The following is a 544,175-nucleotide window of genomic DNA, read 5'->3' as shown; positions in this document are numbered from 1 at the left end:
TTTATTGTGACTGATGGCGTTAAATAGTGATTAATAATTTATTGCTTTATCTGTCATAAAACACTTCAAAGAGCAAGGTGTGAAAAAGCTATCTGGCTGTTAAAACATGAACAGTTAAGTCACTGTCTTTATGTCTTTATGAGTCCATCTAAGCCTACTGTGACGTATTGAAGCCAAGTGGACAATAAAGTATCTAGCTATGTATTTAGCTAGCTAGTTAGCTACATGTATACTTGCTGATAACTTGTTTTTGCCAACGTTTTATTAAAGCGGAAAACATTTGAACCTTTAATAATGAAATGGCATTTGTAAATGCAGCTTTAATGGTTTTTAAAGTTTCACCCATGACACTTTATAGTAGCTAGTTAGCTAACTAGCTAACTAGCTATAAAGCTACGACTACACAGCTAAGTTTCACCCATGACACTTGCTAACAACTAGCTAGCTTTCTACTATGAAGCCTCATGGGTGAAACTTTAAAAACTATTAAAGCTGCATTTTCAAATGTCGATTCATTTTTAAAGGGTCAAATGTTTTTCACTTTCATAAAACTTTGGCAAATCAGCAAGTAAATGAAAATAAGGGTTCTTACAATCCATGATGGTGACTGTTGTAAATGTTATGTTGCTAATAAATGTTCTCAAATTTGTTTTCCAGAAGGTCAGAGGTCAAAAGACAAACAAGCATGTGACATTTTCATGTATTAGGCCTCACAGACATCCTTTCACATTGGATACAGTTGTTTTGCATTTGGCTGGTGCCTGTCTACTGTAAACATTATCATTATTGTAATAAAGTGTATATCAATAGAATGCTGCTTAATCTTGTCTTGTTCATTATTTTTTTAATAACACTTGTTCCCAAACTGAGGGTCCAGATCACCACTAGGAGTCGCCAGAGCTTCTATGGGGGTCACGAAGAGTTCTTGATTTTAAGGGGTATAAAACAACTTTTCAAAACACATTTAGCAGGAAAAAGCATATAACAATTGCTAAGCATCAGGGAAAAGAAAAAAAACTGAATTTGTCCAAAAAGAGGCCTATTGTATGATTATATAAACTAGAAAAGGTAGGCCTATACTAAACAGAATCAGATTAAAAGGTCTTAAATATATCACGGAAGCTCATCTCCAATGCAGTATTCACAGGAAATAATCTGCCCAAAATTGATTCAAATTACATTCAATACTCCAAGAAATTATATAACAATATAAATATAATTTTCAAGAAATATGATTTTTTATAATAGAGGGGATAAAAGATGGAGCAACAGGTGCCAGCCAAATGCAGAACAAGTGCATCCAATATGAAAAGAGGTCTGTGAGGCCTAATACATGAATATATACTTAAATATTAATTCACTGGGCAAATTATATAACAAAGAGTAAACTGAAAAGTATTTTAATTCTTGTCTCCATCTGCTGGTGGGCCATCGTGATAAGAGTATGCATGTAAAATATGATGTTAATTCCACTAGAAAGGAGACTTCATTCATTCATTTCCATAACTGTTTATCCTCTTGAGGGTCGCGTGGGGGCTGGAGCCCATCCCAGTTGACACTGATTGAGAGGCAGGGTACACCCTGGACAGGTCGCCAGACTATCACAGGGCTGACACATAGAGACAGACAACCATTCACACTCACATTCACACCTACGGCCAATTTAGAGTCACCAGTTAACCTGCATGTCTTTGGACTGTGGGAGGAAGCTGGAGTATCCGCAGAAAACCCACGATGAAGTAGGGAGAACATGCAAACGCCACACAGAAGGGGCTCCCTCCTGGGATAGAACCAGGAACCCTCTTGCTGTGAGGCGACAGTGCTAAAAGGAGACTAACTGATCACTAAAATTAGGTGGGGAAAAAGGTGGATATATCGATATCAGCATCAGTTGTCGGTCAAATGAGTTGTTGCATATCAGATATCGGCAAAAAAATCCAATATCATGCTTCCCAATTTTTATATATTCTTATGTTTGTTTATGTTTTCTTCTGTTTTTAACTATTTGCATCCTGACCCAAATGGACTGCTCTGGATTGTTTTTTTGATTGTTTGTATTTTTATTCTGTAACAACAAAAGAAAAACGGCTGTTCTTTTTTTTTTTTTTTTTTTTTTTTGGTTTTGGTTTAAAACAAAAAAATGACAAATTTGTTTTGTTTTGTTTTTAAATTACAAATGAATTACGAAGTACCCAACGATACTTGGACCTTTTACCCTATTCTAGAGTGGGTACATTAGCCTAATTGTTTGCAAATGAAAGTTTGGAGAAAAAGCAAGTGTTGGGAAGATTAACCAGCAGGGGACATTTTTAAAACATGGCAACCCACATGGTTTTCCTATAAATTGGTTATAATTATATGAATATATTAATACATTATTTATTAACATTAATAAAGCCATTATAAGCAATTAGTAAAGGGTGCCTGCTTAAAAAATGGCACCACTTTTTCTCAAGTGCTTGTAAATTTGCCACAGCCTTTTTTATTTTGAAAACCTGTAACCGGAAGTCAACGTTTAATTCCGGCTAGCTTAAAAGTGTTGAGCCTCTCTCAATGTTCAACAATGTAGATCCAGGAAGCCCTCTTGAGAATATACTGTCTGTGCCCTGTCTGTACCCTTATGGACATTTCTTCATCTCTTGGTGTCGTGTCCTCTGGATGTCCGCGGGCTGGGACAGATGTGGACTCCGCTGAGAGCGCAGGACTGTCGGTGTGGCTGTCAACAGTACCGGGGATGAATCGGTGGCGTTTTTTCTGAATGTCATTCTCTCCGTCACATCCAGGCAGCAGCATCATTAAACTTTCAAAATGAGGATCTTCTTGTCTCTGCTGAAAAACTCCAACCCCAAAATCGAGTATTACTCCAGGTTCTCTCCGTCCCCGCTGTCCATTAAACAGTTTCTGGATTTTGGTGAGTAGCACTGCAGGGCTGGCATCTTAAAGCAAGGACTTGATGATAAGGACAGTCTGGGGCCTTGTATTTTATCATTTTTACTCACAATATCTATCCAATTTCAAGTGTCACAAGAAATCCCTTACTTGTTATTAATAGTGTAAGTGTTCTCCAGGCTGCCCTGAAACATTACACCTTGTTATGATCACATGGCAACTGAATTTGGTGTTTAATTTCACCACCAGAACAGCACAAACAGTCCTGAGCATGCTGATGGCTCTGCATGGCTGCTTTCTGTTGCAGGTTTGTTTACTATATGGACATGTGACAATAATCCATGCAGGTATTGTCACTGCAGCAGGCCCATAAGCAGAGGAGGAGGAGGAGGAGGAGCACCCCGGCTTTTTAATTACTCATGTTTACTCATCTTATTAGGTTTATTTCCATTTATAGGAGCTCATCTCACAGCATGAATCACTGGAGTTTGGTGTTATACCATTGAAAGTTACACGAGAGGTCTGTTTTTGTACATGCAGTGCTTTTTTCTGTCTGCACCTACAGTCACGTAGGCATGTTCCCTCTGGCACGAGACTTGAAACATAAGATGACAGTGCTGGTAGTCAGACTCCAGCCGTTTCTTAATCCATCTCTGATTAAACACTGTCATCACTGTTGCGTAATTTGTCCTCACAGCTGTAGATTGGATGTGCAATTACAGGAAGGATCTTTTTTCGCAGCGATTCCTCATGGCATGAGAGGAGTTGGGCAAACAGCATAGGTGTGTTTCAGAAGGGAACAAATGAGATGTCATCCAAGGAGCCGAGTGTGTGTGTGTGTCATTCCAGGGCTGAGTCAGTGTTTATTGCTTTCACTACCCCATTTTATAATCGAAGAGCCCTCCCTTTATGTTGCTGAATCAGTGGAAGCTGCTCCTTTGACCAGAGGTTTCCTTTCACTCTGCCAGATCATGTTGTTGTCATCCCAAAGACGCTAAAATCGTCACTTCTTACTGCGTCTGTGTGTCAGAGTGTTGAGGTCACACACAGGGCAACACGATATCTGCACAACATACTTCCTGTAAGCTGCAGACGTTCCTTTGAATGCATGGTTTGCTGAGACTTTACCATTGTTACTTTTTTAATAGTTAGAAAAACCTGGAACAATTTTTCTCCAACCAGTTTGCTCTGTGTGAAGTGGTTCCCTAGGCCAAGGGTTAATAGGTTGCACATGCTGCTGTGTGAATCTGGTGAGGTACAAAAAGAGCAAAGTCATAGTCATTCTCAAGGAAGACATTTAATATTATACCACAGTAACTCAGTTTCTGTTGTTTACATGTAAAACATAAATCCCCCTAACCTCTCCATGACTCCCCCCTTTCCACTGGGTAACAAGATTTATGATTTCCTTGTAAAGCTAATGTTGGCAGACAGAAAATACACTCCAGCAAGTTAGCAGAGTTAAAAGTATCATGTTTAAAGGTTGCAAATTGAGACTGACTACAGCCATATACTTATATTTTGGCTATGTGTGGTGTGTGTTTAGAAGAAGAAGATATACTGTATACATCCCTGAGGAGAAATTCAATTATTTTCACTCTGTTCATATACACATGCATGAACAGGACCTATACATGCATTAAAAGCATGAAATATGGAGACATACACAAACAAAAACAATACATGCATTAAGTTGCTGGTGTTCTTTTACAGATCCACAATTGAGAGCATCCGCTCATACTGTATTTCTGTGTGGTTTTGGTGGGTGTTCTGTTGCAGACAAAAAGGCTTTCAGTCATTGCAAACAGCCGTACTCTCTCAAGAGCCAATAACATCATATAGGACAATACACACCCTGGCCACCACTTGTTCAAACTGTTACCTTCTGGTAGGCGTTATAGGTCCATCAGATCCAGAACCACCAGATTTGCAAATAGCTTCTTCCCAAATGCAATAATTTCACCAAACAAACATACGTAGTTCACTCAGGAACACAAGTCAAAGAAAACTTTATTTCCATTTGCAGTATTATATTTGGTGGTATGGCTCTGTACTGGGGCCCCTCTGCTTTTCCTCAGGCCTACGCAGAAAGCCTCTTCTACGTGCCTACGTGGAGAGCCTAAGGCAGAGAGAGTGTACCTCTCTGCCCTTCCACGTGCAAATGAGGAAAGGTTGAGGCAGAAAGAGCACACCTCCCTGCCCTTCCATGCGCTTACATGGAAAGCCTAAGGCAAGGAGAGCAGCAGCAAAGACCCCCCAGGAACAGAACAGAGCAGCATCAAATATACAGAAATGACATTGATAAGTCAGACACAGCATGAAAAGGAGGAGCTGGGGTGGAGACAGGTTGCACAGCAGCTTGCAGAGGAAGCAGCAACAGTAGGCAGGCCAGAGCAGTTTAAATAGGGCGCCTTGAATGAGATTCACCAATTGGTTGCATAGAAAGGAATCATGTGATCTATTAGCTGACACCCTTCCATCAATCAGCTGCTCCATCAGTTGATTGGGCTGTTTGAGATCAGCTGATGTAGCTACAGTAGGATGTGAGCTGAGCTGCCTGAACTAACGCTATGCTCAGTTTAAACAAATTCACTCCACTCACTGCCACCTCTTGCACGTCAACACCTGCACTTTATTTCATGATTGCTCTTTCATTGTTATTGTTTTATTTGTTTCCTTTTTAATGTTGTATTTATTGTACACACCATGGTGGAGTAGCGCTCCAAATTTTGTTGTATTGTAAAGCACAATGACAATAAAGGCGTTCAGTTCAAATGTAGGGATGTCAGAGCAAGGGCGCGTATTCGTTGCCTTCCTCAAGGGCACCTTGGCAGTGCCCAGGAGATGAACTGGCGCTTCTCCAGCAACTAGTCCATGCTCCATACTTGGTCCATATGGGGACTAGAAGCGACGACCCTTCTATTCCCAAGCCAAGTCCCTATGGACTGAGCAACTGCCGCCTCACTACTTCCTCTACAAGTCACCTTAATACAGAACTTCACACACGTGAAACAATTTTTTATTCAACTCACTGTAACTAGGTGAGAACAAGACATCTCAGGAATGTTTTAATTGTGTTTTGGTTTTACTCCATCATTGTTGGAAGGGTTTGTCACACCCAAGAGGTCTGGTGGTTTTGAAAGGAGCCACTATGACTGTGAGTAGCAAGACAGGTAAAAAAAAAAATCTGAAATATGTTTCTTGGCAGGAAAACTTAATTCCCATAAGTGAAAACCATACCAGACTTTCCAGATTTTCCTGACACTTTTAATGGTGCATCTATGACAAATACTTTTTCTTCAGGCAGGGACAATGCTTGTGAGAAAACATCCTACATGTTCCTGCGCAAGGAGCTTCCGGTGCGGCTGGCCAACACCATGAGAGAAGTCAACCTGCTACCTGATAACCTGCTCAGCCAGCCCTCCATCAGACTAGTGCAGAAATGGTGAGACATCCTTGAGAAGTACACTTCATCTTCCTTCCAGACGATAAGGTTTATAATCGTAGTAGTGTTGATAAGTGTCTGTAAAAGTTGCCTTTTGACCTCTTTGCTTTGTTAGGTACATGCAGAGCTTTGTGGAGCTGCTCGATTACGAGAACAGAAAGCCAGAGGACCCTCACGCTTTGAACGAGTGAGTGAATATTTCCCTTATTAAAGATTCATGAACACAAGTACAGTATGATGTACAGTAAGCACAGCTTCATGAGCCACCCAGCTGTTGCATACTGGCTCTATGTCTGTAGTCCGCTGCAGCTAATCCCCTCTGCTCACATAGATCTGTGCAGACTGTTCAGGTAACAGTGCGTATTTATACTGTAACCACACCTTTGAGATAAACAGCCACACATTGCTGATAAACACAGACAGGAATTCGGATAAGACCGTCTGTTTAGAAAACACACTACCAAGAATTGTCTGCTTCAGTGGAAATGAAAGAAGTGTGGTATTAAGTTTGATACTCTTCCCAATCATTTTTCTGGCCTTCAGAAATAGCAAAAAATGATGCAGCTGTTGAGCAACATATTTCTTTCTTGAGATTTATTAAGTAACATCCTCAAAATGACATGACAGGTTGCTTATTGGTGATTGTGTTAATATTTTGGATTAACTTCCTCCTCTTAAAATGTTTTTATTTTTAGTTTCCTGGAGCTCTTGATTGAGATCCGCAACCGTCACAACGATGTGGTTCCCACCATGGCTCAGGGAGTCATCGAGTACAAGGAGAAGTTTGGCTTTGACCCCTTTATCAGCAGCAACATTCAGTACTTCCTCGACCGCTTCTACACCAACCGTATCTCCTTCCGCATGCTCATCAACCAGCACAGTGAGTCTCAGAAATCTGTGTTGAATCATGATCATACAGTCTGTCTGAGTAGCTAGTTAATTTTTGTTTTGTCTTTCTTGCAGCTCTCCTGTTTGGTAATGACACTAACCCTGCACATCCAAAACACATAGGCAGTATTGATCCCACCTGCAGTGTGGCTGAAGTCGTCAGTGGTGAGTTTGAAGTCATAAACATTCATTAACTTTTTGCACACTTGATTGTGTTTTAGATGTAATTTTAAATGCATAAAATGTAACATTACAAAATTCATCTCAGTTACAACTCACAAGGTTCACTGACAAAACAACTGTCTTCCAAACATGTTTTCCAAACAAATACAACATGCTAACATTATTAGCACAAGCCTGTGGCATTTTACATTGTATGAATTAGCCTAAAGGCAAGCAGAGATTTCCTATACTCATAAGAAGCCAGGATAAATCACACACAAGGCAAAAAATGCTATTCTTATCTGTGAAATAAAAGTAAATAAAAGCTTCGATTCTACAGAGGGAAATGGTTCCAGCTTACAAAAGTAGACAGGAAGTCCGTATAGCCATGACTTGTAGTTACATTTCTGGGTAGGTGAATGTCAGGCTACGGTGTAGGGTATGGCGTAAGCTCTACATCAACGCAGAACCTATGCCGTAGGTACAGCGTTGATTTGATGCAGAAGTATTAATCCTGCTTCACTTGCTTGGGGTGGCAGTAGCTCAGTCCATAGGGACTTGGGTTGGGAACCGGACTGGTGGCTGGAGAGGTGCCAGTTCACCTCCTGGGCACTGCCGAGGTGCCCTTGAGCAAGGCACCAAACACCCCAACCGTAATTGACAAGCAAGAATGAAAACATTGAATTTCCCCTCAGGGGGATTAATAAAGTAAACAAACTTAAACTTAAACAGAGACAAGGAGAGGGCAGATATAGAAGACCCACAATCAGAGCAGAGCTGGGATTTTCTGGGAGGGAGGCTTAAAGAGACTGGTGCTAAAATGGAGTCTTCTCAGACAGAGGGTGAATACAGGTGTTCCAGCACAGTCAGTATGAGGAAAAAAAGTGGTTTTATGTGTCCGTGTCAGCGTCAGCCGTGGCCAGAGGCATTATATCCACTTGGAAGTTTCTGTTTTCACTTTATATGCTTTCATTAGGATGCATTGTCAGCCATTTTAGTGGGGTATCCTACCACTATTATGCTGATGACACCCAAATCTACCTGTCCTTTAAACTAGCTAATGTTAGCACTTTAAAGGAGTGCTTCACCTCTATTGAAAACTGGATGACTTATAATATTTCTTCAGCTAAACTCAGACAAAACAGAAGTAATAATCTTTGGCCCTGATCACCTAGCAAAGAAATTACAACTGTTTACTGGTCCTCTGGCAACTAATGTAAAATCAACGGAAATTTAGGCATCACTTTTGATGGCATCACTTTTGAACTTTAAACCACATGTCAATAATCTCATTATTGCTGCTTCTACCTACGAAACATTACCAAAATTAAATCAGCTGTGCCTTTTCCTGACCATAATGCACTGTTTACATGCCTCAGGAAATCCGCAGTAGTTTTGCTTCAACTAATACATAATGCTGCAGCTCATATTTTAACTGGGACAGTTAAAGTTAAGTTCAATGCCTGATTTGTACTTTTGTGATTTGTAACTTTTGTGTTTTATTTCCTTTTATTCTGTTTTTGCCTCTGTACACACTAGTTTTCGATGCTCTTAACATTTTTAAAATATTGTCATTGATGTCTTATTTTCATACGCTTTGTGAAGCACTTTGTAACCTTGTTTAGATTAATGCTATTAATTAATGCTAAGTGTTGGTCAGTCCGTTCCATTCAACACAATAAATTGCAAAAGTGAAAGGGTCTGAATATTTTCTGAAGCAGCTGTATGGGTTGAACTTTTTGCTTTGTTGTAAATGTTTGTCTGCACTTAACAGCATGTTTACATAATGATAGTTTCTAAAGAAAACCAGCAGCACAGATCCAAAGCTGCCCTCTCAGTGACCCGGCAAGGAACAGCAGCTACATTAATGACCTGAGACTGGAATCTAAATGTAAACAATGAACATATTCTGCTGGTTCTGCCCTGACTCATGTTGTTTTGCATCCTGTCAGATGCCTATGACACAGCGAAGATGTTGTGTGAGAAGTACTACTTGGCTTCACCCGGGCTGAAGATCGAAGAGTTCAACAGTAAGATTTTTTTATGGATTCATGCATTTGACCGTTCATCCCTGTAATCTGTTGCACAGCTGAAATGAAGCAGTGTATACTGTGTAGTCTAGAATGAATGGGTGCAGCTTTGGAGTCCAAATTTAGTCCCATCCTGATTACAATGTTCACCATCTCATTAACTTCAAAAGAGCCAGCTCAGTGTGTGATCTTCCAACACCCCTGTTATTCTTGTCTCACAGTGAAAGCCCCGAAAAAGCCCATCCAGGCGGTGTATGTGCCCTCTCATCTGTTCCACATGCTGTTCGAGCTCTTCAAGGTGAGCAGTGCAGCATCACTGGCGGTAACTTAGCTGGTTAAGTGCTCTCTAAGTGTAATTAAATCTGAATGTGACTATAATTCTATAAGGACTTGCGCTGAGCTGAGTTAATTAGCTCCATGGGTGTTTGCAGAACTCAATGAGAGCCACAGTGGAGCTCTATGAGAACAGCAATGAGGAATTACCTCCAGTCAAGGCTAAAGTCACTCTGGGTAAAGAAGATCTCTCCATAAAGGTAAAGCAGACACAAGTACGCACATCATTAAATAAGTGATCTGTGGGATTGTTGCTCCACCTCTGCCACGTTCTGTCTTCAGATCAGCGACAGAGGAGGAGGAGTCCCTCTGAGGAAGATAGACCGTCTGTTTAACTACATGTATTCCACTGCTCCTACACCAAGCCTGGAGCCAGGAGCTGTCCCACTGGTACTCACATAAAATCAAATCAGTATTGACCCCCGGTCACCATTCCCAAACTTTTTTAGCCCATACATTTGTTAAATGTGGCGTGACCTCTGGGAAATATATTTCTTACACTCTCCCTCCCTCTCCCAGGCTGGTTTTGGCTACGGCTTGCCGATTTCTAGGCTCTACGCCAGATACTTCCAGGGGGATCTGAAACTCTACTCCATGGAGGGCGTTGGCACTGATGCAGTCATCTATCTGAAGGTAAAGTGAGCTAGTCAAATGGGGAGCATGTTGTGTCGGTTATTCTGTGTCCTTAAGACGTGACTCAGCTACGTCAGAGTTTAAAGGGACAGTTGGACATTTAGGATAATAAGCTAATTCCCTTTTTTTGTTTTCCAAGACTCAGATGAGAAGATTGATACAATTCTCATCTGTCTGTTAAAGAGTAACTTTGGTATTTTTCACCCTGGACCCTATTTTGCTATGTTTTTGTGTCTAAGTGACTAATGGGAACAACAGTTTTGAAATAGGTCCAGTGTTAAGCGAGAGGGCTACAGCCAACACCTGCGAAATTGGCTGCAGTTTAACCACTGGAGGCAACATGTACCATCAATGTACAGCCACTATAAGTGCTTATTATTACCACTGATAGGCTCATATTATTATTCCAAGTGTCTCCTAAACAAAAAGGATCTCGCTCTAAGGACTATCTCTGTAGGGATCCTTTCTGTAACGTTGTCAGACTCAGAATAACAATGTGAGACTATCATAGGACAAATTGTCTGTGCATAATTGTGCTGAGTGGTTCTGTTGCAGCCTGTTTCATAAGTAAGATCCTTTTTGTTTGACCAGAAACTGCCCCAGAGTCACTGTTGCCAAACCCACCAGACTCCATTCAAATAAACAGTAATTTTAGTGTGTATAGAGCCAGCATATTTTCCTGTCTAACCATGTAAATTAAGGGTTTATTTCAACCAAACCAGAGCTGGTGATTGTTTGAACAGTGGAAAGACAAACCACTGTGGTATTTATGAGTTTTATTTTGTTTCGATCAACTTTGAATTAAGTGTGTTTTACAATGATAAAATTGTAGTTTATTTACCATTGGAGCACTAACGAACCAGTGACATCATTGGCCTTGTGAAGACCTCCCCAGAGGTTGAATACCTGGGTGCTTCCACACCAGTTTGTCAGACTAGTTCCAGACTAGTCAGACAAGCATGAACTGATGAAGCCTCGTGGATAAGAGGTGAAACGTCTTCTAAGACAAAACCAAGTCCAGTTGCATTCGATTCAATTGCCTTGAGATAGTTTATTTAAATGGTCTGGTGGGTTTGACGATAGCGATTTTGGGGCTGATCTTAGTTAAACAAAAAGGATCTTACTCATTAACAAAAAGGTTTATCTGTTTAGGGAATCTTTCCATAATGTTGTCAGACACCTATAATATTATCCTGAGCCTGTCAGTAGCAAAATAAAGAACTTTTGGTGGATGTACATTGACGGTGCATAATTGCCCCGAGTGATAATGTTGCAGCCTATTTTGTGGCTGTCGGCTGCAGCCCTCTCCATAAATACTGGACCAATTTAAAAAAAAAATGTTATTCCCATTAACCAGTTAGACACAAAAACATAGGAAATATAGTCCAGGTTGAAAAATACTGAAGACGGTTAGCTTAGCTTAGCTTAGCTTAGCGTAAAAACTGCAAGCAAGAGGAAACTGTTAGCTCGTCACCATTTTAAATGTAAAAAAAAAACTACCTGTAACCCCAGAGCTTACTACTTGACATGTTTTACCTCTTCTGTTTAATCTGTGCAATAATGGAAGTGCCATTGTCGGCAAGCTGTTTCCTCTTGCTGCCGTTTTTATGCTAAGCTAAGCTAATTGTCTCTAGCTTCAATGTTACATTTAGCATCATTTAAGTTTGGTATGTAAACAATTTCAAAAATTGTTATTCCCATTAGTCAGTTAGACACAAAAACATGGGAAGATATGGTCTGGGTTTAAAAATACTGAAGACAGTTAGCTTAGCTTAGCATAAAGACTGCAAGCAAGGGGAAACTGCTAGCTCATCACCATTTTAAATGTAAAAAAAAAAAAAAAAAAAATACTAGTAATCCCAGAGCTTACTACTTGACATGTTCTACCTCTTCTGTTTAATTTATGCAATAATGGAAGCGCCATTCTCCGTGAGCTGTTTCCCCTCGTTGCTGTTTTTATGCTAAGCTAAGCTAATCTTCTATGGCTTCATTGTTATATCTAGCGTCAGTTAAGTTTAGGTATGAAAACAAACTTTTCTTTAAAGATTAATAACTGTGAGTTCTTGTGTTCTATGTTTTGTCCCTCTACGTAAAGGCCCTCTCCAGCGAGTCCTTCGAGCGTCTGCCCGTCTTCAACAAATCAGCGTGGCGGCATTACAAGACCAGCCCTGAGGCAGACGACTGGAGCAACCCCAGCAAAGAGCCACGCGATGCCAGCAAGTCAAAATACAAAGCCAACAGATAACTCTGCCTGACCCCGCTAGCCCCGCCCTCTGCTGGAAGCCCAAACAGCCGCACTCTGCCCGGAGCATGCACGATGAACTGTTGCCCTTGGGTAAACACTTGGTTCAGGATCAGACTTGATTTCACATTCCGGTGATTAAAGATTTGGAAACGATGGTTGACCTTGACTTATGTCCGTACCCAATGGCAACGACATTCATCAGCGTAGCATGTTGTGGCATAAACGCCGGCTCTCCCAAGATGGAGTTTAAAATGAACCTCTTCCAAATTATAGACCCCCCCACTGTCATTTAGTAACTCTTGTGAATCTTTACTAACGTCGGCTTCGTTTCCTCCTCTATCGGGCCATTACGTCAGACTAAATTCACCGCATCACCCTCACTTCTCCTTCTGTCTCATGCAGTTTGGCCTCGCTCTTCTTTGCTGACGAGGCCGCTGAATAAGCCTCACACGGCTGATTGAGTGTCTCTCCCACCGTCGGCGAGGGCTTGTATTCAGTTTCTCTCTCTCAAACACAAGCAGAGTTGGGGGGTTTGAGTTTCAGTGCGAATGGGAAGAGGAGGAGGTTTCATTTCCTTCCTTGGGGAGACTTTTTTGACTGAACGCACAATTAGGCCAGTGTGTCACTGGCATAGCAAAGACTTGTTTGTATGTAAGCCTGGGAGAATGGAAGACAGGATTGCCTGTAGATGAGAAAAAGGGATAACTTTTAAAAAAGTGTAAGAACAAATGCATCAGGAGTACATTTTATTTTATGAAGATTCATGTCAAAGAGAGAAAGCCTTACATCTAACATTTGATGTTAAAATCTGCCTTTAAGGCTCCTCCACTAGAACTTAAAGTTTATTTATAATGGAAGAATGTTATTTCAGAGTGTTTTGTTTATATCTCACCCTCTCACATGTAAAAGTCACCTGAACTCCCTCTTATACAGTTGACGGGCAATACTGACGCTCCATTTCTGCTTATAAGCCAGCTTTGCACCCTGATTGATCAACTAAAGGACCAAAGGAGCATCTGTAGGATGCCAAGTAAACGCCTAGTAGCTTCAGCCACACCAGCATGATGTATCGTACAAACCTGCACAGAGAGGAATGGACTTGTTGCATCTAACAAGGACTATAAACGTGGGAATACATCGTTACATCTCCTTTCTACACCATCCTACCAACATTTTAGACCCGCTGTGATCGATACGCAACCTGCAGCTATCAGCTTGAACTTGTGACCCTAACAGCGCTTCATCCAACCAGCCTTGTGACTCACCCGTAGTGTTACTAACACGGACAGTCTGCTGAATGAGTTTGAAACAAAGCTTGTGTATTTTTAAGATGTGCTTTTTTTGTTTTTATTACCACGTGTGGAAATGATAGAATCGGAAGATACAGGTGAAATGCAGAAGGATCTGATACCTGACAGGGTTTTTATTTATTTTATGCAGGGACACAGTTAAAGAACTACCTTTTCAAGCTTTTACTATGTTGTCTTTTACTACTAATTATCTGTTTCATCGGAACAAGATTACTTTTAATGATCTTTTAATGATTTTTCTTTAATTATTTCTTAAAGCATATGGACAGTCTACTTCATTTTCTTTATTTAAACACAAAGTAAATCACGCAGTGTTTGGAAAAGCCAGCAGGGGAAACTAATAATGGAAGCAAACTGCATTCACTTGAGAAAAAAATATTTGCCCCGTTTTTCTGGATTAACAAGATTATCGCAGGGATTCGATTTTGATTTACTGGTCCATCTACGTCCCAACCCTCGTCTATGGTCATGAGCTCTGGGTAGTGACCGAAAGAATGAGATCGCAGATACAACTGGCAAAAATGAGTTTCCTCCGTGGGGTGGCTGGGCTCAGCTTTAGAGATAGGGTGAGGAGCTCAGACATCCGGAGGGAACTCGGAGTAGAGCTGCTGCTCCTTCACGTCGAAAGGGGTCAGTTGAGGTGGTTCGGGCATCTGATCAGGATGCCTCCTGGGCGCCTCCTGTTGGAGGTGTTCGGGGCACGTCCCACTGGTAGGAGGCCCCAGGGCAGACCCAGAAGGGATCCCACATTGGGATAACATATCTCATCTGGCCTGGGAACGCCTTGGGGTGCCCCAGGAGGAGCTGGACAACGTTGCTGGGGAGAGGGACGTCTGGGATGCATTACCCGTCCAGCTGCCCCTGTGACTCGGCCCCGGATAAGCAGATGAAAATGGATGGATTAGATAATCTCAGGATTCTAAGAAAAGTTTTCATGGAAAAAAATCTGCTTGTTTTTCTGAATTAATGACGTAATAATCTTGTTAATTGTTTTGCATGTTCTCCCCGTGTCAGCGTGGGTTTTCTCCAGGTACTCCAGCTTCCTCCCACAGTCCAAAGACATGCAGGTTAATTGGTGACTCTAAATTGTCCGTAGGTGTGAATGTGAGTGTGAATGGTTGTCTGTCTCTATGTGTCAGCCCTGTGATAGTCTGGCGACCTGTCCAGGGTGTACCCTGCCCCCCCACGACCCCTAACGGGATAAGCAGTTACGGACGACAAATGAGTCTTTATAATTCTAAGTCCCAGAAGGTGATATTTTAATCAACAAAAGATCCTCTTGTGTGCACAAGTTTAAAAAACAAATTCACCTTCCGGGACTTTAGGAGCTCCATATTTTCTCAACGTACGATAATAATAATATTTTTAATTCAGAAAAACAAGAGTATAGTTTTTTCATGAAAACTTTCCTTGGAATTCTGGGATAATAATGTTGTCAAAAAAGCTTTTTTTCTTCAGTGAATGCATAGCACTCTCATATCTCTTGGTGCTGAAATATTGCGTCAAACCATCAGATTTTTATCACATAAATCACATTCAGGAACTTTTCTCAAGCACTTTACTGACCCGAGGTGTATATTTATTCTTCAAATAACTGTCACACAATCATTTGAGACCTCTATCGAGACGTTTCTTTGTAAATGGAAGACTAATTATGATCAGGTGACATCCAAGGTCGCATCTTGCACTCCTAAAACTGTCATAGAAGCAATATAATTAACTAAAAAAGACCTCACCTAAATCGAACATGGCCCAAACCTGGCACCATTTGTTAAGCATTTAAATAATCTGAAGTGACCTCCTTCTCTCGTCTCCTTTAGCTCCATCTGATGCGAAAAGAAAGGAGAGTAGATGAAGATTCAGTACGGAAAGGTTCAGCCTCACTGAAAGAATTCATCACTGCCAATGCCTTCGTAACCTGCCAGTCTCACTGAGCGATGCTCAGCGACGAACCTGCTGTAGAGGAAGTGTTATATAGTGACGACTAGTCCTCTTCATCTAAATGCCTCACCTCACCACCTTCAGTCAGTCATCATCACATGTAATGACTGTTCTAAGAGTTCTCACCTTTGTCAAAGTTTCGGTTTGTGATTTAGAGGCCCGAGGATCTTTAATCTCCAGTAGTCGTCAACCTTTACTGTTAAAGACCGTCTCTGTACCTCTGGTTTTAGAAAATGTTGTGTATATAACTATAATAATGTGTTTGCTGTACATGCAGCCAGTGTGGAGTGATCGCTCTGTTTTCCATCCTACTGTACCTCCAGCTTAGACAGATGTATTTGTATGCATGAACTCCTCGCTGTGGAGGTGTTCATGCAGAAATATGCAATTAATGCATCATTAACATATACCAAAAAAAAAGATAAGATCAGTCTAATAATGTTATTCAGCATGAGATCAACCTGTCAACCCGACAATAAAGAAAATTGCTGTTGTGTGTGAGGTGTCTGTTGTGGTTTGATCCAAAGGTGAAGTGCGTTTTTATTCACATTCAGTTATAGAGTTTTGATTTATTTACATACCAAGCCGTTTGAACATTGAAATTTAAAAAATAAAAAAGGACACACATTCCCAAAGTTTGTACATATAGTGCAGATTAACATGTAGTGCGTACAGGACATTAAGGTCTCTACATTGCATTTGGGTATTTATTGTACTGTTGGGGTGGAAGAGAGGTCCGCTCCAGGCAGCCTGGCGTGAGTGAGCAGACCTGAACCAAAGAATTAAGTTTTTACATACATTTCCAATGATTGCAAATAAAACATAAGGGTGATGATGATCCAGCTTTTGAGGACCTGACAGTTCACCTGGAGGGCTTCAATTATTGTATATTTCAAGTATCATCAGAGTCCTAGAGGAAGGCTGCATCTCCATGTTTGCCGGGTTTGATTCACAGCTGACATCAAATTTAAAAGAGCAAGAATTTCTGCTTAACATTGAAAGATAAAACATGGCAAACTGTCAAAAAAAATGCATGGCTTTGTAATGCTGGAAATCCACAAATGTTTCAACTAATCCATTACTGCGAGATATGGTATTTGTGTGGTCAACTGAAGGACTTGTGTGTTTGTATGACGTGACTAGAAATTAGAGTGGTTACATTTAAGCTCTATTGTAGATGTGGTCCTAAAGACTCAGGTTACATTCAAGAAGCTAATAAGTGAAGGCTGTTCAAGACTCAGATCTATGTATGGAGGACGATAAATGACAGAAGTATGAATAAATAAATGAATAAATTTAAAAAATACAGGACTAAATAGATTAATACAGAAAATATTTAATAAAAGACTAAATAAATGCTGAAATAAAAATGGAAATAAAGCAATAAATGCATGAATAAAGTAAATGCAGAAGTTGGGACCTCCTATTTCATTAACATGCAGACACTGAAATGCAGAAATAAATAATATTTATTTATTTGTGTCCACTTTAATTATAAGCTTTTACTTATTTAGGCATTTGTAGATTCATTTCCATATTTATTTCAACATTGATTTAATTATTTATTAATTTATTTATTTCTTATTAGTATAATTAATTATAACTAAAATTAACAATTATAATATTATATAAATAATTATATAATATATATGTATAATAGAATTAATTATATATTATTTATTAATGTCATAATTATACTATTATTTTATTTGTATTTTTTTGCATTTATTCTTTTATTTACTTATTTATATATTTTTTTTATTCCTGCATTTTTTAATTTATACATTTATTTATTTAATTATTAAAAAAGTCATTTTTCATCCTCCATACTTAAGGGGTTCGATTTAGTGTCTAATTTTACAGCAAACTTTGTTTCCTTTGTCATTTTAAAACTCTTACTGTCACACGAACTTTACAACTAGGATTATATAGTTTGATTTCAGACAAAGCTGTACAACCAAGGTGATAAAAACCACTTTTCACTTGAACTTTTTCTAAACATTAATCTCAGTTTTGGATAAATTTCAGGAATGTGCAGGCTGCCATTCCCAGAGGCTAATTTTAATTTCATATGATTTTCTCAGGGATTAGTTTTAATCCGTTTTAGTGGTCATTACAGTAGCGTGGGAACAAGTACATTAAGAATTGTTGATCACTGATTTTAATAATCCTTGCCAACCATTTGTGCTTAAATGGTGTTTAAGTGCCAAGAAGTTGTCCAACACTTCACTTCTACTAATCTGGGGTGTGCAGTGTCTTTTCTTTTATTCCTTACTCTCAGTTCAACAAGCACTAAATAACTCAGTGATTAATGAATCCAGTTCCCGTTGATTCACGTAACCTGTTGAACTGAACAATACCCACAATGCTCTGCAACATTGTGCCTATTCACATGTGGTGATCACAGTAGTTACAAGAAATCTTGGCATCTCAGTAAAAATGCTAAATTAAACAGAACAGGACATAAAGCGATGAGGTGATGTCATGAGCAGGCTGTCAGACAGTCTCTATCAGCGCTGGACAATCCGAAGCAAATCCTCCCGAAAGATGCTGCGAAGCGTTCCGCACCTGCGTACGATATGTGACACCATGTTCGTAAATCCTCTCCTTCTTTTGTCTTGCTTCTGTCTGCTTGGTTGCCCAGACAACAGAGACAGTGATGGCTTCTCGGCTCCGCAGCAAAGAACTACATTTCCCATGATCGCCGTCTCCCTTGAGGATAACTGTTCAGTATCCAGCCAGTGTTTGTCGGAGTGTGTGTGACTGTGTGTGTGTGAGCAGTTCTCAGGCAGTGCATTGTGAGTGAAGTGTGTGTGTGTGTGTATGCGTGTGTGTGTTCAACAGTCCATCTACTTCTCATCTTCATCACCTTCGCTCATGCTGCTTATCGAGGCAGATGCTCCTTTGGGGGAGGTTGGGGGCGAGGGCCGTGCGTTGTGCCAGCGGACGGGGGGAGACGGGGGTGAGGGAGAGCGCAGGGGGGACAGTTCGCGGGGAGGGCTGTTGCAGGGCGACTCTCGGGGAGACAGAGCGTAGGACAGCATTCGTCCACTGCGCTCCTGAAACACCTGTTTCTGTACAGGGACAGAGGAGGGAGAAGCAGAGTGAGTGTTAGTACAGTACATACTGCACAAAAGTCAATGTATAAACTAGAATTAATGCCGCATGGTTGTTGTGAAGTTGACCTTTGACCTTTTGAAATTAAAATGTCATCACTTCATCACTTTATTCTATTAGACATCAGTGTGAAGTTTCGTCATATTTTTTACAGGAATTCTTGAGTTATAGCCAAAAAAATTTTTTTTGAGGTCACAGTGACCTTGACCTTTGATCACCAAATCTAATCAGTTTATTCTTCATTTCAACTGGATGTTTGTGTCACATTTGAAGAAATTCCCTCAAGGTCCTCTTGAGAAATTGCATTCACGAGAATGAGATGGATACAAGGTCACATTGATCTTGACCTTTGACCACTAAAATCTAATCAGTTCATTGTTGAGTCCAAGTGAAAGTTTGTGCCAAATTTGAAGAAAATCCCTCAAAGTATTCTTTAGATATCGCTTTACTGAGGTTGGGATGGATGAAAGCTCACAGTGACCTTGACCTTTGATCCTTGACCACCAAAATCTAATCAGTTTCCTTTAGTCCAAGTGGACATTTGTGCCAAATTTGAAGAAATTCTCTACAGGCGTTCTTAAAGTATCGCATTCACGCGAATGAGACAGATGAGGTCACATTGATCTTTACCTTTGACCACCAAAATCTAAGCAGTTGATCTTTGAGTCCAAGTGAATGTTTGTGCCAAATTCGAAGAAATTCCTGAAGTTGAGATATCGCGTTCACTGAATGGGAAGGACGGACATACAGATGGAAGTAGAAGATAGAAGTATGATTTTTTTTCTTCCTCCAACCAATGTGGTTTACGTGTCTTCTTATCCTCTGCCATTTTTTTACTATCAGGCCAACCTTGTGAGAGAATACAACATGTAGCCTGGGCTATCACGGGTGCATGTTCAAGCAAATAAATGGCCTCCATGGAAACAGTAGAAATTTACTGCTGTAAAACCTCTTTCAGTGCAGTAAATGACTGTACGTCTTTCCCTGACTAAGGAAACCTTTTAAAAGATTCTGTGCGACAGTTTTAAATAATTTCCTCAGCTAAGGAAAAACTTAACCTTAAGTGTCATAAGGAGCAAAGTTAAGGTGCTTTGTTCAACCAGCCCTTGAGTACTTCATCCACCTCTGGTTACACTGAAAGTCCTATAATTTTGTCCACAGGGTATCAATACAACATGAGATATACTTAGAAGAGAATAAATTATATGAACTAAGAAACTATTAACTTTATATACAGTAAGCATGCTTGACCCACATGACCTCCTATGCAGCCAAAAATATCCATCAAACTCAGTGGAGTGAACTAGCAGGCAAACTACAGGAGCCAATGTACCAATTAACCACTTGAAGTACCTAACTGGTTCCTGACATGCTCATATATGCTGTCCAGTGACACTATGTGAACTGCCTTTATCAAAGAGTCACTTACCCAGGTACCGTCAGGTCCAAAAAGTTCTAGGAAGTTGCCTATAAACTCTCTGGATTTCTCTTCCCACTTCTGAATGAGGTCGTGACTCTTCTCCTCCACACGGTAAACAAAATGTTTGCTCTTCTCCTCCACCGTGCGAACCTTCTCCTTCATTCGGTCCACTTGGTTCTGCAGCCGGTACTTCTTCTCCTGTGGGAGTTAAATGTCGAGGAGAAGCCATTATGCAAGTGTTGCAAATGGACACGTCAATGAAGAACAAGAAATTAGTCTAATTGTATCCTGACTGGTTAACATTTGTAGAGGAGTACAGCCCATTTGAAGCAATAGCCAATATAATGGGAAGTAAAAGGCTTACATTTCTTGCAATCCATGTGCATGCCCATTATACCATGATGGTGACATGAAGAATTGATCGGGCTCTTACGTTGATGTAGCTGACGTTAAGCTCCTTAGCTGTGTAGCCACGTTGGAGGTTGCGTCGGGCGTAGACATCATAGTCTCTGACGATTCTGGTGATCAGGTCAGATGTTGAGATTCCCTCCGTCCGTTGTGTCGGCACAAACATCCCTGGCACACACACATAAAAACACACGGGTTTTGAAAACTGCCTGAGGAAGTACACATAGATATTTTCCTGTTATCACACACTGACCTGCCTCCTTGATGTGTTTATAAATGTCCTCACTTCCTGCTGAGGAGTATGGGATATCATCGTGAGCCACAAAATCGATCTGAGGAACAATCAAAGGACATGACCGTACGGCAGAAAACACTGCACTGGCACACAGACATGAAGTGAATAAAGGTTGTGGAGGGCGTTGAAGGTGAACAGAGGGTTTTTGTAGACAATTCGGTTTTGAAGTTGGATGAGAATGGGGGTGATGTGGTCGGATGATCTGATGCTGGTAACAATCCAGGCAGCAGAATTTTTAATGATTTGAAGCCTGTTAAGGAGTTTGGTGGGGAGTAGGCATTACGGGATGTAACAAATGCATGGAGCAAGACTTCAGTGCTGGACTGGGACAGAGATGGGTGGAGTCTGGAAATGTTGTGGAGGTGGAGGAAAGCGGTCCACAAACTAGGAATGTGAAACACCAGTGATCCCAACATCAGCCATGCGTTCCAGGAGTAGCGGGTGGGAGATGGTGTGGAACAAGACACTTAGATCAAGGAGGGTAAGGGTGGTGAGCATGGAGGAGGTCGTTGGTGAGTCTAACCAGGGCTTTTTCAGTAATGTATTTTGGGTGGAAACTAAATTGGAAGGGTTTGTGGAAACTGTTTGAGGTGAGGGACTGAAGCTGAGCGGCAGCCACCTTCTCCAGGATTTTGGAACTAAAGGGAAGGTTAGAGATGGGCCTGTAGTGGTTACGGTCAGATGGGACAGCACCGGGTTTTTTGAGGGTGGGTGTAATTGCGGGCAGATTGAGAGTGGGGGGCACAGTTCCAGAGATAAGCAGTGATCATGGGGGACAGGGCATTTTACCTGCAGCACCTGGACTTAAGGAGTCCTGGACTGCCTCTGACTTCTCTCAGACTTACTACCTACTTTTAGCCCTTAAAAGCCTTGTGAATTACTCTGAGGAATCCCAAAGTAAGAACTGACACGGCTCTTATTTTCTAGGAGTTTCTCCTAACTCAGTTAGAAGTTACTTTAGGCTTTAGAATGTGATTACAGCCTCTAGATGTTCCATGCACAGTTTGACACTACTGCAGACAATGATACACACACACACACCTTGTGTTTCTCTAAGAACTCCGGTGTGAGAGTCCAGGGTGCGTCTCTCAGAACCTCGTCGACATAGCGGCAGTGCCTCAACGCTTCGTATCGTTCAAGCTCCGTCATGACTGTGAAACCTTTGTACTTATGGGTCAGCTCATCACTGCACACTGTTCCAGGCACGTGGGAGAGAAACCACAGACGGATACACATCACTATCAGACAGATTTGTGTATGCACAGTATGAGTGTGTGTTGTCTCAGTGGGTCTGTCCTACCTCCTACTATGAGGTAGGTGTTGGGGAAGAGGTTCTTGGCCTGCATGAGAGCACGAGCGTGTCCAGAGTGGAACAGGTCGAAGATGCCGTCTGCGTAGACTCTGACTGGCCGGTCCACTGAAACACACAGCAATAAAACTATAAATCAAAAAATCGAGTAAGTAATAGTAGTAGCAGTGGTAGCCACAGCAGTTGCAGTAGCATTAGCATCAGTAGTAAGAGCAGTAGTGATAGTAATGATAGTAGCAGCTGCACTAGCAGTAGTATCAGTACAGCAGGGATTTCCAAACTGTTTTGAATGGGGCAAGATAAGATCATGTGAAAATACCTGGGAACAGGCTGAGTCTTGCATCATATGGGTGATTAAACACACACACACACACACACACACACACACATGAATGAGACAGATGCAACTGCTCATCTCTCAGGGAAAAAGCATTCAACTTTCCACCACTTTCAGGCGGCAGCCGTCACTGTTGACTTTCCGCCTCTGTGTTGTGGCCATGTCTGCTGCCTAACAGGAAATGTCTGCTGTTGGGTAATTGTTTGTTTATGAGAACCCATTAGTTCCCCCTGTATAGTTCCTACTTGGTGCATGTCTACAAACTGTGTGATAGTCCTGCCATGGTGAGGTGAACGGAAAAACCGCAAAGTGATCTTGCTTCATAAACCAATATTGTGTGGCAGGCCACTTATATTTATATAACCTATATTTTGAAATACAAGCCACTAAATTGAAAATTAAAAATACACATTAACATGAATGCAACATATTTTGCCTTTTGCAACAAACTATCTCCATGAAAAAGATTTTCCTCCCTCACCTACCTGAAAAGCAAATACAGCTCAAGACTATATAGCCTGACACTGATATGACTTTCTGTCTGACAACCTCCTTTCACCCTACGATAGACAGGCTATGTGCCACTCACTGGGGTCAGACATCTTACTAAGGTAGCTATCCACAGATACAGAAAAGTCTGATGATTCACTGTGTCTTCCATATGTATGCTTAAGCAGGGGGTCTCTGCTCCATCTCTCTTTCAGCTAAAGGGTCCTTTGCTCTGAAAAACACTGAAGACCCCTGTAGTACAGTCAGGGATGGATTACTAAACGGGCCTATCAGACACAGGCCCAGGGCTCTAAAGTGCTAGGGGGCCCCCTGGCTTTCACTGGCAATATGTCACCTTAATTAACACGTACTGACCAGGAAGAGACACAAAGGGACTGCAAAGAGACACAAAATGACCAAAGGGAGACACAAAACAACCTCAGGAGACACAAAATGACTACAAAAAGTCACAAAACAACTGCAAAAAGACACAAAACAATCACAAAAAGACACAAAATTACCACAAAGAGATATAAGTTGATTACAAAAAGACACCAAACAACCACAGAATGATTACTGACAGTCACTAAACAAGCACAAGGAGACAAAAAAGGCCTACAAAAAGTAACAAAACAATGGCAAAAAGACACAAAACGTCTACAAAAAGTCACATAAACAACCACAAAGAGACACAAAATGACTACAAAAAGTTCCTGTTCCTGTGTAGTAGAGGTGGTGAGGCCTTTTGCATGTCTGCACCCAGGGGCCCCGTTTCTCAGTTCACCCCTGTGTATAGTAGTGTTACCATAACTAGTAGGTAAAATGCATCAGTGTCAGATTGTTGTGAGACTGCTGGAGTAGACACAGTGGCAGCTGTGCTAGCAGTACTTATAGTAAGTAGGCTATATAAGAGGAGTAAGTAGCAGTAGTGTTAGCATGGGGTCATCCCTATGTTTCCCAGGTTTTATGTTTCCCGCTTACACAAAAAGGAAACATAGAACCTTTTTTGCAGGGTTAAGTGGGGAACACAGAACCCCGGAAACATAGATATGCTCCTGTTAGCATCAGTAGTAGAAGTAATAGTTGCAGTGATAGTGATATCGTTGGAGTAGCAGCAGCATTAGCAGCAGCATCTGTTGTGGTATGAGCTAATAGCTTCAGAGGAAGTAGATGCAGTAGCAGGTGCTCTATCAGTAGCTGCAGTACAGTATCATCGTAAAAAATGTAGCAGGAGCAGTGATGATTGCATTGTGAGTAAATGTAGTTAGAGAAAGGACAGATTGAGGAGACAAACATGAAAGCGGGAAAAAGAGCAGCTGCAGGAAATGGATCAGAGAAGGAAAACAAGCAGGAGGAGGTCTGCTGTGTATACCTGGGGTGCCCCTGCGGGCCTGAGCGATAGTGAGTTTCTCATGAGGGGCGCGACAATCACAACTGGTCTCCCGGGCAAAGATGGCAGGCTCTGTCAGAGTCTGAGACACAGAGACGGAGAGAGAGAGACTGGGTTAGAGATCAAATAGAGAACAAACATCTTAGTTAGGAGGATGAATGAATGTCTGAGAGACTGATGTTCATCTACAACACCTGCATCCCTTCAGTGCTGCACGATATGTCTCTGTTTCCACGCTCACTCCTGTTACAGTAACCTCCATTAGGTTATTGACCACAGTCGATGCCTGCTCCATACTGGGACAATGGATTGAGAGACAGCCAGAGCTGCACTCAGTGGTATTGATCACTGTTTGTGTGTGTGTGTGTGTGTGTGTGTGTGTGTGTCAGAAAACAAGGGCAGAGCTATTGATCCGTAGTTGAAGGCCTCTTGGAAATTAGTTTCATTTCACAGGAGCAAATAAGATGGAAGAGGTCGTGACGCAGGTGACTGCCAGCTGTGAACTGGACGGGGAGGAAACAATGATCATTTGCAGATGCATCAAGCAGGTAAGGAAAGAATAAAAGACAGCAGGACATGGCTCAAAGACAGACAGGGCAAGAAAGGATGATTGGAATAATAGACGTTACTTGTTTGCGCTTGTCAAAGCTACATCAAGGTTAAAGTGTTGCAGTGTGAGCACGCCTGGAAATTTGTCTTTGTGTGCCATCTGTTGACTGCAGGGAATATTCACCGAATCTCATTCACACCAATAAATGAGAATCGGAGTCTGCACAGAGCAGAAAGCTGTGGGAGTGTGAGAGGCGGGTGAAAAAATGGAAACAGATACAGTCTCTGTGGACACTGCAGGCAACTGACGTCAACATATCCTCTCGGAGCAGCAACCAAATCAGAGTCTGGCGTGACAACATGTTCCACAGGCACAGATAGGGACAGTTAGATATCTAATCAGAGGTTTTAAATGGCGGCGCAGGTTTGGAGAGTAAAACTTTACAGGTTAATACGTTAAGGAAAATGAAGCTTTAACCAGAGGCGGGGTGCAGGGGGGCTCTACTCTACTCGCTCCAATCTTTGTGTGCCCAAAGCACAACAAAGGGCGAGCCAAAAAATCTCAAGGTGCCCCTATCTGTACACGATAGCCTCTATAACATGTGTTATCACTCTTATAATGACATAAATGTTTCTTTTTTTATTGACTAATATCAAATAACAATTGACAAACAGCCATTACTGGTGAAATATTTCTCAACAAAATGATTCATGAATTCATCTTAAACATTTTAAAATTACATCAAAGCACCAATAAAACCTTAATTTAAATGGGTAATAATTTAAGATAATGTGATGTGCCATACACGTGAACGAAGACAAATAGGTTCCCTCTGAAGGTTTTTTAAATTCAATTAAATTAAATTAGGTAGAGTGTGCCTCTTTATTAGGAAACAGGTGTGCACCAAATACTGATACTTACAGTTAGAAATTCATTCATTATTTTTTGTATAGGCCCAGTGGAATATTGTAATAATGGAGTAAATGTTCTTTTGTTAGCCGAATATCAAATCCAGAGTATTGACGACCACATGTAATTTGCATTGTTGGGGATCCTGGATTTGCAATCAGAGCAGCCCAGATTATCATGGCATGGATTTGTCAGATAAACAATTGGATTATGAAATCTACTCCGGCATTATATTACAAAAAAATAGAGTTCAAGATTAGTAATGCCATTATATGCCAAAGTCCTACCCTACCTACATTATGTAACTTAAAAATAGTAATGTCGTCTAAAGCTCTTCTGTTTACTTTGCTTCTCTAAATTTGTTGTGTTCCCCCTGAACTGTGATTCTTATCTAGGCTATGTGATCATTATGCAATAATTACCCATGTACTGTATGTCTTTATGCAATGCTGCTGCCCTGATTTTTTCCCCCAGTCCCATTGGAGAACAATTAGATACAAAATGGGGTGATTATTTTTCCCTGGCACCTTTAATGTTTTTCCCAAATAATGTACAAATGATTTTAGTAGGGGTGTAAATCACCAGCTTCATCACGATACGATATTATCTTGATTTGTTTGGATGGCGATACGATGTTTGCCGATATCACAAAGTCTGTCACGATACGATTTTGATTTGATTTGATTCAGGAGCCTGTGATCGATATGATGCGATATCATATGCCCATCTAACACAATCATTTACATCAACTCACAAAAACAACTAGAATATGATTTGATCATTTTATTTCTGAGCTCTGTTTGTTGTTTGAGCCGAGGCGCGATTGCCCAGAAATGGTGACACAGACGTGCTATGTGAATTTCAAAATAAATGTGTATCTTTAAGATGACGATATGGATTGATGTTTTCATTTTGCATTGATATAATCGGATCGTTAATCAATGAATCGATGTATCGAGGTGGATCAACGTATCGTTACACCCCTAGATTTTAGGCACTCTGTGATCTCAAATAATCTGAAAAAAGTGCATATAACTGCCATAAACACACACAAAATTTAAAATAATAATATTAATGATACGATTGTAACACCTTGGGTTTAAAAAAAAAGTAGTTAAAAATTGAAATGCACGATAACAACGATACATCATCGGTATCAGCCGATAATGGTCTTTAAAATGGACTACTGAATCTATTCAATTCGCCGAACATGCTTTTCCTCATTTTTCACAATGAATAATTATTACAAACGTTGAAAAGTATTGTGTATCATGTCTCCATCTGCTGGTGGGCCATCACAATAAGAGTGCATAATATGATGTTAATTCCACTGCAGAAGAGACTTGATGATCACTAAAATTAAGTGGGAAAAAAGTGGCTATATCGACATCGGTTTCAGTTATTGGCCAAATAAGTTGTTATATATCGGCATATAAGATATTGGCAAAGGATCCAATATCGTGCATCCCTAGTTAAAAATGCCAAAAGACCAATAAGGTTTCCAATCTGGATTTACAAACTGCAATGGTTGGGGCACACACATTCCTGAATTCAGTGGAGGTCAGTGAAATTTAACCTGTGGTGCTCACATTGCATAAAATACTGTGTTCCCAAAAGTTTCCGAAAAGACTGTTTCTTAATGAGAAGGTTGTTTAAATAATGGCTACAAATTATTCTGAAATGTAAAGTTTTTCACAAATTCTTACCATAATACTTTATCATCATACCTTAATGGGACTCTGTCACACTGATGACAGTTCTTGAGTTATCCATCTCTGTATGACAGGCAACAACCTCAGCTATAAGCAGGTGACCTCCCCTGAGTAATCTGTTTCCTGTTTTATTTTGTAGATTCTCTCCTCATGTGTCATGTCTGGTTTTACTTCCTGCCTTTGTGTGTTTTCTTGCCTGTTTTCTGTCACACCTGTCTTCCACCTCTCTCATTAGTCCTTCCCTGTTCCTAGAGTCTTCCCTTCACACCTGCTCTGTTTTAGTCTTGTCTGCTCCACCCTAGTGTTCCTCTCCACACCCTTGTTGTTGGCCAATCTCCATTTCCCTCCTTATGCCCAACCGTGTCCTCCTGGTCCAGCTATGTCTCATGCATGTGATTAGTTTTCTGTGTATATATACCAGTTTGTCTGGGTTCATCCCAGTGTTCTTGGGGTCGTTCCCTACGCCGCTTCCTGCCTGGTGTCTTGTGTTCTTTTGGGATTTCTTCCCTGAGTTCATTGTATTATCCCGGTTGGTTTTCAGTTTAGTTTGGGCTCATCTCCAAATCTGAGGCCATGATTCTTTGCCGGTAACCAGTGGATTGTCCCCTCTGGGTTGGGCGGAGAGTTACTGCCTCAAGCGAGGGAGCTCAAGTATTTCGGGGTCTTGTTCACAAGTGAGGGTAGAATGTAGCGCGAGATGGATCAGTGGTTTGGTGAAAATGGAGCTGAGCCGGAAGGCGAAGCTTTTGATTTACTGGTCCATCTACGCTGCCCAACCCTCACCTATGGTCAAGAACTCTGGTTAGTGACCAAAAGAATGAGATCGCAGATACAAGCAGGCGAAATTAGTTTCCTTTGTGGGGTGGCTGGGCTCAGCCTTAGAGATAGGGTGAGGAGCTCGGACACCTGGAGGGAGCTCAGAGTAGAGCCGCTGCTCCTTCACGTTGAAAGGGCCAGTTGAGGTGGTTCGGGCATCTGATCAGGATGCCTCCTGGGCGCCTCCTGTTAGAAGTGTTCTGGGCACGTCCTAGTGGTACGAGGCCCCAGGCAGACCCAGAACATACTGGGGGGATAACATATCTCATCTGGCCTGGGAACACCTTGGGGTCCCCCAGGAGGACCTGGAGAGTGTTGCTGGGGAGAGGGACGTCTGGGGTGCTTTGCTTAGCCTGCGGCCCCGCAACCCGGCTGGATAAGCGATTTTCAGATACCTGCCTATTTCTGGATGTTTTTATCAACTGCATTACAGCTTGCCTTTTCAAACTTGAGGTCCTTCCTAAACTAATATATGGCAAAAAGAGCTCTAAGAAGCAAGCATAAACATCTGGGGAGGTGTAATGTCCTTAAAGCAGCTTGTTCAACCCTGCTGTGTTTGAGACCCGGGAGACCATTGGACGTCTTTAGAAGCTCAAATCCACATTGTTGTATCACTTTTACATTTACGAGTATTTCCCCTAACTTTATGAGAATTGCTTATAAACATGATTTTGAACTGATGACATGTTGCAGACGTCCACTACAGAAAACAACCCTCACAGTAAAACAAGGTCAACCCAAAGCATAAGTATATCGATATGTAGGATTTTGGCAAACATAAGCAAAATATATTTGTTCATGCATAGCCAATAAAACATATAACACATGACACACTTCCTGATTTTGATGCAATAATGGCTCGGTGTGCTTATTTGGTCTGGTCAGCTACTTATGGTCAGCTGCTGCTGATGAAATGCAATTTCACTTTCACTTCATTATACGAATTGCTGAGCAATTAAAACGTGGGTGGCGATCTCGAGACCTAGAAACAGGCCATTTAGTGTGGACAAATGGATTTCAATCCATCAGTGTAACATAATATATAAAAGTAGGCAACACATTGGCAGGTAAAGAGTTACAGCTACAGGAGAAACAGAAAGAAGACATTCATTTTTTAATATTGCCATCCATGTGAGACTCCTTTTATAGATTATCCTCCCACGTCCCATTTACTTGCACATCCTTCCGCTGTTTTTTGGCTTCGAACATGTTGTCAGGTCATGTTAAACCAGGGATACTCAAACTTGCTTTTGCAAAATGGCAGGAAGCCAGTGGGAAGTTAAAAAGCAAATATTAATATTTATCAGTATATATAATACATGAATTGCCTCTTTTCAACCTTTTGACATTTGCTGTCCTCACTTGTGATTGCAGAGAGGTAAATCCAGTCACAGCAGCTCGGCACAGATCAGGTGTACGCAGGGGGATTTCTAGGATTTGAAGACATTCAAGGTTTAGCCTGGACCTCTGTCAGGGGGTCAGAGAGATCCTTTTGGATAAACACACTCCATTTTGATGCTTTTTATGCACTCTGCCATCTTATTTACATTCAAGATACACAAAAAACTCCCAGTGTGCACGCTACCCGGCAGCCGTAAGTTGAATCTCACTGTTAAACCTCTTAACTGCTTAAGATCTCCATTAGAGAGGTATCAGAATTCAAAGCTAGTAGCAGCAGAGAGTTTGTGGTTAGGGAGCACCCTCATCATCCATGAATCCTTGGGCACGGTGAGAATAGAGGGGAGGCTTACAAACACTTGGCACAGAGCAGATGGTAAAGCTTAAACTCGCTGACCAGGGGACAAACAGCACAGGCCTATCAGGGCGAGTGGCGTGAGCGTGCACAGTAAAGCCCACTCTGGCACAAGCAAAGAACATCTGGCATAAGGAGGATTAAAGCTGACAAAAAAGAGAAACACAAGGCCAAAGGAAAACACCGGCAGTAAAGATAGAGAGAGTCTCACAACAACAGAGAGGTTGAGGTGAAGGTAGGGAGGAGGAGAAGGCACATATGAGGAGACAAACATGAATGCCAGGATGAGGAATTACACCAAAGCAGACAAGAGGATCCAAACACAGGAGGCTCTCCTCACTGCTGCAATGTCCCATCAGCAGGACACTCATGCAATGTTGTCCATTGTGTGAACCCCCTCCTTCTTTGGCAAACACACACTCAAGCACACACACTGTCCACTCAGCATTCTCAGTGTATCCCACAGCCTCATGCTATAGGGGATCTGTTTCGTAACAGGGGAGAAAGCAGGTCCCTTTGTCTCCCTGTCTCTGTCTGCCACACACACTGCAAGGCATGAACACACGACAGAACACACAGATTCAAATGCCCTACCGTCCGGGGATGGGGGCAGGTGTGCTCGAGCTCCTCCATGATTCCCAAAGACTCATGGGATGCGGCTGTGGTCCCTCTGTAATGTGACTCAGCATCAGTGAGACGCTGCCTCTCTCCTCTCGCCACTCTGTCTCTTTCTCCGTCCTCTGTTCCCCCCGCCCACTCCCTGCTCTGCCTCTCTGTCTGTCCTCCTCCTCCTCCGCCTCTCTGATCCCCTGCTGCAGAGAGGAGGAGGCAGCGAGGAGGTCTCACTCCACAGCTACCACAAAAGAGGATAAGCTCTGCTCTCATCTTGATGCTCCTGCACATATATCTAGTTAAAAAAGTTGCATCAATTTTGCTTCTCTCTATAGACGCTTTAGAATAAACCTATAGACTCTTTGCATCTGTGTCACAAATGGGTCTGCAGGCAACACTGGTGTTACAGATGTTCACTAACATTGATGGTTGTGCAAAAACAAGGGAAGGAGACACCTATAGTAGACTGCCTTCGATTGGATAGATTGCAATCGTGTGGAAATTACAAGTGCAACACAGCTGATTTGGGGGTCACTCATCCATCATTTATGTGCAACTGTAGGCATGGATGGATCATGGAACAGGCCTATTAGGCACAGGCCCAGGGGCCATACGTGTCAGGGGCCCCCTGGCCTTCATCTGCAAAATGTCATTCAAATTACCAACCAGGAAGAGACTCAGAATTACTACAGAGAGATGCTTAAAGACCACAAAGGGATGCAAAGGAACTGCAAAGAGATATCAAATAATCACAAAAATGGGCAAAACAACCACATGATGACACAAAACAACCAAACAGACACAAAACTGAGGCAAAGTGACACAAAATGGCTTAAAAGAGATATAAAACAACCACAAAACCACTACAAAAAGTCACTAAACAACCGCAAAGAGACACAAAATGACCACAAGGAGACACAAAATCACCAAAAATGGACACAAAACAACCACAACTATAGTAAGGGGCAAAACAACGACAGAGGGACTCAAAATGACACAGAGACACAAAAAAACAACAACACATAGACACAGAGATGCAAAGGGACCGCAAAGAGACACAAAATAACTACAAAAACAACCAAAAAAAGACACGAAACAAAAAAGATTTATAACGACTACAAAGAGATGCAAAACAACAACAAAGAGATTCAAAACAACCACAATGTGATACAAAAAAGACTGAACTGCTAAGAGACACAAAATAACTATAAAAAAAAGGGGGCGGGGGCAGACTCGAAAAGTTGCCAAGAGACAACACACAAAAAAGAGATCGGAACGGAACTGCTAAGAGACACAAAATGACAACAAAGAGATTCAAAGGCACCGCTAAGAGACAGAAAATAACTATTAAAGGGGGGAGACGACAGTCTCAAAATAACACACAGAGACAAACACACACAAAAAAGACATGCAAAGGAACTGCAAAGAGACAAAAAATAACTACAAAAACAACCACAAAGAGACACAAAACCTTAAAAAGACGTATAATGTCTACAAAGAGACGCAAAACAACCACAATGTGACGTAAAAATGACACAAAAATCCAAATTAACTGCTAAGGGACACAAATTACTATAAAATTGGGGAGGGGGGGATGACAGAGACTCAAAACGACGCAAAAAGTCACACTCACAAAAAAAGGAGATGCAAAGGAACTGCAAAGAGACAAAAAATAACTACAAAAACAACCACAAAATAACTACAAAGTGACGTAAAATGACCACAAAGAGACACAAAACCAGAAAGAGATGTATAACAACTACAAAGAGATGCAAAACGACAACAAAGACATACAAAACAACCACAGTGTGACACAAAAAAAGACTACAAAGAGATTCAAAGAAACTGCAAAGAAACAAAAACAACTACAAAAACCACCACAACGTATGTGTGTGTCTCGTGCCCAGGGGCCCATTGTCTCATAATCCGCCATGCACTGTAGGGATATCATCTCCTCTGGGCAGAAATGAGCCACATGAGAAGAGAAGACATTATTTAGCCTATCTATGCGGGATTATTCTGTCCGTGAGTGAGTCATTGTATCAATAGACGATCTTGGTGTACAGAGCTGATGAGCTCTCGCCATGGCGACGGAAAAGAGGAGAGCGCTCCAGGAAAGGACCAATGAGAGAGCAGCTACAGCAGTCTGGCAGTATGAGCAGTGAGGATTGGTGGAGTGGTCCATAGCACCATCAGTGAGATGATTCTGGGTATCACTACTTATCCACTGGCTCCGGATCAAAGTAGATCAAATGTGAAGTATGGAGAAGCGTAAAAGAAGAATATATAGCCTCATTTTTATTTTATAAATTAACAATTTGACCTGCAAAGGAAGAAGTAGGGTTATAAGAGGATGCAAGATTCAGCGTCTTGCAGAACTAATTTAATATTTCAGTGGTAACCATGATATCACTTATACTATCAGATTATTGTAAAGCTCGATGGGGTGTCTGGTATGTACATAGTCTCGTGTTGTATACAGTTAGAGATAGCATATCTCCTCCTTGTAACCACCACAGTCACACCCATGTGTGAGCAGTCTGGCGAGCAGTGCAACAGAAGCACCATTCAAAAGTGTGTTAGCTATTTGGTAACAAAATAAAAAGTAGAATAAAATAAACAAAAAAAAAAAAACTTAATTAAATTAAATATGAGAATTAAAACAAGGTCTTATTAGCTTTGCCTCGGAATACACACACTAGACTACTTTACTTTTTTCCCTTTACCCACCAGCATACCATAGCCACCACTATCCACCAGCATACAGACTAGAGTAACTATGTAGTATGTAATGAAATTAAACCCAGCATGCACACTTACCTTTACTGCTCCTCTTCTGCTACAGAGAGGCGCAACAGCTGCGCAGCAGGAACGCGCTCTGACGCGTCGCTGTTTCACCATGCTGTCCAAAACCAAACAAGTAGCCTATGTAAAGTAAGAGCTTTATGTTCCACTTGCTTCCCTGTCTAGTTTCTGCTCGGTGTGAGGCAGCCTCTGCTCCAGCACAGTGGGCAGGAGCAGCAGAGGGACGGCAGCCCGTCTGTCCAGTCTGTCCACAGGACAGATCAGCTGCTCAGCGCTGATGAGCTGCGACAACTGTGGGCTACGGTCCATTTAGCAGACCTTACAGGACACCATACGGCTGTTAGTGTATACATTCATGAAGTCCTATTGTTCTGCAGTGGAGGACTTTACTCATGGATGAAATATGCAACTTGTAACCTATTAAAAATTGAACCAAAAATGATCAACCACAACAAACATTAACCAGCACCTAAACAATTCTACTTTACACATTAATATGATAAAGTGGACTTAAACCCACTATAGTGTTATAGGAGCAGGTTTAAAATAATCACACTGATTTATGGCATTAAAGCCCAAAATATGCTGTGAGGATAAAGGACAAAACACGCTTTGTTTTTCATTGTTGGACTCACTGTAGTGTCTCTGTGGCCCCATTATGGGACAGGAACCCATTGTGCCCCACAAAGTCCCGCCTGGTTGCCATGGAAACGAGCTTCACCGAGATACACAGGCACTTTTTTTTTTTTTTTAAAAAAAAGGGGGCGAATACTGTCCTAATCCTATAATTTGAGGGTGCTAATTTTAGAACAGAGTTGTAATAATATTGCTTGGAAAATACCAACACCATGACCTCAGTAACCTTAGACAATAGACCTGTCCATGAGAATATTATACTGATGGAAAAAGTAGTTTTGTCATATGTCTCTCTGTATGCCAATACAATTGTTATGTTTAGAGGGAAAAAATGCTGAAACCACAGTGTTATATCCTCCCGTGACCCTGTGTCCTCATATGGGGACGTCACATTTTTGGTTTCCTGCACCTTATACTTCATTTTGCTTCATTGCAAGGACACTTTTTTGTGTCATATAGTGATTATAAGAGCACAATACACTAATAAATGTAAAAACAAGATGGCAGCCATGTCTGTCAAGTCAGACAGCTGATCCTGAGACAAAAGTGGACAAAACCTGATCACATTTTATGCTTTAAACTTGTTTATTTAAGATTAATTTAAGTTTGTAGTTTGATATGACGACAAATTTTTACCAAGTTTAGCAACAGTAACAAGCTAAGACACTGGACACTGGGACTTTATTATCGTTGACAATGTTTATTTTTTTTATACTTATCCGGTCCTACTGGTCCCAAATAGCTAGAAGAAATTAGAACTGAATAACAAACAAAAGTTCTCACGAGGATATGTCTAATAAGTCTGCTATCTATGGGGTTTCCCTTTATTGTAAATTAATATTTGCAATAAAAGGGAAACCTGTGAGAAAAGATGTGAGGATATATCATAAATACCTTAAACATTAGTCGGTGTAGGATCCCTCAACACAAGAGCTGTATTTGTTTGCTGTACATAATTGCTTTGGGTTTATTTATTTGTACTTTTACTGTGTACTTTATTTGAGTGCCTTTGCTTTTTTGTTAGATTACATTTTTTTAGGATCGACACTTTTTTTATAGTTGTGTTTTTTATGTCTGAGGTAGATGCACAAATAAATACATTTTAAGTTCTAAGTGGTCTTATTACTGAGCATCATATGATTTTTGATTGTATCATGTAAGAAAAGATGAGATAAGACTGCACCATATCTTTTTTTTGCTTTTTTTGCAATACAAAGTGGAAAAAGTGCAAATACAAAGAGTACAAATGTATAAAATCTACGATAACAGTAAGGCGTAAATCCAAAATATGTACGATGGCAGAACCAGGTATACAGTATGGCTCATAAAAATATTATAAAAAGTATTTCCAATGTGAATTTACAGAGTAATGAACCATTTCTGACAGATAAATGTACTAAATTTAAAAGTCCCTTAGTGTAAACCTGCCTCAGACACTGTACAAACACTGTACTTGTTTGTGGTCTGGCTCATGTGGAGTCAACACGACAGCTGAAGAACACTGCCCCCGCGCGGACTGAGAGGAAATAGCGCTTCCTTCAATTGGCTGACAGCGGCGTGATGTCACTTCCTGCATATGACTTTCCCCGGGAAGGCGAATTGGCGCGGACTACCCTGTTGTTGTGTTGACTTGTTTCTGACGCGGTTAGCAGGAGTCGGTGAGCAAACGGTAACGGCGAGAAGATAAAGATAAATGGCTCCGGTATCAAACCCAGAGAAAGACATGGACGGCCCGGACGCCGGTGAGTTTTGGTCTCGCGCCGCTTGCTAGCTGAGCTTAGCGCAGGGGCAGCGAAGAAGTTAGCTAACATGTTAGCTAGCTTACACTGCCATTTACAACAAGGGACACGCTTAGGCCAGTAATACTGAGTGTTTCTTGAAGTGCCTGAACTAACGTTAGTTAAGCTAACAGTTTGCAATGTGAAACTAGTGATGCTAAAGTTTAAGAGAGGGTAACAGACATAACGGTCGTGTGAGATAACGTTAATGTTAGCTAACTACAGCCGTTTGTCATTCTCTGACATGACTCTCACCACTGCAACTTTGGTGTCCGTCACAGAAATGAGTGAAAAAAGTTCGTGTTCTTAACGCAAAAGTAACCGTGTTGTCCATATTAGTGGAGTCTGTGTTGAGATAAGGCGCTCCAAACCGAGCTGTCATGTCCATACTTGCTTCTGCGTCACGTCCATGTGTCCCTGTGCTCAGATGACGGAGGTGATGCTGCTGGTCTGGCGAGGTCTCGCTCCAGACGGGAGAAGAGGGAGAAGGTGGGGAGGAAGTCTGCTCTGGACCAGCTTAAGAAGGCCAAGAAGGGGGAGAAGATCAAATATGAGGTGAGAAGCTTAAGTGTTGTTTGTACACAGGTGCACAGCAGTCGACATCACACAATGTGGCTGTGATTGTTTGTATTAAATCCAACTCAGTGTGCATCAGTTCAGTGTTATCTCATTTAATGACACATGCAATCTCAGAGCTTCATCACCTTGTACTTGTTAGGATCCATTGCCAAAGTTCAACTGACTTTGCCTTTCGATATAACAAGCAGTCCTGTGTCTGGAGGAAACTTGTTGCCCAGTCAAAGGAGCTGGCTCAATTTCACAGTTATGTTTTCCAGGTCTGGAAAAGTCATGGTATTAGTAAAGGTTTGGAAAAACCATATATAGTTGTGTGTGATGAAATTGTGACAGTAACAGAGGACCATTAGAGGAAACACAGCTACAAAGTGCTGTACAATAAAACGAAACACATTTAAAACGCAAAGAGAATAAAACAAACAACATGTCATAAAATGTCATCTAGTAAAAGATAAAATGAGGAAGGACAAAACTACAATCTAGATAATAAATGGGAAATAACATCAATAAGATATATATAAAACAGACAGCTCAGATAAAGTCAGGATAGGCTTTCTGATAGAAGTATGTTTTTAGGAGGGACTTATGTCCTCGAGCAGGTCATTCCAGACCTCTGCCTGAGGCTCTCAAACTATACAGAGGTTCATAAGGGACTAACAGGTCTGAAATGTTTTCTGGAGCCATGAAGAGCCTTGAAAGTCATTAATAAGATTTTAAAGTCCATCCTCAAACAAACAGGGAGTTGATGTAAAGAGGCTAAAACTGGTGTGATGTGGTCGTGATTCTGTGGTCGTTGCAAGGTTTTTTGATTAAGACAGGAATAAAGGCAGTTGCAGTAATTATAGAGGTTAGTACTCTGTGTTGTGATCGCAGCAATCCTGGTTCGAATCTGCGTCATGGCAGCTTTTGGGGGCGGCAGTAGCTTGGCCCATAGGGACTTGGCTTGGGAACTGGGGGGGGTCTGAGATGTTTTTTAGTCACTTCAACATGAGAATTTCCAACTTCGTCACAGCACCTGTAAGCGTGCAATGCCCCTATATTCTCCCTCTCTGTATTTAGATTGAGCAATGAGTCTGCATCATTAAATTAAGGCCTTGATAGTAAGCCTGCTTGTCAGTTTATTTTTTCTGCACCTGCAGAGTGGTAAGCGCAGAGTTATCATCTGTGTCATTTTCTTTACTGTTGAACTGACATCAATGTGTTTACTTTGAAAAAGTATATTTTCACTCTTGGTGTGTATTTCCTATGCATCTTTTGTCTTTAATTTCTTTTTAATTGGTATAAAAACTGTCTTGAGAAGTATTAAATTTAATTTGTTTGTAGCTGTTCACAGCCTGTAACCAGTGTTCATGTCTTCCAGGTGGAGGAGCTGACAAGTGTGTACGAGGAGGTGGACGAACATCAGTACTCGAAGTTGGTACGAGAAAGACAAGAGGATGACTGGATTATTGATGATGGTGAGTCACAGTCTCCTGTATCCACTGTGGGAATATATGTGATGCAGAGGTCTAGTGTAAACATGTGTTTTGCCTTTTCTCCTCTCAGATGGAACAGGATATGTGGAGGATGGAAGAGAAATCTTTGACGATGATTTGGATGATGATATCGTTGAAAACAAACAAGGTAAACAACAACTTACGTGTATTGTGAGTGCGAGGTAATGTACAGTAAATAGTTTTGTACACAGTGATTTTTTTGTTTGTGTTTGCAGGCAAAGGTGGTGCTAAAGGAGCAGACTCTAAGAAAAATGTGAAGAAATCTGTCGTAGCAAAGCCCAACACCATCAAGAGCCTCTTCATGAACAGTAATGTCAAGAGACCTGCTGAGGTGTGTGTCTGCTGGCGTCACTGACTTCCCTCTATTACAAATGTCCCTCACTTTGCTATGTGTTGATCTTAACTTGACATGAGAGATGTCCTACAGTCTTTCCTTCTTTTGCATTGACCATGAGCGTCATTTTGTCTCCTGCAGAAAGATGTCGACCTGTCCAAAGATGACCTATTAGGAGACATCTTACAGGATCTGCACTCTGAGGTATGGAGCAGTATGGAGTCAGGTGTTTCCCACAAACAGCCAAGTGGTTCCTGCACATTTATATTTAGGCCTGTAGCTGATGTGTAATGAGTGAGCAAGTCATGTTGGTCGAAGGGGACACTCAGTTAGTATAGTTTTGGTGGCTAGATTTTTTTACACAGCGGCGGTGTCTTTTTTTTGTCATAGCCAGCTTCTCCACTTCTTCCTTGCCTGTACCTAATGTGATATGTTTTAATATCTGATTTTCAAATCTGTCTCTACCCCTATCGTCCCAGAAACCAACAACTCTGGCTCCTCCGCCGGTGGTCACTCTGAAGAAAAAGAAGTCTCTTGGCGCACCCATGAATCCCTTTTCTATCAAACCTCAGATGCCAAAGGTATCGTTTAACCTATCATATGACTGGAAGCGTCTGTAAACTACATCACCGGCCAAATTCTAGTGTGAATTCAATAATTGTTAACTATGTGTCACCTCTACTACTAGGAGTCACCCACAGCTACGGGGTTAAAGGCCAAAGTTATCAGGCCACCACCCTCTGACCCGACCCCAAGGCCATCAGCCCGCCTCACTCCCTCCACACCTGCGCTTCCTGTGGAGAAACAGAAGGCAAAAGTGGAGGAGATGGATGAAGACAATGGTAAAAAGACAGATACAGCTCTGCTACCTTTTTGTTTGTTTTCTGGCTTCAAGCAGCAAGAATACACTAACCTTTTATGACAATGTGTTTCTCAGTTAATGATGCTCTGGCGTTTGATGGGGTGGACTTCGATGAGCCGATGGAGGTTGGCCTTGAGGAGGAGGAGAAGCCAGCACTTAAAGATGATGCCGAGCCTTCGCCTAAAGCCGCAGCAGTGGCAGTTAAAGTGGAGCCCAAAGCAGAGCCTCAGGACCCCGTCTTATTGTAAGGCTTTTATCTGCGTTGTTTGCTTCTACTTTAGTAGGAAATATAGATGTGTTTTACATACAATAAGCTAACATGTCAAGACCTCAACATTTTTTCCTTTGTGTTTTTCTAGATCCAGCAGGATTGGAAGCTCGTGGGGCCAAGAAGAGGAGGGTGCAGCCAGCGAGGCTCCAGCAGAGATACAGGTTGACTCGAGCAAACTCCCTCTGGTGGAGGGTGCAGACGGGGAGCAGGTTTTCCGCTTCTATTGGTTGGATGCCTTTGAAGACCCCTACAGCCAGCCAGGTGAGGCATATTCACACCCAGAGGAAATATATATTGGATATTATATCATGTAGTTCCATAATCTCAGGATTCTGTTCAGATTTGTTGAACACATCCTGATATTTTGACTCACTTGTGGCCTAGGTGTGGTGTACCTGTTTGGAAAAGTGTGGATTGAGTCTGCAAAGTCTCACGTCAGCTGCTGTGTCAGTGTCAGGAACATTGAGAGGACCATGTACATCCTGCCTCGCGAATATGTAAGTTAACTACTCTGTTACATTACTGCCAGTATATTATGGAAACAAGGTCATGACCATGTTTTAAGAAACAACCAGCTACCCCTTTGTACCGTTTTTGGAAAACCCAATGATTACCAGGGCTGTACAGTTAATTAAAATGTTCTCAAAATGGCAACATGGCCAAGTGAAGTCTCCAAATTGCTACTACAGTTTTTTTTGTTTTTTTTTTGATAAAGGTAAAATGTGTCACAACTTGCCATTTTAAATGACGCATTGTGGTGCAGCAGAGATGACCTGGCCTATAAATCATATTTCAGTCATAAAGGAACATGCTTGTTTGGTACAGAAGCCAGCACAAATTCATCATTTTCAGTTCTTTTTCAGTTAAAATGACTCATGTCGCAATCACGATATCTGTCAAAATAATTGCAATATGATTTTTTTTTTCATATTGTGCAGCCCTAATATTTGATACTGTGATGAGAGGTGGGGTTTCATTTTGAGATTTGTTTGGCGTCAATTTTCCAAGACGCCTATCAGTGTGACATTTTATTATATTTGCTGGAATTCAACAAGTAAGATTATACTTCATTTTTGTAAATCATGCCATATAAAGCCCAATTCCCACTGGACTAGAATAAAATGGGGACCTCTAGTAATTTGGAATAATTGTGGAGGACATCTGTTGTCTTAATTCTGTGGGAATTAGGTACCATATTGTGCCAAACACAGAGGTCATATAATAATATCAGTCCCACGCAAAACAGCGTCTCATGATTTTGGGTCATATTCTGGTGTTTTGTTTTCTCTCTACCTCTTTCCTGGTCAAGGATTTGGGACGCTGTGTTGGCAACTATGCATTCAAAATTTGACAGAATTTTGGGAGCAAATTCAGACCTTGTTGATGTTAAGCAGAGCCTTGACAACATATCCCGAGGATAATGTCAGTAAACCCAAGTGAAATAGGAGCCCTTTTTACACAGATATCGCACTATAGAGCCGCAACGAAGTCCTTCCTTCATGCTGCCTTTGCATTTTTACACAGAACCAGACACTAGCGTACCATGCTGCTCCAGTGTGGGATTTTAGACAGCATGCCTGCATTACGGAATCAAAAGAGGCATTAGGGGTGTGACATGTAACATAACAGTGTTGGCCTCTAGTATGACATGTAACATGTGTCAGCAGCACTTCAGAAACAATAACAATGACATAACATGACAATAACAGTCATTTACTGTCCCTGTTTTACGGCGACTGATCTAGTCCTCTGCTCGGAGGGTAAGGAGCTCCCGGACCTCATTGTTTCCAAATTAGCATACATTTTCGGCCGCTGTTTCTTTTCTTTTGAGTTAGCTGCTAACCATTATGAGCTACTTTTTAAATCTCCTTCGATGGGTTGCACACATAGCATGATGGAAAGGAAACACAGATGTGGGGGTGTATTTTCATAATCACATGATGTCCCCAGGTAAAACTAGGCCCATGTGAACAGGGCTTAAGATTCAGGATAAAGTACATTCTCCCAGTTTAAAAAAGCTGTAAAGCTATAGGACAATGTCTTTGTGTGTGAAATCACTTCTACTTTTTTTTTTGATATTTTTTCAATTGTTTGGCTGTTTTCATAAACAGAAAGTGAACACAAAGACCGGGGAGGTGTCCAACACTCCTGTAGGAATGATGGATGTCTACCAGGAATTTAACGAACTTTCCGAGAAGTTCAAGATCATGAAGTTCAAATCCAAGGTCAGTGCCAACCTTTGGTATTTGGTAATTACTGTATAGCTTGAATGTCAGGTTCTGGCAGGTGGTAAGTTTCACATGGTGCCTGTTTCTGTGTTTCTCTCTGCAGAAAGTGGAGAAGAGCTACGCTTTTGAAATTCCTGATGTTCCTACTCAGAGCGAGTACCTGGAAGTCAGATATTCTGTGAGTGGATGTGTACACATACATCTTGTCCAGCTGTTATCCAGAAATGTGGTTGACCTTTGGTGATTACCCATTTGTCAATGTGTTAAATATTGTTTTTGCAGGCTGAGTTCCCTGCGTTGCCATCAGACCTTAAGGGGGCGACATTTTCCCACATTTTTGGAACCAACACATCGAGTCTGGAGCACTTCCTTCTCAGCAGGAAGATAAGAGGGCCTTGCTGGCTGGATATCAAGACACCACGTAAGGAGGACGTCCCTTTGTCCATTTAGTTTAACATGATTTGTATTCATACCAATGATTGATTGAGGCTCTTGTTGGAATACTCACTTGTGCCCCCTGTGTCTGTGTTAGAGCTGATCAGCCAGCCAGTCAGCTGGTGTAAGGTGGAGGCTCTGGCCCTGAGGAGTGACCTGGTCACTGTGGTCAAAGACCTGTCACCTCCACCCATCACCGTCATGTCCATCAGCCTCAAGACCATCCAGAACCCCAAGACACACCACAACGAGGTCGCAATGAATTTTTTTTTTAACTTTAAATTTTATGATGTGCTCCAACAAACTGAGATACATTTTTTAAACAAGGTATTTTTATTGGCAATTCATTAAAGATATACCGACAGATGTAAGGAAAAAAAGAAACAGTGTCCACTTGGGCTCTGCTTAAGTTAACATCTAGAAGAGCTACTCCAAATATTGCTGTGGACATAGATTGAGCAACCAGCTTTGTGGACATAGATTGAGCAACCAGCTGTGCAGACATTGTTGGAAAAAGTTTTCAAGCTGAGAGACTTTGTGAGCAGGGACCTGATGATCTAATTGTTCTTCTGCAGATTGTGTCTCTGGCTGCACTGGTCCACTACCAGTTCCATATGGATAAAGCTCCACCTCAGCCTCCGTACCAGACCCATTTTTGTGGTAAGCTATTTATACCTCTGTTATTGAAGGTTTTCCTTGGAACACGTAGGTGTAATAGACTTTTAAAGCTCAGCTGACGAGTGAAAGTCTGAAAGGATCTTAATGAAAGTTTTCAAACTGTTATATCCTTCTTCTCTTTGCAGTGGTCAGTAAACCAGTTGACTGTATCTTCCCCTATGACTTTAAAGATGCTGTGAGGAAGAAGGTGAGAAGGATAACTGGTTTATATATTTATTTACAGAGTGTGTCGCACTTTTGGCATTTTTTTCTGGTTGCAAAGAGTTGAAAGTTATTCAGCTTTGGGGACAACACTGTGCTCATCACTTTCACTATTTACCCAGCTGTACAATCACAGTAGAGGAAGGGTGGGACAAAGACTGACTGTTACATCCTAAATGTACAAGTACTGAAAAACAGCAGCAGTGGTGGAGAAATTGAAACTGCTGACTACATAGACCGGCTGGTCCGTCCTCTCTCCGTACGCTCTTCAGCCCTCTCTTCATCCAGAGCAAGGGAGAGAGCAAATACTCGACCTTGTGCTGACGTTTTTACCCATGTGGATATTCCATATTATAGCATCTCTGCTTAAAAACTCTGTGCCTCCAGCATTTCAGCTGGGAAAACAAGCTTTAACAGACACACGGCTGCTTATGAAAGTTACATCAGCGATTGTACGACCATGAGGATTTGGTCAGCCAAGAGCATATCGACAAACCAACCGACCAGCCAGAGGGTGTCAGCCTTCAATTTAATAAACTTTATTCAAAAAGCACTTAAGTAAAAAAAAAAAATATTGGATCCAAAAATATTTTGGGTCCTTGAAAAGTCATGTAAAAAAAATTGAAATTTTATGCATGAAAATGTGTGGGAACCCTGTATATGTTCTCTTTATTATGTGTGACAAAAACATTGATGATGTGACTCTTACTCCCCCGTCAGAATGGCAAAGTGGAGATAGCGGCTACAGAGCGGACTCTGCTCGGCTTCTTCCTGGCTAAGCTGCACAAAATTGACCCTGATGTGCTGGTGGTGAGTAGAAGATGCAATTTTCCTGAATAGATTACAGACAAATCATTTGCCCAGATGAAGGTGCAGTGTTTCATTTGGGTAAAAGTAAGTATGCAGATTTTTCTCTTCTCCTGTAGGGTCATGATATCTTTGGTTTTGACCTGGAAGTGATTCTGCAGAGGATCAATGTGTGCAAGGTTCCCCACTGGTCTAAGATGGGACGCCTCAGGAGGGCCAATATGCCCAAACTAGGGGTAAGAAGAGTAGAAATCCTTAGCAATATTTATGTTGGTTTCTGCACCACATTGCACGTCACTAAATGTTGTTGTTTGCGGTGGCAGGGTCGTAGTGCCTTCGCAGAGAAGAGTGCAACCTGCGGCCGTCTGGTGTGCGACGTGGAGATCTCAGCCAAAGAGCTGATTCGCTGTAAAAGTTACCATCTGACTGAACTGGCTGCACAAGTGCTGAAGATGGAGAGAGTCACAGTCCCTCAGGAAAACATCAGGAATCTCTACAAGTTAGAATTATTTGTTTGTTTTTTGCAATTCCTCAACATAATTCCCCAAAAAGTGTGTGTCTCCTAAAAAAACATGTGTGTGTTTGTGTATCAGTGACTCTCATGACCTGCTGTACCTGTTGGAGTTGACATGGACAGACGCCAAGCTCATCCTCCAGATGATGTGTGAGCTCAACGTGCTGCCCCTGGCCCTGCAGATCACCAACATTGCTGGCAACGTCATGGTAAGCCACACCAACACTATTTGCTTTCATCATCTGCAATTTCAAAAAAAGAAAAATATACATCAAATGTAATAACAGAGTTATCTTCTGAGTCTTATTGTTAGGCTCAAACAGAAAATGCAAATAACAATTAAAACTGTAGTCACTTCACAATTTGGTGAATGTCGTAATATGACCATTCACACAACTCACACTTAAAATGCATTTTGCTCTCTGAATGAAAAAGCGTCTGCACTACCAACAGTATTTGGAAAAAGCATTTTAAACACACCTGACAAAAGACGGATGGACAATCGTTGAGGTTTGTGAATTCCAGGCAGCAGCTCCTCTCAATTATTGTACAGCTGAGGTACAAACACTAAAAATTGAAGTCAGAAACAAAACAGTTTGCAGACAAAAGCAAGAGTTGGTTCTCCTTTGAATGAAGAGAAAAGCTTTAAATCTTAAAAGCCTTTATCTAGATTTAGAGCCGACGTGTTTTGATCAAAAGTGTGTTTCAGGGAGAACTACGAAATTTAATACAGAGGGGTAAGATGACATTTTGGACATAAAGATGCCATCACCCCTGAGCCCTATGCAACCTCTGCTTCTTCTCTGCAGTCTCGTACTCTGATGGGCGGTCGCTCCGAGAGGAACGAGTTCCTATTGCTTCATGCCTTCCATGACAAAAACTACATCGTCCCTGACAAACCGTCCTTCAAAAAGGCCCAGATGGAAATGGTAAAGCCACACACAGTCACACATAGCTTCTTTTTTAGTTGGACAAATGTCTCATTGTCTTTATCTCTTCATTCCTGTGTCCTAGGTCGAGGGAGAGGAAGATGTGGATACAGGAAAAGGCAAACGGAAGAAGAAGGCAGCCTATGCTGGAGGGCTGGTGCTGGATCCTAAAGTTGGTACGTCTGTTTTTTTTAGTTTAAAGTCTTTGTTGCTGTCTCTGTACATATTTTGATAACCAACCTCTCTCTGCAGGTTTCTACGACAAGTTCGTGCTGCTGCTTGACTTCAACAGCCTGTATCCTTCAATCATCCAAGAGTTCAACATCTGCTTCACCACTGTGCAGCGGGAGGCTCATAACACACAGAAGAAGAAGAAGGACGAGGTAATTTATGATATGATTTATAGATTAAACCCAGGTATATTGATTTGTAGAGCCTCAAAATCCTGGTCCCCAGCCTGACTTAATTCCTGCTCACATCCAACTCTCGTCTCCGTGGTTACAGGAGGATGACCCAGAGGAGATTCCTGAGATTCCTGATTCAGACCTGGACATGGGAATCCTGCCCAAAGAGATCAGGAAGCTTGTCGAGAGGCGTAAACAAGTCAAACAGCTGATGAAACAGCAAGACATCAATCCAGACCTCTACCTGCAGGTACACGCACACACACACCTACACATGCACACTGAAACACACAGATGCTTTACATACTGTATTGCTTCCAATTTAGTTATTGAGTTCAAGTTGATATGGGTACTCGCTTCCCTGTTTGTTGGTTAGTTATTCTTAAAGTTAGTTGAGACTTCATATGAAACTTTAAAATGTTTGTCTCTTGTAGCTTCTTGTGATTGTAATCTGTTTGAATTCACTTAAAGTAATACTTAAACTCCTAAATGAACATTTGTATAAACATTACTCACCCTGTGCTACGTTAAATTTGTGAAGACAACTTGGTTTTTGTCGCATGTCTCCACATTGAGCAAAGAATCCAAAAACAGAGAAAATTCTTGATGAATTGAAGTCATGGGTGACTGTTTAATAACAGCAAAACTAAATGAAAAGTCAGTTTACACACTCTAACTCAATGTGACTCAAACATGATGCAGATTTTTTTGAATGAGTTTGAGTTTGAATGCTTGAATATTTTTTGCTTACTGGTGTAACACAAGCAAAAAGCTTGCGCCATACGTGCGTGAAATCGCTGAATCGATGAGTGGACTTCCACTGGTACGTCCTTAGCATCAAATGTCCCCAGAGGATCTCAATGCTTATTGGCTATATGAAGTTCAGATTTTTCAACTCTTGCGAATAAACGTATGACACACAATTGAGCCACTTGCTTCATTTGCACTGCTTAGTTTGCATATTTTGTGTCATTTACATCACCTCCATCATGCTGCCTAGCGGGAATTCACGTGTAATTGCATCTTTACATTGACTTAACATGTAATTCAGTAGTGTGAATTGTTTTATGTGCGTCTGGTGTGAACAGAACTTTACAGTGTAATCCAAGTCTTATCCACTTGTATCCTCAGTACTTCTCAAAACTTTCCAAGCTCCCATCAAAGCCAGACTCCACTGACAAAAACATCATCGTAATTTTACCTTGCATAACATTGATGCTGTTGGTCTACCTCTGCCTCAACTGGTTATCTGTTTGTGTTATTGTGTGGCTTTGGGTAATACAAACTACCTTTAAAACACCAAGGTCACAAAATAACACAAACGCACTAACTGATTGATGCAGTGGTGGACTAGCTGCTCCTGTGTTCAGTGAGGTAAAATTGCTGTTTTTGTCACTGGAGTCTGGCTTTGAAGACAGCATAGATAAGTTTATCGTTTAGTTCTGTTCCCTGTTTGAAAAGATTGTCTGTTTGGGAAGTACTAAACATAAGGTGAGATGAATGAGACTGGGATAATACTGCACGAGTTGAGAGCTGAGAGAGTTTGTAAACAGATGTGATATAGTCTTGCTGGTGTAAAATGTGGACACCTATGTCTTGTTTTTACATGGAATAGAGTATTGCGCTCTTACGACCACGAGGTGGCACAAAAAAGTGTCCATGAACAAGGACAACAGGTCTAATTTAAGCAGAATGAAGTATACGGTCAAGTAAACCCAAAATGTGATGTACTCATATGAAGACACAGGCTCACAGGAGGATATAACATCCACAGGAACTTCTCAAACTACTCCTGCAGAAAAATCAACTTTGTCATCCATCTGTATGCATGGTATGTCCCAAACTGTCATTACTTTTCGCCAAAGTATGGGGAAAATACTTCTGTGTTGCTCTGTCATCCTTAAAATCCAAAGCACTGCAGCAAGTAGCATATTTATTTAACCATATATTAGTGAAAAGATGTTTGGATCACACTGGCATACAGATGGACAGCAATTGGGCATCTTTGAGTGCATTACATTATCTTCTGCTCTCAGCGAAGACACAGAGTTATGCAAACAGCTGTTCAGTAGGCACATTGGTGCCGTTTGAGAAAATGGTCAACCATTTTTATTTTGCTGAAAATACTAACGCCTGCATCCAGGCTCAAAACCTTATTTACCTCTGAGACAATCTTTATTCTTTTATCTGTTTGGCCTAACTCGAGTCTGTCTTTCCATCAGTACGACATTCGTCAGAAGGCTCTGAAGCTGACTGCCAACAGTATGTACGGCTGCCTGGGATTCAGCTACAGCCGCTTCTACGCCAAGCCACTCGCTGCCCTGGTCACACACAAGGGTAGAGAGGTGAGTGTAACCCACACTGCACAGATCAGTGACTCCATAGCTTTGATGGAGGCCCGAAGTTTTAGCTGTCGCACCTCTGATGGCTAATACAGAACCTATAGAAACTCATGTTCAAAAGGAAGTGGTACAGTTATTACAGTACACACAGAGGAAGCAGGCGTAACACACTCTGACTGATTAAATAATGAGTCATTTTGAGGTTTAGATTCTGGTCTTTGGAGTCACCTCAACAGAATTTAAATATTGCCTGTTTCATCCACAAGAGGGCACTGCTACATCAATTTCCACATCGTGCACCACTCCTTCCACGGTTTCCTTTTCTTTCTGACTTCTTCCTCGTCTTCTGTTTCTTTTCCTCCCGTCTCACATCTGTCATCTTCTCTCTCCACAACATTATCTCTTCCTCCCTCACCCCGTGCCCTTCCCTCTTCTGAATACGATTATTCCCTCAAGTTCATTCTGTCTGAATCAGAGACCTGTTGTGTTGTCTGTGATATCAATAGCTCTGTGTAAGTATTTTTCCGCTAACAAAATGCCACAGGCGCACACATGAAGCTCACACTCGCTCCATGTAAAGTCTGATTGTGTAATGACTTCTTTCAACGCACACAAACGGAACAAAATGGGCGTGCGCGCTCAATAAATTGGCGCACAGAGGCATGTGTGCTGCGTGACATAAACGGCTAAATCTGGTATTGTAACTGAACACCACACACACACACACACTCACACACTCTCTCCCACCATGTCAGTGGTTGTACTCATGTTCATTTAATGAGCTCTAACAGTACACATCCTCAGCAGAGGCGTCGAGCTTTGCCTCAGGGGAGTCCTTCATTAAGATCCCCTTACACACTCATTGTGTTCACTAATAGAGGGCAGGGCAGTAACTCAGTGTGTGTGTGTTTGTTATTTTGTCAGTCCGTTTGTGCCTGCAGTCACGCTCGTTGTTCGGCTGACAGAGCTACATTGTAAAAGGTGCAGATTTGATTCGCAGGTACAGGTGGGAGTTTCTACCCCTCCAGACTTACTGCTTGTATCTTTGTCAGCAGCCAGAGGTGGATGGGTTTATTACATTTTACCTCCTTCTGGCTGTATTTTATCCAGGAAGTGGCACTGCTCTCAGCCACAAAGTCAGCTCCATTTACACTGTCTGAAATGGTGGTGACATCGTTGCACTTTGCAAGGTGCCCTTAGGAACATCAAAATGTTGTAATTGTAAACAGACTCGGTTCAGTTATCTTTTTAAAACTTCAACAAAATTTCTCCTCTGCTCTTGTAGCATAATTTTGGCATTAAATATGTTCTAAATATTTACCTCTTTATCTCTTGCAGTTTTCTCACTGACAGCACTGGTTACACAAGTAACCAAGAGTGTTCTGCCACAGAGATTTAAGCAGAGTGAGATAATAAAACAAACATTTCCTGTTTGGATCCACCGTTTACTCTTCAGCTACTTGAGTAGTTAAAGAATATGCTGACAAGGACATACTGATGCTCCCTTATGTTGCATTAGAAATAAATATAAACACAAATATACATGTATGAGTTGAAACAGTAACTAAACAAATAGTATAAACATAGAATAGAGAATTAAAATAAAACTAGAAAATATATTTTAAAGTTTTGTGAGAAGCTGTCAGTCTCAGCACTGATGCTTTTAGGTACTATTACTGGTTGTTCCAGAAGTGAAGACTGTACACATGATAAAACTGTTTCTCCAGAGGGTTTAGGCCGAGCATAGGGAACAAATCGATAAACAGTGTCAGAGTTTAAGAGGAACAGAAGACAGAGTAGTTGTGCGCACATCCAATCCTGTTTTAGGTCAGGTACTAGATAATAGGGGTTAGGGGTGTAACAGTATACAAAAATCACGGTTTGGTACATACCTCGGTACGCAGGTCATGGTTCTTTTTTTTTTTTTTTTTTTTTCTCGGTACAGTAATGAAAAAAATAGACAACTATAATCTTTTACTTATTGGTAACCTTATTAAAACATACCACCACAGCAGTTAACTCTTTTTACCCAATTTTTGAATGAAACAAATATGTATAAAATCCTGCTTTTTCACATTGTTTGAATGAAAATAGAAATATAAAAGTGAAAAATAAAATCCTGCTGTTTTTTTAACACATTTTTTGAATGAAAAATATAAATATAAATTTCTGCTTAAACAGTTTTACTCAATTAAAATAAAAAGTATAGTGCAGCAGGTCAGCTTTAAAGCCTGCTCAGATTCAGTTTTACCAGGAACTTACTTAGCTTTCCCACTTTGTTAAAGTGCAGTAAACAAAACATGCTTATATCTAAAGTGCAGCTTAAACAATTTTACTCAGCTCCAATGGCGTTGGTTATTTCTTTAGCGTGATGGTCAGGGAAACGCTCTTTCTTTTTAAACGACGACGATATCGTAGTTTGCACCAGATTGCTCTTTCTAGTCATGCCGGTTAACGTTCAAACTCGGGTGGTGTCGCTTTAGATGCGTTAGCATGTTAGACGTGTTTCCAAGTACATACCCGACCGCTGTTCTGCAGTGTCAGCACACTGCTTTTATCTTGTCCACTTGTTTATTTCCATCTTCGCATTTTACCCTGAAACCAAAGTGTTCCCGAACGGAGGGCTTAAGGTTTGCGGGTGGGTCTTCAGGTTCGTCAGGCTCACTTGCCATGTTGTCAAAATGCGAGAATGCGCTGCACAAAGTGAAAGCGGAGATTTACGGTCGGACTCGGTCCGTCACTCAATTATGTCCGTCGGGGAACTAGATATTTTAAATGGTTCGGCTCTCAAAAATGGAATTAAAATAAAATAAAATAATATCCTGCGCCCAAAAATTTGGTACAGGGTCGTGCCGAACTGAAAGTCGCGTACCGAACGGTTCGACACAAATACATGTACCGTTACGGCCCTAATAGGGGTCCATGCAGAAAGAAGAAGAAAATCCGCACACTGAATTAGAGCTCCCAGTTTTGTTTTTAATGACTAAAAAAGCAGTTTAAGAGGAAACCTTGAAGGAATGTGTCTTATGTATCATATCTGAGACAGATTCAGAGAATCACAGTGACTGATTTGAAAACTTGAAGCTGAATCTTAAAATTTATGCTAAGGCATATAGTGGGCCTTTTATAATGGTATACGTTGAGAATTTGGGAGCCAACAGGCTGCTGCACTTTTGATATAATCAAAACAATCCTTTTGTTTCCCTTTCATGTAACAATTTCTGGCCTGGAATATCTGCCATGTTCACATATATTTTGATAGATTTAAATAAATTTATTTACGTTTAAATGGCTTCAGATCATTTTATAGGGACAGTTCATCCCAAAACTGAAAATTTATATTTTTCACTTACCTGTTGAGCTATCTATTAATCTAGATTGTTTTGGTGGGAGTTGCAGAGTGTTAGAGATGTCTGCCTTCTCTCGAATATAATGGAACTAGATGGCACTCAGCCTCTGGTGCTTAAAGCGCCAAAAAATATGCTCGAAAAACTCAACAGCAATGTCTCTTTCCGGAAATCATGACCCGTGATCCATGACCCATGATCAAGATAATCCACAGACCTTGTTGTGAGCAGTTTCACGTAGGAACTATTTTGTTTCGACCGAACTACACCGGCCAACTGTATCACCGTGCAGAAGGAAGCGTGCATCTACTCATGGACGAGAGGCTCGTGCTTGTGACAGCACGAGATGTAAACATTAATGGTGTCCTCCTCTGCTGAGCTGTAATGTTAGCTAGCTCAGTGGTGCTAGGTGAGTTAGCAGTAGATGCACACTTCCTTCTGCGTGGTGATACGGTTGGCAGGTGTAGTTTGCTAGAAAGAAAATAGTTCCTACGTGAAAGTGCTTGCAACAAGGTCTGTGGATTATCTTGAGTAACTGGGTCATGATTTCGTTTTTTCACGAGTTTTTCATACATATTTTTTTGGCGCTTTAAGCACCACAAGCCGAGTGCCAACTAGGTCCATTAAATTCGAGAGATGGCAGATATCTTTACGGCTGATATCTCCAACACTCAGCAGCTCACACCAAAACAATCTAGACTGGTAAATAGCACTACAAGTGTGAGGAAAAATATTTATTCTTGATTTTGGGTTGAACTGTGTCTTTAAAGCTGCTCTTGAAACCTGCCGATGACCTCCTTCAATATCAGTTTCCTCTCAGCCTTCTGAAGTTACCTAGTTTAATCATGGGACATTAAACTAATTGGATTGTATTTTATTAGTTGCATTAGTACACTGCTTACAGTGGACAGTGATACACCGGATTGGCGAGATGTGCGTCAAAAGGTCATCAGTCAGAGCTGAGCCCACAGTGTGCTGAGTACATGGCATGGACCTCAGCTTGCTGAGGCAGCAGGAGATCCCAGTTTTCACAATCTTAGTGTTTTGTTTACTTTGTATCCATGATCTTAGACACGGATCTATTTATACTGCAGTCTGTGTGTTTTGGGAGAGCTCAGCATCAACACGACAACCAGGGACTCCCACTGTAAATGAGATGTTGTAAACAATGTTGTCGAGTATAATTTAGCACTCTGATAAATTTGTTTTTGGACATTTATTTGTTAGGTATTGTTTATTATTTCATTTTATTGTCTGTGTGCTCCTTATGTGTTGCATTTTTATATTTTTTTGTAAAGCTCCTTAAGTGACATCTCCTGCCCTGTAAATCAAGTTTATTATTACTATAATTTTTATTATACATAAACCGACTGTCTCGGGCAAAGACACAAAGAGCAGTTTGGTTCAGGCAACAGTTTAATAACCGTAAGCCAAGTAGTTCTTGGTAGTTTCCGACTGCAGCGAGCCAGAAAGGCCAGCTGGCATTTATAGCGGGGTTTCTAGTGTATTTGTGGGTATTGCCGTTTGCACCCCGGCCCCCATTTTAATCGTCACATTTGCACTCTACTTTCATATCATGATTTAGGAGGCTTTTTATTTTTGTAATTGCAACACGTACACAGACCACTTCTCTGTTCGTGGTGTAAATCCACCCTCCCGCCCTTCGGCGCGCTCCCTTCATCTGTTTGGACGGGTGTGCGGCTGAATGTGCATGTGTTCTGTGTATTTATTGATTGGCTTAGCTCTCATCTTTCTCTCACTCTCGTTTTAAATTGAGGCCTAACCCCCCTGCGGCAGGACGGGCCAGGCCCGGGGGCCACAGTGGTTTCTCAGCCCAGGGAGGGTTCAGATGAGGGGGCTCACAGGGGGGATGACAGACCCTTGGCGGTGGCTCTTCTGATCAGACTTGCCAAGTTAAGAGGGGAAAGCCCCCACTTAGCTCCCCTCCCGACTCTTGTGCGAGCTCCTTGAGTATGTCTTGTATCTATCTGTGTCTGTATGTATGTGTCGATGTACATGTGTCTGTGCGTGTGCGCGCACAAGTGCTACTGGCCGAACTCTGCCCTTTGTCGGGGGACCATTTGTTGTGGCCCTACTCTGTCCTGGTATGTGTGGGTATTAAGGGGTGGATGATGGGTATTAAGAGGAAGGTGAAGGTTTAGGATTACACAGCCACAGATTGATGTCCCCCTCAACCCCTCAGCGTTATTTTGGGTTCTTTTGTATGTTCGCCAGAGAACAGTTGGGTGCAGAGAAACCGATATATGAAACACAGACAACTTACACGCATGTGGTTATAATAGGCTGATAAATGCATTTGTCATACTAGGAAGACTTTTATTGTCTGCCAGCCACTGGATGGTGTACCACTGACTTCAGTTTCACTGTACAAATAGAGAGAATTAAATGTGAAGAATGGAGGATTTTCTGCAGATGCTCTTGCGGTTTAGAGATCCATTGCAGGAAAAACTCTGCAGCATTTGGCCGGTTGTTGGTGTTAATTTCCTCTGCTGGTGTTAATGTTGCTAGTCATAGCAAAAAGAGAAAGTGTCTGCTAACAGTCAAGGGCACCACAAAAGCTGCTTTCCTGGAGTGTAGTTCATCTTTGGCGTCCTTTAGTGTAAGTAAAGACACAGAATTAACCAGTAGCTCTTTTTTTATTCCCAGTTTTCGTAGATTTGCCACTTGTTGAGAATCCGTGTTAACCCTCTCGTCTCTGAGCACAATTTGTAAGTGTGTGTAAGTCCTCCTAATCGAGTGACGTTATCAACAGAGGCCGCTTGAAGCCGTTGATTGTTGTGGAATGCAGATTGGTTCGACCTTTGACCCTTTTGCCAGCAAATCTGACAACCATTAGCAGGTGTGTGTGTCTCAGGACGGAGGATGACTCCGGAAAGCCGTTCTGCTGTAATTGAGTCTCTGTCCTTGTGTTTAAAAACAGCCTGACAGGAGCTCGTAGTTCACATTATTGGATGGCATGCAGAGTGAAGGATGGAAGCGGGCTTGGGTAACGGAGCGAGGGTGTGGAGAGGTCAAAGTTTGGCTTAGGTTAAACCTCAGTGCGCACTTGTGTGTATGTGTGAGGGTGCGTGTGCTTGTAATGAAGTCTAAGTAAATATTGTTGCCCCCAGTGTCCCTCGTTCAGGTTCTGTATCATTCCTCTTGTCTCAGGAATCACAAATCATTTCCCCGAATTAGACGCAGGAATACCTAAACCAGCCTATCATGTCTCGTCTGTGTGTGCGTCTGTCAGGCTGCGCCGTGATGTGGAGCGCGTAAATATTGTTGCCCCCATTTCTTTCATTCAGGGTCTCAATTGCTGCTGTGGTCTCAGAATCACAAGGGTCATTTTTACATTTCCCCGAATTAGATTTAAGAATACATAAGCCTGCCTACACTGATGTGTGTGTATGTGTGTTGGTGCACACATGCGTGCTCATGTCTGGGGAATTGCGGGCTGCATGTTTCCATGGTCCCGTAGTCTGTAGAGCCGGCTTTACTGCTGATAGGAGTGGACTTAACAAATAGTCACATGGGAGCAGTGCTGCTATTTTGGCGACATTAGCTTGTCTGTGAGGGCTGACAGTGGACAGGACAAGGTTTCAGAATCCAAACTGCGACTTTAGCAACACCTGCTAATGAGGCCATGTGAGACCTGGCTAATGGCAGGGATTATGATTCATTGCGGATTGATCTGACATATGGTGTCTTTATCAGGGCCACTGATGGAGTTGTAAATGAGAGGACAATTAGTACATGGTTGTAGCTGACTTGACAAGTAGGTGAGACATACATTCTGTTCTATTAAAACCTTAACATTTCTTGATTTATGACCCTAATGAATTCAATCCTCTGCTCTGCTTTGCTGCATTTGTTTTATTGAACCAAAAATAAAACGATATGCTGACATTTACTGCTCCCTAAGTTTAGGGCAGGTAGGAAATTGAAACTTGAGCCTCTTTAACACTTAGTTACCAGTAAATTACTGGGATAACCTTTGGGGCACTGCTTGTTATTTTCACTATTCACACATGCACTACATTCAGGAACATTTCCCTCTTGCCCCGTTTCACACATGCCACACAAATGCTGGAAGAGATGCGGCAAGGGTAAGAAGATAGGGTGACGCCAGATGTACATGTACATGGCAAAAGACGTGTCTTATAATTTTTGGGAACATGGCAGAAGAGAGGTTGTTTTTTTGGGGTGCCAAAGCAAATTAAAGAACTTATATTGCTTGTTCAACCATTGGTGTACATGCTAAGCCATAAACAAGTCTTGGATCCAAATTCGCTATCAGCGGCGACTAGTGATTGGTTCGCTTGCTCAACATGAAGTCTTTTTTGTCAGAAGGACGTACCCCTTTACGTGCTTGTCCCACTAATATTACTGCTTTCATTAACAACACAGTCGTACTGGCATTTTTCCTGAAATGTTACTAAATCTTGAGGTGGGGAATCGGCAGCACAGATTTCTCTTTATATCGACCCCTGCTCCAATTTACACCTGACCCCATGCAGGAAATGTTCCTGAACGTGTCAGGGAGAGACTGCATATGTGAAAAGGGCTATATATAACATGTTTACTCTACATAAGCTGATTTTGTTTTGATTTTTTTTTTTTTTTGAGACACTGACAAATCACCTTTGTTCTATATCATGTTGATATGGTCAACACCCAGCAGTGATGGAGAAACTTAATTATTCATTAGGAGTTGTGTTTCTTGCTCAAATGTTCACTCTCTTCTAGTTCTGTTGTTGGTCTCCACCAGTTCCTGAGAGAATTATCTGTCTCTTTAGCTGCTAAATGCTCCACTATTCTCACCAGCATAGTCATAATAAAAAAGTTTATTATAGACACTTCAAAGATCAGTTGAAAATATATTAATAAAAATTATTAGAATTAGCGCTCCAGGGATGATGTTTTTCTGTTGGATGACCCGGAAGTTGGCATCGCACTGGTTCCCTCATTAAAAAGTCAACACGATTTTTCCATTGAATTATTGCAGAAATATTTAACATTTTGTTCAGCAAGATAATCTTCACAAACAAAACGCATTTTCCATGATTATTGAAGCTTAAATGCAATCGCCAGAAGTAAAAAGCTAACGGTCACATGAGCTTACGTCACCACCATAACAAGACTGTAAAGCCATGTTTCGGCGTGGCGACGTTCTATAGTCTAATTTAGCCACTTGTAAGCAACCACCTTTTTTAAGACGCATAAAAGCTTCTAAATTCACAGTGGGGTATTTGCTAACAGATTTTATGTTGTAGATCAACATGTATGTCTCTTAAGCTTTTGTGAACCACAGACCTTATTTCAGGCATCAAACCAAAAATCAATTCAAAGAACATATTGACTTCGAGACGCGGGAACCGTTTGAGATAACATGCTAAGGCATTTCTGGGTTTTAGGACTCATTCCTGGGGAACTCTATACCAAAGATCATTTCATCTGTTGCCTCGCATTTAAATAAGCTCTTCTGATCATCCACACGTACATTATCCATTTGCCTGGCAACATTTTAAGAATTCATTGGTGGCTACTTTGAGTGTGCCATGGATGAAATGACACACTGGGATGTGTCCTTTCCAACGATTAAAGTACCACATTTTTAATTGACCAGACAGCGGGAGGATTGCTGTCATTGTCGAGTTATTTTCGATGAACGCCGGTGTTTGTGATCTCAGCCGGTTGTATTAAATCAGACACAGCTTTACAACAGATTGACCCTCCCAGTAGCAGACATGAGAACACAGCAATGGCATCTGCCAGGACAGGTGTGTGTGTGTGTGTGTGTGTGTGTGTGCGCGTGGGTGTGTGTGGGTGTCTGTGTGTGTGGGTGTTCAGTTGTACATGCTACATAGGGAGGACCAAAAACATGTTTTAGCAACAGAGTGAGGACATTTTTGGAAAGTGAGGAGATTTTGGCCTGTCCTCATGTCTACAAAGGCCTGTTTGAGGGTTAAGACTTGGTTTTAGGGTTCAGGTTACAGTAAGGTTTAGGTTGGGGTTGGGGTTAGGCATTGAGTTGTGATGGTAAAGGTTAAAGTAAGGGGCTAGGGAATGCATTATGTTGGGGGGGGGTCCCCACAAAGATAGAAGTGTGTGTGTCTGTGTGTTTTTGTGATCACACAGGGATTTTAGAAACTATAACTCCAGACTCTAGGCCCCATATGAATCTGTTTGTAACCTGAGGTCCGCAAAAGCAGCTTAGCTGGTGGTACCTTCATCAAATATAACCAGGAATGACAACGTCTGTGCAGTTTTGAAAAGTCGCATGATTTTACAACATTACTGTTCCCTGTTATTTCATTGATGCTTGTGTCATGTGCCATTTTCCTCACACTTCCTCTTGCTTTTACATAGGGATGCACCGATTTATCGGCGGCGCATCGGTATCGGCTGATGTTTGCCTTGTCGACTGCCATCAGCCTATCAACAGATAAGATGACATTCACAGATGGCAGTTGCTGATGTTTTTCTGTGGTGTCACATTGATTTTGTGCAGGCTCGAAAGCAGAGCTCGAGACGAACGGCGTTCTGTCGTCCTGGGAATAACAAAAAAATGTGTTTTGGACTAAAAGTAATCTTCAATTGAGATACCATTGGGATGAAAGGATGTAGTAAACTCGCTAGCGACGCCTCAGGGGACATACCCTATTGTTATAAACTTTTTATAAACTTCTGATTGAATTTTTGCTCATTTAAAGGCAATGTGCTGAAGGACTGAATGACTCTAAAACAGTTCAGGTTTTTAAATAATTATGATTTCTTTGTTTATCTAGCACAAATTGGGGAATAAATGAAAAACAAAATCAACAACATAAAAACATCAGTATCAGCTATTGGTTATCTGTCAAAATGGTGTCGTAAATATCGTAATTGGCCAAGATTTTCACAATCTGTGCATCCCTACTTTTACATATTTCGCACAAGCAGACTTTACTTGTCACATCTCATGCATTGTTTTCACTGAAGCTGTTTGTGCTTTGTTTTACCAGCAGACCTCAAATACAACATGTCTCCATTCTTTCAAAACTAAAATCAAATTTGTTTTACAAGGCTAATCCATTTCTGACGACTCTGCTTATCCTCCTAGCATAACATAGGACCCTGAGTCCCTGTCGTGTGTGTGTGTGTGTGTGTGTGTCTTTGTGCTCATGCATTCTTGCATGCAATTGAAATCATTTCAGTAAAAAAAAAAAAGGGCTTTTCATTCTCTGCATGTCCGTGTACGGAGCTGTGTGCACATGAGAGCTCACACCAGCAGAAGAGAGACTACAAATCTTTTATGCATCTTTGTGTGTGAGATTGTGTTAGTGAAAGAGAGTGTGTTTGTGTGTGTGTGTGTGTGTATGTGCATGCATACCCATGCGCCTTGTGTACGTGTTGTGCGTACGACACCCCACCCCCCCAGCTCTGACAGTGGTGTGTTCCTCCACAGGTGCTATTTCAGTCGGCCGACTGTCATCCCAAAATGCTTTTCAGCTGAGTGCTTTTCAAAACAATCGTCACTGGTGCCCCAGGCTCTTTTTACAAGGGCCCTCTGCCGCACTGAGGTTTAACATGCTGCCTCTGATCTGCTGATCAGAGGGGGTGTGTGCGTCTGTGTGTGTGCAGAGGGGTATCATCTTTGTGTGTATCTCTGTATTATCTTTATTGCTTCCTTTCAATCTATAAACCATTTGTCACCTATTCAATGCAGATCAGTTAAGACCCACATTCTTATTTAAAATGACAACCTGGCAAAAGACAAAAGATATTTTGATGAGGAGGCGGAGGTAGTGGAATGAAATAAAGAATAACATGAGAGCGACATGACAACAAGACACATAACACTAATAGATAAGGCAAGCAAATGGCTGAGCAACAGCTGGGGAAAAGCCAGATATCACAACAAGGCTGAACCACTCATCAATTAGCATGACAGGGTGCAATATTGCACAGCTAATGGGTACAGCTCATGTGCAGACACAGGAGTACACATGAAAAGACATGAGACATTGTTAAAAGCACTAAATTAATTGGGGTTTCAAGCTGTGAGACGTCGAGTCAGGGACCGGGCAAGTGCAGATTTTACACTGAGATATTAAAGGTATTAAAGTGTAGACGGTGTTAATTGTTAAAATATCAAACCTCCAACCTCTGTCACTTTTTCCAACTTAATTTCTCTTCTGAAAACCTTGATTTAGGTGTATCCAACTCCACCAGTCAACTGGACAATATTTGTCATTTATCATGGACCTGTGCTCCTGTGGTTGTCTCCCTCGTTCACTTCGTGGCAGCTTTGAGTGTTACACACTACGGCAGCACCACTTAACCCAACTACATCTTTTAGCAACATTGGCAGGGTCAGATGCCCCGAAGTCTATGTCCTCAAGTCTCAAGGCAGATTGTTGGGTACATTATGTTTTAAAAATGGGGAGCACAAAGTGAAAATGTCACCTGTAAGCTGTGCAAGTCAGTGTTGAAATACTGTAGGAGCAGAACTCTCCACAGCACTCTCATGTACTGCTGTCAGGTCCAAAGCTGGTTGGTCTTAAAAAGCTGCAGCTACAGAGTGAAGTGTCTTGAAGCTGCCATTTGCTTCAATTTGAAGGTTTATCTAGAAATGTTTTAATGCCTTTTTAAAGGAGTATTTTATTCCCCAAATGACCATTTGTATATCAATTACTCACCCTGTGTTACGTTGATTTTGTGTAGAAAATTTTGGTTTTCTTGCATGACTCCGAAGTCTTTGGGATCCACATTTAACAAATGACAAAACTATATCAGAACATCTATTTACAAAGTCTCACATAACTAGGGTTTGGTATCAATACCGGTTCTAAAATGATATTTATAAAACAGTACTGGTGACTAAGTAGTGTCTGAACTGATACTTCCAAAAGAATTTAGCACAAATGACAGTCAATGACATTAAAGAATGGCCTTTTTTTTTACTGTAAAGGCAAATTTTAATTTGGTTTTGAACGTGTGTGATGCTTCATTCTGTTTTATAACTCTCAGTTAATGTACATATTTGGACATATTGACATATTTGATGAAGCCTTATTATAAGAATAAAAAAAAACCCAGTCTTACCTGCAGTTGCTACACAAGGCGGAGTCTTCTGGGCTTGGAGTTAAAAGCGTTGAATATGTCATCATAATCCGAACTGTCAATCATCTCTTTTTCAAATGACAGGAGTGTCAGATTGTTGAGGCGCCCAGTGAGCATAGATGATCTCAGGCGCGCCTGGATCCTGTTGGTAGCAGAGAAAAGTCTCTCAATGCTGCAGGAGGTCAAAGGGAGCGTTATGATGGCCCTTAACAGACTGTTCATATTAGGAAAAATGTCCGATGGGCAGCTGTCCAGTATTTCCAACAGTGTGGGGAAGTTGTTCTGATCCATTCTCCGTCTAATGTGCTGAGTGATCATCGGCCGATGTTTTCCCCAGTGTCGTGGTGACAACAGATGTGCGAAACTTTGAAGGCAGCTTGCGCGCACAAGAAGCAGCCACATCCCAGTTAGCTATCTCATGCTTTTCCATCAATTTTTCTGTCAGTCTGAGCACTTTTTCAAAGTCGCCATCTGAATCATCCCGGAAAGTCACATATGTAGCTTTCAGCGTTTCTATGAGGGATATGCAGTCTGTGACGCATAATGTTGAGCTCTGCAGCCCCTTTGTGGCAAAATCACTGTTTTCAAAAAGTTTGCAAAATGTCACAAGCATGAAAATGAACTTTTTCGTTTGCATCTGTTGCAACAGTTGTTCTGCTTCTATTTTAGTTTGTCCACTGCCTTCTGCACATTCAGCTAGAACCTCCAGTAGCACATCCAACAATTTCAATATCTTGTGCACCAACCCAGATTTTGAACTCCATCTGGTGTCGCTCGATCTCTCCAGCTCCATGCTCTGATGGTCAGGGTGCATCTCCTTTTGGATCTCCATAAATCGAGCCTGCCGCTGGGCCCCAGTGAAGAAGCTGTGTATTTGATTCACAGTGTCAAAAAAGGTGCTAACATGCCCAGATTCTTTGGCTGCACTGCACAACACTAAGTTCAGCCGATGCGAGTTGCAGTGTACATAAATGGCTTTTGGAAAATTTTCTTTCAGGACAACCTGAACCCCACCCCTGTGTCCCGACATAACAGATGCTCCATCAAAACAGAGCCCGACACAGAGAGAAGCATCCAGACCAAGTGGTTGAAGGACCTCCAGGATCTTTTGTGATATTCCTTGTGCAGACAAATCTGCGGTCTCAACAAAGCCTGCTCTTCGATGACTCCTCCATGAAAAAATCTCACACAGACATCAACTAACTCTCGTTTCGCCAGATCTTTATACGCATCTGCAAGTATTGCAAAATATTGTCCATGCATTCAGCCGTCATCTTACGAAGCAGGATTGATGCTGCCGCTTCAAGCAGCTCATTCTGAACCTGGGGGCTCATGAGTGTGGCATTTCGTGGCAGCTCCTTCAGTCAGTTATCAATTTCTGGTGCATATTTTGACATGAACTTAAAAAGCTCCAAAAAAATTACCTTTGTTGAGTGCGTCCTCAGTTTCTCTGTGGCCTCTGAGCGGGATTTCAAGCTTGGCACACAACATAGCAATGTCCAGGACAACCTTAACATGTTCCCAGTTTCTCTCCACAAATGCCGGAGCATCACCGTGCAGCTGGTTCAACACTGTCCTGTGGCTTTGCGGTCTGTGGCTGTCCCTGAATGATGCCAGTTTTGTTTGCGCAATGGCATGTGGCTTACTAGACTCATGTTTGTCGCAGGCCTCTCTGAAACGTTTCCAGTTTTTGTAGCCACTTATAAACGTAGTCTCAGTGTGCATCTCCGGAAAATGTCTGCAAGCTTTACAAAACACTGCATCTTGTTCTTTACTGTTCTCAGTCCACTTGTACTTCCCATACCAGTTGGCATTAAATGACCGCGATTTCCCACCTATGACAGTAGCTGGGAATGCTATCAGCTTGGTTTGAGTGGCTGGTTCCTCCATGGGTGATAAATCCAACGGTGTCCAGATTGACTCACTAGATGCAGCCAGTGGCGGTCGGTGGGTCGGAGCTGGAGCCCGGTTAGCACAAAGGCTAGCATGACTCTCAGGGGATGGCGATGATGACGTGGTGACTCTTTCCCCCTCATTCCCCGGGCCAATTAACTTCTCCTGACGACCATCCTCTTTAAGCACAGTCTGGTCCGTACTTTCTTCTGTCTGTAGACGTGGTTTTTTGAAAAAGTGGCTCAAAGATAACTGTTTAGCCATTGTTAAACAAGTCCAGCTTCCTGCTGCAGTACCTATGACCCGCGGCACCCGCCTTCTGACCGCTCATGAACTCAAGCGTGTGCATGACATCGTCAGTGACGCAAGAGAGGAAGTTCTTTTTTATTTTTATTTAATTTTTGAATTTTCTCAATAAAACAGAAATGACAAACATTTAAAGCAGACTCTATGATAATTCATTATGAATTATGATATGTATATATATATATATTTTTTTTTTTTTCTCCATGAATCTTACTGGGTGGGCAAGCTGTCAATCTGGGTGGGCCTGGGTGTGCACATAGATCCAGTTGTATGTTCAGTACTTCCCAAACAGACATCCCTTTCTGACAGCGAACTTCTACGAAGAATAGTTGAAATATCCAATCCAGTATAGGACATAAAAGTCTCCCATGTTCTATGGAACACATCATCTGTTGAATGTAGGATACATGTCAGAAACTAACCCTTTACAACACTGAAATTTAGTAGTGAGTGGTTGGGAAAGCCAGTGTTTTTTTGTTCTTGCCTTTCTCCTATTTATGGGCGCTGGATTTATTGTTCTGCATGTGCACTACATTGTTGTCTAAATGTGTGTAACAGGCAGAGTCAATGGTTAAGGGCAGCGTGCACACACAAGTACAGCAGAATGAATTTTACTATATGCTTATGAAGAGGCATGCCATCTCATTTGACCTCTGAACCTTCATGACCTCTCACAGCCCTCACCTGTGTTGTGGCCTGAATGGAAAGGATGACAAAGAATAGGGATTAAGAGTTAGTTTAAAAAAAAAGAAAAAGAAAATTAATCTTTTCTCCTGACAAATCTTCTGTCCCGATCCTTCACACCGTGCGGCACTTGTCACTTAGCTGCTCAATTACTGTCCAGTCTAATTACACTCTATTAACACCAAGAGGCTGAGAAGTGAAAGAGGCAGGAACACAAGAAAGTTGAGTGATGTTTTAGGTGTGATAAAAAGAGGGAAATAGTAATTAGAAGATTGTCACAGGTTTTTATATGTACTGAGCAGAAAATGAGGCAAATGAGGAGAAGAGGAGATTCGACTTGACTAAGGGTCCTTGCACACCTGCCCTGTTTGGTTCGGTTCAGTTGACTGAGACCTTCTTGTAGAGGTGGTCTCGGTCCGGTACAAATGAACTCTGGTGGGGTTCATTTGTGAAAATGTGTTCTGACCCTGATCCGAACCAACTTCAGTCACATGACACGTTGTTTGGGTTAAACATGAGCATGTTACAGTCCTGGAGGATTATTAATGTGCACCTCCTCCTATACTGCCTTAATATGCACATTCAGCACATCCAGTGCATCAAAACATTGTTTTGTAGTTGGAGCCGCGCCTCGTTTTCAAACTGTATGGTTTGACTAAAATGAACAATGACAGCAATATAGTCCACGATGAGCAGCGCTAAAATCAACCTGTGTAGTTGTCCCTCCATTGTGACATTACAAAGTGTCACATTTATCTTGCAGGTGTACTCTTCTTCAACGTTTTGTTTACTTCCTGGATTTTTCCCACATGGAAATTTTGACCAATCAAGAGCAGCTGTCTCACACAAGGCATTTTATCTGGTCCGAGTGTAAATGCTGCCGCAAGAACGCGAACCAACTCTAGGCAATTATGCAACTTTATAACAAAATTAGTGTCTGATTCAGACCAAATCAAGCGAACTCTAGGTCTGAAAGCAGCCTGAGTTTAGATACCACACTATTAAAGTTGGATTTAGAGAAAATTGTCTAACCTTACTGTAATAGAAATATATGTAAGTCATATCTAAATTTAGTTGTTCATTTGGTCTGCCAAATGCCAGCAGATGTTAATAATGATTTCAAGAAGTTCTTATCGCTCATGGTGACTTTCAAATATCTTGTTTTATCCAACCACCACTTCAAAACCTAAAGATAAAAAGTTTATTATCATAGAAGAGAAGGATATTATTTGCATCTGAAAAGCTGGAACCAAGTTTTTCTTAAAGAAAATAAAACTGTTATTTAATATGTTTGGCTGTCAGATCAACTAATTGATTAACAGCTCTACATTAATCCCATTTTGATCATCTGGTTAACCTGAGAGACTCACTTATATTACTGAAGGACACAGTGTCAGAATAATGTTGAGTAATACAAGTCAGGCTTTTTCAGTTGTTTGCCCCAGTATGAGCGGCATGCACGGTGGTGACTAGTTTAGTCATCAGAGGGTCGATAGACACACATGCTCTTTGTGCCCCCCGGGGCTATGTGTTTGCATTGGTCCATATAGCATGTGTGTGTTGGTATGTGTTTAAAGATGAGCACACACACACACACACACACACACACACAGTGAGTTGCACACATTGCATCATGGTCAAACGACTTGTCTTTCACGCAGTTCATTCCTTATAGCAGTCTGTCCTGCTGGGACTGACAGCGTATGGAAAACCTGTCTAAATGAGTCCACACATCAATTACATCAACGCATTCTCACCTCGCTGGCCTCACGGTGCCGTCGCTCTGACTCTTGTCTTTCCCACATCTCTCTCTTCATCACTTCTCTGCCCTTTCCTTCCGTCTATTCTCTGATCATTCCAGTCTCCTCTTCTGTCTCACTCCTCATTCACTGCTTTTCCTTTACTGTTTTATCAGGGTGAAAAGTGTTACTGAGAAGCCCACTGCTTATAACAAAGGCTAGATTTTAATGTAGAAGTGTCCATATGCTAACAAACACCATGACACAATATGTTATTTGACATTCCATATAAGTTGAGGTAGCCATCTGTGAATCTAAAGTCTTAACAGTGGCCAAAACACTGCTCGGCGGTTTATAATATTGCGAGAAGGGATTTTACAAATCTAGAAAATGATTAGGGCAACTTTTACTTTTATCTTATCGTGGCGATCCCAAGGTAGACCTATAGACTTTGGTTTTGAAGGCTTGAGTTTGGCATTTTGGCCGTCGCCATCTTGGGCTTTTGGAGCCAGAAGTGACCATATTTGGATGAGAGGATGGAGAAGCGAGGGGTGAATCTGACCCATATGGTGCTTCTCAAAGTCAAGGAAAGCTACGTCATCAAATTCCGCCTAAGAACTGTTCCAGTGTCAAGGATCCTTCGAATTCTACTGATGACCGAGTCCTTCCTTCAGAGAATTTACAAGGGTGCGTGTGTGCATCGTCTGCGGGCATGAAGTACCTACATTTCTATGCACATGATTTGTCGGAATTGAAGGCGAAGCCTCTTTGATGACGCACACCTGGGCACTCGCTAGCCAGGTTTGCTCACCAAATGCTAGGAAGCATTCTTGCCCAGTCTCTGTAGGATCTGTCTTGGAAGTACTGGTCCTACCAAGGAAGCATCCTTGACTTGGACTGTGGTGACACTCTCAGAAGGCCTGTCACCCATATGCATAACTGTACACCTTAATAAAATGTAAACAGGTGAGGTTTATAAAACTTCCCTTCCTATTAAGTTTTTAGGAATTGTGAAATTAGCGATAGAGTTCATACCAGGCTTTAAATATTTTTATGTCTCTCGTAGAGTTGGGCATTTTAACATGGCGTCTATGGGGATTGACTTTCTTTTGAAACCAGCCTCAGGTGGCCAATTTAGGAACTTCACTCCTGTGTTGACTTCATTTTTCAGCTCCACAGGTTGCCAACTAGGTAAACTACAAAATGCAATGTAATTATCAGGGAATGATTGCTCGAATGTATTTGATTTGGCACATTGCAGCACTTTGCTGGATCACGTTGAGGCGTTTTACTGGATACCGCTGTTCCGCTCCCATTCATTTGAAACTTCAAGATTTCAGTATATAATATAGCAGTGGTTCCCAGCAGGTCCAGCCACAGGGTCCAGATTTCTCCTTTATCATTAGGTCACACATTCAGCATCATACTTGCGTTTGGCCATGTTGTTGAGTTAGCTTGCTGTCTCTGTTAAGTAGCTGCCCATTAGTCACCCATTAGTCACTCACTCTACAGCAGGAAAAAAAGCTTTGTGCTGGAAATTCACTTTTCTTAAAAATAAGGTGTGTTTTTTACAATCATGTTTGTGAGTCACTTGTGGTCCATTCAGATTGGATCTGCGACCCAGTTTGGGACTGCAACCCCATCAGTTGGGAACCACTGTCATATAGTATAGTTCAGTTATAGACTGTAATAGAATATTACATTTGCCCACACATTATGTAATGCTTAGTTCAGATTAAATGGCTCAGAACAACTCTGATATTTGTAGACAGGACATTTGGTTATTAAGGTACCCCAAGACCTCTTATATGCTTCATGTGCAGGTTCTTTGTGAGTGCAACTCCCCCAACAAGAAGCCCCATTATTGTGTTTGTATGCTCGCCATTTAAGCCACAGTTTCACCATTTCATTAACACACTCTGTCATGTGTGTGTGATTAGAAATTTGAACCAAACATGAGACAATGGAGACACAGACACAGCTGAAGTTCCTCGCTCCTCATTGGTATTTGTTTAGGGACAGAAGAACATCCTGTTCAGTATCTACGCTCAAATTGTCCCACCGTGACATTTACTGTAATGTATCTGCAACCTTTGTGTTAGTAGCCTGCTTCACTTTGGACTCCAGCCATTCTTAGTTGGCGTGTTTGATACACTTCATGGTCAAAATTTTATTCAAATGTGTGGAATCCTAAAAAGGGACTGACTGAGTGCATGTCTAGTTTGGGCTCCGTGCTTATGCTTTGCTTTATATTTCGCAACAATGATCGTCTCTTCAGCTTCTGTCTGTATGTTAAATAACCTGCTCTACGCTCGCTAAATGCACCTCTGAGTCACATTTTAACTCAGGAGAAAAAAAGCATTTTCATTCATGACTTGAAGACTTTTATGCCACAAACAATGCATAATGTTTTGCTTTTACAGGTATTGAAAATGTCTCAGAAATCATAATTTTGCTCTGAAGATTTATCCACCTGTACACACAGTTTGACGCCTGCTCTAAGACTTTATTCATCTTCATCTTCCTCTTCCCTTCTTCATCACATAAACTAGCGGGAGACAGGCGGGTCGTTTTGTCTGCATTAAAGCTCAGCAGCACAATTTAGTGCCTATACGCCTGGGCCAAGATTTGTGTGTGTGTGTGTGTGTGTGTGTGTGTGTGTGTGTGTGTGTGTGAGAGAGAGAGTGATTGTGAATGTGTGTGTTTGTGGTGAGACCTTGACCTTGACTGCAGTCCCTAATGGAGGAGGCTGTTCTGTGAATGACTCAAACTCCCCCCGCCGTACAGTGGTATGTAGCAGCCCATAAAGCATGCTTAAGTCCCACTCTGGTTTCAGGGAGTGGAACACCCCCCCGGTCCTGCCGCGGCCCGACCCCGCCCCTTCCTCACACTCTGAAATAGCCACGTCCTTGTCCCCACACGGAGCACAGTGTGAGTCGGGGTGTGTATATATGCGGCCGTGGTTGATTGAGGAGCAGATTGCTGGTGACAGGTCACACTGCGTTCCATCCCTACGACCCCCCCAGATTAGCCACCCAGAGCCCCCACCCGGCCCTCCCCTCCTCTGGGCCCCCACCTGTTGGGATCCCTCCGCTGCTCAGATCTCTCCCTCTTACACACACACATGCACACACATACACACACAGACACACACACACACACACACACACACACACAGAGAGCGGACAACCTGCGTTAACAGAATTCTCTTATTTGTCCGTCACTCACTCTGCGGGTGATAAAGGCCATTACAAGTCATTAAGGTGTGCGTGTGTGTTTGAGTGTGTGTTGCGCGGCTGGGATGTGTGTGGGTTGAAAAGACGCCTGTCACAGCACGCTCTCATAATTGCCCTCTTAGCCAATTATCCCCCATTTAAAAGCAAGTCACCTGCTCCGCTCCAGTGTCCACACAAATGCACACACAAACACACACGCGCCACACACACACGCACGCAGAATAAATAACAGAGAAACTTCATATTTAATCATTGTTTGTTCCTGAGTGATTTGTTTGTTTACTGTGTTGAAATGTTGTGTGTGTAGTAGCGCTTTTTTGTTGCGTGTATCAGTCTCCATTCATACTGTCGTGTCTGCTCTCTCCTGCAGATTCTCATGCACACCAAAGACATGGTTCAGAAGGTGAGTTATTAACAAGCTAATATACAAATCTAGTCAATGATAATGTAGAAAACTCTGAAAGATATGACTTAAGATCTGTATCAGGATAAATTATCACATTCACCTCAGTAGCACTGAATGTAATGATAACAGTTTCTTTAAATACATAATAACATGTAAGATTTACATGTTACAGCAGCACAGAGGCAGGCTAAGGGATAAGACATATTAGTCAGTCCCTTGAGGATTTTGCAGGCTTTTTCTGGGATTCATGTGGCTGAAACACCTGATTTCACAGCAGCTTTCCTAAAAAATTGCGATGCATGCTGTCACGATCAGCTGTTGCTACAATTTGACGCAGTCCTGTAGAACGCTCTCCATGAGCTGCTCTCCTACTGCTGTCTCTGCCTGGTTAGCACGAGCTAACAGCTGCTAACATCCAACACAGAGCTGTTAAACAGTCCCAACAATGTCACACCGACACCGAAATGGCTCAGCTCTGTGGTTAAACAAGTTAACAGCTGTTGGGTAATGTTAGCTGTGTCACTGTGTAGGTGACACAGATAACGGCAAGAAGTTTACACTCTGGCAGTAGTAGTCTCATGAGAAAGAGATTGGCTGAACGACTCAATACACTGTGCGTAGGTCTACAGTGAAAAGAGATTTCACATGTTCCAAAGAGTCAAATTTGTTGTAAAGTTGCAGTGATTGGACAAAATTGCAAGGTTGTACAGAGAATTTGTGTCAATTGCTGCGATAGCAACAACTAACACAACACCCTGGAGGGCCTGATTAGAGGGTTGACATTAAAATACCTTAGACTGAGTGAATTGAGAAAATATCTGTGTGAAAGAAGTCCAGTAGTGCAGCTCATGATTTGGAACGATATATGAGCTTCTAGGTATTAATAAAAAGTTCTAAGTAGAAATTTAGATAGAAGTACAGTTAGTGTTGTGAGAAATAGTATATTCTGTTAGGTTTGTAGATGAAATATTGTTTCTAACTTACATACTTCCTTTTTTCCTATGTTATTTTCCTCTTGTGTGACTCAGATGAATCTGGAAGTCATCTACGGAGACACTGACTCCATTATGATCAACACCAACAGCAAGTCACTGGAGGAAGTCTTTAAGCTTGGCAATAAGGTGTGTTTCTCCACTTGTTCCCCCAGCAGTAGACATCGTATGTTCCTTTTTGTCAGTTGTTTCTATATTTGACATTTTCACTGAACATGTGTTTGTCACTCCCAGGTGAAGGCTGAAGTAAATAAGCTCTACAAACTGCTGGAGATCGACATCGATGGGGTGTTTAAGTCGCTCTTACTGCTGAAGAAGAAGAAATATGCTGCCTTGGTGGTTGAGAACCACGGCGAAGGAAGATACAGCGTCAAGCAGGAGCTCAAAGGCTTGGACATTGTGCGCAGAGATTGGTGTGACCTGGCCAAGGAATGTGGCAAGTACGTTAGATGAACCAAACCGTCGTGACCGAAAGCTACATATCGGACATTGAAAAGCACTTAAAATGTGTCTATTTGTTACGCATGATAAAGTGTGTTCCTCTCCTCTGTTCCTTCAGCTATGTGATCGGTCAAATTTTGTCGGACCAGAGTCGTGATGTCATAGTGGAAAACATCCAGAAACACCTGGTGGAGCTGGGAGAGAAAGTAGCAGCTGGAACCATATCGCTCAACCAGTATGAGATACACAAGGTGAGGACATGGCTGTATGTATGTAGGTTTTCACACCTAAATGGGAAAGCCTTAGTGGTGTACTAGCCATGATTTTCCCTTAAAAATTATAGCGATGCACTTATCTGCAGAGACCAAGCCCTCTGCGGTATTTTTTTATTTTCCTATTATTTTGCTGTGTTCAGGACATTTCTAGGTGTGTAGCCCTCAGCTAATAATAGTGCACAGGTGAGGTCGGGATTTTATAAGGCAGGACGTTTAAAGTGATCATTTTGGGACATTGCATACTTTTGAAACTTAGATAATGTATTTAAAAACAAAAGTAATTCAAGAAATATGATTTCAATAAATACATTTTTGCTTATTTTCACAATACTGAGCAGCACATCTCCACAGTTAACGTGCCTGTAAGTGACACACCTGATTGAAGCGGCTCTCATATTCCAGGTGGTGCAGAAAACAGAGCCAACACACAAAATCAGCAGTCAGAGGATTAAAACATTAAATTAAATTATTATTATTATCATTTCATTTTAATATACTTCTATCATCATCACCTGCTCCCCCCACTCTTTGTTTCACTGGGAACCGCACCTGGGAATAAAACGAGGACAAAATACCACCTATGAATCACCTTTTTTGTGTGTCACTTGCAGAGTACCTGTAGGTTAGGAAAACAGGTAGCCGCACCATCACAGAGGAAATCTTACACAGATGTCTGAGATGGCTAGGCCATGTGCTAAGAATGGAACTGGGCCGGATCATGAGAGTTGCCTTAAGATGGACACCATCAGGCAAAAGAAGGCCCAAAACCATCTGGTGCAGAACTGTGACACTGGAGCTGGAAAAGATGAACCTGTCATGGGGAGGGATGCAAAAATCAAATGCAATGGAAAGAGCTTATTGAAGCCTTGCGTCCCATAGGAGATGAAGAGGAGTAAAGTAAAAAAGTATTACCTTTAAGTAAGCTGGGTTGTGTGCGTCCTCTTGGCAACCAGCAAGTCACATGTAGGGAAACGTATTGAGACAAACTAGCACACCCCATGTGAGGCTCTGGAAATGTTGGATGTGTTTTCTATTCTAATGTATTTGTTATTACCTGTCTGTTAATTGCCACTGTCATGTTTTGTCCTCCAGGCTCTGACTAAAGATCCTCAGGACTATCCAGACAAGAAGAGCCTCCCTCACGTCCATGTGGCTCTGTGGATCAACTCCCAGGGTGGTCGCCGGGTTAAAGCTGGAGATACAGTCTCTTACATCATCTGCAAGGTGTGTGTAGGACAGAAACATGAATATGATCTCTTGAGACACTGGTCCACTCTTCATTTTAAGGTTTTTATAATTACATTTCAACACCTAATCATTAAAATCCCAGAATGTGCTGAACATCATCGACATATTTACCAATGTAGGAATATCTAAAGATAGATTTGTTGTGTACACTATAGTTTAAAGTACAAGCTACCACTCACACCACTGCGTGTCTTTTCTTTCTCCCCCAGGACGGCTCCACACTGGCAGCTAGTCAGAGAGCCTATGCTCTGGAGCAGCTCCAGAAGCAGGAGGGTCTCAGTCTAGACACTCAGTACTACCTCGCCCAGCAGGTCCACCCTGTGGTGTCTCGCATCTGTGACCCCATCGAAGGCATTGATGGCGTGCTCATCGCCACATGGCTGGGTAAGTTAATGACTGGAGAAGACTTTAGTTTTATGAGAGTGGGTGGGTTTATTGAGGAATTTCAGGTTTCCTTTTGAGCTCAAAATATGAGCGATTACAGATTTAAAAAAGTCAAATGTTCGATGAAATTAATTAAAATGGGGAAATGTTTTTAATTGGTGTTGTTGACTTCAACTTGAATAGGAGGTCTTACAGTAATTAAATGACTCATTTGCAGTCACTGTTTTATAAATAAACACTGGCCATGAGGTATTTGTGGGGCACAGCTTACTTTGAGTGATAGTACTAATCTCTCTTTATGTATGTGTTAGTGTTGGTCATAATTCCTGTTTTATAGTCTGTTGACAGCTGAGGCAGCCAAACATAGAAAAGTTGTCACACCTACTATCACAACAGCCTATTAAAAGTACAAAATAGATGTTTCATTGTTGTCTAATAGTCATAAAATTAAAATGTTTCGAGGGGAATTTACAAAGTTATTTACCTGCTATGTCTCGTTTCTGTGTAAACATTTGTTTTAATTATTGTAGATTCATGTAAAAGAAAGATATGTGACAGGATAAAATAATCTGTGGTGAAAGCTAGAATTGTTTTGTGTCCGTACCAGGTCTGGACCCGAGTCAGTTCCGGGCTCACCAGCAGTACCAGAGGGAGGAAGAGGCCGATGGCACGCTGGGAGCTCCGGTCCAGCTGACTGATGAGGAGCGCTACAAAGACTGCGAGAGGTTCACCTTCACCTGCCCCCAGTGTGGCACTGACAACATCTACGACAGCGTCTTTGAAGGAGCTGTGAGTAGAAGTCTACACACACACAGTGTTAGCTATCAAAGAAGTCTTTTATTAATCATGTGCTGTGTTTTTAAGCCCGGTTCAGACCAAAGATTTGCGACAAGACGTGGTTTTAGAACGTTGCAGAGAAAAGTTGCAGCAGTGTGAACTGGCTGTCTGAGCTCGGCTGTCGGCTGATGATGTCATCTGCAGCTCAGCTGGTCAAATCACCAGCAACTGGTTTTAGAGTGGAAAGCACGTCACCTGTTTCAACAGCCAGCTTGTAGTGAAGTCTGCTAGCCGAGTCCAGATTAACTTAGACAGCAGGTTCACTTGCTGCGGCAGGTGCTCCGTCCCTTTCAAGCCCTCTGTTTACGTCCTCATGGTGTGCCACAGTCGGACGGTGGGTCGCTGCTGCTGCAAGTGCAGAGAACTGTTGCATACAGATGATACACCATCTCATCTAGTTGCATTGGTGTGAATCTGCAGATTTTTCGAACCTTGTACAGCGCCGCATTGCAAGTAGTTGCATGTTTCAACTCATTGCATTTTGAATCTTTGGTCTGAACTGGACTTTACATGTTTTTTTTTCTACAGCTATAGACAAAACCGGGGAAAGTCTAACATTTCCTTTTTCATTACTTTTTATAAGCAAAATAGATAATTTGCATACGTTTGAATTACCAAGCGAATTATCACAGAAAGTTCTCACAGAAAGAAAACTTCTTGTGTTTCTAATTTAATGAGATTAATTAAGATATTTTTCCTGTAGTGATTGCAATATACTTCCATAAAAATATGTCAATGCATTGTTAATTCCTCAGTTGTAGCTTATCCATTGTGATTTTTTTGATAACACTTAACCAGTAATTGTGGCCATTTACCGAAAAACCAATACGAGTGCTTGGGCATATTATTTGCAGTTAGAGAGCGATATTTAAATATTAGTCTCTACAAACAATTTTCTCCAAGAGGAACGAAAAATATACGGAACCTAACATGAGTTTACAACATCCCGGAGGAAATGTTGCCAAGACGGCTTAATATGATTTTCTATCTGAGAAAGGCTGCAGTTGAAATACATTCAGTTGCCAGGTCACCAGTTACATCAAGCTAAAATCATTGCATGGGGGGTTCTGTTATTTAGCCTACCCTCACTGATATTCATTGGATGGACAAAAAAGTAAAAACATCTGTCAGTATAAGACGGTACAATTCAACATCAACACAACCTACAGTCTTCAAAATGGCCATGCAGTTGAGTCAACACCTCTGTAGAATCTGATCCTGAACATTTTAACGTTTATGAAGGGAGGGTTTATAGCAGGACTGTTGTACAGACCCTTTTAGTTCCGGCGTCACAGTGACATCAGTTTGTTAGTTGGACGCAAACCCGACTCCACCACAGGGCTGTAGACTACATAGGAGTCTTAAAATGTCATCTTGTTGTGTTATTGGGAGCCAGAATAGAAGGAGTCATGGCTCAAAACATAAACTTTATCACATACCAGCCACCACTGCCCGTCAACAAAAACAAAGACAACTGTGGTTACATGTGATAAGATGAAAGGACTGGACGGAGGCGATCATAAAAAATGCTCGCCTGTGCAGAATTCACGAACGGCCCAGTTCGTAAATTCATCTTCCTCCATTGTCTTAAACAAGCCACCAGAACTTGCTAGCTAGGGCTGCCTCCAGCTAAGCCCTGTCCACCAGAAAATGTCATACTGTTTACCAACAGTAAAAGGGTCTATTAGACTGCATTAGTTTTAGTTAGGTGTACCTTATAAAATGGCAACATGTATATTAAAACCAGGTCACTTAGGCTGCAGCAGAACAATCAATTGTGGAGTCGTGTTTCTATGTGCAGCACACAAAACCGCACAGAGAACCTCACGAAGATACTGAGAAAGACTAAAGTGAAAAGACTGCTTTTATCACAGATGGTGTGTTTGAATGGATTAATAAGTAGAGACACAGATAAAGAGTCTGAGAGGGGAAGAATGCTTTTTCCGAAGGCATTTCAGTCCGACTTCCTGTGAAGGATTCATGCTTTAGTCATCCTCCATATTGTGTCTCTGTCTGTATTTTTAGACAGCTGCCTGGCTCCAATACGGACTCTGTTTTCATTGGCATAGTTTGGACTCCACAACTTGAAAAGCCTTTCCTTAACCCCTGCTGCTCTATGGACACACACAAACACACACACACACACACACACACACACACACACACACACACACACACTGATCTCCTACCATTTGTCAGGCCAAGGTCGTGTGTCTATGTGTGTGTGTGTGTTTTATCTGCTTCTAATGAGGAGCAGGGCACACAGCCTTTTCTTGTCTGAAACACACTAATAAAACTGACAACCCTTTTTCCTCTGCTGGCAGAGAGAACTTGCATTAAATTAAAAAAGGAGTATTTTACACACACTCCATAAAAGGTTGATATCATTGCACACTTTAGCAATTACACTGCTATGTTTTACTGAGGGGCACACACACTGGCACCGGAAATATGCCAGAAAACCTTTGTAACGTTCAGTTGTAGTTAATTAAATGCTTGTGCACATTCAAAGAGAAATGAAACTTCCTGTTTTGGTGATTAACAGCAGAATATGGTCTTAAAATGTTGGTTGGAATAATTCCAAACTTCACAATGAACATCCAGGATCCGTTTGATTACTGGTGTTAATTTTCCAGCATGCGTCAGAAGCTGGTATGCACGCACACACGGAGAAACTGATAAGACAGTAAGTTAATTAGGGTGGTGAACATGGTCTAACAGCTCAGTGAGAGGGGAGGACAGATGGGCCTTGACTCCACCACTGACACAGAGCCAGAGATGGTAGGAGGAGGCGGTGATGGATGATGGAGGACAGACAGAGGAGGAAAGTTGTTTGATGGGGGGTAGCAGGGTAGAGGAGGATGAAAAGATTAAGTGTGGAGGGAGAAAAATCTGGAGATAGCTGCAGGGATTTCCCTGAGTTCAGTTTTAATCTAGCATTAGACAAAGACAAGGACAAGAAAAAAAGTCAGTGATGACACTTGACATTGTAAATGTTTTTATGCCTCTGCGCCAGCGACAGCGTTTTCCATCTGTCCCGTTCTTGTGAATGCCATATCTTAAGAACACCTTTAGGAAATATCTTCAAATTTGGCACAAACACTCACTTGGACTCAGTGATGAACTGAATAGATTGCGGTGGTCAAAGGTAAAGGTCACTTTGACCTCATCTGTTTCATTTTTGTGAACGTAAAATCTCAGCAAAACCTTGAGGGATTTATTTTATTTTTTATAGATTTGGCACAAACGTCCACTTGGACCTCATGATGAACTGATTAGAACTTGATGGTCAAAGGTCAAGGTCATTGTGTCTTATTCTTCCCGTCAGTGCAATATCTCAAGAAGGCCTTGAGGGGATTTCCTCAAATTTGGTACAAAAGTACACTTGGACTAAAGAATGAATTGATTAGAATTTAGTTCTCATTTTAGTATAGAGCGTCAGACTTAATTTATGAACACACCATGTCAGGTCACTCACTATCCGGGAGTGACACCATGAGCGTTACTTCAACAAGTAAACACTGACCAATGGGACCAGACTGGCCGACCTGTATGCTCTCACTCAGTGGATGGATCATTTGACAGGAAGCTTTGTGGTTTATTACTATGCCAATCTTACAAAGGAGGATGACATATTTTCTAACAGACAACCGTTTCCTCCAGTTTGTTTTGCTGTCAAAGCCAGCGTTAGCTAATGCACTAAAAGGTTAGTGTCACAGAGAAATCCAATATTCCTCTTAATACCTCTCCAATTTCTGATTAGGTGGACATGATAACCCTTAATACACACAATGTTTTCTACAACAGTAAATACTTTTTCCGTAACCTGATATGAAGTGTGCGCTGCACATGTGAACACTTTTGATGATCACCTCCGTCCAGTCCTTTTGTCTTATCACATTTAACCATAGTCTTTGCTTTTGCTCACAGGCAGTGGTGGCTGGTGTGTGATAAAATTTAAGTTTTGGGCCACGACTCCTTCTATTCTGGCTCCCAATAACACAACAAGATGACATTTTAAGAGTCCTGTGTAGCCTACAGGCCTGTGGTGGAGAGTGCCTCCAGCTAATGAAATGACATCATTGTGACTTCGGCCCTAAAAGGGTCTGTAATGTTTTCTGTAGGAGTGGCCCCATCAAGTAATTTTTGTCATCTGGACATCTTTTGCATGTATTAGGCTACATTAATATAAAACTCTCATGTACTTGTTGCTCCTGGGGCTTTTGTTGCACCTTAAAGTGGTGTGGCGAGCGTGGTTATCGTTGGTTTGGCACAGCTGTCTGTTTCTCTCCTGCCTGTGGATAAACGCCATGTGCCATGAACACAGGAAACGTTCACACAGAGCTGAAATGAGAGTGCTCATAATTTTGGTAAAATACATAAGTCTCATACTGTATTTTTGTTGTTGGTTATGGTGTGTTGTGTTTTTCCATGGGCGGGGCTCAGTTTCTGCTTTTACACGCACATGGGAGCTGGCGAAGTGGAGGAGAGAAAGACAACAGGAGAGCTGGAAATGGCTGCACTCTGCTTGTCTCTAGGTGAAAGCTCCACAAGTAAAAACACCTGTGCGACAGGTGATGTTAAACAAAGGATAGGATCCTCTATTTAGCTCAATGTAGCTGATCCTGAACAGTTGGAAAATGCCTTGATCGGCCCTGATCCCAATCTTTGGGATCAGATCGGAATATTCCTTGTTTTCTATCCATTATTCAACGTTGTATATCAGGAACAGAAGAGGTTACATTTGGTCAGATATTAAATGGTGACACTAATCTTGGGTGTTCACCTTGAAACTGTGCTCATTGTATAGATCTTCTGTGCTGTCGGGGGGAAGATGTGTGTGAAGCATCCATGTTAAACTGTGAGTGCAAGTTGTTTTACATGTATGCAGAAGAAGCTGTTAATGTGCAGACACACAGTGGTAATGATGACAGTTGTTGGGTTGTAGATGGCACTTGGAGGAGTGATGAGTGTTAAAAGACACCATCCTTTATCTGAACTTGTCTCATAAGTTTCACTCAAACACAAGACAGAAACTACTTTGGGTGTTTCCTGTTTTCATTTAATCGCACATCAGTAAGTTAACTGAAAAGTGAGCGTTGTATAATTTTCATAGACACAACTTTGTTCAGGAGGGAGAATCCTGTTATCAAAATGACGTTTGGAATGAAACAAGAGAGATAAAAGAGTAGGAGCGGAGGAGGAGAAGGGAGGCTGCTTTCATCCAGAGCAGACAGGAAAGAAAAAACACATGAGGAAGAGGAGGAGGAGATGGAGGGGGTTAATGTAGCTGCATATTAGGGGAGTCAAATGAGTTGATTGACTTGCACTGGCAGAAAATCTGGTGTTTTTTTTTTCCATAAAGGGAATGATGTAGGCAAACAAAAAACTTGTGTGTGGCTGGGTGGGGGGGGGGTGTCACATGCATACTTGTGTGTCTTGACTTCTCTGCAGAAACCTTTTTTTTTTTTTTTTTTTTTTTGGCTGCTGTCAACGCGACAGTTAAATGGAGTTCAGGTTTAAAGGAGCAAGTGTTTAAAGCTGTTATATTTAGTGTAATTGTTATGTACTGTGGCTACTTTTTTCATTGCATTCATTCAACTATAAGCCTTGCTGTCAAGTGGACAATTCAGGGGTATTGAGGTCACGTTGACCTGTTTTCTTCAGGCCATAATAAAGTTAAAATTTCCTGGCCCCAGGGTGCTTTAAAGCCCTCACACCTTCCACGCTTATGACATGTTCTCTGTGGAGGTTTAAAGGTAATGGCCAAGTTGCTATGTTACGTAACTGCTTAGCTTTGATGAACCCCTGTGCACACATATATTTATATTTATTCATGAAATCTGGTGGGAGTCAGATTGTAGTTATTGCAGTGTGAGCGTAGTAAATGCTATTCCCTAATAGCCATTGTACCGACAGACTCAAAACAACAGACTCAATCATGTGCAATTCACGGAGATAAAATCTCATTAATTTTCTCCATAGACAGGTTGAGATGACTCACAGATGGAGCGCTTTCATGGCTTGGATTGGCAGAAGATAAGCAAATGTGTTGGAAAATATCTAGTTCTTTGATAAAAATTCAATTGCACAGATGTTAATTACAACTCCCAAGGTGCATTTCAGTAAGACACATAATTGCAGAACATAAAATCCTATTACCTGTGCTGCTAGAGCCAAGTGGAACCTGGGTGAAAGTAGAAGAAATTCTGCGCTATGCTCCCATTAGTATTTAATTATATTACCACAGAGGTGAGGTATGAGCTACACGTTCTTCATCAGACCTTTCCGTTATTAACAGTTTTATTGTTATGTCTTTCTTATAGATTTAACACACATTCAACAAGGGTAAGTTAGATAGGGAAGGCACAAGAATAGAAATAAGACAGAACACACAAAACAGTACAAAGCGTTAGTAATTAAAAAAAAAAGGCTGGCTGCTCATTCCATGTTCAGTCAGTCCAGGTATTCCTTCAACCAGGAGTCCCTTGTGAAGCAGGCTGCTCTACGCTCCATCCAGTTTAGAAGAATTTGGCCCCGATCACACAAGAAATATTTTAGCAGCGGTTTTTAATGAGAATGAAACTTTTTGCTCATGGTTTTAGTGTTGTGATGCATCTCGCGTTTCTGCGCTGTAGGTGCCTGGCGTTTTTGCTGGAGTGCTCTGAACTCCTTAGGTTGAAAAAACTTCAACTCAGAGCAGAAAAGCACCCCAAGATCATCTCCAACAATTGGATGATGAGACAACAAGTTTATAGTCGGTAAACAATGGAGGACAAACTGATGGTAGTTGTTGCTGGATACCAAGAGCTTCACGGCCCGACAATAGACAGCAGGTTGTCAAACTGCCCCTTCCTTCATCCTAAAATATGCCTGGAAACAGCCATCATTGAGGAGAAGCTCCTGGACCAACTGATGGTACTCCCCATGATCCACCATCTTTTTTAGGGTCTCATGTACCCACGTAGATCTCTGTTTCCCTGTGCCCAACAAACTATTTGCTGACTGCCTCTCACCCTCAATCAGAACTACAGCAAGGACCCTCTGCCTGAACATTTTATTAACTAGATACTAATTACTATCATATAACTAAAATAGATGAATAAACAATAGATTGATTACACAGGAAGGTTATAATAAGGAGGTGAGTCTGTGGTTGCCTGGCAACAATAAAAAGGCGCAGCACATCGTTTTTGTTTGTTTTGCACCTCACATTTTGTAACCTGCAAAACGCTTTCTGTGTATTTGAGGCCTTAGTCTCATAGTAGATAAGCAACCCAGTGTCCATAGGCACTCAACAGTTACTTAAAATTATAACTTCAGGCCCAGCAAGCAGACTTTGAGGCATGCTGTTGAAGAGCTTACAAGTCTCATCTTTGAAATTTCAGAACATCAGGCACATTAAAAAAGAATATTTAGAGTGATATTTGAAGATTTGGAGACACTACACTGTACAACAGTCAAGTTATGACATATTTTTTCCAATGAAAATTCCCCAAAATTATGCAGAAGCAAATTTTTCTGAACCAAGTATGGTAGTATAAACAACAGGAGACCTTTGATGTGTGAAGTGATTTTTGGGACGCTAAGCTACACTGTAAAAGGTAGCCATTGCATCTTTTTGTAGTATCTCTTGTCAGTGTTGCACTTTGTTGACGGTCCCTGCACCCTCATCTCACAGCCAGTTGCACATAGAGAGCAACTTTATCGTCCAGTTTGGAGGACGCCTCATTTTGATGAAGATATGGTTGTAGCTCGATGTCTGCCTGACTACAGTTGGAATGAGGTGTCTTTTTGTATTTTAACAATGCTGCTCCTATGAGTTATTCATCCAAGAAAGTTTTAATCAGAATATCTTTCTAACTTTCTGCAGGCAGCTGCTGTCCCTGTTTCCTGGTACTGCATACCGGCACTTAATCTTATAGTGGTACAGTGTATCGGACTAGAACAGGCTACTTTATCCATAATTACATTAGAAATTAAGTGTTTTGTAGCACGTGTTGCCAGAACTTGTCAGAAATCAAAATCTTTTATAGTTGTTCCAAACAATCACACTTGAAGGTGGGATAAAAAGCTGACCATCACAAGAGGGGGAGGACACATGATATCATATAGAAATGGGGATAATGGAGTACATTTTTACACAGTCTCCCCTGAAAGGCATATATAGTGTTGCACCTGTTGATTTATCTGGAAAAAATTGGAAGAAGTACTGGTATCAGGAGTGAAAACACCTTACTTACAAACAGCTGACCAATCATGGCGTGAAGTGGGTGTGATCTTAGATCGTAGGTGTAGGAAATGTACAGAGATGGTGGGACACAGCTCCCGCTAATGCAGTTTCGGTGTGGGGGCTGTGGGTTTTCAAAGATCCTTACTTTTGTCTCGTAAAGAAAAACAGCTCAGTGTCTCCTCAGTTGTTTTATGGTGGTTAACTCACTGAACTCACAAGTCTTCCAGAAGTGAGGTCATTTTTCTCTTTTCAAGATGATTCAGCTGCACATGAATGCAGCTTTGGAGCTCAGGCTTTCCTAACAATCATCATTGTTAACGGTGTTTATGAGCAGAGGTCTTAAACCATCTACAGTATTTGTGTGTACTATCAGAATGGATTATAGTCAACAATAATGTCACCTGTTTTTATTCAGGTATTTTGAACAAAACTGAAGACATTTGCTTGATAGCTTCAGCTGATATTGTCTGTTTATGAATTAATCTGTTTCTCTTCTTCAGGGATCAAAGTTGGAGCCCAGCTTGTTGCGATGCTGTCACATCCCCTGTGGGAGCCGCCCCATCGACTACCAGGTCAACATCAGCAACAAACTACTACTTGACATCCGTCGACATATCAAGAAATACTATTCTGTGAGTATTTCTGTGTTTGTCTGCCAGTTTGTGAGTGTGACTGAGGTTTTGATGAATACTACAGATTCCTCCTATCAAACTGCTTTACACACACTCAAAAACACAAGCACACAAACACTCATGTCTTCTTCTTCACCACCTGCAGGGCCACAAATGGACTTCATTTAGTTTTCATTCAGAGTTTAATGCTGCAACTTGTGAGGCTAGCACAGCTGTCCAGATGTTTTTTCTTCCTTTTTTAAATCCTTTTCTCCAAAGCAACTTGCAGTTAGTTCATCAGTGCACAAATCTTCAGATCATGTGCTTTCTGTGATCAAAATATTACACTATATGAAAATCTTTGGTCTACAAATGCTACATTTAAGCTTTATGCTCTGCTGTCTATCAACACATTACTAAAGATACTAAATTAATGCTTCAGTAAGTTCAGGTTGAGCTGTATCTAATAAAATGGTCAACACTTGTGAAAATTGACCTTCCACTAAGTGTTCATGAAAGGGTTAGACTGTATTTAGCACAATGTGGGATTCAACAGATGCAGTAATGGTAAGAGAGCCATCAAAAAGATGTTGGACAAGAGATGAAGGAAACCTCAGCAGGGCACTGTGCTGACATTTTCAACCAAAGAGCACATTATGCTAGCGAAATGAAAAGAGCACCAGAGAGATTTGAAGGAGCATGATCCATGAAAATACTTAAATGGCCATTCTTACTTTGAATATCAAGTTTAACATGCACTCCTTGCCAGTTTTTTAAGATGATAAGGTGAAATTTAAATGATACATCTGGGAAAACTGGGTCATTGGAGAATCAGCAAGAACTAAAAATACAACAAATCAAATGTATTTGACTTCAAAAATCAAGCAGATTTATCTCAGTAATACAGGACTACTCCTGGCTTGAAAGAACACTTAGTATGTTGGATTATACTCTTTACAGGGTAAATTATTTTGTAGTTAGACACATTTTACTGTCTTAAAAGCATGCAAGCTGTGAAAGTACAGATCAGTGCTTCCTACATTATGAGGTTTTCAGATTTTCAGATCTATAGATAGAGAACTTGGATCGTAAATGAGTTCAGACATGCAAATGTGTGCTCAGCCACGTGATTGAATACATGCTGAATATGCATGCGTCCAGATATGTCATGAAATTATTAAATGTTGCAGCTAAGTATTTGTTTTTATTGTTGACCGATTGAGTCAAAGTAAATCTAAGTTAAAAAAAACTGAAATCTGTATGCGCATATCTGTATGCTCTCCCAACATCTGGGCATGCTCCTGATGAGTCAGCAGATGGAGTCCTGGGGGATCTCCCCCCAGACCTTGATCAGTGAGGTCCTGGAAAGTCTGTGGAAGTACTTGGTGACTTTGGATGCACTGATACATAACGTCCCATAGGGGCTCAATTAGATTTAGGTCAGGGAAACAAGAGGGCCAGTCAGTGGCATCAATGCCTTCGTCATCCAGCCGACACACTCAACTGCAACACAACTGCCTACACACTCTGGCCACATGAGGCTGGGCATTGTCCTGCACCAGGAGGAACCCAGGGCCCGCTGCGCCAGCGTAAGGTATGACGATCGCTCTGAGGATTTTATCCCGGTACCTAACAGCAGTCAGGGTACTGTTGGCTATGACATGGAGGTCTGTGCGACCCTCCAAAGATATGCCTCCCAGGACCATCACTGGCACACCGCCAAACCGGTCATGCTGGATGATGTTACAGGCAGCAAAACGTGCACCATTGCTCAGTGTGAACCTGCTCTCATCTGTGAAGAGAATGGGGTGCCAGTGGTGGACCTGCCGATTCTGGTGTTCTCTGGTGAATGCTAGTCGAGCTGCACGGTGCAGGGCTGTGAGCACAGGTCCCACTAGAGGATGTCGGGCCCTCATGCCACCCCAACGGAGTCTGTTTCTGACAGTCTGGTCAGAAACATGCACACCAGTAGCCTGCTAGAGGTCATTTTGTAGGGCTCTGGCAGTGCTTCTCCTGTTCTTCCTCACACAAAGGTTGATACCCTTCTACGGCCCTGTCCAGCTCTCCTCATGTAACAGCCGGTCTCCTGATATCTCCTCCATGTTCTTGAGACTGTGACAGGAAGGATAAGGAGAGAGCAACTGTCTGTGGACACCACATGTAAAACCATTCCCTTTTCGTGGGTTGTCTTGCTTTTGCCTCTCCATTGCACCTGTTGTCACTTTTATTTGCACCAAAGCTGCTGAAACTGATTCACAATCACTTGTGCTTCCTAAATGGACAGATTGATATCCCTGAAGTGTAACTGACTTGGTGTTACACTGTCACGATTAGGTGTTCCCGTAATTGAGCAGTGTATATCCAGATTTCACAATGTTGGAAAGGTTATCACTTGACAAATAACGTACAGTATTACTCAGTTATTAAAACTGACTTACATCAACACTAAGTAATTAAAATTGTTGCACACTTGATGGGCCACCATCCCAAAAAAAAAAAAAAAAAAAAAAGCCAAAAATATCGCCACTTTTGGATGGCTTCCATCCAAAAGGGATTCGAATCATTGGGAAATGTGCATTAAAAGAAATACGAATCCTGTGTGTTTCCATTAAATGTACGGACTTTGGTGAAAACTACGAACTGGCACGAGAACCAGAACCGGAGACAAAACAAGTCTCGTATTCTTCTTCTTCTACATTTTCTGGCAGTTGGCAACCAGTTTGTAAACGCATTACCGCCTTCCCGACCCGGAGTGTGGATATCACCATGGAGAGAGGTGCGCGACGTCAGACTTAATTCAAACATAACTGTTTCCATCCCCCGTTTTACGAATCAGCATTTTTTTTCGAATCAACCAAAACCTGGCTAAAGCGAGCGTATTTTAGTTTGTGCAAATCAGGGGATTTTAATTTGATTTGATTTAATTTGGCGTTTCCATCATAATTTTCCGATGTGACACTTCTAGATACGCATCTAAACAGGCTGATGGAAACATGGCTACTGTCTGTGTACAGTCCACATCCTACTCCTCTTCATCATTATCCACCTGGGCATAACTATCTGACCTGTTGAAAGTCAGCTGTCTGAGTTATGAAATGATTCTGTGCACCCCGTTCCTCTGTCTTGTCGCGGCTGTGTCCCGCTGCCACATTTTCTTCACTGATTCTTGGTCAGACGTCTCTAAAGGCTTGAAAATTGAACATGTTCTGAAAATTTTATGACGGATGAAAGTTTCGGACTCAGTGTGCAAACATGATTGACATAATGTGAAGTAGTATTTATTTTTAGACATGCGACAATTCCGGACAAAAACTGACTCACTGTGCAAAGGCCTTAACATTCAGCTCGTCTGGGTAATGTCAAGATAATATCAGGTTTGCAGTGCATGTGTGTAAAGGCCTTAGGAAACCCTGGACATTGACTTTTCATACATGAGCCGTATCATTTTATCCTGTTATACAGATTCTGGGAAATTCTGGGATTCCTTGTAGCCCTAGTAGAAACAAGATGTGAAGCAAAACATGGTACAGAGCAGGTTGTCAGCGAGCTCAGTGTGACGAGCAGCCAGAGTGAAGTAAATGGGATTCTTGTGTTGTCTTTACAGAGGACTCTTTCCCTGTCGCTTTCTCTCTTGGTAGCTTCTAACACCTTGGTCCTGAGTGAGTGGAATGTACCGCCTGTGAAAGTGTGTGTGTATGTGGGGGTAACTCTCCCACAGTGCTGAACAGAAATCAATTAGTTTGGTGAATGTGCGGGGAGCGAGTCCCCCTCAACCCCTTTGTCACGATGTGTGAAACAGCTGCTACCACTGAATACTTACACCTCACACAGCAACACGCACATACACACACATGCACACACACACACTACTGGAGGCTGAACAGCAGCGGACACAGCACACACAGCGGGGCAATGAAGAGGGGTAATATTGTGTAATTAAGGATTCCTTTCAGGCCGAGGGAGAGTTCAAATAGAGCTGTTTGTCTAGCCAGATAGAGTGAAAGCTTTGCACCTCTGTGTGTGTGTGTATGTAGTGTGTGTGTGTACACGAATATACGTGCATGTGTGTTGGCGTCCTCAGCTAGGACCACAGAGACATTAATCATTAGTGAAATTACCTCCTGTTCCCCCCCACACACTCTCATCCCCACCATTATCAATAAACCAGCACCCTGAGAATGGGCAAACACTCGTTCAGTCTCTCTTGCACACACACTCTCATAAACACACACACACACTTTGTTGTCATCCTTTCCGTCTCTCATCCTGCTGTCTTTGGCAAAATGAGAGATTCGCTTGTTTCCTGAACCACCCAATTCTTTTTCTTTTTTTTTTTTTAAACCCCTCCCATCTAACCACCGTTGCCATGGCATTTAACAAATTATTGCAATTACCCTCGTCATGCGGGTCGCCCCTGGAAACGGGCTGAGGGGCAAGAGAAGAAAGGGGGAGGGAGAGAGAGAAAGGGTGAATGAAGACCAGAGAAGGTGATAATCCTGTTTTGAACAAAAGGTCAAATTGTTGAATAGAGAAGCTTTGATTAAGCGGAGGAGGTACAAAGTGGAACCGTTTGAGCTCTATTCACTATGTGTGTGTGTGTGTGTGTGTGTGTGAGAGAGAGAGAGAGAGAGAAAGTAATAGAGAGTGAAAGTGCGTGTTTGTGAAGTAGACCGATTTTAGGTCTATTCACTTTAGAGCTGGAAGTGTTGACTGCTGAAGCACAAAAAACTGTTAGAGCTCTTTCTGGTGCTTTGTGTGTGTGTGTGTGTGCGTGTGCGTGTGCGTGCGTGTCTGTGCGTGTGCGTGCGTGTCAGGTGGATTCCTCTGCTCCTGCAGTCATGTCAGAGAGGGTTCTCCACTGCCTTAACATTAACAATAGATCTGAAATGATTAGTCAATTAACAGATTAGTAGTCGCTGTAAGATTAATAAGGAATACTTCATTCCTCAAATGATCATTTGTATATCAGTCACTCATCCCGTGTTACATTGGATTCATGAAGAAAACTTTGTTTTTCTGGCATGCCTTCATGGTGAATGAAGAATCCAAAAACTGGAAAAGTTCTTGATGGATTTAAGTCATAGGGGGCCACATTTAACAACTATATAAAAACACACACAACTTCTGCAGTATAATCCAAGTCATTTATCCAGTCATATATTCAGCAATTCTCAAAAACTAAGTTTCCACTGAACAGTACGGTACAGTTCAGTTTTTTCCGTTTCCACTGTGAAAAGTTGTGGATGGTACCAATGGAACCGCTTTGTACCGTCCCCATTTTTGGCCCCCCCTCTGTTGGGATACCTAGCACACAGATCTGGTACTAAAAGGAGGAGTTGTGGCTGGTTTTGAGGCTCATGTAACCACTGTTCATATTGTGGAGAGTTTTATTCCTGTAACTATAAAATGAAAGGATGTTAAATGCTAAACCGCTGAGCATGCCTGAGAACGACTAAAACCACAAACCTGCTATTTTTGAATATCCCATGGAGAGAGACTCTCACTGCACCCTGTTTTATTTTGTTCTGAAAATGTTGGTGTATAGTCTCTAGGGCTGACCCAAAAAATTTGAAGCTTTGTTTGATGGCACGGGATTTGATTGTGAAAAAAAAAAAATTCGACGCTTCGGCGCTTTTTTTGGGGGAGGCCTTAAACGCAACACTAACCCCCACCAGTCCGATACTGACAACGAGCGCACTCAGAGCTGGCAGACATGTCCAAGAGGTTATCAGATGTGTGGTTGCACTTTAAAATATGTCCCCGACAACCCCCAGAAAGCAGAGTGCCAGATTTGCCAAAAGCAACTGGCATACCACAACTCAACAACAAATTTGGGAAATCACTTGAAAAACGTAAGTAGTAACTAGTAGGCCTAATATACATTTTCCAGTTCCACTGGTCCGCTCTGAGTTTGGTGTCAGAGACACATCTGATGCTCTGAGTTGCGCATCTATTTGGACAGAAATATATCTCAAAGTCAAGATCATACAGTAAATTTCTCTGCTTAATTTGATTCCCAATCAAAACACTGATAAGAACGGCTTCATTTAAAAACAGTTTTAAAATGCAAAATAATGGAATTTTGAACCTGCAATGAAAAGGTGCGATTATGGTTAACTATTGAAATTTGATAATTAATCGCGATTTAAAGAATAATTGTTTGACAGCCCAAGTAAGGATGTCAGAGATGAACGTATTAAAAAAAAACAGCAAACAAAGATGAGGCAGCAGAGAGAGGGTATATTTCGTGGTGGGCCCTGTCGTGGCCTGGTCTTGCCTCTGTTTGGTTAAATTATGTGGAACTCATTTGACGTCTGCATTCAGTGTGTCAGGTATCCACTGCAGTAATTATACAATTATGAGCCTTTATTCTCTCACGTCCGACTGTACACCCCCACCCTCACTCCGGCGAAATGCCTCAATTAGAGGTTTTTTTTCCCTTCCTCGCTCCTCCTGTGCTCCTTGTTTTTAGCCCTTTCTCTGTGGCTCACATGGGTCTGCTGCACTTAATCTCACTTTATTTTATATTTTTCTGAATCTGTTGTGGATGGGTTTTGGGTCACAGTAGCAGAGCACAAGGGCATTGTGGGTAGCTTTTGCTCCTTTCAGCCCCCCTCAGTCCTGGGCACTTGAGTCTTTGATGTGTGTCTTATTAAATCATTTTAATGCAAGTGAATGGGAAACAATTAATATGTTTGTGCTCAAACTGAATGCAGCGTGTGTGTGCGTGTGTGTGTGTGTGTGTGGGGGGGTGTTCATTCATCTCTTGTGAGTCCCATGGGAACAGCTGTGTGTGCCAAGGCTTGTGTCATAAGAAACACACACAAAAAAAAGATGAAGATCAAACAGCTGCCCATTGAAAATCACACGCTCACACTCCTTATCTCCCACCTCCACCAACCATTGTCCTGCGTATGTCTTTATCAAAGACCGCAGAGCAGTTTCATTTCCCATGATGATCAGCTTTTTTTACAAGAGCAACAGAGGTGTTTAGATGATTAGTCCTGGAGCTGGGGTTTGTGGGTAAAGCTGTGAACTTTGGTACTTTCTAATTGATTTGGGACATGTGTGTGTTTGGTTTTCATTTAGAGGAGATTGACTGGTGTGTGCGTGTGTGAGACAAAGGGACTATATAATCTATGACTCACCAAAGATCAAAGGCACATAGTTTCCCAGACTGAGGATTAATAAATATAAGATAAGAATATAAATAAGAACTACAGACAAGTGCCATATCTGAACAAGAGACGCCTGAGACAGTCCTAGGGAAGGAAGACCACTTTAAAGTCGCCATGGACCAACCTCAGGAAGACAACTCTGAAGTTGCCATGGACCAACCTCAGGAAGATGACTCTAAAGTCACCATGGACCAACCTCAGGAAGACCACTCTAAAGTCGCCACAGACCAACCTCAAACGTCTCCGCAGTCTACAACTGAGGCAGCAACCAGCTCTGGTTGTTTGTTACTGTGCTGACAGCGAAAGTGTTGACTAAGTGTCACGCTCTCCAGAGCCACAGCCAGGAGGAGTGGGTCTCCCACATTAAGAGACTGGTAAACCAGACGTTGGTGGGACTCACTGTCACTGAGGGCTTCTGCCCACACGTGAAGAGAACCAAGAAAGTGTGCAAGGCTGTGGTGAAAGACCTGAAGAAAAAGCTCTGCTGCAGGCACCTACTGGAGTCTGCAACATTACCACAGGATCCAGATGTGGAGGCAGCCATTGTCCAGACTTTGCACGCCCATATCAGAGAGCTCGCTGTGCTCCCGTCTAGTCTTACATTTGCTATTTAATTGCATTAAAAACAAAACATACACCATAATGGCCATCTTGTTACGGGTCTGTTGACTCAGTGTGGCTCACTACCTGTACTCTGTATTGGATTAAGCTAAGGTTACACTACACAACTTTTAAAGTCGTCAGATCTTTGTACTGTTCATACTACACAACTTGCTGTCGTGTAATTTGAAGTCCTCAAGTTGTTGTGGTTTTGCTTTTTCACACTCCATGACTGACCAGTGACAGGGGTCACAAACTACAAGATCTTTCACCAGAAACAATCCCGATGGAAAAAGCCACGATGCACGAGTCGAACCACAACACACTTTCTCTCTCAAACACACACACCTTGGAAAGCGCTGCTGGGCAGCCTGTCGCTGTATTTTACCTGTGTCTTGTGCCCTTGCTGTAGCTGGCTGACAAACCCGATATTTAGCATGCTAGATATCTGTGTTCTTCTTGACTTGTGTCTTTGAATAGTTCACACAAGTGCCAATTTGCAAGCACAAAGTCGGCAATGATTTGCCCCCAAACTGGGGGTTTTGTCGGAGAGTTCCTAAAACTGTTGGCGAGCGGAGAATCCACGTTAATGCCAAGTAGAGTAAAACAGGCATTAGTTGCAAATGTTCTACCTAAATATGCAACTTTTTTCCACACAAGAAAAGCATCTTTAATTTCAAAATTAAAGACTTAACAAAGCTACCCAAATACAGCAAATCATCAGTCACTGGTGCTGATGCAGCAAGTTGTTTTGAGAAGTCACATCAATCATTGGTAGGAGATTGTCTGTATATAGTCAAGGTGTGTCGAGAGATTTGGTTAAATACAGTTGTATCTAGAAGGTCCATGTGCTTTTAATCAGTTTCTTGGAAAAACTACATTGCTGGGTCGGGAAACATGGATGCAACTCACAAAAAAAGAATCCTGGAGGAAAACCTTTTGTAGTCTGCAAAAGAGAATCACCAATTTATGGCAGTGACTCCAAACTTAAAGTCAAATCTGCATTGTAATAAATTTAAAAAACTTAAATGTTCTTGAGCAGCCAAGTTGGAGTCCAGACCACAGTCCTGTTTGTCCACTTACTGCTGTTCACTCTCTAACCCGTGTGAGTTGATAAAGTGTCCAGGGTTATGTCCGAAATCATTCACTCATTCACGACTCTCTACTCACTATATAGGGAGTTCTGTGTAGGGTTAGGTTGGGTTGACATTTTGTTGCAATTCTATTTTCTTAAATTAATAATCAAATGTTTTTTAAATTGATTTGTCATATAGTCAAGAATATCATTATCGCAAAAATACCCTAAAATGTCGTAATATTATTTTAGGGCCATATCACCCACCCCTACTTGCAATCACTAGTTTTGCTTTGTAAAGTACTTTAATTTATGGTGAGGAGAGTTTATGTTGAACAATGTCAAAGCTTAATTACACCTGAAATGACTCAAAGTTATCAGATGTGGAAAAAGTTTAGATGGGGAAAATGCTTTATATACTGTAGAAACAGCTGTAAAGAAAAACAAAATCTTCACCATTTCTTTTTTAGTTGCTGCTGTTGCTCAAAACTGATCAGAGACGAGACAAAGCCAAAGATGAAAATCAATGAGCGAGACAGTGCATGCCTGTATGTGTGAGGGGGATGTGGATAGAAAGACAGGTGCAGTGGTTGTGAGGGGGTTTATTTTGAGTGAATGGAAGGAAGGAAGGATAGATTGGGGGGGGAGGGGGGGGGGCAAAGGCGTTGATGGCGGTGGGTCTTATGCTCTGTCATTAGTTGGGCATTAACCCCCTCCCCTTTAAACCCCCTTAGTAATGACAGGGCATAAGAAGCAGAGGGGGTGGAAGGGTCTAGAAGAATACGCAGAGATTGAGAGGGTTAGACCACAGCACCTGCCCAGGGTCACTACCTCACCCCAGGGGGTCCTAACTACTGCCGTTTTGGCTGTCCACTGCTCTGCCTGTCTGACAAGTACTCACGGAGCAGGACCCCGACACAGCAGCTGAAGATACATTCAAATGTAAAGAGAGGGAGCAGGGTGGGATGTGAAGTCAGATGTAAACCTCAGGTCTGCTCCCTCTTTCTCTGCTTGTCTCCTGCAGTTGGTTTTATTTTACAACCCCTCTTTTTCTTCCTCCAGCTACTTTTCTTGTCAGTTCTGTTGTGCAGAATTAGAGCCGCTAAATGGAAGCAACAATTTTCAGCAAAATGTCCTCATTACTAGAAACAGTTTTTAAAGTGTCTTCAGGCAACAAAAGTTTTTTTTTTTTTGGTCAATTTTTAAGAACACCTTTTATCAACAAAATAAATGGCAACACAAGCACATTTATAAACAAGTAATCACAGAGGGTAGTTGAATGTTCTTTTTTCTGGTGAGATATTTTCATCAGGGATTCCTTTGGACATGAGAAAGCTAGAATTTAAAGTAATTTCAAAGGAGTATTGCAGTAGTGGAAAAGTGAGGGAGTTTGATGGATGTTCTAAAAATCATTAGGGCTGTAACAGAACCCAGAAGTCACTGTGCGGTTTGTACCCCGGTTGAGGAGCAGAGACTGTAAAATTAATGGACATAGCTGCCATGACGTCACCTATTGGTTTGTGGACTCCAGTTTTGAAGCCTTGAGTTGGGTGTTTTGGCCTTCGCCATCTTGATTTGTGACCATATTTGGGTGGGATACTGGTGCTGTGGGGGAGCAAGGGGTTGATGTGACTGAGGCTGAGGACACTATCAGCAGACAGCCTGTAACTCAAAACAGCCTGCACTTAATTATGCATAACTTTAAGCTTTAATAAAAATGTAAACTGGTGTGTTATAAAAATATTGTAGCCCCTGTACAGTTGTCATGGAGGAAGAAAATAGCTATAGAGACCAAAACTGTTTTTGTACCAGGCTGTTAACATGCTTATTTCGGCTTTAAAGTTGGACATCTTAACGTGGACGTTAATGGGGATTCTGGAGCCAGCCTCTAGTGGTCATTAGAGGAACTGCAGTTTTTTGACATTTCAGTGTTGGCTTTATTCTCAGCCTAGGAGACTGCCGCTTATTTTTAAGTCACAGTGTGAAAGGAAAACAACAAAAAATGCATAAGGATCTGTTTCTTTTAGTTCATTTTAAACAAATAGCAGTGAAAGTATCAGACAGATAAAACCCTTTTGATGGGGACTGAGGTAAGATTTTGCCCACTAGCAAAGTATTCGTAAACTATTTTGATGTATTTTGATGTATTTTTTTTATTTTTCTATTTTTATGTATTACATATTATGTATTATATATTATGTATTACACACATATATAATTGAAAATACTAAATAAATAGAAGAATAAAACAGAAAACTTGTGCATTAGAAGTGTTACAGTTCATTCCACGTTGGCTATATGCCGATGTAAATGCTAATTGCTTTAGTAGTCTTTTGATCCTTTTCTGCTTTTGCGTCTAAAGGCTGCTTGAAAGCAGTGGTGATGAGAAGTACAGCTCTGGTTTCTTTTTTCATATTTCTGGTGATCAGCACATCTGGGTGATGCCCGTCGAACATGCGTGGTCTTTCCATTTATAACTCCTTCAATGATGGACCAGCGCAGAAATACAGCTCATATACACAACTCTATTTCTGTTGCTGTTGTAGCTGAACGGGAACTTGTAGAATCTTTCAGCTCTGGAGTTTCATTTGTGCCTGACAAAGTGTGACTGAATCACATACCGATGTGCTTGTTGTGCTAACTTCAGTATATGTTTGCTCATGGCATACAGCCATAAGAGTCTGTGAACTCTGACTCCACCTTACATGTATCAGTCGACATACTGTGTATACTGTCACCATTCTGCATGAAAACATGAGCCAATACAGTAAAAAAAAATAGAAGAATGAGAAGAAACAAAGGGGTAAATTCAGCAGTGTTTTTAAAAAAATCACTTTGCTGCATGATATTGTGGTTTTCAGTCTTTAGTTTCTTCTTCAGAGCAGCTGAAACCTCAGCGGAAATCAGATTAATCAAAGGGTAACAACAGATGATGGGATATTTTTTGTTATGGATGTATTTCAACTCAACAGAGGTCTAGGAAATGGCATAAGACTTTTTTGGAATGACCTAAAGTTTAGAGGTACAATGTGAGATTATTTTCATCAGCAATTTATCTGTTTTATTCTTATTAACCATTAAGTTTATAAAAAGTAAAAAGAAAAGTCCATCTTATTTACCCATTGCCCAAGTTAGCACCTTGGCATATCTTGTTTCGTTGGACAAACAATCCAAAACCCCAAAATATCAAGCAGCAAATCCTGACCCTTGAGAAGCTGCCACTGGAGGATGTTTGCACTTTGCTCAAAATATAACTTAAAATGATTAATCGACTAATCGTTGCAGCTCTACTAAAGTTTGGGAGTTTCACAGTTGTTGGAAATAAGATGTCTGATGTGTCTTTTCTAGGGCTGGTTGGTGTGTGAGGACCAGGCCTGTCAGAACAGGACCAGACGTTTGCCCATTGCCTTCACCCGCCACGGACCCATCTGCCCTGCCTGCAGCAGGGCGACTCTCAGACCCGAGGTAACACACACATCACAATTCACACTTAAACACACCTAACTATGCCGACCCAAGAAATGCGAACACCAGAATGGAGCCACAAACACACACTCTGGGCTGAGGCTGAGATGACTGCACACACCAAAGCACATTGTGTATTCTGTATGTTTTGTCCAGATGATGGTGCTATGGAGCTGAAGTCTCTCCCCACATATGTTCTGTACATCTTTACTCATAAGTATCACATTTCACCATATATATGTACACACACACACGATGATAAAAGCAATCTTCTCTTTGTCCTGCAGCTTCGGTGTGTTTGTGTGACAGTGTGTCCGCAGCTCTCGTAGCCACCTTATGAACACTTTGTTAGCTTGACCACTGGATTTAAAAGAAACACTCTCCCTTTCAATTTGAGTGTGACGGTTCAATCAATTTTTTTGTCCTCTCTTTCTCTGTCCCATTCTTAACATGCCTGCTTCAACCCATGCCTTAACTCTCTCTTGTCAAATTTTTTTTTTTATCTTGTGTGCTCTGCTCCTGTCTGTCCCCCCTGGCTGCTTTGCTGTGTCTGGCTCTGTGGCGACAGGTTGTAAACCAGAAGGCCAATTTCTGCTGTCACTGTAGCCACTTAGGCAGCCATTGCTGTGCCTGAGGGCCGTGGCACTTTAAACTGCAGGCTGAATAAAACATTTAACTCTCTGTGCTCACTCATGCACCCTTTCTCTACCTTAAAACCTGTAGCCTCTCTTCATTTTACCTGCTCCTCAACCACTCTGTGTGATCTCTGCACTCTCTCAGAACATATGTCTTTATGTACTTCTGAGGAGGATGGAGGATGAAAACCTGCAGCAAACTTGATCAGCAAAGTTTACACAGAGTTGGCCAATTTATCCTACATTACTATATGTTTATAAACCTAAAGCTGTATTGAACTGACTCATGAAGTAGATTCCCTGTCTTTTAGCAGTGGAATTCAGTTCAGAGTTTGGTACTTTTAAGGGTACCAGTCAATCTGTGCCAAAGTTTGGAACCTGACAGTGCATCTGAATGAAAGAGTAACTGGTGCAGAGAGAAAAGAGCGAAACTATGTCACCTCTGCAGCTTGCTCAAGTCACAGAGTCAGGGAATGGCGAGCTGAAAGCAGTTGTAAGTGTGGTTACACTTTTCATAACTCAATGCAGACTACGGTCCCTGCATTATTTGTAATGTGAAATGCAAAGCTAGCCAGGTGTCTAAACTCCAAGGGTGTCAGATGCGTTTTTTGTCGCACTTCTCATGCAACAGATACACTCTCATTTTAATTTCTGTAGCTGTCTGCACAAACTCCACGCAGGTTTGCGACTCAGCTGCATCTTAGGGGCGTTACTTTGATCTGAATTGTTTATTTACACTTCAAGTCTACTTACAATACATGCATGCACGCTACGTTAATGCCCAATAAAACACCATTTCACTACATTACTACAGTGAACTGTGCTTCCTCCAAGACATACACGACAGCGTCATCCCGTAGTATAAAGTACGGGAAAAATGTGCCATTAGGTACAGGTGCCATATGCTAAGTGCTGGTATCAGTACAAATGTTAACAGTACCCAGCCATACTTGTGATGGCGCTCAGTCATGGGGCCGTCATCTGGTTGACAGATCTCCATTCTTGGCAGTATGCTGGTTTGGTCATGTTAACACTGTTACAACCTGGCATGCTGTAGGTACCGTTTTGTCAGGTGGGAATAAGCAGTTAAAAAGCATGGTGTCAAAGTCAGTTTGCAGAAATAGAAAGCAAAGTGAACATCCATTGAAGACTCTGTGACCTTTTAAAGACAGAACTAGCACTGACTAATACTACTAATCTATCCATTTATGAACAAATTTGACTCAACAAAATGTTTATGTGTCGCTGTATTGTTGTTTGCAACAATACCCAGATTCAGCCCAGATTTTCCTTTAAGGGCTTTATAATCTGTACAGCATGTGATATCCTCTGCCCTTACTCCCTCAGATCAGATAAAGGAAAAATTACCCTAAAGCAATTTAACATGAAAAAAAGAAGCAGTGGAAGAATGATATGAGAGAAAGAAGATACAGCGTGGTTGAATATTTAAAGTACCACTCTAGACATAATTTTAATGTATGCGGAAAATACTATGTAGACTGTGAGTTTCCCACATGAAAATGTAATAAAATTAAATAGAATAAAATAAAGTAACATTAAGTAAAATACAATAAAATAAAAATCTCTGAAGAGGGGCCAGAAGCAGAGCTACTCTTTCTTCCTCATTGAGAAATTCTGGATGTGGCCTCAGCCTCGCCCACCACTGCTTGTGGTAGATTTTGCTTTCACTTCTCACTTTCTCCAGCAGTAAAATGATGTGTGCAGGGTTCCCACAGTCATGGAAAACCTGGAAAAGTCATGGAATTTCACAATCACATTATCCAGGCCTGGAAAAGTCATAATAAGTGTTAAATATATAAGGAATATAAGTGTTAAAGTTGTCTGCCATGAATATGCTTTCATGTAATGTAACATAATGGCAAATTGATTTTCTGTGGCTGACGATGCATCAATGTGACGTTTTGTTTACCACCATGTACGTTTCTTCTTTTTCTCGCTGCACTCCATCTCTCCCAGCATGTATTCTAGTGAGCTGAAATTATGTTTGAGTAGAGTTTATATCTGATAATATTTAAAAAATGCCGGGCAGCTGGGGCAAGAAAAAAAGTTGTTATGGGTCTTTGAAAAGTCACGGACAAGTTTTTAAAATTTGTCCATGAAATGGTGTTGGAACCCTGTGTGTGGATATAGGTCTGGCTATGTGAGACTAGCATTAAGTTGACTGGTGAAAGAGCAGTGCGGATCAAGATGGCTAATGTTACCGTTAGAGGAAACATCAGGGAGATTCAGCCATACATGTTAGAGCCTCAGTCAGACCCAGACTCAGATTAGGAGTCTGTTGTGCGCCATAGTCAGTGACTAGCAGATGTGTCAGAATTGTAAGTGTAGTTAGCATCTTTTAGTTGTTTGTTAGCTTGTAGGCTAACTGGCAGTGGCTGACACAGCATTAGTGGTTGTGTAATATATAATGATATCTGCTACAGTGGGGTTTTTGATAGTGGAAAGAAGCTTCAGGGGGTCTGGTTCACATCCAAAAACTGCACACTCGACCACTCTTTGCTGTTAAAACTTTCACTATGGTAATGTAAACTCTGCTCTCTGTACTGACATGTTCCCTTTGAGCTGGAGGTTTCAGGTTTCTTCGCTGGTGTTGTGTCAAAGTCTGTTTCCCCATCGACAGGTGCCTCTTATATTAGACAGCGATTGGCTTTAGTAGAGTGAAGTACCTTGTCTGGTTATGTTTGAATCTCAAGGTGCTTTCACACCTGCCCTGTTTGGTTAGATTCAGTCGAGCTCAAGTTCATTTGCCCCCCAAGTGTGGATCGTTTGGGCAGGTGTGAACACAGCAATCGCACTTGGGTGTGCACCAAAACCACCTGACCGAGACCTTCTTGATGACGTTGTCGAACTCTGGTGTGGTTCGTTTGTGGTGAGAACATGTTCCGACCTGGATCTGAACCAACTGCAGTCACATGACACATTGTTTGGGTTAAACATGAGCATGTTACAGTCCTGGAGGATTATTAATGTGCACCTCCTCCTGTACTGCCTTAATATGCACATTCAGCACATCCAATGCATCAAAACATTGTTTTCTAGTTGGAGCCGCGCCTCGTTTTCAAACTGTATGGTTTGACTAAAATGAACAATGACAGCAATATAGTCCACGATGAGCAGCGCTAAAATCAACCTGCGTGGTTGTGCCTCCATTGTGACATTAGAAAGTGTCACATTTATCTTGCAAATGTACTCTTCAACGATTTGTTTACTTCCTGGATTTTTCCCATATGGAAATTCTGACCAAAAAAGAGCAACTTTCTCGCACAAGGCATTTGATCAGGTCTGCTTATAAATGCTGCCGTGAGAACACGAACCAACTCTAGGCAATTATACAACTTTATAACAAAATTAGTCCCTGATTCGGACCAAAGTAAGCCAACTCTAGGTCTGAAAGCACCCTTGGATGTTAAGGTGGTGCAGAGACAAACAACTCTAGTGACAAATTTTGCACAGATACAATTTGGTATAGTCAAGGTCGGACATATTCAGGGACATAAACAGAAAAAAACCCAATTTTTTTGAGTGATATAATGCTTTGACGTGTATCTATTTAATTATTGACAGCTGAACTAGTCTTTGATATTGTCACTGGCACACTGTAGGCTGGCAGTACAGCAAGTATCTGCCCTGCTGAAGTGCCCTTTAGCAGGATATTTAAACCCCAATAAATGTTGCTGACCCATAAATCTGACCTCACTCAGAGGAGAGAGATTTTCCTCCTGAGGAAATGGTATAACGTGGTTCTTATTAGGCTAACACTGACTCCTCCGTATTAGGTAACACTGTTATCTGAATCAAGCCAGTGCATGGAGATTAATAGCCCAGCAGCTTACATATTAAATTGCTGCCAATTATGCAAAGCAGTCAAGAGGCCATTCGTGGCTGTTCGAGCTGCTGGTGGATAGTCTGTTCTCAAACAACCAGGGAAAACGAGGCATCCACCAGTCCCCACTCAGAGTACTTTCGTTGTTGGAAGCTCCATCAGATGTCTGTGCATTTAGCTGGATCACTCTGGCCACGTTCCCTTTCTGCTTTTTATCTGCCAGTATCATCACAGATTATCACGCTAATATCAGCAGCAGCCAGAAAGACAATCAGTTTCTTCTTTGCCACGCTAAAAACACTTGTTTGTGCCAGCGCTTTTGTAAAGGAGCGTCTTGTTTGTGACTCTGCGTTCCCTTTTTTCTCTGTTGCATCATGGTACATTTAGCATCGCTGTGGGTGCTGCCTCTCCTCTCCTCTCCTCCCTCCATCCGTCTCGCTCACTCCGGTTCTTCCTCTTTCTCCCTCCCTCTCTCTCTGGACACAGATTCAGAGCGTGATCTGATCTCCATGTAATGGGAGAGTAATAGGCACTCTGCCTTGATTGGTTGGTAATTTGGGGGAGTTATGCACAGGTGCAATTTGTAATATTTTCAGTAAATTAAATTTCTTTCTCTTCCTCTCTCCCTCGCTCCTCATCTCTCCCTCGCTCCTCTCCCTCCCTCCACAGCGCTTAACTCAAATGGGCTATATTTTTTTTTTCTCACCGTGTCTCAAATCTCTGTCCTGACTTTCCTTTTCTTCCCCCTTTTATTCAATGCTTTCTTCCCCTGCTCCTTTCTTTTCATTCTCTCTCCCTCCCCTCCCTCCTTAGCTCTTACACTCATTCTCTCTTCTCCTGGCTTGCTCTTTCTCTCCTCCTCTCACCCTCCCTTTCTGTCGCTCTCTTTTTCTCCCCTCGTTTTATTGATGTACGCTCAGGCGCCCATTAGAGCTCCCTTTTTCCCTCTAGTGGAAATTGCAGCATGTTAATTTTCACACAAATTACGGCAATAGCAGGTATCTCTATTTGATACATTATAGCGGGAGCAATCAGAGATAATTGAGTGCCTTTCAGAGGGAGACGGCTGCATTCACTGCCGGCTCAAAGCTGCCCCATTATCGCCTAATCGCTCTTTAAACACTGAATTTTGCCGAACAAAAATTCTTGTCATAATTTTGCTTAAGTGTATTTGGAAATCACAGTCCTTTGAGCGAGGATAATTGAAATCAAATCCCTTTCACTGGAGCTGACATTTCTACATTTCCCTCCAATTGAAATTAATTTCAAAAATTGAGCATGAATATCTTCAAATAGCAGGCAATTATGCCTTTCAATGGGGAGAAATTACCGGTGCTGAATCGTTGGAGGCTTGCGGGCGAGAGCACCAGTTAAATGCCTTTGTTTCCCGCCGTGTTTGCCTAGTAAAGATTTACATATATTGACTCATTATGGTGTCTTGTGAAGCTGATCGGCGTGACTACCACAACCGGCAATAACGCTCATCGCATCTAAAAAGCTCAAGAGTTTTAAAGCCTTGTGGCCTCACAGCTGAGGGAAAATGTATGTTTGTTTCTCTCCGTCTCCCTCCCTTTCTCACTCCCTCTCTCTTTCTGCAGCTGCAGTTGTGTGTGGGCTCAGATATTGTAGCTTCACTATTTACAACGCGTGTTTGCAGCTAAGCCGGAGTATGGGGAAAGATGTGTGACGCCGAGGCCTTGTTTGTGTCACCGTCGCTGCGATATTTTCTTCTAAGCCATATCCATGTCAAGGCATTTAATGGTTGTAGCTTTTCAGCGGCGTGCACACTTTTCCATCCGCTATAAAACTCTGTGTGTTTTTGTTTTTGTGCCATCTCTCTTCGCTTACACACAGACACATATTGTCTGACTGACTACCTTTTCATTAACTGCTTCACTGGTGTACTTGAGCGACAGTATAGTGTGCAAAAGTTCTTTGGAGGTCGGATGTGTGTGCATGTGTGTGTCCCCTAAAAGATGGAGACAGGTGTTTTTAAGACTCCAAGGAAGTCTTGAGTGCTCGTTTCATTGTGCGAGCCATTTTAGACTGTTGCTCTGTGATTTGGATCAATTTGCGTGATTTAGCCTCTTTTTCTTATTTCTTACTTTTCTTCTTTATTCTATACATCCTGTCTCCATTCTCTCTTTCTGCTCTCACACACATTTCCCTTTCCCTTTTTGGCTTAACTGTGTTTGTGTGTGTGTACATACGCCCAGGATGTGTATATGTGTGTCAGGAGGGGGGAGTCAGTCGGGGAAGAGGGAGGCAAAGGAGCAAAGGGGTACGAGGTGGGGGCTGGGGGGTCCTACGCTCCCGGGAGAGAGGCAATTTCACAGCTGGTTTGCTCCTTAGGCAGTCAGGCTGAAAATGCTGCAGATTTGTGGAGCAAATTGAAATGGTGTCAGTGCAGGAACAAAGCACCGAGCTGAATGACGAGGTAGGCGTGTGTGTGTGTGTGTGTGTGTGTGTGAGAGAGAGAGAGAGAGACTGAGGTGGGGTTGAGGGGCTCTAAATTCAATAACAACCCTGTAACATTTTAGCCACGCCTTTTTGACACCTGTCAGTCAATCAGTATGCAGCGACTGGCCCGCCCACAATCAGCATTATATTGTTTGAACGTGTGTGTGTGTGCACATGTTCTGTGTGTTTTATTTTCAAGAGGAAGAAGTGGTGTGCAGTGTTTGTGCCGATCGAGCTTGTTCAACCTTGGCAACCGTAACCGAGGCTCCATTATGGGATGTGCATGGTTTGGTTGTTGACTAGGCAGTGCATCAACGGTCAACAGCTGTGTGTGCCATGTGGGCAGCCATAGAAAGCCATTAAACACATACACACACGCACACTCACGTTCACACATCGCATAGTTTGCATTTAGTTGCATTAGATACTCTTGCCACTTGATTACGCCACAGCAGTAAAAACCGAAATTACAATTACGCACATTGCCGATTGGCAGGTATAATGGGCACACACAAACTCACTTCACTCTCACTCTCACACACACACACACACACACACACACACAGATACTGACACACAGGAATTGTCAGGGGATTCTTCCTGGTGGTAATAATAAAGCACTCAGCACACACCTGATGGCAGTGTGGGGTCGGGGCTTAGCGTGCCCTCTCCAGCGTAGCAGGGAAATGACGAGCCAATAACTGCAATTAAACATGCAGTATAATGGCTAATCAAATTGACAGCCTCGGCTGTTCGCATGCCTCTCTCACAATGGCTTATCACAACAAACTATTATGAGGGAGGGTATTTCAGGCCTGATCCCCTCTTTTCTTTACCTCTCTTCCTCACTGTCTCCGATTCTCACCATCTCTCACTTCTTTCTGTATCTTCTCCCTTTCTCTTTTTTCCTCTTCTCCTCTTTCCCTCCCACCTCTCTGTCTTGTTCTTCCTCTCCATCTCCCCCCCCCTCCCTCTGGCAGGCTGTCGTGTGGCTCCAGTTAATTGCAGTGGAGATTAACAAAGCAAGCAAATTTGTTTTCTTGCTTTACTGTGTCACACAGAGGAAGGGAGATGTTTTCAGAGAGGTATAGTCGCATGAGCTGAGTGCGCTTCTGTAGAGTCACATTCAGTCTTCCTGTTTCTCACACTCACACAAGAGGTTTATTAATCTGTTGGCCTGTCATGATCTCGACTAAACACTCTTATTAGACCAAAATAATGAAGATTAATAACTATACAAAGAGGAAATATAATGATTTAGTTGCATTGTTGGTGAGGTAACTGTATCCAACAGGTGGTGACTGTATGTGTTTATGTTAAATGAGGTCAAAGGGAGTTTGAAACACAAGTTTGGCCTGTTTGGATCAAGCTGATTGCTTTGCCTGTTTTAATGCTGCTTTCTTGAACTGCTCATACAAACAGAAGTTACAGGTCCGTCTTTTACCACTGCTGATACCAACATTCCCAGTTAGAGAAAGGGTGAATAGTAAAGCATCATGGCGATTGCCTGGTGCATCCAAATCACTCAAACTGCCCCTGAAAACACCTTCGTCACGGCCACTTGCAGTCAGAAACACTGGTAAAAGGCACCTTGAGGAGGTATTCATTTTAGTGGTAACATTAGTAGTGATAAAGGTTACACACTTTGCAATGCAGTTGCAGAGGGGTGCTGTTCCTGTAGGCTGTCCGCTGGTGCCTGTTGACTCCAGGGAACTGAAGATGTATTTGTTTGTAACGTTAATATAATCCAGCATCCAGCAGCAAAAGCAGATTTAGGGGTCGTACACATGCCGTGTTTTTTGTTCCCTCAAATTCAATGTTTTCGATGTAGATGCGCAGGATGCGCGTTTAAACGTCAGAGCTATGCTGTCAAGGTGCACACGCATTCCTGAGCACCTTTTTTTCATGGTATAATGGCTGCACCCCGAGATAGAGTTCAACTTTTGGAACCCAGCAGCATGCACCACGTCATTAGATGACGAACAACCAGTTGCAGCCGACAGACATCTTTCCCTTTTTCCGGAAATATCAGTCTGTGGTAACTATGGAAAAGTTTATTATTTTGGTGTAGGGCTGCCAGAGCTTTACATTTGTCCACGGACGATAGGCCTACACACTTACAAACAGCGCCTGGAAGACGATCAGCTCTCAACTCAGGATTTCAGATAAACGGGCTATGGTACGATGCTTGTTAAGGTTGCTTAACAACCTCAGATGCAACCTGCATAATCTGCATTCTCTGTTGATCAGCTCTTAATTATTTAAAAGAGTTGTAGCTCTACATGCCTTAATCCAGTATGATGAGCTTACTTGCTAGCCTTGTAGTTACACAGATAAATGGAATTTGAGCTTAAATGAGCTGTTGTCCTTGTGTTACATAATTTGAAGTTGAAGTTCACAAGTGAAAATGAGGAAAAATAAACAGTTTATGGCTCCTGTTTTAGCTCGCTGAGTTGTGATACTGAGTCTGAGTTGATACTTAAATTTACGTACATGTTGATTAAATACGTAGCTGACTCATGGAAATAAAAGGTGTATCCTTCTGAAGTTGGCACACCTTTTTTTCCACAAGCTACATGATCCAAATATTGAAGGTCCTTAAAGTTTTGATTTAAAACTATTAAGTTGATAAATTGTTACGATATGAATGAAAGTTTACCTGTGAGAATGTGACTCCTGACCCTGACGTGAAGACTCTCACTCTGTTGTTGTTAGAACTACAAAAACAGTCCTTATCGTTGTACAGTGGTGCTACAGAGTGACTCTACTTTTCTCTCAAACAGTCTTTGGCTGAGGACAGACTGCGGCTGCAAAGAACCCAAAATCCAGACAACAGCCAAGTTTAATTTTGGCCTGTTATCAAGTTACTCACTGAATTGACGTTAATTAGCAAGAGCTGATTTGACCCGCTGCCAACGTTTGTCATTTTAACCACTATACACCGGTCAGCATCGGGTAGAAAGGAGGAACTTGCAGAATGCTTTGCTCATGAGAAAGAGAGGTAAAATAATAAATTTTGTACAGTTGGGACATCTGTAGATAATACTGTTAAAATAGGTGTGTGCGAACTGTAAAAAATATTTAGGGGCACACGTGCGCATAAAAAAACAGCCGAAGCAGCCTATATTTTTGTCAATAAAAAAATATGATAATCTAACCGCAAATGTTGCAGTTATCTTCCCTCTTCCCCGTGTGACACGGTTATGGGCGGTTTTCCAAACCACTGTCGGCACAATGAATATAACTGTCGGCTGGGTGGAAATAAGTCAAAGTGTGGAGGAAGCGGCGGACCTCCGGTGAAGCCTGCTCCATTCTCCCCGCAGTTAGGGACCGTTCTCCACGGCCAGGCTGTCGGCTGGGTGGAAATAAGTCAAAGTGTAGCGGAGACAAGGGACCGGGAAAAGCGGCGGACCTCTGGTGAAGCCTGCTCCGTTCTCCCCGCAGTTAGGGACCGTTCACCATGGTACCGCTGCTGGGCAGGGTGGAAATAAAGCCCTTTTCACACAGAGTGCGCAAAGCGCACACCTCCGCCGACGAACCCATTCATTGTGTATGTGCTACCGCTGCCGAGCTGATGCCATGGCGTCTGCGTGCCGCCAGCCTGCACTCAAATTGATTTTTTTTTTAATTTCACTGCAACGCGCTCTGACGACACCTCAGCACGTCCAATAGCAGAGAAGAGCCTGAAGTAGACCCGGAAGCGGTCACCATTGAGCTGTAGCTCCTGAACGAGCCTGTACCCCAAATCCTGTCTTGCGCGCCTTGCTCTCTGCTTCCTCTGCGCCCTACCCCACGGTGGGCGCCGCGAAAATCGCGCTCTGTGTGAAAGAGGCTTAAGTCCTACAGAGTTTCAGAGGACCTGGAGAATATTTTAGGATAGTAATAACATTATATAAGATAATCATATTGCAAAGATAATATATATAAGATAATAACATTAAAGACAAAATTAAATTGCAATACTTTTTCAAAACTTGATGATTTTACCTTTCTGTACATTTTGTATACAAATTCATTACATAATTTTGCTTGTAAATGTCTATTTGCATCACGTTTATTACGGAAAACACATTATTTGATCAATTTACATTGTGTCCCTAAAGTTCTTTGTGTGCTCCTTACTTTCTCAACTTAGGAGCACATGTGCTGCTTGGGAAAAAAGTTAGCGTCAAGCCCTGACAGTCTATTTAGATGTGACTGCCTGCCATGGTGGCATTTGCAGCCATTTTGCAACCATTTTGTTTGCACTTCTTGTAGAGAGGCATTGATCTGATGCACTGGATCAGTGTTGGCACCAATACTGACCTTATTACTTGGTGAAGTTATCGGCCAAGACATGACTCATTCGCATTAAATACAATTTATCTGTTAAAGTTATTATTACACATACGTTCACCTTGTGCTTTTGTCCAAGCACCAATTTTTAAATCTGTTGCTTTGTGTTTGTGTGTTCTCTCTACAGTACTCCGAGAAGGCCCTTTACAACCAGATCTGCTTCTACAGATTCATCTTTGACTGGGAACACGCAGTCGCCAAAGTACTACAGGGTGATGAGAAAAGTAAGTCTATATGCACACACACACGTTAGGGCTGTTATGGTTTAATTGTGTCAAACCATCACGTTACAGGGGTGAAAGTCCAGTGTTCTCAGCCACACACTGACTAAACGGCATGTTGATTGATGCATGTAATGCGGAACCAAAGTTCACAAGCGCAACTTTTGCCCAGAAACCTTTAGTCTTACGCCGTTAAGAGCATGTGCTGATGTTAGCACAACAAACCCATTGGCATGCAAGTCAGTTACAATATCATGAGCGCAAATGAATCAGCAGAGCTGGAGGACCCGTCTGTGGCTTTCCGTTCAGCTACAACAGCAACAGAGAGAGAGTAGTGTATTAGACAAAGACGGTGTGTCGGTGTTGCTCCACCGACAGCATCACCCAGATGTGCTGATCACTGAGATGACAGACAAACAGCTCCTTGTCCTTTAACGTCGGCATGATACGCGGATGAATGCTGTTATAGTTTATCAGTGCTTGGCAGCGTCGGGGGGAATGGGACAAGAACGAAAGTTAAGGCGGCGAAAGTCCATGTAGAGTGGGTAGGAGCGGTGGTGGATCAGTCCAACAAACACCAACTTTCAACCAGGAGAGTGGTGATTATATAACCAAACCCTGTTCTTTTTTCCTAAACCCAACCACATGTTTGTTGTTGAAGGAAAAAGAGGTCAATCTGCGGCGTTGTACTGACATAGTGCATTTATTTTGAAAGAGACTGCGTGTAACTGTTAAACTTCCCTTTTTTTTTATTTTGAAAGAAGACAATGCATGTAACAGGCAGAACTTGACACAGCGTCCCAGAGCATCAACAACCAACACTCCCAGGGTACCTTGCACATCGTATCTGGACGTCAAAAGTCCATGACGAAACATTTTATATGTGACGAGGTTGGAGTGAGAATGTGTTGACGGAGCTGTACACCCTCTCTGTCCTCCACATCCTCCTCCTCTTCATCATCATCATCATCATCATCATCATCATCATCCACCTAAATATCACTATCTGACCTGTTGAACATGACCTATCTGAGTTATGAAATGATTCTGTGTGCCCCAGTTCCTCTGTCTTGCCACAGCTGTGTCCTGCCGCCACATTTTCTTCACAGGTTCTTGTTCAAATCGTTGCTAAAGGCAATTTCATGTCATAAAAGATGCTTTTCCATTTTGTTGCCTTTTAGGAAAGTGTTTGTACAATGTAATACAGAAGCTTTATTTTAATAATTAAAATAGTTTCCAAAATTCTCTCACTCACCAGCAAGAGTTAAAAGTAAATGAAAAAAAAAACCCATATCCTTATGCATTTGTGTTTTTTTTTCACTGAACCAAACTGGCAACGAACTGTGACTTCTGTGTTACACCCCTTATACATGCTGCCTGTTTCTGTGCTTAACGTAAGGTCTTGTACCTAACTTTCAGAAGTCTTTTCTATTTGTTACAGGATTGATTTCCAAAGTTTTGTGCAGTGCTAGTTGTGAAAACAGGCTGGCTTTTTTACAATTCTATCATTTTATTCATTTTTTCGCTGTCTTATTATTCTGCAGCACCGCCTTTGGAACTGAAATCAAGTTACTAGAACGGCTATTGAAGTTTGAATTTTGATGTCCTAACAATGCTTCCTCACAAATACACATACAACATACCATTAGCAATCAATGGCTCAAAGTAAACCTTTTACCCAGGCTACACTTATAGTATTCACCAATGATGTGACACACACATACACACACACTAACGCGCACACACACAAGTTGCGGAGTATGGGCATTGGATATGGGGAGGGGGGTTAAGGACATTCAGCTCCTCGAGTCGACAGCCCTAATTTAGGAGACGGATTCAATCACACACACATACAGAATGCAAAACGCTCCAATCACGGGAAGAAAGAAGGAAAGAGCCCTCCATCGCTCTCCCTCTACCCTTACCCTCACTGTCCATCTCTACCGCTTTCTCTCCTTTGCTCTCTCTCTCCTTTCTCTCTCTCTCCCCCGCTCTCTTGGACAGGCACTCGTTTGGCTGTGTTGATTGAAAACAGGTTTTAGATTTGGGGAAATGATAGGGGGAGTAATGGGTGCGCTGACGAAAGGATAGCCCTTCTCCTATAATGGGACATGGAGCGTATATTTCCCCCCTTGGACTCAAATAGACGCTACTCCAGCGCTCTGGGCGCGCTCAGTAGGCGTCAGCCACAAGGCCTCTTTACCCATAGTTCTCCCTGATTGATGTCACTTGATTAGAAAGGGCCGCCGGGCCGAGTGATTTATTTATTTGATTAAATATTTATGTATGTATGTTATTTATGTATGTATGCCCGGATTCGGTGAGTGTGTGTGCCAGTCAGGACCTGAGTGAGGCAGAGAAAGAGTGAGACAGCAGAGGTAAATATAACGTGTAATCAACAGATGACCACTCAGAAGATGGAGGGAGCTGAAATGGAGGGATTGGACTTGCGTAGCGGGAGGGGGGCAGCGAAGGAGTACTAACATGATTATAGCCTCCATTTTTGCTTTCTTTTATTTCTGTCTTTGCCCAGATGCAAGAAATCATCGCCAATCAATTCTTTGGCCTCCGCCTTTCTTTATGTTCCCGAGCTTTGCGGTGTTTTTGATCTACACCAGGCTTTCTCTTCTGAGTTTCAGTCTTATATTGTTCCTCACGGCATGTTCTTTACCTGGTGGTTAAACAATGGAAATATGTGCATACAGTTTACTGTACATATAGAAAGCACACCGTATAGTGTTCAGTAAACAGCATGTTCGTGGTTGTGGAGCAGTTCAGCATCTTTTCTTGTGACGGCCGTATTTTGTGTGCTCACCAGCAATCAGATATTTCTCATGTGCTGTCTGTCCACTTCCTATATCAAAATTAGACACACGTTGAACACCGTGCAGACAATAATATAGACCAGTGGTTCCCAAGACCCCTCAAAGTAAAGTTCCTGAACCTAATGTTACTTGACAGAGAGCTCAGGACGTCACCTTTAGCGCTGTACCTGAGTCAGAATTCTGTCAGTCAAATCAGATTCGGCCATTGAGTATGAATATTCCCTATTCTAAGTTTTAAAGTTTGAATGGGGCTCCGCGGGACGTTCAGTGAGACAGTGGCATTCATGTAATATAGTTAACAAGCTATCTGCACTAACGACGGATTGGAAATCTGCAACATTTTTTGTTGACACGAGATATCTAACAAAAGCCACAGACTGCATTGTATTAAGTGTCCGTGGGCTTTTGATTCACCACTTCCAAGCAGAGCAGAGAAGATAATGCTGTCTTGGAGTGTTACGGTGGAAAGTTTCTCTTCCTCTGTGCTGCTGCATCATGTCTGTTGCTGCTCGTACCACAGAGGAGCCTGAAGTCAAGAGCACTCACTCCGCAGCAAAATCTGGGGGCTAAAATGTTCCTAGAACAACATGGCATAGCACACTGACTAGCCAAAAAAAAAAAACCCACACAGCTCGACTTGAAGCACTGAAGCAATCTCAGTCTGCTGCGGAGTCTCAGACTGATGATTCGAATTTCCGACTTTCAAGGGGCAGCCGTAGCCGATCTGGTGTTTGTGCCCCACCTCCTAACTCAAAGGTCCTGAAGGACTTAGAGGATCCACCACCCTTGTGTCAGAGACCATAGGGCACCCACAGAGGCCCTATGTCAATGCCTCAACAGGTCAGAGGCCGTGGATCAGACCTGGCCAGACCTGTTGAGGACACAGGACCTCTGGGGTACCGGTGTGCCCCAAAGGTGCTCGATTGAAGTGGATCTGGGGAATTTGGAGGTCAGATCGATGCCTAGAGCTCTTTGTCACCTCCCCCAAGCCATTCCTGAATGGCTTTTGCAGTGTGGCATGTCGTCTTGTCCTGCTGGGGAGGGGCACTGCCATCACCGAGTGCCATTGCCATGGGGCAGGGGAGAGGGACAAAGGACAGAAGGTCCTGGAGGGACTGGATCACCCACCATCTGTGGGTCTCAACCACTAAACCATGCTCAGACACCATCATGTTTACTTGTTACGGGCTCTGGCAGTTGAGAAGCAACCGCTTCCCTCTGTTCCCTGAGCGGCCAGTCCATCAAATCATCACCCTTCCTGTTTGATGGTTTGGTTTTCCAAACACAAGACCTTCACTTTTCCTACATCATCCCAAAAAAACCTGTTTGAAAGACAGAATGTGTGGCTGAAACACCCAGTACCCAGCACCGCCCAGCACTCTGCAGAGTTAACAGTCACAACAAGTTGGTGTCACAGTGACAGACACAAAAATGTGTAGCAACACCAGATTGATGTAAGTTGGGTTTTAGTGTGTTTTCAATAATGTCAAACACATCACTCTTTGTACATGATACACTGAAAGTTACAGTTAAACATTACAACACAACGCCATGACAACTGTATAATCACTCTGCTTGTATAGCAGGGATGTTTTTCTGCATTCATCAGCAGGTATTGGTCACTGTTGTCGATAAAGGGTTTACAATGTGTCACTATATCAGTCAATCTTGCCTAGTAACAGTGACAAACCAGTGTCTCCACTAAATGATTGATATCCTGCACACACACTCATGCCGCTGCTTCCCTCAAATAGAGGAAGATACATGTATACACACACTCATGCTGCTATAAAATATAGGTTTAAGGTGTTATCCCTCGGTCCTGGGGCAGTAATACCCCATATTACTGCATTACACACCCAGGGGCCACACTGCTCAGATTACAGGGAGGAGACATACAATCCTATACACCCTACTTTACTCTGTTGTGTTGTCCCTGTGGGAGTGTGGCCATATACCTATAGAGATTTATCAGCACACATTGGGTCTCGTTTACTAATAAGTGGAACACGGAAATTTGTTTGCCTGGTAGTTGTTCTATGAACATATTAAAGGGGCAAAAAGCGAAATCATTTCACCGCTAGGTTTGCTGAGCCACCAGGGCTCGGTGCTCCGGTTGGATCCAAACAGAGAGCCAGGCCTAGTTGGGAAGCTAGCGGAGGCTAACTGGCTGTGCTTCCCTCCGGTCATACTGCGGCTAATGCCTCGCCAGCCGCTCCCAGCTAGTTCCGGATTGCTATTGAGGTTAAAGTGGGAGAGGCAGTGGATCTGTGGGGCAGCTGAGTGAAGTGGAGCCTGAGGAGGAAGCACCGGTTAGCCCCGGTTTTGTTCCGCTCTCTGCCATTTCATTTGGAAAATATGCGCTGCCATTGCTCACTGGCTGTAGCCTTTTATAGGGAGGGAGGGCCAAGGGCTCCGAGAGGGGCGGGGAGGAGGTGCGGATACACATGAACGTACATGAACGCGCAGCCGGACCGGCTTGTAAACAGTGGGCTGGAGATCAACACAGAGAGAGGGTGTGTGAGGTCATGCTATACTCCAGATGAAATTACACCTCTAGTTCTTCACATAGCAATTTTTTAATTCCTTCAATCTAGAAATGATGAATTTCGCTTATTGCTCCTTTAACGCACTGACACACCAGTTTTGGAGCTTCAGTGAGCACCTGTGAATGTGAAGGCAGTTGGAAACAGTTGATAAACCGTTCGTCACTTTTTGTTAAACATGCTCAAACATTCCAGTCTCTGATGATGCGCTCTCTCCTGAAGGCACCAACTGCAACATCTTCCAGCAAGGTTAGATGTGTCATCTTAACACCTGCTTGGAGGTAGATCAGAATCTATTAAATACCCTGCTTATTAATAGGTTACCAATTAAGCAGCTGGCTACAAATGCACATATGAGCAATTTCTATTAAAGAAAAACAGAAACAAGAACTGGGACATTCTGTGTTCATAGTAAAAAAAAATGAATTAATAATTGACGAGGACAAAAGGTTGTCAATTTCATAGTCATTGGATACATTCGACCAGTCCATTAGTACATTATTAATTCTAAATATTGCCTAGTGAAGACTTGAAATGAATGACTGTATTAATATGTTATGCATTTTGTTAAAAGTTGCGTATTTACATTTTCTGAGACAGCCAAGTCTTCATCATTTGTGAGCACATATGGTTTTGAGGCAATTCTAAATTTGTTTGCAGAGTAGAAATAAATTCAGTTAAGGAAATACTGATGAATCCCCGATTTCTACTGAAACGTTCGTACGCATGGTTTAAGCACCGATTTGTGATACGCACTGTTTATGAATGGGGCCCGTTGTTGTGTCTTTCTGGTGGTGATGGCGCTTTTTAGAAGAAGTATAAAGCTTCGTCTGCTTCGAGAAGAGCTGGTTAGACATTACGCTCACTTTTTTAAGATCATAAATTGTTAATTCTGGTCATCAGTGATCTTGGTATATGAGTTTTGACACAAGAATTAAAAGTCCATTGTCCAAACTAAACTTTTTTTTTTTCTGTCAACCAGTCCCATTAAAAAAAAAAAGACGAACACAGCTGAAAATAGTTCCCAACAAATGCACAGTTTCCTTTTATCTGAGTAACTTTGCCAAAATGTACAGTGCCCAACTGTTGTAGGGAATTATTTAGCCTTTTTAAATATGAAAATATAGAATTTTACATGTTCTTAAAGATATTTGTGTTAAGTAGGAATGAATGCTGGGGACTGAGGGCGTTTTCCGAGATACAATTTATTTTTTTCTGGTACGAGTCAGTGGATGAGTTTGTTAACTTGTTGCATTTTCCCCTTGGTTCAGTTTACCTGAGCTTTTAGTGATGCATCTAGTGGCGCTCTCACTCCAGACACGTATAACCAATGAGCTACCAAACTTGCAGTAATCACCTTCTTGTTGAGTCAAATCGTGGTTGGATCTTGTTCACACCATTCATGAACCGTGCCAGAATTTGTTTCTGACCTGGACTGAGACCACTTCCTCAGAAGCGTCTAGCTGTGGCTCTTTTGGTATGCATCAAAGTGCAACTGCTGTGTTCAGATCTGCCTAAACAAATCAAGGGCTCCTTTATGAGCCAGAGGCCGATACAATTTTATAAAAATTATTGACACAATGTAGAAAATCACCAGCCCCATATGTTAATGTTTACTTAACTCAGAAATATGAGCTTAAAGATAAAAGTCCGTCATGATATCCTGCAGTAGCTGTAAAGCCGTATTGATTGATCATATCTGGGTGTTTATGGTTTGTCCATTTGGCCATTCAGAAAAGTCAGAATGTGTATGTTTACATGTGTACTGAACATACACACTAAAGCGCATTCAATTAAAATAGCTTGACATAAAGGATCTCCGAGTCAGCGCCGAATGTAATTTGATCAGCTTGAACGTGTGTGCGCCCTGCAGCACTACACCGTGTGTGTGTGTGTGTGTGTGTGTGTGTGTGTGTGTGCGTGCGCGTGCGCGTGCGCGCGCACACATTTGCAAGCCTGTCTTATCTACATGTATATTGCATTTTTGTGCCTGATTGCTGCAACTGAGTAAAACATGGAGGTAATTTCATCCGCTGCAGGAGATCTCTAATAGATTATACACGCACACACAGAGGCACACACACGATGAAAAAAACATGCTGTCCGTTCCTTAGCTGGGAACATCCCGTATCAATGACTTTCAAATCATTTCGTGTCACTTTTCTTCTCTCTTCTTCTGCTCTCTCTTTTCCTCCCCCCTCCCTCCCTCCCTCCCTCTCTGTCTATCTGTTGCCTTTCTCTTCCCTCCATCACCCCTCCCCTCCAGGTCTCAATCTTGAGTGTGGGCAGTATGATTGCGTGTGTGAGCAATAATGTAATTTTGCCGCATTGATAAAATATAAATTGTCCTTGAGCTGCGCTTTTCTAATGATCCATTTACCGACAGCTTCCCCGCCACCTCTCAGCACTCTGCATTCGGTCCTCTTCTACCCTCCCACTCCTCTCCCTCTCGCTCTGTCTTCTGTCTCTCCTCCTCTTTTCCTCCTCTCCCCTCTCCATTTTCTTCCCTCTCTCTCGCTCTTCATCTTCCACTCTCCCCTCCCTTTCTCCGGCGATACAAAGCGGGGTGGCAAAATCCGCGGGTGCGATTGTCAAATCAATTATTCATTCTGTGCAATTACACTCACACAAAGAAGTTTCCCTGTGCTCCGAGTGGTGATTAAATTAACTGCTATTCCAGCTGCCCGTCGCCACCAGCCTAATGGAATATTCATGGAGGCGGCCGACGGAATGGCCGATCTCCATTAACTTCATCATGCTCACTTAATTACAGGCTTGTTATTGTATTTACACCTAGTTAGAGCGTGCAGAGCCCCGATCTACTCGTGCCCAGCACCGCCAGAGTATGCGCGAGTGTGTGACAACACCTAGTTAGAGCAAAGATAACCCCTGATACACTCACTGTGCGTGCGTGCGCGTGAGTGTGTGTGTCCGTGCGAGTGTGAGTGTGTGTGTGAGGATGAGAGAGATGATGTCTAATGCAATCAATTAGGCAAAGTTTTTGGGGGATCTGAAGCTACATTTGTGTCGACGGTATGCTTTCTATCCATGCGTCATTTTCCATCTTTCACTCCAGTCGTCATCGCTCTCTCCCTCTCTCCCTCTCTCTCTCGTTATTTCCTCTCTGCTCCTTTTTCCTCCACGTCTCGGCCTTCCCAGCGACGCCGTCTCCCCTCTCTTCTCTCCTTCCGCCTCACGCTCGCTCTTTAAGGGAGGCTATTTATTTGAACTACACTCCCCACTGTGCTCCGACTTGCAGCAAGGTCTCTCCCTCTTTCTTTTCCTCTCCGTGACTCTTAAATCATTCTTTTATCTGTTCGCCACACAGTGATTGAGGTGGAAAAGAGAAAGGAGTGAGGAAGGGGAAAGAGGAGAGGAGGGGGAGAATTATTTTGTCCTACCTTTCAGAAATGATGACATGATTGCTTTCGCTTGATCATGCATCATCACCCCCCCTTCTATTCCCCAGATAAATAGACTAGTTTGTCTCTCCCTGCCTCTCCTCTCCCCTTTTTCTCCCTCCATCCATGTCCTTGCTAACATGAGGATTATCTGGTAATAGTTGCTGCTGGCGTTTAAGTCAACCACACCATCCTCTATGTGTATGTGTGATTACTGTTTGTCACATGGATGTTTTTGAGTCGCCATGACTGTGAGTTAGTGTGCTTTTTTAGTGTTTAACTACCATCAATCGTCTGTGCGCATGTTCTCTCAGTGTGTGTGTGTGTGTGTGCCTCGCTGTTGATCTCTGTGTATCTAACCTTTGTTCCCTTGGGCAGTCAGTGGGCTGGTATTTATCCAGCAGCCACTAATGCAGCGGGCAGGAAGGACGAGACAGGAGATAGGGCTGTGGAGATGGCGAGGACATGACAACTGGCCATATGGACAGTCTGTGTGTGTGTGTGTGTGTGTGTGTGTGTATATACAGCATGTGATCTAGATAAATAACCAGCGTTTTATTATGTTAAACAAGTTTTTAATTTGTTTGCTTTTAGTAAAACACTTTAACTCTTATCATTTATGTTCAGGATTTGAACTACAGCTGAATAAATTGTTGATTATTTGTTGATGAACGACTGTGACAATTGATTAATCAGTATCAATCAGTTTGTCATTTATTTAGCAAAGTTACTAAACATTCACTAGTTCCAGCCTCTCTAATGTGAGGATTTTCTTTTTTTTATATTGTTGTCTTTTGAATATTTGACTTTTTCTTACTTTTGTACAGTGTGTGTCAGACAAAACAATTTAGATACATCAAGTAGTGATGTAGCTTTGGGGGGTGATATGTTCAAAATCTTCTTTCAGGTTCTATGTAATTTTATATCAGGGAAGTAGTACAGTAAACAGTAATTGCTCTGTAAATTAAATTAAACTGTAAATAATCATACTGTACTTCATCACATTTGATTATTTTGTTTTTTATTTCGAACTTCACACAACATCCTCATGTGAGACAACACGTAAATTATAACAAAACACTCAAAACAAAAATAAAATTCTTTCAGAATGAAGGCTTTAAGGTTCCCGAGGACAACAGATTCAAGTGTTACGGGTTTCTGTGTGTACAAATTCACTCTCCATCTCCATGTCAGCCCAAATAATGTTACCTTGCGAGGCAGCTGGATTCGTGAAATCATGGGGGAATCAAGAGATCACGAAAAAATCCAGCCCTGATTTGCGACATAGTCTGCTGTGAATACCTCCCGCCGTAGGAACGGTATTGCCAAATTTCCACTGGTGAACACATTTCTACTGGCGCATGGTATATATACTGTCACATCGCCCAACCTTACTGTATTATTTATACATTTTCTCAATCAATTAAATGTTATTTTCTCAAGCAATTATTATTTTTCTCAATCAATTAAATATTTGGTTTATAAAGTGCCAGAAAATATTGAAAAACGCCTCTCCTAATTTTCTATCAACAAAGTGTTGTCTTCAGATTGCCAGTTTAGTGCGGCCGACAGTCCGAAAAGCCAAAAATATTTTCTTTACTTGAATACAGACAAAAAAACCCCGGCAAATATTCACATTTCAGAAGCAATAACCAGTTAACTTCTGACATTTTTGCTTCAAAAATTACTGTTTATCAATATATTTACCGATTAGATTAATGTTCTGTTGATTGACAAATTGATTAATCAGCTCACTGTTTCAGCTCTAGTTGCAGTCCTGTTTGAGGTACTTTGGTACTCATTGGTCATTTTTTGTGGTAACTAGTTATTTTAGCTTTTTTTTTTTTTTAATGCATTTGCAGTTCGACAAAGTTTTTGGACTCAAAAAAAATCTTACAGGGACTATGAGTGGACCAAAGAATTCTGTAGACTGTGTTGGCGACCTCTGATTGGATCTGTTTTTCCTGGGCTGTGTTGCACATATTCAGTATACGGTACTGATACTTTATGCAGATTTTTATAGGGTGCTTACTGTCTTAAAAAAAAACTTGAAAAGTAATGGAAATTGAAAATGGCATTTTCTATGCCTAGAGAAGTTTTGGAAAAGTCTTGGAAATGCCCTTCCCAAATACCTGTATAATAGAATAAATGTACTGTATATACGGTGTTAATGTTTGGGAGATCATTAAGTCACTTGATGTTATGTTCTCTTCCTGGCTAACGTCAGATTCCGACCTCAGTTGCAGCCTCTATTTTGTCACGTAAAGCCAGGAAAATGCAAATGTAGTAATGTCTGACTTCACTTGGACACATATAAGGCATGGCATGTGAAAGACCAGGACCCAGGACATACAAAATGTAAATTGTGTAGTTTAATGTTGAAATGTTGGCTGAACAGATTCAAAATTCATTCATATATCTGTCTATAAAACTTTTAAATAATGGCAGATAAAGCCAGGACTGGCACTGGGTTATGACTATTTGCCGATTTGCATTTTGGTAGAGGTATTTTTAGCATATGATGCTACGCTGGGTATAATGTTGATTTGTCTGTGTACTATGCTGCATGTTGTATATCTATGGTTTCAGCATGGGTGTAGGGCCCAAGGCAAATTCTCCACTCTGTGGGACAATAAAGTTAATCGGGATCATGGTATTGATCTTGATATTTCAAACATGGGAGAGGGAGCACTAGCTAGCCATGCTAAAGCAGCTAATGTCGGGCAACAGGCTGCTGCTGCCTTGTGAATCAATCCCCATCACCTGTGTTTTTACCCCGGTGACCAGCATACCAGCTGAAGTGCTTCCCTCTTATCCACCATCAAGGGACAAGCTCTACCTGCAGTACTGTGGGTGCTTAAGGTGGTTAATGCCTGCTAATGTTAGTCCTACAAGTCATGTGGAGGCATGGGCCAGCTTGACATGGATTTTTATTTTTTATGTTACCTTACATGAATCTTACTTCAAATACATGGAAAAGTTATTGACATTTATTGGTTAAAATTTGTATGAGCCCTGTTTTTGCCAGATGAGGATCTGAGGGAAAACTTAATTCATATTAAATATGAAAGAAACCAGACTACTACTGTAAAATCAGATCATGCTCAGACTAAACCAAACTTTATCCCATTTCCATCTTCCTGCTTCTTCACCAGTGACCTCTCCAGTCAACACACTATTATTCCCGATGTATCTCGCTGCACTCTTTGGTGTGATAGTGTGTTATTACTTGGTTTCATGATACTTCATCTACACTTGACGCTCAGTATAATATTGTAAAGATTTGGTTTTGGTCAGGATAGCAGCTCTCAGTCTTCTCTCTGGCCTTATTACGGCCCACCCGAAGGGATAACAGGGACAAGATATTGACTTCATGCTCTCATTGGGCATCTCTATCGATCCCATGATCCTGTGTGTGTGCACACGCTGCCATCGACCCATCTGTCCAATTCTGCGATGCCCCTCAAAGTGATAGCATTACTGGTAGATAGCATTGGATCTGTTAGCTCTCCAGTTAAGGGTGAAACGCTCCTCGGTGTTTATTAGTGACGAGACAAAGCCGGCGTGCACTCTGCTCCTCTTCCAGTAGGACTCTGCAGAACCTAATCACAGAGATAGAGGGGGGTGAGAGTCATCCAAGAGGGAATCATTCACCAGTTCGAAATGCACACGTCCTGGTCGCCTGTGGTATTGACTTTGATGCAGTTGAGGAACCAAATGATCTTCCATTGAGCTCTGGCAATAACTCTTCTTTCTTCTCTTTCTTCCCTCACCTCCAGATCATCAAAAGCATTGGTACAAAGAAAAAGAAGTGTATCGGAGGCTGAAGGAAGTGCCGGACAAAGCCTTGGCCACCAGTGGCTACTCGGAGATCAACCTGGCCAAACTCTTCCAGGCCTTCTCCTCCCTCAAGTAAAACAACACACACACGTCCGTAAAGACAACACCTGCCGAGAAGCTCCGACATCTGACTCAAAGCTGGACATTTGCACATTCAACTACATCGGTTTTTGGTTTCCAAATGTAAAGCAGGGATGGTGATTTTAGGCTTTGACCTCCTCACCCCTGTACAATGTTCCCCGGCTCTAATGGGCTTGTTATTTAACTTCAAACCTAATCTCACCTTTTTGTCAGTCCCTTCACTTAGACGCTCATGACTTGACCCCCTCACCCTGACTCTGTATCCTAAAGGGGACTAGCAATCATACCTAAATGACAGTCTATTGTGTGTGTGCTGGGGGGTGCGCTAGCTGTGCCCAGATGTGTATGTGAGTGTGTGTGTGTGAAAATGACATATCCTCAGATCAGCCAGTATCCTCAAAAAGCGGCTAATTAGCCAATGATAGTGACCCCGGCCACTAAGACCACTGGATGCCTGCAGCGATCGGACACTTGTTCTGATTACCACCATTCATCCCTAGTGTGTGTGTGTGCCTCTCTGTATGTGTGTGTGTGTCAGATCAGAGGATAAAAGAAAGGAGTAAGGAGGATGCAGGGAGTGACGGGGTGAGGGAGGCCACACGCGCTGCTCCCTCGCTCTTTTGTCTACGTATCGAACATCTGATCTCCTTCTCCTCCACTGCCTCTGTTTAACTGAAGCCATTTCATCCCTTTCACTCCTTCCCCTCTTCCCTCTGTGCAGATTGTGTTTTAATGCCTGTGATTTTCTGTGTGTGTCCCACTTGTGTTGCTCAGGTGGGTGTATGTAACGATTTTTGTAATGACCAGAATATGTCGTGTTGGGTATTTTGTATTGATGAGAACAATTTTGATACTGAATCTTCAATAAAAACCTAAATGGATAAGATGTTAATCTTGTGTTATTACAGTGTGGGGGGTGATGGAGATGAGTGGATGGATGTTGTAGTGTCTTAATGTCTCTTCCGTTAACCAGTGCGCTCTGTAACACTACAAAAGTGAAGTTAATATAAAAAACACTAGAAAAAATGTAAATAATCTTCCCTTTTTATACTGTAAGGGCATCTGGCTGTGTAAATCGAGCATTCCTTCACTGTATTTGACGCCATATTTAAAGTGAAAGTCAGGCGATATTCTGTATTTTTATCAGTCCAAACAAGTCCTACAAAAAGAGCAAAACCATCAGTGAAGTGATACCTGTGCTAAGGCTGGTAAGTTTATTGATATTATATCAAAATTATGATGTGAGACGAGATAGCTGCTTAGATTTTGGATATCAAAGTACCTTAAGTGTCGTCTTTTTTTAGTTTTAAAGGCTGCACTACAGTAAAGTGATGTCATTTTCTGAACTTACAAGTTGTTTTATTATTTGTCTTGACACATTAAGTCATTATACTCACATTACTGATGATTATTTATCAAAAATCTCACTGTGTAAATATTCTGTGAAAGCACAAATAGTCAACCCAACAATAGTGTCGCAATATCGATAATGACGTATTTGATTTCTGACTTAAAGCTGTGTAGCCAAAGTTTAATGTACAATACAGTATATGATATTCCTCTGTTCCATAGTCCCAAAACTATTAAAGACACACCAATGAGCCACACATTTGCACTGGCTGGCGTGCGTCTTCATATCTATGAGCCTAGATTCTCTCTAGAATTAGAAGTGTGTGTTACTCCGCAGCTGTAAATAGTCCCCACCAAATGCACTGTTTCCTCTTCTGTGAGTAGCGTTTGTTAAAAAACTACAGTGCCCAGCCAGTATATGAAATTAATTGCCCTTTTTTTTTTTAACACATAACTATGTATTTTCATTTTTCAGAAGGAGCGAGTGGTTTGTGGACGAGCGCCACACACACAGGCAGAGAAGTCGTATGTACTGTAAGTATTGAAAGATGAAGCTGTACTGTTTAAATATACAGATGGGGACTTTGTGAGTTTGACTTGATTTCAGGAGAACAAACAAGTGTTGATTTCTAAATAGGAGTGAACGATTGAGATAAAAACATCTATTATGGTGTTTGTAATTTTCTAACGCGGTGTTATGATATAGTTCATTCTGTGGGAAATCAATTGAGAGGTGTTTATGAATAAAATAACTCAGGAGTGTTTGCTGTTGGCTAATCCAGTGACCTGAATACCTGTGTGTCTGTATATTATGCCAACATTATTAGCAGGAGTTGATATTCTCAGGCTGATGCATGCATACTGTCATATCGCTTCCCTCTCCCTAAATACTGTGTTTCCTCTGCTGTAGTTAACGCTCAGCCTGTAACTCGCTACATTAAGTGTTTCACCATTTCCATCCAAGAATTCTCCTTTGTGTTAATACAGTGGAGGGATTTTTTACTCCATCCTGCCGCGTGCATTTCCATAAACACTGCACGCCTCACAAATCACTTCAAACCACTGTGACTTGTGAAGGCAACCTTAAGTGGGCTGAACACTTAAACCATGATTCACTATGCAATGGATAGAACATGCTGTGTGTGAGAGAAAAGTGTCTCGGTGCATTTGCAGCCTATTGCTCATAACTTTACATATTTATTAAATCATATCAGCTCCGGCACTTCTCCCACAGTTGCTGGGTTTAATCAGCTCCCAGTAGATGTGCACAGGACCTGCCATTCCCACTGCCAGGCTGAGGGCCCCCGTTTTGTAGTCAACCAAATTGAGTCCCCCTGCATTAATTCGACCCAGCTAAGCTAATAAGGTCGAACAAGTCTCTTTGTATTGTGGCGTTAAGCTTTATTGCTTGTCGTTTTGACCAGCGATGTACAAGGTAGGCTTTGATGAGGGAATTAGTCCCCTATTCTGTCCCTGTTATTCATAGCGCGGTGGAACATACAAGCAGCAGAGAGGGTGTCAAAAGGAGAGCTGGTCCTATTGCAAAGTGTCTCCCTTGTTGGAGCTGAAAGGGCGGTTATGAGACGATAAACCGCTTAATACACTGAGCTAATTGGATGAGAGCAAGAGAGACGGGGAATTAAGGGGCGATCCGAGAGGGGAGCGGAGTGCCATGGCCCTGCTATTCAGGTCTTTCATCGGGGCCGGTTCTCCGCCTGGGGAGGAGGAGGAGGAGGAGGAGGAGGGGATGATGGAGAGGAGGGGGTGAGGGGGGGTGCTGTTCATCAAAGCGCCTTTTAGAGCTCCTCTCCCGGGGACTGAGTGAGGACTGATCCGGCTGAGGCTGTGGAGTGATTGGGCCTATTCTCTCAGGCAGGGTCGTGGTGGGAGAAACGAGGCCCGGGAGAATCCAAATCACGGGCCAAATCAAGTCCAACAGCTGGGGGAAGGAGAAAGGAGCGGGGCGATGATGAAAATAGGCACGACTTACACTTTTCTGGACACCTGGATTAACCTGGGAGAGGCGGGAGCAGCATTAAGGCCCAGCGCGTTGACACAATCCACCAAATCATGTAGATTTCCTTCTTCATCTGTGCAGGCAATTTGCAAGAAAACACCGCATGATTGGACTGTATTCACCTCTTTTTTAATATATCAACATTCATTATCATGATCATTCATGCAATAAGAAGCCTCGTGGTCTAATCCCAAGTGCAGGCCTGTCTTTGAATGAAAGAGCACACATCCAACAAGTGTGACTTTATAAATCCAGAGCCATTGCCCTGCGACAGCATTTCAATTTTCTCGCCTTTTTGCGCTGCAAAGAAAGTTTAAGCCTCGCTCCCAGCAGGTCATCCGCCTCCCGGCATTCCCCAGATATTAGGGACAAATTGGTTTGCCATTCATTAGTTATATTCACAATAAGATTAAAACTCCCCCGGACAATCTCATCAAAACCCTATAGGGCCATACAGAGGGGGAAAAAACACACACGCTCCACTGGGCTTGAGCAAAAGAATGGGAATTTTAAAAAACATGGAGCTCACACATCGTAGATGGTTTGGGCGCACAGGAGAAAATTGGTTTTTATCTTTTCTCTTTTTTCCCCTGCTTTTTTTTTTGTTTTTTTTTTTTGCATTATGCACCAAGGAGCAGCTGCGTGACTTTGTGCGCGTAAATGCGCAGGAATATTCCTCCATCGGTCCCTTATCGCGTCTAATTCCTGCTTGTTTGGACTAAATTGGGTGATTAACAGGTGTAGGACCTGCAAGACCTGAAGGAAGGAATAAGAAGAGGGTTTTCACAGATGCACACAATAAAAAGAGGGACTACATTAATCCGCAATTTCACGCGGTGTGCTCGGGCACCATGGATGGGTCAAACGGAGGAGAATAACCATTGATTGCTGTAATGGTGCTGCAATAGTTGTGGGATCCAATGCACGGTGGAGGGGGTGGATTTGGGGGAATTAACTCTACGAGGTGTGTGTGTGTGTGTGTGTGTGTGTGTGTGTGTGTGTGTGTGTGTGTGTGTGTGTGAAAGCCGTTTGATGAAGTGGTTTGTTACTTCATTAATGACAAAAGGGACCCGCTTCCATCGACACGGCATTACAGATGTTAAGACCAATTTAGCGCCTTTAAAGGGGTTTAAAGGAAGTTTTGTGACGGGCCCCCCCACATAAAGTGGGCGATCTAATTGAAAACCCCTCGCCTTTGTCGCGCGTTTCACATGTTGGGGATTAAGCTCATGAATATATGGTCAGTATTTTGTCAACTCGGCTGAAGAGGATAGACGCACGCAGCGCGCTGTATTATACACCTAACGCATTTTCTCTTATTCAGGTGGAGCAGTACGCCTCCATCTCTGCTCTCTGCAGCGATAAATTCCTCTTTGGGAAATGTTTTCATCCTTCCCAGCAGGCTTTTTTACCACCAGACAACTTGCTACTGCAGTCTGATGCATTTATTTTACATTCCAGTGCACTATTCAGTTAATATTACAATTATTTATATTATTAGAAACACTTATTTATGTAAGAATTTACATTCTGCAGAATTATTCTTCAATGTAAGACAGCAAACACATTTTCTTCATAACACCTTTTATTAATAGTTCTATAATATTCTATTTCACATTGTTTATTTTTTTCCTGGTTTAGGCCTATGTCAGCTCTAAAGGAATTTGAAATAATAAAAGATAACTCATTTTACCAGTGTAATTTATTCAAATTAGCAATTATTAAACCAGGAAACTTACAATCACTTAATAAGAAAACAAAATCTCCTTCACTCGGTTCCTCAGGGGGGAAAAGTTTTGACATAAATAATGATCTAAAAATCCTAATAATTCATAAACACAGGTGAAATTCTACACAGGGCGACATTCATTAAACACTACACGGAGTGCAAATTATCAAAACACGGTCTCCTGAAATATACACGACCTTGTTTTGAAAATCATCCTTTTTTGTGGTACTTTTTTTTCTCCCCCCTTTTTTTTTTTACACAATATGTACAGTTTGTCAGGTCTCAACTTTTGCTCGCGTGTCCTGGAGTCAGACTCAGCGGAAAGTGCCACTGCTGTGATAATCAAAGAGAGGGGTTGAGGTGGGGGTGGGGGGGGGGGAGAAAAAAAAATCTCAAATTGCAGCAAATTTACAGAAATCTGACGCTTGGAAACGACCTCGAATAACTCTGGTTTGAGTCAGAGATTTAAAAGGTATTTATGCACAGTGGTCCTGCTGAGTGTGACTGGTGGACAGGCGAGCAGCGGAGAGGAGTCAGGCTTGTAGAGAAGGCTATGGAAGGTCTATGGACAGTTTTCCTTTGGTTCTGGGGGGGTGTAGGTGGGTGTGGGTGGGGTGCGGGGGGACCTCCTCCAACTCGCCTTTATTATAGACGCAGACCGGCTCAGCCCACATCAATGCATACAGATTAAGCAGTGTTAATGTCGAGCACTCGAGTTGTCCACATTTGAAGTAGCACAGGAATCCTTTCTACAAGTCTGGGTTCCCCTGCGGTTCTTCAGCTCTTTCTGTGTGTGTGTGTTTGTGTGTGCGCGTACGATGACAGATCATTTCCTTGGGCAAAACATACACCCTCTCACAAGTTAAGTCCTGCTATTTGAGTAAAAGTACAAAAAAATTGAGCAAAATGTACTTTAAGAGCGCAGAAAAATGGCCCCTGTGAGCGATACAGCTGTATTTTACATTACTGAATTATTATAGCTGATGCTTTAATGTGTAAGTAGTTGTAGGTGTATTTTTGGGCAGCAGTTACAGTGCTTAATATTTTATAAATTCATGTGTTTAGTGTGTAAAATCCTAATTTTTAAAGTAGCTAATTATTGCTAAATAAATGAGGTGTAGAATAAATTAAATGTAAAGTATAACGTAGCATCACATGGAAATACTAAAGTACAAGTGTTCCAAATTTGTGCTTTAGGAAAGTATACTTTTTTAAATTCATGCGGCACACCATCAAAAAAAGATGTGGATTATATGTAGTGTGAAGTAATATTAGGAAAATCTTTTTAGCTGTGTCATAAAATATTGTAATTGTTCTTCAAGTTACTGAGGTGTCATTCAGAGAGGTGTGAGTATGGAGTGTAAAACAAAATTACGATAGCTGTCATCACCAGACACACACACACACACACACACACTGTCTTTTAGCCTGTGCTCTTTTGAATTTGGTCGTGCTATTTTGTTGGGGAAACATGAGGTAACAGGGGTGGTTGAACAAGGGGACGTCAGGACATCAGCCTCCAGGGGTATGAATGGGTTTTTGGGGGGGGGGGGGGCGTGGGTGGGGGTGTGTGTGATGGAATGGGACGTAAGCCCGGGACAGGGAGGCCTAGAGCTGGTGTTGAGTGTTCAGCACACCTCCTTCCCTGCGGCTCCGGCGGGCAGGATGTTAAGCTGGGTGAGCTGAGCCGAGTGTTCCTTGGCCTTGAGGCGCAACGCGGCGATACTGGAGGCCCTGCGGTCCGCTGCGGCCGCGGAAGAGGGGGAGGACGAGGAGGAGGAAGGGTCGGGGAGGACGGGGCCCGCGTGGGAGGGGTTCTCTACAGGGGGGGCGGGCTGACGGAGGAGGGCTGCAGCGGTGGAAGCACTGGACAGGGGACCCATACTGGAGAAGAGCCTGTAGGAAGACAGATTTACATTTATGGATGCTGAACGTGTTTAAAGTTTAAATAGCATTTTGATTTTCACTGTCCCTCTGATGTATTTTACTTCCTCTCCATTTCTAAATAGATTTACATCATCTATTCAAGCTGACTTCTTTAATGTAAAGGATAACGTGGAGAGAACAATGTTAATAATTCTCTATAGCAGAGAGGACGGGAGCAAATGAGAGGCTAATTGTGGCATATGGAGTGTGCGGCGTGTCACACCTCCTCACAGCTTGTCTGGCAGGATCACACGTTTGGTTAATTCATTAAGACATTTGACAGAGTGATTACACACCACTGTGAATGGTTAACAGTATAACATATTTATAATCAGTCACCGTGAGATAAACAGTAGTGCGGTGTGACTGACGACCACAGCAACCATCAGTCAGTAGAGTCACATGATGAGGTTATTATGAGCCTGGTGTCTGCTGTTCATTTCTCCATACATGTGAATGGACATGGCACACAGTTTCAGGTGTACATGAGTGTGAAGAAGAGATAGCAGGTCCAAGGGAGCTCTGTGCATGGGTTCAGCCTACCTGCCAAAAGTGGGTCCAATGAAGGCAGGGTGGCGAAACATGGCAGCTGTGCCCAGAAAGGTGCCCAGGCCGAGCGGGGTGGCCAGGGGCGGAGCGGAGCCGTTGTGCGGCGGTGGGGCCAGGCCGGGGAACGCGGCGGCCGCAGCTGCAGCAGCCGTCCACGCCGACTCCAGGGCAGGGTGGTGGTGGGGAGGGAAGGGCCCTCCCTCCAGGTAGTGGCTGAGAGGGTGACCCGCTGCCAGGGGGCCTGGGAACGGCAGGCCTGACGGGTGGGCCTGCACCCCGGCCTTCTCACGCTTCCTCCACTTGGCTCTGCGGTTCTGAAACCACACCTGGGGGGCACACAGAGGTGACGACACATTAATATGAGCAGTTAGAGGGAGGATAGCAGATTCTACAAGTTCAGGTGTGTTTTTGCCTTTCCTCCTCTCGAAATGAAGGAGTGGGTGCTCAGTTGGAAACAAGTCACAAATGCCAGTATAGCTGTTTGCTTATGCAGCTCTCCCATGCTATAAATAATGAAAACTATAACTCCCTGCCCTGCTTCTCACAGCAATGCTTCGTTGTAATTAACATGACTAAACTCTATTGAATGTTGTGTCAGTGTAGTCTAATAGTTGTCTAGTTCAGGTGGTGGCCAATAGGCGGAAAGTCAAGGGTAATTACATGCAAGGTAAACCCTGCCGCTCACGGTCCCTTAAATCTACTTTCTGTCTAATTAAACCCCCCCGTCCCTGCAGACTGGGCTGCAGAGTGCTGGTGCTGGTGGAGGGGGGAGATAATTAAGAGCGGTGTTAACAAAAGATCCAGAAAATTACCGCTGAACTGGCTCCAATAACAATTAATGCGCTTTAAATTAAATTCTTAAGAGACGCAGAACAAGTGACTTCCATCCAAGAGAGTATTTAACTTTCCCACGCATCCACTGTTGCCCAGTTTGCTCTGCAGAAGCACGGGGCTCTCACAATGAGCAAAATGTCAACATGAGCAAAGTGATTGAACGAGCTGGCTTGAGCGACAGGCCCTGCACACACACACACACACACACACACACACACACAAATACACACACATTATTCCCAGAGGGCTGTTTAGCATTACACAGCCCCTCGGGAATTTATGAGTTTTTATCACCTCCTGATGGCGCCCGTTAAGTGATTTGTTCACCTACAGGCCCCTAAAGAGACATCTGTTGTTTTACCGACGGCCATAACCTCCCGGAGCGTCCACCGTGTTTGAACTGTCTCTCTGGTTATGAGCCCGGGCTTTCGACATGCAAGCCACGCTTTCAGTGCGAGGCGAGGAAGAGGAGGGAGGGATGGAGAGAGTGGGATGAGAGAGGAGGAGGAGGGGGGAGGGAGGGGGGAGGAGGGGAGCGGGGAGCAAACACCTTTAATGGTCTCTCATTCGCTCCCAAGTGCAAAGCATCGGATCAATGCAGGTCTATTGCAATCACATAATGGGAAATCAAATAGCATTATCCCTCCTCTCTTTCCCCCCCCCCCTCCCTCCTCTCCCTCTCTCTCTTATTCCTGCACACATCTCCCCTCTCTCTCTCTCACTCACACACACACACACACACACACACACACACACACACACACACACACATCTCGCCCCCTCTCTGTCCCTTCTGATGGGAATCCAAACACCATCTCATCCCGGGAATACAGACAGTGTTTGCTCCTGCACTAAGTGAGCTTTTTATGAATCGCCAGCGTCGGCTTAATTGCCACTAAAACGTCCCTTCGCGTGTAATAACATTCAATAACAGGAAAGACCTTCCCCGCGCAGCGACTGGGGCCATTTAACACATTTTTACTGTAATAAATTACCGCCTCAAATTGGCCCGTAATCGCTGATCCTCAATCAGTGACGCATATCACCGGTTATTATCCAGCACTGTGTACCGGGGGACATTTTATAGAGGACATAAAACATTTATTTTTTTTTACCTCCCCTCTCTCTCTTTTTTCCTCTATTTGATTTACAAGTCACAGGCTTTTTCTTTTGCAGATAAAGATAAACAAGAGAGCCACTTACTTGCACACGGGCCTCGGTGAGATCCAGGCGCATTGCGAGCTCTTCTCTGAAAAGAATATTTAGAAAAAGAAAAAGAAAAAAAAAAGAGGAAGAGAGACAAGAAAGGAAAAAAGATTCAAGGTTACAGGGCAGCCGTCTTGGAAAGCAACGCAGAATTGCTGTTTTGTCCCCTCCTGTTGTTCACTGTCAACAATAGGCGACCGAAAATAGGCTTGATTTTTTTGTTCTCCTCCCTTGGCGCATGGACTGCAGAAAAGACGCCATAGCCATATTCTATTTTCCCTGTCACGGATGGGTAGAAATAGGCCCTAGTGATTGTTAGATTTTCCTCAGCACAGGCCTGTCACTGTAACAACATAATGGTTGAAATAATGACATCTAAACTAGCCTGCCACAAAGCAATTGACGCTGCCTTCAGCTGCAAGATGGGCTGGCAGTGTGAATTAGAGCCACGAGTCGCCTTAAAGTAAATCGATTGGAAAATATGAATAATCCCAATGGTTAAAAAAAAAAAAAATCGAAAAAGCAAGTTATTGTGTCAGAAAGCCTCTAATTTAAAGCATAAAATGTGTCAAATATCAAAATGTTACTGTGAAGAATTTTTATTTAAATGGCTTATTTTCCTTTACATAAAAAAATCTAATAAGGTATTTTTAAGCATTTATAAAACCCTCATAAAATGTGTATTTGTGTGTGCACCTGCCCTTTGGCTTGAGGTGAGGCCCTGTGTTTTTTGAGTATCATGTCCAGCAGGTAACCTGAGCTGCACCTGTTAATTGTTCCCTCTGAGAATAACATGAACAGGAGCGGATATAGGTGACAAAACGTCCCCAGTGTTTGCACTTGCAGGGCCCATTGTGTGCGCTGATGCTGGGCACGGGTTTGGTGTTGAGGCATTTTATGAGGTGTGATCCGCACAGTGTCCGGTTAAACACGTGTGGAATTACTGGGGATGCTTTTGGAATTTTTATATGTTTATTTAAAATTAAATGCATTTAATTATCACATTAAGTTAAGGAGTTATTAGAGAACACGGTGCATGTTTTGTGTCTCTGTGTTGCTTGGATTTTATTTGAAACGTAGCCACAGAGTATATAACGATAAAAATAAAATGAATAATAATATAATTATTATAAGACAATTATTAGTATATTAGTGTAATTATAGGGGTTTTATATGCATGTAAATTAAAATTATTAGGCCTAGTTTTTATGGTTTTAAATTTAAAAAAAGGCACAGGCCTGTAGTGCAAAATTTCTAAAATAATTATTTTATTGAAGACAAAATTTTAGAATTTCACAGCATTTTTTTTTATTTTTATGACCATTAAATAAATAGTTTTACTGTGTCTTACCTGGTGAAGACGTCGGGGTAGTGTGTCTTCTGGAAAGCTCTCTCCAGCTCCTCCAGCTGGTAACTGGTGAAGGTAGTCCTGTATCTTCTCTGCTTCCTTTTCAGCATCCCTTCCTCCGAGTCACTGCCCGCCGACAGACACACGCTGTCCTCCCCGTCCCTCACGTCCCCATCCCCGGCGTTCAAGCTCTCCCTCTCCTCGTCCTTCGGGGACAGCGCGGCCGCGTCCCCGCAGCCCTCCTCCTCTTTCCCCGCGTCCTCCTCGAACTTGAGCGGGCCGAGCTCCACCAGCCCCAGGCTGCCGTCCTCCGAGCCCTCCCCGGGACTCTGGTCGCCCTCTCCCCGGCTCAGCGACGCGTTCTCCCGGTAGGACTTGCTGCGGCTGATGCTCACCTGCGGCGCCTGGCTGATCTTGAGGCTGTCGCTGGCTTGCTCCAGGAGGAGCCGCTCCCTGTCGAGTGTCTCTGCGTGGTCGTGGAGGTACTTCCCCCCGGGGCCGTACAGGCGGCGGAGCTTGGGAGGCAGGTGCATGTCAGCGGCGAGAGAAAGGGGGTCTTTGGTTGGCCCTGGAGAGGGAGGCATGGCAAAATGGCAAAATGTTCATATGAATAAAGTTTTATAGGCCTGTAACAACCCTGTCATACTTTGTAACAGCTGTTTAATAAAGAAACATTTTATTTTAAAAACATTATCCACTGTTAAACATGTCGACCTGCTTGCTCCATAAAAACCAACTCTCCTTGACGCATTAACTTTGCGCACAAAGCTGCACATGTTTATCCCTCACAATGCTCCAAAATAACTTAAAAAATACTGTTTTTAATTTAATCTCAAATAAAACTTACTGTCAGCCGTCTTGTCGAGCTCCCCTCTGCCGGGCAGACCCGACAAACTTTGCGCCCCTATCAGCCGGACCTTACAGGGGCTCCGGCGGCCCAGAATGCTGTCTATGCAGTAAGAGGAGAGCAGCGTCGGGGATTTACTGCTCTTCCTCTCGCCCCTGTCGTGGAGGTCTTCCTCAAACTGACCGCTCATGTCGACGCTTCGGCTCGTCTCGTCTCGGTAACGCCTGTCAGTCTCCCACTCTCTCCCACTCTCCTTCACACACTCTCGGGGTCCGGTGCGCTCTCCTCTTCTCCTTCTTCTTCTTCTTCTTCTTCTTCTTCTTCTTCTTCTTCTTCTTCTTCTTCTTCTTCCTCTCCTTCTCCTCCTTCTCTTCTCAGGCCGGTGTGTGTGTTTGAACCGGGACCGTTCACTCCTCCTCCTCCTCCTCCCTCCCTCTCTGTGCTCTGTCACTCCTCTGTCACACTCTCAGCTAATGACAGGCAGCGGTTTGGCTCCTCGCGCTCAGCTCCGCTCTGCCAGGCGCTTCTCCGCTCCGCGCGCTCGCTCAGCAGACATGTAGGCTGTTATTGAGCGCCTGATTGGCTCGTGTGTGTGTATGTGGGGAGAGAGACAGCGCGGGGCTGCTTTATATATTTTACGATTAAAGTTAATTTGAGGGAAAGGCGACAAAACCCGGCATGGAGTGCTTTTCCTGCGTGGAACGAACTCGGCAGATAAACTTAAAAAATATTTTTTTTTTACCCTGATTTTTTTTTTTTTATCATGTGAGAGGGGTCAGCTAAAATCATATTCGCTTCAATTAAATTATCTGATAATGCAAGACTATTTTTGGGCGAGGTGGCAACAGTTGCAACTAAGCGCAGGTGTGTTTTGTAACATTAATTTCAGCACACTGACAGTCGGTCTACAATATATTTCTGCAATTTATATATAAAATAAATAAAATAAGACCACACAGAGATTAAGACTGCAAGGGGGCACACAGGGGTTACACTCCTCTAAATAAAATTAAAACATTACAACAGCAGAGGACTTTTATTCTGAAAAAAATAAAATTTACACCATAAATTGATGCAGAAAAAAAAAATCACTTAAATACAGGAAATTATGTTTGGATGCCTAAAAAATTCTACTGGAAGGCCCCCAAATGATCCCCCTCTAATATTCAAACAAAATCTGCACCCTTGGGATCACAATAGGCTTTTATTTCCTCCTTAAAGAAGGCATTTGAACGCATCACAGTAGGAAATAATAAAATTAATGATGGCTAAAATTCCATTTAGCTGCTTCAAAGTCAAGATCTTGACATTGTGCTTGCTGGCTGTCAACAAGGCATTTTATTTACACATATATCCTGTTTATAAGTCAGTAAATGGAACAGTATATTAAAGCATTAGACTATTGCAATAGTGTCTTTTATCAGAGACATTATTCCTGGTTTCCTGTCCAGGGACTAGATGAAAATTAGCTTATTGCTAACTCTGGTGCATTTAAGTAGCTATGCACTGTCCCTGTTAAATATATAGGTACATAAATTATTATATAAAATAATGTTAGGATAACTGTTGATATTGTTAGCAGTACCTTAAAGTTAAAGTAGGAACACCTTTTCATAATTTCCTATCTTAAGGGGCCTGAACATGGGCACACTTTTATTTTATGTTATTTATATTATCCTACTTTATAATGATGATGCAATAATCAAGAATAATATTAATAATAATTTAACTGTTATTGCAGACTAGTGTAATTATAAACGTTTTTATATGATAAAAAATAGCTGATAATAAACGAAAATATTGGATATACTATAATAACAGAATAAACTGAGTAGGCCTGTGTTTCATGATGATTTTTGGTAGTCTTAATTACCAGCCATCACTGTAAATAGCTGCACAATAAATTACATTTTTTTTTCCTCAGGCCATACAGACACCATTGAATCCCTGTGCCAAGATTAGACACCAAAAAATCTGGCGCAGAGTTTGTGTTCAACCACAGAGCACCTGTGAAAGTCATGTCAGAGATGGAGTCACATAGAAATAGAAATATCAACAGTGGGATCTGCCTAAAAGTGTCTCAGGTTGCAGCATGTGAAAAATATTGTGTTAAAAAGAGGAAAAGCAAACATTAATAGGGTTAATATCTATCTATCTATCTATCTATCTATCTATCTATCTATCTATCTATCTCTTTTCTTGCTCTCTGTGCCCCTCTCTCCACTCGCCTGCTCTCTGCTGGAATTGTGGATTGACTTAAAAAGTGAGGGTGGCGCGTCGGTGATGAGACGCCGCACGGGGAGCCGGGATAGCACGCAGGGACTCCGCTGAGGAGAGGGGGAGAGAGGGAGAGATGGATCGAGAATGTAATTTTAAATGAAAGTCTATTTAACCCGCTGTGAATGGCATGACCCTTATCCTCGCCTCAGAGCCCATCACTGTTAAAAGGATCATTTTCAGAATTCAATCCAAAAACTTCAGCAAGCTGCAATTTACTCTCTCATTCTCTCTCTCTCTCTCTCTCTCTCTCTCTCTCTCTCTCTCTTCTCCTTCTTCTTCCCCCCTCCGTTATGTATCTGCCCGGGGCTGCAGCATCAGCAGCAAACGAAAAATAACAATAAAATATATGTCCAGAAAATTGCACAAGTTATTCTTTTTTCTCTCTCTTTTATCTATTTTTCAGCGTCGTGACCCTTTTGTGATTGAACCTGGAATAAGGGCGCCATTGATCTGTTTAGTTAAGGTGCAGGCGCTTTGATTTATCTTCTATTTTTTAAACAGTCTCACAAAATATTAACCAACACTGACACTATAAAATGCAGGAATATAACATGCATTTCTATTAAAGCCTGTTATGGTAATGCTGTGAGGCAAACACAACATTCTCCTGTGCCTTTTAGTATAAGGAGGCCTTTTACAGGCAGATGCACTGTCACCAAACAGATGGTGTCACATTCAATCCATCCGCAACTTTTTTTTGGTGTCACAAACTTCCCAGCTTGTTTATTTGCACGCAAATCAATGTAATGAGTGTAATAACAATATAAAAATGTTATGCCTTTTCCTGCGCGGTCACAAACAGACGTGCGTAATACAGACGGGTATTTAGAGTCGCTCTGTAATTTGGGGGCCACAATTTGATTCATTTATCCGCACACTGTTATTAACCCTGTGGAAAAAGAGATGTCAGCCGCCATTTCAGCCAGCAGGACATCCGCGCTTTGTTTAAATGCACTAATTACGCGCATACATTAGAGGGGGACGGAATAGTCTGAGCGCAATTTTCACATTTTCAATTTTCCGTCTATTTGACGTGCAGGTGAAGAGATGGCGGAGAGAGGCCGCCTTCCGTTTCAGCACCACCTCGCCACCGCCTCCCCTGTATTTGCATAACATCCTAACTTGATAATATCCAGGGGAAACACCGGGTTGCATGCTTTCTGTTCGTTTCAAGCTCAGATACTGCTGCTGCTGTGCCACCGCGTGTTGGTGCGCAGGGCCTTTGTGGCTCCCCTGGTGTCACGCACCTTTGGTTATTTGATTTAAACATAGAAGGAGGGTTTGTGCACTAAAAGCTATGAGTACATACATTTTAAGAGCTTCCTCCTAAGTGATGCAGGGTGTCTCTGCTCCCTCTCAGCGCAGGTCTCGTCCTCTCCGGTGAAGGCCACGGAAGTGATACTAATGAGGTCCATCATTTAGGACCAGCAGATCGCGCTTTGCCTTGCGGGTCATTCAGCTGGCGCCATCTCCTGGACGGAATAGGGAACTTCTCTTCCAGGTAAGACCCAGTTATTATAATGTAAGGGCACATACACTAAAAACAATAATGTTCTGCATCCATATTGCCCAAACCATGATGGAGATGAATTATTTTATTTAAAGTTAAACACCTCACCCACCTGTAGGAGACATGCATGCATGCGCACATGCCAGAATCACTTTTATGTCATCCCACAAGTGCGTCCCTATGCAACACGTGTAAATACTGGTCTCTAACGTGCACCACTGGCTCGTGGCCTCGGTGACGACGACTCATCCTCCATCCATCCTCCCGCTCTGACATAATTGGACACTTGCTCTAGGCCAAGCAGGGGGAAGACGGAAAGGAGAGACAGCGAGAGGAAGAGAGTGTGTGTTGGGAGGGGTGGGAGGCTTTTAAGGCGCGCGTAAGCAAAGTTAATTAGCGGTTATTAACAGCCCGCATAATGAGAGCGAGAGGGAGTCAATTTAATGACTTTGTTAGCGCGAGTTCAGAGCGACAGGCGATGATCGAAACAACAAAGGCGAGCGCGCACGCAGCCATCATCCGTAATTTCCAGCGGTAATGCGGTCTGATCAGAAACAAAGGGTTCTAATTTCGTTCAACTGACTCGATAATTTGTCCTTATGTAAGGAAAATAATTAATGACTTAATGCTTCAACAGAAGTAGCTTTCTTTGGGGGGGGATTTCGGAGGCCTCCTTTCCTCGAGAAGGTCGTAAGGAAATCAATTTCCAGGCCTATAATTATTTACATCACGAATTTAAAACGTGGACGTGTGCCTTTGCTCCCGTTAGTGTGCAGACGAGTGCGAGTCTGTTAGGAGACGAGAGAAGGAGCCTCCAAATCTTCTTCCCTCAGACAAATTATGTGTGTGGCAACAAATGAGCCACTTGTCATAATGTAGGATTGTAGATTTTGCCCCGAGAACACAAAGACAATCACCCAGCGTGTGCGAGAATTGTAGGTTTTTAAAGCCAGATATGAAGTAGAATCAAAGCCAAGTATTCAAGGTCACTCGTCAGGGCAGGTTTGGAGGTTCTGGTGACAGATGATACCTGATCATACCTTGGAGCTCAGCTGAACCGATGGTCCTCACGCCTTGTACCTGCTCCCCACAATGCGCCAGGTTATTGTGGCTGCTGCATTGCAAAATTATCCGAGGCGTGCGCGTCTTTACGCATGATTTCATCTTTCCACAGATGGGTTGAGTCGGAGGAAAGATGTGAACGCTATTATCGATTGCGGGGAACATGAGCCGCCTGCGGGCCACTCCTGGATTCATGGCAGGTGGATAGGTCACCCACACGAGAGCGGCAATTTCACGGCCCCCATTGTCTCCACTGATTACTGCTTTGATCACAGGAATCAAGAGCCCGAGACTCTCGTAAACCCACTACGGAGTCCAGGAGCTCCTGAGCTGAAGAGGTCATCATCATCATCATCATGACCATCATCACCCGCCACATCATCATCATAACCGCCATCATCATCGCTAGTTGACCATACAAACCTGGGGTGCCGTGTGTTTTCACAGCCGCGTTGCCCTTTTATTGATTGCGTGCCTTAATTTTAATTCGATTGCGCGAGTGTCAAAAATTCCGCAAGAATCATCCTAGTAATGAGATAATCAAAGTAATATATGCAAATCAGTTATGTTGCCAGCTTATCAAAACCGGAGTGCCCCCCCTCGAGTCTGAAGAAGTCCATTTATTCAGTTAGTGGCAATACCTTGCGCAAATGGCGCGATGCAAATGACAGTTGATTAGACTAAATTAAGAACCTCGTTTCTCCCTGACCTTGTCTGAGTTTTATGTAAATTCTTTTTTTCTTGCTTTAATGTGATAAAAATGCATTTTACACCCTGGTCTTTATAAATCTGAACAATATTTTCCATGTGAGAAACAATGGTCAGCCTCAAATAACTCACTGTGTCAATAGCTTGGACGCTTCTCTCAGTCTGTCTGTCCGTCTGTCTGTCTCTCACAAATCTCAGTATACCTTGACCCCGGTGCAGCTCCCACAGGGACAGAAAGTGTGCCGTTATAACTTCCTTGCTGTGGGGGAGTGTGCCTTGAAGATAGACTAGGTGTGTGTGCCTTGGAGTGTGTGTCTGCATGTGTGTGTTTACACGATTATGTGTACTCATGTGTGTACCATAACATATTGTCTTAGGGGACAGAGAGAGTGCAGTTGAGACTTCCTCTCTGTGGGGTGTGTGGGGCCTGTAGATGGGAAAGGAATAAATCCAATATAGATTGCAGGGCTGCGCTGCCTCCCGCTGGGGACCCTCAGACTTGCAGGCCAGGATCGAAGTGCTTTTCTCCCCCTAAATTGGCCTGAGAGGCCGCAGGAGCTGCCAAGCTACACCCCCAACACTGGGACTGCCTACGACCTAATGATGGTGCTGGGGACAGACACACGTATACACAAGCATACACAAAGACAAGAGACGTGCGCGTGTCCACGTACACACTGAAAACTCGCACACAATCATTCGCAGATTGATATAACATCAGTCACACACTTGCACCAGTCAAACACACACTTGGACGAGAAAACCACACAGCTATAAACACACCCTCCTCGTCCTCTGATGTTGAACACACTCATTCCTTGTCCGAAGACCATTCACCTCAAGTTTCCCTCTTCACATCTCACACCACCCCTCAAAACTACCTAGCTAAACTGCAGATTTAGAGGAGGCATCCTCACTACCTGTCCACACACTCCAGAGGGAGGGGTGAATGGTATAACTGGCACCACACTAAGTGTCTGGACTGATACACACTCCTGCCCTTTGGTTCCCCTGCAAGGAAAACACCACCAGCACCCCAATGCCATTACGCTTCCTGCCAAACATCCAGCCACTGTCATTTTGGTTCTGTCCAGGGAGCTAATTCTATTTGTGATGAGGTGTCTGATGTGTTGCTGGGTCGGCTCCAGAGACAGTGTGACAGAATATCCTATAGCTGTAAATTTGTGGCTCAGTACGCCTCATTACCTGCTCACAGGGCATTGCATGTTAACTACAGCATGCCACCACATAGCTCATCTCTGGAGGGTAACAGGTTGCAGAAGTCAATACAAATATATAGAACCGTGCATACATATTCACAACTCAGTCCTGTTTTTAAAATGACAGCTGAAATTGTTTGCATAGTGTGAGTACCATATGACTGTACCATAGATTTATGTCACCATTTCTAACTAATATTGCTACGTCTGTCATTAATGTACCATAAACTGCAGTTGCTCTATTCAGATTTGCAAACTGACCTAACCCACAAAGGTAGAGAGGGGAAAACTGATTTTAAGTTTTCAGACTTGTCAGTTTATACACTCAGGTAGTGCCTTGATTTTATGCCTTTTTAGGCTGATTATTGCATGCAAAAAACATTATCACACACCTCAATAATAAAAAAAAAAAAGCACGACACTGCATTCTGCCCTTTGAGAATCTTAAGGAAATGCAAGGGTTTGAAGACGCAATATCTACATACAAAATGTATTTTTTTTTGTCATTCTAATTAAATTGTTTCAGAAAATAAGATTTATTTAGATTATTTACGATCCCTTGAAATTATAGCCTGCACCTGTTTTGCTACGTGTCTGTCTCTCCACTATTAATACGTATTCCAGGATAATTATCATAAATTAATGTACTAAACATTTAAATACATGATTACAAAGTAGCTAAGCCTTGTCATGTCAGATCATATGACATAATTTTCTAATGGTAGATTTAAATGTTGAGGTGGTGGTCACTGCTAAGTCTGCTATTAAGTTAGCTGGATTTAGCAGTTTAGCTAACATTTTTTTTCTCCATCATGGCTAGATGTACTGCCCCATTTAGTTATGTGGAATGGCTAAATGAATTACAAAGATAGTGCTTCAAAAAAATTCCTATTTTTACAGACAACAGCAAGGGTAAAAATTAACAAGTGCTTTTAGCTACTTTTAGCTTTAGCTAGCCATGGCTAGCGCTATAGTTAGCTTACATTTGATATAGCTCTGTTGCTTTAGCTGTCTTTCTGCCCACAAATTAATAAACAAGAGACTTACTTGTTTGATTTTTAGCTCTGTTTTGTATTTACTGCAAATTTACAAAGCTGATTTACAGAGCTTAGACATTTCTATAGTGATTTTGATTCATATTCAGGTTTCAATTCAATTTTGACAATTAGCTTTAGCTAGCCATGGCTAGCTCTCCCACTAGCTAAGATTTGACATAGCTCTGTTGCTTTAGCCAACAGATTAACAACCGGATTACATTTATTGTGGACTTAATTGGTTTTTAGCTCTTTTTTGTATTAACTGCAGATTTTAAAAGCTGTTTTCACAGAGTTTATACATTTCTATGGTGATTTTGATTCAGATATAAGTCTCAATTTAATTTTAAAAAGGTATAGCTTTAGTAACCCTGGCCAACTCTCCAGCTAGCTAACATTTGACATAGCTCTGTTGCTTTAGCTGTCTTGTTGGCTGTCTTTCTGTCCACAGATTAACAAACCAGAGTACAGTTATTACGGACATTCTTGGTTTTCAGCTGTTTTGTATTTATTGCAAATGTTAAAGCCTGTTTTCACAAAGCTCAGACATTTCTATAGTGATTTTGATTCAGATTCAAGACTCAACTCAATTTTGACCAGCTGTTTAGCTTTAGCGAGCCATGGCTAGCTCTCCAGCTAGCTCACATTTGACCTAGCTCTGTTGCTTTAGCTGTCTTTCTGCCCACAGATTAATAAACCAGAGTACAGTTATTACGGACATTCTTTTCAGCTCTTTTTAAAAAGCTGTTTTAATAGAAATTAGACATTTCTATGGTGATTTTGATTCAGATTCATGTCTCAAGTCAGTTTTGACCAGATATTTAGCTTTAGCCAGCAAACACTTCACATAGCTCTGTTGCTCTGTGTTGTTGACTATCTTTCTGCCCACAGACAGAGCACAATGACTGCGGTTTGGCTTGGTTTTTAGCTCTGTTTTGTATTTACTGCAAATTTAAAAAGCAGTTTTCACATAAATTAGACATTTCTGTGGTCATTTTGATTGAGATTCAAGTCTCAACTGAATTTGGCAAGACATTTAGTTGTGTTTTTGGCCTTGTAGGACGGTAGCCTACAGAGATATTTTCTGTTCACATCATTGCTAACGGAGGAGACCCACAGGAAGCACACAAATAGCTACAACGTGTCCCCTACTCGTCTCCTTCCTTGTCTGCTCTGACTTATCTATGCTGTACCACATTGTGTCTTTTCTCTCCTTCTTTCTGTCTTCTCTGCTATTTTCCACTTTGTATTTTCTCTCTTGCATCTCCGTCACGCCTCCCTTGTCTCTTGACGCCGAAACACCTTTCACCTTGTTGTCTTCAATTCTCCACTTGTGTCTCTGCTGTGGCGCATTACATTATGTTCTTCCAACATCGGCCCTCCTGTTTGTGGCTCTTTTCGCATCTTGTTTTGTTTAATAACTCATTTTTGGCTGCGTAGAAAAAGCAGCGAATCATTTGGTGATTGCTTTGATGTGTACTGTATATGCTCTGCCATAATTCAGCACAACAGAGACAAATGCATACTAAATACCGTAAATGCAAAGTCAAACACATGCAGTATATAAACATAAGCCACAAACAGATACACAACAAAATCCTTTTGACATCAATAATTGGTAAATCCTCTGATTAACTTGTAAGAATTGTCCTTAGAGTGCTTAAGTAATTGTGTTTGTGTGTGTCCTTTTTTATTGCATGCACCCCCCTCTCTTTAAAGCACATCTTTATAACCAAGCAATTCCAAAGCAATTTTCTCTGTGGGAGGAGAGTGTAATTTTCTATTCTGTGACACTGGGATGTGTAAGAAACTGGGAGCTGGCGCTAAAAGGCGTCTGTAGCGTGTGTCTTGGTGTGGGTGTGAGCCGCTTTAATGGCCAACGCGGGGCGGGTGGCGGTGGTGGTGAGCGGGTGCATGTCAGGAAGGCCATCATTTAATGACTCCCAAATAGTGCCCTCCTCGTTAGAGCTATCGTCCTGGAAACACGAGGCTGTGAACCAGGAGAGCGCCACACGCTGCAACAGTCTTTTATCTTCATATTAAACCATTTGCATAACATTACCGCGATAGATAGGATTCAGGAGATACTCAACCTACTCGGGGAGAGACAGAGAGGGTATACTACATGTCCTTGCAAATCTAATCAGCGTTAAATGGAGCTGTCAAATGTGTGTGTGTGTGTGTGTGCGTGTGTGTGTGTGTGTGTGAGAGTGTGTGTGTGGTGCTGGATGGCTCATGTCAGGAGTCATTTAACATTAAGCTGCAATAGTGTGTAACAGGGCTGTAATTACAAAAATACAAGAATCCAAGCTATTTCTTGTTAGATGTGACATCCAAATACAGCAGTTAACCACCAGTGATACACAAGCTGAGGCCATGGTGGTGACAATTCAGATGTCGCGTATACTTGCGTCCTTCCCAAACTTAAGATTAAATGTTTTTAATCCTCACATATTGAACTATTTTTATGTCGCCGTAACAACTCAGCAGGACACAACGAAGTCTCCAATTAGAACAAATTGCATCGCTACCATTTTTCAAATTGCTGATGTGGTTTGCAATGATGGTTGAATTTTGTCTGATATCAGAAGGCTAACAAAAGACCCAATTTTGTGTTTTGTGTAGATTCAACGCCCATCTATACTGTATAAAGTGGTGTTTTGCTTGGCTTTGTGTGTAAAAGAGTAGACCTGACAGCTGCTTTTCCCCCTCTCAAAGAAGAATAAAGGGAAGATGAAAGAATCTCATCACCACAGAGAAACAAGAGCGGGAAAGTGTGTAAGCACACACTAATTAGTTGGTGCTACTTGCAACTGCCTGATTAATTTAATCAAAAGTACACAGTACAATGCTCAGGCTCTGATAAAAACATTCTCTTAACCATGATAACACTGGCTACACATTATCCTTAAGATCTGACCATATGAGAATCCCTTAAGGAATTCTGGACCATAGAAGTGACGCATATTGTAAAGTATACTCTATGTATCATATTAAAAAAGCTACAGTGCATGTCAGAAGCCATCGTACTGACTTAATATAGCTCAACTATATTAGTCATATAAAAGGCCAGGCACACCCTGCAACAACTGTGTTTGATTGACATCTCCCGGACTCTTCTGTTACCTTTGTCATACCTAGTGGGGCGGGACAAATTACATCTTTATAATTCTTACTCTTGCATTGAGTTTGGTGACTTCACATAATTCCCAGCATAGATTCACCCAACTCTAATTAGCCGGAATAACTGACAACAGCTGTGTGGGTGTGCAGGGCCTTTTAAAGGATCAATTCACCCAAATAACACCATAAAGAGAGAGAGAAAAAACACATATTTTCTCAAATACCCATAATAGCATTTGTCCACCCAGATAGATTCAGTTTCACGAGGCTGAGGTTTTTTATGTGTTTGAGATATTTGCCACCTCTTCAATACAGCAGAATTTTGTTTGTGGTGCTCAAAGCATCAAAAGGTGCTTTATCGTAATGGAAGCAGCTCACAGAGAGGTCTTCATTGTCCGCAGTAACTAGGACACTGATTCTGGAAGAGACACATTGTAGTGATGCTTTTTCATTGAATTTTTTTGGATGATTTGAGCCATACTAACAAAATTCCTTTAATGTTCCGAAGTCTTGAAAGCAGGTATTTTTAAAGGTCCAGTGTGTGAGATTTAGGGCCATCTATATTGGCAGTAAGGGTATATAATATCCTCTTGAGACCCGAACTTTTGTTTGGTATGCATTTTTAATTTCTCCTAGCTGTCTGGAATCAGTAGGACCCGATAAGTATAAAAAGCGAAACGTTGTCAATGATAATTAAGTCCTAATGGCGGGTGAAAGTCAATTTTTGTCGGACCCATGACCCACCCCTCCCACCCACCCCACTCGGACTTTCGCCACCTTAACTTTCATCCTCCTGCCACATTTCCCCCGATACCACTGGGCACTGGTAAACTATAAAGGCAACCAGCCACATATCATGCCGAAGTTAACGGATGCCTTTTTTCATTGGTTTCTGACGCTGCAAGTCACTGCCCAAGCGCCGGATTTCCACGACTTCAGAGTGAGACTGGGCTTAATATTCATAACTATGTTTTCATTAGTTTATAATCACCTAAACATGACAACCATTTATTTCTTTACCTTAGAATGAGCGTATATATCTACATTCGGAGTGGGTCCTCTTCCATGGACTCCGCCATCTTGTTCTACAGTAGCCCAAAATGGACAAACCAAAAACTGGCTCTAGAGAGGGCCATAATTCTCCCTATGAACCTGGTACACGGGAGAAGTTTCGGTTCTGCAACCTCACCGCCAGATGTTACTAAATCCTACACACTGTGCCTTTTAATTTCAGCCAGTAAAACTGAAATAATGGCCATGACTATAGCGGGATTTATACTTGTGTAGCAGACCATACACACCTGGCCTACGCAGTTGTGAGCATTTTTACTTGTGTGGTGTTGTGTCTGTGTCACTCTGCAGTTACACCTCCAAAACACTAGTCAGCGGAGGAGGTTTCTGTGAAGTGCTATAAAGTTTAGTTGATTCAAAACACACATTAAACACACATTAAACATGGCTTAATAGAGACAATTTCAAACACAAGTACCCAAATCGGGTTAACCGACAAAACAACTGTCGTATACTCAACATGTTTTCCAAACAAATATAACATGCTAATGTTATTAGCACAAGCCTATGGCATTTTACATTGTATAAATTAGCCTAGCGGCTAGCAGACTTTTCCTTTACTCATATGAAGCCAGGGACAACAGCAACATTTAACAAAGTTACAAAATTCTGGTCTCCAACAACTCACAAGGTTCACTGACAAAACAACCATCTTATACTAAACACGTTCCAAACAAATACAACATGCTAGTGTTATTAGCACAAGCCTATGGCATTTTACATTGTATAAATTAGCCTAGTGACAAGCAGAGATTTCCTCTGCTCATATGAAACCAGGATAAATCACACACATGACTTAAAATGCTATTTTTTCTGGAGGATTTATTATCTACAAAATTTAATGTTTCTTATTAGTGAAATTAAAGTAAATAAAAGCTTTTTTTCCACTGAGGGAAACAGAAGGTCTGTGTCGCCACAACGCGTAGTTACATTTCTGGGGAAGTGCACATCTGGCTACAGTGTAGGGTTCACTGTAGGCCCTACGTCGATGCAGAGCGTACACCGTAGCTATGGTGTCGATTCAACGCAGAAGTATAAATTCCGCATATATTCCACCATGGGTAGGTGGGTTGCCATGTTTATATGTGTTTTAGTTGAAATGACTCTTTAAAGAATGTGTTAGTATAGAAGAAGGGGTTAAAAATAGCACATTCATTATAAATAGGTATGAAAGTTTGTGCATTTGCATGTGCTATGAAACACCAAGGTTGTGTCGATTCAACGCAGAAGTATAAATTCCGCATATATTCCACCATGGGTAGGTGGGTTGCCATGTTTATATGTGTTTTAGTTGAAATGACTCTTTAAAGAATGTGTTAGTATAGAAGAAGGGGTTAAAAATAGCACATTCATTATAAATAGGTATGAAAGTTTGTGCATTTGCATGTGCTATGAAACACCAAGGATGTCATCACATCACAGAGTATGCTTGTAACTGTGTGTGTGTGTGTGTGTGCGTGTGTGTGTGTGTGTGTGTGTGTGTAAGAGAGAGAGACAGAGAGAGATTGCTTGTTTATGCATATGGGGATAGACTGTGCCAGGTGAGTGTACCATTTACCATCACGCCATTGAGTTCAGCAGGCATCTAATAACAAAGCATTTATGGCCCACTTACGCATGCATAGATATAACTGTCAGTAGGCAACAACAGTCTCCTCTCTGCCGTCTCCAGCTATTCCTGCCTCTCTTAAAACACACAGGCACCATCCGGATTGGACCCAAATACTCTAGAATTCTATCATCAGACTCGGGGATGAAATTAAAATCGCTCATTTTCTTTCTCCATACAAGGAGCAGATCAATTTCCGGAGACTGGGACGTGATATTTTCCTGCCATTGGGCTTTCTCGTCTTTGGCACAGCACCCTGACTGGCTGCCAGCGGGGGGCCCGGGCCTGACTGCACGCCTCGCCGGAGAACAGTTACTTCTGCCGCGGCGAGTTTATTTGCGCCTCGCTATGAGAATTGCCATCATTTACCCTTCCCCAACACCTCCCAAAAAGAAAAGAAATAGACAAGAGGGGAAGCGAGGCAAGACAGAGAGAGACGAAATTGATTCTTTTTGATACATGCTGCACGGGGGACATTAGGTACCCCTCGTTTGACCATCTATTCCGAGAAATGAAGCGAATACATTTTGCGTAAAGTAATGTATAGGCCTTTTTTTTTGGAGGCCTTCTGCTGCTCATATCATGAATGAATTGCTCGCTGCAGCGTGCAGAGGTGACGTCGTGTATTATGCTGCTTTTAAGAGAAGCCAATAACAATTAATCATGCCGCTGTCCAGGAATGATAACTCCCTTTAAATAAAGCAGTAACTCAGCGTGTGTTAAGCATGACGCAATTATGGACAACTTGATGAACCGGTGGCGCGTTAAACCCGGAGAGATGGTGGCCTCCATTGCAGTGCTCAGAACAAACTAAAATAAAAGGTGGGCTGCAGCAAATTTGGGATCCAATTTAAAAGACTGTACTAGTAGACTCTTTGTTTGTTCTGCAGGACGTGAAGATGTGCATGGCACCATATTGCGTAAGCAGTCCAATGTGAGGTCACCACATCTGATCATGCGAGGACTTTATAACAGACAAATATCAAGTGTTACACCATCATTTATAGGCTGCTTGTTTTCTTTGTTTTATTAATATACATGAAGCATTTATATAATTAGATACTAATAATGAAGCATCCCTATTTTCTGTCTTTATGAAAATTAGGATTAAAACTCATTTTAAGGTCACAGTTTTGATCCTGGAAACCATAACCTGAGATATAATCTTTAACCGTATTAAATGTGCCCTGTTTGTTACCTGCATGCAGGACTCAAAGCTTCTAAATGCAGTCTGGGTCCTTGTTTGCCTTGGCACTTACACTGGTCCTTGTTTGCGCACATTTTGGCCATCCGGCATGAGACCCCGCTGTTGCGTCACGGAGCCTGTCAAGGCCTAATTAAACCCATATTGAGAAAGAGCACAAATCCAACCCCCTTTCCCTACTCAGTTCATATACCGGCATGCACGCGCCCCTGCAGTGGATTTTGGTCGAAGGGAAGACACCAGGAGTCGGACTGCGCGTTAATTTGTAACCACTCAAGCTACTTTAACAGCAGCAAGGAGAGTTTAAACAGACGGCACGATGGCTGGACTCAAGGTAAGGCTGCGTTCACTGTCTTCAACATTATTAACACTACACGTTTATGTGTTTTGGAGCAGCAAGTTTCAGATTAGTGCAACTGAGTTTGCTTAAACATGCAAACGTGCTGCTACCCCGGATTGGTTAGAGAATAAAGGACATCTAGGAGTATCTGCATATTGCATTTAAAGTTAAATTGCGCATGGAGCCATCATTGACATCTGAAGCAGAGCGGCTGACTGAAGGGCGGAGGTGCCTGTGACCAATCAGAGTGCAGCATTCAGCAGCTGCCCAGATGTCTGATCCTCCAGAAGTTCATAGAGCAATAATATGTCAGTGGGAAACCCTCATTCCAATAGAAAACATTGCATTAATGTATTTTTGCGATAATCTTTACCACTTAGGTCCAAACATAAAAGTCAAGTATTGGTTCCCTGTGTATTTTATTCATCTGGTTTTCAATTCAAAGCGTTAAAATCCGAATAAAGCATCATTTTCTTGACACTAGCTGATGCTCTTGTCTGTAGAAGAAGGCGTTAGGATCAAATATTTAACATTAAATGACCTATTATGACTGACGGTTCATGCATTTTTAGTGTTGGCCTTTAAATCTTCTATCCGTCTTGCAGCTCTGACACGAATAAACGCCTTGGTTGATTAAAATCCATCTCTACATAACATTCCTTCATGAGCCACAAACTGGAGCCTCTCAACTGTTTTTATGCTCGCACCAGATGTTCATGAACGCGCACATATGGAACCCATCCATGCCTGTGAATGTGCTTTTTGCAGACCAACAATGACTCAGCAACATTTCCTTATGTTGTGCCAAGTTTGAGGATTTTTGTGTGTGTATAGGGGAAGACGGTGCTGCTACAGAAGGATAGTGGAGTAATAATCCTATCATAATTGAAATATTGATCAAAAAAGTACTGTGGAGGATGTTAGTGTAATTAGTCTGTCTCTGTAACACAATAACAAAAATAATGGATGACTGCAAGGGGGGAAATTTGGCATAACTGCAGTTTGTTTTATCATAGATCTAATGTGAATCAATATGACAACAATTAACAAAAAGACAAGCCTTAATGACAAGCCTTCAAATTTAATTATAACCAGCATGAACACATTTATCCTGCATTACAATGAAGCCGCATGGTGTTTACATGAGATTTTTTTTTATTTTTCACTTTAACTTACTCGAGTGTCGAATGTTTTGTCTGGCTCTCACAGTACATGAGCGGGTTTGGGAATGAGTTCTCCTCCGAAGACCCTCGCTGTCCCGGATCTTTACCTGAAGGACAGGTAACCAACACACCCACAGAAATACACATTGTGACAGTCATTCATTTGAATATTTACCCACTAATTTTGCTGTTTTTTGCTGAAGTGGATTGCATGAATACTTAATGTGGCACCATGGGAGTTGGGAGGTGTGACTTGAGCATTTCACAGGGAAATATGAAAATCTGAGATGCATCACTTGCCTTGCTTCTGCACATCTTCTGACTCGTTCATCATTATTTCACCAACTGCCTCTAAAAGAGGAAAATCAAACGCTAGATTCAGACAGACCTGTGCGAACTCACCACATACATGTGTTGTGTCTGACTGCACTGTGTTCTGTCTCTACAGAACAACCCTCAGGTCTGTCCCTACGGCCTCTATGCTGAGCAGCTCTCCGGCTCTGCCTTCACCTGCCCACGGCCAGCCAATAAGAGGAGGTATCCATCTGTGTCTGACATTTAAATCAGCTCAGTCGCCACTATAAGACCAAATGGATCTTAGACAAAAGAAACAACTTAACATTGTGTTTTTTTCTTCCTCCAGCTGGTTCTACCGCATCTTGCCGTCTGTCAAACATAAGCCCTTTGCTGCAGTGCCCTGTGGAAACCTGACAGAGAACTGGAATGAGGTGGAGCCCGACCCCAACCAGGTATGTTAAGGAGTTCCTGCTCAGTTTGTCTCTTCAAACAGAAATACTGTGAATCTTGTTGAAGCCCCTGAACATGTATTTTAATTTCTTTGTAGAGATGTTAAGTTGATGTCATGCTGCGTTAAAATTTGTGGACAGGGTACCATCTTGTGAGGTGCGTGATCTCTTGTGTGCCTGTACTGGCTACATTGGGCAAGCAACTGTATTTAGATAAACTAATCAAGATAAACTAGGGCTGGGAAACATATCAGTATTATATTTATATCGTGATATATCCCTAGACATTGTTTTAGATGTTGGATATCGTAATAACATTAGTGTTGTCCTTTCCTGATTTTAAAGGCTGCATTACAGTAATGTGATGTAATTTTCTGAGCTTACCGGACTGTTCTAGCTGTTCTATTTTTTGACTTTACCCACTCAGTCATTGTGTCCACATATTGGGTGAATATTTTGTGAACGCACCAATAGCTAACCCCACAGCATCGTCATAATATCGATACCAAGGTATTTGAGCTGCAGGTTGCCTATCCCTGCTGTGCACAAAGTCGAAGTTTACAACAAAAAACAAAACAACATCCTTAATTTTTATGTATTTAAAGTTTACACAAGTAGTTTGAGATTATGGGAAAGCAGGCTTATATGCTTTCTTACAACGAGGCAGATGAGAAGATTAACACTACTCTTATTTGTGCAGTAAATATAACACAGTCTCACAGAAACACGTGAAATGGACATGACCTCTTAACAATGCATCACATGGTGTTGGGCACGAAATGTGTTAAGATTACATACTGGCAACACTATAAATAATGACAATGCAAAGCCTTCTACAAATGGTTGCAGTTTTGACGTGAAATGGTTGCAGCTTGGTTAGGTTGAGAAAACCTAAAAAAACTGTTAAGGTTCTGGTAAAATAATTTCGTATAGGAGCGGGTCGTCCACCAATCGGAAGATCAGCAACTCTATCCCCGGCTCCTCCAGTCCGCATGTCGAAGTATCCTTGGGCAAGATACCAAACCCCAAAGTGCTCTCGATGGCTGTTCCATCGGTGTGTGAGAGGTTGTGAATAGTTACTGAGTAGCAGGCGGCACCATGTATGGTAGCCTCGGTGAAAAGCGCTTTGAGTGGTCGGAAGATTAGAAAGGGGCTATACAAGTGCAGTCCATTTACCATTTAAACTTAAGTATCTACATTACTACTTCTGTGAAGCCATGTAACTATGTTGACTTTTGGCGTAGCACAGGACACAAACAGCAGTCTCCAGGTTGAAAGTCCATGTTTGTTTCCACCACCCCTCCCACTCATCCACCCTACACAGACTTCCTTGCTCTATATATCTAATTTGAATGTCCACCACAACAAAAGATCCTCTTTGATTTTGCATGGGCAATGTTCGGTAACAAAATCCACCTGCCAGCTCCTCTAAGCTCACTGATTAACATTTCTGGTTTGTTTAATCTTTAAATAAACCAAGATAGGTTAAGCAGTGACTAGCCAGCACTGGCTGCTGACTGAAGCTTCATATTTACAGACATGAGGATGATCTTCTAATGTAGCTCTCTGCTAGAAAGTGAATAAACATATGAAGGACTTTTATATGTCTCTGAACCAATGACTTCATGTAATCCTCTGTATGTACTGATTAAGTAGATCCTGACTCTGAGGTTTCTCTCACAGCTGCGATGGCTGCCGTTCATCGTCCCCAAGTCAACAGAGAAGAAAGTGGACTTTGTGGCTGTGAGTTGAACTTATTTTTTTTCTCCATATTATCTGTTAATTAAAGGTCCTTAGTTCACTGATTGGGATTCTTGTCTGTTGCAGGGTCTGCATACTGTCTGTGGTGCCGGAGATGCCAAATCTCGCAATGGCATCGGCATCCATGTGTACACCTGCAATACCTCCATGGTTGACAGGTGAGTGTAACGAACGAATACTTGCACTTTCATATATAAAGGGCTTCAAAATCTGTGGTAAATGCTTTCAAGTTCATTTCCAAACTCTTTTCTTTTTTTTGTTCCAGGTGCTTCAACAACTCAGACGGAGACTTTCTGATTGGTGAGGAAAAGGACTGTTGATGTTTTCACTGTCATCGTTCAGGAGAACAATGATAGCTCAATCCTCGACTCTTCTTCTCCCTCCAATGTTCTTTTCTTTGTTTGTCTCCCCAGTCCCTCAGCAGGGTGAGATCTTGATCACCACAGAGTTTGGGAAGATAATGGTGGAGCCGAACGAGATCTGTGTTATCCAGGTGAGGTCTATGTTTTTCATCTCCCTCCAGTTTTCACACAGAAATCTACCACTGTGTCTGCCCCCCTTCCCCCCTTCTCCGCACCCCACTTACCATATTTAGAAAGACATGGTTTGGTGCTTTTCAAAAATGACCTTAAAGATAAATAACAGTGGAGAGCGGTTTGAGGTACAGAAAGCCTGACCACCGGGAGTTGCAATTGCAGCATGTGCGTTTTCCCAAACACATTAGTGTATGAACCCATAAGTCCCCTCAGCATCTGTACATCTCACATGTGATTTATAACGGCACAAATATCCCCTTGCCACCACTTCCTCTGTGTTTTATCCAGCAAGGGATGCGCTTCAGTGTGGATGTGTCTGGACCAACCAGAGGCTATATACTGGAGGTGTATGGAGCCCATTTTGAGCTCCCTGACCTGGGACCAATAGGTGTGTGTTTGTATGATGTTTGTGAGTGTAATGCATGTTTATCCTTTCATGAAAGCTGCACAACAACCTCTTTATGTATTTTTCTTGCTGGTATAGTCATCTGAAATGGATTTCACTTTCTCCCCAACAATAACATTCCCATCAGCCTCAGCTGTACTTTGTGTTTGGAGCTAATTAGCAAATGGTAGCATGCAAACACTCTAAACTACAATGGTAAACATTAACATTTTGTTAGCACTGTGATTACGTTAGCATGCTGATGTTAGCATTTAGCTCAAGGTATCACCAAAGTACAGTAACTGTTTATGAAGATGGACAACGCATCTCCACTTCCTCTCACTGTACAAAAATGAAACCAAAATAGAGTGGTGCAGGAAGGAGTCCCAAAACCCAGACATTATTTGGCATTTTAGCACTCTTCTTTCCCTCGTCTCGAAGTCAGTATTCTTTGGTTTTTAGTTGGATGCCTGAAATAAGGTCTGTGGTCAACTCAAGTTTAAGATAATTTCACATTTTGTTCTACGACATAAAATATGTCAGTAAATACTTGCGTTCTGATCGGGCCCAAAATATAAGACCTGACCCAACATGATGCACGATGATGACGTTTGGTTGCAGCGTATGGACATCAGTGGATGTATGCCGTAGCCTGAGATTCAGTAGGCTTCGTCATCGTACAGTCTGCGTACATCAAACCTGATGTCGTACCCAAGTTTATTAGATCCATGTCACACAGTGTAGCCTGCACTAAATTTATACACTTGTCAGAATCTTGCAGTCTGTAGGAGGTTTAAGACAACCAGATGCAGATTAAGGCAGAGCAGGGCAGATCTTGTCGGTGAAGATTCTCAGTCATCCAGGTCAAGGTAATCTTAAGTGCTATCGTAAGCAACTGGACTCGCTTGAGTTTCTTCAAAAACGTCTTCAACAAACTCAAGCGAGTCCAGTTGCTTACGATATAGCACTTATGAGTAGGGCAGATCGTGCCTTCGCCATTCTAGGAATCATATATTCGCATCCTGGATACAGCTGCCTCCATCTTGCGCTGCTGAGGTCCTTTTAAGCCGGAGTCTGTGCAGTAGCGATCTCTGCAGTATCAAGTTGCCCATTCACCTGTCTGACCAATCGTGAGCAGCGCTATGATTGCGAGCACAACGACTGGCACACACAGATGTCAAAAATAATGTCAACCCACCATTTTTAGCACAACACTTGAACATACTGTCCACTAACATGGACGGGGCGGGGTTTATGACCTGAACTGACGCCAGCCACCAGGGGGCAATTGCAACATTTTGGCTTCACTTTTGGGGCTCTGTCATTTCCTCCATCTTTATATTACAGTCTGTGGTACAGCCTCACACAGATGTTAGTGTGACTGTAGTATTATTTATAGAGATTTTTATTTTTGTGTGTGTGCCTATGTCTGATTATGCATGTATGTTTTGCAGGAGCCAATGGTCTGGCCAACCCGAGAGATTTCCAGGTTCCAGTCGCTTGGTACGAGGATCGCCAAGTAGCCACAGGTTACACCGTCATCAACAAGTACCAAGGAAAGCTCTTCGCCTGCCAACAGGTGTTTTTTTAATGTGACATCTCAGTTGGTGTGTGTCAGTACGCCCACATGTACACAGACACTATATGGCACACTTGCCCTATTACCCTGTTTAGGTTTGTGCTCGCTTCAGTAAACACCATCGAACCGCAACAATGACTAACAGGAAACCGTCCAAGTGAAGCATATGATCCATTAGCTGCTCCTGCCGATTGAATTGCCATCCCTGATGATTTAATATCGAAGTGTTAGCTGTTACCCGTTCAGCAGGTTTCCGCCTCGGCTCCCTTATGAGCCTTAATCACTCATAATTAGTTAAGGCATTCTGGAGTTACAGACAGTGTACCTGTGAAGCTTCGCTTTGTAGGAAAAACCTTTCCCAAGTTAAGCATTAATTTCACCATATTTCACTCGGGGAATGATCCCGCCCCTCCCGAAATGTCCTGTTGGGCGCATAATTGGATCGACACATAATGTCTGACAGGAGGTTTTTTTTTTTCTACAGAGACAGGGAGGAGGTGGGAGTAGAGGTTTGTCATGGGCGGGGGTTGGGTAGGTCGTAACCGTGGAAACCATGTCAAACCACACTGTTATTATTCATTGTATGAAGTACACAAGGGCAAGATACTGTCTTTTTTATAGCGAAAAACATGTTTCCATCTCCCTCGCTGCCTCCACTTGAGTATCCGCCCCCTGTTACATGCTCGGTGTCAGAGGTGGAGGCTGCTGGCTGCACCTGACACTCTTTTCCTGGTGTCCACCCTTCCCCGAGCCAGGAGGGTGAGGCTACAGGGGTAGGAAAATAAGGTGGGGGACGCGGGCCTCATCTCAGGGAAGATGCTGCTGCTCCCGTCTGGTCCTGCTGTTTTGTTCCCCCGCAGAGTGCTGAAATTGCTCAAATTAACTTATTATTTGCTTGACTGGGCCAATATGTTTGTGTTTTGTGTGCATGTGTGTGCAAGTGCTTGCTCTGCTCCATTTTTCCCTCAATTTTAATCGAATGTAGTGGTGTTACCGCAGATGAATGTCCAAGAGATTACCTGCACTGGGTTTCCCAAAGGCCTCTTTGTATGCTAACTACTGTAAATCATGTGTGGTTAAGGTTTTTCTTGGTGTTTATTAGTCATGTAATGTGAATGAATTTACTTGCGCATGTGACTGTGTATGCATATGTGTTTTATTGTTTGTGTGCGCTCGCTGCTCACGGGTGCAAGTGTACGTGAGCGTGTGTGCGAGGAGCACGGAGGTCACTCAGGAGGCAGCCTGAGTTGTAATGAACTATATTGATTTTAGAGCTGCTGTTGAATGTCTTTTTTCGCAGTGGCATTATCAGAACAGAGAAACTATATGAAATTGCTGTGGTTTTAACAATCAAGATAAAGAAATATCTCTGCACCCACTGTTACTGCCGCTCCCTCCTCCCATAACTGCGCCCGCCACAAGCATCAAAATGCTCAAAGTTTGGGAAAGTTTGATTGTGAAGCCAATTACCCCATAATACCTAGAGCCTCATATCACAAAGAACAGGGGGAATGAAAGAGAAGAAAGAATGAAAGAAGCACACCCTCTTTCACAATCAACCCTTTTCATTACGACCAGTTTTTTTTTCTCTTTATGTCAAGAAGTACTCTCTCTGGGAATTTAAGATTACAAAGACATTATTCATTATTCCTTTTTCCCTGTGAAAAGCTCAATTTAAAGTCTATTGTGTTTGTTGCTTGGGCAGACTCGTCTTATTTGTTTGGCTCTGTGCTCTGCTTGTAGGATTTTTCTCCATTCAATGTGGTAGCTTGGCACGGGAACTACACACCTTACAAATATAACCTGGAGAACTTCATGGTTATCAATGCTGTGGCCTTCGACCACGCGGTGAGAGACACTCCAAAATACTGCATTCCTTTTGATATACATACGAGAAATGAACTGCCTTTGATGTTAATTGCACTCATTCATCTTCCTTTAGGATCCATCTATCTTCACTGTGCTGACAGCCAAATCCACGCGACCAGGTGTGGCCATCGCCGACTTTGTCATCTTCCCCCCGCGGTGGGGTGTGGCCGACCACACCTTCCGTCCACCGTACTATCACCGTAAGTCCACGATAACGCACATTCTTTTGTTCAACTCTAAAGTGGTTTGTTCTCATTTTGCAGAGGAAGGAGAGGAAGACTTAAAAAAAAAAAGGCAGAGACAATGAATCTTGACAACTAGGTTGCTGAGATGGAGCTGAAATTGAATCCTAATTTGAATGGAAATGTCAAATTCTGTCTAGTGAGACTCATTTTAGTCCATCATGAAATGAAACAAGCCAGCCAGAAGCTAACATGTCCATTTACCCAACCAGTTTCAAGACAGCAGGTGATAACAATCCACCTGCTTTATGACTCTTTTCAGCTGAAGCATCCACAGCGCCTTTTGTCTGCTTTCACTGCGGCTCTGTAAGGCCATCTGGTGGAGATCAGTGTTACAGCCTCCCTGTTACACAGCAGCACAGTGTTGTGTTACAGCTCCTCCTGCTTGTCTCTTTAGGTAACTGCATGAGTGAGTTCATGGGTCTGATCAAAGGCCACTATGAGGCCAAAGAGGAGGGTTTCCAGCCGGGCGGGGGCAGCCTCCACAGCATTATGACCCCACACGGGCCGGACGCTGATTGCTTTGAGAAGAACAGCACCGCTAAGCTTGAACCTGAGAGGGTGGCCGAGGGAACCATGGTAAAGAAAACTAAAAACTTTCAAGGTCAACTTTTTGAAACAGGTTGAATGTGACCACTGATAATATCTGTCATGTATTTCTCTCACTCAGGCTTTCATGTTTGAGTCGTCCTTCAGTATGGCCGTCACCAAGTGGGGTCTACAGACATGCCAGAGACTCGACAAGAGCTACTACCACTGCTGGGAACCTCTCCGCAGCCACTTTAATCCCAAATGGAAGCCCAGCAAACAGTAGAGCAACAATGTGACTCAGAAGAAGTTTCACAAAAAATGTAATTTCACTTCATTTAATATCACTACAAGCAATTTAATGCTCGAGGAACTTGGCTTCCTTTGTGTTGTTTGATTATGTCTGTTGCCGGCATTACAGAAAGAATAAAGTCATTTATTTTATGCAGACAACTAAGATTGGAATTGCACAATAAAAACAAAGATGACAAAGATTTGCTGGTCGTCGTGTTAGAAAAAAAAAACACAATGAGGCTGCATAAATTCAGTGTGTCTACAGGTCCTTAAAGTCTTAAATTGTCTTAGATTCAGATTCAGACCCTGTGGGTTTTCTCTGGGTACTCCAGCTTCCTCCCACAGTCCAAAGACACGCAGGTTAATTGGTAACTCTAAATTGTCCGTAGGTGTGAATGTGAGTGTGAATGGTTGTCTGTCTCTATGTGTCAGGCCTGTGATAGTCTGGTGACCTGTCCAGGGTGTACCCCACCTCTCGCCCAGTGTCAGCTGGGATAGGCTCCAGCATCCTCACGACCCCTGACAGGATGAGCTGTTATGGAAAAGGAATGAATGTGTTTTTTGTGTCTATCTCCTGCTTTACTTTGAGAGTTTGGGGAGTAAAGGGGACACCACCTAAATGGTTCAATAAATATTTGTGAACATGAGCTTCGCTCTCTCAAAGCCAGAAACTAGAGAAGTAAGCCTCAAACTTGTGATGTCATTGGGTATAAAGTCTGGAACTGCTCCACAGACAATCAATGGGAGCCTGATCTTGTGGACCCACAGATTGTTTTTTCTTTTATACCCAAGTGAGCTTTATTCTGTTGTAGTGGTCTCAGTTTTGAAACAGAAAATGTACCCATATAGACTAAATTTCATGACCTTGTGCTAACACTTCCAGGTAGACAGTGGGTGATTGTTTTAAATTGCAGAGATATGTGAAGTCGGCAAAGTTGTTAATTTCTGTTGTCACTTTCAGCTGTAATTCTAACATTTAAAGGTGTATAGTTAAACACGATGGTCCGACCTATCAGACGTTTCTGCTGTGCTTATTTCATGTATTGTGTTGCTAGCATCTTTGATAAACCAAATCTACAAGCACATAAGCTCAGCAATGTACTGCCATGGATGGGGGCTGCAGCAAAACATGATTTAGACACCTAAAAAACCTGTATCTGTTCAGGCGTACGCTATATTAAGTATATTTGCAACGCAGCAACTCCTGTGTTCTAAAATGCCTATTTTTTCCAATGGAGTCCGGTTATTTTGTTCATGAGCAATAAAATCAGCCTGTTAAGGAGTTTTGTTGTTAGCCTTGGTCAGTAAAGGAAATGGATGATAGTTATGCTTAAGGTAACAGTCAGATCAGCAGAAAGCCTAAAAGAGGCATCGAGGTCAGGCTACTTGCCCTTTGTTATGAATGCACTCCATCTGTGGTCTCCTAGTTGTGGTGCAGGGGGTACAGCTAACCAGGTAAGGGTGCCTAGCCAGCTCTGTTGCCATAGCCCCTGAGGTTAAGGGGAAGGGAGGTTGCACTATGCTCCTGGCTCAACAGAAGACAGTCTTTTTAGATATGTGCATTTTGTAGGAAACAGTCGAGGTGATTTAGATCAAGCAAGGCGAACGTGCTTGTTGTTTGAAGTTGGTAACCAATAGAACCGTCACAAAGCCATACATCAGGCCAGAATAACCTTACTTGGGAACATGGAGTAACTGGCAAAGGAATTCTGTTTGGGGTAAATGTAATAACGGGGCAAGGATGCGGTGAGCCTCACCACCCCTCTGTCTATTGGTTAACATGCCAAACTAAGACTTGTGCAGTGTCCCTACCTTGGTCTGTGGTCATGTAACTTGTGTACACATTTATAATACCATACAATACCATGTGTTTTCCCACCATTCACACTTCTGCCTCACCATTAAAAACCACATAACTGTTTTTGACAATATAATTTTATTCGGTCATTAATAATTACACACGCTGACATCACCAGAACATACAGGAGGTCTTTATACATCAGAGCTCATGATGACAAAGCGTACTTGCGCTCGAGGGTTCCGGCCTTAATCTGCTCCTCCTTCTTATCCTGTGCAAAAGACGACACACAGATGATGGGTTAATATAGTTTCCATGGCAACAAAGTCATATCACCCTCACCCTCTTCACCTTCCGGACATTTTTCTCAACTGCATGTTTTATGTGAGCACTTTGTGATTGTCAAGTTTTTTTTCCCCCTCTCCCAGTGGAAAGAGGGAGACGAACATGATAGCCCAGCAGTGCGACAATTGCACCAAATTTTCATTTGAATTCCTATTGGCAGAGATTTGGAGGGTGAATCACCGTGACAATGGGGAGGAAAATGAAAGCAAGCAGCATTTCATATGAAGCATTCATTTCTAATGTGAATGGAGCTGTGACAAAAAAGATCAACTGCACACCTACGTGGGAATAATGAGGCCCAATCCTCAAGCAAAAAGCTTTTCAGATCTGTGATGCCATAATGACCAATTATTCAATTTTAGGATTGTTTCAGACAACTATTTTTGTGAATGGATTATCAGTGTTTTTAGCTGGCTAAAGAAATTGATATTAGTGCTATAACACAGTAAAATTACTTCATGTGTTCTCGTTCCAAAGCTTTGTTGTTTATGGCATTATATCTACTACAATCATTGACATTTTGACCACCAGTCTGGCACTGAGGATTGTCAATAGAGCAGCAGATAGATGCAATGAAAAGACAGCAGTAGGGGCTGTAAATGAAGCTCATACACCTGCAGCAGAGTGGCACTCACTGAGAATAACTACTTCAACCTGCAACAATATTTGGCTGTGAATAAATGTGTGCAGACATAAACATGTCCTACTGTATCTTTAGTACACAGGCCGCTTAAGGGGCCACAGGTGAGATGTGTCATTCATTTAACACTGATAAACAAGCAAAGAGAGGTCAGTGCATCTTGATCCATACCCTGTCTGTCTTGAAGATGTAATAAAGGGCGAAGAGAGGGAAAACTCCAAACATGACACCCAGCAGAGATGTCTTGAATGTGGGCCTGAAGGTTGTGTAGGGGTTGGCGCGAGCATACACCCAGCGTGTCAGGGCAGGGTCTTCCTGTAAAGACAGAAGTATGCAATGAAATTAAAAGACTGTTTTGTACACACTGAATCCTTGCCGTCGAGACAAATACAAGGAAAAACAATAATTTACTACAACAAAGATAAGAAGACTTTAAGGTTGATGTCATGCTAAAACAAAACTGTTGTGAGCTCTCTTTGTCTCAAAAAGCTTTACAATACGTCAGCCTACAGTACAACACCCTCTATCCTAAAGTCCTCCATTTATTTATAAGGGTAAAAGGGAAAAACCCGAGGAGGGATCCCTCTTCAAGGACAGGCCTTTTTCACGTACTGCATTTTGAAATGTCAACAATAAAAAAATTACAGGTGTAAATAATAAAATCAATGATAGCAGCAAGGGGGTTCCTGGTCAGAACCCTGTGGTGGGGGAGCCCTTCTTTGTGAAGTTAGCATGTTCTCCCTGTGTCAGCGTGGGTTTTCTCCTGGTACTCCAGCTTCCTCCCACAGTCCAAAGACATGCAGGTTAATTGGTGACTCTAAATTGCCCGTAGGTGTGAATGGTTATCTGTCTAGTCTGGTGACCTGTTCAGGGTGTACCCTGCCTCTCGTCTAATGTCAGCTGGGCTAGGCGCAAGCTGTTTTGCGACCCCTAACAGGATAAGCGGTTATGTAAAATGAATGAATAAATGAATTCTGTTTACCTGCTTGAATTTAAGGGTCCTGGTACTGTGCATGCTGGCTTGGTTTAACAAAATTGAACTTTCATTAATGTAATAAGTAACACATGTGCCTTTCTTACTATGACGAGCAAAAAACATTAGCTGTGAAAAAGCCCACAGAATGGACAGAGTTAGCAGTAATAGAGCTACAATATGGAGAAGAAGTAATTTAAGTACATGTACTAAGTAAATATTGAGTATGACAAGTTAAAGAGTTTCAGGGACAGAGAACAATTGTATATTTGTGTTACATGGGACATATTTTGACCAGCTGGATGTCAATTAGGAGAGGACACCTGCACACTGCTAACAAATGATCCATTGCAGTTTGACTGATTGAAGCCCGAAGGGCTGGGGTCAATTTAGCTGCACGGTCTGTTGAACAGAATGGGACAGGTATGTGGCAATTATCTCTTTTGTGATAGCAGCAATGTCATTTAGTATTTATTTAGTCTATCTACAGCACATGGCAACACTGTTGCACTTCAGGAGGGGTTTATTTTAAACATAATTTATGCTAGGCTACAACATACTTTATATTGTCGATGATATTTTCTTTCTGTGGTGTAAGTTAGCCCCTAAGTGTTGATTCCATCCAGTCCCCCGTTTACACAACATACATATAAACATGCCACCCTAAGCTTTATACCAAAATACTTCAGTAAAACTGGGTTTTTGTGACGTGGGCTCGGACATGCTAGCGTTAGCAGCGAGCCTCAGCCAGTCTCAAGGGTGACATTGCTAGCTAGCATGTAGCCACTTACAATGAGCTCTTGTCTGTGCGGGTTGTTGAGTTGCGTCTGGTACTGCCTCTTCAGGTTGGCTCGTAGTGCTGCCCTGTCTTCTTCGGCGCGACGGTGCTCCGGCGAGATGTTGAAATACTCATTTGGGTCCAGTGTTGTTGGCCGAGAAGCCAAGGGCGCCTCTTTGTAGTCCGCCATGATTGTTTGCTAACGGATGGAGCGAGGCGAACGCGAACTCGTGAAATCTCGCGTTGAGTGGCGGAATCGTCACCATAGCAACATCAAACTTTTTCCTGCTGAACGTGAGCAAGTGAAGCAATGAGCGGAAGAAAACAAGAGAAGGATGAGAGTGATGATGACTTTCAGTATGAGGAAGTGTCTTTAGAGGATGAGTGGAGTTTGACAGAAGGGGAGGAAGATTTGGAGGCGACGGTGAAAGCTATCCAAGACCGGGCAGAGGCCACTGCTGCTGCGGGTGCTGCTCCCAGGCCCACCGCCACCTCCATCACACACCAACCTGAAGCTGTGGATGACTTTTTACGCAACTTTCTTTCACAAATGAGCATGACAGAAACACTCGAATGTTTCCAGGCTGAGTGGACCGAGATGGTGCAGAAAGGGCAGGTGGATACAGACCAGGTTGGTGTCGTACCGGAAGTGTACACTGAAAACCAGCGTCTGGAGAGCGAGCTGAAAAACGCGCAGCGGGAGGGGGATGAGTACAGACTGGCAGCCGCTGCCGGAGCTGAGACACTGCTCAGGGTCCTGAGAAACAGAGACTTCCACCGGCTGCGACACAAGCGTGTGGTCCAGGAGAAAACCCGGCTCATCGAGGAGATGAGGAGGCTGAAGATGCAGTGCAGCACCTATGAACCTGAAGTGAAGCGGATGAATGAGAAGTACCAAGCCGCTTTAAAGCAGACCATGCTGCTGACTATGGAGAGAGATAAAGCCTTGGGACAGGCAGCTCAACACAACATCTCTTCCTGGAAGGATGCAGGTGAAGAAGGAGTGGTGAGCAGTGTCAACATGGCAACCCATCAAGGGATCCAACCAAGACCTCCTACACCTGCACATGCTCCAAGGAGTCAGACCAGGGTGAAGTCAGGGAGGGCAAATGCTTGTTGAAATTAATATTTGGTCTCACATGTATGCTGTTAGTGCAGTAATCATATCAGGTATTGATTTTGAGTAACTCAATCACACAACATGGAAGATATATATAAAAACCATACATTTTCTTTGACCATATGTCCTATTCTTGTTTGATATACGACTTTAGTTACTCAACAGTCCAAGGTTTCCTTTGTCTCATTTTGTGCTTCATAATGGTCCACACATGTTCAATGGGAGACAGGTGTGGACTGCTGGCAGCACAGTCAAGTGCCTTCACTCTTATACTACAAAGCCATGCTGTTGTAACATGCAGATTGTGTCTCAATGTCTCGCTGAAATAAGCAGGGGCGTCCCTGTAAAAGACGTTGCCTGGATGGCAGCATATGTTGCTTTAGAACCTGTATCTTACGGCAGTCATGGCGCCTTTACAGATGTGAGAATTACCTGTGATGCCATGGGCACTAACACACCTCCATCCAAACACAGATGCTGGCTTTGAAATTTGAGCTGGTAACAATCCTTTTCCTCTTCAGCCCAGAGGACACGATGTCCATGATGGACTCGTCAGACCACAGCACACTTTTAGACTTTGTGTCGGTCCATTTCAGATAAGCTCAGGCTCAGAGAAGTCAGCCATGTTTCTGGATGTTGTTGATATATAGCTTTCGCTTAACCTTATGGAGTCTTAACCTGCATTTGTCGATGCATTGACGAACTGTGTTCACCGACAGTGGTTTTCCAAAGTGTTCCTGAGCCCATGTAGTAACATCCTTTATACAGTCATGTCGGTTTTAAACGCAGTGCAGCCTGAGGGGTCAAAGGTCACAGGCTCTCAGTGTTGGTTTTCAGCCTTGCCTCTTACATGCAGAGATTTCTCAGGATTCTCTGAATCTTTTGATGATATTATGGATTGTAGATGGTGATTTTCCCAACTTTTTTTGGAACATGTTGCAGGTATCAAATTCAGAATGAGTATGAATTTTACAAAAAGTAGTAAAGTCTGTCAGTTTGAACATTAAATATTTTGTCTTTGTGCTGTATTTAATTGAATATAGGTCAAAAAAGAATTGCAAATCATTGCATTCTGTTTTTATTCATGTTTTACACAGCGTCCCAAAATATTAATATGAAATAGAAAAAGCACTTTACATCCCATATAAGGAAGTGTGTCCTGTGTAGTAATAATATCCTGCTATTGATTTTGAGTCACTCTATCTCATTACATAGAGCTATTAAAAGAAAATGTGTTTTTTTTTTTTCAAAGATACCTTACATTTTTCCATAAAAAAATATTTATATAAAGACAAGTAGCACTAAATTCCAGTGTGAATAGGTGTGTTCTGTCCAGTAATATATTTTGGTACTACATTTGAGTGACTGGCTTGTCTTACATGGAACTTATTGAAAAACTATGTGGGAAAAAAATTAGGAATTTTCCTTGAAAATATTAATATAAAATAGAAGAAGCACTTTACATCTCATAAGGAAGTGTGTCTTTTGAGTCAACGTATCTTATTACATATAGAAGCTATTAAAAGAAAACATGTTTTTTTTAATGAGAAATCATACATTTTTCCATAAACGTATTGGTATAAAATAGACAAAGCCCCAAAATCCCTCATTAGGAAGTGTGTCCTGTGTGGTGTTATTATAACTGTTTTTGATTCTTTGCCTAATTTGTCAATACAGACCTTCATTTAATCAGCCACCAATCATCGCCCTGTCACTCAAGCTCAAACATGTTGCATTATAGATTATAACCACAAGAGAGCAGTCTGTACTAGCTTTGGTTCCACTGCCTCAGGGTGAACATCAGCCTGTGATATCAGCTAACTGCAGCTCCACCAGAGGAAGAAGACATTGTAACAGCGGGGAGGCAGGAATCTGCTGAGCTGCACGCAAAGATAAACCAGTAAAATACCAGTGCCATTCTTTCTCATACGAGTGCTCATGTTCCCTTTAAAAACAACCACAGTAATGCTACCAGTTGTTAGTGTTGGGGTTTGGATGGGCATACAGTAGGCAATGACATTATGGAGCTACTGTTGTAATGTTTAGGCTACGTACTGTGACTTAACACGAGAACCCTTATGCACAGATATTGTCACAATAAGAAACTGGATTAGCATAGCGCAACTTTCCGTCCCTGCAGATATTTTGTTTTATGAAAATTTATCTGGTTGTACTTGTTATTCCACCAGGACGACAGGATTTAAGTGAAGCTGAGCTGTCACACCGCCTGTTCACAGATAGCCCAGTGGTTTTACAATTGGATTATGCAACACAGACATATAACTTCTCACACAGAACTTCTTTTTCTCCCTCCTCTCACACTTCATACTTGAGTTGTGGAGTACAGAGTTGCTGAGAGAGCTCTTTGATCCAGAGAGGCCGAGGCAAAGCTACAGTACGTGTGACCAAGTGATTTATTGTCCTCTCAGGACCTCTAAAGCGCCACCCGCTCTGCAGTTTTGAAACATCCATTTATGACTTCAAAATTCAATGTGAGACCACACTCCCGGGGCCGACGAGCCTCCCCTCTCCCTCTCTCCATAATGTTCAGAGAGAGATATAGCCTCAGATGAAATATTAATATGTCTCTGCCCTGGCTGGCACCCGTAAGACCTCATGGACTTAGAGTTGAACTTTGGGGAGTTTTTGAGCTGTGAGTACAACCTGCGTCCTTCACTACTAACTTCCACACTGCTTTCGTACAACAGAACATTTGTTATTTTTTTTATTACACATCAGTGATGCTGACTGACGTTTATTTTGATGCACTCACCGTGTAAAGCTTTTGACAGATAATAGAGCGCTAAAGATGCGATCTAGATATGGAGGCAGCTACAGACGGAGAGAACAGGAATGAAAAGACGTGGAGGATTTCTATCAGCAGTCTGTGCTACCTTGCAAGACTTAATCACTCCCAGTAATCAGAAGTCATTTTGTGGTGCTTTGTAAAACGACTTCTACATGGGAGCCTGGCTTGAAAAGTGGAAGCAGGTTTCGGTTCTGACCACAAACTAAAAGTACTCTTCTCCTTATTCTTCACCAAAGGTCCCTGAAGTGGTTTGTAGACTCAGAGACAATGACCTAATGTGTTATGCTGCTCTTTGGTACTTACTCACAATATTTCCTGGCCCGGAGACTCCATTACTCCGCTGCCCTTGAGGAATGTAACTTAGGAATGTAATGTTCCTTTCCACCCTTGTTTTCATCTGCACAACATAATTGGGCCAGTTTGGAGCCTTTGTAAATTTCACAAATGGTTACAAAGTCAATGAGGTGGTGGCTGGAGGCAGGAGGTTTTGCAATTTCAGCCAACAGTTTGTCCCTCCCAAGCCCAAATTACCTTTTCCAGGCTGCCCACTTCTTCCTTCCTGCTGACTTCTCATCCGAGGAAACATGGTCGTCTTTCACAGCCTTTAAAGTCTCCCTCCAGACACACATGTAAAAATACTCTGCTATGAATATATTTCGTTTAACATGGTTTTCCCACATAAAATGTAAAAAAGAATAACTCTGAAAAGAGGTTGGAAGCAGATCTACTCTTTCGCCCTCACTGAGAAATTCTGGATCTGGCCTCTGCCTCGCCCACTGCCACTGCATGCGGTAGGTTTCACTTTCTGCTTTCTCCAATGCTGGCGCAGGGCTAACATTTTGGCTCAATGACTGTAAATAAACATGGACACCATGTCTCAACTCCGTCCCACTGTACAAGGAAGATATAAAAGAAGGAACAGTCATGGCGACAGTGACATCGTTTGAGGCGCCAGACTTTGGTGTCATGTCTATTGGAATCAATGGGATGCGCTCTGCAAATCACCATTTAACCCATCACATCTTTGTTGCCTCAACTTTGACTGAAAAATCCTTCCACCTGATTTAAAGAAATACACATTAGGTAATGCTTACTGACGTTTTTGTATCTAAATATGCACGTTCATTTGGCTTTTATTGGTCTCCAAACAGATCATGCCTCTGTCCAGCAGAGGCTGAGATGCAGCTGACGGTCAGAGACAATTAATGTGTATATTTGGAGGGGTAACATAGAATGGGGCAGGGTTTATGACCTATACTGCAGCTAGTCAGAGGGCAAACGAGATGTTGTTTCATCTCATTTTTGGTGAGCTGTCCTGTTGTCCATCTTTGTCATACAGTCTATGGTCTGGCTATGTGAGACTCGCATCAGATTGACTGATGAAAGAGCAGTGTGCATCAAGATCGCTATCGTTAGCATTAGATGAAACATTGGAGAGATTCAGCCATAAATGTTTGAGCCTCAGTCAGACCTAGACCCAGATAAGTAATCTGTTGGGCACCAGAATTGGCAACTAGCAGACATATCAGATTCATCTTTTATTTGTTTATGTTGTTTGTTAGCTTGTAGGCTAACTGTCAGTGACTGGCACAGTGTAAGTGGTTGTGATCAAATCAGCTGTTGCAGTATGTTTTCACTGGTTCAGTTTACATCCAAGAACTGCACACTCCACTGTGTTTGCTGTCAAAACTTTCACTGCACTAATGCAAACTTCCACTCCTTGTGCCTACAAGTCTGCTCTGCACTGGAGGTTTCTGGTTTCTTTGCTGGTGTTGTGTCAATGTCTGTTCCTCCAATATGTGTTTCCTGTATTAGACAACCCTTTGCTTTCATATTAGTCACTAGCGCTGGGTATCGGTACTCGATACTTCTAAGTTATAGACCGAAATAACTCAGTACCAAGTAGTATGTAGACTACTCCAGTAAAAAATACACCTGCATTTGATCATTTCTGTACCCTGATCTAGGAAAAAAAGACTATTTGTATAGTTTTGCTCCAAGCACTATTTAATTTAATGTGTAGTAAGGAGCAGCGGCTCTACTCCGAGCTCCCTTTGGATGTCCGAGCTCCTCACCCTATCTCTAAGGCTGAGCCCAGCGACCCCACAGAGGAAACTCATTTGGGCTGCTTGTATCTGCGATCTCATTTCTTTCGGTCACTACCCAGAGCTCATGACCATAGGTGAGGGTTGGGACGTAGATGGACCAGTAAATCAAAAGCGTCGACTTCCATCTCAGCTCCCTCTTCACCACGATGGTCAGGCACAGCACCCGCATCACTACAGATGCGCATCAAACCGCCGATCCATCTCACGCTCCTTTCTACCATCACTCGTGAACAAGACCCCGAGATACTTGCACTCTTGTGCTTGAGGTAGTAACTTGTCCCAACCCAGAGGGGGTAACCCACAGGTTTCTGGCAGAGAACAATGACCTTAGATTTGGAGGTGCTGACTCTCATCCTGACCGCTTCACACTCGGCTGCAAACCGCCCCAGTGCATGCTGGAGGTCACGGTTTGATGAAGCCAACAGGATCACATCGTCTGCAAAAAGCAGAGAGCAAAAAGCCCTATTAGTGACGTACCTAATCTTGCTTGCCCCCGGTACTCTTGGATCTCAGATTTTCAGGAGGTGCATAGGCATCCGCCCCTTCTGGTGACCAACTTTGCACAGATACAAATCAGTGTTGTCAACGTCAGACATTTTAGAGAGCATAAGCATAAGACATACACATTTTTTAGTGGAAGGGAACTTAATGGAAGTTCTTAATTTTGTGGGTCCGTCTTAAACACCTCAGGCTGATTGGAATTCCTCCCCTGCTCACCCAACTCCCTGCGCTGCCCCCTCGGCTCCACTCTCCACTGACAGCCCTGTCCACTTCACAGCCCGCGACGACCTTTGTGTCATACCAAAGAGAAAGGAGAATGAGAGGGAGAAAATTCACGTTTCAGCCCACTTGGCTCGGGCTGAACCAAACCTGCCTCGCATCCTTTTATCTCTCTGCCTCTGCACCTATTTCTTACCGAATCCTTTGTCCTATTTATGCAGCTGAATTACACCAGGCCTGAAATTGTGATTGATTGAGAGAGATTGCTTTAGTCTAGTTACCAGGCATATATATATGATGTGTTGGTTCCTCATTCCTCGAGATATATTTTTAAGAAATCCTGCTTTCTCAATTCATCATCAGTTCTCCCTGCCATCCCATTCTAATCTATATCTGTGAAATTGATTCAGCCTGTCTAAGAGTATTCCCTTCTTAATAAATCAGCTTTCTATGGACCTATGCAGTGGGCAGCGGGTCACACTCAGCAATATTTTCTGCTTTAATGTACTGAGCAGGGCAGAGATGGGACCGTGGCAGTGACTCAGCAGGCATCCATCATCTTCAAGGAGAGCTACACAGATGAATTGTTCAGAGACGGAACTGACAAAATCGTGCATCCTTCTTTCAGCTATGCTCATTTCAGTGCTGAGCTCGTGCGTCAGTGTTTAAGATTTCTCTGGCAATGTTCACTCGAAAGTATAAGAGATTTATTGCCTGTGAATTACTAATAGTGAAGGCTGTGGGCACTCTTGATGCCCGAGCTGTCAGGAACAGCATCCAGCATGTTGTCGTTGGCACGTGAGCATCTTGTAAAACCAATTTTGGTCAAGATTGTAATTATTTTGCTTCTATTGGGTTGAGGGAAGTCTCGAGAAACCTTTTTAAATAGATTAACTGAACTAAAAAATGCATGGTGGTCAAGTTTAAATCAACACTGCTTTTTCTCGATTCCTGACATTTCATGATGAGTAATTTTCCAACCATAGCCAGTGTTGCATTTCCAGCCTGGCAAAGTGAGCCACTGCCTCGGGATGCCAAAGTCCCCTGATCAAGCTGTATCAGTCGACTGAACATAACTTCACCAAAGGAATAGTTTGACATTTTGGGAAATGCGCTTCTTTGCTTTCCAGCTGAGAGTTTCATGAGACAGATACCACTTTAATGTCTGTGCAGTGAATATGAAGTTAAAGCCAGGAGACTGTTAGCTTAGCATGACGGCTGGAAACAAGGGGAAACCGCTAGCCTGAGTCTGTCCAAAGGTAACAAACCAACAATAATTTTAACAACAGTTATCTTAAGTCTATCGTGTTCATGAGGATGACTGGCAACTCTGGATCAAACCTGGGTAGGGGAATTCGGAGTTTGCGTGTTCTCCCCGTGTCAGCGTGGGTTTTCTCCGGGTACTCCGGCTTCCTCCCACAGACCAAAGACATGCAGGTTAATTGGTGACTCTAAATTGGCCGTAGGAGTGACTGTAATTGTCAGTGGTTGTCTGTCTCTATGTGTCAGCCCTGGGATCATCTTGCGACCTGTCCACGGTGTACCCAGCAGGATAAGCGGTTACGGAAAAATAAATGAATGAAATGAATGCTAAGCTAATCATCTCCTGGTTCTACCATTATATTTAGCATTCAGACATGGTATCAGCTTTCTCATGCCAGGCGCCGTTAAACTATGATGGCGACTGGCCGTGTATCATGTCAACGTTAAAGGACAGCTTTTTCCATGAGTGTCTGCTGCCGCAAGTCACTGCCAAAGCGCCAGACTTCGATGACTTCGGAGTGAGACTGGGTTGGTTTCGGCTTCACTTTTGGAGAGCTGTCAGGTTGTCCATCTTTATATACAGTCTATGGTAGAAAGCATGGTATATCTCATAAAGACGTGGTGGGGGGTGTCTTTGGCATCGATATTGCCCATCAACGGGCGTGTCAAGCAGCAATATTTGACACCCTGGGAATGAGAACAGGCTGCGTCTAGCCCTCTGTAATAATTTCCCAAAGTGAACTCTTCTCTTAATCCAACACTAGTGTTTCTTAATTCCTGACGTTTAATGATGCAGAGTTAGTCAAATCTAATGGAAAACATTACAAACATCATAGCAGTATAATAACCATTACAAACATCATAGCAGTATAATATAATATGTTGGTAATGTGTAGCCTACTAGCAATGAGATGCACTGTGACTGTAGCGTCAACGCTTTGCATTAACTGTAGTTGATAGATGTCATTAGAAGTTTGATCAGGGTCTCGGCAGTGTCAGAGACATTTTGTAGACGTTTGTTTTCAGTGAGAAAATGGAGGGATTGCAGGTGGCAGACTGCCTCTGGATGTGCCGACAAAGGCTTTGTTTATAATAAGAGGCTGCCAGAGCCTGAAAAAGTCAATGAATTCTGCATCGGCCCATAAATAATCCCTCCGCTGCCATACATGTTGAAAGGTCAGCAGGCTGATATATTGAGCTGACATCACAGCTCTGTTACTGAGGACTTACACATATCACACATACATCTCTGTTTGTCTATCTATGCCTTTCCTTCATTAGGACCAGGGCGATGTGACAGGGCTGGCCCGCCGTGACAGCATTTGGAGGAAGTCTTGACAGGCAGAGTTAGGGAGGCTGTTTGGGGGAGGTGATGTCAGGCCGGAGAAGAGTGACACGAGGTGAGGGAAGACAGCCAACGCCCTGTATCTGATCTGATGGGAAGTGGCAGGAGATGAAGAGAAGGAGCCAAATTCAGCTTGAGAGCGTGGTCATACTCTGAGGTCAGTGGGAACAGAGAACAGACAAGCAGAACCACTCTAGGAATACTGAGCAGGGAATACCTAGTCCGGACTGTCAATCACAAAATATCACATTTTACAGAGAGTCTGCAGGCGCTACAATACTTTCTTTACTCTTACTGCCTGATGCAAGAGAGTTAATTGATAACTCCAGTTAAGAAGTCTGTAAACTGTGATGGATGTTAACAACATTTTACCATTGATTTTCTCTTTCAATAAGTTTGGCTGAGCCTGATAATCAGACTTCATTGCCATTTTGTTTTATGTCATTCACTGAGCCTGACATCTTGTTAGCCAATTTGACAAACCCGCCAGAAGTCATTCCAGTCGCACTGACTTTGTTTGCTGTCGACACAAAAGTTGCAGTGGTTGCTAGGAACAGTTAAACTAACCTTTTTCACATTAAACATTTTGGGCAATACGCTCATTGCTGAGAGTTAGATAACACTGATCCCACTCTTACATCTGTACACCGAATATGAAGCTATTATTAGCAGCTGTATGGATTGCGTGTATTAAAGAGATTAGATACAATACGTTCATTACTCAGGGGCATTCAAGGACATTCAGGGCTTATTCCAGACCTCTGTAGGGAGGTCCAGGGACATCCATTTTTTTGTCATTAGTATCATATAGAAACAGAATCCTTCACCACTGCTGTCATCAAACATTTATTGACAAGAGAGAGGACCAGAGATTTCCTTACAGAGTTTCTATTTCTGAGCTGACCTCACAGCAAATGGTGCAGCTTCGTCGGTCACTTCCAAGCTTGTCAGAATATTTCTTTTACTAATTTTGATTAATGTAGCCAGCTAGCTGTGTAGGAAGCTAATGTTCCCATTGTTATTACTGCCTATTTAGTGGTGACTGATTAATCCTTCTGTAGACAGGCATAGCAGCAGACCTACTGTATCTAAATTGCTGAAGAAATCAGAGGTGTGGCCTGTGATTTAGAGGCGTAGAACCAGGTGAAAATTGACTAGAGGTTTATTTAAAACCTGTATGATCATCTGACTGCTCTTGTTCTCAGCTGCTTTCTTGATTCAGCCTTTTGGCTCCATATTCCCTGACACCAAGATTACTTCTTAATTTCAATCTTTTACAGTTTCAAAATAACAAACAAAGCAAAACCTGAAGCAAAAGTTTGGGCACCTTGCATGGTCTGGACCTAGTAGCACCCCCTTTGGCAAGTATCACAACTTCTAAATGCTTTTTGTATCCAGCTAAGAGTCTTTAAGTTTTTCTTTGGGGTATTTTTACCCATTCTTCCTGCAAAAGGCTTCTAGCTCTGTGAGATTCTTGGGCCATCTTCATGCATGTACTGAACTTTAGAGGTCTATCCAGAGATTTTTAATGATGTTTAGGTCGGGGAACTGTGAGGGCTTCGGCAAAACCTTCAGCTTGCTCCTCTTGAGGTAGTCCATTGTGGATTTCAAGGTGTGTTTAGGATCATTGTCCTGTTGTAGAAGCCATCCTCTCTTCATCTTCAGCTTTTTTACAGATGGTGTGATGTTTGCTTCAAGAATGTAACTGAATCTATTCTTCCCTCTACCCATGAAATGTTCCCTGTGCCACTGGCTGCAACACAAGCCCAAAGCATGATCGATCCTCCTTCGTGTTCAACAGATGGACAGGTGTCCCTTTTATCTCCAAACATACCTTTGCTTATTGTGTCCCAAAAGTTCTATTTTAACTTCATCAGTCCACAAGTCTTGTTTCCAAAAATGATCAGGCTTGTTCAGATGTTCCTTTGCAAACTTCTAATGCTGAATTTTGTGGTGAGGATGCAGGAAAGGTTTTCTTCTGATGACTCTTCCATGAAGGTCATACTTGTACAGTAGAACGGTACATCACCACTGCAGAGTCTGATAAAACTTTCTGCAGGTCTTTTGCGGTTAAACAAGGGTTTTGATTTGCCTTTCTAACAATCCTATGAGCAGCTCTCTCAGAAAGACCTCAACTTGACCTCCACAGTTTCTGCTAACTACCATTTCTTAATTACTTTATGAACTGAGGAAACAGCTACCTGAAAACACTTTGCTATCTTCTTATAGCCTTCTCCTGCTTTGTGGGCATCGGTTATTTTAGTTTTCAGAGTGCTAGGCAGCTGTTTAGAGGAGCCCATGGGTGCTGATTGTTGGGACAAGGTTTCAGGAGTCAGAATACCCAAGAGCTCAGTACCCAGAGCTCTAACAAGCTAATTATGGTCTGAGACCCTGTTAAAAGTTGTCTGAGAGCTCAAATGTCTTGGGGTGCCCAAACTTTTGCATGGAGCTGCTTTCATTTTTTCACTCTAAAATTGTACAAAACAAAAAATGATACACAAATCTTGCTAAAAATGTTGAAAAGCATGTTTCACCTTTAAGTTCTTGCCTTTTGAAGATCAGTTCATCTTCTACTTACTTTACTATTCACAGTAAACTAAATTTTGACCAGGGGTGACCAAACTTTTGCCTGCCGCTGTAACTATGTGAGTCAACTTTGTCACCAAAGCTATAAAAATATCCACTTTGTAGTAAGGTGGAATTATGATTTAAATAGAACAACACTGTAATTCACGCTGTGATAAAAATGAAAGACACTTGCATACTATCAGTGTGTTCCTGACTCAGATGGTGATCCTATCTTCCTTGAGGATAAACTTGTTCCCCACTGCTAACACAGAACTTGTTTGTGACTCTTTTCCCACATCGCATGTTGTTTGGGATGAGACGCTCCTGTCAACAGAAACTAATACTTACCCCGTGGTTTCTACTCCTTGAAAAAGGATGCCGACTATAAGCCACTAACTACATATGAACCTGACTGAAGCCTTTATGGGAAATTGTGACATATCACTCTGCTTGCGCAATTTCCTACCACAATACTATAGATTGAAGGCTTCCAGATTATTTTGTTAGTGGTGATTATCATCAGCTTTGTTCTCGAGGGGATGACTGAAGCCAAAACACAGCGGAAACAATGCCACACACACCATTACGCAACCACAATGACTGAAATATGCTGCAAGGATTCCCTTTGTGTTGACCACACACGGTGACGCATGCTCGGATTGAAGTCTGAACTTTAATTTAACATTGACATCACCAGAGGAAATGGGTTTATATGGTTGATTTCTATTTATGACGCGTCTACGCTCGTAATATTGCTTTTTACAATGGATCCCTTTTTGTGTGTGTGTGTGTGTTTGTGTGTGCTGTCTGCAACTGATACGCACACACTCGGACGCTTTTGCCTTGTTCCATCAAGCCATCAACCGTAAGTTTTCCCAGGATGCACTAGCCCAAGGGTACAGTCAGTTAGAGATACCCTGCTGGCAGCTGTCACCGGAGTGTGTGTGTGAGATGATGACGGGGGGGAGTGAGCTGAGGCTGCGTTTCTCTTGTTGCCTCTAAATAGGAATAATAAGCTCTTGGTTCTTATCAGAGCATCGCTGTTTTCTGAGAAACCTGAATGGCATCCTGTGGTTGTTTGTCACCAAGACGACGCCAAGACAGTTCACAACCAGCTAATCCAGGTTGTCTGGTGGCCATGTCAACAGCTGAGGACCTTACGCTTGTCTGTGTTCTGTGTGAGCGAGCTGCTGAAGCATATTCAGCACCAGTTATGTGCTTCAGGGAAAATGTCATGTTTATAAATAACATTTTGTTGTGTTATTTTTTCCCTTTGCTCTGTGTTTGTGTCTATAAAGCCATAAAAATGAGACTGAGCACCGCATACCCACGTCATGAGCTGAGAGCTTTGATTGGTAAATGAGCGGAGGATGAGTCATCCTTTTCATTTAGATTGCCTTACACTTTTACACAGGCTTTTTTCCTCATCAGATTGCCTCATGCTCTGGATTTCCTGGTGGCAATCAGTTTGGGTGGGCCTGAGTGCAATTTTAGGCATCGTTTTTTGCTGCTTTTATTTTTAACCCAGCGTGCAATCATCACAGTGCAGAGCTGTGTTTTTTTTTTAAGTGTGACACAGGTGATTCGTTTAATGTGATATGCTGTAAATAGGTAGAGACCCAGATGCGGAGCAGCCCACAAAGATCAGATTTTGTGCGCACATTTACGTCAGCGTCCTGCAGAAACACTCAAACGAACCTTCTGGTTTCCATTCCTGGCCAAATGAATTAAAAATGACACAAGATATTTAAATAGACAAAATCTGACTCCTGAAACAGATGGTCTGGACTACATTTAGATTTTTTCTCTCCTTCTCTCTCTCACACACACAGGCTATTAGCCCTTGGCTGCTGTAATGTAAATGGATTAAGACCTTTTATAGCAAAGAGGTTCCTGCTGCCATCTTTGCCAACCATGCACCATACATGTAACACTTGCCATCTGTAATTGGGGACTTAGTGGTGTTTCAGCCCCATGATACTCAATTTTATGAATCAGTCATGGGCAGTTTCGCAGACCCTTGAGTGGGAAATGTAACGTGTCATTCTGGGAAAGGCAGAGGGAAAGACTGAGCTGCTACTGTTATACGATTACTGAATGTAAAACTATTATCCAATTTTATGGAGGAGGCTCCAGTGGAGCGTAAAGTGCTTAATGTTTAAAGACTCTCACACCATATGTCTCTACTAAACTTTTATTGGAATCTGATACAACAACACATGAAACATTTCTGCAAAAATATACCCCAAATCTTCATAAGGAATCTGTGATTAAATAGGTTCAAACAAAATGGCAATGTATAATAATAATAATATGGGATCTTTGGTGATTTTATAACATGCAGGAATATATTAGAAACTTAAAATAGTATAGAAAAAGTATCCGTAAGTGCAGACTGACTGATTAAAACAGTAACGGTGGACACACACCATAATTACTCAAACCGAATAAAAACTGAAGTTCTTATTTCAAATGTCAGATTTTCACACCAATCTTCAGTTTGTGCTTTTTTTTTTCGGGGAAGAATCGGACACACTTGAATGTGCACACCCCTTGTTAGTCATTTTATTTTGCAGCACTCCTCTTCTGTGTGCTTCTTTTGGGTCTGTCGGTCTGTCCGTCATTCTGTGGATCTCCCTGCAGAGCAAAGAACACGTCATGTAAATATTTATTAAATGATGCAAATTTGTGCACGGGGGAATAAACACTACGATGACTCACCAGGACAGAGAAAGCCCCAGAACGACCTGAGCTCCCCCTCTTGGGTGGCTCGTTCTTCACCTGTCTCCTCGCTCTAGTTACCTGAAAGTGAAATCCCACACAGAGGAGTGATGTTTCTGAGAGGACATTAACTTATCTCAGCATCATGATGAACATTTTCCACTGCAAAACTCAAATCACATTGTCAGCTAACAGATTGCACCAATGATCTGACCACAGCGATCCAATAAAACCAAGTAAGGTGGCCTTATAACTCTGCCTGCACATCCGGCCTCTTTGCCCCAGCTGTTCCTCTGCTCGGGGGTTGCCATGGAGACTCACCTGTAGGGCAGTGGATTGCTTGTCGTTGCTAAGGAGGGAGTAGGAGCCGACGCGGGATTTACGCTTGTTCTTTTTCTTACTCGCAGCTTGAACCAAGTGCCGCCTGGACCTATCAGTCTGAGACACCATAGACACAGGGATTAGTGAACATCAATACATCCTGTACACACATTTGTGCTCTGTTTGAAGCCACTAAATTGAATTTGGAAAACACACATTCCCCCTCTAGATGCTCTTATGGTACTTTTTTAATCATTTTTTGTGAGCAAATGTGGTCTCAGTGGATCACTGCTATGGATTTCAGCACATACAGATGATTCAGTATGACTAAAACTTCTCCGGACCTTTGGCAGCGACAGCCACCGCTGCAAACCAGTCACCACCCTCCCACGCATTTGGCTTTTGCTCACTCTGACTTCTCAGTGACTAACAAGATGCGGTTTACCTGGATGAGAGTGTTAGGGAAGCCTTTGACGGAGACGGTCCCAGGCAGGCTGGAGTGGCTCAGGTGGGTGGGACCCCTCCGCTCCAACTGTCTCTTACGTCTGAACAAAACCTACAAGGGTGAGACAGTCACAACCACATCCACAACCACAGAAGGAAACAACAAGTCTCGCACGTCTCCCTGTGTGGGAAAGTGCATGAAGTCTTGTGTGTGGTGGATACTGAGCAGAGCGTTGTTTTGTTCATCCTGTCCTTGTCACATTCAGTCTCCCTTTTTTATTGGCACTCAAACTCCAGCATTAATGGGAGGAAACGGCATAACTATTAATGTCAGCGGCTCCACCATTTCCTGCATTTCTCATTGATCTGCACACAAATGTAGCACTGCAATCGATCCACTCGTTTTCCTAATGAATGGACTGTCACTTCGAGAAACAACAGGTTTCAGTTTGCCAATTAGGACTTTGTGGTAAATTTATAACACTACCGCAGGGCCTCGGCTCCATCGAAGCTTATTTCCCCCCTCCGAGTTATATAAGTGTGGAAATGAAAAGATTGTTCCCAGCATTGGATAATAACTTCCTACCGTTTCTCTTTTTCCATTCGGCTGAAAACAAAGACACTAGTTGCAAAATATTTGCCTCGCAATCATTTGCGCTGCCATTTAAAGTGCTTATAGTGATTGCTGTTGACCTACATTTTGATGATTGTCTGAGTTTTTATTGTGGAATGAGCTTTGTGGAGTATGCGAGAAAGCGCTGTGGCACAACAGCTGTACAGTCTGGAGCTGTCGGGTAATTGCAACATGCATATGTTATTGCAGGGCTTTGCTACTGCCTATGAGGGACTTCAGTATTTTGTGTTTAGCTTCTATGGTTTAGCTTTATCAAAAATTCAGGCTGTTCTCATGCACTGTTCGTATGTAAACCCATCAAAAGTAATGTACCAAAACTTGTATGCACGTAATCCAGAGCCAGTGGTTCGTGTCTAACTCATGTATTTGGGAAGGCTGTGATCATGTGACCAATGCATTGATAGGAGTAAAGGAAGCGGTTCGTCTAAAGGCTCATTTGTGCTCCCTTTCCATACAAAAATAGATACGTGTGTTTCAAATGTTGTAAACCTCACAACCCTTGTACTTCCAAATGTCCTTTGTGTTGACGTACAGCCAACAGATGGCACGAGAGGGCGGAGTCAAAACTTTCAGACAACAACAAACGAGGCAAGGAGATCGTAATAATGTACCTTTCACCAGAGGCAGATGGCAGTGGCATTTGAGGCCTTTAAATACATCCCAACATGTGGACAGAATTTTTTTTGCATTACGCCTTATTTACAGATGTCTCTGTCGTCTCCTACAGTTGTATCTTACTTGAACTTCACTACGCTGCCCCCGCGATCTCCGGTGGTGTTACTCCATTTTGTGCATATCTGTAAGCTTTTAGAAGACGTGCACAAAAATGGATGAAATGAAAGCAGAGTGCAGATCAAAGGCTCCGTCTGTCTCCGTATCTAATTGTTGAGCATAAATGAGCCCTCAGGAGGCAGGTTGGGGTGGTGGATCGGTCACAGAACACACCTCCCCCCAGGAGGCTTGTGTTTGAAACTGTGTGAGACAAAATGAGCTCTGAGTCATTTTTAAGGCACAATGTCACCATGTTTGTTTTCCTAAACCAGGGGTTGGCGAACTTTACTATCAAAAGAGAGACTTTTTTTTTTTTTACCAAAATAATTAAAAAATATCTATCTGGAAAGGTAACACAGCCAAATTAAATCTATATTAGCCTATCCACATTATTAACAGGTTTAAATGAGCATTCATTAATATGTTTTACCACAAGGGGGCGACTCTGCGATGGGCTCTTTACAATTATTCCGTACTTTAACTTTGCAGCGCTGGCTGTAAAAGCAAACAAACCACGCCCTATTAAATACTTTATTTCCTCCAAGACTTTTCCTTCTTTTGGATTTGGAATCCATAGCTAGCCGAGCTATGGAGACTCAAGACGAGCTACTGCTATTGAGGTTTGTCAAAATTTCGAGGAAAAGGTGCCAGGCTATTGACGTATGACGCACAGTTAGTTGATGAAATTTTAAAACATTTTTCTTATCTGGTGTGTAGGCTACACATTTTTGCAGTCGCAGAATGTACGAACTTCTTAAGGTTTACAACGATGATAAGTGAAATTAAAATGTTAAAAAATAACCATAATTCAGTTACATATTTTTTTGTCAAAGCCACAGGAAGCCACTGGAGAGGGTGGAACGAGCCACTGGTTGCCTACGAAAGTTTAGCTGCCTAAACCTAAAGATACCGAATAATGTTTCTTTTCCTAAACCTAAGTAACTTTACATTGAGCACTTAACTTCACTTTAAGCACGTAAAATAAGTCGCAAGTTGCTGATTTGTTAATATTATATGAGCTGTTGTATATGTTGCACAATTCCATGGTATCACCTCTATATTAGTAATATAGTCATCTAATTCTCAAGTTTGCGTGAATCATTATAACTGTTCTGTTATATAAGAAAGAATGAATTCAACAACCTATCTCTAAATTTCCCTCTGATGTTTGTTTCTGCCTCGTCTGTCTAGTACTGTAATGTCTTTTCCCTTACCTTGTTCCTGATGTGTTGTTCCTATGACCACGCACCAGACTGCCTCAGAGTAAAACCTGCTCTTAACTGGAGTCCTCTCACACATGCACTACGGGTTTCAGACTGAAGCAATAACAACCTTGTGTAGTAAAGGAGTACAGTAAGTGTTTGGCACATACCAGTTCGTCAGTTAAGGGTAGCGCCCTCTGCTGCTTCTGATCTTCATACTGAGAAGAGGGAGAGGAGAGGAGCGAGAGTCAACACTGATGCTGTTGGTATTCTGTAGCACATTTTAATACATTAGTGTCATATGTAACCATTAAGTAATCAGGTCCTTCACATTGGTTTTCATTCAGTCCCACTGTGTGAAAATAGTCCTGACCCAGACAAACCAGGACACATTGTCCTGTCTGACAAAATGTCACCATGTATGTCAGTGCTTGACAAAACAAATAACTCTTCAGCCCCCAAGGCATCACACATGGCAGCATTTCTGTCTGGCTGTATGTGTGTGTGTGTGTGTGTGTGTGTAGGATATGGGACAAAATTGAGCCTCCATCAAAACCTGCTGCAGTCCATCTGGTTTTCTGCTGTCACACATATAATGCATTGACGAGTCCCATAAATTACTCATTTAATGTGTTCCGTTATACACACAAGTGACCCCGGTGGGAAACTTGAAGTAAACTAAACCAAATGCAGCCGCTGCAAAGACGCTGCATCGGTTATTAGTTAGTCCCCCACCACATGTGAAGCTCACAGTTGCGCATGCTGTAATTACAATACAAATAACTGCAGCAGAAAAAGGCACATATGTGGCACAAACGCCCTCAGACGGGACAGAATCCCCAATGAAAGCTCTTTCATGTGTGGGTGAAAACCGTCCTCACTCCTCCTCGCAGCTGTCGAACCCGTTGTCCAGATGAGGGTGATTACTTTGGACAGAACACGAGGACTGTCCACAGAAAAATGCTGACCACAAGTTTAAAGTATAACAGCCGCCGGCCACATGAAAAGCCAAAAAAGGGAGCTGAAATATTTTGTTCCACGGAGGGGTATATTTTTGGTGTGGTGGCTGTAAAAACCATTACAATGAGAGTTTGTTTCTGTTAGAAGGAAAAAAAAAATTATATGTCTCCACAGGTCAGGGTTAGACTGTACACGTCTGCTGCCATCCTGACACACACTTGACCACTATTATCGTCACGGCAGCGTCTTTCGAAGGAGTCAGAGTGGACTTACATTCCAGCAGAGTTACTGGCTTCCTTTAACCCAAACAGTATAAACACTGACCTTACTGTGTCTGAGCACAAATCAGCACTCTGACGGTCATTTCAATCGAAACTCAAACTGTTAAAGATTAATATAAGATCATTTAAGATGCATCCTAAATGATTTCCCTCAGTACATCTATGGCAGTCACATGCAGGAAATGTTGGTTAAAGGAGCAGATGAGCTGGACAGATTTTTAAGCTTGTACAAGAGACAGAAATGACTAAACTGTTTTGTAATTTCACTGTCACTTCCACAAATTTAAACACACTCTTCTCTTAAAATGAAAATCAAACTGACTTAACGTAACATTAGAGATGTAGCTCCACGTTTCACTGTCAGCTTGCATTACATAAAGAGCTCTGTAGCGTCCTTGCCAAAGAAAATGCTGATAATTCAGATTCTTTTTGCTTCCATTTGAGAGAAGAGTTGGTTATTATGTAGTCTGCAGCAACAAACAACATTTAAATAGTCTCAAACAGGCTGCACTTACCTGTGTAGTGTCACAACAGCACAGATGATGACTGATAAATAATGAACACCTTTGCTCACCGCTGTCCTCCCCTAACTATCACATCCATTAGAAGTGCGTCTCTTACCTGTCCGTCTGCGGTCTGGCCGCTGACACACAGCTCTCCCTGCGTCGCTCCTGAGCAGTCGAGGGCGTGTGACAGCAGGCTCGCCTGCAGGCAGAGCACGCACAGCCAGATAGTAAACCCCATGATCCAGGCAGGAACTCGAGTGTTCCCAGCCCCTGTCAGCTCCCTGCTTTATACTCTCGGCTCTGCTAATGGGGAACAGATGCAGGGGAACGGGAGGCCATGCCAGCTTCACGCAGACAAACAGCACACCACAAGCCTGTGCTTTACGCCAGCCAGTGGCCTGCGGTCCTGCAGAAACATGTCAGACATCTTGAGGGGCCTCCCCTTTAAAAATTGCCTCCCCCCTACCCCTCTAACCCTACTCAAAGAGGAGATTTTCCACTTATGCCTGCACTGTCGCTCCTGCCAAAGTGTGTGTGTGTGTGTGTGTGTGTGTGTATGTGTGTGTCTAAATTAGAGAGAGCACAGAGAGAGTGGAGAGAGAGGGGAAACTTGTGTTGTCAAACTTCTGTACACAACAAATGAAAAATTGGTGGTTTGGTTCCTGTAATGTCTTGAAGAAATGCGGCATTATGCAGCGAATTAGTCTCCTGGCTCAGTGCGGATGAATCTCTTTCCTTGTGCTTTCAAAAAAATGTACACGTACAGCGGCTGTTTATTCAGATCTGTGCTGATCCAAACACTTCAGCGAGCCTTTTAGAATTACAGTAATTACTCCTCAGTAGACTTCTCAGTGGAATATACAGCTATCAACACTGTCAATCCATCTTTCAACTTGCAGACTTCTGTTGACTGAACACTGGCGAAGGATTGTAAGATGTGGATAAAAATCATTATGGATCTATTAGGTAAAATACTCACAATCGCTTGGGGAAGAATAAACTGAAAACAGACAGAAAGTTAGTGTGTCAGAATTTATTTCTCTTTAAATGGTACAGCATGTTTTACATTAGGTGGAGCGCATGTTGAGGAGAGTTACTGTACCTCTGTGGGAGTTTATACGGCCTTTTAAAACAGCACACCGTAACGATTGTATCTCCTGATGGGGGCACATTATAGATGAATAGGCACCCTGTCTCAAGGTGTGTTACAGGATGGAAAGAGTGAGTGGGAGCAGGAGAGAATCTAGTCCAACGTCTTTAAGCCTCAGGCTCCGGGTCAAAGAAGAACTGTCTCCTGCTGAGGCTGGAAACAAGCACTGCTGTGAGAATTGTTCAAATTAAATAACCTTCATTTCCCGTCCAAGACAAGCCCGTATACCACCACCCTGTCCTCGAGCATATCAGTGACAAAGATGTTGCTTCTTACTCAACAAACTTGGAAAAAGAGATTGTGAAAGCATCTGTAACGGCTCTGGCAATTTCCCAGTGAGTCACAGTTTGAGTGGGGAGAATGAAGGATAGTTATTCATCTTCATCCCCAGCTCCCCAATCTCTCCCCCCTTATTTTTTTCTTCTGAGATATGTCGCTGTGTAGGAAGTGTTGTTGCACACTTTTCCCTGGAGGTTCAGCGAGACCACTGGCTAGACAGCAGCCATGCTAATGATGTGAATTGATGTGGGAGATGTTTAGTCAGGAGACAAAGGAAGGGAAGGGTGAAAAATGACCTCAAAACAGCAAACACTGCTTTACTTGGCAGCCAATCTGAAATGGACTTAAACAAGCAGTGTGTAAGATGTAGGGGGATTTAGTGGCATCTAGTGGTGAGGATTGCAGATTGCAACCAGCTGAAACATCTCCTGATTAGAATCCCTTTGGTGTTCAGTGTTCAGGAGGCCGCCAGTGTGTGAATGTGTGTGTGAATATGACATTTAATGTAAGAAGCGCTTCGAGTGGTTGCAAGACTAGAAGGGTGCTATACAAGTACAGTCCATATATGTAGACATAACCAGCTCATTCTAAGGTAACAAAAAGCACATCCATTCTAATTTTCAAGTGATTATACACTAAAGAAAATATACTGATTATATTTTATTCCATTTCTGCCAGTATATCCCCCTGAATCCTACACACTGGACCTTTAAGTCTTCGAGTGGACAAACATGTCAGCCATTTTACTGACACACCAAGCAATTAATTTCAGTGTCAGCCCTATTGAGAGTCATAGTCTGTACTTTAGTTTAACAAAACATCAGATGACGTCTTCTAAGACATGTCGAAATCATGTTACCAAGGTTACAAGTTTGCATTAACCTCTCACAGACCACAATGTGGCTGTGTAAAGAGACAGTAATCACAGCGAGGGAGAGCTATTTCATACTCCAAATCCCTGTTATTCACTCTACACTTTCAAGTTTAAAGTTTTTTAATGCATCTCAGGGAGTTCACTGTAAAAAAAATTGCTATGCAGAGCCACTCTCAGTATTCGCCCCCCTGTACCTCCCTAGTGTCGTTCCCTCTGCTTTGAGCTGCTGTCAGCGAGTCTGAGGATGATTCTCTATGGCTAGCAGATGTTGACCTTGCGAGAAAAAAAACACATTTTTTTTTTTCACTGCACATTGTCTGCTCTGACCAGAGACGAGAAGACAGGTAATTTGTAACACATAAATACTTGTAGAAATGTGTTTGTGTCTGCATGAGGGTAAGCAACAAAGCTGTTCGGCGGCGGGATGACAGATGAGAGAAAACAGGAAATGTGACTGAGGAAACAACATCTGGATTAGGAGACATGACTCATAAAGTAATGGATGTTTTGGATTATGTAATTGAAACATCGAGTCTCTTACGGCCCCATTTGTTAAAGGGTTGGTTCACCCAAATTACAGAGAACCTTTTTCTCACTTAACTCTGATGGTATCTGTTCATGCAGATAGTTTGGGGTTTTCCCCCCAGATTTTGGGAAAGTAATGCCTCCGCCCAATGCTGGAGGTGAATGGAATTTTGCTAGTAGCGCTGAAAAACATGTACAAAGTTTAAATGGATCGTGTCTGCCGAGACACATATTCCCTGTTATTCTGTAAAATCCACAGACCTGCTTGGACCTGCTTAAACAACATAAGGAAGTGGTTCAGTCACTTTTAATGCAGGTGAGGAAAGCCATCATGGTGAAATAGGTCAGGGACGACCCTCCCTCTGTTTCTATGTGGAAATCCTTCATCTGAGGTTGTGACTCTGGAAAGAATAGGACATTATATTGATGGAAGGTCTCATCTTTTTCTGCAGAGGTGGAAGGAACTGTTGGAGTCACTCAGACCTAAACATAATTTGGATTTACATGGATGAAAGTTGGATTTATGTCTGAACTGGGGACAGTGGATATGAATCGGATTGATGTACACAATAATTACTTAACCTCACCTTATTGTTCCTGCTGTTATGTAAATGCAGATTGCAATTAAGAAAATAAGAAAAATTCCACAGACCTCGTTGTGAACCATTTTTCAGAAGGACTATTTCTTTGGCGAAAGTAGGCTAATGATTGTAAAAACTAGAAACATCATTGGACTGGGGTAAGTTTAAATATTTGTTTTGTTTAAATGGGTTATCGAGGCCTGTGAAAGGTTTAATGGTTAAAGGAACAGATTGAGGTCCTGGGGAACACGCTTGTTTTACTTTTCTGCAGCTATAGTCAACAGACAGTTAGCTTAGCTTGGCTTAGCATAAAGACTGGAAACAGGGAAACAGCTAGCCTGCCTCTGGCCAAAGCAAACATTGCTTAACAGGCTAACTCTGTTTCATACTACTTTCGGTCTTTACACTAAACTTAGCTGATTGGTTGCTAACTTGATATTGAATGAAAAGCAAGAACCCAAGAACAATGCTGGGCTTTGGAGCCAATTTGACATAGTGGCTGAACTGAATTACGACTTCTGGTTTCATCACGTGTTGCCCTGGGGCCCCAGAAAGACTTTGTCCCACAGATTTACACTGTAAAGAGACATCTGTAAAGCCCAGTTCACACCAAAGATGTGCGACAAGACAAAACCGTTGTAGAACGTAGCGGGGAAGAGTTGCAGAAGTGTGAACTGGCCCATCTCAGCTCGACTCACATCGGCTGATGGTGTCACCAGTTAAGTCACCAGTAGCTGGTTTTAGATTGTAAGGCATGTCATTCTGTTTCAACAGCCAATCAGCTTGTAGCAACACAGATGGAATCTCCGCTTGCTGTGGCAGACAGCCCTCCGTCCCTGGCGAGCCCAAGTCTGTCTCCTTTACATCCTCATGGCTGTTGGTACCGCTGTCTGCCTCCATCCTTACAGTGGGTCCCTGCTGCTGCTCCCTGTATGTGTGTATATCACACACACACACACACACACGCAGACTGATAAACTGGTGCGGGTCATCTAAATTATTATGGTGTATGTACTACAAATGCAGCCCATCTGAAGATCGGGTCGTTTTATAATTTTGCTGCTTCATTACTATTGGAAATGACACTGTATCTCACCATCACTATCCTCATTCCGATTTCAACAAGTTACAAATTATATTCAGCCACAGCCAGTTTTGGTGTAAACTGGCAGGTTTTGAGAATGTTGCAGACCGGCACATTGCAAGTTTCAACTCATGTTGTCATGAATCTTTGGTCTGAAATGGGCTTAAATCAGCCTTTATTGTTTTTTGGAGGCGAGGCTGAAGGGAAAGCTTGTGTGCTTGCTCTATGAGCTCCACAGTGCACAAAGTTCTGGTAATTTTATACCAGGAAATCCAACTTTTTTGTGCCTCTGAGCAGCCTTCATAGAAATAAACAAGGCCCAGCCTCTGATGCTGTATCCAGTTCCCTTTATATATCCATGATGAAAAGACATGAGAGTGGTATCAATCTTGTCATCTAACCATTTGCAAGAAATCATATCCCAAAATGTCAAACTCTTCGATTAAAGGTGTGTTTGGACACAAAGTGAAGTGAATTTTTGGCTTAAGTCTTGTGCAGTAATTTGACCTGAACCCCAAATGGCCAATGTACCAGCTGTAAAATAGCTGTTAGCGAGCAAACAACAGATGCACCAAGTTTGTGTTCAGCTCAGCATCTGTCTGATCTCTCTCTCTGTTATTCCCCTCCAGTTTCTTTTCATCTCCATACATTTAAAAAAGCAGATTCATAAAGTCCAGGGATACCCGCAAATTTTTCGCTCGAGTTGAAACCTTTTCATCAGTTGGGCTAATGTGCTTCTAATTGTTTCCATGTTCTTTGTATGTAGTTGCCCTGCCTCTATAATTTGCTTTGCCTTCTGTATGACCACTCAGTATGAGTAACAACCTCGGAAACTAAGATTTATTTTTTGTATTGGCGAAAACGTGTTCTCCCACTTTATTTATTAAAGGGTTGTGTCGAGTCTCAGCTCACAGCTTTATAGTGCTATCCTGCTGTAAATGACCAACTACAGCTGCCCTTTGTAGCTCTACATGTGTATTTGTACATGCCTGTGAAAGCTAAAAAAATAGCCAATGTGAGTAGATCTGCTTCACACTGGGAGGTCATATAAGATGCTTTCAGATGAAATGAACCATTGACAACACAGTCAACAGTCAATTAGCTTCTATGTGCATCGGGGGGAAATTTGTCCTTTTCAGGCCTCCATTTGGCGAACCAAACGCATGTCTCATCTCTGTATACAGGTATTGTATGTGTGTGTTGACAGAAGGAGAGATGGGCAAGGTGTGAACTGTGTGTGTATACTTTATGTTGGGTCATGACCTCTTGCTGAGAAGTGAAAGACTGAAACTCATGTCTGGCCCCTCCGCTCTGAGCAGCTGGACAGGCTCACAGGTCTGATTACAAATCAATACTCCTCTACAGCACATTGTCCCCTTCTGTTTCCATGAGGCTGCTTTGGTAACAGCGTTGTGAAAGGTGCGAGTGAGAGAAAAGCAGCAAGGCTTTCAATCCTCTCATGTGGAAACAGCGCAGGAAGCCAAGAACGAGGCTGAAGGGGAAAGCAGTTCAGCTGCGCTGCAATTTGTGCACTTGTCATTGAACAAAGATGGATTATTGTCTGGCCTCTTACATTTTCACTTTCCATTTATGTGTCCTTGGCTGTTTGAGTATTAGCACGCCGAGGAGCGCTCATTTGGCTCAAAGTGAATCTTAAATATATCATCAGTTACTGACAGTATTTGTCTCTAATCTCACATCTGAACTCCCGGTGCCCGCCACAGGATTTTGCTGAATAAAAGGCATTCAGCAATCAGAGCCCTCAATTTCCCACAGCACACAGATGAAATATGCCTTCATGCCAAACGCAGTCCTCGAGATCCGTCTACAGATTACCCTGAGTTATCAATTTAGACATCAAAGCTCCCAGGAAGAGAAAACATTCAGTCTGTAGATAATCAATTAAAATACAAGTCACTGTGGTGAGAGGCTTTGTAGAGACGTGGTGTCTCATGGGAGTCAATACATATACACAAATGTCTAAGGTGGTTTGAAAATAGTGGAAAACTCCTCTCTTACTCCACAAAAGCAAGCAAAGTAGGCCAGCAGCATTTTGAAACATTTGCTGGGTTACAGACACTTTATTGCTTCGACATTAATTTTTTAGGTTTTATTATGACGACTGACAAAATGTGACAGTTAAACATGGGTGCTAACATTGATTTTGAGGATGTAAGTAGTTTACATTGTTGACAGGAATGTTGCCTTAGTTAAAGGAGAATACAACTTCAACGCTGTTAACCCCATTGTGCCCAAAGACTTTAGTTAGTATGATAAAGAAAAATGCACATTTCTGATTGGTTTAAAGTCTTGAAATCTGGTATGGACACACTTCAGGCAAGTATCTAAGAATACAACTTCTACATTTTTAGATCCCATGAAAAATCACCCTTTTATTAATAGTCAAAAGCCATTTTCACACATAGATTGTGCTATAGAGCCCCTACAACGTCCCTTCTTTATACAGTTAGCCGCTAACTGCTAGCAGCTACTTTTTAAATCTCCAGCAGTGTGTCACACACATAACACGTCATCAAGACTTCACACCCGTCCTTCCCATGGTCCAGTCCTTCTCGATGTCCTTTTTTATACAAACACCGTTTCAGCGTTGTTACTACCTCCCGTTGTGGATTAAAAGCGAGACTACTCTGACCTCACATTCCATGATCATACCTTATATACAGAAGGTGAGGTGGCATAATGACTTCATACTCCTGCTTCAAACATGCAGTGTAAAAGGGGGCTACTGTTTGGATTTTTGAAAAATGATCAAAAACACTAACACTATGGCAGCATGGTGATACAGTGGTTAGCACTGTTGCCTCACAGCAAGAGGGTTCCTGGTTCAAACCCCAGGGTGGAGGAGCCCTTCTGTGTGTTTACTGGAGTTTGCAAGTTCTCACCGTGTCAGCGTGGGTTTGCTCTGGGTACTCCAGCTTCCTCCCACAGTCCAAAGACATGCAGGTTAATTGGTGACTCTAAATTGTCCGTAGGTGTGAATGTGAGTGTGAATGGTTGTCTGTCTCTATGTGTCAGCCCTGTGATAGTCTGGTGACCTGTCCAGGATGTACCCTGCCTCTCGCCCAGTGTCAGCTGGGAATGGCTCCAGCCCCACCCGTAACCCTTAACAGGATAAGCAGCTATGGGAAATTAATGAATGAATGAACTTACATTGTGTTTGTTGTCTTCCATATGAAATATTTGTGTGTGATATTTTTGATATTTGACGTGTCATTTTCTTATCATACTATATTCAGTCTGTGGGCACATGGGATTCTTTTTGCCCCTAAAATATAATAAAATATGAAGCAAAAACATAGTGGTCCCATGTGCTCAAAGACTAAATATAGTTTGATAAGAAAGACTCTCTATTCAGCCAAACTGACCAATTTTGAAAATGTTCTCAGAGTTATACTTAGGAATGCCTGGAAAATATTTCCACCCAAAAATATTCAGAATATTAGTTGTGGGCACAAATGAGTTGAACAGTAGCTATTTTCATAAGAGACGTTTAATTTTGGGGTCAGTTTTGTTGTTTGTCAGTGTGTTTTCCTTCTTCCATGTGAAAAATGGCAGCCAAATTCCTGTGGACCAAAATAAAAACACAAGACAAGTTTTAAGGGGAGCAGCTTCCAAACTTGTGTGAAACAGTAATAAGTTCTGTTTTGTAAGACAGTGGTTTTCAAGGTTTTTGGCCCATGTGTACACACACGACACACATGCTACCTTTCAGCCCAGTTGCCAGAAGGAAATGTGAATGGCATTTCTGCAAACCACAGATATGTTACATTGTATGGGAGGCTGCCAAGCTGCAGACCAATGCAGAGCACAGTTCAAAACCACCAAACAACAAAACCGGTTGTTTTTTTGTTAGGCATCAGCGGAATTTCCAGCTGGGATTGTGTCAGCAAAGGTTGGTATTTTAAGACAGAATTTCATCTTTTTCTAACCATAACCAAGTAGTGTATGTGCCTAAACATAACCACATATTAACCACAGCATCATTGACAAGTAAAATTTGATCATATCTGCTACATAATAACATACAAATGTTATATAAACAAGGTTTTGGCGGTTTTTGGCAATTGCGTTGTACCATTTTGGCTACAAATTAGATGTTTCATCTGTTATATGAACTTACTGAACTAACAAAACAAATTATGCTGATGTAACTTAGAAACATCAATATTAGGTGATACATAGGTCTCATTTTCATTCATTTTCTGTTACCTTTTATCCTGTTAGGGAATGTGGGGTCTGGAGTCTATCTCAGGTGACACTGAACAAGAGGTGGGGTACACCCTGGACAACACACTCAACTTAGAGTCACCAACTAACCTGCATGTCTTTGGACTGTGGGAGGAAGCCGGAGCACCCAAGAAGACCCATGCTGACACAGGAGAACAGAAGAGCTCCTTCTGGGTGTCGAACAAGGAACCCTCTTGCTGTGAGGCGACAGTGCTAACCACTGCACCACCATGCCACCCATTGATGTTTAGGCCTGTTTTTAATCATTTGGAGTCAGCAGCTTTTACTGATCTATTTGAATGAGCACTGTACAACAGCTAACCTTTCCTGTAATCCAAATAGCTTTCACTCAAACATGATATAAAAATGTAGTTAAACTACGGATATGAACAAATCCTGCAGCACCCTATTTTAGAAACCACTGTATTATAGGGGTCATTGAAAAGCATATGTAAAATGAAGAACATCAGCACCTGAGGAGGATGAGGGTGTTGGAGGGAAATGTGTTTACAAAAGTAAATCAGTTGCAGGATATCTCTCCTTGATCAACATAGTGTAAGAGTGTCAATATGTGTTTTATAAATCTCTCAAAAGATCATTTCCATCGTACAGTGTCTTTGAGAAGACGCAGGACACCCCCACCATACATGATCATATATAAGTGGCACTGTATTGTACATTACACAAGCAGTGATGTAACTAGGTAAGTGATCAGTTGAACCCGGCACGTCCCGTTATTATCACCGTACACTGCCCATTGTTCATTCAGCCAGAATACCAAACTCAATATCATGGGAGGACTGTCAGACGTAGTAAGGGTCATGGCCTCTCACTATCTCTCATTTATATCCCATCCTCTCTCTGCTCTGGTTACCATGGCAGCAAGGAGTTGGATTCAAACAATGCCACTGAGGGTTGAAGCCTTTGACAAGAGGAGAGAGCCGACCGTATCTGGTATCTTGGCGAGACGAGGTGTGGATGGCGAGACGAGGTGTGACGTGCACGCTGCTGTACAGCTCTCTCCAGCTGCTGCCACGCATGCATTATTGTATACGTATCATAACCAGAGTACAGGCTGTTTTTATTGGGTGAATATGGATCCATGAAGAGGTGTTTTCCTCTGGATGTGTTGCTCAGGTGCAGTTAGGGATTGAAATTCTCTTTGTTCGTGTCAACGCATAGAATGAAGTAATTATTTGACCACCATGAACAGGCCTTTTTTGCTTTTTAAAACTGATTGAGTGTCTTTGTGTCCGACACCACATGTCAAATGTCTTTGCACTGAAGTGAGAACTTTTGTCTGCTTCTTTGTCCGCATGCTAAAAACTTGCGAGTCTTGCGGCCTTTGATGATCGGCAACAAACCAACTTGCTCCCCAGAGTGAACGAGCAATGTTAGCAGAATTTCAATGTGGTAAAAATCTGTAAAAATATTTGGTATTCATGTGCTTACCTTTTACTGTCCTAATTTGTTGCAAGTATAGAACCCAGCGTCAAAGGCTCTCAGTTACAGAAAAGGAGTTCAGTAATTGCATAGTATATGAAGAAATCTTCACATACCTGGTAACTAAAGCCTTGTTCACACATGCACTGTATCTACAGTAGATATTACCCTGAGGTGCTGTATGTAAGAACGCAATTGAGTGAATCACCTGGATCGGAAATTAAACAGACTTTGTGGTGTTGCTACCTGTTGCTGTGGTCTGTAGACACTTTTACACTGCCTGTTCAAGGGGGAATATCATGCCATTGTGCCACCTTGCCATTCTGTAAGGTACGATTGCATAAAGGGGAGACAGAGTCATCTTGCCCCTGGGCTGAACAGTAACAGCCCTGAAACAAGGTCTGTGTACAATGTATAGCTGGAAAGACATGACCATGGTTGGAATAGGTGTGACGTTTTAAGTACATATTATGCTGGTGGGAGAGTTGAAAAACAGCTGTTAGCAGTTAGCGGCTAACTCAAAGACGAAGAGCAGCGGTCATAAATGTCTGCAAATTGGGAAAACAATGAGATTCGGAAGCTTCTTACCCTCCGAGCAGAGGACAAGATCGACCGCCATATAACAGAGAAGGTAAATGATTGTTAGCGATTTATGTTATGCCATTGTTGTGTTTAGAAAGCGCAGCTGACACATATGTTATAAGTCACATTAGAGGCCGACACTGCTGCGTGTGTGTAAAATTATGTCGCCGTTGTTTGGTTCTGTGTAAAAATGGAAGGAAGGGACTTTATAGAGGCTCTCTCAACCTCTGTCTAAAAAGGGCTTGTGAGACAGAGCCTCCCTTCGCCTCTCCACAGCAGCAGCCTCTTGTCTAAATATGATCATTTCTGGCACCAAGATGGGCCGAAATGCCGAACTCGAGGCTCCAAAATGGCAGTCCACAAACCAATGGCTGACATCACTGTAGCTACGTCCATTATTTATACAGCCTATGGTGTACATAGACTCGGTAGCTGTCCAAAGAATTCACCATAAGTAAGCAAGCATGGATGATGTTTCTAACATGTGGCTTGCACAAAACTATAAGAAAACACGAAGACAGCAACACATGTCCAACTGGAGAGATGACAAGCTTCAAGAACTTCTGTCAGGAAGGGGCAACACCAAAATCCTCAGACAAATTCAAGGAACGGCAATTATGAACTGGCTCTTTGATCCACGTCATAGTCTGACTCGTGCATGCTCTACCCAGCCCACTGAGCAATAGACGGATAATAGACGTCTAGTTATTTTTTAGACCTAATTTCAACCGTCTGGATTCCGTCTATTTTTAGACGGAATTTAGACGTTGCACTTTAATCCAGTATTCGATAACTATTAATTAAAAAAACAACTGTAAGGTGCATAACTGATCTCCAAATACTTAACTAAAATAATAATGATAGCCGTTGAGCGATATACAGTATAGTATAGATATAGTCGAGATTTAGACGTCTAAAAAACTTTCATTTCTATACCCCTGATAGACCAATTTTAGACTAGACGTCTAAGGAACATTTAGACGTATATTAGACGTATAATAGACCTAAAAATGCTCGGTGGGAGAACTCTACTAGAACTTTTTATTTTCTGAATTCAGCTGTGTGCTACAGCTTGAAATGCTTGGTTGATGAGTGCTTTCAGACTAAGTTGATAGGACATAGTTAAGGGCTGTAAAACCAAAATAATGAGCTAAAAGATGTTAAATTGTGAAGCTGTGGGAAACATTGGTGACAATTCTCTGTGAGATTCTCACAACGGTTGACCCTCTCACATTGCACATAGTAATTTGATCCATTATTGGTATACAAATGTTGATTAGTGCAGCTTCAATTTGTGGCATTTTGCATTTTTAAACTGGTGCTAGTCTGCTTTGAGCCAGCTAATGGACTGGAAGATAAATGAGGCATTTCATTATCTTACCTACATTTCCTCAGATGTCCAGGTGCCCTTATATGTTGCTGAAGCCGAGGGGCTCATTCGCCGGTGGTTTGTGTTAACAAGTGTTGCTAAATCTGGGCGGCTAGAAACAAAAACACCTCTTTTGTAAACAGCTGTGGCTAAACTTGGCTGGAGAAATCCATTGGCAGGCAACCCAGGAAGTGGAGCTGCTGGCAAATTTACTCTCACTCATCCACATTTGTGAAATAAACACAGGAAAGGAGGGGGGTTAGCCGGCTTCTGTGCTGTGTGACTAATATAGTCTGGAAGGAGATTGACCAGACTGTCAATATGTTGTGGTTTCTAAACACTGGAAGGGAAAAGAATTAGTTACGGGCTAGCGGAGGACTAAAAGGAACATCTTTAAGTGTATGTGCCAAGCTTGAAAGCTTTGCACTGTTCATGAAATACACAATGAAATGGGATCCAGCCAGAAAATGATCATACTGTGAGGAGGTTTGAAACTGCAGCCTAATGTTTCTCACAGGAATATCTGACCTCCTGCTGTCCAGACACTTCACTTTCCATGACCTCCCGTGTTCATGCATTACATTTTTGTCTGCTCTCAAATGCAAATCAGCCTCAACGAACATCCGCTAGCAAACTGGCTCCATCCAGCACTAACCTTCACGGCTGAGTCATGTTCAACGCAACGAGGAGTTAAAGCAGTTGTTTTCCATTACGAGTGTGATTTTCCTCAACCCCTGCTTTTATTCATTACCCCAGGCCAGAGGACCATCAGCTCTTGTTTATTAGCTGTAACAGGGAAAATGGCTTCATGACTTCTGCCACTGAAGCCCCATCCAACCTGGAGATTTCTGAAAAGGCATTTATCAAATATAAAAATGAAGGAAAACCAAACCCATCTGTCTGTAAACAAATGTGAGACAAGCTTGTCTTTCTTTCCTCTCCCTATAAAATGAAACACCCTCTCCTCCCTTTACTGCACATTGTGAATAACAGAACAATGCATGGTGTGAATCACTTTGTTTGTTTGTTATTTGTGATGCTTTGTTTCCAACACTCGGACGACCACTTATGGGCAATTAGTCATGTTGAGTGGGCCGAGGCTTCACCTCCACCTCGCCAATGACAAACACAAAGAAAATGTATGTTTAAAAGGAATACGCCGAGGGGGCTGCAGACTGAACGAGTGAGCGGGGAAATGTGTTGCTCATCTCGGTAGAGGATTTAACACTCGTATTATTGGTGGTTTAAAAGGCGGAGCTTTAATACAAAATCAATATGCTGACCCAGAGGTCAGTCTTATCTCAGGCCTTTCATTTTTTAATACCAATTACAACAACTCATGTATGTTATTAATTGTGTCCACTGATTGAGAACTGTGAAGTGAATATGCTAACTGGGCTTGTTAACATCTGCTTTACAGCCACTTGTAGTTTACAGGGTAATCATATGAAATTCTACTCCAGAGAGGTCAGCCTTCCCCTGCTGATGGAAATTACGCTCTTTACGTCTTAACACGTGTGTGAACAGATTTTCAAATTACAGTACTCTTACTTATGCACTCACTCACACATGGTTAAATGTCTTCTTTAAAGGCCAGAGTCTGTAATCGTCAGGTGTTAATTTAAAGGTGAATTCGGCAACTTTCCACATTATTGCCATAGCCATAGCCATTCCCATACACTAGGACATTCTCTGCCTGGACGTTCATTGAAATGCATTACAGAAAGTCAGTTTTGTTCAGTTTTATGAGCTGAGATTTGAAGTTTAATGGTCAAACGGTGTGCATGGGGTACATGCAACTCCAACACAAGGTATCCTGAGAGGCTGGGCGACAGGGTGTATTTTTTACACTTTAAACCACATCTCAACCGAGAAAAGTGTCTCAGATGATGTCTACATCTGTTCTAAGGTAAGACAACATTGTGTTTGAGGCAACATATTGTCACTTTGCTGGAAAGAAATATAAAATTATCTTTAACATCTCTAGCTAACGTTAGCTAAAGTTAGCCTAACGTTATCTCCTAGCTGCGTTATTCATCATGTCACCTTGTTTGCTGGGAGTTCATTAGCGTATTTTGTTCTAGTTTTGTACTTTGGTGATCGTACATCATTGTTAGCTGTTGTCCAAAGGGCTCTAGTTAAGCTAACGTTAACTTCTGGAGCTTAGCGTCATTAATTTATCTGTAATCACAGAGATAACAAAGGTTGGCAAACGTTATGCTGAATGATTCAGTGTAAATACTGTAGCACCAAACTAACGGAGAGACACTCTTGGTAAAGATGGTAAAAAGACCGTTATCCTTTTCTCATATTCTGAGCCAAAAACCTTAACTCCAGTGGCACTTTAACTTGTTGTCTTTGATGGCGACGGCAACGAGATGCGGTTCACAAGCGTACACTGTGACCTGTAAATTCTGGCTTGTAATTTAAGCTTTTCATCGACCTTCTCAACAATAAAACGATGAATATATCCCTCCAATGCGTAGTTTAGGCCCTTTTGGTTACTTCTCAATGACATCTGATTGTTATGTCTCCAAAAATCATCAATTGCCTCCTGTGAAATGCTGTGTACTGTGACACCTGCCATAGCGCCGGTCACTGAATGTTGATAGTTTGTCCGAGTGAGTGGAGGTGGGCGTGGCTTAGCCATAGGTCAATTTTGACATCACTTTGATGTAACAAGAATTAGCCCAGATATACATGTTGCGAATGTGCAGTGGATTATGGGATACCAAGAGAGAAGAAAGATACAACAGTTATGTAGAGTAAAAGAAAGCTGCATTTGAATCAGGGGTGTCGTGATATACTGGTATTGATGTAACTGTGATAATAATAATGATAATAATAACTGATATTTAAGAATTAAATTCATGATGATAGTTAAAAGGCAACTTGATTATGTTGTGGGGTGGACAAAGCCAGAACAGACAAAACATGAAAATGATTTCAGAAGTGCTGGATTAGTTGCATGATATTATCACGTCCACAGCACTGTAACTGCTCTGTTTGTATGCTTTTTTAAGAAGAAGGAGAAGATATAATTTATTATTTCCTGAGGGGATATGTTGTCATACACACGGGCCTGAAACAGGACCTATACATGCATTAAATGGAGAGGTGTCAGAGTGAGGGGGCTGCCTTGGACAGGCGCCCTGAGCAGTTGGTGTTTCGGTGCCTTCCTTAAGGGCATGTTGGCGGTGCACAGGAAGCGAACTGGCACCTCTCCAGCTACCAGTCCACACTCCATATTTGGTCCATATAGGGACTTGAGCTGGCGACTCTCTGGTTCCAAAGCCAAGTCCCTATGGACTGAGCTACTGCAGCTCCATTTTTAATGCACCATGTCCTACCTGGATATGACACGAGTGAGTGTCAATGACTAAGTTTGATTCATTGATTCAGAGCTTTCATTCTGAAGAGCCATTTCCTTTTGTAGAGTGAGTTACTACTTGACAGAGACAGCAAACTAGCTCGATGACATGGCCAAACACAAGTATGACGCTGAATGTATTAAACTGTGTGGACCTTAAACTAAGGACTAAGGTGAAATCATGACCCCAGGGCTGGACCAGTTGGGAACCACTGCTTTACGTCACATAGCAGAGCTCCATATTTAACAAATTCAGCGTAGACAGAGAGTGTCCGATATGACCAGACCTGCAGGAGAGCAGCTCAGCCTTGTAGCAAATTTTTCCCAGTGGTCACTCATGGTATTGCAGCAAAAATATCGCCTGCTGCCCAGAAAGCTTTATCTCCAGAGTTCATCTTTATAAAAGACACGCCTGTAAAACTGTTGACAGGACACCTCAAAATGCAAACAAGGTCAATTATGAATCTTGCTATTCTTAATTTTTGAGTCATGGTGGTTATATGTTTTTAAAACTTTCCTCGAGCTGAGAAAATCACAATGTAAAGTCTATGAGCTGAGTGGAAACTCGTGGATGGGGCCAGCGGGAGAAACTACTGCCCATATTCAGTGGGCTGCATTTTGTGGAGGTAAACCTGGAAGCTAGAAAACTTCTTGGGCATATGCACCAGGCAAGCAACTCAAATGGAATGATAGGTGCCATTTTGGCATCTGGTATCTAGTTCTTATTAAAATTTGTGGATGTAACATGATGTATTGCGATAATCCGATGCTTGCTTGTTGTTAGGACACAGTTCATGGTTACAGACTTTCTGTGCTCCTCCCTGCACTCATATTTTGAGTGTAATTCATTTGCCAAAAAAAGAGAGAAAATGCACAACAAACAAAATTAGAGATGAACTTGACTGATACCATTATTATTATAATTATTTCGAATTTTCTAGATACTACAGATTTATTCTACAGATGTGGACTTTAAAAGAGGTAAGACAATCCTAATGTTATCAGACCCACTACCTCAGCTGTCTACACCTCAAAGGAAGAGGTACTGCCTTAAAAATCTTCCCCCTGAGGATCATCAGTGTTACCAGGTGGAGACTCAGGCAGGCTTATGTATGTAGGTCAATAGAGATCATGGATCACTGAGGAGTCACTGAATGTTGAGTGTCGCAGGTGCAAAAGCCGGTCTACTTAGGTAAGTGCATGTGACGCACCTGCTGTCTCCCTGAACACAGAAACGTCACTGCGTTTTTATTACAGGAACATGATCTCTGAGCATAATCAGGAGCACACTGAGAGGTTTGAGCCATCATTGTTTTGTTTTTTGTTCAGACAGGCACTACTTGCTTTCAAAATTCTAAGTTCTTTATCATGCTGGCTGACTAATCACTAAACGTAGGATTCATTTAAAATGCATTGTGTTGAGTTAATTTTTGTAAGCTGAAACCATTTCCCTCAGTGGAAACAAAGCTTTTATTTACTTTAATGTCACAGATAAGAAACAAGAAATTGTGAAGACAATAAAGCCCTCACAAAAAAAGTATTTTAAGTCCTGTGTGTGATTTATCCTGGCTTCATATGAACAGAGGAAATCTCCACTAGTTGCTAGGCTAATTTCTACAATGTAAAATGCCATAGGCTTGTGCTAATAACGTTAGCATGTTATATTTGTTTGGAAAACGTGTTTAGTATAAGACAGTTGTTTTGTCAGTGAACCTTGTGAGTTGTAATGGAACCGAATGTTGTAATGTTACCTTTGTTAAATGTTGCTGTTGTCCCTGGCTTCATCTGAGTGGAGGAAAATTCTGCTAGCTGCTAGGCTAATTTATACAATGTAAAATGCCATAGGCTTGTGGTAAAAACATTAGCATGTTGTATTTGTGGGGAAAATGTGTCCAGATAAAGACAAGTGTTTGTCTGTGAATGCTGCGAGTTATAGTGAAGCTGATTTGTGTACTTGTGTTTGAAACTGTCTCTATTAAGCCGTGTTTAATGTGTGTTTATTGTGTGTTTTGAATCTGCTAAACCTTACAGCACTTCACAGAAACCCCATCGCTGACTAGTGTTTTGGAGGTGTAACTGCAGAGTGACACAGACACACCACCGCACAAGTATAAATACTCACAACAGTGTAGGCCACGTGCGTAGGCTACAGCGTAGGCTCTGCAGCAGACACACAAGTATAAATCCCGCTTCAGTCTGGCAGACACATTCACTGTTTTTGACTCTGTGTGAAGTTACAAAGCTGTTGGTCTAGTATTGTGGATGAACTGTGTGTGATATATAATTCGACCCTGTGTGCCTTTTACTCAGTCTCCTGGATGGTCATATTATGAATATCAAACACAAGAGACTATTCAGTCTTTTGACTTTTGATGCCAGGGAAAAGATTTTGTTCTTTGGGACCAAGGATGCTGCAGCGACAAAAAAGTTATCGCACAATCTTATAATGCAGTGTGTTCCCAATGAATACATCTCTTCAGTAAATGCTTCTCGTAAAGTCTGGGAGCCTTACTCAGAGTACATTGGACCTACACTGCCATCTTCATTATTAGAGGGATTTCCTAAATCAGCTTAGCCAGTCTTTGTACATTTCCTGTAAATCAGTCTTCCTGTAACCATGCCATTTGTCTAAATAGGCTATTTATTTGTTTAATGCTGCCTTTATGTTGTTGTAGGAGGTGATGAAGGTTCTGGATGATTATGCCCACTATTTGTATTCTTATTTTATTTTCATGTCATGTATGAGCTGCTTTGTTGTGTCTTGTGTATAAAAAATGTAATACTTATACCCTTTAAACTAAGATAGTTTTAAATGTATGCCTTTTTCTGTTTTCACAATTTTAGAAGAATCACTGTAGTCAAAGTACATGTTATAAAGTCGAAGGATTTGTATAGTGTCCCTGAATCCCCATATTTTTATAGCAGCTCCGAAATGTCTTCACAGCACTGGCTATAACTGTCAGATATTTTAGGATTTGGGTGGTTTTTGGTCAATATAACAAAATCATGGATTGTATTTTTCAATGCATGAAATTATGACAATAACTCACAGAGCAAGCGAGTGTCAGGTTTCATTTTGGAGGACCCCTGGTGGCTGAGCGTTGCCTATGCCTTGTTATTACCTCGTCCACTGGGTACTCATTTGAGATGCTAGTATTTTCTGCCTGCGTGAAATTACAGTAATGCTACAAATTGTTGCCTTTCCGGTAGAATCGCTGCTACAAGATTTCCCGACAAAACATCCATCAATCAACTCGTACTGGCTGCAGTCGTGATTCATTGGCCGTTTATGTGGTTTTGAAGGCTGACATTTGGCTGAAGGACGAGATCATATAGTGTGCAGTGAAGCCCTTACAGGGAAGGGACCTCAGATGCCGACATTCAAGCTGCGGAGCTGTAATCTGCCTCCAAACACACAGAAACACTGAATGTCACTGCAGACAATACCCACACACATAAACGTGCGCAAACAAGATCACTGTAACACCAGCATGTGACACGGATAGAGAGACCTGAATGCTTAGTCACTCTAAACATTCCACTTTAGCAATCATAACTCCCCGGCAGGCTTTAAGGGCTCCCATGCTCGGAAAATCTATCACACATTGTTGATGCGTGTTAAGGCATGCCACTGTGACCTGCTGATTGCTTTTTCACACGGCAGCCATTGAGGATGACTGCATGAATATTCCCTCTGTTCCCACCTGCGAGCCTGATGGGAATATTAAAGTGTGCAAATGCATATACCTCAATGTAGCAAGCTGAATCCTCCAGGCAGGAATGTTAACAGCACTTATTCTATGCAGCTTTTTCAGGAGTAGAAAGTTTGACAGATAAGCCACAGAATTAGGAGATCGTACTTTTATTCGCCTCAGGTCTGCAGATGTAAATGCAGTGTCATGCTGTGTGACCTAGCAGCAGAGCGTAAAGCATGCACACTGCCGGAGCATGAAGCCGTTAATAAGATTTACTCAAACATGTATGTGACCAAGAGTTGCCTTAAGGTTGCAGAAATGTGCTTGTGACCAGAGGATTGCTGACGTAAAACCCTCGAGTGACCCCTCTCTCTGCACTGGAGCTGCTTACTGACCCACAATAGGGGACTGGGAGGGTCCATTTCCATTTTAAAGTTTCTCCTCTTTCTATTCTGTCACGGTCACATCTGCTTTGTCCACGTCTCTTCTCTCACCTGCCTTTAGTCCACCTAATAAAACTCCACATTGTGAACCTTGCCTTTGTTTCTTTGTTAGCAGCACATGTGGTTATATTTCAGAGTGTTTGTTTCCCCTGCTTTAACTCAGTCCTGCAGACAAAACAAGCCGAACAGTATAACAGGCCAGACATGTGTTATTTAAATCTCCAAGCAATGAGCGCTGAACCATAATAAGCACACTCGTTTTAAAGTGCACTGCTGAACATCCGCTCCGCAGTCATATTTGCTCAAGTTAAAGATCTGAATAATCCCCGCCTGTGACCTTCTGACAATAATTGCCAAGACCTTATATTTCAACGCTAGACTGATTCTATAGGCTAACAGTTCAGTGCAGTATATACGCTGGATTAAATTTACATTTTTAGCTGGAATATTGTCTCACTCCTCTAAAAGATGAGAGTTAGAGGAGGTGAGAGAGCAAATATTACTGTACACAGAGCAGGACGTTGACACCAGAACCCCAGGTACAAGTCCAAACTCCTGTCTTGGGTTCAGGCAACAAATGCACTTTGGTTAAGATTAGGGTAAGATTGTGATTTTGGTTAAATGTTAGTAAAAAAAAAAAAAAAAGTAGAGCTGCCAATTAATCTAAATCAATCGCATACATCAATGTTTGCTGTGAAAGTACTTGCTGCTGGATTTTGGACACAGTTGTCCCTCTGTCTTCTATCACCAAAACTGGTCTCCAGTCCATTGCAATCCATTTTGTAAAGCAGTTAGTTAGTCGGTCACATGTAGACTTACTCAGTTTGCGTCGAGAGTGGCTTGATGAGGCTGGCTGCTAGTGCTAGCATCAGAGGCTGTGCTAGCTTGGACCTCCGGGTTCGCCGCTAAATGCTTTGCGTCGAGGTGATATTTCAGGCTTGAAGTACTGTGATGATATGAAACTTTGCCATGATCTCCGTCAGCCATTCATGTTGCTGCTGCCAAACTTTAACTGTGCGTTCCAATCCCCATGCTACCATACTATTTAGTATGTCAGGAAACAATATAGTATGTCCCAATGAATAGTATGTGAAATGCAGTGTGTCTGAAATACCAGGATGTTCTACAGCATCCGGTCCGATTTTGCAGCATGCAAGCCAGCATGCTTTTCTGGCTGTTCTGACCCACAATCCTCTCTGCAGTGGGCGATACGTCACATCGACTGTCAGAAGTCGAAATGATGACATTCAGGTGACTGAAGTTGATTAGTTGTCATAGGAATATTAATTGTTAAATCAAAAGCAATCACAAATATAACCAACAACAAAAGGGCTTATGTAGTAAATAACAATGACAGAGAAATGTTTAGCCTCTGTAAATTTTAATGTTAGAATCTACAAAGTATGCAGTTATTTCTTATTGCAAAATAACATCAGAGCTGTGAACGGCATTTTGTTTTATCTCTGAGGTAACAGATATGAGTAAGAGGGTCAAAGTTCAGGGCGTAACATTATGAGGAAGTAGTGTGTCCTGATTGTGTGCATACTGTATGCAACAATATGTACTTTTCAAGGGCAGCTGCAGCTCATACGAAAGTACTAAGGAAAAGTATGCCATTCAGAGCGCACCCTAAATCTGTTCCCCTCTCTGCTGCTGTCAGCTGTCATTTTAGGTGGAATCATCATCCTCTTCACATCCAGATCCTCAGCTCACTCTTCATCTCATCTCATCACCACCAGTGTCTAGACTCCATGCAGAGGTTCCCTAATCTACTACATCGTAACCATCCTCCTGGAATATATGACATCACGGTGGGGTCTAATCACCAAAGACTTTTCACGTGTCTCATACTTACATGCATATGTAAATATTTTTTTTCTTAAAGCGAGTCTCTCCTAATTGAAATATCTTCAGTATCACCTTTTCTGCGACTTAGCAACATTTCCTCATTATGTTAATAGTAAACATAATTTCCTCTGGATTACATTTGCCTCACAAAGTATTGGCTGTTTCACATTAGTTGTATACAAACATTACTTTTGAAGTGATGTAGCTCAGAGGGATGGCGCATGTCGTGATACCAGGACAAGACGGCTGCCAAGCAGCAGACCACTGCTCGAGACCAGTGACATTTCCAGCTCTTTGTGGCAACCAAACCGGGTATTTTAAGCCAAAACATGACCTTTCCCTAACACTAACCATGTGGTTTTTGTGCTTAAACCTAACCACACGTTAACCACAGTGTTGTCAAAACACAACAAAAAAAACCTGAAACGTAAAGAAATGTAAAATACCAACATTTATTCCAGCGATTGCTTTGGAATGTATGAACTGTTTGCTCTCTAGGCCTAAATATTTGCACTGCATGTACTTGGTTTGTATTATCAGTGCACATTGAAACTGTGATATGAATCAAATACCTAAGATTACACAGAGGCTTGCCACTGCAGCAGCACTGTGAGTGATTCTGTACATACTGTATGTAGCACAAGGGAGTGACTTGGCACACAGGTTTCCAGAACACCGGTCCACAGTGAGTCATGGAGGTGTGTTTGTCAGTGGAAATCGAACCTAATAATTAAAATATATGACTCTAAACAGTGTTCCTGGCAGTGTCTGTTGTAAAATGCAGCTTTAATTAGACTAAGGATAAAGAAAGCATACGTCCAGCTTGATTTATAATCTCTATAAAGTAGCCTATTATTGCAATTTGTCTTGTTAAAATGTACCCTGTTGAGCAAGAACCAGCCCAGAAAGTGTTTTTGCACTGCGCCACTGTCAGCATTTTTCCTGAAGGCTGTGCACTAATAAAGAGAGCAAACAGCCAGGTTGTCTCCTTAGCTTCTGATTCTCTGCCAGAACACAACTCAGGGTACTCAAGTAAATCTGCAAAACACAGTTCGATAGATAGATAGATAGATAGATAGATAGATAGATAGATAGATAGATAGATAGAGTGCAGACCCTTGTTGATAAATGATAAATAGCATTGATAAATGCTATTTTTATTTTCTACAATTCCTCTAATTTTCTACAGGAAATTATGTGCAGTGTACATTATCTTTTTGTAATACAGTACAATATTTCTCATTGAACTAAAATATGGAAGTTACAGGTTCAGTGTGTAAAATTTAGGGGGATTTAGTGACCTCTGTTGGTGAGAATTGCATATTGCAACCTGCTGAAACTTCCTAGTTAGAATTCCTGCAGTGTTCATTGTTCAGGACTCAGAGATCTAGACAGCCACATGCTAATGATGTGGACTGATGTAGGGCAGTGATTCCCAATCAGTGGGTCGCAGTCCAAAAGTGGGTCACGAGTCCATTCTGAATGGACTTCAAGTGACTCGCACACTCTGTTTTGAAGTACAGTGAATTTCCAGCACAGAGCTTTGATTTTGAAGAGCTGTTTCCTGCTGTAGAGTGAGTGACTAACGGACAACTCTTTGACAGAGACAGCAAACTAGCTTGACGATATGGCTAAACACAAGCATGATGCACCGTGTGGACCTTGAGCTAATGACTAAGAAGAAATCTGGAACCCTTGGCTGGACCGAAAAAACCCCACACAGCAACCTTGCACACTGATTGTCGTGTTTCATCGTTCTGTTTGTTGCGAAAATTCGCAATATGTGACAAAATGAAAAGACACATTTCCCCCTTTGTCTCTCTCCACTGGAGTTACCGATCTTGCTGCCACCACAGTCCCAGTCTTGCATTTGGCACCGCGGCTGCATGAAGGGGTGGAGCCAACCCAGTCTCACTCTGAAGTCTTTGAAATCCGTTGCTTGGGCATTAACTTGCGGCTTCAGACACAGACAAACAAAGATGTCCTTGAACGATGGCATGATACGCGACTGGTCGCCATAATAGTTTATCGGTGCTTGGCAGTGTCAGGGGGAAAAGTGGCGGGACAACAAAAGTTGAGGTGCTGAAAGTCCAAGTGGGGTGGGCGGGAGTGGTAGTGAATGGGTCCAACAGACACCGACTTGCACCTGGGAGAGCAGTGTTCAAAGCCAAACCCTGTTCTTTTTTCCAAACCTAACTATGTGCTTTTGTCGTTGAAGTAAAAAATAAAGTCAACCGACGTAGTGTGTTTATTTTGAAAGAGACTGTATGTAAATGGTAAATTTCCTGTGAAAACAGAAGTGCAATGCAGACAATGCATGTCACAGGCAGAACTTGACATGGCGTCCCAGAACATCGATAACGTGAAAGGTCCATGACCAAACATCGATATGTGACGAGGCTGGAGAGAGAATGTGTTGGCGGAGCTGCACTCCTCCTCTTCATCATCCACCTGAGCATAACTATCTGACCTGTTGAACGTGAGCTACTGTACCTGAGATATGAAATGATTCTGTGCACCCTGTTCCTCCGTCTTGTTACGGCTGTATCCTGATGCCATATTTTCTTCACTGATGCTTGGTTAAACATTTTTACTTTTTTACTATAGGGCTGACGTGAAAATGCAAATGGCCCTATGTAGAACCAGTGTTTGGTGGTGCAACATGGTGATCTCTGTGGATGAAGACACGCTCTTTATGTAGAGACAAACTGTGTATTCTAAGGCAATGGTGTGCAACAATTCTTATTTTCAGGTGATTACACACGAAAGAAAACACACCTGTTATATTATATTCCATTCCTGCCAATATGTCCCCTAAATCCTGCACACTGGACCTTAAAATTAAAACAGTGAGGTGATAAAACTGTCTGATTGCAGACATGAGAATCTGAAACATAGACGCTGGATTAATTGGGATGTTTTCATCTCTCTCTGAGGTTAATTGCACTGTGACTGGCTTTGTGAATGGAGCCAGCCAACAGAGCCTCCCCCTCTTCCTCCTCCACCCTCCGCCTCCTCCCTCCTCCTCCTGGAGCAGCAGTGCCAAATTGGGAGCGCAGGGTGCCCAGGTGCCAGCAGAAAACAAAAATGGGATCATATATCAGATGAGCCGAGCACAGAGACACACTCAAACTATCTGTGATTCCCAACCCGCAGAGATTTCCCCTCCTTGCTCTATCCTTACACACCGCTCCGTGTCACCATGAACACAGGAAGACTCAAGGTTGGGTGCCAATCCCTCACCTCGCTCGCCGTGCGCCCTCCCCCCCTCCTCCTCCTCCTCCTCCTCCTTCCTCCGTGTAATACAAACCTCGTGATCACCCATTCAGTGGTGCCTGCGTCTCCTGCTTTGGGGGAAAAATAATAAGCCGACTAGCCGAGGGGGCAGGCAAGCCTAAAAGTATCCGGGAGACAGACAGGTGCCGCGGAAGTTTACACTCGCAGAGGCGCATCTCTCCGCGTCTTTTTATCATTATCTGGGATAACGCGAAAGAGACTGTAACTGGCGGTCATCCGGCACCCACTGATCCTGTGTAAGTGATTCTCCACATCAACTCACTGCGAATAGGTGACTGTTAGCGTGATGTGATGAGCAGGAATTAATGATTGAAGCATCGCTGTCAGACGTGTGTGCGTGATTTACAGGCTCGGCTGCACGCTCGCATACCTTGATGTGAAAGCGCACGTTTGTGTGAAATTGCAGTGATCACCTTTTTTCAGTGGCGTTTGCTGCAAGCTGCCTGCTGCACTGTCCATATATAGCTGACCATTTGTCACCGCAGGATTTCACACAGATGTTATCATGCAGTCAGCTGCTGTCTGAATGAAATGCATAGGTTTCTAATGAGGAAAGTGCGGCATTTTGTGTGTGTGTGTGTGAGGTGCATGTGATCAGGTAGTGCTGAGAAGAAACTAAAACCAGATTAAGGAGGTGCAAAATGTGACTCATCATGGTTTAATTAGCAGGAGCTATTAAAAACAAAGTCATGTTTTCTCTCATGGTTGCAGAAACAAGCTTTAACCCAAAGGAATGCAAGCTGAAAATCCAGATTTGGCAGCCTCTCCTGTGGCTGTGCAGGTGGCTGATCTGGGCTCGGTGCAGTTTATTTCTTGTTTTGCATCCTGGGTGACTGTCACCTGTTGACAACAACACTGGGGTTATCTTGGGGAGCTCTTAAGGTAGACACCAGGAATACATTCACCCACATGCCGGGTGAATCAGTTTGCTATTCTGAGCTTTTTCATTCAAGGACAAAAAAAACCCCACAGCCAGATTTACAATCCATTCTTAGAGTTTGTGTTCGAGTAGTTCTCAACACTTTGTCACATGCACGGTGACTCAGAGAGAAGATTCAATTAGCATCTGTTTATGATTTTAACACTTCAGGTCACAGTGTGTTTGTGTGCGAGTGTGTGTGTGTGTGTGTGTGTGTGTGTGTGTGTTCACAGATCAGCTGCAGCATTCTCACCTTGCCAGCCTCTTCTCTTGCTCTGCACTGAGTGGTAATTGGCCAGGTAGTGATGGATGTGACACAGCAGGTGGATGTCAAACAGTGACAAATGATCAAGGGCTCTTCCTCATTGGGAGCCTCGGGGTGAGGATTTGAATGCTCCCGCTGTTGGGTGTGTGTGTGTGTGTGTGTGTGTGTGTGTGTGTGTGTGTGTGTGCAGTGTTTATTTGTGTCACACTAAGTTAAAAAGCCCACTGATGCTTTTTTGGCATGACCTGAGCTTCATTTAAAGTGGCAGCGTTCTTATCGACAGTGTTGGCTTGGCAGTTTTCTAGGAGCATCGTCAGTTTGGGTTGTCACAGTACGAAAAGTGCAGGTGTCACTAATAACATTAATGCTGACTGTGTTCAATTCAGATGTGCCAGTAAGCCAGCTTGCAGCAGCTAAATGGAATTCAGCCATCGGTGATTTTATTACTTGCACCTGTGCCTCTGTGGGACAAGGCCTGTTCCCCAAATTTCAGCAGGATAAATCATATAATTATCACGGGTGTAACGATCCAGTGATCTGGACTGATATATCAATTCAGTGATCAATGATCCAAATCAATGACGCAAACATGGATCCATATCATCCTAAGGATGCACTTTCATTTTAAAAATCTGTTACTGTCAAACAGCACCAGGCAGATAATGGCGAGCAGCCAAGAGAAAGACAGTGAGGATAATGTTATATCTTCAAAAATAGTTTCCAAAGCATGCGTCAGATTTGTTAAAATGTACATTCTGTATTTTTGTTGGTTTTATGTCATTTGAAATGTCATTTGCACCATTTTTTATGAAAAGTAAGACTGAATGCTCCTGAACATGTCAAATGGTGTAACCACGAAAAAATGATAAATATTAAATGTTTTATCCACCTACAGTAGATTTAAGTGTACTTAGAAGAAAAATCTTTATTTCAAAAGCATTGAATTGAAATAAGATATTTTTAGAGTATTTCTATATTTAAATTTTGGCAATACTGAGCGGGACATTTCCTAAAAACTCCCCTTTTTTTCTAAATAACGCGTGACAAATTATGTAAAATTTGTTAAAAAAAAACACAGTGTTGCACTGCAAAAGTGGATTACATTTATTCCACATTTTACTCCACATTTATTTCCCTGTATATAATCATATTTTTATGAAAAAATACCAGTTATACCAATTGACACTGGGTTGTGTCAATTGGTGTAACTGATATGTTTTCATAAAAATATGATACACTGCCTGACCATGTTCCTTCTACAGTCAAACACCATGTTGAAGAAACTGACACTGAAAATCAAATATGACAGTCAACAAGGTTAAGTGAACTTGTTTTTTTTCATGTTATTTCAGTTCAGAAAAACACCACTTAGACATTTTTGCCATTATCCTCTAATATATTCTCTCAAAATGTATTAAAAGCAGAAATTTTATACTGGATCCACACAAAATTAAAGTTTGTAAGTTAATCGTGCATTTATTTTCAAATTTTAACCCTTTTAAATTTGACTAAACCATATGGACACAAAAAAAAGTAGCGTCATTTCATTGACCCACATATGTTATTTTAAGAATCCTCACATCCCACTGACCACAAGTCTCTGTGAGGCTAAATATTTCAATAAATAAAACAGTCCAATGTTAATATACAGTAGACTACATGCAGTTTATGATACAGTTTAAATGGCCAAAAATGTGAATAATTGTGTTGCAGGACAATTTAAGGTGTGCTCCTAAATTTTCTGCTTGTGCTCCTAAAATGTTTCAGTTAGAGGCTACAGTGCTTTGACTAAAAAAAGTCAGTCTGGAGCCCTGAACTTGCTGCAAGTTAGTGGTTAATTGATCCAAGTCAGTAGGTACACTGAGCCTTGAGGGGGTAACTTTACCAAAATACTTTTTAAGCAGAATTAAAACAATAGAATAGAAAGAACTTAATTCGAAAGATGTAGTTGTTTTTATTTAATTCATTTTGTCCAATTACTTTCCAAATTAATTTTGAGTGTTGGGGAAACCGGAGCATCCCGGAGAAAACCCAACTTAACATAGCACTCAGACATTCATTCACTGAACATCAGAGGGCTATGTCATCGCTGCACCATGCCATAGTGGTCAGACGATCAGTCACTGAACGTCAGAGGTCTATGGCATGGCTGCACCATGCCAGAAATTCACAGGTCAACTGGTGGAAGATCTTCTGCCACACATGGCTTCACTAATATGACACCATCCAGAGGATCGGGCTCCGAGGATGTTGCTGGTTTGCTCGAACAGGGATGCACAGATGATGTGAAGTTGTCATCTGGGAGTTGGGAAGGGATATTGTCGTCTGGGAGGTCGGAAGGTTGCCAGTCGTTTGGGTAAAGGGCTGGTGGTTCCTCTGCAGCCTCTGGGGCAACAGGTACCCTTCCCAGGACTTTTTTATTGATCCAGGATTTTACCCTCTGCTGCACTGGCTTTGTTGCCTTCTGAAGGAGCAGTTGAGTGTGTCTAAGATCTTGTCTCATACTGTAATTCTCCTTCTCTAATTTATTGACCTTGTTGACATAAACTTGTGTCCTGCTGAGATTGCTGAGGCCACTCTTGGTGACCTTTCGGTAAGAGCTGAACTTTCTATCAGCAGAAGCAATCTTCTCTCGCGACTCGTCCTCAAGGTCCAGATCCAACTTCACTTCATGAGGCCTGTAATTGTGAAGGTAGCGCTTGCAAAGCTCAATGTACTTGGATTTTAATGACTTAAAATCTGACATTGAAGAGCTGCATGCCTCCAGATCTGCCTTGAAACGGTGCTGAGTGGATTCCAGTTCACGGATCTTTTGCTTCTGCTCAGCCACTTGTGCTGTTAAGTTCTTCTTTTGGCTCAGCAGGTATTTTTTGGCGTCCAATGCCTCCAGCAGCTCTGCGCCGGCTTTCTTTTGCCAAGTTTTTGACTCGCGCAATTCAGACTTCAATTTTGACTGGAGAGATGCGTGGCCTTTTGTCAGATCATTCAGTGAAGTCTCAGCAGCAGTTTTACTCTTTAGTGCTAACAGACAGTCTTTCCATAACATTTCTTTGTCTTCACTCAAAGAAGCCAAGATCCCCTCCTGTGTCTGAATTATTGTATCTTTTTCTCTGACAGCCTCCCGCAACTCATGTATTTCTGATGTCAAATCATTTTGATTACAAATGGTCCTCTTTAGCTCCCAATGTTGTTCCTTCAGCTCCCTGAGTTCATCTGTAATCCTAATGTTTTCTAACTTCTTTGCTGACAGTGCACGGCTAAAGCTCAGTTTTTGTTGGTGAAGCTTTTCCTCTAGACTAGCCAGTTGTAGATGATATTTAGTCCCCTCCATGACATGGTTATATGTGAATTCTGTCATCTCAGCAACACGTATTTTGTCATCCTCTCTTTTCTTTTGCGCAGACTCTGCTTCCCACTTTGCCTGCTCCTTGGCTAACTTCTTTTCCCAGTCCGCATTCAGTCTAAGGAAATCAGACTCATGCTCCTTTTTCAGTGCAGCGACACTTTCGTGGCTTTCGCTAACCTTCTTTTCCAGCCTCTCTATATCGTACTTGTATCGAATGTGCCATTGCCTGAGTTCTCTCTTGAGGTCCACTGTTTCGTTGAAAAGTTTTTTCTTTTCACGGTCACTTTGTTTTTGCATTGCTGTGGGAGTTTCTGAATCTGCCTTGAGTTTCTCATTTTCTGCATGCATATCATGAATTTGTACTACCATTTTCGCATTCATTTCTATCAGCTTTGATATTTGCGAGCGGAGGTATTTAGGATCCTCATCATTCTGTGCTGTGGATGGTGTCATTTTGAAGGTGCAGTAAGTACCTTGCGTTTGTGGTCGTCGTTTCTCCGTCTTATGGAATGGTGCAACACTGAATGAAGTGTTGAGATGAAGTCCAGTGCCACCGAGAATTGGTAATTCACAATGTGGCATGGGGCTATTTATAAACTCTCCCCTGGCATGATATGATGTCACAAAGGACATATTAAAGGATGACATCATCATATTTTGTTCTAGGTCCGCCCACAAGCCCACAGCAAATGGCCACCTTAGAATGCTAAGGTTCTATCTGCGTTCTGAGTGGTTCTGAGACACTGAGTTTCAAGGTTTGTGCATTCCAAACAGCAAAGATGACATGTGGAACAGGTCTCTGTCATTCATGAAAATGACAGACACCCTAAAGTTATTGTGAATGTAAAATATCAAAATCCTGTCAGCTTTGTTAATGGGGTTTTTAGGGAGGGGTCAAATGTGGATAGAACCTCCAAATCCCAAGAACTCACTCTCTGCTCAGAATTATGAGGTTCTGTCTTGTAAAACATGACAAGAGACAATGACTTTCAAAGAGTACAAACAGTTTACTTATAATTTGTTTTAAAACAACATTAGTGTTGTCCCAGAGCGTCTACATTCTTATTTAAAGAAGCATTGTAGGTTAAATGTCAGTGATAAATATTTTGTTCAGTGTAGAGGTCAGTTTGAGGCAGAAATATGGTTGGTTATTAAACACATTATTCCAGGAACCATTAGTTTAGGTTTTCCATGGGTTAGACAGCAATCAGCTACTGTAACACATCTAACCAGGACTGTACTGCACAGAGAGTGGGACTGGTAAAGTGTAAGGATGTTCCAGGTATTCCCTGTACTAAGGATGGCACATTGGGTTAATTTTGTTAATTTTTAAGGAAAGAAAAATGCAAATGACATAAAACACAAGAGGCCTTTCCTTTTGGTCCGGTGCTCCACTGACTCAGTGAGCTTTGATACCACTTTTTAAAGCCCTATCCCAGGGCTGCCAACTCTCACGCATGGGCCGTGAGACACACGCATTTGAGTGGCTTCTCACGCTGTCACGCCACACCCCCGATTTCTCACGCTGAAGTGTCCGTCTGAGCTGGCTGTCGGCGTCCGCTCAATATGGTACACAAAGGGTTAACAATCGCTGGTGTCTACCATTCGTCCCACCTCTAACCTCGTATTGCTCATTGATTGGCCCTCCCGTTATTTTGGTAACGTGTGATTGGTCCTTCCCAGCGCCGCTCTCTCCACTGACTTTGTGGATACGTATCACCGTACAGTTCACAGCAGTTCGTGAGGGAGTGACACATACATGCGCGTCACCGTAGCACCTCAAGCCTTTCCCAGCTGACCCAGAGCTGGTCGCAGCGCACCATCAAAGCAGAAATATGCCCGCCGGGAGCCGTTCAGCACCGCGGAGAGCTCCCCACACAACCCTGACCCCAGAGTTAATAACAGGAGGTTATGGTGTTTCATTCTCTCCTCTCTATGACACTTGTATCTCGACCAGTAGCCTACTTTTCTTGCGTTGCTGATCCTCTATGGTACACAAATACAGTAATAATCACATATTGGAACTACGGGACATCGGACTAATGAGAGGTCGGAGCAATGAGAGGTCGGAACAATGCTACGGCACCAATAAAACATGACCTTGGTTGGTAGATTCTCCGGGGAAGCCCTCTCCCCTCTCCCCGCAGTTAGGGACCGTTCTACACAGTACCGCTGGCAGGGTGGAAATAAGTCTAAAGCGGCCTTTACATGATAAGAACAACGTGCGTCGCTCACCGCCAGGTGCGGCGCAGTGGTGCGGTCAAAGTTCAAATAATTTCAACTCTGAGCGCAGCACTCGGGTGGAAAATCCGAACGGTGCGCGACGCTAAGGGTCGCGGTGCCGCTTTGTCAGGCATTGCCGCCCTCTCCATAGACAAACAATGGGCAGCCAGCGCAAAGCGGTTTTACAGCTGATCATGTGTAGAGGCCTCAAGTGTAGAGGAGACGGACCAGGTTAAGCGGCCGACCTCCGAAGCCCTCTCGCCTCTCCCTGCAGTTAGGGACCGTTCTCCAAGGTACCGCTGCTTCTCTTCTCAGTTTCTTTTCTGAAGTACACAGTAAACTCATAGTTTTGAAAGAAAATAGTGTGGGTGTGCGCAGGTGCAAAGATGCATTCTGGGTGGGGCATGAGCGACCAGAGCGAAATTGGAGCGAGAGATAAGGCTCCACTCCACCTTATAAGAAAATAGCCGCTCCCGCTCATGTGCTCTGGTAAGCAGCTTGGTTTGAGCCACAAAAGCCCAGGTAGCTGTGCTGCACTGCTAATTGTGCTAACAGAGCTAACAGTATTTAGCAGTGTTGGAGTAACACATTACAAAAGTAATGCTTTATGATGATGAATTATCTTTCACCACACCAGTAACTGGTTCATATAAGCCTAACACACTCTCCTCTGCTGAGCGTCTATCAGAGATTATAGCCTCAATATAGAGATTATAATTAACTGGAGACAAAAATTCATTTTCTACTCCACATATATCATAATGTATGTATGTGTCTATGGTCTTGTACAAACAAACCCTGAGTAATGCCAACATTACAGTGGTTGGCCATTATGACATAATATAAATATAAAAATCTTTAACAGCATTAACAACAGTTGTTACCTCTTCCCAGGTTGTTAATTTACCTGTCGCTGTCACACCACTAGGCCTACTAACAGATGAAAATAAAATATTTGTTCTCATCTCCACTTCACTTAAAATAACTTCAATCTCAGCATCAGAAAAGTTTTTCTTTTTCTCTCTCTCTTTCTTTGTTTGCGGCATGTTTGCAGGTTGACAGGATGTACCTATCCAGAGTCATTATCACCTCCATATATGGTGGTCACTGGCTATTCATGGGCGGGGGTGTATGCTAATTGCTGACTAGCAGGAGTGTGCTGTGTGAACATAATAGGGCTGTAGTCTCCTGGTTGACTAGTCGATTATTTGGTTGCTATGCTCTCATCCGACCAAATTCTCATTAGTCGAATAATCGCTGTGTTACTTTCATCAGGAGAAAAGTGCTACATCAACAGCTTTAAAGGATTAATCCATTATTTCCTGCAGTGGGGGGACAGGCTAAGTTACCTGTGAAAATAGGGGTGTTTTCAAAACACCCCTGTTGTTGACAGAAAGTTGGACTTGCCCACCCTCACGCTCAGTGTCACAGTGACGCAGACCTGTCTGTTTCTGTAAGCTGAAACCATTTCCCTCAGTGGAAACAAAGCTTGTATTTACTTGTATTTCACAGATAATAAACAATAAATTGGGGGTGAGAGACATCGCTATAAATCTATTATAAGTTATCTTCTTCAGCTAATAAAATCTACCTTTTTCTTTTCTCTGGTTCGCTGCCCTATTCTTCAAGAGGACAGACTCTGACCTGGTGCTCCAGTGACACTTTCAACAGACAGACAGAGAACATGTCTGTGTATAAACAATGCCAGAGATAAGGGCAGCTGTGGCAGATGCCTCCTGCTGCTGCTGCCATCATTAGTCATTAGTCATACTTCTTCATTATACACATATGATTATTGTCACACATGTATACTGCCAGGTATTAATACATACTTTCAACATATTGAACTATAACTATAATATTATTACTTCCATTAATGTTGTTGTAAGATACTGTCATTACCTGCATATCTCTCTCTGCCTTCCTCTCTCTCTCTCTCTCTCTCTCTCTCTCTCTCTCTCTCTCTCACTGTGTCATATGGATTACTGTTAATTTATCATGATGATCTGTTCTGTACGACATCTGTATTTTTTTTTTTTTGCACTTTTAGCCTTTATTTTGTCCAGACCTGAAGAGGGAGTGACATGCAGCAAAGGGCCTCAGTTGCTCTTCCTGAGGTTTCTACCGTTTTTTTTTCCCCCCGTTAAAGGGGTTTTTTTGGGGAGTTTTTCCTTATCCGCTGTGAGGGTCTTAAGGACAGAGGGATGTCGTATGCTGTAAAGCCCTGTGAGGCAAATTGTGATTTGTGATATTGGGCTTTATAAATAAAATTGATTGATTGATTGATTACTGGAGTAGCAGGGGGCACTGTGTATGTAGCCTCAGCCACCAGTGTGTGAATGCTTGTGTAAATGGGTGATGTGACATGCAGCATAAAAGCGCTGTTCTGTTTTGTCGGGAAACATAATTACTTAAACCAATGGTGAGTTAGAAAAAGTATAAACAATACATCTACAGTAATTTGTTGTGCTATGAGTTGAGGAAAACTATGCTAGCTGCTAGACTAATTTTTTCAGTGTAAAGATTCATTCGGCAATACGAGATGTGGCTGATTTTTGCACATTAGTACCTGTTATGGATAACTATCAATACTCCTGCCACTACTCTATTACCAGTACTAGTGATGACAGTACAGCTAATGACAGCTCACCATTGCCACTGGTTCTTCTCACACAGCAACTCAATTTCCCTGCGATGGCCATACTTTCTCCTGATTCTTGGCCGCTCCTGGTCTCTTAGACTCCTAGCAGGTTTATAATTGTATGGTTGTGGTCCTTCATGTGTACATGAATACACATTATTGACCTCTTATGTCTCCAAATGAGCAGTTTCATCCATATTTGCCATTGTTTAATTTGGCCTCTCTGCCCCTTGTTACGTCACATCCAGTTGGGCTTTTCTTGATACGAAAGTAAGAATCCTCATAAAAACGACTCTAAGTGTCACTATGTTTTATATTTAGGTATATTTCTTTTCAAATCTAGTGTCTATATCATTTTCCTGCAGACTGATTCACTGGGGGCTTTAACCTGCAAGTTGCTCTTTAAGATAATAATGGATAACTAGCAAAAAACACTTGACATGTCTATGAACATTATTGAGATGACTTTAACAGTTTTGTTAAATGATCTTGCTGTTAATCCATCTTACCTTTACTTTCCGTTTCTTTCTTGTGTGTCCTTTTGTATCAGTCTGTGTCCCCTGTCAGAGGTTTTTGTGGGTTCATGAACGCAGCGCAGACAGAAATCTTCTTTTTTCCTTAAGCAGCAGTTTGTGGAGTTTTGAGACACGGAGTGCATAATTGACCACTCTCTCTATCCCCCGCCCCTTTGTCATGTTCCGTTAAGCTGTGGTAAAGAGTAAGCATGGAGTCCACACTGTAACTACCTGCACTCCCTGAAGAAATATCATCATATTTTTGTTAAATGAAACAGTGATTCCAGAGAGAAGCAGACAGAGGGGTCTACAGTCTGTGTTTGAAGGATATATCCAGGATGCCAAACTGACTCAGCAGCAACAACAGGTTAAAAAGACAAAGATAGTTAGAAGCTAAAGCCAAACTATAGGCTACAGATCACAGTGTAAAAGTGAACCACCACATCACTGCTGATCACCACACAAGACAATGAATATAAAGGGAGACTTTGCTGATATTGAACCAGCTGTGTGGCATCGCAGTGTGTGCAGATGCCTGATCTCAGGCAGCGAGCTCTGGTGGAATTCAAACACCATCTGCACATACTGTGATGACACAGAGCTGGTTGAATATCAGCAAAGTGTCCCTGCTTCCCTTCACTGATTCCTGTACAGCAGGGTCGGTCTTTGTTTCACTGTTATAATCATTAAAAAGCAAAAGCAGCATGTGTATACATTCAGTAGGCTATATCTTCAGTAGCTAGCTAGCTAACCCTACACTTTTCAGGGTTTGATTTTGGTTTTGGAACAGGGAAGAAACGTATATCTTTTTCCAACCTCTCCAGGTAACGAGTATCATTAATACTCGACGTGCCCCAGGCACAACATTTAGCCAGAATATGAAGGAAATCTGAAACGATTGCATCAGAGTCAATGGAGCAGTCTGTTGTTGGATCTGGTCTGAGCTGGCCGATGTTACACTGTGATTGGCCTGTCTGCGTTCGAGGGGCAGGTCTTAGCGAAGGGTCAATTGATCAGTCTATTAAATCAGAGCTGATTAAAACAGATTGATGGATGAGACAAGCAGCTGTTCGTGAGCGAAAGCAAACTGTAGACCCAGTGGATTGAAAGTTGAATTTCACTTCACTGCGCCGGGCATTCTGCTGCTCCATCTGTGAAACAAATAATAACTGAGCGGTATATATATATTTTCCACTGATGCACCTAATGAATGGTCCAGCTCCAAAAATAGAAAATCAGAAAGTGGCCGCAGATGTTTTAATTGTGGCGGCCCGCCACAATTAAATGAGTTAATTGGAAACCCTGAAAGAGGTGATAACAATGCACATCATCTATTGCATTTAATGCTGACGTTGCCTTATAAAGGCAATATTGGCCAACATTCTGCATAGTATGCAATTTCTTAAGCATTTCCAATAACCAATTCATTTGCAGATGCTTATGGCATTTGAAACCACTTACACTTCTCTTCCCTTTAGGATGTTATGCATGAATGATGTGTCTTGGTTTATTGGTGTTATGAAATTCACCCAGATCACACTAAGCGCTGTGCTTCTCACTTTACAGCTTGTCAGATGGTGGAGCAGTTGGAGGAATATGAATCTAAATTCATATGCTGAAAGCTGAGCTAAAGTCCACTTTCCTTGTTGTCTCTCTCTTTTCTCTCTGATGACTCCTCCTCATGTCATTTTGACTAATACTGGTCACATCTGGGGTTGCAGAAACACCTTGACCACCTATGTTTGTGCTGTCAGGTGGAAGTAGACAAATGACCAGAGGGACAAAGAAAGGCCATCACACGCCACAGCAGAGCTCAGGTTTTAAAGGTGTTACAGCAAGCTCTTTGCAAATATTTTCAAACACAGTGTGGGTCAGTCCGCAGCACCTGTTTCCTCATCGTCAATGCACCACAGACTCTCTAATACAGAATACTTTAAATGGCTGTAAATGCAGATCTACAGAGTCAGCACACTGTACTCACCCCCAGTCCAAATAGTCATTTCAGTGAAGTCGTTCTCATCATCTCCTTCCCTCTGGCTGTGACGAAACGCTGATCCAATGGAGAGTGTCTAAAACAAGCAGTTCATTTAGCGCTTGGCTGCACCTGCCCTTTTAGTGCTCCGACTGGGCCCTGTCCTCAGCTTGCCCATCCTCTGCCTACTCTCTGAGGTGACAGACAGCAACAGAGCCAAGTGCTCCGCAGCACGGTGTTGGATGTGGTGTTTTCTGGATGTGTTTGAGTGTATTTGGGATGATTTAGTGTCAGTCTGACGTGGTTGATTGATGCACATGGTGACTCCTTTGGGGAAAATACAGGTTCCTGTTCATTCTCTGGAGAGATGCATTAGTATGACCTATTTTTCCACTGAAGCCATTCTCGCCCCCCTCTCTCTCCGAGCACTGAGAGTGTCAGTCTGAACTCCTGTAATCTGGCAGTATTACACTGGTACACTTCACTGTGGTGCCAGTCAAAATGGGACAGAAATGAGTGACCAAAACTATATTTGTATAGTTTGTAATAATTGTTGGTTGTGTTTCAACTCAGTAACAGTAAACCATATGTATTCAAAACACATTCACATACGGATTATTCAAAAGTTTCAAGGGATAAAATAATAAGCTGCAAAGGAGCATTTTACAAGACTTGCTTCCAATGATCTGGCTGATTAATACTTACAGTTGCCAGCTATAGATTTACAAAGCAAATCTGCATCATTTAAATCCCCAATAATTCCCTGGATGCAGCTCTGAGAAGAAGATAATCTGACATACCAGATTCTCATGGGATAAAATGAGTTGTTGCAGACTTGAGTGCCAGTCTACAGAAAATAAAGGTATAACAAATAAAGAGTATGTTGAGTTTCAACATTAGAAATGCGTTAAATATGTGTGAATAAAAAATGAGGCTCTGACTACAATATTGTAGGTTGCAGAGAACTTAAGTGAGATGAAGAAAATGAAAAGAAAGCACATGACAGTACACCTAAATGTGTGTGTCTGGGATCATCTTACAATACAATTCATGTCCGGATTATCTTATATTTCTGCAATCATGGTATTTGCAGCGGACGTTTCATGAAATGACGATATTCTATTCACAGATGTACATAATATAGTGTGCTAGTTTTGGATGATACATCGCCCCTAACGTTCAGTCCAGACGCAGGAAATGGTTTCACCTATCTGTAGCGAGTTGGCAGCCTGGTCTCACCCCAGGGTGTCAGAATACACTGCTTTAGCACCCCTTAGCATCTATATGAGACGTACTGGGCTTTTTACTAGGGCTGAGCGATATGGATAAAAATTTATATCTCAGTATTTTCAAGCTGACTGGCGATAAACAATATATATCAGGGTATTTTCTACGAAATGGGCTACATGTTTCAGTTGCAAGTCAAAGCCACATTCGAGACATCACATGCACTTACTGTAAAAACAGACTGTGATCAAAATAAAATGCAAAGACAGGGATTTTATTCTTTTTTTCAAAATAAACAGCTGCGCAACATGTAAATGAAAAACTATATAAAAAGAATAGCAGGACTCTACATTAACCTTTTGCACACAGCACTGGAGCTACAGAGGTTTAAAGGTTTGCAGCACAGGACACAAAACTAACATAAGTATAAAGGTATCAAGTCGGCCTAAATCCATTGTAGTTTGGAAAAATTAAGAATCTTTGCAGGGGGAGTTTAATAGCTGTTTCCCATGGCCTTTTAAATAAATGTAGTGCTGGAAAATGATTTAAATATTTTCATTTATTAAGCTATCACTCTTATTTATGCACAGAGCATCAACTGAGAAGCTGTACATGCTTGTACATGAAACAACTGTTATCGCTGCATTTTTAAAAACAGATCTGTCGCCTACATCCAGGCCCTGTCGCAGTGTCACACATTAGACTACAACTACCAAGAAGAACAGAGACACACTCTGATCCACCTCACACACAAACTAGCAGCGCCGTGCTGGATTTCACGTGGGCTGCGGTAATTTCATTCATCTCACAGACTGATTTAGCATAGCATGTGCAACATATAGACCGATGTCGCACTGCAGACTAATTAACAGACAGATTAAACAGAAGAGCAGCTCTGTGTCTCTGAGTGTTGCTGGAGAACTTGTGAATGAGTGAGTCGGGTGGGAGCTCTGCAGAGAGTGTGAGAGAGGAGAGATGCACACTGGTGTGCATTATGTAACGCAACTTGACCCTGTATCGATATAAACAGTGTTGTCTAAATGTATATCTTGCTTGATACATTATACATAGTCGTTATATTGCCCAGCCCTACTTTTAACCAACTCCCTTTTGTGTCATTATTAGACTTTTGGAGCAATGGACAAAATATAAAGAGCACAAAAGTCCACTGAGGGTGAGTGAGAGGCCAACAAGCACAGGACTTTGACTGAGGAGACCAGTGTTTGTGTCCTGTGCAAAACTAAGAGTCAACTTGAGTTATTTTGGGAGGAGTCGTCAGTCAGTACTTAGTCGTGTGAGCTTTTAATGACGTCAGCCACCTTTTCCTAACCCTAGCCATGTTGGTTTTTTGCCTAAACCCAACTGCCGCCTCTGTCTTAGCCAGGGGAGTTGACTCACGAGACTCACCGCTGACCCCTTCTGGGTTAAAATCCACCAACTTCTTTTGCATTAAGATACAATGCAAAGGCATCTTCTGCCCAAGCATCAGCATATAATAAGTTGGGATGAGACCACGTTGCAGCTGAGGTGGAAAGTAAGAGTGTGAGATATGGGTGGTGGGGGGTGTTCACGCAGACTGGAGACCTGAGTTTGCCTTCTATTACAGACCTGCAACTGACATTTACATTACAGTGCCGTTACCTTGATCTTTCCCTTACCTTTACCAAGTGTTGTTGTTGCCTAATATTAACCATGCTTTAATCATGTTTTATTTGCCAAAGCAACTACCTTTCCCTAAACATTACTATGCTGTTGTTGTCATGCACAGATATTGCAGACATTGCAGTGAGAATTTTAATAATGTTGGCACTGAACATAATGTTGCAGATTCATCTGATGTTGACTTTCTCGTCTGGCAATAGGGTTGGATAAATTGTATGTGCTCAGACACAATTAAATTGTGCTGATCAGAGACTGTGCGATCAGCAGGAGTGCAATAATTCAGAGCATAGTTTCTGGTTAAAACACACAGTCTAGTAGCTGTTGGTTAAACAGACAGCCTGAGAGTCTCTGAGGGGTAAATGTGTGCAGCTCACTTCTCCGTCAGCTTACCAAGATGGTGTTCAGTTGAGCCCACACCGTGTCTTGTTTGCGACGGCTGAACAAAACCAGTGAAGCATCGAACCACTGAGGCAGTCTCCAATCAGTGTCACTTAAGCAGGGTTTGTCTGTTGGAATAGCCCACTTTCTCTTCCACTGTGTGCAGACTGATAGCTCATCTGTGCTATTGTTGAGAGTGTGTTAGTGTTGCTGCAGGGTGGCTACACTGCTCCATGGAAGAAGCATAGATTTGATTGCACATGCTTGTGTGTGTGTGTGTGCAGTCATATGTGCATGTTTGTGTGTGTTTTGTGGCAAATTGTCACAAGTGAAAATGGATTGGCTGTGTGTGTGTGTGTGTGTGTGTGTGTGTGTACGGTTGCTGCCCTCAAGTATGTGCGTCACTGAAGCTTCAGAAGCAGACACTCTCACAGACATAAGTGATGCTCCATCGCTGTCCTTGACACCACTCACTATAAAAAGAAGCCCTGAATAATTGCCTTCCCTTGTGGCTATACAATGATGGCCATACAGTAATGGTGCATTTATCTTCTCTGTACATTAGGAGAGAAACAGGGACAGAAGGCAAAAATGTGAGACTAGCCCATGGCTGGTGGTGTTGAGATATGTTACAGAGCAACTAGGCTGATTTTCCACCTGCTAATTTTAGTTGTGAAAGGGCTGAGAAGTTGTGAATGTGGGTTCTTCGCAAGAAATAAGCAGTGACGTAATAATTTTTCTGGATTATTGCAGAAATGTCAACCTTATATTAGCTGATATATTGCTGCAGTTTCCAGTCAGAACAACAATCATAAGACAGAAGAACCTGAGACCAACATAGTGAATCCTCAGGCGTGAAAAAGATATGCTCCCATTGCTTCCATGACTCTCAACAATAGGCCAAATTTTATTTGGCATTGTAAGAGTGATAGACATGATACTGTGTTATATTTAAGACAATCCTTCCATTTAAAATTTGTGTATATTTGTGTTAATACTATTCAAAATCAAACAAGGTATGGTTATGATAGAATTTTAGGGCAATGGGCCCCAGTATCCCCTGCCTGACAATATCTCCAGGGACTGGGGATTGGAGACTGGGGATATTGTCGAGCGTTGGAAGGAGCACTTTGGGGAATTCCTGAACCTGGCCATCTCGTCCTCTACGGAGGAGGCAGAGCCTTAAGACACTTTCGTCCATATGTCTAGCAGAGGTCGCTGAGGTAGTAAAAGCTCCCTAGTGTCAAGGCACCAGGTGTGGATGAGATTCCCCCTGAGATGCTGAAGGCTCTGGACATTGTTGGGCTGTCTTGGCTGACATGCCTTTTCTGTGTAGTGTGGAGAATGGGTACGGTGCCTGTGGAGTGGCAGACCAGGGTGGTGGTTCCCATTTTTAAAGAAGGGGACTGGAGGGAGTGCTACAATTACAGGTGTATCACACAGCTCAGCCTCCCCTGGAAAGTTTATTCCAGGGTGCTGGAAAGGAGGCTCCGACTGATTGTCGAACTTCGGATTCTGGATACGTGGTTAAAAATGGATGGATGGGCCCCAGGTCGCCAAAATGACATGGCCCAGCATTGGCCTAAACTCAGCACACTAAAAGAAATAAGTTGGACTGCGTCGAGCTGCCCGATTTGTCTGAGGCTTGGCCAAATAAACTCTCCCGATTCTGGCTGCTGACACTACCATCACTAGGCTGTTGGCAAAAATGACCTGGCCCAGCATTGGCCCAAACCCGGCACCCTGGAAGAAATAAGTCATGCCATGTCTGGTTGCCTAACTTGGCTGAGACTTGGGATGAATGACGCCTAAGAATCTGGCCAAATAAATTGACCGATACTGCCATCACTGGGGCTTAGTGATATTTGATGTTGTTCAGTGGCATTTGAGACAAATACTATTGCAAATCCTCAAAAAAATATTTCAACATTGTGGGAAATACATTTATTTGTTTTGCTGCTGAGAGTTAGATGAGAAGATTGATACTTCTCTCGTGTTTGTGTGGTAAATTTACTGTAAGGCTACATGGCCATCAGCCAGTTTGCTTAGCTTAGCATTAAAGTGGCAGTCTCAAAGATTTCAGCCCTGGTTGATTTACTGATGGTAACTGTGAATGCGGTTTAATACTCCAGGTCACAGAGTTCTGCAGGCAGCAAAACAAACTATTGTCATTGTAATAAAGAAGTCAGGCATGCGTCTACAGACAGCAGAGCACAGTGAAAGGAGTTGGTAACCTCACTAAGTTGGAGGTATCCAGCCTGTCGCCTGCATCTCTTCATCTAACAGCTCACTGTTGCTGCTCCTGCTGTTTCCATTACACCCTGCAATATTTCAAACCGACTGCTGTCAACAAATGGCGAAATTGACCATAGTCTTGTTTTGTAGAAGAATTTTTTGATGAATGATAGTGGCAAGTGCAACACTGCATTTCCTTTGACTCATGTTTCACCAGTTAAATGCTTCTAATGTGAAGCTGCAGCAGGAGGAAATGTTCGGTTTACATTAGCAGTAACTTAATACAGCATTTTTTTCCTGCAAATGTTCCCCGCGACAACCAGTTCATTAAATTGCAAATATTTAGATGTTGCTGTACTCTCATCAGTGGGCCAGTTTTACTAAATTCAACAGATAGTGACTTAAAAAATTTTCACACATTCACACCTACAGGCAATTTAGAGTCACCAATTAACCTGCATGTCTTTGGACTGTGGGAGGAAGCTGGAGCATCCAGAGAAAACCCACGCTGACACAGGGAGAACATAGGCCTGTTTCCACCGCAGGAACTTCGGGGTAATTTTATGGGGCCGGGGCCGTTGGTGCGTGTCTCCACCGCAGGAACCACCCCCGAAGGACAGAGTTCCGGAACTTTTACGGGTTCTAAACAAGTCCCTGCCTCGGGGTAGGTACTCAGAATGGCCCCGAAAGACTCCTGGCTGGGGCTTGGGGAGGGATGTGACGTCAACAGAAAGCAACAAAATAGCTGGCATTTTTAAAACTCAGCAGACGAGGATTAGCTCGTTCATATAGCTTCCGCCGCCATGTAAAAAATCTCACTAAATGGCCCGTGAAAAAAATATTTTTTCCAGCAGATATCTTAGTTACAACATGATTGAGCTAGCAAAGCAGTTTTGTGTTGCTATGTGTGGTATGTATTCAGACATCACGATGTCTAGAAAGCATCAGCTGACAGGGACAGCTAACAGCAGCAGCAAAGCTAACATCAGGATGTCATCTGTTAAAAGCCTCCTGTTGTCGGATACGACATGAAACTACTCCAGATAGCTCAATCATGTTGTAACTAAGACATCCGCTGGAATTTTTTTTTTTTCACGGGCCATTTAGTGAGTTATTACAGACACCGCTATCAGCTAACGGCGTCCCTACGTCACCCCGGTCAAAATGGTCACGCAACGATTACGTCACATCCAGAGGCAGTCCGTAACTTTACAGGAACCTTCCTCGTACTCCGCTCTCTCAGTGGAGACGCGGTGGTTGAGAGGGCCGAACGAGAGGACGTTCCTGTAGTAGTTCCTGCCCCCCAGATAGTACCAGGAACTTCTTCAGTGGAAATGGGCCTCATGGAAACTCCACACAGAAGAGCTCCCCCACCCTGGGATTGAACCAGAAACCCTCTTGCTGTGAGGCGACAGTGCTAACCACCACACCACCATGCCGCCCCACTACGTATCAGGACATACTACATCTTTTTCTGGCACACTATATAGTATGGTAGTGTGGGTATTGGAATGCACACAAAGACTTGAGAGTGGTTTCAATCATCTAATCACCTGAACATGAAATGATGGTCATGATTGAGCACATTTCTTTTGCTACTTTTACGCACTCACATACAGAAGCTAGGGCGACAGTTTTCTCACCAGACTGCTACTTGTTTATGTTAAACACCAAAGGAAAACCAAGTATTAGTATCATTTTGTTCCTGGAACCCACAAATTGATACTGGGAAATTTCAGGTAGAAGGCTCAGGTAATTATTGCCCATGCTGGCACATGTTCGTCCACATGAGCCTGAGTTTATATATATAACATTTTGTGTATAATATGTGCTTGTCTCAGACTGGATAGCCTTTCCCGAGGCCAGGTCAAGGTCTCTTATCACAGTTGAATGAGGAGCGTTTGTGAATGGCATTGTGCATTTACACTGTGTGATAGCAGATGTCTGAGACTGAGAGATTTTACATCTTTTTTTCCCACTGTAGCTGAGAATGTGACAAAAGCTCCTTCTCGCACTTGTGTATGTGTGTGATTGAGTGTGTGTGTGTTTGCATTTGCCCTTGTGGATTTTACATTCCCACTGATACAAATGAGTCATAAAAGCATCTGATGGAGATATGTTAAAGGATGAAATAGATGAGAACAATGAAAACAGTGTTCCTCTGATTTGCCCGAAGCTTTTAATCTAAATGACAGACACGGAGTGAAGTTTATTTTACTGCGTAGATGCTGCAGAAAGTCCAACAGGGATTGATGATATTTAAATGTGTCTTTGGAGATAACTGAGCTGAATCTCAGAGACACAAATATAAATATGTACCGATTGTTTTTTGAAATGTAAAAGTTCAACAGCAGCCTGTCCTCCTGACACAGGCCCTGAGCTGAACTGGAGGAATGGGTGATATGCTGAGCGAGGGGAGAGACTCTCTGTCGATGAAGCTATCGGCCCAATAATAGAACGGACATAATTGTCTGGCCTTCTGAGTCATCATTGCTCTCTCCACTGCCAGTGCTCTCCCATCTTGTTTAGACACTGCAGTTAATGGACCTTCTCCTTCTGTCCATCACCTCATCTGTCTCTGCTGCTCTCTTCCTCCTGCCATCCCTCTGTTTTAGTTTTATGGCGCTGGCCCTCGATCTCGCCTCTCCATCATGCTCTCTTCACTTCTTTACTGACGTCCGTCTTTACCCCACAAATAACAGATGTCAGACTTGTTTTTAGGTCAGCGCGGTGATAAATACTCAAGTCTCTAACATTAAAATATGAATATTACAGTGCGGTTTAAAGTAGGGATGCACCAATTGGGAAATTCTGGGACAATACTGATGTTTAAATTTACTATTTGGCCGATAGCCGATACCAGTGTTTTTATGTTGTTGTTTCTTTTGTTTTTGTGATTATTTATTCCCCCTTATGTGCTAGAGAAACCAAAAAATGTACAACTGAATAATTTTAAAGTCATGAAGCCCTCAATTACACTATCTTTGCATGCGCACAAAGTCTGTCAATGACCTTTCTCATGAAAAACATCTTCAAATGCTTCAAAAGCCTTTTTACTGTATATAACATATCATAAGTCCCTCTCTAATATCTGTCATAGTGCTGTGAAAACATCAACAAATTTCTCCTTCAAACAGCTGTATTTATTCAAGTTTCCCACCTAAAACGACATGTTACAAGATTGAATTTAAAAACCTCATGAGAACTTTACAATTCACCTTCGCCTGATACTCATTTTTACCAAATAGAGTTTGAATGCATCCTTATGTAACTCAATGCAACCTCCTTGAGCTGTTAATTGGCCACCGGCTGCCTAGAGTGAACCTAGACAAGCTCTCCTTCTGCCGATTTCAACACAGATTCATTCTTTACAATGTAACATTATCAGGGAAACTATAGGGCGGCACACTGATCATGAATTTACTGCGTCCTTTCATCAAAGATCTGTGTTCGTCCCAAACATGTTTTTACCAGGATGCTATTTGCCAAATATTCAATGTTTTCTGCTTATACTTGCTCTTTAGTTTAGGTTTGTTGGCACTAGTTTTGAGCCCTATGTTTAAGCCTGCACAAAAGTGGTGTGACAACACAAAAACATCGGCCACTTCCATCAGTGAATGTCATTTTATTGCTGATAGGCAGATGGCAGTCAAAAAGACAGATATCGGCCGATACCGATATTCAGCTGATAAATCGGTGCATCCCTAGTTCAAAGGTCTACAATCAAAAAGTTAAATACTACAAATGATTTTACAGATAGATAGATAGATAGATAGATAGATAGATAGGCTATTGTCATTCAAATCCACACTGTCAACAGTGGACATTAAGAATAAAATTTTGTTGCATTTGACTCTGAATAAAGTATGGATAAAACAATACATCATCAGCAAAAGTGCTAGTGCAAGCCAGTGCAGCCACAGCTGCAATATCGATAATATCAAGTTTTTGAACATATATATGGACAATATATGGACATGACCTCAATCATTTTGCTGACAACGATATTGCCTATTGTGCTTACATGCATGCTTGTTTAGCAAAGACTCACTAACGTTTTGGCCAACATGATGCCAGAGTTCTGATGGTCGTTAGCTTGCCAGCCCTAGGCAATGGGGCAAAAGTCAGTTGTTCGTAGTTTTACTCTCCATAAGCAAATTTGTCCTCCACCAAACTGTCTGTCTCCCAGGCAATGCATCCCCAGGAGCCAACTGCAGCACATCACTTTCTCTTGTTTTTGTTGGCCAAATTTTGGATTAAGTCTCAAACTGAGCAAATTTATGCTCCTCATATAAAAGTAGTATAATTTATATGTACCTTCCTGTATTAACAGGTGTTAATTTCTTGGACAATCTGTTGGCTAGCAAAAGTAGTTCTCATGACAAGCCTGAATATGCTGTGTAGCTGAATATCTAAAAGGAAAACACATGAGTTGATGTGAGGTTTGCAGCTCGATTGCAGTCAAGTGTAGTGTATATGTACATAGAAGTGTGTTTACATTAGAGCACACGCCCACTGTGCCATGTACCAGACAAGATTGCCATTTCAAAGCAAGTAAATAGCTGTAAGTTATATGATGCTGCACAGAAACATGACATCTATCGTCCTTTAACTACCATGTTTGTTGACAGACAGACTCTTCACAGCTACCTGCCTGCTTTGCATGCTGTATGCAAAAATATGATCTTATCGCACAGGAGGTGTGATCTGAATGTCTATGATCTGGAGAGCTACTGTACTCTCAGCTGCAAAGTGATGCTGATTTATGGAGGCTGTAGGTTGTGGTGCTGTTGAATTGTGTTGCCATGCAGCGGCTTATAAAACAGAGACAGGTGAAATGTTCTAATTATCCAGTGAAATATCTAAATTTAATCTTGAGATTGTCAGAACAATTTGTACAGACATTCATGGCTTGCTGATTTTGATGATACCCTGACCTATTTTTGGTTTGGAGGAGGGCAGCATTTGTTTTCTTGGTGAACATAACGCTACGCCTCACATTTGTAATGACCTAAAACAGCACAAAGAATAATGTTTCCAGCCACTACACTCCAGTCTAACCCAATTTGCAACTGCTCCGAGATCAGAGTTCGTGCTGCAGGCAAACAACTACTGTAGCGCCACAGCGTATTTTGTTCACAAGTCATAAAAGCAAATGTTGCAGCAGTATTTGCATGGTAAGATTTTTGTTTCTTTGTGTTGGATGTCTGTGCTGATAGGCTGTGAAAATGAGGTTTTTATGTTTCTGTTCATTATGCTCAAAGCTGTGCCAGAGACCTATTGATGTTGTAATTCCTTGGCTAATAGAGGTTGATGAAAGTCATAAATTACTGAATACCAGGTGTACAAGAGTTCTCTCAGACACACTGACAAATTAACTGTCAGGCATATTCACGCTCAGCTCCAAAGGAGTGAATTGATTCCACAAAAAAAAAATCATTTTAAATCTTCTCCATCCCTCTGTCTTACTCCAGGGTTGTCTCAGCCTCGGCCTCCAGAGCAGCAGAGCCCGTGCCTCTCCTCGCCCCCCCCCCCCTCTCGGACCAGCAGCTTAGCTTAGTGTGGCGAGGCCAGGAACGATGGGCCGGAAGCTGGACCTGTCGGGCCTGACGGACGACGAGGCGGAGCATGTCTTGAAAGTGGTCCAGCGGGACATGAAGCTGCGAAAGAAGGAGGAGGAGAGGCTGAGGTGAGATGGATTCCCCCGCCGGCACTTTTTCTAGTGTTTTTAACACGTTTAAGGCGACAAACACAGGGTGACTTGAAAGGAGCTGATCAGGAGAGATGACATTCGCCTGTGAGCAAAAATGACCAGATATAGTGGTGTACAGCTGGCCCAGCTGACAGACACTTACTACATATTGAGAAAGTCTAGAGTGCAAATCTTCCTTCTACATCCTCATACACCCTGCTGCTGTAGTATCAATAATAAGAGTGAAGCTGTTTTGTATTTACAAAATGAAAAAACAAGTGAAAAGATGTGAGGAATAGATTCAATTGTGTGTTTAGCTGCTCTAATGTTAGCATCCAGCTAACTAGCTTGCTACTCACACCTGCCCTGTTTAGTTCGGTTCAATCGAACTCAAGTTTGTTTGCCCCCTAAGTGCAGTTTGTTTGGGCAGGTGTGAACACCGCAGTCGCACTCAGGTGCACACCAAAGCAACCAGACCAAGACCTTCTTGAAGAGGTGGTCTTGGTCCAGTTACAAACGAACTCTGGTGCGGTTCACATGACACATTGTTTGGGTTAAACATGAGCATGTTACAGTCCTGGAGGATTATTAATGTGCACCTCCTCCTGTACTGCCTTAATATGCACATTCAGCACATCCAATGCATCAAAACATTGTTTTCTAGTTGGAGCCGCGCCTCGTTTTCAAACTGTATGGTTTGACTAAAATGAACAATGACAGCAATATAGTCCACGATGAGCAGCGCTAAAATCAACCTGCGTAGTTGTCCCTCCATTGTGACATTAGAAAGTGTCACATTTATCTTGCAAGTGTACTCTTCTTCAACGTTTTGTTTACTTCCTGGATTTTTCCCACATGGAAATTCTGACTAATCAAGAGCAGCTTTCTCGCGCAAGACATTTGATCTGGTCCACCTGTAAATGCTGCCGTGAGAACACGAATCAACTCTAGGCAATTATACAACTTTGAAACAAAATTAGTCGCTGATTCGGACCAAAGCAAGACAACTCTAGGTCTGAAAGCACCCTAAGTTTAAACTACATATTCATAGCAACAGTAACCAGGAGGTTTGGGTTTGACAAACAGTCAACTGTAGGTTTAAGACAAACTCTGAAAACAGTAAGTCTGCATAGTATAGTCTACTTGTTGGTAAATATAATCCATTTGTTGTTGAACCAGGGCAGCTTTGTAGAGGATTTATTTCATCCATTTGAAATGATTGATTTGGAGACAAACAATCCTCGAGAGAAGTGTTTATCTTACTTGCCATTCATGTTCGTAAGTCCAGCAATTATTACTATTGATATCTTCATGCATTTGAAGTCAAAGCTTCAGCAAACACAGAAACACTCCCTGTTCTTCAAGAGTTTATTTTATTCTATAGGCTTTGGTTGTTGTCTTTTATAATCCACAATATTCCTTTTATTTATCAGATTGTACTTGCAGTGTGTTGTTGTGACGTCTGATTGATCTGAATGAAAGCATGATTTCTGAACAAAGCTGATAAGTTTTCAGGAGCAGTTATTTCTCCACAAGATTTCCATCTGTAGGGTTATTAAAGCACAGCCGGGTGCTGTAAGGAGGAAGATGCTTGTCTTGTATTTTCTGCTTGCGGGCTGGCAGGTCCGTGGGGGTCACTCAGGCTGGGCCTCAGGGCTCCGCTCTGGTGTCACAGCTTCTTACTTAACATGCGACAAGTGCTGGCCCGTTCTCCTCCTCTCTTCCTCTCCTCCTCTCCTCCTTGCCCTTCACTCCCTTCCTCTCCTTCCTGTGACAGCCCGTGAACAGAGGGGATTCGGTTCGGTTGTGACAGGCCTCCATGGGGGTTTGTCTATCAAATGTAGTCACTTCAGTGCGTCTGCTTTGTGTTGTTTCAGCAGGACTACAGGGGGGAAGTTTTAGTTTTAAAACTCCAGTGTGTCTAATGTCACAGCTAAAATCCAAAAATGTGTTTTCTTGCTGTGTTCTAACTGCGGTTGCACCCTATAATTTTGTAAACACAAATATGCTCCTTTGAGTACCTACCAGGCCTCAGCATCAGCTATTTTGTTGTGGAGATTTGATGTCTTTCTTCAGATTTGAACGGTGATCCTCGGTGGTTTTGTGTTCTTGAGCGGATGCCACGAGTGATTAGGCTGCTTTACTCAGAGCACTAAACATCTTAGCTGTACTCCGAGGAGCACAGCAGAGTTGCTACACAAACCAGAAAGCAGCTGTTGGTCTGCTCTGCTTGAAACTCCACTTATTTTCCCAGAATCAGTTTCAAAGCAAAGATGGTGTATTCCCAAATTACTGGGCTGTAAAATGTTTTCCCACCAAGCTGTCATGAATGATCAAAAAGAATTTATGCCTCTCAGGCTGTTATTACTGCTGTTTACTGCGAAAAGATGAGCAGATTAATGTTGATGTAGCAGGCAGACATTGATGAGGCAACAGTTCTCCATAAAAGCAATCCGACCGTGTGTTTGTTGCCTTGTTGAGTTATTACAACCTGGTAAATGTTTTAAAAGCAAAGTTGCCAAAGTAGATGAAAACTGACAAATTATCTTGTTTCAGCAGCTCACACTGCTCATGTGTTACACCGTCACACGGCTGACATGTGTTTTCATTTGCGTCTCACGTTTGTTTTAATTGTGTTTACTGTTAGATATTTTCCTTCAGGCAGCGCCTCCTGAGAACCTACCGATGTCTTGACTCCCTGAGGAATAGCATTTTCCACATTCCTCTTCATTTACAGTGATGAAAATGTAATTCTACCTTTAGTATTAAAGTACATTAGCTTGGACATCTGGAGGGAGCTCGGAGTAGAGCCAGTGCTCCTTCGCATCGAAAGGGGTAGGTTGAGGTGCTTTGGGCATCTGATCAGGATGCCTCTTGGGCACTTCCCTTTAGAGGTGTTCTGAGCACGTCCCACTGATAGAAGGCCCCGGGGCAGACCCAGGACATGCTGGAAGGATTACATATCTCATCTGGCCCAGGAACGCCTTGGGGTCCCCCAGGAGGAGCTGGAAAGTGTTGCTGGGGAGAGGGATGTGTGGGGTGCTTTGCTTGGCCTGCTGCTCCCACAACCTGGCCCCGGGTATATATATACTATATTTTGTTGCATTAATGTGCAAGACACATTTTAATCTTGTAGTTGATTGGTGTCCAGCCAATATTAACCACTCTATAGTTAATAATACATCACAGCCTTTCCCTAACCACCTCCAACACCCTCTCCCTACACACTTCCACTCCGTTTCTGCATTCACACTGAGTGTACGGCATGTTGAGTGCAGTCCCAAACCAACTACTGAGGAGTGGAAGTACAGTGATCCTGCACTGATGCTGACTTAGGCTGAATCCAAATCTCCACCCTCTGGACCCGCAAACTGAGCCCTCGCCGTGTTCAGTTGTATGTAGTGTGTCATATTTACTGTCATCATGTAAAGTCTGCGAGGGCAGAGACTGCAAGTGGCTGATAGACAGTCCCCGAGACTGTTTTGCTTGTTGCCGTGGAAACGGTCATCTATCGCCGCTGTCATATTCATATATATGTCATATAAGCTGATGAATAGTGCCTACTCATCTGTCCCTGCAGATAACAAGATATAAATCCCATGTATAGCCTTTTTGTGACTGTACAAAAACGTATTCATACATCTCTATAAAACAGGCTACATGTGTTCAAAAGCAGAAATGTTTGTGAACAAGGACTACATCTCAATAAATTGGGTATTACTGACATAAGAAGACTTTCTTTTGTGTTTTTCTGCCAATTTTTTTGCCCTTTTCACAGCCCGATAGGCTGCAATAATAAATGCGTTTTCAGTCCCTCTACAGCCTATACTTATACATATTTCTGTATCATGATGTGGTTGAATATTATTTCTGGCCCACACAATTCAAGTAGCATTTTAATAGACCTAACTCTCAATAATTATTTTACACATTTATACGTTTTTTTTGTGGGTTTTTTGGCAATTAAAAATGCACAACATCACGTCCGTATTACAATGAATTGTAGGTTATTAAATCAGTGAAGTCTGCTTTTCTCCATGGTCACCAAATATAACTACAGCTCCTTTTTCTGCTGCAGAGAGGGAAGTGTGTCCTAAAGTTTGCCGATGTGTTTACAGCCTACACCTTGATGTAGGGTGCTTTATTCAGTTGTGAAGGTGACATTCAAGACAATCGCAGTGACACTCTGAGATGGAGTGGGTTTGGGCAGCATCTGATTTGCCCCATATTTGATAAACTGATAATATGTTTTGTGTGTCAAAAATCTTTATCAGCAAAGTATTGAGCAGCCCAGTTGCCAGTAGAAAATGTTGGCATTGTCATTTCTGCAAGCCCTGAATATGTTACATTTGTATGTGTCATACATATCTTATTAATGTATATGAGCTGACTTTGTCATGCAGAAGAGGAGGGGATGGTGGATGTGTTTTTTACAGAGAGGACGTTGCCTCTCCAGCGGAGATTATATCCCCAAAACTGGGTATTTTAAGCCAAACATGATCTTTTCCTAACTATAACCAAGTGGAATGTGTGTATAAACATAACCTTGTTAACCAGAGCATTGTTAAATGTAAAGTTTCAATGTATCTGCTACATATCTGTAATGTATTTGTGGTTTGCAGAAATGTACAATGCCAATATTTCTTCTGGCGCTTCGGTTGCTACAGTACTAGAAACTAAAGTTGGCATAGGAGAAGAGGAAAATACCCAGACATTCAAAACTTGTATTCATTAAATAAGTTCTTAGCCGAATGGCAACAATTTTGATAATTTATTAATAGTTGAAGTAATTTTTTAAGCAAAAAAGCCAAATATGCAGTAATTACTGCTTATTAAATGTGAATATTTGCTGGTTTTAGTAGACAAAACGAACAATTTGAAGACATCACCTTGGATACATTCTACATTCTATAGACCAAAGGATTATTTGTGATTAATAGAGAATTTTAAATCAATTGATATTGAAAATAAACATGACTTGCAGCCTTAACTTCCTCTACTGTTTCTTCAGTTACAAGAAAAAAATCTTTTCTGTAGGCTTATCATTTATCAGTGGAATTCCACAATCCAGAATCAATACACATGTTTCTAAAACATAATATTTCCCAGTTGAAAAGCAGAGTATGCCTGCTCCATCTGTGGTATTTTATATAAATTGACATTTGATTGCACTGTATCTCAAAGGATCAGGACTCACAATATGAAGTCCATGAGATTCACTTGAACACACACAAACTGGTGTTCATCTTAAGAACAAGGACATGTCCTCGGTCAGTCTCAGGCTCCGGTGGCCTTCTGTGTTATTGAACTGTTGTCCTGTGAATTGTACTTTGCATCAATCACTTGTTTCTACTGTATCTAATTAAAGGAAGTCAGCTTTGTAGCCGATCGGGTTACAGACAGGGAGTGAAAACCCATTTGCCTTTCATATGCAATGTAAAACCTTTACAGTATATGAATAGGAATATGAAAGCTTGTGTACAGCAGATGGTGGCTGAGTGTTTCAGCAGATAGCCTTCTCCCTGTGGGTTTTTTGCTTCCATGCATGGCTGACATTTGTTTTTCTTTGTTGAATGAAGTCAGCCCTGCAGAGTTGTAAATTACACTGCTGAAGGATTCATGGGGTAGTTTATAAGCCTCAGCTGGCACTTTAAATACTCCATTTTAATTTTCTCCCATGCTGAATAATAAGAAACGTTGAAACACTTAGCTGATATTACCTTCTGTCTCATAAATACGGGACTGTAATAAATATGTAAATAAAGTGATGCACACAGCTATGAGCCTAGTTAGGGGCAATCAACACTGTTTTGTAGTTCACCTAAAGTTTTAATGTGGACTAGTTTATGATGTCTCTGCAGTTGTTTGCTTTTTTTCACTATGTGAGGGACTTTTTATAATTATGTAATGAGTATTTTAAACTGTACAGGGAAGGATCTATATCCTACTATGAGAACATGACTCTATAAACAAGAACATATGGAGTTAAACTCCCTCTCCGGGCACTGATTAAGCCCTTAAGACTCATCTCTGTTTGTCAAGATTACATATTTAAATTTTGTTCCATGAAAAACATGCCTTCATGCCTTAAAATGGCTTAGATGTAACTCTAAACCTTTGCCAATATTCTCATGCACTCACTTATGATCATGCAAATCAGCCCCGCCTCTCAGCTGCTCGCCTGCAGCTCGAGTGTACCTGCTTCTGCTTGTAAACAGTAATAGATAACACGAGCCTTTAGCTACACTTTCAAACTGCTATATCCTGGGAATGTTAGATAAACCATGTTCCTGATCACCAGCTCTGACAAGTCGAAGTGAAATTGAAACCTAAATTACAAAATACAGATGTGTAGCTACACCTGGCTTCTCCTCTGATACCCCTTCTTTCACCAGCGTTATGGAAACACCACCTTGCAAGTTGGCAGGATTGGTTCCTTGGCCGTGGCGCTGACTGCTTATTTCCCTCGTGATATATCTTGAAGCATATAAAAAGCACCATATGGACATGTTAACGAGGTTAAAAACTCAAATTTTGTCACTTGAGGAGGTCTTTAAAGGCTTTAGTGTCGTGTCTTTACCAAGCAGTCCAACCAAATCTGATTTTCCAAGTTTTAATTCCAGGTAATAAAGAGACACTCCAGTGCAATTCAGCACATAGAAAGTGGGTTTACCACCTCATTCTGCTCCTTCCTGGTCTATCTGTGTATGTGTCTGATATAAGGTAGACCATCATCAGTGGCCATTAGTGATGAGTGTTCTAATGTTGCTGTACTGATGTATGAAGTGCTTAAAGGGTGTCAAATTTCCTTACCAGCCATGACAGCAGGGCTGATATTGTGTTCACCTTGTGAGTCTGTGTGTAGGTCATAATGAATAAATGTGGTCCTCAAGACACCGTTTATAGCGGGAACTACTACAGATGTTTGCCAGTCATTTATCTGTCTGTCTGTGGACAGATTTTGACAGACAGGATACGTTGTCAAAACGTCACACCCGGGCCACCATGGTCCAATTCTGCAGACTGTCCTGTTAATACAGACACCTTTTCATCGCTGTGACTACCTCCTGTGGCAGATTAAAGGCAAGACAACTCTGTCCCCTCATTTTGTGATTGTACCCTATATACAGCATGGTGAGGTGATGTAACGGTGTGATATTCCTGCCTTGACCAGACAGTGTAAAGGGGGCTATTGACTCACACTTGAGGCGTCTCATTTCTGCTACCCAATCTAATGGATGTCACAGGTGCTCAGTTTGATGAAGGGAGACTGTACCTCTGCTGCGTTTGCCTCAAAACCTTGGAGAGTTAACTTTTTTCAGTTCATTAACTTCTACAGACTGAAGCGTTGGCTGTCTTGTTTTATCTTTCTTTGTCTTCTTTTGATGTTTTCTATCACCGTCTTTAACTGTGAGCTGCGGCGTCACTTTTTCAGACTAGCTCTGGGATAATACATCTTTAGTAGCTCCGTATAAGCACCTTGATTGCTCTGCTGCTAAAGAGTGAAAGTCTGATTCTGCCAATTAGAGAGGGTGAGCAGCTCAACCTCTGCCCTCCGCAGTCTCGGTGGCCGTACAGTTGGAGAGGCTCATTATGAAGCAGCCAGAGACTCAGGGGAGCGCAGACGTGGGCCTACTTAACAAACAGCGCAGGCACTCCCAAGGGAGTCAGACTGGGAAATGATTATAGATGGAAAAAGCCATCCACCACTGCCTCTGTGTGAGTGGTGAGAAGATGGCCGAAGCTCTAGCTATCGGTGGCTCTTACGGGTAATTTGCTCTCAGCGTTTGGAAGGATCCACTTTACGCATGTGTCTGGCAAGTCCTTGTATGGATGGGCCAATTACTGTACCTGTAATCCTTACTGCAAAACTCATTTCAATTGCAGCTGTGACAAGTCTATCCTTCCTGTACAATGCTGGATAAATTATTTGTTAGGTTATGGGCTGATTCACTCCACAGTCATTCTCTCTCCATCTCTTTTTGTGCAGAGTAATTCCTGGCTCAAGAATGCAGCCATTTATCAGAGGGAGGTATTTTGCATCAGTAGTTTTAATTAATCAGCAAAATAGTGACAGTTTTTGTAATTAAATTGTGATGTTGTGGTTAGACGAGTGAGGCTGAGACATTTTTCTGTTTTATTCATGTTCGATTTGTGGCTGTAATCAAACCATCTGTAGTTGTTTTATTGTGAGATTGGCTTGTTATACATATTATTTGATTTGGTACACCTCGATCTAATACGCCTCATGCATCCAAAGGCTTTAGCTTCTTTCTGTTGCTCTCTGTATGTCGGCTGGTGTTTTCTTTTAGCTGAATGTGACAGGCAGACAGGTACAGGGAGCAAGAGTCACACAGGAAGGTTAGGATCTTTTTGAAAGAAGGTGGTAGACGACGTCACTCAGCCCGGACAGAGACTGACCTCCATTTCCTCCTGTATTTATCCTCTTGGCTCTCTCTGGAGATGACACAGACATACTCCGCTGTCCAAAGCGAAAGAGGACGACTTAAAAAAATGTCTTCCTTCAGAGCCAAGATAAAAGCCAGTCAGCTTATGTTTGGCCCAAATAGCTCTGTATACATGACGATCGATAAATTGGTGTAATTGGATTTCAGAGCACAAGCAGTCAGAGGATATTGCCCTTCGTTGCAGGACAGTCCCTTTAGGCTGTAGTGCCATCTCCTCTGTTAAAGCTGTGCTAAATGGGGACAGATCCACTGTCTGACATTCATTTTTAGGCCTGAGGTCATGTCCTTTTACAGCGTTGGCTCAGATTTATTAAACGTCCTTTCTCCAAATACAGTAAGCAGTACCGTTTAAGATTAAATAGTCGATATGCACTAGCTTGAGTATTGATTCGATGATGTGGTTTCAGGTTTCCCAGACTCCTGAACTGACCTGAACTTCAGAAATCCTGAAATTGTGTAACTAGTCCAGCGCAGCTTTGCGGGTGGTTGAATGGCTCCATTGTGTTAAACAGACGTGTGTTATTCCTTGCTGCTCTAAGATGTTTATTCTGTGCCATAATCCAGTGTTGGGACCTATGTTAACATGTGACGTTCTTTCACATGAAACGGCCCAAAGCTGTAATGTCTCACTGCACACACACACACACACACACACACACACACACACACACACACACACACACACACACACACACACAGAAGACTCTTTAACAATGAAACAGCTTTACGTGGCTAATCGCCTCACCTCCCTCCGTCTTCAGCATTAATGTATTTTTATGCAGCAGCCAGAGAAGCAGGTCTGGATAGAGTTAATTTCAGTCTGCTTGTTGTTGTGGTAGTTGTGTTCTTGGCTGTGGTTCAGTATTGGTGGGGATTAGCTGTGTTTTGTTATTGGTGTGGGTTATTTGTCTGAGTCATGTTGATGTGGATTGTTTTTGATGTGGAAGTGCTGTGTTGTGTGTACGCACTGATCTCATCCAGTGTGTATGCGTGTTTGTGCACGGCAAGCAGGAAGGACAAATCCTTTTGACCTTTTTATCTGTAGCCACATTGGCAGGTGTATTAGCAGTATAATTTGGTGATTCATCACATTTCACCGTCTGCCAGGGTAACATCATGATTGATACAGTGCCCATTCATGCTCACAGTGATGGTCAGGCACTGGTTACAACTGGCAGGTTTAATTTACCTTTTCTCCCTCAATGTATTTGTTTTGTTTTTAGAATTTTGTTTCAAAAAAAGAGGATTGAAAATGTTTTCTCATACAGGTGACTGTGTCAGTACATCATTATAGTGTTTTTTTTGTTACATCAGAGCTCATGTATGTTTGTTTTGGCCTGAATTCATGCTGTAATAATGTCATCCTTTCCTATGAGACAGGGCTGAGTGTTCAGGTGGACGGGAATAGGAAATAGTAAATATTTATTATGCATTTGGTTGTATGGGCGTGTGTGTATCTGTCTATCCTCTGCTAACCTCACATACTACTGGACCTATCAGCCTAATATTTATCCTGCACATTAGGGGTGTGCCATATCATCTCGTTCACGATAATACCAGTATAATTTTTAATACCATATGAAAAATTCTTATTGTGATACATGTGATATCTCGACTTGTTGACATATTGACGTCATACTGTTACCCACAGCAACAACAAGCATGGCTGAAAGCGAAATTATTACAGACTCTGTGGTGGTTCCAAAAGTAGTAGTAGTAGTAGTGTGGAATAAACTGTGGCATCCTGAATGTTTTATGAACAGCCCTGGACTTCTCAGACTCTTTTTTTTTTTAAAAGATATTTTTTGGGCGTTTTAGCCTTTAATTGATAGGACAGCTTAAGCGTGAAGGGGGGAGAGAGAGAGGGAAGGACATGCAGCAAAGGGCCACAGGCTGGAGTCGAACCCGGGCTGCTGCGGCAACAGCCTTGTACCTTGGGCGCCTGCTCTACCACTAAGCCACCGACGCCCCTTTCTCAGACTCTTTTAGCAAGTTACCGCTCAGAGGGAACTCATTCAGTGGCTCCTCTGGCAGCAGCACAGAGTCTCTCCCTCTCCTCTCCCTCTCCTCTCTCAGTGTGCGCACACGGGAGTCGGTGTCGTCAAGTGATTTTGTCATAAACCTTTGCTAATATAAACCTAAGTGATGCTCGGGGCTCATGTGCGATAGTTGTGGTATCATAACAGCCTGTCACAGGTTACAGCGTGATGAGTGGAGGAGAAATGGCAGAGCATAAAGGTCCAGCAAAAGGCATTTCCGACACTCAGCTAAAAACATGCCTTACGGAGTCTGTTGAGGGCAACATTGTAAAGTTTGGACTCATTTTGGACCAGAGCATCTGCAGATTATTCCATACCTGATATGGAATGGTCACAATACGAAATGAATAAATACCCATTTTTGTTGTCTTCGCCGCCATCTTGACTGGAAGGGAGCCGAGACTCAGAGGGACAATTGAGTGGGACTCAACTCCTGTTTGTTCTAGAAAGGAGAGGGAGGTAATGTAGGGGTTTTATTGGACATTGTATACGAGGTCTTCTCAGTGTAGCCTGTCAGCTGTGGTTACACCTTGATGATGTCACCTGCATATGAACCTTTTCCACAGCAGACATTTTGACTGTAGGAAAAGCACAGGTGAAATTGATAACATTAGCGATGGCTTACTTCTATTAAGTGCCCCAGTAAGCTGTTCCAGTGAGCCAGTATGGACAATACCAAGCAAGGCCTCCCCTAAGTGGAATGCAGCCATCATCAATGCTCTTGAATACACCTGTGCTTTTTTTACTATGACATGTCAAAATGTCTGCTGTGAAAAAGGTTTATTGTTTCCCCTTCATTCCACTACTGTACACACACTGGACACACAGCCTGCCCTGCCCCCTGCTCCCTGTTCCCCACCCACATGGCTTCACACACACACACCTGGTAGAGATGTGCACTCTACTGAGCTTCAGGTTGTTATCATGTAGTTAATAAATTACTTAAAAACGACTTGTCAGATGACAAAATAAGCAGCTCCCTCTCCGCTCCCTTTGTTGTTTTACAAGAAGGGTTTGAAAGCATACGGGAACAGAGTGAGTTTCTGATCAGCTCGGTTGTGCTTTAATTTGCTTTCATGTGTTCAGGGCTGTTGAGGTGATCTGTACAGCTGCTGCCACAGACTCTGTGATTTCTAATTAGTCTTTAATATGGCCCTTAGTAGATGATATTCAATATAATTAAACTTAATTAGCAGACAGAAATACAGCCCTCCTGACCACGGCAATTATACATAGGCATGCTTACGCATACTGTGTTCGGTCTCTCTTGGTCACACACCCACACACACACACACACACACACACACACACACACACACTGAGGTCCATTTATCAGAGGTGTAGCAGCTTTTTGTATTAACATAATGCAGTTCTTACAGAAAGAGTCGGAACATATTTTCTCTGAAAATTTGACTGGCCAAATACATTTTTCTTTAAAATACCTTTTATGTATGATATATATGTTCTTATTTAAATACTTACTGTGGTAATACTTTATGAAAAAAATACTCCAGGCCTTGAGAGTGTTGGTCTAATATGCCTGATTAAATATTTATCGAAGCAGTGAAGCATTCTTTGTGGATGCTGTTGCAAATTGAATTTCCACTTTATAGCGAACATAATAAAATTCAAGATTTGTTTTTGCATAAATTAGGCTCAATGATATATGTACGTGTCACATCAAATCGAACGCATTTGGATTGGACTCTTGTTTGTGCAGCTTTTATTTGATCAAGAGTCCGTACAGTTGCCCCTGGCCTGCTGCTCTCAGTGTTTATATGAAAGATCTGACACTATTTTAGCATAAAAGTAAATTTGGTGCATGAAATTCCTAAAAAGGAAAGTGTGCATCTCTGAGGAAATCAGTTTATACGTGTGTCTGTGCATCAGAGGACTCTCCTGAGCAAAGTGTCCTAAACAGACGGTGGTTTACGGCGTCTGATGGAGGAAGATTCTGATTTCCCCTGAGTGTGACACATCAGCAGCTGTGCAGCGCCGCCGTCCTCTGGAGCTGCTGAGCCCACTGGATCGGCTGATGAGATAGTGAAAAATAATCCACCCCGGCTACTTGTGGCACAGTTGCTTTCATAGTTCATACACCGCTTTAGTGTTTCCAGCTGACTGAGTAGATAGGTTTCTCCTCAATAACCTTGGCCGCATGAATGTGCACATCTGTGTGTGTGCGATGCATTTTAGCCTTTGCTAAGTGACGGTCAAATGGAGGTGAACGGATCACTGCTCATGCTCGTCTTCCCCCCTAGATAAACGTGTATACATTTCCACTTAGATAGCAGTTATCTGCAGAAAGACTAAGACAGACTCGGAGCGATCACAGGTCTGCAGTGATTACTTCTGCTGCTGGCCAAATGTCAAGGGCTGTTTTGATTCAGAGGAAAATAGTTGGTTGCAGGAGGCTGGTGTTATCTCGCTCCCTGTCTCCTGAATCTACAGTATCTAGTTTTCGACCTCTCCCTTTGTGATTTTCTCATCCATCCTATTTCTTCCTCTCTGTTTTCCATTCAGTGGTCCTATCTTTCTAAATTCCCCTGTCTGCTTCTCTCACGCTCGCTCTGTAGATCCTCATTAGCAGTAGCCATGTGTTGAGATAGTGTTGGAAGCGCTGCTCTCTGTCCAGAGGGATTGAGTGATGCTTGGCCTGACAGCATGGAGACTTTCCTTCTCTGACTAACCGCTACACTTTTCTCACCCGTGTCCAGCTCTTCATTACACCCAAGCCGAGAGACAAAAGACTCATTTACCTCCCAAAAAGCCGAGTCATTCATCCCACGGGCCTTATCTCCTGCATGACATTGGAGTGATTGAGCCTCGGCCAGCCGTGTTAATTACGAGGGCTCGTGCTGTTTGCAGGGGTGTTAGGCAGCGAGGCAAGGTTCAAGTGCTCGGACACAGTCGGTTACCCACAGCTTCACAGAGGGTCCGTCTGTCTTTGTGGGAGTTCAAAATGAGAGAAAGTGAAGGATCCTCTGTGGGATTACGGCGTGTTTGAGAGGTGAGGAGATGGAGACAGACAGTACACTCTGTACGAGGTGCAATCTGGCTCATTGCAGAAAATGAATCTTTTTTTTTTCCTTTTGTGTAACAGCTGCATCTCGGTGGTAAACCCTCTCTGTATTCAGGTAATGTTCTGTCTCTGTTCCAGTTGTCTTGTTCTTCCTCCAAGGTGTGTTTTCTGCCATCATCCCTTCCAAGCATTTCAATATGCTGTCTGACATGGAATGGTAATGCCGAACAGGGAGAAATAGATGACTTTACATATAGCTGCATAATGTGTTTTTAGATTTCCGATGAGCAAACACGTCGTGAGAAAAAGTTTCATATTTGCCTCTCACCTTTTTATTTCATTTGTCTGCAGAAATTGAGCAAAGAATACTTAATCAAAGTTTGTATAAGTAGAATTAAAATCTAAAATTTGGTGGCACAGTGGTGCAGTGGTTAGCATTGTCACCTCACAGTAAAAGGGTTCCTGGTTCGAACCATTTTTTGCATGTTCTCCTTGTGTCAGCGTGGGTTTTCTCCAGGTACTCCAGCTTCAAACACATGCAGGTTAATTGGTGACTCTAAATTTCCCATAGGTGTGAATGTGAGTGTGAATGGTTGTCTGTCTCTATGTGTCAGCCCTGTGATAGTCTGCTGACCTGTCTAGGGTGTACCCTGCCTCTTGCCCAGTGTCAGCTGGGATAGGCTCCAGCCCCCCTGTGACCCCCAACAGGATAAGCTCTCACAGAAAATGAATGAATTAATCTAAAATTCTTGGTATGACTCCTGTACAATCAGGAATTTTGAGCAGAAACAATTACTGGAGCAACAGAAAAAAATAATAGTCATTTTACAAGTAAAAATGCCAAACATTCACCGCCTCCAGCTTCTCAGCTGTAAGAAATTGCTTCTTTTCTTTGTCATGTATCATTATAAATTAATATCTTTATGATATGTCACCTTGGGTAGAATTTTGTAGGCATTTCAAATACTCAGAAAAAAATAACTTGTAAATTATTTGATGATAAAATAACTTTCAGTTGCAGCCCTGCAGGGTTGAATAGTAAACGTATTTATTTAAACATTCCCACTCTGTCTGACCTTGACTGTACTGACTTGTCTTTGCAAAGTTTGTGACTACAGAGGTTTTTTCACTTTCCACTACTGTCTGTGTACTTCCCTCACATCTAAGATTCAAACATACCCCAGCCTAACTGGATTAGGTACATCACTTATATTCAAGGCAATCTTCGTCTAATACGTGAAACACATATTGACAGGGGAGCAAACTTTGACACAGCGCTGGCAAAGAAACCTTAAACCTCCAGAGTGTGGTTATTACACATGGTGTAAAATTTCAGGCAGACAGAACATATCTTTCTGCAAACTTAGATTAGAACTCTCTTATTATATAATAATAATGTGACAATGTGAGCACTCTGTAACATCATAGCAGATATTGTTGTATGTTTGCACATGTATGTTGTTGAATGTTTATGCACAACAAATGTCTCATTTAAGTCTGGGTCTGACTGAGGCTCAAAGATATATGGCTGATTCTAAAGCTGATTACAGGTACAGCTCTTAAGTGTTTCCAGTCTTACCTATCGAATATAAGTTTCTCTGTCCATCTCGGCCAGTATTCTTCAGCTGCGTCCCCACTTAGTTGTGGGGTACCGCAAGGCTCCATCTTGGGCCCTATTTTATTATCATTGTATATATTCCCCTTGTGGTCAATTTTTAAACAGTACAACATCTCCTTTCATTGTTTTGCTGATGATCTACAGATCTATCTGCCCATATAAACAAACAGTGAGGCCTCTATTCAGGCTCTGCTGAACTGTCTTAAAGATGTACAATCATGGATGGAGCTGAACTTTTTTAACCTGAACAAAAATAAAACTGAAATCATTCTATTTGGGCAATCCAATTTTTTTTTAGATAGCTACTGTAGTGCCATTGGTTCACTAGCATCCTATTGTCACTCCACTGTGAAGAACCTTGATGTGATATTTGATTCTGCCTTTAAACTGGATAAATAGATTTCTTCAGTTTTTAAGAGAAGCTTCTTTCAATTGAGACTCCTGAGTAAGGTGAAGGCCTACCTCCCTCCGCATGACTTTGAGAGAGTAATCCATGCCTTCATCTCTTCGCGTCCAGATTATTGTAATTCTTTGTATGTTGGACTCGACCAGTCATCACTGCGCCATTTGCAGGCGGTGAAAAATGCAGCAGCCCACCTGTTAACAGGAAAGCAACGGCATGATCACATCACACCTGTACTGGCCTCCATACACTGGCTTCCAGTCCTTTTCAGGATCTAGTTTAAAATTTTAATGCTTGTTTTTAAGAGTCTTAACGGTGGAGGTCAGATCCAGAATTTCTTAATTGGGGAGGAAGAGTAGATCTGCTTCCACGTTAAACAAAATATTATTATTAGTATTTCTGCGTACTTTAAAACATGTCTGGTGGGGAACTTAATCCCTAGCTGCCACATTGTAAATGTTAACAGGTTATCAAAAGAATAAACAGTTTGACCTTTTCAACCAAATTAACTTTACGTTTGAAATATTTAAGTGTGCTGCAGCTTTTAAAGGATTAATAAGCATTGTCTTTACTGACAGGGCTTAGCATGCCGCAGTTGGTGGTCCAATTAGCTAGAAATTCCTTATGAAGGCTCTCAGAGAAAGCAACACATCAGCTGAGGCTTGTTGGGAACAGAGGTAACCTGTTTACATCATGCCAGTGACGCAGCAGTGTTGGCGAGTACGTCACCAACTCTGCACACATGCTGAAACACAAACACAGACTGAATTAAATTAGTGCTGAGCTTCCCCTACAGTCCTGTGCTGCATCTGCCAATTAGGTGGGGATCTCCCTGTGCTCCAGCATCTTTGACCCCAAACCTCAAGAGCTCTAATTTATGAGATGGATCTAATCGGATAATCCTCCACACAAGGCAGAGAGAGTCACTTGTAGGGCCGACTGTGGGGCTGATTGTGAGGTTAGCTGGCAAGGGTTGAGGGTGGGGCAGGGGAGAGCTCTGGTTTATTTTGGACGGCTATTGATTATCATTTTCTGTAGTGTGTGTGTTTGGTGGGTTGGATCTTACTGTTTATCTTTGAGGAAATGGGCAGATCCGGATCAATATCTCCCTCAGGACTCTTCCTGTATTCTGTCTGTCAACACAACACAGTGGACGACACTTTGACACTGTGTTAGATTTCTGTCTCCTCTCCCTGCATGTTTGTAGGTTTGACACTGACTGAGTTGCCTTTTTCTACTTTACTCTGCATCTTCCCTTCCTCTCTCACTATTCCTATAAAATAGAGTGTGTATATCCACTCACTGGCCACTTTATTAGATACACCTTGCCAGTACCGGGTTGGACCCCCTTTTGCCTTCAGAACTGCCTTAATTCTTGGTGGCATAAATTCAACATGGTGCGTTATCCTGCTGGAAGTAGCCATCAGAAGATGGGTACACTGTGGTCATAAAGGGATGGACACGGTCAGCAACAATACTCAGGTAGGCTGTGGTGTTTAAACCATGCTCAGTTGGTACTAAGGGGCCGAAAGTGTGCTAAGAAAATATCCCCCACACCATTACACCAGCACCAGCAGCCTGAACCGTTACAAGGCAGGATGGATCCATGCTTTCATGTTGTTTACACCAAATTCTGACCCTACCATCTGAATGTGGCAGCAGAAATCCAGACTCATCAGACCAGGCAACGTTTTTCCAATCTTCTATTGTCCAGTTTTGGTGAGCCTGTGTGAGGTTCAACGTGTTGTTGGTTCAGAGATGGTCTTCTGCAGACCTTGGTTGTAACCAGTGGTTCTTTGCGTCACTGTTCCCTTTCTCTCATCTTGAACCAGTCTGGCCATTCTCCTCTGACCTCTGGCATCAACAAGGCATTTTCACCCAGAGGACTGCAGCTCACTGGATAGTTTCTCTTTTTGGGACCATCCTCTGTAAACCCTAGAGATGGTTGTGTGTGAAAATCCCAGTAGATCAGCAGTTTCTGAAATACTCAGACCAGCCCGTCTGGCACCAACAACCATGCCACGTTCAAAGTCACTTAAATCACCTTTCTTCCCCATTCTGATGCTCAGTTTGAACTTCAGCAGGTTGTCTTGAGCATGTCCACATGCCTAAATGCATTGAGCTGCTGCCATGTGATTGTCTGATTAGCTACTTGCATTAATGAGCAGTTGAACAGATGTACCTAATAAAGTGGCCGGTGAGTGTATATGATAAAGAAAAAAGTATATCATCTATTTGTTTCAGTCCATTTGTAACGCATCTGTACTGGCAGGTGCTCATATGGCTTTGGTGTGTATGTGCTCTCACATTAAAGCCTAGCACTAATGAGCTACATAAAGCACTCCCAATTAAAGCAAAGCCACTTGATTCTCTGCTCTTTTCTCACACACTCATAAGGATTATGGACTACACATAAATCACCTCTTTAAACACTTTAATGACTTAGTCCTGCTTTTATGTACAGTTACGGATTTTTAATCCTGCCCTCTTTTAATGCTGGCGTTTCTTCTTTTTATGGTTTCTCTATTAAAAATGTAATTTATGCTTCTTGTAATTCTTGTTTTATGATCCCTCTTTTCTTTTGCTTGTGCTTATTTTTAGCTCCTCATGCATTTTACTGGTCTTGTTTGAAATGCCGTCCTGTAAAGCACTTTATAAAAACTGCTTTGAAATGTGTTTTTAAGATGCTGCTGCTGATGTTGCTGATAATATTAGTTTGAATCATTTATATAAATTGACTACAAAATATAGTCATTTTAAGTGCAGATTTAAGAGTAAATCCAATATTCAATTCAATTCAGTTTTATTTATAAAGCCCAATATCATAAATCACAATTTGCCTCAGAGGGCTTTACAGCATGCGACATCCCTCTGTCCTTAGGACCCTCACGGTGGATAAAGAAAAACTCCCCCCAGAAAACTTTAAGGGGTATAAAACATGGTAAAACCCTCAGGAAGAACAACTGAGGAGGGATCCCTCTTCCAGGACAGACAGATGTGCAACAGATGTCATGTGTACAGGACAGATCAACATAATAAATTTACAGTAATCTATATGACAAAATGATACATTAAGAGAGACAGAAAGTTGCTGTATGCATATATTGATATATGATAGTATATGTATTTTTCAATAATAATCATATGTGTATAGTAATAGTAGATGTATGACTAATAATAAGGCATCAGGCAGGACCAAGGCAGCAGCGTAACCACAACCAACGATCCAGGCGTAGCTGCAGTTTGAGAGAACCTGCGAGACAGTGGAGCACAAAGTCTCTAGAGAAGAAGCCGAGTCAGTGACACGCAGTAATAGAAACCATTTATTTGCATTACCTCCTTTTTAAGCACTTCTGCACACTGAGGAGCTGGCTGTCTCTGTTCCTACCCATAATCCCTTGCACTCATCAATCTGTGGGTCTCAAAGTGTCATGCTTGATGTCAGATTTCAGAGAACCTAATGACTCTCTTGATATCACTTGACTCTTCAAACACGTGTGTGTTCGTGTACAGTAACTCCAGCTAAAACAGCCCCTGTGAAAAACTAAACAACTCTCCCTACACTTCTCATGACCTTCGACCACAATCAGAGTAAATACAGAGAAGGACATACCAGATCATTGCTACCTCCAGTTTATCCAAATTAGAGATGTCTAAAGTAAAGTGTTATTGTTAGAAACTTCACTAACCACTGTCCTGCCCTCTAATCACAGTAAAAATCCCTTAAACTTTAAGTGATGTTATCACAAATATACAGAAATCGAGATTTAAATCTTGTTTATCACACAAACAATCATACTCGGAGTATTTAATGACATTCAGGAAACCAGAGATTCACCAGCGACATACTGTAAACAACACCCAGGCCAGACATGCAGGGAGACTTGTGCCGTGACTTGTAATCAAAACAACCCAATAATGACAGTATGCTGTCCTCCAAAGGAGCTACATCACCGCAATTAAACTTTACTGTGGCCTGAGGTGAGAGGAGCAGGCGCCGACCTTTGAGGCTTAATGTGATAGGTTTAAGCACCTGTCAGTCAATATCTGTGGTATTAATGAATACATATTTAAAGTCTACTTTACTTATATAGCACTTTAAACGCAAACAGAGTTGATCCAAAGTGCTCTTACAGCACACGCAGAGAAAAGCAAAGACAAAAGACAGAAGAGAACCATAAAAACTTGCGTGTGGGCTCCATGCTAACTTTGACAGCTTGTCGGACCATCACAAAGGGGCGGGGCTTAGCGAAAAGTCAATTAAAGGCTAGTGAGTAAAAGTGTTGTGGGGGGGGGGGGGAGAATGGGATGGTAGGAGGAAGAGAATTCCAGAGTGTTTGGGCAGCGATAGAGAAAGTCTTGTCCCCATAACATTTAGTCCTGGATCTCAAGACAGACAGAAGTCTTTGGTCAGACGATCTCAGTTCTCTCACAGTGTGATACAGGGAGATGAGCTGTGTGATGTAAGAGGGGGCAAGGCTGTTTAACACTTTGTCGACAAACATCAGAATCTTAAAATGCATTCTGGAGCTAACAGGCAGCCAGTGTAAGGAGGCAAGAATAGGGGTAATGTGCTCCCTCTTTTCTGACCGAGTTAAAACTCTTGCTGCTGTATTTTGGACTAGCTGAAGACGGGATAAACAAGACTGAGTAATACCAAATTATAATGAGTTGCAATAGTCGAGGCATGAGGAAATGAAGACGTGGATGACTTTGTCCAGGTCAGAAGTACAGAGAATTGATCTGAGTTTGGAGATGGTGCACAGCTGCATGAAACTTAATTTTTATTACTTGATTTATTTGTTTGTCAAACTTCAATTCAGAATCAAATATGACTCTAACATTTTTAACATGTGATTTAACAGAGGGGGCCAATTAGGAGAAATAATGCTGGTCAAAGGATCAGTAGTAAGTATCTCTTGTTCGCTTGTTAGTAAGTGGGTCTTGTTCACGAGTGAAGGTAGAATGGAGCGTGAGATGGATTGGTGGTTTGGGGCAGCTTCTGCAGTGATGCGGGCACTGCACTGGTGAAGAGGGAGCTGAGCTGGAAGGCGAAGCTTACGATTTACTGGTCCATCTACGTCCCAACCCTCAGCTATGGTCATGAGCTCAGGGTAGTGACTGAAAGAATGAGATCGTGGATACAAGTGGCCAAAATGAGTTTCCTCTGTGGGGTGGCTGGGCTTAGCTTTAGAGATAGGGTGAGGAGCTCGGACATCTGGAGGGAGCTCGGAGTAGAGCTGCTGCTTCTTTACGTCGAAAGGGGTCAGTTGAGGTGGTTTGGGCATCTGATCAAGACGCCTCCTGGGTGTCTCCCGTTAGAGGTGTTCCAGGCACGTCCCACTGGTAGGAGGCCCCGGGGCAGACCCAGAACATACTGGAGGGATTACATATCTCATCTGGCCTGGGAATGCCTTGGGGTCCCCCAGGAGGAGCTGGAAAGTGTTGCTGGGGAGAGGGATGTGTGGGGTGCTTTGCTTGGCCTGCTGCCCCCACGACCTGGCCCTGTGTAAGCGGATAAAAATGGATGGATGGATATTGGCATAAATGGAATGTAAGGTAATAAGTAGGTTTTCTTTAGAGTATAATCACCTGAAAATAAAAAACTCCTCCATGACGAGAGTGTTGGCGCTAGATACTTCTAAATCTTACACACTGTTCCTTTAAATCATGCATTCAGCACAGACTAATGATTAGTGATAAACCTGATCAACTCTGTTCAAAGTTCTGCTTTAAACCATCATTGTACCATGTATTTGAATACCTGCAATCTTTCTGCACAGGCTCAGCCACTTGAATTATATCAAACAAGAATCACACACTTACTATTGTTTCATCATTCGGGGTGCCACTCTGCCACCGATGGCCGTTTTTCAAGTAGCACATGTCTCCCAGGGGAACCATCACTGGTTGAGTGACTGAGAGATTATGAGTCACAGCTGGTGCTGCGGTTGGCTCGCCCTCCTCTGTTTGATGACTGCAGGACTTGTGTGCTCCGATAAAACTGGTGCTTTGGTAGGAGACCTGCAAGCTTAACACTCAGCACAGACCCTCCTTTTTGTTAAATGTTTGCCTATGGTGGATTGTTGGAATTTATTTTATTGCACATTTCTGAGCCCTTCAACCTTTAGCCAAGATTACTTTCTGTGAAGTTAAAGTACCTTACCTTTAGTAGTAAATATTGGCAGGCGTTTTTTTTAATCTACTCCACAAATGCAATTGTTGGATCAGTATCTTGAGGAACCCTTTTACCTTTGTCTGACTAACCAAGTTAGCTGTTCTGATGGCTATTTCAAGCTTATGTGTTAATACAGTATTTTAATTGCTACTGTAGAACATAGTACTAGTCTTGGTTGGGCTAACTGGGCTGTGTGTGAGATAATCTCCACAAGGTGTAAGCCTAGAGGAGATCATGCATTTGGTCATATGTGTGTGTGTAACTGACTGTCTGTAGCTAATCTTGCAAACTACTGGACCAATTAGCCTAATGTTTTGTGTGGACATTTATGAATGTATGCTTAAGGACCTCTTGTTGTTTCGGTGATTCTAAATTGTTTAAAAACCTGTTTTATTGACTGTTTTTTGTTATCGTTGACTGCTCACTCCTCTTAACGGCTGTTAGTGAGCAAGTCCTCGACAAAAAAAAAAAAAAGCGCTGAGCAGAAGGCATTTCCGAAAATCGTCTAGGCTAAAAACCAGAGGCCTTTACCATCTGTTGCAGGTCACATTTTGACCTTCATCATGACTCAAAAACTGACATCCATAGAAAAGTTTGGTCTTTTTCATCCCCAGAATCAAATTGTTCCTTTCCAACAAACATCTGGAAACTGTTATTCATGCACTCATAACCAGTCGTTTACATTTTTCCAATTCCTCGCTCTCTGGCATCAGAAAAAAATCCTTCTCGTGCCTTCAGCTCATCCAAAACTCCGCTGCCAGAACCTTGACTTGGAATAAAAAACATGACCACATCACACCAGTCCTGGCTTCCCTGCACTGGTTACCTGTTGCTTTTAGAATTGGTTTTAAGATTGTACTGATTACTTACAAAGCCCTGAGAGGCCTTGCTCCAAGTTATATAACAAATCTTTTTTGCTCTATGTTCCTTCTCACACCCTGAGATCCTCAGATGCAGCTTTTCTTGTTGTTCAGAGGTCTAGAGTAATTCACAAAGGTGATAGAGCCTTTGCAGTCAGAGCTCCTCGACTCTGGAATGACCTGCCTGAGGAGATGCAAACTCAAAGTCTAAAGTGTAAAACACTTTGTAACTGTGTCTTTAAAGGTGCTATAATTAATCAAGTTTATTATTCTTATTATTGTCTTTTTGAAGTGGAGAATCTGCAGATTAATTCCATACCTAATACATTATGATCTACTAAAGTTAGGCATGACACAAGATGAAAAAATTCAAATAAACACAGCTGCACCACATACATTTTTGTGAAGTGGCAGCGATCACCTCTGGTGGTGGCTACACAGCCAAAACATTGCTACCTGCTGGAGATATGGACTCTACTGAGTGCAATTCTCAAGTTATAGACTGTGTTTAATTTCTTTTGGGACTCAATGAGGCCGTGTTTTCATAAGCGGGTCACCATTTTTCCATGCACATGTGATGCACATGCACTGTTACCTGATAATCATCCTCCTGGTTTCACACTGTCCACTGATCTACAGGTGGCGGTAACACACCAAAAACCATAGCATTACACCAGCAAGGGCAGTGAAGAAGACTGCCAGTGTGTAAATATGGATGTTATCAATGCATGTTTGAATGATTAAAAAAATAGTGTAGGAAATGCATTGATTTGTTAGTTCTAAAAAAATCTAAACCTCTGCAGAAGTGATTTTAACCATTACTTTTTAAATCTGTCTCTTGCAAATGTGGCTTCCATACAGTTTGACTTGCAGTATGTTGATTTAGATTGCCTTCCCTGCTTTTAGATCTCAGGAGAATTCTTGTCATCTGCACTGTCAAATCCAGTCAGAACATTTCTACACTGTCAGATTCTCTTGTCATATTTAAGGCTTATTGTCTCGCGTTCATGACTTCACCTAAAAGTCTAATGTAATGTATGTGCTTGTAGAAATTTAGAATTGCTCCGTGTTTTTCCACATGTCCGTTTGTCTGAAACTGTCACTGGAGGACGGGAGATGAGCTACAGCTGAAACGTGAAGTCTGTCTGTGATGTGTGGTTTGTTGAAGAGAATATGGCGACTGTAAGAGCAGGCATGAGACGGGCCAGAGAGAGAGAGAGAGAGAGAGAGAGAGGACAGACAGGAGAGAGGAAGAAAGACAGGCCGTTCAAGGATGTTTTTCATCCGTCCTTGATGAGACACAGGAGATGCAGATGCTGAGAGCTCTAGCCCATTAGCAGAGGCTGCTGCTGGTTCGTTACAGCAGCTGCATTGTGTTTGAATCTAAGAGAGGAAGAGTGCTTGTGTGTTTGTACATGTGCATGAGCGTCTTCTATCTTGTGTTCAGTATCAGAATGAAGATGTATGGCGCAGCATTAATCTCTGGCTGTATGGTTAAGTGAGACTGAAGGTCTTTTCGTAAAGCACGCTGCATTAGATATAGCTGCTGATATTTATCATACGTCTTGACATATTGTTGGCGATTGACTTAAGAAGAGTCACTCCAGCAGTGTAATTGATTGAGATTGTATGTAGGAGAAAGGGTGCAGCTTTTTAGTGGCCTGAATGGCAGTAACCCAGCATCTGCTATCTTCCTCTGCTGTCATGATCCATCCCGACGTGTCTCCTCCTCTCAAACAACAGCTCAATTTTTGTTTTGTTTTCCGGAGACAGTGAGCTGCAGCCATGTGGCGAAATACCACAGTAACAAGCAGTCATCCATAGCTGAAACAAAATCAGAGGAAGATGGCCAGTAGAGGAGCTCCACGCTGCGATGGAGCGCAAAAACTCGTCTCCAATTACTTGCTGAGTCAAAGCCAGCTGATTAGAAACTCTGAACAGGCTCCTTTTGTGATGACTCTGCACAGAGGATGCTCGCTTTCGGTTTTGTCACCTGATCACTGTGTATGTTTTTTCCCCCTTTCCTCCTGCCTCTCTGTAAGCAATGTTCTCCCCTTTTTCTCTTTCTCACTCTTTCCATTTCTCTCTTTGATGATGGTGGTTTTGGCAGCGCTGCTAATACTGACATATATTCCATTTTCACAGGCTCAGTACCCTCTATTGAAGCCAGGCCAATGGTTCCCGCTCTCACCTCTGTAGTTCATCACTGCCCCTAGTAATGTTCAGCCATCGTAAACACTTAATTTCTGGACGCTGCACTGTATATAATAGCGTAGGTGAATGAAGCCCGGGGCGCACTGCTCATCTGCTGGTACACATTAGTTCAGCGCTGGATCCCCGCCAGCTCTACATCTGCAATTACAGTTGTGGTCAAGTGAAGGAAAGCAGTGGTGAAGTCGCGGACATCTGGAGACATGTGGAATACATATCCAGACTACTCTTTGTCATTTAGGGAAACCCAACATTCATCTTTAATTGCAATTAAATACATACCCAGCCTGGGTTACATCCTGCTCACTATGTTTAGCTGGATTAACTACGTTTTTAGTTAAAGTGGGGAAGACAGTTTGATAATCCAATGATATATCAGCATGCAATGTTGCAGTATCTGTGTTTCTCATTATGTGACTGTCGCGCAGGGTGCACAGGAGTCAAACTGACCCTGCCGGTCCCTGCGTTTTATTGGAGGCTGATTGTGTTTTATGACTGTGTCCTCTGTATTGAGGGTTTTGCACAGCTGCACCGCTTGGTTGCCAGGTTGTGAGATGCTAACCCAAATATGTTAATGGAGCTCTGCCACTGCTCTCCGAGGGGTTGCCAGGCGCGACCGCAAGCTGGATTGTGAAAATGAAATAGCAAAAAGAATATGTTCTGTAAATGGGTGTGTGATTTAAAAAGAAACATGTAGTAGCACAGAGTGCAGTTTGTAAGTATGACAATTTTGTTTTGTTTTTGCACTTCAGCACATTGGATCTGAAAAGAAACATTGACTCCGAGTGTAAAGTGCTGACTTTCAGCTTTATTTTAAGGGTGTTTACATCCGCGTCCAATGAACCGTGATAAAATGGTAGCCCTTTTTCATATTTAGCTCCTCAGGGTATAAAGCACTGTGAGTCCTGCTGTTCACCCAATATAGATGTGAACACCCCCAAACACCCTTAAAACTGAAAGTCAGCACTTTAAACCCATTGTTTCTTTTGAAATCTAGTGCTGGAGAACAGCCAAAACAATGAAAAACACAACCGCTATCCAAACAGACTGTAAGCACTGTAGTGTGCCCAGCCAAATGTGGCCTATTTATGTACAACAATACATCTTTTTCCCTCCTTTTTTAAAGTTCCCTTGATTAAGGAGCAGTGGCCTCGGAAAGTAAAATTCCTCAAAGCTATTAAAATGCACTCCCAGTCTCCAAGCCCTCCCATCTGTGTGCAGTCTTTGAGAATGACCTTCTCTGCTGGGCCCATAGGGAGCACTGTTGTCCATGTTGTCAGGACCCGGCTGGACTGTCTCTACACATGACTGCGCTTTGTTCGTCCCACTGGCTGACCACAGGCCTCAGACCAGACTGAGTGACACTTCAGCCAGTCTCTCTTTAAACCACAGCCTCGAATCAGACTGTTTTTTTCTCCACCATATTCAGGCCTAATGCAGTCTCAGTCTGTCCTGCCCTGTTGCTAAAAAAGAAAGATTGATCTGTCAAAACTGTGCTCCAAATGCTCAGTTATAGGAGGAAAAGTGTGTATGACTGTCTGTATTTAAGTGCTATTGAAAAGGAATTCTGCATTTTCTTTTTGGCTTTTTGTTACCTTTGCAAAAACAAGACAAAATGTTAAATTATGACATTTAGATATTTGACAATTTACAACATCGACAAATTTAAATAAAACGCAAACAAGAGACAGCAGTAGTTGTCTCACATTTACAATGCCATCACATCAGTAGACCATAAAAGCAAACCAATAAAGCCAACAGTAAGAGGGTTCCTGGTTCGAACCCTAAGGTGTCAGCGTGGGTTTTCTCCAGGTGCTCCGGCTTCCTCCCACAGTCCAAAGACATGCAGGTTAATTGGTGACTCTAAATTGTCTGTAGGTGTGAATGTGAGTGTGAATGGTTGTCTGTCAGCCTTGTGATAGTCTGGTGACCTGTCCAGGGTGTACCCTGCCTCTCACCCAATGTCAGTTGGGATATGCTCCAGCCCCCCTGCAACCCCCCAACAGGATAAGCGGCTATGGAAAATGCATGAATGAATGCACAAAACATGGTGGTACACTGTGGCATCACCCAAGTGAGCGCCACAAATACACATACCTTCACAAACATCACATCATATGCTGGGACAACAGATTTCTTTTCTGATAATTGCTTTTCTTAGTTTCTTTTTAAAGGTAATCCTCCAGGTAACCTGAGTTAAGTGTAGTGGAAGTTTGTTCTAATTTGACATGGCTCTGTACGTTACAGTTTTCTTTAACGCACTAGTCTTCGCTAACGCTTCCCTTGCAGGCAGGTCTGGTTTCAAGATGGTGTCCATCATCAATGTGTGTTATCTGATCTCGGAACCACATTCACAAAAAATGAATGGACTAACATCCTGCATAATACAAAATACATGTCCCGTGATATTCACACTAAGTTAATTCAATTCAAGATTATCAATAGAATGTAATGGACTCCCTCTAGACTGTATAGGCCAAGATTAGAGGTGACCCCAAAGTACCCTGATGAAGGTACATCAATCCACGCCCTATGGGATTGCCCTAAAGTGCTTGACTTTTGGACGTCCGCTCATGATTCCATCCAGAGAATTATTGGTCAGGCAGTCCCCTTTTGCATCCGTCCATTTCTGTTGAGGGACCCATCGATCTTAAAAGATACAATCCCCTCTATCTGTATTGACCTGGTCATTGGACTGCTTGTTCAACAATGGAAATCAGCTCATGCACCTTCAGTCACAGAGTGGTACACCCTGCTTGCTAGGGAGGCGGCATATGGACGGGTATCCTTCTCTCTACTGGGCAGCATAGAAAAGTATTATGGGAAGTATAATGGGAAGGATTTTGTGATTACATTAATGGCCCTTAAATAACCTATAGCTTAGCTCCCTCCTATGTACACATATGTTTATAACACAGCCTCCATTTTTTATCCTTTTTGTACTTTACTTCCACTTGTTACTTGTTTTATACATATACATAAAAAAGCAAAACATGCATTATCTGTGAATATAGGTGTGTAGGTTTTCTTAAGGCACAGGTTTTTCTTATGTACTGGATCAGGCTGTATGCCAGTCCACCCTCATCCATGACAGGCTGGCATGCATCTCCTTCACACTGTTCCTCACAGAGCAGTGAAGGGCAAGACAGGCAGCTCTGTTTTGAGCAAGCTGAATTTAATTAAGCTCGTGTTTTGAGGCGTTAGACCAGATTTGCTGGACAGTAGTGATAATGCTTAAGCTTGTACCTCTTGTTTAATTGTCATCTCTGTTAAAAAAAATAAGCACACTTTCTGATAACTGAAATTAATGTGAGCTGACCATGAAAGTGTTCCTTCAAGTGTGACCTCCTCAAGATGAAAAGCCCATTGTCACTCAAAGCCTTCACCAGTTCTCTATGGAAGAACTGTTAATAGTTTATAGCATATATAATCCATTAATTAGAGCATTTAATGGGTTCTTGCTGCTTGTAGTGCCCTCATCTGGAGCCAGCTGTCATTGCACATTTCGGTGCCCTCCAGTGCTCTGTGCTTCTCAACTGGGTCTCATGTGGTTCATGTTTATTCATGTCTCAGGTTTTATATCATAACACTGGGAAGGATTGTTATTACTATTAATGTTGTGTGAGAGAAATGAGACTTTGAAGTTCTCATTAGGATTCAGTGTGGCCTTTAAAAGCATATTGTGGGGAGGTGTCACCCTGAAAAATTTAATATCGCTCTTTGTAACGCTTGGTCTCGCTCATGTGTGTTTAGGGAGTCAAAACAGAAGCTCCTGGTGGATGTTGTGCCTCTGAAAACCAATCATTCCTCCCTACTTTCATTTCCGGAGGCATCGCCAGGGTAGACAGATACATGCACACCCAGCCACACGCTGTTTCAGGGATCCATTTCTAAAATCAAACAGGCTCTTGTGTCTTGTGGCTGCATGCGTAATGGCTCTGTGGGTCTGTGCCTATGTGTTTATGCTTGTTGAAAGCAGACAACAGACAGATTTGCAAATCAGACAAGAGTTTTTTTGTCGGGAATATTGAATTAGAGATGCTCTTATGAGGCTAACGCTAACACTTTAAAGCACTTGGGTCCCATTTCTGTTTAAAGGCAAACTCCAGCAGACACCCAGTCAAACTTGACTATGTTTTCACTCGCAGCGTGCTATCACAGCACAGACAGGCTGTTTGGATCGCACAAACACAAATAAGCAGGGAGTCGTATCTTTGAGCGGTGCTGGTTGATCGTAATAATTAGCAGGGCCGAAAGAAGACACTCATATAACATAGCTCCAGACGACAGCGTGGCTCGAAATAGCCAGTCATCGCCTGAGCACTTGAGCAGGCAGCAGCACACCGCAGAAAGAGTTGACAGGGGGAAAGAGAGCGGGAGGATGTGGGTGAGGAGGAGGGCAATAATTAGCTGAGCTTGTCATTCTAGTGATTAAACACTGATTTAGAAGCGTGCTCGGTGGGTGCGTGGAGTTAAATTGGCTGTACTGCAGTTAGCGGCGATGTGACATGCGAGGCCTGGGTCAGTGCACTGCAGTGCAGCAGTACAGCTCAGTATCTGCTCCCTCCATGTAGCTCTCACCGGTGTTTGTTTATGGGCCAGAAGTAATGTGAACAGTAAGTAATGTGATCCCTTTGGTGCCTGTTAGCTTCTACATTGTGTTTATAGCGATACTTTCACCTCATTTCCATATGATGATAAATGATTTTCATTAATGCTTCTGAAAGAGCTTGTTGTTTTTCTGGGTTATCTTCAAAATAGAAGATGAATTTGCAGCACTGCTCTAATAAGTGTACGTCTTCAGACCTGCGGGCTGAGCAATCCAATAAGTAATGCACCTATGTGCCTTGATAGTTTCTGTTGACAGTAAGTAATATTATCAGCAGATACCTACCCATGTCTGATATTAAAAAAGGTGGTAGCCAACCCCTCTTTCATTATGTTCATTTTAATAACTACAGACACTTTTCTGTTGCACGGTATCCCCGAATTGAGGCACAACTCTGAAACAAGAGCCTTTATTCCCACTAAGCATTGATGAATATTACATGAGGGCAATAAATCAACTGTTCGTCTTGTTTTCTCTTACACGGCTGTTTAATTTTCCCCTAATTGCGAGACAATTCTCTGCTTTTATTTTATGCATTGTTCTCCCCAGACGAACCACAGTGTTAGTATTTAGTTTAGATTAATGTTGAGGCAGACTTTGCACTGTCATCCCGGTGCAGTTGGGAGCTGTGAATCGTTAGGTAACAGGACGACTCAGACTAACAGTGAATGCACAAACAAAATAATTAAATGACCTTCCTTATGCACAGATGCATCTCCTCTCTATAGTCTGCTCGGCTTGTTGTGGGCGGTGCAGAGCCACTAATGGCAGATTTAGCAGTTTTATGAGAAGCACAGCCTCCCCATGTACGTAAAACACCATTTATGATTAATGACCGAAAACAGAAATGATATCCACAAAGATAAAGCAGATGCAAGTGGGAGGCGTTGGATTTAACATCCTCTGACTCGTAGAGCAGGACATGTTTAGCCTGGAGATGTCAGGCAATGTGATATTGGCTAGAATTCAGTCACCAGTTAGACGTGATTAAACCTGTTTAAAGCTGCATTTACAGTATCAGTATTTTTATACTAGCATAGACTCAAATGACTGTGTAATTATGAAAGGTGTCATTTGTTGTGAGAAACCCACAGAGTTGTGCCAGAATCTGCAGCTCCTCTCAGCTCTGTGTAGCATTTTAGCATTTCACTCATTAGTTAAATTTAACAGTCTGTAACTTCACTGTTTTGGTTCAGTCTGAATGTTCTAATCAGTGTTGCTCTTGGCCAACACAATCACCAGAAAAAATGTTGTAATTGTACATTTCTGCAAACCATGGATATGTGACATTTGCAGGTTATTATTTTTCAACAATGCTGAGGTCAGTATTTGGTGAGGTTTAGGCTAGGGATGCGCAGATATGAATTTTGTCAACTGATACTGATAACCGATTAATTAAGGGTAAGAAAGGTCAAGATGTAGTGAGAAAATATGTCTGATTTAATATTCCATAGCCCTGACCTAACAAAATCAAACTGACATCAGGTTCGTAAACACAACAGAAAGAATCAACAGTTCTGACTCTTCATACCTGCCAACATTAGGCTCTGAAAAACAAAGGTTTTCTGAGGTATCGTCAAATGGCCTACCCTCAACACCCCTGCCCCCATATGACGCTACACTGCAGATGAACATAATAAATAAGAATGTGAAAGTAAAGTGACTTTTAATCAGTATTGTAAATGGTAAGAGAGAGGGAAATGATGAAGCCCAGGGTTACTGTGTAATTCTCTGGTGTATCAGTATAAACCACACTGCAGAGTGGAGTCTCTACTAACAGAGACAAACACTGACAGCTGACATGAACGGGATGAATGTGCATTGGCAGGTCGGCATTAAATCTGGAGTATGAAACATTTACATCATCACGCTACATTTTTATAATCACACCCAGGCGCCTTGTCACCGCCCCATGATAGACTAGCCTGCCAACCAAGTAAAATAGCAACACGCTATTGATCCACCTCACACATTAACACTGAACTCAAACAAACATGTGGCTGTGTCTCTCACACACGCAGCCAGAGAGGTAAAGATACAAATAATTGCTAACTGTAGCATCACATGACTAGCGGTTGTTAATAAGTTTAACACCAGCGTTGAGCCTTTTAAAGCTTGGTGTTGGATATAAGTCGCTTAGCTCGTGCTAACACTCTGGAGACGGTACTTGAATTGTGAAAGACGTCAACACTGCAACATGTTTTGCCCTTTAGACAGCATGCTGCAGTTGCTGTTGTTCTTCTTCTCTGTGTTTATTGGCAGCTTGCAAACCAAGTTTAAAGGTACATATAGCTCCGACCACTATGTCAGAGTGTAGATGCTGCCCTTGTTAAGTCAGCAGTCTGGATTTATATTATTGATGCTATTATTCGGCTGTCATTTTAATTATAGGAATAATGCATAATTATACAAACGTCCCGTCATCGACTGATAATTTATCGGCCTGATATATCCCTAGTTTAGGCACAACAAACCACTTGGTTTCTTGGATTCTGAAAACTTAAAAAATACCCAATTATGGGGGCACAATCCCCGCTGGAAAAGCAGCAATGCCTCATTAAGAAAAAGCTGCTTTTCATGCTTGGAAAAAAAAAAAAAAACGCTGGGCACACAGCAATGACTTGCTAAATCATACCCAATTTTGTTGTTTCTTGGTCTTACACAGTGGTCTGCAGCTTGGCAGGTGTCTCACCGAGGTGTCCATCCACCATCCCCTGCTCCACCATATTCACAGATTGCTGAAACATACATTAGCAACATTTCCCTCTGTCTATCAACACTGTTGTTTTCGGCCAAAGCGGTTAGCTATTTTCAGAAAAATGACAGAGTTAGTGCCTAGCTGGTGTGGTATCCAGGAGCTAAAGAGCAGATATTGGTGGAGACTAAACGCAACTAAAATAGTCAGTATTTGACTTAAATTCATCACAATTTATTTAAAGGCAACTTTTTGCTAACATGCTCGCCACAACAGTTTCATAATGTGTCGTTATGTCAATGTTGAGTGTCTAACTTGTTCTGCTCCCCCATGTGGTAAAATAAATTACTACTGCTTTAAAGGTATACTATGTAGGATTGTCAGTTAGTTTGTAAATACGCTTGTCACTGGAAGTAAAGGCAAAAGCTAACCCCAGATTTAGTCTCATTTGGCATTTTGCGTTGCAGTAGGCCCTACCTGCATTTTTTTCAGCGCTGTGTCTCTGGGATGCCTGCTGCTTATGGTCTGGCACCTGGTTGCCACCTGGTTACAAAGCAGGCAGAGGGCAGAGACTGTAGAAAAGTGCTACATAGTGAATGTTTAATGTAAAAGTCCACTTTAAATTTGAGCATATAGCAGATCTTATCCTCTCACTGGTTTTTAAGCTATTTAAAAGTTTGGTATCAGTAGTGTTGGCGGCGCTCTGGGACAAGCCTACAGTCTGTGTCTAGCTTCTCAAAACCAAAAACTTCCTCTCTAACCTAATGTCTTTCATTCTTCTCCATGGTCTCTTCAAGCCTGAAATGGATTTTAAAGATTAAAATCAATAAGGCGTGAGAGTTTTACTGAGGAGTCATGACACCTACAGTTTTATGGAAGAGTAGGTTTTAATATTTTGTACAAACATGACTTTGGATGAACACAAGGCATCTCCCTGGAGATCTGTCTGAAGGAAAGACCGAGTCAGAAGGAAAGGTTGCACGTTTCCTTGAACACTGGCTTTTTGTCTCCACTGTCTTGTAGGTTGGTGTGTGCAGTTAGTCATTGTAATGGTGGATGTAGCAGTGAGACTTATCCTTCACTTGTATTTCTTGTAGATGATCTTTCACCTCTACTTTGCTGTAAGACTTCTTTTTAAAACAGTACAAGACATATACTGTATTTTTAAGGCATGAGTTATTAAGAAATAATATTGTTTAATTACAGGTTGGTCTAAATGTAGAATTAAATTCGTGAAAAGGAAATTATGTAAAATCTGTGAAGGAAAATGTGTGTTTCATGATTTGCCTCTGGCACTGCCTATGGGTCTGCACAGCAGAGGCCCTGTCTTTATTTAATAAATTATGAATCATGGTCTTGTTTCTGTTAAGTCCCTACATGACATGAAGACTGAAGTTGTAATTTCGTCGAGCTAGTTCCCAAGGTAACACTGAGCAAAGGTACCTTCCCCACCTGAAGGAAATCTTGCTGTTAGTGGCTCACAATGCCAGGCTGCGCTGCAATTTATGGCCCCATTTTGTATTAGCGGCACTTTATTATCCTAACGTGCTCTACGCTGCATAATATCAGCAGTAATAATTCTCTCCTCAACCTCAGCTCGAGTTGGAAATATTTATGAAGCAATTTTTAATAAGAAAAGTGTTTGAGAACGTTCAAGTGACTTACTGAACGGTAAAGGGCATAACAAACACTCAAATGTGAGAAAACAAACAGTTCAGTTAAAGACATGATGCAAACTACAGCAAACACTCTGGGATTTATATGAATGGAGGAGGACATAATTTCATGCGTGCAGATAAAGTGCATAATAAAGTTGTCCATTCACTCTAATAGACTCTTGACACCCCAACATTTGTCCACACGCTCTGCCCTTCCTCTCCACCTCTGTCTTTCTTTATCTTCCCCAGCACCTGTTGAAGTCCGTGTCCTCTGAAATCTTCTTCCTATATTACAGTCATATTTTATGGACTATGTTTGGGCTAACTGCAGAAACTTTATTGTTTTGTACTTGCCAACAGCTGCAGTGGAACAAATTTTGTTTACCACAAGCTCCTTAGGGTGCCATATATCCTGCCATACCTCTGTAGTGACTTGCATGTGTTATAACCTTCATCACAACCCAGAGATATTGTAAGATACACTGCAGTAAAATGTTACAGTTTTATTGATGTTTTGTCTCAATGTCAAGGAGATGTGATGTGTCACTAGCAAACTCCAGCGTGCATATTTCAGATTCTGTCCTTTGAATGTGCCTGGTTATGTAAATGTTTAAAGAGCAGTTTAAAGCTTTGGAAAATGATTATCTTGCTCCTTGCAATAGATTCAACAAGGTGCTGGAAACATTCCTCAGAGATTTTGGTCCATATTGACATGATAGCATCACACAGTTGCTGCAGATTTGTCAGTTTTGTCATTCCACCACATCCCAAAAGTGCTCTATTGGATTGAGATTTGGTGACTGTGGAGGCCATTGGAGTACAGTGAACTCATTGTCATGTTCAAGAAACCAGTTTGAGATGATTTGAGCTTTGTGACATGGTGCGTTATCCTGCTGGAAGTAGCCATCAGAAGATGGGTACACTGTGGTCATAAAGGGATGGACACGGTCAGCAACAATACTCAGGTAGGCTGTGGTGTTTAAACCATGCTCAGTTGGTACTAAGGGGCCCAAAGTGTGCCAAGAAAATATCCCCCACACCATTACACCACCACCAGCAGCCTGAACCGTTGATACAAGGCAGAATGGATCCATGCTTTCATGTTGTTTACACCAAATTCTGACCCTACCATCTGAATGTGGCAGCAGAAATCCAGACTCATCAGACCAGGCAACATTTTTCCAATCTTCTATTGTCCAGTTTTGGTGAGCCTGTGTGAACTGTAGCCTCAGTTTCCTGTTGTTAGCTGACAGGAGTGGCACCTGGTGTGGTCTTCTGCTGCTGTAGCCCATCTGCTTCAAGGTTGGACGTGTTGTTGGTTCAGAGATGGTCTTCTGCAGACCTTGGTTGTAACCAGTGGTTATTTGAGTTACTGTTGCCTTTCTATCATCTTGAACCAGTCTGTCCAATGAAAATCTTGGTTGACTGAAAATTTACCTACTTTTCAATCGACCAATTGGTCAATGGGGAAAAAAGATCTGCACTTTATCTCAAGATTAACTAAATCACCACAGTGCACTGAGTGTGCTCTGCTTGGTAGTATTGTGTGTCCACCAAAGTGTTTTTCTCCTCTCACAGGGCTCAACATTAACACTTGCCCAGGGCAACTTAATTCTCTGTTCAGGCATGGGGAATGCCTTGAGTGGAAAAAATGTGATCTCCAATGTAATATTATCTGAAATAAACTGTGTACTGTAACGGCTTTCCACCTGGGCTGTGTGCCATCCTGCTGCTCCAACAGATGGCTCCGATGTAATTGTATCTATCTCAGAAACTTTGTAATCCAGCCTTGAACTGCAGTGCCTTCTTGAAACTTAGTTAAATAAATCCATCGTGAGAAATCCGACAAAATGAAATGAGTAAAAATTAAAAATGAGAGCTAAAAAATGTTTAACTTTGGGTAAAAGGCTGCGTTCATCACAGTGGAGAAGGGGCGGGACAAGTACCTCAAAGACCAACCGTCACAGAGGACAAACACAAGTACTGAACAACAACAACAGCAGCAGTTTTCAGCTTTGGTGGACACATTACCTTATTAAAATAACACTTGCAACTGTCTGACCAATAAGAAATGGTAGGACAAGAGCATATTGACCAACCAATTCAGTCTTAGCTAAACTAAGCTAACTAGCGGCTGGCTGTAGCTTCATATAGTATTTATCATCTCATCTCCCTCTCAGCAAGAAAGTGAGTGAGTAGGATTAAGTTTATTCCCTTTAATTTAACTCATATTAATCCAAAAAGTCAACTGTTTGCACTTTGGCAGTGCTCCCTGTTTGGCAAGATGACAGCATAAATTTGGATCTCACAGTTTGGTGTAGAGGTGTGAGGGGTGTGAGGGCTCAGAGGTGACAGTAGAGAGGGTAACGGGGGCTATTAGGCCTGTAGCTGTGTGTGAATCGCACTGTGTGGGACACAAGTGTAGCTACAGTAACAGCAGGATGCAGCAGTGATTCATAGAGTAATACAGCCCACCACTGTGTGGAGTTTCAGGCCTACAGAGTGCCTGTGTGTAGGACTGGAGAATAAACACAGAGTGAAAGTGATATTGAGAGAGGAATACAGAGAGGGTAGATGGGAAATGAGGGGAGAAACCCAAATACACCGGGACAGGGACGGAGCAGGGAGAGAAGTCTGTGTGTGTATGTGTGGTGTGTGTGCATAGTTTTGAGGGCGTGCTCCTTAATTACCCTCACCTCATCTCCGACTCTCACTCACGCCACCTTGTCAGTCATCTCCTGTTGCCATGACGACGGTGGCACCTGCTAATGGAATTGGCTTCGTTTTCATTTGTCAGGAGATTTGGGATTAAGATTCATCAGCATGGCCGACACGTATGAACATATCGCCACGGTGACTTGATGAACCGCTTTTTCATTATGGCATGGCCCAGTCCAAATGAAGACTCCCTGCCCTGCATCACATACAGGGCATTTATAATCATGATTACCTCAGAGAATGGACATATTATGCTCCAGATTTTAGAGATGGGATCTTGTTGCTGTCTCACATAGAACCTGGAATATATGTCTTGTTGTCACCCTGATATTATAGCACTCAACATGCTTACACCCAGCAAGGTATCATTATGCAGCAGCTAAGCCTGTCTTAATATACGGATTAATGTCTAGATAAGGATTTGTTCAGGGTTAAGCTGCAGTGCATGGATGCTCATCTCTGCATGTCATCCCAACGTGTGCACATGTCTGCTGTTACACAAACACTGTATACAGAGTCATGCACATGTACACTTTGGGTTATAACAATGCAAAAGTGTTGGGCGGGTATTTGTCAGTGTACTTATGGTATTAAAAATGAAATGATAGAATGTATGTGATGCACTTTGGGATGAAAACTGTCGGGCTGTTTCTCTGTACCAACTGCTAGAAACCAGCATGAGTCCAGCTATGACTCATCCATGTGTGCTGTAAACTGCATGCACACAAACACACACAAGCGCAGCCTTTCCAAATGTTAATCTGTTTTCTTCTCTGCTCTCTGCCCACTTTCATCTGGAAATCCCTGTTTGTTTGCTCCAATCCACTGTTCCTCCCCCTCTGTTTACCCTCCCTATCATGTGCTCTTTCCCTTCCCCTGTCTCTCTCTGCCTACTTTCTTTCATCTCATTCACCCCATCCCACTGTCTCCTGCAGATTGTCCCCTGTCATCGGTGTCTGTCATCCTCCACTGTGGCTCCAGGCTACAGTGTTGTACTTTCATCATCTGTCATCACACTGATACTTTAAATACACGGTCCCACCCTGTACAGTGTGTTCAGACCAGTGCGTCAGAGAGGGTTATAACTAAGGGGGCCATAGTGCACGATTAAAGGAGCAGTTTGACTGGTTGTTTTCTTGCTAAGAGAGGAGTGACATCACTCTCATGTCTGTCTTTTTAAGTATAAAGCAATTTCCCTTATCTTAGCTTAGCTTAGCATAAAGACGCAGGGGAAACAGCTCTGTCCAAAGTGCAGAAATACACCTGCAAGCACATCTAAAGCTCACTAATAAACACAATTAAATATTTTTTTTCACTTTAGATCCAAGCTAGCTTTCTTCCCTGTATCCAGTTTTTGTGCTATGTTAAGATAAGCTACAGCTACAGCTACAGCCAGGGGTTGATTAGCATAAGACCTAAAACAGGGGAAAACAACCCCAACCAAAGTTGAGTAAATACACCCACCAGCACCTCAGAAGCTCACTATTTAACATGTTAGAATTTTAAATTTTATTATTGTATCATTATATTTATTGTATTATTTTAAAATTTGCCAAGTTAGCCGTTTCTCCCTTCCTCCAGTCATTATGCGATACTAAGCTAACTTTATCGTCCATTGGCTCCAGCTTCACTTAACAGACAATCATGAGAGCGTATATCATGGTCTGGATGAATACTTGATTCTGATTGGCTGCGAAGTCTTCATTAAAACCTGATTATGGAAACCTACCAAGTAGTTTTGATGAAACTGTTTACCGTTTACAGTTTATGCGCTGGCGACATAACCATAGCAACAGGGACGCAGTCAAAGTCTCTGTTTACAAATGATCTCCAACACTGAGTCCTTTAGTTCTTCGTCCTCTGAGCCCCACAGACTGTAAAACACTGCAGGAACTACACCGCCCCTCTAAACATTCTGATGCTTTGTATCACATCAGCAGTCATCTCGCATCCCATTCGTTGCTAGCTTGCTACTTCAGGCTGTGCGTGACAGTAACATATTGTTTGTTAGTGAAAAATCTTGGCATTGATTTGGGGACTGGACATGGATGGATAGCACTATTGTTGTTAAATGTATGATGAAATTATATTTTCTGTTTGTCAACCATACGCATTGTTATTGACTTCTAATCTTGCTAGCATAACGTTAGCTTTCTGGCTAATAGAGTCAAAGGGTTTTATGAGATGAGTAGGCCAAATGAAAAATATGTCCAGTTGCCAAGTCGTATGTTTGTCCTGTTTACTGGAGTAATGAATAGCGCTTTCATAGCTTAAGAACATTACAGGGTGGTAATGATTGTTCCAGGTATTAGGTAACCCCAGGTGTTACCAGGAAAAGTGTTTTGGCTTGTGAAAAACTTAAGATTTTGATTGTGAAAATCATAAAACTGTAAATGAATATTCTTTTTTTCCTTTGGAAAGTGACCATGGTTTAAGTGCTCTACTAATACTCCTCCAGTTGTCCTTAATCATGAATTATTGGCTGAGGAGAAGGCATGGACTTTCTGACGTGCTGTGGAGGACCTAAATATACAACTTTTCAGTTGAATGGAATAAAGAGTTCCAGGGATGCTGATTTTCTGTAGGCCACTGTGGAAGTTAGCATAGCACTGGTTCCCTTGTCAAAAAGCCTGTGGGATTTTCCCATTAGATTTTTGATTATTACAAAAAATAAGCTCTTTGGCAAACAAACGTTTATGATACGTACATATTTTGTTCAGCAAGATAACCCTCACAAATGAACACCACTTCATTATTGAAATAAAATGCAATCGCCAGAGGTAAAAAGCTAATGTTAGGCTATACATAAACTTACTACAGTTGCATGACCTAAAGTCACCACCATAAGACTGTAAAGCCATGTTTGGCATGGCTTGGCATAATGATGTTCTGTAATCTCATTTAGCCACGTGTTAGCAAAGGCCTTTTTTAAGACACAAAGAAACTTCTAAGTTTATGAGTGGTGTATTTACTGACGTACGTGAAAGTCTCTTAGGCTTGTGTTAACCACAGACCTTATTTCAGTCATCTAACCAAAAAAGCCATTTAAAAAACCCATTGACTTTGAGACGAGGTAACTAAGTGGTAAAATGCTAACTAATTTCCAGGTTTTAGGACTCATTTCTGGCGCAGTCCAAAAAAAGTTTCAAGCTTCTGGGAATACTTCCAGGATATTCGTCCCACTGAATATCTGCAGTAGTGTTTCTCCTGCTAGCTCCACCGGTGACTTTCCGCTCAGCTCATAAAATTTACATTGTGATGATGTCACTGTTTTTGAAATCCCTTTTCTCGGCTCGAGAAAGTTTTTACAAATACAAAACCTCCATAAATCAAAAAATTCTTAATAGAAAGAGTCATAATTGACCTTTTTTGCAGTTGGAGGTGTCCTACAGCCAGGAGGTGATTAGCTTAGCTTAGCACTGAAAGCAGGGGAAAATAGCTCTGTCCAAAGGTCTTAAAAAATACAGCCAATTCACTAATTACTCACTAATTTTATATTTTATTTATTTATTAATTGAATTAATTTGGACAGGTCTAAGCTAGCTGTTTAAGCTAAGCACCTCCAGGCCTCAGCTTTATACTAAATGGACAAGAGAGTGGTATTGATGATCTTATCAAACTCATGGCTAATCCTGTTTCCCAAAATGCCAATCTTTTCCCTCAACCATGAATTGCGAGCAGGATATCACATTTTAAAGAGAGATGGGACAAGGGAAGAAGTGTAATTGATTTTCCTCGCTAAGTAGTTGACTGCGTTTTAAATGGCTGATAAGAGCTTGAAATATCTGCAGTCATTCTTCAAGAGACGTACCCATTTTTGAGGCCATTTGTGGCGAGATAAATCAGACTCTGATCTATACACGGGCTGTATCTGAAACCATTTTGAATTTTTACCTTGGCGAAGGCTCATAATTCTCTCTGTCTGTGTCTTTGCCAGCCAGGTTAATCCTCATTAACATCTACAAGACACTCGAGGGAACAGTTTGTCATGTACATGTGTGAGGAGTGTGAGGGGACCACATTATTACACACACGTTGAATCCACTGAGTGTCCCGCGGATTTTAATGAAGATTTATACATCGCTGCAAATCAGAATATCTCTCGCAAGTTCACGTGTAGGTCACATGTCAGATCCACTTTAGAATAGTAAAATAAAGCAGCAGCTATAGATTCGATGATTGACTGTTATATTTGGTGGAAAAAAAGTTGTTTAGGCAGACAAAATGCTTATTTTTTTCCTATAATTCTTGTTTCATATATTGGTCTAATATGTTTATTTGCCTCCTGTTAGAGGTAAAATTGTTATTGCTTTAGCTGCTTGCTGTTTGTAGCTAAAATGGGTGCGAGGACACAGTGCCAGAACTTTCTGTGGATGTGGATCTGACATTGCTCTGGGGAGCAATTAAGCTGCAACACACAACGTTTTTTTTTTTAATGAAATTACAGTTGTTAATGAAGTTACACTCAATAAAGGCAGCCAGTAGATAAATAGGCACACTGTTACTGTCTGTTTTCAAGCTGCGTCGTCTTCTTAAGCATTCCCCCTCAGAGGCTGGATGGTAATGAATGGAAAAAGGGCTCTGTTGTCACTTTTGAAGGTCACCTTCAGACGCAGCAGAATTATTAGAAGCTAGGATCGATACACAGTGTTTGAAGTCGCTTACAGCTTTTTGTGCGTATGATTTCTTTTCATTGCTTGTTGTCTGACATTTAGCTTTGTTTGTTGTTGTTTTTACACAGCTACATTCTTGTATAGCTTCTCAGTCATAGACTCACTTCTTATAGTTATTGTGTTTGAAGCAATATTGGGTGATTTTCACTACAAAGGGGCAAAAGGACTGTATTTTATTTTAAGTTAATTCTGTATACTTCTTCCTCGTGGTGCAAATAATCACTCACTGTGTTTGTAGCTGAAAATAGTTCCCGTTAAATGGACAAAAATGTTTGAGTCACAAGACTGAATTAGCCTCCTTGTATGTGGACGTCCAATCAGTGCTGATGGTAAATGGAGTCAACTGAAGCAGTGTGTGCTTCTTTGATGTGTGTGTGTGTGTGCCCATCCTACCCCCACATAAAAACTCCTGTCCCGTCCCAGTCATGAAAGAATGACTCCCCTCCCATCTTGTCCCCATGTTGTGTGTTTAAATTATAAAGACTATTGTGTTTTTTTCATATAAGCAGTCAATATTCATATGCAAAAGCTAAGCATATTCAATCAGTATAGCAATCATTCATTTCCATAACCGCTTATCATTGGGTGAGAGGCGGGGTACACCCTCGACAGGTCACCAGACTATCACAGGGCTGACACATAGAGACAGACAACCATTCACACTCACATTCACACCTACGGTTAATTTAGAGTCACCAATTAACCTGCATGTCTTTGGACTGTGGGAGGAAGCTGGAGTACCTGGAGGAAACCCACGCTGACACAAGGAGAATATGCAAACTCCACAGAGAAGGGCTCCTCCACCCTGGGTTCAAACCTGGAACCTTCTTGCTGTGCGGCAACAATATTAACCACTGCGTCACCGTGTTTCAGTATAGCATAATTTTGAAATACAACAGCTTTCTATTGCAATTTTCTATTCCATATTTATGTTTTTAACTGCATTACGTTGTCTACAGTTTTATTGCCTCTTATTGTGTGTTTATTGTATGCACCAAACACCTATTTCTTGTAAGTGAAAATCTAGATGCTAGATTTAAATCTGACTCTGAACCCTACTCTGATTCTGAGTGCTTCAATTATGTGGCTAAGAAGTAGCGCTTGGTCTTTTAGCTTGATGCTGACACATAATGAGAATTATCATTAACACACTAATGGAAATTAGCATTGTAACTGCAATAGTATTGTCTTTAAAAAATGATCCAGTTTACCTCACATGCTTAACATAAAATGATGTGTGCGCATACTTACAGGCATACCGTTAAACTTCAAATAAAAGCTCAGTCCCTTTAACTAGCCCGGTGTGGCTACACATTATGATAAATAAACTTCTCGCTCAATTAGACGCCTGATCTGGTTGCCAAGCAAGCAAGTTCTTTGAATGTATAAAAGCGGCTTGTTGGTTACCTCAGATAGTGTGTCCATTCCTTGATTACCCTGTAAGTTATTCATATTCCATTAGTCCGTAAGGGTCTTAAGTTTAAAAGAGTCAAAGGGGTTATTCATAAAAAATAATTTTAGTTGTGGATATTGTTTTAACAGGACAAAGTGTTGTGTCAGTATGCCAGGTGCTGTAACTCTCTCTGTCTCTGATGTGCTTCCTGTCTGAGGTAGATCAAATGAATTCACACCTGATATATTATCTGAAGCCTATTTTTTTTATACAAGTAATATTCATGTTGGTTTAATTAAACAATTTGATCTTGTTGTCCGATATTTGCTGAGCAACAGTTTTCTGTGAAAGGAATTAAAGGCCTGCCCCAAATATAGGCCTGTTGATTTCAGTGATAGCCTGGGCTATTAAATGAAGTTGTTATCTCAATTTTGTCATTATGACTCCTGTCCCGCCTGCTCCAGTTGACTTTCTTCTGTCCCACACCGGTCACGTGATGTATAGAGAAACTGACTCCCATCTTGGGTGAATCCCACAGGATTCCTGAGAAAATGTCAGCCTCTATTGTGGAGCTGTGCTCGCAGTGCCTACACGTACCAGGATGCATTGTGCATTTGATCAACATCTAGAGGAGGCTCTACATTGCGAAGACAAAAAAAATCAAACTGAAATAGCCTGTACTACTTTCTTGTTTCCAACTGCGTCACTCTCGCCTCAAATGACGGCACATGCAGGAAGAACAACAGATTTTGCAGCTGCGAACTCAGTTTCTCAGTCAGACTGGACATCCACAAAAAAGATGGCAAATTTTCCCTTTAAATCACAGTGCGCTGCTGTTTTAGTGACTTATTTAGCCTTTTTTCAAGTGTATATTTGTGACACTTTTAAGATTTTCTTTAGTAGGAATACGTCATAAATATTATATCTTAAATATTTTACTTTAAATGGTCTAAAATGTAATAAAACATAATAAGGAATCGTCAGATAAGGTAATGACGTCCCGTCACTGTATTAACCAGGAATTATTACTTCATAGAAGGTGTAGCTGGCTTGTAACAGAGTATGTGTAAAAGTAAATTTAAAGGAATGTTAATACACCACTTAAAATTTGCAAGTATTAGACAGTAATTGATGACATTAACAGTTTTTTTGGCCTCGAGGCTAAGAGCCACTGACAAGCTGAGAGAGGCGTAAAAGTATCAAGAGACAGACTAACTCATTGTTTGTTTTGGTCTTTTGTGGGATTTGTTGACAATAAGAAAATATATAATTATCACCAGCCTTATCCTCAATCCTCAGTTGGTTCTGCACCACAAATGACAATTACACAGAGCCAACATCAAAATGTCAGTTCGCTAATGCAGGTAGAAATATTTGCCGTTGTTATGCCGTTCCATTGTCTGTCTTGACTCAAAGCGGTCCACACTTTCCTGGAAGTCATTTTTTTGCCCTTTATAAACTTGCCCTTGCCCTTCAGCTATGACTCGTAAAGGATTTAGAAAAGCTGTTTATATTACAGTTCATAATCAGTTGGTGGCATTTTGCTCTTTTTCGAAGGCAGCCCCTTTCCTTTGCAGTAGGAGACAGCTGACGGCAATCAGATGGAGAGATAAATAGCTGCCATCGAGGCTGTCTGTTCAGTTGAGAGTTGGGGTTGTGAAGGTTGACACTCGCTGATGGTGAAGTAAACACACAGCGTGCCCTTGCACGCAGACTAGAGTAGACTGCCAAGTCTCTGATCTGCTACTGTTGGATCTCAACTGAGTGTTCAAGAGATGTGCCATATCAGTGTGAACGGAGTGTGAGAGCATGCATGAGAGAGAAAATACATAGTTGTCTTTCTGGGAGGAGGTAGAGAGTGTAATAACTGTCAAAATGTCTTAAATATTTTACTTTAAATGGCCAAAAATGTAATAAACCGTAATAATATAATGAATAGTCAGATAAGGTAATGGCATCTCATTACTGCATTAACCAAGATTTATTACTTCATAAAAGGCAAAGCTGACTCAAGTTACATTGTAATTGTAAAAGTTATTTTGAAGGAACATTATTACGCCAATTAAAATATAACATAAAGTTGCAAGTATCTGACTGCAAATTATGACATTTACAGTTTTTATTGCATTCTCATCATATATAAAGACATTTAATATATTAACATTAATATATTATTAACATTACAGTTCATTAAATGTCTGGCTGTGTGAGTGTGTGTTTGTGCTCTTTTCACCTTGTGTCTTACACTGTTTTGTTAGCAGTGGTCACCAACATGTTTTTTGGTTCGCCTGCTGGGGACACCTGCGTCCAAGGACATGTCTCTGTGCTCTCTAAGGCCATGAGCTACAGTGTGACCTATGAGTCAATGTCAGGGTGAAGTGGAATGGATGGAGGGTCAGGGCTGTGTCAGTCCTTGTCATCGCTGTCACTGGGGTTTGTTACTTCATTAAATTGAGTTATTGAAGAGATGACTGGCCAGGGACATCTTAGGTTCCAGAGCTGCAGGCGCCTCAGTCAAGAGCATTGTCGAGACCAAGTCAAAATAGACTCAATAGACTCAATAGACTCGTATGTGCAAATGAACTGTGGTAAAATTGTCTCCATCTTACCAACGTCTGGATCTACCTGCTCATCTCCCAGCTCAAATATCGCTGGCTCTAGGGCTCTACAGATTGTACTACCAAATTTTCATATGCCCGTCACCATGCACATAATGAGTATAGAAGCGTCCTTTCTCTCTCTCTCAAACTCAGACCTCAGACCTCAGAGGAGGTCCAGCAACTGGCAGCGTGGTGTTTGGCCAACAATCTGCTGCTGAACACCACAAAATCCAAGGAGGTCATCATACTGTAGACCTCCGAAGGATCAGAGCTGACCACTCAACGAGGACCGTGTAGAGACAGTGGCATCCTTCAAATTCTTGGGAGTCCACATCTCAGAGGTGCTCTCCTGGTCCATGAACACCAAGGCAGTAGCGAAGAAGGCCCTCAGGAAAAATAAACTAGATCAGAAGCTGCTGGTGACCTTTTATCGCTCCACCATCAAGAGCATACTCACGCACTGCACCACGGCATGGTACGCTGGGAGCTTGGCTGCAGACAGGGAAGCTCTGCAGAGGGTCATAAACACAGCCCAGAGGATTATTGGCTGCCCTCTGCCCTCCTTGGAAGAGATCTCCAGCTCCTGCTGCCTCAGTTGGTCCAGATCTATCCTCAATGACTCCTCCCACCCTGCACATCTTCTGTTTGACCTGATGCCCTCAGGCGGGCGCTACAAGTCATTGAAAGCCTGCACCTCAAGACCTCAAGCTCGCATTACTTCACCCGCCAGCGGGAGTGTTTATTGGTCGGCACAGTGCCTTCTGGTAGTTGTAGGTTTTCTACCTCTGCCCCTTTTCTCTGTTTTCTCTTGTCATGTAGCACCAATTTCAAAAGTATTGCATCTTTTTACTGCATAGACAGCCCGGTGTTAAGAAAAGACCATCTTTCCAGTAGTGAACCCAAACAAACAAAAATCTAATTTCATTTTTATCATAACCACCTCTTACTCTGCCTACCCTGACAGCACATCACTGATGACTCTGACTATAAGCTGACAGGCGTTTATGCTTCTATGCAATGAGGCATTTTGCCTCCAGCTGAATGCAGTATCATTGTTATTCTATGTAGCATGTATAGCTGCAGAGTGTGCGGGTATATATTGAGAGTGGGACTATGTGACGTGCATGCTTGAATGCATGAGTGCATGTGTGTCTCTGTCTCAGCATACCAGTGTGTATGTTTCTTGCTGCAGCTCCTCCTAGTGCTGTCACACTCTGAGGGGTAAACACTGAGGTAAAACGCAGTAATTGCTAGAGCAAAACACTTTTAAATCTCCTTTCATGTAGCGGTAATCTCCCAAGTAGTCCCGGCCGTTCAACCTCTGCCTCGGCTACACCTGTCCAGCTGTGATAAATCTCTTCCCCCCACTCTCCTCCCTCTCTTTCTCTCTAACTCAACTGCTACAAGAAACCCAAGGTGACCCAAGCAAGGACATAGTGATGTGATTTTCTCTCTAGAAAGCCTTTTCCCTTCACAGTCTCTCTCTTTCTCTAAATCCCAGAAGCCTGACTTGTGTGATTGTTTGCTGCAGAGTATTTTGTGTGCACGTGAGCATATGTTTTGGTTTGGTCGAACAGGAGTGCCTCCGTGTATGATTTTATGTAACTGCAAGATTACACACAGGCTTCTGTCTACACACTTCCACCTTAGATTAAAAAACCCCTTTTATCAGTGAGAGCGCCTCAGGGAATAATAACTGCAATGAATGTGTTTGGCTTTAAAGGACGAGACCGCCATGTGGTCTGGACTCCCTGCGGTGTAAGCTGTCCAGATATCATAAATACAGTATTATGTGTGTTTGTGTGTTGAGGTAGAGATAATTGTATTTATGAGTGGTTCTATTGGGTTATCTGAGGACGCTTGAACATCAGAGAGTTCACTGCAGCTCCCAGCAGCCATTATAAGAAAGCTTTGTTACAAGATTAAAGCCATTTCACCAGAAAGCAAAATGACTATGTGATGAGAAAGTGCCAGTTTCTGAATGCAAACTTTATTTAATATTACCTGCACACCAGTTCGGACTGTTGTAGAATTCAGTACTATAATCCGATTTAGTTGTCTTCTAATTTAAAGGAGCAGTGTGTAAGATTTAGGGGGATATAGTGCCATCTAGTGGTGAGGGTTGCAGATTACAACTAGCTGAAACTTCTGCAGAGGTCTCCTCTTCTCCAAAACAGAAGGACCAGGTGATTAAAACTGGCAGAAACACTGAATAAACCAGTTTCACTTTACAAACGTGGTTTCTCCACGTTGCAGATGGGCCATTAGCCAGCACCTGCTGTGCTCTACTTTTTGTCTCTGATAACGTAATGTGTGCTCACGTTATTTCTTGAAGGAATCATGGGACATGGAAGTGTCTCAAACTGGCTTCATATTACAAGCCATCCACGATGTCTGATCTCTTAGGAACCTCAGCCAATGGTACGGCGAAGACCATATGTGCCCCCTCTGCCCTTCTCCAGCAAACCTGAAACATATTCTGGTTGGCTGCCAGACAAGCCTGTCAAAAGGTCATTATACCTGGCGGCACAATCAGGTGCTAAAGAGTCTAGCAGCTACGCTGGAGACCAGACGGACATCCATCAATGCCCTACCTCTTCCATCATTCCGTCCCATTTGTTTGCGAAGGTGCCAAGCAATCCAAGGCCTGTGCGGTAAAATCAGACACCAGCCAACTGGGAGAAGCACGAGACTGGAGGTTACTGGCAGATCCGAATCAGTGTCTGTGCTTCTTGTCTGAGATGGCCTCTACTAACCTCAGACCAGACCTGGTGCTTTGGTCCTTCTTACTGCACCTCGTCTACATCATTGAGCTCACTGTACCCTAGGAGGATGCTGTGGGAGAGGCCTACAAGTGCAAAAGCCTGAAGTACGCCAAGCTGGTAGCTGATACTGAGCAACGTATCTTGAAAAAGAAGGTTTGCCCAGTTAAAGTGGGCTGCAGAGACTTCGTAGGCCAGTCAGATGCCAGGCTGCCTCAAGAAATGGTAATTCAAGGCCAAACCTCACGTCAGGCCATGAAAGCCCTCTCCGGCACAACCGAGCAGGCAAGCTGGTGGCTATGGATTAAGAGGAAAGGAGCCACTTGTGCTCCTAACAATAGCAGGGTACAGGGGAGAAAAAGCAGAGGGGGGCGCACCTAGGATGCCAGGTGTTGCCAGGGTGCCCTTCTTCTCTCTTCACCCCACTCTTCCCTCATCAAAATGATGGAGTAGGGGGAGGTCCAGATGCTCAAGAGGTTTTCACCAGAAGCCGAATCATCAGCAGAGGTCATGTATGGGTCTATTTAGAGCCAGTGTTTGGCTTGTCCATTCTAGGCTACTGTAGAAACATGGCAGTGCAACATGGCAAACTCAGTGGATAAGGACGTGCTCCCTGTTTAGATATAATCGGCTCATTCTAAGCTAACTAAAATGTGATGATTCTTATAAATCAGGTCATGTTCTAAAGAAAACATAATGATTATATTATATTCAATTTCTGCCTGTATATCCCCCTAAATCCTTCATACTGGACCTTTAATTCAATGCAACAAAGATCTTCAACTCCTGTAAGTGCCCTTCATGTTAGGATGTGTGTAATAGTTCTTAAAAAGCTGATGTTTTGGAAATATGAGCTTCTCTATCAGTGTGTATGCAGCTTGTGCTCTTGGTGCAGATTTAACTACGCCACTACAGCAGATCTAGGAACAGTTTCCCAGGTGAATATATAGAAAAGGTGAATAAAGACATTTTCATAGCTTTTATGCCTGTGCGTATTTCAGGTGTAAACTGCCTGCAGCAAGTTCATACTGCCTGACATGCACTGTGAGGCACAGTATGAGTCTCTCTGTCGTGTTGACTCTATTGATTTGCCACCTGCACTGTATTATCATAAAGCCAATATGCATGTCTGTCAGCCGTAGAAGGTGCATTAGGCTTGTTGGTTTGTTATCAACACTGATCCGTCGGCAAACACAGCCACACGGGCAATCTTTCATGATCATTTCTACCGTTTCGTTTGTTCTTTTCTACCTTTTATGTGTCAACTTCATCATTATTTGTCTCTTTAATCTTTCTCTTTGTGTTTCTTTCATTGTGTCGTCTTCATAAATCTCTCATTTGCAAGTACATCATAGCTGGAGTTACTGTCGAATTGAGGCGCTCATTCAAAATGCACTTAGCACTGATAAAATGTGCTGCCTCCCTGCTCTCCGTCATTAGCGACCGTTGTGGGGCTCAAATCAAAAGTGCTGTGCAGTTACAAATACCCTCCTCTCTCAGCCTGCCATCAATAGCTCTCCGTCTACATTCAATACCATTTTCTGCCTTCTCCTCTCCCAAATCACCTCTGACAAAAGCTGCCCTACCGGGACCTGAAAATGAACCACGGTGGTGGGTGTCACACAGCCATCAGTCACACTGCAGCTGTGTGTGTGTATGTGATTCTGTCTCCATATCTGTGTGTACGTGGAGTCGACATGCCCTCCTCCTGCTGCTGCCAGAGTGTGTAACAGATTGATTTAATGTGTGTGTGAGACAGAGTGAGATGGCTGAGTCTATGTGTATGTGCAGCAATGTAGGTGTGTGGTGTAATGTGACAAGTGTCAAACCTGTCATGGATCCATATAGACTGTGCTTTGTGTCACCAACCCACACACACCCACACACACATACACAGACACACTTAGGTACAGCAGGTGGGCTGAGGCTGCCAGACAGGCTCCCTCAGAGTCTAATAGGGATCTGGAGTCCCGGTCAGCGTGAGAACCCCCATTATGTCAGAACCACAGCCAAACCCCCATCCCTTGTAATTGAATTGGCATCTCCCAAAAATAACTCCCTCTTCTCTCTCCTGCTTGGTTCAGCCCTAATTATTCCTCTCTGTCTGTCTTATCCTCGTTCATTATTCTTTATTTTCCCTGCATGCAGCTCTCCTCTCTCATCACAGGGGAATTCAGTGAACGATGCTCTTCTGTAGCTCTGCGTCTTTGTTGCCACAGAAATAGCCACTCGTTCCCTGGCGGCTATCCCTGGCCTCCTCTTAATATACAGCAGCACATCCTCTCGCACCCGGCGTTCACGGCTAATATGCACCACACAGCATAATGTGCAGCACAACTGCAGCTAATGTTATCGCTGAACGGAGAGATAAAGGCTCACAAGCTGCTGATGGAGATTGAGATTTCAGAGGGATTTTGAAATGCAAGTTGTTTAATTTTCATAAATGAAGCTGTTGCGCAAATTTCCCAAAAGTAACTCTTTTTAAAGGGGCAGTTCACCTCAAAATCAAAAATACTTATTTCCCTTGAATTTCCAATTTCCTCTTAATCAGTCTGGATTGTTTTGGTGTGAGTTGCTGAGTGTTGGCCGTAGAGATGTCTGCCTTCTCTCCAATATAATGAAACTAGATGGCACTTGGCTTGTAGTGCTCAAAGTGCCCAATCAATAAATAATTAAAACTCAACAGCAATGTCCCTTTCCAGAAATTGGAAATCTTGACACAATTACTCAAGATAATCCACAGAGCTTGTTGTGAGCAGTTTCATGAAGGAACTATTTTCCTTCTACTGAGCTACATGCACTCATCACCGTGCAGGAGGAAGTGTGCATCTGCTCATAGACGAGAGGCTTGTGCTTGTGACATTGCGAGATATAAACATTAATGGCGTCCTCCTAAGCTGAATTCTAATATTAGCTAGCAGCAGTCGTTTAGTCCATAGGGACCTAGGTTGAGAAGCAGAGAATCGCCAGCTCAAGTCCTCGTCTGGACCAAGCTTAGAGTGTGGAGCCCGGAGTTTACCTCCTGGGCACTGCCGAGCTGCCCTTTAGCAAGAAACTGAATTAAATTTTCCCTTAAATTGATAAAGCGAGTGGCATGGTTGTGCAGTGATTTGCATTGTCACCTCACAGCAAGAGGGTTCTTGGTTCGAACGCAGGGTGGAGGAGCCCTTCTGTGTGGAGTTTGCATGTTCTCCCCGTGTCAGTGTGGGTTTTCTCTAGGTACTCCGGCTTCCTCCCACAGTCCAAAGACATGCAGGTTAATTGGTGACTCTAAATTGTCCGTAGGTGTGAATGTGAGTGTGAATGCTTGTCTGTCTCTATGTGTCAGCCCTGTGATAGTCTGGTGACCTGTTCAGGGTGTACCCTGCCTCTCACCCAATGTCAGCTGGGATAGGCTCCAGCCCCCCTGGGACCCCCAAGAGGATAAGCGGTTACGGAAAATAAATGAATGAAAAAGGATTAATAAAACATATCTTCTTCCTCTTGCTCATCGGTGCTAGGTGAGCTAGCAGTAGATGCACACTTCCTTCTGTGCGGTGATTAGTTTGGGGGTGTAGTTCGGTAGAAAGAAAATAACAAGGTCTGTGGATTATCTTGAGTAATCATGATTTCTTGGAAGAGACATTGCTGATGAGTTTTTTAAATGTATTTTTTGACGCTTTGAGCACCACAAGCTGAGTGCCATCTAGTTCCATTATATTGGAGAGAAGACAGACATCTCTATAGCCGATATCTCCAACACTCTGCAACTCACACAATCGAAAACAATCTAGACTGACCAATAGCACTACAGGTAAGAAGAAAAATATATATATATTTAATTTGGGGGTTAAATGTCCCTTTAAATCTGTCATCAAAGTGGTTACATTGTAAGGAAGACTATGGAAATGTCAATCCATTGAATCATTTGTATTAATATCACTGCCTCCTCACTCTGTATGAAATATGAAACATGCTGTAGCATATTTGCATCATATTGTGGACTCCCATTGTTTCCTTGTGGCAGCTTAACAACAGATTGACTCTCCCATTCAATACAAACAGTTCATTCCCCCCGGATGGAGACACTGGTGTTGGATGTGTGCTCAGTAGCCGCTGCCATTCTCTCTCTCTTTCTTCCTCGCTTGGCATCCCTCGGTGTGGTTGACACTTAAGCCGCATTTCTGGCACATTGGGTTTGATTTTCCTGTGTGAATAGAGATTATTCAACACAGGAAAGAACAATCTGCGCCCGCCACTGTGGCTCGCAAAGGCTACAGCTGCTAATCTGAGATTTAGCATGAGAAATGGTTTGAAGGGATGAAAGGAAGGAGAAGTGGCATGATGGGGCTTCAGTGGAGTGTTTGATGAAGTGAGTGACATGGATTGAGGTATGGATTAAAGGAGGTAAGAATGTGTTGGATGATTCTGAGTTCATGCATAAACAGTGTCACGCCAAGTGAATAAAAAGCGGTCTTTGCTTTTTAAGAAAATTTTACCTCCGTTTGTCTTTGTAAGCTGTGTGGGCTTATGTGTCTGATGTCCTTTCAAGCCTCCGATTGGTGATGTGAAACACAGTATCGTGAACTTTCGTATTTTGCCCATCTTCCCTTTTGAAACAGAGGAAGTCATGTGCACTGATCCAGTTTCTGGAAAACGATTATGCCTGTTTCAGAGAGGGGATGTGCATATTCCCCTTTTTGAATTTAATCTGTCAATAATGAGTAATTGGAGGGTCAAAACGATAATACCAGAATGCAAAAATTAATTCCCTCACTTCTAAATTATCTCAGCACCTTGCTGAGGTAGCAGTAAACAGTCGACACACATTATATTCTCCCCCCTCTTTATCTCCCTCTCATTTTCTCACATAGTTGCCACGCAGGCAGGCCGTTCTGATTGGAAACGTTATCAGCGGAGCACACATTTGACTTGGATTGTTTCCCAAAGTGAGGGCTCATTATTGGCCTGTTGGATAATCGTCGCCAGCCAAAGTTGGTTCAGAGAGAAGTCTCCCCGTCGCCCCGAGGCTTCATTTTAACACGGGGTTCACAGAAAGGAGAAGAAATGGAGATAAAGAGGCTGCCAACGTATAGAGCTGTGGGTGCAGACAAAGTCACGCTCTTACAGGTTTGGATTGATGGCAGCCAAATGGGGACAGAAAGTGCTCAAGTACAGACGGGTACATGACAAAGACGAAATTCAAAAAGCAATCATGCAAAGTGCAAAAAAAAAAAAAAAAAAAAAAAAAAAGAGGTGAGAAATGAAAGGGATGAAGCTTGAAAGTTGAAAGACAGACAGGAAAGAGTTAACAGTGAGCGTGACATTATCTTAAACCAGTGATAGCCTGATAATCTGCCTGGAAGCAGTGTGTAATTGATTCTTCTTCTCATATAGCCTTTAATAATTGCTCTGACTTTGCTGCAAAGCCACGGGTAAACTCCACATTAAAAATGCATTCAGCCATGCCAATATTAACACTCTCAGTATACGCATGTGCTTTAATAATGTTATCACTATGTGTGCACTTACTGCGAGAGCCAAAAGTGACCATGATACCAGCTTTTTGAATTATAATCAGATTATACTAATGCAGTCGATTATCGCTGCAAGTGCTGTGGAAATCTCTGCCGATCTGAAGACTGTCTGCAAGACAGGTTAATTAGTTTAATACAGTGTTGGGAGTGACATAGATGACTGCAGTTACAGTACATCATGTTAATTAAGTGAACTGAAGGAAATGGAACAATTAATAATCATCTAGTCATTCTGTCAATGTGGTATTGAGCCTCAGCCGGACCTATAGATCTCAAGCACTCCCTTCGTCCTTCTTGATGTTTCCTGCTTCATAGCATTCGTACAGGCCATTCCTTAGTGGCACCATCACTCACGGAAAGGGTCTATGTCGCATGTGTCTTTTATATGTGTGCATGTGTTCATCCATTCATGCATGCATGCCTGCATGTGTCTTTTTCTTCCCGATAGTGTTTACTAACGTGCCTCTTAGCTCAACGGGCTGGAAAGCCTGCAGGGTTGATGTGATGTATGTGAAGAGATGGAGTAGGTCTTTATGTGTGCTTGGTGGTGCTGCAAGAATGAGTCCCTGTGGGAAAACTTACTGGGGGTCGTTCAGGAGGGGAGATGGGCCTTTCAGCTGGAAACTCAGGTATTGCTGTTATGTCACGTTTCTCCTATAAATGTCTGCACACTTATATGCACACTTATTGTTTGGGATCCTGGAGCAGAGCAGCTAAGAATATATTGAATATAATCATGCAGTAGGACCAGCATTAGCAGTTGGCTGTCACACGCATGAAGGAGGATGTTCTGACATTTAGGGAACTGTAAACTTCTGGGATTTATTCTTGCAGTGACATTATGTGGGTTCTGAGTGTATGCCTGTATGTGTGTGTGTGTTTATGAACTATCTTGGCTCATTTTAAGTGAGGACAAAAAGAAGGGAGAGCAACACCAGCAGCAGCATCACGTAATCTGTGTTGTGGTCACCTTGAGCTTCCCGTACACTACCTGGAGAATAACAGGCAGACAGGTTAAAAGAAAGAGAAGACAAATTGTGCATAAAAAGCATCCATTGCTCCTGATACTCGATATATATTGAAAATGAGGGAGAGGGAGAAGCGTGGAACAGAGAGAAAAGAGAGCAAGTCTGTGTTTCCTCTTTATTCATGCAGTGGATGAATAAACCACACCAAGGCCACCACAGAAAAATGAACATGATTAATAATGGATGCTGTATAAATTAGCCACATTCTTTTACAAAATACAGAAAAAAGTTTGGGCACAATGTCTAAAACTAGGTTGTTTTATATCAATGTTTTAACAGAGCTTAAAAGAGTGAGAGTTGAGGATCCAAAATGTGGTTACAGACACTGTTCAGCTGCACTAGCCGCATGGCTTTGTATGGTAATGGTGGTCTGCCTGTCAGTGGTCACTTTGCTCCAGACTGAAATATCTCAACAGCTACAGAGTAGATTGCCATGGAACCAGGAACACAGATTCATTACCCTCTGAAGATGAATTAAAATCACTTTTGTGCTCCCCTGACTTTGAACTAGCACCATCATCAGGTGAAACTTTCAATTTGCCCAGGACTTTGGTTTATGACTAAATACCTTGTGTTGTGCAATAGATTTCTGCTTGTTGCCATTTAATAGCCATCTCCTTGCATCATCACAAGGTTTACAGCCCATGGAAATTGCTTGAAGGCTATTGCACCTTGTGTGTTTTGTGCTATTTAAACAAATGATAATGTGCTAATAAGTTTAATGAAGATGGTGAATCTGCATTAACATGTTAGCACGCTGATGTTAGCATTGAGCTCAAAGTACCACTGTGCCTAAGTACAGTCATATAGAACTGTTAGCATGGCTGCAGACTCTTACGCCTCATTTCCGCTTATGCATGTGATTGGTGTAGATCTGTAAATATACAGATGTTGCCTCTAGTGTCCAACGCAAGGAAGTGCATTTCTTTACGGATGCATAGAAACCTGATACTACCTGTAGTCATAGGAGAGGGGCTAATTTTGTGCTATTTTTTTTGTGATTTTTTGGGAAAAAATCAGGACCAATATTGCATGACAACAAATAGATGTTAGCCTGTCAGGTACATGGCACGTTTTGTGAAATATTTTATTAAAAAGACGTATGAATGGCTGAATGTTAATATATATTTTAGCAGAATAACATTACCCAGATTCACAAACCTAGATAAACAAGTTCCTTTTTAATCATACAAAAACCCACTTGACAGTCAACACAGGCAACTGAATTGAAGAAACTAGCCTGTTAGCCAGTTAGCAGCCTGTTAGCTAAGCTAGCACACCATCATGCAGTCTCTCCGAAATCCACCAAAATATTATGGAGGGGAGGAGTTTCACAGGCACATTGGATATCACTGAAGTTCCCATAGGAATGAATCCACTTCCGGTTGACTTGTCTTCTTACACATACGTAATGATGTGTTAGTGTTGTCAAATGATTCTTCCAAACCTTAGTCCTCGTAGGCTATAATATGCAGCATTGGTGTTTATTCCTGCTCTCTCATCATAACACCTTATACTGTATCTGCTGGTACCCTGCACAAATGTACTTTTATTCTTCGTCTCTTTAATGTATCCCATAATGCCCTTCTGGGTCTATCATTAGTTCTCTTGTACTTAGTGGAAATTCCATTTGCAGTTTGAGGTCATTTTTTACTTTCTTTCCCTTTGGTCATAGTGAAAAAATCTAACAGGATAAAGACCATAGGCTTACTGTGATTAATTTACTGATTGCTGAAGGGAAGTTGTGTCTCTTTACTACCAGCTGCCTTTGAGGTTTCATGAATTCTGTCCTTGCAGACTTTGTGTTTTTGCTGACGAATATATTTTTGGATATACGACACATTTGTCTTTAATGTTGAAGTTGTCCTAACCCTGCTCTTTCATTCATGTATCTCTGCTAAGTGACATTTTTCATTTGACAGGGACATATTTTTATTAAATATACCTTACATTTAAGTAAAATAAAGTAAATATGAGCTCACTGTGTTTAGAGTAACCTGCGGGAGTAAATGGCAGGGTCCTCCAGATGTCAACAATGAGTGTTTGCAGGAAGATGACAGACTGCCGGGATTATATCTCTCCATCATTTCAGGTCACTCAGCCCTTGATTTTACAGACAGCGCTGGGCAGAGGAAATTACCTTGTTGCTTGAGTCTCGGCTCAAAACTCTCCACTGTTGTCAGAGATATACTTACACGGATTTTCTGGAGTTGGCCAGAACTGCTATTTGTCAAACCTCTCATGGATGAGACGCCTTCAAATAAGTTGTACTGTGCAGTGTGAGAGGGATTTCAGCACACATAATCCTGCAGGAGAACTGGGAAGGCTTTGGGGTTATTTTATCTTCCTGAGTCTGTAATTCAAATATTTCAGGGCTGCCTGTTGTAAATTGATCGGTGGATTATTCATTTGTGACTTTAGAATATTTTAACATGACAAATATACACAGATTTATTCCTGCGCATGAGATGAAAGTCCCCTCACCACCTCCAAGCAATATGATTTCATCTCGGCTCACCAGCCTCCCAACACCTGCACCTTAATCAACAGCTCGCCGACAATCCCAATAGCCGAACGCCAGAAACTGTACCTTGAAATTTATGACCCACGTGCCAGTCTGCCACTGCATTGCAGAGGAGAAAGAGAGTTGAGATTGTCTACACTGGTTCTCTCTGCTCTCTCTTGGAGCTGGCATTCAAGTTGGATGAACTGTGTAACTCGGCTTTCACCCAGTCGGGGTCCAAATGCAGATTTTTTGTGCTTCGGCTGAGCCAAAATTTGCTCCCATTCTCATCACTTTTTTCACCCCCGGAGCAGATAAGAATTTTTCCAGCTCTAATTCACACAGGGTGTACAAAGATAGAAATGCATGCATGCATGAACACGTAACACACACTCACAGGCACACGGACACAGCACAGCATGGTAATATCCCACTTCAGGCCGAATAACAACAGGAGAAGATCCCTACATACAACCTTAACTGAGTGCACACACACAAGCAGGTCTACACAGAAACAGGAAAGCGCTGTCTTTGCACTTGAAACTGCCCACTTTCAATTAAAAGCACCTTAAGCTTCTGGAGAGCCTTCGATCAATTCACAATTACCAAGTGCATCTGGCTACTGTACACTTGAAAATACACATCGACTCAACGTCAATAAATACACACTTGAACACACTAACACCTAACACACACACACTCCTCTCAGACAGGTGTGCTCCTCTCACATCTCTCTGCTCCCGAGCTACATGATTTACTGGTGTAATGGTGAACAGTGGATGCTGGTGTTATGGGTTCTCACTGCAGCGGGCGGATCAAAGCGCTGATCAAAGACTCTCTGCTTTATTGTATGCTCATTTTCTCCAAGATCGTCTGTACGGCTATACTAACGGTGGGTTAACAATACTCACTCTCTTTTCCATGCTGTCTTCTTTTTTTCTTGTTGATTGTAGTGCATGGCTCCACATTCGGGGAGAGTCGTACTATATATATAGAAAAAAAGACTCTGTTTTCTCTGCATGTCAACCTGGGTATCGTATATCCACTGTGTTTGTGTGCATTAATACATAACCCATGCTGAAAAATCCACCTGCAGCAGAAGAGAACTCCCTGTGTGGTGTTAAACAGGCTTCAAGTTATGCCATTTCAGATTCTAGTAGTCCCTCACTATGTCCTTAATAATTACTTCCATTCCTTATGCATGGAGGTGGATGGCCCTGCTCTCTGGAGTTATTTGGTGCATCACAAAACTCGGGGTATGCAATATTATGCCCCAATTATTGAATGTTTAATTTGAAGATGCTAATAAAGTTTTACTGTTATGATTGGTATTCTGATGCTCATCCTTTGCTGACCATTACAAGGGCTGCCACTAATGATTATTTTCATTGTCGACTAATCTGTCGATTATTTCTTCGATTAGTCGACTAATCATTTCATCGAAAAATGTGTTAAAATGTTGAAAAATGACGGTCTGTCTCGCCCAAACCCCAAAATTACAGCATCTAATGTCCTGTTTCGTACTCACGCCAAAGGGTTTTAGTTCACTGTCATGGGAGAGTGTGTAAAGCTGCCAATATCTGAACGTAAGAAGCTGCAGTGAGAGTATTTTGGGGTACTTTTATAGTACTTTTCTATGAAAAATGACTCAAACCGATTAGTCGACTACTAAAATAGTCACCGATTATTTTAATAGTTGATTAGTCATTGATTAGTTGACTAATCGTGGCAGCCCTAACGATTACGGCTAAGTGCATCCCCGGAAATAATCTTTTTTTTATTTATTTACTTTTTTTAAATACCAAAGTGGTAATTTGGCTGCTGATTTCTGTTCTGACAGCCGCATGTGCTCGGTGATAAATACTGTCATGCCATCACTTTTTCAGAGATAGAGCCAATGCTTCAGGAACAGAAATTTTATGGTGTTTTATAATAAATCATCAGCCAAATACATCATACTGGTGTTGTTCTAGCATCCTTGTAGTTTGAGCTTGTTTTCTTGGTTGTCTAGTGTAAAGGTATTAACACAGTTCAGTCAAAGAAAACTTTATTTTCATTTGAGTATTACATTTGGCAATTTGGCTCTGTTCTGGGGCCTCTTTGCCTTTCCTAGGCCTACGCAGAAAGCCTAAGATGGAGAGAGCTCACCTCTCTGCCCTTCCATGTGCAAACGAGGAAAGCCTGAGGCAGAGAGAGAGAGCAAACCTCCCTGCCCTTCCATGTGCCTACATGGAAAGCTTAAGGCAGGGAGAGCAGCAGCAAAGACCCCCCAGGGAACAGAACAGAGCAGCATCAATGACAAACAGAAATGACATTGATAAGTCAGACCCATCATGAAAAGGAGGAGCTGGGGTGAAGGCGGGTTGCAAAGCAGCTTGCAGAGGAAGCAGCAACAGTAGGCAGGCCAGAGCAGTTTAAACAGGGTACCCTGAATGAGATTTGCCAATTGGTTGCATAGAAAAGAATCATGTGATCTATCAGCTGGTGGGGTTTGCGTTTGCTGAATTTGAGTTGCGAAGCTGCTAAGGCACATCTCTGGAGCTGCTGTCTGCTCTTCTCCTGGTGACATATTCTTGGAGCCGTAATGTCCACTCTGTTCTTTAAGTCTGTTGTCTACTTGTTTGTGGTCTGATAAATTCTTTAATTTCAGTTTCCCATTAAGCTGTTTTTCCAGGCTATTGTAGTTGTCATGTTTGGTTGCAGCAACAGGCTCAACTACTGGCTCTGTAATTGGATAGTGAGATTATATTCCTAATTGGGTGGTCAAATTTGATGTTAACCTGAATGTTAATGTGGGACAACAGAATTTGTACTTGTAGATTTGATTCATAGCTGTAAACCTGGGATTCACACATACAGTTGAATTCAGTTTTTTCACCCACTAACAGATAGATGTGTACCTGCAAACATTTGTGCATGTTTTCTTTATACACAAGTGTCAATAATTTTCAGTTATTTGCAATGTTTTTTGTACAGGTAACATGTCCTTCCAGATTCAAAAACTAAATCTGTTTGTACATTTTACACATTCAGCCATTTGAATTCATTTGATCAGTGTTTTTGCACAATCACATACAAAATGTTTTCACACAATGATATGGTGATAAACAGCTACAATACTGTTTCGGTTTTGTTTCCATACTCATACACCCTCATAAGGGACCAGAAGATGGAATTGGTCTCTATAATTTTTACTCCCAACTTGTTAAATATGGCACATTAGTCAGTGCGGTACGCTTCAAACTGTGACGTTCTAGGTACCCCTCTAGCGTCAGTTTTTGACCTGTCAGTTTCTACGTCAGCTTTTGCTCGTTACATATGACAGTGTGATTTTAAAATAAACTTTTCTGTTCACAGAGAAAACGGTTTAAGTAAGCATGTTTGTTACGTAACTTGACTTACCGAGTATGTTAAGTGACGTTTGTCATGTGATGCTAATGATACAAAGTCTTAGTCTTCATACTACAATATTGCCATGGATGGGTTTACACTGGACTTAGTTGAAAGCCAGGTGTGTCTCATACACACGCTAAGGGGTGCCTTGTGCGTCATGGCAGACACCAAAGGACACTGACCAAGCTGCTGTATTTGATGCCCTGGGAATGAGAGTGGTTTGATATATTCAACTGATTAGCATAAAATCATGTATTCCAAACACAATAGTGTTTACTTTGCACCTTTGCTGATTCATCACATTGTTTCTCAGTTGTGAGTTGGTCAGCAGTGCATCAGCTGAGAGCTGTAACTCTTAAGCACTGCACTGAGCAGGAGAACAGCTGCTGAGAGGGCGATACATCATTTTCAAAAAAAAACAAACCCTGCAATTGTTTTTGTTTTTTCTGCCAGGCTGCAACTGGGCATCGAAATGCCATTATCTTGATTACAAATCGGACCATAACACAACTCAACTTCACCTGGAAAACTTGAGCCCGTCTGTTTGTCTGCTGAAAGAGAGAAAGACAGAGAGAGAGAGAGACGAAATGGAAAGTGAGGAGCAGGAGCCATGAGGGGACTCTGAAAAATACGTTAATAGATCGCTAGCAGAAAGGGAAAGTGAGAAAGGAGAAGCAGGGCAGACATGACTGAAGATGAAAGAGCCGAGTTAATAGATCTTCAGCACAAATAATATTTGCCAGGAGTGACAGGCAGTCAGACATACACTGCGTATCATTAAATCCAAACACAGCTCTGCTACGCTTATTTCAAATAACAAGCTGAATTGGTATGCAGCTGTGTTCCCTTCCTATACCCACTGTACCCTCCATACATCCATTTGCATAATCAATAGTTTTTAATTCAAGAGTCTCTTTTAAACTTTCAGCATCCAAAGAACTTTGCTGTTCTTAATTTGTCCAGAGCTACCACAATAGATCATGTTGACATTAATACGAGGCTTGAATAATTGATTGGCTAATAAATATGTTAAATTCCATGAGGCAGGGATGTTAACCCCCTAAACCGATTGTAGTGGGCACACACACATCAGATATTTGGAGCTTTTATTATGTTTCAAAGTGGCGTTGAATGGCTGCTTTTGTCAGCAGTTAACCTTGCTGTGGTAAAGTATTTAGCAAATGCAGAGGAGAGCAAATTGGCTTTGATCTGTGGTTAGTCACAATTTTTCATCCTCACCTTCTTTCTTTGTCCAAACTGCAGACATTAGAAGAGTCTCAATACCTGAATCAGAACAGTTTTCATTCCCTTGTTTTAAACCTGTGTGGTTGAATGTGCTCTGTGTTACAGTGCGCTGTTCTCTGACATTTTATTTTCAAAAGAATTTATTGATGAAACCAGAAAATAATAAGCAGATTACTCGATGATGTCATTAATGATTGAAACCTGAAGGTCCCCCTCCACTTATGTTTATGTCCCATGAAATGTCTGGCCTTGACTATACTGACTTGTACTTGTGTTTGTCATGAGAGAGGTGTTTTCACATCCCCCTACTGAAGCAGGTGATGTCTGTGCACCTCCCTAACGTAAGAGATTCAAATATAAGCTGGGCAAGCTAGATTAGTTACTTTACTAATACAAAAGCAGATTGCTGTCAGATACAGAAATGACTTTAGCCCCGTTTACACCGAGCAGTACGGTACAGCTCAGTTCAATTCGCTAAATTTTTTCCATTTCCACTGTGAAAACTTGTGAATGGTACCAATGGAACTGTTCTGTACCGTCCCCATTTTTGCTCCCCCCTCTGTTGGGGTACCTAGCACACAGATCTGGTACTAAAAGGTGGAGCTGTGAACACTGCAGTCTGTTGATTGGTCAATAGAGGACGGCCACTCTGCTCAGGGCTGAGTTGTGGCTGGTTTTGAGGCTCATGTAACCACTGTTCATACTGTGGAGAGTGAGTGACAACAATCCCGCTCACAGGACTGTTTGCCATGGAAACGCTGTTGGTACTTTTGGGTTACTTTTGGTTCCAAAGGTACCATACTGAAAGTGTTAGCTAGAAACTGGGCTTTTGACACAAACCAGCAAAGAAATCTGACACAGAGCAAAAGAGACTTGTCAGCATAGAGCAAAGTTTGCATTAGCATAGTGAATGTTTAAAGTATGCAGTTTTTGAATGTGAATTGTACCAATATGAACACACTGTAACATCGTAGAAGACAGCATTGTATGTTTCACAACCACTAAAGCTGTGTCAGCCACTGCAGGTTTGCCTACAATCTAATAAGCTAACAAACATCAAGAAATAAAAGATGCTTACATTAAATATCCTGAAAGGTCTGCTAGTTTCCGATTTTGGTGCACAACAGACCTCTCATCTGAATCTGGGTCTGACTGAGGCTTTCCTCTTATGCTTGATATCTTGATGCACGTTGCTCTGTCACTGTTCAACCTAATGCAACAGTGTCAGAGGAGGTGGAAAGCAAAAACAAAACCTACGGCAGTAGCGGTGGTGGGCAGGGCCCGAGGCCAGATTCAGAATTTCTCGATGAGGGAGATAGTTTTTTTTTAATTTTTTATTTGGGAAAACCATGTTTAACAAAATTATTAGTATATAAACTTTAACATACTTTGAAACATGTCTGGAGGGTGACTTTAAAGTCTATCATTACCAAGCTGATAAGGTGAAGTCATAGAATTACAGTGTATGTATTTAACCAGGTTTATTTAACTGAGTGACCGACCTTGTTAGATTAATAAAATTGTGTTATTTTTCCTTGACTTGAAGATTGAATTGTGAATGTTAATGAGTTAAAGTATTAAAATGAAATATGAGTCACTTGATAGGAAAGGTGCCATAAACCAACACTGTGTGTGTGTGTGTGTGTGTGTGTGTGTGTGTGTGTGTGTGTGTGTGTGTGTGTGTTTGTGAAAGTAGAGAGTCTGCAGCTTCTGCTTTCCTCTTTAGTATTAAACACTCAGCAGTTTAGTGTAAAGTGAGCAGTAGATTAAGATTTCAGACACTTATAAATCATCATCATAAATATAATTCATACATCTACAGTGCAGTGTGTAGTGCCTGCTGCTGGAGCTTTTGATCATATCACCTGGTCTTCATCAGCAGATGGAGTTTGTCTAGTTGTCATGAACTTTCAGATTTTCACACTGACATTTTTCGAGTACTATTAGGTACATTGCTAGCACTGGATTGGACCCCTTTGCCTTCAGAACTGCCTTAATTCTTGGTGTCATAGATTCAACAAGGTGCTGGAAACATTCCTCAGAGATTTTGGTCCATATTGACATGATAGCATCACACAGCTGCTGCAGATTTGTCGGCTGCACATCCATGATGTGAATCTGTTCCACCACATCCCAAAGGTGCTCTATTGGATTGAGATCTGGTGACTGTGGAGGCCATTGGAGTACAGTGAACTCATTGTCATGTTCAAGAAACCAGTCTGAGATGATTTGAGCTTTGTGACATGGTGCGTTATCCTGCTGGAAGTAGCCATCAGAAGATGGGTACACTGTGGTCATAAAGGGATGGACACGGTCAGCAACAATACTCAGGTAGGCTGTGGTGTTTAAACCATGCTCAGTTGGTACTAAGGGGCCCAAAGTGTGCTAAGAAAATCTCCCCCACACCATTACACCACCACCAGCAGCCTGAACCATTGATACAAGGCAGGATGGATCCATGCTTTCATGTTGTTTACACCAAATTCTGACCCTACCATCTGAATGTGGCAGCAGAAATCCAGACTCATCAGACCAGGCAACGTTTTTCCAATCTTCTATTGTCCAGTTTTGGTGAGCCTGTGTGAACTGTAGCCTCAGTCTCCTGTTGTTAGCTGACAGGAGTGGCACCTGGTGTGGTCTTCTGCTGCTGTAGCCCATCTGCTTCAAGGTTGGACGTGTTGTTGGTTCAGAGATGGTCTTCTGCAGACCTTGGTTGTAACCAGTGGTTATTTGAGTTACTGTTGCCTTTCTATCATCTTGAACCAGTCTGGCCATTCTCCTCTGACCTCTGGCATCAACAAGGCATTTTCACCCAGAGAACTGCTGCTCACTGGATATTTTCTCTTTTAGGGATCATCCTCTGTAAACCCTAGAGATGGTTGTGTGTGAACATCCCAGTAGATCAGCAGTTTCTGAAATACTCAGACCAGCCCGTCTGGCAGCAACAACCATGCCACGTTCAAAGTCACTTAAATCACCTTTCTTCCCCATTCTGATGCTCAGTTTGAACTTCAGCAGGTCATCTTGACCATGTCTACATGCCTAAATGCATTGAGCTGCTGCCACGTGATTGGCTGATTAGCTGTTTACGTTAAAGAGCAGTTGAACAGTTCAAAAACTTTGAGTATTTTTACATTTGAATCCCAAGGTGTAATGGTTTCAAATGTTAATTGACTCATCCTGCACTCAGGGGAGTTAATAAAAGTTCACCCAATCAAATGAGACTTTGGGCGACAAGCTAGCCACACTGGTCATAAAACATGCTTCATTGTTTTTGGGTTCTGGTAGCTAACAGAGCAATATGATGACAGATGTGTGTTTGAACCTCAATGAGGAAAAACCTTTGTCAAACTCAAAGCCCGCCCACTTTCAAGCAATCCAAAAAAATGCAAAGGATTTGATTTAAATTCTTCTTGTAACTGTACACTACTCAAATATTCAGTTTCACTTGAAAGTTTGTCACAGTACAAAACTGAAAGACTCTGCACCTTCTGTTTCAGGGGGACTTTAAGCTTGGGTTTGAAGTTTATTCTTCACTAACAGCAATTAAGGAAAAACAATCTTATTACAAGGTCCATTGAGCATTCAGTAGCACTTAATTCAGAGATACTTCCAAGTATTTCACAGACATTAGTTGTATCCATATTAACTTTGTCCATTTGAATGTTAAATGTTAAAAATTAGGAGCTCAAATATAAATGCTCGTTAACATTACACATTTCTGTTACACAAAAGGGCGCTCCGCTAATAAAGACTTACTGCTGTTTTGTCTTCTGAGCTAATTGTACCTCACTGGCACCTGGTTGACCCTCGTGTATCTCCAGTCATGGCTGCGAGATGAGCACAGGTTTTCATGTCTCATTAACAGAGATGTGAGTTAATGCTGAGGGACGCCAGGCATGACAAATCCCCCCTCGTCCTTGGATATATGTGTATATTCGCCCACTCATTTAATTAAATAGCCCCAGCTAGCCACCATAACCGGGCTGTTCATTAAACCTGTATCGCAGACACAGAGAGCCAAAATGGAACCTGATCCTAATCAGAAGTGAAGGACATGATTTCCGGCCTGGATTCTTGGAGTTATTGAAATATAAATACATGCTGCATATTTGGCTCGCTCTGTGTATATATGTTTCAGATCTTTTTTGAACCAGATGCCGCAGCTCAGACAAGGAGACTCTTTTATGTTGCTTGGAGGTTTGTTTTGATTGTTTTAATTTGACTGGGGGCCATCATTTCCCAGCAGCTGTATGACCTTGCATGTGCAGAATATAAATCCCCCTTTTGATCATCTCCATATATAACCATGTGTACGTCACTATCCACGGTGCATATGCCAACCAACGCCCTTCCGCCCCTCACACGCGCCCCCCAGCCCACTCTCACATGACACTATATATGAAATGGTTTGTTCATCTTGTTAATATGCTGCGTCTAATGATGCGTATGAAAAGCAATCAGTGAGGCAGCAGAGGATCTGCTTGAGGAGCAGCGTTAATAACTAAGGGAAGCAGGAGATTGCAATGCTCCTGCTGGCTCCACAGACATCGTACAGCACACATAGTACACACAGGAAATTCACAATCTGCTGCATTCAGCAGTCGGTTTTGCCACACACTTAATTTTCCTCACATGACTTGGTGGTTTAGTTGAAGTTAGAATGGGTGCACACATCTTTTTCTGTCTTTTACGCGTCACTTTGTTCAGAGGCTGTATCTCTCTGTGTTTTGCACATATCTGTTAGCATACACTACATGGCACCAGCTCTGTGCGTGTGTGTGTGTGTGTCTCGGATCAGCGTATGCTGTAACCTGGCTGTGTGCAGTGTATAGAAGAGCAGCTTAAATAATTTACTCACCGCCCATCGGAGCCGAACGCACTTTCACACCTTCCCCAGCAGCAACAGCTCCATCTCTGCATCTCAGCCTCCACTCGCACCTAATGACATCTGATGGGCGATAGTGTAAACACGGATAAATGTGTTACTTAATCTCTTCTCCTCATTGTGCGTAATTTCAAATGCAATTGACATGAGCGCAATACGCGCTGATGATGAAAGGTTTATGATATAAATGCAAAACATTACATAATTTATCGCAGCCTCTGTCTATGGTGCATTGCTCAGTCAGCGCAAATCCTACAGAGGAAAAACCCCATGTACATAATTTATGTGAGCAGTTGAGCACGGGCCTCAGATAGCAGGGCTGCTTTGCTGGTTAACACGCTGATTAACCACATATTTAGTCTCTTTTTTTTTATCAGAATCTTACTTGATAACTTAAATGTTTTGAAATAAGCAAAATATGAGGAGGATTAATATAATATGATGCACATGCAGCTGTTGGGATGGCAGAGTAAGCTGTGGCTGTGGATTCTATTTGATTTTTAAACGAGCTTTGGTCGAGTATTTCACTCTATAATCCTAATAGTTCATTAGTGGGAACAATTCTCTGAGGCGTTAAGATTAGTAAGACTGTGCTGCTCTTCGGTGCTCCTTCAGTACTGTAGTTTAAAACTGTAATTTTTTGGATTGAAGCCCAAACAGCTCTCCAGTTCGACTGTGGAGGCTTTTCATCAACGCTGTTTTTCTCTCAGGCTAGTTTGTCTGTGTTAAGCATGAGAATCTCCAGCACTATTAATGCCAATTTATTACCATCTTCCTCATCCTCACAGTGCAGTCCGTGCCCTTATTAACAAAGATACAATGCTGTTTTCATTTGAGGATGGAGGAGACGAGCATGTCGTGCTCTCCTCAGCTGTGTTTTGACTGATGTGGGCAAACAAGGCATGACAGGTCCTCCCAAATTGAAATGTCAGCCATCACGTTAATTCCACAGAATCAGTGTAAGAGAGGAAGAGGAGGGGGGGCAGAGAAATGTTTTCACCAAACGCATGACCCCTCCTGCCCTCTCCCTTTCTTGTTTTAATACCCCCCCTCTTTTTAATTTTTCATTTACCACAGCATCTCCAATTATTCCGCATCGCCATCCTCTCCCATTTCCACGTTCTACCTCTCAACCAGACACTCACCACCACCCTCTCTCCCCCTCCCTCTCCTGTCCTCTCTCTCTCTCTCTCTCTCTCTCTCTCTCTCTCTCTCTCTTCCCCCCTCTCCCTCTCTCGGTTTCAGTGAGATGAAGCAGGAGCTGGCGGAGGAAGGCAGCAGATGCTCCATCCTCTCCAAGCAGCACCGCTTCAACGAGCACTGCTGCATCCGCTGCTGCGCGCCCTTCACCTTCCTGCTCAACCCCAAGCGCCTGTGCCTGGACTGCCAGTACAACGTCTGCAAGACCTGCTGCACCTACAGCAAGAGGGACAAAGCCTGGCTCTGCTCTGCGTGCCAGAAGGGCAGGTTAGTGTTTTCACACACATTCACATACACGCCGGCGGCGGCAGCGGCGGAGACGGGAGAGATTAGAGTAATGACAGAGGGGAATGAATGGGGACGAGAGATACGAGAGGAGCTGTGAATTGGTGAAGTGGAGGGTGCTGAAGTGGGGAGGGAATTGGGATGGAGGGAAAAAATGTGGCATGTGAGGGGGGATTGAGAGTGTTGAGGGAATATGGGCACTGAAGGAGACAGATGTGCGGGGAAAAAGTGAATGGATGAGAGGGAAGGCAGGACTTTGATGGAGTCAGTGCTGCAGGGATGGGTGGCTTTAGGATTTTGTTTGATTTGTGCTTTTGGACATCCAACTCTTGTTTCAATATCTCATTGTAAAAATGAGTTTTCAGCTTTGTTGTTCTGCCTTTTAACATGCCTGGTAGTTAGAGAGCACAGGAGGAAGAAAATGGGGCCATTAAGGGAGATAGTAATGAAGAGGGGGGAAGAAGCGGGGAGGAAATTGAGGGAAACGTCTAAGTGATGTGTGTGTTGGGGTGAAATGACAGTGTGAAAAACACACAGACAAACAGGTGTAGGCAGGGCAGGGCTGGGAGGATGGATAATAATAATGCATGTTTGAGTTTTGTCACAGATTATTTGCCACGCAACTCAAATTTCTTGTGGGAAATTGTTTTCTTGATCTTTTTTTAATTTCTTCCTGCTTGTTTACAGTCCCTGCTTACAAACTAGATACCAGGGAACATACGTTTATGATTTATTGAACACTAGAAAACAATCTGAGGGAGCCGAAGAGGCAGGGGAATGCACTACAGCTGTCTGAATTTGCATGTGTGTTAGAGATCCGTGTGTGCCCATGTGTATGTGTCAGTTACGGCTGTTTAGGCATGCATGTCTGTCCGAAGCCTTGGGAGTTGTTCTACTGCCCCGACTCACCATTGGATGAATATTAAGCGTTCTCTCTGTCTGGGCAGCGAGGGTGGGAGTAAGTGAGTGTGTGTTTGTGGTGGATTCATTGCAAAATCAATTGCGAGCTTGGGATATTAGATGAGCCAACATGCGTGACATGTATACATATCACTGTAATGTGTCTCCTTAATGGTTTATATGAGGCACTGCCATTACTTTGAATCATGTTTGTCCCACCTGAGCTGCTTTTGATGCCAGTGTCCTCCTAAAAAAATATGAAATGCTGCTCCACAGGTTCTTGGGTGTGATTTAGCAGCATATTTACAGTAGGGTGCAATATCACAGAAAGCTAAAGGACAGAGACGCAGGTGAGTCGATAGTGTGTTTTGGATTTTCAGCCTGTCTGTGTGTGTGTTAAGGTGGAGGTGGATAGGATTGCAGAGCCCCTCCGCTTGGCCTTATTTCTTCCCCTCAATCCCCCAGCTCTATCTCTTTTTGTCTTTCATTGATTTTTGCTGCGCGGTGTATTGAGTTAGACCCGCTGCCCCGAGTCCTGGTGTATGAGACAGGAGGGAGGAGGAGGAGGAGGGAGGAGGGAAAGGGATGATGGCAGTCAAAAGAGGTGGCAAGGTTTGCATCGATCATCTCTTCCCTCGCACTCTCCTCCCGCTCCTTTCTCTCTGTCTTCCCCCGCGTGTGTCTCCCTGCCTTGGGCTCAGTAATGTTCTCATTAGGGGTTTAGACTGAGTCACAGATGGGCCCGATGTCACAACATCGCTGTCTACCAGCTACATATAAATACAGCACTTTTCATTAGCGCATTAAAAGGGCTTAAATCTGGTTTTAGCATGAATTACTCTCTCTCCCGGGTGGAGTCATGTCAGTTGGAACGGTGATTTACAGCTTGGTCGAGTGTTGGAGCTGGAGGCTAGAGGCACCCTGAACATTATTTTGGAAATAGCTATTAGTCGACTATTGGAGTGGATGATTGCAAAGAAAAGGAATTGATTTGATGCTAAATAGACTGTATCTGTTGGGAAATAACTGCAGCGCAAAGGAATGCTATCTAAAAGAAGAGTTTAAAGAGCAGTCGCTGCACAGTAAATGCAGCGCTAATGAAGTCTTTTTTTTGTCACTTACAATGTTGTTAAGAGAGAATACACAAAATGAAACATTATTACTCCACACAATAAATCTGTAGATCTGTATCTTCTCCTGGACGTCAGCAGTTTTTCAGCCATTTCTGAGGGAATTCTGCCGAATCTTAATGCAAAATCAATTCGCAGGAGGGAACAGACTGCCAAATGGTCTCACTCACATGCACCGGCTGTCCATCAACATTCACAGTGGCACGGCCACGCTGCTCACAAGCGCGATCCGTCTACGGAAAGCAGATTTGTAATCATCGCGCACATGGACACACTCAGAGGCTAAAGTCACCCACTCACACAAGGATGCCCATAAGAATGTAATGAATGCATGTACATCTAAGCAGACGCATGCCTCCAAGCGAGCAGGCATGTGAGCGCATACGTACATTATATGGCGGTTAATTACATGAATGAGCAGATGGAGTTGAGACGGACGCTGTCACTGATCAGTCGAAGGTTTCGCTTTCTGTCAATTGATCCGAGATGTTTGCGTGTTGCTGACAGCTGGTGTGTAAAAAGAAAAGACTCAGTGAATCAGCGGCTTTGTCATAACACCTTCCTGGTCTTGTAAATCACACACACACACACACACACACACACACACACACGCACACACACACACACATGCAGCAAACACAGCTTTCCCCTCCTGAGCGAGTGGGACAAGCATGACCATTTGCAGTCTGGTAGAATTAACAGCATCCTCAGCCCTCGGTCAACAAGCACCAAACGCACACACACACTCTGCACAGTCACACACACGATGCTTCGATGAGAGATGTCAAAACATTTTCAGTGGAAACTGAGAAGTCATTTTTTTCCCTGTTGTGGCTCCACACCCAAAGCAGCGGGGAGAATGTTAAAGGGGAGCGCAGGAGATGGAGAGAGATGAAGGTCAGGAGTGAGAGGAAGAGGGGGAGGGCAGGAGGATGAAAACGATTAGGAGAGGGAATAACAGAGGCGTTGTCCCAATTATCCGAGAGGGGAAATGCCATTTAATTCTTCTTTTGTTTTGACCCTCACGTTGAGTTTTTCCTCTTTTATTTCCCTGCTTCTCCCCGTCTTTTTATTTTTTGGTCCTTTTTATATTCGAACACTCGGTCTCTCTGTCACACACACCCCCTTCTCTCTCTCTCTACCTGATGAAGTCTCCATTTTCCACATTTACATTTGAGCTGCTGCACCTCTCTGTGCTTAATCTGCAGAAATGGACGGCTGTGTTCCTGTCTGTGCAGTCCGCAGGCCATAGAATGATGTACTTCTACAGTGTGTGTATGTGTATGCACAGAAATAACAATACACTAAAGTGACAAACTGTTCCTACCACTATATGGCCTTCATAATCTCATCCTAAAGCATGACCGTGAGGAGATTATGGCATCTGCTGCCGACCTATACTGTACCGTACACACACACACACACACACACACACACACACACACACACAAACAGAAGAAGCTTACAAACAAGCACATGCAGGCTGCACACACCCTTACTGGCCATATTATTTTGGTTTACTTAGATTTTTTGGCATTAAATTCCTTTTTAGATATTGTAATCAAAGTGTTTTAATTCTCCACGCATGGACACACATCATTGTACAACAATCCGTGAGCAAAGAGCCACATAAGCTCTCTGTCCTCATAAACACACACACTGCTGCAGTTAAAGTGCGACATTAACCGTCTGTCTGGCGCTGTCATGGCGGTGTGACCACGTAACTGACAGCCAGCCACACGCTCAAAGTCCACCTTTAATTATTCGGTCGGTTCTTTGCGACAGGGCTGCTTTCTTTTAAAGGACGAGCAGGAGCTGATTGGCTCTGCAGCCTCGGGGCCCACGAACCGACAAGCACGTACTCTCTAGTCATAGCGGGAGCATATAGTTTACGGTAATAGTTTGTTTAACATGCAACCACACGGATGCACACGCTCACATTTGCAGACATAGCATGCATGTCATTCAGTTATGTCACAGTAGCAGCTCCTGTCACTTTGTCGGAGACTGTGAATACTTAATGTTGATTTTCACCTAAGAGGAGAAGTGAATGGATGGTTTTTACCATATAAACAGGATTTATACTTCAACAGACAATCTGCCAGTCACAAAGCATGTTTAATAGAAGTGTTTATTTTGTACAGCATGATCTATCTAGATGATTCTGTAGTTTTTTAGTTCCTAGTCCTCCCCCTTTTCACCCTCGTCTTCATTTTACTGATTAATTTTGTAGATGCTTTATTGCTTGAATGAATCTACTTGCGGTTTCATGCTGCTGTTTAACACTGAATCCTTGTAAGGAAAACAGATCCTACAACTCAGCCACAATCTTTTTTGGCATTGCTTCTGTAACAGTTAAAGTTATGCGCACATTTGTACTGTGTTTGGAGATTTAATGCACATAAATAATAGTGTTGAGAGGCAGGAAATGAACCTTGGACTGCACAGTTTCCATGACCCTTCACCTGCCTCCATACTCAGAGCTCCACACAAAGGTGTGCATTTTGCTTCTGTGCATGTATATTTATTTTAATATCTCAAAAATCCCTCAACAATAGCAGTCTGTGTGTTTATAAAGACACCGGCGCTCTAAACTCCATGAACTCTTGTTGCTGTCAGACAAGCACCTGCGGCTAGGAGAGGCAGAGAGTCACAGTGTGATCTTTTTCTGTCCTCCTTGCGGGGGTATTTTTATCAGTGCGGGTGAGCAAGACTAGTCTTAGACAGGGAGGATCTGCCCTACAGCACCGGGCTGCAGATGAAGTACGTGCACACCGCCACAGACATCTCCGCTCTAATAAGGCATTTACATGTCTGGGTCTGTTTGCGTCTCGCCGCTTGTTCGCTCTGTGTTTTTCTCCGTTTTTTAGCAGATGGACAGACAGTGGATTGCAGGACTCATTGTTGTGTGTTTTTCCAATAAAGAGCCAAAACAGCAAGCTGCAGGCCCCGCTGGATGAAGAATGGAAGTCTCCCCTCTCATTCGTCACACTGTGGCGCTATCAATTTGCAGCGTGGAGCTTCTAAATCACACAAGACAACATTAATGGCGAAGAAAGTTGATGTGTGTAGCTGTATTTCATGCCGCAGTCACAGCTAACCCACATGTAAACGTGCTCTGGATTTATAAAAAGCTATTTCACTCCAATCAGCACATAAAATTGACTAAATTGGGTGTCTGAACATTCCCACACACTTGATACCCAGGAAGCTTTTCATCACTTGGAACAGTTTGAAGAACGTAGATTGCAGCTGAACCAGCTTGCTCATCTCTATAAGCATGCAGGCACAGGAAGGAGAGCCACTAATCACCCTCTCTCCTTCCATCTCCTCTTCTCTCCCTCCTCTGCGGCCTTGTCTCATGTCCAACCCAGCTGACACAGGAGCCACCAGTCGATCATAACTCTTGATGGTGATTTGTACCTTATACACAGTCGGGCTTGACAGCATACACACACACACACACACACACACACACACACACACACACACACACACACACACACGCTGGAGAAACTCGCAGGTTGCACACATAGCACACCGGTGATTTAGGTTCAAACACCTCCTGGTGGTCCCAGCTTAGCTTTGACTAAGATCTATTTAAGTACCTTGGTCTCATTAATTGAAACATAGCCTAAATCAGAAACTGCACTTGAATTTTACTCATGCAATTTGTGCAAGAGTTTCCTTTAAACCTAATTACTGCTGAGTTTTTCAGCCTTGAAGCAATCTCAGTGTGTGTGTAGCACCTACCTGTGTGTGTCGACACAGCGCTGTGTATTTATGTGTGTGTGTGTGTGTGTGTGGATCCCTGCATTGTAACTGCTCCCCGTTGTGTGACCCCTTGTGTTCCATGAAAGCATTTTTCTCTGTAGGGGCTGAGGTTCTGTAGCGGGTGATAAATCACCTCTATCCAGGTAAAGATGTGAGTACACACACATGCACAGACGTGGACACACACACACAGAAGGACCCTTGAATGTTCCCCTTATGTGGGTGTGTTCATTACTGTCAGTCGTGTGAATACCATTGTGTGTTATTTTGCATATATTGCTCTGAGTCATTAAAGTATCTCTTACTTCATTGGTTGGCCTCCAGCTCCCAGGTCTCCTCTGTGTGTGTGTGTGTGTGTGTGTGTGTGTAGGTGGGTGAGACTAAATCAGTTCCACCTCTGATCTGAACACCACTCGAGGTCCAGTTGTGAGCCCAGTAACAGGAATGCAGTCTGTAGTTCCTGTGATACATACCTGAGGGTTTGTTCGGGTAATTTCACGACTGAGGAAACTCCACGTGAACGGGGTCATTTGTGGCCCACGGTGCTCACTCTGCAGGTGATTGGAAATCTCATGATTCCTAAAGCGGTTTAATGCAGTAAGTTGGCTAGCGGATCAGAACAGAAGCTAAAGCTGCTTGTTGTTTTCATTGTGGGTTAGTGGGATTGGAGACAGAAACTGTTTGCCACAGAGTGGAGCAACACACAGGTAACACCCAATAACACTTCCACTTTACAGCTTGTAGTGGCCTAACACGTAGTAAGGCTGGTTTATAGTTGTTTGTAGTTTGCGTGTGTGCGTTTGAGCCTAATTCTTTTCTAAATGGGTGGTGACATGATAGCATCACGCAGTCACTGCAGATTTGTTGGCTGCACATCCATGATGTGAATCTCCCGTTCCACCACATCCCAAAGGTGCTCTATTGGATTGAGATCTGGTGACTGTGGAGGCCATTGGAGTACAGTGAACTAATTGTCATATTCAAGAAACCAGTTTGAGATGATGTGAGCTTTGTGACATGGTGCGTTATCCTGCTGGAAGTAGCCATCAGAAGATGGGTACACTGTGGTCATAAAGGGATGGACACGGTCAGCAACAATACTCAGGTAGGCTGTGGTGTTTAAACCATGCTCAGTTGGTACTAAGGGGCCCAAAGTGTGCCAAGAAAATCTCCCCCACACCATTACACCACCACCAGCAGCCTGAACCGTTGATACAAGGCAGGATGGATCCATGCTTTCATGTTGTTTACACCAAATTCTGACCCTACCATCTGAATGTGGCAGCAGAAATCCAGACTCATCAGACCAGGCAACGTTTTTCCAATCTTCTATTGTCCAGTTTTGGTGAGCCTGTGTGAATTGTAGCCTCAGTCTCCTGTTGTTAGCTGACAGGAGTGGCACCTGGTGTGGTCTTCTGCTGCTGTAGCCCATCTGCTTCAAGGTTGGACGTGTTGTTGGTTCAGAGATGGTCTTCTGCAGACCTTGGTTGTAACCAGTGGTTATTTGATTTACTGTTGCCTTTCTATCATCTTGAACCAGTCTGGCCATTCTCCTCTGACCTCTGGCATCAACAAGGCATTTTCACCCAGAGAACTGCTGCTCACTGGATATTGTCTCTTTTTGGGACCATCCTCTGTAAACCCTAGAGATGGTTGTGTGTGAAAATCCCAGTAGATCAGCAGTTTCTGAAATACTCAGACCAGCCCGTCTGGCAGCAACAACCATGCCACATTCAAAGTAATTTAAATCACCTTTCTTCCCCATTCTGATGCTCAGTTTGAACTTCAGCAGGTCGTCTTGACCATGTCTACATGCCTAAATGCATTGAATTGCTGCCACGTGGTTGGCTGATTAGCTTGTGTTAATGAGCAGTTGAACAGGAGTACTTATAAAGTGGGCGCTGAGTGTGTATATATACATATTATATAACTATGTTTTCATATACTTGTATAGCCTACATAATAGTCCTGTCTTTTCCCTACCTTTTTTAATTTGTTCTTTTCTGTATGTTTATTATGTTTTATGTTGCTGTGAGTTTTGAAAATCTGGTTATTTGCCATCATGACAGATGGACCCATGGAAGATAGACACTAGCTAGACCCCCTTCTTTCTATAAAGTTGGATGAACACAGCTCTGAAGCTGAGCAGGAGCTGCAAAGACTCAGCAGATGTTGAATTAACATGAATGAGAAGCACTGACTACCGGGAGTCATTGCTAACGTTAGCAAGCTAGGTTAACTAGCTTCTACTTCCTGCTGGTATCTGAGTGAAATACAAACATGATGGGTTCTCCAAAATGTTGAACGATGTAAAGGGACTGAAATCAACATTTGTGGGGTTTTACATGGCTATGATGTGCTCCAGTTAGTTAGCGTAGCATGGAAGTTAGCAGTGCGTCTCCTAGCAACGCTGGCCCTCATATGTCAGTCAACAGCTGCTGTGGGAATCGTCCAACCAAAGCCTGAAACTAGGAACGTTTCCTCAAATATGTTCTTTGTAAAAAATGGTACAATAGCTGCAGAATCATTATAGCTTACACAATTTAAATTTCAGTTCAGCTTTATTGTGGTGAATCAAGCCAAATATATTTTCCAAGACAGTTAAAAAAGCCTTAAAGGATTTATTTTCAGCTACTGTTTGGCCCAGTGCCAGTGCATTGCTGCTGATAATGAACCTCAGTTATGTTTCAATCATTTCTGAGGTTATGACTTTTATTCTGTCTATAAACATTTACAAAGGAGAGGTCTTGTAGCTCAACACTGCACGCTGATTTACTCAAAGAGAAAATTTAATGCCTGTATTGAATCTCAATTCCCTCTGAATCCTCCCCTTCTGGTTCTGCAGATGTGATCTATCAAAAACATGTCCAGCGTGGGAGGCGCCCCGCAGCGCAGCGTCTCATATCCTGGTAGGCAGGCAGGCAGGAGAGGATGTGAGCTGCATGATTGGCAGATGAAGTAGATCGCTGCTTTCTGATTAAACATTTAGTTTGATTTCTTTTTTACTAAACTTTTAGATCACTATTGCTTTTTGTCTCTGTCTTCTTTTTCTCTGTATCTTTCTAAGAATTTGGCATGAAATGATAGGAACCTCTCCAACGTGCTGGATGAAAGTTAATCTTTCTTCCCCTCCTCTAACTTCACCCCTCACTTATTTTCCCACTATCTTGCGCCGTCATCCCTCCCTCAGGCAGATTGCACTGTCTGATCTCCTGCCACTGTGAACTCTCTGTAGCATAAAAGAGAGGATATTGGCACCGCAGGATTTTCATACTCATTGCACATTTCTCGCCTGTCAATCCAAGAGACTCCTTTGATGGAAGTGAAATATTAGTTTTTCCAATATCTTGATATTTTTTTTGATATATATTGTGAATAATAATAGTACTAATAATAATATTTATAATCATCATCATCATAGTTCAGTCAGGAACACTTTAGTCAAAGAAAATTTTATTTCCATTTGCAGTATTACATTTGGTGACATGGCTCTGTTCTGGGGCCTCTCTGCCTAAGGCGGAGAGGGCACACCTCTCTGCCCTTCCACGCGCATACATGGAAAGCCTGAGGCAGAGAGAGCAAACCTCCCTGCCCTTTCATGAACCTTCATGGGAAGGCTAAGGCAGGGAGAGCAGCGGCAAAGACCCCCCAGGACCAAGAGAGAGCAGCATCAATGACAAGCAGAAATGACATAGATAAGTCTGACACATCATGAAAAGGAGGAGCTGGGATGGAGGCGGGTTGCAAAGCACAAAGATCTTAGTCTATGATAAGAGACAAAAAGTATACCAGTCATTTGAGAAGCCACTCTGTGAAGTGTGAGATGTTTTACAGTCAACAGCACACAGGACAGTGATGCAGCTGTTTTGTAATAGGATGGGGTCAGTTCGTGTTAAATATGGAGTTTGCCAGATGTTGCTAATCTGAATGTGTGTCATGATGTGGATTATTTCTCAAAACTGTCCCACTACAAATTCTCATTATCATTGTGATGAAGGCATGGATCAGAAGTGCATTTGGAGCATATTTTATTGGCCATTACTCATAACTCACCAGCAGGTCAAGAGTGATGATGGGACCTGAGGCAGTCGCAGAACTCAAATTCATCCATGCTGACCTGAAGGTCAGGATTTCTGGAGGCTGGAGTGTGCTACCAGAATAATTATAGTCTTTAAAAAAAGGTAAAGTAGAACAAATTTTAGCTGCATATCTGAAATCGAAAAAGCTATGAATGTATGTGAAGAAGGTGAAGATGATTTGTATGAGATGGTATGAATTTGAACATGTTCTTATCCCTGGTTGTCAAATACCGAAATACCAACGCAGAAGGCACCCTTTAGTGTCTGTATGTGACACACAGTGAAACAGGTTTTAAGATGTGATTATGGTTGTCAACTGGTCACGGTTAGGCGGGATTTATACTTGTGCGTCAGTTCTATGCAGAACCTACGCACGTGGCCTACGCCATTTTTGAGCATTTATACTTGTGCAGTGGTGTGTCTGTGTCACTCTGCAGTTACACCTCCAAAACACTAGTTGGCAGCGTGATTTCTGTGAAGTGCTGTAAAGTTTAGTTGATTCAAAACACGCATTAAACACACATTAAACATGACTTAATAACAACAATTTCAAACACAAGTACACAAATCAGCTTCACTATTACTCACAGCATTCACAGACAAACACTTGTCTTTATCTGGACACATCTTTCCCACAAATACAACATGCTAATATTTTTAGCACAAGCCTGTGGCATTTTATTTTGTACAAGTAGGCCTAATGGCTAGCAGACTTTTCCTCTACTTATATGAAGCCAGGGACAACAGCAACATTTAACAAAGGTAACGTTACAAAATTCGTCTCCTTTACAACTCACAAGGTTCACTGACATTTCAACTGTCTTATACTAAACACCTTTTCCAAACAAGTATAACATGCTGACGTTATTAGCACAAGCCTATGGCATTTTACATTGTATAAATTAGCCTAGATTTAGCCTAGCAGAGATTTCCTCTGCTCATATGAAGCCAGGATAAATCAACCACCAGACTTAAAATGATATATTTGTGGAGGCTTTATTGTCTTCATAATTTATTGTTTCTTATCTGTGAAATTAAAGTAAATAAAAGCTTTGTTTCCACTGAGGGAAATGGTTTCAGCTTACAAAAAAAGACAGGAGGTCTGCGTCACCATGACATGTTATTACATTTCTGGGGAGGTACATGTCAGGCTATGACGTAGGGTACATCGTCCCAGAACCTACTCTCAGCCTCATAGGTATGCCGTCAATTCGACGCAGAAGTATAAATCGAGCTTTTGGTTTAGAGAGAACATGTTTTAGGTTTAAATAAGTATGTAAAATGATGTTAATACGTCTTGTGGGTAACGTAAGTATGTGACAGACAGAAGTAAGTTAAGTGGCATGAAATTAAGACAGCACTGACTTTTGGTTTCCAACGGGACATGAACAGCAGTCGCCAGGGTGAAAGACTGTGTTTGTTTGAACCATCCCCCACCCCTCCCTCGTGGACATTCTTGCTCTTTATACCACGTAAGTTAGTCTAAAGCCTGGTTGGTCTCACAGGGATGCCAAAGGCTGCCTTAAACGTTTGTATCACACGCTGAGGGCCGTGACAAAGCATCGGAATTTGACCACCTGGGAATGAGAATAGGCTCAAAAATACACATACACAAATTTAAAAGGCTAAATGAAGGTATAAAAGGACCAGTGTCCTTTGTTTCTACGCCACATTTCTACAGTAGCTCAGAATGAACAAACCAAACACTGCCTCTAGAGAGGTCCCTCCACATTTTTTTGTTACCTGGAGGCCACCATAGATTCTCTGACACATTTGAAGAGGTGAGGGAAGGGGTTGTAATTTGCAACCTAACTGCTTGATGCCACTAAATGCTACACACCAGACCTGAAATGGTAAAAAGCTTTTTGAAACTGGCCTAACAATAGTTTTTTATATGGTTCACGGTTTGATTAATTAAGTAAGTATGGTTTTTGAAGCATTTGAACATGCATGCTGAGAGGTATTATACACACATCACACACACACATGGACGTTGTGGACTTAATGAACCAGGAAAAAGAGCCTGTGTCAATGAATAACAATTAGCAGAATATGCTAATGTCAGTATCCCATTTTCCCTGTGCTGTTGGAGTTCTGAGGGACTTCAGATGGTGTGTATGTACACACCCTTATTGCTCTCCCTCTCTCTGCTGCATTTCAATGGTTGTGCATCGCTCGAGGCCTCTGTCTCACTGCACCTCCTCTCCCATTTTTCAGCGCTTTAAATGAGGCTTAGCTGGTGCTTCGCTGCAGAGCTGACTGCACTCCGCTCACCTTGTTTAGTCATGATTTCCCACCTGAGCGAGGAGTGTTGTTTGATCTCATTTGTTTAAAATCATCCAATGTTATTAAGTCTGTACCTCCTGGGCTTTTGGGACTAGCAGGTTGGTGTTGGCCGGCTCCCTGTGTGCTTGTCTGCTCGCCCCTGTGGTCAACTCTGAGAGTGCAGTCTGGAAAATAGTTTTCTTGACTAAGTCCTACTTTATTTCATAAATAATCATGCTTTTTGTATTTGTTGTGGTAATTACATTTTTCCAGTGACTTAGTTAACTTTAAATAACCAATATATTCATACATTCTTCACAGAACCATCTGTTAGGTGGAGTAAATCCAGAAATAATACAGAAAGGCGAACATTTGCTACTGTTTGGAGACACTTTATACTGAGAAGTGTTGATTGGCTCGTCATGATATGTACAGTCAAAACAGAGCAGGAGGGGATGCTTCTCATGCCATCTTTTTCTTTCAAATTGAACATGAACACACATGATCAGTTTCATGAAAACAAACAAATCGTATGATTCTTTCGCCATATTTGCTGTGGACCTGTTTCTGCTGCAGAGTTCAATATTGTAGCCCTAGTTCTATTAGCAAAGGCTCCGTCCTCCACTGGACTCTTTGGGTAACACCACCAATCACCATCATCTGGTGCATCTGCTCACTGAAATTTGCATAAACGCAGTTGCCCTATTAAGGCGTGCTTACCCAAATTACCCGTGCAGAGCCGACAGTATACAAAGGAGCCGTATAACTGTGTCAGCTTTCCTACACCCTCTAAAGGGTGCAGCAGAGGAGCGACAGGGCCCCGAGATAAAGGCTTGTGCTAATACTGGAATACTGGAATTTCTCAATTATGGGATCAGTAAAGGTGTATCTTATCTTATCTCTTATCTTAATAGAACTAGGGTTACAATATTGTAACCTTCGTTCCATCTCACACAGGCTCTGCCCTCTATTAGACTCTATGGATGCAGTAGGTGGAAAATGATGAATGAACGCCCTGTCGTGACATAACTTCTACCCAGCCACATTGACCCTGTCTAGTTAAAGGTTAGCCGCAGTAGCCCATCTACTTCTTTATAACCAAGGCTGCCACAGCAAAGAAGTAGGTGGTCCTAGCCAGCCCAGGTGGGAAGCAACCAAACTGGGTGGAGCCATGGCCTGATGTTGTAGGGTCGAAATAACCCTCAGAAACATGCCTGAAAACTGGGTTAGTAACAGTAGCAAGCAACAATGAGCCCAGTGAAGATGTAATGTTACTTCTCTTTTATATCTGTTAATTATTCAGTCTTAATAGAGAGCAACGCCAGTGTGAGATAAATCATGCAGCAAGTTTCCTGCTTTGACTTACTTTAAAAAAAATTGTGCACACTGAAAAGATTTCCTTCCCATATAACAAACATGGACTGTTCAGTATTATTAAGCTGTTGGCAGTTGAAATACCACGAGACATCTTGCGGCAGGTAGCTGCTATTCTGTTGCAACACAGAGTGGCCCAGAGCAGCCAAAACAACTGGAAAACAATAAGGGAACTCTCTTCCTCCCCCCTCCCTCTCTCTTTTTCTCTCTATGTCTTTTGGGCTATTTGTTCAGAGCAGCAGCAGAGGAACTCGGGTGATGCTGTCTGATTCAAACGGGATCAAAGCTTCCGTTCATATCAGGGCTGCCAATGGGAGAGATATCAAAGCGGCATGGAAACACACATGCACACATATCTGGCTGACACATACACACAGTGAGGCACTGTGTGTGCATCCTGCGTGACAGCTCACGAGAGTGCACAAGCACGTAGATACACTAACAGACCCATACACACAAATGCACCACTCTAAGTCTATCTAGGGCTGTGGTTGTTTTGTGCGTGTGTGTGTTTGCATTATTCTCCAGTCTTCCTTATTCTGTGTAGATTTCCTTGATGTGATGCTCTGATGTTCTACGTGGGCTGGACACTCACCAATCTAACTAACTATTGATTTGTGTGTGAGTGATCTGTGCCATTTGTACTTGCTCTCACATGCCGAGGTGAACTGCGGAGGCCCCTGCAGGTTCCGTAGTAGATTCATGCATTTTGAATGAAGGCCTCTCTATATATCTTCCGGCTTCTCCTTCTCACACTTACCGTTTCTCACTCTCACTCTTATGCTGTCGCTCCCTCATTCTGTATCTCTGCCCTCCGCTCTCTTCTCCACTCGGCTCAGATCATTTTTCACGCCGCCACACCGCCGCAGGACGCACATCTCCACACTCTGTTTCTGTTTACTTCAACACTTTATGAATCGTACACATCTTGGGCAAATTGGTTTCAGCAAACACTTTTCCCAGCTAGAGATAGTGAGTGTGTTTGATATCCTCTGAACCTGCCTCCCCTTCTCATTCTCAGTCTGCTGTTGATGCACTGATGGTAAATATCAGATTGCCAACCTACCTGCGGAGGACACGCACTGACGTAATGGCTTCCACCTGGTGTCACTGCCTCAGATACCTGGTGGGCAGATAAATACACATATCACTGCTGTCTACAAGCACACACACACACACACACACACACACTCTCTCAGACACACGTGGATTTAACACAACATGTAGGACAAAGTAACAGCTGCAAAAAGCAAATTCAGACACCAACAGACGCAGGAGTACAAGAGTATAAAGACAAAATGAAATAAAAACAAAGACAGACAAAAACACATGGGGACAAACAAGGAAGGAAAGGAAGAAATGAGTCTGAGTGTAGGCTAAACACGTATTTTGGTAAGCCCGTCATGCACGATAATCCCTTTCCTCACCACCTCCACATGCCACAACACACACAGAGCAGTTTGCCTTCATTCCTTCATAATTTGACAGTGTACGGAGGCTTTTGGGCAGCAGTATGATTTCTACATCAAGTGCAGTTCATTAGTTTGTCTCACCACGGCTACATCCTCTGTTGCTGTGGGCTAATACAGGGAACAGAGGTTTCCTTCTTTTTAAGATCATTTAACAGCACCCGGCATTTACATTCCTCCCTGTAGGCTGTGGCTTCAGTTCGCCTATCCTTACAATTAGCCTTCCAGCATATACATTTGCATTTTATACATGTATGTGAGTGCAGCAGTAACAGAACAGGCCTAACTGTGGAACATGAATAAACATGAACTGAGCAGAAACCATCCATTTAACAGTTAGTAGTTTGATTATTCTATTTTGTAGTTCGTTTAAATGTGCCCTGTGGAGTTTTCTTGTAAACAAACAATCAAACTTATATTTAAATTCAGTGTTAATCACTAAAACACAGTGTGTACTCTGGAGGTTGATAAATGAAGGTCAGAGATCAGACGAAGGTGTTGAGTGCTTTTCCTGCCTTTGTTGATGCGTTGCAGCTGCTGCATCTTTAACCAGGTGGAAAATGCGAGGTCGGGCGCTGGGTGCCTTCACCCTGCGCTAAAATAATCAGCTTCTTTCCAAATTTACCACAGACTGATATGTATGGAAGAAGGGAAGGATATCTGCCAGCTGTGATTGGTTGTTCCTGTCACACAACATGTGGTGCAAAAGTTGAACTCTGTTTTAGGGGTGTGCCATATCATCTCGCTCAGGATTATACTCTTATACTTTTTTATATCATATTAAAAATTCATATTGTGATACCCCCTTGTTGACATATTGACGTCATTCTGTTACCCACAGCAACAATAAGCATGACTGAAAACGAAATTAATACAGACTCTGCGGTGATTGCAAAAAGAGCAGCTTCAGTAATGTGGAATAAACTGTGGCGTCCTGAATGTTTTATGAACAGCCCTGGATTTCTCAGACTCATTTAGCGAATTACCGCCCAGAGGGAACTCATTCAGCGGCTCCTCTGGCAGCAGCACAGTGTATTTCCCTCTCCTCTCTCACTGTGTGCACACAGGAGTCAGTGTCGTCAAGTGATTTTGTCATAAACCTTTGGTAATGTAAACCTATGTTTACTCGCAGCTTGACAAAAAAACTACATATGTATGTATATATATGTATGAATGTGTTGTCATGAAGGGGAAAACTAGCAATAGAGTTGGGCATTTTAACACGGGTATATCCGCGGATATATCCGCAATCCACGGGTGGGTGGGCCAATAAAAATTTACATTGTAATTAATTTCGGGTGGATTGTGGGTGGATTTGTCAGTTATATTTGTATTTGATAAACTTTATTTATATAGCACTTTTCAAAAAAAAAAAAAAAAATTATATTTATTTTCCGTCAGGCGCAAAATGACCAACTACTGTAGATGTCAGACTGTCAGCAGCTCCCTGTATAATACCTCCATGGCAACACCCCACGTGAGGGGTCCTGAATCAAACCAGTGCCAAACCTCCTTGACATGGATGCCAAAACAGTGAGAGAGAATTTAAAATCAGGAGAACTTAAAACTAAAAAAATAGGAAGGGAAAAGTTCCGTTGGGGAGCGCTTCAGTGTCATTGTTAGCAACTCTGATGAAGAAACTGAGGCCAGGTTTGCCATTTGCAACAGCTGCAGTACCGTGTATGTCTACGAACGGCTGGACATAATTTAAATGTAAATACAATAACTTAATGTTTGCCATGGGTTGGGTGCGGGTGCGGGTGCGGGTCTCTAAATTTTAGAAGATAATTACGTCGGGTGGGTGGCGGGTGGATGATTGATGAGTGCACGAGGATTCGGATGCGCTCAAACGCCATCCACGCATCTCTAATGTGCACACAAGCATATGCATCCTCCTGTGCATGCTTTAGATAAGCAAAACAGGGACGTTCTCATAGGAAAAACACCTCCATAGTGATACTAGAGGTAACCTTTCATCTCCTATGAGTATAAACACACAGGAGACCCACATACATTACACATATAGTACTTTGTCCATATACCTGTAGACAATGCAAGTGCATGTACTGCATGTACTTGGTGTCTTTTTCAATTGCCTGCCGACAATGCCAAAAACATGTTGCAAATTTCCTGTCGTTACCCTGTTTTATTGGTACAATCGTGTCAACATTTCTTTATTCATATACAGTAGCTCTTATCAACAAGCAAAGTCACAAAATGTTTCACATTGAAAATGAAATTAATAAAGCAGTGGCACATTAAAGAAGAACACCATAGTGACAAAGTATAACTGTGCCATGGCCAGTTGAACATGATTAAAAGACTGCTACACACAGCTCAGTATTTTCGGGTGCGTCTTTAGTCCTTTTCAGACATGCATCTCATTTTGATGGCAGTTTTACATGCCGAGCTCACATCTGAATATGCGCCTGGGTCATTTTTACTTCAAAGTCACGCCGACAATATAACTGGGTCAAAGCTCGTAACATTCCCTTAACATGTTCAACATGGAAACATGAGTCTGAATTGAATGTCATCATGTTAACATAAGGGCAGCAGCATCATTAAAGTGTGATTAATTATGCGCAGCAAGAGATTAAATGCATGTCTTCGTAAGAGCACAGTAATTTATTGCTTTAGCATCATCTCTAATGCACAAAGGGAAATTAAATTACAAAACACTGGATATAGACCATTTTAGGATCTTGAGGAGATATTCTTCATGACAGATTAGTCTATGATTTAGTTATTCTATCTCTGTGCACTTATGAACATCACAAAACTTCGGAATTACATAATAAATCATGCAACTGATGAGAAAATCTATTAGGCTTTTAGTGAGAAATGATTAAGGCTTCAACGGCAAGATAAGTTTAATAATCCATCACTTATGCAGCCTGTGAGACAACAGAAAACAATCCTCTTCCTTCATGTATCATTTTCACTGCATCCTCTCGAGCATCAGGTGCCAAATATTGCACAAACATTGTGGCTCTTTCTGTAATGTTCCTATTAAATATGAATGAAGCCACAAACAATACCAATGTAAAAAGTTACCTATATGTCTGAATGACAAAGAGCCATTACTGTAACAGATGAAGCCAGCAATGCTGCATAATCCATGCCTGAAAAGAGTTTTATGTTTTCTGTAACCAAGAATAGAGAAGGAAAAAAACGGCATCAGATGTAGCTGAAGTGCTGGAGCTATAAAACTCAAATCTGTGCAAAAATCTTTATAATGAGCAAGCTTTGGGTCAGAGGCCTTCTTCAAGGCATGAGCAGGAGCCTTGAAGAAGGTCCCTGACCAGAAGCCTGCTTGATATTTTCAGTAACTGACATCACCAGCAGCCTGCAGTGCAGCTGCATGTCTGTCTATACATTGGCCTTCCCGATCTCTGCCTGTATTGACTTTGCCCTCAGATAGAGTATCACCTTGATGTCTCCACTGATCACACTCAGAGGTCATTGATAATGATCAAAACAATTTCTACTGAGAAGTAGAGAGAGGAGGTGTCTGCACGTCCTCCATCCCACACCGCTTCATGGCTTCAATTACTCAGTGTGACGGCATTAGTATGAATAATGCAGTAGTCCCCTGCTCTGGCCTGGAGTGTGATGCTCGCCTGTATGTGCATACTGGCATTAAAGTGAGAGGGCAAAGGTTCTTATGAATGATCAAACAGGAACTGCAGTGAAGCAGAAGGTGAAACAGCAGTTTGTTGTATACTGTACATCCAAATCAGGCTGTTTTCTTTCACTATTTATACTTATACCTACAAAAATGAATGTGCTATAATTCATATATAACCCATATAATAGCGAGTGAGCTAGGAGGCTGTGATCACATGCCGGATGTTCTCGTGCATTTATACGTATAAAAATGAATGCACCATAATTCATATATAACTCATGTAACCAGGAGCCAGTAATTCAGTAGTTACTAAGGCTACAATCATAGACCAATGATCTGATGGGAATAAAGAAGGAAGTAGTGCAAGAGTGAAAGTCTGTGTAAGGAGGTAGGTTGGTGTGGTGGATGGGTGAAACAAACACAGGACTTTCCCTCAGGAGACTGGTGTTTGGGACCGTAGGAAAGTAGGTGAATTTTGAGTTATTTTAAGGTGCACTGTCACCATGTTTCTTTCCTGAACCTAACCTATGTAAATTTACTTGCCTAAACCTAACCTGTATATCTTTACAATAAGTGCGTAGCATGATGTGAACCATTAGCTGGGTGATAATTTGTCGAATATCATATGAAGTATATAGTGCAATTTTTAAAATATCATATGAACTGTTGCATAAGGATAGGTTGTCACAAGACCTATGTACTGCAGGCTGTTGTCTATGATATTGCAGTGGCAAAGGAGGAAGTCAGGCAACACAGTATAAAGAGCCACAAAATCCATATTGGAAGGTGTTTGGAGTGGTGGATGGGTCAAACAAACACAGGACTTTGTCCCAGGAGACTGTGGTTTGTGTCCCATGTGAAAAGTGTGAAACCAAATGTTGAGTTATTTAAAGTTACTTATGTTACCCATGCACGTCATATCACCTTGTCACATTCAATTAATTTTTATTCATTAAGCCCAGTTTCACAAATCACAATTTGCTTCAAGAGACCATATCCCTCTGTCTTTGGACCCTCACAGCGGATTAGGAAATCTCTCAAACCTGGTTTGACTCTGATGAAGACGCAGTTGGCATCAAAACGTTAGTCATAAAAAAATTATGTAAATAGTAAATTATATAGTAGTTATATAGTAAATTATTGGTAAACATCAGGTTTGACTCTAATGAAGACATAGTTGGCGCCAAAACGTTAGTCATAAATAAATTCATCACAAGTGATCTGAGTGCTCCAGTGCTTTTCTTGTGGATTCTTCCACGGGGTTATTTTGATCTATATTGTCCTGGTCTGAGAAGCACCGACCTCCAATTGCAGAAGGGCTGAAGCGCAAGAGATTCCCTCTACCATAATAAAATAACAATAATCCAAATGATGAAACAATACCCTTAATGCGATGACTAACCTAACCGTTACAGGTGCTAATTTGCAAGACATAATATGAACAGTGTACATACCTTTTTAACGGGTCAAACAAACACAGGACTTTGTCCCAGAAGACCGCCGTTTGTGTCCTGTGTTAAAGCAAATGTGTGAAACCAAGTTACTTATGTTACCTATGAACGTATTATCACATTGTCACATTAGGTTGTCACATTCAATTCAATTTTATTTATAAAGCCCAGTTTCACAAATCATAATTTGCCTCAATGGACCATATTCCTGTCTTTGGACCGTCACAGCAGATAAGGAAAAATCCCCATTGGAAAAAACCTTTGATGGGGAAAAAAATAAAGGAACCACTGGGGAGGGATCCCTCTCCCAGGACAGAGAGATGTGCAATAGATGTTCTATGTGCAGCACAGATCAACATAAAATAAAATTACAGTTATCCGAATGACAAAATGATACCTAGAGGGAGAAAGAGACACCTTCATAAATTCATTCATAAATCTAACCTAAGGGTTATGAAGGGTAATTTGCTAAATATAATACATGTGCATACCTTTTCATGAAATATATGAACTGTTGTGTGAGGGTACGTTGAGAACAAGCATGATCACTGAGTCATGCGCTACACTCAGTATGTAACTAAGTTGGAATTTGGACCTCAGCAGGCATTATTATCCAGCATTTCTATGTTTAATAGTGTTTAAAGCTGAGCTTTTTTTTTGCCTTGGGATGTTTTTGCTTCAGGCTCCCCTGATGCTGTTGAGGGACGTCTTACCCTAATGAGGCTTACATGGGTAATTAAAAGGCTGGATAAAATGTACTGTAGATTTAAAAATAATGATAATCCATCCGCATGGTGAAATAGTTTCAAGGCCAAAATTCATCCTCTCACACTGTGGTGTGTTCTTTCCAAGGTGGCATTGTGATCAGTAAGTCATGCAAGGTATAGAGTTCACTGTCACAGGGGCCATCGGTTGATGAATGGCGCTGTATTTCGTCTATATGGCATCCGTCTCCACATGCAATCAGTTATCCTCGCTCCTACTTCACACCACCAGCCTTCTCCAATATACAGTCCTCTTGTATCATCTCCAGCCTGATTATACGGTAGCCTTCCGTGCATGACCACACTGTTACAGTCCGACTAGCATCATTTACATCAAACATAAAGGCCTTTGAATATTTTGTTTTTCAGCTTTTAACACTGTCACAGAACACATAAAAAAAACTCTGTAACCCCTCTCCCAAATGTTATGCGATAGATATCAGGTTGTGATGGGAAATAAAGACTGAGAGGCATGAATGAAGTGACGGAAAAGTCCAAAGAGGGATAGATTCAAAAGTCCAAGCCAGAAGAACAACAGCCAATAGCATCTATTAATGTTATTTCAGACCCAACTAAAAGACAGAGGGAGATTTCTCCTCCTCTGTTGCCGAGCCATTCCCCTCTCAATCCCTCCATCTGTCTCTGTCACCACAAAATCAGAGATGGCACAGAGAAAAACACCACGCTGTAAATGGGAAAGGACGGATGAGTAAGAGAGAGGAGGTAAAATGTGTGTGTGTACGTGCATGCCTCTGATGTGTGCGTGTGTATTTGTGTTTTGTTTGTGATCTGTGTGCCGAGCATCAATGATTCATCGTCATCCGTCTCCCACGCCCTGTCTGCCAGACTGGAGAGCGTTGTTTGCTCTCTACCAGCATGTGTGTCATATGAGAGCTCAAGGTACGGTCACATTGGCCTTCAGTCCAGCAAAACTGCCCCGAAAAAGGATGTGATGTCACAGGTCGTATGGTGGTAATTAAAAAATATTGAGCAGAGCAATAATAAACTGTAAGCAATCTCTGAGAGTGATGCAGCAATTTGTAGTCTGGCCCAGTGCAATTTACAAAACAGGGTGATAACACGCCAAAGGAATAATTACCCCTTCATTTTCAAACCCAGTATGCATCAACACACTAACACTGTTTTTTGGCCAACCATGCGGACTTGCAAGTTGAATAATGGCAAGCTATGACCTGCTGGATCCAGCACTGAAACAGGAAACTCTGAATTTCTTGGTTGCATGAGCTTCAATTAAAGAATGAATTGATTGTGACTAAACCTTTATACTCCACGCCAGGGAACAAATCAGTAAAGCCCAGTTTAGACCAAAGATTCGTGATAAGATGAAACCTTTTTAGGATGTTGCAGAGAAAGGTTGCAGTGGTGTGAACTGGCGGTCTGAGCTCCACTCTAGCTGGCTTATGGTTTTAGAACGTGAAGCACGTCACCTGTTTCTGCAGCCAGTCTGCTTGTTTTTGAAGTCCACTGGTCAAGTCAAAATGACCACAGACAATGTGTTTGCCTGCAGCAGGTGCTGCATCTCGCCGAGCCCTCTGTTTCTGTCCTCCTGGTGTGCCGGTGTCGGATGGTGGGGCACTGCTGCTGCACATTCTCATTAACTGATTAATTGGCTCTCTTTACTTCTATTATTGTGGCATATTTATCGTGAATACAGTCCATCTGATGCTTGTTTTGTTTATGTTTTTCACCGTTTCATCACTACTACAAATGCAACTGTAGCCAGTGTTTCGCTGTCACTATCCATATTCATATCATAAGAAGCTACAAATAATATTCAGCCACAAAATAAGTATGGAAAGCTGGAACTTAGAACGGAAGTACAGAGAGTTGTTGCATAGAGATGATACACCATCTCATTTAGTTGTATTGGTGTGAACCGCCAGGTTTTCAGAATGTTGCAGAACACCACTTCGCAAGTAGTTGCCTGTTTCAGCTTGTCTTGTTGTGAATCTTCAGTCTGAACTGGGTTTAAGAGATGCTAATGTAGTCCCAACAACATGATCCCTCACTGGCGTCCCAACATGTGAATACAGCCAACAGCTTCTTTGCATATGACATCAAACAGCTGTGTCCAGATGTAGGGCAGACAACTGGATGCAAAGACAGCCACCACTACACAGAAACCAATGATTTGCATTGTTTAGGGCTGTTCCAATTTTTTGGGAAAAAACACGGGCCACTTTAAATGTCGGACGTAAAGGGGAAAAAGTAGACAAAAAACTCACTGAGAAACAGCAGTAGCTGTGGATCAAAAACCTCCTTCTTCAGTCCGGAGAAGATGAATCAACGAATGTCAAAAATCAACATCCAAGCCTCTTGAACATGCCTTAACGTAACGTGCTGGGACAACTTCTCCGTGTTTATAGACAGACACCCTTCTCCCGAGCAGCGCTTTCAAGCTCTACCTGGGGGACCCCAACGCGTTCCCAGGCCAGACAAGATCTGTAACCCCTCCAGCATGTTCTGGGTCTGCCCCGGGGCTTCCTACCAGTGGAACATGCCCAGAACATCTCTGACGGGAGGCGCCCAGGAGGCATCCTGATCTGATGCCCGAACCACCTTAACTGACCCCTTTCAACGCAAAGCAGCAGCGGCTCTACTCCGAGCCCCCTCCAGATGTCCGAGCTCCTTACCCTATCTCTAAGGCTGAGCCCAGTCACCCCACGGAGGAAACTCAGTACCACCCAGTTACTGTGGCCCTGTGTCACCCTGTGGGCCCACCACCTGCAGGGACAGGAATCAGGGTTCTGTGCATTGTGTGCTGAGCGGCAGGCAGGGGTTAGGCCCTGGGCATGCAGATACCTGGTGTTGCATACTGGCTCTAAGAAGTTACTTTCCTCTATATCCAGTTCACGCAGTATATAGATTTGTCACTTCCTGTCCTGCAGCAGAGACATTGTTGCAGTTTCAAGCTTTCTGTTTTACTTTCACACCGTTGTCAGGAGCAGTGTGAAGTGTCGGACACAACAGATGATAAATACCAGGTACACTAACTGATTGCTAGGCTGATGGTGTCACAGAACGATGTCAGTGTAAACAACAAGGTTTATATTGAAATGGAAAGTACTTCTTAAAGAAATGAATGACAACACCACATTATTCATCAGGGCATTCCATTGTTGTTTCTCACCTTAACAGCATCAAACACAATCTTACTAAAGACATCTAAAATGACTATCAAAAGAGATTATGCATTTCTTTGATGTGCATCCTTAAAGGTATACTATGCAGGAAATCATCCCTCCCAATCAGTACCTCTGACCCGCTAGAAGTGTGTGGTGGTGTATTTTTCTGCGGACTCTGCCTGTATTTTCTTATTTTCTTCTCTTTCTGCTGTGTTCAGGACCTTCCTGGTCACAGTGCGCAGGCGAGGTCAGAACTCTATAAGAATGTAGTGACCAGTTAATGCACCTAAGCAGCATGTATCCGAGAGGGAGCTACAAAAATTGCTGATGAGTGCTGAAAAAAAACATAGATATAGTGAGGCAAAATGCCAAAACGAGAGTGAATCTGGGGTTGGCTTTCACTTTCATTTTTGATGGCAATTGAATGTAAGCATGTAGAAATAACTTTTGAATTTTGACCACTCTGTGACATCATCAGGTTTATATGTACATTAGCAACTGTTGAGCAGAATCATTTCATTTCAGACATTTCAAAAGGTGACATGCCACTTTGAGAGAGAGAAAACTTTGAGCAGACACGACAGTCAGAGCACGAAGAGCAACAACTAAACTGATCAGAGACTATCTATAACTGAACCATGACCTTCAAGCTGAATCTATCATCCTGGGGCTCCAACAGCAAAAAAATGCTCATCAGCAGCAACTTGAGGCAGAGAGAAAGTCTCACGCTGAAAAAAGGTGAGAGAGGATCAAGAGCTGATCCAGGACCTGAGGGGTGACCAGCATGTCGTCTGTCTAGAGATGAGGGGCCTGAAAAAAAGACCGAAGGAATTGACCTGAACCAACCTCAAGCTTATCACCAAGCTCAAAGCTGAGGAGGAGGTCAGTCAGGGCCTCCAGAGAGAAACTGCCCATCTGAGGGGAAAGCTGAAGGAGTCCCTCGCTGTTTTTCAGATCTTCAAACTCATTTCAGAGACCAAAGTCTCTGAGAAGAAGATGGCTGAGCTCTCTACCAGGCTGGAGACGGAGACCAAAGAGAGCCAGTTTCTGCTGAAACAGCTTGAGTGTCTTACCACTGAGCTCCAGAAAGAGAGGAGCTTGAGACAGGAGCTGAGTGAGCAGTTGCAGCAACAAAAAGACACTCATCAGCAGCAACTCGAGGCAGAGAGAAAGTCTCACGCTGAAAAGGTGAGAGAGGATCAAGAGCTGATCCTGGAACTCAGGGGTGTGAAGTATGTCTGGAGATGAGGGGCCTGAAAAAAGACTGGAGGAACTGACCTTAACTAAGATCAAAGCTGAGGAGGAGGTCAGTCAGGCCCTTCAGAGAGAAACTCTCCAGCTGAGGGAAGACCTGAAGGAGCAAGAGGAGGAGTCTCTCGCTGTTTTACAGACCCTCAAACTCATTCCAGAGCCTGAAGTCTCTGAGGAGAAGCTCCCAGAGAAGAAGAGGTGCTCAGTCTGGAAGAGAGTCCGCCATTTCCTCGGTTTGAGGAAGAAGAGCAAGCAAAGGCAGGAGTCCACTTCGAACCAAGACTCCTACACTTCAGCAGCACCTTCCACCATCATGTGCTCAAGTTGTTGGCTTACAGCTTGGGTTTCCCCCACACTAATATGAAAATTCAAAATTAAAGATCTGCCTTTGTAGCTGTGTTTTGTAGTCCAGTTTTCCAATTATCCCAAATAAACTCACAGGTATATACTTTCTATGCATATGCATGGGTAAACCCCACCTTCGCATTGTAAACACTGATTTGCAGGGGAGGCGTGAGAGAGACGAGAGAAAGCTCAGTCAGACAGCAGACATGTAGTGAGACTGACACCAAGAGGGAAGACAAAGACGGGAGTTATGGGAAGGGTCTGCTGTTCCGGCGGTTTTTGTTTCTTGGTCGGTATTGTGTGACTAACTTGATGGGAGCTGCTTCCAGGATGAGGGCAGCCAAAGGCTTGTTTGGGAAGCTGGCCGTTCACTGGTTTCCTAATTGGTGGGAGTGCAGTGAAATGGCTGACTTTATTGGCCTGTTTTTTGGCTGCCTTTCCTCCAATGAAATGCACTCAGGGCAGTGGTCGGATGTGGCCCTGAGGTCACAGGAACACAGGAACAAAATGCACATTTGAATATAATAGGTGGTTTGTTGGGGCTGTTTAAATGTCTTAATCTATATCAGAGGGAAATAGAGATTCCCTTAGGGGAATGCCTTTGGTAACATTCATGAAATGTACTTGTAAGATAGATCCAGACAGGCTGGTGTTAGATATTAGATTTGTGGATGAGTTTTAAAACCTTGTGTGTCTCTGAGTCTTCATTCCTTATTTGTCTTTGAATGTCACACAAAGCACTGCAGTGTTTTAGTCTTTGAAATAGGGAATAATCTGCACTTAAAAACATTACATATACTCAGTGTTAATCTGATTTCTCTTTAAATGCATATGGCCTCTCTGGTGTATAGAACAATAAAGCTCCACTTTCGTGACAAATAAAACTGCTGCATTAATGGAAACACCTTTAAGGCCAAGGACATGGAGACACATCTGCCTGCTCCATCTGCAGTATAAATGCAACCTGGAACCTTTCTAATCTGGAGAGTGTTTTTATTTCTGCTTTCATAGAAGTTGTGCAAACAGAAAGTGAGTGAAACTTTTACATTTCCATTTAAACTCCTGTGGTTATAGTATAGGTCACTGCTTTAGACAGGCGCCTGCAAAAATGGTCAAACCTTGATGTCTGGAGCTGTTCTCTAACCTTCTATGAAACACTTCCCATACACTGTGTTCTTCTACTGAGGAAAAAAAACATCTTTCGCAGCTCTCCGGCTTATCGGGCACAGACACACACACACTCAAACAGGACTTAAAAGAGCAACTGCAGCCCAAGATGGTCTCCCTGCTTCCCCCCCATTTTTCCACTGAAGATCGATTCACATGGATTACAGAGACTGGGGCTGCTCTGTGAAAAGAGACCTCTAAAAATAGATCCCATGGAACAAATGCCCCCATATGCCAGGGCTCCATGATGCCAATCAAAGCAATGACCTTTTTTTGTAACATGCTTATTGTGTCATTCTTTTCCCTTTTGTCTGTATATCCCCGTCCCTGTCCTCCTCTGGCCTCTCTGCCCCTCTGCTGCTGCTCTCTTCGGTCTCTAACAGGTGACAGCAGTGTATGTAGTCTGGTGTTGTCAGGCTGGCTCCCTCTGCTCCCTAACAGGCTGTTAAGACTGACACTTCAGTACATTGGGCTCTGGCAGTGGCAGGATGCTATTCCCCCATTATCCTGTTGTTTTTCCTGTTCTCAAAGTGACTTATGTACAATGTCTGGGGTTTGAATCAGGTTAATGACCTTTACCCAATGCTTCCTGCTCTCATTCTCCATAGACTGCTTTTACATTGTATGGTATGTATAGTGTGTATAGCTGATATTATCCAGTAGGGGTGTAAATCATGTTTAGACTACACATGATACAATATTATTATGTTGATTCTTTGGACACGATTTTTATTGATTCAATTCCGGGGCCTGCAATTGATACGAGACTATATTGTGTGCCACAAAGACCTTTCTGGAAGAAATCCTTTCATTTGGATCCAAACCATGATCTTTTTTTCCTAAAACTTCAGAGCTATCTGGCATAAAGCCCTGAAGGCAGACTTCTCCAAACAGCCACAAAATAGCAAGATCATTTACAAAAGTATAAAATTCAGCTCAATAATAACTGTCATGGTCCATAGACAAAACGGTTGTTTTTTGCTGGTCACCCATTATTAGCTTGTTTACATTGCAGTTCTGAGGTCCCCAAACCAGACCCCTTCCTTCCCATGGCTGCGCCTCAAGATCCTGTTTGAATATCACAAACAAGATCGGTGCCAAAGGACAACCCTGGCAGAGGCCAGCACCCACTGAGAGCATGTTTTTCTTTACGCCGAGTATGCGGACACAGCTCTAACTTTGGTCATACAGCGACCCCGGTACCCTGTAATGCCCCCCACAACATTCCCTATGGGATGTGGTTGTAAGCCTTCTCCAAGTCCACAAACTCCCACGACATTAGCTACATTTGCTTCATCGCACTCTGTCCTCCAGGATGCACTGTGGCGTTTTGGAGCCAAGTGTGAGGCAATCGGGATGAAAGTCAGTGCCTTCAAGTCTAAGGCCATGGGTCTTTGCTGTGGAAAATGGTGGATTGCCCCCTCTGGGTTTGGAGAGAGTTATTGCCTCAAGCGAGGGAGTTCAAGTATCTCGGGGTCTTGTTCACGAGTGATGCTAGAATGAAGTGCGAGATGGATCAGTGGTTTGGTGCGGCGTTTGTAGAGATGTTGGCGCTGACCATATTGGTAAATAGGGAGCTGAGCCATAAGGCAAAGCTTTCGATTCACTGGTCCATCTACGTCCCAACCCTCACCTATGGTCACAAGCTCTGGGTAGTGACCAAAAGAATGAGATCGGGAATACAAGCAGCCGAAATGAGTTTCCTCTGTGGGGTGGCTGGTCTCAGCCTTAGAGATAGGGTACGGAGCTCGGACATCCACAGGGACCTCAGAGTAGAGCTGCTGCTTCTTTGCGTCGAAAGGGGTCAGTTGAGGTGGTTCGGGCATCTGATCAGGATGCTTTCTGGGCACCTCCCGCTGGAGGTGTTCCGGACACGTCTCACTGGTCAGAGGCCCCGGGTCAGACCCAGAACATGCTGGAGGGATTGCTCTAGGGGTTAAAAACAGAGCAGCTCATGTGGCCTTAGCAAGAAGTTAGTGGAGTGAGATGTCCTCCCTGGCAGGTGCAACATGTTTCCTGAGTATTTTATCTCTGAACAGCATTGTTAAAATATGGCATTTGAGTAACGAGTAAATAACAAAGTCTTCATTGTCTTTTTCTTGGCTGCTTGCCATTATCTGCCTGGCGTTGTTTGATGATGACAAAGAATTTCAAAATGGAGACATAAATGATGGTATGGATCAATGTTGTCACTCTGCATTGAAGATATTGGATTGTTGATCATTTAATCAAACAAGAATGATGGGTCGTCACACCCCTATTATCCAGTTTAGCTCACAAAGACTCGGGGTTGGTAATTTGCATTAAAGCTTTTTTTGCAGCACACATGGTTATTGATTGATACATTGGTAATTAGGATGACTGATCCTCTGATTACAGGGTAATCTCAATAACAACTTGGCCACTTTCTTAAAGCCACCCTACCACCCTATGTGTGATGCAATCGACAAAAAAACACAAAAATAATCTTTCAAAAAAAGCTTTCTTGTACACTCCTGTGTAATCTCTAAAATCCTGTTATTTCAGTGGATTTTCATTTCCTGTCCGAGGTGTTTGATGACATTAAGAGGATAATACCAGGGTTCCTGCTCCTACAATGACCTAAAAAAACCTTTAAAATGCCAGTGATGCCACCTTACTGAGATTTAATTACCATTTGCGGTTCTCTCACAAGACATTTAACAAATTAATTTTGTTTACAGACATTTGCCTCTTTCAGCCTCTAATCATATTGGCTCTACATGATTTTGGCTCCACATAATTGCCCAGATAAAGGCTGCAGGGAGCTGCCGTTTTCATTATCCACACAGAAAAGCCAGATGGAGAAAGACTTGAGTGGTGGAAAGCATAACCGCAGTCTATTCTGTCACTAGATTTCCCACATTGCTGGACTGCTGCAGAGCTCTGCCTCTCCGCAAGCTCGCCTTAAAATCCCATGTGGTGCTCTGGCTGGGCAGAAGCAGGAGGCTGAGAGCAGATTATCTCACTCTCCCATATGCTCTATGCATCTACATGGAGGTATATGTAAATACGCTGCTGCCTGTGACAACCTGCCTGTGCAGCTTTGTTGTTTCTTCAGGAGCTATGATTTGGACTCTGTGGAGTGTTGCAAAGTGACCTATATCTGATATCATTTTGAACAGACCTCCATGCTAAATATGACCCACATGTGCAGCTGAACAACAACAAATGATGTGACATCTGGCCAGCGGTTACTGGGGCCAAATTTTGGTCGTAACCTCTCAAAATGCTCGATTTCACTACTGAATGAATGCTCTAATTATATTTTACTCCATGCAGAGTGGCTGTAAAAACAATACAAATTGTGGTATCTGCTAATTCAGACTGCAGGCACATGGACACAGATAAGACATGTATCAGATTTCAAACCATGAATGAAATCCAAACCATTAACTAAGAGACCAAATTCATTAAAAAATTGAACAGAACACTTTTAGCTGCAGTCTATCCTAAGCCTTTTAAATGCATTATTGATGAGTCATTATGAACTGATAGTAAGCATCATACAGGGTGCTCACTCTTTGTACTGAGTAGCTTTCTTTTTATTCTGACTCTCAAAGACTGACTTTTGGACGTGATGGGACCAAATGCTTCATGAAATGAACTGAGGTCAGCTGGGGTTCCTTAAAAGCTCTTCTGAAGTAAGATGATAATGGACTATTGTGTTACAGTATGATGATAAAGGTGCACTTTTAAGACTCTTATTACATTCATCTTCTGATCTAAAGTGGAGAAAGTGCGATCTATTGCTGTGTCAGGATGCACTAATGCCAGTATATCAGGTGTCAGATGTCAGGTTGATACCCTAAAACAGGATATGGTATCAAAGAATTTTCATAAGACTCAAAGTGAGAGTTTTATGTAACATTTTAGAAATCAAATCCCATACACTAAACTTTCTGCCTTGTCCTCACGGAGAATATAAGATGTTTCTAATGGAGAAAAATGGATTATTTTGCTGTTGTGTTTGTTTTTAACCCTACCTTTCATTGATTTACTAATAGAGAGTCAGTATTGGCTATGGGTAAGTGGCACACTAATGCCCAGTTCAGATTACACAATATCAGTTTCAATATAGTCTGACCCAGCACACGAAGGGTGTCGGGTCGGATTGGGAATGACAGTGGGTGTTGGGTAGTGTGTCATATACACTCTTCCACCAAAATTAGTGCATGTATGTGGGTTATTAAAAGCAGGAAAACCTGCTAAAAATAAGCAATAAGACTCATTTTCCATTGCTGATAGATGAGTGTGCCTTTCTGTTTTTCTGATGTCATGAACATGCCGTAAAAATTAAACATAGCGTTAGTTCAGCCAGCCCCTCCTTTTCAAGTTGTGTCTGGCTCATCAATGTCATTTCTGTTTGTCATTGATGCTGCTCTGTTATGTTCCTGGGTGGTCTTTGCTGCTGCTCTCCCCACCTTAGGCTTTTCATGTAGGCGCATGGAAGGGCAGGGAGGTTTGTTTTCTCTGCCTCAGGCTTTCCTGGTTTGCACATGGAATGGCAGAGAGGTGTGCTTTCTCTGCCTCAGGCTTTCCTTGTTTGCATGTGGAGGGGCAGAGAGGTGTGCACTCTCTGCCTTAAGGCTTTCCACATAGGTGCATTGAAGAGGAAAGGCAGAGAGGTCCCAGAACAGAGCCATACAGCCAAATAAAATACTGCAAATGGAAATAAGTTAACTTTTACTAAAGTGGTTCTGACTGAACAGGGTTCGTAAACATAAAGCAGAAATTAGGCCAGTGAATGGTATCAGTGGTTACTTCTTTTTTATAACTGTTACTTGTTCAGTGTCTCTTTCAAACTCAGTGAAGACTTTATTTATGACGATTTTTGAATGCTGCTTGAACAGACATGGGTGGTATTTTGAGGCGGCTCATCACTGCATTGTGCTGGAAAAGAGGCGAAAATTAACACTTCCACCTGGGCTTCATTTGTCTCAGGAGGGAATGTCGATTGTAACCTTTCCCATCAAATACAAAAGCCAGATGTTAGTGAGTTTTTAGTCCAGTGGGAAATTAAATTCAGTTCAATTTTAATTATAAAGCCCAATATCACAAATCACAATTTTGCCTCAGAGGGCTTTACAGCATACAACATCCCTCTGTCCGTGTACCCTCATAGCGGACAAGGAAGAACTCCCCCAGAAAAACCCTTCACTGGGAAAAAAAGGGGCTATTGTGGATGACAACCAACGCCACATCTGGAATGCCACACAACATCCCTGAGTGTGATGAATAGGAGCACGAAACGCTCTTTGATGCACAACCCTAAACATGGCAAAGTGGAATAGGAATGATGTTGTTAGTGCAGCTTGGTGGACGTTAGTCTCGCCACCAGACAATCAGAGATCTCTGCCTTCTGATAGTCTGGGGACACTCCTTTCTAAAGTGTGTTTAACTTACCGGCGAAAACGGCTGGCAACAAAGCAACGCCTACTGCATTTTTGAAAAGGACACGCCTTCTCAGAAATGTGCACTCCCCCTTTTCTCATCTGCAAGGAAACAAACACACACAGAGCTTTAAAATGGATGCCGAGAGATTTAACTCCGTTTTATCAAATGTGTGCTCATCCGTGAAGAAAATATTTTTTCCAGCGGATGTTTTAGTTACAACATGATTGAGCTAACTGGAGTAGTTTCATGTCGTATCCGACAACGGGAGGCTTTTAACAGATGACGTCCTGATGTTAGCTTTGCTGCTGCTGTTAGCTGTCCCTGTCAGCTGCAGCCACTGATGCTTTCTAGACATCGTGATTTCCCAAAACTAAATAAAAACCACACATAGCAACACAAAACTGCTTTGCTAGCTCAATCATGTTGTAACTAAGATATTCGCTGGAAAAAATATTTTTTTCACGGACCGTTTAATGAGTTATTACCTATTACAGACACCGCTAACGGCTAACAGGGCTAACAGCTAACGGTTAGCCCAGCTAAACGTGCACACAGAAATAGTAATGTTTGTTCAATCATGGTCTTTATAGACTTTACAAACATCGGATTAGTCTAAACGGTGATACAGTGATGTGAAAAATGTGATATATAGGCTATATATATAGCTTAAAGCTCTGCTGGTTTTCTGCCTGGAAGTATTTTCAAACAACAAGGCGATTCCCTCTATAGTCCGGCCAGAAGGATGTGTCATGGCCTTGTAAAAGATTATGTTTGTTTCTTTTAATTGGCGAGAATGTGTCGCCGCAAATGCGACAAACATCCACTAACTTTGACGGAGTTTTCTGCAAGCACGGCTGAGCCATTTTGTACCACTACACGTGTTTCTAGTGGGACTATGTTTACAAGCACAAGAGTTCAGCGAGCCACTGAAGGACCGCCCTGCAGATTTACTACTGGTTCTGCAACGTAGGGAGTTTTTTAAACTCTGAAATTGTATCCGCCCATCTAAATACAAAATATGGGAGAAAGTCATCAGTCTTTAGTTAAGCAAAGCGTCTAAAGACTGACTTGTGAGTCTAGGTGGACCTCTGAAACCGAGGAAAGGCCACAGTCTTTTTTTCTTTCATTTTTTAGGCTTTTCTGAACACAACACAACCAGCATCATACACTGACCTTGTTTGTTTATGTTCTTGTTCCTGGAAGTCAGTTCCAAGCACCTCTGTCCCGATGACATTGCAAGCATCGAGAAAGCAGCAAGCTTTGATTGGTCAGGGACCAACTTGTAGTCTGTCATGTCTTTTGGTCAAGTCATGGCAAGAATTTATGACTATAATGGTCTAATCTGACACAACGACCATTGTAATAGAAAAAAATATTGTGTAGGCTGAACCTGGCACTTGTAAAATTCAGGATTAGCACTTTAGGAAACCAGACAGTGTGTGAACACTTTGGTCCCTATATCCATGCTCTGTCTGAGAGCACTTTGTCCCTATGTAACTCATTTCCAGTCTTCCATACTGTGCCGCAGGCTCTCCCACATGCCGACACATTCATGTGTAACGCCCTGTGTGGTGAAGGTCTGAAGAGAGAGCTGGATGATAAAGAGGAAGAGAGAAATGGAGGATAATACAGAGACAGGGGGGAAAGTAAAGTTGACAGCTTTAGGTCTTGAAAGAAAGAGCTGGTAGGAGGAAGGGATGGCAGAGTAAATTGCCTGACCATTGCCTGCAGCTGTGCTGCTCCTAAATTTAGACTTTTTAAAGACGCAGGTGAGTGAAGTGAATGTAGCAGAATACAGTGCTGTGAACCTGCAGTGGCTGTCCAGGTTAAATGCTGCAGTGTACCACAAACACAATCAAAAGTGTGTAGATTTAAACTGCTGTGTTGCATGCAAATGTGTCTCCATTCGTACTGTGGGTCTGTTCACTCAATAACCCTCCACTCTGCACAGGAGAGCCTGCCAAACACTGGGTTATCTATAAAATACAGACAGACAGTGTATGTTCATACTTTGTAAGGGAGCACATTCCCTCTCATCATAAAAGTACTTGTCTTAAATGAATTGATCTATTAAGTGAGCAGCGTGAAATGTGTTGAAAGCACAAGATGAGAAGGTAAGAAAAGAGTGCACCGACACAAAGACATCTCTAACCACCTTAGAATGTAGGATGAGGGGTTTTTTTTTGTATATATTTTCCCCTTCCTGCCTATCTAAATGTCAATCACAGGGGTACATGCAGGTGATCAGCATTCCAGCTGCTCTCTAGAAAGGTTATGTGCTGGACCACTGCTGTGAGAGAGTTGTTTTCCTGCCTCCTGCAAACCAGCCGCTGTTTTAAATCATACCGACAGGTTAGTACGGCTGTGCCCAGGTTTGCAGAAAATCTCCTGGGCTTTTTAGCAGTTGACCCACGACCTTGTCCTCTGTCCTTCGGCCTGTTCTGCCAGCACTGAATATATTTCAAGGGATTGTTTTTAGTGCTGTGGTGCAGCAACACAGAAGGCACAGCTCAGAGAGAATCTCTGCAATGAATATTCAAAACAATGCCTAAAACGTTGAAATGTTTTCATAGTACTTGGTGTATACAGTACATCACAACATGCCTTAAAACATAAATACTTGAAAATGATATAAAGACATATATAGTCTGCTTGGTAAACACATTTTAGGAAGTGAATATCCAGGTGTTATTAATATTCACATTTTCCGTCTTTCTTTTCACAAAAAACTGCAAATCACAGAATGTATAGAATATAAATTGGCCTTTTCCCTCTTCCACAAACCTGATCTGATGCATACAAATACACAACCATAGAGGCGCCAAGAGATGTAGATGAAAGGCCATTAAGCATTGTTTTGAATTAGATTTTCTCCGAGTCCTCATAACAGAAATAAATCAATATTAATATCTCTTCTCGGCTCTGCACTACATTCGTTTTTGAATGGGCCCGTCTTGAGCTGAGGACATATTTGGGTTGTAGTTTACATATTTCTGTAACAGATCAGGGACAGCGAGGCAGAGTAGGGATAAGGCAAAGTTTCTTTCAGCGTATAGGGACAAATTTTATTCTCCATCACATATTACACTCCGCTGTTATTCAGCAAAAGACTCTATCTCCATTGTTACTCAGATCTTTGACCTCTCTGTAGAGGAGGGCAAGGCTATTTTTTCATTCACGGATCTGTAAATCCGTTAAACATCATCAATCGAAGGCTGATCACTGTTCTTTCAGTTTTCCCATTGCGGAAAATGATGCATGGGTCAGGGTTCTTAAAATCTGCACCAGCCTGGCTCGCTTTGAAAGCCAATCTGCAACACTTGACACACAAACATATGCATTAATCAATGACCTGAACCCAACCAACAAACCCACAGATGGACCTCCTTACTGTTGGCTATATTGTATATCATTTCTGGTAAATATCACAATATAAAATGTGTGTTTCCTGTTTAAAAACTACAAAGGTAGGAAGACGCTAAGTACTCACACGTCTTGTAAGTGGTTACATCTCCAGTGTGATGTTGAGGGCACAGCAGATATCCTGTGAGGTTTGTTTACATGAGGACACAGCTAATAGGTACAGTGGTTTGTTTATGTGATGGAACAGAAGTGCATATTTAATGGATTTAATGGGGACAGAGAGAAGCTTTCTTGCTGTTAGGACATGGTTTTAGGCCTACATTTTCTCAGAGGGAATTAATTTTACCAGACATTATGACAGGGGAGATTTAAATATGTTGGACTTCAACAAATTTTGCTGGTCAAATAATGGATAGTGGAAACCATGGGTGCAGCAGCACTGATGATAAAGCTGCTTGCTGTGAGTGTATGAGAGTAAAATAAGAGAAACAGGAAGAGGGGAAGAAAAGTCCCACTGATTCTCACACATGAGTGTGTGAAATTTGTTCTCCGCATTTGACCCATCCCCTGAGGGATGCGGTGAGCAGCAGCGGTGCCGCGCTCGGGAATCATGTGGTGATCTATCCCCCCAGTTCCAACCCCTGATGATGAGTGCCAAGCAGGGAGGCAATGGGTCCCATTTTTATAGTCTTTGGTATGACCCGGCCGGGGATTGAACCCACGACCTCCCAGTCTCAGGGCAGACACTCTACCACTAGGCCACTGAGCTGGTGAAAAGTGGACTTGCACATTGTTTCTGTACGTTTTTTAATAACGCTGCTATGTCACTGAATGACCTGCTTGCCCAGAACTAGGGATGTCCCAATCCGATATTCGGATTGGTATCGGCCGATTGGGCATCGGCATCGGATCGGACTGCATGGAAAAATTCCGATCCACTCCGTTTTTCAGAGAATCCATGCCAGGTTTTCTGGCCAGCCCAGCGCTCCGCGATTCAAGCAGTCCATTCCAGTGATCCGCTCCAGCTCTTACTATCAATCCACCAGGCCAGCATGCAGATGGCAGATACACATGGAGGGTAGGAAGAGTAGCAGTCAATTAAGTTAACTGACTATTTGTTTTCTGCTCTGTTTTTTTGAGAGTGATATTTTTATTTGGTTTACACTCTTACTGTTTAAGTAAAGAGCACTGATGGCATTGTTTTGGGCACAATTAGTGAAATTGGAGCCATGGATGGACTACAAAAACACTACTAAAATAACTGAAAAGGAAAGGCTGCATTGTTTGTTAAATGTCAACAATGTCTTGTGGTGTTAATCTATTTTTTATTTATTAGGGGGCCAAAGCACAAGTGTGTGGAGTCTTGCTGCTATTTTAATTTCATTGTTAGACATTTTAAAGATTTCTTGTGTTGATTCATTTTCTATTTATTAAGGGGCCAAAGCAGCCAAAGCAAACCAGCTATATTTTTTATTTAATGTTAATCTTCAAATTTAAAGTTTGTTTATTTAACCCTGTTAACAATAAACAGGTCAGTTTCTCATACCAACTGTTGTGGATCATTCCAACTAACCTGATTAAGTAGTAGTTCTTTGCTTGATCAAACCTTTTCTAACATGACTGACAACAAAATAAGTGAATATGTATAATACATGCTTGGATCGGATCGGTATCGGTATCGGCCAAAACTCTGCCAAAACTCTCGGCTGTAATGTCGGTATCGGATTGAAAGTGAAAAAGCTGGATCGGGACATCCCTACCCAGAACCCGCAATATTTTCTGACAAGGTTACCCGAATCCTCAATGTGGATTGACCCATGCATCACTGATTCCCATCCATCCCTTCAGAGGGTATCATACTAGATTTCAACTAGTTAGTTGAGGAGTTGTATTGATTAAAGGATTCCTGTAGGGATAATGGAGGGTTCTGTAGGAACAGTAAAATATCATCTGCGTATGGGCTTAATCTGTTCTGTCAGGTGGGTCTTTGTTTATCCTTGATGATTGTGTTTTGATGGATTGGAGCTGCTAGAGGCTTAATGAATATTGCAAAGAGTAAGGAAAATGAGACCATTTGGGTGTATCCCTCTGTGTAAAGTGAATTTACATGAAGTCGTTTCATTGGTGGTGATAGTGGCCATACAGTAGGTAATGTGTGTAGAGTCCTCTTTCCGGTTAAAAATGATTCACCAAACACACAATTTTGTTAATTTGCAATTAAGAAAGACTCCTGCTGAGTTCTTTTTTGAATGAGTGTAGTCAGCTTATATCCATCCATTTTTATCCACTTACCCAGGGCCGGGTCGTGGGGGCAGCAGGCCAAGCAAAGTACCCAAGACGTCCTCCCCAGCAATGCTTTCTAGCTCCTCCTGGGGGACCCCAAGGCATTCCCAAGCCAGATAAGATATGTAGTCCCTCCAGCGTGTACTGGCTCTGCCCCAGGAGACATCCTGATCAGATGCCTGAACCACCCCGACTGACCCCTTTAAACACGAAGGAGCAGCAGCTCTACTCCGACCTCCCTGCGGGTGTCCGAGCTCCTTACCATCTCTCTCATTCTTTTGGTCACTTCCCATGACCATAGGTGAGGGTTGGGATGTAGATGGACCAGTAAATCAAAAGCTTGTTGTCTTCTAGTTAGCTTAGCCTATAGTCTTTTAAATAATACCCCTTTAAACACTCCAATACATACAAAGATATAAGCTAAACATCTTCACATGCAAGTGGATATCTCTTCATGTCTTCTTTCGATATTTACATAAGACCAGTTTTTTATTACTTTTGTATTACCTCATAAAAACTGAATTTTCATACATGCGGAAAAGTTTTATTCGGCGAACACACTGCTAGAGTTGATCTAAAGAAAGCAAAATTGTACTACATGTAATAACTCCTTCAGCTTTTCACTCATTAAGACCTCACAACTCGAGGGCTTTTACTTCGCCAACATCAGATGCTTTGATCTAACCCTGGAGCTGAGAACAATCTAATTTTTGTCTTATTTTCTTCTATTAACAAGAACAGTCACTCTGCTAGTCTTCAGAGGAGTCTATTTGATGTTCTGTTAAAGTCAGCCCCCACCTCTCTTTCTTCTCCCTTTGCTCCCCCTCTCTACAGCAGCCTCAACAGAAGCTGAACCAATTCATTAGAAGGCTCAGAAAGTCAATTATGGTAATGGATCCTTTTGCCAGGGGAGGTAGAAACTCAGCAAAGCCAGATACTTTTTATTGCACTTCCACATATTCTTCTATATATTTTATTTAGACCTCATTTAAATGTGCAAATCGATCTTCTGAAGTATAGAGGGCAAAGGGGCTGGAGAGAAGAGGGTTAGAAAGGAGGCCATGGTTCCACACATTCGAGCTAGAGCAAAGTGATGATAGAGGAAGGGTAAACCCAGTGTCAGGAGACCATCCACAGGAATCCCTCTTACTTATTCATGCAGCAACCGAGCATCAGGGAGTCTCCCAGCCTCATTATGAAATGTGTGTTTGCAGAAGCTCACACAGCAGTGCAGCTCTTGCTTGAAAGCTTATCCACTCCACTCTCCTCCTTTCTTCCTATCTTTTTTAGATCAGATCACTCTAGGGAAGCAATGTCATGCTTCATTCATCGAGACGCCTCTCCCACTGTCCTAAATCCCTCTCCTTTTTCTCTGAAAGGGAAAGCTTGGCTAACTTCAACAAGTTTGTGGCAGTGAAGGGAGCAGATGCTTGAGCTGAAGTTTGCATTTACTTATCATCTGTTTTCGTGCCAAAAGGAAGTGACAAGCAGAAGAAAGACAGCATTGCACCACTTCGCAACTACATTCAAAGCCACACATTCATGCACGCATATTGAAACTAGAAAAGCACTCGGAGAGTGCAGACCTTAACCAAGCAGCTCGGATTTCCCGCCATTTTATTATTTTATCCACTTTACTTCAACCGATCACCACCAAAGTTTTATCATCTGTTCCTTGTCCCATTATCAACCTCATCAAAATCCGTGAGAACTTTTTGAGTTATTTTGCAGACAAACAAACAGACAAACAGACCAACGCCGGCGAAAGCATAACCTACTTGGCGGACGTAATAAGTTAAACATTTTTGGGACATTATTCTTGCTGTTGAAATGCATACTGTATGTATACTGTAGATACTATTAATAGGCTCTTAGTTTAAACATTAAAAGCAAACTGAAAAGCAATTCAGTAATCGTAGCAAGCTTAGCATGTGTGTAACTTGACATACTTTGGAGTTTTCTACATGCAGAAGCAGTGTGCGTTTGTCTGCAGTAGTGCATTTAAACAGTTTGAAGGGAGGTGTCTTTTTAACGTAGGTTGCAAACATAGAATGTCCAGTTAATTAGCTTACTACCCACAGTAGTAACCTAATCTAGCGATACTTTCAGTGTGAATATGCACATCATTAGCTGACTGCATTTTGAGGGTTCACTTGTCACATTAAAAGGCTCCTTCCCTAATAGCACATCCACTGTGTAGTATTTCCCAAATTTGTGTAAACTACTACTGTGTATCTGAATGTAACACAAGCATCGCGCACTCTCTGAAACACATTGGTTTGGCGGTTCAATCCCCATGTCCTCCAGTCTGCATGTTGAACTATCCTTGGGCAAGATACTGAACTCCAAATTGCTCCCGATGGCTGTTCCATCGGTGTGTGAGTGTGTGTGAATGATTACTGAGTAGCAGGTGGCACCATGTATGGTAGCCTCAGCTGCCAGTGTGTGAATGTGTGTGTGTGAATGGGTGAATGACGTAGTGTAAGAGCGCTTTGAGTGGTTGGAGGACTACAATGGCACTATAAAAGTGCAGTCCGTTTACCATTGGGTAGTAGTCATACTAAAATATTTTTCTCCTGTAACATTAACAGGGAAACAAACAGTACAAATCTAACCTCAGTCTTAGCTGTCAAAAATATGCAGCCCTAAGCTAAACATTGCTGAATGAAACAAGACAATTTCCCTAAGAATACTTGGACTATGTATCTCTATGCTGCAATACAAGAATGTGATGCTGTCTTTTTTCTATGTTTACATAGACTATTAACAAGTGAAGAATCCAGCTTTTGACCAGGGACCTGTTAGCTGTAGCCTCAGTCTGTTAGCATGATGTCATGTATGTTGTTGCTATCATGTTGCAGTCCCAGGTTGTCTGGGATGGCCCAGTTTCAAGATGGGTGTCCTAAGTCCCAACAAATGTCTGTAAAACACTCAAATTTCAGCATTCACCACCCACTGACCCAGTTTTCACCAGAATTAAAATTAATAATACAATTAACAGTGTTTTCATCGTGTATAAATAGAAATTTATCCACCCATTATTACCTAACCCAATTTAAAAATATAAACAGAACACCATGCATCTGAATTTAACACTGCTCTGTCTGTATGTGTCAATCATTTAATGTGTTGTTGTCGAGGCTGTTGCTATGATGCTTGCAGCTCTTTCTGACAGACCCTGTCAGTACAGTTTAACTGTCATGCCGATCCATTAACTGTACAGCTGGTCTTGTGTGTTATAGTTTTATTGTTCTATTTTCAAATTAAGTGTTTTAATGAATTTTGGGAGATGTAAACACGATTTGTCTTCTGTTGAGGCGCTGTCCATGGTGTTGAAAGGGTGCTAAGTGCTGAAATTATTGTCTATGGTAAAAAGCCTATGGCATGTGCATAAGGGCATATATGTGCGCATCAATGTGTGGTACAGTTAAGTGTCACGGTTAAGGGGTTTGAAATAAATATGGTCACCTTACATCATGTGCAATATTAAGACCCCTTTTCAAGATTTGTTTCAAAGTGAGTCGTGGGAGACATTCAAAAGTCGGCCAGAGACGGCATTTTCAAACAGTTCATGGTGCTAACATTAGCTTTGCGAGCTACAGCTAAGATCAGTCGGCCAGTTATTTTTGTCCATTTATCTGACATAATCCACAGTCACTGGCTAGAAATGAAAAGCATGCTTTTGCCCACCAGTGTCCGAAATCAAGGACTCATTTTTTCGAGTGGTCTGTCTGCCACTGTCATCTCAGAAAACAAAGAATACAAGGCTTAGCAACAGTAACAAAGGGCTGCAGCAAACAGTCAATTATTTATTTTCATTTTGAGGGTGTGACCACGCATGCCACTCAGACATACTGCTAAATTTGAAGTCACCCACTGAGATAAGATCTGCACCATAACCCTACAGCCCTCTGTCAGTCTTGAATATACCTTTCCAGTTCAAAGACCGCTCCCTGTGGCTTCAGCTCATTTCAGAGTGCAGGTGGAACCTATTTGTATTTCTGCCTCGTGATGCCACCTGGACGCTGCGTTTCTCTTCCAGATTAATTTCTTCGCCTTCCTCCTCGGGCCCAGAGGGAGATAAAAAGAGTCAGGACTCTTCACTGGAGCTCAGCAGCCACCATTAGAGTGACTAGGTTGACCTGTGGCATGAAATTAAGGAGCCGAGGCCCACTGAGCAGCCCAGCTGATAGAGGCGGAGGATAATAAATCCACTGAGAAAGAGTAAGGGAGGGAATAGTGGAGGGAGGTTAAGAAGGAGGGGTGGTGGGATGGATGTGGCAGCCCATGCAGCCTCAGGGGCACTCAGGATCCCTTTATTAGCATGGCTATTTTCACCCTCACCTTCAGCAGCCTGTCTTTTCATTGAACAGAAGTATCAGTGTGCATGTGGGATTAACTCTAAATAAACGACAGTGCCTGTGTTCGTTGTAAAGAAGGAACATGTCACACAGGTGGAGCTAATTGATGTGTTTTTGAAGGTGTATGGCTGAGAGGAATAAGCTATATCCAGCTTTGGCAACACAGGCAGCACTTGTTAGCAGGATCAATTCATCATCATGGTATTTCGGGTCATAGGAAAAACAGCCTTTAGTGTCTCAACAAAACATGGTCTAATAATAATAATGTTACCAGTGACATCATAATTACCGGGTTATATTCATGTGTGTTAAAGCTTTTTGGTCAGTAGTTAAAGGTATATACTATGCAAGAATTGTTCGTCACTGTTCGTACACGCAACATTCAAGCTTAGCGCCGTCTCTCTTCAGCCACTCTTTCTGTGCTCACTAGCGGCAGTGAAAGCCAACCCCAGTTCACTCTCGTTTTGGACCTACAGCTGTCTGCTTGACGTTTTGCCTTACTATATTTAGGTTTGGTGGGAAAAAATGAATACAGCATAGTATCGCAATGTTTTGTTTGGCAGTTTCCTATCGTCACACAGTTTCAAGTATCGAGTTTTTATTATATAAATTACTAATATTACAAATACAAATAAAACATTAGGTAGCCACTTGAATAATCATCAGTTGCTTTTTCAGTCCACTAGATACATTTTGCTGCAAATACAATGATTAAAGTGAGATGAACAGACTGAATCCCATTTCTACCCTCTTAAATCTTCCACTTGGTATTGAGTGCCCTCGTTTGCGAAATAACCCTTGATGAGGGAAGTGAGAAATATTAGAGTAGAGATCTTTCCCAAAGAAATGAGACACCATTTCATGCAAATCGGCATGGCCGACGTGGAGGCATCCGTCACGCGTTGTAGCAACGCAAGATACCGGTAGTCATTCAGGTTTGAAAATGCCGGCTCCAGCGCTTGTGTTGTGGCGTGTGCTATGTTTATTCTTCTCCGTCTGATGGTAACAAATTGTTTTCCAAAACTTGCCAACGTTGCTGACTTCGCAAGGTGTTTCATCTTCCACTTCGTTGAAGTATGGGTCGGGGCTCCCTTGGAATCTAGGATGGGTTTTAAGTGTTGGAAACCACTACCTCAATTCTGTTTTGGGACACCACTAGCCTAGGTGAACACGCACAACCAAGTGCAAGTGGGCATTTCTAGGGAAAGTGTGGGTATTGGGGCCGGCCCTTTCTCTTAACTTACTTAAACTTAAAAGACTTAAAAGAGATCACTGACTCTGCTGTCCTGACTTCCTTGGGCAGACTGTTCCAGAGCCTCAGGGCCCTGACAGCAAGCATTCTGTCCCCTTTAGTTTTCAGCCGAGCTTCTGGAACAGACAAAAGACCTCTGCCCGAGGACCTCAAAGTACATCCTGGCATGTACGGTACTAAGTGGTTGCAGATATAGCTGGGAGAAATCCCTGCATACTATATCTGTAAATACAAAAACATCACAGCAACATCACAGGATTAAAGTGCAAAAATGTGCTCTCTGTAGGTGCTGTAAGCTCTCAGTGTGTGCATAGGTGTATTTGTACAGCATTCAACATGACAAAAATGTCTAAGTGGTAAATGGTGATGTAAATAAATACAGTGTGTGTGTATCTGTCTGTGTGTGTTGTGTTTGCTCAGCCTCCCTAATGTGTGTAACAGTGGTGTGACAAAGCGAAAAGGAGAGCAGGAGGGACTGCGTGATTAAGCACCAAGTTGGCCGAGTTTCATGCAATCCGAGGCAACGCTGGCGCAAAGGGAACGCTTTTTCTTAGGGCTTTTCATAACCCTGCTGGTTATGAATTACTGCTTATGTAATCATCTGCTCTGTGCTGCTGAGGTCTGACCGGTTGGCATTCAAGCACCAATCGGCAGTGCACCATGAAATGAGGAGAAGCCTGGAAAATAATGTGACATCACATCTGAGAGACGGAGGCATTAGCTGCTGTCATGCACATCACAATTCACAGCTTAGATATTATATATTACTGTATTATAATATTACTGTAAATAAATACTTTTCATATCTTTAATTCAGCCTCCACAGAGAGAGAGAGAGGCACCGCCATTGAATCTCCTTAAAAAGCCAATTATTTGCTTCAAATCAAAGCGCAGGGATTTAAATATGGCAGTGTGACAGCAAGCACAAACCTATAGTAAAAGTAGACAATAACACAAAAGCGCAGTCGTGCCTCAGTCATTTTTTTATTGAATTTTATCCTTCTTTCTTTCCTGAAATCATTGTCTATGAGGTCTGGTTATCTACCCTTCAATAATTAAAGACACCCGACAGTGGCAGTGTTGGCTTGAACTCAAAGTTATAATCCTGGTGTAATTATAATAAAATCTGATTCTTGCCTGTGTCCTTGCCATCTGTTCTTTTTGACTTAATATCATCTTTTTTCTGTCTTCCCCACCTCCCTTCCTTCCGTCTTTCTGTCTTTCTTGTCTGCAGGATTTTAAGGACACAGTCACTCGAATGGTATTATAACAACGTAAAGAGTCGCTTCAAGAGGTTCGGCAGCGCCAAGGTTTTGAAGACTCTGTACAGGAAGCACATTATAGAGAGAGGAGCGCTGTCAGATCTCCCAGGTAACTTCATCCTCTTGCATACTTTCGGCATCGTTTTGATCGCCATCTGTCTCTTTTCGACGTCGGTTTGTCCAGAGACGTAATTTAACTTCCGCAAACAACAAAAAATGACTTTATTTAAGATACAAGGTTCTGATCGGACATTGCAAGTAAAAACAGACGAGCTGACTTGATTGCTCATTAGTTTGCTTTGTTAAATGATCAGTCAATTTGTTACACATGTTTTATTCTCTCTCTGACTGATTCACTTAATTACTTTCTCACTGGCATGTAGAAACGCAGATTTCCCCACAGACAAACACACACATATGCGCATGTCTCCAGGGTTTCGTTCAGGGTGGGCGATTGTTGAGTGGAACTATTTGTATTTCCACACTCTTCACACTTTAATTCATTTGATCGCAATGTCGTTAATTTAATTTCAGGAAACCACTTTCTTACATGGCTGCAGATCAATTTTAAAAACACTCTTGTGATTTGAACATTTTCTTCATATGTTGGTGCGTGTGTGAGTCAGTGGTGATGGTGATGGGCCACGGGTGAGCTGCCCTGTGGACTCATCCTGCCAGTTAATCCCTGTGGTGGCTCAGGCCACTTTGCGTCCTCAGTGAATTGTTCCCGTGCAGGACATCAGCAGCAGGGCAGCTTTTATTGACCCCCCCCCCCCCACTCCAGATAACATTGTTTTGACCCGGCTGCAACATGATAGGTCTGCCTCTGTGGCTGACTACAAGGCATTATTTCCAACCCTGGTACATGGGATTAAATGGATGAAGAGAGCAGAGAGGGGATAAATCAGGCCAGACTTGAGGCAGAAATGGATGAGGGTGAGATGAGGGGATGTTTAGGAATACACTGTGACCACAACTGGAGTTTATTTTCTCCGTCAAGTATTAAGTGATCTTGTAACCCTGAGTGATACGGCCAAGGCGAATACATCATAATCATAAGAAATTATGTCTGCTGCTATGCAACCCACACAGTGGAGGAATTCAGCTACAGTAACTGGCAAAATCTATATCTGTTATTACCGCAACATTATTACATTTTCCTTTTTGCAGACAGCACGTCTCGCCATTGTGAAAGCCGGCATGACTATCTCTGTGGGATAAAATAGCTAGATTTGGCTCGCTGGGAGTCTAAAAATATGTTGGTCAGAAAGAAGCTTACAAGTATTTACCCTAATGACATGGTACGTTAGTTCAGTTCACATCTGTATTGTCTCACAAGAGAGGATTATTTATGCAGCAAGGCAGCATGAAAACACGAAAACACAACACATGACCACAATAAAAACACTAAGGCAACTTAAGACATCAAAAGTGCAGACGAAACAGAAGGCAGTAAAAGGTAATGTGATAAAAGCAAAGAAAACTGCGAACATAAGAGTAGTTATAACCACTGAAGTGGCTTTAATGCTTTAGTTTATTAACTGTATGTGTCAGTCAGTCTGAAATATATAAAATTAAAGGCATCAGATACAATAATGGCTAAATATCCTTTTAAGATTTACAGTTCAGTTACTTAAAGAAGCAGTGTGTAGGATTTAGTGGCGTCTAGCAGTGACGATTACAGATTGCAAACTGTTGAAACTTCCTTAATGGGCGAATAGTGAACTCCTGGTAAGGATTCCTTCAGTGGTTTTTACTGGGAGCCGAATTATCCACAGACATCTCTTCCTCTCCAGAACAAACAGACCAGGTGATTAAAACTGGTAGAAACACTGAATAAAGCAGTTCCATGGTGCAAATCAGAGTTTCGTCAATGCCGTTTGGCTTGGCGCAGATAGATCACTAGCCTGGCATCTGCTGTGTTTGCTCGCCTTTTTTCTCTGATAACTTAAGATCCAAATGTTAAGATGGTTTTTACTGGGAGCCAAATTATCCACAGAGATCTCTTCCTCTCCAAAACAAACGGACCAGGTTATTAAAACTGGTAGAAACACTGAATAAAGCAGTTTCATGATTTTCTCTGGTAACTTAAGATCCAAATGTTCAGAAGGTTTTTACTGGGAGCCGAATTATCTGCAGAGGTCCTTTCTTTTCCAAAACAATCAGACGTGGTGATTTAAACAGGTAGAAACTCTAAATAAAGCAGCTTCATGTTAAAATCAGTGTTTCTTCAATGTTGTTTGGCTGGTGGCATCTTCTGTGTGTGCTTGCCTATCTTCTCTGATAACTTAAGATGCAAACGTTCAGAAAGTTTTAACTGGGAGCCGAATTATCTGTGAAGGTCTCTTTTTTCCCAAAACAATCAGAAATCGTGATTTAAAGAGGTAAAAACACTGAAACAAGCAGTTTCACATTAAAATCTGTGTTTTTCTAAAGCTGTTCAGGTCGTCACAGAGGGGCTGCTATCTACGTTGGTGGAACGCGAGAAAACCCAAATAACCCTATGTAAAGCCAGTGTTCGATTGGTCCGTTCTGGGCAACTGTAGAAACATGGTGATGCAGCACAGTGGATGTCGTGGAGGCGGACCTGCTTCTAATGTAGATCTAAACGGCTCATTCTTAAGTAACTAAAACATGACGATTCGTATTTTCAGGTGATTATACACTAAATAAAACAAACTTATAATATTATATTGTATTTCTGCCAATATATCTCCTCTCCTCTCCTCTCCTCTCCTCTCTTACATCATCTGGGGTAGAGGAGGAAGGATTATGCGACTCGGCTGCCGGTCTCTCAGCTCACATGAGCATGGCAGATTAAACCGCTTTCAATTCTCAAATACTCGCATCGCCGCTCCCACTAACTGGCTAGCTGACTTGGATGGATATACTGTGATGTATGTGCATGCGCAGGCCCTGCATGTTGTCTCAAACGGGAGAAACATTAGGTTTTTTGACCGGTAAAAATCAGTCCCTGAATTATGGTACCTTGTTTTTGCTCATTTTGTGTATTCTTGTGTGTCTACATGAGAAATCTTGTTTTTAACCCTTTACCCACCCCCTTCATGTTTTATATCAGACTGACTTCAGAGGGACTGTGAAAATGTCACCAAAAAAGCCAATGCTACACCTGTCAAAAGTATGATTGGGTTTTAATTTATTTGGAAACAAAGCCTATTCAAACCTCTTGTGCAGCAAATAAATGGAATAAAAAGCGTTTCCACAAGCTTGTAACAAACAGATTACTGTGATGTACATCAGGACATTTGTGCTTTCAGTTGAATATAATGAGATTTTACTTCAGCAAGTAAATCAGCACTAGATTGGAAAAAATCAGTTAGATAAAGATGTTGCTCGTTAGCAAACTGATGTTTCAACCTCTCCATTTTGCTCCAACAAAATGAGCTTTTATTATGTAGCCAAGAAACTCTGCCAGAGTCTTATTACTGGTCTCCTCTATTCATGCATATAGACAAGGAGCCACAGGAATGTAAAACATTCCCGTAAAGCTGTTTCCCAACCATATGTGGCATATAGGCTGCCTATACACGTGAGCTAGTAAAGTTTGTATTTTTATTATCACCGAGGGGCCGATGCTTGTGAAATCAATTCTATACGAGTGTGAAATGTCAGCTGACAAGAGAGATGTGACTGTTTTACATCTATCATGTCTCCCGAGAGACTGTGCGACCTTCAAACTAACAGGAAGACAACAGGGAGTGAACGATTTGTACTTTCCTGTCCATCATCTCCAGTGGAAGGGAGTAATACTCCTGTGTGACCTGTTACAAATGCCATACCGTCCTCTGGGTATATAGGTGTGTGTGTGTGTGTGTGTGTGTGTGTGTGCGCAGGAGAAAGTGAGAGTGTTGCACTGCATGATAGATGAGGCACCTGGAGAGTTTTAACATTAAACTTGAATGAAGTGTTGGTGACCATGTACTGTAAAAAGGAACAAGTAACACATCAGACAAGAAAAGACTTGAATGAAATCAACCATCTATGACATTTTTTTGCTTGAGCAGCTGAATTTCCGTTCTTTCATAACTGATTCAAGTACCTCATTAAGTGGTTCTGCAGATGCTGAGCATTGATCCGAGTACCTATTAAATTAGTAATTAACGCCTTGATGTCAGCATAGCATGAAATAAAATGGTTGTGTTTACTTGTATGTTAATGTGTTCTGTAGCACTAAACACTCTTAGCCTTTGGTGCACCAGAGACTGTGTCAACAAACTGAAATTAGATGCAACAGTGGAGCAGCTGTATCGTGTTGTGCTGAAAGGTTAGAGGAGGAAAAAGTTTTTTCAATTAAAAAAGAACATCTTACTTTATCACATTAAATGAAGTGACAAAATTAAAACATTAGAAGTGTAGAAGCATGTAAACATGTAAGATTATTGGGAGATAAATACCACTCTCAAGTCTATTTGCTAAATATGATGCTAGCGCCAGCTGCTAGTTAGCTTAGCATAAAGACTGGTAACAGGAAGGTCCAAAGATAACAAAATCCACGTACCAGTGCCTCTAAAACTCACTGATTAATACATCATATGTTTGAAAACCAAAGTGCATGGTGTAGTTTTTTTTTGTTGTTGTTGTTTTTTACATATTTTTTGGGCATTTTTTTGCCTTTAATGGAAAGGAAAGCCAAGTGTGAAGGGGGGAGAGAGAAGGGGGATGACATGCAGCAAAGGGCCACAGGCTGGACTCGAACCCGGGCCGCTGCGGCAACAGCCTTGTACATGGGGCACTTGCTCTACCCACTAATCCACCGACACCCCCATGGTGTAGTTTTTGGGGGGTTATGTGCTGGACAAATTTATGGTGACAACAAAGCTCCAGGGGCTGTATTCACAGCTGAGACAGACCAAAGTCATCACTGCTGCACTGTTGCAGTTTTTCAGTTTTCTGTTCTGGTATCTTGACCACTTTATTGCGCTGGGTGGGAAATGTGTGCGTATCCCTAATGAGATCGACCACAAATATTATCCCTGCACAATCTAATCTGTGGCATTTCATTTACTCACTGTCATCCAGCGTTTGGAGAATATTTCTCCAACGTCTTTGTGTTTCCACCATGTTCTCCTCTGTTTAAGAAACTCTTAAGCCTCTTAAAAGTCCTCTCAACTATTTTTCACCTTAGGAGCTAATTTAAGGTCTAAGATGCTCTGTGAGTAACTTTTATCTTTACAAGGACCTAGTCTTAGCTTTAAGGGGAAATTCTAAGAAAATGTCAAAGTAGTTTCTTAGAATTTTGTCACTAGGAGCAACTCTTAGCACTATGAAGCTTTATGAATACGGCCCGAGGTCTTCAGGTTTTTACACTTTGGTTTGTACAGATTAAACAAACCTGATATAATGTTGTTGTTAGTGAGCTTTGAGGTGCTAGTGGGCAGATTTTGTTCCCTTTGAACAGAGTCAAGTTGGCTCTTTCCCCCTGTTTACAGTCTGCGTGCTAAGCTAAGCTAATCAGCCGCTGTCTGTAGCTTCATATTTACCGTACAGACATGAGAGTGGTATGTGTCTTCTCATCTAACTAATCTGTCTCAGAGAATGCAAGGATTTTTCCCCCCCTAGGATGGCAAAGGCATGACCACCAACTCTGCCTCTGATTGGCTCATCATTACATTCACAGCCTAACCCTAACCAACCTAACCAATGAAGGCACTGAGTACCAGCCAATCAAAGGGAGAGCAGTGGGGGCCATGGCTTCAACATCCTTGGAAAAGATGTAGACTAGCCTGTCACTGGCCAACTATCAAAACCCTTGTCACCACATGAAACTAGTCTCACATTATCAGACCTGTGACAACAACTTCCAAGCTAGCAACCTACATGCTCAAATGTCTTTACATGTTTTATGTGGAGTTTTCTTTCACAGGGATTTAGCCATTTTAATGCAAGCGCTTGCGCCTCCACCAAAACGGGTTCCCTCTTGACACTAGGACACCCTTGCTGCATCCTGGGTCATGCTCCCCAGGATTGCGTAGGTCTGACTATGCAAGACTAACCCTTGACAAGACAGCAGTTTAGATCCCAAAATGTTGAACTATTCCTTTAAAAAGTGAGTATTCAGAAATTAAGAAGTTTATTTGAGGACTTGTGTAGACATTTCTGAGTCTTGCACTACACTCCAATGTTCTGCTTTGGCTGCACGTCGCTGTAAAATTGATCTGAGCATTATGTTTGTTTCCACCGTGATAAATCGGTGTGAGCACGCTGGCTAATACTTGTAAGTTTTATAACGGCTCAGCTATTCATGTAATATCTCCATCACAGTGTAATTTTTCTACATCACTCTCTACCTCTCTCGTCTGGTTTTATGGTAAAGCATCAAAAAAAAATTCCATGAAATGCAACGTGATGAGACTGTTTGAAATATCAAAAGCAAAAAAATTATGACTTCTTTTTTTTCTTCTTCTGTTTTTTTGACACCTAAATCTCATTCATTTCAAACGGGGGATTACTGTTGTCCTACTTTTCTCCTGCCTTTTGTGTTTGCTGTCACATCCCACCAAATGTCTGTGGCAGGCGTTCCACCTATCCAGTAAGATGACAGTGACTCGAGAAATGTTCAAACATATTATCACCTTCAAACATGCTATTCTCTCTGGGAAATTGAGAGAAGGAGAAGCAGAGGGAAAGCAGTGCAGTAGTTTGAAGCTTTCTGTGGCTGCAGCCGCCTTTTCAGTCCGATAGCGAAGGTAGAGATGAAGTCTTTATGTATGTGGGACAGAGGACACAGTGATGCACAAGGTACATCTTAATGCACAGTTACTTCTGATTTTTATGAGTGAAAAACTAAGAGTACTCCTCATTAATGCATTTTGTTTCTGTGTCTGACAGAACAGACTACACATGCCTCACCAGAGCTGCACTGAATTATGGGACGTGTAGACAAATCGTCAGGAGACAAATGACTAAAAATAAGCACGTGGTCTGCATCAGTTTTCATTTATTAACTTGAGAGGTTATATATCCACTTCAGAGTTTACAAGGAAGCTTAGCTAACAGCTGGCAGTCAGATTGTTGTTGGTTTATGAATCATCTAAGTTGAGTTGTGAGTTTGCCCTCATACAGTTTTTCTGACCGTCTCTTCTGTGCTGCGTGAATGAGCCAGTGTCAAAGTCCAACATGTGGGCTTCCATCTCAGCTGCTGAAGAGCTTTCCATTCACAGGCTGTTTTATTGGAAAAGATACAGAATAAACACATATAAATGAGAAGCTGCAACCTCGCAAGTTGGTTTATCGTTCAGTGTTAATTGAAGTTTGCCCTCCGATCACCTTTCAAATCTGTGGGTATGTTTCTGAAATCCTAATTCACTCTTGGCTCAACTTTTATTTCGCGTTGTTATGCCAAATATCCAGTCCGCTTTTTAAGTGAGTTGACCAAGGTCAGGTGATATATCTCCAGTTCGTTTCAATTTTACTCGCTGTGGGAATTCTTTTTTTACGGTTGCTGGATGCAGCTAAGCTAAATGAATACAGATACCGTGAAACCGATCAGCCACAACACCGGCACGTCCCACGAATGCTCATCAGACTTGGATCTGGGACTTTTGAGGCTAGGTCAACACCTTGAACAATGTATTGTTCTGCTGGGAAACCTTGGGTCCTGCTACATATGTGGATGCTACTTGACGCGCTCCACCCACTCAAACACTGTTGCCGATCGAGCAAAGTCCCTCATGGCAACAACACTCCCTGATGGCAGTGGCCCCCCCAGCAGAACAATGCCCCATGCCGCACCACAAAAACTGTTCAGGAATGGTCCAAGGAACGTGGCAGAGAGCTTAAGGCATCGACCTGGCCTCCATAGTCCCCAGTTCCCAATCTGACTGAGTATCTATGGGACATGCTGATACCCCAGACATATCGCCCATCCAAGGTGGGGCCTCTACAGATTGGACATAGCTCTGACATGTCAAGGTATGGACAAGGGAAGTCTGGGGATGCCCTATGGTGTTTGGCACCAGGGTCTTCACGGCAGATCCTCTAAATCCTGTGGGCTGCGAGATAATGTACCAGCATGTCCCAAGGATGCTCGATTGGATTTGGATCCAGGAAATTTGGAGTCCAGGTCAAGGTCTTAAGCTCTTTGTTATGTTCCTTTGGCCATTCCAAACTACGCAGTGAATCATTGACATCAACTTTGACATTCCTAATATATATATATATATATATATATATATATGTATGTATGTGTGTGTGTGTGTGTAAAGAATAGAATAAAATGGGGATTTGATGTCATCTTGATGTTATGAGAATCCCACTTGTCAAGCAGAGTGAGCACTGCATGTGATGCTGCTGATCCATTTTTGTCCAGTGGCCACTTAACCAAAAACTGTCTCAACCATCAACATTAAACACCAGTGCAGTAGGTCAGATGTGGCTCATCTAGTGAGTCAGCGCCAGGACAATGTGAACAGTGACCTTGCTTCCATTGCTTTCCTCCGAAATAGTGAAGCACAGTGTCGCAAACAAAGCACGAGGACCTCCTGATTCACCTCTTTCAATAGAGTTGTACTCATTCAAGACTTTCTGCAGCACCTAAAAGATAGCCCTACTGTAATTTGGCTCAAGCACTTCAGACTCTCACAGGTGTATTGTCGCTTTTTGGAGCACTTGCATGGCCTGTGTTCTTTGAGCTGAAAGCTTGGCGACTCAGAATACAGTGCTCTGTCTGTGGGGATTGGAGGGCAGAATGTTAAACAGGAGCCCAGAGCCACTGCTGCTGGAAAGCAAACAACTACAGGGCTCGGACTACATCGATGTCAAGAATGCACTGACTGTATTTGTGTGGTACTTACGGCCCATCGGTCGCATGTGAGCCTGCCTTTGTTGGTGGACCAATGTGTGTTGAATGAAGGAGATGTACTGAAAACTCTGACCTTTAGCAGCTGGACCTGACTAGCTGGTCTGTACTGTATACATTCATTCTCTGATCTGATTTTAAGGGGTATTTTGTGCCTTTTTGGGGGTATTTGGAGCATAATATTTATTCAGCTTTAATCATAATATAGCTCACATCCCACACGTCTTCATATCTGCTGAGAGCAGAAGACAATAGTGCCCTTTCACCCAGTTCAACATTGATCTCTATTACTGAGCTCTTTGCGAAATTGTTTGATGTTTTTGTTTCATGCAGTGGTTTGTGTGGGATTGACATTTTCTTCTGCTGCTGGCAACAGCAGAAGCAGCCAATAGAACATTGTGTTTTACTCCTGGCTGCATTCTGGGTGGTTTTCTGCAGCATTGTTCTGGTCCAGGTTCATGCACTAGAAGGATTAGCCCAGTCAGGCTCCTTTTAAGTCAGACACAGTGGCCCGCAGGTGACAGGAGCTGCATTATGAAAATGTAAAAAATGTTATACTGAGAGCTTGTGCTAATTATTTGAGACATTTTTGCTCCTTCATTTCGCATTCCACCTCCATCATTTGAACTTTAAAGGCCATGTTGGCCCTGGGACCAATTATTTTCTGCACACACATACACACGCACACACTTGTAAATGCTGCAAGCACCACCTGAATTGTCAGTATTAAAAAAAAAAATTAATATTTTCCAAAGAGTGCAGTTTTGTCCTGAAACACCCTATTTCCATTTTTATGACAGATTTAAATTACACTGGCATCACCTCCACAAAAGGTGAGTAAAAGTCTTATCTCCCAAATAAAAGAGAGGAATGAAGCGAAGCGTTTGTTTACTTTCCACTACCTCCCAGCCTGGCGTGATGTAAACAGACATCCTGTCGGTTCAGCCGTTGTTCTGAGGACGTTGTTTATGAGACTGTGTGTGCTGCCAGATGCTGTATTGTAATTGAAAGGAAACCGTCTGGACTCTCCTTCCTCCTCCTGCTGCCGCTGCTGGCACTTCAGGAACGTTAGCTCTAAGTGGAACTTTACTGGCTCATTTATTTATACAGTCTTTTGTGAGTTCCCTCTGTCTCTCTGCATATTCTCTTTTTATGACACTTTATTTCACTCAACTTAATCCCCACATTGAATGTGCAGTTTGCAAAATGTCTAAATTTTCAGGCCAAAACAAGACGATTTTCTAAATTGGCAAGCCACATTATTTGACTCAGTGTTCATCTGTCTTATTGAAAGCCCAGCTCAGAACAAAGCCGTTTTAAAATGTAGCATCGGTGTGAATCGGCTCGTCTCACTTTGACTCAAGCTGCCTGATGATGTCACCTGTGACTCAGCTTGTCAAGTCAGCAGTGACTTGTTTTGGAGCATAGTCACGTCATAGACACGTCACCTGTTTCAACAGCTTGTAGTGAAGTCAGCTGGTCAAGTCAGTTATGAACTGTCAGCTGGGGCCCATTCAATCTAACAACGGTGTGCACCATTATTCTATAGTATCCAGACTGAACGACGTTTCCTCAAAGTGGCTCGCAGTGGGCTTTGAGGTACATTTTCCTTTCATTTCGTGGGTGCTTTAGAAGTGTGACAGTCAGCAACGATGTGTATAAACCCCACTGTGTTGAGAAGGCAGTTTGCCAGTGTTATATTAAAGTAGTTTCACTAGGTGCTAACTTTTTCTGGCAATATGCAGTTACATTTCTTTAAACTGCAAATCATTTATTGACAATAACAGCAGGAAATCAAAGCAGATTGGTTGTTATAATAACAAAGAGAAGAATTCCCAGTACAGACATACGCTTGTATCTTTTCCATTTTCTCTGATCAAAAAGGTAATGTGGTTCTCCCACTCTTTCAAACACACACACACACACACACACACACACACACACACACACACACATTTGCACACTCAGACACCCTTGCAGATGCATGCAACCGCTGTCGTCTGTGCAGTTACCATGGCAATATCGAGCGATTTCCTACTCCACTCCCTTGAGTGGCGTGATGGCAAGCGGCGAGGAACAAAGGTGAGACAATGGTCATGTTGAGAAAATATAGAAGTTGAACATGAGGAGGAATGTACTGGACTCTCTCACACACACACACACACACACACACACACACACACACACACACAGACGCACGGTGACCTGCCACCACCTCTGTAATAACGAGGCAGCAGTGCCATTCAGGGCCAATTACAAATGAACACATGGCTCTGTTGTGTCACACTAGTGATTGTATCACTGCTGCCTCGTCAGATATGACTCACTGATGAACGGCAGACGTAAGTGGAAAGAATGACAAACAAAACAATGATGTGGTGTCCCCCCCTCTCAGTTATCACTGTCATCTTAAAAATGCTGTAGATGTTAAATCAGGAGTGGTGTCCGAAATATTGCATCTGGCATTAAACATTGTCATTTGATCCTTTGTTAATATGAAAACATTGATTATAGCAGCTTTAAATAAAGGATCTCAGTACTTTTATCAGTGGTTAGATGCAATATTTCAGACACTGCTGTTGATTTAAAGGGACAGTTCACCCTAAAGTCAAAATTACATATTGTCCCTATCGCCTAGTTGCAGAGTGCTGGAGATATCGGCCGTAGAGATGTCTGCTTTCTCTGAAATATAATGGAACTAGATGGTACTCAGCTTGTGGTGCTCAAAGCATCAAAAATGATCTGATGAACTCAACAGCAATGTCTCTTTCCAGAAATCATGACCAAGTTGTTGTGAGCAGTTTCATGTAGGGACTATTTTCTCTCTACAACTGTGTCACTGTGCAGAAGGAAGCGTCCATCTACTGCTAGCTCACCTAGAATCCTCTCTCATCCATGAGTAGATGCACACTTCCTTCTGTGGGGTGATATGTATACAACATTTGGCAAGTCACACCAAAACTATCTAGACCGATAAATAGCACTACAGGTAAGGGTAAAATATGTATTTTTTGAATGACACATAGAAGCATTTTGTGATCTGACAGCCCAATTTGCACAATGGCATCATTAGTCTGTGCACTTTTGAACCTTTGCAAATGACTGTTAGTAGATGAATCTGTTTTTTGATGTGACAATTGAGGTCTGGTTAGATTAGAAACAAAAACTACTTAGTGAGGTTACCTATGCAGATGATCTGGTAATCTTCTGCCCATATAGAGCTGGCCTGCAACAGCTGTTGAAGATTTGCTCAAACTATGGTGCTGACATCAAATATAATGCCAATAGAAGTGAAGAAGACAGAAAATTACTATTTCCTGGATTCTTTCAATCGGATGTGGCTCTTAGAGTGTGTAATGAGATGAAATGTCTCGGCCATTATATTGTCAGTGATTTAGCTGATGTGACAGTGCCACAAGTTATGCACAAGCTAATATGTTTGCTCGCAAATTCAGCATGTGCTCAGTTAATGTAACGATAGCTCTTTAGAACATTTTGTACCCCACTGTACACTGACTACTATAGAAGAGTAACATGCGAAGACTTAGTGTGGCCTATAATGATGGCATGAGACTGCTTCTTAAACTTCCAGGGTGATGCAGTGCCAGCCAAATGTTTGTAAATGTCAGTGTGCCCAGCTGCCCTGCCTTAATACAAAATCTTATATATTGATATATGTGCATGTTCTCTGTCTCAGAAAATGGTGTCATCCAGGCTTTGGCCAACCCTGAGCTGAGCTCGGTCAGGTTTTACATTGAGACTGTGGGGCCACCGGCTCTCCAGCTTGTTTGTGGGTGCAGTTTATTGAGTTATGTGCAGATGTCTACAAGACCCTAACAAACCAACTGCCTATTTGCTGGTATCGCTCCAGCAGAGGTCAGACCAGAAGCAGCCATGCTGGCCCTCGCTTGAAAGGCACAGACGAGTGAATCCCACCCCATAGCACTTGCGTCTCAAGTCCTGGCGCCCCTTCGCCACACATGCAAAGAAGAACTGGAACTGGAACTGCTACGTACAACAACATCTGACACCTCCAAGGCTGTCTGGGTCAAGGCAAGATGGAGGGACCAGTGGAAGTCAGCACCACTCCACTCCAGCTCCACCACTACACTGAAGACCCCACAGATGTTCACGGCCAGAATCTGCCCCGAAAGCAATGGACAACTCTCAGTTGCCTGAGGATAGGCGTAGGATGCTTCGGGCCAGCAATGCAAAAATTGGGTCTGGGGGACAGTGCCCACTTCGAATGCGGGGATCCACTACAAACAGTGGAACACATTATAACCAGTTGCCCCAAACACTGGCCCCTAATTGGCGATTGTGGTCTAATTGACCTTGACGATGAAAACTGGACTGGCTTGCCTCAAGGAAGCTGAAGGTCTAAGGACATAATGCCAGAAGAAGAAGACTGAATTATGTCTTTATATATGAACTTGCATTATGTAGTGTTGGGTATTTCTTGTATTCATATATAGTGTTTATTATATTCAGATAAATGTGATGAAAAAGTAGTATTCCTCCTGAGAAGTACAAAGCACTACACTACATGAGTACCTGTACTGTGTTACCTCTGACCACTTCATCAAAAGTGATGTTTTGTCTCAATAAACAGTAACACACATAGGTACATTTTCCTGCTTCGATATTCGCTGCGTGCAGGACGGCTTTCTGCAGGTTGCATCCGTATGACTGACAGGTGACAGCGACACTTTCTTGAACATCTCACAGATGGCCAGGTTATGCTGACAGGCTGTTGTGACAGAGGTTGACGCTGGTATGTATAGAGTGAGCTGATGTCGGTGTGGCATGAGTTATGATACCCAGTCCTCAGGAGCTTTTTTAGTCTGTATATTAGTGTCTCCACTTCCCTGCCTCCCTGTCTGTCTCTCTTGGTGTGTGTATGTGTGTGTGTATGTGTGTGCTGCCCTCCGTCTGTGTGTGTTTCTCGCGAGGCGGCTCACTTTCTCTGACAGCAGTCCTTTTGTGTCTACATTGTCCTGAGCTGCTGCAGGTAATTTCCCCACCTATTGTCGCCTTCCACACTCCCAGAAACTATAATTCAGCTCTAACCAAGCGAGAACAGTACAGCTCTGTCGAACGCCGCTTCAGTCAGAGTGAGACAACTCTGGGAGTGAAGGACGGGTGGAGCGTGTAATGGTTTTGGGAGTTGTTACACCGTGTTGCGACTGGGAGGACTGGGCCTGTGAATGAAGAGATACATAGGGTGGCATGAAATCAAATACACACTCCTCAAAGTGGAGCTACACAATTTTTTGTGTGAACCTGCCGTAAAGGCAGATGTTGCGAGTAGAGATGTATTTAAAAAAGTCTTTTCTGGTGGAGTTACAGCATGTCACTGCGTGTCTCTGTGAAGTAATGTAAGAGTTTGTGATTGCTGGCTTACAGGCTCCGCTCTAAAACGTCGCAGTGCTTTGACAAACAGTAGTTCATCTTGCAGTAAAGCTGAAATAGTATAACATATCTGACAGCTGGCTGTGTTACTGCTGCTGTCAGGGGAAAAAAAGGAAGAAAATGCCAGCTCCTTTGATTTTGATGTATTTGTTTTTGTTTTCCTGGCTTCATACTTTCATGTGTGGGCTCATTAAACCCCTTCTGAAATGGTTTTATTAAGTTAATTGCATTTTTATGCAAAATAAATGTCTTGTAGTTAGACATACGCTTGTGGGAGATATAAGAATGCATCCAATGGCAACACTGTGGTGTGGAAGAGTGATCGCTGTGTAATCGTCTGGCGTCTTGGCGGGGTTGCAGTCAGCTATGGCAGAGATCGGTGAGTGTCTCTGGCTCCTTGAAGGCGGACTTGCACCAGACCGCCGCGAGCATTCGACTGTCTCTGTGCATTCAGCCAGAAGCTGCAGCCTGTCCAGCAGGAACAGCAACAGGACTCTGCTGACAAGATTAATGTCGGAGATGAAGCCGACCCCGGCCAAGGATGGGAGTCATGGAGTGTTGGAAGAAGACCTAGGATTTGGATAAGTTTGGTTTTGGCTCCATTTAGTGCATGGAAATGAGCTAAAGGAGGGAGCAGAGGTGGAACTGGAGCCATGGTGCTCTTGTGTTTTGTCTGGAGCCATGTTTGAGAGTGGGCATGGCCTGTGGTCATCAGATGACATGGAAGTGTACCTGGAGTGTGGTCAGTTAGAGGACTCACTTCCCTCATTCCAGTAGCATGACTGTATTCTACCTTGGTGGCCTGGCACGTCCCTCTCCTGCACTGCCTGACAGTTCGTCTTCTTTAATAACCTGCACGTCCATTTATACTCTCTTCATTTTTACAGCTGGACTGATGAAAAGGCACGCACTAAACGCAAACCACAAGAGAACTGTCTAAAAGGAGTTAATGGGCCACTAAGGGAATATGTGGTTTCGAAGGCAGGGATGTTGTAACCATTACACCTTCTTTGGGCTTCCGTGGCTTTTTAAGTAGACCTATCTGAGAGCTATAATCACAAATGTTCCATTTTCGGTGACATGAATGCCCTTTTGCTGCAAGTCTAGATTTTGGAGTTTGTTTGAAGAAGATATGTACACAAATATAGCACTAACTCAGAGGAGACTTGGCCTGAATGAGCTATAAAGAAAACAACACTTCATGGTGATGCCTGTGCGCGTTGAGAATATGCTTATGATAAGTGCCAGCAAGTGATTAGTTTGAAAGGCAAAGGGAATTATCTTTTTCTTTCAATTGTCATTTCTTTTGTGTGTGTTTTTTTCAGTGCACAATAGGGAAAGGCACAAAGTAGAAGAAACAAAACTATACAATTGACAAGATGACAAATGGAGTTGGGAATACAGTTGACAAGAGTACAAAAAAGGGTTTAGTGGCATTGTGCGCAGTGTAACCTACTTTTAACGTTGCACAGTGCAAAAGAATATGCCGCTGTGGTATTATATGGTATGATATGAGCAGAATATTTGCATTTCTTTGACAGGCGTCAGTTTGAAGGCTTTTATCTGAAGACTTCATTTGTCGTTTTCTCCCTCCCTCTAGAAAGCAGCGTTCACGAGGGAAGCACCGGCAACGACAATGATGGCAGCATCTGTGGCAGTGACTCCGCCTTCTACAAACAGAGTGAAGGTGAGAGATGCGGTGATGAACGGGCAGCATTATTGTGGCAGTGCAGATGGGTAATTTCAGCCACATTTATAATTGACATTATCTTTTCCACTTTACAGTCACTTCTTGCCTGCTGTGGTAGCCATATTGATTTTTTTCTCCACCATTTGTCCCTTTTTCCATTTTCTTAAAAGGTTGAGCTCTTATGTTTATTGCCTATTAATTGTTGCCTTAGAGACCATTCTGCAAAGAGCGTGTGTGTGTGTGTGTGTGTGTGTGTGATCACATCAGTGCTACACAACACTAAAGTGAATTGAAACGCAGAGTGACAGTTCTTGTTTGATCATTAAACTGCACACACATTAAAATTCTCACGCATCCATACAAACATAAATCCACGGGACACACATAAAACCACTGACATGCCGTGTCCAACAAATGCACACAGATAAAATTATATCCTCCTACACACTACAGACAACACATTAGACACACATGCTCGCGCCATTAACTGTAAACAAACACCCCTTCACACAAAGAAATACACAAACAAACAAATAGCCCCAGTCTAATGATAACCTTCATTTAATTTCTTTGTCAGTAATTGTAAAAAGGTCATGCAATGATGAAGAGCTGCCATTTAGATCATGGCAGTTCTTGAGAAGCCCATAAAGACTGTGCAGGGATCTGACACAGAGTTATAAACTTAACTGAAATTTCAGAAAATCAGAGAAAGACTTTACATGCTTTTCCATCCACTACTGTTTGTGCATATTGGGAGTTGGTTCATCGAGGTAAACAGTGGGTGGCGCTAATGCTCCAGTCAGGTGCCATGATACCACTGCACAAGATGAGTACCAGTGAAACCCGAGGGGCAACCTCCGAGGCTGAAAAATGAAGCCGACCCAAAGTGCCAGAAACTGCAGTTCATCAGATGGCCACTTGAGGCTGGCTCCAAAGCAGGGTCAATCCCCACAGACCCCCATGTTAAAATGCCTCAAACTTTACAGCAGATATAATCATGTTTACAGCCCGGTGCTAAAAAAATAAATAAATAAATAAAAATTGGTCTCTAGTTTATTTCAAAATTCATGACAACTATACAGGGGGTGAATTTTTTTATATAATTTAAGGGTGGGGCTGCTTAAGTAACAGGTCATCTGTGAGGCAGTGCTACAGTCTATGAGTCAGATTCACCCCTTGCCCTTCCACAGCTCCAGCCTCTTATCCAAATATGGTCACTTCTTCAAAAAAACAATATGGCGACGGCTGAAATGCTGAACTAGAGGCTTCAATATGGCAGTCCACAAACCAGTGGGTGACCTCACGGAAGCTATGTCCATTATTTATACAGTCTATGGTGAAACCTCAAACAAAGGAAGACAATGGATGTATAACCTCCCGAGACAAAACATTTTGGGTTTATTTGACCTTATACTTCATTCTTCTTGACTTAGACCCGTTGTTCTCTTTCATAGACACTTTTTTATGCTACCTAGTGGTAGTCCGAGCACAATACACTAATCCATGTGAAAACAAGATGGCGGCCATTTCTGCCAAGTCAGTCTGCAGCTGATCCTGACACAAAAGTGGACAAAACCTGATCACATTTTATGGTTGAAACTTGTTTATTTCCGATTATTAATGTTTGTAGTTTGATGTGACAACAAATTTGACAATTTCAGCAACAGTAACAAGCTGAGACGCTGTTAATTAAGAAATACTCGTTTGAAGACATTGGGACTTTATTATTGTTGATGATGTTTAGTTTTTTTTTATTGCATCCTACTGATCTCAAATAGCTAGGAGAAATTAAAATGCATACCAAACAAAAGTTTGAGTCTCAGGGAAATAATAACAGAATGATGCTGGACAGTGTAAATGGAAAGTTTTGAACAGCTAATATTACAGCTCTGTGTTCTTTGAAGAGTTCTGGTAACAGCCCTGTTTGCAGTAAAGCTGTTAAAAGCCATCCAGAGATGATGAGGAGAGCTTGCAGTGCCTTATGCAATGACTGAAAGTCATCATTTAATCACTAAATTCTATTGCACTTAGCGGCATTTACATTTTATTTATAAACGTAATTGTCCACATAACCCAAGTGTAAGAACTTTTTTTGTGATATTTTTAGATTTTTTTTTTTTTTCAAATTTTTGGTGTTTCTACCTAGGTTTTTTTCTCTGCACAAATGAAAAAATGCACATAAAAATAGGCAGATGGACTCACATCTACTGAGTCACTGACTGAGTGATGGAGTTTCACCACTGGTCGGTCCAGTGTTGGTTTTTCCCCATTGGCCATTGGCTATTTCAAAATTAATAGGGAGAAGGTGCTTCCACTGGTAACGTCTTGGCCTCCACAATCAATCATCTGATCCACTTCCTCAATGGAAAAGTGGTTGTTGTTGCTGCGCAACACATGTATTACTCTAACTACAAAGCTTGACTCAGAAAGCCTCATTTGGGAAATTCAGGGGGAACTTACAATTTCTGGCGCCACTGTTTTTTTTTTTCCTGTAGAAATTTATATTGTCCTTTTTAAACATGTGGTGTTTCAGTCCTATATTTGTTGGATGTTTGATGCAGTTTCATAGCCTGTTAATACCATCCTGATGATGTGAGCTCAACATTCTGTTTCAGTCTGTCTATCAGTTTGGACACTGAGCTGCCTCAAACACTTTCAATGGGCAGGAGTACCCACCTTGACAGGCAAAGTCCTTCAGCCAATCAGCGTCACAAAACACTGCGGAACATCTTCTTCACCAACTGAGTCAGCTGATAAAACAAACTTTTGCCAGACTCAGTCAAAAGAACGGCAAAAACGTCTTTTCCTCCAAGAAACTTTGCGAGTGCATACTCTAGTTCTTATTTAATTGTTGTGATTGTTGCAATTAACGTTACAGTTAGCTCTTGTTGCTTTGGGAGCTACCATTACTGTTCTGCAGGCTGCGGCCTGCATTTTACATCATCAACTATAACACAGTCCCTGATTGGCCCAGATTGGTTTTCGATTTCCGAATACAAGACAAGGTGGCACTGAATCCAGACTGCTACAGAGGGCGAAACAGAAAACTGAGCTCATATCATCAGGTTGTTCTCACCAGGCAAGCAGTTTAATGCACATGTTATAAGAGCAGAGTAGTGTGTTTGTAGCGAGTGTGTGGTTGAGCAACAGAGAGAGTGATGGTGGCTCAGAGCAGACAGCTATAACTGAGCGGAGCAGAGGAGAAATTAGCTGTAAAGCTGTCAAGTGGTAGTAAACGTACAGTGTAGGCTTCACTTGGTCCATGAATAACTGCTGCAGCTCACCAAAGTGAGCATCAACTTCGGCCCTGGAGGCAAAACAAAGTCTCCCCTGTGTTTCCCCACCACGGTCTGGAAGCTGAAGCAGGAACGTTATCTCACCCTGTTTTCTGTAATATCAACGTTTTAGCCTGTGGGCATGTTCATAACTGTCATGGGATGTAACCTTGGTCTGGTCTGTTTGCAAAATAACATTAATCACACAATAACTCTTTGGGTGAGTAATCCAGAGCGACAAATTGTTGAAAATAGAAATTATACTGTTGAATATATCAAATTAAAGCAGAGTTATTTGTCTCAAACATATCTTAACTGTGTCAGATGATATGCTACTTTAATACAATTTGAAAACAAGTATTATGGGGACCTGGGCATCACAGTGGTGCAGTGGTTAGCATTGTTGCCTCACAGTAAAAGAGTTCCTGGTTCAAACCTGAGGTGGGGGAGCCCCTTTGTGCAGAGTTTACATGTTCTGCCAGTATCAGTGTGGGTTTTCTTCAGGTACTCCGGTTTCCTCCCACAGTCCAAAGACATGCAGTTTAATTGGTGTCTCTAACTCTTCACGTTATAGACACTACTACTGTCTACCCCTGTAATAATGTAGCTACAATTTAGCTCACTAACCATCTAGGTTTCAACATAGTTTTGTTTTCTTTTGACTAAAGGGTGACAGGCAGGAGTGTCATTTATTTAAAGCTAATGCTTCCAACCATTTCTGCAACTGACCCCTCAAAGAAGTACTCAATCTATTTAGCATTGCACTTCTACAACACTGTTGACCATGATGGACAAAAGAAAATATAAAAATTAATGCTGCAGAGCCGTGTCTGTTCCACATATTTTTCTTCCATGCCAAAACCTGCTGCAAGCATTACCCACTTTGCAGCTTGACCACCGACTTTCTGGTCAGAGATTCGGGTGTTATGCTAGTAGCGACTAATAAAACCTGGAGCCACAAGACTTAAGCAGACATGAGGCTAAAGAGGTCTGGTAAGCTCACTTCTCTTTAACTCCACACCCCAGATTTTTTTCATTTGCAGACTTGTAGTCTTCAGCACCAGACACTCTACACAGCTCCCTCTTGATTCGTAAAAGGAATTTAACATTTTAAAAAAATATACATCTTATCTTACTATATAATGACGAAAAGTCTGTCTGTGTCTCTGTTCCACGTTTTTTTCCTCACTGACTTGGTCAATCTATGTGAAATTTGGCACAGTGGTAGAGGGTCATGGGAGGATGCAAATGAAGCAATATTACATCAATTGGCCAAAGGGAGCGCTGTAGCAACTGATTGAAATTGCAAACTTTGCATGGGCATATCTCATGCCCCTTATGTCGTAGAGACATGAAACTTGGCACAGAGATGCCTCTCCTCATGCGGAACAAATTTGCCTCATAACTTCTTGTTATATAGATTTTCCGCCATTTTGAATTTTTTGAAAAACACTTAAAATCGATCTCTTCCTAGGAAGTTTGACCGATCTGCATGAAACTTGGTGAACATAATCTAGGGACCAATATCTGAAGTTCCCTCTTGGCAAAAGTTGGAAAACTTACTAAAACTGAGCTTCTATAAGGTAATGAATATTGCGGAGGGTGTGGCTCATCACATAAAGGTGTATAACATCTCAAGGGTTTCACCGATCACCACGCAACTTTGTAGGCATATGACCACACATAATCTGAGGGGACCCCTCCATTACTGACCCCATCAAACAAAATGGGGGCACTAGAGAGCTAATTTCTTATCTAGGCCTAACCATCACATCGATTTTTACTAAACTTGGTAGATATGTAGAACAGGATGCCTCAAGGTGACTGGAGAAATTTAACTCTAATTGGCAACTGGGTCGCGCTATAACAACAGAGAAATGCTTAAAAATGGCTAAAATGCGACTGATCACTGTGGCTCCCCCTGTGGACCAATGTTGTTGTTTTTTTCTAATTTTTGGTATGACTAAGTCACATATCTGCCTTTCAGCGTGCTACCTCAACTACTAATGTACAGTTTTAGCTCACTAACTATCCCACTATTGGCAATGGTACTACTGTACTTTCAATAAAGCAATCGTACTATCAAATTCACAAAAACTGTATGAATACATTGCTGTTCTTAATGGGTTCAGTTGACTATTTAATCTGCAATTTCCTATGACCTGTATCCCAAACACACACCATGTGAAACTGTACGTGGGCAACTGTGCACTCAATGGGTATGGACTAGTATATATATATGCATTAGTACTCCCTTGGTTTGGAGCCCTTGTCAGCGCAAAAAGTAATTTTTCCCTCTGAATGTCTCAGATTGCTTCATTTTAATTCTCCTGGGAGCCCAAACGAGGTAAAACTATTGAAATCCAAAACATCCAAAAACATTTATGCAAATGTGTAAAGTAAGACAATGTTATTTTTTCTTCTTTAACATCCAATTAATCATTGGGTAGCTCTTCCGGTTTATCTCGTGACCCATTGCAAGGGTTATGACCTCTTTGGTTGGGAACATTTGGATAAGAGTAGGAATGTGTGTTATGGGATGAAAGGTTGTCTACAGGTTGTTATGCAGGTGTCATGACTGAAAATGTTTATGTGTGGGTCCTGTGTGTGTGATCTCAGGACACAGTATGGCAGAGACGCTCACAGTCGCCCTGCGTGTTGCTGAGGAGGCTATAGAGGAAGCCATCGCTAAGGCAGAGGAGTTCAGTGACAGCTTGGTGAGACATCCCTCTGTTCCTCTTCTTTCTGTCTCTGTCTTTCTTCTCTCTTTTCCATTTGGCCCCCTTTTCTATTCCCGCTTTCTCTGTCATGGCCTCTTACTTCTGTCCTCTCAGTATCAGCTGGATGCAGCCATGGTTCTTGGTCAAGAAGTGTCTTTGAACAGAGCACACTGCATATATAGACATATGTGTGTGTTTGTGTGCAGGAGAAGCAGAATGAGGCTCGGTATCTGCAGGACCACAAAGAGGAGCTCATAGAGGAACTTGCCACGACAATAGTACAAAAAGTCAGTTGAGTAAGCTTTTATTCTTGGGTATTTATTTTCCCTTTATATGTGAAAGCGTTCAGTGTAGTTAACCTCATTCAAATGCAAATGCACACTAAAAAATGAAACTGTAATACACCCAGCGAGGTTTGACTGACAGATCAGTCGACCATTATGATGTTAAATAAAAGCATTTCCACTGATGTTACATTTTGGTAGAGAGATGGCACGGGAACACAGGAAGTTAACGCTCTTTTCTCCTTCTGAAATTGGGATCACAGAGCCATTTGAGAAGAGGGCAGAGACTCTCTGAGAAATGATATCTTAGTTTGGATTAAAATTCAAATGACAACCACTTTGATTTTAACCGCATCTTGTAATTCGCACACACACAGTTAGTGGAGACAGAGTTTGCGGTTGTTTGATTGCTTTCCAGTTTCAATTAACATTTGTTGGCCATCAAGTCTTTGAAGGTGAAATAAAAAAAGCTATTTTTTATCTCCGCTTTGTGAGAATGTCGGTGCATAATATTACATAAAAATTTAAATGGAAGCTGGATTATTGCTTTTAAAGTTTCATTACAGCAAATTATTCATGCCAGAGTGTAAACATAAAATGCTGTTATGGGATTGCATTTTTTTTTCCAATTTGCAATTATTATTATTATTGTATTTTATTATTTAAATAAAGCTTTGAATGTGTCTGCTTACCCCGCAGCTCTCTCAATTTGTCTTCCTTTACTCTCCTTGCCCTCCTTCAGATCATTCAGAGGAGGAAGCGTTCAGAGATGCAAACAGAGTATGACTTTGTCTGGCCTCAACCTCAGTCCCTGATCCAGCCCAGTGAACTCCCCTCTCCCACTCAGCCTCAAGCCTCTTCACAAGGACCACAGGACCCCCTCAAGACCTCCTACTCTCTCTGGGTCAGTCTCTGCCTCTGCAAGAGGCTCTAATAAAAAAACAACAAATGCCATATCCGGCAAAGTCAAAACAAAGCTGTCCTGTTGGCGGGTGCAAACTGCTGAGTCTTGGCCAGAAGCATGCGTTTAAAGAAGGGTGGTTTGTTTTTCTCACTTCATTTCACAGCACGTACACTATAATGTTCCTCTGTCTGTGTTTTGGTATGTGTTCCTCTGGGTGGACCAGCCGCCGTCTCTGTGTGTTTGCCAGGTTTTAAAAAACAGGAATGCTGTGTTTGGCAGAAAATTACTGTAACATTTCAGTAGCACCACTCTCATGTGTGGTGACGAAGCATTGTATTTTGGTCTCTTTCTTTTTCCTGAAGTCCTCTGTGGATCTTGTAGCTATTGTATTGAAAGCCAGCGGTTGGAGCTGACTCCCTTTAAATTTTGTTTTCTTAATCCTTATATAAAGTTCACAGGATTAAGGCTTTCTCTAAAATTCACCATGATGTGCGTTTTGATGCTGTTCTGGAAACTAAAATTGTATAAACACTAGAGCAGCTAATCTCAGAGGATTGTTTTGACTTGGCTAAGGCTGGGTATCTGTACTCAATACCTTTAAGGTATTATTGAAATTACCCAGTGCCAAGCAGTACCAAAATCTCTCTGAATAAAGCTGTAGTTGGTAACTTTTATTTAAAGAAATAAACTTTCTAACGTTTGGTGAAACACAGCACTGAATGACACAGATAATCTGTGAAAACAGTCATACTCCTCAACCCACTCTATCGTCTTGTCGTGCTTCTAATGGCCTTACTACATGTTAAGACAAACAACCTGAGCTGAGGAGTCTTGAACTGTGGTCAAAGTGTCAAACTAGGCAGCGCTGATCATACATGAATCAAAAATCCTCACTGCATTGCCTATTTCTCACCTCAAATGTTTTCAGAAACATACTTAAGTGTACTGTTTAGCTGTAAAATGAGAACGTTGGTCCGGCTGGTGGCCAGTGCTTGATACATCGGTAGAATTTTGGGGTCACTAACTTTCTTATTTTACAGCTAAAGATCCATCCATTTTCGCCAGCTTATCCAGGGCCAGGTCGCAGGGGCAGCAGGCCGAGCAAAGCACCCCAGACGTCCCTCTCCCAAGCAAAGCTTTCCAGCTCCTCCTGGGGGACCCTGAGGCGTTCCCAGGCCAGATGAGATATGTAGTCTCTCCAGCATGTTCTGGGTCTGCCCTGGGGCCTCCTACCAGTGGGACGTGCCTGGGGCACCTCTAACAGGAGGCGCCCAGGACACATCCTGATCAGATGCCCAAACCACCTCAACTGACCCCTTTTGATACGAAGGAGCAGCGGCTCTACTCCGAGCTCTCTCTGGAGCTCCTTACCCTATCTCTAAGGCTGAGCCAGCCACCCCACGGAGGAAAATCATTTCAGCCGCTTTTATCCACGATCCCATTCTTCCGGTCACTAACCAGAGTTCATAGCTGATAGCTATTGGCCCTTATAGCCCCTGGTAGGGTCCCCCAAGGCAAAGTGGTCCCAGTGGAGTGGCTAGACTTAGAGCGATTCAAGAAGACCTTGATGAAACATAGTATTCGGACAGTGTAGCCAGACCCGAGGGGGAGCACGCCAGCGGGCGTCTGGTGGCTGGGCCTTGGGCCATGGGGTCCGGTTGGGCTCAGCCCGAATAGATAACATGGAGCTGTCACCCTGTGGGCCCACCACCTGCAGGGACAGGATTCAGGATTTGGTGCATTGTGTGCTGGGTGGCAGGCAGGGGGCGGGGCCCCGAGCATGCTGATCCCTGGCGTCGCGGACAGCTAAACAGTACACTAAAATATATTTCTGAAAACATTTGAGGTGAGAAATAGGCAACACAGTAACGGCACCTTGATTCATATTTGATCAGCACTGCCTAGTTTGACAGTTCGACTACAGTTCATCAGTGTGATTGACAGCTGCATCAGAGACTCCTTGTCTCTGATTGGTGGTTTTTAGTATGCCACAATCGATTTTAGCGAACACCATTAGAAGCAGTAGGAAGAGGAGGAGGGACATGATTTTTTTTTTGCCCAGACTATCTGCCTCATGTATGTCTTTCCAAAAATATAGTGACAGTTTCAACAAATATGACAAAGTTATTTTTATAAAAGTTACCAACTGTAGCTTTAAAGGTATCGACTAAATAAGCCAGTACCAAGTAGTATAGACAATTCTCCAGTCAAAGGATAGCTGCATTTGATCCATTTTTTTTTACCCAGATCTAGAAAAAAACAGACTATTTGTGTGGTTTTGCTTGCAGTCAGTCACTTACTAATTACTGGTATTGGCAATGGTATCATCATTTTTTGAACAATACCCAGCCCTGCGTTTGGCAGCTGAGTTTCATCCACTGTATGTTTCACCAGTTTCCTCGAGATTAGGGGAAAACAGACCGCTAAGCAACAAAATAGACCCCTAGGTGCATGGCTAATAGCTCTTTTTCCACTGTTTGAAGTGTGTTATTGTGGATTTTCCCCTTAAGTAGGCAAAAGCAAAGCATAAGAAATATTGCAAATGTGATTTGAACCAAGTGTTATCCAGTTCTGATTGATACATCAGGGCTGGAAGAAAATCCAAAGAAGACAGTTTACCTGTTCCAGGTTTGAGAAAAGAACCTACAATATGGTGAGAACACCCAGTTTACATGGACACATAGAGATATAAAACACACACAGGAGCACATACACACAAATCGACAATGCATACACACCTGGCAGCGCTTAGTGCTGCTAGTCAGCAGGGACTCGTGGAGATTTGTCATCGTCCCGTGTGTGAGCGAAGCATCAAAGCTACGCTCCCCTGGCCTCGGCGTTCTGTTTCCCGCTGTTTCACTCAGCGAAGATCAAAGTCCTGTGAAATACGAAGGGATCCTCCTCAACTGCTCGGCCCGCTGTGGGATGGGCTCTGTTTATCAGCTCTCTGCAAACACTCACTAAGAGAGTATACATGCAAATGCACACTAAAATCTCAGCTGTCTTAACGCTGATCCTTGGAGTAATCTTAATGGTGCATCCAACCCATGGTAAGAACTGATGTGTTTTCTCTAATTCTTCTGCACCCTACTAAACACTTCAGGCAATTCTTGAACATACATGCACCTACAGTACGTTAAACCAAGATCCAGATTGAATGTTCAACAGTAGGACTGTAGTGAGTTTGTGCACCTGGAACTTTCATGTTGCTCCTTTATTCTCAGTGAAGCAGCCTGTAAATCTACATCCCAGTGACAAAGTTAAACAGGATTAAACATTCCAGTTTCTAACCAGAAAACTTCATCCTGAACCTACAATTAGAGGACTGGCAAAATATCTTTACTGCTAAAATTTGTAATGAAATGACATGTTTCTTTCATTATAGAGACTTTTAATGATCATAAGCAAAGGCTGTTGCTCGAGATCTCCCTCACACACACTATACATGAAAAGAGACTCGAAACCTGCCTTGTTTTCAGTTGTTTTCTAGCTCCACCTGCTGATGAGATTGTTGACTCACAGCCACAGTTGTTCAGCTTTCTGCCCAGACAGGAAGTAGACGAGCCAGCTGGACCAAGTGCTCTCCTTTATATTATGTAATTACTATAATGTGGATATTATATGTGACTGTTCCTGGCCACTGTGCTGCAGTCTCTGTCCAAGCAGTAATAACCTGTCTGGAGCTGCTTTGACTGGATGTCTGTCTGAAGCACAATGGCCCCAAATTAAAAAAGGATGATGTGCAACTTAAATTTCCGAGGCTGTCAAACATCATTCTTTCTAAAGTTTCTTTGAGAAAGACAATGATGTCTGACCTCTGGCTTTTTCTGTGGAGTTTATATCAGCAGAAGTGCATGCTGTTCTGTCAGTCTACATTTTGTATTTTATTCACGACAGCGATTTTTTGCTCACAAACCACAGCTGTGTGTCTCAAACCTGTGTGTGTTCTCATGTGTGTGCTTGCAGCGGTCGCGGTCAGCATTCTCCCTCACCAGTGACGACTCCCCGGAGAAGGGTCCAGAGGAGGAGGGTGCCGGGGCGGGCGGCGGCTTGCAGGACTACGCTTCTCTGAAGAGAGAGGGAAAGGCCACGTCTCTGCCCAGCTGGAAGAGTGTCGACCGCCTGGACAACTCCAGTAAATATCACACTCACAGACTCTGTTTAATGTCAGTCAGCTAAAGGGTTTTCCTTTGAGTCCTCCTGATCTCAGATGCAGATGCAATGTGTATTGTATTTGCTGGTATAGGATCATCTTCTGGCACCATGAGGGGTGCAATGATTCAGTTGTATATCTTTCTTTTTTTAAGATAATGTAAATCCAAATTAGTGTTATTTACTGCTTCACTACAATTAATTAAAGTCGTACTAGCCTTATTAGGTTTTACTTTAAACAAGAGCTACCCAAAAATAACCTAGATGGCCCAAAAGGTGAAAATAAAAAGTAGTTTTCAAATTGAAGGGGAATAGTGGCTGTGGTTGTTTGAATTCAATAGGCTCCACTGCTTTCCAAAGTTTTTACAATGGTAGAAACTAAAAAAGTCCATTAAAACTTCTTAAACGTTGGTTACTGTCTACAAAGGCATAGGTTTCTTTTTAATATTGGCAGGGACACATGAAACAGGGGCTTTGGGTGTCCTCCGCAAGAACATTTTGAGCATCAAACACTTAATTTCCTGCAATCTGTTGAATATTTATGCACCAGTTTGTGGACAGTTTTGGGCAGTTCATCCCAAAATCAAAATTACATATTTTTTCTCTCTCCTGCAGTGCTTTTCATCAGTCTAGACTGTTAGTTGCTGAGTGTCGGAGATGTCGGCCGTGGAGATATCTGCCTTCTTTTGAATATAGTGGAACTAGATGGCATTCAGCTCTGAACTTTCTTCTTTCTGTCTGTTCATGTTCCTCCAGGTGCATCCTCAGTGCTCCAGAGCCCAGACGGTAACTGGATTGCTCTTCACAGCTCACAGCTGTCTCGGCCCAGCCTGCTAACCAAGAGGAAGAGCCTGGTGTTCAGCGTGTTAGAAAAGGAGTCCGGCGTCGTCTCAGCATACGACGAGATGGGATCTGACTCCGAGGACAACGACGAAGGCGGCTGGGGTGCTGCGTTGAGACAGTTCCGGCGCAAACTTTCTGATGAGACGTACTACACAGACTCGCAGCATGACCCAGAGTGGACGTACACGCAGCACCTTCCCATTACCTCACCGTCCTCTGGCCAGTACACCAACACAGAGACTCTCAACTCAGACTCAGAGGCCTCATCAGTGCTGTCTGCCTGTCCTCGCAAACCGCCTCACAATCTGATGAGGAAGAAAGGACCACCGGACACACACCTGCACCCTCATCACCAGCCGCTCTATCACCAACACATCCACCAGAACTTCTCTCCGTATCCACTCCACTCAGAGGCACTGGATGTCAACTTTAACCCTAAGGCGAGTCTTAAATGTCAAACTTTGGATTAATCTGTACTACAGAAAAATCCTACTGTGGAGCAATATATACCTAAAGTATCACAGTGAAAGTACTCTTTCTGCAGAAATTTGGCCCTTTGAGTGCTTTATATTATCATGTTTGACATTATTAGATTGTTAATGATGCAGCAATGTATAAGCAGCATTTATAACTGGTTTAGGTGGAGCTTTTAACTTCTATATATTAGGCTAGTTTAGTCCCATGGTTCCCAGCTTTGGGACAGGCTCCTACAAATGGTCACCAAATAAATCTGCAGGGTCATTAGATGATTAACTGGAAAGAAAAGAAGAAAAAGGAAAGTTCTGCTCCAGAAATCGGTTTTATTTTTTGGGGACTTTTCTCTAATCTTTGCTGTTTTTGTGAAATAATGGATCCCTCGACCTCTTTGTGTCTTGAACAGTTACTCCAATGAAATCATCTGAGAAATCTTTGACTTTTTTGTGGAACTGTGAGACATAGACATCTGAAACATGACAAGACACTGCTTGTTTAAAAGGGATTACAAGTCAAAATGGGTGCAAATAAGTTCATCGTACTTTTTATGTAAAATGAAAACTAGAGGAGTGCACTCAGTAGACAGCAGCTTTCTGCCAGGCGGTTCTTAGGCTGACCATGGCCACACTAGCCAATTGTTGTAGCATTTATTCACACAGATGCCCAGCAGCAGAGGCATCCCAGAAACTAATAATAGATACATGCCTCATCTGTTTTGGATAGAGCCACAGCATGTTGCACCGAGCAGATCGATATCTCCTGCTAACCAGCACTGTATGTGAAGTACTATGTCATTCTGAGAACGAATGTATTTTTGTTTACCCTTTGAAACCTGAGGAAGTTGGCTTCGTTTCTTGTAAAAACATGGGAAGAAGGCAATGAGCTATGAAAAGTTTGTGGGACATTCTTACCAAGTTGCTCATTGCCTGTTTTCCCATGTTTTGAGAGAAATCACACCAATTGCAAAAGTGGTTCAAAGGTTTAAATACTTGAGAAACATGTCTGAAAGCAGCACAAGAAAAGTGATGTCGCTCCAGGTTTCAAAAGCTTAACTAAAACTCAGCCTGAAATCTTTGATCTTTGTCATTTATAGCTAGACTTTTATGAATATTAACTTTGTCTACAGGCCACAGCACAACAAAGAAGGAAATAACAATGATTAAATAACTCAATTACAACAAAAAAAATAAACCATTTAACTACATAGCATGCTTACTAAGGGTAGATGCACAAATATTAAGGAAAAATGATTAAATCAACTAAATTTGCAAGTCTACAAAATTGGGCAGACATCCGGCTTACTTGTTCCCAAGATGGTGGTGAAGATAAAAGATATGGGAATTTGATAATCTCGTATTATGCCCAATTTTAGTAGATCGTAACCAATCAAGAAAGGAATTAATCTGCAGATGCTCTGATTCAAAATGAGACCAGACTTTTCTCTGGATGTCAGTTTTGAGCCACGGCAAAGACCAAATGTGACCTGAAACAGATAGTAAGGCTTTTTGTTTTTAGCCAAGATGATTTCTGGAAAACTTGCAGCCCCTACTGGACAGTTAGGAGTGAGGAGTCAGCAGTCAGTGATGGTATTAAACAGGTTTTTCAACAACTGTGAATCACCACAACCATGAGAGGTCCATGAGCATACACTACACACAAAATGTTAGGCTGTTTGCTCTAGTAATATTTGAGATTAGCTGTGGACAGATGGATGCACATGCGCACATAGTCAAATGCACACATGCCTGGCGATCATCACTAGTTAAGTTAAAAGTAAAAAGTTATAAGTATATTTCCCATTGACATGTAGAAATGTGCAGAAGCATTAGATGGAGATATTCAAGTACAAATGTGATGTCTGCTCCCAGGTGATGGGAGACAGCAGCGAGGCCGAGGAGCGGCAGAGTGACCCGGTCAGAAGATCACGGCGACGCAGGAAAAGCAAGAGAGAGTCATCAATTGAGCAGAGCAAACCTGGAGGCCAGAGCCAGACACAGTCCATCTACCCATTAGCACAGGTGACATATCACTCTTGCAGTTATACTGCTCTTAGTAGCTACTGTTTGCTGGTTGATTATTAAAAGCAAATGACTTGAAATTCTAACGGTGCCAGTGAGAAATGTGATGTAACATGTTGTTTCCCTGCTGGGAGGCAGAGGTGTTTGATAATGCAGTGTAGGCTCCCTAATTTCTTCTGTAATTCTGAGGTTTTTTTTATTTTTATTTTTATTTCTGAGGATGAATTTAATGTTCCTTTCTCTCTCCATTTAAGGAGAACAGTGGTTTTCTACTCAATGCCCTTCTCAAGAGGGGTCTAAGTGAGGAACAGTCAGTACCTGACACTATGTCAGTGGCCACAGCTGCACCAGACGCCTTCAAATTAGATGCCATGACACCCGAGCCAGAGGACTTGGACACAGTGGCCCCGAATTCAGCAGCCCCCAGCCCCCCACAGCCCCACTCTCTGCCTCCAGGGTCCCAGCACCCGCTGAGCAGCCCGGGGCCTGGAGACCCTCTGGAAGAGGAGCTACGTTCCAGACTCAGCCAGCTGGTCAGTCGTGCCAACAGCAAAGACAGCAGCTCATCTGAGGAGGAGTGCACAAAGCGGCCTGCGGACAAACAGACAGATAAAGAAAGTGACAGACAGAGAGAGAAGACGAGGCCAAAAGACACTGAAAGAGAAAGGCAGAGGGGAAGTGACAGATTAAGAGACAGGGCCAGCAGTAAGGAAAGAGAGAAAGCAAGTGAAATAGTGGAACAAGTCAACGGACAAGAGGTGAAGAGGAGTGAGAGACTGATAAAGAGTCATTCAGTGAGAGAGGAAGGAAGAGCTCGGGAGAGGAGGTTAGAGATAGGAGTGGAATGTTTGGAGGCAGGTGACCACGAGGAAAAGAGAGGAGATAAGAGAGAGCCCAACAGACAAAGTAAGAGACAACATAAAAGAGATGTGGAGAAGGAAGCAGGACAGAGAGGAGGAGCAAGGAGGAGTGGATCCAGCGCAAGCTCACCTGCTGTTACACCTTCTTCCCAGGAGGGGGTGCTGTCGGACAACCAGGTAAGGAGACTCAGTTGATTTGATGAATATTTACCGCTCATCTTGTGCTTCTGTCGCTGCCCTGCTTGGCAAGTACTGTCTGTCTGCCTTTTGCTGAATTTATTTTTCTTTCTTTTCCATTTTATCCTTGATAATTCTTCATCTCCCACCTTTCTGTCTTACCCATGTATTGATGTAACAATCGCTGCTGCCCTTCTGTGTCCCTCATCCTGTGTCTTCCCTCTTTCTCTGTGCTTCCCTTCTTCTTTTGTCTGGTTGTGTGTGTCTTTGTGGATGTATTTATGTCTGTGTGTGTTTGTGTATGTGTGTGTGTTTGTCAGGAGGGACAGAATGACTTCGAGCAACAGCAGAGGCTTCAGTTGCTCTCCTCTCTCTTACAGCAGGTGAGACATATTGGTTGGAAAGAAAAAGGAATCTTGTAATGTCCTGAGCAGGATGCCATGCTTGAGGACATACAACTCTAATTAAGCCTTCATCTTACCACACACACACACACACACACACACACACACACACACACACAGACATCCCTGTATTAGACTGTATTGTTCTCATTACCATAATGCTGTCTATAGCCCCAACCTAAACTATCAACCCTAACCTTAATTCTGACTTAACCCTTAAAATAAAGTCTTAGCCTTCAAAAGGGCTTTAAAGAAGTGAGGACCAGCCAAAATGTCCTCACTTTCCCAAAGTGTCCTCACTATGTCGGTTAAAAACGTGCTGTGGTCCTCACGTTGTAGCAAGTACAAGTAGACACACACACACAAAATTGTGATTAAGTTGAATCACACTTTTGCTCATGGTGAAGTTTCTCTTATTTCTGCAGGTAATGAAGCTGAAGTAGAGTGTAGTAGCAGAAAATGTTGCAGCTGTCTGAACATAAGGTTGTAACATTTTAGCTGACAGTCCCTGAAAATAAAACAGCAAAGTCCTCTGTCTAAATTTCCTGCTTTGCAGCAGTTTTCAAGAATCATACGGAGATACCTCCATCACAGCAGCTGCAAATATACTTTTTTCATTAATAAAAGCCTCGAAAGGTCAGAATGTAACACAGCCACAGGCCCAGTTGTGCTCTGTGTGAGAAGCCACTTGTTTTTTAGTTGACTAGAAAAACTGCCTCTGTGTTGTTGCTATAGCTTTCACTTTCTTCATCCAGCTGGAGCAGACAAAGGCAGCTTGAGATAAAGTCGATACAGAGAATTACAAACACAAATTTCCTCTGAAATGCATCGAGGAGTAAATGAATATTACATCCATTAACATAGAAAAATGTCCCTTAAAGGTCCTGTTTTATGCTCATTTTCAGGTTCATACTTGTATTTTGGATTTCTACTAGAACATGTTTGCTTGCTTCAGTGTTCAAAAAACACTTAAATTCCTCATACTGTCTGCTTGAATATACCTGTATTCACCCTCTGTCTGCTCAGTTTTAGCGCCCGTCTCTTTAAAGGAGCTATATGTAAGAAATCTAAAGCAAATAGTTGTAAAATCATCCTAATATGTCACAGAAACTAAGGAATAATGTTCATATAACATACTGATCTCACCGACAACAATAGTACAGCCAGAATATTTGCATCTAAAAATTTTTTTTGCAGTCTGCAAATCATCTTTATCTTTTGAATTTGTGTTTTGGCCTGTTGCGCCACCCACCACCATCTACCAGTCACACAGTCAGTAGAGTCTCAGCATCAGTTACAGTTACGACTGAGCTACAGCAGCACGGCAAGCAGCATTAGCAGTGTCCCAGTACATAGCATTAGCAGCCAGCTCCTCCTCCGCTGTATCCCGGCAGCAGCGTTAGCAGTGTCCCAGTACATAGCATTAACAGCCGGCTTCTCCTCTGCTGTATCCCGGCAGCAGCGTTAGCAGCAGAGAAGCCGGACTTGCTCAAAACAGTCTGCTGGAAAACCGAAGATCAAGGACGCAGCGACGCGGCCCTGCCACGGCAGCCGCCCGTGGACAAACAAGTCAGTCGCCAGCGTGCCGCTGTCCAGCAACCTCGAATCTGTAGGGGAAGGGGGGCGGACACGACTCGCGGCAGTATTTTGAATTTGAGTGCAGTAACCGTTTTGGCCACATTCTTACATACAGCGCCTTTAAGCCCCCCCACCCCTATGAAATCGTGCAACTCTCAAAATCAAATTCAACAGCTTATGTGCAAAATGCTGGTGCACTGTCGTCATTTAAATAATAGACATATTGTTTCCTGTTATATCACCAACCGTAAGCATGTTTTGGGAATGGGGTTTGTACCAAAAAAGTGACTAAATTAACTTTAAACTATACACAAATGTGTCAGTATGCATACTAAATCTATTTGAGTTAGCGTGAGTGTGCTGTAGATGTACACTATTGTCCAGTAATAAACTGCACAAAGGAAGCAAATAAGTTTTTCTCTGTGACAGTGACATTCTGGACTAGGGTCAGCAACCTTCACTGTAAATAGAGCTATTTTGGGTTTCATAATAAAGGCGACACAGCCTACTAGGTCCATAAACATGTAACATATACACACACACACACACACACACACTTGGATAGGCACTTACGTGCTCACCTCATGTATTAGTGTTACATCTGAGGCACGTGGGTCGATGTTGCTCATTAGCCAGACTCATTATAAGGGCTCCTCTGAGTAACGCTTTGCTCTTACAATGAGTGTGACACATGTTCTCCTGTGATCTATTTCTGTTGGTTTTCACAGCATCCTTTGAAATCAGCCAGGGTGGCTCAGTTTGATATGAATAAGGGAAAATGTGACAACAACTGTGATGTTTTTTAAGTCTCCATTTTATATTTACATCAAATTTACACCAGGCAGTTTCTAAGCCTGCCCCTTTCAGGAGCTAAATGCACTTAGATTTCTTTAAATTACACATCATCATCGTCATTGACAGCAGCAGTTGGAAAACGAAAAAGAATAAAACAAAGAAAAGAAATCCCCCCCAAAGACATGCACTTTCCTCTTTTCCATTTTCTCCTAACAGAAAAGTAATGAAGTTCTCACGCTCTATCACACAGAGAGACGTACACCCTCACATTCACGAAACTGCTCCCTGAAGCTGAAAACACACTGGCACACACCGCACAGGTCGCATTGCAGCCAACAGACAACCCCACAAAGTTATTGCTACTTTTACTGAAAGATCTGTACCTCTTCCACCTCTACGTTAGCTTAAAATCACATGTGGATAGCCCCTGATTAAACTTGATTTCTCACCTGAAGAGCCAATCTCCAGAGCTATGACCCAGCAGGCAATATCATTTTGGTCACTGTCTTTGTAATGACGGGATTGTGGGTCGTTTGGCTTGGAATATTTCTCGACCTCAGTGAGTCTTTCATCATCCATTCTTTGTCACACATGAGACACAGCAACAGCAGTTCCGTGGGGTGGTGCATCCAGGAGCGCCGATGTGCGTCTAGCTGCTGCAGGTGTGGGGTTATACTTTGGGGAGTATATTTTGATGTGCTACGTTTGCCGCCGGTGTGTTTTGGCCTTTATGCACACTCACTCAAACACCTTTGCAGATGCAGTCCACTGCTGTTGTATGAGTGACACCCACAAAAAAACACAAAATAACCACTAAGACATGGACAACAAGATGTAAAACAGTAATGAAGAGAAGAAAAAGATGCAGAATGACCAGAAAGAGACAATTTCGTGCCCCCTTCTTTAAATCTGCGCCCCAGTTCGGCCTATGGTTTAAAAGTTTCTTAGCCCACCCCTGCAAACTACAGAACTTATATGCTAGTGACTCAAACTTTATTTACTTCCATTATATTTCAAAGTTGATATGAATCAAAACAATTTTTTTTATATGTGCAAAGTTAACCTTTCAGCATCAATATCAGTGTGACAAGCATGTGTGTCAGACTGTTTGATCTGCATGGTGATATCTTGGTTCTTTGAAGAGGACAAGAACATCAGACTCTTATCAAACATCCATTTCGTCATCGACCAACCTGAGTCAATACTTCAGACTGTTCATCTCTGCTTCTCAGTCTCTTTTAAGATCACTGAATGATGACGATCAGAGGTTTGGTTTGCTGCCTCTCATCTCTCACCCAACACTGTGACTTGTCTCCTGTCCCTACCTGTCTCTGCTGTCACCACCTAAAACTCTTCCTTTCAGACTGTCACACTGTCTGCCTGGCTGAGAGGGGGATCGATTCGCCACTGATCAAAGCGTCAGCCAGTGATTCATTCATTATTGAATTACATATGTCTCTCTTCTCTGCCCTGTCCTTTTCACGCTTAGTGTTTTCATCCATTCAGAAAGAAAACGGCAGCTTTCTCTACTGGGCCTCTTCGCCATTGAATTATCATTCGTCACAGGCAGACTTAATTTTCAAACTAGCTTGCATTTGGATGAACAAGCTGTTCCAGTTGACACTGACTGGCAGTACACACAATGACTAAACATGTTTTTTCATTTGTCTGTCGAACGCATCTAAATTCTGCAGTGAGAGATCTTTGCCAACTGATAAGTGCGTCCATTCCAAAATTAATTAACTGAGCCTATGACATTTAACAAGACTTTTTGGGTCACTTTTTTGAAGCTTGCGTACAAATTGTACCTACTTTTAAACAGAAAAGCCAAAACAGATGAATTTTCAGCAGCATGTTCATTTACATTTTGGGGGTATTGCTTGTAATGGACGTACAATCGTTAAACTAAGCTTTAATTTAACATTTGATAACTGATCAGCTCAGGTACACACCCAAACACCATAACTGCTACTTTTTTTCACTGCAGCATTCATTCATTTTCCTTAACCGCTTATCCCGTTAGGTGGGGGGGCTGGAGCCTATCCCAGCTGACATTGGGTGAGAGGCAGGGTACACCCTGGACAGGTCACCAGACTATCGAAGGGCTGACACATAGAGACAGACAAGCATTCACACTCACATTCACATCTAAGGTCAATTTAGAGTCACCAATTAACCTGCATGTCTTTGGACTGTGGGAGGAAGCCGGAGTACCCGGAGAAAACCCACGCTGACACGGAGAGAACATGCAAACTCTGCACAGAGTTTACATGTGTGGATCAATCACTCCTCTGGCTTTTCTTGAACCCTTCTTAGCTTCCTTTCCCCCATCTCTGTCTTCACTACTGCATTTCTCACTTTCACCTATTTGTTCTGCACCATCTGACTGTAAGCATGAGCGGACGTGCACATGCACAAAATGACTAAATAGGTAACAGAAAGAGGAGTGACAAATGTGTGTTTATGTGTCACCTGCACAATGGTCTTTTACAGAACCGTCAGCTTGAGCACATGGGGTAGAGGTGCTGTTAAAAATAATCCTTTTAGGTTAAGCCACAATGATTTTATTTGCTCCCCTTTATTTTCAAAGTGTGATTTTAACATGTTTTTCCCTAATTATTTTAAAATGTTCCCCAACTGTGACTGCATTATCACATTTTGTCACAATCCCATGCCTCCTGAATAAAACATATTTTTTCATTGTCTTTCCCCCAGTGTGATTTCTCAGATTTTACATAAAGGTGGCCCAGTTTTCTCTACTGATGCATCAAGTTGTCTTACTCCCAGTATCTCTTAAAGTAGCACCTCACTCCCCAAATGATCATTTGTACATCAGTTACTTACCCTGTGTTACTACAAACTCGGAAAGAGAACTTTGTTTTCCTTCAATGTCTCCAAAATTGAGGACATTTTTTGATGAATTGAAGTAAAAGGGGGCTCCATGTAACAACAGCAAAATTATATTAAAACATTGATTTGCAAACTCTCACACAACTTTTGCAGTATAATCCAAGTCTCAAGCATAGGCTCTGTGTCGATGTAGAGGACTGTCTAGTATAAGACAGTTTTTTTGTCAGTGAACCTTGTGAGTTGTAATGGAGCCAAATTGTGTAACATTACCTTTGTTAAATGTTGCTGTTGTCCTTGGCTTCATTTGAACAGAAAAAAAGTCTGCTAGCCGCTAGGCTAATTTATATAATGTAAAATGGCACTGGCTTGTGCTAAAAACATTAGCATGTTGTATTTGTGGGGGAAATGTGTCCAGATAAAGACAAGTGTTTGTCTGTGAATGCTGCGAGTTACAGTGAAGCTGATTTGTGTACTTGTGTTTGAAATTGTCTCTATTAAGCCATGTTTAATGTGTGTTTAATGTGTGTGGCATTTCACAGAGTCCCCGCCGCCAGCTAGTGTTTTAGAGGTGTAACTGCAGAGAAACACAGAGACACCACTGCACAAGTATAAATGCTCACAACAGCGTAGGCCACATGCGTAGGCTATGGCATAGGGTCTGCATAGAGCTGATGCACAACTAAAAATCCTGCTTCATTTATCCAGCCAAACAGCTCAGGGGCACTTCTCGACAGTGAGAATGTTTATGCAAAAGTGTTTTGAATATTACGGTTTTGGTGAAAATGCATGTTTTTGGAGCCTTTGCTAACCATGGAGGAATGCAAGAAAAGTTTAATTACAAATTAAGTGTAACACGGGTGAAAAATTGATATACAAATGGTCATTTTGGGGTATTCAGCTCATCACTGAACCTAATTTTTGTGGCTGCTAACCTACTAACTAGATCACTGACTGCTGTACTGTGTGTGTGTGTGTGTGTGTGTGTGTGTGTGTGTTCATCAAATGAAGCAGAAGTATTCAGCGGCCTCGCTCTGCAGCATCACCACAGAGGTGCTGAAGGTTTTGAACGCTACAGAGGAGCTGATTGGTGAGGCGGGAGGTGAGACCTACACCCCAACTGAGTCCATGAGTGCTTCTCCCATCTCCAGCAGCTCTGAGACGCGCAGGCTGGACCAGAGGCTGACCAAGATGGAAGAGAATGTAAGCAAAAGGGCAATCACCACTCTGTGTATTTCTACCCAATAAGAAACGGTTATGGAGATTCAGTCTTGTTTAGTGGGAACTAAATGTTTCTTCCTCTGTGTGCAGGTTTACCTGGCTGCTGGTGCTGTGTATGGGCTCGAGGGGGCGCTGGGGGACCTGGAGCGGTGTGCCCGCAGTATTCAAAGTGGCACCACAGACACAGAGCTTGCCTTCCTGGAGGACCAAGTGGCCACTGCAGCTGCTCAGGTTCAGCAGTCTGAACTACAGGTACTGGTGGACTTGTCCCTTTTTTCCCACAGCTATCATGTTCTGCAGTTGTGTTTATGCCACACAGCCCCCAAATCTTAGACTTTAATCCCAACTCAGTAATACCATTAATTGTTTATTGTTTTTTCTTTTGGAATGTTTTATTGGATTTTACTTTTAAATGTCCAGTGTGTAGTATAAAGGGGGTGTATTGGCAGGCATGGAATGTAGTATAATGAGTGTGTATTCATCACCTGAAAATAAGAATAGTGTTTTCATTACCCTAGAATGAGCTGTTTATATCCACATAGGGAGCAGGTCCTCATCCATGGAGTCTGCCATGTTACACCGCCATGTTTCAACAGTAGCCCAGAATGGATGGACAAACCAAACACCCGCTTTAGATAGGGCCATTTGTGTTTCATGACGGCTACCATTAGCAGCCCCGGAAAATCGGAAAAACCTTTGCAAAATTTTTATAAGACTTGAAACGGCTTTATTTTGACTTGTTTAAATCCTTTGATCCAATTAATTTTGGAGAGGAAGAGACCTCTGCAGATAATTTGACTCATGCTAAAAACCTCCTGAACAGTGAGAACTGAAGAAAATATCTAACCGGGAGATATTTCAACTAGTTGCAATCTACAATCCTCACCACTAGATGCCACTAAATCTTACACACTCTGTGTTTCCTTTTTAGATTTCAAACATCGAGGCCAGGATATCAGCTCTGAAAACAGCTGGGTTGAATGTGACTGTCTGCAATCATTTCTCCAAGTTTAAGCCAAAGGCTAAGGTAACTCACTGCCACCCTGAATACCCTGACAACTCTCAGTCATACAGTTTGTAGGCTACTTTGTCTGGTTATGAATGCCAAGATTTTATCATAAAGTGCTGGTATGTGGAGGATGTGCACACAACTACTCTAACTTTCTATTACTGAGGTAACTAAACCAAGTGTGAAAATTAGAACATACACTGTGGCAGCAGGTCAGGATAATTTGTTCATTTTTATGTGTATGAAATGTACAATACAAATACTCTGATTGCAGCCTCAAACCCTGGACACATCACGTCATCAAAGGAGGAAGCTTCCAGCCCCTCCACTGAAAGGTACCAAACAAGTTTTTTATTTTACTCAGTATCACTCATTATATTGACGGATTGACGCTGACTGGAAGTCATTCATGCCATTGGAGGTGAAAATGATGGATAGTAACGGACTAGCGCGCAGCACGGCAGCGGTTCTTTTGACCATGGGACTGTGGAGGCGTTGGATTTTTTCTACTTGGGCGTTGACAACATGGGAGAAACAGAGCGTTCCGGTGCTGCAAGTATAATAAATTGCAATCGCAGTTGGTCACAAACAATATCTCATTTATTAATGCAAAAGCAAAAATAAGGATAAGCCTTTTTTTTCCATTATTAAAAGTGAATGTTGACCATAGGTTGATTTCTATGCGGTTGATAATTAATCTATATTTTCGAATTTTGCACTCATTTCCATAGCCCATTTCGCGCCTATATATCAGCTGTTTCAGTAGTACACTACTCAACTCGTCTCAGTTTAGTTGGTACAGTGACAGTCAACATGAGAGATTTTCGCAGGAAGATTTTGCTAGCTCTTCTGCTAGATGACTTCGCTAACAGCTCTTGCCGACAGCACGCTAGCTAGCCATCCGCATCTGGCCAGGTCTGTCAACGACGGAACAGGAGTCCTTGCAATATAGCCTTCTCCTTTTCAACCTTCTGTACGCTCTTCTTATAAGTCACAAGTAAAGTCAGTTTGCTAACTGGTGCTGACTTATACAGTGTACATCATCAGTGCAAACTCTTCTAAGCATAAATGCAGCTTGACAGCCCTGTGTACACTCGCTCTGTGTGCGACAAAGACAGATGCTCGAGATGGGAGGTGAGACAGAGACGAGACACTTTCATTCACCTTTAGTTAACATCACACATTTTGTGCTTTGTCCTAAAAGACGAGATTGGCAGCTGAATGGATGTAAAAGTGAATACATCAGAATGGGACTAAGCCACTGAAAAGCTCCATTAGACGTAAAGCAGCCAAATGGAAACACGCACAGTACAGGAGGATAAGGCTGTTTTATCAACCAACAAGTAGTTGGTTTCTTTTCATTATCAGTGAATGGCCTCTTTCTGTTGGGGCTGTCTTTATTTTCATTTCTGTCTCTTTTCTTTCTTCGGCAGCAGCCACACAATAGCTCTGATTCAGGGTGGCTTTTTCAGCACAGCTCCAAAGACAGGGAGCAGGCGGGACAATGGGGCGAAATCAGGGACCAAGACGTGTAATCATATCATTGATTCCAGCTAAGCATGTCCTTGTCAGTCCATGCTCTAAATTTATGGCTGGGAAGACCATCCTGACATTTAGATACAAGTCAGCTGTGTTCATCTGAATCATATGTTATTAATAGTTTTTCTTTTTCTGGACAGCCCAAGCTTTGTAGTGCGGATTTCTTTTTAAAATGCTACTGTGATTAATGCCCTTATTCTGTTCTTGTTATTTTTTCTTTTTCAGAAAAGTTGGACCCAGAGCAGCAGGTGAGAGCGTATCGGCCATAGTGACAGTCAGCAGCACAACGAGTCCCTCAAGGCCACTTCAGAGCCCCAGGGACAGGGGGCCCGTCTCATCCAGTGCCTTTACCCAGTGTCCGCCTCCAGCTCCAGGCCAAGCAGGGGCCAACACCCGCCCAGTGTGACCCACCAAGCATTCAGCCCTCAGCCAGGCACGGTACCCTGTCAGTCAGATGCCTCACAGAGGGGATGACCGGCTCTTTCTTCTTTTCCACTCTCTCCTCCATCTCTTCCTCCTCACTACGCACATAACATCAAGCAAGGATGACTCGACAGTCGGTGTCTCTGCCTTAAAAATCTGCAAACACTCCTCATGACCCAACTGAAAAAGAATATCTGTACAGAGAAAAAATAACTCTCATTTTCTTTTTCTATCTGTTTGCAAGAGTATTGTGATTTGCTGTACAATGAAGACGTGGAAAAATCATGTGAAACTTTCTGTGATTCAGTATCCCAAAAAGAGGCTGAGCCGTGTTTTATACCGCATCTTCTTTCTCACCAGATGAAATGTGGAAGTGAGCTCATACTGTAAGCCCCTTCAGAGCTTTTCTGGATGATTGTCCATTTTCACACACACACACACACGCAGCTTTCAGACGGTAATCCTCATTTGGGGAATGATTGTAACACCTGCGACATTTTAACTATTTTCAGAATTCATGCACTTACCAGAAAATAACTGTTTAGGTACGCTAAGTGTCAGGGCCAAAACATTTTGTCCACCCTTCCTGCCACTAAAATTGCTAGATGGCAATAATGGAACACAAAGCACACTTGAGAAATCAGTCATTCTTTGTAAACAGCCTCAAAAAAAAAGTTAAAGGAGTAGTTCTGGGAAATATTTGCTTTTTTGATAGGAGTTACAGGAGAAGATCGATGCCACTCCAATAGAGGGGCTAGGTCCCTCTGCCTCCAGTGTCCCCAGTGGGAGCTTATTTAAAAAAAAAAAAAAAAAAAGTCGATAGCAATGGAAAAATATTGTAAAATTTGAATTGTACCATGAATTGCACATACGTTTGTCGATTTTGCAGGTCAAGAAAGTCATTATTTGTTGTAGTACCATTTAGTTTTGTATGAAACCGCTTAGTTGTCTCACACAATACATCACAAACACCAGCTAGCTAGCCAGGTAACTTGCCTATGTTCCACATTCAAATGTAACATTAACTTACCTGATGTGTTTAATTCAGCAATTCCTGGTCTTCCTGGTTGAAACAATGAGCAAGACCCAATTAGTGTAGCCTTTCTAATTAAGTTTTTTTTACAGTCTTAAGCCCCGTTTCCACCAAACACTTTTAGTATGGTACCTTTGGAACCAAAAGTAACCATTCTGACATGATACCTAGGGCCGCTTAGTGTTTCCACTACAAACAGTACTCTTAAATGTGGGTGGGGTTGTTGTTACTCACTGCTCCATCCAGCACTCACTGTCACAAAGGGAAGTCCACACTTTGTTAGTGCATTTAGTCCTTCTCAAGCAAGCGTAGGGGTTTAGTAGAACCCAAAGGAATAACGCTCCACAATGGTTTTTTTCTCCAAGTAAGTATTAGAATATACACAGTTCACATAATCTGTTCGAAAATAATTTATAGATTTAAACGCTTGAAGATCCACTCATTACTAAAAGTGTATGTCATCCATGAGAGACAAGAAAAACAATGGGAATGGTCAAAGTTGTCATATTGAAATTTAAGGTGTGCTGTTGGATTTTGTTGTCAACTGATACATTGACTAACATTACAAGTAAATGTTCCACCTTTAAAGTTGGTGGCAGTGAATTAAATTATTTTTTCTCAGTCTACGGCTGCTGCAAGAGGCAGCAAAACATCCTTTCATTTTATAGTTTACTCATACATGTAAGACTTGCCACAGTATGAATGTAACATTGAGTTGCCTGATGCGTTTTATCCAGGAACCCCAGGTCTTTTTATCAGCCGGGAAGCAAAAAAACAAGCTAGACCCAACTTGTGTAGTCATTCTTTTTTTGTTTTCTGTCTTTTCAGCTAACAGTTTTACAATAAAGTTCAAAATGATCTTTTAATTGACAAACGGTACAATTCAAATGGGATCAAAAAAGTATTTGTCACTAGCCATTAACTATAGTGCATATTTTTTTTCCACTGGAAGGGAAAGGACTTTGACTAAGTGTGTAGCCTGTTAGCTTAGCTCAGCATAAGAACTAAAACCGGGGAACAGCTAGCGTGACTGTTAAAAAAGGTAAACATATTAGCCTAGCAGCACCTCTTAAGATCACTGATTATCATAACACATTTTTTATGTTTAAACTGTACCAAAAGGCAGATATTTTTACATTCAGACTTTTTCTCCTGAATTTTCCGCCTTATTTTGGTCTTTAAGCTAAGCTAAGCTAACGACAGCAGCTTCATATGTAGCGTATAGATACAAGAGTGGTATCACTTTTCTCATCTAACTCTCAGCAAGAAAGTGGAAAACCATATTTCCCATTATGTCCATCTATTCCTTAAGTAAACTGTATAGATTTACTGGGAAAGTGCTCTTCCATTTATTCAGAAAAGGAAAATAACTACTCAGTACACATACACACTCGCACACACACACACACACACACACACACACACACACACACACACACTACAGCCTTAACGTGGAAGCTGTGTGGACATTCAAATGGGTGAAAATAAGATTTTGAATAACGTCTGAATGTCAGACAGACTCAGCTCAGCAGAGGTCTCCATAGGTACGACATTCAGGTTTGGTGTTGCAGCCCTCGTGCAGTATTCTTCAACCCAAAGTCATTTTCTTCCTCTGTCATTTCTTCGTTTACGTTCAAACGTTGTGGCCTTTTATTTGAACAAAAAAAAAAAAAGTTTTCATGTTTCCACTTCGCTGGGTCATGTCCGAACTTTTCTGTTGCATTCAGAAAATCTTGTAAAGATTTTTACATAAAGAAGTCTGACGGGCTATATTACAAATGCCATGAAACCATGATTTTGTTACGAGTAATTTATTTTTGTACTTACTGAACGTTTTTATGCAATACCACTGAAACAAGTACTATTGCAAATTAAAGGCTTTATTCTCTCCTCAAAGGAGCCCTCCTCAGTCAGTCCTATCAGACTCTCTCATGTGTGATGACTCAAAGTGCTTTCAGTGTACGCCTGCATTTACCATTTGATATTCTGCCGGTAATGACGATGGTAAATGTCACTAAAACACGGGTGGCTGGAGCGGCTAGTACGATTCATACTGTATTTGTACTCCTTAAAAACTAGATCTGAGAATACTGCCTTTCATTTTTGGGTTATTTTTCTTTACTTACACCACTCAGAATCTCAGTTAGCCATGCATACAGTTGTCAGAGTTTATGCTGTGGCTACAGCTCAAGAGCAGAGCTGTTTTTTTCCTGATGGACTGCTTGAACTAAAAGGTGTGATGATCTTCTGAATGAATGCTCTGCCCCTTCTATTAGTAACCTTTTCATCCCAGCCTTTCACATCTCGGGTTTTGCACATTGATCCTGTACTTTTGTCAATCTTGTTCTCCAGAGGTGTTGATGTATTAAAGCATGTTTCTGGTTTTATCAAAATTGATGTAAAATTTCCCATGAGAAGCACAGCCACAAGGGTCCAATCATCAGTGTCCTGTATTTTTCTAATGTAAAAAAAAAATATTATCTCATCAAAGAATTTATTAATATATGTATATGTGTGAAAAGATGGATATGATATAGAATAATATGTGTATTGCCCAATCATAGTTGACCAATCTTTCAGTGTTGTGTGCAAGAGACTGTGTATAATTGTCATGACTTGTAGGGCTGGATTCGCACAGAAGTTAATTACTACTGTAACTGTGTCCCAGATACTCCGATGAGATGAGATTCACACAGAGCTAAAGACAGATCTCACTTTTGTTCCTGTTTAAATCCGGTGTGAATGACTACGATGAGGTTCACTGTGCACAGCTCCACAGGCGGGCCATTCACTTTTGTGTGCAATCGTTTGTTGCGATCCATGTGACATGTTGGGGAAAATATTAACAAGCAAAAAATACAGATTCTCTATGTGCCACAGTACTCTGAGACAAAAATGTATTATGAAATGAATAAAATTTGCAAACTTAAAGCTTTTTCTTTTGAAAGAAAATGTTTGTTGTGCACTTGCACATGCAGTAAAGCTACAAGCAAAGTAAGGAACGTATATAATCACAACATCCTGGTTTATTAATCAATATAGAATGCATTTTTATTTACAGATATCAAGGATCCTATCAACCAAGGCCTCATAACAGACACCAGAGAGAAATACAGTTAAGAGCTAGAGCAAAAGAGTATGTAACCTCAATCAAGATAAAAAATGAAGACACTCTGAGTTTGTAGATGAAGGGAGGAGGACTCGCTGTCACGGTAACCAATCCCTGTCTTCCCCATCCAGCACCTTCCCAAGGTTCTCCTTGTTTCTGAGGCTGTTGAGCAGCAGCTCTAACGTCCTGAGGGTAGGCTGCATCCCGCCGCTGCCCAGAGCCTCCACGCTGCTGTGCCTCTTCCCAAAGCGTCCGATGGGTCTCACCCCACGCCCCACGTACCAGAACGGGTCTATCTCTGGACCTGGACACCACACACAAGTGCATCAGTGGCAGGTGGAGCAAAATGTGTGTAAAATATGAACAGCTCTGTCTGAGAACATCATTCATTCACTCAAAAGGTGGCTGGAAACAACTAATATTAAAACACATAGATGATTATGATCAAAACACTACTGCCTGAAAACAATATTATTTTATAATCCTTTGGTTTAAATGAATCAATTTGTGTTCTTAAAATGCTGACCCCTAGCTCCAAGACAAATTTCTCTAAGGAGACCAATAAATGAGCTGAACTGAAAAACAAAACAGGATTCTGATTTTGATAGGAAACCTAAAAGATAGGCTGTTGCCTAAACGCACTGTTGTCTGTGAATATAAATGAAGTTCTAAACTGATTTAATGAGTTAAAATTAATTTTAAGTCAGTATAATATGTGAAAGATAAAAAAAGATTAATTTACCCTTTATTATGATACAGTAGCATTATAAGGTATAAAATAGTAAATAGTACACTATTAAAACATTTATTTCTAACCTCTAAAATCATTCAGACTATATTAATATACACATTTAAAATGAAAACACTATATAATTCCAATGAATAAAGCAATAATCAGGCTGTTTTTGCTAAGTTAGTTGTGAAAAAATAATACATTTATTTATATATCACAAGATAAAAAGTGTACCGCAAACTAGTGGATGAGGATATTTCTCATTTTTAGCAAAATAAAAAGTGTTGAGCAACTCTCTTTTAAAACAAATACCTAATACTTAAATGTATTTATTGTTACGCAGAGATTTTTCAAACTTTAGCCATTTACAACACACATTATTTCTAAAGGTAAACTCTAATAGCCTTACAATAAGTCCATATGAGAACAGAAAGTAGAAGGAGGTCACTGAACTCACCACTAACAGCCAAAAACAAAGCATAAACATACTGCACATAGGAACATGTTAAAATATACTTTACCCTCGTTCTGCCTCTGTCCCCCTTTTAGCTTCCTAAATCTCCCTAAACTACTTCAAGAAATTCTGCAGCTTACGAAACCATCACATCAAGTCTTACTTCTGTTGTCGACATTGTGAACAATGTGTAAGTCGTGCTCCACCGTGGTGCTGTGAGCACTGCTGAAGCTGGAGGAGAGGAGGAGGAGCAGCGCCAGAGCTGCAGGCAGCCAGCGGCTCGTCAGGACGCAGTGCTGGACATCAGCCGCTCTCCCAGGCAGCATGCTGTGGAGTCGCTAAAAGGCACTGGAGAGGACGGAGGGATGCTGGTCAGTAAAATATCACGCTCAAGAACACTGAAAACAAAGATTAGGGGGGAAAAAGTTGAAACTTCTATAATTAGACGTCAAAAATATCAAGTACCATCAATAAAAATTCACTTGTAAAAAGAACTGTACTACTTCTCGATCATTATAAGAGATAAAAAAATACCAATAAATAAGACTAAATCATGTGAACCTCACTGATAAGCACCAAGCACCAAGTTTAACAGGGTTTAAAACACACTATGGTGATCATTACTAACTCGTCTACCAATATAATAAGTACCCTATCCATCATAAGTGTGGCACAGCTGTAAGTCTTACAATACTGCAGTTGACACAAATTCACCTCTCACATAAAATCTCTTGTTAAATAATTGCCACATAACTTAGAGTATCTCATGTCTGTTTTAATAAAGTGAATCTGTCAGGCTGTGTAAAACAAAGGTAAAATAAAAGAATACCCGTAAACAGCAGCTTCTTACCCTGAACTTTGGTAACAGGCTGAGGTCAGTTGGCGGAGGTCTGAAGTCGTTATTGTTGAGCAGGTGTGCTCCAGCTTATATATCCATGCTGCTCATGTGGTTGTTGGATGATGAATCAAGAACGTCAGTCACACACACTGTGATCCCAGACTGCAGGATGCATCACCCCTCCTCCCTTCTCCTCCCCTCCTCCCACTCTTTAAACCCCCTCATCCCTTTTGAGAAGGAGAAACGTTCAGCTTTGGAGTTTTCCTGACGTCCGTCACGTAGCAGAGCAGTCCATCAGAGAGTCAATGACACGCGGACAACTTTAAATTAGTGAACATGGGGACACCCAACACCTCAAGTAGGTCTGTCAGACAGTGACCCGGAACTGTGGTGGGCGTTTTTGATGAGTCTTTCATCAATCACCTTGATTACAGGGGGACAAGACAGGACACAATCAGCTAGTGCAAAAAGCTCAGCACACTGTCTTGTCTTGTCTTTGAGAACTTTCTCAATAATAATTGGCTGCAGAGATTAAAAATGCAAACAGCTCACTGCACCTATTGTCATAAAAACAATAGGTGATACTGAAACACCACAGTAGAGCGGAAGTGTTGCAGGTGGAAATGTATTATTTTAAATCAGTGACAGAAGAAGCCACAATGTCAAACTGATCAGGAAGGAGTGAGAGCTTTAAATACACTCACTGGCCACTTTATTAGATACACCTGTTCAACTGCTTGTTAACACAAATAGCTAATCAATGCATTTAGGCATGTAGACATGGTCAAGACGACCTGCTGAAGCTCAAACTGAGCATCAGAATGGGGAAGAAAGGTGATTTAAGTGACTTTGAGCGTGGCATGGTTGTTGGTGCCAGACGGGCTGGTCTGAGTATTTCAGAAACTGCTGATCTACTGGGATTTTCACACATAACCATCTCTAGGGTTTACAGAGGATGATCCCTAAAAGAGAAAATATCCTGTGAGCTGCAGTTCTTTAGGTGAAAATGCCTTGTTGATGCCAGAGGTCAGAGGAGAATGGCCAGACTGGTTCAAGATGATAGAAAGGCAACAGTAAATCAAATAACCACTGGTTACAACCAAGGTCTGCAGAAGACCATCTCTGAACCAACAACACGTCCAACCTTGAAGCAGATGGGCTACAGCAGCAGAAGACCACACCAGGTGCCACTCCTGTCAGCTAACAACAGGAGACTGAGGCTACAATTCACACAGGCTCACCAAAACTGGACAATAGAAGATTGGAAAAACGTTGCCTGGTCTGATGAGATGGATTTCTGCTGCAACATTCAGATGGTAGGGTCAGAATTTGGTGTAAACAACATGAAAGCATGGATCCATCCTGCCTTGTATCAATGGTTCAGGCTGCTGGTGGTGGTGTAATGGTGTGGGGGAGATTTTCTTGGCACACTTTGGGCCCCTTAGTACCAACTGAGCATGGTTTAAACACCACAGCCTACCTGAGTATTGTTGCTGACCGTGTCCATCCCTTTATGACCACAGTGTACCCATCTTCTGATGGCTACTTCCAGCAGGATAACGCACCATGTCACAAAGCTCAAATCATCTCAAACTGGTTTCTTGAACATGACAATGAGTTCACTGTACTCCAATGGCCTCCACAGTCACCAGATCTCAATCCAATAGAGCACCTTTGGGATGTGGTGGAACGGGAGATTCTCATCATGGATGTGCAGCCGACAAATCTGCAGCAACTGTGTGATGCTATCATGTCAGTATGGACCAAAATCTCTGAGGAATGTTTCCAGCACCTTGTTGAATCTATGACACCAAGAATTAATGCATTTCCGATGGCTAAACTCTGCATTAGCAAGGTGTACCTAATAAAGTGGCTGGTGAGTGTATACTGCAGGTGCACGTGAATTCATTCTACAATTTGTCAGGCACTTGCCACTAGTGCATGTGCTGATAGTTGACCGTGATGAATCACAGATGAGAGGCCAGTGTGAGGAGAACTCACTAAAATGTATTCAGGTGTAAAGTTGCCTCAGGGCCTAAAACAGTGACACGTGTAAAGGTCACAATACTCTGTGACAGTGCTGTTCAAAATGTAACCTTAAAGAAGTATTTCACTGCTGGAAAGATGGTCCAAAAAACTAGGCTGTCTATGGAATAGAAAAATGCAAATACTCATGACATTGGTGCTATGCGACCAGAGAAAACAAAGGAAAGGGGCTGTGACTTTTGCTTTTGAAAACCGCCAACTACCAGAATGCACTGCGCCACACTGGACCAACACACATGCTAAAATAGGTTTATGAAAACATGCAAGGACAGAAATAGGCAACACAGTAACAGAATCTTTCATATTTGATCAACACTGCTTAGTTTTATCGTTTGAGCTCAGTTTTTTCTGCTTGTTTTTACAATACAGGAAACAGTATGGCGCTCGCTTCCTGTTTGCAAACTCTCGTGTTACAGGTAAACAGTGCACTCAATGTTCCTGAAGACATTTTAGGTGAGAAAAAGGCAACACATTAACTGAATCTTGGTTTGTGTTTGATCGGCACTGGGTAGTTTTACAGTTTGGACTTAGTTTTAGAGAGGTGCATCTATACTCTTTGTGTCCAAATCTGTAGTTTGCAACAGCACCAGAGCCACCAAAAATCCCAGAAACGTGTCATCTGGTAGATTTTCACTGGGAAATGAGCAAGGAGACCTGAGTGCTGATAAGATGGAGGTAAGTTTAACATATTTTATTTACATATACTACCCACAATGTTGTGACACAGACCTGGTTGAAAATCGACAAAGTATCACTTTAAGATGTGCATAACACACAGTCAGGTGTTCACTTCAGCTACATTTTTTGTAGGAATATAAAGCTAAAATGATTGGTCAATCAATTGTTCAATTGACAGAAAGGCAATAATTTTGTTAATAGTTAAGTCATTTAAGTTTTTTTTTTTCATGCAAAAATGCCAAAAATTTGCTGGTTTCAACTTTTCTGATAATATATTGAATATGTAGAGTTCAAGAATCAAAACAAGTAGTTGCAGCTCTAGGTGCCTTTTAACACTTGTACTGTGCATCTTGAAGAATTTGAAAGCAAGATATGGGATTTTAGATCACAAAATATGACTAATGTGTGATGTCAGTTTCCTTACAGTGGGTATTTTGAGTTGATGAATCATTATGACCCAGCTGAAACAAATCCTTTCCTGTGTACAATGCAATCCTCTAAAACTGTATTAAAGAATATCAGGATGATATCACCGTTCTGCGTAGTATGCGACGTGAAAAGGCGTATATGTGTGCCCATGTGCGTACACCCTTGGGCAGCACTTTGGTTCTCCTCAACACATTAGGGAAGCCATAATTGTGTCATGGACTGAGATCAGATGATATAAAGCTGGCACACAGCCCAGCCTGTGGGAGAGTATATGGCTGCAATAATGTGAAGAAAACTACCGGAGGATATGTAATCACACCACAACACCGAAGAATCCTGAGCTAATGAAGTTAATTTGATTCATAATAGGGAGCGGTTATTTGAAAACACGTTGAATGAGCTGTTGCTTCTGTTTGATGCCAAGTCACAGGCAGGTGTGAAAAGTTTGGTCATCTTTAGAGTTGAAACAAACTACATTTCGCTATGGTTATTTCTATTTCTAAACCCAATTTTAAAGGTCCAGTGTGTAGGATTTAGGGCAGTGACACTCAGCTGACAGCATGTTGGCCAAATCCGCACCATATCCTGTGGAAAAGAAGCTTTTATTTACTTTAATTTGACAGATAAGAAACAATACATTGTGTAGACAATATAGCTTCCACAAAAATAGCATTTTAATCTTGTGTGTGATTTATCCTTCGGGGATTTATACTGGCTTCATATGAGCAGAGGAAATCTCTTCTAGCTGCTAGGCTAATTTATACAATGTAAAATGCCATAGGCTTGTGCTAATAAAGTTAGCATGTTGTATTTGTTTGGAAAACGTGTTTAGTATAAGACAATTGTTTTGTCGGTGAACCTTGTAAGTTGTAATGGAGCTGAATTTTGTAACATTATCTTTGTTAAATGTTGCTGTTGTCCCTGGCTTCATATGAGTAGAGGAAAAGTCCGCTAGCTGCTAGGCTAATTTATACAATGTAAAATGCCATAGGCCTGTGCTAATAACATTAGCATGTTGTATTTGTGGGGGAAATGTGTCCAGATAAAGACAAGTGTTTCGTCTGTGAATGCTGCGAGTTATAGTGAAGCTCATTTGTGTACTTGTGTTTGAAATTGTCTCTATTAAGCCATGTTTAATGTGTGTTTAATGTGTGTTTGGGGTGCGTTTTAAATCAAATAAACTTTACAGCACTTCACAGAAATCTCGTTGCTGACAAGTGTTTTAGAGGTGTAACTGCAGAGTGACACAGACACACCACCGCACAAGTATGAATGCTCACAATGGCGTAGGCGACATACGTAGGCTGGCGTAGGGTCTGCCTCACAAGTATAAATCCCACTTAAGCCTTAAATGTCCTTAGATCCTAAAAATGCCCCTGTATAAACCTGACAAACGCAGGGCTGCTGTGACTGGCCCCTGACCTCTTGTCATTTTGCAAAAGTGGACCATGAACAAAGCAAATTTCGTATCCCTGGTTTAGGGGGATATTTTGGCAGAAACTGAATAAAATAAGAATGTTTTCTTCATTGAATAATCACCTGAAAATGAGAAACATGTTTTCGTTACCTTAAAGGGATAGTGCACCCAAAAATGAAAATTCAGCCATTATCTACTCACCCATATGCCGATGGAGGCTCAGGTGAAGTTTTAGAGTCCTCACAACACTTGCGGAGATCTGAGGGGGGAAGGGGTAGCAACAAAACGTGTGTGCGCTTGCGTGCGAGACCAGTGAAAGCACATGAACACACATGAACGCAGTGCCCATGTCTCACGGTCTCGTGTAAGTGCACACACGTGAACGTGCTGCACAGAGAGGCAGTTAGAGCTACAGGCTACAATGAGAATAAAAATAGAGTTCAAATGAAGTTTTTCCAAACAACTTTGTATGTCGGGGCTTCAGGACACGTGGCTCACTACAGACGAGCAGTATGGAGATATTTTGTGGTTTCAATTATGTGTTTTTGGACGTTTGAATCTAGGGCGCCATAAGCCTCCATTAGGTGGAGTTGTGTTGCTACCCCCTCTCCCCTTGGATCTCCATAAGTGTTGTGAGGACTCTAAAACTTCACCTGTGCCTCCCTCAGCATATGGGTGAGTAGATGATGGCTGAATTTTCATTTTTGGGTGCACTACCCCTTTAAAATGAGCTGTTTATATCAACACAGTAAGCGGTTCCTCATCTACAGAGATCACCATGTTGCAACAACATGTTTCTATAGTAGCCTAGGGTAGAACGTACAAACCAAACATGTCCAAATTAGCAGCCCCTCTGTGATGAGTAGCGCTGGAAAAATGCGTAACGTGAAACTGCTTTATTCGGTATGTTTTACCGGTATTAATCAATTGCTCTGTTTGTTCTGAAGAGGAAGAGACCTCTGAGGATAATTTGGCACCTGGTAAAAGCCTCTTGAATGTCTGGACATTAGCAGGTGCTGGGCAGGTGGGCCGTCTGCAACTTGCCAAACATCATAGAAGAAACACTGATTTGTAATGTGACGTTGCTTTATTCAGTGTTTTTACTGTTTAAATTACATGTGCCATTTGTTTTGGAGATGAAGAGACCTCTGCAGATAATTCGGCTCACTGTTAAAACCTCCTGAACAACTTCTGTTTTGCAGTCTTCACTGCCAGATTCCACTAAATCCCCCTGAATCTTACACACTGGACCTTTAATGATCCTCAAATCATCACTGCTCTAAATTCACTAAATCACCATACAGTATTTGATTAAAAAATACACCTTTTAGGTCGACACTGTCAACATTTCTCTGCTCACACTTTGTTTTTTAGTATCAGAAAACCACCTCTGACGTGTGACACCATGACATCATGGTCTCATCAGCACCTGATTGAATGGCTTCATCTCACACATGTGCTATCATGGTGCCTGTGAATGGAGGCAAAGGGGATCACCGCCCAAGTCACAGCATGAGGTGTCTGGCGCTTTCCCGCTTCATTACACTTTGTGAGTACAGTTTTCGAGGGATTGCGGCCTACAGCATGAATCTATATAAATAGCAACTGAGTAAAGGTGTTTCATCCATAAAAATCATTCATTAAAACCATAAAGTTCAAAGAGGATATTTCCGTGATACTGTGTGACACGAGAGCCCCGGGGAACGTAGTATTGATTGAGAAAACCCTGCTTGCAGAATGATTAACAGCTTGAACCGGCCAAGCTTTGTGCTCTAAATCATTCCCCTTACGTGCTACAGTATATTTTGTTAACTGCCTCACAATTCGTGACCCACAGAGTGCGTGGGCCGGGACATTCATTGACCGTGTTTGGGTGACCTTCTTTCTTAAAAGGTTTCAACTGAGATGTCAGTGGTTAGCAGGGGAATGTATTTGAAGGTATTTCCTATTTTTTATTTATTTATTTTTGTTAGAATTTTATTCAGAGCAAAAGGAATTAAGACTGCAATTTTACTAGTTCCTCAAACACAAATGCCACATAGTGCCAAACACACTTCTCAGTGGTTATATAGCAATCAGCTTAGCTACAAGTAAAATTCAAGAGCTACTGTGGTACTTTTTCATTCATTAACCTTGTATTCGGTGTATACAATAATTCAACAATAATTCAATATCCCACAAAGAATAGATCACAGATGCAGTCCAGAACATTAAAGTCAAAGAGAATTTATCAAATTCTTGTGGCCCAGTGGCCTAATGGATAAGGCATCAGCCTCCGGAGCTGGGGATTGTGGGTTCAAGTCCCACCTGGGTCGTGTGGGTCTCACTTGGATGGACAGGTGTAACCCAACTTATGAAGTCTATATAGCCTTTGCACCTTCAGAGACACTGTACAGCTGAGATGTCAGTCTGACATGTCATAGTAGGAGAAACACAGGCATAGTTAATGGCTTAATTCCATTTAGCTGCTGCAGTTTCATTGTACATGTTTGCTCACATATCATGGGACGCCTAAATAGAATAAACTAATCATAAATGTTATCGATAATGCCTGTGCTTTCCTTACTGTCAGGACTTGTGAAAACAAATAATGTGTTAATGATAAAATGCCACAGAGGACTTTATAAAGAGCAAAACAAATGAAATAGTGTGCCAGACCTTACAATCCAAAATTATAAAGTATCTCACAGTACACAACAGTCCTGTTATTCTAATACTGTACATTAAACTGCTGTTGTGAGGAAGCAGAGAGTATTCTGTTTTGTGTTGGCTGAACGTTAGTGCTACATTGTGTGCTTTCTATTTTACTAAACACGAGATACAGCAAAGAAATATTGACATATGACACACGGGTCAAAGTTCTTTTTACAATAAAAGTCATAAGATGTCAAAAACAGATTTTAGCAAAATCTGTAAGAAGAAGAGAAAGGAGGACATAAGATTATTCCTCTGCAAAATATAGTTCAAGTCTCAAAAACAGAAGCACTTATTATGCAGAATTCAGAATGTCATATTGTTTAAATAGTTATTATTTACTACTAAATTATAATTATTGACACATTAAGATGTAGCATTTGAATTGCTTTACACTGCTGGATTGTTTAATATACTACAAATATGCCATATACTAGTTGATTGAATGCTTTTGATGTAATTTTTAAAATGTTAAAACAGATTTCAGCAGAATTACTATGAACAAAAGAAGGGAGGACATGTAACGTTTTATACTGGATGCTTTGCTGCCCCTCTGTGGTAAAATATGTGCACATACACGCACATAGTGTGTATAATGCCAATTGAATTGAAACCATAGGCTTAACTCATCTGAGGAACAGCATATCTGCCTAAAATTAAAATATTAACAAAAAGTCATAAAACAAAAGGTCTGTCATGAGTAAAATGCATCATCATGAAAGTGTATCATTAGACATGGAAAGCTGCTATTTGCAGATGATGAGTGTGGCAGAAACAGATTGTAGACTGCCTTGTTAGAGTTAGCTGAGTGATGCCCGTGTTTAATAGAAATAAATCAGCCACCTTTTGAGTGTGTTCCAAACATTACCACTGTGACACAAATGCTCATGTAGGCCTAGTTTTCAAAATCTAATTTAAGATCACCTCACCATGTTTATACAGGTCCCGTTAACCATAAGAAGCATAGAATGAGCATTGTATTTAGTTGCTGACTTAATCTATTTGATTTATAACGTGGGGTTTTTTTTTTCAGGAGTTCACAGGACTCAAAATTCAAAATAAAAAACTTGGGACAAAACTGTCTTGTTCTTGTCATAAAAGGGGAACATCACCTAATTACGATTCCCAATATGTTATTTCCACAGCCTAGGAAAGTTCAATCAATATTTGTTCAGACGAACTCCTCTCTGTCAAACCAGACACCAGAGACGTTCTGAATGGGGAAATGTAATCATAAACATAAACAAGATTAACAAATTGCCATTGTAATTACAACCGGTTCTAATATTACAGTTAAGGGCAGTGCTGAATGTGGTTAGTGCAAGTGGCGTTGCTGTTGCTGGGCTGCTGTGGGTCGGTGCTGTCTCTGTTTGATAACTTTTAAATGTATTAAAAGCAGTAAACTAAAATGTAATATGAGTGTTAGGTAGGCTACATCACTGTTGACTGTTAAAGTTTTATAAAGTGTTTGTATGTCATGAAAAATGTCATAACAAAGGTCATAAAAACTAATAAAAAAATTGAAGATATAGTATAATATGTTGTCAAATAGTCATAGTGTGTGTACTTTTTCTGTATGACACTCAATCTTATGGTGGCTCCCAAAAATGTCACTAAAATGGCCATGAAAACTGTGAGTTAAAATACTCTAAAATGATCAGGTTAACCCACCTCAAGAGTTTGGTTGCAGAGGGTGTCGATTGAAAATGTCCCCCACACACATAATGTTAAATAGGTGATTATGGCGCTGGTAATTAGCAAAGGGTATCCATTTCCCTTCAGCTTAATTTAATTACTTGTTTTAGCGGTGATGTTTGTTTCGCCCCCTCATAATGAGCTCATTATTGACCTCAGATATGATCTTGTTGGTCTATATATATAAGAACAGAAATCAGAAAATGATCTTGTATTGGTCTGAAAACTTTGGTATTGGGTAACATCTTCTGAGTGAGTACTGTCTCTGCGGGGGGCTGGTCAGAACAGGGGAGGCAGATTTGTCTGTCTCAGGATTTATTGCAGGAACTGTCATTAAAGGTTACAGGGACAGGCAGCCGTGGTTTTATCTTAAAGGACTCACACCAAAGGAAGAAATGCACAGAAATCCACTCAACTTGTTACACAGAAAGTCCACACGACCTGTCTTTAGGTCATACATCAAACTAACTAGGGAGGGTCTTGTGCTCAGTATTATACTATTGGTCTGTCCAAAATGTAAAAATTAAAGGAAAGAAACCATTAAGGGATTCGTAAACTGAAAATGGGAAAAAATGAAGCTAAATTTGGACATTTTCCTGAAGCGAAAACACCATGCTATTGTGTACCACCCAGTAATACTGAATAAGCTTTTAGTCCTTTTGTGTCGTAATTTTTTTTTAAAGATGATGCAGTGAGTCCATGTCAGCAACTATAGTCCAAAATTAGCCATAGTTGTTACATGCACGCACGTCCATTGTAGATGATATGGAACCAAAGAAAGCAAAAGATCAGGGAGAGCATGGCAGAAAAGTTGGCCAGTCTGTTTTAATGAATAGCCACAGGTTACATGACTGATTTAATTTAAGTAATTAATAGATTTAGGCTGGGTTGCACCAACAAAGATTAATTAGATCAGCTCTAATCAGAGTTTTATAAAACTAAACTAAATAAAGATGGTCTTTGGCACTTGGACACCAGAGGGAGATATTTTGTGATCGAGGGACATCTGAGTGGCAGCAGGATAAATCCCCCCATGGAGTCCAGATACTGGTGGTGGTGGTGGTGGCTGATGACTCTGAGGCTGCTGACTGCTGGGCTGGATGAGGCTGATGAATCCGTAAAGACTAGGTGGTGATGGGGAGGTGGAGGGTGTCCGCTACTGCAGTAAGAGAAAGAACCATACTTAAAATGAGGGGCAGTAAGATGATAGGCTGACAGAGAAGGTGTGTCGCTGTGCTATTGGCTGACTGTGAATCAGCTGATGACTCAATTGACCTACCCAGTCAATGATGCCTAGAGATAGTGAGTGAGCATATGAGCAAGGAGTGAATGGCAGGGTGAGAAAGAAACTTACAGCCTGAGCATGAAAAGTATTGTCTTCCAACTCTCGCAAGAGCGTATACCTGGAGATTTACAGTAAAGTATTCGGGCTTCTCTCTGTCATTCCGTCCTTTTCTGACCATTTATTATTTCATTAAAATGTTATTTGTAGTTCATTTTGTGGTGCAATGTTTGTTACGATGACCCTTAATTATCATTAATGGCCGACACGAACGTCTCAGAATTATCAAAGTGCCCTGAAACCCCCTTCGGTCTGCTGAGAGATAATGATGCACATCTGTGGACACTCCTTAGCTCGTTCCAATGTGTGTTCACTAGGAAGGACTCTTCTTCTGTCTCCTTGGAAGGACTTGTCCCACCAAGGAAGGATCCTTGACTTTGAGAAACACCCCTTGTTGGTGCAATCCAGCCTTAACAATTCAAAACCAAACAAACATGACTGTCCCTTTGTACCTGAACATGTAATCAGAGTGAGGTGGGGGTCCTTGATGTGTTTGAAGGACCAAATTTTTTCCTTGGCAACACATTTTCTTTATGGAAATATAGCAGAGAACCATATCAAGCTCTAAAGGTAACACTTGAGTGGTAATCTACCTCAAGTGTCCCACCTTACCTGATTTCACCCTACTATGTGTGACGGTCTTCATGCAGCCTGTTTCCATGGTGACGCAGTGACTCGGTTACATTGAGCACAGTGATCTGCAGCCTAGCATTACAGCTCGGGGATGTTTAGCTCGTATGAACCGACCGTTATAGCGACCATGTGTCGTGCTTCTGCTCTATAGCCGGCTTATATGTTAAACACGTCACTGTATGGCAGCTCCAACATGATGACTTACCAGGTTACTGCATCGCTACCCACCGCAAGGGCTTTAGTATCAGAGGGAGGCTCAAATTGCAGCCAGCAGCGCGGCCCTGATGCGGCTACACATCCGACCTACAGGAGCTACGGGATGAGAGCAGGTGGAGGACAAGCGGCTGTCAGACAAAATGGTCACACACGGAGGAAACTGCCTGTGCTGCAGCCCCTGAGCAGTGAGTACGCGTGCTCCATGGATCTGTACATGCATCAAGATGCTGCTAGCTTAACGGGATGTCACCGCTGTTCTCTGTTGTAGAGTCCAGGGAATGGCAAACCTTGGTGAGCGGCTTCATAGTTGCAGGGTAAGACGTGTTCATTTTGACACAACAAATTGTTTACTCGTTGTCATGGTGTTTCTTTAGAGTCACACTGACCTCTGCTATGCAAAAACTATAATACACATGGGTATAATATAAAACAGCAGGCCTACAGTGTATGAAAATCAAATGACGTCATGTGAGGAAAGTGCGTGTGTTTGGTAGTTATCGCTGTAATAGCTCGGAGGCGCTGGGGCAGGCTCTTTTCAGCATTTAAATACCATTACTTCCCTGGTGCCTTGGTACTAATAAGCTTCTAAAGACCTTTCCTTCACACTGCTGACTGAAGGCGGCAGGTATCTGATCCATCTGCAGTCTCTAACTGGAGTGATTTTACACACCGTCAAGCCACAATTACGCACAGCACATCCGCTGGTTACATTATGTGCAGCCAGCACCACCAGAGTGATGCAGTGCTGGAGTGTGAGAAAGTACATTTACTCATGTAAGTAGGCCTACAATGTGCCCCAGAAAAATAAATCAATGTATTTAAAAAAGAAAACTTATTTTCAACTATGTATCATGAGCAATACAGCTGTGCAGTGTGAATGATATGTAAGGGAGACCGGGGTTGGTTGTCACACTTTCTTTCAACAGTCATTCTTGCATTAAATGAAAGCTTACCACACAGTCTAAAGACATGCAGGTTAACTGGTGACTCTAAATTGTCCGTAGATGTGAATGTGAGTGTGAATGGTTGACCTGTCCAGAGTGTACCCCGCCTCTCGCCCAATGTCAGCTGGGATAGGCTCCAGCCCCCCCACGACCCCCAACAGGACAAGTGGGTACAGAAAATGAATGAATAAATGAATGAAGATAGAAACACCAAATAAGTTTTGAAATGAATACCACCTCTATGATAGTACTCACCAGTGCCCCTTGTGTTTAAACCATGAATTTGAACCAGGTGATTGTTTGAATAATCCAGTGCCGAAAAAAAATCTAGCCTTTATTAAAGCCGTTGTTTCATAATAATTCATTATGAATATAACATTAAATCAAACATTGAGATTGGAACAGATTAATCTCCATCACAGTATGACCAGGAGCATGTGTTAAAATTGCAAACAGCCTATGTTGCCTAGATTTAACACGTCTTGACAAACATTTTAGCTATCTAAAAGCTGACTCATATCAAAGCTATTACCTATGACATTTTAATGTGTTTGACTTTTAAATGACTACAAGCTTTTAATACAAAAACAACACCAATATGAAAAATTTCTCTGACCCATAAAATTTACAAAATATCGCCTCACCTCAGTGTTTTGTGTTTGATCCACAAAACGACCAGTGCAAAATGAGCAGGATGTCAAGCCAACTGTTTGATATCAGTATCTCAACAGTGTCACAGCACCCTCCAGTGTGGCTGTAATATGCACTGTGACAACCAACCCTGGTCTCCCCTATATGCTGTGCGTACAAATATGCAAATAATGACTACTAAATCACACATGCAGCATGCAACATAAATGACTGACATGTTTCTCAGACTTTATGTTGGCTATCTGACAAATAATCTTACCCGAGGGATCAGTGGGTATCAAACTTGATAAGATATCCATGCATGTGTCATTATCCTGAATGGTATTCAACTTTTTAAAATTCGTCTGTGCTGGTATGTTGTTTCTCACTCTCTCAATCTGTGTGCAGGTCACCGAACTTAGCCAAAGATGACAGACTGGAAACAGAGAACAGCGACCCGGAGGGGGACATCTGTGGGAGACACTTTCTTTTTGATAAACAATGTAAGAGTTGTAGAACAGGAGTTGCCCTGTCATTATTACAGTTGAGAGTATACAAAAAATAAGATATACCAGTCATGTATTGATCACTTTGACTCAATACACACTGAATTTGAGTCTTGTTCCTTGATTGTAACCTAACAGCCAGCAGGTGGAGCTCTCATCATATATAATGAACTCAGGTCTCACTTCAGTGAGTGCAAGTGTAACTTTGATACTTCAGTGTTATTTTATAATGGGGATTAACAGTATTTATGAAAGAAAGAAATTTCCCGTATTTGTTTTAAAAGTCTTTAAATAGACCTTTAGAAAATTATTGTCTTCAGATCAGATGTCAGTTCTGAAGGCGTGTATCTGATCTTTCTTTAGGTGCAAGGTTAGAGAGGACCAGGACTGTGATTCCCCCGCTGCCAAGAGACTACCATGTGCACAGACCTGGCAACCTGCATCCCTTCAGCCTCTCCAAGGAGCTTTCCCACAGCCACGCAAGGCGGCCTTTCAACCTGAGGTAACCACTGGATTAATGTCATTCAGTGCAGTAGCTGAAGCTCTGCCTCTTCACAGTGTATTTCTGGAGACAGCTGCACAGATTGCAGTAATTATACTGAGTTATAAGAATTACAAGAACATCAGCTGAGGAAAAAAAGCAGCCAGATACAATTAATATTTTGACACGCATGATTTGTCTGTCACAAACAGACAAGGTTTTAAGCTGGTTCTTTTTCATGTTTAATATTCTAGTGACGCGGGACAAATGATTAAAGCTAAAATTGAATTGCTATTAGTTTGGAAAATGATGAGATCATAATCATTTATTACTATTAGTCCTCCGTTTGTGGGAACAGTTTAGTTTTATGGCACGCTGCCTTCCCTTTCATACAGTATGTAACAACCTTAATATAATTTGGGAGAACATACAGAGGCCTGCAACAGTTTGGGCACCCCTGGTCAAAATTTCATTTACTGTGAATAGTCAAGTGAGAAGAAAATGATCTGACCTCCAAGAGACATGAAGTTAAAGATGGAACATTTCAACATTTTAAGCAAGATTCCTACATTATTTTTGTTTTGTATCATTTTAGAGTGGAAAAAAAGGAAAGTGGCGTCATGCAAAAGTTTGGGCACACCAAGACATTTGAGCTCTCAGACAACTTTTAACAGCTTTTAACAGGCTATCAGTTCATATTTAGCTTGGTAGGGCTCTAGCTTGTTCACAGTCATTGTTTGGAAAGGCCAGGTGAAGCTTTATAAATATTCTGACTCCTGAAACCTTGTCCCAACAACCAGCACCCATGGGCTCCTCTAAACAGCTGCCTAGCACTCTGAAAACTAAAATAACCGATGCCCACAAAGCAGGAGAAGACTATAAGAAGATAGCAAAGTGTTTTCAGGTAGCTGTTTCCTCAGTTCATAAAGTAATTAAGAAATGACAGTTAGCAGAAACTGTGGAGGTCAAGTTGAGGTCATTCTGAGAGAGCTGCTCGTAGGATTGTTAGAAAGGCAAATCAGAACCTCCGTTTGAATGCAAAAGACCTGCAGGAAGTTTTATCAGACAAGTATGACCGTCATGGAAGAGTCACAAGAAGAAACCCTTTCCTGTGTCCTGACCACAAAATTCTGCATCAGAAGTTTGCAAAGGAACATCTGAACAAGCCTGATGCTTTTTGCTTTTTTGATGTTAAAATAGAACTTTTGGGACACAATGAGCAAAGGTATGTTTGGAGAAAAAAGGAACACCTGTCCAACTGTTAAATACCAGGGTGGGTCAATCATGCTTTGGGCTTGTGCTGCAGCCAGTGGCACAGGGAACATTTCACAGGTAGAGGGAAGAATAGATTCAGTTACATTCCAGCAAATTCTGGAGGCAAACATCACATCATCTGTAAAAAAGCTGAAGATGAAGAGAGGATGGCTTCTACAACATGACAATGATCCTAAACACACCTTGAAATCCACAATGGACTACCTCAAGAGGAGCAAGCTGAAGGTTTTGCCCTCACAGTCCCCCGACCTAAACATCATTACAAATCTGTGGATAGACCTCTCAAGAGCATGAAAATAGCCGAAGAATCTCACAGAGCTAGAAGCCTTTTGCAGAAAGACTCTTAGCTGGATACATTACTCATTTAGAGGCTGTGATACTTGTCAAAGGGGGGGTGCTACAAATTACTGACCATGCAGGGTGCCCAAACGTTTGCTTCAGGCCCTTTCCTTTTTTGTTTCTTTGAAACTGTAAAAGTTTTCTTGCTTGAAATATTGACGAAATGTGTCATGTTTACCTTCATGCCTTTTGGAGATCAGTTCGTCTTCTACTTACTTAACTACTCACAATAAACGGAATTTTGACCACTGTCCAAATTTGGTTTTTCAAATGAATGAAGTAGGTTTTCTTAAAGCAAAATATAAATGAAATTTAACTTATTCTCAACTAATCCAAAACCAAATACAAAGGATTCATGTAGCCATATGTGCAGCCCTTCATTTCATATGTTCATAATCTCCTCAATTCTGTCTTCCAGCTACCCTGAGAGATATGAAGTGAACACATCTCCAGCCATCCTCTTCCCCTCCTCTTTAGTCCTCAATGGCAGAAACACGTTCTCAGTCGAGAGCTGCAAGCTCAGCAGGTATTTTTGCCCTTATAAACTAAATCAGACCAAGCCAATCAATACTTTCCTCAATTGTTTCTCACACCTTTGCCTCCCCTGCTTTCCCTCTCCTCCGCAGGCCCAAGGTGAATTATCCAACCTCCAACCTACTGACTGTTAAAGACAATCAAAAGAGTGAGTTGTTTTGATGCTTTCTGGGAAGTGTTTGTTGTGGTCTTGATACGTCAGGTCAGAACGCCCCTGACTGCGTGCCGAGGGGAATGCAACCTTCAACCTGCACATGGTGTTGATTTATTGGCAGCAAACATGTCAGTTTTATGGATTTTCCTTCTTCAAACAAAAGGCACGGATCCCACGCCTCATTATTGTCAGTTCCAGGATGCCTTGTTGTTTGTGGGTCATGACAAAGTGGGACAAGGGGTCACATGGAGAGACATGTTTACTGTTGTCAGATGGAGTGTTTATTCCCGTGTTAAAGTCTAAGCACTGTTCTCTTTTATTTTACTTTTATATTTTGATTTACTCCAGTATACTGAAAAACACCAATTATATTTTTATGAAGCACTAAATCCAGGGGAATGGCCTTGTGTAGCGCTTTTCTAGTCTTACGATCACTCAAAGCACTTTAACACCACATGTCACATTCACCCAGTCACACACTGGTGGTCGAGGCTACCATATGTGGTGTCACCTGCTACTCAGTAACCATTCACTTGCACTCACACACCAGTATAACAGCCATTGTGTTCGGTATCTTGCTCAAGGATACTTTGGCATACAGGCTGGAGGAGCTGGATATCGAACCGCCAATTTTCCGATCAGTGGACGTCTAGCTCTACCGCTGAGCCACAGCCAGACTAACTGATATAACCCTGTAACTCAACATCTTGAAAGTGCCCCTCATATTGTACTTTTTTTCAGTGAATATATTGTTTTATATAGATTTCGTCCTAATTTTCCATCTTCCCTTCTTTCCATTCATCTTTCTGTGTCTCTTTCCCTCTGTCTTGCTCACCTCTCTATACAAAGACCAGTCCTATCCGGACCCCGTGGTCGGAGCCTCGCGTTCCTTCATCCACAGGATATCCGAGCTGTCCTCCTTGGAGGGTGAGACGGTGAGACAAGAAAAGCTCAAGAAAATGAAGAAACCCAAAAAACCACCATCCTGACAATCAACATCTTCCCAGTCACACTGGTCAAGGATCAAAACCCTCGAGTCCGTGCCAACGACCGATGAACTAAACAAAACATTAAAGGCGCCATTTTCCTTTCAGTGGCTTGTTCTGACTGCTTGTTTGTCCTCAGTGGTATTAGTTTCCAGCTTAACATGGCTGGTCTTCACATTTTGGGATTCCTGACCTGAGCTCCTCTCTATTAGTGATTACATGTGGTATTTACTGTGGTAAATTGCAGCGTTTGCTCCAACAATAAATGCTGATGATGAATATTAGACTAAATATCTTCTATTCTGACTCACAGCTGTCAGTAGTTTCCCACTCAACATCTGCATGAAAGATATTTATTTAACCCCTCTAATGGCTTGTAATGGCTGTTATGTAATGCTGCCATATTTCTTGCTGTATCATGGATATGTTGCAGAAGCTGTCAAGCTTTGATCTCATTACAACAGTGTTTCAAACATTGCTGTTTAAGTGGAATATCTATGTACATATTAAATAGTTTAGCAAAACCATTATTGTGCCTTGTTAAACGTCTTCCTGAAATTAAAATAAATTTATTTTTGTTATTGTTATGCCTTTTGTTAAGAGCTTTTTCCCTTTAATGAGTCATGATTTTTGTTGTCTAGCTTCTAGAAGGCTAATAAAGGGAGCTTCCCCCTCCATTTGGCACATACAGCACATATTGACCAGCGTAATGAGAATGCCTAAAAGATTACATGAAACATTATCTGCATTCCATATCTACAAAACAGATAGAAAACTGTGCCTCCAGACCCCAGAATGTGGTACTTTCCCACATAATGCATTGTTTTGTTGCCGTATGGAGGGCAGCTCATGTCTCTGAATAGTCTTGTTCATTGTATTTGACAAAGACAGCAGTCACAGTCTTTTTGTTTAGAGAGAAGTGGGGACTTAGTTATTATCTGACAATGTAGCAGCTGGAGTCATCGTTAGTGCTTGTTTGCAATGTGTAATAATTCAATTAGCACAATGAGTGGCCCTGTTATTTAAACTATGTTTCATGAAACAACTTGTATCCCTGTTGTCACAGTGTGAATAACTAAAGCAGACCTGTTGCCATCTGTGTATTACTGATGATAATTGGCACAAGGTATGAAGCCAGATGGAACAGCTGCAGCAAGCACAGCCTCAGACATGAGCCTGAAGCCATTTTGTTCAACTGATATATTGCACAAACATCCTGAAGTTTAATTTAATAACTTTTAGTAAGGGAGCGTCTAATAATTTGTGAATATTGTAGCATAATTTAGATGTACCAGGTGGAAATGAAGCACAAGAGAATAAATTGACCGAATGAGTGAATATAACCCAATGTAAGATTTATTAGAAAAAGTAGGATCAGTATTGCATAAGACATAATAATGACATAAGAAATGTCATAGTAAAGTATGCCATAAAAAACGCCATAGTACAGTATGTAGTTGTATAGTATGCCATAAGACACATTTAACAAATTGTGGTAGTATAGCATACCATGAAAAAAATGTCATAAAAATGTCATAATGTAGTACTGCAATCGCGAAATGCGATGGTGTAGTGTGTAATAAAAACTGTCACAGTATACTATGGCATAAAAATGTCATCACGTATTCCATTAAAAATGACGTAGTATTGTATGCCCTAACATTTTCAGAAAAATGTCATAGTATGGTATTGCAATAAAAGCATTTTAGTGTTGTCTGTTATAAAATGTCAAAAAAATTGTCATTGTGTGGTATGCAATAAAAAAAAAAAACATTTAAATCATTGTCCTAGCATTGCTACAATAAAAAAGTCAAAGTATAGTATGACATTAAAAACTATTATGGTACAGTATTACATAAAAATTTCATAGTATGACGTGCCATAAAAAAAATTGAGAAAAATGTCACAGTATATTATGTTGTAAAAAAAACCTGTCAATATTAGATATTCCAAAAAGACATTTCATAGTACAAACACTGAAAAAACTGTCATAGTATAATATGTAATAAAACAACGACATTAAAGAATACAATATCAAACCATATCATATAATACTGTCAAAAAAAATTTGTCAGAAAAATTGTCATAGTTTAGTATGTAAAAAAATCAGTATAGTATGTAAAATATATCATAGAATAGCATGTCAAAAAAATAGTATAATTTGTTAAAAAATAAAATTTGTGAGAAAAATCTTGACATAATGTAGTATGTCAAAAAAACATCATAGTACAGTATGTCACAAAATATCACAATATAGTATGTTAAAAAATATCATAGAATAGCGTGTCAAACAACCACCATAGTATAGTATATAAAAAATATAGTATATTTTGTCAAAAAAAGAACTTTGTCAGAAAAATCATCATAGCATAGTACATATAAAAATTCAGTATAGTATGTCAAAAAAATCATCATAGTATAGTATGTCAAAAAAATATAATAGTAAACTATGTCTAAAAAATCATCATAGTACACTATGTCAAAAAATATCATAGCAAAGAACGTTAAAAAATGTCATAGTATCAATTTCAATCAATTTCAATCAATTTTATTTATAAAGCCCAATATCACAAATCACAATTTGCCTCACAGGGCTTTACAGCATACGACATCCCTCTGTCCTTATGACCCTTGCAGCGGATAAGGAAAAACTCCCCAAAAACCCTTTAACGGGGGAAAAAAACGGTAGAAACCTCAGGAAGAGCAACTGAGGAGGGATCCCTCTTCCAGGACGGACAGACGTGTAATAGATGTCGTACAGAACAGATCAGCATGATAAATTAACAGTAATCCACATGACACAATGAGGCACAGAGAGAGAGAGAGAGAGAGAGAGAGAGAGAGATGCAGGTAATGACAGTAGCTTACAACAACATTGTTGAAAGTAATAATATTACAGTTATAGTTCTGGCTACTGTGGTACAATATGTTGAAAGTATGTATTAATATCTGGCAGTATACATGTGTGACAATAGTCGTGTATAATAACAGTAGAAGTATGACTAATGACTAATGATGGCAGCAGCAGCAGGAGGCATCTGGCAGGACCACGGCAGCAGCACAACCACACACGTCACGCTGTCCAGGCACCGCTGCGATATGAGTTAATCTGAGAGACAGTGGAGCACAAAGGCTCCGGAGAAGAAGCCGAGTTAGTGACATCCAGAATGGCCGCGTTAGCAAGATGCAGTAATAGAATACGAGAGAGAGAGAGAGAGAGAAGGAGAGAAGGTGCCCGGTGTATTATAGGGGGGTCCTCCGGCAGACTAGGCCTAAGTCAGCCTAACTAGGGGCTGGTACAGGGCAAGCCTGAGCCAGCCCTAACTATAAGCTTTATCAAAGAGGAAAGTCTTAAGTCTAGTCTTAAATGTGGAGACGGTGTCTGCCTCCCGGACCGTAACAGGAAGATGATTCCACAGGAGAGGAGCCTGATAGCTGAAGGCTCTGGCTCCTGATCTACTTTTGGAGACTTTAGGGACCACTTTTAGGTGTTCTCAGAGCGCAGTGTTCTGGTGGGATAATATGACACTATGAGCTCTCTAAGATATGACGGAGCTTGACCATTTAGAGCTTTATAAGTTAACAGCAGGATTTTAAATTCAAGAACATGAACAATAACTTCAGTTTTGTCTGAATTTAACATTAGGAAATTGGTGCTCATCCAAGTTTAGTATAGGTAGTATAGGATTTCAAAAAAAATTGTCATAGTATAGCATGTCAAAAAAATGTCAGTATAATATATCAAAAATGTCATAGCATAGCATGTCAAAAAAAAAAATCATCATGGTATAGTATGTCAAAAAAAATCATAGTATAGTATGACCAAAAAAATCATAGCATAGTATGTCAAAAAAATCACCATAGTAGAGTGTGTCAAAAAAAACCGTATCATAGTATAGTATGTCAAAAAAATCAGCATAGTATAGTATGTCAAAAAAATCACCATAGTAGAGTGTGTCAAAAAAAACATATTATAGTATAGTATGTCAAAAAAATCAGCATAGTATAGTATGTCAAAAAAATCATCATAGTAGAGTGTGTCAAAAAATCATAACAGTATAGTATGTCAAAAAATCATCATAGTATAGTATGTCAAAATAATGTCATAGTAGAGTATGCCAAAAAAAATCACAATATAGCATGTCAAAAAAATCAGCATAGTGAAGTATGTCAAAAAATATCATAGTATACTATGTGGAAAAATATCATAGTATAGTATGTCAAACAAAATCATAGTATATTATGTCAAAATAAATCATAGTATAGTATGTCAAAAATATCATAGTATAGTATGTCAAAAAAATTATCATAGTATAGTATGTCCAACAATATCAGCATAGTACAGTATGTAAAAAAAAATCATAGTACAGTATGTCAAAAAATATCATAGTAGAGTATGTCAAAAAAAATCACAATATAGTATGTCAAAAAAATCATCATAGTATAGTATGTCCAACAATATCAGCATAGTACAGTATGTCAAAAAAAACCCATAGTATAGTATGACCAAAAAAATCATAGCATAGTATGTCAAATGTCAATCATCATAGTAGACTATGTAAAAAAAATCATAGTACAGTATGTCAAAAAATATCATAGTAGAGTACGTCAAAAAAAATCACAATATAGTATGTCAAAAAAATCATCATAGTACAGTATGTCAAGAAATATAATCATAGAATATGTCTAAAAAAATCATCATAGTATAGTGTGTCAAAAAAATTATCATAGTATAGTATGTCAAAAAATATCATAGTATAGTATGTCCAACAAAATCAGCATAGTACAGTATGTCAAAAAAATTATCATAGTATAGTATGTCAAAAAATATCATAGTATAGTATGTCCAACAAAATCAGCATAGTACAGTATGTCAAAAAATATCATAGTATAGTATGTCAAAAAAATTATCATAGTATAGTATGTCAAAAAATATCATAGTATAGTATGTCCAACAAAATCAGCATAGTACAGTATGTCAAAAAATATCATAGTATAGTATGTCAAAAAAATCATCATAGTATAGTATGTCAAAAAATATCATAGTATAGTATGTCAAAAAAATTATCATAGTATAGTATGTCAAAAAATATCATAGTATAGTATGTCAAAAAAATTATCATAGTATAGTATGTCACAAAAATGTCATAGTATAGTATGTGAAAAAATAACATATTATAGTATGTCAAAATAATGTCAGAGTATGTCAACAAAATCACAATATAGCATGTCAAAAAAAATCATCATAGTATAGTATGTCCAACAATATCAGCATAGTACAGTATGTCAAAAAAAAACATAGTATAGTATGTCAAAAAAACCATCCTATATTATGTCAAATGTCAATCATCATAGTAGACTATGTAAAAAAAAATCATAGTACAGTATGTCAAAAAATATCATAGTAGAGTATGTCAAAAAAAATCACAATATAGTATGTCAAAAAAATCATCATAGTATAGTATGTCCAACAATATCAGCATAGTACAGTATGTCAAAAAAAACCCATAGTATAGTATGACCAAAAAAATCATAGCATAGTATGTCAAATGTCAATCATCATAGTAGACTATGTAAAAAAAATCATCATAGTAGAGTGTGTCAAAAAATCATAACAGTATAGTATGTCAAAAAATCATCATAGTATAGTATGTCAAAATAATGTCATAGTAGAGTATGCCAAAAAAAAATCACAATATAGCATGTCAAAAAAATCAGCATAGTGAAGTATGTCAAAAAATATCATAGTATACTATGTGAAAAATATCATAGTATAGTATGTCAAACAAAATCATAGTATATTATGTCAAAATAAATCATAGTATAGTATGTCAAAAATATCATAGTATAGTATGTCAAAAAAATTATCATAGTATAGTATGTCCAAAAATATAGTATAGTATGTGAAAAAATAACACATTATAGTATGTCAAAATAATGTCAGAGTAGAGTATGTCAACAAAATCACAATATAGCATGTCAAAAAATCATCATAGTATAGTATGTCCAACAATATCAGCATAGTACAGTATGTCAAAAAAAACATAGTATAGTATGTCAAAAAAACCATCCTATATTATGTCAAATGTCAATCATCATAGTAGACTATGTAAAAAAAAATCATAGTACAGTATGTCAAAAAATATCATAGTAGAGTATGTCAAAAAAAATCACAATATAGTATGTCAAAAAAATCATCATAGTATAGTATGTCCAACAATATCAGCATAGTACAGTATGTTAAAAAAAAACCCATAGTATAGTATGACCAAAAAAATCATAGCATAGTATGTCAAATGTCAATCATCATAGTAGAGTGTGTCAAAAAAATCATCATAGTAGAGTGTGTCAAAAAATCATAACAGTATAGTATGTCAAAAAATCATCATAGTATAGTATGTCAAAATAATGTCATAGTAGAGTATGCCAAAAAAAAATCACAATATAGCATGTTAAAAAAATCAGCATAGTGAAGTATGTCAAAATATCATAGTATACTATGTGAAAAATATCATAGTATAGTATGTCAAACAAAATCATAGTATATTATGTCAAAATAAATCATAGTATAGTATGTCAAAAATATCATAGTATAGTATGTCAAAAAAATTATCATAGTATAGTATGTCACAAAAATGTCATAGTATAGTATGTGAAAAAATAACACATTATAGTATGTCAAAATAATGTCAGAGTAGAGTATGTCAACAAAATCACAATATAGCATGTCAAAAAAAATCATCATAGTATAGTATGTCCAACAATATCAGCATAGTACAGTATGTCAAAAAAAACATAGTATAGTATGTCAAAAAAACCATCCTATATTATGTCAAATGTCAATCATCATAGTAGACTATGTAAAAAAAAATCATAGTACAGTATGTCAAAAAATATCATAGTAGAGTATGTCAAAAAAAATCACAATATAGTATGTCAAAAAAATCATCATAGTATAGTATGTCCAACAATATCAGCATAGTACAGTATGTCAAAAAAAAAACCATAGTATAGTATGACCAAAAAAATCATAGCATAGTATGTCAAATGTCAATCATCATAGTAGACTATGTAAAAAAAATCATAGTACAGTATGTCAAAAAATATCATAATAGAGTATGTCAAAAAAAATCACAATATAGTATGTCAAAAAAATCATCATAGTACAGTATGTCAAGAAATATAATCATAGAGTATGTCTAAAAAAATCATCATAGTATAGTATGTCAAAAAAATTATCATAGTATAGTATGTCAAAAAATATCATAGTATAGTATGTCAAAAAAATTATCATAGTATAGTATGTCAAAAAATATCATAGTATAGTATGTCCAACAAAATCAGCATAGTACAGTATGTCAAAAAAATTATCATAGTATAGTATGTCAAAAAATATCATAGTATAGTATGTCAAAAAAATCATCATAGTACAGTATGTCAAAAAAAATTATCATAATATAGTATGTCAAAAAATATCATAGTATAGTATGTCAAAAAAATCATCATAGTACAGTATGTCAAAAATTATCATAGTATAGTATGTCAAAAAAACATCCTATATTATGTCAAATGTCAATCATCATAGTAGAGTATGTAAAAAAAATCATAGTACAGTATGTCAAAAAATATCATAGTAGAGTATGTCAAAAAAATCACAATATAGTATGTCAAAAAAATCATTATAGTACAGTATGTCAAGAAATATAATTGTAGAATTTGTCAAAAAAAATCATTTTATAGTATGTCAAAAAATATCATAGTATAGTATGTCAAATGATATCATAGTATAGTATGGTATAAAAAAATTTATAGTAGTCCTTGGTCAAAAATTTCATTTACCTAGTATTCCATTACATCAAATGTTGATGTGTTGAACAGAATTAAATACCTTTATTTGTCTTAATTGTTACTAAATTGATTTAAAATCTATAGCAGGGACCCTGTACTAATCAGGAGGGCATGGAGAGACAGAGCCAGGGTGGCCACTTCAGCTATATTTTGTGGGATGGTAGAGTCCTGCAGTGAACCACTGAGATCATTTAGAGTAAAGACCAGTGGACCTGACAGCGACAGATCAAGGCTTGATGATCTGAAACACTCTGAAACAAGTGAAAAATCAAGGTTCAATCAAGGGGAGGACAGTCGACAAAAGATGTGCGTAAGATCAAGGATTTTGGTCACTGTGTCATGTTGAAGCTGTTCACTGTGTTTAATTTCAGGGAGTGTATCCCTGAGCTCCCTATTAAATACAGACGTGAAGTTGCCAAATGTTGGGCTCTGTTTGTGTTCTTCCCTCCCTTTCTGTGGACAGTGAGGTGTGCATTTCAGGGACACACAGTGACCTAGAAACACAGAGCCATCCCCTTATTCAAGTGAAGGGGTTGTATTCACGCTCAAACGGAGGCCGGGTCTCCCTCTTCTTGCAGGGTTTATACCGTCCCTTTCAAGTGTAGTGAAACAAAATGACCTGGAACAAACAGTCAACAATGAGGTCTTTAATAAGAGCCGTACTGGGGCCTGCCCACAAGTGGTTTATCGTTTCACTCTGTAGCTCCTCTTAACCAGGACTGTACAGTACCAGACGACGACTACAGTACTCTGCTGGTGCAGAAATGCTGAATTGTTTTATAATGCCTCAAACAACAGATCTTTTTATAGTGTGTAATGAGAACATTTGTGCTCATACTCATTCTTTATGTCATACAGTATTATTAATGTAGGATTTTCTATCAGAGTAAATTAGGTGAGGGTCAGTCCCCAGTAAAGAAAAGCCAGGTTGTGTTACTGTTTCACCTGACTTGATATTGTGCCAGTTGACTCTATCAGCAGGGATCAGAGAATGTAGCCTGTCTGCCAAATTATAACTTTGCCAACGCCTCAAATCCAAAATGCCCTAAATATATTTGGGTCAGCATGAGAGGGAAAGAGCGAGCTTACGTCTGCACAAAGACCACTTCATTCCCTTTCAAATGAATGTGTTTGCTGTTTAATACCAGTGTACAAGCCAAAATAAAAGTGGCTTTAATCAATATTTGTATAACAATAGTTCATATTTTTGGGTTCTGGCTTTTCTGATGTGAGTATTTGCTGCTTTTCCTTGTCTTACATTTTTGTAAATATTTTTGGGTATTAAACTCTTGGCAGACAAGACAAAACATTTCAATCAGGAGACATAAGAACAAAGGAAAGATAATATTTAATACAGAATATGAGTGTACAGATTAACAGATGATTTGTGCTGATTAAGATTTAACAGAAGTCTTTGGCACTTGAACACCAGAGGGAGATATTTTGTGATGGAGGGACATCTGGGTTGCAGCAAGGTCATTCCCCATGGAGTCTGGACACTGGTGGTGGTGGTGGCTGATGACTTTGAGGCTGATGAATCCATAAAGACAAGGTGGTGATGGGGAGGTGGAGGACGCACAGGAGAAACAACCATATTTAAAATGAGGAGCAGTAAGATGATAGTCTGGCAGAGAGGGTGTGTTCCTGTGCTATTGGTTGATTGTGAATCAGCTGATGACTTATTTGACCTACCCACACAATCTAGAGATAGTGAGTAAGCATGTGAGCAAAGAGTGAATGGCAGGGTTAGAAAGAAACAGCCTGAGCATGAAATGTATTGTCTTCCTAACTGAACTTTAGCCAGAGCTTCATTAGATGACGTCACCTTGGGCTCGAGAATATGGTGACGGACATTTTCATGATTTTCTGATGTTTTGTAGTTGTCACAGCATCATTTGGCACATTTAAAGCTGGGGTCGACAGAGATCTGGAGATGGTTAATAAAAAATGGCAGAATATGAAAATATACCCTCCTTTTACAGCTTCCCTCTCTCTCCTTCCTGTCGTAAGCCCCTCCCACCACATGACCATGGGTATTTGCACCTGCACTTTACAGTAACCCAGTGTTTCCCATACACTGATTTATCCAATCTTGTTTCATTTTACGGTTGCATGCAATTTATTTATTGATGTTTATCACAGCACAAATGAGACAAGAATTAGCTAGCTAGCCACACCACATTCTCTCCAACTCGTTTCCCGCCACTATGGACTGCTTCCGCAGGAGGAGAGCAGCAGCTGGGGAGAGGGACCTTTTGTTGGAGGCTGTAGCAGCTCAAATTAGGCTAGTGCAGACCCTCCAGTGCCAGGTGTCACAGTAGGCTGGTGGCCGGTGGCAGTGCCAGATCTAACCTGTGTAACAGCAGCAACAGAAAGTTTGAGGATCAGGTGGGGAGTTGGGGCTGTCCAGCCTCCTGACGTTGGGGTTTGTGCTGGCTGAATTCAGGTTGCTGGCTTGGGGTCCATCTCCAGCGCTGCTGCACGCTCTCCTCCCGGGAGAGTGAGGGGAGTGAGGCAGACAACACATTCTCACACCGACCATGTCACATCTCAACCTTTTGTAATGGACTTTCCATGTCCAGATACGACATGTAAAGTATCTTGGCTGCATTGGTTGTTGACGTTCTGGGATGCTGTGTCATATTCTGCCCTTTTACATGTTTTGTCTTCTTTCAAGATACACCGCTGTTTTCAAAGGAAATTTAATTACATACAGTCTCTTTCAAAATAAAAGCACTACGCCAGTACAACAGTGCGAATTGATGTTTTTTTCCCTTCAACAACAAACACACATGGTTGGGTTTAGGCAAGAAAAACATGGGGTTAGGTTTATGAAAAAAAAGAACAAGGTTTGGCTTTAGAATTTTACAGGACACGAACACCACTCTCCCACCCACCCCACTTGGACTTTTGCCGCCTTAACTTTCGTTCTTGTCCTGCCGTGTTTCTCCCTGATGCCACTGAGTGCCCTAAAGTTTACCCGTGACTGGCCACGTATCATGTCAAAAATGACAGTTACTTTTGTCAGTGTCTGACACCACAAGTCACTGCCCAAGCGTCAGAATGTGACGACTTTGGAGTGAGACCGTGTTGAGGCAGAGGACACACTTCGATTCGAGGCTCTCACTAACCTTAACTACATAAATGCGAACAGCTGTGAGCCTTTGGCTTCAGTTAGCAGAAGGCTAAATTATTAGAAACATTTTTTTCTCCATCTCTGAGACACTTTGATTTTGACACGTATTTCATATGACTCTCTTTTAGACTCTCTTTTTGATAAGGCCATCTTCCTTTTTTGGGTTGTAATTGCAGTGTGGGCAGTTGTTGCCAATGCTGTAACAGCAACTTTGTCTGCAGGATTTCTCTGCCATTGAATCAGGCCTACATCGAAGGAACATGCATGTGCAACTACATTTGTGGAACAGCCAATAGGATTGTGATTAGCCAAAGTCTCCTGTCACAGCCTAGATTTTCTAAAGCCTGAAAACAGAGTTACAGGGAGGTGCAGAAGTTATCTCAGTCCAATTGAATTACAATATGCTCAAAGTTTAAAATGGGATTTTTGCTTAATAAAGGCAAAGATATACTGTCTACCCCAGCTTTAATTTTGAAAGTTGCTGGACTGCAAAGCTCATTGCAGTTATCTCTCATATACCCACAGCATCATATCTTCTGTTCATAAAGAAATTTACATAAAAACCCTCCAGCCAACCAATTAAAGTCCGTGCTATATAAAGATTATAACTCACCAGCTAATGCCTCCTCCTCTGTTGTGAACATAGTTTGGGTTCTAAAAAGCTTGTTTAAGATCCTAACAGATAGTCACACAGCGTTCAAAAACAAATGATAGAGCAAACAAGCGGCATGTGTCAACAGGTCCTGGTCCCATAGTAACCTGCGTGTCTGTGTGTTCAAGTGGGGCACTAAGAGGTCATATCTTTGTCTTTGCCATCACAGCAGAACTAAAAACTGTGTCAAATCTACGGCAACAGAGCTCTCTTTGCTTGCACTCTCTGTCTGGAACCTCAGATAGTTAAAAAAAGATAATCTTTATCATTTAAGAATGTTTGCATACACGTTTTTGCAGCTGCCAGGTGAGGAGGCTTTTTAACCTCAAAGCTATCTGTTAAGTCAGGTATGTGTGAGATTTGACATTTGCTAACAACATGCAAGTTGAAGTGGGGAATTCTGTAAAATGATTTTCAGTGCAGGTCCTTGATGTGTAGCTTTACTGATATTTTTTCACTGTACCCTTGGGAGAGCAACATCTAACCTCTCCGTTGCTCTCTGACATCCCATGACATGATTAATGGAATCTACACGGTGATAGATGCCCCTCTCTCTCAGAGTCATTACTACTACCTGAAGTCTCATCTCTCTCACAGGCCCGGGTCAGCCCCACTCCCCACCCACACATCTCGCCTCATCTGCCTGCCGCTACGTCTAATGTCCGCATTGATTTACACACATATGGGACTGCATGCCAAGCTAGCTGACTGATGAAGGGACGATTATCAGTGATGATGTCAGGTGCAGGCAGGAGAAAAACTTTCATCAATATCACTGTCTTTGTTGTCATTACATTGGCGCTGCTCCAAGGCCAGCCAGCCTGCAGAGCCGTTGCCAGGGTGTCATCAGTCCTCTCTGCTGCCGCGGTCCTGGAGAAGCCTGTTATCATCCATAAATGATCACACTGTAATGACCTGTAATGAACGGAGGATCATTAGTGGGATGTACTAGATGGTCCATCAAATGGATGCTCATGTAAGCGCGATGTGAAAAGCAAGAGACTCACTCAGGGTCATGCTGTAATCCTCAGGGAGAGAGCAGGCACTGACACATACATGTAAATATGTACTTTATTCATACACAAGTATCTGAATTCTTTGAGGAAATCTCACCTGGATTCACCTGTTCAGCCTCACTTATGTGTTTCCTAGATCAACCTCAGCCTGAAGACTGTTGCGACGACACAAGCCAAGTCAAACATCCAATTTCTCAACTCTTTAAACAATGACTCACGAGCCTTACTGTATGTGTCATAGCCTGGTACGCCATTCATAAAAAGTAAGATAAAAGACTTTCAGATGCCACTACACGGACAAATGTAGTGCACAAACACAGCACAGAAACTCACACATAAACAGACACTCCCTTACAGCCACACACACACACACACACACACACAGTGTACAGACGAACACGTGGAGAGAGGAAGTCGGAGACAGCTGAGCAGTAAATTCAGAGGATGGTGAACAAAGGCCTCCATTCATGGGACAGAAACTGACTGCACTCATCAGGAGGAAACAAACTAATTATTATTAATCTTTAATGAAATATTTGATCAAGGTTAAATATTTTTGAGGTCATGTTTTTGCATTGATATCACATTTTGGGTTACGCATTGGACTTCCAACATTATAAAGGCGAACAAAAGTGAATATAATGTATCACTATGTACCATAAGGCGAGTCAGTGTGTTTCTGTTTTTACTGCTTAAAAAGAAAATCAATTTTCACCATGTTTTTACGAATCAAGTATCATATAAATCAGGCTATGAATGATATATGAACACACCCCTCTGTAAAAACCTTCAGACTATAGATAGGAATACAGACAATAGACTGGACTGGTCTACAAGAACAGCCAGAGTCGCCTCTGTTTTCTGAGGAGGCTGAGGTCCTTCAACATCTACAGGACGATGATGAGGATGTTTTATTAGTCAGGGCGATCCTGTTAGCTGTTGTGTGTGCCGGGGCAGCAGGTTGAGGGTAGCAGACGCCAACAGACTCAATAAACTGAGTCGCAAGGCCAGTAACATTGTCGGGGTGGAGCTGGAAACTCTGGTGGTGGTGTCAGGGAGGAGGATGCTGTCTAAGATACGTCTCATCTTGGACAATGTCTCCCATCTACTCCATGATGTGCTGGTCAAACACAGGAGCACATTCAGTGATGGACTCAGTTCCCCAAGATGCACCACAGAGCGCCACAGGAAGTCATTCCTTTTTCAGTATATGACTTTATTCTCATCAACACCTCTTGAATGTACATATTTATTCAACATACAATGCACATAACTGTACATATTTCTTTCATTTACTCTTATTCTATTCTTCTTTTATTCTATTGATGTACGTATATATTTTAATTAAATTTTCACACTTACAGCCTCCGCATAGTGACGACATATATTTAATTTTTAATATTTTCAGTATCTTAAGTACTAGTATTTTATTTTTATTTTAATGCACCTTTCTTATTTCTATTTAATTGAATTAGATTTGTTTATTTAATTTTATGTAATTTTATTTTTATTTCATTTTATTTTAATGTATTGCTTTGTATTTACATACTTATATTTCATACTCTTATTTTAACTTCTAATAACTTCTAATGACTTACGTGCAGACAATATTTTTTTTATTACAATTTTTTGACATTCGATGTTTGATATTAATATGCAAATGTTTTGGTTTTTTGTTAACATAAAATACCAGAACAGAAATCTAAACTAAACTAAATTACTAAATGTGTATTTTAGATGTTTGTTTTTTTTTTCTTTAAAAAATTAACATAAAAAAATAAAAACATAAAAAAAAAAAATCAACAAAAAAAGCAACATTACAAAAAGAACAAAAAAAAAAACATGGTATGGAATTGAAATAGCCCAAAATCTTTAAATTAACCACTGCATAAAAAAATGTTTCCACCTGTAGTGTTTCCTCTTGATGTCTAAATACAGAGGTATTTACAAGACTCCCCACAAAGCAACAATACTGTTTGATAAGACAGGGTGTTACCCTGGTCAGAGGTGACATCATCAACATACCTTTACAGCAAGTGGCGAGAAGAAAAGGAGATTTCTAGCATTTGTCAACAAAGGTTTTGAAACTATAGCAACCCAGGTCAGTGGTTACCATAGGGACAGCCACAGTTTGCATTCCCCACATAGGCGAGATGGAGCTAGGATTCACCCTGCCGTCTCCTTGACGCCCAGCCTGAGAAGTGGTGGCACGCTTTCACTCCCAAATAAATCCAATCTCTGTGTGCGTCTCACTGTCTCTTTTATTTGTCAGACAAACTTGGTCGTGTGATTGCCGTGAGTTCGGCTTCTGACATGGCAGCTTGTGAGTTTGAAGACTGTGAACACACACAGCTCGCCGTCTTGAGACACGTTAACATGGGCTTAATCTCCTCTCCTCTGCGCTCACACTCGCATACACTAAGAAAACTCCAAGCAGGGTGTGTAACTGTGGGAAGGCTGATCGTCTTTGACAAGTGCACAGTGAGGGCAGGAGGTCCAGGGTTGGGGGCCTGTCGGATGTAAAACACACATGCTTTGATGTGCACTTCAACGTGCTGGAGCCATAGCAAACTGATGCAGCCGTAAGTCTTGCATCAGTGGATACATCAAATCAGTGCTGAAAATACAGTATGTGTTAGACTTAGTGACATTTAGAGGTGCTCCCTCCCCTGCGCTGTTAAACCAGCACTGCCAAATGTGTGTAAAATAAGACTTTATGATGAGTATTATCTCTCATATGTAATATTTGTAGATCAAAATGACCGAAGCACTTTCACATCTGAGGTCAGTGTGGGTTCAGCCCCCTCAAATGTTAATATACACCAACTCAGACACATGCTCCTCAGTGATGCCGCTGCGGATGATTATGGTGAAGATGAAGGCTATTACTGTCGCTTGACCTACCTGCTTATGGCGAGAAGAAGAATCAAAGGACCCAAACAGACCCCCCTCCGCTCTCCGCAAGCTGTTTTCCAAGACGGCAGAAGCAAAGTATCCAGATTATTACAAATATCTGCTCCTTCTATAGCAGAAGAAATAAGGAGGCCTCATCCCCTGCTAATGCTCCCTGCAGAGGCCTCGTTTGTTTCCCATGAAATGGAGGAGGATCCGCTCAAATAAAAGCTGACCTTCTGGAGTTCACAGCATCCTCAGACTTTCAGGCTCCTTGTGCAAACAGAACATGAAAAATGCTTTTTGCTGGAGCCGTGCCCTAACATTCATACGCGTCAAGATTAATTTGTTATTAAAGCTTCCTTTTGAACATCTGAAAAGTCTCTTGCACCACATGAATGTAAGAGTAAAAAAGGCCAAAGTATTAAGATGTTACCAGCTTTTATATAGTGAAATCCCCTCTTTAGTCTGATTAGATCATAAATATACTTTCTCCTTAAAGCACGTCTGAGCAGCAAATCTAATAGTCGTGCTAATCAATCATCTGTCAGCGCCAACCCCATCCTAATGAGATAAGACTTTCATAGACATGCCTCTCCAGAATTACAGTATATTAAATTAATCTGTCAAGTGTTATAAATCAAGACCCCTGTCTATGAATAATGTCGTATACACTGGAGCTCTAACTCAGTGATTCACAGTCCTGCAGCATCACAACTGAAACTGGACAAACATGCCTGTTGTATGTGTGCTAACTCACTGTTAGCATGTTTCAGGAATTACACTCATTCACTTTTTCACTCCCATGCTAATACGCATGCTAATGATACGCATGTAGCTGCAGCTAGAGGACATTATCTTAGCTTAGCCATAGACTGTATAAAAGAAATGGACGTAACCATCCTGACATCACATTTTGGTTTGTGGACTGTAATTCTGAAGCCTTGACTTTGGCAATCTGGCCGTAACCAGAAGTGACCATATTTAGACGAAGAGGTGGAGCTGTGGAGGAGTGAGGGGTGGATCTGACTGACTGAGTTAAAACAAGCCACTGAAATCGTAAACTCAACAGGAAAATGTTAACTGAGGTAATATATCAAGTGAGAGGTCCTGACAATGGGCTCGTTCGAGATGAACTGCGCCTCGCCTGGAAAGTAGACGAGAGCAGGCGGCCGCAGCGAGGGGCGGTGACAAAAAGCTGCGGTGAAGTCGGACAGTTTCCCGACAGTTTCCAGCAGCCTTCAGTCCGTACAGGAAGTCACAGACACACTTACATCCTGTCTGAAATGATGTCGATTCATTAAAAAAGTGGTCAGACCCACATATCAGTTTGTTTTCACCAACAGTCACACAACATGTTTTCTGTTCACAGAATAAACCTTCAGGTCAGACAAATACAATCTTAATCTCTAAAATTCAACAAAAATTAGTAGTTTGTCTAAAACGTCATCTTATTGAGTCGTCATCTGAACCAATCAGCTGTTAGATCAGGTGAGAGCCAGGCAGTGCAATCGGTGGAGAGCAACTGCAGCGCCTGGCTCTAAAAACTGCGGCTGCCTCGCTCTCGCGGCTTTATCACCGTCCACTTTTGTAATACGTCAGAGCAAGTCGGGATGAAGTCGGACACAAAACTAACCGGCATGCATTGTGCGCCGATTGCTGGTGATTGAATCTGCGCAGGACTGGCTCATCTCGAATGAACCTATTTTCTCATAGACTTCAATATAATCGGACATCTTTTGCAACCTGTGGAGTTGCCCCCTGCTGGCCATTAGAAAGACTACAGGCACTTCTGTATTGGCTTCACTTTTCAGACTCCTTGGCGTTAGCATGAAGGCTAGAAACGGAGAAACGGCTAGCCCGGCTCTGTGTTAGGATAGGGGTAGGCAACCTGTGGCCCTGGAGCCACATGCAACTCTTAAGCCCTTCTCAAGTGGCTCCTGATAGTTAAGACAAAACAAAACAAAACAAAACAAAACAACAACAACAACAACAACAAAAACATCATACGGAAATGACTAAGGGTTATTTTTAATTTCCATTTATCTTTGTTGTAGGCCTAGTTTTAAAATTTCATTTGTGTGTGGCCTGGCCCCTTTTGCTATAAATTCTGCTGACTCTTAATAGTGTTGGCTAGTCTTTAGTCTCCCAGCTAGGTTACCTATGGATTCGGTATCCAAACAAGTAAAAGTCTTTCAGGTAAATAGAGAATTTAACAGTGCCAGGACAGATTAGTTTACTTTCACCACAAACCCTGCATAGTTAAAGTACCAAAAATCATAAATGGCCCGCTGCAGAGTCGCCACCTTGTGGTAAAACATAACAGTGAATGCTCATTTAGATCTGTTAGTAATCAAAAGGCTCAAATGTGTTTTGTGGTGCCAGACAGATTTTTCTTTTTGGTCAAAAATAGCTCTTTTGGCGGGGTAAAAAAACAAAATCCCTACCAGGACCTCTACATCTAATTACCATGTATATCTCATTTGTTCGGTCTGAGTGAAACTGAAGTGTAAGGCTGTACAACAGGCTGTAGTTTTAGGAAGGTAATGTGCTGGACTACTTCTTGCCCTTGTGCAGTCATTTCTTGGATTCTTGTCACTGAGAGATTGCCAACAACATTTTGTAGGGGTTAAACAAATGATAAATAATTTATTAATTAGTGAATTCAAGAGGTGCTGGTGGGTAGATTTTTTCAAAAAATTTGACCTGAACCAGGGAAGTCTTCATGCTACCTTCATGCTAGGCTAAGCTAACAGGCTCCTGGCTCGAGCTTCATGTTTACCCTGCATTCATGTGGAGTTTCCAATTGGGAAAATTCACGTGAACGCCACCTCAAGTTGGAACAATAACTCAGAGAGTCAGCGAAAACTCTGGTACGAGTTCCCGAGTTGACTTCATATGTGCAGACACATATGAGACGAAAGTGTTGGGTTGATGGTAATGAACTTATTGTGTGTCAAGTTTTGCTCACATGTAATTTGTAATATGGCATTAGGTTGTGACTGTTAGTTGCTGACCATGTAGAGTTACCTAGATTAGTTAGAAAAGGCATCTGTCAGGTAAAGCAAGTAGTTTTAGGGGAAGTGTTGGTGCAGCAACAAGTCTGGGAGAAAATCCCTTTGTAATATAAAGCTTCAAACTGTTTCACCACACTTGAAGAACATGAATCTTAAATGTGACGTTAAACGCTCTTAGCATTTGCAGCGTCCATGTTTTTTCCACATTTCGACTTAAAACCTTATGACTGCATCGTAGTTGGAAGAACAACCTTACCAACTTGAGAAATGAGACCAGTCTACAGATATCAGAGGTATTGAACTTACTGCAAGTCAGCAAATAAGCCTGTTTCCCCAAAATGTCAACAGCTAAATAAAACACCAGATCACTCACTTAACTGATCAAATAAAGGTACAAAGTTTCACAAAGATGTCTCAAGTGTTGGGATATCCGGCAGATCACAGAAACCTGAAGGAGAAAGAGAAAAAAAAGAGAGGTGAGAACCAAAGGGTGGCTTTACAACGCTCAGCGGGCCCCCTGGCACAATTGTCTGGAGGCCTGCCAACTGCTCACATTCCTCCCTTTCTTTTGGGACTCAGAGGTCTGCGGTGGCGGAAAGTGGCTGGGCGAGCCTGGCATCAGGGTCACGGTAAATCTGCAGGCAGGGGGTAAGAAAGGAAAGGGGTAAACAACAATAACAGGTGGGAAAGCGGCTTAGAGAGGGAGAGAGAACAGAAGTAGGAGGCAGCTCAGCCCTCCCTTGCCTTCATTGTCATCGACTGGAGGGAGGTGCTCAGCTGGGAACGGGGAGAAAGACACCAGCGCTGAGGGAGAGGACACACACACACACACACACACAATGTGAGAGACATGGGAGTGTGATCAGAGCTGGAATGGGTTGGTCTGTACTGTAGGTTGCTCTGCAGACCTGTTTCTGGAGGGAAGCAGAGGGGCTGGACACAGGAGACGGACACAGGAATTCCAGGTCACAAGGGCTCCTGTGGCAGAGCACAGCCTCGGCTGGGCTGGTATTCCAACCTCTCCCTCTCACGGTCATGAGTGTGACGGACGTAGAGTAGAACCACGGAGGAACAGATATTAAGAAACAGAAAGTCGTGGGGTGTATTCTAGGGAAACTAAGAGACTTTACCTCAAGGGTCTGGACCGACCCCTCATGATGGGATCCACTGTGGAGTTTGCCTGCTTGCTGCTGGTGGCATCCACTCTGGGAAAGAACCACTTGGCGTCTGCAGGTTGTTCAGGGAAATGCTGTCGGGGCAGAGACTTGAGCTGTCTGACCACCGACTGGAGGATGGACCGTGTGTTCGGGACGTGCTTCTGCGACGAGGGCTGCGTCAGGACCAAGGACTGCTGCTTCGACTATTTCAAAGAGTGCCCAGGTGAGGGATGAATGGAGGAGCCGTCGCAAGTACTGTTTGTTTTTGTGCACACACCTTGACTATACGATCCCAGCGGGAGATAACCTGTCGCATGAGATAACCTGAACTCCTGCTGAAGATAGATTATCGGACAGACGATAAAGATAGCTAAAGAAGACAGATTATTTTCAGTATCAGGGTTGCTTATCACAAAGTGTATCTGCGATGATAAAGTTTGGGGTGGATGTGCTCCAAATCCACCCAACGCATGTGAAATCGTCCGTGCGCATTTATCACCTTCTAACTTCTAAAAACAATCTCAGCCCTTATTTGTCTTGTGCAGCAGGCGACATGGCTGCTGCATCACAGGTCAGTTCGGCTCTGGGTCTAACCTCATTTCAGCGGACTGGCCCACATAATGGAATTAGCACAAATATTTGAAGAATGCGATTCTGTCAATCAGATGTAGCAATTACAGTTCCAGTCAAACAAGCCGAGCGTACCTAACGTGTGTTATAGGTCGGTCGTGACTAAGTCTGCATGCTTAGCGAATCAAAGCTTGATCATCGAGCACAGACAGCGACTGAAAAGAGAAATCACAGGACTTGGAGATTGAATGGGCTGCTAACTTGGCATGCTCTCAAACCACTTGTAGTAGAGCAGGAAACACTAATTCTACAAGTCACAATCAATGCTTCATTGATCTTTAGTTATTTCCTGGATATTTAGCTCCATTACACCGTTTCACAAGAAACTTGTAATTATACAGTCTGCAAGAAGGCTGCAAGGTTTTACTGTGAGTGTCACCTCTGCACACACTGAGAACTCCAGGAATCAGAGTTAGGTTCAACATCGATGAGTTTCAAAGCTGTTTGATTGTTTGCTACCACAGAGGATATCCTGTAACAATCTTTCTCCAATATGGGTGCCAAAATCCAGCTCAGGACTGCGCTGTGAGCGACTGGAGCTTTTGGAGCGGCTGTGCCAAGCCCTGTCAGCCTTCAGTGCGAGTCCGTGTCCGTCACGTAGAGCAGCAGCCCAGTCACAGCGGAGAGCCCTGCCCCAGCCTGGAGCAACGGAGCGGCTGCAGGGAGTACAGAGACCACCAGGGCCGACACTGTGGACTCAACTCAGGTATACAGATACACGACTATTCTCTTGCTCTCCCTTTTAGCACCTTGAAAATACTAAAAGAATATTGTTTATGATCAGGTCCTGCCTTCATCACCAGCATGGAGTTTGGCAAGGGAAGGCCCAAACATGACAACTATGGAAACCCCCTGCAGCCTGGGTAGGTTTCACACGCCCCCCCTTAAGTACTCTGAAACTGCACACGACCTCGGGTATCTTTTAATTCAAGAGTTGAAAAGTTCATGAATGCAGCCAGGGGTTAACCTCATTTTTGCATTATGCTGTGTAACCCAAACCACTTGGGGGAAAAAAAAAGATAACTTTTCCTCCGTGTGCGTGAGCCACCAGTAGGTGTTTGCTCACCTGGAGGTCTGTCTACAAAGCTTTAAATATAGCAAATGTTGAGAGACTGGTCACAATCCTTTGAAATGTAATACTCAGACTTTAATAAGGACTGTCACATGAAAAGCACATGCACAAAAGGTCTTGATGACAGCAGGTGAGTTATTGTGTGCAGCTTACCGGGTACTCATTGGCTGAATTATTATTTTATAAGGGGCGTGTCCAAACTGCAGACTGGTGAAGCAAATTATCACAGTCCCAGGATGATGTCCTCCTATTGTGTACATTTACTGTAGTCCTATATCTTGATTCACTGGCTCCAATATCCCAGGAGTGACTGTGACCCTCGTGACCCTGCTCCCACTCCCCTCAGGTTCTGTGTGGAATTCACACTGGAGTCCCGGACGCCCCACTGTACAGTGCAGAACCGGCCACACACACACTGGATGCGCTACATTACAGAGGGCTTTAAAGTGTGTGTGGCGTGTGAACCTCCCGCCATGCGAAACAACAGTGGCAGCTGCCAAGGAGACGGTCAGGAATCAGACAAGTATGAACCTTTGTATGTGTGGTCTCTCAGGTTCACACAAACCTGAAGTACTTTTTTTTTCTTATTATGTCATTTTATCAGTCTTTAATCTATTCAAACAAAAACTTGGGTATTTTTCAACCCTATTTACCCATGTTTTTGTGTCTAAGTGACTGATGGGAACAACAATTTTTTGAAATTGGTCCTGTGATGACACCATTGCAGCTGCAGCAGCAAACAGGCTGCAATGTAATCCTTACAGGCAACTGTGTACCGTCAATTTACGTCCATGTAAGGTTCTTGTTTTTGTCACCGACAGATTGTTGTCAGAGGTGTCTGAAAACATTACGGAAAAAACCCGACAGAGAAATTAAACTCTTTCTGTAAGAGGCGGGTTCACCCTGGACAGGTCGCCAGACTATCACAGGGTGAACCCGCCTCTTACGTAAAGTGTTTAATTTCTCTGTCGGTTTTTTTCCGTAATGTTTTCAGAGAAATTAAACACTTTCCGTAAGAGGCGGGTACACCCTGGACAGACTATCACAGGGCTGACACATAGAGACAGACAACCATTCACATCTACGGACAATTTAGAGTCACCAATTAACCTGCATGTCTTTGGACTGTGGGAGGAAGCTGGAGTACCCACAGAAAACCAACACTAAAGCTCCCTCAGCCCAGGGATCAAACCTTCTACCCCAGGGTTCAAACCAGGAACCATTTTGCTTTGAGGTGACAATGCTAACCACAGCACCATCGTGCCACCACCATGAGTCAGTTTGTTAATGTGGAATAAAAGTATTGCCTGCACACTTACTCCACGCCACACAAGTTTAATAAAGACAATGTTTCGATCTTTCTGAGATCTTTGTTAGATCAGAATGTTTGAAAGTTTGAAACCATGCCTATATTTACACATGATGCTCACCAATAGGCTGACAAGTTCTATGATGGCAGGTGTGGATTACAACCAACCACTAAGGGTGGTGAAACAATTGACAATCAACAACTCAATAAATTACGTAGAAAACACATAGAAAAAAGTACATAGGGAAATAACTCTAATGCAGAGTCCATACTATAAAGGTATGAGACACATGTCTCAATTAATATAACATCATAATTTTATATCAAAATCACCTGCGGCCAAATTGTATTAATGAGTTAGAGGTGGGACTAAACAAAACTCTAATACATGCAAACATTGGGTCTAAAACACCTTTCTAAAAAAAAAAAAAAATAGACCAGTTTGATAAAAATGTGTCTATTTGTTACTATGACCATGTCTTGCTCTGCAAAAAGTTGTTGCAGGAAAAACATTGGCAGAAACATCAGTGACAGTTGGAGAGAGGAGTGCCAGGGAGAGTGTGTGTTGTTTTGGGAGTACAGGAAGTGTAGCTTAGTTTCTAAAACATGTTTAACACCATGGCTGAATATTTAGCTAATTTCTACACTGTAGAAACATCAGCAAGATTTAAGAAGAGACCTCTGGAAGGAGATATAAGCAGGATTTCTACTTTCTCTATGCAGAGCCTACGCCATCGTGAGAATTTATACTTGTGCCGTGGTGTGTTTGTGTCACTCTACGGTTACACCTCCGAAACACTCGTCAGCGGCGGGGTTTCTGTGCAGTGCTGTAAAGTTACGTTAAATCAAAACACATTAACCATGGCTTGATAGAGACAATTTCAAATAAGTTGGTTTACTATACCTCGCAGCATTCACAGACACTTGTCTTTATCTGGACACATTTTCCCCACAAATACAACATGCTAACATTATTAGCACAAGCCTATGGCATTTTCATTCATTCATTCATTTTCTAACCGCTTCATCCTCTTGAGGGTCGCGGGGGGGCTGGAGCCTATCCCAGCTGACATCGGGCGAGAGGCAGGGTACACCCTGGACAGCAGGCAGACAACCATTCATGCTCACATTCACACCTACGGACAATTTAGAGTCACCAATTAACCTAGTCCCCAATCTGCATGTCTTTGGACTGTGGGAGGAAGCCGGAGTGCCCGGAGAAAACCCACGCTGACATGGGGAGAACATGCAAACTCCGCACAGAAGGGCTCCCACGCCCAGGATCGAACCGGCAACCCTCTTGCTGTGAGGCGAGAGTGCTAACCACCACACCACCGTGCCACCCGCCTATGGCATTTTACATTGTATAAATTAGCCTAGCAGCTAGCAGAGATTACCTCTGCTCATATGAAGCCAGGATAAATCACACGCAAGACTTAAAATGCTACTTTTGTGGAGGCTTTATTGTCTTCACAATTTATTGTTTATCTGTGAAAAGCTTTGTTCCCACAGAGGGAAATGGTGTCAGCTTACAGAAACAGACAGGAGGTCTGTGTCGCCGCAATGTGCGTTTACATATCTGAGGAGGTGCATGTCAGGCTACGGCGTAAGTACACCATCGATTCGACACAGAAGTATAAATGCTGCTTTAGTCACACACAGACTGGATAAGTGCAGGATATGGAAGAATGTTTTATGTCTCTGTAAAGTCTAGTTTCTCAGCTGCAGCAGCCAGTATTAAAATGTTTTGCTTTCATCAGTCACTCAGACACAAAAACATAAGAAAATATGATCCAGGTTTGAAAATACTGAAGTTTCTCTTTAACGTTTATAATCAAGTGAAAATAGTCTGAACTATTGTGCTGCACAGATGTCAATGTATAAAACTATGCATGTGGCGATGTGAGAACCATAAACACTGGGGGCTGTGACTGTCTTGCAGAGAAACTCTGCTCCACTGGCAGGCAGTGGGGAACCATCAGTGCAGCGGGACGTGGAAGAAGATCCAGAAAACCCAGCAGTGCGACTGTCCGCCACAACACAGCTTCATCTTCATCTGATCCAAACAAAGCACCCACAGAACATTCTGTGTCCACAATAACATTTCAAAGCTGCCCTCATCGGTCAGACTGAAATACTGTGTTCGGACCAGATGCCTCAACACTGCAGGCTTTCAACACAAAGCAGAGACTTGACGGTGGTGCAGTGCAATTACGTCTCTAATATATATATGAGCTACACACTGATATACAGCATGAAATCACCATGCACATTGTTCTCTGTAAGTCCGCACCACACTGATGTATCTTGTACAGTATTTCACCTGTTTTTTAGAACACATTCAGCACCTATCAAAGTTGATTTTGCATATTTTTATTGTAACACGCCACTGTTGTGTTTGTTTTTTAACATTTTTCTGTAAAAATGTTTAACTTAAAATTATAAAAATGTGTTACATTTGTGAGCTGATTCTTTTTAAGGGTACAAAAACATGATTCCTCATCATACAAACAAAACAGCCCAGATCATTGGTCTGTGTTGAGCGCCCTCTGGTGGTGATATTTCTTTAGTGCAATTAGAGCAGAACACAACACAGCCACAATATGACGGACCAGTTTGGACAGTGGGCTGAAAGGTGTTAACTGACCAAGGTAACCAGTACCAGGTTTCATTGACAACTGCTACAATGCACAAGTCAAACGTGCACACTTACAAACTTTGCAAACTATCAGAAGCATCATATAATAAAAACAACAAGCAACAAACCAAAATCACAAAGGAAATCTTCAGCAATTAGCAAACAGCTGATAACATTAATTCATTATTAATATTTACAGATAAAGTGCTACACTGTACAAATCAAAAGGGTCGCTCTTCCCTTCTTCAGCCTACTTTATCTGCCCTCATCAGAACTCTCCAGCGGTCTTTGAGCATGGTGCCAGTGCGTCCTTCAAAGTCATAATCCTTTAAAATGCGAGACCACTTCCCCTGGCCGTGACGTTTAACTCCATCCTTGAGGTATTTGTCCAGCTGGGGGGTCCATTTCTAAACATAGTTAAACACAAGGAATTTTAATTTTGGGAACCCAAACCAAAGGTAGTATTTGATTGATGATTCATATATTCACATGATTTGGGATTAAAATTGTAGTTGGAACTTCATCAAATCATGTCACATCATATTTGCTGAAACTGTCACAATGTCCACACAGTCATACATGACACAAGGGTTGCAGCGATACACTGGTTTTAAGGTACACTGTGATATAAAAGTTGGCAGTTATCATATTGTGTACATTTGCTTATCTAGGATATTGGGAAAAATGCCGCTGGACAAATAATCTCCACACTATTTTAGTTATTTTCAAAGGGGAGACTTTTTACACATACTTCCATTAACAAAATGGTTTCAAGTTTCAATTAGAGTAATAAAACATTTGTTCAACTAAAAATAACCCCTCCATTTTCATTCCTTTGAGGGTCATTCTGACTGATATAAATTCTGTAATACTGTGAAACCGTGATCATTTCTGAGACAGTTATCGTACCGTGAAAATCTCATACTGTTGCAACCCTACATGAGACAGATAATCTGGGAATACAATCATGTTCTTCCTCCTCGTAGTGCTTCTAAGGACATTTGCAAGAATCCAACACAAGTTAAAGACAATAACCAATCAGAGCTGAGGAGTCTCTAATGCAGCTGTCAATCACTCCATGAATTGTGGTCAAACTGTAAAACCAAACAGTGTTGATCAAATATGAAACAAGACTGTTACCGTAGTGCCTATTTATCCGCTAAAATGTTTTCAGAGACATATTTCAGTGTACTGTTTAGCTGTAAAATGAGAACGTTTGTTACCAGGCTGACATGTTGAAAAAAGTTGAGCCATAAGGAAGAATTGCCCACTGGCTGGAGCAAACTTACTTATTGCCGCAGTGTCCCCTGTATGAGGTTTGCACGCCAGAAAATGAAGCAACACCCCTTTCCTGTGCAAGGGCTCCAAATTTGTTGTAGTGTTTGGTCGCTCACCTCTGAGTGTTTATAACTAGGCAACAACTGTGCTATTCATTTCAACCAAGGAGTTCGATAGGCAAACAGAAATCTCTATGACTCTTCAGTGACAGACCACACTCAGGGACAAATGGCCTTAAATTATTGGACATGAAAAAGAAGAAGAACATGAAATATCTCGAGTGGCGACCCCAGGGACACAAAGTGATATAAAACTATTTTGACTTGGAGATAAACAAATGTCATAATTACAGTACACAAATGAAATGTTTAGGGATACATTGGTGTTTACTGCTGTTGCCAGGCAGCCCAGTTTTCTAGCACATCGTTCCTTGTGTACTTCGTGCTTATCTACAGAATATTTTGTTTCTACGACGCCTGATGTTTCAAAGCACAATGCAACAAACGACACATTGAGCATGAACAGGGGTGCTACATCTATGCTGTTGGAACACGCCACAGTCTCTTGCACTATTATAAACAAAGCTTAGAGACTCCTCGGCTCTGTTTGGTTGTTTTCCTTCAGCTGTGTTGATTTCTTGCAAACACCATTAGAAGCACTACGAGGAGGAGGAGTTTGACTACACACACTACAGTGGATATATATAAAAGTTACCTACTGTATCTTTAATAAGTGGACAGTGACTGAGCTGCGTGGTTCAAATTACCTGCGGTGGTTTCCTTGTTTTCTGGATCGTTGAGGTGTCCTCTGACTTCACAGCTGTCATCTGAGACAGCTCTGGTGGCAAGAGGTTTAACATTCTCTTTAGCCTTTATTCATGCTCAGAAATGTGTATGAAATATATAATGTGGTGGTGAAGGTATTTCTACATTTTACAGAAAATTACTCTTACATTAGATTAAAGCAAGATACATTTAGTTTTTAGCAGAAAAATCAAAGCCAGAGAAAAAATACAACTTACCGTGCATGGCGAGTCTTTTGACAGAGACAACGGGCGTCTTGCAGGAATCAGTTTGCCATACATCTGTAATTTTAGTTGACAGTAGTTTCCGTTTTGTCCTGTAGAAGTGTAATACAGCGACAAATTATTTGTTGCTCCACAGCTTGCTGAATGTCTACCTTTACCCAAACTGACAGCAAAAGCCAAAACAATATATTTCTGACTGAAAAGACATTACTAACCTCAACTGCACAGTGCTCTTCTTTTTCCTGTAAGGACATAAACAGTACAGTGTATTGTTCAGTACAAAATAGAAAAGGATTAGGAGCAAATTTCAATACACACAACTGAACTGGAGGAGTTAAAGGTTATTTCATACTTTCTCTCCACTGCTGATTTGTTTTCTTCCTCTGACAGAGTGCTCTCCTCCTGCGTCATCGTGTCCTCCAAGCCGTCAGTGTTCTGTGACGACTGCACCACCTTTGTGGCTTCCTGATAAATGAAGAGGCAGACAGACGAACATAAATTACCTTCCCAAATATTACCTTTTCATACTCTTCCAAAACAATTAACTTTCAGGCCTAAGTATTGCTATAATGTGAAAGCAAAACTAATGAGGCCTGTCATTAAAACACCCTTATAAGTTTAACCTTGGACGCCAGCCTCTATGTAAATCACTCTTAAAACCTTCATGAATAAGCGGGTCTGTTGGACCCTGAGGAGGACTCCGCCGTATGTAGCAGTTTGCCCTTCCAACTAATTTTGATGACAAATTGTCAATTAACTATGACTGATAATGTCACATCAGCACCTTCGGTTGGTCAAAGCACCATTACTCAGGAGGGGCGAGAGCAAAGCCGAGCAGGTCCGCACACAAGATCAAGAAAATTTATTGACTGCTGTTTGTTAAACCTTGCTGTTAGCTGGAGCAAATCATTGGACACCTGATGTATCAGCCGAGTACATCGTGTGTAACTGAAGATCATCTCCTTCTCACAAACAGCTCATCAGCAACAACCTTGTTTCACTTGTTTGGATCAACGGGCAGATGTTCTGAGTTAAGATTAAGTAAACACGCCAACTATATTATTCCTCCGTGAGCTAGGAGGGGACTGAACCTCTTCAGTGTTGATGTCTCGCACTAAGACAGAATGATTTATTGCACAGCTATTCTTATTCCTTTACCTTTCAGCTTTACAGAGTTGATCCTTTGTTTTACCTTGGCGTTAGTCATGCAGGGCCAGCTGTACATAAACGTTTACTCTCATCATTACCAGACTGAATAAATCCTACACTGACAGAAACTTCAAGTACAAGTCTTAAGAGTTGAAACTTGCAGCTACTTGCTATGTGCCGGTCTGCAACGTTCTGAAAACCTGCAACTTCACCAATCCAACTACATGACACTGTGTATTATCTCGATCATTTTGAGTACAAGTAATGGCTGTCTTTTTGAGTACGCGTGTATGACCTGCACACATACACCCAGCAGCAGCGACCCACTGTCAGACACCGACATGTCAACAGCCCCCGAGATGTAAATGAGCTGGACTCAGCAGGGACAGATGTCTGTTGTCAGAGACTGACACAGCATGCAAACACGCTGTCTGCTGACAGTTTGTAACTGACTTGACAAGCTGATCGGCTGTGCTGTAAAACTAGCTGCTGGCGACTTGACAAGCAGAGTTGTAGGCGACACAACCGCTGGGCTTGGGTCGAGCTGAGACTGCCAAAACTTTTCCTTCGAACATTCAAAAATGGTTTCATTTCGTGGCAAATCTTTGGTCTGATCTGGGCTTTGGATTTGTGCTTTGCCTTTCGGCTGTTGTGACCCCTGTGCTTAACCAGCAGTGTCTGAGTGTTGAAAGGCTGCTCCTGACTAAGAATTTTCCTAGTCGACCAATAGTCATCATTTAGGGCCATTAGTCGACTAGTCACCCGCATGTTTACGATATTATTTAATTATATAATTATATAATTTTGGGCAGGGCAACACAATGGTTTGAGGTCAAGGTGTGAGAAAGAATAATATCAGTAACATTGTTAACACTGTGCTACATTACAGAGAAATACAAAACCGTACTAATGAACCTTCATTAATATAGGCCTATATTTTATCTACAAGTGCACGTCACACACTGAGCGAGCCGCCTGTTAATGACGCTGTGGGCTAATGGGCATGTAGCTACTTCCATGTTTCAGATGATACGTCATGTTTGTAGTCGACCAATGAAGATGAGTTTAGTGTGGAATAACCGCAGGTACCAGCCCTGTATGATTGTATTGTATGACCTACAAGTTGCGATCTCTCAGCTTTAGTACCTTGAGAAGGTAGTCACAGGGATTCTTCTCCAAGTAGGCATCCAAGTAAGACTGTATCGTTTCCAGCAAACGGCTGAAGCTGAAGCTCATGAGGAACGGGTGGTAAGTGTCCCTCTGTGCCACTACTGTCGACAGCTTAACTCTCAAGTTCTGTTGAAAAAAGTCAAAGGTTAAGAATTAATATCAATCAGTCTTGGCCACCATATATTCCTGTATTAACTCTGTGCTTTTGAAAAGAAAAGAGACAGTTTGGGACAAACAGACCTGTGGGAATTCACGGTTCTTGTCAAGCCACTTGAGGACAGAGGAAGCAGACGATCTTTGGCCTTTCTCCAAGCACACAGCCACAGACTGGAACAGGGCAAATGCATCAGACACTTAATTGCAATTAGGACTAAGCATCATCAGGACTTCAGCATCGCTTATTCTTGAACTAGTAGACTGTAACTTTGTCCAGAATTACTTTTAAATCCTTCAATCACACCAGGACACATTTAAAGCCATCTCTCCGTTGATCCTGTGTACATACACCTCCAAATAACTTGTGCGATTACCTGGACAAGCAAAAGAATGGTGATGTTTTTGAACACATTTTCATCTGCCACAGTGTGCTGTAGGCTTGACCATACTTTGGCAGCGGACATCAGAGGCATCACATGGTCATCTTCCTCAAACAGGACATCTGGGGGAAAACAGTGTGTTACATGGAAAAAAATACACCATTAAAGTGTTTTTGAGTGTGTTTACATTTGTACTTTTGTGAGTATGCAGAGCCACAAAGCAGAGGATTCATTTTAAAATCATGAATTTGAGTTTTGAGTTACTTTTCTGGTGTTGTAGCAAACTTTGTCAACAAATCATTGGCTCCATGTTTCTAATATCTCTGCATTTTTACGTGAGCTTTACTGTCAGCTGGGATCAGTTTTGACTGGTAAACATCCTCAGGCATAAACTGTAAACAGATCCCAAATCAGTACTTCAGGGGGTTGTCTAAGATGGAGTCTTTGAGCGGCGGCCAGTTAAGTGCCTCACACAAGAGTAAGAAAGATTATGAAAAAGGAACTGATGAACAGTGATTGCTCATATAAATCTTTTTTTTTTTACAAAATGTACAGTGGTTTGAAATGTTTGTATGTATTACATATGTTTTTTTATGGGAATGACAAATATAACAAATGGCTTTATAATAATAAGGTGTTGCTGCTGAGAAACTGTGTCAAGTCATTGTAGTTTCCATAGGAATGTACTGACCTCCCTGCAGTCCTAACTTCCACTCTGAAGAACCCACACAGTATGTGTACACAGATGTCTCAGTAGACTGTGACGACTTACCCAGTTCCTTTCCATGCATGACTCTTGCCAGGAAGGCACATATGAGTGTTTTCTCATTGTGGAGGTTTCCTTTCAGAGATGAGCTCTGACAAAGGGCTAAAAAAGCAAAGATAAACAAATTCACAAAAGAGTGTTAGCCACTAAGTCTTCAAAGACTCTACAAAGATATGAGGAAGGTGTCTGTAGCAGCACTGATGTAACAAATGAATGGTTTCTTTTCCTCATTATTGATATGGCAAATTCCACTACCGCTGGATGACCTGTTCATTATGTATTTTAAGTAATTAACAGAGTAATGTTGTTGTAACTGGAGAAAATAAACATTTACTTCAGGTTGTTTTGGCTACTTGGCTCGGTTTTACAATGGAGGCTAGCAACTAGGCTATCCCATATAAAGCATTTAGTTGTTGCATTAATTTAATCTTGCCTTGCCCCCTCAGCACCACTGTTCCCTTACAATTTTATTTCTACATATTTTCATTGGTGGAGTGTAAGTACCTTTGCTCAAGTACGTACGTAAGGACAATTTTAAGGTAACTGTATTTCACGTGAGTATTTCTACTTTATTTTTCTACTCTACATTTCATATTTGATGGATGGCAAGATGGCGGCACCTGCAGACACAGTGGTTGAGAGCTCACATAAATAGGACTGTACTCTGTTTAGTTATCATATTTTAGCCTTATCCTATCTTAATGTGTGGGTATGTGAGTGAGTGTTTGGGCAGAGTGAGTGGAACAGTTTTTCCTTTTCTGGGAGACAGTGAATTTCGTTGTATGTGAAAATGCAATGACAGTAAAGGCATTCATTTTTTTATTTTCAAATATCATACTTTTTACTCCACTACTTTAATTTCAAAGCTTTAGTGACTAGCTTCTGTGCAGACTCATCTTATCCAGACTAAACATAGATCAACTGGGGCTGCTGTTTTTAATGTTAATTTAACCAGCAACAAGGTATTTGAAGAAATTACAATGAGCTTGCCATTTATGTGTTACAACATTAAAGTGATAATGAATACATCAATAATTATTATCCAATAATACACATTATTCTGAAACGGATTATTCTGTAAAGGGAGTTTCTTTACGTTTGGCGCTTTAGGTATAATTTTGATAATGATGTACTTTTACTTAAATACAATTTTGAATGCAGTACTTTTATTGTAGCAGGGTATTTTTACACTGTAGTATTGCTAACAAGTAAATGTGAGTACTTCTTCCACGACTACGGCAACAGCTTTGGTCCCTGTTTATTTGCTTTTTATCTGCTGCATCAACAATCATTCAAACAGGAAGTACAAAGGGCCCCATTTAAAGTGTTTATGTTGTCAGGTTAAGCTAGCCAACCGCCACATCTCATGACGTATGAGGTTGTTTATCCTTTGAGCACAAGCTAATTTGAGTTGACGAACTTTAAAAACTTTTACCTCTTCCCAAGATATCTCCGGACTCTGAAGAAAAGCTGCCTAGATAGAAGCAGCAGCAGTTAGCTAACTAAGTCAATGTTAGTTAGCTTTAAACAACTCACCCTCGAAAGCCGAGACCGTTTTACTGAACTCATCAAACCTCCCCTCCTTGAACCGTCGACACAAACTGACGAACATAAAGTCCAGCATCCAGCCTGTAGCGACGGAGCTCACACTGGAGAAACTGACACTCTCATCTACATTAATCGCAGCCGTGGCGCTTCTGTTGTTAACTTCAGGCTCCATGTTTTCAATTTTCAGTATCGACTCCTCCTCTGGAGACATTTCTACTGCTTCTACTGAGGAAGTTGTTTGATTTCCGCGCGCGCTCTTTTGTGCTGGTTCGACGTCATTTGAGAGCTCGCAGCGCCCTCTGGTGTCCAGGAGGAGTAACTACAAATACAGCTTTTATTCAAATCACCCATATATTAGTGACTTAGATAAATGAATAAAAAATAACTAAAAATAAAATAAAATAAATTAAACTAAAATAAATGAAAATAAAATTAAATTAAATAAAAAAAATTAACCCAAGAGTACAGAAGCATATTGCATTCACTTGACAGAAAAAAAATCTGTTTTATTAGTATTCTTTTCTGTTTTTCGTGGTAGTTTTTTTTCTGTTTTTCGCGGTAATGTTTCTGTTTTTCGTGGTATTTTTTTTGTGTTTTTCGGGGTATTTTTTTTTCTGAGTTAAGAGAGCAACAGAACAACAGATGCTTTCATTCCTTTCTTGAGAGCTCGATATAATGGAAGCAAACATGACCCGCTTGTTTAGTTTAATCCAGTTTTACTTTGTTTTGGGTTTGAGACACTGGGAGATACTCTTGTCTTTAAGTCATATAGATGGTGTTATCATTAGTTTGTTGACTTTAAGCAGGCACCGGTCACTTGCAGGTGCCAGGTGGGAGCTTCTCGTGAGATTTTGAAGTATCTCGTCCCTTCGTTCAGGAAAAAAAAATACCATGAAAAACAGAAAAAAATTACCAGAAAAAACAGAACAACAAACAAACCAAAAAACAGAAAAAAATTACTCAGAAAAACAGAAAAAAGTACACCAAAAAACAAAAATAAATTACTCCAAAAAACAAAAAAAAAATACTCAGAAAAACAGGGCTTTTTTTATTTGTCACGTGAATGCAATACACTTCTGTACATAAGAACTTAATTTTCAACATTTTTTAGAATATGCCAGAGCAATGACTCACAACTTTATGGCATTTTTTTTCAAGTTTTGTTAATGTGTTGGGCTGCATTACAGTGAAAAGTCATCAAGTCTTATTTTTCAGGGAGCCAGTAGTCCACAAAATGAGATTAACCCTACTATGCCACTTGCCAAAATGCAACCCAAATGACACATTTTATGGCTTAGGGTTGCACTGCAACAGAATGCAGCTAGCTCATGTTCTAAAACTATTTTTAATTTGTTATTGACAAGGTGTCTGCACTCATTACACTCGAGATAAGACTTCATTTTGTGACTACGCCTGGATCTGCCTGATGGCTACTAATACTGCTTTTATTATTAGTTATACTTCTACTACAATGATGCACATATAATAACAATTGTCACATACATATACTGTCATATATTATATATAGTACCAAATATTCTATTAAATTATAACTAAAGAAATGTTGTTGTAGCTATTGTCATAACAGTTTGCCGTGCATCTCTCTGTCTCAGTCTCTATTAATGTATGATTTTGTCATATGGATCAGTGTACATTTATAATGTTGATGTGTTCTGTACACACATTTATTGCACGTCCATCCGTCCTGGAAGAGGGATCCCTCCTCAGTTGCTCCTCCTGAAGTTTCTGCCATTTTTTCCCCATTAAAAGTTTTTGGGGGGAGTTTTTCCCTCTGAGGCAAATTGTGATTTGTAATATTGGGCTTTATGCATAAAATTTAATTGAATTGATCCCGAAATCAGGAGAATTCATACATTACAATAGCTCAGGAGTCAGACCCTAGAGAAAAAAATAGAAAGTGATTGAAAGACATACAGGGATTTAAAATGAAATAATATAAAATCTATGAACACTGTAACATACACCTCTCACTTATACTGTATATATATATATAATTGGTAGTTCCACAGAATAATTGTAATACACACATGCTGTGTCGTATTATCACTGAAGATATATAGAAATAAGTAAATATTATTGCACAGTAAGAGGTAAAATATTGCACATTAGGAATGTTTAACAGTGTGAATGTAAAGGAATCCAAATTAAAAATGTCCCTGGTGTGTAGTCTTAAAAACTCTTAAAGATATAAGACATCCACACATAAAAAGAAAGTCAGGACATTTCAGATGGCACCTTTCAGGCATTGTTTTCATTACATGGGGGGATGGTAACAGTTTACAGCTACACCTGAGACAAGTTTGGGATACTGGAATAAAAGAAGGCAAACATCCTATTATGTATTTACACTTGTTTTGTAACAGATACTGTAATTATAATCCTGTGTGGCACAATGGATGTAACAGATACCGTCATTCTAGCCCCATGTAATACAATAATTAGAGTGAGAATAGGCCAACACATCAGTATGATGCACAACATCGTTCCTTTCTTTGAGCTTCTTGTTTTAAGGTTTAGGACGCCTGCATGGCTGTTCATGTTCAGTATCACTGTTTGGCAGCGGCACAAAAGCAAAATATGGAGATCAATTAATGCATCTAATGGAATTTCTCTACAGTGATAAATGATTTATCAGCCAGTCCTGCCGGTTGCTGAGTTGTCTGCACTTTTGGATATGAAAAACAACTTTGCATACCTTCTTGCTGCAAATGCAATATCTGTATTCCTTTAAACTCATATCTGTATCATTGAATGCATCCAGGAAATGCAGATGTGACCTATTTAAACAGCTCGTTTGTAGAGTCGAGAACACCAGACGCACAAACACATGAGTTATATACACATTTATTTGTTATTCTGCATATGCTAATAGACGTAATGGGGAACAATGCTCTACAGAAATGTTGACATACATGTACCATAACAAAGTGTTCTGTGGTCACATAATTGTTCGGACTACTACATGCATACAAAGATGTCGCTTTGTACAGAAAACAGTCTGTAGCTCAGAATGTGTCTAATGATAATGTTCTCCAAAAGCTGAACAGAGAGAAAAAAATAAATCAAAATCTGTAAGAGGCAGAATACACAGAGACATAAGAAGAAAACAATGTCGCATTTTAGGGGAGCAAGGTTTGGTAAGCACGCATGAGTGACACGGACAGTACCCATTCTCTCAGAGAAAATAAAGACACGACCTTTCCACTCTGTACGGTATCACACATGATAATGCCATCGTGAGACAGTAAGACAGAGCACGGTCCTCTCGCTGTCAGCTCACAGAATTAATTTCAGTATCCACACAAACATCATCCCGCGGGAATATAGCTGATCAATCCAGATCCCTTGTTTCTCTACCCTACCTGTCAAAACGAAGGATTACATGAGGCTAACACGGAGACATGATCACTACAAACAAGGGATGACGGTAAAGTTGAACGTACAGGAACAGAAATAAAAATAGCTTTAAAAAGAAGGTTATCATTGAACCTTCCTTTGTAAATAAAAACCCCAAACAACAACAACCGCCGGCCTACTCTGGAGAGTACCAATCTGTTTCCAATGAGGGATCAGTCATTTCGACGATAACTCCACGAGCTCGCACGTGAATCTCTGATTGCTGAGTTAAATGATGTCGGTCTGGGCGTACGGTGTGTACACAGACAAACGGAAATATGGACCACAACGGATCACCGATGTGATGGAACCATTTGGGAGGACTCCATTTCACCTCTCCTCTTAACTCTCAAAGCTTTCCCTAATCCTGGCCTTCCTTTCACACATTGATCACCGTGCCTGAGGGCATGCCATGGGGTTAGAGCCTCTGAAGCTGTAGGGATTGGAGCACTCGGTGGTGTCAGCATGGGAAATAATCAGATGTATCAGCTCAGTGACAGTAGGGATCTCTCGCTGCCTGCAAGTCAAACTTCTGTCCCTGCGTTTGTGCTCCTGCCTGCCTCACTGAAGACTGATGGGGGTGGATACTGAATGGTGGTACACAGATTACCCAGGAGGAGGGAGAAATATTGCCGCTCCTTACTCCAGGAGCCAAGACATCAATGTGGATTTGACAACATCACCTTTTCAAAAAGTACAGAAGTAACTAGTTGACATTAGCTGTTAAAGAAAAAACAGAGAATCTATCCAATCGGAACATCAGAGAGTTATAGAAAACCTGAGAACTCAATAACATTACTTGTATCTATTACATAAAGACCTGATTTCTCCTATAAAATTAGAATTTTCTGTACAGTGCTATATGAACAAAGCAAAATGACTTGCTACCTTCTCATAAACAGCGGTGTTATGAAAAGGCACGCATCATTTCAACCACCATATGGCAGGAAATTGTGGTCGTGCTCCATTTTGGTTTAGAAAAAATAGAATCATTCTCAACGTTAATTCACAAAAAACATAAAATACTTTGTGTGTGGCCATTGAAATTAGATTATCTTAATATTTTCCACAGACATTTGTTAGATTATCATGTAAATCCAACAGCGATATAAAAGGCCCAAAGTGGTCAATTTGGATCCCTTTTCCCACAGATAATCAAATTTGAGGTCCATTGATAAGCGGCGTTAAGCGCAAGACAGCGCAACGCCAGCCACGTAATACGAAAAAGTAAAAGTCAAATTCTCATTTGCATTGTTTGTGAGATTCTGGTAGTTGTAATACTGTTTTGCCTCATATTAAAGATATAACATTTGAAAAATACAAGTAATTTCTGCCTGTACACTTACAAATCCCATAGACAGAAAATAAAGTGCCACAATTCTTGGCCTGCATAGATTGCAGTATGCGGTATTGCACATTCCACACCTCTCTGTGAGAACAAAAAACATGATAATAAGAAAAGAAATAAACAATTAAACAAAACAAAACAAAACAAACAAAGAATTCACCCACGTACTTCCTGTCAGTACCATTCTGGTTTGTGTGGCTTCCACAAACGCACCACTACTGTAGCACACTCGTCCAAGTGTCATGCTGAAACAATGAAACAAAATATTCCAGCAGTAAAATTGGAATCAAAGGCAACATACAACAGATATTTTCAGTCAGTGTAAAACAAAAGCGAGAAAGAAGACGAGAGAAAAAGAAAGAACTCCTTTGGGTTTAAGTTCGACTGAAAATTTTGTTCACAATTAAAACACAATAAATTACAGTCCAAGACACTACGGATATACAAAAAATAAAAGATGCCTTTAACTTATCAGCAGGATGGGATAAACTCGCAGTAGTATGGAACAAAATGTCAACAACATTAGGGCGCCGAGGATAGGACGATGAACACAATGCAGGTAAACAAAGCATAAGGAAAACAAAAACATAACTACTGTCATAATACATGTTATTACTGTATATGTTACTATGCAGCTGAGATAGATGAAAGCCTGTCAGTGTGCTTGATTTGGTCCATTGATATCAGAAGGAATATTGTCTTTTTTTTGTGGTTATCTATCCCTTTTTGAATTGCCGAAATAGATACTGTAAAGCTTACATGTGTATTAATGACCAGATCTACTGTGCTGAATAAATGAATAGTCTTAACTCTGTTTTATGGAGTCTCACTTACCTACTGTAGAATTTTTCCTACAACCAATCTAAACCTACTTATTTCATATTTTATTCTTAAAACTACTTTTAGATGTATATATCTGATGTCGGAGAGTAAATAAGATTAATTTCAGTGATTTGGATGGAATCAGAAGATCTTAAACTTTAAAACCTCTGACGCCACGTGATAAATATCTTCAGTAGCGGTAGTATCTGATAGTTCCTGTCCTTACTGGTTACATACGTATTTGGCAACTACAGGTGTATGCGCTTTAAGGGGGGATCAAGGTGTTTTTGTCCTTCTTGCCCACTGCTTTAATTCATAGACTGAATATCGGATGCTCAACTGAAAAAGTTCAACAGTCGTTATGAAAACCAAAAGCAACAATGTCAACGTTACAGTTTCGTACACCATTTGTCACACGAGAAAACATTACAGGGTCATCATGGGAACACTTTGCATTTCCACAAAAGGTAATGATATGTTTTTTTTATAGGTCGCTACGATGCAACACCCAGTCTGAGGGCTCTCAGTTCAACCCCCTCCCCCACCCCTCCCTTTTCACATTGCAAATATTTGTACCTTCAGTGACAGTTTTCCGATGCCATCCTGTGCATTTTCATTGCCTTAGATGTCCTAGTATTTACAGTGGAGCGCTTTCAGCAAACTAAGCACCGTAAAATATCTGTCTTTTTTGAATGCATGCTTTTTACAGATTAGTCCCTCTGTGCATTTCCTTCTTTTGCTAGAAAAAGGAGACTGTCACTATGTACATTGGGAGGACCAAAGTGTCTACATAAGTTGATGAATTCCCTCTGTGTTTCAAGAGCCTCCTCTTCGAGCCCACTGTTTGCCCCAGAGTCATTCTCACATCTGCAACGGAGCACTGCAGTTTCTTTTTCAGCAATACACAACAACACAAGTAAAAGGGACTTGTCATGCCATGCAAAAATATCTTTTGTCTTTTCTTCCCCGCTCTCCCACGCGCCAGACTGAGGTTGCAGTGGGTCTATTGTCCCTCAGAGCATCTCTTACAGTCACATGCTGGTTTCACAGGTCGGAGAGAGGCTGCCGTCCCCGGGTATCAGGTGGATATCTGTTGTAAACATGTGGTTCTCTACTTTGTGTCCACTTTGGTTGCTGTCAGCCTTGACTTCCTCGCCTGCCCCGACCACACCTTGGGTGCAATTTTGTGCTGCTGTCTTGGGTGACAAGGGCGCAACTGCGGCGCCCGCCACTTCCATCAGATGCTTCTCCTCGTGGTTCTCTGTGGCTTGATCTTCATCACCAGGTGGAGTGTCTACCACCAGCTGCTTTGGGGACAGCGGGCAGGTCTCCTTCTCTGTGACTGGGAGCAGCTTCTCTGTGCTGGGGATGAGCGGTGACGTCTCTCCATCCGGAGACTCGTCTTCCAGGATGCTGGAGCTGATGTCTCCAGGAGAGGTAGTGCTGGGCGGTGTTAGCGGGCCTTCAGCTGAGGTCTTGGTGAAGTTGACCTGCAACCCCTTTATATTAAGAGGGTTATTCCCTCTTGGAGAGCTCTGGATGTTATCCACGGCACTGTTAAAGCTCTCCCCTTCTTCTATGTGGAGCTCTGATCCATCACCTGGGTTGACGGATTCATAGAGGCCATCTTTGAGTGTGATGTGTGGAGAGTTGTCATCACTGGCCCTCAGCTGGCTAAGATCCAGAGCAGGTGGTGCTTTGGGGTGTCTGAATTGACAGGGACCTTCTTCTTCCTTTTTATCTGAGCTGGAGCCTTGCTCTCTAAAGTCTGCTGAGCAGCTCGCAAAGTTATCTGGTGAGGAGGGTTGGACCTCCTTCATCTCCAGCTCGACTTCCTCTTTTAATGTAAAGTCAGGGCTGTGGCTTTTCTTCGGTGAGACGGGGGCAGTCATGGTTGTGCTCAGAGTGCTCATGGAGCTTGTAGTGTTGAGGTTAGTGAAGGACTGTGACTTGGTCATCTGGTTGTACATCTCCTCCAGTTTCTGCACGTTAAGGTGCTGCGGGGTTCTGTGTGTCCGCTGGGGACTTCCAGTGGTGGTGATGGTTATGCGGTGAGGGGAGCTCTGCGGCTCGAGGTTTCTTTTATCTGGAGATTTCAGGTTTGTCTCAGAGGAGGCGTGCCTGGTGGAGCTGCCCCAGCGGTTAGGCGACAGGTGGTTGTCCAGAGTAGTTTTGTCGTCTCCTTTCTCCACCACCACATCCATCAGTTCCATACTGCGGGCGAAGGCATCTTTTAGGTTCATTGACACAATGCTGCCGTTCCTCTTGGCCCTCTCCAGTGCCTCCCTCCTCTTGATGGCCTTCTCCTGCCTCTTCTGCTCCTTGTAGAACTCAGAGAAGTTGTTGACAATAATGGGGATGGGCAGGGCAATTACCAGCACTCCTGCAATGCAGCAGAGCCCACCCACAATTTTTCCAAGTAAAGTCTGTGGGTAAATGTCACCATAACCCACAGTAGTCATTGTAATGGTTGCCCACCAGAAGGAGGCAGGGATACTGGTGAATTTGGTGGCATCCTCATCTTTCTCAGCAAAGAAAACCAAGCTGGAAAATATCATAATGCCCATGGCAAGAAATAAAATGAGCAGTCCCAGTTCATTGTAGCTCCTTCTCAAGGTAAACCCTAGAGACTGGAGCCCTGTGGAGTGCCTGGCCAACTTCAGGATCCTCAATATTCTCATGATCCTGAATATCTGCACCACGCGGCGCACGTTTTGGAACTGCAGCACACTCCTGTTGGACTCAGTTAGGAAGATAGTGACATAGTAGGGCAGGATGGCTAACAAGTCAATGACATTCAGCGGGCCTTTGAAGAACTTCCATTTGTTGGGAGAGGAGAGGAAACGAAGGAGGTACTCCATGGTGAACCAGGCTATGCATACAGCCTCCACGTGGGCCAGCTGGGGGTTGTCGTTGGCGTTGCCGAACTCGTCTGTGACCTGGAGCTCTGGCAAGGTGTTGAGAGACAGAGCGATGGTGGAGAGGACGATGAACAGGATCGAGATGATGGCTAGAATCTGAAAAGAGAGCACAGACAGGAACAAAACATTAGCAGAAGTCCAAGAAACTCAAGTGAGAAATGATTTTAATTGTGATTATTTATTAACTGAAAAACAGCATAAATACTAAAAACTTAAATAAATACACACTACAAATGCATGAGTCATAAAATGCTGACTCAAGATAGAGATCACAGTCGATCCTTCACTTTGTCTCTCTCCATCAGCATCAGCTGTTTGTGGCAGATGGGGCACAAAGTGTGAATAATCATAGGTGTCTGATTTAAGTAAGGGACAGAAAAGGTGTGGAGTATAAATTATATGATTCTAAAGGAGGGTCTGTCTTTGCATCAAAGGCACTATGGGTCTGTTCTTGAATGTAAATGAGCCGTCTTCATGCATGTCACAATACTGTTTATAAGGACAAAGGGAGGTAACATGGTGATCTAAAATGACAAAGAATGAATGCAACATTGCAGAAAAGATTAATGAATGAGGATAAAATTCAAATCAGGGGGAATAACTAGGCCAGAAATCTATTTTGGAAGCAGAGGAGTGTGTTTGTGTGAACTCATCTACAATAGATAAAAGGATTTTGGCTCCACCTGTTGGCACAAGTCTGAAATTCCCCCGTCTCAGAATATAATTTATTGCTTTCGCCGATAAAAGAAAAGTAACTGCAAACAAGTTTTTTAAAACTCCTATTTGTTCTTGTGAAATTTGCAACGCTTTGATATAGTTTCCTGCGCCCGCTGCTCAGTAAAGCGATGGGGAAGAACATCCTGCATAATCCTATAAGGTCAGAGCAGCATGAGGCTGCGTTTCAACTGCAGCGCTTTACTTTGGCCAGGATTTATTGACCTGGATAGATTAAATCTGACCTTAGATGTTCTGACTGAGGTTTTGTTTTTATGAAATGCGAGTGTGTGAGAGTTTGACTGTGACGTCATGTTACGTGCTGAGTGTGTGTGTGCCTTGTTGGTGCAGAGTGAGAAGGACTGCAGGGTGCTCTCATCATTCGGCTCTTTGCTTCTTTAGTACCTCTCCATGTTTTATCTCTGCCTCTGCCTTACACCTGAAGAGAGATATAACTCCTTACAATACTGCAGGGATTAGCTGATGTCCTTTTTTCCACAGCTCAACTCTGTCTGCTCAGCCCAGAGCCTCAACCCATACAGGTGAAGAGTTTCTGTCCTACACACTATAGTACCACAGCACAATCTCAACGATCAACTGGAATCAAGTGCTTTAAAAAAAAAAAAAAGCATTCCTTTGCCCTCTACGACCTGAGTAATATAAAACCTATCAAAATCTAATGATCAAAGATTGAAGAGTCTGAATAAAGACAGGGAAACAAGGCACACTGAATACTAATCACAAACCACATCAAGTTGCAGAACACACTGATTATCTTACATAAATTTACACAGTGCAGTCTGGAGACAGTCGCTGCATGTCCTTTGAGACTTCCCCAGTTGAGCAAATATCACGTAACAGTGAAAATCATGCAGGGATGGAGCTCAAGGATTTTGCAGAAGTGTTCAGGGGTCAGCCATTTCTATAGTCTATCCATTAGCCTCTAGCTACAATGACACACTGGGAACAAAAGTGTCCATACGCTAGTGACACCGCCTGAAATAGGAGTAAGAAATTCCCTCTATTAGGCGAGAAAGGGAGACAGATAGCAAAACAGAGACAAGGGGGTGTCATGGCTCAGCAGAAGAAGTGTTATCACTAAATGAATGCTGCTGCTGATTAGGTTAAACCTATTAGCAGCTAAGTGAGGCAACCTGGGCCGGGCCTGGCAGCGAGCTGAAAGACTGTGGAGTCACAGTAAGGACGCACATTGCTTCCATACCCCTGAACTTTTTGGCAAGCACATTTGACGCTCACCCCTTGTTGCCAAGCCACTCGATCAGAAGACCTTTGCTTGTGTTCCTGTTGCTGAACACCTTGGCACCAAGTCAGCCCCAACGGTAAAAGAGTAGATTAGAGCATGAGATAATGATTTTGATCAGTTTATAAGCTTACTTGTGGTGAATTGCGTCGCTTGCGCAGCTGGATATTTCAAACACAGGTTCAAGAATAAATAAGATTTATTAAAAAAAATACACGCTGAAGGTTAATCATTCCTTAGAGGTCAGCTATTCTTTATTTAGATACACATTAGCTGCCTCAGAGGAGGTGGTTAATCTTCTTCTGTTTCACAGTTTGGAGCAAGCGAGCCCTTTAAAACTGCAGCTGAGTGGATGGACTTGCACACAAAGACACTCACAGACGCAGAGAGAAAGTGATTAATGTTTTCACTGACCCACACCCATGCAATCTCACCTTCCCACACACCCATGCACCTCTCGCTCACGGACACCAGAGAATGGCATTTGAGCGTGAGGATGAGCAATGCTGAAGTGGCTTGCATTAACCTACTGTAATTGAGTGGGAGTAGTTAAGAAGATCAATTACTTGGACTCAGTCTTCTTTGCCCCTGATTTGCATGTGCGGTGGCATTAAGTATAGCATCACATGCCGTGAGGGCTGGATTAAAAGGCGGAAACGAGCGCAGCCACGTCAGTTGACCTGGAAGTGACCCAGGGGAGGAGAGCCAACAGAGACAGGAAATGAAACAAGATATTTCACGGGACTGGACACTTTCAAATCTCTGGACAGGAGTACAAAGAGTGAGACAACTGGGATAAAAACATCACTAGTGCCCTGATCATTTTACTGAACTGATCAATGCTACCTGCTGACCAAGCTGTCTGCATACATACCTACAGTGCTGTCTGAGATGCTGCTTGTATTAAAGGTTATTGCTTTAATCCTGCATAGTTACAATAAAAAAGGATATTTGTGACTTGATTTCAAGGCAAACAGCTAAACAAATGGAAGCTGTCATAAGTCTGCCATAAATAAAGTTTGTATGTAAGCCCTTTCCCTCAACTTCCTCTCTCTATCTTCCCTGTTCCTGTGACAGTTTTGACCTCAGGATGCGGTCAGGTCATGGTCAGGCCAGTCATGGGACCTGATTGGCTTAGACAGGAAGGTAAAGTCTTCAGATGATTAGGCGATGTGTGACATGCTGTAGTCGTCCATGGCTACTCAGGTGCTTTCACTTTCCCTCCCCTATATTCTACTGCACAGACAGCTTAGCGTGACTGTGCTGAAAAACTGCTTCACTCTGAGACTCACAAGGAGATGAGAGACAGATGGACAAAGAAAGAGAATTATCGGATGTCACATGATTTTTATTTTTATACAATACTCCCAGGATCTCCCTGGATTCTTTGGTCTTTACTCCTGAGCACATTATAAAACACAGCATGAAAAAAAATAAATCACTTGACAAATGTCCTAACAAACAAAAAACCAACTGGTTCAATCCCTCAAGGGACAGCCTAAAAAAATAGTGTCGGCAGCAGTTTAGTAAAATATCCTTTGCGCATCAGGGGAATGAATGCAGCTACAGACAACCATCCTCACAATTTCAATTCCACAACTCCTTTGAGGTACTATTAGATCCCTTGGGAGACCTGAGTAAGCAGTGTGAAGTTGATCCAGAGGAGAGAACACACAGGAGTCACTGAGTTAAGAGCTCTCTCGAGGCTCTTCTCTGTGCCTCTCTTGATTTCCATCTTCAGCCACCTGTCATCTCAACCACTACTCTTGAAACTGTGAGAATCACCTTTCCCCATTCTCTTTTCGTTCCCACAGGAGGCAGTCAATAGGCCCACTAACTCCTTTCTAAATGTCCTGTCATCAGTGACAGCCCTGTGATCGCACGGTTACACCCCTACTTCTGCCTGCATTGCCATCATTCCTCAGTATGAAGGAGGAAAGGTGCTGTGGGGAAGAAAAATAACCCACACCACACCGGTGGCCCATCTGCCAGCTTCGGGGAGGCTATCGATTGTGTACACATCACATTATGGACACTGAGCCAAGACCAGTGAGCCCCTATTGATCTTCTTGCTCAGAGCTCTTATGGACCATGATCCACCTCTGAGGTCCCCACTCGCCATCCCGCCCTCCCCTTGTGTCATCAATTTGTGCTGGACAAATTGAGCCATTCCTCAGGTATGATAATTTTTTGCTGTGGAATCAATCCAGGCGATTATGGCTATGGTAATGTGGATTGATCCCGGGACTTGTGCACTATTTCATCTTCTGAGACTGTATCTCTTCCAGTGGGACGACCCAATCAAAGCATGCACGAGAGCTGGGTGTCACATGGCTGCTCATGGCTTGTGCGTGCATTACAACACAGGGTAAGTTGTTAATTTAATGAATTATCATACTAAGTTTACATGAACCAGTGGGCGATTTCATTTCATTATTCAGACCACTGGCTCCATATGCTGGAAATGGCAAAGTCTTACTCCTAAATGTGCACAAATTCTGTCAGCAAGCCAATACCAGAAATTAATGAGAGCACTGAGTGAATAAGGCACTTTTAAGGAACCTGGCACACACACTTTGAGAGATTTCTAAAGCATGGGTAGTGAGGCTATGACTTGAATACATGCATCCTCAGAGAGATTCATGATTAATCAACAAAGGAGGAGAGACATCTTCCCTCCCACTCTGTCAAGATTCTGCTGGTCGAGTGCCTTTTCTATGGCGAGTTTCCAAAGACTTCACAGAGAGAGAAAGGCAGAGGGGGAATGTGATATTTGGTGGACCTCCACTGTTTTGTCCCACAGCTCCTCCAAGGTTCAGAGAGATTTGGAGAAATGCCACCCTTATTACGATTTGGGCCTCAATTCTAAAGCCATTAGTCTGTGGACAGGATAATTGAGTTCATAAAGCACTGGAGAGAAAAAAATTGCAAAACTGAGTCCCTTGAAATGGCCCCAATATGTGTGCAATTGAAATATGTCCCAAGCTTTTTCCTATTCTTTTTTTTTTTTTTTTTACAACTTTGCAACGGAATCTGATAAAACAAAACCACTCCAGTGTCCATCTGGCAAACTATTTTTGGCAACTCCAGTGGGAGTTTAGTGCATAATAATAAAGGTTTATTATTTCAAGAAAAGCTATTGAGCTGTTCATATATCTCCGACAGCTCTCAGTGCGGTCAATAATTGCAGTGGATATAACCCATTTGTCTTGCATAACGCAGCATCATCATACTGTGTCACTTACAATTTAAGTTGTCATCAGTCAGCCCCACTGTATTACATGCCCCTCTGTGCTTGGCAACCTTAATCAGGGGTATTGGCATGATGCGAATAAAGTCACAATTTCAGTGTCGATCTCGGCGAGGTGCCTTACAGTCGGCATTAGAATCAAACTTTGTAAGTAAATTATCTTGTTGTTGTTTTTGTGTAGCGCAAACCTTTACACACAAAACTCTCCTCCACTGTTATAGTCACAGGGAGGCATTCAACAGCAGGGGTTGTGAGGGTTTCAGCAAACGCTATATATATCAAGGGTGTGAGGTTCACTCAGCGGCACTAAAATTGGTTGAGTGGGCTGACAGCCTTTGAAAGGAACCTTAATCAATAACCAATTCTCATCAGCAGTACTGCACGCCACACGCACCCCTAGCTTCCAGAGTGCTTGAGTTAATTTTTAGCCACATTACTATGGGAAAGAAAACAGAGGATAACCAATAAATAAATGACAAAATAAAACTTTAAATGGCCCGTCTACATTACTGAGGAATGTCCCTCCACCTTGCACTCATTGTTCTACTGTTCCTACTCTCAGACTGTCCTCCCTTCGTGGCTACTGTACTATGTTTCCTTTGGTCTCTTCACCAAATTGTGTCCCCTTTTCTCCCCGTCTTGTAAACACAGTGTTCGTGTGCAGATATTTGTTTGTGTATTACTTTTTTTGTAGCCAAGGGGAGGAAAGTGGGCTAGTATGAAGTATTTATAGAGTGCGTTCATTTGTCGGGTCGGTAGTTGAACAAATGCACCTGCACAGAAAAGGCAACACGGGTGTGTGTGTCAGCTCAGATGAGGTTGAGTGATGCGTCCATGATTAGCAGACTGAAATATCATGCATACTGTATAACGTTACATATTAGCTTACTGACAATGCCCCCGTCTGTGTTTGTTCAAATGACACATTACCAGAATCCCATTAGGACTGTTGCTAATTCACTGTAACAATAACATTGGGAGGGAAATGTGCCAGCGTATGAATCCCTATGAGTCCAGAGTGTTGGCAAACCTAGAGAAGAATCTGGTTTTGTTTGTGGTGCTGCAGCCACATTGTGGTGGTTTGGAGGACAAAACAGAAGTCCCTAGTTTTCAGGGGAAGAATGATACTGGTAGAAAGTGAGTTTGAGACAAAAGATATATTTTCCAAACTTTTGCCAAACTCTGCAGTCACATAAAACTAAACAAAATATGAACAGGAAGTTGGAAAGTTCAGCCAAATCAATGCAGTGCACTGTTTGTTCACATTTGCTTTCTACCCTGTCAAATACGAACACTAACTGAATGCTGAAAAGTCCAGCTGAGGCGAAGGTTGGCAGGCTCATCCAGAGATTCTAAAACAATAAGTCTGTGAATTCAAAAGGTTTCTCACTTCAACGTGACTTCCACTTTCGTCGAGGACAACGGTTTGCTTGCAGATTTTATTATCTGTAATAAGCTAGCATTTGCTAATTAGCTGACTCCGTGAGTAGGCTGAAAAGTTTGTTTACAGCAGACTTCTAAAAATTTCCAGCTGTTCACTTTCAGACAAAAGTGCTGACAACATGATGCCCTGTAGTACAGTATTTTACATTGAACAAATATTTAATTGCAACAAAAGGTGTGCCTTGGGCTTGTCACAAAAAAACACTTCAAAATGTCCACTAAAGCCCCGCTTAAACACTTTCGGTAAAAAAAAAGAGTAACCCTTTAGACATGGTACCTAGACCCTAGTGTTTCCACTGCAAACAGTACTCTTAACTGTGGGCAGGGTTTTTGTCACTCACTGCTCCATCCAGCACTCACTGTATTTCCTCATTATCGGTGACACAGATGGTCTGCACCTAGTTTATGGTCCACAGAGTTAAAATTAAACAAATGCTTGAAGATCCACTCATTACTAAAGAGTCTGTCATATAAAAACTAAAATGATGGTCAAAGTTGTTCAAGTGAAGCTTAACGTGTGTTGATGGATTCATACCCACGGTATCAACAGTGGTTACATGAGCCTCAAAACCAGCCACAGCTCAGCCCTGAGCAGAGTGACTGTCCTCTATTGACCAATCAACAGACTGCAGTGTTCACAGCTCCACCTTTTAGTACCAGATCTGTGTGCTAGGTACCCCAACAGAGGGGGGACCAGAACAGTTCTATTGGTACCATCCACAACTTTTCACAGTGGAAATCTGTGAGCTGCTGCCCTTGAGCTGAATGTTCATTTCACTGCCAGGGAACATCTCCAGTGTCATTTCTGTAAATTTGGCAGTACATCCAACCATCATAACAACAACGTGTAACCACACTAGCCCAAGAACACACTCATTCTGTGTATATTAGAAGTCTTAGATCTTTCACTTAAACCTGTGAAAATGGGAGCAAAATCAAAAGTGTCGCATTTAAATCTTTGTTCTGTGTCAATAAACATGAATAAAATGTTAATTTTTAAAGTAGCGCTGTGTTACTATCAAGGGGGATAAGCTAGTTATCTGGGCTTATATTAATGCAAATAAATGCCCTGTTCTTCTTATAATTTTCCACTTGTGTTTCTTTAGTATAGATTAGCAACAGACATGGCCCTCCAAACTTTTACATATTAATTACTGTTCTGTAAAATATACTGTGGGTCAATGTAAGTGTAAAAAATACTGAAAATATCCAATTTAATACTATGATGATTTTTTTCCCATCCAGGTTTGTCAGTAGTTACTGAGACTAGTTACTGAGAATACTGTATTCATCTACATTAATAAGTAACCAGGAAGGCCAGCTGCCAGGTGAATGACATCCATCAGTGCTGACCAGCAAAGCTTTTTTAGGCCACAGTGCAACACAGCACAACAGCACTCAGGTAAACTTAAACATTTATGAGTGGAGCGCCACACAAAGAAATCACAGTCACACTCGCATTAGCGTCGCTAAAAATGCTAAACTTCACATCACAAGCCAGCAAAGCCATTTCTGGACTCAACCTTGAGAGAAATTCCGCAACTCTCCTTCTCAATCAAGAGTATTGATGAATTTATTTAAAGCTCCGATAGAAGCCTTGAGCCATCTGCTGACTGAAATAGATACCTAATGCTTGGTCCATCCTATTGTAGATCCTGTAACATAGCCCTCTTCCTCTCTTATCAGATTTCTACTCCCAGTATAGTCTTCGACACAGATATGATTGCAGTTCAACAATACTTCATCAGGGTATTAAAAAAAGATTTCCCACAGTGTGGCGAAGCTATTTCCGTGGACGACTCAGCAGTTTTGTGAATTAAGCGTTGGATGTAAAAGTGGCTCCAGCTGAGGCCGAGCCTCCCAGGAAGGGCAGTGAGGAAAGTCACGCACACTGCACCACTGAGCAGCAAAGAACAAACTGAGATTTAGGACAATGTCTTGATAAGTCTTAGTGAGAGCAACACTTTTAGCTTTTTTCATTTTATGCAAACTTCTAATCGTGTCAATCTTTGCCGCTCCCTTTATCTGGCCCTCTCCGTCCTTCCTCTGTAATCTGTCCATCACTATTGCCTTCTTAGCCACCTTGCAGCCAATCACTGCTTGTGACTTTCACAACACAAATGTCAGGAAAAAAACAGAGAGAGCGGGAATAGGCAGACCTGACGCTGCAGGAGGGAGCAGGCTGTGCTAACCGTAAGGCAGACACAAAGCTGTACTTCCTATTATACTGTCAAAATTACAAAGATATGGGCGCAAAATTCATTAATGAAACAAAACTCATTCATAACAAGTTTAAAAACTGCAGTAATAAACAAAATATATTATTCCTAGTGGGAGAGAATCCAATAAAAGTGATTCCTGTAGTGGTAAAATATGTAAGAACTTGCCATGAGCTATAAGACAGCCAGAGCTGAAGGTTTGCTTGTTTCTGTGCCGGTTTGTTAACATTACTTTGTTGCTGTGTAATTGCTTTGGCAATGTCTTACCATGACGATAAATCTTTCTGATGACCTTAGTATGTATATATATTTACATTACAAACCAATTTAAACAATGTCCTTCCTCCATGTCCACTCCCTGCCAGGAGAGGTGGTGGAGGATGTGGAAAAAGTGTGCACGTGCATATGTTTCTGTGCATGCACTGCCTGGTGTGTGTGCGTGTGTTTCTGTGGGCGTGTGTGCACGTTTCTAGAGAGAACAAGCCTTCGGCCTTTATGGCGTGACAACATTATTAACCTATATGCCTCTGACTCCCCCCTGGGAGAAGAGAACAGCAGGCAGACCAGAGATACAGCCAGTACCCTCTACACACGCATGCACATGTACATGCACGAGGGCTTTTCCACTATGCATATATTTGTGCACATTATAGATCCAAAAACATGCTCATTACACTGTATCTGCATGTGCAAAAGATGAATCTTTCAAAAGGGAAAAAGGCCACAATACCAAAGGCCAACAACATAATGACTATAGATAACTTTATGTTTTGAGTAATTTTCAGCCGAGCAGCTCTGCGTTCCCGCAGGGGTGTGTGCCTTCATGTGTGACAGAGAGAGAGCACCAGAGAGAGCAGTAAACAGGCCTAAGTGTAATTACCGCTAAGTGTGCTAGCGCCTGCGACTGAGTAGCGATCACTGTGTTAATCACCCGGCCAAGGCCCCATAATCAACACTTCCTCAAGCCACAGACCAGAGGAAGGAAGGAGAAACAAACACGCAGCCCTGGACTCTGTAGCGGTTAATATTCATGATGCTCTGAGTGCTGCAAGCAACTCGCTGGGCGCTTGGCTGCTCTGGATCTTCGCCTGTACGTATGCAGATAACAACACGGGAAGGATCTCTTACAAGCTCCTCTACCCCTGAATTTCCCGATAACATCATCCATCTGAGCTCGGAGGCTGAGAGAAGAGGTGTGTGTGTGTGTGTGTGTGTGTGTGTGGTAATATTCCTGAAATTTACTCAGAATAAGAATTACTCTCCTGTCACCTCTCCGGGGCGCTTTTCCTTCACAGATAAGGCTGGGAAAACCTCTCAGGAAAAACTCGTCTCTACACCTCCCACACACACACACACACACACACACACACACACACACACACACACAAAACCTCACTAATACATACAGCACAAATGCTTGGAATGCTCCCCCATCCTCACCTCCCTACCTCCACTTCTTGCTCTCTCACAATCCATTTTCTCTCTTTCCAAAACACACTGTCACATTCAGCTGCACTCAGCAGGCTCCTATAGCTATCGGCGCTACACCCTCACATGAAAAAGAGAATTCCCCTCACTCTCTCTCTCTCTCTCTCCTCCTCTCCTCTCTCGCACCTCTATCTTTTATCCTCAATGACTACGCGTCACCTTGCTCTTTGAGTCAAACTCTGTAACCATGGAGACGTCTCCCAGCACTACTAATGCAAGTCGAGCAGAAAGCAGCTTTGTGACTTAAACATTGTTTTCCCTGTGATGCAGAGCCTTTACCATTCAGCTGAGCGATCCACAGAAGGCCTTTGAGCGGCGGGATGACGTTGACAGATTTCAGGGTAAAGAGAGGTTACTTGGCGCATTGGAATTCAAAGCAAAAAAACTGTCAGCTTCAATGAGCGCTATCATGAATTCCAACAATATGAGAAAACATTTGCAGTTCAGGGGAAACTTTTGTTTCCCTGCTTGTGCTACAAGTGGAGCGCAGAGAGCCTCAACACATGGCGGTATGACTCCTCTGGTCACACACACTGAGCTGTAAATGACCTCAGATACATTATGACTGTTGGGCTGTTGTGTGAGAGCCGGACAAAGAGTAACTACACCCACAAGAGGGAGCTCTTCCTCCCTGTGGTGCTGAATTTAACTAGTGAAAATGTCTTTTTATGACTTTGTGATGTGATTTCTGATTTCTTGCACCCCCCCCCCTTTTTTTTTTTTTGCAAGGAGGTCAGTTGGAGGTGGAGAGAAGAACTCCAGTTTCAAGCTCCTGAGTTTTGATGTGCGAAGGAGGAGCTGAAATAATCCCTTGGTAACTCTCTCTATCCTTCACGCAGAGAATAAAAAACACACTTTCTCTGTGTTTCTGTCTCATTTGGGACTGCAGGGGGAAGTAGCCACAGAGGAGTCAGTTTATCCTAATCAAGTATAAAGAATAAAGCAGCAACTCTGAGCCGTGATTGGCATTCCCCTTCATTTATATTCCCCACCACAGCAGCATCCAGCATTTACCTCAACACCATCACTCCAAAAAGGTGGAGTGTTTGACTACTGGCTTCAGATGTGCACATTGTGTCAATCTCAATTGTACCTCTCACAAAGTCTCTTTTAAGTTATGTGCTTGCGGTGCAAAACTCTCCAACGTGGCTTGGGCTGATTTATTGTTATTCAGCCTCACTTCCAAGGACAGACCTGTGCTTCTATCACTGTCTGCCTTAAACACCTCACTCACACAACCGCCACAGACTCACAATATCCCTGACACACACACATGCACATCACACATACTTTTTTTTTGCATTTCCCGATGGTTTTGAATATCCTTTTCTGTCTTTCCTGCAGGAAACCGGGGTGAACATGAACCCAAACCCGGGAAGCACACCAAACTGACAACATGGTTTCCTTTTTAATGAGATTCACACTGATGATGTTTGCATGAATATATGCATGAGTGAGACGGACACGGGAGGAGAAACAAGACATTCACAAGAGCAGCCGAGTAAGTGGAAACATAAATGAAGAGTCAAAGCAAAGCCAACAAACAGTAAACCAAATTAAGAAACAGACATACACCCTCCTCCTCTGAATCTTGCCTTATGTGTATTAATATATCCACACCTAATCATGGCTGCAGATGCCTCCAATCCCGCACCAATATGGTATTTAAAGGGCCTATTTTATACCAATTACCAAACAACACCTTGACATTGCCGTCTGCTCCTGGGGAAAAAGAGCGGCTTAGCGACCATGGTGTCAACAACGTATTGACGCTCGTCTCCGTAACCATAGAAACTTGTGAATGGAATCCCCGCTTCTCACATCTGAGAGGCGGCCGTCATCACAGGAAAAACTGCGATATTAGAACAAATGTTGTTCTCACCAAGGCTTTGGGGATCTTATTTTGCTAGTGGAACTTGCATGGATCAGCTGAGTGATTATCTTAGCTGGGGCAACCCCCTTACGCAGAGGAAAACATGCTGCTCTCTCCCTCGCAATGTGCCATGATGTTTACTTTAGTAATGACTCATGCTGGATCATACTCTGTGGTCGTCAGCAACAAAAGAACAGCCAACAGACCACAATAGATATGTGACTTTGGAGGGAAAAAAAAGCACCGTATGAATGACTGAGCAATTGAGCTGAGTGCTGCTTCATGGCAGAGGCAAGCAGGGAGCGCTGATAAGGGAGCTGTAATAACAGACAGAATTTCACAGCCTTTGTTCCCCTGCAAATGAGAGTGATGATCACCAGGCTTGGGAGCGGCACTGGGTGACTGTTTCCATGGCGTTAGAATGAGGTGTGTGTATGTGTGTGTGTGTACATCTGAGTGGGTGGTAGTATGTGTGTAGGTTGGGGTGGAGGCTCGGGTATTATTGATAGGTTGCCTGTCCTTGAGAAGGCCAGATTGGGACGCCCCCACTCTTCACGGGAGATTTCCTTTAATTAATCCAAATGAGGACACGCTTGCAATACACACAGGCACACACACACGCAACACACGCACAAACACACACAGATGACTGCATGCAATCAGCACCACAGAAGTGAGGGAGAGGATGTAAGAGCGGGACAGTATGTATGAATGTTACAGATATTATTCTAAAAGGCAAATGATGAAATTAATTATGAAGTATTTTATAACGCTAAAGCCCTATTCAGATGGGACTGGCATTAGCAGGGGACCTCACGTGATTTGGAAATTACGCCTGTGTTTTGTGCGGCACATTCGCAAAGGAAAAATGAGGTCTGTATTTTACTTGAGTTTACTGACATTATCTCCCGGATATGATGCTCACAGTTATTTGTAACTCCACTCTACACAGCACAGAAACACTACACAGCCACACCAGCAGTGATGTACAGTGTTAGCTGCCTTTTTTTCTTTAAATGTGGCTTAAACAAACAGAACCAATTCTACCAAGCATAATCACATTTAATCCATGTCATCATCTTTTAAGATTTAGATCTTTGGATGGTTGTGAGCTTGCTCTCTCTGTGACAGGGTCTTCATGCTCCATGTGTAGCAGGATGAGCCTCCTGCACCCAAAATGCTGTCAAAGTTAAATTTATTATTGCCAATGCAGCTACTGTAATTTTCTAAAAATCTAGACACAACCAAAAGTCACTGAGATGGCAAATCCTATGGGACTGATATTATCACATGACCTTTGTGTCTGGCTAAATATGGTAGGTAACTTGTAGTGGAATTTTTACCCAGTAAATTAATGCAGTTGGAACAGATTTGCATGGGATTATAATCACAGACAACCTTTGCAATTATTACAAGTTATTAGTCGTCCCTAGTTACACTATAGCAGCATTAGCAGCTCTGTGAGGCTGTATAAGCTAAATGCTAACATCAGCATGCTCAAATGCTCACACTGACAATGCCAACATGCTGCTGTTCAACATATATTTACCAGGTTTACCATCTTAGTATGGTGTTTTGGCATGCTAACATTTGTTAGCACTAAACACAAAGTGCAGCTGAGTCTGATGGGAATGTCACATTTGCAGGTTTTTGGTCAAAGCAAAGTATTTATTTATTAACAAACTAAAACTATGACCTGATGATGGCACCAGAAAAAAACAAGGGATTTCCCAAGTTATGACAATTCATCCTGAGGTAAACATAAACCAAATTTCATGGCAATACGTCCAACAGTTCTCAAGATATTTCCCTCAAAACCACAACTATCAGCCTCATAGTAGCACTAGGGGAAAAGTCAGGGCATCACCAAAGTCAGCAGGCCTCCCGCTCAGGGAATCAGGAATGTGTGCACCAAATTTAACAGCAATCCATCTAACAGTCGTTGAGATATTTCAGTCTGGACTAAAGTGGTGGAAAAAAGGACACTGCCATCCCTAGAGCTACACTTCTAGCATGGCTAAAAACAAAACATCCTAAAAAAACAAGTTCAAAATAAACACTCTGTAGGCGGCTGTGTTACTGTAAGCAGAGTAGTATTTTTAACATTTTGACTTTGATGAAGTGATTTGTGTCTCTTTCAGCTGAAATTTCCCATTTTTTGTCTGTGCGTCTGTGCCGGTCGCTTGTGTTGGCAAACATATCAGTGTGATGTGAGTCAGCGTGGCCATCCGGCTTATGGCCCAGTCAAATCAGGTAATCAGCACAGCTGCGTCGGAGAAGGTATAGGATTAACAAATCTGTGTGTATAAGACGATAAGCCCCCGCAACATTTCCGCAAACACCAGGAGTGTTTCCATGCAGGTGAGGGGGGGTGAGCGGCTGAAAATGAAAAGCTAGGTGTGCGATCAGATTATTTGTCTATTACATCTCATGTGAGGGAAAGAGTGAGTAACTGCTTACAACCCTCCTTATATCCTTACTAAAGATAGACTTCAAATCCTATTACAATTATCCTGAATCATCCTCAGATTGGATGGTATGAATGCCCCTGTAGATTCAACAGCCAAAACCACAGGTCCCTGCAGAAGGCAGAGGAGAAGTGAAAGGAGAGCCTCTGGTGTTGCACCAACAAACGGACAGTGAATTCTCAACGCTCAAGACATTTTCTTTATGCAGCATGGCTTAAGTACACTGTTGCACAGTTATTACAGCCCAGTGTGGGGGCTGATGGTGGAAGATGAGAGAATTGGAGGGTTGAACATACATGAGCAGACACGGCAAGAGACAAAAATTACAGCCGAGCTATTGCTGATAATAGTATTCATCATGCCCCAGGGCTGATTTGCTTGGAGTCGCGCAAATCAGAACACATGAAAAATTGAGAAGTGGTTAGTTAGAAGAGACGCTGCCCTTCATGCAGAAGACCCATTTTAAGCCCACATGTTGGCAAGCATCTGAGCTGCTGAATGTGCAAGACATCAAAACCCAACCACGGGCCAGATATATAAATGACATATGCAGAAAAAACATGTGTGCTCCCTTCCCCACATATAAATTGGTTCTTATAAAGGAAGAATGCACGGTGAGATTGTGCATACCTCATGCATACATCAGACCAACCATACATGCAGGTTTAGCTGACATAGCTGCAGGTAATAAGATAAGGAGGAGACTGAATAAAAGTAAAAAATGGGTAACACAGTCTTTTGTTCACTTGCCAACGTCACTGAGTTATTTTTGCAGGCTGCACAATGTTCTGTAAAATGTCAATCAAAGGCACATTTATAAACTTACAGGGTAACTTTGGTATTTTTCAAACTGGAGCCTATTTTGGAGCCAGCAGCAGCAAAACAGGCTACAGTGTAATCCCTGTAGGCAATTGAGCACCATCAATTTACATCTACTTAAAGTGCTTGTTTTGCCATTGGTAGTTTTAGATGACTATTTTAAATATCTGACAACATTATGGAAAGGATCCCTACAGAGATAGAGCTTTTTGTTACAGAGAAAGATCCGTTTGTTTGACCAGAAACAGCCCTGAAATTGCTATCACCAAACCAACCCGGACTCCATGCAAATAAACAGTAGTATCATCATCGTAAAACACACTTCATTCAAAGTCGACAAAAACACAGTTAAACAAAAAACATATTGGTTCTTCTTTCCACGATTCCAACAACCACCAAGTCTGGTTTGGCTGAAATCGACCCAAAATGAATCCAGCTGGATGTAAAAATATGCTGGCTCTATACAAGCTAAAATTACTGTTTATTTAAATGGAGTCTGGTGGGTTTGGCGATATATATTTTGGGGCTGTTTCTGGTTAACCAAAAAGAATCTTACCTTCTGACAAAAAGGTCGATCTCTGTAGGGATCCTTTTCTTTTGGTGTCAGACATTTACAACAACAATCTGAGCCTGTCAGTGGCAAAAACAAACACCTTCATTGGACAATACTGGACAAATGTCAAAAACTGTTTTTTTCCATTAGACACTTAGACATAAAAACATGTGGAAGATAGGGTCCAGGTTGAAAAATACCAAATTTACCCTTTAATTATTTATGAGGGATGAATTTAATCACTTTTAATGTACATTTGATCCATCATCTTACTGATCCTTTAATTCAATTGTTGTAAAGCACTTTGTAAAGTTGGCTTCAACATGAGCACTATGAATGAATCATTTATCATCCTTCTGGCGTCTGATGAAAGTTATGATTGAGAAGATGATGGTTTGTAGAAACACGTAATGTCCTAATAGTCCTATGGACGTACAAGTCTTGCACTTTTTTTGTCGTCTTTCTGAATGACAGGTCTAATAAGTTGTGAAGCTCTCACAGGTATCTATATGCAAACGGTAGTTTAAGAGCGTTTCTGCATCAATTTATGGCTGACTGTGGGAGTGGAAACGAGGCTATTGCATGTGCGCCCAGCTCCACAGTGACTGAGATTTATAAAACAGAATCAGGCGCGTGCACAGCTTTATAAATCTGGTGGAAATGATGTGTATGCACATGTCTGCCTTTTTGTGTACTCACAGTTTTAGTCATAAATCTAGAGTTTTGTGCATCTGGCCCCAGCTCTGTAGCTGACCATGACCCTTGAACTGCCACAGGAGGGAAGTACAGGCAGTATTAGTGCTAATATTGTAGCATCTCTCACAGGCTGTGTGTGGTACAGTAATAAATCAAGATGAAATCCCATAACAGCCTAATGAAACAAGTCCAAACTGAGAGGATGAGAGAAGCCATGAGTACATGCAGACTACCACCGTGAAAGCTTAGTAATAACTGGTCGAAAACCAACAACAATGTGGATTATTGATTATTTTTCAAGCAAAAATACCTAAGACTCTATAGTTTCAGCTTCTCAGATAAGAGAGTTTGCTGCTTTTATATCATTGCAAATTACTATCTTTGGATGCTGGACCGCTTTTACAATTTTCCGCTATTTTGTAGACTAAACAATTGATAAGACAAAACACAGTAAGTAGAATCAATGGTGAAAACAATTTCTTAGTTGCAGCCTTACTACAGTAATACATTTACTTGTCACTGCAGCACCATATGTAATACAAATTACAAGATGCTGCAGAGCAGAATGAATACAATAACACAAAAACAGAGGGTAAAAGAATAATCAGTGCTCATGCTGCTGGGAAGACACAGTAGGAGGGTGGGTGGCATATTGTGCTCATACCAAAATCCAATGAAGAGTGAACAAACAATTAAACCTTTCAACACTGACATTCTTGGATGTGTAATCCTATTACTGAAGAAACTCCTGTGCTACATTAGTGGACTGTGAAGTGGATCAGCTGTGTTGACAAAAACAATATTAACTGAGGAAATAACATTTGTACAGTCCTGTCAGTGACTGAGGGTTACACTTAACAGAAAGGGATGGGTACAGACAGAACAGAGACAGTGCTGCTGGTGGCTGACGGTGCGAAGATGAGAGGAACACGAGCCCTATGCGAGCTACTTCTAATGCTGCCAGATAGCTCCTGAGCACCTAATGCAATCAGGGATCATTATGACCCTGGTGCTGGCCCAAGATGGCCTTGAAGTATGTCAAGCCAAGGTGTCTGCTGCTTCCAGATCATCAGGGTTACAGAGGACACCCTCTCTGTTGCTATAGAAACTCTTGAAATCCTCTCTAAGTTATGTGAATCAGCAGTTCTTTCAAGTCTTTATTACTGCTATAAATTAAAGGCAAACTCAACTTGGACCCTAATTTCTATGGATGCACGATATATATCAGGCCAATAGATTATCGGCAGCTAGTGGGAAACTTATATTATCATTTATTATTCCAAAACTAAAATGATAGCCGATAAATAGAGCTGATATTTCAAAGCCAAATTTCTTTCACTGACTTATCTGGTGCAGCATCTACACCACCAATGAACACAAAAGAGGAAGTGGAAACGCAGCATGCTAACTGGAGAGCCAAACATGTTGTGGCCAGTGTTGATTTTTTTCACTGTTCTAGAGGAAGACAACACACTTGTGCTGGAGGTCTGGTCCCTTTCTGTTGGTGCCATTATACTGGTTAGACCCAGCCGTAAAGGACTGTCCCCAGAGCTGCTGCCTTCCCAGCAAATAGTCAGTTCAACATCAGCTTGGTTAGTTCAAGCTAACACAGCAGCAGTGGTTGAAATCCAACACCGAGCTGTTTAACGGTCCCAACAAAGTACAGCGACACCGAAACAGCTCCACTTTGTCGTTACACCACTTACTAACTGTTAGGTAAGATTTGCCATATGGTGACATTAAACCCGTTAATAACCATTAGGTAAAGTTCGCCATATGATGTCAGTTAGCTCTATCACTGTGTGTGTGCAGGCAGACTGTGGGGTGTGCTACAGTCTTATGACATAAAGGGATTAAGAGTGGATCGAGGAGGGGCTGAGAGAATCACCACCCTGCCTGCATCCCAACAATAAAATCAGTTTACCCAAATTTAGACAATCAAAATTTGGCAGGGCAGCGTCAATATTGCAGCAGGCACTCGCATATAAATCAATGTATGGGAAATACGAAGCTTTTGTGTTTGCACTGGGGGATGCACTTCCTTCAGTTGTGTATATGCCGACATGTCTAATTTGAAGGATAATGTTGAAGAATATAATTTAAAACTCTGACAAAATGCTCTACAAAAGCAAAAGTATTCATTTTTTGATGTACTTTACTTAAGAAATAAATGAACATTTAAAGACTGTTTTCTGTGAACTGTTTATTTGTGTTAACAATAGTGATGTCAGATTTGGTTAGGTCAGAGGTCAACCCTCCAGCAAAACAGGGTACAATATCACCACTTGGATCAGGTCTGTCCTTTAATTTTATGCCCATTAAAAGTGCTTATTTTTGCCACTAACAGGTTTAGATTGTTATAATGAGCGTCTTGCAACATGTTACTTTCTGTTTTGTGTCCAAGTCTCAAACAAGAAAGGTCTTCTTGCAGCAAGAAAAAGGTAGAAGCATGAGTGAGAGTCAGTGAGAGGAGTGCTGGTAATAGTTTGCTGTGTTGGAGTATAGAAAGCGTATTATACTCTCTTCTAGTTTTTAATGTCATGGCTGAAGATTCAGCTGATTTCAACAACACAAGTTTTCAGAACGTGACTTCTCCTTTAGCGAGACTTGGTCACAACACAGACCGAGAAAAGCGAAGGGTACAAAACAACGTTTAATTTCTCTGTAGGGTCCTTTCCATATTGTTGTGAGACACTCATAATAATGCCAACATGTCCCAAATGGTTACATCCTAGCCTGTGTTGCAGCTGTGAGCTGCAGCACTCTGGCTCAATATAAAATTGTTGCTCCCACTAGTCACAAAAACATATAAAAATATGATCCAGGTTGAAAAACACCCCTCTGTTCCCCTCTGAAAAGATGTCATCCAATAGGCCTGTACAGAACTCTCCTAACATGCTTTTTCACCTTGTAAAGGTGTGTGATATCATGATGAGCATATACATATCTCTGTAAGATAGTATATTTTGTTTATGGGACGATGCACTTCCAGGGTTTGTTAATCATTCTTACTAAATAGACTAATAAAAAGCAAACACTGCTACCTTGTAGAGTACAATCACATTTTTAAAAGCCTAATAATTCCTATGTACCAAAGAGAGAAAACACTATAAAACGGGCTAATGTGGGATCAGAGGTATATTACATCTTGATTACAAAGCAGCCAGAAGCATTTCTTCTTTGGCTTGCATACCAGCTGTAAAATAGAGACCTTTTTCTGTGACCTAATCCCTTTTAAATCTGTAAGCATCTGTAAAAACTGTCCATCTCAAACAGCCGTTTCCAGTGAGGCTGATTTATATAGCAGGTGAGTTTTTGTGATGAGCATTTAATTTTGCAGCTGTTGTTTCTTATTAACATCATAATCCAATGTTTGTTTCTGATGCAACAGCTACGAGATACGTTTTAAAAAAATAAATATACTTGCTGTGTTATTAGAAAATCTTTGTGCTCTCATGAAAAGTTTAACGGTTTAGTTTAGTGAACTCTGGTATGTATAATTTATAACCATGCTCTCAGCTCTTACTGAGCATGTGAAAAAGTTGAGAACTATTACACTTTTATAACTTTCGCACTTGCAGTAATTGGTCTGCTTTTTAAACTTTTATTTTTCGCTTATTTGCCCGAGCCCTGCAAATCTATGTAAGAAAACAGCTGGACGACACTTCACACTGTGAAGCTGCTCTAGCTGCCTTCGCTGAAGAAACTCAAGGTCAAAATAATTGGCCGCGTCTCTTATGGTGTCACTTAGTGTATTCCTTTTTCCGCTACGTTGCCTCGGCTGTGTAGTAGCAGGTAAACAATTTATTAGAGTTACCCCACAAACAACAGGGGAGCTCTTCCTCCTCATAATTTAAGCCAGGACACAGGAACACAAGTCCCCTCTGTCTTACCCTGCTAGTGATCCGCATCGAGCTAACACCTCACAGAGTGATTCTTCATCGAGCAAACAAACATAACCGCTCTCCCCGACACTTAACTTTACACGATTGATTTGCTTGGTGCGAGTCTTAGGAAACAGCAAGCTTTCTCTTGCAGAAACACACACACAAAAACTGAATAATGTACAATATAATGAGTGTAAACCTCTGCCCCAGGCTTACAAGGCTGAATACATTCACATTTTATTATGAGAAATAGCACAGCAAAACAACTCCCAAATTACTGAAGTCATTATACCATGACAAATACTGTTACAGGATATTTATTGAAGGATCCGATTCTGTTTCAATGTGACTTAATTGCACAATATTTACAGTATGGTGTGGCAGAGCTGAATATATTGACAGGATCATAATTGTCAGTGTGAGAGAAGTACGTGTATATCTGCTACTGTGTTAAGGCATATGTGCGAATGACAATGACAAACCTGCTGTAAACCACGCAGCTCTTAGCGACTGGCCCATTAACAACCAGTACTAATGAGCAGCATTAGAAGCCTCTTACTTCCCGTGTTGATCTTACTTCCCCTCACTGTTCAGCTTCACGCTCCAGTTAAAATACAAAATTTATGCTACTAGAACAGCCCATCGAGGCACAGCGTACTCTCAGAAAATCCCACAATCAATGTCAAATATTGATTCTTTTTCATTAAGTCCAGTCACAAGCCCTCCCAGTGTGCGGCTTTTACTCTGAAAAGCCCATCTGAAATTTTCATCAGAATTAATGGGGGTTGGTTGGTAGGGAAATGTGGTCGCATGAAATGGGAGGGGTGTGCATGGAAGAATGGATTCAGGACAGCGGTGTGAAAGCTCAGGTGTACTACAGGGATTAGTGGTCGTACGAGTCAGATTTCTTTCCCTTCTATAAATCACACTTTAATCCCTCTTCATGATGACTTCCTCGCAAAGCAAACAAATCATTTCTTTGTTTCTCTCAGTCTGCGCCCTCTTCTTCGGTGAAGAGAAAGCACTGGTTGGGCTGTGACATGACACCGGTGTAACACAAATAACATCGACTGCACTTGTCGCACGTAAATATGATATTCCTGTAGGGATCCTGAATGCCTGTGTGCTTGTGTATATGTGTGTGTGTGTGTGTGTGTGTGTGTGTGTGTGTGCGTGTCTGTGGTTTAAAAGCTTTCCTGTGCATCTGAATGATGATGTCATTGCTGGCATCAGTGGTTGAAGCTTGACAAACAGCGACAGTGGACCCCATGGCTGCCAGTTTATGTGGCTAAATTAGGCTTGGGGACAGCAGACCACACATTGATGTCACTTGGGGTCTAAGAACAGTTGCCACATGAACAACAGTGGCTTTAACCTTGGCACCCAGATAATATTGCATTCCATGAATTCCCTTCGAACTATCCCCTCACTTTCTCATTCTCATTCAACTGTCCTGCTACAACTACTCTAAAAAAACCACACACTCCTCTACTTGTCCCAGATTGACTCGCTCTCTGTCTCATTCTTTTTTTACACTGTGGACTGACTGTCTAGCTGGAAACATATTACTGAAACCCAAAGAAAACATAAGACCCAATGCACACATACATACATTTTTCATTTTTTCAGAATGAAGCACGCACTGAGTGACTTTGATTCACAAGAAGACTACAGATGCGCTGTTAGATTACCCTCCAAAACCCTGCATCCATCAAATAGCGTTTGTCTTAATAATTAATGGTCAAGGCTGTATCATAAAGGCTAAGTAATGGCGTGTCTAGACAGAAGAACAATACGGCAGAACCCTGGATTACAATTCAATTCAATACCAAGTCTTTACATCCAGTGCCAACGTTTTCAAAACTCTACAATATCAACAATATCTGGCAACTACGGTGTGGTCAAACTTAGAGAAAGATTGTGGAAATGGCAAATAAACAATGGTTTGTATGGTAAGGGAAAGGCAGACTAGAAAAAAATCAGCACCTTTTATGTGGATGTCCAATCAGTGTTGATGATAAATGTAATTGATTGAAACAAGAAAGTCCTTAGTGCGTGCTATATTGACCGAGAAAGCAGTATGGTAGTTCGCAGCTATCAGTTGACGTGACAGTGACATAGTTGGAGGCATGGAAGAACTACCGGCTATTTCAGCTTGGATTTTTTTGCCTTTGGCTGTGGGTAGCCAGGTTGTGTGCTCTAGATGCCACTCAAAAACAGAACTTCCTTGTTCTCGTCACTGGTATTGCAAACTAGCTACGTTTCCCACAGCAAAAATGGCATCCTATCCCATCCACTAAGGGGAAGGAAGTTAGTGTTTTGGCTGACTTAGATATTTAGCAATGTTTATTTGAGCCCGAGTATAATGCCAAAGAAATGCAGTAAAGAGCGGCTGTGGCTGCATTAGCCATGCAAGAGAATATGCCAGTGGAGCCCCTCCACGAACCTCAACTTTGATTTGATGATCAGTGGGAAAGAGGCGGTGCATATGGATGCAGCGGTTTGTGGGTCTCTCGAGAATTAAAAGTAGAACCAACAGACTTACAAACAGTTTCTTTCCCTGGGCCATCAGAACTCCTAAATGCCCTAACTTTCATGAAGTCGATAACAACATCTGCCTCTTATTATTATCATTTCTTGTATTTCTATTTATTGTAGCTTTTAAAACATTTCACTGTATTGGTGCAATGACAACAAAGGACTTCTATTCTATTCTAACTGCCAAGAGCAAACACCCACCAATGGTGCCTTTGCCTTTGGGCATCAGAGGCTCACATGCAGCTCATCCTGGTGTACGTAGGCACTGACCGCCAGCTCCGTGAGCAGGAAAACTCACTGAAGAATTTCAGGGTTTCCACACATTCATTTATCTGCGGTGGCCGGCCACAATTCAAACATCTGCCGCCATATTTTTATTCTCTACTTTTGGAGCTGAACCATTCATTACGTGTGCTGCTGGAATATGTATACCATTTGGTTATTCACTGCCCCACAGTCTCACAGCGCAGAGCATACTCTGGGCACAGACAGAGCAGCAAAACGTTAATGAACTTAACCGTTCATTGCGCTGGATCCAAAAGCTTGCTTTTATTCACAAACACCTGCTCCCCCCGAATACATTATTTGCCCATCCAATTCTTCGTCACCTCCCTTTCTTTTACAGAGCTACATAAAAGGCATAACTGAAGTCTGCTAAATACAGATATGCTTTGGGTGTCATGAAATGAATCCCCCCCTCTAAATATTAAGGGTTGCTGTCTCCTATCTTTCCTCTAAATTCAGGCCATCTCCTCACAGCAGTGTCCTTTATCCAACTCCCACATCACTTCTGACCGATGGACTGAATGAAGAATCAACACAGCGTGACACTGTCTTTGTTTTAACCGACGTCTCCGTTCAGGACAAGAAAAGAGACAAGTTGCTGAAGCCATCTGTAGGAGGATCAAGAGCAATCCCGCCTGACAAGCAAACCCCCTAATGACTCTGTGTGCCACAGTGAAGTTTATTAACAGCAACAAGGCAGATATTGATGATAGTAAGTGGCAGCGCTCATATGCTGCATTGCGCTGGAGCGTGTGGCTCCACTGTGGGCTGCTGGATAAACAAGCCATATTCTTTTCACTGATGTGTGTGTGTGTGATGATGTGTGTGTGAGGCTGTGCCGGGATGTGAGGCAAGACGGAGAACATGGAACATGTGGATGCCTCCGGGGTGAAGGGGGTTGCAGCATTTTAGGGCACTTAGATGTCTCTATACTCCCTTGCATGCAAAAACACACAAATAAGAACGCAGTCATGCGCACACGCAAACACGCTAACACCATAAACATGCTGAAACATTCATTTCTTCTGGTATATTCTAATTGCTCATTTCCTTCTTTTACATTATGCTCATGTTGTTAACCCTACGGACCTTTAGAGGATCAGAAGCATATGATTGGAGACAAATGAGCAATTAAAATGGAATTGGAGAAGCATTCCTTACTCCATAATCAATCTCTCTCAATTATTAATTTGAGACGAAAACAGATGCAACTTTCTTTCTTTACCTCCCAAGTGTGCAATTACTTTGGCCTTAATGGACACCCAGACATATAACGCTGATCCCTCCTGTAAGGAAATGTTGCAAATACCCTTGACTGGCTCTATCTTTATTTGGAGCTGCCTGTTCTGGGTCAGCACTTTAGACAGGTAGGCTATTTACAGGAGTGTAAATGTTCAAAGACTTTTCATTGGTCCCAGAGGGAGGCTGTGGAGGGTGGATGGTGGATTAGGTGGATGTCTGAGGGACTAACACAGTCTGACCATTAGTTGTTTGTTAACAGTGAAATTACAATAGTTTTTTTTTTTTTTGCATGTATGCAAAAGTTAGCGTTTCATTTATTCATCTATATTTGGAAAGGTGTGTTTATGTGTGACAGTGCAGAGATTTATGAATGAAGCATGAAAACAATCCACTGGGAGAGTAAGCCATCTCTAAGCTCTTGAATGCTTCTGTGAACTAGCCGAGGGTGCAAGAAATCCAGAAAGGAGAGTGTCAAGAGAGTGAATCAGAGAAAGATGGAAGAGATGAGATCTTGGGCACAGCTGTGTCAGGAAATGAGTATAAATATCCTTGGCAACTCCTTCTTTCTCTCAAAAATAGGCAGAACTTTTGAAGCAAAGTTCCCCAGTCTCTCATTTCAGATTCACTTCCTTTGTAAATTCCGTGGGAGTATAGCTATGTGACCAAATACCTGCTAATGAAAGATCCTCAGCGTGATAGACTGGGCTGTGTGCATGCACTCACGTACACAAGTGTGTGTGTGTGTGTTTAGGCCAGGAGGAGAGGGGAGTCACACTTTACCACAAAATGCTGCAGATGGAGTATGTGTGGGAGGACCACGGAATCTCCCCAAGAGTCTGCGCCGCATCCACGCCATATTTGGTGCTTCACAGTATCGCTGTCAGTCAAGCTAAGCTTCAAGTACAGTGTGTACGTCCAGTGGACCTTGGATAAAAAGCCTTTCCAAATAATTTCTGGTGTTTGTTTTACCCTGCTTGGACAGCCTGAAGGTTGGCATTTACACTATCAGCACTATTGTGATGTGCCAGGTGTTGATGCTCACAGAAATGTATATTAAACTGACTTAAAAATACTTTCCAGGGATCTCCTAAACTTGCTACGACTCCAGCTGGTGCGAGGTGCCTTTGTGACAAATCCATCCCATTTGGCACGTAAAATACAACAAAGTCAGCTCAAACAAACCATAACAACCCCTGTGTGACATTAAACCACCCTCAGCTGTAAATAAGAGGCCAGACCGAGCGTGCTGACCCTCCTCGAAGAGCCACTGTCCTCCCAGCTGCTATAAGTATGCTTCAGGCATCCTGTAGCCGGGCTTATGATCCCTGACCAGAAACAAGTACAATCCCTGATATCTACTTTATGATCTACAATTCCCAGCACACACACACACACACACAAACTCCACACACAGTCATCCCTCTGTCTCACTGTTTCAGAGCAATAGCTGAGTGTAGGAGCACAAGTTAGTATCTGTATGTGTGTGTATACTGCAGAGCTCCTCCTGCCTGCTGCTCTCTCTACTGATCTGCAGCAGCGTTGGTGGGGCCGCCTACACACCTTCCTCATCATCAGTTGCATCCTGACTCCTCTAAAGTAGTAAGTCCTGTGAGTGAGCCCATTACTGATGCCAACATTTTGCCACCGTAAGCCTTCACAGTGGATGTTTGGAGGGTTGAGAGTAACTTGACATCAGGGAAGCTGTTCCATTTTTAGGTACTTGCATAGTCACAGGGCATTGCTGCTCCTCGGTTTGTACCAAGCGAACTATCATTTCACACGGGGATACACCTATGCAGACTGGAACTGAAACCTATAACAGGAAAACGCTGTCTGTTCTCACACAGCAGCAATGAAAAACACCCTGAGATGGTGAGCTCTTGTTACTGCTGGCTCTAAAAGCCTGTGAGATGGAAAACATGAAATGAAAGGGGGGATCTATAGCAGCGCGACTGCAGCAGGGGGAGGACAGATCCTGACACAGACACATCGCCTCTCCAGTGATGCATGGAGCACTAAGTCCCAGGGAACCTCCTCTTGACTTCCATCAACCCTTTATAAAGACAAAAAAGAAATCCCCCCTGGATGACCTCGCTTCCGTTACCTCCCATCCTTTACCCGTCCTTCTCCTTCCTTTGAAGAGGCCACCTTTAACCCAGCAGCCTGAAGAGGATCCATTGTTTTCCTCCCTCGTCCCCCACACCTGTCACTGCTCGTGCTTACAAAAAGGCCTCAGTGATGGGGAGATTGCTGCCTTTCATTTGTCTAGCCCACTGCACTGCTTACTGCGAAGCTGTAATTAGTGTCAAGAACAAATTTGTTGGTGCTAATAAGGCTGCAAGCTGTGGTGCTAGCACGCACAACATGGCTACACACAGAGCAGAGGGACCAGATGTAGCTACTGCTGGCTGATAAATAGGTGGGCGCAAAAGCTGGAATTTGAGGAAGTGCCATGCAGCTTTTAGCCATACTAGCTGCATGGCTCTAGGAATAGCAGCGTCGGTCTGACAGTCTGATGGCTGGACTGTCGGTCCACCACTTTGATCCAGACAGAAATTTCTCTGCCACTATCTGATGGGCTGCTATGACATTTAGAACAGACATTCATGTTCCCCTCAAAATGAAAGCAACACCTTAACTATTTTTCCAACACCATCATCAGGTCATTTTTAATTTTAAGTTTTAATTTGGTTTATGACAGAAGTACCTGCAAAACTAATGACATTCCCCTTAGCTGTCCTTTCTCTCACACACACACCCACACACACTTAAACAAAAAACTTGTGACTTATATTATGCAGCTAATGGCACTATTCTTGTTGCAGCTGTTTGTCTTGCATTTTTATTGCAGCTGGTAGTAATTTATGTCAACGTTTATTTTTAGAACTTTTTTTTAATGAAACATTATAGCTTTAAAGTTAGGCAGACAGCTAGGAACATCTTTACTAGTTCCTAGCTGTCTGCCTAACTTTAAAGCTCTCGTAAGTACGAGGATGAATGAATCGGTTGTTTCTGTGTCATTGTGCGTATGTGTTCTGATATTTCTGCATGTTACTGTGTATCTTATATGATTTTTATTGTGTTGCTGTTTGGCTGTAACTTTTTCGTGTGCTGCAGTCTTGGCCAGGTCTCCCTTGTAAAAGAGATTGTTGATCTTATAGGGACTTACCTGGTGGAATATGGGCTAAATTAAGATTAAAAAATTAAATTACATGTGTGATACTTCCGTCAATTTAATACTACTCTCACTTTCCTGTCTTTGTGCTTGTTCTGTGTCTGATTTTTATTTGTTGTCTTTGTCCTGTTTTGTATACGAAGAAACTAACAATAAATTCTATCCTGTATTTTGTGTTTAATGCTAATTAGTAAATGTTAGCTTGCTAATAGGCTTGAGAGGTAGCACAGTATTATGGTATACCAGGGTATTTAGAAATCCTAACAGTATGATTTTCAATACCATCAAAAATGCAGACGCTCATCTTATATTACTAAACTCATATGGAAAGGCTGTAGTGAGGATGTATTGTATGTAGTGCACATGACGCACCACCAGAGGTCAGTATCTACTGGTGGAACAGACAGCTGAGCTGACAGACATGGCAACTGGCTATGAGTGGTGGGGATAATGTTACAGGTCTGTAAACAGCTAGCCTACAAAGTCAGAGAGTGACCACAGGGACAAAACAGCATATTTTTGGGTAGGTAGCCCCAAACACAAATACCACCATATGCTATATAACCTGGGACATTTCAGGAAGGTATGACAAAACAGACACTGCTTAAGCCTACATGCTAACATACTAAACTAAGATGTAATGTTAGCATTGTCATCATGGGCTTGTTAGCATGCTGACATTAGCATTTAGCTAAAAAAAAAAAAACAGCCTCATAGTTGCTAGCATGGCCACAAACTCTTAGTATTGTTTTTTTTTTGTTAGATTTTTTTTGGGGCATTTTAGCCTTTAATTGATAGGACAGACAAGCGTGAAGGGGGGAGAGAGAGAGAGAGAGAGAGAGAGGGAGTGACATACAGCAAAGGGCAACGGGCTGGAGTCGAACCCGGGCCGCTGCGGCAATAGCCTTGTACATGGGGCGCGTGCTCTAACCACTAATCCGACACCCCAAACTCTTAGTATTGTTAAAGAAATTACTGCCTTCTCACATGACAAGACACTAAATCTACAGCAGCCAACAACATAATTTTGTCTCCTATAAGATGTAATAGCCAAATTAATCATTTCCATTTGCCCCTCCCAAAAACACCCTGTCTGCTCTGATTGGTTGGCGTTTCCACATCTTCCCCATTTCAGCATCTCTGCACTGCTAAAAAATTCACCAATTAAAGCTTCTACACTAAAATCTTGACAACCAGACAAGTTCCAGCAGGGATATGTTTTGAAATTGGGTAGATATAAACAACATTAGCAACAAAGAATACATTTTCCCCTGACGGTAGTATGTAGCTACATGAAGCAGTGTACTTGCAGCCCGGAAAAAAATCACCAAATAAGCTTCTAAAAACAAAGTCTGTCACAAGCTGACATCATCTTAATAGATACATTAGTAGCTCAAAGCACCACTGTGCCAAAAAACAGCCTTACAGAGCTGCTAGCATGGCTACAAACTCATGGGCTTGTTAAAGGAATCACTGACCTCTTACATGACAAGACACTAAATCTACAGCAGCCTATACTAGTCACAATGGGTCGCAAAGGTCTTATCATAACAAGCATGAGTCGGATACAGCCGGAATTGAATCGGTGATGAAAGATGAGTCTTTCATTTGGATGTGACAAATACTGTACAACGTAGCAAAACTATCCAGTGTGATATATTGGACATCCCACAGAGATTTCACAGAAAGCTAGTGAGAAAAAAATAATAATGCTGCCATGGGATGAAGTATGTATATGGCTGACTTACTTGATTTAAGATTACACTGCGCTGCAGACAGGAAAGCCTTGATGAAAAGATTTATGTACACAGAGATTTTCTCTAATCCATATAATCATCCACAATGAGAATGCAGCACACACGCTGGCTGAAACCAGACAATCTTAATGGAAACCCTAAAAGGAGATTTTTCCACAGGAAAAACATAATTTTATTTCCTATAAGATGTAATAGCCAAATCAATCATTTCCATTTGCAATGAGGAGGAAAAATACAGGCTTAATCTATCTCTCTTTAGAGCTATAAGCTCTTTCTACTCAAGAAACTCTCTTCATGCCCTCAATATAGCTTGCTCGCCATGAAAACAGATCCACCAATATTTCCAGCAAAAGCGATACCAATGTCACACCTATAGGCCATCTCACAGAGGGACGTTATCAAAAGGGGGTATTACTCCGGTGTATTCAGAGAGAGATAATCCATACGCTGTGAGCTCTCAGCAGATATATGCCTTAGGAAAAAGCCATTTCAGACACCTATCACAATTTTATTGCTTATGAAAGAAGTACTGAAATCCTTTACTCTGGACTGCGGTATAAGCTCCTGTGTGCTCGATTGAGCAAAAGCAACATTGTTTGTGCAGCTCACTTCACCTGTAATTTGGGAGATGAGCGTAATTCTTAAATGGGAATATCAACTGCGCTGTGCAGGGTAATTCTTTAAAACAAAACCGGGCTTACTGGTTGACATAACTCAATTACTATATTTCACAAGCACCGTTAAATACAAAAAAGGGTATTCATGCAATCTCTCAATCTTCTCGAATTCTATACTGTATGCTCAATGAATATACTTGATTGTCTATTCTTTTTGCCTCCCTTCATGTTGCCCACTTCTCCCTCCTGTCCTCCTCCCCTCCCTATCTGATGTCCCTGTCAGCGCTGTCCACCTGAAATAAAGTTAGCCTGTTTATCAGATAGTGGAGAGCGTGTCAGGGCTGATTAAAGCTTTGCTGAACAATCTCTATTCTCAGGAAGGCAAATTGAGCAGTAGATTACAGCCAGACCCCCTGCCTGAAAAGAAGGGGACTACTATATGAGAGACTATATATTAAATTACTCTGTGCATTGGAAAATAATGAGGATCGAGTGTCCCACCTGGACACACAGTGTGGCTAATCATCTGGTATTCATCATTACTTACACAATTTTGGTTTCCTCCTGTTGATTAGAGTCTGAGATCTCTGTCAGGTGAGGAAATGGACATTTTGCTTCTTTGTCTGTGCTGTGCGGTTAATTGGAGGGCTGAGGGTGTCTCAGTATCTCTTGGTTACACAGATGGAGGAACAAAGGAAAGGCCTTTTACCTTTTTATTGGCAGCAGGTCCTATAAAATCCAAGAGTTTAACCTATCCCTCAGGCTGCACTCTCCCATTACACAGAATGCTTAGTGCACAGTTCTCTTGGATAAGGAAAAATACCCAAGCTATAAATGCACAGAGGCAATGAAGAAGAACATAAAAAAACAAAGTGCTGTGATAGTGAACGACATGGGAGGAGACAGGAGAAAAGGAGAATTTTAGTATGTGGTGAAGGTGGTTCATGAATGAAATCTGCCATCATGGTGAATGTAATTTCCACGGAGCACAGAGCAATACATTTTCCTTCAAAACTTATTTGGCAAAATCATGTACTATTGGCGTAATATTTAGCAGAGTGGGCTGCAAATATTCCCAATGGCTGCATAATCACAAATTTGTAATGTGAATATGATAAACCAAAGATGAAATTAGGGGGCCTATTATGCTCATTTTCAGGTTCATAGTTGTATTTTGGGTTTAGATGCTTTAATGGTCAAAAACACTTAAATTTCCTCATACTGTCTGTGCTGGATCACCTGTATTCACCCTGTATTTGAGATGTTCTGTTTCATTGCCTGTCTCTTTAAGCTGCCCTTCCGAATAACCCCTGTCTGCTGTGATTGGTCGGCGTTTCCAGATCTTCTCCATCTCAGCATCTCTGCACCGCCACTGCAGCTGGGATATGACTGTAACAGAGACTGACAGCAGTTTCTACTATGAAACCTCACCAATAAACACTTCTAAGCCAAAAACTTGACAATGCGACATGTTCCAGCGGGGATTTGGGGCAAAATAAACAACATCAGCAACAAAGAATACATCTTTCCCTGATGTTAACATGTAGCTACGTGAGCCAGTGTACTTGCAGTCAGGAAAAAAAATCACCAAAACAAGCTTATAGACACAACAGAACGTGTTTCATTAGGGATATGTTTTAAAACTGCGGAGAAATAAACAACATCAGCAACAAGGAATACATGTTTCCCTGATGTTAGCATGTAGCTACATGTAGCAGTGCACTTACAGCCAGGAAAAAAAACACCAAATCAAGCTTCTAAACACAACAGAACATATTCCAGCAGGAATCTTGTCTGAAAGTAGGGAGAAATTAACAAAATCAGCAACCAAGACTAAATGTTTCCCTGATATTAGCATGTAGCTACATGTAGCAGTGTACTTGCAGCCAGGAAGAAAATCACCAAAAAAGCTCCAACACAACAGAACGTGTTCCAGCAAGAATAACGTCCAAAAGCGGGGAGAAATTAACAACAGCAACCAAGACATAAGGCGTTAGCATATAGCTACATGTAGCAGTGCACTTGCAGCCAGGAAAAAAATTTACCAAAACAAGCTTATAGACACAACAGAACATGTTCCAGTGAGAATATTGTCCAAAAGCAGGGAGAAGTAACAACATCAGCAACCAAGACTAAATGTTTCCCTGATGTTAGCATATAGCTACATGTAGCAGTGCACTTGCAGCCAGGAAAAAAAATCACCCAAAACAAGCTTGTAAACACAACAGAACATGTTCAGCAAGAATACTGTCCAAAAGTGGGGAGAAATTAACAACAGCAACCAAGACATAAGGCGTTAGCATATAGCTACATGTAGCAGTGCACTTGCAGCCAGGAAAAAAATTTACCAAAACAAGCTTATAGACACAACAGAACATGTTCCAGTGAGAATATTGTCCAAAAGCAGGGAGAAGTAACAACATCAGCAACCAAGACTAAATGTTTCCCTGATGTTAGCATGTAGCTACATGTATGCTACATAATGTAAACACCTGGAGTTGTATGCCTGGAGCAGAAGACCATATAAAGAAATCCATCACAAGCTGATGTCATCTTGTAGCTAAAGTAGAAAAAAATATTGGAAACAGGGTATTCAGAACATTGTGACATTATATATATATCAGAAAATAAGGAAAAGCAAAATAGATCCTATTTAATCAACTAGTGCACTTGCAAAAGATCAGAAAATTGGATCACTTAAGGCTGAAATGTAGCCTTAAGGATTTGGAAAAGAACATTTAAGATATATATTGATATTACAACCCAAGCTAGATCAATAATTCTAAAGGATCAAGACTGTTAGAAAATATATATTATTGGCCAAAATATTGTTTTTGATAGTCCAGCATATATTGTATTACATGTTTATTTGGTAAGTCTCTTGATCCAGGTTGTCTCAGTGGTCAACGCTGTAAGCTGTCAAGGATGAGTAATTTTCTAGGGCACAAAGACAGACTCTGAGCATTGCTGGCATCACTGGTGAGTTATTTGTACCCCCCAGGACCCAGATGGTTGGTGTGGATGGAAAAAAACAAGAAACAGAAGCAAAGATTTAGACAAGGTGGCTGGAAGGGCAGAGCAGATTATGTAGGGGTCTGTTAGTAGTAAGTAACAACTCAGGGGCAGCGATGAAGTTCTGATTCCCCTTGTCTATTTATTTCTCTGACCTGTGCCCCGCTGCAGACTCTCCAACATCTGCCCACAGGGGAGCTAAGCAGATTAATTGAAAGATTTGGATTTCTTTTCATTTAGCTTGGCTGACTCCAAGACTTTCTCCTCCTTTCTCTCCTTCTTGCTCACAATCCCTCGACCTTTTCTCACACAGCTCTCTCCACCTCCTCCAGCTACACGTATCGCTGTTAAAGACTGAAATGAAGAAACCCAAAAATACTGTCACAAGATTGTTTATAGCAACATATCCCGCTGCAGATTTGGAAGTCCTCCTCTGCCTCACGCTAGGAGTGGAGAATTATGTTTATCATTTATAGGAGAGAGATAAAAACAAGCTGGCAGGAGAAATTACAGGCCTGCGTGTCTGGGTGTGCGAGATGAGGACACAATGAGCTATATAAAAAATATCAGTCATAAGGGACATAAACTTATGATCAATCCTTATGTCCCCACAGTACAATGAAAAGCTAGTTTTCCTCATTGCGGATGTGCTAATGAGATTTTATACGATAGTTTCTGAAACAAAGTGAGATTGGGGTTGCAAAAAAATGACATCACTCATATGTATATGGCTCTCGACTGGCATCTCGCACACACACAGCGTCCAATGAGACTGAAGGACACGATTCTTAGGAGCATTTCCTGCTTTCATGGCTTTGATATTCCCAGACAGCAAGGGTGATGGGTGTCGAGGACATGCATGCATTACGGCAAAGGCTGATGAAAAAAGTGGGGAACAGGGGAATAAAGAGAGCTGAGGAAATCATAGGAGAGGAAGAGGCAGGTACAACTTGTAATCTGGAGTTTTGAAGGTGAACCTTAAAGGTAGCTATTACAGGCTCTAGGCACTTGGCTGAACTCTGTTCTTCCTGCTCACACGTGATCCCCAGTGCCTGCGCACATGCACAAAAGCAATTGCATGCAGACCTTAATGCATGCACCCACATGCACATACACACAAACACGACAACAACAACAACATTTAAACTATGTGTAAAGGTTCGATTTTCCATGAAAAGGTCAAGTTGCTTGCTACCGTTTCTGAGTCAATTGATTGTCATTTATTCAACATTTAGAGGGCTTAGACTAAAATTTGCTGATGAACTGAAGAATGGTCTCAAAGAATGTCAAATGTTATGGCTTATACAAATGACATTTTGCCTGAAAATCCTAATTTCATACCATATTAACAGCACTGAATTCCTTGAAATGTCAGCTGAGACAATCCAGCAACCTTAAACTGCCTTTAATTTGGTATGTTCTGTGTGAGCTAATGGCTGAGCAAATAATTACATTACCAAAGTGAGATATGAGCACGCACATACATACAATCACACACAAACACATACAACGCACAAACCTTGACTAACATTATGCAAAAATGCTCATATATATATATATATATATATACACACACACACAATAAACTTCGTTCGCAAAAATTTCATCCTGCACGGCACCACGTGCAGACTCCGACAAAGCCACACACACACACACAAAGACACACACATGCCCATGGGTGCCATAATGAGACTGTCTGATTTAGTGTATTGATCAGCTGCTGTAAGCTGCAGAGGGTCCTTGGAGAGCGTGGCATCACATAAAAGACAACATTACAGCTTATCAGCTGGGGCCAAACACAAGGTGACCTCTACTTTACTGCCTCATGGTCTAGCCTGTTACAATTAGTCGCATGGGTGGAGAGATAAGTGTGTGTTCCAGGAGTTCTCTGTGTGTGCAGTCTGCACACATATGTCAGAAGCACTTTTACAAGTAGAGCTTGACGAAAAGGTGGAGCAGGTGTAATACTGAGAAAATACGATGAAACTGCAAACTATGTGTGTGTTTTGGGAACATTTTCTACTTTTGCATACGTAGCAGGACATTTTTTTCTGGCTGAATTATGCAACCACTTAATTCTTATGGCAATATCATGCATATTTGAAGAAGAAATTGCAGGCGGCACAAATTTCCCATTTCACTACATTTTACATTATGAAAACTAAAAATCATACAGCCCATACACGTATGCACAACTGGTGACACAAACGTATGCAGCAACACACATTTTCATTCTTTCATTTGTGTTCATATATTCAGGCATAAAGAACATGTCTGTACATTTAATATGAAGCTACAGCCAGGAGACCACTGTCTTTACTGAGCATGCAGACTGGAAGCAGGGGAAAACAGTTGGTGTGGCTATTCAAAATTCAGGCATATGCCTACTAACGGCCCTAAAGCTCACTTATTAAGTAATTATATCTCATTTGTTTTATCTGTACAAATATTTGTGTGTATGAGAGTTATGTGCTTGACTACTTTCTTGTAAAACCACAAAATGTCATTTTCAACATATCGTCGTACGTATGATATCTTACAAAAATGCACACAGGCTACAGTTATATAGGTTAGGTTTTGGAAAAGAAACATGGTTGGGCATCGTCACGTTATGTACTTAACGTAAAGATTAGTAGGTTTGTTTTAGATAAGTAAAGTTACATAAGTTGTAAGTAAGTAAGAAAAAGGAACATGTTGATGATGTACCATAAAATAACTCAAAGTTCTCTTGGTTGCACACGGGACACAAACACTGGTCTCCTGGGGGAAAGTCCGATAACTGTTATACTCATCCCAACCTGCCTCCTTACACGGACTTGCTCTTTATACTACTTTCATCTTTTCTCCTGTCATCACCTTGATTACGGGACCACACCTCTTCAGATTACGTGGGTATTATACAACTAACTGGTGCATTACTTTTCATAGGTGTATGTGCATGTGAACAGCCCAACATTTTTATGCTTCAGACAGAACCATCCAAGCCATTTCCACTTGATTTCAGTCTTTATGCTACGCTAAGCTAACAGTCTGCTGGCTGTAGGTTCATATTTCTAGATATGTGATTGTGTGGATTTTTACAACTCATTCTCTGCCAGAAAGTGAATGCTATTTTTCAAAATGTCAACCTATTCCTTTAACACTGCAGTTACAACAGGTGTGTGCACAGTTAAATATGCATGTGTGAAACTGCATACAGCAAGCAACCAGTAACCCTGACACAAAGAGAAACACTGTGCACATTCAGTTTGCACATTGTCCCAGCAAAGCACCGTGCCTGCCCTCACATCATACACAGACTGGGCTGAACAGCTTGTCCATACAACATCCCTGCACAACAAACAGCATAAAGAAGCATCATTAGCCAGCTACTGCAGGAGGGCTGAACAGGTTTGCTTTGCAGCCTCCTCTCTTGTACTTTTAAATGACCATATGGCTTATGCATAATTGTGTATACATTTTGAATTCATCACTCCCGTAGAGTAATCTTGTTCCTCTCCCACACTGTGATGTACAGAGTCAGTGCGGAACAAGATGTTTCGACTTATCCAACCAGCAACTCTTCATTCAGAATCTCACTATGTGTCACTACAAATAAACTCAATGTCAGGCACCAGAGAAGGCAGAAATATAGTCACAAATAGAGTAAGATATAATCCTTGTGGCATCTCTAGTGACTGACACACTGTAGCCTATTTCCACATGAAAGGAAATATGGGGAGGAGAAATATCTCTTTCTTCGACCTATGCTCTGACAGAGGTTTAGATCTTCATCTCTTTATAACCCCTCCCTGGGAAAAGACAGATCTGAGCAGTCCACAGGAGAAAACATTTTGACAGGAGACCGTAAAGATAAAATATCTGTGCTGCCAGTCAGAGGTTTAGGTGATTTTATTGATCATAGTTCTACAGAATATGCTGCATTTCGTGTTTGAAAGTAAATTGTGTCTGCACAGACTGCTTTAGGTACTGAGGACTTTGTTGTACAAGGAAATGATACAACTGTGATATATTTGTAATATGGTTCGAATTTATTACAACACATTACATAAAAATCTTTACCACTTAGTTGCTGTTTCTTTTCAGCAAATTTTGTTCAAAAGTTCTCCTTTTGCTGATTTCCCTGGAGGAGTTGATTAAACTTTCATCTAATCTAACAGTGGTGGGAAATATAGACATTCCTTCAACTTTCATCCATCTTGATTTTTCCAAACCCAGTTAATTATTTATCAGTTGTAGAGCAACCGTGCAGCGGGCTCAAGGAATGTTCCTAAAAGGAGCTACATCTTTATATTAACATAAACCGTTGACCTCACTCTGGAAGACATGAAAGCATTTACATTTGAAGCTCTCAGATGATGAAAAAATACACAGTCCATATTGGCGTAAGAATTTAAGTGCACATCAACCGAAAACACATGCAGCTGAAACGATTCAGATAATAGGATTCACATCCATTTTCCACATTTCTAAGATCAAAACGTCCTAAAACGGGATGATAGTATTATTTGACTGCAGTTTTCTTTTAGCCGGTCTGGTTTAGAGGGTGAAGGCTCAAGGATGGTGTATTTTGGGGGAACACGTTTTGAGTGCTCTGTCCTCCAGAGCAAGAGGCCGGTACTCCTTGCCAAAAACGGAAGAATACCATGATCGATACTGCCACAGCTATTCCAGGGACAATGACAAAGTGGGTGTATTGAATTTTCCGCATTTTGGTCCAAGAGAGATGATACTATTGGAGAAATATTCAAAGTGTTTCCCTGGAATGATTCAACAAGCGCTTTTTTAAATATGTATTTTAAAATAGCAAAGCCATGGTGGAACACGGCGGCTTCAGCGTGCTCATTAACTATGATGTCAAAATTGCACCTGTCTTGCAGATGTAATATATTTGTTCAAAGGCATTCAACTGCACACAGAAATATCCCTGACCTGATGTATCACTGCTTTCAATACCTGTAACTACTTACTTAAAATAACTCACATTTAATACTGTGGTAGGCATTTATGGACTCAGAGTGCTTGTGAGTGTGTAGGTGTATACACGTGAGCATGTGCGAGTGCGTGTGGTGTTTTGTAGAGCTATAAGGCTGTCTCCTCTGCTGTGATTTTCTTTTCTCTTCCTCTGCTCTTTTAATGAGGTGACCATGGTTACGCTTTTCTGCAGCCCCCAGTGCAGGAGGATGGATAAGGTGTCCATAGTAGAGCAGTATAATCTATCGTGTCTTATGAACTGGTGGCTATAGTCGACCATTAAAGCCTGTAAAGATGACCAAGTATCTGGAATATGGGCTGTGACAGTCATATTTCTTTATATGGTCAACTTTCTATTGCCTTTTCCTATATCATGCTGCCAGCAGGGTGTATGTGACTATGAGGTAATCTACTCTATGAGGCTGTGAGGTTGAGTGCTTTTTCTCCTTATACTATTACCTCTTTTCATTTCGACTGAATGGAATAAAAGTAAAATATGTCAACTCTGAAAAATGATACAAACAGCTAACTTGCAACATATTGTAGTAGTACCCTAAAAGCATACATACGGCTCAACTGCTCAATACACCGCCCCCCTACTATGATGCAGGCATCCCAATCACTGCAGGATATCCACATTAAACAGACTTGATTCTACTGATTTTTAGTGGAGGTCTTTAGTGGAGAACTGACCTGGGACCTTAAGCCCCATTTCCACCAAGCAGTGTGGTACAGTACTGCTCAGTTTGGTGCACTTTTTTTTTCCCATTTCCACCGTAAAAAGTTGTGGATGGTACCAATGAAACCATTCTGTACCGTCCCCATTTTTGGTCCCCCCTCTGTTGGGGTACCTAGCACACAGATCTGGTACTAAAAGGTGGAGCTGTGAACACTGCAGTCTGTTGATTGGTCAACAACAGATGGTCACTCTGCCAGGGCTGAGTTGTGGCTGGTTTTGAGGCTCATGTACCCACTGTTCATACCGTGGAGAGTTTTATTAGTAAACTGTTAACTGTAAAATGAAAGGACGTTTTGCTGCCTCCTGCAGCAGCTGCAGTCAGAGAAAAAATAACTTAATTCACTGGGTCGACTGCCGGCGACTTCTGAAGTGGAATGTTAACTTGTAATGTTACTCAATGCATGAGATGACGACTTGAATCCATCGACACACTTTAAATTTCACTGTGACAACTTTGACCATTACATTAGTTTTTATATGACATAGGGGTCTAGTTTTGCAGACTGGGCGAGGCGGGGGCGCAGTGCACCTGCGCTTCGCCAACTGGGTGTGGCCAGGCGGATTTTGCAAGTTTGGCACACTCCTCCTCTTTCCCACCTCCGTCCCTCCTACCTGCGCAAGTTTGAAAGAGGGAGGAGAGAAGGCGTGGAGTGGGTTTTACACACATCACACCAATCAAATGAGCCCCTCTTCTCGCCCTTAAATGCGCCGCGTGAAGGCATAATGAGAGTTTACTCAATTCGCCATGGCAGAAGAGAGCAGCAGCGTCAGATGGCCAAACTTCTCCCAAGAGGAAACTGATGTTTTGGTCCGGGAGGTCCAAGCTCGCAGTCTCCGAATATACGGAACTGCAAGTCGACCTCCACGGGCTGATGATGCAAAGGTAGCCTGGGAGGAGGTCACCACAATTGTAAATCAATGTTGCGTTTCTCTTGTGTGCGCGCGCTCTCTCTCAGTTTCACTCTGTTTCTTTTCTTTTGACTTTTCTAAGATGACAGATGCTGAATATATACTCCCTATCTGATGCTGTGGCTGTTTGTGGTTGGCTGAGGGGGATGTGAACTCATTTGTTTTGTTAATCAAATCAGGCTGGGTTTCCATTACGCGTGCCAAACGGTGCCAATCCCCTTTGATCTGACATCAGATGTGACGGGACAGTCAGTATAGAGATACATTTATGTGCTGATTGCAGATAGTTGCATTGAATAGTGGTTTTTTGGGTATTTATTGCATTGTTAATGTGCCTGACATTCTGGAAACCTGCCTGTGAGGTTTTGGTGACGTGTGCGCACTGTCCGCTGGTCAGCCAAACTTCGGCTTACACTGGCTGCGCTCCGCCTGTGCTGACAGTAGACCTGGTTTCAGCTGGCGAGCTTTTAGCGCACCTTCGGCAAAGCCTTTTGGCACGAAACTGTCACTGCGCCAAGCTGCATCTGTCGACAACTCCCGCTGCTGCCCCGCCACACCCATCTCAGCACACCTCGGTCTGCCAAACTACCAAACTGAGCGCGCCTCGAGTTGCGCTGCTTGAAACTAATTCTGCGTGAGGTTCGCCAACCTGCGCTGCGCTGGGAAACTACAGCCCATTCACTTTAAGTAATGAGTGGATCCTCAAGTGTTCATATATATTCATTTTGGGCGAGGTTATGTGAACTGCATATATTCTAATCCTCACTTGGAGAAAAAAAACAAGTTGTGGAGTGTAGTTCCTGTGGTTCCTATGTGTAATTCTCAAGTGAATCTGAGAAGACCTGTGATCAGTGCATATGACCAGAGAAACATATGAGCAATATGTGTAACTTGCATGATGATTAGGCTGACCTAGGATCAAATTACAAGAGTGAAAGTAAGGTTGAAAAAAGTTTCAGCAATAAAACAGCATTTTTAGTAGCACCTTTAATTACTGAGTTAGACCTTAGAGCAATGACCCATCTGGGTTTAGGGCTTCTTATATCTCAAGGACAAATGGGTGGGGTTATGTTTTCTTGGACTGGTGAAGACCTCTATTTTGCAGGGCTGGGTGATATGATTGAAACTGAAAAATACCATATTAAAAGAATATTTATCAGTATCAGTAGGCCACATATATATATATATATATATATATATATATATACATATATATATATATATTATGATAGGCCAAATGTTGTAATGGAAATAGGTTAAATAATCAAAAGTGCTTTGAACTTTAAAGTGCATCCTTAACTTTAGAAATAGTAATTGAAAAAAAAAAAAACTTAAATATTCACTCAAGCACCACTTACAAGCCTTATTTATATTAGATGGACTTATAATCTAGTAAGTGAAGCCTGCATTAATTTTTTTAGTAAGTGAAATTGATGTTCAGCGCAATGAACTGTGTTGCCCTTTTCTGCATTACGTAACGTAATATTCTTCACATAATATCTCTTTTTTGTGTTAAATCATAATTTGCTTAGCATCACTAATTAGGGCGATTCAAGCTCATTTAAAAACAGTGTTATTATATGATTCCACTGACACACCCTCCATCAGTTCAGTTAATGTAGTTTTTAGCAATAGACTGCTTAAATTCCTCACATTTCACCAGAGTAATAACTGTACTGATTTATTAAAAATGACAAATTCTAACCCTGATTTATGATTGGAATACTTTTTAAAAGCTGTACTAAGCGTTTTTTAACAACCACAGTTTAAAAAAAAAAGAACGACCCTTACACTGCATCATCACCTTAGGTAACCTTCAGTCCATTTATGTGGGCTCCTGCCCTGGGAGTGGCTGTCCTGAGCTTTATAGGAACTGGCATTAACTTGGTTTGTTGATTTTTACAGGGAGCCATTTGACTCAGTGTCGATTCAGAAATATAGCTTAATGCAGCTTTAAATATCAGAGCACATTGCCAAGACACATCATCCTTCCAGGTTTTGTCAATACTGGAGCAGAAGGACAGATGGACAAACACTGCTCAACTCTCAAACCCCAGCACCAGACGATCATAACATTATACAGTTGTGATAACAGCCATAAATACAGATTTGTAGCATCACTGTTAGTTACTCCCTATATAGTACTTTTATCACCTGCGTATATCTGGATCAGTTTTTAACTCGTGAGGCACTGCAGGGCAAAATAAAACACTCAAAGTGGTCTTATTGTTTATACTGAGAGGTCTTTATGCTCTGCGTAAGACTGTATCTCCATTTGGCACAGCCTTCATTCATTCATCTTCTAACCGCTTCATCCTCTTGAGGGTCGCGGGGGGGCTGGAGCCTATCCCAGCTGACATCGGGCGAGAGGCAGGGTACACCCTGGACAGGTCGCCAGACTATCGCAGGGCTGACACATAGAAACAAACAACCATTCACGCTCACATTCACACCTATGGACAATTTAGAGTTATCAATTAACCTAGTCCCCAATCTGCATGTCTTTGGACTGTGGGAGGAAGCCGGAGTGCCCGGAGAGAACGCACGCTGACACGGGGAGAACATGCAAACTCCACACAGAAGGGCTCCCACACCCAGGATCGAACCGGCAACCCTCTTGCTGTGAGGCGAGAGTGCTAACCACCACACCACCGTGCCGCCCTGGCACAGCCTTGTTTCAGTTTAAATCAAAAGTGATAGGTTATAAATATTACACACCCAACCAGCGATATAAATAGAATGAGTAGACACAGCTATGACTCTTCATGCCAGCTTGATTTGCATATAAATGCTGCGTAAAACTGCCTTATTTTATAACGATAAGCTTGTCAAAACCAGCTTGAAACATGAGGAGAAGATTAACATTAGTTCTTACTGCATGAAGACACAATTCCAATTCAAAACAAAACTTTGAAGTTGGGTCAAAAAAAGGAAAAAGCCGCAGAGGCATTTCTTTTGCAGGCTGTGGGTGTTAAATACAAAGAAAAAGACTCCTGACGGCTTGCCTGTCTTTGGGAATACACTGACGCTCTCTGATATTATCCTGTAGAGAAATGTGTGTGTACGTGTGTGTGTGTGGTCCAGTCATGTTTACTCAAAAGCATAATCACAAAGAGGCCTGTGGAAGCCCAGTCAGTGACAGTTAAAGAATGATAGGAAGACTGCAGGAAAGCAGATGGTAGTAGAGTAAATCCGAGGTGAAATGAACCCTCCGGCCACAGAGTACATGACAAGGCAGCAGGATGAGGTGGGTCAGATTGTCATGGACATGACTGCAGGGTAGTGATTAAGAAAAGACAGTCAGCAATATGGAAATGGGAAAAGGATTAGGATGTTGAACTGTGCTGGCTGGGTGTCTTTAGGTAGGGCGAGAACTGTGCAGAGGTGAAGAGAAAGGGATCATTTCTGGGTACATGAAGAGTTGAGTCAGATGAGAATTTGTAATCAATTAAAAAAAGATGAAACAGCTGTAGCCTGATTCTCTGCATACAGTTAATTTTTCATTTAAAGTCAAGTCACAGCACAAAGTGTGACTATGAAAACCAGACGTGTGTCTTCTTGAGATACGTGATTCTGAGCTTGGTGATGTGGGGACTTCTTGCTTAAGGCTAACAACTCTAGCTGGTGAGCTACCTGCTGACAAGCAAGGCAGCTAGGATCACGCAAGCACTAGTCAGTCACAACAGTGCCCCCAGTGTCTTTCTATTTTCTCAGTAATGGGCTGTTTACTACCCCTGGCCTTGTTGTTCTGAGCATTTTACATAATTTGATTCAATAAGGATTTATTAAAGAGGGAAAGTGCTCTTCTGTAGGCTTAAGCAGTATCACGGTATAATGGTGTACCAGGGCATTTATAAATCCAGAAGGTTTCCTAGAGTTTCAACACCATCGAAAATACACTCTCCTCTTTCTATTTAACTGATACAGAAAAGTTGTATAAAGGTGCACAGAACATGCCACCAAAGGTCAGTCTCTAGGTAGAACAGGCAGTTGACCTGATAAAGATGGCGACTGCGAGTGGCGGGGATAACGTTACAGACTAGTGAAAGCCATCCAACAATGGTAGAGGAAGGCAGCGAGGGAAAACAGTGGTAGGGTCAGCATATTTTCACATCCCCTGAATTAAAGGGTTTGTTTCAACCAAACCAGAGTGGTGACTGTTGGAGAAATGGAAAGAATGGTGAGTTTTCGTTTGTTTCTGCTGAGTTTGAGAGAAGTGTGTTTTATGATGTTTTGTGATTATTGACAAGGCAACTAAGCTAGTCTTAGACCCCATCACACAGAAAGTGTTTTAACAGCTGGAGGCGGCTTTTGTAATTGTTTTTAATGAGAATGAAGCTTTTTGCTTGCGGTTTTTGGATTGTGTTTCTGCGCTCTAGGTAACTGGTGTTTTTGCCGCAACACTGTAAACTACTCGAGTTGAAAAAACTTTAACTTAGAGTGGAAAAGCGTCCTGCGTCATCTCCTTTTTCCCTTGTCCAATCAGATGACTTGAGAGGCGGGCCTTCTGTGGTGGTCACGACTACAAGTTTACAGTTGGTAAACTATAGAGGAGAATCTAGTGGCAGTTGTTGCTGGATACCCAGAACTATAAAGTGTGACGATAGTAGGTTGTCAAACTGCCCCTTCCTTCATCCTAAAATATGCCTGGAAGCGGCCATCATCGAGGAGAAGGTCCTGGACCAACTGGTGGTACTCCCTGAGATCCACCCTCTGTCTTACGGTCTCATGTACCCACACAGATCTCCGTTTCCCTGTGCTCAACAAACTATTCATCCTCAACCAGAGGTAGAACAAATACCCTCTGCCTGAAGATTTTAGTAACTAGCTACTAATTACTGTGGAAAAAATACAAACGATCAAAGAAGATTGATTACACGGCAAGGTTAGCATAAGGACATGATGGGGCAACACTCAATTAAAAAAAAGGCAGCCTGCAAAACACTGTCTGTGAAATCAGGGCCTTAGTTTGATAGAAGAGAGACACTTGAATTCAGAAGGTGCACGGTTGTATTTTTCTGTTCAATATGAAAAACAGGTGTATGAATATTTCCTTCCTTGTAGAGTGGAATGAGCTCCAATGACTTTGTTTTATTTTTGTTTTTTTGGTTTACAACAATACTGTCATAAACCGTATACTCTGGTGAAATGTCATATCAAGAAGGTATGAAGGTATGAAAAAATAATACTCTCAAAACCTACTCTCCGACCTAACAAACTTGCTAATATAGTTTAAGTTTCTCAAACAGTGCAAAGTTAGATAAAAGTGGATGGTAACACAGCTAATAAGCTACAATAGCATCTGGATTCTCTAGCTCTTCGTTTCCTCTAAGGTGAGCAGTGTCAAGATGGCTTGCCAGTGGTATAATACAAACTTGCAGGTCAAGTTCACACATGTTTAACTCATCGTGAAAAAATAGCATTGTTTTATTTAAGAAATCCACTTGCAGTGATTCCATTGGGATTTCTTGACTTCACAACAGACATTTAAGTGAGCAGACTTCAAGTCTGCCCGCGTGTGACAGCTCTTTGTTTTAGGTAATGGGAATGATGTATCATCCCTCACTCTCTTTGTCTAAAAAACTCTGTGCTCTACCCGAGAAAACCTGACATAAACGAAGCATAATCTGCTGTGACACCCTGCACATTTCCTCCGCCATAACACAGCCTTTACGCGATTACATTACAACCTCTCATGTATGTGATTAAATTAAGAGTCGAATGCAGCTACTGTCACTCCGGCTTTGTGCTTGCTGAACGTCCATGCGGCGTCCCATGAGACTCTGATTAGCCGAGTGTGTTTTGCTTTGTAGGGAGGGACAATGGTTCTGTCCGTGCATACTGAAAGTAATAGAACTTTTTTCCCTGCTTTAGAGTGACAGCAGGATTGTGATGATTATGACACATTTACTAAGTTTGGTTCATTTTTCAGCCCTTTTTAGTAGTGCAGTGAAAAAACAACATGACGTGTAGTAGGAAAGGGTTCTAACGCCTCCTCCCAACTTCCTAATGCAGAGGGCATTCTTCCTTCTCTCAGCTCACACTCCATGAAATTGAAAGATAAATAATCAAATTGATTAGGAGCCGATCAATGAGTTTAAAAGTTGGCAGAGACAAGTTCCCTTTGCTTCCCACACTGCCACCTTCTATCAAACGCTGCTCCTGTGCTTTGAAGTGAAGACAAAATGGGAACGTCATGTTGTCAGCGAGCACCGGCACACGCAGACAAACGTTCACGCACACAAACACACACTTCCAGACCAGAATTAATGAGGTAAGAATGCCAGCTTAAGGCTCGCTTGGGATAAATCCATGTATAGATGAAGCAAAGCTGAGGAAATTCAATCTGTTGTCCTAACCTTTACCACCAAGGCTAACACGCAGGCTTTCCTCTCCTCCCTTTTTCATTTGTGATCACTGGCCATCAAGCATTGGAGAGTTTAGCCGATACAGCCTCCATCCATCAAGTCCACTCTAGTTATAGAGGGGGAGCGACCAACCAAAAAAGAACCCAAAATCTAATCCGAATGTCTTTAGACTGGCTTACTGAGGCTTACACTGGAAACACTCCTCTGCACCATCTCTTAACAGTGATAATAGCATTATAGTTTCAAGAGGGTCCTATAGAACCTGAGCAAGAGAGAAAAAGAAGAAGTAAAAAGACGAAAAAAAGAGGTGCCTTTTACTTTCAAGACAGCAGTTCAGGCACACTACAAGTTAGTTGCATAGCGAGGTCTTACGTAAGCACCATGTTGTTGTCAGTCAACAAGTCCAACATCGATTTGCACTTGAGCGCGAGCATTCAGCTGAGGAGTTACAGAATACTGAAGTGAATCTTATAGTCATGGGGTGGCTCCACTAAGACCCTGAGCTGCCCACAATCAAAAGAAAATCATTTATTCAAGCCGTGTTACTAAACTTTTATGAGAAGCAATGATGTGTAACAGTGCAGCGATGGTATCACATTCATGACAGGTTCTGTCAAGTGTTCAATTGCGGAGATCAGTTTCAGATCAGGAAGCCAAATAAGTAATCTAAACACATTCTGTTAAAGGAAACGTAAATGTGCCGAGGAGCTTATTACGCATTGCATCTCTTAGATACTCTCCAGCAGCAGTTTTAGCTTCAAACTGCTGCAACTGTGGCTGAAAGCTATTGAGATCATGATCGCAGATGAATAAGAGGAAATTAAAAACCATGCAGGTCAAACACAGCTATGACATGTAAGTCTATAAGAAGCTTAAGGTATTGTTGAAATGTTTACATGAGGGAGCTTTCTTTTCTGGGAAGCTTTCTGCAAACATCTGCCCACATCAGGCCAGGAAGAACAACTAAGCTGCTGCCTGATGCATATGTGCACACACACACACACAAGTGAACACAAACTCAAGTACACACAGGTACTTGCTTGTGCACAACCACGCTGCTTGCACAATCCACAACCACAAGTTTTGCCTCACATTTTTATTTCCAACTTTATTTCATGCTTCTGCACACCACCGGGGAACCTCTCCATCGACCAAGCGGCAATCCAAGCATTACTGTTAAACAATGGACATTTCATGGTTCCATACTCTATGGAAACAAACTGCTATATCTCACATTCTTTGGAAATCAATGGTCTCCTGGGTTCATTTCACCAATCACCTTCTTTTTGCCCTCCTTACCACTGTGCCTCCCCACTGCTGGGAAAAAAAAGAAAAAAAAAAAAAAAGAAACCAAGCCGGCGCTACCAAGCGTATCTATGGATATGTATGCATGGCAACAGTTGCCTGGAGCTACCAAAGCTAAGAATAACTCGATTTTGGAGCAAGGGCTACAGAAAAATCATTCACAAGAAACCTTTGCTGTTCCAGTTAATGAGTCTCTCCTCTCATGCTGACAGTTCATTTTAATGAAATGCAGTCATATCAATTTACATAATGATCCCTTCACAACAAAATTAATAACAATGATGCCGAGAATCAATCACTCCTAATTACAATATCAGAAAGTTATTTGACTCTTTATCTTTATGTAAATATTCTTATTTATGCAGATGGTGGCCTTGTTGGGAGCAGTTTAGGGCACATAATACAAAGGGCAGAGGAGAGATTAATTTATGGATAAAAATTTTGAATGGACACATTATTTCTAATTTAAAAAAAAACCAAAAACAAATCTCAGATTGTTTGCGAGCAGTTCAGTGTTGAACACAAGAATAGGTGAGCACACACCAGCCCAACCCTGGACTTCTATGCGCATCCACAGCTGTCAAGAACTTACTGTGGCTCACAGTCGGTAAATATGGTACGTGACCATGGCAACGGCTAAATGCCACAGCGCAAGTGGAGCACATTTTACCCACTGGGAACTCACACCACAAATCCAACTAAATGTCAAAAGAATATTCGAATTAAGTATCTCGTAACTCTGGGGAAATAAAACAAACACTGCTGTCCTTTTTTGCTGTCTTTAACAAATCTGGATTGTGAATTGATGTGCCAGGTCTCTGACAAATGTCTCAGGAGTGTACGGTTGTTTCAGAAGAAAACAAAAATGCACTAAATACTGATTATTCAAGATGTTTAACAGTGAAATAACAGCAACACTTATTGAAAACTGATGGATTATGAAAACCATAAATCCATATAAGCGTTGATGCTGTTGACCTTTCGCCATCTGTCCCTTTTTTTTCTTCCACCCTCTCTTTTCCTACATTTTTCTTGTCCATAGATGTTTATCCATTGTTGTGCTGACTCCCCATGTGGCTGGCTACTGTCTGCTTGGTGGGATGCTCAGTGAAGGTCCATGTGACCGAGCCAGTGCCTTTGGACCCGCTCATTTACCAGTGCGAGCAGACGAGGTGAGCACACAGCTGACTACCTGGCTCTCCTTCTGTGCCCGTGCTGCTATCATTAGCCTGTGCCTTTGTGAGAAAGCTGACCCTCGTATCCCACTACCCGCCCCCTTACCCCTGCCTCCTCTTTGCTTCCCTATCATTCACTCACCCACACTCACCCACATGGGAGCAACAATTAGGGAGGCATTACGCTGGTGAGCCAAACCACGTCTCTCCATGACCTGCCCGTGGGGAAAGCGGGTGAGCCAGGAGAGAGCAGCGAGAGGAGAGCTGAAATAGCGCCAGCACACAGCTGCACCCCTTCCTCGAAGGCTCTAACCTCTAAAAAAAAAAAAAAAATCCCACACCCAGGTGAACAGGAGAAGCTGGCTGGAAAAAAGACAGAGAGGGGTGCATGACACAGTAGCTGTCCAATTGTCAAACCGTGTCCACAGTGGAGCGGAATTCAAGGGGGTGAAATAACTCAGAGCCGCTCCAGTCTATCTGGCCTTGCTTGTCTGTGAGTACACCAGCTGCAGCAAACCTGACCACAACCTGACTTGAGTGGCTGGTGCTTTTTTTAATCGACACATTTTGTTTATGTCTTTTCTGTCAGGAATTCAGGGTTTTTGAAAACAAAGGATGAAAATTACTTAGAAAGCTTTGTGTAAGCCTTCCTTTTTTTGTTGATTTCAGGACAACTCAGAACTCGACAGTTTCCAATTTCCTACTAAAAAAGTACAAAGGAACACAAAAGTCAGAGTTCCTACAAATTCGGGGCAAATCTATCTACTCCAGTTTCTCTGATGTCATACACAGGGTTCCTACACATTTGGAATTTCAAAATTCCATACTTTTCCATACCCTAATTTCCAGACTTCTCTGCGTTTTTTTTTTTTTGTTGTTGTTGTTGTTTTTTTCAGAGAATATACGACACGATCTGAGTAAATATATCAGTGTTTCATATTTCACATCAAATTTAATTATTCTTAATAGGCGATTGTAGCCAAGTACCATAATGGCATGCAAATAAAAACTCAGGTAAGTTCAATGTCTGGGCTGAGGCAAAAAGGTTGGGACTCTGGGTGCAAGCAATGCAGTAACGAGACGTCTGTGTTTTTTCCTTTCATGTGGCTCAGAATCGCCTTCTCCCCCATGTTGGCAATGTCAAACGATTTCACACAAAGCTTGCATCTAGCTCTGTGTGTGAATTGGGAATCCTTGGCCAACCAGTATTTATATACGGTATTGTCAAGCCATCCATCCAAAAACTGCATCTACCCATTGTGAACCATGAGAAACTCGTCTTCTTGTCGAAGGTGCAGTGTTGGAGTGAAATTTGATACCTGGGGGGCTGGAGGAGGGTCATGGGGCAGCGGACTGGACATACCACTTGTCAATCAGGTAAAAGGGACAATATGTTTTCTGAGACGTTTGCTCTCACACAAACTGTGCTTGGCCCGGCATAAAACACGATCCGGATTGATTAAATTATTTTTGGAAATACCTAATTTTCTATTTTAGAAAAACAGTATTTTAGAACAGTGGTAATAGTCTGGAAACATAAATATTTTTCCATACTTTATTTTTCATTTTCCATACTTTTTAATACCTGGAAATTGATCAAATTTATTTCCATACTTTTCCATACTTTCCATACTTGCGTAGGAACCCTGCATACAACAATGGCAGCACCCATGGAAGTGCATATCAATAGGGGAGGGGGGTAGAATGCATATGTAGACTACAGTATTTGTACTAGGCTAGTGAATGTCACATTGAGATACTTTTCTCAGTATAAGCGCCATGAAATAAGAAGTATAATGGTGTCTGTTACCTCATGCTTCATTTGTCCTTCTCTGTTTTGTTTATATATTCAAGGAGGCTGCACTGCTGAGAGATTTTGTGCACACTCGCCAAAGAAACATCAGTTTGTCACAGTCAGCCATGTTTTTTGTTTACATTTGGTGTTGCATACCTCGAATGCTTGGAATTGTTGGGAATTTCAGCTGGGAAATTCTGACTTTGACTAGAACGCAACATCAGTCTTACAGAAATAACTAACTGTATAACACCAATAGACGTGTGTGTAATCTAAATAAATGCTAGTAATTGGGCCAAACTCAAAACTTAAAAATCAAATATACACGCAAATAAATAAAACCAGCATGAAACAAGGTAATTATTGATTGATAGATGACTTCACCAATTAATCCATTGACAACACTGTTTAATCAGACAGTTACTTTACTGATTATGCGAGCATGATAACCATGACGATCGAGGTTCAGCTTGGATCTCTGAAAATAGAGAGGTTTATCTGAAAGTGTACGTACTGTGTCAAGAGCAAGTGAGAAGTTACTTGCTATTCTATGACTGAATGCAGCCCTGAGGCTCATTTCCCTTCTCTGCATGGTTCACCCCTCTATTATTTGGGCAGGATTTGAATAGCATCAAGAAATAATTACAGGTGAAAGCTTTCCTTTGCTGTTATTTTCTCGGCGGATGCTATGACCTACAGGGATTGCCCTCCACCACCAGCCTTAAATCTCCTCATTATTATTAATCTAGCATTGATTGTTGTCTGATATCAGTTCACAGCTTGTTATGTTATTTGTGTTTATGTAACTCTTCACATTTACATATTATTATAAACAGGGTTCAGCTTACTCATGGACAACCTTAAATGACATGCGTAAACCCTAACTAGTCATACATGTGACCGAACTCCCCCATGTCTCTCCCAAGCTGTGATGCACATGTCGTCATATACATAAACATGAGCACTTGCCCAGCCATGTGCAGTCATACCCGTACACACATCCCACATCCCACCATGCAGATTTCACACCCTCTTCAGGGGAGGAAGTCCAATTTTTTTCAATGCTTTGGAAAACACTCAAATGCCCCCTGACTTTGTGTTGACTACGCTGGAGTTTGAGAGCAGGTAACGAAGACGCAAATCAGCAATAAAGAGAAATCTAAAGGCAAAAGAGGATGGAAAACTGACAGCGTAAGTGCAAAGACAGATGATGGGCCAAGAAATGAAGGAGAGGAGAGAGGAGGAAAAGTGGAAAAGAACATTGGAGAGTAGATAGAGGAGTAGAAGAGTGGGTACAGTAAAAGCTCTCCTCTGTGTTGGCACGCCGCCAGCCTCTGGACAGCGATGCAGCTCACTGCTCCCCGCCTACTGACCGCCTCCTCATCTGAACGCTCACTCTGCATTAAGGGCCCCAATCAAATATTCATTCTCCAAAACCAGCACTTATATAACCAATACAACAAGTGTGTCTCCATGCTGACCTGACTGAATAGAACAATGTGGAACACCAAGCGAGGAGCAAACAATCATCCGTGCAGGAAGCAAAGGGTCAGCAGCGTTGGCCCACTCAGATTAGATGATATTCTTGCACACTGGCTAACAAGCTCTGCCTCTAAAGTGCACTGTTGAAGCTAATTAATGGATAAATCACTTCAGAGGCAAAAGAGGTTCAGTGCATGAAACCGAGAAATGGGTAAACACAGCAATGCCTAGGTTGCTTTTATTTGCTTTAATAATGAGAGCAAAACAGCTCTAAATTAATGAAGAGGAAACAGAGAGGAAAGAGTTGTTTTCTTCTTACAGATGAGATGAATGTGTTCTCTGTTACAAACCAATTCTCACTCAAAAAGACATACTGTAGTGGTGTATCCTTGAGGTCTAACAAACGTCTTGAATACACTTCCAGTAAGAAAGAAAAAACAAAAGAGCGCTTAGTGAGCAACTTTCATAGCAGAAAAAGGAATGAATGAACTGAATTAAACACATTATCCATTTCTCTTAAATACATCCATGTTTCTGACCCCTAAATCACTGGTTCAGTACTTGTGCTTTTAAAAGGCTGTTTTTCATGTGGCATCTTGTCCCTTTAACAATGCAGCGCCTTAAATGACTCTCTTATCACAAACCCAATCATTACAACAATGGCAGAAGTCAGGGGCTGCTACATTTCGTCACCATGGTAACTAGCCTTATCAGTGCACACAATTCAACGTCTTTGTTGTTTGTCAATTGACCTCAATTCTTCTCAAGGATTTGACCTATGCGGTGATGTTGTCTCAGCAGAAAGACACTAATCCAGGACAGGAGCCCAGGCTGGAAACGACAGCGTGTAACCTGCCAAATAAAAACACTTTTCTCTGCAGATCATTCCTGCTGATGAAAATTCAATAGCTCATGGGAAGTGGTTTGACACTGTTCTAAAGCACAAGTGGTCACCAGAGCAGGTTACTTGTAGAGCTGGGGTGATTTCCAGTTTTGTCAATCCAGTGCGGTATACAAGCTTCAAGTGATTTTATGCTGAAGCAACATTTGTCATTATAACACGTTCTTGCAAATTAAAAAATAGCCTACATCAGCAACCTGGGGCGACGGCATCACAGTGCTAAATCCAACTTGTACTGCACTAGTAATAAGCAATGTGACAACTTGATTCACTTGTTTGTTTATAAATGGACAAACATAAAACGCACGCATTACTAGCGCTTTCTAAACAATAACAACGGCATTACATGGCAATAACAATCATTTATCATCTTTCTTTTATGGGGGCTGATCTTGTCCTCTGCTCAGATGGTAGGCAGCACCTAGACCTCACTGTTTTCCCAATTTACAGCCACTGCTATTCTTTTCTCTATTCTCTTCTCTAGTCGCTATCTGCTAACAGCTACCTTTGCACATTCTAATCCCAAATCATCAGCTTTGTCATAGCTACATACTATGTGCTGGGTATCTTCCTGTGACTGCTGTTGACATTCAAGGATGCTGCAACAAACGGCAACAAAGTGTCAACAAAAAACATGGTTAGGTTTTGACAACAAAAATCAGTGGTTAGGTTTAGAAAAAAAACATTGTTTGGCTATACATTCATATGGGAAGCGAACATTGGGTTCCCTTGTGAAAGTTCCCAGTTTGCTGGACCCATCCATATCCCCTTCCGCCCGCCCTTTTGGAACTTTTCAGTTCCTTATATTACGTTCTTACCATGCATACTACTGCGACAAGTGTGTTCCAGCCAATCGGCAGCATTTTATAACCCAAAAGGTTCCTTCAAGCTGTGTTACAAACTGACTTTGTGATGATAATGGGCTGAAACGTCACACTGGTGCCGCCCATGATCCCATCCTGCCCAGCTATCTTGTTCATACCATTCTGGTGCTGTTACTACCTCTTGTGTTGGCTTTGAGGTGTCTAATGGGCCATGTGCTATACTGCCATGCCAAAGCCAACAACATGAAGTGGGGCTGAGCAATATTGAAACAATTAAATATTACAATATTTTTTTACCAAATACCTTAATATAAATATTTCAGTGACATTGTAGGGTTGATTATTGGTGCATTCTTAAAGTATTTACACGGTGAGATTTTTTTTATATGGATTTAATGCCTAAGTAGGTAAAAGCATGTAATAGAGCAGCTAGAACAGTTTGGTAGCTCTGACAATTACATCACTTCACTATAATGCAGCACATCCTGACAGCTGAGAATATTACTCTCTTAAATATGAAAGGAGGCTGAAAATCACAGGACGTCTGTTCTGATGACACAAGTCACCAGTCCTGAAATGTGTGTTTCTCTTCTATAATACACATTCTACACATTCTCGGAGGCAACGTCTTTCCACATACGGGCTTCCTTCGCCTTTCAAACAGGGCAGAGCTCCGTGGGAAACAATAGGAGAGACACAGCCCGAGGGGGAACTGGGATCGGACACAACACAGAAGGGAGAAGCAGGTCCATGGAGCTGTGCGCCGGACGAAAAACAAGCGCGTCACACCGAATGCTAGCCGCTATAGTGTCGCTTTGGGTTGTGAGCGTGCATGACGTGCGTCTATATTGAAAGTAATGGGTTTGTGCGCGCAAAAGACACTACATCTGAACACCCCCCATGCACACACACACTCTGTAACCAAGGCGGCGACCAAAATCACCCAGGCGGCTCACCTTTGTCTTAGACAGGCAGGGAAAACCCTGTCATAGCACAATATCCATATATTGGCCAGCTCTATTATCAAGGAAATCAAAGGTCAGACGTCAGCTGGGATGTGGGAAGATGATCACAGCACATGTCGAGCTTGTTATGGCAACATTTTGGATTTGGAGCCAACAACAGAGGTGAGGTAAAAAAAAACGCAGACAAGGAAACACCACCAAGTCGACTGGAGTTGCTACACTCGCAATTATAAGCTCTCTCAGCCCCATTATATTCCACTTGGGAGTAGCTGCTGAGTCAAGTGCGATGCTTAGTGGTAAAATTCTTCACCAGTATGGCCCAGTGTTTTGTTTAATATCATGTCGGTTTGATTATTTTTGAACCAGCCCAACCCTGGTTTGTGGTCGAGTAGTTAACATGAAAACCAAGGGTGCCATGTAATCCTTCATCCTGCTCCTGGTGATTTGTGGGTTATATTTAAGAAATACAGCTGAAATTACTGACAAATAAATGCGCCACTATCCTCGCCCGAGCAATCAACCACAAACCACAGCTCTGATGTTTCCTAATAACCTTAAGAGCAATTAAATCATAATATGAGTCTAACTTTCCAATGCAATGTTTCCTCCAGTTCTGCCTTTATGTTACATTAGAGCATTTCAAGTCCCAACAGTAGACTTTGGCAGCTTGATGTGTATTTCTTAGTTTTCTGTCTCCAACCTCTGCCTCCGGAAAGTGGATGGAATAGAGTGCCTATCATCTAGACTTTCATAACCTAGATGCAACTGTGTGGGGTGAAAGCCAAAGTCTCCACTGTTAAGTGGTCAGTAATGGCAAAGTAATTCAATCCGAGTGGGTCTTTCTCTATCCACTCAAAACTTCCGGTACAATTCCTCCTTGTTATGCGGGTGGGCAGCTTTCCGGAAAACACACCAAGACATCTTAGTGAGTCTGCCAACAAGCCAATGATGCAATGGCAATTAGAATACAATTAGGGTTGCAATTGTTCTTTAATTGAATTGGGTTTCGGGCTTAGAGAGCTGTGAGAATAAAGCATATAGGCCACATCTTAATCTTGAGACATAATGTGCGTGGAGCTGCCAGCTGAGGCAAGACGGTGATGCCAGGGTTTAAGAACTGTCTGAATTTTGGGCTAATCCCCCATCGGAACACAAGATTAGGGTTGTGTAGGATGAGCTCCAAGGCATGGGAAGAGAAAGAGAGACAGGCTGACAATGGGGAAAAAGCTCTAAGTTCAAGAGGAAACAGACGCATTTTTTGTTCTTGCACTCACAAAGGTCATAAAGATTCTTCTCTCGCTCTGACTTTTTTCATGCACAAATCACATTCTGCACAAATCACCTCTGCCACAGTAACACAAGAAGACGGTTTCTCTGTGTTTGTTAATGCCATCTGCCACACTCTCTTCATTTTAAGACCTAACTCTTCAAGTCACATTTGATGACACAGACTCTGATGAGATCACTTATAAACCTGAGCATGGATCCATGGATGGATTACTGAATGGGCCTTCCAGACACAGACCAAGGGGCTGAAGTGTCCCCCCTGGCCTCCATCTGCAAAGTGTCACTCAAAGAGACACGTACCGACCAAGAAAAGACTCAAAATAACCACAAAGAAACATAAAATGACTACATAGAGACACACACAACTACTAAGAGATGCAAAACAACTGCCAAGAGACACAAAGACACTCACGATGACCATGAAAAGGGACAAAACAACCACAAAGAGAAGCAAAATGACTACAAGATGACTGCAAGGGGACACAGAGCGACTATAAAGAGACTAAAACAACTACAAAGAGACTTGAAACAACTTCAAAGACACACAAAACAACTGCAAAGAGACTCAAAACAACCACAAAGAAACATTAAAATGACTACAGAGACACAAAACAACTACAAAGAGAAGCAACAACAACTACAAAGAAACATACAATGACTACAGACACAAAACTACGTACAAAGAGATGTAAAATGACTACAAAGAGACACAAAACAACTACAAAGAGATGCAAAATGACTACAAAAAAACATAAAATGACTACAGAGACACTAAACAACTACAAAGAGTTGCAAAATGACTACAAGGAGACACAAAACAACTACAAAGACACACAAAATGACTACAAAGAGACTGAAAACAACTAAAAAAAAGATGAAAAACAACTACCAAGAAACATTAAATGACTGCAGAGACACAAAACAACTACCAAGAGATGCAACATGAATACAAAGAGACGCAAAACTACAGAGATGTAAAATGACTACAAAGAAACAAAAAATGAATGCAGAGACAAAAAAACAACTACAAAGAGATGCAAAATGACAACAAAAAGACACAAAACAATTACAAAGAGATGTAAAATGACTACAAAGAAACATAAAATGACTACAGACACACAACTACAAAGAGACACAAAACAATGACAAAGAGTTGCAAAATAACTACAAAGAGACTCAAAACAACAAAGAGACACAAAACAATTACAAAGATACAAAAAACAACCACAAAGAGACACAAAACAACATCAAAGAGACACAAAACAATTACAAAGAGACGCAAAACAACTACAAAGAGTTGCAAAATGACTACAAAGAGACTCAAAACAATTACAAAGGGACACAAAACATAAACAATATGAGCTCAAAGAGACACAAACCCACAAAAAGATGCTTAACAACCACAAAGAGATGCAAAACAAGAACAAAAGGAGGCTAAATGACTGTACGGTCTGTGTGTCTTGCTCCTGTGTAGGAGAGGTGATGGAGCCTTTTCATATCCACTAGCTTTTGGGCCTAGGTCTACAGAAGACAGGTTCGATTCTTAGAGGTAGTGGTACAATAAAACACAACAAACAGCACTTCAGATGCGGTTGGTACCATATATTAATGCGTGACAATACATACAGTGACCCCAATATTTACAGTCTGCAGAGTACATGAATTAAATAGAAAAGTGCACTTGACACGTCTGATGCATCAACAACATTCAAATCAAAACCAGTCTCAGTTGTAGCCAATATGGCAGCCGTTCCACACACGATGTTGCGTATCGCAAAGGCACAGAATTCATAGAGGATGAGGCGCTCAAAACAGTCCAGCATGTGCGCCGCAAAGGTAGAGTCCAATATGTCAACTGTCCATGGGCTAGAAGCCTCAAAGTGCGAGTGCGTGTGTGGGTGTAAGAGAAGGTGAGGGGGGAACAAGGCTGCCAGAGCCTCCTACCAGACCAGGAGAGCTCTTAACTGGGACTGCTCGGCTCCAAGCCAGTGTCTTAGCTCGCCATCGATTCAATTCTGCGTCCGTACAAGCACCTAGCCAATTCCAGAATATTTCCGACGCACCACACGACCAACTTATCCCTCCCCGACGCTGGTTGATGTCTGTAGCAGCTGCTCCACATGCTTCCCCTCACCTTCTGAATGAGAGACGGAGCAGACAGCTTGTAACAGGCGCTACGAGCGACGCGATTGGACAGCCGCGGCCTCCCAGGTACGTACGTGACGACGCAACACTACGTGACCGGAACTTACGCACTCATATGGCGGACTTGGTTATATTAATAATGAACATAACATAACATAAAATAACCATTAAATAACGGACATCCTCCTTGGATTAAATAGATTTTCATCCCGGTTACATTAGCATTAAGAGTGGAAACATGGGAAACAGCTCGTCTGTCCAAACAACAAAATCTGCCTACAAGCCCTTCCAAGGCTCACCAATTAATATGTTAAGTCTCCTTTCTAAATATATATATATATATATATATATATATATATATAAAGTGTAAAACCATACACTGGCATCTTGACAGCACTGACGACACTCTGGAAAGTTACTGTGCGTGGCCAAGAATTAGTCTGACACAAACCCCAAGTAAACCCACACCCTGTCAACATCACGCTTCTTTTTTGGTACAGATTAAAAAATAGGATATAACATGTCAATTGATGAGCGTTCAAGCTGCTGCTCAACTTTGTTACCTTTGTAACTTGATTAAAAACAGAGGTGATTGCTGCAGAGGTCATGCTCATCCACTGGTAATAGTTCATAGTTCACACAGGTAATACCTAGCTTGTCACAGGAGACTGTTTATTAGGTGGCAGGCTGTCACAGCAACCCTGACACTTCCAGCTCACTGAGCTGAAGCATTCTGCAAATCTAGAAGAAGTGGTAGGATATCAAAGTTGGAGCCAAGAAGCGCATTGCTGTGTACCGACAAAGCATAGCTGCCACTGGTTCAGCGGACACCTGAGCTCAGTCCCCTTCTGTGGTGTTTGGCTTCTATAATTGGAGACAGTCTCATCCGGAGTGTCGTTCCACTGAAGGAGGGAGGACACAGATCTTTTAATGGATGAAGTTGCTCCGAGTGTTAAAAAAAAAAAAGCAAGAAAGCGCCTAATTACACACTTCACAGGTTCCTGTCATTCATAAATTGCTTCTGGAAAAAAAAACAGTCTAAAATATTATCCTTAGGAGGATTAGACGCATTCTCCTGTTTTTTAATAAACTAACTTTTGCATCACAATTACAGTTCCCTCTCAGAAAGATTGACTTTTTTCTCACTATCCAATACTTTCTTTTTGAGAACTTTCAAACCAAACAGCAAGGCAACAAACACTGCCATAACCTCCCCACACAGACACACACTGTGTGGTGCAATCCCATTTAACTAGATTAACCTCAGTCAAATACTTAGTGAACATGCAACACTGACTCAGACAGGCTGTAAAGCAACTCTGACCGTGATGCCTGTTAAACATGACCCAACTCTCCCTCTCTCTCTCTCTCTCTCTCTCTCTCTCTCACACACACACACACACACACACACACACACACACACACGTGCAAAGAGAAATCAAAGTGAGTGTCCTTCTGTACATGCGTAATGATGTTATGAATTATGGATGTCCTGCGCCATTGTCTGAAGTGAAGGTGGAAAAGGCAATGCAGTGCCAACTGATGTGTCATATCTCAGAAAGGGTGGGCTGAATGTTTTTTTTTAATCTATGTGTCCAGTTTGTTTTAACCTTCTCTATATGTACATATCTACAGTGTGTAGATGTAGATGTATACTTGCATGTTATTTGTGCATAATTGAGAAAATGAGTTACTATACACTATGTTGTTTTGGTGACTTTGTCACACTGTGCGCATGTTGGGTGTCGCTTTACATTAAGCCTCAGTAAAGTGACAGGTAGGCTGGATGCCAACATCCATCCTCTTATTAACTGTCACTGTAGTCAGTCCCAGGAGGGCACTCAGTACAGTACACACACACAACACATGATGAACTTGGAGACAGCATGCTCCACTGCTCCTGCCTCAACTGTTGAGTCTGAGAGTCTTGTGCTCACTCAAAAAGTACGTCATGACACTTCCTCTGTAAACTCTTGAAAGTAACCGAACGAGGAGCAATGTAAACTTTCCAGTGTTGCTCAGAGAATCACTCAATTCACAGATGAGTTCATGCACAAAGGGTTCGGTAGTTCTTCACACTGCAGCACAGAAATACAGAGGAACTAACAATAGTAATATCTTGACAATGTAGCCTGAGAATATCTTGATTATACTAGGTTTTATTTTTCACGATAGGGCAACAGTGGGGAAATATATCTCAAGATAATAATGGAAAACTGACTGCAATATAAATGTAGTATCCTAATGAATAATTGATGGGTCAATAATGAGCATAACTTTTAAGTCGTAAGTTTCTCCAGACATGTCATATCAATTCTTTCCAATCCATTACACTCCCCCCTCCGTGCATCTCTTCCAACAAGCGTATTTAGCTTTTGTCTGAAGTCGTAGCGGCAAGTGAGCAGGGCCACGTGCGGTGAGAAAGATTTCCCCTGTGATAGCAGTCATCTCTAAGAGCTTTTACCATCTCTATTTCCCAGAACAGACTTGAGGGAGGCTCCAATATCTAACAATTAGCAGCTTCCTCACAGGGATATCGGAGTGTATCATTAGTATCCACAAAAACATTTTGGCCAGCCACTGCATATGAGCTGATGCTAATGCGCGTTTCCATATGGCGCACGTCCAAATGTGATATTGTACACGAACCCAGAAGGGCAATTGCCTTTACATTTCCAATTATTTCATAGCTCTTCAAGGTAAATACATTCAAACACGTAGCATCACAAAAATCTGTGCCAGAGGCAATATGTGGTACACCAGGAGAGGATGCTACACTAAATTTTGTGATGTATAAACAATGTGAAATTCTACCATAAAAGCAAATCGATACATATTCAGAACATGATTTATGAATGCAGGCAGTTACAGGGAGTGTGCCAGACTCCATGCACGCTGCATGGGTTTGGATAAAGTAGAGCCATGAATCATTTTCACATGGCAAAAGCCACGGATAAATCATAATTGGCTCGCATTGAGTCACGCGCCGGTGCTGGCTACTAGACTGGATCTGCAAATTGCTGCGGAGATGGACAACGGTGCTGCGCTATGATGATAGCTTGCTACTCCTAACTTCCTGAAATGGGCCTCATCATAGGACACAGACAAACTCTCTGTCTCAGTTAACAGATCCTTTCACGCAGTGTCACACCTGCTGCGCTGTGTGTTGAATGAGCTGGCGCATCCTATATGTCAGACCATGACAAGACCACACACACACATTAGACACCTTGGATCTGGATAAGAGGAAAGTCATCAAGTCCTTGACAGTTGCAAAAATTATTTTCCCTGTGGACCTTCACACACGTCCATGCTCGGTGTCCGTCCCATTCTGATAAGCATCACCAATGATAATGGCCTTGTTAATGAAGTGAGACGTGCTTGAGACCAGCGGCTGATGCAGCTGATGGTTATCAGTGGGTGGAGCCGTCAGTGGTGCAGTAATAAAGTCAGTATTTCCTGGGACGCACTGCTGAGATAGGGATGAGCCCCGCTATGTACTTGCACATTAACTTTGCAATCTGTGTCTTTATATGTGCAGTTTTGGTTATGCAACTGCCTGCGTAACATGATAATCCTGCATGATAATGACCAAATGAACACATGGTGCATGTGCTATGTGTGTTTGCATGTGAATCTATAAAAAGGAGCATTGCAACTGAGTTATCCCGCTCTGCTTCCTGCAATCAGCAACAAAGCGTCATTCAGCTGCTCACGTTAATGACGGCTTTCATGTGGAGTACAGCAAATTACAACATTCAATAGTAATAGGAGATCACAGCAGGGCCTCTCAATCATTAGTAAGCCTGCCAAACACACATCACACATATTTAACTCCCATCATTTAGAAACAACCACATAGAGGAAGTTACCTCTCCTCGCAGCCAGCAATTTGACGGGATGTGAGTTGTGGGAATGTTCTATAATGTCTTGGTTATATCAGGCTCCATATTGAACCTCATTACATCTCTCAACCCCTCGTTAAACGACAAGATTGCTAATAGCAGTGAACCTTGCTTTCATTAGGCTATGGGCGGCAGAACACACAAATTCCGCTCACGTCCCCTTGTCCAGCGATGAAACCCTTCAGGTGTGTCAGTGTGTCATATAATCAGCCCGCGTTAAATTAGACCAAGGCTAATGTCACCCCAATCTCAACAGGGTTGCTAATTACTGTCACCCATCTTCTCATCCCCTGGAGATGCGAGGTCAAAGGGAGGGTCAGAGGAGGCAGCCAATGTTACTCCACCAAAAGAGCTTCTTCAACAAAACAACAAAGTTGAAGGCCGAAGAGTCTGAAAGAAGGAAAACTGACTCATTTCATCACCCTATAATATGAAACCCAAGGACAGACTATGGATCTGGCCTCACCCATCTGACAATCGTAATATATTGTGTTTGAATTTTGCAAAACCTTGGGCACCACAGCGTTCCCAAAATGTCGAATTGTACTGATGGATTACACTGATAAATCCAAAAGGGGCATGGCACATAATTTATTTGTAAATCTGTAGATGATACACAATATATCAGCTTTGTATCTATCTATCTATCTATCTATCTATCTATCGGTCTGTCTGCTCTACATGGTGACTGGCACCCGTCTGCCAATATCCACTCCTGATCCCAATCAATCACACCTTCTCCAAGCATTATGCCCATTAGGTGTCATCAAAAAAGAGGGAAAGACACATCATTCACCCAATGCTCTGCTGTTTCTGTCAAACAGAACAAGCATAGACAAATGGAGTGAGGCGATATCGAAACAGGAGAGAGAGGAGAGAGGTGAAATGAAGGCAGGAATGTAAGGGGAAAATGAAGGAGATGTGCACACCCATATAAAGCCCCCATTAATCACAGAGCTGTCCTGCACGCCTCATGTGACAAATGAAACAGAATAATGGTTTCTGTGAGGAGGAAAATATGAGATAGAACGGTCCTCGTACTGTAACGTTTCCCCCATCCTCCCTCCATAGCTGGATATCAAATTAATACCAGCTATAGGCTCCGGCTAAAAGAGTCTGTACGACCCTTTGCCACGCCGGCCTTTCTTCATGGATTAAACAACTGCATCACATGTGTGACAGAATTTATATGAACTCATTTGCCAATTCTCCTCAATTTTCAGCCTTCACTGATGACTGCATTTGCTCCCCAAACACAAGTAAATTGTTGAGCGTAATGATGATGATAACAAATCACTTATCACATGCACCTGGCTTTCCCAGGGAAGGCTGCAACATAAAACTATTACAGCAAAGAGACAGGCTGTACTTCATTTCGCTGCAATTCACTGAGTTGTGAGAGGTCTCAGGAGATACACAGTGTATCTTAGTATTAATGATGTTATGCCCTCAGGCGAGAAACAAACAAAAATCCACACCAAAGTAAGGGTTGCTTTGAAATACTGCAAGTTTAAAACCAAGTAAGACATAATCGGACGTAAAGACCCAACACCTCACAACTTACACTACCTTTGAACTTCCCATCCAAGGGTAGAAGTGAAAATGGAAGTGTTTTCTGATCTAATTCAATTAAATGAAAATGTGATTTTATGTAATTTAGCATATTTATCTCCTTTACCCTTAGACCAGTTTTAGCCAAATCTGAGTTCAAGCTACAGTGTTAACTATGAAAACAGGGAGTAACGTGCTCCTCAGTAACGTAATGTTAAGTAACGACATTACACTTTGTAATGCATTTAATTTCTTCATCCAAGGTAACACTCACTTATGCTGACACTTTGGATGTTGTCTCGTTTGTTGTCTTACCAGCAGACTGATGGATGGTTGATCTTAATATGGTCTGTCTTCATTAATGGAGGAATTGGTCCAGTAACGTTTCGTGTTAGCTAGCCGCAGGGACTGATTAGCTTAACTGCTAGCAAATAAAGAAAAAGTAAACCTCTAATGAGACATAGCCCTGCTGGTAATTTCAGAATAGTCTTATTTACACTTTAGCTTACCTAATGTCTACTATCCATTAGCCAACATTCAGAATAACCTCAGGTTTGGAGGGTGTGTCAGCCCCGCAGCTTCTCTGTGAGGATGGGACGTCTTAAGTGCGAGCTAATAGCGCTAACGGTTAGCTAGCTTAATAAGCTACGTATGCTAACGCTCAGCTAGTACAGTAGGCTACATAGGCTAACGCTCAGCTAGCTCAACAAGCTAAGGCTAACTCCAAACTTTAGCTAGCTAGACGCTCGTTAAACCATCGTTTCTCACAAGCAGCTTGCCCAAATGTCTATTTATATAGGTATTACATACAGAACACAGAATGATATGTTAATATTTTGACAGGAGCGCCATCTTGTGAGCATAACCGTTACCTGTACCTGCTACTGTGGTCAGCAGCCACATTTGCAGTGGCGATCCTAGACTCTGGAGGGGCCCCAGGCACAAAAGCCCACCAAGACCCCCCCCCCCTTACAATCAAGACACATACAGATAGCATTTATTCATTGACAAAGAACCCACAAACTGTACACACAATAGAGTGGTGCAGGAATTATTCCAAAGACCCTCAAATTAGTTAGCATTTTTTATGTCCTGGTCCCCTTTACTGAAGTCAGTGGGGTTTTTTTAATTGATTTTTTGCTTAGATCCCTGAAATAAGATCTGTGGTTAACACAAGCTTAAGGGAATGCCATGCTTTGTTCTACAACACAAAATACATCAGTAAATACCTCACCTGTGAATTTTGAAGTTTTTAACTGTCGATGTGGCGATTGCTAACAAGTGGCTAAATGAGATTAAAGCACGTTATCATTCATCATCAGTAAAAAAAAAGTGGTGCTCATTTGTAAAGATTATCTTGCTGAACAAAACATGTAAGTATCAGAAATTTTTGTTAGCCTCAGAGCTAATTTTCTGCAATAAATCCAATGGGAAAATCCAATAGGCTTTTTGACGAGGTTACAAGGGCGACACTAGCTTCCGCAACAGCCTTAAAAAAAACAAACATTATCCCTGAAGCTCCGGTCGCCGCTGCCTGGTTGTTACATCACTAATACATACCATACCCACATTCTCTTTCTCCCTCTCTAGGGGGCCCTACTTGGCGGGGTTTGGGGGCAGTGGTGATGCACTATATAGTCTTTATGGGAGATTTAAGGGGGGGTATGAGTGGCCATCAAGGGCCCCTTTTTCCCGATTTTTCCCTGGTTTGCCTCTCCTGATGGTGTGCCTCTGAGTATTTGACAAACTAATCATGATAAACAAAGATCCCAGCCCAGGGGTGGATTACAGACCCACATGCACTACCTCCACTTACATGCTTGGACATTGCAAACTATCTTGTTTTTGGACTGAGTGCATGTACTTTGGTGATAGAGATAACAAAGCATGTACCTCACAGGATGGCACCCCCATCCTACACAGCATGGCATACCTTCATATTTTCTATATGTGTGTTTGTGGGAAATTTGAAGTTGTTGAAAGCCAACTTAATTGAGATGGGTCGAGTGACCAAAGTAGCCTAATGTTATTTAAGTAGCGTATCTACTTTTGCTGGTGAGTAATTATTAAACTAATGCAAGTACTTTATGTATAAGTAAGTTGTTCAACACAGGCTATGAATATACACTACTATGGATGGAGAAATGGAGAAATTGTAATATTTGGCATGGCCCTCTTCTACCTGCATGAGGTGAAGCAAGTAATTCGGAGGAGTCTGGGGAAAAACCATTCATCCACACTACACAAAGAATAACAAATTTGCCAACTCTCCTCTCCACTGTATCATATCCAGCTGTTCAGCATCACATCAAACCCATGCCTTTGTTCATAATTGATGGTCTGCAGCATTGTGGGACTTGAAGAGGAGAATACAATACAGTCTCATTGTTTGGTTAAAACATGAGGATGGTGCTCTCAGTGTGTTTTAAGTGGTACATTACATGAGCTAACAACAGTGAGAGGTGGGGTGAGACAGGGAGAGAGAAGTGGTATACAGATTGGACTTTGTATTGGATGAGAAAGTGAGAGATATTACAGTGGCTTCGCGCACGGTTCACAGCTCCCGGTTCTGTCCTTCCTGGGGGTTTAGGATGAAATGTCAGCGTATTATGAGGCTTGATGAGGTGAGGGAACATATGTGTGTGTGTGTTCACCTTGGTGTATGAACATAAAAGAGAAAGGTAATAGGGCCATGTGCATTTATGCATAGAGTACAGTTATATGATCTGTTTAAATATATCACAGATTCTCTGCGGCACATTGTGGGAGCTTCCATGTATTTCTACATAGAGATGTGGGTGTTTTATCTGTGTAGATCTCTCTGTAGGTCTCTGTGTGTATGTGTGTGCCCCAGCTTTGGTCAGGTCATGTAATATAGAGTTATTGTTCTCCGAAGTAAATACAAGCGAAGGGAATAATCTAAGAGAGATTGCTTTTCAAACCACCAACACCATCTCACTGAAAACAGGTTAGTACTCCAGTCAGATAAAGTGTAGCAGAAAACACACAGCTCCTTTTGCCCTTTCTCACTCATTGCCCCTCTGTTATTTGGACAGGTTCACTGATCCACATGCAAAAAAGAAAGAAAGAAAGAAAAACAACCCAATAATGAGCCATGGTGATGTTGCAAATGTCACTAAGTAAACATCCACAAAGCTTCCCTCAGAGTGCTTCCTCGCACTCCCACAGAAGTCCATTAGCTTGTCATTCGCTTTCTTTACAGTCATTCAGCTTTTGCACATGGCCCATGGCGGTGTGGAGCAGCTTGCTCCACATGAATAACAATATCTGATTATTCAGACAGAAGCCAAGTGACTCAGCTGTCTCTACTGTATTCTATCATCTCATCTCTTCCTTTCTTTTCTTTCTTTCTGCCGCATATCTGTTCAACCACTTAGATTTTTTCTGTTCTCTTCCTCTTTTCCTTTGTCTTTGTCCTTTATTAATCTTCCAGGTTATGGTTCACGCTGCTTATTGTGTCTATCTCTCTCTCTTTCTCTCCGCCTGTTTTGTTTTTGTGTGTACATTCTCTTATGGATGCGGAAAAGCTAACATTGCCAACGGCCATGTCGGCTTGCTGTTGTGTGGGCGGGATCACAGAAGAATGAGGGGGAGTCTGCCACATTCATAGGACAGGTAGAGCGCAGTAAAGTCAGTCCTGCTGTCGAGACATAAAAATAAAACCTGGGACAGAGCGCCCACAGGGATAGCCTTGTCTGTTTCCACCTTATACATATATTTAGACCGGGCGGGCTTGTTCATTTTTCTCCTTCTCACATTTTTGCTTTAAACTATGAATGGCTGACCAAACACAAGCTAAAACACTCTGAAAAAAATGCAAGCCTATAATCAGCTTAATTATTCAGCCACTGACTACAGAGCAGGGATAGACCTCAATAAGGCGAGGCTTATCAGCTTCAATAAATTCCAAGATTTCAGTCTTGCTTGCTTTGGCAACACCTTTACTGGTGGTAACAGCAAGTGCAGTCCCAGGATTAAAGTGACAGCAAACACTCATTGAGAAGCTTGGCCATCATAAAACTGTAATTTGATAATTTGATGCTGGAAATGCTCGGTTTGCATTAGGAGGAACTTAATACAGCTCTGATAGGGCTGTCGAGTAAAAAAAAGAAAACAGTGAGGCCGACATCAGTGAGATGAAATTACACAGAAAGAGTAACACTAGATTTCAAGCATGCATCATTTCCTGTGAATCCCTTGTGTATATTAATCCAGCACAGAAATGGCAGGCTCCGCCACTAAGAATGAAAACTACAGAGAGATAATGCATTGAATCCATATTATTGTAGAAAATGATGCGTTGGTTCAGGCAGGGTGATGTCAAGCTCAGTTCACATCCCAGCTACATCAGCTGATCTCAAACAGCCCAATCAACTGATTCAGGGCGCCCTAATTAAACTGCTCTGCCCTGCCTACTGTTGCTGCTTCCTCTGCAAGCCACTTTGCAACCCACCTCCACCCCAGCTCCTCCTTTTCATGCTGTGTCTGACTTATCAATGTCATTTCTCTTTGTCATTGATGCTGCTCTGTTCTATTCCTGAGGGGTCTTTGCTGCTGCTCTTTCTGCCTTAGGCTTTCCATGTAGGCGCATGGAAGGGCAGGGAGGTGTGCTCTCCCTGCCTCAGGCTTTCCTCATATGCACATGGAAGGGCAGAGAGGTGTGCTCTCTCAGCCTTAGGCTCTCCACACAGATGTGCGGAAGAGGCTTTCTGCGTAGGCATAGAAAAGGAAGAGAGGCCACAGAACATTGTCATACCGCCAAATATAATACTGCAAATGGAAGAGGTCCTGAATGAAATGGTACAAAAAAATATTTTAAGTCATGAAAATCTCAACCACTAAAACTTTAAAAAGTGTGTTTAGTTATACAAGCAAATAGTTGGATTCAAACAAAGAAGAACAAAAAAGTTTCACTGCCAGGCATATCAACAAATCAGCTAGAGCAAAGTGTGGCGGTCCTCCATTGCGAAGGCAGAAATGGAAATGTATGAAACGCCCGTCCTATTCTCTTGACTAGCTTGCATAAAAGCTGGATTCATTTAAATAAACTGACAGGGCAGACCGAGTGCCAGCCCCACAGTCATGGTTTCTAAGAGGTAGCGCTCTTTGATAAGGAAATAAGCCTCACAGGACTCCAAAGAGTTGTCCGAGTCAGCCTGTTTCAGATCTGGGCAGAGCACACCTGAACAATAAAGGTGGGCTTCTCACCAGAGCCAAACCAACTCTACATCAAAAGACCTCAGTCCCTTCCTTTGCCACTCTTTCTCCTTTCTTCCCGCCCTCAACTTTCCCTCTCTTCTTTTTTCCCTTCATCAGCCAGTTTTTTCTTTTTCCACTGATGAAATATGACCTCCCTCCCCTCTCCATCAAACACTGTAAAGTAGGAAACGTCTTTATTAGCATAAATGCAAGGACAGATAATCCCCCTACCCTTTCAATACACACCCGCCCTCCTTCCACTTCTCCCTCAATGCTCACTTTTTCCCATGAGCCCCCTTTAACATCCAGTGTCTTTCATTTCACCTCATCTGGAGCGCGAGACCCGGCGACCTGAAACATAAAGCTTTAATTGTGGTGATGGAGTGCCGCCCTGCAATGATAGAGGCCACAGGAATCACTCTTGCAGCAGGGTCACTGTGTTATTAGCAAATGAGAAGATGCAGGGGCAACAATTGCACGGCAACAGAGACACGGACATGCAGGTGTGAGAAGTTTCCGATCCTACAGGAGACTCAACCGGAGAACGAATGCTGAGTCAGGATGTGTCTAATTAATAGAGGTACTGTATGATAACAGAGCTATCCTGCTCTACCAAATGTTGTGTTCCAGTTCTGTGTCTTGGGGCTCTGTTTGATAATTACCCTGCTAATGAGAGTAAGGAGGGGGGGACCAGATCAAATCAGTGCAGATAATAGGGGTTAAGTGAATTGTAAAGACCAGAATGTCCCTCTGTGTTCTTCAGATGCACTAATTACTACAGTACTCGCCATAGCAAACACAAACCCATATCATAATCTCCATTGTTGTTGCTCTCTCCAACACAAAAGATGACAGCGAGGCAAACATGCGGATCAGGATCTATCACAAGGTATAAAATGTCATGCAGGAACAAAAGATTCAGTGGAGTATTCTACGGTAGGCCGGATGACATTTGGAATATGATATACAGGACATGCACCACCTTCTGACATGAAGGATAGTCAGACATTTTATGCAGAACTTTTCATCTAAAGGAGACCTATGATCTATGACTGTCACTCATGGATCAAGTCCAGCTGGCTGAAATCAGTAGCCGTGCAATTCCTCTGGAAAAAGACATCAATAATGGAAAGGGCCTGAGAGATGAGACGAGTAGACAACGTCGTTTCTGTTGCATTAACCATGAGAGGGTCTTCCTCCTTTGTCTTCCCCTAGCTTACTTTTCTTACCTTGGGAAATTCAAAAAAGAACAGATGGAAATCAGTCCGGCAAAGAATGGAGAGCAGGTGCCTCGGCTTCGTAAAAGGGCCAGGGATTGATCGGGGAAATGGAGGAGAGGCCGTGGGCGCAAACCAAGGCCTGGGCCAGTGGCCAGAAAGAACGCAGCTGCACAATTCCCACTGTCCTGGCCATCTTGTGCTCTGTGTGTCTAACACGCTTGATCTGCCAAGAGCTCCTTTTAATTAACTACTCCATACAGCTGCATAATTACTCCTCTAACCTTCCCTAATCAGTCGCTCGCTGGTGCATGCCATATTTTGCTGCCCTTGTTCATTGTTCATTACCTTGCTCATGTTGCTCATCCTTAATGCAAAGCCAGCAACGCAGGGTTGACTGTTTTGGACAACGGGGAGAGCAGGCTGAGCCGTCGGCAAAACACTGCTTGGTATAACTTTGGCACAAACTTCATACACAAGCAGCTTGGAGACCGTGACTGGTGGAATTATTTTACGAGGTGTTATTGTCTGAAAAGTGTTTACATGCTGCACACTCTGTTCCACAGTCGCTTCTGTTTGGATGTATTCACCAGCTTGTGCATGTTCTGTCTCTATAATCAGGCAGCTGTATTGCAGTAAGGGAAGAGACATAATTGTATGCTTTCTTTTCCATTCAGCCCAATCCAGTGTGAAGTGTGAAAGTATCCACTGTTGTCTTGGTTACATCTTCCCTCTTGTCTTTTCTGCCTCTATAAATAACACTGAAGGGTCTGAACTCAGAGGAAGCCCCCATTGGTATGAGTCAACAGTTGGAACACAGTGTGAAGCATCAAGTAGCAAAAATGAATGGCAGGATGGAAATAAAATGACATTTGAAACTAGGTAAACTGAGCGTCCTCATATAAACTGTATTGATCCAGATTAGGAGGCAAGTTGGGGACACAAGAGATTAATTCAAGCCACGAAATCTGTCACCGTATCAATAACGAGGCTTAGTTAATGAACATTAACATAATGTATGATAACGAAAACAAAGCAACATGACACAGTGGCATGTGATTCCCATACTTGTGGTGGCATGACCTTCTCTTAAGCCTGTGCATGAGCAATCTGACACTGGAACCGAGCCGACGTGGATTCCAGTGCATTGTCGCTGATCCTAGCAGGCAGGTAGGATTTAGCACAGAATTCTAACTGCATTTTTCATTTAGTCGCTCTGCTTTTAGTGTAGGTGTTGATGGTCGAATGTGTCGTACTGAGACTGCACCTGTTTTCTGTGAAACACAGGAAAACATACAGAAAGATTCAGCAGCTATATTCTGGATGGCAGTCCAGATGAGGTGACAAGGTGACATGAAGACACAAGTGACAGGAAGGTATCCTTACAGGCACACAGATAAAGGTTTGACCAAATATTGCGATGTCAGTAATAATGTCATTCCATTATAATACATATTATATTTTAATGAGGCAAATTTATGCAAAATCATCTGAACAATCCTCTGAAAAAACATCACACCTGCAAAACATAAAAGTAATCTCTCAAGTGTTCATCAGACATCTGCATAACAGCACAACACAGACATATCATCCAGAGCTAAAATAATGGATTAATTAATAGAGTAATCAATTTAAAAATAAACCACAATTTTCTTCGTCAAATAATCTCAAATGACAGTTTTTGCTGTGTTTCTTCATCTACCAGGATTGGTAGATATAGGGCTGCCCCCTAATAGTCAGCCAAACCTTAGTCGACTAGAAAGGTTGTTAGTTGGCAAGATTTCATTGGTCGCTTAGTCGTGAAACTCTTTTAGGAGCTGTGCCTTGTCAAAATAAATCAAAACCTATATGACTGGACCATGTGGGAATTTAATTTGAAAGGACAGAAACAGGAAGTGGCCACGCTCAGCCAGACCGAAGTCAGGTTAATTTCCAGGGCTGGCACCTGCGGTTATTCCACAGGCTAGTTAATAACATGTCGGGCAGGAAATCCAAAGTGTGGGATCATTTTGAGAAGGTGAAGGAGGAACCCAAGGTGATATGTAAACTCATCTTCATTGGTCGACTACAAACATGACGTATCATCTGAAACATGGAAGTAGCTACATGCCCATTAGCCCACAGCGTCATTAACAGGCGGCTCACTCAGTGTGTGACGTGCACTTGTAGATAAAATATAGGCCTATATTAATGAAGGTTCATTAGTACGGTTTGTATTTCTCTGTAATGTAGCACAGTGTTAACAATGTTACTGATACTATTCTTTCTCACACCTTCAACTCAAACCATTGTGTTGCCCCGCCCAAAACATATCATTTATCTTGACAGGTGTTTTCACTTTTTTATTATGTTATAGATCAAATAATGAATTAATTGACTGAGAAAATAACCTGCAGATTTATCGATAATGAAACGAACTGCTTGTTGCAGCCCTTATCTCATCATTATACTCCACCAAACGTTAATAAATGACTTTCCATTATAGAAATATCAAATTATCTCAACAGCAGATATGTTACATACTCATTTCCGCTTGGATAAATTGAATCTGAATACTAACTGCAACCGCACAGATGATATTTCCTCTGATGCACAGTTCTACAGCATTTTCAATCCAAAAACACACGTGCATGTGTTCATATAATATAGTGCAATACACACAGGACATGCATTTCAATAGTCAACATGTTTCTCTTCAAGTTAAACTACACCAGCACAAGTGAAAATGTTCTTTTCCCCCAGTGTCACGTGTAAAACATGCAAAACAGCAGTAAACACGCCTTAACCACAGCGGTTGCAGCATCCTGCAGAGCGGCTGCTCCCATCATTCCCTCTGAGAGTTGTAACCGCCTGTCTAGGATGGGTTGGTGATGTCACTGATGCTTTCCGGTGCGCTGCTCCTGTAATGGAGTCAATTTAGCTCCACGCTGAGCCATTTCTGTCCAGCCTCACCCCATGAAGGACACATTAGTCCCCCGCCCTCCACCCCACCCATCTCGTGCCTTTCTCTCATCTCTCTCCTCCACTTTCTGCTGCTTCCTCTGATCTTTCCTCTCAACGCCTATCTTACATTCTCACATTTACATTTTGTTTTTTCTCCTCTCACCTATCCTGTCCTGCAATAAATACCACCCGACAATGATACGGCCCTGCGTGAGCACATAAGCAGAATTATATTATTGTTAAATGAAAACTGCAGCACACAGAGATTAAATGCTAATCAGTGGCACCGACAGTAGCGATAGAGCTCGGAGAAATATTTACACCGCACTCACACACAGACACAAGCTCATACGCATATCCCAGTAGCCTGAGAGTATATTTTGGAATAAAGTAAACATCACTTTCACTGGGTTGTTCAGTTCCTTGGAAGCAGTTGTGTGGGAGTGCGTTGTGTTTAAACGCCCCACTATCTGAGGCGAGCACTCCCTCTGCCTCCTTTGAAGCTGCCTCAACTTTAACCCCAGACAAGTTTCACATTCTCTCTGAACATTTTTTGAAGAAAAAAAAAACACTCTTGTTTTAACCAGGAGCATAAACACAGTTCGCCATTCATCACCATCAAAGTCCTCCATGGTCATTCCCTTTCCATCGCCTTCCTGTATCAGCAGAAGTATGCAGTATTTTCCTTCTGCTCTGCCCCAGCCGGAATCTCATGAGCTTATTAATACACCCTCACACCCATCCAACCTCCAACTCCATCCCCTCCATCTCTGCCTCTTGCATGACTTCACAAAGAAGGGATTAAGTTATCAGGGTGATAAAGTGATATCCACACACTTCTGTAGCTGCGCTAAATTTGACTTGTCGCAGTGGAAACTACACTTTAAATAGCCCGCTCTATGTTTATGCCAGATTAGTACCGCCGCACGCACAGCTCACTCGCTAATTTGCCTAAATTGTTTTACGCGGTGGTGTCAGATTAGGTGGTGTGATGACTTGCACTCTCGCTGCACGGGCCTGTGGGTTCTGTCGTTCAGAGTTGATTTAGGGGTAGAGGATGCACACAAACAGGGTCACCGTCTCCAAAACAACAGATTCAGGCACCATTTCAACTGCATGAAATATTAAGCAGCTCTAAGCGCAAACGTAACCTACTCTTTGGGCTGACAGAGGTTACATACAGTGTCCTCCACAGGGGAGAGGTAAAACGCAGGGCAGTTTTCTCTGCTGGATATAGAGGAGCAGAGGATCGTGGGTGGGCGTGTGGGTGGAAGCAAATAGAGGCCAGGAAAAAGGGATTGGCATCAAGGGAAGAAAACGAAGAGAAAAACAGATAAAGCAGCAGGATGGAGAAGAGATGAAGAAATTAATGAGAGGAATTAAAAAGAGATTCAAAGCACTGATGTTGCGGCGTTTTATGGCGTTAGGGAAGTTGTGGACTGGGTGCAGGTACAGTGGATCACTGCCCCACATTCTTGATTACATATTCCCTGATGTATAGACAGCTCGGTGTCCCCGTTCCAAACCAAACCTGACACCTTAACTTGGCTCTGTTTGTGCTACTCTACAGTACACCCTGTCATACTATAAGCTTAGTCAGCCAAACGCAAATATGCATCACATATACATAAACAGAGCTACGAGGTACAACCTAAAATCTGAACTTCAAAATAAGAGGTGCCACGAGGTCATGGACTGGTCAGGTGAAAAGGAGCGGAGACACGTAACATGGGAGAGTACTGTACGCTGTGCTGTCTTTCTATCACGCTACTGTACAAAACAAGACTGGATCATGTGTTTTGCAAAGAGCGGTACACTTCAAGGCGCAGGCTGAACACACATGGTCATTAAACATTTACCTCCATTTGCAGTGGCCAAGAAAGAGAAAGAGAAAGGGGGAGTCTCCGGCTAACATGGCCAAATACAACATTATTTCATTTGACAGCATTATTGATGGAGCTCTCGGATCGAACCGGACATCAAATAAATAGAGTTAGGAAATTATTTAGGGACTATTGATTGTACCTCGGTAGTGTATTTTTCCTCCCATGTTCAGTCTTCTATGTGGCCTAGCAACAAACAGTCTGTGAGGGAGTCTGGCTGCAGCTACAAGTAGGAGAGGAGACGAGCCCTGGAGCTATCTGTAAAATCTTGTGGATAGGAGCCACCTCCCTGTTATGGTCACAGAGTCACAACCTTAACCAAAGCACCAGCCCTGTGAAGCTGTGTCTACCGTTCTTCTTCATAATAGGCTTTTATCCCTCTAACTGCTGCAGTCTGTTACTCTGATGCACTGTAGCTCACCTCTCTATCTCTCTCTGCCGATGGTATTTCCCCGTCCTTGCTCTGTCTTCTTTCTTTTCTTTGGACAAAACTTCCTGTTTCTGTCTGCGAGCACTTTGTTGCAATTCAAGTAAATGTCCTGGCTATCAATATTTCATATCAAAGTGCATCTCCCTTGCTAACTCCTCCTTTATAATAGCGCTTCTCTGGTGCCACCAGATACGAATGAGTACTTTATCAGAGCACAGAGCAGATATCTACAGCTGATGAGATTGGAGATTTCATTATCATACCATTCAAGTTCCTCGGAAAAAAAGAAAAAAAAACTGTCTCAGCAAAACGTTAGCTCAACCAGAGCTCATGTTTAATCGAAGGGACGAAGAACCAAAGGGAAATTTGTTTGACATTTGCTATTGAGATGGTATTTAATGTATTCTTGTAAATGGAGCTCCACGCCTGCTGCAGAGCACTTGAACTGCAATGTGCTTTGCATGATGCTGTCCATGCAATGTTCTACATGGCTGGCTACAGTGTGCTGCATTTGCAGTCCTACACCATCATGCACGCACACACATGTACTATAGCCACATGTATGTAGCGTGCACTAATGTAATCTGCAGGCTGTGTGCACTGCATCTTTCAGTACATTGACCCTGTGGGGACCAATAGGAAGCCCCTTTTTTTCTGCAGGCATGCAGACTAACCACCTGAATACAGGGCACACACACACACACACACACACACACACACACACACACACACACACATATGCTCAAATACAAATGGACATGCATGTATGCACACATCTTCAAATATGTCTGAATGTTTGCTGTATAAAAAACCATTGCTGGAAGGGATTTTGTGATTCTCTAAAATCCAAAAGCAAAGTTTAGGAGAAGATTGTGCTGACTGAAAACAGGGATTATTTTACACATACTTAAGGTATGGCTGTGGCCAGGCAGCTCAAACACTTGCTTAAAGTAAGATAAAGGTGATGGTTACACTGAAAAAACACTGACTATAAAGGGGTTGTGAACGTTGCTCTTGAGGATGATAGTTTGCATGGCTAACGTGTTAGCTAGTAATTGTTTATTTGCACATCCAGCAGACACAGAGCCATATTAGCATAATTGTAATTATCTGGCTCTTTACCTGGTAAAAGCTCCTCTGTGCTCAGCAGCTTGTCTCTTTGCTGTTAGGTTCTGGGCAGGTAGCGTAAAGTGGATTTTTAGAGCTTTTTTGTTAAAATGGATGAGAGCAGTGAGAGTGAGCCAAAACAGCCAAAGAAAAGACTATTGTGAGCAGCAAAATTTTCCTCTTGGTTGCTCTGCAAATATTGAGCATAGTGTTAGTTCAGGTAGGACATGATGTCAAGCTTCACATTCCAGCTACATCAACTGATCTCAAACAGCCCAATCACCTGATGGAGCAGCTGATTGATGGAGGGGAGTCAGCTGATAGATCACATGATTCCTTTCTATGCAACCAATTAGCAAATCTCATTCAGGGCGCCCTGTTTAAACTGCTCTGGCCTGCCTACTGTTGCTGCTTCCTCTGCAAGCGTCTTTGCAACCTGCCTCCACCCCAGCTCCTCCTTTTCATGACGTGTCTGACTTATCAATGTCATTTCTGTTTGTCACTGATGCTGCTCTGTTCTGTTCCCTGGGGGGTCTTTGCTACTGCCCTCCCTGCCTTAGATTTTCCATGTAGGCACATGGAAAGGCAGGGAAGTTTGCTCTCTCTGCCTCAGGCTTTCCTCCTTTGCACATGGAAGGGCAGAGAGGTGTGCTCTTTCTGCCTTACTGTGCATTCACACCAAAAGCGTCATGAGCGTCATAAGCGGCCGGCAGCCATTCATTTTCAATGTACGCTTGCTACGAAGGGTGTCTGGGGCGTCGGCAGCAGCGAGCAGCGCGATGCCAGCGACCGGAGCGTCACTGTGAAGTTGAGAGAAGCTCAACTTTATGCAAATGAGCAGCGCCACCGCCGAAGCAGCAGCGAGCAGTAGCCAATTGCAGACCGTGAATATTCTCAAGGCGGGACAGTGAAAGAAAGAAAGAAAGAAAGAAAGAAAGAGATCTTCTGCAGCACAGCTTGACCGCCCCACCCCTTGGCAGCCTTCTGCAAGCCCTGCCAGAGCTGCCAGGCAGCGGGATGCCAGCTGGATGCCAGCGACCTGAGTGATGGCTTGCGCTCATGAAGCTTTTGGTGTGAATGCACAGTTAGGCTTTCCATGTAGGCGCATGGAAGGGCAGGGAGGTTTGCGCTCTCTGCCTCAGGCTTTTCTCATTTGCACATGGAAGGGCAGAGAGGTGTGCTCTCTCCGCCTTAGGCTTTCCACGTAGGCACCTTTCCTGTATAGGCCCAAGGAAAGTAGAGAGGCCCCAGAACAGAGCCATACTGCCAAATATAATACTGCAAATGGAAATAAAGTTTCCTTTGACTAAAGTGGCCCTGACTGAAGTGAAGTTGAAAGGGACACTGATGAAACACATATTTTTGACCAAATACAAACTTAAAAAGATGTTCAGTAACAGACAAACACAGGCCTGTGACGATTAATGAGCAACACTTGAGCGGTGACTCGGCAAAAATGTTTCTGCTCAAAACTGTTGCATTGTGGCTCGTAGCATGAATGCAGCATTCAGAGAAACTACTGAGCAACATCTTTCACATTTAACATAGTCATCTGACTCATTGTTAATAAAAAAATATTGATTAGCTCAGCTTCAAGTTTAAGCAGCAACCAGTATTTAAATTTATGTTGACCTCCACCTGTGCCTGCCCATGTTCTGATTTTTGCTTAGCCTGGAGACAGAGAAGCCAACTGGTCCAGATTAGGCTGTGAACCCCGGGCAATCCACAGTGTCCCTCAACAACTCTAACCCTCCCCCATTAAGCCTCAGCTTGGCCTTCTATTAGACAAGCTAAACAGACAACCGTTTTAATGAGCCCGCCTTTGGCCCTGTATAGCCTTAATCTGATATATGCCAGTGATGCTAATTGATTCACCATCGTCATGAGCGCGTGATTGTTGCAATGACAGGCAGACAGAACGTCGCAGCTGACACTATGTTACAAGGCTGTTAATTTCTGTCCTCAGACTCTGTAGTGTCGTCAGAGGGGATTAGGGTAACAGCACATCAGGTCGGGGGGGTGTCTGCACCGTCAGACAGACAGACAGACAGGAGGCTGGATTTATACCTCTCGACACCAGAGTTAATCCTCACAAGAAGACAGACTTGGGCTTTCAATTAGGAAAAGAGTAATTTGTGGAATTTTCTTGTGTTCAGCAAGACAAATTACACGGCCTTGATTAAATCTGCTGCCCTCTTAAACACGGCGAAATGGTAAACATTTTTAAATTAATATTTATTAAACTTTTAAACTATTAAACATAAACAGCATTCCTCTGTCACAACTTTCCACTGCCAAAGTGTGTGCTGTTTCTCCAGGCACATTCCTTCAACTCTGAGGAGATCCATCAGCTGTATAAACCGTAAACTCCCAGATATAAGCGCAATCTTGAGTGGCGGAATGAGACAAAAACAAGTAAATAAATGAAAGTTTTAATGTTAAATAAATTGACATGTCGAGGGAAACACAGATAAATATTAATGTTTTGATGAATACATTCCTGTACTTCTTCAGCTGCCTGAGAGAGAAAGTGATCTTTCAAGTGAGCAAAATTGCTGTCTAAGGAATGGAGATGAAACTCACGCCATGTTATCTTTTCGGTCTTTTCATCTGTCTTGTTTGAATATTCCTCAGTCGCTCGGTGGAGACTGTGCATACACGTGTATCCGTGTGTGTGCTCCTGTGTTCTCAAGACTGCTTTAAAATTCAATTAATATGCCTTCTGAGATGAACATACCCATACACACACAGGCACACGCTGCCAAAAGGTCACCGTGGAAGTGCGTCACGTTATAAAATTCCACATTTTAACTGAAATTAAAGGGCAGGGTTTCATCAGCTGTGACATGTGAAGAAAGGGAATAAATACATATTGAAGTAATAACAGAGGAGATGAATCATTCATCCAAGGGTGGATGATTCACTGCCTTACCCGCTTTAATGCCTCACATTATAATCCGCATTAGCCTTTACCCATTCACAATGCAGCTATACGTTTAAATAAGACCTCCTAATCTCTCCCCGTATTCCCCGATGCTAAACACTGATGATAAAATCTAGATTTCCAGGTTATATTCTCTGCATGATTGCACGCTGCTGTTTACTCTCTCCTCTCTGTGTTTCGCTGTGCTGTGGTGGGACTGGCCACCTTGTTGGTATTTTTAGAAGTGCGCTTTCCTTTACATCTGCCTCTAAGTGTTACGCAGTTTAATGCTAAGCTTTATGGTGTCTATCCATGGCATAAGATGACTTTTATGGCAACATTAATGCAGTTCTAAAGCGGTATTAGTGTGATCCAAATAGAGCGAGACGACTTACTGTACAGTGGGTGAAAGCAACCACTCAAAAAGGCGAGAATAGCAACACTGGAAACGTGACAAGGGCCGGTGCTACTTTGCCTTGTATCAACAGTCATCCATCAACATTAGTATTGTTATTCGCTTTCAGGCACCTTATTCAATACCTTGGAACAGGAGGCGAAAACTAGGGACGCTTAAGAGTGCTAGGTGGCCTTTAGATACTGTCACGCTACTTAAGGGGGATTTATTGCAAAACAAGTATACTCTAAAAAATCTTTAGTTGGGTGTTTGCCAGAGGCTGTGGCCAGCACCGGTAAGTCTGCGTGCAAGGCAGAACTGACTTCACAAGAGTTTGGCTGATTCATATACCAGCGTACATTGTAAATTAAATACATATAGGTGGAGAAGGCCCATAAATGTTTATTACTTTTGTTTGAAAGTGCATCGGGAAAGATGGAAAAGAGGAAATTTGGGAGGAAACAAGTGATTAGGGAGCAAGGGTGAATGACTGGAGGACACCAGGGTAAGATGAAGAGTAGAGAAGAAGAGGTAAACAAGCACATTTCTCACCAGAGATATGGATAATCAAAGAAGGGTATAAAGAGAATCAACTTAGCGGTGAGTCACTGAAGGTGAATCACATAAAGAAAAGAGCTGAGCTGCTGTAAAAGTAGCACCAAGTTCAGAAAAATAAATATAAGGAATCCAGACATAAATAAACAATATCTGCCGGAGCGGAGGGAACGAAACAGAAAATATCAGACACACAGAGAGCGTTTAAAAGCAGCGCAACCAGAGTGTGCCTGGCCAGTGGTGTTTTTTGGTTGACACCTGCACTGTATGTACTACACAGCCTTGTGCTCTGAAATACAAGGAGACAGTTGCGCCTGTCAACACAGTGGTCAATACCTGAGAGTCATCCTATCGATTGGCAAGGCTTCAACCAAATGTCAGAACCCAACAGACCAAAATCTTCCCTGATCCTGCAATAATGGAAGACAGATCCTTCTTTAGCTGGCAGCACTATAAAAACACAATATGTGCTGTGATATGTTTGACAGCCCTTCATAAAACATCCAGAGTTACCAGTCTTGTTACACACATGCATGTTTGACAGCAGACAAAGGATCAGGCCCACATCTGCACATGGACCTGGGAAATCACAGAAGGCAGAGTGACCTTTCAGGTGTGTCAGATGCTGATCTCTTGGCCCACTGCTTGGCTTTCTGACATTGACACGGGTCACATGTGCTGAGTGTGTCTTCGTCCCTGTGTGCCCTCGGGCCTGCCGGGTCTTTCCCTCCAATGGCAGTAAGCTGATTACAATCACACTCGGGAGCAAAAGGACTGTATCAATGCCTCTTGTCACCTCGCTTGACTAGACACACAGATGAACAGTTCCAGCTGAGGGCGCGTTTACTCATGTGTTTGACTGATTTTTAATGAATGGCTTGGGTACAAATTAAATGGCAGAGGAAGAATGGGATGAACAGAACTTACAAATTAATTCATTTTTTTTCCTAAAATTTCACACCCTGGCTGTTAGGGGGATTAAAGCTGTGACCTTTGGGTTACAGATAGATTTCAGTAACTGGTGGAGATGCTGCTGCTTTGAGGAACTGCACTAAATTTAACCATTTAATCAACTCTTTGTAATATGAGTGTAAAAATTAGTGAAAAGAAAGACAAAATTCCACATGTATTTGAACAGTAGTGGTGTTAGTAAGTGATGTAAAGCAGATATAATGTTTACCATGTCCATCATCTTTACTTAGTATGTTAATATCTGCTATGTAGTGGCAGGCCCATTACCTGTGCTGTTTGACCACGGGGGTCAGAGGGTACAGATGACCTCGGCACAAGGCGGGCCATGCAAAGGTCTTTGGTTGACCATTAAATGGGTTCAAGTACAACAATTTACCTACTGACTAATACCACTTACACTACAAGTTCTATTTATTTAAATGATAAATAAATGTAGTGTAATTATCATGACACATTTCAGCTTGTCATCTGATACCCCACCCCCTGCAGTATGTCTGCATACTGTACTTACTCATGGAGGGCATTTTTCTTTCTCTCCTTGTCTTGTTTTTAAAAGGCGAAATAGGCGATAACTGTCACCGTCTTATTTGAAAGAATTTTTTCTCTGTGTTTTAAAATAACTCAACCTTTTGTGCTTTACCATATTTAATAACATGTAACAGGGTCAATTATACACCAGTAATATGTGTAACAAAATCAAATGTGCACTTGTAATATTAAGTGTTATAATGACACCAAATTTGTTTCAGTTGTAATTACCTGACACACTTAGGCCTCCGTACTCAATATGTGGAACGTTTGATACTCAGTTTCTGTACCCCCACGTTCACCTTTGGGGGTACCCCACCTATGAAGAGGTGTCTCCCGCCTTACCTCTCCTCTTTTGCTGTTGTGCTCTGTAGGAGAGGTAAGCCACATTGCTCTTGTTTTAGTGCTGTTAAGCTGTTGAGGCTGTATGGGGCTATAACACTGGATCTAGAAGTGGTTGTTAGAGACTCCATCTCTGTCCCTACAAGTTAACGGCAAAGAGCTAATTTGAAATTGCACAAGTTGAAGTGGCTGTGGATAAGGGGCCCAATTTGGAAAACTCTGTCCCCCTGGTCATAACTCCTAATGGCTAGCCTGTTAAGTGGTAGAAAAAAGTTGGGGATGATAGGACAGTTGGAAATTTTGACCCGCTCATGGTGCTGGAGTAAAAGTCAGGGAATCACCAAAGTTATTATGCTCCATCCTCTGGACATCAGGAGTATCTGTAGTTTATCTGTGGTAGGAATATATCCACTGGATCAAAGCAGTGGTCCGATCAGCAGAAAGTAAAACATATTCAAGTAAAAAAAAACCTTGAAATAAGCAGAAATACTGTATCTCATCCCACGGGCAGAAAACCTTAAATATTGTGCTTAAACTTTTATGACTGAATATGAGAATCCACTATTTAAGATGAACCTTATGCATAATGGATGTCAGATATAGGAGAACTGATATTTGAGGTGCATTAAAGCATGTGAAGCATGGCAGAGTTACTGTGGTCAGCACTGAGGAACTCCTGTGGCTCAGCAGAAGACGCGGGAGGTCCACACACACAACAAAGAGCAGGAGATATAATAATTCCTTCTGTCACTTTCCCGCGGTGCGGGGAGACAGCAAACAGCTGGCAGCACAGCCCACAGTGACGCCAACAGCATGATGACACAAGAGAAAAGCGGAGCCAGAGAGAGGGGACGACGGTGTATGAAAATGGAGGCGGTCCAGCAGAGGAGCTAAAATAGGAAAAAGACAGGAAAAGCTAAAGAGGAGGAGGTGGTGAGAGGGACATGTGAAGAAATGCGTTTGCCCTATAACAATAGCTTCTGCTTCGTCACCCAGTATCCATGAGGCAATGGCTGAGAGGTGGCTTTAACCCTTCTAAACCTCCCACTGATCCGCGCAATCCATCTTTTCTCTTATACATCCTCGGGGGCTCCTTCGTTGAGCTGGGGTTTTTAATTACTGTCTTCTATCCTACAAAACTGAGTCCCTGCTCTGCCGCTGATGCTCTGGAGACCTTCTCATTGGCCTTGAGAGCCTGGCCGCAAGAAAAGAGACACCACTCTTCCTCTTTCTTTCACATAAACAGCAGCCACTGAGCTGACTTTGAACTCCGCCACACAATAGCTGGTAATTTCAGAGTCAGTGAGAGCTATTAGAGCATTTGGTCGAAATGACACAAACGGAAAATGACCAAAGACACTTCATGTGGGAGAAGTAAATCATCCCAGTAACGGAGCGTACAAGTTAAAGTCAGTGAGACTGACCTGATCCGCGCTGACACTCCACAGCACAAGTGTCTCCCTTACATTTGCATTAGGGGTTGGCTGTGGGGGCTGAGGTACCAGCTGCTCTGCCTCTCACACAGCCTGTATAGAGATGAATTGCTCCCTGGGTGTCGATAAGTCATCATGGCACACCATGGTCACCATGGAAACTACGCAAACACGGCATTTCCGAGGAAACAAGTAAAATGAAGTTGATTACACACTCCTTTTTGTTTTTTTCCCTCTTTAAGAGCTCCTTGGAGGGTTTTTCTTGATCAGGGGAGACTGCCAGGGCTCCGAAGGATATCCCTTTTGTTAGCCAGGACTCTCTGTATATGCACCACTTGGTTTAGCTCCTCCGCAAGTCATTTTTCAAGGTGTCTGTATTGTTTGTATCGCATGAAAAGCTGCTCAGTTTTTCTATCAAGAAGCAGCAGAGCACCACCACTGCTGCAGGAAGTGGGGACCCCTGAGGAAGTACTTCTCTGACCAGAGGTACTGAATCACAAACATGATTGATAAAGAGCCAAATGTAAAAACCCCACAATGAATACCAATGCAGTCTCATATCACTGCTCCTCTGATGGAACGGTGGGCAGGGTCACAATTCAGCTTTCACCACATAAGTAAATAAAGCAAGAAATGCGGAGGGGACGGGAAAACAGAGCGGAGAGATGAAAGGGTGTAGGGGGTCGAAGATATGAGGGGAAATGGAGGATTGTAGGGCGATGGTTGTAAAAAAAAAAAAGGGAATGTAAAGGGAGGCTATGAAAGCAGCTGGGGTGGTAAACAGGAAGAGGAGAGGAGGTGAAGGATATTGAAAGAGAGAAGGCATGGGGAGAGTGAGGGAGACAACAGCGTGGCACTCACTGTGTTGTGGCACCCACAGAAAGCTAGGTCAGCAGTATTTGAAGGCTTTCGGATAAAGAGGTGTGTGTGTGTGTGTGTGTGTGTGTGTGTGTGTGTGTGTGTGTGTATGGGCACGCCCGTTTGTGTGCAATACTTACAGAGGGCATTAACGTGTGTGCCATTGTATGTATGTGCAGAGGCGTGGAAGACCGGCTGTGATAGTGTGTGTTTGTGTGCGAAGGGGGTTCACTGAAGCACGTAATAGAGACCTGGTGTTCGTAGCGTTTAGAATGATGACTCTCTGCTCGCCACCGTCCTCTCTCCCCCTACTTCTGATGCCTCCTGGGACAAGGGGAACGGCAAAAGACAGGGTGAGCAAACCTCACGAGTCGGCGGTGGAGGTAATGAGCAGGAGGACGGGGAGGAGATGAGGAGCGCAGGAGGAGGAAGGAACACATTAGCCTCTTACCCAGAGTGTCACTCAAGCTGGCAGTGCCAGCCAGCGCTGCTCGCTGCTGGGCCACCGCCACTCCCAGCCTTCAGTGGGATTTATGTCTCGCTTTGACGGTGCTCAAACCTGGGGCTTTTTGCCAGTTTACATCTGCTGGACTTTTTGCAGGGTGAACAGGCGTGATGTGTGCGACTCATAGAGAGTGTGTTAAAGAGGCTATAATCACTCATTTTCTTTAAACAATACATCACTTCACTCATAATGATGACCCCACAGACAATTAACTCTTCTTTACAGTCATTGTTTAAGTCTTCAGGCTTGTAACTTTACTGTTTTGGTTCACTCTAACACTCACATTTTTGGCTGTAAGGGAAAAAACTTCAACTGTACACTACCAGCTATTCACCAAACAGCAGACAGATAAAGTTAGTGACTATCTGGTGGACATAGCGGAGCATTTAGCAGCTTAAGTGCCACATATCTCCCTCAGGGGTGGGTGGAGACCAAAATAAATTTAAAAGAGAGTAAATATTGGACTAACATTCATCAAGTCGACACAAACACAACTCCAAATGGATGTGCAAACGTCCAAGTGTTTGCTAACAAGTTGGTCATCAGTTGGTGTTATGTTCACAACTGGTTTCCAGGCAGGGTTCACCCTGGACAGGTCACCAGACTATGACAGGGCTGACACTCACATTCACACCTACGGACAATTTAGAGTCACCAGTTAACCTGCATGTCTTTGGACTGTGGGAGGAAGCTGGAGTGCCCGGAGAAAAAACAGATTGACACAGGGAGAACATGCAACCTTAGCACCACACCAGGGAACCAGGAATCCTCTTGCTGTGAGGCAACAATGCTAACCACTGCACCACCATGCCGCCTATAAGCTGATGATAGATAATCAAAAACATACAGGTATGTGGAGATGTTGATTCAGTAAGTGACAGGAATCATAATTGATTAATCATTCAAGTCATTCATCAAAACAAAATGCCAGACATTCTCTAGTTCTGGCGTCTGAATTATGAGAACTTGCTGCTCTTGATGGCTGTACACCTGCATCAGCTGAGGCCAGAGGGATTATGATTTCGAGCTGTCTGTCCAGTTGTACATACCATTCTTGTGAACGCAACATCTCAAGAACACCTTGAGGGAAATTTCTTCAAACTGAGCACAAACGCCCACTTAAACTCAAAGATGAACTGATTAGAATTTAATGGTTAAAGGTCAAGGTCACTGTGACCTTGCATGCATCTCATTCACGTGAATGCGATATTGCAAGAACACCTTGAGGGAAATTTCTTCAAACTGAGCACAAACGCCCACTTGGACTCAAGCATGAACTGATTAGAATTTAATTTTCAAAGGTTAAGGTCACTGTGACCTTGCATGCATCTCATTCACATGAATGCGATATCACAAGAACACCTTAAGGAAATGTCTTCAAATTTGGCACAACATGAAAAACATGAAAAAAGGTCTGCATATTATAGTTCCTTGAGTGCAATTTATTGGCACATCCACAAGGGACATTTCAAGCTAATGTTCGTCTTCAGAGGAAGTCTGGCTGGAAACATCACTTGTGGATGTGCTAATAAACTGCACTTAAGGGAGTTGCAGTGTGCTGACCTTTTTTCATGTTGTTTATTGCTATGTTTTATTGGTCCAGCATCTGCCTTGAATGTCTTCGGGATGTGCGCAAGTACTCTACTTTTTCAAATTTGACACAAACTCCCACTGGGACTCAAGGATGGACTGATTAGATTTTGGTGGCCAAAGGTCAAGGTCACTGTGACCTCACAAAACATGTTTTTGGCCATAGATCAAGCATTCATATGCTAATTCTGACACATTTTCAATGGATTTAAACAATGATATCTTATATCCAAAAGGTCAAAGGTCAACATCAGTGTGACATCATGGTGTTAGACAAAAACACATTATTCAGCATTATAATCAGGAACAGAAGGGGAGACATTTGGTCAGATACTGAATTGGTGACACTAATCTTGGGTCTTCACCTTGAACTGCGCTGATTGTATAGATCTTCTGTGCTGATGTGTGTGTGTGAAGCATCCACATTTTTGAATATGTACCTTCTGTACAGCAACATCTACTGTCAGGGATACATGTGAGTCTGGACAAACATGAGCGTTAACTGTGACTGCAACAACCGTGAAGCAGTAATTCTAGTTTTCTCTTTTATATCAGAATTAAATATCTTGGGGTTTTGGATTGTTGATTAGATAAAACAAGTGAATTAATGATCTCACCTTGGACTCTGGGAAATTTTACACACTAAATGATTACTTGAAAAAGAATCGACGTCTTAACTGATTAAGAGAATAATCCTTTGTTGCAATCCTAGTCATAACAGATTTGTCCACTTAGGAAATGTGAGGGTGTATTCTGGGGATGACAGTAGAATTACTAATGAGGTTCCAGCCATCAGGCTTCTCACACCATCTGGTCACTCATTAGCCTTGGCTTGTATTAGCCATGTTGTTTGTACTGGACTTATGCTATACAGTGGTGGGTTCCCCTTGTTCCCCTCAAGTTACACTCAATCCAGTTTGGCTTGTAGCTCTCCCCCGTCTCTATTCCTGAAAGCGTGTGAATAATATAGTGTATATTAGACGTGGCTCGTGCGTTTCACTTAATGATGTCTTCATTCATGAATCGCTACATGCATGGTCAAGTGCAATAAGCCTTCAGACAGGCCAGTGGGCTCTGTTGGGACACCACTGCCGCTAAGCTGCGTCCAGACTGTAATTCCTCTGCATGCGAGCTCCCGCTGGTAATCATGAAAATGGAAGAAAGCAGCAGAGGGCTGATTGTGCAAAGCAAAGCAAAAAAAAAAAAGACAAGAGGATGGATGTGTGTTGTTGCAATTACTGCACGCATTAATAAACAAGCATTTGTGGAATTATTAAAAATGTACGACGGCATGTTTTCAACAGATCAATTTTAAGGGTCAGCAGCATCGATAGCTTTATCTCGCTTCATCTCCAACAACTTCCTGTGCCTCACTCCAAATGTTCCCTTTCAACCCTGTGGGTGAAGCTCACAGATAACAGCGCTTTAGTGAGATCAATAACGGGCTGCAGTGTCCTAACCTCCGCTTCATTTTAAACATGACCTTGGGGGACCTCTGCTGTAAAAGCCAAATGGGATCCAGTCAGGCTTTTAAGAGTGAGAGATAATCTGACACAAACATTTTGAGAGCATTTAAAATTAAGAAGTGTTTTTATGACATAAGTGTTGATAATGTCCCCTGGGTATCATTTGCAATATACATTTTTACTGCTCTTCATACAGTGGTCCATCAACACAATCAGGAATCAAATCCACACACAGTATGGGTATAAAACTGAGCTACAAGACTAACTTCAAAGTACTTTCAGTGTCTCACAGTCAGCAGATATCAGAATCCCGGCAAACGTGCAACACTGTTGTTATGAAAGTTGATATTTGCTGCTTAGTAACATAACTGTGAATTCAAACAAGCCAGCTAAACTGTGGAGAGTGGAAAGTGCTCTGTCCAGTGCTCACACCCCTCGTGCAGTTTGTTGTCCATATGAGGAGAGTCGTGTTTAGAGTGAGTAAAAAGCAGAGCAAACTAGTGAGTATTTGCTGTGTACACGACAAATCAACCAGTTTCCATGCAAACAATATACGACACACACATATGCTTTAAACAAATCAAAACAGCTGGAGTGTGTAAGGGTGCATTTGATATGCTTTCTCTATCATTTAAACACCAATAATCTATAATAATCATTTCAGTTCTGGGCTGATTTTAATTTAAGATAATCCTTATGTTGCAGGTGACTTCTGGAGAGCAAAGAAAGACAGTGATGGACTGAGGGGACGGCGTCAAATTGCGTCCTGGAACATCCAGATGATAAATGCCGCTCCCTCTGCCCGTGCAGGCTATAAGAACTCATGCCACCTATAATCTAGGAGGTTCTGTCTTATCTGATTATGATTGTGGGGTAAAGAGGATTTAGGTGCTGGTGCCTAAACGCTAGGCTGTACTGATTAGAGGCCCGATGGAAGGCTTATGTAACCAGGAGGCTGCAGGAGTGGAGAGGGTGTGCTCTACCTATATGACAGACTCCTCTGCTGCGATGCATCCTGATAAGTCACTAGGGGCCAAATAAGATCATGTAGTTCAGTAATAAGTATGGAGTAATGATCAGCTGCCTCTTGCACAGACGCATCCCGTTGACTATATACATTGAGACAGGCTCTGACCCACAGACAGCAAAATCTGATTTCAGCAGTCAATGTCAGCATCCAGTGGGCAGGCTTTTTACGGAAACAAGCACAAAATAACAAGCTGAGAACATTTCTTCCATAACATGCCAATGCCTATCGATTTAACCTTCTGAAGACTGACCGCAATCCACGCAGCGATGAAAGCATGATGATGAAAAAAGTGGATCTAGTGCTTCAATTTGACCCCGGGGGCACGTGCTGTGCAGAACATTTGACTTAACGCTGACTAAAGGCCTCTCCCTCACTCTCCCTATCCCCACCTCTCTTCATATTTGACTCTCCCACTATCAGAAACTACATCAGCACACACACACACACAACACCAAATGCTTGCCTCAGTGCTGTAAAAGCCTGGAAGGAAACAGACGGATGGAGAGTTAGAGGCTGTCTGCAGTGATCTGACACAACAGGCAGCTGTGTGCTCCATGAATTTGCTCCCGTCACTCTTAAAGCTGTGCATTAATATTTCCACTTCTGCTGATTTTATAAATCAATCAACAAAATATTACAGTGTGTTGTGCATTTAGCAGCTACTCCACATGAAGACAGATGACTATGACATTCACAAAACTGCCTTTTGAGGTGCCTGTTACAGTACCTTATCATGCTACAGCTTCCTCACATTGTGTCATCATCATCAACAGTGTCTGTGGTGGACTGGCTTTGGCTGCTTCCAAGCGTGGGAGGACCAAACAGCACAAAGTCTGCACCCATGCAGGCCCATTGCTCAGCATTCCCAATAGCTAGACTAGATTATTAGATAAAGGGGAGAGTAATGGTGCACATCCACATTAAGAGCGAGCACGAGGCTGGACATGGCTGATGTAGGGAGGGAGGGGAAGGGTGGGGGTGGGGGTTGAAAACCCAACTTGAAATGTCTGGCAAGTAGAAACATTGATCTCTTTAAAATGCTCTGAATCCTCAGCCATTATTTCCCCCGGCTGCCCAGACTCTAAAGTGAAGAAAACCTAAACAGGAGGGATGTTTTCTTATCTCGAAGCTTTGCATGAACACAAATCAAAACAAAAAGATGCTGCTCTTGCAAACTACGCTATACATATATTAACACAGAGCACTGTAGGCACGCATGTAACGTCTAATAGCATTAATTTATGATCCTGGGAACAGAGCCTGACTCATATGTTAACGTTGAAGCTCTTACTAAATCACTAATTGTGTGGCGAACGGTTGGTCAGTTCCTGATATTTATTACGCACGTTCTGCATATCGTCACACGTCTCTGACTACGGAAAGAAATGCATCTAATCACGTTTCCCGTCACGCTGACAAAAAGCACAGGCAGGGTACAAACTACATTTACATACATGCACCAAGATCTTTGCAGGAGTGATGCCAGGTAACGGTAATACATTTTACACAGTGAAATATAAAAGCAGAAGTCACTGTAATTTAGTCTCCTTACAGCACTCCAGCAATTTGGATATGGCTTCCTTTTATGAGCTTGTGCTAAGTGTATTTGCTGTACAACTACACCCGTGACTCATTGTAAACAAAAGAGGGTCAGGGCTGCACAAATCCTTCTGGCTCAATATCAAGGATGACACGTTCTACTGGATTAATAGAAATTATAGCCCACAGTAAGGAAGCAGAAGCAACATCCAGCTGAGGTTTTTTCGAAGACATGAGAGCCACTCTCATCTTATATAATTTAATAGCACATGGCAATATTTTACCAGTGGCTGAAAGCTGTGGAGACACTCAAACACAACAGATATGAGGCACTTAAAGGGACAGTTCACCCCAAATTCAAAAATATATATTATTCCTCTTACCTGTAGTGCTACTTAATAATCATGATTAGGGCTAGGTGATTAGGCTATATCTCAATACACAATATATATATATATGGATATTTTTAAATTATTAATTAAAGCACGTCATCAACGCTAGGACCAGGAGACAAAATCAAACATAGTATTTCTGACCCAGTACCTTCTCTAATGCGACAAAGTTGAAAGGATGACTATTGTTTTGTTTGTTTGTTTTTTCAGAAAACTAACACAATGAGATTTTTGATCAATAATCATCAATAAGCATTAAAACAAATAGGAAAATCTGGTAAACTGATACATTTACATCACTTTACTGTAATGCAGCCTTTAAAACAAGGGAAAAAACACCACTTATGCCACATCATGATACAACAACATCCAAATCTAAGATGATAGATTCTGTCATATCTTGATAATGATATAATATCTGCGAACTGGCCAGCCAAAATTTACATTGTTTTGGTGTGAGCTGCTGATTGTTGGCGATATCGGCCATAGAGATGTCTGCCTTCTCTTTAATATCGTGAAACTAGATGGCACTGGGCTTGTGGTGCTCAAAGCACCAAAAGAATACATTTGAAAAACTCAACAGCAATGTCTCTTTCCAGAAATCATGACCTGGTTACCCAAGATAATCCACAGACCTTGTTGTGAGCAGTTTCATGTAGGAACTATTTTCTTTCTGCTGATCTATGCCCACCAACTGTATCAGTGTACAGAAGGAAGTGTGCATCTACAGCTAGCTCACCTAGCATCACTGAGGTAGCTAAAGTTACAGCTCAGCCTAGGAGGACGCCATTATTGTTTTCATCAGTCACTAGCACATGGCTCTCATCCATGAGTAGATGCACACTTCCTTCTGTATGGTGATACAGTTGGTGGGTGTAGCTTGGTAGAAAGAAAATAGTTCCTACATGAAACTGCTCACAAGAGCTACTTTCTTACTATCAGACGACACCTACCAACTGTATCAACTGTATATTTACTGAGCTACAACCGTAAAACTGTGCAGAAGGAAGTGTGCATCTACTACTAGCTCACGTAGCACCACTGAGCTAGCTGACATTACAGATCAGTCAAGAAGAACACTGTTAATGTTTACATCTCACGCTGAAACGAGCCTTCCTTCCATGAGTAGATGCAAGCTTCCTTCTGCACAGTTTTATGGTTGTAGCTCAGTAGAAAGAAAATAGTTCCTGCATTAAACTGTTCACAACAAGGTCTGTGGATTACCTTGAGTAACCAGGTCATGATTTCTGGAGAGAGATATTGTTGTTGAGTTATTTAAATGTACTTTTTGGTGCTTTGAGCACCACAAGCCGAGTGCCATCTAGTTCCATTATACTGGAGAGAAGGCAGACATCTCTATGGTCGATATCTCCAACACTCGGCAATTCACACCAAACAATTTAGATTATTAAAAAGCACCACAGGTAAGAGATAAAATATGTATTTTTGATTTGGGGGGTGAACTGTCCCTTTAAGAAAGACTGCTCTTGTTATTCTATTTTTAAAAAAGTTTCCAAAACAGGACATGATGAAAATTCAGCCGAGGTTTTCAGGTGTGAGCTCCTGCAGGTGTACACACACAGCTTGCAATATCTCGTTGTGACATGAACTTCTCACTTTTCCCCCTGGACACCTGTGACAAGCCGAGCACCAGATAGAAGCAGACACTATCCAAACCCCCCCCACCCCCCCGACCCCACCCCACCCACCCCCACCCCCCCTTCCTCCTCCTCACACTACGAGGTCACTCAACCAAAAGTCACGCAGTAACACAGAGAAGCCACTGCATTAGCCAGTGTCCTTTTTGTTTTGACCATTTCATTCATTATTCATTGGGAAAGGTTTGCAAAGATCCAGCTCAGCATCCTGAGGCGTAACTTACATGACTGCATCTCTTACATCACTCTCTCCTCTCTTTCTCTCTCTCTCTCTCTCTCTCTCTCTCTCGCAGGGCTTTCCTCTGCCACTATCTCTTCCGCCATCTCTCCTCCTTCACTTGTGGCTTTCCTCGCTCAACTCTCACCTCCCTGCTCCTTCCTCCAACCAGTTTTTCTTGATGAAATGTGTGATTAGTTTCAATCATTTCCAATCTGCAGGGGCTTGCCGGTACTTCCAGAGCATGCACGTCTGTTATTGCTGATGAATGTAATCCCAGCATGATTGACCCTGCTGAAAAGGTCACTCCTCTCATGCTTAACCTTTATTTAAGGGCAGAGAGGGCCATAGGTGCCACAGAGCGGCACAATGGGCTCTTATATCTGATTAAGGCAGTGTAAGAGAAAGGGAGTGAGAGAGAAAGAGGTGGAGAGGGAGAGAGAGAGAGAGAATATGCCAGAAGACACTGTGATTGCATTTGACAAAGGGCTCAGGTTGCTTTGTATAAAAGCGCACGGCAGTGTACCAGCCTAGTAATGGCATTTGCTTGGTCAAGGGCTTTCAAGGGTTCTCACTGCACCGTGCGTGCCCCATAAAAGGCTTCCCTGACCTCAGGGAGCTGCCATCTGACAGTGGAGCAGCCTCGACAGTCTATTTCCAAATGTTCTTTCAGCTGTGGATAACCTTAGTGCGATCGCAAGGCTGAGCCATTAGAGTCACGTTCAAGTTCTCCTGGTAGAGCACTCAGCAGAATGTCAATTTGAATTAGGGGGGGATTTCCCTTTAAGGTTTCGCAGGCTTCCCCCACACACTGGTGAACAGGTCAGCAATACCAAGATGTGTCTATAGAATGAGGGACTGTATTGAGCAGGTAAATCACTTTAAATATCACACACCGTATCAAATTACCCAACTGCTGTCACCTGGGTTCGCCTTAAATTGGATATTGGCAGCCTCCTTATAATTGATTCTTGTGATATACAGCTCCTCCGTGGGGGCTGGGTACAATTATTAAGCTGAGGCGGGATCCTTGTCAATCACAAATCACTAGTTGATTCAGGGAAAACAAGCTACGCAGGAATAATACAGGAAGGGAGGGTAAACACAGCAGCCCTATTAAAGGATCTGAACCTCATGTAGTCAGTGTCATTACCATATTTTTGCCATTTTTAAAGCAGGCTACTGCACTATAAATTTAGCACAAGGCATCAGGGGTTTGAAATTGAATCTAGCAGGATATCCAAACTGTCTAAACCAAAAGGGAAACGTCCTTTGCCTCAAGAGGAGAGGAGAGGAGAAGAGAGGAGAGGCGTCAACAATGCACCGCACAGCATATACAGCACTTTAGGAGCTGTGTGAGGGGATGATGTTAGTTTGATCACACACACACACACACACACACACACACACACACAGAGGAGGATCCTGTGTTTATGATCCTCTGACATGGAATATAATCCCAGGCCAGCCCTGCCCTGCACTGCCACGATGATAAGATCAGGATACTGGAGACCAAAGGTAAATTACCAGTGATTGGATTTCGTCAAGGTTGACCTACCTAATTGAGGAGCGAGTCAGAGCAGGGATGGGACGAGGTGGAGGAGGAGTTAAAAAGAGATGTCATCATGTTACCAAAGACAGCCTGGACACTGCTACACAGTCATTTGATTTCTGTGAGATTTATCATCCTTGCATGAAAACTGCACGTGACCAATGCAGCAGTTTTCCAAACATGTGGTACGTGGGAAGGGAGAAGCACTCGTCACTACCTCGTCAAATCATATAAACGCACTCAAGGTAAATATAGTAAAGGGCTCGAGAATCAACAGTTTTCATTGATACACCTGCAACAAACTTTTGACATCATCCACGTCGTCTCTCTGACTCATCCAATCAGTGAGTAAGACTGACGCGAGAAAATAGACTTCACTGTGTCACAAGTCCCTGACAGATCTAGTCTACACTGACACACTTTATCCCTGCAAAGAAAGCAACACCAGCAGCTGACGCACCCACCAATTATTTTGTCAAAGCAAATGGAGTCTAAATCCAGCTCCTGCAGTGATTCCACTACTAATTTATACAGAACTATAAATTCTACTTTCCATTATATTTGCATGCACATCACACATCTACCTGCACTCCTCATCGTCTGCTTCTGTTCTCCCATTACATCCACACACACATTGTTTCCCAAAGTCTGCAGCTTTCTCTGTATTTAATCCATCCCCTAACAACTGTTGCTACTTACGAAGATGGAAGGCAGACAGATGGCACAAGAAAGCACCTGGTGAGAGTACAGTGCATGCCTGTTTAAGATTCAAATTGATGAACTTGTGGTTATTTTTTTTACAGGTGGGAGTAGGCCTTTAATAAGTGCGCTTGTAATGTGTTATGATCCAGGCAGAGTGTTGGGCTTTGAATGCAATCGGGATATGTGAGATGGGGGCGGTGTGATCACACTTCCAGATTCGGTTCCCTACCTTGGCAGCCACCGAGGAGCTGGGCTTCTCCAGGAGATCCCACAGCTTCTTTCTCTTGTCTGGGCAGCAGGTGTTATCAAACTCTCCCTCACCCTCCCTCTCCCTCATTGTCTCTGCCTCCCTCCGCAGCTCCTCATTCATCTGCTCCTTTTTCTGGTGGTAGCGGGCCTGGCAGCAAGACTCCAGGTAGATTTCGTCAATCCCCCAGTAGTCTAACTCCTGGCCGAACGAAAGGGCGCACATCTCCTCCATCATGTGTAATTTGCCTGTGCGGTAAAAGTTCAGAATGGAGGTGAAGGCCCCCGGGTGCCGGTCGAAGAAGTACTCGTTTTCGTTCAGGCTGTAGTCGTCGCAGACTTCCATCAGGGACTCGTGGGTGTTGCAGTCTCGAAGCTTGCCCAGCCGAGTTCTGGGTAGCCTGTCCAGGGTCCGCCACAGGACCTCGTGGTTCAGGCCCCCGACGTTAAGGCGGACTCTACGGGAGCGGGCTTTGGTGCGGATGATGTCGATGGGCTCGGGGGGCAGGGAGGGAGCGGTTCGGATGTTGGTGGGCTTGAGCCCTGCTGGTCCAAGCTTCTCAGCCATGGTGGAAGTAGAGACTTTTTGGGGAAGATGTTACGATGACACAAAAAAAGGGGGTAAATAGAAAAATAAAGTCGAAAATGTTTTAATTATGTTGGATCTTCTTTAGGCAAGTCCCTCCATGGCTGAGAAAACAAAAGAAACAGTTTGTGAGATGACTCAGTGACCGATGACACACAAGTTAATTACCACCAGTGTCGAAAATTGGATGTATCACAAAATGTTCTTCTCTTTTCTGCTGTGTTAAGCACATTTCAAGGCCAATAAATAAATAAATAGCTGAATAAATAAATAAATAAATCATTTCTTTTTAAGCACTAAGACAGTCACCTGTTACTTTGAATTGCCAGTCAAAAATAGTAACAACTGCACCATGCTATTGATCCCTCCCATCACATTTCTAAGAAGGTGTTAGGCAGAATCAATGATTTTGTTTTAACAGTCAATATGGCTGCTTTGCTTTTCACTCCGCTCCAGCTCTGTTGTGGCTGTAGTGAGGCAGTGAACTCCTGCTGGAGCACTATGCAGCCTCATCGGTCAAAAAAAAAGGGGGACTCGGTGGTAGGTCAGGAAGCAAATGAACCGAAAGAAACCTTCATATTCATTCATGTCTTCTCGGTATTTGAATGGAGGAGGTGTGTGTGACAGCAATTTCTGGGGTCTCATTTAACTTGTCATTTTCAAATACCCTTTCCCTTGCTACTTTGGGTCATTATAATCACATTTTCTGAGAAATGTGACCCCTTACACACGAGAAAAGGCAGTGTGTGGAGTTATAATTTAACAGAATGATTAAAATGCCCTTCACATTTGGAAAAATCCTCAAAATTACATATAAAAAGTTGCAAATATCAGAGTCTTTAATCATTTATGGAGAAAGGTTGCCTTTTTGAATTAGGAACAGGGTATTCTTGATGTTCTTGAATGCAACAGTTTTTGGTTACATTTGACACAGGCTGACAATCTGGACCAAACACTGGCTACAAAACAGCCAATTTTACTATGCAAATAATGAGAATGAGTAGATGTGTGTGGGGAGGGGTGTAAAACGGCACCACATTATGAATCCATATGTCCTGACTTGTTCTGCAGTCCTATAAATTCAGAAAGCATTGCAGACCTGTTACGCTGTTGTGCGTTCAGTGAGGTTTTTATAATGCAACACCTGCTATGTAAATCAGTCCAAACAATCCGCACTTGCAACGCACGGTTTTTAGATTTCGACTTAAAGTATCCAAATTAAAAGAAAAAATGTCAGAACAATAATCTGTGCCTCACCTTGCCGGGATAAACCACCTTTTGCATGCAAACTCCTCTTGTTCCTAAGGGAGTAGAAGATGAAAAGGGAGCCGGGATCCCCCTTTAGTCAAGCGGCCACGACTGAGGAGAGCAGTCCGCGGACTCCGCGCAGAGAACGCGCGTCCCACATTTTGTGTAAATTGAGTCGAAGAAGAGGAGAAGAAAGATAAAAAGCGTGTATGCCTCCCTCTAGAAGCGATCAGTGCAACAGAACCGGCGCTGGTTCGCCATCGGAACACTGTGGAAAGAGTCCTGCCTTCATCCAAAAGCTCGTAGAGACTGAGGCTGGCTCTGTGAATCACTGTGTGCTGCAGACGTCGTGCGCGTAAAAGGCAACGGGAAGGAACGGGATAAGCGAACTGCGGAGTGTCCCGCTGTATACTACACAAGGAGGAGCAGAGGGGTGCACGCGGGCTGCGCCACATCCTTGAGGTGGAAACCTATAATATGCAGCTTATATTAAAGCAAAGCAGCTCGTTGCGTTTCGAGGTGTGTGACTTGGAACTATGGCTGTGGGAGGATGCTCAAGTGTGGACGCAAAGAGAGTTGATTATGAGATATCATAACATTAGGCTGTAGTACAAACATACACCCTCACACACACACACACACACACACACCTCTATAAAGGCTGCTGTAGAAATGATATGAGGTGCACACTTTGCCACAGGCCACTTTTAGTGAAATGACCATGAAATGCTGCACAACTGATAGAAAATTATTATATTTACTCCAATTTTGCTTCTCATAAGAACAAAACAAACTGCTTCCTCCACCCACTCACTCTCACACTCCAGCACTGTTGCCAAACATCACAAATAAAACAGCTAAAACCTGAAAGGTGACAACTAAGCAACCATTTCAGTGAGTAACCTGATCCAAGAAAACGGCCGAACCCTTTTAGTCTTGACCACTTGAGAGAGCAGTGGGCAGCGATAAACTCCTCCAGATGCACCTTATTGCCTCCAAGTAATCAAACCCATCTTATCTATAAGCTATCAATATATAATGATTTCCCCGCTCCCTGGTCTTAAATGAATAAATAGAGATATTAAATTATGTATCCCTCATTATACCTCAGATCGTTACCTGCACTGCTGGAGTGTTCTCTCCTCTCTCTCCATCTCACACTCTCAGTCCACATGCATAGGGTTCAATACAGCAATGTGGAGCTTATGTGTCGGTTGAAGATTTCACCTTAGCCAAGCGTTTTTCACCAGAAATTTGATTATACACTGCATATGTGTAATTGATTTCCTTGCCATGTTCCTTCCTTCCAGTGACAAGTGATCAATATTGCCGCATTGACTAAGCGGAGCCTCTGTGTGCACGTATACTGTGTCTTAACTGTGTGGGCGCAGTTGTTTGAAGGTCAAAGGCTTTGGCACTGGACAGATGTCACATGTGGATGTGCAGATATGCATTTATGGCAATCACATATGGACCTTATGAATTATTTGGATGTGACTTAAGCTCTGCACAGCACATATAGGCTGCCTCCATCTCTGCCATGCAAATTTGATTTGGATATAGCAAGAGGGTTATAGGAGTTGGGTAAAAAAAATGCATCTAGTTTATTTCCAGCAACACAATGTTTACCAGACAGC

General features: G+C 42.1%; 13 protein-coding genes and 1 non-coding gene across 18 annotated transcripts; 7 read left to right on the top strand and 7 right to left on the bottom strand.

The window, feature by feature from the left end:
* Positions 1-2,517: 2,517 nt before the first annotated feature.
* pdk3a (pyruvate dehydrogenase kinase, isozyme 3a) lies at positions 2,518-16,372 on the top strand. Its single transcript, XM_049565106.1, has 12 exons — positions 2,518-2,911; positions 6,193-6,334; positions 6,450-6,521; positions 7,030-7,214; positions 7,298-7,387; positions 9,337-9,414; positions 9,636-9,712; positions 9,846-9,947; positions 10,030-10,137; positions 10,267-10,380; positions 12,476-12,596; positions 15,756-16,372. Exons 1-12 carry the CDS (start codon positions 2,809-2,811, stop codon positions 15,788-15,790), a joined length of 1,227 nt encoding a protein of 408 aa, XP_049421063.1. The 5' UTR covers positions 2,518-2,808; the 3' UTR covers positions 15,791-16,372.
* Positions 16,373-17,620: 1,248 nt separating this feature from the next.
* Positions 17,621-31,292, bottom strand: pcyt1ba (phosphate cytidylyltransferase 1B, choline a). The gene is made up of 8 exons (XM_049565105.1): positions 30,976-31,292; positions 24,624-24,723; positions 22,417-22,533; positions 22,158-22,309; positions 21,075-21,153; positions 20,847-20,989; positions 20,423-20,611; positions 17,621-18,950 (listed from the first exon to the last, which is right to left on the bottom strand). The coding sequence occupies exons 1-8, from the start codon at positions 31,282-31,284 to the stop codon at positions 18,726-18,728; spliced, it is 1,314 nt and encodes a 437-aa protein (XP_049421062.1). The 5' UTR covers positions 31,285-31,292; the 3' UTR covers positions 17,621-18,725.
* A 4,548-nt stretch (positions 31,293-35,840) lies between these two features.
* pola1 (polymerase (DNA directed), alpha 1) lies at positions 35,841-119,410 on the top strand. The gene is made up of 37 exons (XM_049565098.1): positions 35,841-36,176; positions 36,640-36,767; positions 38,149-38,245; positions 38,334-38,411; positions 38,500-38,615; positions 38,760-38,822; positions 39,098-39,199; positions 39,307-39,460; positions 39,556-39,724; positions 39,840-40,012; positions 40,136-40,248; positions 41,863-41,976; positions 42,083-42,157; positions 42,262-42,400; positions 42,512-42,666; positions 42,990-43,074; positions 43,218-43,279; positions 44,014-44,103; positions 44,220-44,336; positions 44,424-44,599; positions 44,694-44,823; positions 45,424-45,543; positions 45,629-45,719; positions 45,796-45,926; positions 46,048-46,197; positions 48,170-48,292; positions 68,973-69,005; positions 70,037-70,129; positions 70,235-70,440; positions 70,560-70,692; positions 71,809-71,940; positions 72,174-72,348; positions 72,956-73,137; positions 81,919-82,050; positions 94,231-94,347; positions 105,749-105,845; positions 118,394-119,410. The coding sequence occupies exons 1-37, from the start codon at positions 36,128-36,130 to the stop codon at positions 118,528-118,530; spliced, it is 4,437 nt and encodes a 1,478-aa protein (XP_049421055.1). The 5' UTR covers positions 35,841-36,127; the 3' UTR covers positions 118,531-119,410.
* A 4,069-nt stretch (positions 119,411-123,479) lies between these two features.
* Positions 123,480-130,804, bottom strand: arxa (aristaless related homeobox a). Its single transcript, XM_049565734.1, has 5 exons — positions 130,342-130,804; positions 129,498-130,062; positions 128,144-128,189; positions 126,101-126,432; positions 123,480-125,527 (listed from the first exon to the last, which is right to left on the bottom strand). Exons 1-5 carry the CDS (start codon positions 130,529-130,531, stop codon positions 125,260-125,262), a joined length of 1,401 nt encoding a protein of 466 aa, XP_049421691.1. The 5' UTR covers positions 130,532-130,804; the 3' UTR covers positions 123,480-125,259.
* A 14,531-nt stretch (positions 130,805-145,335) lies between these two features.
* Positions 145,336-154,805, top strand: hgd (homogentisate 1,2-dioxygenase). The gene is made up of 14 exons (XM_049564769.1): positions 145,336-145,496; positions 146,712-146,783; positions 147,114-147,202; positions 147,309-147,414; positions 149,095-149,154; positions 149,239-149,330; positions 149,438-149,472; positions 149,586-149,665; positions 149,997-150,096; positions 151,548-151,672; positions 153,416-153,520; positions 153,615-153,741; positions 154,181-154,362; positions 154,454-154,805. The coding sequence occupies exons 1-14, from the start codon at positions 145,482-145,484 to the stop codon at positions 154,595-154,597; spliced, it is 1,332 nt and encodes a 443-aa protein (XP_049420726.1). The 5' UTR covers positions 145,336-145,481; the 3' UTR covers positions 154,598-154,805.
* Positions 154,806-156,522: 1,717 nt separating this feature from the next.
* ndufb4 (NADH:ubiquinone oxidoreductase subunit B4) lies at positions 156,523-159,369 on the bottom strand. Its single transcript, XM_049564771.1, has 3 exons — positions 159,153-159,369; positions 157,560-157,703; positions 156,523-156,674 (listed from the first exon to the last, which is right to left on the bottom strand). Exons 1-3 carry the CDS (start codon positions 159,327-159,329, stop codon positions 156,612-156,614), a joined length of 384 nt encoding a protein of 127 aa, XP_049420728.1. The 5' UTR covers positions 159,330-159,369; the 3' UTR covers positions 156,523-156,611.
* A 13,881-nt stretch (positions 159,370-173,250) lies between these two features.
* si:dkey-12l12.1 (uncharacterized) lies at positions 173,251-179,377 on the bottom strand. Its single transcript, XM_049564770.1, has 6 exons — positions 179,028-179,377; positions 177,336-177,383; positions 174,560-174,670; positions 174,115-174,231; positions 173,794-173,874; positions 173,251-173,709 (listed from the first exon to the last, which is right to left on the bottom strand). Exons 1-6 carry the CDS (start codon positions 179,148-179,150, stop codon positions 173,638-173,640), a joined length of 552 nt encoding a protein of 183 aa, XP_049420727.1. The 5' UTR covers positions 179,151-179,377; the 3' UTR covers positions 173,251-173,637.
* Positions 179,378-203,732: 24,355 nt separating this feature from the next.
* myripb (myosin VIIA and Rab interacting protein b) lies at positions 203,733-384,782 on the top strand. Of its 4 annotated transcripts, none has more exons than XM_049564766.1 (18): positions 203,733-203,936; positions 226,558-226,772; positions 294,501-294,722; positions 339,395-339,531; positions 355,253-355,339; positions 361,237-361,334; positions 361,544-361,624; positions 362,364-362,525; positions 366,492-366,660; positions 367,434-367,960; positions 369,863-370,012; positions 370,267-371,049; positions 371,370-371,432; positions 377,688-377,876; positions 377,985-378,146; positions 378,826-378,921; positions 379,178-379,238; positions 380,668-384,782. In XM_049564766.1, the coding sequence occupies exons 2-18, from the start codon at positions 226,663-226,665 to the stop codon at positions 380,709-380,711; spliced, it is 3,141 nt and encodes a 1,046-aa protein (XP_049420723.1). In that variant the 5' UTR covers positions 203,733-203,936; positions 226,558-226,662; the 3' UTR covers positions 380,712-384,782. The 4 variants fall into 4 exon arrangements, with proteins under 4 accessions (XP_049420723.1, XP_049420722.1, XP_049420725.1 ...); XM_049564765.1 differs by having other exon boundaries at positions 377,685-377,876; XM_049564768.1 differs by lacking the exon at positions 371,370-371,432.
* Positions 384,783-385,105: 323 nt separating this feature from the next.
* Positions 385,106-387,080, bottom strand: prlh2 (prolactin releasing hormone 2). Its single transcript, XM_049565188.1, has 3 exons — positions 387,045-387,080; positions 386,358-386,542; positions 385,106-385,311 (listed from the first exon to the last, which is right to left on the bottom strand). Exons 2-3 carry the CDS (start codon positions 386,518-386,520, stop codon positions 385,106-385,108), a joined length of 369 nt encoding a protein of 122 aa, XP_049421145.1. The 5' UTR covers positions 386,521-386,542; positions 387,045-387,080.
* Positions 387,081-393,844: 6,764 nt separating this feature from the next.
* On the top strand, positions 393,845-393,917 carry trnar-ccg (transfer RNA arginine (anticodon CCG)). The gene has a single exon. It is a non-coding gene; the product is annotated as a tRNA-Arg (tRNA).
* Positions 393,918-397,999: 4,082 nt separating this feature from the next.
* si:ch211-171b20.3 (uncharacterized) lies at positions 398,000-404,618 on the top strand. Of its 2 annotated transcripts, XM_049565075.1 has the most exons (7): positions 398,000-398,367; positions 398,451-398,496; positions 400,165-400,259; positions 400,626-400,764; positions 402,776-402,883; positions 402,984-403,039; positions 403,895-404,618. In XM_049565075.1, the coding sequence occupies exons 1-7, from the start codon at positions 398,127-398,129 to the stop codon at positions 404,032-404,034; spliced, it is 825 nt and encodes a 274-aa protein (XP_049421032.1). In that variant the 5' UTR covers positions 398,000-398,126; the 3' UTR covers positions 404,035-404,618. The 2 variants fall into 2 exon arrangements, with proteins under 2 accessions (XP_049421032.1, XP_049421033.1); XM_049565076.1 differs by lacking the exons at positions 398,000-398,367; positions 398,451-398,496 and adding an exon at positions 399,810-399,926.
* Positions 404,619-423,356: 18,738 nt separating this feature from the next.
* LOC125882058 (somatomedin-B and thrombospondin type-1 domain-containing protein) lies at positions 423,357-429,321 on the top strand. Its single transcript, XM_049565687.1, has 5 exons — positions 423,357-423,972; positions 424,891-425,085; positions 425,164-425,242; positions 425,798-425,974; positions 428,703-429,321. Exons 1-5 carry the CDS (start codon positions 423,747-423,749, stop codon positions 428,818-428,820), a joined length of 795 nt encoding a protein of 264 aa, XP_049421644.1. The 5' UTR covers positions 423,357-423,746; the 3' UTR covers positions 428,821-429,321.
* Positions 429,118-437,100, bottom strand: terf1 (telomeric repeat binding factor (NIMA-interacting) 1). Its single transcript, XM_049565686.1, has 10 exons — positions 436,861-437,100; positions 435,331-435,426; positions 434,553-434,680; positions 434,263-434,349; positions 433,999-434,148; positions 432,056-432,168; positions 431,919-431,945; positions 431,698-431,795; positions 431,443-431,513; positions 429,118-429,805 (listed from the first exon to the last, which is right to left on the bottom strand). Exons 1-10 carry the CDS (start codon positions 437,081-437,083, stop codon positions 429,644-429,646), a joined length of 1,155 nt encoding a protein of 384 aa, XP_049421643.1. The 5' UTR covers positions 437,084-437,100; the 3' UTR covers positions 429,118-429,643.
* A 2,621-nt stretch (positions 437,101-439,721) lies between these two features.
* Positions 439,722-543,049, bottom strand: kcnb2b (potassium voltage-gated channel subfamily B member 2b). Its single transcript, XM_049565419.1, has 3 exons — positions 542,548-543,049; positions 540,688-541,394; positions 439,722-445,476 (listed from the first exon to the last, which is right to left on the bottom strand). The coding sequence occupies exons 2-3, from the start codon at positions 541,270-541,272 to the stop codon at positions 443,491-443,493; spliced, it is 2,571 nt and encodes an 856-aa protein (XP_049421376.1). The 5' UTR covers positions 541,273-541,394; positions 542,548-543,049; the 3' UTR covers positions 439,722-443,490.
* Between the last annotated feature and the right edge of the window lie 1,126 nt (positions 543,050-544,175).

The sequence above is a fragment of the Epinephelus fuscoguttatus genome, linkage group LG21 (genome assembly GCF_011397635.1).
Source record: "Epinephelus fuscoguttatus linkage group LG21, E.fuscoguttatus.final_Chr_v1".
Lineage (NCBI taxonomy): Eukaryota > Metazoa > Chordata > Actinopteri > Perciformes > Serranidae > Epinephelus > Epinephelus fuscoguttatus.
Note: the sequence above shows the minus strand (reverse complement) of the source record. Positions and strands in the feature narration are given on the sequence as shown.

Coding starts and splice junctions, on each gene's coding strand:
- pdk3a (XM_049565106.1), top strand. CDS start 2,809: ATGAGGATCTTCTTGTCTCTGCTGAAAAACTCCAACCCCAAAATCGAG. Junction 2,912..6,192: donor TAAACAGTTTCTGGATTTTG/GTGAGTAGCACT, acceptor CTTTTTCTTCAG/GCAGGGACAATGCTTGTGAG. Junction 12,597..15,755: donor CAAAGAGCCACGCGATGCCA/GCAAGTCAAAAT, acceptor CGTCTCCTTTAG/CTCCATCTGATGCGAAAAGA.
- pcyt1ba (XM_049565105.1), bottom strand. CDS start 31,284: ATGTGCAGGAGCATCAAGATGAGAGCAGAGCTTATCCTCTTTTGTGGT. Junction 22,310..22,416: donor CACCTACCTCATAGTAGGAG/GTAGGACAGACC, acceptor TGCCTGGAACAG/TGTGCAGTGATGAGCTGACC. Junction 20,990..21,074: donor TAAACACATCAAGGAGGCAG/GTCAGTGTGTGA, acceptor TGTGTGTGCCAG/GGATGTTTGTGCCGACACAA.
- pola1 (XM_049565098.1), top strand. CDS start 36,128: ATGGCTCCGGTATCAAACCCAGAGAAAGACATGGACGGCCCGGACGCC. Junction 44,824..45,423: donor ACATTGCTGGCAACGTCATG/GTAAGCCACACC, acceptor TCTTCTCTGCAG/TCTCGTACTCTGATGGGCGG. Junction 82,051..94,230: donor ATATCAAGAAATACTATTCT/GTGAGTATTTCT, acceptor TGTCTTTTCTAG/GGCTGGTTGGTGTGTGAGGA.
- arxa (XM_049565734.1), bottom strand. CDS start 130,531: ATGAGCGGTCAGTTTGAGGAAGACCTCCACGACAGGGGCGAGAGGAAG. Junction 126,433..128,143: donor TCACCGAGGCCCGTGTGCAA/GTAAGTGGCTCT, acceptor TGTGCCCCCCAG/GTGTGGTTTCAGAACCGCAG. Junction 125,528..126,100: donor ATTGGACCCACTTTTGGCAG/GTAGGCTGAACC, acceptor GTCTTCCTACAG/GCTCTTCTCCAGTATGGGTC.
- hgd (XM_049564769.1), top strand. Junction 149,473..149,585: donor AGACGGAGACTTTCTGATTG/GTGAGGAAAAGG, acceptor TTGTCTCCCCAG/TCCCTCAGCAGGGTGAGATC. Junction 153,521..153,614: donor CTGTGGCCTTCGACCACGCG/GTGAGAGACACT, acceptor ATCTTCCTTTAG/GATCCATCTATCTTCACTGT.
- ndufb4 (XM_049564771.1), bottom strand. CDS start 159,329: ATGGCGGACTACAAAGAGGCGCCCTTGGCTTCTCGGCCAACAACACTG. Junction 157,704..159,152: donor CGCACAGACAAGAGCTCATT/GTAAGTGGCTAC, acceptor CTGTCTTTACAG/GAAGACCCTGCCCTGACACG. Junction 156,675..157,559: donor ACATCTTCAAGACAGACAGG/GTATGGATCAAG, acceptor TCTTTTGCACAG/GATAAGAAGGAGGAGCAGAT.
- si:dkey-12l12.1 (XM_049564770.1), bottom strand. CDS start 179,150: ATGGGGTTTACTATCTGGCTGTGCGTGCTCTGCCTGCAGGCGAGCCTG. Junction 174,671..177,335: donor TACCCTTAACTGACGAACTG/GTATGTGCCAAA, acceptor TCACCCTTGTAG/GTTTTGTTCAGACGTAAGAG. Junction 173,875..174,114: donor AGCAATCCACTGCCCTACAG/GTGAGTCTCCAT, acceptor TTTCACTTTCAG/GTAACTAGAGCGAGGAGACA.
- myripb (XM_049564765.1), top strand. CDS start 226,663: ATGGGCCGGAAGCTGGACCTGTCGGGCCTGACGGACGACGAGGCGGAG. Junction 339,532..355,252: donor AGCGCTGTCAGATCTCCCAG/GTAACTTCATCC, acceptor CCCTCCCTCTAG/AAAGCAGCGTTCACGAGGGA. Junction 367,961..369,862: donor ATGTCAACTTTAACCCTAAG/GCGAGTCTTAAA, acceptor GTCTGCTCCCAG/GTGATGGGAGACAGCAGCGA.
- prlh2 (XM_049565188.1), bottom strand. CDS start 386,520: ATGCTGCCTGGGAGAGCGGCTGATGTCCAGCACTGCGTCCTGACGAGC. Junction 385,312..386,357: donor TCACAATGTCGACAACAGAA/GTAAGACTTGAT, acceptor TGTGGTGTCCAG/GTCCAGAGATAGACCCGTTC.
- si:ch211-171b20.3 (XM_049565075.1), top strand. CDS start 398,127: ATGTTAAACACGTCACTGTATGGCAGCTCCAACATGATGACTTACCAG. Junction 398,368..398,450: donor TGTGCTGCAGCCCCTGAGCA/GTGAGTACGCGT, acceptor TCTCTGTTGTAG/AGTCCAGGGAATGGCAAACC. Junction 403,040..403,894: donor TGTTAAAGACAATCAAAAGA/GTGAGTTGTTTT, acceptor CTCTATACAAAG/ACCAGTCCTATCCGGACCCC.
- LOC125882058 (XM_049565687.1), top strand. CDS start 423,747: ATGATGGGATCCACTGTGGAGTTTGCCTGCTTGCTGCTGGTGGCATCC. Junction 425,243..425,797: donor GGAAACCCCCTGCAGCCTGG/GTAGGTTTCACA, acceptor CACTCCCCTCAG/GTTCTGTGTGGAATTCACAC. Junction 425,975..428,702: donor GACGGTCAGGAATCAGACAA/GTATGAACCTTT, acceptor ACTGTCTTGCAG/AGAAACTCTGCTCCACTGGC.
- terf1 (XM_049565686.1), bottom strand. CDS start 437,083: ATGTCTCCAGAGGAGGAGTCGATACTGAAAATTGAAAACATGGAGCCT. Junction 434,681..435,330: donor CATGCATGGAAAGGAACTGG/GTAAGTCGTCAC, acceptor GTTTTCCCCCAG/ATGTCCTGTTTGAGGAAGAT. Junction 432,169..433,998: donor CCTGTGACTACCTTCTCAAG/GTACTAAAGCTG, acceptor TTCATTTATCAG/GAAGCCACAAAGGTGGTGCA.
- kcnb2b (XM_049565419.1), bottom strand. CDS start 541,272: ATGGCTGAGAAGCTTGGACCAGCAGGGCTCAAGCCCACCAACATCCGA. Junction 445,477..540,687: donor GCTCCTCGGTGGCTGCCAAG/GTAGGGAACCGA, acceptor CTCTCTTTTCAG/ATTCTAGCCATCATCTCGAT.